General features: G+C 40.1%; 3 protein-coding genes and 2 long non-coding RNA genes across 15 annotated transcripts; 3 read left to right on the top strand and 2 right to left on the bottom strand.

The window, feature by feature from the left end:
- Positions 1 to 3,727: 3,727 nt before the first annotated feature.
- On the bottom strand, positions 3,728 to 6,137 carry LOC121393265. Its single transcript, XR_005960924.1, has 2 exons — positions 5,926 to 6,137; positions 3,728 to 4,221 (listed from the first exon to the last, which is right to left on the bottom strand). It is a non-coding gene; the product is annotated as an uncharacterized LOC121393265 (long non-coding RNA).
- A 15,070-nt stretch (positions 6,138 to 21,207) lies between these two features.
- Positions 21,208 to 332,765, bottom strand: gse1.S (Gse1 coiled-coil protein S homeolog). 10 transcript variants are annotated; one of them, XM_018240434.2, is made up of 17 exons: positions 330,796 to 332,765; positions 242,156 to 242,330; positions 46,494 to 46,712; positions 35,968 to 36,167; positions 32,721 to 32,896; positions 31,587 to 31,775; positions 31,319 to 31,498; positions 30,730 to 31,046; positions 29,859 to 30,186; positions 28,896 to 29,506; positions 28,577 to 28,689; positions 27,845 to 28,115; positions 26,625 to 26,732; positions 25,697 to 26,125; positions 25,237 to 25,515; positions 23,014 to 23,117; positions 21,208 to 22,352 (listed from the first exon to the last, which is right to left on the bottom strand). In XM_018240434.2, the coding sequence occupies exons 1-17, from the start codon at positions 332,587 to 332,589 to the stop codon at positions 22,218 to 22,220; spliced, it is 5,628 nt and encodes a 1,875-aa protein (XP_018095923.1). In that variant the 5' UTR covers positions 332,590 to 332,765; the 3' UTR covers positions 21,208 to 22,217.
- Positions 325,748 to 327,342, top strand: LOC121393266. The gene is made up of 3 exons (XR_005960925.1): positions 325,748 to 325,810; positions 327,004 to 327,065; positions 327,254 to 327,342. It is a non-coding gene; the product is annotated as an uncharacterized LOC121393266 (long non-coding RNA).
- Positions 332,766 to 381,985: 49,220 nt separating the features above from the next.
- Positions 381,986 to 408,440, top strand: LOC108704066 (protein FAM92A-like). The gene is made up of 4 exons (XM_041561197.1): positions 381,986 to 382,121; positions 384,777 to 384,881; positions 396,436 to 396,497; positions 408,134 to 408,440. Exons 1-4 carry the CDS (start codon positions 382,086 to 382,088, stop codon positions 408,159 to 408,161), a joined length of 231 nt encoding a protein of 76 aa, XP_041417131.1. The 5' UTR covers positions 381,986 to 382,085; the 3' UTR covers positions 408,162 to 408,440.
- Positions 408,441 to 411,217: 2,777 nt separating this feature from the next.
- kiaa0513.S (KIAA0513 S homeolog) lies at positions 411,218 to 465,476 on the top strand. Of its 2 annotated transcripts, XM_041561195.1 has the most exons (13): positions 411,218 to 411,405; positions 432,884 to 433,397; positions 439,939 to 440,038; positions 440,587 to 440,660; positions 440,748 to 440,818; positions 441,361 to 441,571; positions 444,682 to 444,722; positions 449,744 to 449,819; positions 450,522 to 450,599; positions 452,665 to 452,694; positions 460,747 to 460,827; positions 461,192 to 461,286; positions 462,164 to 465,476. In XM_041561195.1, the coding sequence occupies exons 2-13, from the start codon at positions 433,048 to 433,050 to the stop codon at positions 462,211 to 462,213; spliced, it is 1,257 nt and encodes a 418-aa protein (XP_041417129.1). In that variant the 5' UTR covers positions 411,218 to 411,405; positions 432,884 to 433,047; the 3' UTR covers positions 462,214 to 465,476. The 2 variants fall into 2 exon arrangements, with proteins under 2 accessions (XP_041417129.1, XP_018095940.1); XM_018240451.2 differs by lacking the exon at positions 452,665 to 452,694 and having other exon boundaries at positions 411,219 to 411,405.
- The last annotated feature ends 13,174 nt before the right edge of the window (positions 465,477 to 478,650 follow it).

Here is a 478,650-nt window from a genome sequence, read left to right on the forward strand (position 1 = left end):
AACTGTAAATATTAATATTGCTAAAAATGCTATATTTTATATTCTGAACTTATTGCACCAGCCTAAAGTTTCAGCTTCTCAATAGCAGCAATGATCCAGGACTTCAAACTTGCCACAGGGGGGTCACCATCTTGGAAAGTGTCTGCGACACTCACATGCTCAGTGGGCTCTGAGCAGCTGTTGAGAAGCTAAGCTTAGGGGTCGTCGCAAGTTATCCAGCAGAAAATGTGGTTGCCCTGTTATAAAAGCAGATGCTACAGGGCTGTTTATTAAAATCTGATGCAATTGCACTGGTCTCTGTGCTGCAATGTAGTAATTATCTGTATTAATTACTAATCAGCCTTATATTGGGGCATGTCTATTCTATGTGTACTGTATATTGTGAGTGGGTCCCTAAGTTCAGTAAGTGACAGCAGCACAGAGCATGTGCAGTGAATCAGCACAAAAGAAGATGGGAAGCTACTGGGGCATCTTTGGAGACACAGATCTTTACTGCGTAAGGGCTGTGGTTGCCTTGGGCTGGTTCAGAAGCCCAAAACATAATGTACAACGTTTCTAGCTTATTTCTTTAGTTAAACTTTCCTTGTCCTTTAAGGACTGAAACATGTTCTAGATATGGAACAATAGCTGAATTATTGATGCTGGGATCTTTTTATCTGTCTTATTATGAAATAAAGGGGGTTGAAAGAAAATGTTGAACTTCAAAGGGAGGTTAGAACCAAAAACACTCTGAAAACCTCTGGTGTGGAGTATGTATATTTGGGGGAATTGCCTAGTTCATGTCTAAGGTGAAATTTCCAGATGTGCTATCTAGGGATGCACTGAATCCACGATTCAATTAGGGATTTTGCCTGTTTCAGCAGAATTCAGACTGGGTTGAATCCAAATGCCTGTTTATACTGTATTGAATTCTACAAAATTATGTGAATGTTTTCTTTTGCTGCATGTATGGTTTTTTTCAACCCCCTTTGCCTGGTCTTCCTCGCATTTGGTTCATGATCCTGCCAAATCCTTCATAAATGATTGGGATTCAACCAAAATAGTGGATTCAGTGCATTCCTAATTATAATGCATTTTTTTTGGTCCACCTGAGACCCTGATATGCAGGACCCACCTGTCCTGCATAAAAAAAAGCTTCTGCACCATATTTGGTAATCTTAATTTTCCACCAGGATTGGACCCATGCCCTTATATCAATTGGCCATTAAGGAGACATTAAGGGATTTACTCTCTGCTTTCTAACACCACTGTCCCCTCTTGGGAAATGTTCTTATCGTATGTTATTGAACAGGTGAGACATTTTATAATGGCACGTCACCTACATCGTACGACCAAAGAGACACCTACGCAGGTAGAAATTCTTTGGGAATCGATGGACCCTCCACAGAGAACTATCTCTTATCTATACAAGTGTATTCTAAACTATCAAAATCTCGCCAAGCGATGCATTCAAACTTAAATGGGAGGAAGAATTAGGACTTACAATAGAGGAAGAAGATTGGGAAAAAATTGTCCTTTTGGTGCATTCAACCTCGGTCTGTTGCAAAATTCAGGAGCTCAATTATAAATTGTTAAGCAGTTGGTATAGAACCCCGGTTAAATTGGCCAAGATATACAAAACACTTCCACCACATGCTGGAGGTGCAACGAAGGGATGGGGAATCTGTGTCATATCTTCTGGGAATGCCTGGGATTAATGGACTACTGGTCTCAGATAAGGGAAACCATTAAAGAAATCACAGATGTAGAAATTCCAAATGCTCCTTTGGATCTACCACACGTCTAGATCAATTCGGACATATCGCAAATCTGTTGTACCAATTTTGCTAGATACAGCTAAATTGCTTATTTCCTTAAACTGGAAACAGCACACATCTCCTAAAATGGTGGATCATCCTCACAAGAGAGAGAGAAATATAATCAGAAATGGTTTTATTGGACACAGTTTAAGGAAACAGGGTAGGTGTTCTAGGATTATCATGCACATAGAGCTGTTTGTAATTCCTAGGGAATGTAGAGGTTAGTAGACTATTTAAGCATTTTTTACGCCTTTGTATAGTAAAGCTAGACTGGCTGATCTGAGACGCCTGCTCATAGGATATTCCACGTGGGAGATATTTGTAATAGCTAAAAGATCTTCTCTTTTCTTTCTTTCTTCTATCGGATTCATCTTATCCATGTCACCTGCTTTCTTTACATTCAGAGTGGAAATGGTGCCCTGATTGCAGCTTTGTAATACAGACTGTAAAGAGTTAAAAGGGATAATGTGTATTAACTGAATTTCTTTTTCTGTTTCTTTATGCTCTGTTTAAAACTTTCAAATAAGTCAGAATTTAAAAAAAAGAAAAGCTTTTGCAAAAAACACTGTACCCCACCCCACGTAGACCCCCTCTCCTCCTCCCTGGCTAACTACCCCCGGGGAAATGCCCCATATTCCATACTTACCCTTCGGCGCAGATTCTTCCAGCGGAGTCCCATGCATCCATCTTCCGTGTCCTCTGTAAGCTGACTGGGAGATTGGTATTTCTGCACATGCGCAGTTGGAGCAGTTTGCCGGTTTGCAACAACTGCGCGTGCGTGGAATTACATGGAAATTGCCGATCTCCCTCTCAGTTTACCGAGGATGCGGAAGATGGATGTGCGGAACTCCGCTGAAAGAATCTGCGGCGAAGGGTAAGTATGGCATATGGGGCATTAAAGTAGTTCATTGTTCAGCAGCACTTCGCATATTTCCATCAGGGCCTTTTTATTTCACATTATACCAACTCAATGATAAAGTAATGGAGACAATGATGCATCTCCCAGGCTTGGCCTTTGCAGCTGTACCAATCTCACTTATTTCTTTTTCCATTTACTTTTTGCATATCTAGCTGTAATCCTTAGTTTATACGTATGGAAAGTATGCATAATGTTATTTCCTTGGTTGCTATCACATAACTGTACATTCTGTTGTTCAGTACGCATGAAAATACTGATTTCTCGCAATATAATACATTATTTTCTTTGAATTGTATTTGCAAATAACTTTTTAATACATGCATAAAAAATGTGTTATTTGGCTGGATATTTCCTGTAAATGTATGTGAAGCAAATAGATGGCATTGTGGCAGGGCTGGAACTAGGGGTAGCCGTACATTATTCTATAACTTTCTATATGCTGGCCCTTTGTTGGGAAGGACTTGTTGATCTTTGCACCTGTATTTAAGCTTTAACTCTTATATAGACAACCCTCCATTCTCTTTGATTTCCAGGCGGAACTTTACCAGAAGTGTTTGCTTCCTATATAGTTAAAGGGGTGGTTCACCAACTTTTACTATGTTATAGAATGGCCAATTCTAAGCAACTCTTCATTATTATTTTTTTTATATAGTTTTTGAATTATTTGCCTTCTTCTGCTGACTCTTTCCAGCTTTCAAATGGGGGTCACCGACCCCGTCTAAAAACAAATGCTCTGTAAGGCTACAAATTTATTGTTATTGCTACTTTTTATTACTCCTCTTTCTAGTCAGACCCTTCCCCTATTAATATTCCATATTCTCATTCAAATCAATGCATGATTACTAGGGTAATTTTGACCGTAGCAACCAGTTTGCTGACACTGGAAACTGGAGAGCTGCTGAATAAAAAGCTAAATAACTCAAGAACCACAAATAATAAAAAAGGAAAACCAAATACAAATTGTCTCAGAATATCATTCTCTACATCATCCTAAAAGTTAACTCAAAGGTGAACATATATGATATATATTTTATACATAAGATGGAGTATGCAAACAAATCAGAAACATTTTTACAAGAAGCAACATTTGTGCTAATGAATTGAGTTGTTTATGTGAAAAAATGCTCTTTATGCATTTTATTCAGTCATGAAAAACTGGCTCCAGGATACTCCAGTGCACAGGTGTGGAAATTTTCATTCTCCAGAAGAGTTTGACATGTAAATATTTGGCTTGGCAGCTGTATCAGAAACTAAATTTTCATGCCCTCTGTAAACAATATCCACCTGTGCATGAAAGCCATATCAGTCAATAATATGAAAGGCGTACATGTAATAAAATATGCATTTGTCCCAATAGATTGGTGTCAGATCTTTGATGGACAAATAGCCAGTGCTCATTATACTGAAGAAGTCCTATTTATAATAGTCGCCGCATCCTCTTCAAAGCTGTGACTGCTCAGAGCGTTTCTTTTTTGCATGGCACTTCCTCATCCCCAAAGCAAACTGAAATGAAAAAACAAAAACAAATTAACAGTGAGTTAAATGTACACAAACACTTATATTAGAGGCAGTGGTATAGCTATCAGATTTATTATCTGCAAACCTTATTCAACAATGCAATAGACCAGTGCCGTCCAACTTCTGTAGTACAGAGGGCCAGAATTTTTATAGCCTTGGTGGTGGAGGGTCGATAATCGAAGCCAGTGTTGACCATGCCCTGTTTTTAAACCACACCCACTTTAAACCATACCATAGTTACCACAAGAACTTTTAAGACCATGTCCACATTAATGGTGGTAGCCAGGGATGCACCGAATCCAGGATTCGGTTCAGGATTCGGCCTTTTTTAAGCAGGATTTGGATTCGGCCGAATCCTTCTGCCTGGCCGAACCCGAATCCTATTTTGCATATGTAAATTAGGGGCGGGGAGGGAAATCATGTGACTTTTTGTCACAAAACAAGGAAGTAAAAAATGTTTTCCCCTTCCCACCCCTAATTTGCATATGCAAAATAGGAATCGGATTCGGTTCGGTATTCGGCCGAATCTTTCACAAAGGATTCGAGGGTTCGGCCGAATCCAAAAAAGTGGATTCGGTGCATCCCTAGTGGTAGCACACCAAAAAACAAACAAATGATTGGTGCTCATTGTAAGGATATCACTCATCTCCCATATGTGAAACAAGTTTATTAAGTCATATTAAGACATTCTCTTAAATCCATATGCCTCATCCTCCCCTGTGGATTACACAGCAACCCCCAGCAGATGATTACACACCTTGGGGACCCCTAACAAGTATTTCCAAATGTTAAACCCCAACATGTTTGCCTACCACAGGCACAATATGACACACACTGGGAGCATAGGGCAGGCAGAGTATGGCACACACAGGGAACATAGGACAGGCAGAGTATGACACACACAGGGAACATAGGACAGGCAGAGTATGACACACACAGGGAACATAGGACAGGCAGAGTATGACACACACAAGGAGCATAGAACAGACAGAGTATGACACACAGGGAGCATAAGGCAAGCAGAGTATGATACACACAGGGAGCATAGGGCAGAAAGAGTATGGCACACACAGGGAGCATAGGGCAGGCAGAGTATGACACACACATGGAGCATAGGGCAGACAGAGTATGACACACAGGGAGCATAAGGCAGGCAGAGTATGATACACACAGGGAGCATAGGGCAGAAAGAGTATGGCACACACAGGGAGCATAGGGCAGACAGAGTATGACACACAGGGAGCATAAGGCAGGCAGAGTATGGCACACAGAGGGAGCATAGGGCAGGCGGAGTATGGCACACACATGGAGCATAGGGCAGGCAGAGTATGACACACACAGGGCAGGCAGAACAGTGCAGGAGAAAGGGAAACCTATCAGGACTCTAAAGGTGGTCATACAAGATAAGATCCGCTCGTTTTGTACTGACTTTTAAAGCTTACACAAGGTAAGGAATCACAGCAGGCAGGCTTTCATGTGGAGCCATAAAGGGGGGGGGGGTGAGGGTCGTCAGTTGGACAGCCCTGCTATATACCATAGCACCAAATACAGAATTCTTAATTTTTAAACAATTTGCTATTTCTCTATATCAATAAGATGTTAACTAAAATGAGTATAAATTTGTTTTAATGGCAAAGCTATCCTGTTGGGTTGTTTTCATGTCATTAAGCATAATAAGAGAAAATCTACCTTTTACAATATAAAAACAATTGCTCGGTGACATCGCTTCTGGTTTAAATGGCGTCACTTCCGGCCGGTGAAACGCTTAATGTGTGAAGGGATCGGATAGGCTTCCTGGGTGGGTACGGGTTGGGTTTAGGGTAAGCGGATGAAGAATGGGCACGGGTGTGAAAAAACACAGACCTGCACAGGACTCTACTCTGCACTTGAAACTGGTGTGTTTCCTTCAGAAACACTACTATAGTTTATATAAACAAGCTGCTGAGTAGCCATGGGGGCAGCCATTCAAGATGGAAAAAAGGCACAGGTTACATAGCAGATAGATAAAATACCATTGTATTGGACAGGGATTATCTGTTATGTGCTATGTAACCTGTGCCTTTTCTTCTTTCTCCTAGCATCTTGAATGACTGACTCCATGGCTACAAGCCGGCTTGATTATAAAAACTACAGTAGTCTTTCTGAAGCAAACACACAGCTTTTACCAGCGCATACGAACAGTGAATTATATGTTAATTACTTCAAAACGCTTTAATTGTTGGCATTAGTGAATAAAGTACCCCCTCTTGTAAAATATAAGGATATTATAAGTTACCGAGGAGTTTCATGACCCTATAAAAACACGAGGCCGAAGGCCGAGTGTTTTTATACAGGTCATGGAACTCCGAGGTCCATCACTACTCACCGTTTATAACTGATGACATCACTACTCACCGTTTATAAGGATATAATTTACAAGATATTCATGGCTTTTGTGTATTATATATATATATATATATATATATATATATATATATATATATATATATATATATAAAGCTGCAAAAAGAACCGCACTCACAGGACTTGTTCCAAGTGTATAAAATAGAATATCTTTATTTCGACGTTTCGGCTCTAAACTCAAGCCGTCTTCAGGAAGTGAATATATATATATATATATATATATATATATATATATAAAAATCTGTTTGCTCTTTTGAACAATGGATTTCAGTGCAGAATTCTGCTGGAGCCGCACTCTTAACTGATGCATTTTGAAAATTGCATGTTTTCCTGTGACAGTATCCCTTTAATACACACAGCATCAGAACCTGTGAAGAAAGGGCTTGTATGACATTAGCCTAAAGCTGGCTATACCATAATAAAAACTGCTGACTCTGCTTACTGGTCCCTATACTGGACCCTTGGCACTAAACATAGTCCATATTACATGCTTTCTGACCATGCTAACCAACACAGTCAGACTTCCCTCAGAAAATCAGAGGTGTGTCCAAAGCCCATTCATTTGCATAAAGCAAATGCATGACTCACACTTCTGCAGACAATACGTAACGCAGTTTGCAGAAAGTTTTTCTTAAACCAATAAAATCAACAATGCTGTGGAAAAGTTCAATGTGTTCCACAGAGTTCCCTTCCTCTTCTTTTGCATTGTGACATACGAGGGAATCCTTTGGTTCATAACTTCATGTCTATGTCGGAAATTTCTCTACAGAAGTTTTCTCTTATAATCTTATAACCTTTAAAATGTGCTCCCTTTGCACTTTAAGATGTTGTAGTCATTATACATGAATTTCTGTCAGGCACACTATAACTGCTTTACTCTCCCTAGCTTTACAGCAGAAAATAAGCTGGGGAGCTACTGGAGTGTAGGTGCCTAACGCAGGTTGAGACGCAACATGCTGCATTTTTCCTGCGTTCGGCGCCTACACGCGCCTGTGTGAGTACAGCCCCATTGGAAAAAATGCATCTATTCCTGCGCTCCCCTGCGGCTGAATGCATAAAAACGGAACGCAGGGGAGCGCAGCTACAACCGCTCGTCAGTAAAACCCCTAAAACAGCTTGTGGATAGCATCAAGGCTTGTTGTAAAGAGAATTGTGCTGTATGCATGCAATGTCCCTGTGTAAAAATGGAGTTGGATACCTCGTAACTAACTTTTAGAATGGTGTAGGCCAAGTTTTCCAGACTGCTGAGTTGACTCAAGGTAAAGCCCGAATGAAATTTGAGTGGGAATGATCATTCACAGTCTTGGTTATCCTTTAAATTTAACAGAAAAATCTATTAGGGGTATGTTATTAAAAGTATGTGACCTTGTTATGAGCTTAGGGGACCTGAGCCAATGTCTCATTGAAATGGGGGGGGAGAACAAAAATATGTTTTGAAGATTTCTGGTAGAGACAGTTTTCATATGTTTCAAAGTTTGACTAAAGCTGGCCATATATGTAAAGATCTGATTGGCTGAGGTCACCCTAGTAACGGGCCATTGCTTTATTGTGGCCACCTGGGGGAGGGTCAAACTGGACTGATAGTCTTTTCATCCCCAGGTCAATGATTGGTTTCTGACAGAAAACCATGCACACCCATCAGGAGAGAACAGCATCCTCTTTCAGATGTCGTCCTCACTGAAGGGATTTCAATAGGAATTCAATAGCTATCTGGCCAACTATCAGTCTGGAAGGCTGTCATTTTGGCTTTGTACACAGGCTAGTAAGCGGTCTACTTTGTAGTTAGCAAACACTATTAGCATCTGTATTGCCTGGAAGCAAATGCCCTAAAAAACTCTGCTCTGTAAATATGTATACACCTTCAGCTTGCTCATGTAAAATGGCTGTTTGTATTACTAACATGTTTTTAAGTATGGAGAGGCTTTTAGACATGTGATGAGAAGGTCCTTTGGAGACGGCATTGACAGTGATCATGAAGAGCCGGAATACGAAAAACAGATTCACATTTTCTTGTCCAAAGTATGTAGCACCACCTTGTGGCTAACTGTACCTATAGCTAGCTGGCGTATACTGTATTTCACTTTGAGCCACCTCTGCTTTACATCTAGTGAATAGTGTTGCCCTGCAAATTGCTGAAGTGTGCTTACATGTCATTGCTCCATTAAATTATCAGATTTAAATTATTCCTACATTAAAAGGGATGTTATCACCACGAGTGCAGTGGGCAAAGTGCAATTTTCGTGTATCCACCATGTTTTTTTTTTGGCCACGCAATAGTTTTCCCCCCATGATTCCAGCATAACTGCGACTGTCTGGAGGGGATGTACCTAACCCAATTGCACCAATGAATCAGAACTGACATAGTTATGCTTGTATCTCACCCACTGTGGGAACCACTGTGTATTTTTAACTTGCTTGCAGCCTTTCATTACCCTCCTTGAATTCAACCCAACAAAGCAGAATTCAACAGCCTCACCTGTAGCAGTAAGTAACATCTCTGTCATATGCATCATTTAATAGCACAGTCACCCACTCAGGGACTTAATAATACAGTGAAAAAAAACACATTTATCATCAATGTTTCACTCCCACTGGGACCTCTCGCTCAAGACTCAGTGGGACTGAAAAGTTGAATTTTTGATAACATTTTTAAAGTTTGGTTACTGCACTATGAAGTCCCTGAGTGCATCACAATATATACAGGAAAACTCTGATTTTACATTCCCAGATTTTACCGTTTTTTGGAAATTAATGCCATTTTGTTGCGGCTCATTCAAACAAGCTGTGTTTTTTCTTTCCCGGGGGCATTTAGTTGATTTTTACCCTTATTTGCACCACCTCTTAGAATACTGACTATATATAATATGTGGCTCCCAATCCTGCTTAGTCTCAAGTGTTTTTGTCACAAGTAGTGCTGCATGTGCCAAAGTCATTTCTGCAACATACCAAATTACATAAAATACGAAACAAAACTTCCACCTGATCAGACTTCTATTACAGCAGTTTATGATCCAATTTTGTAGGATGCCACTTGTGCTGTTGCATGACAAGATTTAGTGGGTCAGATAATCCTACAGCCTTTATTAAGAAATAACTTTCCGAAACTCCGATTGCACTCCTTTTCAGAAAAGACGATAGGGCAACTGTCCATTGTGTGGTGCTCGATTTCTCTTCCGTGGCCATCTCCTATAAGGAAGGCAGGGAGGAGAAATTGAGTGCCACACGATGGATCGGATTGCCTTTTCTGAAGAGGAGCGCAAGTGGAGTATCGGTAAGTTATTTCTTTCTTCTCGTGGATGCGCGTGCGGAGTAGAGCGATAAGCCGTACTTTAACTAAAAAGTTGCCTATTTTGTTATACTGCGCATGTGTCTGCCCCGGGAAATTTGAAGAAAGAAGAAGCCGGAAGAGGATCGCTCCGTGGTGCTCGCTGGAAGAAACCTGGGGGCCATTGCAGTTTTCTGCTGATAGGAGCACTGGCCCAGAGTTTCAGGTAAGTCAATACAATCACTTGGGGGTGCCTAACATTTGGCAACCCAAGTGTCAAACGACTTTCCTTCTCCTTTAAAGTAAGCAGAATGTGGAGGAAAATTTCCTGACTGACTTTTTTTTTATGTCCAAGAGACTGATGAAGTGCTCCGCAGTTATCCTCATTACATGAAATTACCTTGCCATCTATTATGGATTAATTACCTCTTTTATATTCGTTTCACGGCACAGAAATTACACATAATAAGGCAGGTAGTTAACATTATATGAACTATGAAGGAAAATAATTAGCGCCAATGTTGCTCAATTGCTGGGTATCACAGAGGCCAGACAGGAGAGCTGAATGAGCTAAATACTGGGCACCCTTCCTTTGCTCATGTTTAGTCTTAATTCTTCAGTGCTCCTCCTTCATGATCGTGCCTTCCGCATGCAAGGTCTTTAGTACATCCCCGCCCTATTACCCCGGAACACTTCTGTTTGGATTCCTAGCATCCCATTCAAATGCAAACGAAGCACATTTGTTCCTTCATAAGATATTCATGACGTTTGGTGTGACTGGATCTCCCTTGGGACAGTGCTGCCAGGCAGAATTCCTGTTAAAGGCTTATTATTCCCATATGAAATGCTGCACATTGTCAGTACAGAGGACTAGGTGTATATTTATACTTTGTATTACTAATTCTAAGCAGCCACAAAGTAGCCCATTTCTGTGGAAGAACCATGAAATCGGTGGGTGTTTCCGCTGCCTAATTTGCACAAAAATACCCTGTTCCTTCAATAATTGCTGCCAGGGTTAATTAGCATTGTTTCAAAAGAAAGCCATTAAACCCCTCTGCAATTTATTTCTTTAATATAAATGGATGGGGGACGTTGATATGTAATTACCAACACTGTCTCCTTACATCTTCCCCCCCCGCCTCCACCCTTTCCAGCAAGTCTTTGTACCCTAATGTCCCCACCACTTTCTGTAAGCAGCCTTTATTTTCTTCAATTGTTAACAGTTAAAGGGATTCTGTCATGATTTTTATAGTGTCATTTTTATTCCTAAATTACACTGCAAATTATTCACTCTACCATGTAAAATTTCATTCCTTACATGAGAAGTGTATTTGTTTTAGTGGTAATATTGGTGTGTAGGCAGCCATCTCGGGTCATTTTGCCTGGTCATGGGCTTTCAGAAAGAGCCAGCACTTTAGCATTGAACTGCTTTCTGCTATTGTTTCTCCTACTCAATGTAACTGAAGGAGTTGCAGTGGGACATGGATTTTTACTATTGAGTGCTGTTCTTATATATCTACCAGGGAGCTGTTATCTTGTTACCTTCCCATTGTTCTGCTGATGGACTGCTGGGGGGGGAGGGTTGGATATCACTCCAACTTGCAGTGCAGCAGTAAAGAGTGACTGAAGTTTATCAGAGCACAAGTCACATGACTAGGGGCCAGAGCTGGGCCAACCCAGCCAGGCGCCCTAGGCAACCTGGCTGGGCACGGCGCCGGCTGAGTGCATGCTCGAGCGTCCATGTGCCAAAGTGCGCTCAAGAGCACATGCGCCAAAGTACGCTTGAGCGCGCACGCACCAGAGTGCGCTCGAGTGCACATGCGCAGAAGCGCATTATTACCAAAAAATATTCATGGCAGTCGGGGAGAGACGGGACCGGACAATGGGGTAGGCGTCAGATCAGGTACGTGCTTGGCGCCCCCCCAGCTTTGCGCCCTGCTAGGTGCACCTGGAAACCGACAATATGTTTGCTCTTTTGAAAAATGGACTTCAGCGCAGAAGTCTGCTCTAGCAGCACTATTAACTGATGCATTTTGAAAAAAACATGTTTTCCCATGATAGTATTCCTTTAAAATAACAGTATGGCTGCAGGATTTGCATACAAGATACAGTGCAAGGATTTTCTTTAATGGGAAGCTAAAACTGCCCTTTAAAACTGTTCCTATGGGTTTCTATGATGCATGTAATGCTGGGATATCTAAATGCTGCATCTTGTCTCAGATTCTGTCACTGTTTAAGTTTTGACTGTGACAGGAGACTGACCAAAGGTGCTGCACAATAGACTGTTGCAGCCATTTCTGCTACTGAGAGGCCATCATTTTTCAGTTGCCCCAAAAATTGGATTAGATGGGCGATTTTGACTCTTTCACAAAGGCAAATGTCAACCATTTTGATTGAAAATATAAAATGGTTTAATTTTGTGTGTTTACGTAAAGGTACTCTCACTCACATTTTTAAAGGGAACACAAACCCTCCCTTAGGATTCTATATGGTGCAACCAGCCCATAGACATACAAGGATCCTCCAGTAAGAATAAGTTATCTGGCTAAGAAAGAGAACATACACTAATAATTTCATTAATTCACTGTTTGTGAACTGACTGAAAAATAAGTAGGGACAGTCTCCATCTATCCACAACCACAAAGATACAGGCAATAGTACACAGATTTTTTTTAGTAGTACACCAGTAACCCCAAGAGCATTCGTCTTAGATAGACTTGAGTAAACAAGTGAAGATATTGGGGCATGTTCACTAACATTGGAGATAAATATCTGGAGAGATATCTGGAGATGTTGCCCATGGTAACCATCAGTCATATATAACTTAGAAAACAAAAGCAAAGATCTGATCTGGTTGCTATGGGCAAGAACTCCAGAAATCTCTCCAGATATGTATCTCCAATTTAAACATGCCCCACTATTGTTTGCAGCCAGTTGCAAACTGAACAAGAGAATGTTCTAGAAGATATCGGGGGTCATTTACAGTGCAGGGTGCAAACAAAGGCCTCATTCCACCATTTTACATTTTGCAAAATGACGCCGGCCTCTGCTCTCCATTTTGAAGCCTTGTTGCTTTAAGTTACCTGCCTTAATTTAGCTGCAGTACAAGTACAGCTCCCTGTGTTCTTCAGTACGTTGCATGGCAGCTCATTGCGTGCATTTCTGATGTGTAAGCAAACAGCTACTCCTCCCACGTGCACCTCAGGAGTCTCATGCTATATAACACACCACCAGAATAAAGGTGAAATGGAGCAGCAGACAGATATCATTTATGTCCATGTAATTCCTACATCTAAGTTAACGTATGCCCCAGCTCATAGAGCATAAAAACAAACTTACTATTTTGGTCATGAAAACAAGAGAGTAAAGTAGGAAAGGCAAAACTTTTGTTGGACCTAGTAGTATAAATACAATGAGTGACCTCTGGAAGTGGTGTTTTTTGCGGAATGTTGAGGGAGTTGGCACTGTAAGGCCCGGCATACAGAACTCATTTTAGGACATCCTCCTGCAAAATACCTGTCCTCTATGTGTTGTCCTATGGCTTAGGAATGCTGCATCGGGTGCTTTTACCGTCACTCATCCTCCAAATCTGCAGTCATTCCTCAGTCCTCTACCCTATCTTCTCAGCTGTCGAACTCCGCCTTAAGGTGGCCATACACGGGCCGATAAAAGCTGCCGACAGACCGAGTCGGCAGCTTATTGGCCCGTGTATGGGGGCCCCCGACGGGCTTCCCCGATCGAGATCTGGCCGAAAGTCGGCCAGATCTCGATCGGATGGGATTAAAAATCCCGTCGGATCGCGGCCGCATCTGTTCGTTGATGCGGTCCCGCGATCCGACCGCCCGTTTGGCGAACGCTAGGATCCGATCGTTGGGCCCTAGGGCCCACGATCGGATCAGCCCGATATTGCTCACCTCAAGGTGGGCATATCGGAGGGAGATCCGCTCGTTTGGCGACATCGCCAAACGAGCGGATCTATCCGTGTATGGCCACCTTTAGTCCTCTTCATTCCACCCTCAGTCCTCCGCTCTCTTCCCTCAGTTCTCCACCTCCCGCCCTCCCTGCTCAGCCCTCAACACTCATCCCTCCGCACTTCGCCCTCCCCCATCAGAACTCTATTTTTTTTTTTAACTTCCGCTTTTGTATTTGGCGCCATTTTTCACAGCCAATAGGTGTCTTTGGTTTTGTGAGTGGACCTCTTTGAGAGAGGAGAGCGGAGGGCTGAAGAGGTAAAGAGAAAGGCTGAGTGCTGAGGAAAGAGGGTAGAGGGCTGAATGAAGAGGGTGGAAGGCGGAGGTAAGAGGGCTGAAGGTGTAGGACTGAGGGAGGAGGGCGGAATGCTGAGGGCAGAGTTTGTATGGCTGAAAAGAGAGGGTAGAGGACGGAGGTATGACTGCAGATTTGGAGGATGAGTGACGGTAAAAGCACCCGATGCAGCATTCCTAAGCCATAGGACATCGCAGGAAGGACAGGTATTTCCCTGGAGGATGTCCTACAATGCGTTCTGTACCGGTACCTAGGTTGCCACTTGACATAAATACAGCCCTGGGTCTTGGTTAAGCAATCAACTCCTAGCATACTGTAACATTCGAGTTATAGATAAGCAACATCAGTGCTGGACACAAAACATCATTGCTAATAAAAAAAAGAACTTTATGTACACCCAACTGCATATTATTTTTTGTGCAGTCTTACTTAAAAGCATTAAACCCATTTCCTCTAGCTCCACACACCTAGCAGCACTGAATCTGTCATTTTGATGTGTGATATGAATATGATACTAGACAGCAAAGCTTTAGTGCTAATTACATATGATAAATAATGGTTATTGGTGGTGATTATTCACCTTGTAGAATTCTCTTGAATCCCCAATAAAGTGTGGGAAGCCGTTGCAATTGAACAGCATCTGGCCAGGCACAAGGTTCAGATTTGTGAGTGACAAAGAAACCAACAAAGATTTGAAAGAATAGGGTGATACATCTCAATTAAAGCATCCTTCACTGAGAAACCTGCCTTCTCTATGCACACTTATCTCACTGGACCTTCAGCATTCATCTCTATAAACCGGAGAAGCTTCTGACATTTTGGCCCCCACCGCTAACCTTGTACTTACCTCCTGCTGGGCACAGACCAGGGAAGGGTTACAATTGTTCACTTTAACAGCAGAATGTCTCCATTTAAATACAAAAAGGAATCAGCTTTTAGAAATGTCCTGCTTTCCCTTTGTTTTCTATTGCAACCCATTGGTGATCCAGAGCAGTATTAAAGGAATTGTTCAGTGTAAAAATAAAAACTGGGTAAATAGATAGGCTGTGCACAATAAAAAATGTTTCTAATATTGTTAGTTAGCTAAAAATGTAATGTATAAAGGCTGGAGTGATTTTATGTATAACAAGTCAGTCAGAAACTACTTCCTGCTTTTCAGCTCTCTTGGTTTACACTGACTGGTTACCCTGGCTACCAGGCAGTAACCAATCAGAGACTTGAGGGGGGCCACATGGGTCATTTCTGTTGCTTTTGAATCTGAGCTGAATGCTGAGGATCAATTACAAACTCACTGAACAGAAATGTACCATGTGGCCCCCCTTCAAGTCGCTGACTAACTCAGAGTTATAGAGCTGAAAAGCAGGAAGTTGGATTCTGGCTGTTTTATTAGTCATCTGTTCACTCCAGCCTTTATATATTACATTTATGGCTAACTAACTATATTAGAAACATTTTTTATTTTGCACAGCCTATCTATTTACACAGTTTTTATTTTCACACTGAACTATTCCTTTAAGGGTGGTCAAGCCCCACCACAAAGGACTGCTTTTACTTGTGTTTCAATAAGTTGTAAAGTAGCAAATATCCTATATTATTAATTACTGCCTGAAATATTTTGTGAATGGTACATAAGACTGTAATTCTTGTCTGCACAGATAAAGGCAGGTAATGTTAAACTGGGTTTCCTCTACAGATAAAGTCACCTCATCAGAACTCTGGATGCCTGTGTGTAGGAAGCATATGGCAGATTGGTGGCTCAGGCAAGTATAATTCATCTGTAAAACACAAGGGAGTAAATAGCCAGGCAGCCCAGTCCTACAGATTCAGTAAAATACATACACTCCACCGATAAGTCTTCATTGATCTTGAAAACATTGCACAATGGTGGGCAACAGTGGGTAGCATTGCTGCCCTGACGTGCTGGGCTCATATGTTTCAGGGCAGTATCTGCAAGGAATTTTATATTCTCCCTGTGCTTGTGTGGGTTTCATTCAGACACTCTGGTTTACTCCCACACTCCAAAAACATGGAGGAAGTTCCTTAGAGCATCACTTCACTAAACTGATGTCAGTGATGTGTATCTGTAAAATACTGCAGAAAATTAAAGTGTGAGTGTGTGCCAAGTACAAGTGCAGTTTTGTGGCCAAAAAACATGGCTGCTGACCAATAAATAAATGAAAAAAAGTACAGTATATCATTAAAATCAATGAGTGTGGGGTACTCATATAAAATGAATTCTCTCTTTAAAAAGCTGATCATGTTATAAGCCCATTATGCATCGTAATTTGGGCAATTTCTAGTGTTCTTATCACCATGTTTTTTATCCTGTGAGCAAATTCAGCTTCAAAACTGCTACTGTGCTATGGCTAAAAAGTCCATCAATTCTTGGAAAACCAAACATTTCTAATTACCAAAACATAATGGGGCTCATTTATTAACAGCACAGCAATAAAAAGTGTGCAGTGGTCTGACATTTGCCCAGCGCATGCGCAGCGCACCTTGTAGAATTCTCTTAACAGTGCGATTTGTGCGCTAATGTCGACGCAGACAGGTGCAACATGTGAAACTTCGTTTCAGCTGTCGCAATGCTTATAATAAATTATGCGCACAGGAAGATACCGCAAAGGTAAGGCTTAGTTGTGCTCATGTATGAATGCGCTGCTTTAATTAGTTGCGTCACATATTGCGCATATTGCGTTCACTTAGATGCATCTGCGTTTGTTTCTGTGCTAATATTTGTTTGGTTGCAAAGGTGTTTAGCCTACCTGATACGCTTAAAGGAACCTTGGTCAATATAAACATGTTGGGGGGAAGGCGTGGTTAATCTGCACTTTACAGGGGTTGTTCACCTTTAAGTTAACTTTGAGTTAAACATCCCCACCAACAGCAGCCCCATTGTATTTGCCAGAACCCAGTTTAGCAGTGTGGCTCTGCACACAGGGGCGTAACTATAGAGGAAGCAGACCCTGCGGCTGCAGGGGGGCCCAGGAGGTATAGGGGCCCCATGAGGCCCTAATTCATATAAAATTTCAATAAATATTGGAGAAACAAGTCAACCACAAAACATTTTGGGGGCCTGAAAAATAATTTGCTGTGGGGCCCAGTAATATCTAGTTACGCCACTGTCTGCACACATATATAAAATTCTCTTTCAAGCAACATGAAACGCAAAAATGTGAATGCGCATTTTGGGCAGGAATGCGCATTTTGAAGAGCGTTACTATTACGCCACGAAGAGGCAGTTGTAAAAATTGTGGTGCTGTTGCCCAGGTGCAGTTTTGCACATATACAGGTGCAAATCTGCGACGGCCGCAGTGCAAGCACAATTTAGCCACGCCCCTCACAACCACGGCATAGTTTGCAACATAAATGCCCAATCTTTTGCGCAAAGCGCATAAACAAAACCATCGCAAAAGCTCTGTGTTATGCGCAATATCACGCAAAGATATTGTGATCCCGCTCGTGATGGCGCAGACAATCTTTTGCGTCCACTTATGCGCTGCTTTGATAAATGAGCCCCAGCGTGGCTGGTAAAACATAGCAGACCAGCGATCATTCTAGAGCAGTTAGAAAGATGGAAGCAAAAAGGATGATCGGATAACGGTTCCCTACATTTTTAGGAGGAAAAGTATATTGAACCAACCCATATCTTGGCAGACTGCACAATTTTAAGAACAGATGAGGTTACAAGTCACCTACCATTATATCTAGGGAATGTCCTTGCTACTTTGTTAGGAGCATGAACTTGTGCATTACAGGAATGCAGATATTTCCAATGTTATTTCAGAATCGTAATTTAGAAACTGTTCTTTTGCTATTGGAATCAGTATTTTTAAAGGGGTTGTTCACCTTTAATGTTTTGTATGCTGTAGACAGTGCTATTCTGAGACAATTTGCAGTTGGTTTAATTTTTTATTATGTGTGTTTTTTGGGTTATTTAGCTTTTTATTCAGCAGCTCTCCTGTTTGCAGTGTCAGCAATCTGATTGCTAGGGTCCAAATTACTCTAGCAACCCTGCTTTGATTTGAATAAGAGACTGGAATATAAACAGGAGAGGCCTGAATAGAAAGAGGAGTAATAAAAAGCAGCAATGACAATCTGTAGCCTAACAGAGCATTTTTTTTTAGATGGGGCCCATTTGAAAGCTGGAAAGAATTATAAGAAGAAGGCAAATAATTCAAAAACTATAAAAAAAAGAAAAAGTGAAGGCAAATTGAAAAGGTGCTTAGAAATGGCCATTCTATAACATACTAAAAGTTATCTTAAAAGGTGAACCACCCATTTAACCGCAGAAAACCATCAAATGCTAAAACTGGGCTGGTTGTTGCACAGTGCAAAACTTCTTATCTACTACACTTGTTCTCATATTATTATTGCCCATTGGATTGATTGCTGCAATACAATTACGTGGCATCAGTGACTTACCTACACGATACAAAAAAATGCATTTAGCCCCTCCAGTGTCAGAATGGCCAACTGGGGTAAAGTAGATTATTTTTGTGGCCACTGACTCCCTCTGGGAAAGTCAATATACATTATTTTCTTCTTACCGATGTCCTGTGTTCTGCCTGGGGACCCTAAGCCAATGTGAATTTGCTACTCATCAATTAGAGCACAGCAGTATGATTTAAAGGGGTTGGTCACCTTTGAGTTAACTGTTAGTATGATGTAGCGAGTGATATTCCAAGACAAATTGCAATTGATTTTTATTATTTATGATTTTTGCGTTATTTAGCTTTTTATTCAGCAGCTCTTCAGTTTGTAGTTTCAACAATCTGGTTGCTAGGGTCCAATGTACCCTAGCAACCATGCATTGATTTGAATAAGAGTTTGGAGTATGAACAGGAGAGGGCCTGCATGGAAAGACAATTAATAAAAAGTAGTAATCACAACACACTTGTAGTCTTACAGCGTATTTGCTTTTAAAGGGGAACTATCGTGAAAATGAAAATATAATATTGGCTTCATCATACTGAAATAAGAAACTTTCTGTACCATTTCTGAAATAATCAAGTTTATCTTCACTATTCCTCACTCAGCATCTGTTTCTCCTCATTCTGTCTCCATTCAGGGGTTGGGTGTCAGATTGACAGTTAGATCCAATATATGTTATAGGGGGCTCCTTTTGCCTAGAAGATGTATTAGAGCTCACTTTATTAAAATCACCAGAAATCAGGTCTCTCTACATGCAGAATTTGTGCAAAAGGCAGTTATTTTGTTAGATTTTATTTGTACTGGAAACAGTTATTTGAGTGAGCTCTAATACATCTGCTAGGAAAGGGAACCCCCCCTATAAGATATATTGGATCTAACTGTCAATGAATATCTGACACCCAACTCCTGCATGAAGACAGAATGAAGAGAAACAGATGCTGAGAGAGGGATAAACTTGATTATTTCAGAAACAATGCAGAATATTTAATTGTATTGTATTAAAAAAGTTTCTTACTTCAGTATGAGGAAGCTTATATTAAATTTCCATTTTTGCAATAGTTCCCCTTTAAATGGAGTCAGTAACCCCAGTTTGAAAGCTGGAATGAGTCAGTAGAAGAAGGCAAATAATTCAGAAACTATAAAAAAAATAAAATAAAATAATGAAGGCCAATTGAAAAGTTGCTTAGAACTGACCATTCAATAACATACTAAAAGTGAACTTAAAGGTGAACCACCCCTTTAAGGAATGAATATGAATGAAAAACGATTTTTTGTTATTTCATGAGTGAGGTAGATCATTAGATTATCAGTGCACAGATAAAGAGAAGCCAGTATGCAAGCAAGTTGAATGATTAGCCAATATTAGGCGGGTACTGGTATCAGGCTCTCTGGTGAGCCCCAAGTGCACCAGCCTAAGAGCAGAGACACACGGTCACATTCCGGGAAATTAGTCGACTAAACTCCCTGAACTGCCTTCCCGCTGGCTAGAATGTAAATCACCGGCGCGATTAGCACTCTGGTCGCTACGGTTTCCGAAGTCGCCTCACGAGGAAACTTCAGGCATTTTCGGAAAATGAAGCGCTCCCAGTGCCATCCCGCCAGCGATTTACATTCTAGCCAGCGGGAAGGCAGTTCTTGGAGATTAGTCGCCCCGAAGAAGAGGAGATTTGTCACCGAGTGACTAATCTCCCAGAATCTGACCATGTGTCTCTGCCCCAAACACTGCCCCATTCCTGATTCCACTGGAAAGAGGACATATTTAAACTGTGGACCCCTGCTCGTCCGCGGTCAGTATTTTATTTTTGACCCTGTGTGGTATCAAGTGTAGAACATGAAAGAAAAGCCTTATTTAGCTGAGCATTTCCCACCCACACACAGGCTGCCACATAATGTTCTCTGCCTAAAGCTGGCCAAACATATACCAATAACATTTTTAATCACATATGCTGGCTGGATGATCCTGGCTGGTATCTCTTTATCAATTCCCCACGTTGCAGTGGTGCAGTGCATTGTAGGTGAGGAAAACACCAAGTGAAAGTCAGGCACACTGTGTATGGCAACTTGTATAGTATCTGTCCCTTCTGCCCAGGGGTCAGTGGGTAGGATACCACGTGGCATGAACCCATCTATGGCTGATTTAGTCTCCGATTTCAGGGGGTTGAACATGAAGGAGAATGCAACAGGCCAGAGTGAGAATAGAACAGTTATAATACACAAAAACCATGAACATCTTGTAAGTTATATCCTTATAACTGTGACTAGTGATGTCATCAGTTATAAACGGTGAGTTCTGATGTCATTTGTCACATGACTCACTAAAACATGTGTATTGTAATAAATAAAGTACCCCTTGTTGGAAAATATGAGGATATTGGAAGTAACCTCAGAGTTCCATGACCTGTATAAAAGCACTCGGCCTTCAGCCTCATACTTTTATATGGTCATGAAACTCCTCGGTGACTTATAATATCCTTATGTTTTACAACAGGGGGTACTTTATTCACTATATATGCCACAGATTAAAGACCTTCGAGTCAATTCTTACTGTCAATTCTGATGTAACACATGTAACATCCCCAAACACTCAAGTGACAGGCAAAAAACAGCTTTGATTTTTTATTTTCTCTTTCCAACTTTTAATTTTCTCAAAAAGACTTTTGATAGGATAAATTCCTGACCAGCAGCAGAATACAAACACTAAATAGCAACTTTAAAAGTGACGTGTATTTTCCTCTGGCTGAAAAAAAAAAATGCTGAAGCGCTGAAAATGGCAGTTTTTTTTCCTTTATAACAATAATTAAAGCAATTAAAACTTACAAAAAAAAAACCTTTTATAATATATACAGTCTGAGACTGAAGCACCTGATCAGTATATGTCTAGATTTTCAATCGATTTCCTTTCGCCTGCTTATGGGAGGTGTGTAGCAGCTTTGCAGTGAACCTCGACCATGTGACAGGTATTTAATAAAAGGTACCATCAGCCAATCGGAGATCCAGGTTTAAGTGCATTCCCATTGCAAGCTGCAAAGCTCCGCGTGGACAAATTGCCTTTAATGTTACAGAAATATATCCTTAACTTCCAACTTCAGCATAGTAAAAGAAGTTATACCATAATAGTCATAGATTTTCTTTCCTTTTTGTGGCAAGGACACGAGGAATCAGTGATAAATAAAGCAGTCCAAGGTGGTTTCAGGTTGAAGGACAATGGCAATGAAGGGTGGATTCAGAAAGGTAAGCCCCCACTTTGGTACAGTCCAGACAGCACACTAGGTTGCTTGTAGTGTCAGATGCAGCCAAAAGTCTGTCAACGAAGGACCCTGGTATGGGATGTGGTGCCGACAGGGAAATCATATGGTAAAGAAAACGCCCACGGCTTTGCCTTGACTGAGGTCTGTTCTTTGCCAATCTCTCGTAATCATGCGTGGCACATTCATATATTTATATTGTATGTATTTGTTTTTTTTTATTTGATTTGTTTTTCTCCCAGGGTGGTGCAGAATGTGACAGAAATGGGGTGGCGTTTGTCAATCCTCCCAGTGAAAAATATTAAATATCAAGATAATAAAATAGATATTTCTATACTGTACAAGGAAACCTAGTGCAAGACAAGATGTCACCTGTGGTGGCCTTTGAAGTATCCTCTAGACCACGGCATTGTGGGCAAAACAAGGCACTTCCTAAAGTGTTCTAGTTCAGCTTGTAATCGCTCTCTCTCCGACGCCACTTTTTGCTTCTGGCTCATCAAGTCCTGTGGGGGGAGATGCACACAGTGTAAATAGACTGAAAAGCTTGGTGTGCCAATGAATCAAATTGACTGTTTACGGATATAGAGCTGGAAATTAAATACACTCATGAAGCCAAAGACATGTTGTCAAGCAGAATAAAGGAATCCATTTTGCCTGCACTTCTCATTGCTCTTTCACATGCTATTAGAACACTGCTTACTAGGGATGCACCGAATCCAGGATTCAGTTCAGGATTCAGCCTTTTTCAACAGGATTCAGATTCGGCGGTATCCTTCTACCCGGCCGAACCTGCATATGCAAATTAGGGGCGGGGAGGGAAATTGTGTGACTTTTTGTCACAAAAGAAATGTTTTCCCCGTCCCTAATTTGCATATGCAAATGAAGATTCGGTTCGGTATTTGGCTGAATCTTTCTCAAAGGATTCGGGGGTTCGGCTGAATCCAAAATAGTGGATTCGGTGCATCCCTACTGCTGACTGATCTAATAATCTACTTTAGCAATGGTCCATGCACCTTTCCAGCATAGTGGAACTTTCCACACAAAAGCACTACACTTTGTTGTTTTTGCAAACTATAACTAGAAGAGACTGCACACTCACGTATGCTCTTAGTCTCTGAGGGAGCGCTGTAAAGAAAGAGTTTAATATACAGGCCCATCACTTACTGTCATGCGGTGCGACAACTGTTCAGCTGTCAGACTCAGGTTATAGTGCTGGGTTTCTAGTCTTTTACACTGCTTCTCCAGAACCTGTCGTTCCAGGTTTTGTTCTGCAAAGAAATAAAGAAACACTATTTAGTGTCAAATCATATACGCCACAGATATATAGCAACCATTAAAGTCAAACTAGGCACATAGGCCTATCAGGGCCTAGAAAGAAAGCTACTTATCATCAATAGGCCTACACACTACATCACAATTGCCTTGTTATACAGAAAGGAAAAAGGTTGGACAGGCAAAGCGGTAATGGGTGTTCGCCCTCTAGAAATGTGTTCACCAAAGCTAACATTTTTAATTCTAGACGACAGGTGTGAAAAAAAGTACATGTGTCAATTTGTACATGTGAATGCTTGTGTGTACAATAAGGCACAATAATCAAATACACAAAAGCACAGTTGCTTCTGTTGGTTGATGCCTAGTGGGAGGGAAACCATTTTAGAGTTTTAGACACAGCATCAGTGCCAGGCAATGCCGGCCGGGCGCCCCAGGCAACCCCCGCTGTCAACATTGTGTCCCCCCACGTGGCCGTGCAGAAACGGGCCTGTGTCAGCACACTTTGACGTCAAGAGAGCGGCACCCACTTAAACTTTTTTCAGTGGAGGACTAGGGGTAGGATCCTAATGAGGTACATGGCGCCCCAAGCTTTGCCCCCTAGGCACGTGCATCTTCTGCCTACCCCTAGTTCTGGCCCTGCTTAGCATGTTGTATATAAAACGTGCACAAAATGTGTACAAAAGCAGTAATAACATTTTGGAATCCTAAACTAAAGTGAAAGCATAGAATTGGCTTTGAAACAGTTGGTAGGCGCATATATATATATATATATATATATATATATATATATATATATAGATATATAGATATAGATATATATAGATAGATATATATAGATAGATATATATAGATAGATATATATATATATATAGATAGATATAGATAGATATATATATATATATAGATAGATATATATATATATATATATATATAGATAGATATATAGATATATATATATATATAGATATATAGATATATATATATATATAGATAGATATATAGATATATATATATAGATATATATAGATAGATATATATATATATATATATAGATAGATATATAGATATATATATATAGATATATATATAGATAGATATATATAGATATATATAGATATATATATATATATAGATATATATATAGATATATATAGATATATAGCAACTAGAAGGCATTTTAAAGTAGCCAATATATAGAAAATGGTTAGTGCACAAAACCTATATTTGTTTGCATAAATTGCTCAACAATCTATTCATGTATGGCAACCCTACCTACCTAAGTTAATCTACCTAGCTTCTCTGGAAGCACAAGGGGCCATAGTTTGGGGCTGCAAGCGTTCATTCTATCAAGTTTGAGCTATCGGCTAGGCAGTGATGTGATTGCAAACAGCATTTTTACAGCATCCCGATGCGCTAAAGATAAAAAAAAATTAAAATTCTGGGGCTTTAGTTTGTTTTGCTCCATAACCTGCATATTTGGAGCTTTTAGAAATAAGGAGAAAAACACTGCTGTTTTAGGCAGCTACCCACTGGCTGTTTTATATAGAATGTAATTTTATATACACATACATGTGGCATTCACCCCCATCACTCCAGAAAAAGTTATTCTCCACAAACAAAACAGCAGTTTAGCATGGATAGGATCTCAACAATGAATTGATCACACTGCTAATGAACAGTAAATATTAAGTCCTACCAGGCCCAGACTGGCAATCTGTGGGTTCTGGCAAATGCCAGAGGGGCTGCTGTACGGCTCCATAGAAAGTTACCATATAGTGGGCTGTTTGGGCCTGTGTACTTGGAATGACAGGGCCTATTTTGACTCCCAGTCCAGGCCGGAGTCCTACCACCTTTTTTAAATTTAGCGCAGCAAACCCCAGGCAGGCTTTTGTCACATAACATAACGAAGCAGAATAAATCTCTTGATATGCAAGTCTCTCCTCCCTGAAATCTTTAACTGGATTTTACGGAATTCAACCCAGCGTCACCACCTACTGAAAGAGCAAAGTTGTAGTAACAGGTTCTACTGATTGTGAGGCAATTTTTTTAGGGGTATATTTGTAGTTCTACGATAAATTAATTTTTTTTTTTTTTTTTAAAGAAATGCACACTTACCTTCCACATGTTCATGATAGGCTTGGAATATTGCCTCAATCCCCTGCCACTTAGGTCTGGGTGGCTCTTCTTCTTCCTCCTCTTCTTCATCAGTTGTTTCTTCCTCAGTACTGGTCTCTTGTTGTGCTTGCAGGTGCCCTACTACTGCCTGTCCCGGCACTTGCTGCCCGTTCTGACGTGGTGCGGTTGGCCGGCTGGAGTGTTGCAGTTCAGGAATGTTATAATGAACAGAGGCATCTGGTTTGTGGTTCTGTTCTGCACAGTGAATAGCTGAAACTCCTGCAAACACACGTTTACAATAAGGTTTACACCACTGCATGAATATCACTCAAGAAGACAGTACTTAATATCTGATTAAAATTATATACTTGTACAAAATAATCACAGTTACTAATACTTTATCCATTCACTAATAGATTCAGTCAAACTGTATTAAATTAGTATTAACATCTGCTCTTACCTTTGTGCTTCTGTAGGGCTTTCTGTGTGGACTGTAACACAGACTCATGAAACTGGTGTGCAAACTCCTCAGCTATAAATGGCCCCCAAGACTTGCTTCTTCCATTCACACTCTGAGGTGGTGATACAGTGCTCTCCTTTGGTGGCTTCCCCCGTACAAAGTTCAAGATACTTAGACTCCTTTTTGCAGGTATAACCTCACTTTGCTTTGGCTTCTCTGTGGCTGGTGCACCTGAAGCAGCTGATGGGGCAGCAAAAGGCAGAGGAGGGACCTTAATGGGATCCAAAGGCTTTTTCTGATCTGATGGACAGGCTTCTGGAGGATTTACTGGCTCTGGTAGTGGCACTGTGCCTGATGTGGAAGGAAGGGACGGTGGTCTGTCACACTCTACAGAAGCCTGTGATGCCACCTGTTCTTCAGAGACTGCCACTGAAAGAATATGACAAAATATTAATAAAATGTCTGGATATAATTAATGAGCTTGGTGGAAACAGTACAAAGCTAAAACATTATGCTACATTAGTTTCTGTATAAGTCAAGCAATGCAAAGTGTTCAAGCTTTACCTCCCATCTCTGGCAACGGACAAATATATGCAAACAGTATGGCAGCTTGAACATGTGACAAGTAATCTACTACATACACAACACAAGAGTAGTTCACTTATTGGTTGATATAGATCATAGAAAATGCATGCACTACCCATAATATTTGTTTATGCTCAGTGTGTCTGGATTAGACCTTGCAAAGTTTTCAGAATTACTGGGATAAGACTGCACTTACGCAAAGATGCCTATTATGCAAAAGATAATGCCCATTACAATTTGGTGAGTATACCAATGAATATCTATTTAAAAGTGCAGTGTGATATGGTTGGCTCTTAGATTATTGCCCTTGCTGGACAGTGTCCACTGCTTTGACATGCCTTACCTGTGGGGGGGGCAGGAGGAGTGTGACATTGGGGTGCAGTCTTGGATGCCTCAGCCTCTGATTTCTTCTGTTTAATAGCTTCTAGCATTTCAACCAACTTTTCTTTGTCTGCAAATAGACAAAAAAAAATATATTCCACTTAACTGGTGAATATGTACAAGCTTGAACTGCATTGCAGAGGGCAACGAGGCACTAGTACGTAATCCTTTACATGTCCACACAGGAGTACAGTCAGCAAAATAAGTATAAATCCTATTCTCAGAGAAACTAAATTAAAGGGATACTGTCATGGGAACATTTTTTCAAAATGAATCAGTTCGTGCTGATCCAGCAGAATTCTGCACTGCAATCCATTTCTCAAAAGAGCAAACAGATGTTTTTATATTCAATTTTAAAATCTGACATGGGGCTAGACATATTGTCAATTTCCCAGCTGCCCCAAGTCATGTGACTTGTGCTCTGATAAACTTCAATCACTCTTTACTGCTGTACTGCAAGTTGGAGTGATATCACCCCTTCCTTTTTCCCCCCCAACAGCCAAACAAAAGAACAATGGGAAGGTAACCAGATAGCAGCTCCCTAACACAAGATAACAGCTGCCTGGTAGATCTAAGAACAACACTCAATAGTAAAAACCCATGTCCCACTGAGACTCCTTCAGTTACATTGAGAAGGAAAAACAGCAGCCTGCCAGAAAGCATTTCTCTCCTAAAGTGCAGGCACAAGTCACATGACCAGGGGCAGCTGGGAAATTGACAAAATGTCTAGCCCCATGTCAGATTTCAAAATTGAATATAAAAAAATCTGTTTGCTCTTTTGAGAAATGGATTTCAGTGCAGAATTCTGCTGGAGTAGCACTATTAACTGGTGCGTTTTGAAAAAAAACACGTTTTCCGATGACAGGATCCCTTTAAGGGAATCTGCTTTACTTCCCCAAAAATATATTTAGAATCAGTTAGTTACCTAATTTCAAATAACATTTTCTACTGTTTTTATATTACAGATCATCCTTTTTGTCCCACCTATAGGTTAAGGAATCCCTGGCAAAAAAAGGCAGAAAGACTAATTTCCTAGATAAGACTTCAAGAACACTGCCAAGGATCGGGATGCTTTACTAACAAGGTCTAAGTAAAATCTTTATACCTTATAGCAAATATATAGACAGCAGGCAAACTTTGAGGTATAGCATGTTTCATCTGGTTATGAACGTTTTGTCTCACCTCTCCGTCGTTCAGCACTGATATGTGCAAGGTCAAAGAATGTAAGAAATTTTTTCTTCTCCTCTAGATTTGGGCTCTTGTTGAGATCATCAGGGCTAAACCTTGTTGAAAGAGGGGAGTGCGGTGGTGGAGTCTGCCTCTTATTCTGCACAGTTGGTGGCGACTGACTCCTCTCTCGGAGCATTCTCCTCCTCTTTCTTCTTTTCTCCTGCAGAAGTCGTTCTCTATCTTGCTGAGTTGTAAGGCCAAAGATCTGAAGGAACTCCACCTTCTGTTAGAATAGATACAGAGTTATGCTGCTCATCAGCTCAAGAGTCACATGGTAGACATGAAGGCGGTTGCAAATGCTATTCTATGACTAGAGCAAACATCATTATGCAGGTATAGGATCCGTTATCTGAAAACCAGTTATCTAGAAAGCCTGTACCATAGACTCCATTTTATCCAAATAATTAAAAATTATTATTTTTTCTCTGTAATAATTAAACAGTACATTGTACTTGATCAAAACTAAGATATAATTAATCCTCATTGAAAGCAAAATCAGCCTACTGGGTTTATTTAATGTTACATAACTTTCTAGTAGACAAGGTATGAAGAGCTAAATTAGGGAAAAGACCCATTATCCGGAAAACCCCAGGTTCCGAGCCTTCTAGATAACAGGTCCCATACCTGTAGTTTCTTAAGATGAGCCCATAACAATGTCATGTCCTGCTCAAGGGCAACTCTTACCTCAGAAGAAGTATCCAGTTTAAGTGGAGGTTGTTCTGCCACACGGCGGAGATGCGCTCTCACTTCCTCCTCGTCACTTTCATCATAGGAGTCATCAAGATCATAGTAATAACCTTTAGAAACAGAAAGGCCACATTAGCCAGTATAACTGTAATTTTAAGCATAAACTCAGCTAAATTCACCAAATGACTGCCTAGCTCTGACATCCGCAACATATCCCTTTACTGCTGAAAACAATATGGCAACACCTGCTGAATAGTGTATAAATAAAAACCATCAGAAGAAACAATATTTTGAGCAAACAAAAAGATTTTTTTACCTTTCTCCCTGGCTTCCTTCCGCCTTCGCTCCTCTAGATCTAACTTGCTGACCAGCCTTCGGTGTTGTTGCAGGAATTCATCATACACAAACATTGGATCACGAGTCCTTGATGGGGCTTGACGATATGACGTGCTGGGCTTGTGATGCAGGTTCACCTCAGCTGCTTGTCCAGATTGTTGGAGGGAGGTCCTCTGCTGATTCAGAAATGTTTGAGTTGACTTTTCTAGCTCAGCTAAGAATGGAGTATGCGTGTAACCTGCATGTTCCATGGCTGAAGACTCTCTTTGTGATTGATACTTCTCTGCCAACTCCCTTCTCCTTGACAACTCTTCGTCTTCCTGTTGGTGCTTCTCAAAACAAAAGGAACGCTCTACCTTAACTGGAGGCAACGTGTGTCGGTTAGGTTCATAGACAGTAGCAGTATGATTATGATTTGGCAGGGATTCTTGGCCACGGCGGTGCTCTGTAGAGCTTTCCATGAGTGAGACAGGGTTCCACAGTGAAGTTGGAGGAGTGTGCTGCAGAGGTTTAGGGGAGATAAGTGGTGGAGGACCTCCAAAATGCTGTAACTGCTCTCGGACAGTGACCTCACTGCGGCCAGGTATGAGTCTAAAAATGAAACATTGCAGTATATTTTATAACCTAAACTATTTAAAAATGAAGTCAGAGTTTATTAAATAAAGAGTTTTATGCACAGTGATCTTATGCCCCCAAAAGTGCCTCTTCTCCTGAATAAATGTCAATAACCTGACCAGCATTTCTTCAAAACTTAGACCTTCCATAAAGACCTTCTCTATTTTAGCAACACTTCTGCTGACTGCCATTGCTTGCTACAGCGAAAGGTGTCCATATACGTATAAACGTTGTCATCAGCTACAAATGTTTTATAGGACTTTTCACTTGCCCCTTAGGAATTACAAACAAATTCAATCACAAGTTCAAATCATTTTACTATGATTACCTGATATTTTCTGGCCTACTTTCAGTCTCCAATTCGCTAAGAGGTCGCCCTCCAATGTCCAACTGCTGATCCAGCACTTGCTGACGAAATTCTGAGACCTGGTACTGGCGGTCTTCCTTCTCCTGTCTGAGACAGCGCTGCCTAGATAACCATTTTTCCTCTTCCTGTGTCCTCTGGGCCAGAATGGAGGCTGCTGCACTGTTGTTGGGTGGAGTGAAGGGAGCATGATTGGAAATGAGGCTGGGTATAGAATGCTGCGTGCCCTGGGGTTGCTGTATAGGGTGCTGGACAAGCTTAGAAGATGGGATAGCGGATTCCTTCAGCTTCTCTGCAAGATAAAAAAAAAATAAAGTTTTGGCCTCTAAGCTATTCAGAAGACCATCTTAGGACATAAGGGACTACTAAATTGCTCCATCTGAATGTAACCATTTTGCCATCAGAAAAGTGCAATGCGATTTTACCTGCAAGTGAAAATAAAGCTTCACCACAGTTATGCAGAAGTATATTTCACATCTCTCTATTCTCTTACGTAGGATTTTTAGGGGTGTGTGCATGTGTAAATAGAGTAAACATTGTTTTTCACCCTTTCATAAATATGCAATATAATGTGAAAGCTGTCATATACCCCAAAATATACCTATGACAGTCAGGGTCATTTTATGTGTCACAATATAAAAATACGGATATAGACACGCAAGAACATGGATCAGGTCACCATGTCAGCTGCAGAAAGAATGTTCTGCATAAGTCCACTGTACAAATATTGGTTAAAAAGTTGAAGCACGGCAAGTTATTAAAATATACCTTTGTAATGGAATTAAAAGCAAAAAGGCTCAGCATTCAATGTACCCATTTGGAGCAGACAACCTACCATGTCTGTTTGAGGTGGCCTGTTCAGCAGGTTTTGTGCGCTCGTCTTGATGACCCCTGAGTGGATGGACCTCTGATTCAGGCAGAAATTGGTTCTCTATACTTTTCATGAGGCTGGCCTCCTTCTCTTTCAATCTTACGCGTTGTCTCTCCATTTCCCTCTCCCTTTCACGTTCCTTCTCTCTCTCCATTTCTTTTTTCTCCCGCTCCCTTTCCCTCTCACGTTCCCGTTCTCTCTCACGGTCAGCTTCTCTCTCTTTTTCTCTCTCCCGCTCCCTCTCTCTTTCTCGCTGCCTTAGTTCTTCATCCATTTGAAGCCTACAGGATCAAGCATAAAAATAATGTCAATGTATATTTTTTTTATTTCCCCAAAATGCAGGTGCACCTCAGCAACCTTTTAACTTAAAGCCACATCTCTTTACATGGATTAAATGTATATAGTAAAATGTGGCTGCAAGGACTTGGGTTAACATCTGTGAAAATGGTGATGGTGAATTTAACACAGAACAAGCCAGTAAGACTATTTATCTTATCAAAAGCAAAAAGAGTTCCATCTTTATTTGGGGTATAGTGACATTTTTTTTTCTTACCTCTCTGCTGTAAGGCTCTGGATGCGTTCTGACTGCAGTGCAGACAATGATGAATGTGTGAGCTCTGTGGGATAACGGAGGTGAAGGTGCATAGATGGGTGCAAGGGAGGGAGAGATCCAGGGCTGTGAAGAGGATAAAACGGGGACCTCAGGGCAGACAAGCAGTAGGAATCATCCATTCTGGAATGACAAGAGTAAGAATATTGGAACATTTCATTATGACTGGACACCTACAATAACTAATTTAAAAACAAAAAGACTTATTTACCTAAATGCTGGGTGAGGAAAAGCGTGGTGGGCCAGATAACTGGGATGATAATATGCTGCCGCAGTTGCAGGATCCAGGCCAATATGGGGCATACGGAGATCTTCAGCTGTGTGGTATGGGCGGAAACTGCGCAGATATTCCTCAGTGACTGCACTCTGAGGGATCACATGAGGCAATGGCCGCTGCAAGCTGGAATCAGAAGAAAACCGTTGATCCTGCTTTTTCATAATGCCTACAATCCCTAGTAATAGGGAAAGTATCCACAGAAATGCCATTTATTCAACTTATTACAGCAATGTCACAGAGTTGTTACACCCAGCTTCCACTAAATCCACCAAGTAATTTTTGATGGTTCACTTGCACAACCTGTGCTAAGAGCAGTTTAAGGGAATAAATAAGTCGCCTACTATTATGTTCTTCTCCATATGGTTCCAGTACCACTTTCACCTAGTTAATTAATATTAATTAAGCCAAATCCCTTGATAATAGTAACCCATCAGACAACCCCCCACGGAGCACCCAATGGGTACTGTAAAAACACGGCACATGATCAGCATGGGGAAGAATGTCTGTATAACATATGCATACGCTTACAAACCAAGCTGGTGTAATGCTGAATAGTTATGAACAAATACCTAGTGAAAGGTGGCTTGAATGGCATTTCTGCATTTCTATATTAACCTAGCAGTTTGTATTTACAAAATAGTGAAATCAGCTCTATATATTCACTTGTACCTGTATAAGATTTTAGGGACATATTTATCTCAGTGTGATAAATAAACTAGTAAAAAAAAACAAAAAAACACACAACAGACAAAGAGATCTTTGATATTTTCCTCTGATAGACTTTAGCCCTCTGTTCACCCTTTGATAAATATACCCGTTTTGTGTATTAAAATCATCACATGTTACCTACCCCATATCAATTGGGAAGGGGAAGTTTAATTCGTAGATAACAGCACTGGTCTTTGTAAGTGGCATTCAACCTCATATGATCCTGGTCATTGGTCAAAGTACAACTGAATTTTTCCCGTCTTAACTACTATCCTACTTGTCAAATAACTAGAGTACAATATACAGGTGCATCGCTGAATATTATTCTGTGCTGCAGGGACTAGTAAAATGACTGCTCACTTTAAGGGCTGAAAGCGTGCATCTTGTACAACAGCGCTGGGTGGAATGGCAAAGGCATAAGCATTTCCAAGTAGGTGGGAGGGGACAGAGGTTGCGCCACTCTTCTCAGGAGGCAGTTGCGGTTCAGATAGAAGTCGTTCTCTGCTGAGGCTGCTGGCTCGGGAGGAAGCATCTGGCTGAGGGTAAAAGAAACAAACATTACAATCCGTTAACATTAACTGCAATATGCTGAGACTCTAGCAACCCAACTGATTACACAAATATACGTTATGCAGAAGTAGATCTATCAAGATAGTGGACTTTATACATGGCTCCCACCTCCACAGTCTGATTAAAACTACGACAGGAATAATCCACATTTCTATGTTGCGTTGAGATGCATCTACACTCCAATATTCCATTCTATCAGCTGCTCCAGGTCTACTGGCCAGTTTAATGCTTCATTTAATGTGTATATTCACACAATGTAACACTGCCACGCTTCTGTGTCTACAAAAGCTGTTGACACCTGTATTATAATGAAGACCAGATATAACACAGATACAGTATGTCCTTTCAGATTGTAAACTCCAACAAGCAGAGGCCTGAACCTTTTGTATCCATCAGCATATATATGTTTGGTGAATACTACCTTGTATTGGACAGTGCTGCAGAATAGGTTTATTAAAGTGATACGGACACTAAATTTCCTTTACAGAATATTACTCTACATCAAAAGTGATCTATAGGTCCCGTTGATCATTTTTCACCGATAGTTTTTGTAAGTAATTGTCACTTGAAGTTCCTAAACCTGACTGTTTTGCCTACCGACTGTGTCAGTTATAGTTCCCGCTGCACAAATATGGCAGCTCCCTCATAGAGGAACAGGGTAGTAAGAAAGGTAATGTAAAAGCATCAGGCAAATACTTTCATGGCAAAATTATAAATAACATTCAAAGACAATTTTAATAGATAATAAAAAAAAATGTTATTTTCTGCTGTCAGTATCTCTTTAATAGAAATAAAGCAAATTGGGTTGGCTGAATTTGGCCCCATTGCCCTAAATCAGGCTCATCAATTTCAGACCTATATATGGGCAGCTATCAAATAATGTAATTTACACATTTATATATTAAATGACTTTCCAGTTCTGATGTTTTATGGTCCTTCACCAATATTTGTTATGTACCCAAACACGTCTTACAGTCTAGCTGTAAACGTTTTGGTTATTTGCAGAAATAACCCCCATCCTCAGTGAAGGAGATGGGACGCAACAAGCTGCCATTCTCTAGGGTGAACAAGTGTAGACAAGTGTGTACACAGTCTTTGTGCGTGGTGCATTTATACATGCTTGGACAGTAGTAGATTCACAACCCCACATAGGATGCTGGCAGATATACCCTCATCAAAATGTATTTACTAAGATAGAACAAGCAGGGCTCATTGAGCTGCTGAGACTCACTGGGAATCTATTCTCTCATCCACCAGACACATCAGCCATAATTAATTGAAAGAGATGGGGCCCGTTGATTGGAATTCTTAATGAGAACCAACATCTGTTCATGTCCCAGGCCTGTGTGTGTGTGCAAGCCCTCCCTCTGTTGAGCATCCCTGCCCCCAACCCAAACACCCTGCTGGGCTGTGCATTCAACCTTCCCTGAACTGTGACCTGCCTGCCAATATTAGGACTAGGGAAGAGGTCAAGAAGACCGTAATAGGATAGAAAAATAACAATAACGGAGGATGCCAAGCCACTGAATACTGACTCAATGTGTATAGAGAACACCAACAGTATTTCTAAGGGAATTATTATTAATGTTGAATCTGCACAGTGAACTAAACAACAGGAAAACTATAACATGGATACAAATTATCAAAGATTTTCCTTCATCCGGGTTATGAAATACAGTGTCTAGTAGTACAGGTATGGGACCTGTTATTCAGAATGTTTGGGACCTTGGGTTTTCTGGATAACCGCTCTTTCCGTAATTTGGATCTTCATACCTTACTTCTACTAGAAAATGATGTAAACATTAAATAAACCCAATAGGACTGGTTTTGCTTTCAGTAAGGATTAATTATATCTTAGTTTGGAGCAAGTAAAAAAAGGTACTGTTTTATTATTACAGGAAAAACAGGAAATCATTTGTAAAAATTTGGATTATTTTGATAAAATGGATTCCTTAAGGCCTTTTCATAATTTCTGGAGCTTTCTGGGTAACGGGGTTTCTGGATAACGAATCCCATACAATTGTTCAGAAATCCAGTTGCTTTAGACCTATCATTATTAGATACTGTATATGGTTAAAAATTCCTATAGTTCATCATCATAGGTAATAACACAGACCAATCAAATCATTATCATTAGCAGAAGTCTAGCTGACCCTGGCCTTGAGAGATGGAGCATGATCTTCAAGCATGATGGCAGCACCAGCCTTATAGCTACCAATAATACAATTTGTTTGGATAACCAAAAAAAACAAGCAAACAAAAATATCGGTTTTCAGCCACTCCACATTAAATCTTACTGGCCTGTGTATGGGGCCTCTCAAATGTACCGTGAATATAGTTGAAGCAAGATATTGATATGCTAAGAATTCAAAAATAAATGAATTCATGCTAACTTAAGGTGGCCATACATGGAGAGATCCGCTCGTTTGGCGATGTCGCCAAATGAGCGGATCTCTCCCCGATATGCCCACCTTGAGGTGGGCAATATTGGGCTGATACGATCTAGGGCCCCATAGTAACGGGTGGTCGGATCGCGGGACCGCATCAACGAATAGATGCGGCCGCAATCCGACGGGATTTCTAGTTCCATCCGATCGAGATCTGGCCGACTTTCGGCCAGATCTCGATCGGGGAAGCCCGTCGGGGGGGCCCCATACACGGGCCAATAAGGTGTCGGCTCAGTCTTTTTGGCAGCTTTTATCGGCCCGTGTATGGCCACCTTAATTCAGAGTGCTTTTCTGCGGTTTTGCAATTTAGATTCATTTTCTATTTTAATGGCTTGTGAGATATTATCAGTTTTAAACTGCTAGGCAGGCTTCAGCTCAGCAGCTCTCTTTGAAGGATAAGATTGTGACCCTAACTGTATAGGCAGGATTCAGTTAACTCTAACTCTGTTAAGCCAAAAGTCTGATTTTAGCAAATATCTCAAAAACCACTAAAACAGAAAACAAATGTAAATTGCAAAAAGAGCTGGTTTAGATCCCCTAAAAGTTCCACTGGTTTCCTTTACTTGTAGTCATAGTATATTGTAAATTACCTGCCGGGCTTCGCTCCTCCATACTCCATTTACTGTTTTCGTGGGTGCAATTGTTACTACAGGTGGTGTGTTTGGCACACTGTGACCAGTTGGTGGTACAATGATGGGACCCATGGGACCTCTTTTCGGAGTGCTGGCAGGTGAACTGTGGTTAGTAGCCGGCGATGAGACTGGGGAAGACTCACTGCTTATTGAAGATCCTGGAAAAAATAGAAAGAGAAAACCCTTAAATGCCACACAAGAGATTACAACTGGAGATGCCACCCATATTCAAGCTCAAGTTATTATTAACATGTATTTTTAGAGCACCAACATATTTTGCAGTGCTGAAAAGTTTCTTCATTGACAAACTGTACCTCTGCTATGAAAAAACTTTGCCACCAGCAAAAACAGATTTACACCAAATAAAGACCTGGACAAAGTAAAGGTGGCCCTTTCTTCCACCGCAGAGCAAGGGCCGTCTCATACACAAAAGCTACAACTGCACTGGTGGTAATCCCATGCACTCCTGAGAGCCTAGGCAGAAACCTTGTTCATAATCTGACACTCTTTGCGAGTACAGATGCAAATAGAGACAAAGGGTTCAACAAAGCTAGTTATACAATGGCATTTTTCTGCCTCCTGGCCTGTTCATAAGTCGCTTCTTAGAGGAGAAATGCTAAGGGGTGTTACATCTATTGCAACCAAAGTATGATTGTAGTGCAATTCTCTGGGCTTACAACTGAAAGATCCAGAAAAAAAAGTTAGAAACATTTACTGTAAATCTAAATCTAGGCCAAAATAGTTACAAAAACCACTGAAATGCAGAGGGAGAAGGTCTGGCTATATATACACAGCCATTCAGTAGCAAAAAGGGTCTTCCATAGAGCAACCAGAATCCTTCCCACAAAGGAAAACTAGAAACACTAGAAAACTAGAACAAAACTTGTAAACGGGGCAAGTTTTTAAAGGAAAACTATACCCCCAAAATGAATACTCGGAGCAACAGATCAAATTATATCAAATTAAGCGTTAGTTAATTTGTTTTCCTTTAATTGTGCTGGCACTGATCCCTGAGCTCTCAATCTGGCAATGGTGTTTTAGAAAAGATGTAGCTGTTCTAACACTACGCTGAAATAAGAAGGAAATGCTAGCAACACATACACATTTATTTATGTCATGAGGAGAATGTCCAGACTAAACACTGGGAAAGTTTTGCATGATTTGAGCAATCTCTGTGGCCATTTCTTGTATACATCGCTATAGCTGGAGGCAGAGATTTTTATATCATGCTATAAATCAATTGCCACGCTGGCCTGCCCTGAGGAGCTAGCAATCTTACCATCTATTAGCGAGGCCATCTTTAATTAATTACATCACTTTTTGTGAAATAACCATTTTGAGCAGGATAAGGAGGATAAGGCTAGTAAATAGTCACATCTACACATTGTAGAAAGCAATAAACAGTATAAGCAGAAGAGCGTTTTCAATTGTACACTCTGTGGCAGACATAAGTTCCCATCATTGCAGCGAGAGACAAACCTATTAGCTTCCGGATGTGAGGAAGGGTCTGTTTATTAGAGCACCCAGGAGCTGATAAGGTTCAGAGCACCAATTGAAGGGTATCTTGTTAACGGAAGGCCAGGAACAATTAGAACTGTAATCCTTTCTAAGCTGGGGAGATGTCCCTGACCAATCAAAATCAATAGCTTCCCAGCAAGTCAGGCAATTAACGACACTGCGGCTCAGAGTATTAAAGCTTCCAGCTTCTCAGCGCAGCATTAAACAGCCGAGTGTGTGATCAGCGTAATTAACTGCTGGCATATAGGATGACTTGCTCAATAAAATTAATTAGGATTAGAACTGACGAGTCCCAGTGTAGTGGTGTCACCTTTGTTGTCTATGTCTTGCCTTCTCCTTCATAATGGCATCTTATCTGTCAGGCCTGGCAAAGGTGTGCAGCCCAGTCTCATCCAGTGTACAAGTACAAAACTAACCCCTCGTTATCAGACAACTGAGCTACAATGGGAACCAAAGTAAACCAAAGTAATATACTGTACATGCCACAGAAATAGTATCTGTGCCAGTCAATGGACACATTTACATGTACTGAAATGATAATGGAGAATCTCGGGCTGTATTGCTACACCCACACCATTTGTAAAGCCATAGTTTAGTGTACATGCCTTGAGGTACTTGCTCAGCTCCATGCACTACAGTATAAATAAAGTTTGCAGCATTTTGGTCTGTTTTGCATGCTTCATATATTTATTTTTATTCCTCTTCAAGTTCAAATATCTTTGTATACAAAACCCAACAAAGGAAAATTGAAAGCAAAGCAGTATGATAGCCACAATAAGAATTAATTGATATGGCTTTGAGGGTAATTGCACGGGGGTTTCAACCGCAATTTGTCATGTGTAAAAAACACCTCTATATGCTTGTCTCCACACAGCTTGATTACAGCCAATGACAGTATACCCAATGTACCCTTGTGATGGGCAGCTAGCAGTTAATATAATATCACTCAGACACAATTCAAGAGAAAATCTGATTAGTGCCACACAACCACTTGACAGAAGTAGTAATGGGAAATATATACCTTTTGTCCCTTAAATACATAGCTATGTACAGAAGCATAATATTCATTCTGTGTGTATAAACATTACTTGAAAATTCAACTCCAGTAGGGAGCAGGTGTATGCTACCATGGACAGCAAGCTGCCAGAACTATTGAACTATACAGCAATTATGTGTGCCCATTCTATCTCATGCACCTCTACGTTACAGATTTGCCCAATCATATTACAGAATTCAAGGCACAGCACCAAATCAGAGCAATGGTAGTAGTTAGTGTAAAATTATGGTATCATAAGCATCCTATTTGAAGCTAGTTATACAAATATTTTATTAATCACATACAGTGATGTTCAGACTAATAGCAGTCCGACACCACTAACCTGATCAATTACTGTTTTTGGTAGAAATTATATTTCTACATGGCAAATCATTTACTAGTAGGTGTAGTAGAGTAATAGAAAGCCAACAGTCATGACATGCATGCTGCTGATTCTGTGTAATTGAATCATTAACGGAGGCTTGTTCCAAATAATAGCAGTGTTCAAAATAATAACTTGTTCTATAGAATAGCAGTGTGGAGTTCAATTAGTGAGGTCATTCATTCTGTTAAAAAACAGGTGTCAATTATGGCTCTTATTTAAGTAAGGAAGGCAGCAAATGTTGTGCATGCTGGTATAGAGTAAAATGGGTTGTCCCAGACATTGTTCAGAAAAACAGCCTACTTTGATTAAAAAGTTGATTGGAGAATGGAAAACATGTAAAGAAGTGAAGAAAATGATCTCAAATGCTTTAAAAATGGCAACTAAAGTCTAAAAGACATGGAAGAAAACTAACATTGGGATGGATAGAAGAATAGCCAAAATGGCAATGTCTCAGCCTCAGGAAAGATCAAAGAAGGTCTAAAGTTACCTGTGATACAGTTATAATTAGAAGACACCTATGTGAAGCCAAACTATTGGCAAGAAGCCCCCACAAAGTCCCATTGTTTAAAGAACAAGAAGTGCTAAAGAGGTTACAATTTGCCAAAGAACAAATTGACTGGCCTAAAGAAAAATGGCTCAACATTTTGTCAAACGACCCCCAAACACTGAATTCAAGCCACAGTACACTGCGCTCATCATGATATGGGAATGTTTCTCTATATACTATGGTGTTGGGCCTATTTATCACATACCAGGGATCATGGATCAGGTTCAATGCATCAAAATACTTGGTCATGTTGCCTTATGCTGAAGAGGAAATGCACTTGAAATGTGTGTTTCAAGAAACGACCCCAAACACACCAGTAAACAAGCAACATCTTGGTTCCAGACCAACAAGATTGATGGAGTGACCAGTCCAATCACTGGACCTTAAGCCAATAGACATCAAAAATGCTGTTTCTGAGGCAAACCCAAGAAATGCATTAGAATTGTGGAATGTGACAGGTGCCAGAAGTTGGTGGACTCCATGTAACACAGATGTGCAGCAATTCTCAGAAACACTGATTATACAACTAAATATTAGTTCACTGATTCAAAAGAAAGAAAAATCTTGAAACAGTTTATACAGTGAATGAGTTTGTAAAGAAGAATGCAGACACTGCTATTTTTTTTTTATTTTTTTTTAACAATCCAGTATTCCCTTTTCTTCACTTTCTGTAAAGAAATAACACACATTTGATAAATTTTTCTTCATGTTTTGATTTGGAATAAAATGTGTAGAGTCCCAATGTATTTGCGTGTATGGAAATAAAAGCTATTATAAGGATTTTGAGCTTTATTCACTTTTATTTATTTAAATAAATATTTATTAACACACTGCTATTTTTCTGAACACAACTGTATAACATGCTCTGCAAGAGTAGTTTGGGAAAAATAAACTATGGGAGTACATAATGATCATTGTTTAATTTGTCCAAAGAGCAAATTTGAATTAGAAAAAGCTTGATTATTAAACAGCATACTAAGTACCCACATATTGTGAAGATCTGTACCAGCGTAAGCTCAGTTGTCTTGAGCAATTACCGTTTTAGCGGTTTCCTAGTTCAAGGCAAAACAGGTCAAAAACGGTAGCATTATATGAGTTTGGATTTGATTTTGGAAACAATGCTTAGTATTTCTTCTAGTTATAATCTTGCAGAGATAAGCCTTGTTAGCTGGCAAACATCTGTATGCCCTGATTAGCTTAAGGGTCCAGACACTGGCAGATTTAATCTTCTGATTTGGGCCCGCCAGGCCAGGTTTGATTTTCCTATTGGATTAGGAAACGTTTAGTTAATGTGGTCCTCCGATGTTGTCCAATTTAGGTCGATGTTGCCAAACAAGTGGATTTTAAAGTGTATGGCAAACTTTAGATTTGTGAGTGAGGCTTTATGTAGGCACAGATCTGTAAACGACCACTAAGGCCCATTTATTTATATATCTGTAACCTCCTACTCAGATCAGGCTCCATGTAATAATCCCCAGGGTCAGAAAAATCCCAAGTGAGGTGAGGCGATGGCACTGGGGCCCATTTGTTGGAAAAAGGCAGAATGATACAGAAAGGCCTACAAAAAGAGGCAGCTTTTGCTTCTCGGATGTACACCACAGTAGGTAGAAGACAAACTGTCTTAGGGCCCTGAAAAAGATTAAATGTATCACCGCCAGATGCAACAGCAAATTGTGCTAGGTACTTAATACACACTTACAGTGTAAATAAAATAAAATGAAAATGACTCTACCTGCACAGCCCTTAGCAATCCCTCTGTTTTTAGAATAGAACGGGAAAGACAGAGCTTATAAAACAGAGGCTGGAGCCCATCATTATCAGGGATGGGGAGTTGTAGGAAGGATATCAATGCTAGGCATACATATACCAGCTGCAGGATTACAAAAGGCTTCTGCTCCCACACCCCAACCCCCCATCCCTCCTCCTTCTGTGTATTTCAGCTTCATTCAGTCTAGCACTGCTCACATCACACTAAATGGGGCACTTATGAGATTAATGTACTCTGTAAACGACCAGTAATTTCTACCTTAATTATGAAATTAATTTGCGGATGCTAAAATTCCCCTTCTTCGCTGAAAATAGGCTGCCAATTGAAATAGCTGTCACTACCCACCTGACTTTCAGCTCAGAGGGACAGAGAACTAGAGAGGCAGAGGTGGGGACAGAGAGGCACAGTGCAAGGGTAAGACTTGTCACCAGAGATTCAATCAGAAGACCCTCACTACAAGCCTGACAGCTGACAAACTGTCAAACACATTGTCCACAATATATAATGGGCCAATATAAAATACCATGCCCAGAAGATGGGAATGTGGGTGGATAAAGGGATAGGATTAAAAATGGTGGATCAGGGGGCAGCAAAAGGGAAGGCAACTCAGTCTTTAGCACCTGTGTCTACACACAGACTCCACCAAAAGAGAAAAAGTAAAACAAATAAGTTCCCTAGAGAATATGTAAAAATACTAGACCAAAGTAAAATAAAGAACTAACGAACAAGGAGATATTATGAAAGGAAAACCAGTACAAATACACAAAAATAATGAGAGGAGAACAGGTGCATAGCGCATTGTCTGAAAATTGGGTTAACAGAAGGATGTTGGGAAAAAATGGAGAAGACACAGGCAGAAGCAGGTGCACAGCAACATAAAAGGGAAGGGTCTGCCTATTTAAGGGGTAAGGAAGTAGGAGATGGAATGGATAAGGAACAGAGAGCTAAGAAACAATAAGCTAAAACTTAGGGGAGGAGAAAATAAAATGCCATAAAAACACACAGACAATATGGCAAAATGAAAAAGGTACATAATGCAAAGAAAAAGCAGACCAGCTTATGACAAAAGACAGAACATATGAAAGCATAAAAGCAATTACCATGCAAATTCAGTACAGGCTATAATACAGACAAGGGAACAACAGTTGGCAGAACAGAGACAAAACAGATAAAACCACCATATTAGGGATATTAACCGCTTCCAACCCAGGCCTACTGGTTACTCTGGCAGCAACGAAGGTCTTTGTATGTTTGAGGCAAAAATTGAGTGAAGCAGCCACGAGGCTTACATTTATTTGTGCGTCAGGTATAACGATGCAGCAATTACCCTTTGTATGAAAAAAAGCACAGAAAAAAGAAAAATTGGGGTATTATTTGTATGATTTTTCTGAAAAAAAATAAAGTAAAAGCACAACAATGAACTTCCAGCAGGGAAAACTTACAATGGCAGTGTAACAATCAGTTTCAATACACGTCTGATTAGCTGGACCAGTGGCGTAACTACCGAGGAGTAATGTAGAAAGAACCTCACGGCACACAGGTCTGCATGAAGTTTTCAGTGATTTATTGAAGCAGAGTGCACTGACCTCGAAACATTGCAGTGCACTCCGCTTCAATAAATCACTGAAAACTTCATGCAGACCTGTGTGCCGTGAGGTTCTTTCTACATTACTGCTTTGGGGGGTTGCCGAGCCTCCACCCACGTGCACCAGGCATATCTTTACTTATCTATAAGGTGGGTGTGCTAATCCACACTACATTGCCTGTAACTACCGAGGAAGCAGACCCCGCAGCCGTGGGGGGGGGGCCCGGAGTACAGGGGGCTCGGACGGGGCCTGCTTCCTCAGTAGTATGGGGATACCCGCATACCTCTCAACCGTTCCAGCGGGACAGTTCCATTTTTTACAGCTCAACCCGCTGTCCCCAGGGCCGGATTACCCGCTAGGGGCCCTAGGCACCTGCCTAGGGCACGCCTAGCTCTAGGGGCCTGGGCCTGGATAACAGGAAAAATTCACATATGAATGTTCCGGGTTCTGGGGCCCCCTAACGTACTGGTGCAGTGACACTGCGGCGCGTGAACGTCGCAGCACGAACAGGGCCAGATTCAGTCTCCAGCAGAGAGAGAGAGAGAGACACACGTCACATCACGCATCTGAAAGTCTCCCTGGTTGTAACCCCTCCCACATTTCTCAATACTCTTCTGTGTGTGCTCGGAGGGTCAGAACAGTCGGTGCCCAACCGTGGCCCTGCAGTGTGCAGCTTCCAAGTGTTCAGAGCAAATTATGTGTTTCAATGGTATTTGCTTTGTGGAAAATAAGCGGCACATGAAGATTTAAAAATCATGAATTTATTTTCAGATTTTTAAAAAATCTGAAAACGCGCGTAAAAAGTGTAAAGTAACGGTTTAGTTATGTCCCATAATCAAAGATACAAAACGATGAAAGCTATTTCACCTCCCGTAATATGAAACTCTTCCACACAAACCTAGTCACAGCCTTTGAAAAGAAGGTCGTATTGCTGGTGCAGCATTAACCAATCACAAGGCAGATTACGAATGAGGCTTGGAACTCATCCAGTGTGTGTAGAAAACTTTGGTCTCCTTCTTCTGCATGTGAGCACATAAATCAGGTAGGGGTCGCCCCGATTGTATTAATATTTCTGATGCTGCTATGGAATATCATTTTTATTACGTGTTCTGTTTGTCTTGCAAAGCTTGCCAAATATATATACAGACAGTTAAAATACTGTAGACCCTATTTTGGAAAAACAGAAAGCAGCAAAGGACTTTGCACTTAGTGTAATGGCAGCTGTGACATTTTTAATTGTTTTAGTACATTTTTGAAGAGTGGGATTGGGACTGTCTGACTGGCTCGTGAGAGGGGGAGGAGGGGGCAGTCAGGCCAGGCTGGCAGGCTGTTCTGTAACCATTTGAAAGTGATCTGGGAGTAAAATTGAAAAGGGTCTGTGGGGCTGCTGGGGCAGTGTGTGGGACTGCTGAACTGTTGCAGGGAGGGGGGCAGATAGAACTGAGAAAAAAAAACCTACAAAAAAAATTATTTGGGGACAAAGTAATTTGTAAAGGGTCTCTGGGAGTGGGACTGTGCAAAACTGTAATAACTGAAAAAACAGAAATATGTTCAAACTTTCACAACCTGCCAAATTGTGTAAAATGGCCACAAAAATGGGCGTTGTCCGACACTGCTTTAACCCCTTTCCTTGCCTTAATGTTCAAAGTTGCAATTGTGCCAGCTATATATAAAATTGCCTCTATGCCATTCTTCGATAGTTCTGGGGTATTTATATGTGAAATTGCCACTATACCATCCTTCTATGAGTTCAGAGGGTATTATATATGGAATTGCCACTATACCATCCTTCTATGAGTTCAGAGGGTATTATATATGGAATTGCCACTGTACCAGCCTTCTGTGAGTTCTGGGGGTATTATACATGAAATTCTCCCACTATTATATATGTGCAGGGGGGCCCTGGCATCCGAAGTTACGCCACTGAGCTGGACACAGCGTTACACTCATTTTTGATCACCCTGATGTTCTGAAAGATACTGTAACATCAGCCACATGGACTTTTGGTTGCCCTAAGCTGTTGCACTGGAGCAAGTACCTCGATACAAGTTCCTGCATACAATACGAAGTACACCTTGTGAGTCAGTGAGCTATAGAGCACCGGTCTAAGGCATTTCTAGATTGTCTGTCTGCTTCACTTCCCATACTCTACAATAGGATCCAACATATTTCTATTGCCAGGCCTTTCCATGAGAAGATTGTGATGATTAAAACACTAAATTTGTCTCTGGGAAAGAAGGCAGAGAACATAACTATACAGTGTCACCATAGTACATTTCATTCTTTAGAAGTTAGTTTTTTGCTCTTACTTCCTGTGTGTGGTAAAAGCAACTTTAACAGTTCTTCATGTTAAAAATATCTCAAGCCAATATCTGCTGCTGTGAGCTAAACAATACCATAATGCCTGCTCTCAGCTTTCTCTGTCAGAAACTGACCAACTGTGGATACAGAGTTATACGTTTTGCAAAAGATGGAGGGAGGCCCATAGCATAAGTTTTACAGTTGTGATAAGAATACAAACTAATAAGCGTAATGAGGTAAAAGCAAAACCAAAGTTAATCAGAAACTATTAATTACCCAGACAGTTTCACCAGCATTTACAGGTATAGGACCCATTATCCATTATGCCTGGGACCCGGGGCTTTCCGGATAATAGATTTTTCTGTAATTTATACCTTTATACTACAGTACTAGAAAATCATGTAAATATTAAGGGAACCCAACAGGCTGGTTTTGCTTCCAATAAGGATTAATTATATCTTAGTTTGGATCAAGTACAAGATACGGTTTTATTATTACAGCGAAAAAAATGTTATTTTTATAAAATGGAGCCTATGGCAGTAGTTCGGAGCTTTCTGGATAACGGGTTTCCAGATAATGGATCCCATACCTGTACAAATTGTCAGGCAACACATGAAGTGAGTGCAAGCGCTCAATATCACAGAGAAGATAGGCTTAAGTGCCATATGCAACACAACATGCTATAATTTGTTTATGGAGCAGCAGACGTCTACAGAGGGCCTCACCTTTTTGGTATAACAGATGGGTTGTAAATGCAATTTAAAAAAGAATTTAACTTTTGGAGAGTTCCTGTGCTGTTGAATTCCTCAGGAGACAATAATCACAGGCACATAAACACACAAACATTTATCTAATACTTATCAAAGCTGACAAAACCCTTCAGGGAGAGATGCGGTTTCCAGACACAAGCGGAGAGAGACCAGTTTGGAAAATCAATGACTGGATTGCTCTCAGATTTCTTAAACAGCCTCCCTGGTTTTAACAGTCTAAGACATTCAATGCACTTATTTACTTGTAGCTGCAAATGGCAACAGATCAGTTTCCTCAAGCCCAGCTATGGTAGCCCCTACTTCATGCCTGAGGAGTCGAAGAAGACCCAGGAAACTTGTTGGATGCTCTTTGCTTACATCTCCACCCTCTTCAGACAATGTGTTCTTATTAACCCAGAAATGCCTTTTAAACATTTGTATTAATACCTGTGCTTCAGAATAGAAGCAATACATTATTTGTAAGAAGGCAGTATTTACATTGCCACATAAAATACCTCCCCCCCCCAGGATGGAGTAGAGTTTGCTTTAGCACGGAGACATGCACAACACAAGGTTCCAAGCATCTTCTCTTACCTCTGGGCTCCTCTGCCTGTTTTGCAAGTTTACGCAGCGCAGCAGCAAAGCTGGAGGAGGGTGCGGACTGGACAGATAGGGCGCTGTTCGCCGCTGGGCTGCCATTGGGTACCAGGGTGCCATTGAGGGGAGAGGGAGTGAGGGGACTGACAGTGGCCGTGGTCCGTGTGGCTGTAGAAAGCATTCCTATGGAAGGTGACTTTGGCTCATGGTTCATGCCTGAAACGAGGGAAAAGGAAATAAAAAGGAAAAATAAAGCCAAACAGAATGAGATGCTTCTGAAGAAAATAAAAAGACTTTTAGACACAATTTAAGAAGATGCTAAGCAAAGCTCCCAGTGGTAAAAAGATGCTTCGCTACATGAAGCAATGCATAGCAGAATACCTTGTTTCCTGAATCCAATGTATCACAAGGGGTATCTTTAGAGTAGTATTTAGCAGAACACCTAAGTTAAAGCTTCACACCAGATTCAATATCCACATTTTAGTCCCAATTTCCCCCAGCTATGCCATACATTCCAACATGACCTTCCCAAAGCACATTACATAAGCAGTTTTTGGGGAAAACCCAATACAAATTACTCCTCATCAACTGCTAACTTCAGCATCATAATGCCAAATAGGCCTTCTTAATGGCCTTCATTACAAATTATGGATTACTAGAGCAACACATCATTGTTGGACAGTGGGTTGAACTCCAGGCCTGCTCATAAAGTATAAGGGAGGCGTTGGACCCTGCTGATCAAGGACAGGATTTTCTGCCTGCAGTTACTAACCCCATTAGGTCCATTGGAATGTCTAGCATAGGGTGTTTACATGGTCCAAAGCAGAGACCAGCTAGCTGCATTTTATATTGCCTTTTGTATGTCATCTTATACATAAAACTGTAGGTTTGGATGCTGTGTGTGTAGCTAGCAGCAGAGGAGGTATTTTGTGCCAATAATACAGTCCTCGATGGACCAATAAGAGACTTACTGATACCAAATTATGAGGGAATGTGTCAACACAGACACTTGGCAAGCCACTATAGAACATTAAGGTGAGCATATTATTAACGTATTTTGTAGAAGCAGTTTTCTCCTTACACATTAAGAGAAGCTCGGCATGATCAGCATACAAAGGAATACAAATGCAGGTCAATTTACAGCAAAAAGGTCAACAAAAAAGTCAATCAGCATTCAAAAACATAGAGTTCCCCTTACACACAGGGTATGTGTTAGCGGATGTGTGACACAGTAAATCCTTTGTTGACACCAGTGTGTCGCACAGATCTCTAGAGAAGGATGGGCTAGGCAGCTGGCTGACTGAGCTGTGAAAGGAGAGAAAGGGTCTGAGATAGCTTCCTCAAGGCCTTGTTCACTCCCAGTAGTACAGCAAGCAAGGACATGTCTCTTGATACAGGGATAACATAACCCCTTCCTGCACACAGCACTGCGGGGCTCTTAAAGGTACAAAAGCACATCATGAAGCAGATTGTTAATGGACTTCAGTGCTTCTAGTCGTGAGCCAAAACTTACTACTCGAATAAAGTTCAGCGTGCAACTATAAAGAACATTTGGCACCACATCTCAGAAATAATTTCCAAATATGTAATCAGTCTGGCAGTTTACAATATGCCACAGAGATAATTTGCACTAGTTTGGACAATTCTCACAGATGGAGCTTGGCCATATGTCATTTTTCATGGAAAGCTTAAAGGCATCAAAATGCTAGAATTTGTGCTAGCTGTGGCTCCCAAAAGTAGTACGCGGGAATAACAGTTTTTCATAAAATGGAGAGGAGTGCATCTCCTGGGTGACAATACATTCGTTTTTCATTTAGTGGGGCACAAACCAAGATTACTTTCAGTCTATTGCTGGTAAACCTATCCTGGAAACATACACACTACCGCAAAGAACACTCCTGGTAAGAATTTGGTTACCAACAATAATAGCAGAGTCACATTTAGGTTTGCCACCTTTTCTGGAAAAAAATACTGGCCTTCCTATATATTTATCGTTTTTCCCTATTAATAATATTGGGATCAATCATAAATTTTTACTGGCCAGGCCGGTAAAATACCGGACAGGTGGCAACCCTAGTCACATTTCTAATGCTAGTGAATATACTCTGAGATAGGCAACATGCAATGCCATTCTGATGGGCAGGCACACAGCAGGGCAGTATAGTTTGCATGTGACTGGGAGCTAACAGCAGCATTTACTGTAGAATGTATATGCACAATCTAATCTGCACTTTTGAAGCAGGGAAAAATGAAAAGACCAGAGCTCTTCCACCTACTCAATAAAAGAGATGCAACAAAGAAGCAGGCAGGAAGAATTTCCCCCCAGGCAAAAATGCCTGCCAACTGCATGCTCTGCTAGACCTGAAGTCTGTGGATCAGAAGCCCTCTCTTGTCTGTGTCACCAAGGGATCAGGCAGTGGGAAGGGAAATGAAAATAATAGACATGCTCTTAACATACACCTTCCAAGGAAAGCAGAGAGCAGCACTGAGCTGGAGGAGAATAGAGGGGGGAGAGAGCGGCAGTTATTCAAGGAGAGAAGCAGAGAAATGGCTTATAAGAAAGAGCGCAATAGACCGTAGCATCTCCAACAGAGTTAGGGGCAAAGGGAATGGCAGGCCCAAAACCTCAAGACAACCCTTATTCCTTTCAGGTAGCAAAGCTTACATATATCAGCACAGTATTCTGGTACTATCTGGCAGAGAAAGTGTTAACATTGATAAGAAAAGCAAATAGAGGCAAAGCTAACTTCCAACAAGAAGCAAAGCTACAAGCTAGACAAAGGAAGGGTCACCAAGAATGTGTCTAACAGACAGCTAAAATGTGCAACCCCTTAAAGAAAGCAAGTCAAAAATCAGATGGTTTTTTTTTTTTGGGAGGGGGCAGAAGGAGAGAAAGTACTGAACGAAAGAGGGAAGAAGAGACTTTTGAGGCAGAAAGACAAGAGCATGTTCCCCCAACGTTCCCCCAACCACCTTTGCACAGTCACAAACCCTGAGAATATAAACAGCCCAGCTTACTATGGAAAACAGAAGAGGCTGGCTGTTATGAAGCTCCTTTCTTCCTCTTTTTTTTTTGTCTTAATTTCTGCTGAGTCGCTGGATTAAGGCACACATTTGCCAAATAAAGGTTCCAAGACACAGCATTATCCTCCTCCAGCGTCCCGGGCTTATCTAACAAAGCAACACCACACTTGCCTTGTGAAAACAAGCTGACACTCGGGCTCTAACAGCTGCCACCCGCGTCACATGGGCTGGCCCCATCTCCCCCAGCCAGATAACAGTGGCCGTTTTGTCAGGAGCCTCACAGCAGAGGAGTCTATTCAAAGCATCTGAGGCAGCATTGATCGGGGGCGTTTGACCCCACCGTGTCCTCCCATCACTAGAAAGGAGGAGATAACAGCTACAGAGCAAATAAAAAAGGCACAAGTATCTACATACAATACTCATAACCCCCAAGAATATAAAAGTGTTCCGTGCTGTTGCAAGGAATTTAGTAACTGCTGCTGGTATCCATCTATCTCATTTATCAGAAAAGTCCTGCACAGTGAAGAAAAAGGGAACTAGGACAGAAGCTGTAGCAATCGCCTGGTATGTTTTACAGAATTTTAACGTGTATTGATGGGAGTCATTTGTGCAGATGCCTCTGGAAAAATGGTCAGACATCTGAATAAAACATCCAGTGAAAAAGCCACAGCCATTTAATAGTTTAGTCCAAGGAGCCACATTCATCTTGGGAGACATTAAAACTACTCATGGCCCAGACAAGACCCTTTCATAGTTAAGAGGAGACAGTAGCCAGGGGGCAAATACAGAGCAGACATCTCAAACACAAGCCTCTGTCCCATTCTACACAAGAGACACATTCATAGGGTGATTTGCACATGACCAGCGCTATACCCCCGGGGCATAAAAGGGCCAATAAGAGGATCAGAGATGCACTGACTTACTTTATGAGCTATAGCAAAATCCATGACATCAATCCACAAAGCAGACAGAAGGCAGTATCTTAGGTCAGTCCTCACTCAGATCTAGCGAACCCACAACCTTGTCTAAATAATTAAGTGGGTTGCAAATACCTTCTCTTTGTTTTCCCAGCCAGCTTAACTCCCATGAGCCAAAAAAGCCTAATGAAAGCATCAACGAGTCCCAAAAGGTTAATAATAAGCAGGATTCTCATTCTTCTCACTCCACATTTAGGAAGCTTAATTACTGGCTGACCCTCAAGCATGTTCCCTACAGTGAGAAGCTCCGTCACCCTGCTGTGCACCTATAGAAATAGCCCCTTCTGTTCCCATTAGAAAGAATGGGGCGGGGTTAGAGAATGGGCCCCAAGCTATGGCTTATTTCAATGGCTTATAATATCTCTTTGGTTCTTAAAGTAAAAAGCAGCTTTAATAGAAACATACAGTACTAATTCACGGATTTACTTGCAGACCCACCTCTACACAGATGCAAAAAGGCAATTGAGGTTTCTCTGGCCCTAAAACCACAGTTTTGTAGCTTTGATATCCTGATGTATAAATATTTGGCCTGGAATAGAAGATTTTAGGTTGATCAGAACAGCAAAATGGGCGATGAGCTGCGACTTTTCTAACCTGTCCCACTCAAAAAACAGTGTGCGCAGGTCAAACATTGTGTTCTCGCACAAATCTCTGCGCACCATAATTTATTGAGTGCGCTGGCCTCATAATTTGTGTGCGCTTGCATGAGTGCACAGCTTAAGAGGGAACACCGCAGGTATGGCCAGTTTTACACTAGCTAAAGGCAAGGATTCCAAGAGTGGAATTTTGGCATTAGAGCACATTAAAGGTAAATACTTGCTCAGGGAGCCGTGGGTTTGAGTCATACAAGCCTGTACACCTGAGCTTTAGACCACCAAAAATAGATTCAAGGCATAAAATGAATTGTTATATTACTGCTTATACTGTTCATTTCACAGAGCACACATGAATCCTGAGAGATGCAATAAATACTGATTAATAGCAGGCAATTACAGTCCTTCACAGTGTGGTGAGATTATTCCATTGGTGGTGTGAGCTTTAAAGAATCACAGCACTGAAGAGGTTATATGTAGACTTCTCCCAGAGAGAGCAGAGCCTTTGAGAACATTAATCTTCAGATGACAGTGGTCCAGGTGCACTTGTCATGGCGAATCATCCATGCAAAATGGAACTCCTATTAATATTAACATGCAAAGCAAGTCTTTCATTCTCCCATGGAGCAACGTTAACATGGAGTGAAAAGACTTCCCCATGGCTAGGACTCCAAGGACACAATCTGAACATATCAAAATCCATATACACACACTGGAGTACATACAGCCATGTTATCTATTCGTTGATGCGGTCCCGCAATCCAACCGCCCATATTGGCTACATTATGATCCGATCTTTGGGCCCTAGGGCCCACGATCGGACCAGCCCGATATCGCCCACCTCAATGTGGGCAAATAGGTCAGAGATCCACTTGTTTTGCGAATTCTACGTGTATGGCCACTGTTATTCATTAATTTACTAGTATGGGAAAGACTTATTACCATGTAATTTACTTTATATTATACAAAAACGTGTTCAAAAACAGCTTAAATAACGTGGGTTGAAAAAATACTATCCTATTTATCAAATTTTAACCCTAGTGGATCTCCAAATATCCCCCATTAACACAACCGCATTTATTTTAACATTGTAAAAGATTAACATGCATTATAGCCTCCCGGAAGGAATTATATCAAAACCCTGACAGCAGCCGCATCCCTTAAGATTTCTAATGGCACTGCAGGATGTTGGGAGTTGTATTTCAAAAACTGCTGGAAACTCGAGGGTTAAGGTTTACGGGCTTCATTACCTGCAATGTGTCCATGAAGTCCCCTTAATGACCACAAGAGAGCACTGCAAACACATGGCAGCTTGAGAGGATTATGACCCTACAAGAACTAAATGAAGAAGCAACAGCTAAGAGGAGATTAGTGAAAGAGAGCTGGAAAGCTGGAAATCCTGAGCAGCCTCATTAGGCAGGGGGTGATGGAACAGAAGCACGCAGATAAGAATGAACAGTTTATTAAAGGGGTATCCATTTAAAAAGGTGGAAAGATGATTTGTAGGCTTAAAAATGACAATAATACTTATTACACATTACTCTTGTCTATCCTTTAAAGCATTGACAGATTTTAACCCTTTTATTAATAGGCAGCAGCCATTGTTGAGCAACAGCTCCCACAACAGAATGCCTGTGTGAAACTGTAAGGTGCAGTTCAGCAGCTGAAGGACAGACCTGGCAGATTGGAAAGTGCATATTATTCACTTGCACTGGAACATATGGTATAACATCCCAGTGTTTGAGGTCTGCGTAAGAAACTGTGTATCACTCATTCTACTCATCTTCATGAAAATAAACATCACACTTAAAGAATCCCAAGCTGGGGTCCTGGTTTCAATTCGAGCCAGGGCACTACCTGCAAGGAGTTGGTATGTTCTCCCTGTGCTTCAGTGGGGTTTCACCAGGCACTCCGATTTAAATTGCAAGCTCCACTGGGGCAGGGACTGATGTGAATGATGTATAATCTCTGTAAAGCATTGCAGAATATGTCGGCATGATGAAAGGATAATAATGATAAGACAGAAGGACAACATCCTAAATGTGCTTCCAGTCCCTGATGATCAGCACCCCTAAACTACCAGTGTCAAACCCCAATATAGCAGAGTCAAGGAAAATTGCTCTGAGCTTGTTAGCAGCTGAGAAGCCTTATGCGCACCTCTCAGACAAGCAGTTCAGTAATGCATTGCTAATTAGCAGCAGAACACTACTAAAATATATATGTACACAATCCTGTTCCGTGCCTTAGTTGCACCTCTCCGCCTGCTCTTCCAGCCATTCTCCCCTCCAAAAGCAATCACTAATCAGCACTCTGCCTGCCTCCTGCCGATTTGGTAATTACCGTCTCCTTTCATCCGCAGCTCCTCTGACACCAGGCCTCAGGCCCACTACCTCCCTTCTCTGTAATTACAAGCTAATAGTTTCAAGGGGTTTTCTGCCGGGTTCTAGTTCAAGCACCATTCCCTCCTCCGCCCCTCAACCCACCCTCTAATTCTTCTCCTCTCTTCTGGCTAATGATATCCAGCAATGTGCAACACAGCATGAGTATAGCCAAGTCTCTGGAACACCAGGACAGCTTGTAATACCTTTCATTAACACTCTGCAGACGTTTCAATGCCAGCCAAAAACTGCCATACTAAAGTCCAGGCGTGCCAGTAATGCAATTCTCAGGAACACCATGCAAGGCGAGAAAGAATACAAGAACTTAAAATCAGCAGTGATTTTTATTACAAGAAGCACCAAAGAACTAAAGATCCACAACCAACAAAACCAATACTGGAACCAAATTCCCTATCTGGGTGTGTTTAAAGCCATGTTCGCTTTCATTTAATAAATACAGGCATTTAAGAATACAGGCAAACATCTACTTGTCTCAATGAAAAGGGCTTCTGTACCAGTTTCCAAAAGGGTCTAAAGTGCCCATACCGAAACACTGATATCATACAAAAAATTTTTCGCACAATATTCGGTGCGTTTATGGTGAGAAACGAGCTGACCGATATCGGTTGGCTCGTCGATCGGGCCAGCTGGAAAATTTGGATTGGGCACCTTTGAAGGCACCTGAACATTGGCCATTGTTAGTGCTGAATTGTCAGATACAGGTAGAATTCTATTGTACCTTTATATAGGACGATTCAGCTCTACATGTACACATGTTTTGAAACAAACAATCTTTCTTGGAAAGATCTTTTCCAGGAAAGATTGTAATGTTTTTGGCCACCTTAAGCCCCACAATATTCCCTCTGATTGTGTAACCTTCACCACTGGGTGGCAGTCTGGGTAGGCTTGTTACCAGATGCAGACAGGCACATGAAAGGGCTAATTTACTATTTCTGGGCAAGCTCTTGCATCAATGCTTTTGTTACCCCTATTGCTGGGGATTAGGCACACCCACCCTCGGATTCTTCTCCTTTCTTCTGGCTAATGATTTCCAGCAATGTGCAACACAGGCACATTAGGCACACTAACCATGGCACTTCCTTTTCAATCAAAGCATCCATGACAGGTAATGGGCATCCTGACTGAGGCTACAAGCAGAGTACATCCAGTGTGTGGTTTCTCACACATATAGGGGCAAATTCACTAAGATGCGAAGCGCCGAACGCTAGCGTTAATTCGCTAGCGTTTGGCATTTTCGCTACTGCGCAAATTCACTAACGAACGCTGGCGTAGTTTCGCTAGTGTTACTTCGCAACCTTACGCCAGGCGAAGTTTCGCTAGCGACGAAACTACGCAAATTCACTAACTTGCGCAGTGTACTGAACGCTACCTTTTACGCTAGACTTCCTTCGCCACCTCAGACCTGGCGAAGCGCAATAGAGTAGATAGGGATTGTTTAAAAAGTCAATTTTTTTTCTAAGTCCCAAAAAAACGCTGGCGTGTTTTCTACATGATGGCTGATAGGCTGAAAAAGATCGAAAAAATTTTGGGGCTCCCCTTCCTCCCCCCTACATTTCCTGACTCATGGCAACTTACCTAGACTTACCTAGACAATGTGTAGGGCAAAATAAAATTTTTATTTGCAGATTTGAAGGTTTTCTAGGCATTTGTAGTGCAGATACGTGTTCCTCCATTGAAATTTGAATTTCGCGCCGTATGCAAATTAGCCTTCGCTAGCGTAACTTCGCTTTATATAGCGAATCAACGCTAGCGCAACATCGCAACCTTACGCTACCCCTGTGCGCAACTTTGGATTTTAGTGAATTTGCGGAGCCCTGGCGAAACTACGCCTGACTAAGTGCGGCGAAGTTGCGCCTGGTGCAACTTCGCATCTTAGTGAATTTGCCCCATAAAGTCTAAGGGGAAAGTTGATCAGCCACAGTGAGAATATTTGCAATTGTGCCAGTGGCAATAAGTCAGTAATGGCAAGCGTTCCCATAAACAAACATTTATCAGTGGCAGACTGACATTGGCACAATAACTTATGGGGTCCAACTGTTACCACTCCATTTGAGTCAGTCTGGGTGCTTTCCATTTGCATTCAAGGTGACAGGGCTGTAGCATCAGCTTCCAGGACAGGTGAATCTAATTTTTTGCTTAATGATTAATGACAACTCCTAAACTTAGCTTCTCAAGTTGCCCAGAGCACACTGAGCATGCGCATGCAGGCCCGGACTGGCAATCTGTGGGTTCTGGCAAATGCCAGAGGGGCTGCTGTATGGTTCCATAGAAAGTTACCATATAGTGGGCTGGTAGGAGGCTGTTTTGGGCTGGTAGGGGGCTGTTTGGGCCTCTGTGTACTTGGAATGGCAGGGCCTATTTTGACTCCCAGTCCAGGCCTGTGCGCATGTCACGGATATTCCTGACAAAATCCAAGATGCTATCCCACTTTGCACAAGCCTGGATCATTTCTGTCATAGTGATGCTGAATCCTTAGGCTGGTGCAGTAGGTTCAGTATATCAAATGGCATTTCTCACCAAATCCATTCACCACAACTATGCTGCAAAGGAATGTTTTGTGCCAAAAAAACAATATATATTGTTTTCGCTTAAAGGAACATTAACACTAAAATGAAAGTGTCCTAATGAAATTGAATATATAATGTACTATTGCCCTGCACTGGTACAACTGGTGTGTTTGCTGCTACGCAGCAAAGATACATCTTTAAGAATCCTATTGTATACCATGTGAACTTTTCTGTTATCTACTGTGTATCCTGTGCTGGAATGGCTGCCCCCATGGCTACACAGCAGCTTGTTTATATAAACTTTAGTAGTGTTTCTATAGCAATTTTACCAGTGGAGGGCAACAGTACAATATATTGTCATTCTTTAAACCACTTTATTTTTCTGGTGTTACTGTTCCTTTAAACTGAGCTATATGTCTTGACCTGTTAGAACAGGAGTGCCCATACTTGACTAATGTGAGGTCTACCCATTATGATCTACATCCATAAAAGCATTGTTAGCATTCTGTTCCATGGAAAATATTACTTCAATATTGATTTCTGATCAAATGTAGTTATAGTTAAACATCTATTTCTTATGTAACCATAACATAATAATATCTGAATGAAAAGAATGAAACAGGAGGGTGATTTAGTCAAGTTACAAGGCTCTTACACAACTTGTTCTTCCTTATCGGCCCATACTGACAAGGCGCATCCAAGTGCTGAACTCCGGTAGAACAGAACATGATGCATTTCACTTGGATGCGTCTGCGCCAAGATAATTTGCAATTGGTTTTCATTTAGTTATTTAGCTTTTTATTCAGCAGCTCTCCAGTTTGCAATATCAGCCATCTGGTTGCTAGGTTCCAAATCATTCTACCAACCATGCACTGATTTTAAAAAGAGACTAATATAAATAGGAGTGACCTGAATAGAAAAAAACAAGCAATTAAAAATAGCAATAACAATAAAATTGTAGCCTTACAGAGCATTTGTTTTTATAAGGGGTCAGTGGGAAGAGGCAAATAATTTAAAAAAAAAACCTTTAACAAATAAATAATGAAGACTAACTGAAAAGTTGCTTAGAATTGGCTCTTCTATAGCATACTAAAAGTTTACTTGAAGGTGAACCACCCCTTTCAATGACATTTCTGCGACTTTTTGTCAATTACTTGCACAAACCTTTAGTTTTTTAGCTGCCTAATGGATCAGTTTGAGGACTAGCTTTATTATTTACACATTAGAAGAGGCAAAACTGCAGTGGCAGCATACCCTGGTAATTCCGACTTCTCATATGACTCTCAGATGATGCCACGGCAGACAGTACATGCACTCATTATGCAGAATGCCTTTAGCAAGCTTTCATCATCCTAGATTTTTTTGGCACTCTATATTGCATCTCTGTGCAGAGTCCTGACTGTCAGAGGGAGGGAAGAGTCAATTACTGCCAATTCATTTTTGCCAAGGCTGGTCATACCATGTGAATGGATGCCATTAACAGGTACATTTAGTCTGCTTCTTTAGTTTCTTATATCAAACTGCCTACCTATCACTTCTGTCCAAGTGCAGCAGAACTGTATCATTACACAATTGGTTGGTCTGTGGGGGGGGGGGGGTTCTGTTATCCTAAAAGTTGTGGTTGGCTGCACATTTAGCAATTCGCATATTCTCCATGGGCTAATAAAGGGATATCTACAAGGCATGTCAAGTTAGCACATCTACAAGTAGCTTCACTTAATTTTTTTTTTTTTAAAGAGAATATTTGCCTTTATAAAGAACTTTCTATCCAGTTGTTTGGCCTCTTCACTTAACAAATAGACTTGTCAAAGCAGTTATCAGCAGCACACTGTAGATTTGCACAAACGTGAAATTTATTGTGTCAAAGCATTTCAAACAGGGCCCTGTTTGAAATGCTTTGACACAATAGATTTCACGTTTGTGCAAATCTACGGTGTGCTGCTGATAACTGCTTTGTCTGGATTATCTGACCCTGAAGCAGGCATGGGTTCTACAGCACCTGGTACCCCAAAGGTATTTATTCAGGGTTTTAAGCTCTCCACCTCTGTTAACAAATAGACTTGGCTAAATTGAACAGGTTTGATCATTTTACAATTGGCCACTTGACCAGTGGGCACTGGGGGTGGGTCAGATATCTGTAGTGATGACTGATAACATTCTGGCAAGATAATTGAATCTATCATAAATAAAGAATTCACCATGAGTTGCATTCATTTATAACAAACAGCAGTGTTACAGTTACTGGATCAGAGGGCCCCAGACCACAAGAGCTTACAATATAATCATCATGTTTGTTCTACAAACAGAGCAAAAATCTGACTGGGTCAAAAATGCACCACAATATGTATGCAAATTATTTGTTTAATTATGCATGTATTATAATTATAGTTAGTCTCTTCACCTATTAAGCCAAAGGCACCACCAAATTCAAAAGTCTGCTCATTCATAGGTTTTCAGCAGTTGGATCCTCTCTTTATAACAAAGGTCTATTCAATATAGACCTATATTATGGTAGATAAGTGAAAATACATATACTTTGCCAACATGTGGCAGTTCAATATGAAAATGGTCAGTGAGGTTATCCCCCCTGCACCCCGTGTGACAACTTTAGTCTTCTGTCAAGTTGGGGCATTGGTAAATAAGGACAAATCATTGCATACCTAGATTCACTTAGCAGTTCCTAAGCTTTCTTAAGGGCTCTTACAGACGAGCGTTTTTAGCTGCGTTCCCGTTTCATGCGTTCAGCCGCAGGGGAGCGCAGGAGTGGACGCACTGAATTCTTTTCAATGGGGCTGTACTCACACAGATGCATGTAAGCACCGAACGCAGATAAAATACAACATGCTGCATCCCAACCTGCATTCGGCACTTTCATGTGTCTGTGTGAGCACAGCCCCATTAAAAAGAATTCAGCCCCTGCGGCTGAACGCATGAAACCGGAACGCATCTAAAAACGCCCGTCTGTAAGAGCCCTAAAGGCAATCACCTTCTCCCATGCCATGCAAACTGCCATGTCAGGTAGAGCAGGTGGTGAATTGCTAACTAAACAGAATAATGTCTCATGCAATGGCGCAACTATAGAGGAAGCAGACCCCATAGTCGCAACGGGGCCCGTCGAACAGGGGAGCCTGGAGTGTGAGGTCTGCTTCCTCTATAGCGAATAAGAAAAACCCCTCCTCCCCAGCGCTATCTTACTAGTGAGGAAGGGGATGCAAGTAGAGGCAGGATGTGGGCGGGAGGATGTGGATAGGAGTGCGCCAGGTCCCTCTGAAGGCTTTTTTGCTCTCTAGTCTACGCTACTAGAAGGCCTTTCACTGTCTACAGGCACCACTCAGAATGCCTGACCCTAGCCAGTATAGGGGTTATTATAATTATTAGTGCAAGCAGCTTTAACATACCAGTTGCAACACACACAGAAAAGACACTGGATACACAGTTTCATGCCCACATGCATTTGTCTGAATTTATAATCTGTCTCCGACTCCAGGAATGCATTATAGTTAGGGCTGCCACCTGGCCGGTAAAAATGACCGTTGATCCCAATGTTATTAATAGGGAAAAAAGATAAATATTATAGGAAGCCCGGTTATTTTTTTCCAGAAATGGTGGCAACCATAATTATAGTTCTGCCCTGAAAGTGTATAGTACAGAGAAATAACCCCAGTAGGCATGTACCTTGTCTGAGCAGTGTGCAGTAGAGGGCTTTTTCCATCTTTCAAGAAACCTACAGAAAAGATTGTTTCTAACACAAATTAGGCTGTGTTTTTCCCAGAAGCCACTACTTGAAGATGGCACGCACAGAGGTCCCATGGTACTTCTATATGGGATTAACTGCACTGATTTAGCAGTAGTTGTACCCAGGCAGCAGTACCATCCTTCTTTGATTTAACAAAGGGGTTTTCAAATCACCTGCTGCTACTTACAACTAATCCTGCAGAGAAGGGGTTAAAAGCAAGCTCCAATGTCTTACAACATCACTAGGGACATCTGTGCAGATCAATATCTGTCAGAGCGATAAGGGCAAGCAAAGGGTGAGAGACTCTCTGGAGAACAGAGGTGCTGATTAGCCCAGAGACAGCAGCACACACTACAGCGACTGGGAGGGAATAGAAGGATGTTGCAAACCTATTAACACATTCTCAGCCAGAACCCTCAAACATATTTTTGTTTGAACCCAACACCTCTTGGAGACACTGTGTACACTGCAATAGAATTTCATATCCAGGATATCCTTGTTATATATCCTGTATCAATTCCCTGTCAAATCACATTATGTTTGAGCCTCAGGCATTACCAGTAAACTGTAAGCTTAATGCAGTGCAGGGTCTGAATGGGGGGGACGGACAAAACTGGGTGCAGTGCTGATTAAAAAAAGTGTATATATATATATATATATATATATATATATATATATATATATATATATATATATATATATATATATATATATATATATATATATATATATATATATATATATATATATATATATATACAGAACTAAAGTACATAAATCTGTAAGAGAAGAGAGACTGTCTAAGAGCTCTTACAGACGAGCGTTTTTACCGGCGCTCCCCTGTGTTCCGTTTTTCTGTGTTCAGCCGCATGGGGAGCGCAGGAATAGACGCATTACATTTTTTCCAATGGGGCTGTACTCACACAGGCACGTGTAGGCGCCGAACGCAGGTTGAGACGCAACATGATGAATTTTTCCTGCGTTCGACGCCTACACGCGCCTGTGTGAGTACAGCCCCATTGGAAAAAATGTAATGCGTCTATTCCTGCGCTCCCCTGTGGCTGAACGCAGAAAAACGGAACACAGGGGAGCGCAGGTAAAAACGCTCGTCTGTAAGAGCCCTAATGAATGTCAGGATCAGCTACCTCTAGGACAGTGATCCCCAACCAGTAGCTCACGAGCAACATGTTGCTCACCATCCCCATGAACTTTTTCATGCTTGTGTTTTTACGTTTAAATGTGACTCACAAGTAAAAAAAGGTTGGGGACCCCTGCTCTAGGACATGCAAGGGGAAACACAGGAGCTTGGAGAGGTGGAGCAGTAGCTGTTTATCTTTGGAAGGGGGGTGATGAACTGCTCTCTGTCACACACATTCCAATTAACTTCTCTACAATAGGATCAGAACAGACACAGCAGGTCTGTGGCATCCGAGATGTGCCCTGCAGACAGGACAGAGGGAGGGAGAACAATTGATTATTTCAGGTCAGTAGTGATAATTTCTAGCTACACAGATAAACACAGCTTCTGATACATCTATACCGTGCCAGGGGTTGTCCTAGCTTCGTGCCCTCAATTACCTGGACAAAAACAGCTCAGGATCACACTCATCTTGTAAGCCACCAATCAAAGCTGCTGAGAACCCTAGCCTGGAGCCACCACTTCATTCACGCAAGCCATCAGTCTGCATTTTACAGTTTTCCCTGCTTGAAGCAGAATTATGTAACTTCAGGCATAATTCATTGTTCACACTTCCAGAGAGCCCTAATGAAGCACTGTAAGAGTCATGTGGAAGTATGCTTATGAATGTGAGTAAATCAGCTTAAAGGTGGCCATGCACAATTTAGCTGGGCAACTTGGCCTCTTTTAACTTTACTGCGTGCCCATCTGTGCATACATGCCACCATTGGAGCCAGGCCACCTTCAACCCCATCAAATTGCAGTCTGTCTAGACAGAGAACTCCATCTGGTGATTCGTCTTCTTGGCAAGTAGATAAGGAATGCGATGATACCGAAGTGAGAGAGGTCGCTGCTAACTCTAACCTTTGCTCACAACCTGCTAGCTTGGGCCGCTGGCCAATTACATAAATGGGCAAATGTTGAAAATCTATAGATTATAAATGACTGACTATGCCATAGCGCAAATCAGCTGCCCCAATATGACCCTACAAAAGGTATAGAAGAGTGAGTGAAAAAGCTGAGCAAGGCAAAGGAAACAACTCGGGGGTAGTTTTACAATAAAGTTCCCAATTAATTTTTGACAAATAAATAGAAGTACATCAAAATGTAATAGAAAATATTTAACAATGGGGAACTAAAGATGGTAGATCAATATTTGACCACTAGAAAGTGATATTCTACAAATATAAAACTCACACATATAAACAAAGTTATACCAAAGTTACTGTTCTGTGCACACAACATGCTAGGCCTTCATACTCCACCAACTATAGAAACCCATTTAGAATAAATCTTCCACATCAAGCTCAAGTGGCTCAATAGTTTATTCTGTGTAAAAAGCTTGTGTTCAAGAAGGGACAAACCATGTGGTGTTTTTGTGGGAACCCCTTTAACTGGGAAGGCAAGATCTTCACTTTGCAATATACTTGGCAAGGAAAATTTAATGGCATCTCACCCCGATGCCATTTGAACATACAGCCTTGTGATGCAGAGTCAGAAGTGCTAGCGCTGAGCCACAATATAAACCATTTGGTATCAAAGAGCTGTAGAAATACCTCCAATCATCTCATCTGGTGTACAACATCTTGAAAAGTTCAAGAACACCGAGCAGTCGTCCTGTGATACACCTTTATGCCACCCCGTTATACTATGTGTTGCTGAAAATCACATTGGATAACAAGTGCAGCTCTGCAATATATACAATGAGGTGCTATACTGTTAAAAAAAAATTTGCATCTCCAATATATAATACAGGTATGGGATCTGTTATCCGGAAACCAGTTAACAGAAAGCTGCCAATTACGGAAAGGCTGTCTCCCATAGACTACATTTTATACAAATAATCCAAAATTTTAAAAATGATTTCCTTTTTCTCTTTTATAAAACAGTACCTTGTACATGATCCAAACTAATCAATCTTTATTAGTAGCAGAACCAGCCTACTGGGTTTATTTAATGTTTACATGATTTTCTAGTAGAGAAGTATGAAAATTATGGAAAGATCCGTTACCTGGAAAACCTCAGGTCTCGGGCAGTCTGGATAACAGGTCCCATACCCGTACTTAATCACAACTGCCATAAATATGGGGTTTGTGTCCCAGCTGTTCACTTGCGACCTATCAGAAACAGCCTTCCTATTATGTCAGCAGCAGCATCTTGCAAGCTTGTCCAAGCCCAGCGTATGCAATGATCTCCTGAACACTGGGAAATTAAGCTAGCTTTTCAGTCCAGTAAACTGCACCTTATAATGCCACAAAGACTCCAGGTAAAAGTGCCTAACACATGATGGAGAGCTGCCATATTGTTTATTTTCATCCTTAGCAAAGGCAAGCTTTCACTCTTGCAGCTGGTTTTTATGGAGGCTGTTAAGATTGGCTGCATCCAGCCATAAAACAAATACAAGTTCACTTGATTAGAACTACTTACAATCACTTTAGGCAAAACATATTAGAAATAAACTGTAATTATAAAGAGGACTTTTCCTTTAATATCCACTTACTGCTTTGCGATATGTCAGTAAGTTATAGGTAGAAAATAAACACTAATTGATCATATGAAAAAGAGTTATTAGCAACACCTACAGCCTATTGGCCTAGGAACACTATAGCAGCCCCCTGAGACACCGGATGTGCAGTCCCAGCTCTACAGCACACGTGGGACCCATAACAACCTCCTGAAGCTGCAACTAAGGCCATTAATGTTCCTCGCCAAGAAGCCAAACAAGCATTAAGGCATCGGAAGCAAGAGATCCCCACAGCCAGCCTTAGACTCTTACTAGCCCAGGCATTGCCTTTCTTAAAACATCTGTCTGGTGCTGGTCCGTCTACAATAGCAATTGTATAGGGTTCTCCATAATTTACTGCTGTAATCCCTGTGGCTCCAGGGCTGCAGTCAGGATGACTGATAAGTTAACCATTTAATTGCTATGGAAGCAATTTTTGTTGCTCTCTACCTTTCTGAATCCGTTTTCCCTCAGGGGTTAAAGGTATTTGAAGAATAACCAGAATCCTTCCTCAAACCTAATTAAATTGTATATACCTTATATATAACTTGGCAATAAATAGGTTAATGATCACATCTACTATGGACATTCAGAGCCCTGTGTTTGCCTTGTTTGCTAGCACAGGCCTGTTCAATCTGTAGGCCTCTTACAAGACTACAACTCCCAGCAATAGTTCAACGCAAACTGCAGGGCAACAGGTCCACCAATTCATGATCAGCACAAACCCACGGACTACATTTGCAAGCGTTTTATTAACCCCCCCCCCCATGCCGAAGGGTGCTTTGATTTTGCAGAGCTCACAGGGGATCTTGGGAAATAAAAGTAGACATAACAAAGTCATATTATACAGCATTAGGCAATTCCCCACCAATCTCAATGGTATATACCCACACGTCCAATTCTAGATCAACAAACACAGATGAGAAAAGTTCTGTAGCTTCCAACAAGGGGGTTTCTCTCTTCCCTGGAATATTTACAGATACGGGACACTGAATCGGGCAAAACAAAAGGTCCCCCACAGAACACGGCTTACTAACAAGCACTTCCCATAGGATATAAGCAGCACAATTATAGACAAAATAAAAAACACCCACCTTTCATGTCAGAGGAAAAGCTTGTATGTTACATCCCACAATATATTGGCAGCCACATGTGCCTGTCTCCTTAAGCTTATCTGGCTCCGAATTCCCAACACAGATGACCCAGAGAAGAGGAGGAGCCTCCAGACTCATAGCCCACAAACACCTGCTGCTTTGTACACACCCATTGTAACTGCTCCTGAGGCACAACCTCTCCCCCACCACTACAAGCCGCCTTCAGCCAAACCTGTGGCCATAACAGACTGACAAAAGGGATCAGATTTCAGCTGCTAGCATACACAAACTCTCTCAGCAGTCATTAGGCTTCAAACAGCTCCTCTTAACCCTTTCTGCTGCATCACTGTCAGGGTCAAAACAGGATAAATAAGCAACACGGAGAGCAGTGCTTGGTCTGTGGGGTTTGTTAGCACTTGCTTGGAGTGCTCCAGACTCTGGTGCGGCTGGTAGGGAGCTCCCTGGAAATCATTGCACATTGATTAAGCTTGAATGTGGAAACCGCTCTTCCTTTGTGTCCTAGAGGAATAAACAAGAAGCTTTTCCCAGCAAAAAAAAGGTAATAGGAAAAAGCTCTTACCTGAAACAGGAATACACCAGGACCAAGTCAACAAGCCAATGCGGTCCTAGATCCAACATGTAAATCAAATCTACCTGCATAAAGATCGATTTTTTGCCAGATATTGGACAAGGGGCAATTGGAGGCAGGGCCGGATTTACATAGCAGGCACCTCTAGGCCCACTGCCATTTGTCATGTCACCCCTGTCCCCTCCCTTTCATTCATGCACAAATTTTCATCATCAGGTCAGGAACACTGGGGACTGGTGCACAGAAAATTAAAAAAAACTATTGTATCTCATGAGCAGCACTAGAGCTTCCAAACCAATGTGGAGTTGGTTGGGCAGCATGCCACCCCCCTAAAATCCTGCCGCCCTAGGCCTTTCCACAAATCCAGGCCTGATCGGAGGGCCCCATACACTGGCAGATAAGCTGCCAACTCGGTCTAAAGGACTTGATTGTGCAGCTTAAATCTTCTGCCCAATCAAAATACTACTACTCATCATTTCTTATCCACTTGGAAAGTGCCACAGGTTACAAAGCAACCACTACTATTGCTCAGTAATGTGCTGTGCATTTAGTGGGTCCAAGTAAGGAGTACCGAGCGACTCACACCACTTTCGCCGCCGACCCTGTAAACTGGATACATTTAGTTGATACATCTCTTATCTGTCCTTGCAGGCAGCAATTTATTGCTACAATAGTTGCTGATACTCCAGAGATTTTGTTGAGAAATGTATCAACTAAATGTATCAAGTAAATGTTGCAAAATTGTAACAGTTTAGAGTCTACATTAGAATTACTGAGCGTCAGACTCACCAGAGACACGACTATTAAACTTTAAACTTAGATTTTGGAAAAACAGTACATAAATAAATAATGGAAAGTAATTGAAAAAAAAGTCTTTATTTCTGGGGAACAATCTGAAAACAACTGAATTGAAAAAAGTGTTTTAAAAGGTGAGCAACCCATTTAACAAGGGCTGGTCTAACACCCAAGGGAATGCTAAAATACTGCAAACAAAATGAATAAAGTTTCCCTGGCAGTCCAAGAGATGACATGTCAGATCTATCAGTAGCCACTTGATGGCAGTAAATAGTTGCTTTATTTGTGCTTTTAATTGGACAGAATTCATTTTTGTAAAACTCCCTGATGCTGGGGATTTCTTGTGCTTTTTCATGCCACATGAACATCCAACTATAAAACCCTTATGATTGAAATCTAATCTATCATGCATATGAAATCCATGTATACAATTAGTATTGCCTGCTGGCCACTCCAATATCTTTCTCATAAGGGCTCTTACTTACGCACGTTTTTACCTGCGCTCCCCTGCTTTCCGTTTTTCGGCGTTCAGCCGCATGGGAGCGCAGGAATAGACGCATTTCATTATTTCAAATGGGGCTGTACTCATACAGGCGCATGTAGGCGCGGAACGCAGGTTGAGACGCAACATGCTGCATTTTTCCTACGTTCGACGCCTACACGCGCCTGTGTGAGTACAGCCCCATTTGAAATAATGAAATGCGTCTATTCCTGCGCTCCCCTGCGGCTGAATGCCGAAAAATGGAACACAGGGGAGCGCAGGTAAAAACGAGCGTGAGTAAGAGCCCTAAGTCTGAGCCTGTATAATAAGATCCTGTTCTATATATCCACTTCCCACCCCAGAACACATTTCCTGGTATATGTAGAGCACAGTAGTACTTACCCTGCTAGACGAGTGGCACTCCATCATTTCCCCTGACATTAGGTACATGCTGTCTAAAAGCACACGCTCTTCTGCCAAAGGAAAGAAAGAAAATGGGACAGGGGTGCATGTCTTTTGCACAATCGTCACCAGGATTTGATTTCTAACAGAACTCGGCATAAACCATATTTGGCAAATGCTCTCGATTTAGTGGCCAGGGCCTGGCAACTGAGCCAATATGGAAAGCCTGTGTCCATTAAAGCTTCCATAGAAGGGATGAGATGTGTTGTGAGTTTAACTAAAGAGGGTACATGGTATTGATTTATTCCTTACACTGCAGTAGGCAAAGACACCCAGAGATTTTTTTATACAAAGGTTCCTTGACTCTGCTCTAACATCCAATCTTACAACATCTGTGCCTCATTTGCGCTGTGTTCTAAATATTGTCCTATCCAAGAAAAAATCCTGTTAGGGGCTTATAAAAGAATGGAAACTCGCACCAAGCACAGCAGATCAACTTTCTAAATAACAGAGCTGGAAATGGCCAGGAGCACTATTTCTATACCGTATTTTTGACTACAATTAAACAGGTTAACGTATCAAGTTTTCTCCAGACTACTGTCTACAATAACCAAAGGCCTTTGCTCCTGTTTAGCCATGTATTTTATAATTAGGTTCTGCCTCTCCAATTATAGTCTGGCAGCTCAACGGTTAAAGTATCATTTGCACAGGGTGAAACATCTCTTTCCCAGTTCACATTTGAACATCCTGTACCAATTTTTTTTTTTAAAACATTTCATGATTTTCAGAATAATGGAGTTTCTGGCAACTCATGCTACCTTGTAAAATATGGCCAGAGAGGGAGATGTCTGCCATCAATTATCAGAAGTCTGTGCTCTGAAGTGTGCAGATGGCAAAATCACTATTTACTGCCCTAACAGCATGGGAGGGGAGCCTCTTTGCATGACTCATGCTGGCGGGTAGCACAGACCTCTCGCTTTACCCATTTTTCACAGGCCTGGGTTAAAACGTAGCCAAAGAAATCTAGAGAGATTTGAAGGGAATTTGGGGTAATCTCCTTATTTTAGTGATAGATTACACTGCCAATATACAAATGCTAAATGAGACATTTAGGATAAATTAAAAAACCCTAATTTTGTAGGCAATTATGAGTAATATGGTGTTTCTTTTACATGGTGCTAAAAATGAATATTATCTTTAAAAATAGCCCCTTTATTGGAGCTCCCTATAGATGTTCTGTGGTCCCTGTCTGTGTTTCAAATGAGGGGTGGGCGTGTCCTAACGGTCCCTCCGAGTAGCACAGTAGGAGGGGGACAGCCAATCAAAGCCCTGCAATCACACAAGCACAGACAGCCGTCAGTTCCCTATCAGGTCCTGCTAGCTGCTGATTGGTTCCTGTCCTACAGTACAGCGAGCTGAGAGCTGCCGGCTCCCCTGCACAGCCTGGGAATTCAGGGAGCAGAAAGAAAAAGAGAAGGGAGGGATTATTAGGGGTTTTGCAGAAATTTTCAATAAATCAGTCTAAAACACTACTTTTTAAGCACAATTCTTCTATATCTAAAGGAGTTTAATGCACTGGTACGTTCTTTTTTTTTTTACACAAAATGTCTCCTTTAGGAGGTATATGAATTCAGTACATGTATTGGACCTGTTATCTAGAATGCTTGGGGCTTTCTGGAAAACAGATCTTTCCGTAATTTGAAAATCACGAAAACATTAAACAGGCTGGTTCTGATTTCCGGATACCAGGTTTCTGGATAATGGATCCTATACATGTAAAGTGCTCAGTCATTTGATGTTTGATTTAAATGAAAGTATGTTCACAGGGCAAGTAAGTGAGGACAAGGAGCGGCACAAGCATGTATGTACATACAAAGACAGCTGAGCATTAACTAAGTGAAAAAAGTCTGATCAATTTTATGACACTGTTCTGGTGTCAGGTTTAGGGCCATTATCATCTGCCCTGCATTACACCATGGTAGAAATAATTCTAATATCTCCATGCTTCTAGCCCTTTCATATGCCAGTATAGCATCAATATTTACAAGAAAAACTCACAAAAGTGAAATAAACCAAAATTGGAGTAAGAAATATTATTGGCGTTAAACTGGGGCTTAAAGAATCACAAATTACAAAAGCCGTATTCCATTTTGTGAACGTGGTGCTATGTATTCGTCGGAGTTAAATTGATGTTCCAAAATGCCACTTACATGAATTTGGAGTAACACATGTCTCCATACAAATTTGGAGTACAATTTATACCAATTTGAGTTTGGTGGAAGTTTTTTGCAATTAGGAACTCCATTTTGCTGGAGGTAATAATGTCAAATTCACTGCAACTGTCTGTATATATGTATACTATATATATATAGAGAGAGAGAGAGAGAGAGAGAGAGAGAGAGAGAAAGGGAGATATAACGTTTATTGTATGAGCTGAGCATTTAATTTCTGGATTTGTATATTTACAATACATACAAGAGAAGAAGCTGTCATATTGCTTATCTCTCAATTCCGACTTGAAAATCCCCTCCAGAGAGCAGTAAAGCACTATCTACTTTGCATCACTAGGCCACCAAACAGGTGCAGTTTTATCAGGAAATAGAGCGCTGACCAATTAGAATTGTGTTGTCACTGCAGTTGACCAATCAAAATGAATTGCTGGTTATGGGCTACAGCTAAAACAACAGCTATAATGCAATTTATCGTATAATCTACGGGTACTTTAGCTAAATACAAGCATGAGCTATTCTCATAGTAATGTAATGAACTAAATGCTAAATAAGCTTGTGAATAGAATATTTAAAGGTCTTACACAAAAGTAGTGGTTGGCTGGAAACTGCAGAGAATGACACAGCTCTGTGTGTATTTAGCAGTGTTTCGTTTGGCTCAGAAACCTTGCAATAACTCCCAGTGAAATATTTTGAGGTCTAACAAGGTTATCACACCAGGGTGTGTTAACAAGGCACTTTCCAGTATGATCAATGGACAACAAAATTAACCTCTTTACTGCTGAATGAATATCCAAAAAATATACAGTTGTATGGCTGCAAAGCATTAATCATATGATTGCATATACTAATACAGGTCATGCCTTTCTATGGCCTCTCTAATTTATTGTTTGACATTTACAAAAGGTGCATTCCATTTTGAGCTCATATGTGTGCTCAGAAAGAATGTCAGTGCTACACTGTGCCAGGGCAGGCGTGGGTCATGCGTCTTCATTGAGGACACAGGTTACTAAATAAATATTTTTATTTCACCCAAGAAATTAACCTTCTAGCTTCCAAAACTCTAATATATACCCTGGGCAGAAGTAAGCTGCAGTGCATTTTAAAACTGGAAGGGGTTAAGTGAATACTGCTGTCTGCTTCTTTATTGTAGCATATAAACAGCTGACTTGGCTACACACACACATTGTTTAGTATTTGCATGTTGCTCTGCACCTAAGAAAGCATAAACAAAATTGCATTTGCATGTATTTAAACAGAAGCCTCTGTGTTGAGTTCCTGCATTTAGAGTACACTATGGGGGGAATTCACATAAGTGACACAATCCCTAAATCACACAATGCAAATACACAAAGTGTTTTGCTGTTCACACCAAAAAAACATGCACCATTGCCCCGCAGGAAGAAACACAACCAAATCTTCTGAAGGGGCCTGTACTGACACGGGCGCAGGTAAGCTCTGAACGCAGGTGGAATGCAACATTCTGTACTCACACAGACGCATGTATACGTCGAACGCAGGTAAAATCCCAACCTGCGTTTGACGCTTACATGCGTCTGTGTGAGTACAGCCCCATTGACAGTCAGTGCGTCTACTCCTGTGCTCCCCTGCGGGTAAAGATCTGATCATACGAATCGAGGATTCGTACGATTTTCAGACCGTGTGTGGAGATTCCGGACATCGGTCGTTTGATAGATCGGACATGTATTGCTGATCGTACGATTTTCACTATCTTTGTCGCTATTGTCACTATCTTTGTCGGACATAACTTTCGTACGATTGCTGTCAGGGGCAGAACATCGGCTGATCTGTCCTTTTCTACTTTATTTGATCGGAATGGTTAGTGGCAGGTCGTGAGATGGGGAAGTCTGATCGTACGAATCTTCGTACGATCGGATCTTTGCGTCTATGGCCAGCTTTAGACCACAGAACACCAGCACACCACTCAGCTGAAAGAACTACTCTGCGCAGTTTCCCTAGCAGCAATGTATTCCACACAGCATTCTATTGTACTACAAATGAGCAGCGAAACTGTTAATACAACACAGGACTGCTTCAGAGGGAGGAGGGTGCTGCTGGCAAGATGTGCTCATTTTTACAGCACCCAAAAGATATTCTGTGGCTCATGAAACCCGCGATGCGTCTGCCCGTATTTATCTAGTGGGTGTGGGAGATACTCTGCAAGGTAAACACGGATCTGGCATTGTCTGTGGGAGATGGAAAGCCACGGACTCTGCCATAAACTAGGGACTAGATGATGACGGGCCCTATTCACACCCTGTGTAAGGATATGGCTTTAGGTTTAACTTGAGACCTAAGCTTGCACAAAATGCACTGTGTTTACACTACACATACATAAACAAACACATGCACTTAACCCCCTTTGTTCCCAGTTCCTAAGAACAATCCTCTTAACTTATTTCTTAGGGCTGAAGATTTTAATAGGGTTAGAGTTATAATAAAGGATTACTATAACTGCATTACCTTAAATAGCACAGTTGTCCTTCAGCAAATCCTGAGAAAATTAGCACAACTGCACTTTAAAATTAAAACCAATCAAAATGATTTGTCATATATATACTGTGTTCAGGTTACTGCCATATTCGGTCATATCCTCTTTTATCCAGTGCACCCAAAACCTACCAGGTTAAACCCTGGAATGCGCTAGTATTTCTTTAAAGAAGAATTCAATCCTAACGTTCAAAAAACCCTACTCCCCCCTACCCTACACAGTCCCCTCTCCCTCCTCCCCTAGCCTAAGTACTACCCCGGGCAAATGCCCCTAACATTTTACTTATCCCTCGGTGCAGATTCAGGCGTTTGGAGTTCACGGGCGACATCATATTCTCTTTTGAAAACTTCGGAATGAGACCGGCGTGGCGGCACATGTGCAGTTGGAGCAATTTCCTGTGTTGTGACAACTGCGCATGCGCCGAAACTCGCAAAAATTATCTCATTCTGAGGATTACCGAAGCGGCTGAAGATGGCGCCATGAATTCTGATGCCTGAATCTGCACCAAGGGGTAAGTAAAAAGTTAGGGGCATTTGTCCGGGGAAACACTTAGGCTGGGGGGGGGGAGGGACAGGGGTCTATGTAGGGTAAGGGGGTAGGTTTTTTTTTACTTTTTAACTAGGGTTTAGTTCTCCTTTAAGTAACTTTAGAGCATCAAATAATTTGAATATAAACAAAGTAAAAAACTTGCTTCCTCCTACATACAATTTTTTAACCATATTTTTTTTTATATTACCTAACAAGATTTAAGTGAATTATCTGAGACTAAACTGAAAGCTGATCCAAAATAAAGAATGATTAGAAAACACATCACTACATGGGTTGGTTTGCTTTTGTGCTTTTTTCTGCCCATCTGACTGACCTACAAACAGCTGCATGATCCTATTGGATTGGTTAACAGCTGGTTAGCATGCAGTTTCAGTTCTAATTGCCAGTCATTGTGCTGAAAGAGGTTTCCTTGAATGGAGCTGCACGTCAGTGTCCCCAAGAGACCTGCTTATCTTAAATAGTTCATTGTTTCTTTGCTTATCTTAAATTGTTAAAAAAGTATCTAAGTGCACCTGCCACGTATTCTGGCCTCTCTGCCAAAAGCCAATTAAGGTTTAGAAACTTTGTATCTTTTTCTAGCTATTCAGTGCAGGAGATCAAAGAGAAAGTCGGGACATTTCAGTAACAAACCCGGCACTGCAGGCTGAGCTGTCAAAATCGTGACTGTCCCGTGAAAAATGGGACATTTGGGAGGTATGCTTAAAACATACCAAAAATGTGGGCTACAAAGATTTCAGTACACATTGAATGACAAGTTCACTGCTGAAGGCTGGCCACAAGGGGGTAATGCAAGTCTCAGAGTTCCAGGTCTAGTAATTCATAGCAAAAAGTCATCATTTTGAAGGTAAACATGACTGGTTGCTATGGGTTACTAGACCTGGTGCAAACTTTGTAATTTTCATTACTTTACCACCCAGAAGCCAGGAAGGAGAAAGCAAATACCTTGTCTGCACATTTCTAGAAATCTACTAAAAGATGAACACAACTGAAACCTTTGTTTTCTAACTAGTTTGGACAAGAATCCCTTGCTACTCCCAATAGGTGCTTGCTACTGTCATAATAAAAGTGTCAGGAGTCACCTGCGACCAGTACATATTGGCAAAAGCAAGAAATGCATTATACAAGGGACATGAAAAATTCATAAACCAAATGAGGACATCCCTTAGATAACAATTTTTATACACAATATGGCGCACTTTGTTATATGTCATGATAAATCTTAGTTATCTCCGGGTCTGGGCTGAGAATCTAATTAGTCCCTGGCATTTTAGGTATGCAGAGGCCCAAACAGCCCAAAAAGATGCCCAAAAAGCACCCCAGCAGCCCAATAAATAGTGACTGTCTATGACCATTACAGCAGCCCATTTGGCATTTGCCAGAACCCACAGATTGCCAGTCTGGGCCTGGCTATCTCAACTACTCCTGGATAAGAGAAGAGCACCATTTATTGTCTATGCCATCAGTCATAGAATAGTTCATTAAACACCACAATATATACAGAAGCATCATGGGGCAACAACAGATATAGTATAGATTACCTATAATTGCCTGTAATTTTAACATAAATGATATAATTATGTAACCCCTATCGTAAAATATGAACTCTCTACTTTATTACCATTGGTGATGGTCACTATGGAACTGATTTTGTTTTCTCCAACAAGATCTTTATTTAATGTATTTGGAAACTGGAATAAAGTGCACAACAATCCAAGTGATGGGGATTAAGGAATTCCTATCTTGTAGAGATGGCAATCTAAAGTATATAACCGTTTCCATGCTCTTCATCTGGTTGTGCGATTGTGCTATAACACTCTGTCTATGAGATAAATATAATAAGGAGCACAGAAAGAAGATTGTGTGTGCAAAGGAGAGAAACAAGAGCCCAGGGACAGACGAGGTGGGAGGCAAGGTGCTGGATGCCTGATAAACAGAAAGAAAAGGGAACATGGAAGTAATAAGGCAGCAGAGGATTCTTTGCTCAGTCTGTCTGGTCTTTTCAGGCTACAGCCGAAAGGCCTTAGCAGTCAATCACTGCATAACACAGGCAGCAAGCACCCCATTAGCCCAATCAAATTCTATCGTCCCTTTCATTGATCACTTGGCCATGGATCGCTGAACTGGCAAATCACAACAAGCAAAATAATAAGAGCTCATTTGGCTTTCACTGGCATACAAGGAGACGGGGACTACCCATCTTACCTGCCAGATAGGATATACCACACAACTGAGTACCCTTCGCATAAAACCAATACAGCCATTAAGCAGCCCCCCCAACCACAAATATTCAGAAGCAGAACTACAGCAATGTGCAAGAGGAAAGCATACATACAGATGTACAAATGTTATGCTACTGCTACTTTATATTGGGATTTCTAGATCAGAAAGAGGGCTTATCCTTAGCATATTTGAGAAATGTGTTGCCCAAATGATTGCATATTTCTATGTATAGAAAGCTTTATTTTGCATATTTGTGTACCTCAATGGACAGATTGCAAAAGTGCATATTTGTAAGCCTGCCTTGTTAAAGGGGTGGTTCACCTTATAGTATGTTATACAATATATATATATATTCTTCTTTTTTTTATAGTATATGAATTTCTGGCCTACATCTTCAAACTTTTTCTAGCATTCAAAATAGGTGTCTAAACAACAAATGCTCTGTAAGGCTACAATGGTATTTTTATTTCTACTTTTTATTATTCATCTTTCTATTCAACCTCTCCTGTTCATACTCAAATCTCTTATTCAAATCATTGTATGGCTGCTAGGGTAATTTGGACCCTAGAAACCAGATTGCTGACATTGCAAACTTAAGAGCTGCTGCTGAGTAAAAAGCTAAATAACTCCAAAACTTCATAAAAAATGAAAACCAATTGCAATGGTCACAGAATATCCCTCTTTACATCATACTAAAAGTTAATTTAAGGGTCAGGGCACATGCTCAGATTCGGGGAGATAAGTAGCCCGGCGACAAATCTCCTCTTCTTCAGAGCGACTAATCTCCTTGAACTGCCTTCCCGCCAGCTAGAATGTTAATCACCAGCGGGATGGAACTCGGATCGCTTCGTTTTCCAAAGTCTCACAAGGAAACTTCGGTCAATTTCGGAAAGCGAAAAGCCGATTCACTAACTTCGAGTGAAGAATTCGAAGTAAAAAAACTTCGAATTTCGAAGTGTTTTTTGGGCTACTTCGACCATCAAATGGGCTACTTCGAATCGAAGGATTTGAACTGAAATTGTTCGACTACTCGACCATTCGATAGTCGAAGTACTGTCTCTTTAAAAAAACTTCAACCCCCTAGTTCGCCATCTAAAACCTACCGAACTCAATGTTAGCCTATGGGGAAGGTCCCCATAGGCTTTCCTAAGTTTTTTGATTGAAGGATATTCCTTCGATCGGTGGATTAAAATCGAACGATTCGAAGGATTTAATCGTTCGATCGAAGGAATAATCCTTCGATCGCTCGGTCATACTATCTGTGCTAAATCCTTCGACTTCGATATTCGAAGTCGAAGGATTTTAATTCCAAGTCGAATATCGAGGGTTAATTAACCCTCGATATTCGACCCTTGGTGAATCGGCCCCTCAGTGTCATCCTGCCAGCGATTTACATTCTAGCCAGCGGGAGGCAGTTAGGGGAGATTAATTGCCCAAAAAAGAGTAGATTTGTTGCCGGGTGACAAATCTCCCTGAATCGGAGTGTGTGCCCTGATCCTAAAGGTGAACAACACCTTTAAAGGAGAACTAAACCATAAAAATTAATATGGCTAAAAATTGCATATTATATATACTGCACTTATTGCACCAGCCTAAAGTTTCAGCTTGTCAATAGCAGCAATGATCCAGGACTTCACACTTGTCACAGGGGGTCACCATCTTGGAAAGTGTCTGTGACACTCACATGCTCAGTGGGCTCTGAGCAGCTGTTGAGAAGCTGAATTTAGGGGTCGTCACTAATTATAAAGCAGAAAATGAGGTTGGCCTGTAATATAAGCTGATGCTACAAGACTGATTATTAAATTCTGATGGTAATTGCACTGGTTTCTGTGTTGCCATGTAGTAATTATATGTATTAATTACTAATCAGACATATATTGTGGCATTTCTATTCTATGTGTACTGTATATTGTGAGTGGGTCCCTAAGCTCAGTAAGTGACAGCTGCACAGAGCATGTGCAGTGAATCAGCAGAAAAGAAGATGGGGAACTACTGGGGCATCTTTGGAGACACAGATCTTCCCTGCTACATGGCTGTGGTTGCCTTGGGCTGGTGCAGAAGTCCAAATCATAATGTACAACATTTCTAGCTACTTCTTTAGTTAGGCTTTAGTTCTCCTTCAAGGGCTAAGTGGGTGATTATGATGAAGGTAAGGAGGTTGTCTTAAAAAAAGTTGCCTAATGAAAGAAAATATCTAAAAATGTAAGATGAAATAACAGTGAGAAAAAAGTGACAGATATTGAACACAGAAATCCATTTCTCACAGTGTGTTCTTGACAGTCTATATAACAATATACAGGATGCCTCAAATCCAAGTGAGATGGAGGCAGGATAAAATAGCCAGCAGATGGAATGTATAACAAACCAGCTTGCTGTGGCCAAACCAATTATTTATCAAATTATGATTTAATACTTAACCACATGATCTTTCCGCAGAGAGGTGGGCAATTAAAACTACGGTGATTATGTGGATTATGCAAATGAGCTGGATCAGAGCGAGGAAAATTGAAGATTACATGTTGGCACCGGTGTGGTGCTGGCTCAGAGCAAAGGACAACCTAGGTTAGCAATAGAGCGAACTGTGAGACCAGAGGTTGGGATGAACAGGTGGGAGGTAGCAAAGTTTTGTTTTTTTAACATACAGATATACAATAGGAATTATGGACATAAGAGTTCTAATACGGGTTTAACACTAGGGTTCTTTATTTTTTTTTTTTTTAATAGCACCAACAGATTACACAGTCCCCTGGGCTCAGTGTCAGTTACAATTTTTCTGCTCCGGGGTTTATTAATTCATACAATTATCAATTAACTGGTATGTTATCGTTATGTGATATGACAGGAAAGCTTAACACAAATCTCGCCCTAGTGCATATTGGAACCCATCTCTCCTCTTTTTTTAGTGTCCTAGTAGAGGTCACTCTGGCTGCATTATGATTTGTAACAAGTATCTAATATATAGAGTTTTTTTTTAAATGTATAAATTGATGTGACTCTTTTTCTCTGTGCTTAAGTTCAGAGACAAACATGTAGGTGTTACAGCTCAAAGCCATAATGGATATTTTCTGTATAATTCCCCTCCAAGCAATTCTTGATCAATATACATAGGCCTATACAGTGAAAAGAACTGGAACGTAATTGCCTGAAGAAAAAAAACACCTTTTTTCACATTCCACAAGGGGCCACAAATCAATTGTTTTGGATTATCAAAACATGATGCACTTGTTACAGATACGTCATTATGGTTTGTAGAGATTCCTGAAAATCTGATTTACCACCAACCCTCAGAAACAGTTCGGGTTTACCATCCTACCAGGTCAGGCTTGGATCGGCATTCTGGCTAATGCCAAAGTGTCCCGCTGTGAGATGCCATATACAGTCTCTATTTATTGGGCCTGGGGAGAGTGTTTTGGCCTCTTTGTACTTGAAATGCCAGGGTCTATTTAGAATCTCAGTCCAGGCCTGGATGGTGAATTAGTTGGTCTAAGTACTAAACAACCAAATTGTTATAGTCAGGCCTTATATGTGTGTGGCCACATCCCATTGTTTTACATTCATTTATAAAGCACTGACAATTGCAGCACTGTACATAAGGGTACATAATAACTGATTAACAGAGAAAGAAGGTAATAATAACCCTGCCCACAAGTGCTTACAATCTAAATCCCATATAATCAACTAAGTTGTCTGCTTAAAGCTGGCCATAAATGTAAAGATCAGATCGTTCGAATCCTTGAAGGATCGGACTTTCCCATCTCCCGTCCTGCCACTAACCATTCAGATCAAATAAAGTAGTAAAAGAACAGATCAGCCGATGTTCTGCCCCTGACAGCAATCGTACGAAAGTTATGTCTGACAAAGCTAGTGACAGTCTCCCACTGAAAATCGTATGATCGGCAATACATGCAGAGATGTTATCGGCAGCCGACAGGAATCTTTCAACCTGTCCGATCGACCAAACGACTGACCTCCGTGGGATGGAAAATGTCGGGACTCTCCACACACGGTCTGAAAATCGAGGATTCGCACGGATCTTTGTGTCTATGGACAGCTTTAGTGATGATGTCCTTAATCAGTGATTGATGGATAATAAATGAATAGCGAGTAAGATACACAGTGAGTAAGAAAGAAAATTAAAATGCTCAGTATCAAGCCCATAAGATGCAAGGTTCAGCTGCTCTGTGCTGAAAGAGATTTAGAAATAGGTAGTTAGGTCAAAAGGAACATATAAAAGGATATACAGTGAAAGAGAGAAATCAATGTAGAGATGAATATGAAACAGAAAAATAGTGAATTCAAAAGAATCATGTAGCTGGAGCCCCCGGGGGTTTATTACGGTCACTCTGGGGTCACCCAGGCATTGGCCTTGCTCCAGGCAATAAACACAGTGATGTGTTCAATGATCACACAGTGAAAGGTCACACAGGGTATATACTGTACATGATCTAATTGATCTCAATGATCTAAGCACAAGAGTGGTAACTGCAGCTTGCTCCGGCAGGAGAGCTCAGATAATTATGCACCACGCAGCTTTTTTTAATAATCTGCTGAGGGTAAACTGAAATATTTAAAATTGAGGAACCAGCAAGAAATTAAGAATCCAGAGAATTGAAGCAGAATTGTGGATATATATATAGACTAGCCAAACATCTTAAAGACAGAAATAAATCTATAAGCTATCGGAGAGGGTCCAGTCCACAGCAGCAACATTTGAGTCATGGCAGCCACATACCAGTCTTGTACCAGTCAACTACATTCCAAAAGAGCCAACTTGATATAGTCCTTTAGAGTAATGAATCAAAGATCTCAGACTTTGGGGCCAGCAAGCAATTCAATTAGCCAGGCCTCAAACCTGAAAACACTGTAATAATCATACTGCGCAGCAACTGGCCAGCTATAGACATTAGTGTGTCTACATGGCAGCTCTGTTACATAAATGTTGTAGTATCTGGGACTCAATATTTTTAGGACTGGTCTGAGTCCTTATGTCACAAGGGATTCACAGCAGACATTCACTTTAGGCACTGTTCCCATTTAGAGCTTCTGACCATATAAAAAGAGACTACACAACTAAACATAAGCAGCTGGCAGTTATTAATGCCCAAGATAAGGGTCTGGAGAGAGAGGTCAGAGCAGTACTGTGAACTACCTTCCTAATGCATGGTGTACAAGGCTGTTACACAGCAAATAACTGCCAAAATTGGTTGTTACAAAATAAAAATGTACTTAATTTTTGTAAATAAAGGCCCTTAAGGCCATGTGCTTCTTCATAGCCATGGTTCCTAGAGATACAGAAGCTGCTGCTTATGAAAGCCTGCACCATAAACTCTATCATCTGTGACAGGTAAGTGATTTCAAGTACACGTTTACCATATAAAACCAGGTATTTGAGAGCTCCAGGCTTTAGTTTAAACAATGACTTGCCACCCTGGCATTTGTATGCACTCATTATCTGACAGCAGTTCAAGGGCCCCATTGTGATTCAGGGATTGATTAAACAACTGGTCAAATCATATGTGTGATCAGCCACAGATCACTTAGGGAGATTCGGGGAGATTTAGTCGCCTGGCAATTAAATTTCCGAAGTCGCCGAAGTTGCCTCAAGAGGAAATCGAAAGCGCTGCGAGTGCATTGGCGCTGCCGTTTTCTCATTATAGCAGGCAGAATTCAGGGGAAAGGCAGTTCGGGGAGATTGTTGCCCCGCAGAACAGGCGAATCTCCCCGAATCTGCCCATGTGCTAGCTCCCTTACAGTCACATAAAATTCAGCACAAACCAGAAATCTATATCCGCCCTCTCACCTTATGTGTATGTAGATTGACAGTAATTGAGCCTAATTCTGAAAAGTTATGCCCGCTTACTGCCCGCGACTATGACCCTTTTATATAGCGTTAGTGTCTAAAACAATAAGTCTCAAGTAAGTCATAGGCATAGTCTGGTGCTTTCATGAAAATGCTGTTGGAGACCAGTATTTACATTCACACTGAGCTTAGTAAATTACGTACGTTGCAAAAGCATAAATGACACATTTAATTCCTTCCTATTCTAGCCTTACACTACATCTAAATACTCTTCTATATAAGAAAACAAAAGATACGATGTAGCATTTTTTTCCCATTTCATACATTTTCCCAGTACCCCTTAAGCTTCTTTGATTTTATAATCAATCATAGAAGAAGGTTAATGTATACGCATAGTTCTATAGTGACAGAGTACCGCACTTACACTGATGACCATTCCCTTGGTATTCCCATAGGATATCATTCCAAAGTGAGTGCTGGGTGCCAGTGCCGGTCTTAGGCCGATTGGACCGATTGGGCGCAATTGGGCCCCGCACCAATGGGGGCCCCGCACCACCCCCATTAATTTTTCCACATGGAACTGTCCAAGTGAATATATATGTACCTGTGCTGCGTACACGCACACCGCATTGGACGCATGATGACGCAAAGTGGGACCGTGGAGCGTTACTATACCAGGCGCCGCTGAGTCAGGAAGGACTGACCGTCAGTCACAGAAAGTCGGCAACATACTTTAGGCACCAGCTGCGTTGGTCAAACTGCCTCAGCCTCGTAATAGCCTGGCTGCACCACCCACCACCAGCCGTTTTGGATATTTGGCGCTTGATCAGCTCCTCTCTCCCTCCTGTAGGTTTGTGCTGCACCAGAGCCTCCCTCCATATAACTTCAAGTAGTAAGTCAGGGAGGGTCACAGACTCCCAGTCAGTGATTTCTTACCCTACCTCACCTCCCTGTCACACTCCTGGCCTGCTACAGCAACAGACAGGTTAATTGTTTGATAATGTAGATGATTTCTGGTCTGGTACTTCCCTCCCACCTAAATGTGCAATAATTAATCACAGTTTTAATTTCATTATATTTTTTGTGCTTTGTTTTATGCCTTATGTTTTTATCTTAGGCCTTTTAACTATTCTTTTTTTCTAGTGCCTTTTCTTTCTAGTTTTCATAAATTCATTATGCATTAAGGGGTTATTGGCTATTTTGGCAATTATTCTACTGGCAAGTCTGAGTTTAATGGAATGCTCATTGGCCAGCTCTGCAGTGATTTAACTGGCATGTCTCAGTTATTGCTAATTGACATTTTTGCTGTAGGTCTTGGTTTTTTAATGATATTTATGGTCATAGTATTTGGCGGGGGGGGGGTAAATTTGGTGCTGCTCTATGTGTGGTAGTTAGCAACTGCCATACTGTTAAATTTTGGGAGGTATGCTGACTACCAATCTGCCATAACTACTTTCCTATTGTGTGTGTGTGTGTGTGTGTAACTGTAATGGTACGGTGATGGCATTGAATAGAAAATCAAGGCAAATCTGTCAAATGAGGAAAGGTGGATGATTTAAAGGTGAGAGTGGGTGAAATGTGACCAAAGGAAAGTTTAAAAAAGAAAGTTTAAGAAAGAAAAAATATCACATATACAAAGGAAAAGTAAGAGAAGCACAAAAGAGCTGAAATTCTGGAAAAAGATTTTTTAAAAAATGGCATAGTGGAAGAAAGCAGGAGAGAAAAAACTCAGAAAATAGAGGGAGAATCAGAAAAGCAGATCTTATGGAGTAAGAACAACAAAAGAGAAAGTGAGCAACATTTTGCACCTGATATTTTATGTCTATCTGTACTATATATGATTGAGGACTTGTGCCCTGTGTTGCTTATGCAGCATAGAAATGCTTTTTTGGCAGTGCAGCAGTGGTAATTGGTATAGCTATGTTTTCTATAATCTGACAGCATTGCGTTTCCCAGTAGTTACTGCTCTGTGTATAATATATTTGGTTGTCTAGTACAGACCGAATTTCATTGTATAACTATTATATGCCTTTTTATGTAGCAGGGGCTGTCACTGTGTCTGTCATGAAAACCAGATTAAAGGGGTAGTTCATCGCTAAATTAACTTTGTTATAGAATGGCCAATTCTAAGCAACTTTTCAATTGGGCTTCATCATTTTTTTTTTTAAATTTTTGAATTATTTGCATTTTTTTCTTCTGACTCTTTCCAACTTTCAAAACAGGGGTCACTGACCCCATTAAAAAAGGCCTTGTCATATTCATATTCCAGTCTTATTCAAATCAGTGCATGGTTGCTAGGGTAATTTGAACCCTAACAACCAGATTGCTGAAATTGCAAACTGGTGAGCTGCTGAAATAAAAGCTTAATAACTCAAAAACCACAAATAATAAAAAATGAAAACCATTGCAAATGATCTCCGAATATCGCTCTACAATACATCATACTAAAGGTTAACTCAAAGTTGAGCTACCACTGTAAAGGAACAGTAACATCACAAAATGATTGTTTGTATAAAATATTGTGTTTGCATAAAGTAGTTTTGGGGAAAATTTTACTTTCCTTTAGGTAAAATATAGAGCATTTAAAATATCCAGAAGGCTCAAGACCTGCGGTTTTCCAGATAACAGCTCTTTCTTTAATTTGGATCATAATACATAAAGTCTACTAGAAAATGTTACTGGCTCTTTAAATCTGGGGGGCCCCAGCAAAGTTGCCCCAATTGGGCCCCACGGTTGGTAAGACCGGCCCTGCTGGGTGCCAAGACCAGCAGGGTAAACAGCATCTGCTTATCAGCAGCACTCCCTCCAGCCAGGCAAAACCTGCAGATAAAACATTTCCATGGCAAGAGAGACTCAACAAACATCGGTTTTAATCTACATTGTGGGGAGAGGTGCTGGGGCAAGTTCCGGGAGTCCTGTGAAAAACAATTAATCAAGGTGCGTGTAACGTCTGAACTGGCCAGTTGTGATACATTTCAAGCCTGCAGATACCACAGAAAAAAGGAACCAACCATTTTCTTAAAAAAAAAACACAATTCTATGATAACTGATCTTTTATTAGGGAAGAGTATATTCAATAAATGTTAACTCTGGTATTTCACTTCCACACTGAGGTCTAGAAGAGCATTTGTGTTGCAGGGCCCATCTATAGCTTACAGTCCTTGAGGGCATCTAACAAGTCAAAGCTGATGATTTTCCACTGTTGGGACACAGGTGGGTGAAACAATTTGGCTAGTCAGGAACACATAGGGGCAAATTCACTAAGCGCCGAAGGGCCTAACGCTAGCGTCAATTCGCTAGCGTTGGACATTTTTGTTACTTCGCAAATTCACTAACGAACGCTGGCGTAACTTCGCAAGTGTTACTTCGCACCCTTACGCCTGGCGAATTTGTGCAACGGACGTAACTACGCAAATTCACTAACACGCGCATTGTACTGACCGCTACCTTTTACGCTAGACTTCCTTCGCCAACTCAGACCAGGCGAAGCGCAATAGAGTAGATAGGGATTGCTTCAAAAAAAGTTCACATTTTTTCTAAGTCTCAAAAAACGCTGGCGTTTATTCTATATTATGGGTGATAGGCTGAAAAAGATCAAAAAAATTTTTGGGGCTCCCCTCCTTCCCCCCTACATTTCCTAACTCATGGCAACTTAACTATACAGTGGGCAGATGTGTAGGGCAAAATAAAAATTTTATTTGATATTTTGAAGGTTTCCCAGGCTTGTGTAGTGCTGCTACATATTCCTCCATTGAAATTTGAATTTGGCGCCGTATGCAAATTAACTATCGCTAGCGTAACTTCGCTTCGCTTAGCGAATCAACGCTAGCGCAACTTCGCAAACCTTACGCTACCCCTGAGCGCAACTTCGGATTTTAGTGAATTTGTGGAGCGCTAGCGAAACTACGCCTGGCGAAGTGCGGCGAAGTTACGCCTGGCGCAACTACGAATCTTAGTGAATTTGCCCCTTAGTTCCAGGTGCCAAGTTTTGTCTGGCTCCCTGGTTTCAGAGAATTCAATACAGAATGGCTTTTTTACTAGTTAGCTAAACACTGGCAACATTTAAGGATTGTATTAATTCATAGCCCTGACAGCTTGCTAAACCCTATACACAGAAACGTTAAGATGTATATCTCTTCTACTCCATAGTGCAAACAATTAAATATGGCGCCTACAGCACTCTATATGATACTGCCACAGAGCAGTGAAAAAGTCAAACCAAACCAGCCTGCTTTAGAGTCAGTCCAAATGGGCTATTACCTTGCCAATGTAACCAAATGATAAAAAGGAAAAACTATTTCATTTCACCTGTAGCAGCTATTCTGTGCAGACGGATGCCACATCCCTGCCAAGATTCCTGCATTGCATATTATTCTGGCCTCCTCTAGACACAAACTAGTTACAATGCTGGGCATGGGCACAATTCCTTGGCTGCCCTTTGTAGCACTGAGCATGGCAGAAGGATGGTGCTGTCACAAAGCGTTTCTATGTATAAGCCCATCTGGAGGTGCCATGCACATCTTCTATGCTGATTAATGGTGACTGATTGCATCTGATGGCTGGGCTCTGATGTGGCATTTATCTTCCCAACTGAGGAGGAGTGTAATATCCTTCACAACAAAGATAAATGTAACACATCCATCCTCCCACCGCGTAGGGGAGCTGGGGATACACCGCAGCCTAATAAATCAGAGGGGATTAAAGGAAAACACAGAAGTGAGCCCTTCTTCCAAAGAGGCTGTTCATATAGAACACTGCAGTGTTGCTTAGTTAACCAGATAAATCAATGCTCTGCATGCACGCTATGCTCTCTGCACAGGGGGACACGCTGCAGACGTACACTTCATCATTTTGCTTTCTTTTAAAAGAGGAAATATAATGATGATGATCAAGTTCATTTGCTTTAAATGAAGATACAATTATAAAATGCAAATCTCTATTAAAATGATGCTGTTAAAAATAATTAACCCATTTCTGCCCTCCATAAACAGATATTTGGTCCAGTGAAAGAATTATTATACATGTATTAGAGTCTGCCAGCTTGCCTGTGCCTATCACTGACCTAATCAGCTTTATGCAGGCTGATCCCTATTCATATTTAGATGCATGCTGCAGACTGAACTGATTTATGTGCAGCCATGCATTATGCATCTAAGGGCTCTTACAAAAGGGCAGTTTTATCTGTGCTCTCCTGTGTTGCGCTTTCTTCTGTTAAGCTGCAAGGGAGCGCAGGAGTAGACGCACCCAATTATTGTCAAGGGGACTGTACTCACACAGACGCATGTATGTGCCGAACGCAGGTGAAATGCAACATGCTGCATCCCACCTGCGCTTGGCGCAGGGGAGCGCAGGTAAAACCGCCGGTGTGTAAGAGCTCTAAATGAATTGCTAATCAGCAATGCAGGCACTGGATTCCACATGTGATCGGTTTTAAAGGGGTGAGGTGGCAACCCTATTCTTCACTACCTACTTGAGAAAAAGTAGACTGAAAGAAAAGGGTGAAATTTTGATGACAATGATCCAGGCTGCGCAGGGCAGATCCATTTTGTGGAATTGTACAGCAGCCAATAGGATCTATTTCTATGAAAACTAATTATCTGATTTAAGCCACATTTAAATAGTTATTGCTGTTTATAGGGAATGACACTACTTAATGAATGCTATAACAATCTCACACACACAAGACGCTTTTGTGTTACTTGCACTATTCCCCCCCCTCAAGAGTTTCTTAGAGAAAATTGGATATTCTCATAACAAGGAGGCAATTTGGGGATTATAAGGTTGGTCTTTGACACAAAAACAATTATCTCATAACCGCTGCACAATTAAGCATAGAAATGGAACAAAAGGTCAGACATATTCTAGACAACAGTCCTGCCCTAAATTCCCTTTATAATTAACCAGAGGAAAGACTTCTTGGGAGAGTCATTTTAATCGTGAGTTTGCACCACCGTGAACTTGCTGTGCCCATCACACATGGCAGATGTGCCCGCCTGCCATCAGAGATTTTACTTTGGAAGAAGAAATGTATATTGGCAAAGTGGATCATTTCTTAATGTATCTTCTTTTTTTCCTACACCAGCGCCATCTGTTTACTATCCCTGCATCACGTACACAAAAGCAGAGGCCGACTGATGAGCCGGGAGAGATTTACATCGAATGGGTTCTGTGATCTGCAGGAGTAGGGCGCCCATTTATTCTTACCTATATTGTGTTTGAGCGCTAGAGAAACAGCTGTCCACTTGTTTACAGGAACCATATGAATGGGCATATAGATGCGTCTCTGCTGAAATGTATAAGCAGCCTAAATTATACTTATAAGGCCCCCAGCTGCCTTCATTCTTAAAGAGGTAATGCAACCTCAACAGATTTAAATTATTAGGGGACAAATCACATACATGACAACACAAAGCCGCCTCGGGCTATAAACATTCACCCTCACCGAGAGTGGCAGGTATACCGTTAAATGCGGCACTGCTTGCTTATTTCTCTTCACTCTTCATATGTCCTCGGGGATGTGTCACTTTAAATCAAGCTGTGCAGTCACTGAGGGGTCTGTCAGAGGGCACAGTGTGCCTGAGGACAATCATATCTCAGGCAGGTGTCTCCCAACCTCCGTAACACAACACATTGCTACTGAGGCTGGGAGTGGGACATGAGAAGAGTTAAAGGCTCTCATAGCGGGACGCTGTGCTAGTGATTTCTGCTGCAAACTGATTTTGCTTCTGTCAAGGTTTAAGGCTCTGCAAGTGGCTGTGTGGGTGAAAATTAACCCTTCACTATGCAGCTGGTCAGATCTAACCCCAGTGTTATGATATAAAGGGGCCGTAGACGTTAAGATTTTCCCTCCATAACGACCAATTTTAGTGCGATCTGACGGGACCGGACGATTGCACATCGAACAATTTTTCTTCCAATATCGGTCAGAAAATGAATAAGTCATTTTCATAGTTCACCTTGAAATGTATCCATAGTCCAATTGTTTGCAGGGCCAAGCAGGCAGCTACCCACAGTTTTCCTGGCTTCAACTATATCACTTGAAATAGTCTTTTTAGTAGATGGACAAATCATATATTTAAATTATAAGCTTGATCTTACAATAACGAAAAAAAATCTTTTAAAAATCTTAACGTCTATGGCCACCTTAAGGGCTCTTACACACGAGCAGTTTTACCTGCGCTCCCCTGAGTTGCGCTTTCATCCGTTCAGCCGCATGTATGCGACAAACGCAGGTAAAATGCAACATGCTGTGTCTCACCTGCGTTTGGTGCTTACATGCGTCTGTGTGAGTACAGTCCCCTTGACAATAATTGAGTGCGTCTGCTCCTGCGCTCCCCTGCGGCTGAACGGATGAAAGCGCAACGCAGGGGAGCGCAGGTAAAACCGCACGTGTGTAAGAGCCCTAAGAAAGGCTATAAGTCCTTTTCAATACACATACTGAATAAACAAAGAGCAGTAGGAAAGAATAATTGTGCTCCTATTTCAAATATTTTAAAGGGGATTACCATCTCTTGCATGAATATCTAATTCCAAGCAATATTGCAGTATACACAAAATATGTGTTTATCCTTTTCTGTTCTCTGGTACTGACTCTTGACAGATAACATGAAAAAAAAATAATTAATTCATGTATATTTATAAATCCTTCCTTATGCAGAAAAAAAATCAGTTTTTGGATAGAGGGTCCCTTTAACTTAAGTAGTAGAGAGAGAGTTGTATTCTTGCATGGTAAATCTGTGAGAAATGTGCTAACTCTTTCCTGCTCAAATTCTCTTGCAATTGAGTCTCACGTGACTGAGAGCAGGGATCTCATTTCATTATATATATGACACATGAGATACACGAGAGCTTTGTACAAATGCTGAATGCAGAAAATTGGGTGCATCCATTATTATGTGTGCACATAGACCAATTTCATAGCAGCCTGAAGTGTGGCAGGCAGAAGTAAATTATGGCAGAGAATAAGCAGAACTGAGGTGCCTCATTGCAGCTTTCTGGGTAGAAGGTTTAAGGGTGAGGCCACACAGTAAAGTGCACAGAATGCATCATTGTTTTTCATGTTACTCCTTTCTTCAGCACCCATTTTTTCTCTGCTGGATAATCTGCAAAGAAACACACGTATACAACTCCTTCATAGGAACACCGTTAACATCGAACAGACTCCGTGGCGTGGACATAGGCTCAAACTGTTACTATTCCAATGCCGTTCTACTTGTGCTGAAGAAGGGGTTAATGAAATTGAGGGAGCACAGGGCATCGTATACTTGGCAAATGCTGACACAGTCACAGCTGCTGCTGTGTGGTGGCAGCCAACATATCAGCCTGCCAACCATATGCCCAGCTCTGCCAGCCAGTTCTCTGCTGTGCTGCCCACTGGGAAACCCTGCATGCCTCGGGAGAGGACGGAAAATAGCAGGTTTAGCTACTGTTACAAGGGAGGGTGTTAGAAGGCCATTCTGTAGGCAGCCCAGCTGGTGATATCGTGCACAAAGCACAGCCGATTAACTGGCGTGGGTCTCTGTGGAGTGCCAGATCCAACATAAAATGACAAGTCATGTGGCTCTGGGCTAATTAGGATCAACAGAAAGAGACAGAAGTGTCCTGAAAAAATCCCAGGAGCAGCAACTGTCGCCTACACGGGTCAATTCCTTCAAAAGGCGAAGACACACTCTATGTTTGATTGGTCTACACTGCCAACCCATAATAATATGGCAATTCCTCTTGGCCTTTACAAAAGCGATTTCCGTGGCAGTGTACAATTAACCCTTTACCGTACTACAAAAAAAAATAGGTGAGGCTACTATGCATGCCACCTAAGGAAAAAATGAATGCAGCTTCTGAAGCACACAACCCGGGGCGTAACTACAGAGGAACAGACCCTGTGGCTGCAGGGGGGCCCAGGAGAAAAGGGGGCGCTATATATATTGTATTCATAAAAAATATTAATAAAACAGGTCAACCTCTAGACATGTTGGGAGCCTGAAAAATAATTTGCGGTGGGGCCCAGTAATATCTAGTTACGCCACTGCACACAACTGCATTTATTTTATTTATACTAATGCTAATCCATTTTCAATCAGAAATGCTCACTGTTTTTGCACTGAGGTTCCCCATCACTGCCGGAGCCTTTTCAATTCAATAACATCAAAAGCAGTGACAGGCAGACAGGGACATTTTGTCTGTGACAGACTGATGCTGTTTTGTGTTGGATTGCAGTGGCAGACCAAGTGCCCTGTGTGCCATAAGCTTTAAACATTCATTTGTAGGGCAAAAGTAAATGTACAAGTGAAATGCTCTTCCTGCAATATTCCAAGTGCAGTATGTATTGAATAAATGGGGCTATAACAAGAGTTAGACAAATTCACCTTTCATGAAAAGGGTCAGAGGAGGCAGGTTGCCTTCACTGCATTCTGCTCCCGAGCGATGGGAATTAACGAGATTAATTATATTCGGCCAGTGATCCTGCCTATCTGTGCCAAAATACTGTCATGTGCATGTAATTTCACTGCCTTTGCCTCTGGTAATCTTCTGACTTTTCTACAAATTATTAAAATTCACTTATATTTAATCTGCCTTCTGGAATTAATTGAATTTTTACGCTCTGCAAATGTCAGCGCCAGAGAGCACAGTCCCTCACGGGTAAAGGATAATATGCCAGTGGGGGATCTGCTGGATCCCAGGCTGGGCTGATGGAAAAGGGGATTAACCCCAATCAATTCCAGAGGAACCTACAACAAACAAAGTAGAAAAGGTTTGCATAGCCAAAATGTATACCCAAGGACAAAATCTGATTGATAGGTGAGGCAAAGATTATAACCTGGCATTTATATACATTATTCTGACTTATTGTGGCCTCAGCAGCTGTCACCCCTTCTTCTGCAATTGGATTTTTATTCATTACATGAATATACAGTGAAAACACACATATGAAGCAACAGAAATGGATGTTAAAATGATCACACAAAAGAATGTTTTTGTCCTTTTTAACCAAGGTTGCCTGCTGCTCCCTGTGCAGATGATCTGAATGATCCTCAGCAGCCATCACAATCAGATGTGTGTGGTGAATAATAATGTATATAAGGCTAATTCAACCTAAATGTATCTACATTTTTCTCAAATGAGTACAGTTAAAGTTGAAGTTAAAACCGATGCTGCCAGTGGCACAACTAGAGGACCACAGGTCGAGGTGCAGAGCTTAGGGGCACATTTACTAAGCTCGAGTGAAGGATTCGAATGAAAAAAACTTCGAATTTCAAAGTATTTTTTTGGGTACTTCGACCATCGAAAAGGCTACGACGACCTTCGACTTCAATTCGAACGATTCGAACTAAAAATCGTTCGACTATTCAACCACTCGATAGTCGAAGTACTGTCTCTTTAAAAAAAAAACAACTTTGACTACCTACTTCGGCAGTTTAAAGCTACCGAGGTTCAATGTTAGCCTATGGGGACCTTCGCCAGCACTTTTCTAACCTTTTTTTGATCAAAGAAAAATCCTTCGATCGATCGCTTAAAATTGTTCGAATCGTTAGATTTGAAGGATTTTATTGTTCGATCGATGATTTTTACTTTGATCAATCGATCGAAGGATTTGCGCTAAATCCTTTGAATTTGATATTCGAATTCGAAGGATTTAAATTCGACGGATGAATTCGAGGGTTTATTAACCCTTGATATTAGACCCTTGATATATGTGCCCCCTAGAGTCAGACGGTACAGACAAGCCATTTTAATTCTTATTAACTGTTACCATTTTTCCTGTTAACATTTAGGGTTGTGGCAGACGTGGCTACTGGGGGAGATTAGTCGCCCAGCAACAAATCGCCTCTTCTTTGGGCGACTTATCTCCCCTAAATGCCTTCCAGCTGGCTAGAATGTAAATCGCCGGCAGGATGGCACTCAGAACGCTTCGTTTTCCAATGTCGCCCGAAGTTGCCTCATGAGGAAACTTCAGGCGACTTCGGAAAGCCGAAGTGATCCGAGTGCCATCCTGCTGGTGATTTACATTCTAACCAGAGGGAAGGCATTTAGTGGAGATATTTAGTGGAGATTAGTCGCCCAAAGAAGAGGTGATTTGTCGATGGGCAACTAATCTCCCCCAGTAGCCTTGTCTGCCACAACCCTTAAACTGGCCATAGACGCAAAGATCCGATCGTACGAATCCTTGATTCATACGATTTTCGGACTGTGTGTGGAGACTCCCGACATTTTTCGTTCTATGGAGATCAGTCGTTTGGACAATTGGCCAGGTTAAAACATTTCTGTCGGCTGACAATAATATGTCTGCATGTATTGCCGATCTGACAATATCGCTGTGAGCTTCCCAGTTGAATTTGTCGGCCATACTTTCGCACCACTGCTGTGACGGGCAGGACATCAGCTGGTTTAAAGGAGAAGGAAAGGTTATATAAATACACCAGTAAACCCTCAAAGTAATGCTGCTCTGAGTCCTCTGTCAAAAGAAACACCACATTTCTTTCCTTCAATTGTGTACACATGGGCTTCTGTATCAGACTTCCTGTTTTCAGCATAACCTCCAGGGAAGGCCTTGAGCATGCTCAGTTTGCTCCTCTCCCCCTCCCTCCTCCCATCCCTGCTGTAATCTGAGCTCGGAGCTTTAAGTGAGCAGGGAGAGACTCATGCAGGAAGTGATGTCACACCAAGCTTATATGGCAGCTTCTATCCTAAAGAAACAGAGACAATGTCTATAGCCGTTTACCCAGGTATGGTAAAGCATTCTGCAGAATAGATATAGCGTTCTAGCTTGCACTATTGTGGCTAATCTGTTGGCAATAAACTCTCTTGGAGCTTTCCTTCTCCTTTAAGAAGAAATTAAGTTTAAAATACCCAAGACTGGATCATTATTCCCATAATGTTGTGGAGTTAGTTGATATTTCTGTAGCTAATGGTAGGTATTATTACAGGTATGTTACCATTTAGCGGGAAGCCTCTGAAGATTGTTGAAACTTCCGTCCCCTCTGCTCTTTTCTTTGGAAAGGAGGAAGAAGGGCATCAAAGAGAACACAACCAGCTTCCAAATTTGGCAACATCCCAGCATTGGAGGAATGGTAGCTTTAAAAGTAATGGGAATAAGGGCCCACCAGATAATAGGCCCCATCTATAAATAAGAAGTCAAATAAGCAATATTCTTGTTTGATTATTAGATCAAACCCTCATGTGTCCTGTGCTACCTAACACCAGCTCAAATGAACATGGTGATGATACAGAAGAATAGCAGTTATGCAGGATTAACAGACACCTGCTTTGTTTGCAGAACACTAAGCCTCATCAGTCAAGTAAAGAGCTAGAAATGGGTTCCCACCTATGTCTGATAAAAACATTGTCATTCAATTAATGTGGACTGCGTATTATGTGATCTCTGGCTGGTCACCAAATATTAGTACAGGTATGGGATTCGTTATCTGGAAACCCATTTTTTCTCTGTAATAATAGAACAGTGCCTTGTACTTGTATCCAAACTAATATATATTTAATCCTCATTGGAAGCAAAACCAGCCTATTGGGTTTATGTAATGTTTAATATTTAAATACATTTCTAGTAGACTTAAAGTCGAATTCAACGCTAATCTTAAAAAACCCAATACCCCCTACCCTACATAGACCCCCCTCCCTCCTTCCACCAGCCTAAGTGTTATCTGGGCAAATGCCCCTAACATTTTACTTACCTCTTGGTGCAGATTCAGGCAACGGAGTTCACGGGCGCAATCTTCAGCCGCTTCAAATGAGACCGGGGCTTCTGCAATTTTCGGTGCATGCACAGTTGTCGCAGAACAGAGAATTGCTCCAACTGCGCATACGCCGACTTTCCGGTCTCATTCTGAAAATTTCCGAAGAGAAGAAGGATGCGCCCGTGAACTCCGATGCCTGAATCTGCACCGAGAGGTAAATAAAATGTTAGGAGCATTTGCCAGGGGTAGGAGGGAGGGGGGGTCTATGTAGGATAGGGGGGTAGGGGTTTTTTTTTAGTTTAGGGTTGAATTCCCCTTTAAGCTATAAAGATCCAAACTACGGAAAGATCCATCATCTGGAAAGCCCCAGATCCCAAGCATTCTGGAGAAGAGGTTCCATACCTTTAGTATGTTATTTACCTCCAGTCTAGCACATCTGTATTATGCTAATTGCACTAAGAAAACGAGTGCCAGATGAATATTGCCCTACAGCAGAGAATATTGCATTTAAATACATAGCTATAGTACAGTGGTACCAAGCTAGTTCTTCCTCTACTCCAGCGTTAGCTATGCACATATAGCCATATATCAGCAGGGTTATTTCATTTGTACATAGAGATGACCGTCTATAACAAGAGAACGAAAGCTTCCATGTGGAATGATATTAGCTATGAATGAGACTTGGGCTACTGTATTTTAGCAAAGCTATAGACTGCAGGCCAACATGTCACACAGAGGGCTGCATACTGCCCTTACTTTGATCCTGTGGCTCTTCTGCTCATTTACACAGAAGCCAGGGGGGTCTTTTTCATTGCAGTAATGCTCCCCACACATGAGACATCTCAGACAGGATCCCTAGGCAGGATCCAGGAAATAAAGCCTGTGAGTCCTGTGCCTGGCGGCCTCTCCTCTGTGCTGCTCCTCTGTGCAGGAATCCAGCCTGCAGACTGTGCTAACATTATCTCCCGCTGTAAATCAAGCCCCAGGCGCCAGCCACTTCACAGTTCTCTCCTGGTGACTTAACCCTTCTCTGGCCTCAGCTTTAATCCTTCATGGGGCTGGATTTGCCCTTAACCCCATTAAGCCTGACACGGTGTTAATGGCTTTGTTAAATTCACTTTCATCTTTCTGAATGTTTTTCTGAAATTCCTGCAATGAAAGTTCTCTTTGAAAGAAATCTTGAAACCCAACTTTTTTTTGCTAGTAGTAATGTATGTCTTGCATAATCAGTCGTAAAGGAAATGATCAATTAATAAGTGTGAGCGGATTTTAATCTGGACCAATACCTGCCAAATATATAGGTAAACATCACTGAAGGCTGTAAGGCTATGGGATTAGGCTGATGGCTCTGACTGTTGTCAGCCCATGTATTTTAGCAGGCTGAGAGAAGTAGATTTGCTCAGTGCCCCTTCTCCATTGATTTGAATCTGATCAGCCTGACTGCGCTCACACACAGGCTGAGGTCAGATCTGGTCACAATATCGATCTGGAAGGTTTAATTTTTCCGCCGGCCAACCCGTCGGAGCCCATTGCTCCTCGTTGTAATCCGATGTTCAGATTACTCCGATATAGCCCTGCTGTTGGTGGGCACATCGGTGAAAGATCTGCTCATTTTGCAGTGTCGCCAGACAAGCGGATCTCTTCATGTATGGCCAGCGTTACTCATGCTCCTGGACAAATGATCTGCGACCACAGAACTAACCATTATCTAGATCCAGAAGCACAGAATGGCGCTAATAAATTATCCTCAGAAAATATTTAAAAAGGAAATGAAAATCTCTTCTTCATCCAGGTCTAATTTAGCAAAGAGTTAATTATCCTTAACACTGACAGAGGGCAAAGTAAACACTGAAGTGAAAATGCAGCTACATCTGTTATGTGTGAACCAAAAGTGCCAACCAAACTATTATGCCTCTCACCTCCCTACTTTCATAAAGCTGACAGGCCCCGGAGAGGGGAGAGAAACACCAAATTAGGTGATAATTCATTAAGAGAATTAAGTGGTTGTTATGAATAGCAAACATCTCAGTGACTATAATGGCAGACAGTGAGAGGTTTAGTGAGAACATGGCAAGGATAACTGCAAGGACTTACCAGAACACATATCTTTGCATGCACACTTCCTGGTGATACGACTATGAAATGTCAGTGGATAGTTGATCCATGTTTAGTGTGCCAGTGCTGGTTGGTGCCACTGCATTGGGCATCACCCCTAGGTTTATTCTATGCTTTATTTAAAGCCCACAGAATGCTAGGAGATCAATTTGATTAAAGTAAATGTTTAACAAGGCATCCATTCAGGTTACATGACACCTCCTGCTTCTTCTGAAGCCTATGATGTAAGGCGCCAGGGTATGCATGGGTAAAGAATATGCTCCCTCTGGACTGTGTATTAAATAAATAGGAAAATACTGTACGTCATGGGGAAAATGGGGTCCTTTTGTAATACTCTGTGTAGGTGGGATTTGTTGGGCTCAGTATTCCAAATCAAAACACCAAGAAAAATATATCAAATGGATGTTATTCCATTACAGAAATGAAGAAAAGAGAATATTAGGCTGTTCAAAAAAATAGCAGTGTCTGCATTCTTCTTAACAAACTCAAAGATTTACTGTATAAACTGAAAAGATTTCCTTTGAATCACTGAACTAATATTTAGTTGTATATTCAGTGTTTTTGAGAATTGCTGCACATCTGTGTTGTATGGAGTCCACCAACTTCTGGCACCTGTTACATTCCACAATTCTTCTGCATTTCTTGGTTTTGTCTCAGAAAAAGCATTTTTGATGTCACCCCACACGTTTTCTATTAGATTAAGGTCCGGGGATTGGGCTGGCCACTCCATAATGTCAATCTTGTTAAAGGGATACTGTCATGGGAAAAAAATTTTTTTCAAAATGAATCAGTTAATAGTGCTGCTCCAGCAGAATTCTGCACTGAAATCCATTTCTCAAAAGCAAACAGATTTTTTTATATTCAATTTTAAATCTGACATGGGGCTAGACATTTTGTCAATTTCCCAGCTGCCCCTGGTCATGTGACTTGTGCCTGCACGTTAGGAGAGAAATGCTTTGTGGCAGGCTGCTGTTTTTCCTTCTCAATGTAACTGAATGTGTCTCAGTGGGACATGGGTTTTTACTATTGAGTGCTGTTCTTAGATCTTAGGCAGCTGTTACCTTGTGTTAGGGAGCTGTTATCTGGTTACCTTCCCATTGTTCTTTTGTTTGGCTAATGGGGGGGAAGGGAGGGGCCGATATCACTCCAACTTGCAGTACAGCAGTAAAGAGTGATTGAAGTTTATCAGAGCACAAGTCACATGACTTGGGGCAGCAGGGAAATTGACAAAATGTCTAGCCCCATGTCAAATTTCAAAATTGAATATAAAAAAATCTGTTTGCTCTTTTGAGAAATGGATTTCAGTACATAATTCTGCTGGAGCAGCACTATTAACTGATTCATTTTGAAAAAATTTTTTTTCCCATGACAGTATCCCTTTAATCTGGAACCAAGAAGTTGCTCATTTACTGGTGTGTTTGGGGTCATTGTCTTGTTGAAACATCAATTTGAATTTGAATTTGAAATCCACACTGCTATTATTTGGAACAAGCCTCAATTAATGATTCAATGCAAGTGCAATGAAAGCATTTTCTGCTGTATAGTGATAATTATTTTTAGCACAACCTGCTCACAGAGTGGGAGATACTTCCACAGACCAGGGCCAGCTGCTTGTCACAGATGTGTGCCGTCTTTCATACATAGGAAAGAAAGGTGAGAGTTGAGAGGTGTGGTGGGACTGATAAAAGAAGCCATTGTACAGGAGTGCTGGAATAAACATCCATGTGCAAGGCCCCAAAGCTTGTGTCAATTGTGTGCCAATACTTCAGTTTATCACTAAGCAATCCAACAGAAATATCTTGACGCTGCAGCTCTCTAGCTGTACTAGAACTCCAATCATGGCCGGAACTAGGGGTAGGCAGAAGAGGCACATGGCTAGGGCACAATGGTGATGGGGCACCAGGCATGTACCTACCACTTGCACCCACTTAATTTAAGCAATCGCCTACTCTCCTTCTGTAGTAGGATTTGACCCAGACAGTCCGGTTTTCAGAATGGTTACCGGGTCAAGACAGTCTGCCCAAATAAGAAAAACGTGCAGGATCTTCATTGATTGACATTGCGATCAGCCAAACGCTAACCACCACATGAAAGCTCTCACTCCGCCCACAATGTCACTGACCCGCCCTCTGATGCCATGGCTCCACCCCCTGCCTGGAACATGGCCCATGGAAAGGTGGCAACCGTATTAGGTAGAACTAGCAAGAGAGATAGTTCTCGGCCACCGGGAGCGCGCTCCTTAGCACATGTGCAAAGTGTGACAAAGCAGGCCGGGTTGCCTTGGGTGTCTGGCTGGCTTGGACCAGCTCTGACTCCAATTATGTAGTTTAAAGGATGATGAAAACCCTGTAGTAAAAATGGGTGCATTTCTAGCAACCAGTCATCCCTCTGTAAATGCTGTGGTCAGCTGTGCAATGTCTCTGTTCAGACAGAAAGCTTTAATTGGCATGTGGCGTATGCACACACACCCAGGGATGGACAGCCAGGCTTCCAGGGAACAGACATACAGCTGGGAAGATTTGGGGAGGATATTTTCATATCAGCAGGCCAACAACAGGGGCTAAATAAATGATCATGTAGTGATTTAATAACCCACTTAGAGCAAATCTTAACCTTTAAGATCTTTGTTTTATAATGACACAGAAAAGCTAATGAGTCAATAAAATGTGACATGATTAACATACAGGTACTTGTACTCCCCAGCAAGAACTGACTAACAACATTACCCTCTGCCCTACTGTACCGGTTGTTATTTGCTATACACACAGTAACGGAATCTCTTTTCCCGTGACAAGATCTATTTTTTTCTCTTTTTGCTGATAAGGTTTGCTGCATTTATCATACATAGAGGCAAGCCATGAACCATATTTATGCAAACAGATATGCAATGCAGGAATGAATGTCAGACTGTGAGCAGAGCAAATCTCTACTCACAAAACAGTGAACTTGGGAGTTTCATAGTTGTAGACAGACGTTTGAGCTGAAATGTGCTGATTTTGTAAAAAAAAAAAAGGGAGCTTGAGTTTCAAATTGTTAAAAAGATCACCGGTCCCCCTCTCCCCCCTTTTATTTGCCTTGGCGATAGAACCATTTGCCCAGGCAGTTCGGCTTCATCCTCACATCAGGGGGTTTGAGCAAGGTTTACATGTGGAAAAAATCCAACTTTATGCTGATGACACGGTGGTATATCTGGGGGACAGGGGGCAGTCACTGCGACAACTGATCGATATGACAGACAAATTTGGTGCTATATCAGGCCTTAAGACCAATGCTGCCAAGTCAGTACTGCTCCTGGTTGATAAGCAAAAGGAGGGTTAACACCTCCTTGACTGCCCTTTGGAAATTGCAAGCTCGATCACATATCTGGGCATTCAGGTTGCATTACCCATATCGAGGTTTATAGAGCTTAACATGGACCCTCTGGTCCATTGGACCCAAACTAAACTTAGGCAATGGGAGTCCCTCCCGATAGGTCCTGCGGGGAGGATTCAACTTATTAAAATGTTAATTTTACCGAAATGGCTGTATGTATTGTGGCACGCACCGGTCCTTCTTCCCAAAAAAGTGTTTAAGGGAGTACACAGCCTCTGCGGCACGTTTATTTGGGGCGCCTCTAGGCCTAGGTTGCGTCTAACTACCCTAATGCGGCCCAGGGACTGCGGGGGTTTGGCACTTCCAGATTTGTATATCTATTATGTAGCCTCCCAACTTACACATATTTTACCAATGATGCATCAGGACTTATCTCCCCCGCTTCACCATCTATGGTCCACGGTATTGTCTCACCCAGCTGCAGTCTGGCCCATGGTACTGATTAAGAAGCCACAAGCGGCCCGATCATCACTACTGGAGCTTCAGGGTAATGTGCTGAATTTGGCGCATAGGATGGTGAACCATGTGGCCTACCTCCCACAAACCCCTATATGGCATAATGCAGTATTTCCTGCACTTGCCATGGTGAACCCCCCCAGAATTTGGCTGGACCTAAATATACATACCCTAAACGACATTTGGGCTGATGACCAAGTTATATCATTGCCACGTCTGATGGAGGAAAGGGACCTCCCTAGCACGCAATGGCTGACTCACCATAGGCTAAATGTAATTTTGACTAGACATTTCCATGACAAAGGAATAGTGGTTGCTAACTCCCCAATAGTCGATGCTCTCTTGGAAACTAATCACAAAAAGAAAATATCTACATTATATAAGCAGCTAAGCAAGCCAGTATATGTTGACACAGACCTCAAGGCAAGGGATGCTTGGGAAGCTGACCTGGGTGCCATTCATGATGATCAATGGGAGTGGGTACTGGGCACCCCCAAAATAGTGGCGCACTCGTATAAACATTCGTTGTTGCAATTGTATTTAATCCATAGAGCTTACTATACTGTACATCGACTGTATGTCATGAAACTTTCCCCGACTCCCAACTGCATAAGGTGTAAAGTGAATGTTGCTACGTTATTGCATACACTGTGGGACTGCCCTAAAGTCCAACCGTACTGGGTCGGTATAACTACTTGGTTGTCCACTAAAATACCTGACTGGGGAAAGGGTGATGCACGGAATTGTTTACTTTCTATTGACCTGGGAGATTCTCTAGACACTAGTACTTTGCACTTTGTTACAAAAGCCTTATTTCAGGCCAGGAGGCTTATCACATTGCACTGGAAGGACCCTTTACCCCCGACACACTTGGAATGGATAAAAGCCATGGATGATCTAGCCAAACTGGAACGGACCATTCTGGACAAAAGAGGTCAACTATTAAAGTATATAGTGCTTTGGCGGCATTGGACTGGTCTGGGTTGGGAGGGAAACGAACCCAATGCTTAGGCTGTTGTATGCTGGTATGATGCGTGCCATCTAGTGTGGTACTGGATTACATTGTCGCTTTACAGAGTATTGGAATGTAAGCCCTTTTGTGCACAACAATTGTATCTGAGACCTGGGCGGTCTATTTTCTCTGTTATTTTATGTGCTTGTTTAATAAAAAAAAAAAAGATCACCGGTGAGGGTCACAGGAATCATATTTACAGAGACCACCTCATTAACAAATGATTATTTCACAGAGAGAAGCATGCTACTTAACTCCTTCCATGCTTAAAAGATTGCACCGCTAAGTGCTTACAAAGTGCAATGGGCCATGATAGTCCCATAGCCGCTGATGCTAATGATAGTCAGCCCTGTCATTAGTTAGAAAGCTTCTGTGGTGGAACTGAGGTAGACATATCACCAAGCATTGCAAAATGCAAATTCTGCCCCATGTCTCCTTACTACCTCCCTTCTCAATTCTCAGCTTTGGCATCCTTCTCTCACCACTTGGCTGCTGCCTCTATTCTTTCTGTGTTGCTCCAACCTTCATTCTTACTACTCAGATTCTGCCCGTCTTTCTCATGTCTCAATCATTAAAATTCTCCCCTTCTTCTCAATCCTTAACCTGCCTTTCTTTTCACTCCATCATCTCTTGCCTCCACTTCACTCCTTGGCTCCTACAGCACTTTTCATGCAGCTTTGACATCCTTTTGACTAATCATTGCCTCCATCTATCTTCTTAGCTATTGCTTCAGTTTTTCTGGCTTTCAGTATTTTATCTCCCTCAATTTAAGTCATTTGCCTTTTTCTTCATTCTCTTCCATGGCTTGACTAGAATGTTTGGTTACACTCTTTCATTTTCTTAGTTCCATTATCCTCCTTTACTAATCTCATATTAATCAAAAACATTTTTTAAAATGGATTTGTTTTTTACCAATATAGAAAACAAACCTTCTAATCTCCATCCTTAGCTATTGTCTCTCTCTTTTGCTTATATACATACTGATGAGCACCTGAAGGTTAAAATCGAAATCAAGCACAAGCTATTGACTTGACTTGTGAGATAAATGGCATACCTATATGGAACTATACTTTATAACATATTGTCAATCTGTTAGAATATGAATATACAGTATGTAGCATTGGTGCTTTGTTCAACTTGTTGATTAATGTATTTCAGTTTGTTGTATTAAAAGAAAGACTTTTAATCACATGTGAAGGCCTCATTTAGGCCAGTTATGCACATTTTATTGCAACATTTAAAATGTCAATAAAAAATATTGTTAAAAAGAACGAAGTACAAGCTATTGCATTTTTATTACAAAGAAAATGCAAATCATCCAATAATACACTACAATGAAAAGCACATATAAGTGGTATACTACTATGGTGGGTTAGTAATGCACTGTAGGAAATATGTTGGATAGGCTTGAAAAGCTTCCAATAACATTAGTGTTGGGTGTGGATCAGGATGGCCCACCACAGTGTCATTTGTTTCTGTAGCTGGAATACCATCCCTAACCACATAGTTGGCTGGACAGTGTTGCCCAGAGCCCCCCCAAAGCCATCTGATAGGGTGGGTCATGTTCCATTCTTCAACTTTCTCTTCAACCACAGACCATCCCATCTAACCCCAACAGTAATATAAAGGTAAAGTTGGCCATACATTAGATTAGAAGATCTGCTCATTTGGCGAGGTTGCTTTGAAGGTCATTGGATCGAGGACCTACATGCAGCTGCGGCCCTGCCCAATGGGAAAAGCAAACTCGCCCAATCGGCATCTGCCTGATTTTTGGCCAGATAACAGCTAGACGTAAGCATGCAACCTGCTGTCAAGTCACCACTTTCCATTCAAAATGCAATGGAACAAGTTCAGTGGTGACTGACAAATCTGATTTTCTTTCAAAAATGCTTCTGCATACGCCACAGGCTTGAGTGCATCACAACCAGCAGCCGACAACCTGATTAAAATAACAGAATTGTGGCGGGTTCTGTGAGGAGTAGCCACTAAATGACAATGTTAGCCCTTTCCTACTTCTGCAACTCCCACAGCACTCAGGGCAATGCAGTTAATCCATAAATCAGATCAGAATATTATTTTCCTGACTCCTGGGGAAAGAGCTTTCTTATGCAATTTGCTTTGCACAGAGCTGCTGAAATGCCAAATAATATTAGCATGGTAAAACCGGGAAGCTATTCCCCTGACATGCTGCTCCGGTCAGACAGGGATTAGCATGTTAAATATAAAGCGAATGTTTTGAGAAGGAGAGAGAGCTGTGTGTGCATATACAGTGGATGTGACATTACCTGCATACTGATTCCTTGGTGTGTGCATTAACCTAGTTGTGCACTGCGATTTACATTTTAGCCTGCGGGAAGGCAGGGGAGGCAGTTTGTGGAGATTAGTCGCCCCAAAGAAGAGGAGATTTGTCGCTGGGCGACTAATCTCCCCAAATCTGCCTGTGTGCCTGACCCTAAGGGTTTACTTGGTCTAGTAAAAGACTAGCCATGTAGCTGGTCAAATTACATTGATCTCACTGGTCAGCCTCTGGCTGTCAACAGGTGAGCTTTCACATACAATGAAGGAGTCCTCGACTGTCAGGATGTTCAGTTCACAATCAGCCCATGGCCCTGCACTTATGACTATCTATAACTTAATATGAATGACCTTTTGGTATTTGGATTACAAGGGCAGTATAATCTGACAGTTGCAATTGGATATTCTCACTGATGACTGGGCAACCCATAACAGTCTAACAGATAGGTGGCCTGGAGCAACTGTAAAGAAAAAAATTTACAAGACTAAGTGAAACTCAACAGGTTGCTCTTGGATTTATAGCTCTATAAAGCCCTAAAGGCTTGTGACTGCTAAAAATCCCTGCCACTTCTGTCATATCACTGGCACCGGATTAACTTCAGACCTCCTGAATAGTTCCAAATTCAGTTGTCATAGAAACGGTGTCAACTGCTGCTTGCTTTCCCCAGCAAGAAATAGCAGGAGGGGAGAGGAGGGCTGGTGGAAGGTATAAAAGATGGAGGGAGGGTGGGGGGTACAGCTCAGCAGACTAATTACTGCAGAAACAGCAGAGGATAGAGTGTGACAGAGCATTAACACAGTGTCCCTAAGCTCTTGAGACAATCATATCACAAGAGGATATTGAGGAAATGGGGGAGGGGGGTATTATATTGGTTCAACACAATCCAAGCCTCGGATGAATTATTTAAATAAGAAAATATGAAATATATTCACACATTTTAACAATGAATTATAACCTTAAAATAGTAATATGTGTTCCTGTATGAGTGAGTCCTACAAATACTGTACCTGGCAAATATAATTGATGTACATTTCACAAACCAGGACATGGAGATAGTGTACCCCCTTATTGTCAAATATAAGGTCATACCCCTTAGCATTTTCTTACGATTACCCAAGAGAGATCTGTCACACGTTGGTAGTGCAGATTTCCAGTGTGCCCCAAATCTCCTGTGTGCTAGAGCCCTTAAGAGTTGTAATTAATCGACTCTGTTTTTTTATATACAGTATAATATAGCGATCCAACTGGAGGCACATGGACTGGTGCTGCCCTTCAAAAGATTATTACGACCCCAGCATGCCCAAGAGCTCCAAATTATTTAAGTGTTATCAGATCAAGTACAAGTGGTATATAAGACTGGATATACAGTATCTGGAAGGGTAAAGCTGGCCATAGACGCAAAGATCCGATTGTATGAATCCTCGGACAGTGTGTGGAGAGTCCCGACATTTTTCGTCCCACGGAGATCGGTCGTTCAGACGATCGGACAGGTTAAAAGATTTCTGTCAGCTGCCGATAATTTCTCATTTCACATAACTTTCGTACGATTGCTGTAGGGGCAGAACATCGGCTGATCTGTTCTTTTACTACTTTATTTGATCGGAATGGTAAGTGGCAGGATTCGAAGGATCGGATCTTTCCATCTATGGCCAGCTTAATTCTCTTTAGGTCTTCCCTCACCACATGATATTTAAACTACAGCTGAAACTAGTGATTAAAAATACTAAAGCCTAATTTGGGTAAAATGAGCATATGAGAAGTTGCACTGTAAAATTTCATTTACAAAAAAGGAAACATCATTTATTATCATTTTCTAAATGCAGCAAAATTACTGGAAGCTATTCCATGCTTTACTGTGTAAAAAATACAGTCGATATTGGGAAATCCTGCTAAAGTTTATGTTTTTCACAGAAAAACAAATGTGTGTATATATACTATTCACTATCCCCTACTTTAAGAAATAACATCCAACGGGGTCTCTGAAAAAAATCATAAATGATTGCAAATTCAAATCTGTGTAGTAACAGAGACATTCAAGGGGTTCAAGCCCAAAATGCAATCATTAGTACATGAAACGTTGGCCTTCGTAAGTGAAACAGTGAAACAGTGGCAGATCCACCTATATTGTTGATGGCTGCTACAATTTGCTGGTTTACAACAAATTTTAACTAGTACGTCTCCCTATCTCCCTATTTGGGTGTAACATTGCTTAAATAAAAAATGAAAAATATAAAATGTAACTCCTTTAATTTTCCCTAGCTGACAACTGAGCAAAACAAATGTAATCAGCCATGTTTAACATTAGAATTAGGAAATCCCTCCTGCCTTGCTTTCGTCAAAGCACTAACGTCGCACTGGCAAAAACAAAAACATTATGATTTGTATCACGGAAAATCTTTTGTAGACATTCATTGGGACGTCACCTTTAATCCTAACAGCGTCTATGAGAATCCCGCAGGAATATGGGGCATGGTAATGCAACAAGGCCCATGTGGGAGGCTATTACAGTTTCCCAGCTAGGCTGAGATCCTTCAAATAACACATCACAGGAACCACAAACAGTCTCTCTCTCCAATCCTTCTATAGCACAGATCTGGTTGCCTAAATGACATAAAATGATAGTGAATGAAGTGCAATCTGAGCAGCAGGCTACCCATTCTGACTATTGAAAGGGGGGAAATCAGACCTCGGGGAGTCGGTGTGGAATAGAGGCTCAGAGAAAAAAAAACAGAGCACTTTGAAACACAGCAGATCACAGCCTCTCATTACTGTCTCCCTTTGCTCTTTTTGGGCTTTTTAAGACGGAGACTCACTCTTTGAAAACGACCCCAGGTAGCTGTAAAATGCAATCGCATGTACTATGTAAGGGAGCTGTTGGCTCTAAAGGCTGCAGTGCAATTTCAATCCCTGGGCAGTGGAGAGCTTGTATCCTGTATGGTCCCACGCAGCTGAATATGTACAGCCATTAAATAATCATCATAATCACACAGCGGATGGCAAATTGGGGTATCAACGCCTGACAGGAGAGACAGGAAATTAAAAAAACGCTATCCATCCTTTAGAAAGCCAGTAGCCCTCCTGATCCTAAATGCCAAATTATCAGATTATCATCTCTCTTACAAGCAGTATATACATTATTTATAATATTGAGAATTAGTTTTAAGTGAATAGTGGAAAACATATTGGGATGATGCCACAGTCAACATTTAGTCCAATATTGTATTTATACAGTAAGCCAGAGAAAAACCACCAGTTAAATACACAGCTTACATAGCTTTCAGGATGTTATATGAGAGATATAGAACAGGCTTAAGTAAAGCTGGAGATGTACACCACCAAAGCAGGCAGCACATAAGAGCCTTAGCAGACCAAATCCTCTGGTCCTCTGTTGTACTCCCCCACTCATTCTGATTCAATTGTTGATCTGGTTGCCAAACAATTGTATCAGACCAATTTTGCAACCACATGGGTGACCAAATCAACCAAACAATTGGCAAAGATCCAATCTTTTGGTGGCCTCACCAAACTAGAAGATCTATTAGTGTATGCCTAAAGGTGGCCATACACTATAAGATCCGCTTGTTTGGCAACATCGCCAAACGAGCAGATCTTTTCCCCGATATGCCACTAACGGCAGGGCTATATCGGGGGTAATCTGAACTATAGGCCCTATGGCCGCACAGTCGGATTACAACGAGCACAATGGGCTCCGACGGGTTGATCAGGAGAAAAATCAAACCTTCCCAATCAATATCATGTCCAGATATCGATCGGAAACACCCATCGGAAGCCTCCATACATGGGCAGATTAGCTGTCAAATTGGTCTAAATGACTGATATCGGCAACATTATCTGCCCGTGTATGGCCACCTTAACTTAAAGTGGCCATACATTATTAGATCCACTAGTTTGGTGAGGTCGCCAAACGAGCAGATCTTAACCGATATACCCACTAATGGCTGGGCAATATTAGGTGAATCCAAACGTTCGGCACGAATTACAATGCTGCAAATGGGCGCCGACGGGTCACAAGACCGCATCAACTAGCCGATGCGGTCCTGGAACGGAAAAAAAATAAAACTTGATATCTGGCCAATTTTTTTCCGCCACACATGGGCCAAAATTGGCTGCTCAACTGGTTGCTCAAGACCAAGGTTTCTTTTTCAATCAGCAATGGTGCCCAAATATTGATCTATCCAATCAATATCTGCTTGGGACTGGCCAGATTAATACACTAACTGGATGGGCTGCTTAACTGTGGCTAAACTGTTTGTGGGTGAGGTGGTAGGTAATTTGGGCTATTTAAAACTGTTGGAAACACCTTTTACCAACATCTGATGAAGAGACTTTCTCCCGAAATGTTGTTGGTTTGTTATTTGACCTAATAAACATAAGGGGCTTGTCCTTGCATTGCCTTCAGTGCTGATGCCTAATTGCTTGTACTTAGGTGGGGGGGCTCACCCTGAAGAACACTTGTTCATTTTTTGTATAATCAGGTAAAAAGACAGCATCCACATACACAGAGAATTAAACAATTTTGTTTTAGAATAAGGGGATACGTCACTTTTGAATAAAGCCATTTATCTAAGCAGCATGAATAGCAGCCTAGAACTGTATATTCACAAGCTATTAAGCTGAACTTAATTCTAGACCCACTTGGACTCTCCATATTTGTAGCACAGCAAATTATGGGATGCTGGGTGCTGTAGTTCTAAATATGTGAAGTGCACAAGCTTTCCTAGCCTTGCTGTAAATAACGCCTTGGCAGGAAAAAATGCTGAGACTGGAGCTGTATTAGGGACAATGGCAGTGATCCCGTTTTGCTGCCTGGCTGGCTCACACTGGGTTTTTGAGTGATCATCTCAAGCATCACTCAACAAACACCTACTCATGTGTGACATGCGTCTCAGCAGGGAGTGGGGACCTGTACGGCCTTGGAAAGGAGTAATTGGAGCGGCTGAAAGGGAAAAGTATAATGTCTCTGAACTGGAAGACTGGTGCTTCAAACTGTCAGGCAATTTACTGCAGCTATTTTCTTCTTTATTTTATTCCCGGCAGGAAGGCTTTATAGGCTACTCATATAGCACATGCTGAGCAAAAAAGTAACACAGCCCCACCTGTATACAATATATACATGATAGTGGTAGATGCCAGTATGTAACAAATTATTAGCAAAACATCCAGAAATCAGGTACATATGCCGAGTTGATAAGTAATAATTCTGCCTCTGGAATGAGGGTTACAACACAGAGACAAATCTTAATGGGAAGGGTAGGCAATGCTGATTCATTTTGTCAATGGACTGCAATAAGATGTCCAGTCTCCAGCAGTGTTAAAAGAATCCCTTCCATGGATTAGCCCATACCACTATTAGTATTAGTCCTCTAAGCAGTATCCTGCAAGTAGGGTTGCCACCTTTTCTGAAAACAAAATACTGGCCTTCCTATATATTTATCTTTTTTCCCTATTAATAACATTGGGATCAACCATCATTTTTACCGGCCAGGCTGGTAAAATACCAGCCAGGTGGCAACCCTACCTGCAAGTAGTGGCACTAGAAGTCCTTCACAACTAACTAATTTCCTAGAATTATCAATATATTGAAACTATGTCAATTAGTGGCTCGCTTGACCCCCTATACTTGCTAGGCATCCCAGCAGTCACAGGGACAGCTTCCTCTCGTTCGCTGGTAGGTGTTATAAAGAGGTGGCATTGGAAATTGCATTGGCAAAGCTCTTTGGTGTGGCCCTGTCTGCGGTTGAAGGGGGACATGGAATGATTAAAGTATATGCTTCTTCCACATAGTAGCCCTTAGATTGGGATACCAAGAGCCAAGCCACAATCAATGTATCAGTTGTAACAGTTTCTCAGTGACAGGTTTAATTAAAACTTGAGAACATGCTCAGTAGGGGCTTAAATTGTTACTAACTAATGTATCAGCTTGCAACAAAGAGTCCCCTACATGGGTTACTGAGCTGCTACTGGGAAATATGGGGGGGGGGGTTGAATTAAATTGAATTTGTAGATAACACGAATTTTAGAAAAAAAAATATTTAACAAATGAAAGAAATTTTTTAGTTTAATTCATAGTATTCTAAAAAAAAAATAAGTGGTGCAGAACTGGGCTTTCCAGTTTATTCTATGCTGTGGGCCAGTTATCTCCTATGTCACATGTGGCATATGGGGGCCAGATTATAAAACAATGCTGCATTAGGCAATATATGGAGATCGAAGGCATGCTGGGGGCCATCAAAATATCTTGGAGTGCCACATCAGGCCTACAAATCTAGTGTGAATTAAACAAAAATGTAAGTGTTTCTAGAGGGCTTATTTTTCATAAGAAATGGAGAATTAATGCAAAACATATTGAATCAATCAAGCGGCAGAGGTGTTACTTGCCTCATTGTTGCTTTATGACCATGACATATACTGTATATAGTCAAAACTGAAAATCCATGAATATTTTAAATGTTTCTTCACTTTCAAATGGGAACATTTCTATTATTCTTGAACCAGCTGCAAGTCCACCTGAAAGAGTTTCTTCTGCAGTGGAGTATTATGGTTTGGAGTATAATAATGCATTGCAGCTCCTGCATTCTGCCTCACGTGTAACAACAGTGAAATCTAACAGCTTTCATTATAACATTGTCAGCACTATGGCTGAAGCCCCTGTACATAGTGAGTAAATGGTATATACACAAGGAGTTTAACCACACTGTCTGTGTCTAACAGACATTTCCGGAATTAGCAACCTGAAGACTAAAAGTGCAGCAAGGCCAACAAACCACGTAACATGAAACAGAAACTCTTATCTGAAAGTACAGGTTTCTTTTCTTGGAAAGGTTTAACAAGGACGAACAGAGGTTTAAAAGCATGTGCTACTCAACACGAAATCTGCTTGAAAGCCTGTTCTACCTGACGGGTATTACTATGAACCTCTAGACCTAGTTTGACCTGAAGGAGAATACTGTGAGATTCAAGTGCTAGATGACCTGATGGAGGAACCAGTGACTGAAAGTTTTCACAACCTGGTGAAAAAACACAATTGCCTGAAGACTGAAAATCTGTAGTACCCGGTGAAGAAATGTGTGGGGTTATAAAGTACATGATCTACATTACTTTCAAGACCCGAACTATTTTATAACCCAGGGAAGAAGTACAACTCTGTTGAAGATCTCCATGGGTCTGGAAATGTATTTTTTATTTTTTTTATTAAAGAACTATGAGGCATTTGGAAGCTATTGCTGCTTAAAGAAGAGCCTGTAGAAAACATGTAGTATTGATAGAAGCCTGTGTGGTATGACATCTTCGTTGACTTGACAGAGGAAACTGTAATAATGAGGAATGCTAAGCTTGTAGTACCTAATGAAGAACACTGGGAGGTTTTAGAGCATTTAATTTCAGCCATATGTTGGTGCACTAAAAGGTGTAATTCTCCCTATTCTATGGCTCTAATTGTATACAGTAACTGTCAGAGTGCATCACATGTTAATGATCATCATGTCCACTTGTGCTCCAAACAACTCTTCTGCAAGGACAGGCTGCTCTTCCAGAACAAAGCTGGTATATTATTCATTTTAAATTAACAGGAAACCAAGGCGCATTCTAAATACAACTTGGCTGTAAAACAGGGTTACTTAAAGGGATCTGTCATGATTTTTGTGGTGTAGTTTTTATTTTCAAATTATACTGTTTACACTGCAAATAATTCACTCTACCATGTAAAATTTAATTCCTGAACCAGCAAGTGAATTTTTAATATTTTAATATTGGTGTGTAGGCAGCCATCTCAGGTCATTTTGCCTGGTCATGTGCTTCCAGAAAGAGCCAGCACTTTAGGATGGAACTGCTTTGTGGCAGACTGTTGTTTCTCCAACTCAATGTAACTGAATGTGTCTCAGTGGGACTTTGCTTTTTACTATTGAGTGCTGTTCTTATCAGAGCACAAGTCACATGACTGGGGGCAGTTGGGAAAATGTAGCCCCATGTCAGAAAAATTAAAAAATCTGTTTGCCATTTTGAGAAATGGATTTCAGTGCAGAATTCTGCTGGAGCAGTACTATTAACTGATGCGTTTTGAAAAAAAACATGGTTTCCCATAACAGTATCCCTTTAAAGGAGAAGGAAAGCTACAGAGGCATTTTATTGCCAATAGATTAGCTGCAATAGTGCAAGCTAGAATACTATATTTATTCTGTAGAATGTTTTACCATACCTGAGTAAACAGCTCTAGAAACTCTCTGTTTGTTTCGGATAGGAGCTGCAGTATTAACATGGTGTGACGTCACTTCCTGCCTGAGTCTCTCCCTGCTCTGGGCTCAGATTACAGTAGAGAAGGGAGGGGGTGGGGGAAGAGGAGCAAACTGAGCATGCTCTTGCCCAGGGCAATGAGGTTTAAGCTGAAGGCAGGAAGTCTGATACAGAAGCCCATGTGTACACAATAGAAGGAAAGAAATGCAGTGTTTCTTTTGACAGGGGACTCAGAGCAGCACTACTTTGGGGTTTTACTGGTATATTTAGATGGACCTTTCTGATAAGGCTTACTTAGTTTTAACCTTTCCTTCTCCTTTAAGCAAATTCAGTATACATTAGAATGTCAGCAGGTATGGCTCAGTATCATTACTGATATACCAGTGTTGGTAGTATTTCATAGGGATGAGATTAGTTGAATTAAGACACAGTTATTCTATTACAATATTTTGCCAGTCCCTTCTATTTTATATTTTTACAGAGTATGGACAGAAACTGAGCTCAGGGACAGACTAATCAGGTAAAATTGCAGTTCTCTTACCTATTACATTAACAAGGACAAGACAGGGGTGCAGTTTATCTTCCTCTGGAAGTAACTGAAAACGTAAACCCCTTTTCAAATGTGTCTCTATACAGTGTTAGCTCCATTATTTGCACTAATTATATTTACTATCCCACCAGGGTAGGTGAGTTTTCTACTGACTTTGCTTATCATTCAGTTCTCTTATAGTGTTAGTGTACAGCCTTTTTTTTACATGGTTCAAAAAGATATTTGATCTTCTTTATTTTGTTTATCTATAGATAACATCATATGTTTAAAGCAAGGAGCAGTGTCCCCCATAAGAGTACTTCCTGAAGTCAGTGTGAAGGTTTTCTTAATGTTGTGCTCACTGTATGAGGTGAGAGAGAAAAACCCTGTGGACAACGTCATTATGTAAATCATAAAGGATGAAGTGCATTTATGGAGAATTTAGTAATAACATGGAAATTGTCATACAGAGCAGTAGCAAAGGTTATAAATATGTCTCAGGTTCAAACAATTGCAGTTCTTGTGTACTCTCTTTTAATAATACTTTCATTAACCAATTATGTTGCTGACCCACACATACAATACGCGGAACCAACACGCAGAGATACATGCTGGCAGAGGAGCAATGTCAGATGCACCGCAATTTAACGATGACCAGAATTTGGGGGAGATCGGTCAGTGGGTCAGCCTACCCAGATTGCTTGCAAGGAACATCATGCCACCGCAGCAAATGTCACAGCAGATGCTGAGGGGTTAAGCACATGCTATCAAACACCTCCCAGTGCATTAAAGAGGGAAGCTGAAAATCTTTATGAATAAAACAAAAGGAAGACTTCCAGCACCCTCCGCACCGGGGCTCTCTGATTCTGGAGCGGAGTTTGTTCAGCCATGAAAACATCATTAGGCATTGGCTGAAAAAGTAACATCACACCTCTGGCTCACTAATTCACCTTGCCTTCCCTAAGTGCCTCTGACTATTGATGTTAAATAAAACAAGGCTCAGCACTTAACAGCAGACAAAGAAAGGACATGCAACACCAAATGGTTTAAAGCAGCCGGAGGTCTCGGATTGCAATGAATTGCTAGCCTTGATGGGAGTCAGAGGTGTCTGCAATGTGCTGCACTTGTCAGGGTAAAGAGCCAGCCGGGCTCACTCAATGTTATTGCTACTATGGGAAAGATCAATATGCTACTCTTCAACTTGGCAACAGCTAAAAAGGCAGATTTTAACGTTAAAATGTGAATGTACAGCAAGTTCTTACCTGGTAAGTAGTACAGAGGTGGTTTTAGTCCAAACATGACTGCTCTCCTTTTCCTTAGAATTACCGGTAACACAAAATGCTTAGAGTCCCATATTGCCCAGAGTGGTGGTCGGAAGCTGAGTTCTAAGTAGGGTGGCGGGGGTTAATTGGAGCAGATTGTCTCTGGGTTTGCTGCACAAGCTGAGTAATACAGCTCAGCACACTCCTCTAGCTGGTGTCCTTCCGTGTTTTCAGCTTCCAGCCCAGAAATGCAAATAATTACGAAAAAGGGAGAGGAAAAAAGTGGGGAGGGACAGTGGGTGTGTGTGTGTGTCAGAGCTTTTCTTCAAAGAATCAGTGATCTCTTCAGTCATCCAAACAACTCACGCCCCAAGCTCTTCATTCACTAATTTGAGTGTCAAGGGCGAGGGTCAATAGATGTTTCCAACAGGGCAAGCAAAGGAAATAAAAGGGGGAGGGGTTGTTACTTGGCAGTAATGTGTTGTTTTTGGCAACCACTTACACATACATATAATGCCCTTACGATTAAGTGTAATATATATATGTAAAGCTGCAGTTGTACAGCAAATTATAGCAGAAACATATAACAAAGCACTCAAAAGACCTCTTCCAAACACAGTAAAAGATATTATTTTTTACTATTATTCATCCAACATTTTAGCCTCCTTCTCTGGTCCTTTTTTAAGATCTTAAACAAAGTCTCAGAGGAAACTGTTGGTTAAATTCTGGAATTTGTTTTCTGTTTTTGTCTGTGAACTATGTGTTTTCTTTTACGGTCATATATAAAATGCTCATTATTAGGCCAGTGGCACACAGGGCAAAGGATTGGCATCTGCATGGAAAATGCAGGCAGAGAAAAGCAGGTGCACTCCCATCTGCTCCTGCTGTGCATTGACAGGCACAGCATCAACCTGTGTGCAGACACGTAACAGATTTTGGGAAGAAAATGTGAAAGTATGCATTTCTGTGATCTTTGTGTCTGAGAAAAGGTTGATGTTGTGCATTTGTATGGAGCAGATGAGGATGCATTGGCTTTTCTCTGGCTGCATAGTAAACATGCAGCTGCAGAAAAGCCAGTCATCACCCCCGTGTGACGCTAGCTTTAACAATACTAATTGAGTTTAAAAATAATATATTAAATATCCATTTTAAAGTATTTTTATCAACGTATATCTGCCTCGTAATGGCAAAGTCACATGTGGCATTTTGCAACAAAATGGCAGAAAACTCCTTGACATAGCGAATGCTGAGAATAACTGCATGTAAAAACTAAAATTGATTCTCAGCACCTACTATGGCAAGGAATTCTGGCATTTTGTCACCGTGATAAAACAAGAGATACAAAACACCATTTGTGTCAATGACCTAAGACCTATATTATCCATATAAATATATACACCTCCCCCCACCTCACATAGCTCGTCTACCATTCTCTTTTTACTGTTCTTGTTTATTTTCACTGCATTGTATTATAATTAAAGGAGAAGGAAAGTCCAAAGTTAGACACCCTCAAGTAGTTGTAATCACTTACCTGACACCCCGTGCCGGTGCTTCTTTTAGCAGAAAACTGCCCCGTCCTCTTCCGCTTTTTCTTTCTTCAAAATCCCGGGGCTGACGCTTACACAGTAGAGTGAAAAGGCTCGGTTTTTTTGTTAATGTTCTGGTTTCACTGTCCTGTGTTTGCGCACCCACATAAAGAAAGATGAAGCAGGAAAAAATTGCTCCATGAACTTGCTGAGAATAACCCATGAGCCAGGGCAGTTTTCTACTAAAAGGAGCACCAGCCTGGGGTATAAGGTTGCCACCTGTCCAGTTTTGACCCGTTTTTTTTGAAGGGCTGTTCGGGTCAAAATTGCCTGGTTTTCCAAATTAGGAAAACGGGGCAGGATTCCCTGAGATTGATGCCCCCACCACGTCACGGTCCTGCCCGCGCTGCATCATGGCCCTGCCTCCCCCCAGGAGTTAGCCAGGGAAAAGGTGAACCCTATCGGAGTATCGGTAAGTAACTTTTGGCTCCCCCCAGTGATTGTTGCCTTTCCTTCTCCTTTAGAAGCGTTAATAATAAAAAAAAAAAAACATGCAAACAGTCCAAAGAGAATATTAGCACCCACAGGTCTGTTAAAAGGTTTATATCAAATATTTCATATATTAAGATCTTTATCAGAAAAAAATAAAGGTCTCTGAATCTGCCCAAAACACTGACATAAACCAACACTAGATCAGTGAGCCCTGTTTCACCTTTTATAATTCATGTGTACATCTGTGTGTGTCTAATTTGTTAACTGATAAAGCACAGCCAGGTATATGAGTATAATAGGAAAAATTAAGCTTACTTCGGTCCTGGGTTTTAGGGCTATCGGGATGTTTAGCACACCCTGTCACAGACTAGAGAGATGAAGAGTAACAGGAGGAAGGGATTGAAAGAGAAAAGACACAAGCTCCCCCAGGCTACAATAACACAGGATCGGAATAAGAGCATGGGTAATGGAGGGAGGGATAGAAAAAAATGGTTTCCCTCCCTCCATCAATTTTCATGCAAGAATCATTATTGGCAAGTTAGGATTCTGGCTGCCTGACAGGAGATCTGTCTGAATGAATAAGAACGAGGGAGACTGCTGTACACCATACATCAGCTAACTATATTAGGCAATTAGCCCAGCCCTGTGTGAGGGGCCTCAGGAGGAATTCTACCTTGCTTTTGTGTGACACAAGATATAGCCAAAGATAGAAAATATGCCTTGCAAACACAATCAACATAAGATTGCAATTTCAGTTTTACTCTATGTTTACAATAACGAACAATAAACTTTACTGCGGTAGTACAATCACTACCAATCATACAGTCTGGAGAGTCTGACCAGAGGGAACTGAGCGACCTCCTATTCAAATTATTTGTATTTTACATAAAAACAAACATAACATGAGTGACCCAGTATAGTCTTCCTAACTGTATGTAGGGCTCACACTACCCAGAAGTTTTCAGGCACCTCCATATAATGATTTTGTCACACAAGGCATTTTCTCTGGCCGAGACACTTTCTCTGGCCGCAAAGCCATGGACAAACTTTTCCCATCCACCTTGTGGTCTGTGCAAATCCACAACCCACCCACTGACACGTTGAAAAACCACCTCATGTGACATTAGCCATAAAGTGTACCTCTCATACTCTTCTCGTTTCCATGCTTTGTCCTTCTGGTGTACTCCAGTGGTTCATGAAGCAAGTGGTGACTGAGATTCACGCCTATTTTGAATCCCAATCCTTACATGTGTCCGTAGAGTTTACAATCCAACTCCCTACTACATTTACACTATGGTCAATATTATAAGGAGCCTCTGTGACATACATGGAGTGTAGAAAGAAACCCTATTTCTAATCCTTTCTAATGCTCCCTGTGTTACATCCTAGCTCTTTCCTAGAATATCACATACCAAAACCCCTAGTGTGGTACAACCTGTATTAATAAAACAGAAGAAAAGAGATTGAAAACATTTTTCATCTACTGTGGAATGTCACGGGAAAATTAGGCTTATGAAGGAGTATCTTTTAGGTTTCTCCAAAAAAACAATGACGTATGAGTAGGTGAGTTCAGATGACCAACAATAATTTCTGTCAGTAAATAATGTTTCCTCCTGTGCATGATATTTCTACTTTTGTGTCTACTTAAATGTGTTTGTGCAGGCATGGCCAAAAGAAGAAGAAGTGAGCTTGATGATGTGAGTTGAGAACCACATCCTGCAGTATGCTGTCCATGACCACAGACCATTAAGTTTCAGTTTCCTTATCAGTCTATGTGGCTTCCCTATATGGCTTAGCCCATTACAGATACATTTGACTTGGATATATGAGCAGAGATGTAAAAACCTCAGGCTCTAGTAAGTCACAGCTTGTTAAATACTAAGGTAGGTCTTGTGTGCTACATTACATCCTCTATATGATAAACAAAAAGCTTGCTCCATGGAGTAAACTTCTCTCATTGAGGAGCAGCCATGTGTAATATGAAAGTCTTACTCACAACTCCAACAAGACACAAGAGCTTATGAACTTTCCTTAAGCAATGAATTATGGCATATGTAGTGCCATCACTTATTCACCATGGTTTTCTGGTTTCTCCACTGTCCCCCAGACCTGAATCAATTAAGGTGTTTGGATTTGTTGAATTAAAGTGTGTGTTATCCAGCAATTCTAGATTTACTGCCTGTATTACATCTGACGTGACAAGTTGCACATAAAAATATTGCAGCACCACTTAAAGGTGAACTCTGCTGGCGATACGACATCAGCTAATTCACCAGAAAAAACAGAAAAGTTTATTTGTTGGGAATAGCAGCCATATCATGGTCAGCTTAGAAAAAAAAAACACTCGCAAAAATAGTCACATTTTGCAGTACTCACAGCAGAACAAACTCTGGGCATTTTAAGAAAACACTTCACTACTGCCACACAAGTGCCAAGAAATGATCTGCACTAGAGGACAGTTAACGCTCAACCTTTGTATCCAATTCATCCCAAATCAGCTAATTGGGGTTAAGGTTATCACTTTTAGCTTTCCTTCATCTCCCTTCTGCTTTATACAGTTCTGACAAAGCTTGGAAGTATGCTTAGGATCATTATTCTGTTTGCATCACAAGGCCTGCTTAATAAGTCTTTCCAAAGAGCTAGCACAGTATTCATCAGTGTCAGAAAACAAAGGGGACATTAGGTTAGTGGTTTAGAAAAAGCCTAATGTGTCACTGGCAACTGCCATCTCCTCCTGCTTATATGTTGCTTATAAATACTAAAAAGTACATTTATCACCTGACCAACAACATACAAAACCATTTAGCAGTGGCTATACTACTTTTGGCTCAGCCTTGAGTATGAGTCTGATAATTATACTTCACCTGAATGCCACAAAAAACATTGGCCTATATCATTGGAAAGCCAGAAACAGCATGGGGGAGCTCTGTGTCTGTGCAAGTACCATATGTGCCTATATAGAGCCACCATTCAAAACTACTGCCCTCTGGTGCCTATATGGTAAATACTGTCCTGTGGAGGGAATATTCTGTGATTATGTCCAAGAATAGCATGGATTTTGCTTTGTTTGGTCAACTGAAAAGTCTGTCAGCCTAAATTGGACATTTGCCCTTTGAAAACTCTTCTCTGCATAAGAAACCTGAATAACAGCACACAAGCTTATCTTCTCACAAGGGCTTTAAAGTAACTTGATTCAAAGGTTGGGTTTTAGTTAAGCAGGGCACTCAAAATTAGTTTGAATCCAAATCCTAAAACAAGTGCTGCCTCTTGAAGCACTAGCATTACATCTGGATCAAAAGAGATACCGGCACTCACCATATTAGCTTCATATAATCCCCCACATTAACTCTTTTCTGTTCTTCTGATGACGGTTTAAGGAGACTCGAAACGCGTTGATGTGGGGTGATAAGGGATGAGTGCCTCCAGTACTTTTGGCTATATATATATATATATATATATATATATATATATATATATATATATATATATAAATATATATATATATATAAAGAAAAATAAATACAAAATAGTAAAAAAAATAAAAAATTAACATGCAAAATAAATAAAAAATAATTTAAAAAAAAATTAAAAATGACCATGCAAAATACAAATAACCAAGAAACAAAATAGAGGAGGAAGAAAGAAAAAGAGCAAAAGCAATGAGTAAAAAATTCTAGGTAAAAGGGTCAACTATACATGCGAAAAAGTTAGATGTTGTTTCCGCCCAGAAGCTTAGTGAACTGACTCGTTGGTCATCATCCTAAATTGGTAATATTGTCACAAGTTAATCGGCTTTCATGCCTTTGTTATTTCATCACTTATCTCATATGTATCGATCATTTCACTGCTGTAGTCACTGTCTGCACTTAGCTCCATTCGTATATATAGTGTATCAGAGTGTTAATATTTTTTCTTCACCACGGTGAATTGGCCACCATCATTAATCTGGATGGTATACCCACCTGTTGTCAGCCTGGATGTCACAATCATAATCCATCATTCGACTAGCGCATCACCGGCGTCCATACACCGAGTGAATAATTCCATTCCTCTCACCTGTATTGTAATAAAATTACTCGGCGTGTGGACTTGACACCAGGGACTGGTTCACTCAGGTGGTATATACACCCTCTATCCCTAGGGGTATCTAACCAACCTGCCATTCCTCAGATAGCAATATATCTAAGCATAAAACTTCACCAGTAGATGTGCTCCTGCCCCAGGCCCTCAGCACAAGGGAGCGGACAAACGGTATGTAGGAAAACAAAAAGTTGGAGCAAGGCACTCTGATAGGTTAATCATTGCTGTATCAAAAATGACAAAGTGTTTATATAATCCTAATGTCTCAATTGTACCCTAACCTTTTAGTTTGTAAACCCCATTGTACTCTGTAATCCTTGTCTGTTAGCCACCATTTATTCCCTGTTTGCTATAACTGCAGTAAAGCACTGCGTATCTTGACAGCGCTATATAAATAAATGATGATGATGATGATGATGATGATAGGTCACACATAGATCAGACTGATGATAAATAAAAATATGAAAATGTTATTTATATAAACATCTCATGCCTGACACATTTCGTGTCACTAGGACACTTAGTCATAGATAGTCCCCTCTTATGTCGGTCATGGTGCACACGCATCCATAGGTTTACACTAAATTTCGTCCACAGCATTAAAATGCGCTCAGGGTTTTTTACTCTCCATGGATGTTTAGACTGAACAGAAACAGAAGTCTAACACTCCTGTGTGCGGAGCAGAGAAAGATGGAAAGTTGTGGCAAACACAAAAGAGAAAGGGAAAAGAAGGAAAAAAGAAAAAAGGGGATCAGAGAAAAAAAGAACAACTTAAAAAAAGGGGAAAAAAAACCCAAAAACAACAGAAGAACAAATAATGAGAAAACTTAAAAAAAAGGGGGAAAAAAAACATTTTTTTTTTAAAAAAAAAACACACACACACACATATATATATGTATATATATATATATATTTATATATATATATATATATATATATACACACACACACACACACACACACACACAGTAGTAGAATATAAATAAATATCAGAAATATTTTTTCCAATTCTAAAATATAAATTATACAAGTTATTAAGTTTTGTTATAAAGCTTTGCTCCCAGTAGCAGCTAGGTAAACTAGATTGCTGACTATGTAAACAGTTACAATTCATCACATTAGTTAATACATTGCTCATCAGCTGCAGACACTTCAGCCTCAATTGAGAATGCCCCTCCAGCTTTACTAAGGGCTCTTGCTTATGAGCGGTTGATGCTGTGCTCCCCTGCGTTCCATTTTTCTGCGTTCAGCCGCAGGGGAGCCCAGGAATAGACGCATTCGATTTTTTTCAATGGAGCTGTACTCACACAGGCACGTGTAGGCGCCGAACGCAGGTTGAGACGCAACATATTGCATTTTTCCTGCGTTCGGCGCCTACACACGCCTGTGTGAGTACAGCCCCATTAAAAAGCTTAATGTGTCTATTCCTGCGCTCCCCTGCGGCTGAACGCAGAAAAACCGAACGCAGGGGAGCGCATCTTCAACCGCTCGTCAATAAGAGCCCTAAAGGCTCCCAAAGAGCTGCTGAGAAAGTATAGAGAAATTCCCCACCAGAGGTGCACTTCAATTGGGGAAGCAATACTGTTTTGCCAAAATTGCTCTTAGGGAGCAATATGCTTCCCATACTGAGAGGGACGTCACATACATGACAATAATGAGAGAGGTGGGACTCTACTCATTGCTGCCGGCATAGGAGCTCCCTTTCTGCGTGGGCAGGATAGCACTCCCTAGAAACACTTGTGAAAAATACAAAATAAAATAATGACAAAATAACAATATTTGAGTGATACTATTTGATGTTTTGTAGAGTTGAACTGACATCAGAACTCCTCTTTGCCATTAAAACCAGGCATCATTCAGTGAAAAAAGTTGGATCTGTTGTGGATGGGGCTTGAGGTGGCAAAGCTGTGCCTAAAAGCTGAGGGTGAAGATACATTGCTTACAAAAACACTAATACCCTATACTCAAACATAATACGTTTTAATTATATTTCTTTCTCCTTTTTGTGTTTAAAGTGCCAAACAGCAATCAATCTGATTAAATTCTTATTGCAATGCAATTATAAAACAGTCAGTCACTAACACATACAGTAGAGAAAATGTTTCTCAGACAGATTCTCAGCCCCTCCCAGTGATACTCGTATGTGGAAACAAACAATGTTTATAACCACAAATCCACCCCCACACTGCTGCTTACTTGACTGGATATTCAAGGAGGGGCCAATGTCATCAGTATCATCAACCCCTTAGAGAAAATGGCAAAAACATACATTTAGGTATTATTCGCCTTTTATAATGAGATTTATACCCCACGGTACTCAAGGCCCAGTAAGCCTTAACCTAACAAAGGCATGGTATTGGTCATGTCAGGGGGTCTTATGGTGACCATACATGTTACAATTTTTACATTTTTTTCCTGTGACCAATGGTGTGGTCCTGGTCAGCTGGATCTTTGCGTCAAACGGCCACCCATGTGCAGGACCAAATCAGCCATATCAGAAAGGTTGTTGAAAGGGCCCCATACACAGGCCCCTAAGATGCCAACTCAGTCTGGAGGAGCCAAACTGTCCATTTATATTGGGCCTGTGTATGACCAGATACTACAAAGTGGTAGTCCCTTTCTTAAAACATTACACAATGCCATATTACAGAGCAATCCTCGGAATTGATACAGAAAAGCCCCAACTTGCCCGTGAGCTTAGTGTTCTTAGTCTTCTCATTGGCTCCCCTTTGGCAATTCTGCAGGACACATGGAAATCTATGGCACATGGAAAAGTTCTATACTGCACATGTGTGCCCAACCCAGAAGAGGAAGAAGATAATGGTGCAGTACTCAGCAAGGTAAGAGCCTAAGGTAACAGGTAAGCGATTAGGATCACTCGGGGGGTCGAACCACTTTGCACGCCTCTGTGATTTTACCTTTCCCTGTCATTGAAAAGGTTTAAGTAATGTATAATGGGAAGTTTCCCATTCAGCTAGTGTTAAATGTCAGTTTTAGAGCTTCCATGTAACCATTTCACATATGCCCTCATTCTATCACTTTCTTTAGTTTCTTCCCCATGGAATTTGCCATCCTTATTAGTTTCAGGCTAATCTACCAATCTACCAAGCCATCGACACATTTGCCCAACTTCATTTTTTCCTTTTAATCATTCATATACATCTCAAATCCAAAACACCTGGCTCCCCCCTCAGGCCATAGTATCCATGATCAAAACAATATTTAAATGAGCATTTACTTTGCAGTGAGCAAAAAAACACATTGCCATTTTTTTTTACTCACAATGCAGTGTTTCACCCAGAATTTGTGCCCACCTGATGCATCACAATGAAAGCAATTGCAACATATTCTAAGTATGGATTAAATAATTTCCAAAGTATGTGAATGTGTAAGGGTCATGTTTGGGCACATGAATGGTGTCATCGCATGTAGTTTTGTGCCTGGTAAGGTGGGACCACCCTTGCACCCATAAATGAGGTTTTAGTCTAACAGAAAATTCTCTCATAGAAGCAGCAATTAATTAGTTTGATTCTTTGAATGCATAAACTGCCACAAATACAAATGGTTGTGCCTTTTAGACAAGATGTACTTGGGTCTATGCAAATGAAAATACTTGAGCAAAATAGAAAAAAGGGTGCTATATAGTTGTTATTAGCCTGCCTCTATTCCTTGAATTGAAAATTCAACTGCATGCTCATTAGATGCCTAAAGGAGCAGGTAAGGAGGTGAAATGTGTTGGCACATATTCATTTCATGTCTAGAAGAGCTTTGAAAAACCCTTTCTCCCTCGCACATGCTCCCCACATCTGCCCTTTAAAATCAAGTATCAATCCCCTAGCAACAGCCACACAAAGTAAACAGATTGGAGTCCCGCCTCTTCCCCCCGCATCCTGGCCAGGACTGGTCTGTAATTACAGGTTTATTGCCTGTACGGCTGGTGTGTAATGACATGTTTGCAAATTAATTTTTACAGCTCCTGCCATTATCATATACAGTGGAGGAGGTCTGACCATTAATTACCTCGGTTGCACATTTAATCCCGGGGAATTAAGAAGGGCTGTAAAAAGAATGCCATCAGGAAGCAGATGCAAAGAATGTACTAATCACAAATCTGCAGTCAGGAAATAAGTGTTCAGCTTCTGTGGAATTAACTCTTTGCTAGGCTGTGACGCAGGGAATTTTACCACAACAGGCAGTGTTCAGCCCTGCAGAAGTTGTAACTGACTGAGCATGTTATTGGCAGTATGTGGATACCTTCACCACTTGTGGGGTCATGTTAATTACATCCTCATTCTTATTAGCCTGTTTATATTCCAGACAAGCTTCGCAGTTACTGATCACTGAAAGTTGCAATTACACTGCTGCCACGTAAATCATACTTTTGAAAGCATATGCAAGATGATGACGTGCTCAACTCACCGTAAAGCTTACACTTATGGAAGTGTTGGCTGCTTGTACAGAAGACCCTTCCCTTGTAAATATGTAAAAAAAATCCAGATGTTCACCAATAATTGAAGGTGATTTGTTTACCCCATATACATATCCAATACGGGTAACGTTTTGGGCCCCTTGATAAAGGCTTGATAAAGAGTGGTCCAACACTTTGCACTTGCTATTTGTGTAAAGCTGGCCATAGATGTAAAGATTTTTAAAAGATCTTTTCGTTATCGTGAGACCAAGATTAACTTGAAACGATCGTTTAAATATACGATTTGTCCATCAACTAAAAAGACCATTTCAAGCGATATTGTCTAGTTGAAGGCAGGAAAATTGAGGGTTGCTGTTTGCTTGACCCTGCAAACATAGATAGATTTCACTGTGACCGATGACATTTTTTTAACCTGGCCGATCAATTTTCTGACAGATGTTGAACGAAAAATCGTAAGATGCAGAATCGTTCGATTCCCACTAACTTCAGGGATTGGTTGGATTGCACTAAAATCGGTCTATCTTTGCGTCTATGGGGACCTTTAAACAAACTATAAACTGCTTCACCGCAAGTCACTCAAAGGCAATTATCTTTGCAACTGCACAGGAGAGCAGCATTTCAAGGTACTAAAGAGTGGGGGGTAGTGGGACAGTCTAAGTTGTTGCAGGTATTTTTTTTCAAAATGAATCAGTTAATAGTGCTGCTCCAGCAGAATTTTGCACTGAAATCAATTTCTCAAAAGAGCAAACAGATTTTTTTATATTCAATTTTGAAATCTGACATGGGGCTAGACATATTGTCAATTTCCCAGCTGCCCCAAGTCATGTGACTTGTGTTCTGATAAACTTCAATCACTCTTTACTGCTGTACTGCAAGTTGGAGTGATATCACCCCCTCCCTTTTCCCCCCCAGCAGCCGAACAAAAGAACAATGGGAAGGTAACCAGATAGCAGCTCCCTAGCACAAGATAACAGCTGCCTGGTAGATCTAAGAACAGCACTCAATAGTAAAAACCCATGTCCCACTGAGACACATTCAGCTACATTGAGAAGGAAAAACAGCAGCCTGCCAGAAAGCATTTCTCTCCTAAAGTGCAGGCACAAGTCACATGACGAGGGGCAGCTGGGAAATTGACAAAATGTCTAGCCCCATGTCAGATTTCAAAATTGAATATAAAACAATGTGTTTGCTCTTTTGAGAAATGGATTTCAGTGCAGAATTCTGCTGGAGTAGCACTATTAACTGATGCGTTTTAAAAAAAAACATGTTTTCCGATGACAGGATCCCTTTAATAACAGCTGAAATGCTTTGGCTGGTCATTCTCTACTTAAATAAAGTCTCTTTTGCCCCTAGCCCAGCCACTGATGATGCTTGCTGTGCACACAAACTATTACAGATCAATAGCTTACAGAAGAATTTCTACAGTGATTTGTTTGTTGTAGCCATGTTGTCCATGTAATTATACCCTAAAGCAGCAATTTTACGTGCATTTAATCACAAGTACACAGGTTCCATACACACATGCACAAAAACACATAAAAACCAGCGGCCCCTCACAAGAAGGGTCTTGCCTGCTTGCTGTCAATCAGCCTGCCAGTTTAGCAAATCATAAGGTGGAGATTATAGAATATTCTCCATATCAGGCAGAAGTTGGTTACCAATTGTTTGTTTGGTTCCGAGCCAACGCAATAGCACTGCAGTCCAGAGAGCAGGTGCAATGGCAACAAGGTAGTTTGCTGCAGTGCTTTTGTTGCTGCAACAAAAATATCTGCATGAACCATATATAATTAGCACCGATTCTTTTCTGCGAATGATAATGCTCAACAATTGCAGGGCAGAAAAGGCAAGAGGCGCATCTTCTGGGATATCATTAATGAGATATCATGCAGCCTTCTAGCAATTGGCTGCCCTGAGATTAGAGAACAATAAAATAAGACAAAGCAAAGTGCCCTAGGGCCACATACTGCTAAAGGGGTGTTGCCCCCTCACATACAATCAGAATAAATGAAGAAGCTGAAGACCCATGGGATGTAATAACAATTTCATTCACTGGAAACAAAATTGAGTACTGTATATAACAATCACTAAAGCTTTGAGATGACTGCAGTTCATGCTCTTCACACAGTAAAAATCCATTTTATAATCGGTTGTAGGAGTTGAGAGCTGATTTCACTTTGCTGATAACTAATCTGACGTGATGCATATCAGCAGTATAGTGACCTGCCATGCTTCATGTTGTTCTTTCAATCAGTCTCATATGCCTATTGGTGTAATGCTGGGAGTTGCACTCCAACAACAGCTGCCAGACCATAGGTTGTCTCACCGTGAGGTATAGGACACAAATACTTGCCTAGGTAACTTGCAGCCTCACTATACTTGGATATATTAAACTCGGTCTACATGCTTTTTTACTATATTTGCAGAATTATCATAATAACTTTATGTTAAAAAAGTGAGCGTACTGAAGACAGTAACGCATTTCCATGATTTTTGTCCTGTCTTATTATTGGTTTCAAAAAGTAGAAGACCAGCAAGCCCTGATTATGGTTATGGTATAGCAGCCCAGATATAGTGGTTTAATATCACTGCATGCATACACAAATGAATGGAATCATAAATGGCCTACGCCAGAGCAACTCTTTACTGTACAGCAAGATACTATAAAACATATGCAGAATGAATATTCCAGCGTATACAGCACAACTTTGCAGGGGAAATTAAGAGTATATCTAAGCATTTAAATAAGGATGATTTGGTAGAATATGAATATTGTTTCCTGCTCACACATTCTGAAGAGTCAAGCAAACTGCTCTTTAGTCTTCAGTTGTTTTTCTCATGTGCAGTACAGTGACTCACAAGATCTATAAACTATTTTAATTAGAACAATAAGCAAAAACACATTTCCAATACAAGCCCTACATTGAACCGAGGTGTGTATCCTGTCCCTTTGGAAACACAGCTTTTAGTTCCGTGTGCAGCTGAATGCCACTCTAAGCAAACATTCTGCTAATTAAACCAGTTGGTGCACATTTCATTTTAATGATTCCCTGCCAAACCAGTCAATTATGCACAGATTACTACCAGCACTGACCACATCCCCTAGTCATGTACATGGGGTGGCAAATTCTCCTGTTATACATACAGCAGATTACTGTGGCTTCCCCCTTTCATCCAAACACTGTTAAACACCCTGGTTTCCAAACTTGCACAGGAAACCTGTGTCACAGAATGAATTACTTGTAAACAACACTTTAAACATTGATTTTCCACACCTTTTACACCTTCCATTCAAGGTAGTAGAGCTTCTCAGATTAACCTATATAGCTGGGAACCAGGTCCTTACTGAGAATTAAAATAGGCCCTGGCATTTCAGGTACATAGAGGCCCAATCAACCCGCATAGAGGCCCAAACAACCCCCACCAGCCCACTATATACTGACTTTCTTTCTGACTTTATAGCAGCCCCTCTGGCATTTGCCAGAACCCACAGATTGCCAGTCCGGGCCTGCTGGGAACCCCAACCTTTTTTTTAGCTGTGTGCCACATTCAAATGTAAAAAATAGTGGAAGAGCAACAGAAGCATGTAAAAAGGTTCTAGGGTGCCAATTATGGGCTGTGACTGGTAGCTTTATGTGGACTGGCAGCCTCTGTTTCATAGTACACCTGTTTTTTAAAAAAAAAAATAAGCACCTGCTTTGAGGCCACTGGAAGCAACATCCAAGGGGTTGGTGAGTAATGTGTTGCTCACGAGCCACCGGTTGGGGACTACTACTCTATAGGAACAACCAGTATAGCGAAGGAAGTTGGCTTTTGTTTTCTTTTTATATATTTAGGTGCAATAAGAATAGAAACGTGCTATGCTACACATGGAAAACTGGTAAGTTTAATTTATAATATAGTGTTACTCCAATCAAACAGTTCTGCCATATGAACCCTCAATAATAATCCTTTAACATACCAGGTCATTAGTTTATATGTAAAATTTCTGCAGCTTAGGGCCAATTTCCCTCCTATTCATTGGCAGCAAGTACAGCACTTCTGTTCACCTACCACCATCCAGCCAATAACTAGTAAGTGCACTTAAGTCATGCAAGACACGTCCTGACTCAAGGACAATTGACAATTGAGATTTGTGTGCACATGGAAGATAGATAATTGATAAATGAGCATACGTTGATCTATGAATACAGAGATCAATAGATTCATACATAGTTTCTATATGAACAGAAGATATATATAATTATTGATTTAAATAGACAAGTGATGTGACTGTAAGACTGACAGAGCATTGAAATTACTTGACAAAATGTGAGTCAATATCTGTTGGCACATTGAGCTCAATAACTATTGTATGCTCCTCTCACAAAAAGACAAGCGTTGCTTGGGCTATACGTACTAACCCGTTTGTTCCTCAAATAACAGCATGCTGTTCCCTAGTTTTCCAGAACAAATGCAACAGAAAACCCATGAGCTTATACTGTATCTGGAAGTTTATGACTAATCAAAGTGATGCCCTGCTGTGTTTTACAATATCCTTACAAAAGGAGGCTAGGATTTGTTGCAGAGCAGGAACCAGAGTGTGTCTCCTGCAGTTTCCTATTCTGTCTGCTTTGTGGGAGACCAGCGTTCTGAGCTCATGCCTTACTCACTGTCCCCCTCTACTCAGTGAGTTGGCTCACATCATGAGGTTAGCAAATTGTTCTTGTGTGACTGGTAAATATGTCTGTTAAGCTCCCCATAGACGCAACGATTCTTCTTGCCGAACGACCGATTTTTAGGGAAGTCCGACCAATCCTTCGAAATTATCGTGCGGTTAGTGGGATTCGAACGATCATACATCTTACGATTTTTCAGCCGACATCTGTCAGGAAATTGATCGGCCAGATCAAAAAATCTTTGTCAGTCCCAGTGCAATCTATCTATATTTGCAGGGCCAAGCAGGCAGCTCCCCTTTGTTTTCCTGGCAAATTGGTCTTTTTAGTTGATGGTAAATTCGTACGATCGTTCCGAGAAGATCGTGGTCTCACGATGAGGATCTGATCTTTTAAAAATCTCAACATCTATGGCCAGATTTATAGACTACACACACAGCTTTCATAGCCATTTCTTCCATTTGCTACAATCTATACAATAATACAGAAGCTTTGTTGGAAGAAGTTATAGGAACCATAACCATTTCTACATAATAACATCAACTATATTCTAGTCAATGTTGCCTTTAATTAATTTTGGCTGGGTGCACAGAAATTAACTTTTTAAAACCATGTGTGCACTTTTTAACTATGTGTGCAAAAAAATCATCAGCATAAGCACAATATTATGTGTCTTGGAAAAAAATTCATTGTCCACATGGTTTAGTGAATATTGGTGCTAGTGTGAGTAATGTAAGCATTGCATGCCAGGGCAGAAGTCCTGGTGGGCTAGCACCCTCCAGTCCCACACTGCAGATTATGATGTGAGTTGTACCCAATTGACAATGTTGGGCCTGTTCCAGAGTTAACTTCCCTCAATGCAGACTGCTTTAGTTCTGTGCAGAACCTGCAAAAACAATGAACTGGTCCTGTCCTGTCATTCTGTGGCATCTTCCAATATATAATACCCTTCAACTAAACGGCACTAGTGAGTATTATCTATCTAGCACACTCAACACACTCAACCCTGAAACAAACTATTAACCCTGCTGTACTGAAAGAAAATGGCTTCTCTTATGCACAGTGGGAAAGAAAACAGCAGGCACAGTTTTGGCAGTATCGGTCTCCTTTCGAGACCTTTACTACTTTCCCCCTTTAGAAACATCACTATAAAACTATTTTAAATAAACAGGTACACGGTTCGTATTGAAAGTAAAAGGTCTAATTATTGTTCAGGTGTTATATTTTGTAGCACAGGTATGGGGTACTGTACAATCACCCCAACTTGTGGACACTAGATGCACAGCAAACAAAGTAGTTACCAGAGTGATGTGCTAATCCTGAAGTATAGCTAGTGTGCTACACCCTTTTATGGCTTTTTAAAACAAAGTGGTTACTTTTTGCCACTTAGATGGTTAAAGGAACAGTAACAACAAAACATGAGTGTGCTTTAAAGTAATGACAATATAATGTATTGTTACCATGCACTGGTAAAACTGGTGTGCTTCCTTTAGAACTTCTACTATAGTTTACATAAACAAAGTGCTGTGTTCCATGGGGGCAGCCATTCAAGGATCAGGTTACATAGCAGATAACAGATGTTTTCTGCAGAATTCCATTGTATTCTATTAGAGAACTTATCTGTTGCATACTAATTAACCTGTGCCTTTTCTCCTTTTTCAGCCTAAATGGCTCCAACCATGGCAAAAGTCTATTATATTTTATATATTACTTTAAAATGCTTTTTTTTGTTGGTGTTACTGTTGCTTTGCTCTGCCCAGTGCAGAATCTGAGGAAGTAGAGTATAGCATGGCATGAGCAAAATACCAAGTACAGTAGTAACATGAATTTAAATACGATGGCCCTGAAGTCAGATGTCCCAGGGTACTCTCAGCAGTAGGCTATTAGAATCTGCAAAAGCCGACCACAGTTTTATTATCTAGGAGCCACACATCTGCCTGTTAATTGTGGTGTGATTTACATGGGTAGACTTCCTGCAGCTGGGTCCTGATAAGAATCATTCTTTCATGGTAATACAATACTCTAGCACACAAAATGAATGTCAAAAAGAGTCTGCAGTTTCTTTGCTATTGTTCTAATTTCATCTGGAGAGGGACAGGTGCGTTCTACCAGTACACCCCTCAATCCCAGCACCGGAATTGTGATATTTTACATTCTGACTGCACACTCATTGGCAAGGATTGGAATTGAAAAGAAAAAGCAGAGATACGCTGCATAGCCAAAAGTATTCAGACTTGCCATCTAAAATGACTTGTAAATCAGTTGGAATACTCGCTTTTACGTTTCTAACTGTCTCACATAAACAGTCAACACATAAACTATTCGTAGGGCCCTTGGGTTTTTTTTATGAGAACCAAAACTGTACAATGCCATACATTAGTTGGAGCGTAAATATAGCTATTGGTCTGTTAGGAGTGGAAGCTCATCCTCTGGAGTGGTAAATGCCAAGTCTCCTGGATGCCAGGAGAACACCACTACCTGAATGTACATGCCAATGTTAAAATTTGGTGGTGAAGGAATAATTGTCTAGGGCTGTGTTCCATTGAGAATACAGTGTACATTTACATTTGCCAATTCTGTGCTTCCTTTTGGCAACAAAAGGAAGAAGGCTCACTTTTACAGTCCCATGCACAGTATAGAATGTTTTTTGCTGAGATAGGAATGGAAGAACTGTAATGGCCGGCGTAGAGCCCTTACCGTACCCCAAATTAACACCCATAGGATGAATCGGAATGCTCACTGCAGGCCAGGAAGGACCAACTTCATATTAGATATTGGGCAGGCAGAATTCCAGATTCTTTTGGGCACATAGTTAATATGCATCTTTTACTGATTAGAAATGATGGAAAGTGAACTCTCCTGAAAACAAAATATGGTGATTAGGAAGATTTTACACTGAGCTGAATTTTACACTGAACTGCTAGCTGGGAGGCACATGGTGAATGGCAGTAGGCAGATGATGGACCTGGTCTGCAGTCTGCATATGGATGTTGGTTTTCCTTTAAAGGAACACATTTATAGTATGATGGTGGATATAAATGTTCAAGCAAAAAATACATACAGCAATTAAAACTGCTATTAAGTTTATGATGCCCTTTAGGGTAGGGCTGCCATATTATAAAATTCAAGTTATAGTTTCTAATAACTTACTTTTAAGGGCTTCATATATTTCGCACAGTTCTGCACATGGACCTTAACAGGCATCATTAATTAAAGATTAGGATTGGCAAAGACAACCATACACATAAGGATCTGCTTGTTTGGAGAGGTCACCAAAAGAGTGGACTTTGGCTGATTTGCCTCACAAGGAAACTTTAGGCGATTTCAGAAAACCGAAGCGAACCGAGTACCATCCCGCCGGTGATTCACAGTCTAGCCAGCGGGAAAGGCATTTTGGGGAGATTAGTCGCTCGAAAAAGAGGAGATTTGTCACTAGGCGACTAATCTCCTCAAATAGCAGCATGTGCCACCACCCTAATGTATCTAATAAGTTTAGAGAGTCAACGTCCATAAGTTGCTCCTGGGAAACGAGAAGCCAAAGAGAAAAGTATCATTATTGCTGGAGTATTTCTGAAGACAATGCAACTGAAAAAGATCTTCAAAAGGTGAACTTCCTCTTGTTAAAGGTGGTGAAACGAGTTGATCTTTGTCTAATACAGCCATCCACATGCTTGACCCTTAGGTAAAAATGCTTCTGCAGGCCTGGGCTGGGACTCAAAATAGGCTCTGGTATTTCAAATACACAGAGGCCCAAACAGCCCTCCACCGGACCCCTACATAGTGACTGTGACAATTTATTGCATCCCCTCTGCCATTTGCCAGAACCCACATATTTCCAGTCCGGGCCTGTGCTGATGCACTACTCACCCAATTTTTCCGTTAATTGAATAAGGATTTTAAAACCTGCCTGGACTGGCATCTGGCTGAATAATCAGCAGCTAAAATCTGCCTCTGTATGGCCAGTTTATGCATTGTTACTATACAAATCTATTGACAGGTTTAAACCATTAGAAGTTCCCCAAAACAAAAAAACATGTGCAGTCCTGGCAATGCTTGATCCACTGTGCCATGTAGATATATATATATATATATGATGTAAAATTCCTCATTAGTTTTTCTTTTTGTGCATACCATTCAAAATATTTTAATTGGTTTATGAATGACTGGTGTGAAACAGATGTTAAAAGCAAGTGGTCCGTTTGATTTAGCAATGCAGGTTGTTGGAGCCATTAAGTTTGGGGGAGATAAATGGGAGCCTTGAACTTACATTCTGACAAGATGTAAGAACCTTATCACATCTGTATTAAAATGTAGAAAAAAAACCATTTAAGGGGGTTAAACTCAATAAATGCCAGCAATTGTTTGGGGTTCTTGCATTGCCGGCTGTGTTAGTCTTACTAAATTCCGTAGGATTTGCTTATACTGCAAATGTCTATTTATCACAGAAGGAGGTGGCGTGATAAGAAATCCCTGGTCATGGCAGATAAATAACCTCAACAAGACAAGAAACCGTTAAAGGTGTCTATCAGTCAAGCGAGAGGAACGTGTCAACCTTCTCTTGGCCTGGACCTGGAAGCCAACAGGGAGAGTGACAAAGGCATGGAGCAGAGAGTGACATGCGGCTAACAAAAAGCACGTCCTCTGCAAGGAGAGATAAACCCTTCAGAGAGAGAGAGAGGCCAACTAGGAAAAGAACACCACATGCTGACTGGACAACTGCAAAGACTTTTATAGCCACACAACATTTCATTTGCTATTATTCAAATCTGCAGTGGGCTCTTTATCTTACTTCCATTCTGTGAAACCACAAACAGTCCAGTCATCCTGCTGGCCAAGATATCACCCTGTGAACAGCATGCTCATGCTCCTAAATATTCAGGAGGCAGATGGGCACAGTCATTAGCTGGGCACAGAGACAATGTAGCAATTTACTTCGAACAGAAAAGTCTTTCCTTAAAACCAGTTTAGTTTATGCGCTTGGTTTTTAGTTTTGGAATAAAACACTTAACATACTGCCAAATGTAAATATTAACCCTCGTTTTCAAATACCCTGATATGCAGGAGTGGAACTACAGAGAAAGCAGACCCTGTAGCTGCAGGGGGGGGGCAGAAGGTATAAAGGGTCCCATGTGGACCTAATAAATAAGCAGTTTTTACTAGTTAGACAACTGCTGATACATATAACTGATTTCAATTGGACATAGCGGCCACATGATTTTAACCACAATGTTGAGCTCTTTCAAACACAAGATGAACGGTAACACTTAAATGGTACAAGTAGGAGTTAATTACTTAAACTTCACTTTTTCCTATAATTTGAATAAAACAAACTTGAACATACTCTCATACACAGGTTTGGCTAATTTATTAATAATTGAGGTTGATATAGTTGGTTCAAAAACAAACAAAAATAAACGAACATCAAATCGAATATCAGTGGCTGACTCAGGATATGATTGATAAAGCTTTAATAAGCTTTAATAAAAATTAATGTAAACAAGGCTCCAGGGCCTGATGGCATACACCCCCGGGTTCTAAGAGAGCTTAGTTCAGTTTTAGACCAGCCCCTATTTCTGATTTTCTCAGATTCACTTTCAACTGGTATGGTGCCTATGGATTGGAAAAAAGATGATGTTATTCCAATATTTATAAAGGGATTACGATCTCAGCCTGGCAATCATAGGCCAGTAAATTTGACATCTGTGGTGGGCAAATTATTTGAAGGCTTTTTAATTTGATTGCTTTTTATGATAAGGTAAGTAAGATGCTGGACAGTCGGGGGGGCAGTAGATGTGATCTATTTGGATTTTGCCAAAGCGTTTGATACCATACCCCACAAACAACTGCTTTCTAAACTAAGGTCTGTTGGGCTTAATGAAGTCGTTTGCACATGGATAGGAAACTGGCTACAGGATCGGGTACAGAGGGTGGTTGTTAATGGGACATTCTCTACTTGGAGTAAGGTTCTTGGTGGGGTCCCTCAGGGCTCGGTATTGGGTCCACTTTTATTTAACTTGTTCATTAATGACTTAGGGGAGGGTATTGTAAGTAAGGTATCAGTATTTGCAGATGACACAAAACTATCCAGCCCAATTAATTCCATTCAGGATGTGGCATCCTTGCAACAGGATCTTGACAAACTGGCAATCTGGGCAGCTAAGTGGCAAATGAGATTCAATGTTGATAAATGTAAAGTCATGCACCTGGGATGTAAGAATATCCAAGTCCCTTAATGGGACTGCACTAGGCAAATCCATTATGGAAAAGGACCTTGGAGTCCTTGTAGACGATAAACTTGGCTGTAGCAAGCAATGCCAGTCAGCAGCATCAAGGGCAAATAAGGTCTTGAGCTGTATTAAAAGGGGCAGAGTCACAGGAGGAAGGGGTCATTCTTCCACTGTGTAGAGCACTTGTAAGGCCCCATCTAGAATATGTCGTACAGTTTTGGTCTCCATCACTCAAACAGTACATTATTTTATTAGAGAGGGTACAGAGAAAGGCAACTAAGCTGGTGAAAGGTATGGAAAATCTTAGCTATGAGGAAAGACTGGCCAAATTGGGGATGTTCACGCTGGAGAAGAGGCGCTTAAGGGGTGATATGATAACTATGTACAAATATATAAGGGGATCATATAATAATCTCTCTAATGCTTTATTTACCAGTAGGTCTTTCCAGGTCTTTTGACTTTTAAATGAATTTGACAGGTTTTTTTCTTACATTTTTTTTGCTGCTTTGCGGCATAAGTCTAAAAATTTGAGTTTATTTTTCACTGAAAAACTCAATCAGACAAGCTTGAACTGTAATAAAAAGACCCCATAATGTGTCATTCATCAAGTGCCTGATTTATGTCCCCTACCTATTTCTATTCCCTTTATATATTAAAGCAGCAGTTCAGTCATGCTTTATGACTTTATGGATGCCTTTATAAAAGAATATTTATGGCTACACTGGCCAGATAGCCTATATGAAACTACTGTATTCATCAGCTGCAGGATAAGTCAGGATAAGTAAGGACAGCATGGCTGGCCAGGGTTAGCACTTCCATTCTGTGAACCTGAGTTTGATTCTGAATGGCCTTATCTGTGTAGGTGATTATTATTGTCTTCCCCAATCCAAAAATATACAGACAGGTTTGCTGGCTCTAGTTGATATTGGCCATGGTGTCTGTCTGCCTTGTGCGTGTGGTAGGGTTCATAGACTGCAAGCTTTACTATGCAGGGACTGATGTAAATGATAAACAGTCTCTGTAAATTGTAACATGTTGGTGCTAAATATATCAATGGTAATAATTACCAGAGTGATGGAAAAGAAAAAGAAGAAAAACTCTAATTTTATGAAAAATAGGACAATTTGGCAACAGAAAGCCCCTAGAATTATTCAGAATTATTCAGAGGCAGAATTTGGTCATGGTGGTAGACCTCTAAAGTAAGATCTGTGACACTTAGCAGGTGATCGGTGCACTGAGTAGTCTCCTCACATTCACAGCCTACTGAATCTCAGATTCCGCCTGTCACTGCAGTGTATCATTAGCCTTGTTCCCATGGCATGGCTGCCCACTTGCCCACTTTTAATACTCAACTAAGTAACATTTCAGCTAACTTGTAAGCATAAATGATTTCTGGTGATATTATTCACTTTATTATGGATTCAAAAGAAGTGCTTAAACCCCCAAATTATCTTTCAAATCATTGCCACTAAGCATGTCAAGTCCAAAGGAGTAGTCACAAATTGTCTCCTGGTAATTATTGCAGACCCTGCAGTTGCTGGGGGACAAGTAATGCAGTGGGTCAAGACACAAAGTAAATTCAATACATATTAACAAAATGCTCATCTTGAGGTTTGGGGCCCTAAAATGATTTTGCTGTGGGGCCTCATAACTTTTAGTTACATGAATCTTGGCAACAGTACATTGTACATATATGGGATTCGTTATCCAGAAAGCTCTGATTTATGGAAAGTCTCCCATAACTCCATCATAATAAAATAATCCAGATTTTTAAGATTGATTTTTTTTTTCTATGTAATAATAAAACAGTACCTTGTACTTTATCCAAACTAAGATATAATTAATCCTTATTGGAAGCAAAATCAGCCTATTGGGTTAATTTCACGTTTCCATAATTTTCTAGTAGATTTAAGGTATGAAAATCCCAATTACGGAAAGATCCGTTATCCGGACAACCCCAGGTCTGACCATTCTGCATGGATCCATAGTTGAGGCAAAACAATCCTATTTTGTTTGTTTAATATAGAAATGATTTTTAGCAGACTTTAGGAAGTATGGTGGTATAAATTATGGAAAGATCCCTTACCTGTAAAAAACCAAGCATTCTGGTTAAATAGATCTTATACCTGTACTTTGCTAATACTGTTTTAACTGGAATAATTACTTTGAAACCAAAGACCGTAACTAGTGGTTAACTGGGTAAACTATTAAAACATAATTTTCGAGGTAGAGTTAAAAAATTAGTTTTAAATCTAAAAAACAAACAGACAGGTATGAGGTGTTAAGATATTTATTTCCGACTATGCAATTGTAGGGGGAAAAAATTGCAAGCAAAACAATTATTTAACTCAGGTTAACCTAATATATTAACCTTTATATGTGGATAGCCTGTTACATTTCCACAGTTACTCTAAATGTAAAACATATACTTTTATGCCTTCTATAGACACATAGGGGCACATTTACTTAGGGTAGAATATCGAGGGTTAATTAACCCTCGATATTCGACCGTCGAAGTAAAATCCTTCGAATATCGAAGTCGAAGGATTTACCGCATTTCCTACGATCGATCGATTCAAAGGATTTTAATCCATTGATCGAACGATTTTCCTTCGATCAGAAAATTGTTAGGAAGCCTATGGGGACCTTCCCCATAGGCTAACATTGATGTTCCGTAGATTTTAGGTGGCGAAGTACTTGGTCGAAGTTTTTTTTAAAGAGACAGTACTTCGACTATTGAATGGTCGAATAGTCAAACGATTTTTAGTTTGAATCGTTCGAAGTCGTAGTCGAAGGTCGAAGTAGCCAATTTGATGGTCGAAGTAGGCAAAAAAACATTCGAAATTCAAAGTTTTTTTTCTTCTATTCCTTCACTCGAGCTAAGTAAATGTGCCCCATAGTGTGGGAGAAACAGAAAGCTGTTTAGTGAGCAAGAATTGAGACAAGTGCAAAGGTGAAGCTCTGACATAATCATTATAAGGGAGGTCAGGGAATGTCAGGCTTCACCTGTCTAGAGCCAAGATGTGAGGAGACGTGGCCAAACTGGAGAGTCACAAACTGTTCAAGTGGAGTAGTTGTAGTAGGGGTTAAGCAGAAGACAAGTCGAATGGGCAGGCTGAGGTCAGTGCAGGTGGAGTTCAGTCGTAGCAGTTTAACAGGCCGAGGTCGATGCAGGCGGAGATCAAGCGTAATCGGGTAAACAGGCTGGGGTCAGATGCAGGCAGAGATCAAGCGTAGTCAGAGATTCAAAGCAGAAGTCAAACCGGAATCAAATAATCAGGATACAAGTATACAAGAGCAAAGTTTATCACCAAGCACAGAACCTTTCCCTGAGTGTTCTTTTAAGGAGGACATTTTGGCGCTAAACGTAGCGACGCCTGCGTCCTGCATCATGACGCCGCGCATGTTCACGTTGGCGGACGTTTAGACACCTGCGTCCGTTTTGGCGCGTGGTGCTTGATGACACACATGCGTCCACATTGGCACCCATCTTGATGCACGCGTTCATGCGCACTGAATCCTTACAGGGCACAACACTTGTACCTACATCAAGGTTCTGAGCTTCCTTGCCCAACCGAAGTCCAACAGACAATAACATGAAAATCAACTTATATGCAGTACACTTGCAAGTGTGGGTCAGAAAAAGTATATTTAAACTATATTAATGTATATAACCAGCACTACTTATGAGAAGGCCATAGATAAAGTAGAATGCTCAATCATGCAGAGTTCACTCTTTTTTGCCATTTTTAAGCTACTGCTCTTTTCAGCAATCAATCTTCCCACTTCTGTTATTCCTGCACACCATGTTGCTCAACTCTTTACAAAGTATCTAGTGGTTAAAAAGTCCATTTAACCTCATTGACCTGCCAGAGAAATGTATGATATGGCAATCAATACATACTAAGTGATAAATGCAAAATGCTGCTAGGTTTTGTCACATTTCACAGGGAACATCAAGTGCAGAGTTTACAAGGGGGATAAAATAGTTTGTCTTGTTGATGGCCTACATTAGTGATGTGTTCGTCGGGCCAAAACCAGCAGGATCCGCAGGTTTAACCAGCTTTTTGTCGACCCGCACATCACTAGCCAACAGTACCAATCCAAGAAAAATGTCCTCAGACATTCTGCCGCTCAATTAAATTCAAGCTACAATTGTTAAATACCTGAGAACACTAAGGGGCACATTTACTAAGCTCGAGTGAAGGATTCGAATGAAAAAATACAAAAGTATTTTTTTGGGTACTTCAACCATCGAATAGGCTACTACGACCTTCGACTTTGAAAAATCGTTCGACTATTCGACCATTCGATAGTCGAAGTACTGTCTCTTTAAAAAATACTTCGACTACATACTTCGGCAGTTTAAACCTACCGAGGTACAATGTTAGCCTATGGGGACCTTCCCCATCAGTTTTCTAAGGTTTTTTTGATCAAAGTAAAATCCTTCAATCGATCGATTAAAATCCTTTGAATCGTTCGATTCGAAGGATTTTATTGTTCGATCGAACGAATTTTACTTCGATTGATCGTAGGATTTGCGCAAAATCCTTTGAATTCGATATTCGAATTCAAAGGATTTTACTTCGAGGGTCGAATTCGAGGGTTTATTAACCCTCGATATTGGACCCTTAGTATATGTGCCCCCACATGTGTAGAAACACTCTGTGACAAGCAAAAAACATAGGACAAGCAGAAGAAACAAGAAGAGCATCTCTCTCTCTCTCTCTTTCTCTATTTATATATAATTTAGTATTTGTTATCATAGCTCTTAATCTTTAACACTGTGATTCTTCCAGTTCCTGTCTTGCATAAAAACAGGGCAAGATATAGTCACTTCTCCATACCGATTCTATCTTGATCAAACTTTTGACCGCAGGCAGTCACATGGTATATTAGGAAGGAAAAACCAAGAGCCAGGATGAAGGCATTACTGTTTGATCAGTATTGCTGTTGATATTATCATTTTCTTTGCTGGTCTCGGAATGGGATTAAAGTAGCCACGTGCCAATATTCTATGTATCTAAATGCAGGTGTTGGGTAATCTGCGATCTCTGCCTCATTTTAATTCCGTTTTATAAACATTGTATCTTTTTCTGGCGTCAGTGAAGGATAACAAAGAGAAACTCAGGACTTTTTAATAAAAATCCGGGACTGCAGGCTAAACAGTCAAAATCATAACTGTCCTGCAGAAAATGGGACAGTTGGGAAGGATGACACCTGCTTTTTTCAGAAGTACTTGGGATACCCAGGAGATTTGACAACTCTTGCGTGCCTAATCCCCAGTACTCCAGTGGAAACCTGCACATGTGCATGCTCATGAGTGGGGTGTTGCAGGGGTTGGTAGGTGCAAGGAGAAGTTGCAATTCATAAATCTGGGCCTGGGCCTTGTACTCCCCAGATGCATGCAACAGAGGGAGTTTTATGAGCAGAGCAGAGGGCTGGGCCAGACTGCCAATAAAACACCCCCTGTAGCATGCAAAAGGAGCGTACTCATACGTTAGTTACCAAGCTCCCCAGTGAGTTCTGGACTTTTCTTGCAAAAAAGTTACACAACTGTGCCCAGATGAGTCCAGTCTTTGATGACTTGTTCCCAAACTTAAAAGGGGCACAGAAGTCCTTCCAGTTTGTATCCTAGGACAACTGATTATAAGTAATAGCACCATTTAATGCATGATGGCAAAAGCTGAACAAAAGATAAGATACAAGTATAAACTGTACTGTGTTGCACAAAGTCCTTGGAAGATGATGCTTTACTGATAACCCCAGAATGAAAGCTGACAGTGAGGACAGAGACTCACCGACGTATGAAACCACTTCTCTATTTGTGCAAACTGAAACTGTAGATACAGAAAAAGAGGCTTTTAACTGGCTTTCCTTGTTACTCTTTTCTTGGGAAAATGAGAACAGAGATAACTGGTTTGGTGAGAAAAAAAAAATGTTAAGTTTACAAATAAAATAGAATGTAAGTATTGGGAAAAATATTATGGATTTTTTTACGCAATTGTGACAAACACAATGGCAGCAAATTTAACACTGCACTTATCCGCAATTACACTAGAACTGTGGGGGAAACCCATTATAATTTGCATACAAAATTGCATACTGCACTTCCAGTGTTATTGAATAAAATACAGTCAAATGAAAAAACCTGCTTCAAATCATCCCATAGATTTTTGATGATATTTAATTTGGGGGACTGGCCATTCCAGAATATTGTACTTCTACCTCTGCATAAATGTCTTTGTACATTTCCAAGTGTGGAAATTTGTTGCTATTGGGTTGAATTCATCCAACCCTCGACTTTTTTAAGGACCCCAGTCTCTGAACTAGCTACACAGCCCCACAGCATGATGGAACCTCCAACAAATTTGACAGTAGGTAGCAGGTTGTTCTTCCGCCATGCAAAGTGCTTTTTGTTATGACCAAATAACTCATTTTTTGTCTCATCAGTCCAAAGCACTTTGACTAAAAATGACTTGTCTAAATGAGCTTTTACATACAACAAGTGACTCTGTGTGTGGCATGAGTGCAGAAAGAGCTTCTTTCTCATCACCCTGCCATACAGATGTTCTTTGTGCAAATTGTGCTGAATTGTAGAACGATGTACAGATACACCATCTGCAGCAAGATGTTCTTGCAGGTCTTTGGAGGTGATCTTTAGGTTGTTTGTAACCATTCTCACAATCCTCCGCATATGCCTCTCCTGTATTTTTTTTTGGCCTCCCAGACCTGGGTTTTACAGCAACTGTGCCTGTGGCCTTCCATTTCCTGATTCCATTCTTTACAGTTGAAACTGACAGTTTAAACCTCTGAGATAGCTTTTTGTAGCCTTCCCCTATACCATGATACTGAACAATCTTTGTTTTCAGATCTTTTGAGGGTTGCTTTGAGGATCCCATGCTGTCATTCTTCAGAGGAGAGTCGAACAGAAGCAGAACTTGCAATTGGCCACCTTAAATACCTTTTCTCATGATTGGACACACCTGCCTATGAAGTTCAAGGCTAAAGGTGGCCATAGACACACAGATCCAATCGTACGAATCGAGGATTCGAACGATTTTCAGATCGTGTGTGGCGTGTGCCGACATCTTTCGCCCGGCGGAGATTGGTCGTTCGGTCAGGTTTGATTTTGACCCGACCCATCCCGCCGGAGCTCATGGCACATTGTAATCTGATCGTTCGGCCATACGGCCGAACGATCAGATTACCCCCGATATAGCCATGCCTGTTAATGGCATATCGGGGAAAGATCCGCTCGTTTGGCAACATCGCAAAACGAGCGGATCTTTGCATCTATGGCCACCTTTAACGAGCTAATCCAACCAATTTGGTGTTGCCAGTGATTAGTATTGAGCCGTTACATGCATTCAAATTACCAAAATTAATTAATTTTTGCACTGCCAGTTTTTCCCTATTAATTTAATTTCATACAACTGAAAACTAACCCCACACCCCAGTACTCAGATGTTCCTGGGGAAATGAAAAACATACCACTGTTATCTTTTTTTGTTGAAAGTGCAGTAAATTATTATGCAGGCTGAGAGGGGTTCCCAAACTGTTTCATTTAACTGCAGAGCGCCCATCTAAATGATCAAGCCCTAATGTAGTCTCAATTTAATAGTGGAACAGGAACTCTGTCTCTGTTATCTGTGTTGGGTAACAACCAGTTTCTTACTCTGCACATGATACATAACCCGTAAATTATCTTATCTTTCGCTTAAAAAGAAGCGAATCAGGTGTGGCAGGGACTGGCCCCACTTCTACTCTATGCCTTGCTGCATGACTTTTGTATGACTTATGATACACTCGTGTGATGTCTTCAGTAGGTTAGGGGCACTCCAGTGCTACAGTCCCATAGCCTCCCACCCTGATTACATTTCTGCATAGAAGCCAGTAAATTCGGCCTGAGGCAAGGTTCACACCTTACCTAATTGCTGAAGAGGCCTTGACTATGATTGGTTTTATTTTATTTATTTAACAGTATTGCACATATAGCAAATAAGCAATAATAAGCACTGCCAGTAAAGCATTGCTTGAGGCAAGGTTCTTATCTAGCTGAAGCGGCCATGATTAGCATTGGTTTATTTTGTTTAATAATAGTATTGCACTTATCATTTATGTGCCCATTGCACTTGTAATTATGTGGCCATAGCAGCATAATAAAACCATAAGGAATGTAAAGCTAACTGATTATTGGCACAACACTAACAAAATACTAGTACATGATATAGTACTTGCAGAACTTTCCTGTCTAGTGTTGCACCAACTTTTCATACCTCAACCGTGTCTGCATTCAATAAATTGTCAGATTAAACGGACTGCCACATTTTGACTGTCCCATTTGAGCCAACAGCCAAAAAAAAACAAAACAGCAGGGAAAGAGGAGCTACAGCTTTTCTATTAATTCCTCACCTCTCAATGCACCACACTATGCACTGGGCAACATGATGTATCAGTAGTTGACATTTTCAAACATGTCCACTTGGTCGGGTCATCCACCCGACATACACATACCTAAAATCATATGTTTCATAAGACTTTATTGGTACAGGTATGGCCAGCCAAAATGACACCCTTAATAAACTCTTGCAACAGGAGGAGAATTACTATACAATTTGCATCTTCGTTTATTCATTTTATTTTTACTGAGCCTCATGAAGCTTAGCTGCTAAGCAGGGTTGTGAGAAACCTCTTCCTTCAAAGATCCAGTCATAGCAAAACAAAATAAGAGGAAGATATCAAAAACTAACAACAGAGGGAAAGAAAGGTGGATATTATTAAAAATAGTGATAACAGATAGAGGAAGGGGTCAGAAAGGTATAAGGAGTAAAAGGAGTGGGAAGCCTAGGGCAGAGGGGAGAAATAGAGGCAATAAAGGCAAAACGTTAGCATTGTTAACAATAATCTTATAATGCACCCTGGGGTAAGCACAAATTAGAGGAAGATAAACGTCAGTTTATTAGCCAACTTTCTCAAAAGTTAGGGAAAAACCAAGCTAAAACTGTACCCAAAACATATCAAATAATAATTAGTGAGTTGGCCACAAACAGTTTTGGGTTCTAAGAACATTCTTATTGTATGGGTTTGTGTGCAAGGCAGGTTCAGGCTTCGGCCTATTAACCCTTTAAGTGCCAGCAGAATTTCACATTTTGGTTACGCGAAATGCCAGCCGTTTTTGAAACATTTTGTGCTCTCTCACTTTAGGGGCATTTTCTGAGGGGAAACCTATAGTTTACCTAGGAAAACTATACATTGTTTTTTTCGGTAGAAACTGAGCTTTCTAAATCTGCCTGAGTTTTCATGTATTTCCACCTGTCCAAAAAAATTTATAGTGCTATATACCAAAAAAAAATGAAAAATTACCATTTTTCATCGTATATCAATTTATACCAGAAAAATATTTCATTTTAGGGATGAAAATCCAACTGATTTGGAAAGCCTTATGTCTCTCGAACGTGCCAATACCAGATATGTATAGTTTTAGGGAGATTTAGGATTTCTGTACAGCAAAAACTCCCGGCAGTATATTACCGAATTTTGAAAGCACTAAGGCAGAAAACGGCATGCTTTAGATTCCAAGGCAAAAAATCCTGAAACCGTAGGTTTACCCCAGAAAACCATACATTTTTGAAAAGTACACATTCTGCCGATTACAAAATGGGTAACTATGTCTCTCTACTCCCAACTACCAAACATAAAAGCTTGTCTGAACATAGCGGTTTTTCAAAAAAAAATTCAAAATTCTGAAAAATCATTTCAAAGGTTTTATTTTGCTGCTCCGCATATCCCAAACTATATTAGGTACCAAGAAAAAGCACCTGAAATATGATTGCCAGGGGTCCACTGAACAGTTTGATACCCATTATGCATAGGTTTACCAAAGTATCTGGCATTTAGAGACACCAATATGAAGTTAGCACATCCAAATTGTTCAGGACTTTACTTCAGCTACTGAGAAATCAACACATTGACTGCATTTTTTGTGGGGTAAAAACACAGAAATATATGTTTACCCCCCATACCCATATATTTTTGGAAAGTACACATTCTACTGAATCTAAAATGGGTACCCATGCCTTTCTGCTCCAAACTACTGAGTCGCAGGGCTTTCCCAAAGTTGTCGGTTTTGGTGAAATATCTGAAAATTGCCTCAAAGCTTCAACTTCCCAGCACCATATCACCCATGTGTCATTACGTACTAAGAAAAAGCACCCTAAATATGATTGCCAGGGTTCCTCTGAACATTTTGGTGGCCATTGTTCATAGGTTTACCAAAGTATCTGGCATTTAGAGGCCCCAAAATGAAGTTAGCGCATACAAACAGTCCCGTGGGTAACTTCAGCTAATGAAAAATCAACACATTGACTGCATTTTTGTGGGGTAAAAACACAGAAATATATGTTTACCCCCCAAAACCCATATATTTTTGGAAAGTACACATTCTACAGAATCTAAAATGGGTACCCATGCCTTTCTGCTCCAAACTACTGAGTCGCAAGGCTTTCCCACAATTGTCGGTTTTGGTGAAATATCTGAAAATTGCCTCAAAGCTTCAACTTCTCAGCACCATATCACCCATGTATCGTTATGCACCAAGAAAAAGCACCCTAAATATGATTGCCAGGGTTCCTCCAAACAGTTTGGTGGCCATTGTTCATAGGTTTACCAAAGTATCTGGCATTTAGAGGCCCCAAAATGAAGTTAGTGCATACAAATAGTCCTGTGGGTAACTTCAGCTAATGAAAGATCAACACATTGACTGCATTTTTGTGGGGTAAAAACACAGAAATATATGTTTACCCCCCAAACCCATACATTTTTGGAAAGTACACATTCTACAGAATCTAAAATGGGTACCCATGCCTTATTGCTCCAAACTACTGAGTCGCCAGGCTTTCCCAAAGTTGTCGGTTTTGGTGAAATATCTGAAAATTGCCTCAAAGCTTCAACTTCCCAGCACCATATCACCCATGTGTCATTACGTACTAAGAAAAAGCACCCTAAATATGATTGCCAGGGTTCCTCTGAACATTTTGGTGGCCATTGTTCATAAGTTTACCAAAGTATCTGGCATTTAGAGGCCCCAAAATGAAGTTAGCGCATACAAACAGTCCCGTGGGTAACTTCAGCTAATGAAAAATCAACACATTGACTGCATTTTTGTGGGGTCAAAACACAGAAATATATGTTTACCCCCCAAAACCCATATATTTTTGGAAAGTACACATTCTACAGAATCTAAAATGGGTACCCATGCCTTTCTGCCCCAAACTACTGAGTCGCAAGGCTTTCCCACAATTGTCGGTTTTGGTGAAATATCTGAAAATTGCCTCAAAGCTTCAACTTCTCAGCACCATATCACCCATGTATCGTTATGCACCAAGAAAAAGCACCCTAAATATGATTGCCAGGGTTCCTCCGAACAGTTTGGTGGCCATTGTTCATAGGTTTACCAAAGTATCTGGCATTTAGAGGCCCCAAAATGAAGTTAGCGCATACAAATAGTCCTGTGGGTAACTTCAGCTAATGAAAGATCAACACATTGACTGCATTTTTGTGGGGTAAAAACACAGAAATATATGTTTACCCCCCAAACCCATACATTTTTGGAAAGTACACATTCTACAGAATCTAAAATGGGTACCCATGCCTTATTGCTCCAAACTACCGAGTCGCAAGGCTTTCCCAAAGTTGCCGGTTTTGGTGAAATATCTGAAAATTGCCTCAAAGCTTCAACTTCCCAGCACCATATCACCCATGTGTCATTACGTACTAAGAAAAAGCACCCTAAATATGATTGCCAGGGTTCTTCTGAACATTTTGGTGGCCATTGTTCATAAGTTTACCAAAGTATATGGCATTTAGAGGCCCCAAAATGAAGTTAGCACATACAAATTGTCCTGTGGGTAACTTCAGCTAATGAAAAATCAACACATTGACTGCATTTTTGTGGGGTAAAAACACAGAAATATATGTTTACCCCCCAACCCCATATATTTTTGGAAAGTACACATTCTACGGAATCTAAAATGGGTACCCATGCCTTTCTGCTCCAAACTACTGAGTCGCAAGGCTTTGCCAAATTTGGCGGTTTTGGTGAAATATCTGGAAATTGTCTCAAAGCTTCAACTTTCCAGCATCGTATTGTCCATGTATCATTACCAGCATAAAGCATCCTAAATATAAACATAGGGGTCTACTAAACAGTTTGATGCCCAATATGCATAGATATACCAAACTATGTGGCGCACAGAGACCCCCAAATGACAATATGTATAGACATTTTCACGGCTGACGCGCTGGCTGCTGCAATATAACCACTCGGTGTGTGTATTATGCGACATTAGACCACCTAACAGTACAGAGACCCCAGAAAACCATATATTTTCAGAAAGTACACATTCTGACGAATCCAATATGGGTAAATAAGTGTTTCTACTGCATACTGCCAAACTGCAAAGCAATGCTGAACATAACGGTTTTTATCAAATTTCTGAAAATTGTCACAAAGCTTGAATTTTACCCCATTATATGCCCCACATTTCGTAACTTATCAGCATAAAACATCCTAAATATGAACGCCAGGGGTCTACTAAACACTTTGATGCCCAATATGCATAGATATACCAAACTATGTGGCGCACAGAGACCCCCAAATGACAATAGTGTATATACATTTTCACGGCTGACGCGCGCTGGCTGCTGCAATATGAGCACCTGGTGTGTGTAATATGCGACATTAGACCCCCCTAACAGTACAGAGACCCCAGAAAACCATATATTTTCAGAAAGTACACATTCTGACGAATCCAATATGGGTAAAAATGTGTTCCTACTGCAAACTGCCAAACTGCAAAGCAATGCTGAACGTAACGGTTTTTATCAAATTTATGAAAATCGTCACAAAGCTTGAATTTTACCCCATTATATGCCCCACATTTCGTAACTTATCAGCATAAAACATCCTAAATATGAATGCCAGGGGTCTACTGAACACTTTGATGCCCAGTATGCATAGATATACCAAACTATGTGGCGCACAGAGACCCCCAAATGACAATAGTGTATATACATTTTCACGGCTGACGCGCTGGCTGCTGCAATATAAGCACCTGGTGTGTGTATTATGCAACATTAGACCCCCCTAACAGTACAGAGACCCCAGAAAACCATATATTTTCAGAAAGTACACATTCTGACGAATCCAATATGGGTAAATAAGTGTTTCTACTGCAAACTGCCAAACTGCAAAGCAATACTGAACATAACGGTTTTTATCAAATTTCTGAAAATTGTCAGAAAGCTTGAATTTTACCCCATTATATGCCACACATTTCGTAACGTATCAGCATAAAACATCCTAAATATGAACGCCAGGGGTCTACTGAACACTTTGATGCCCAATATGCATAGATATACTAAACTATGTGGCGCACAGAGACCCCCAAATGACAATAGTGTATATACATTTTCACGGCTGACGCGCTGGCTGCTGCAATATGAGCACCTGGTGTGTGTATTATGCGACATTAGACCCCCCTAAAAGTACAGAGACCCCAGAAAACCATATATTTTCAGAAAGTACACATTCTGACGAATCCAATATGGGTAAATAAGTGTTTCTACTGCAAACTGCCAAACTGCAAATCAATGCTGAACGTAACCGTTTTTATCAAATTTCTGAAAATCGTCACAAAGCTTGAATTTTACCCCATTATATGCCCCACATTTCGTAACTTATCAGCATAAAACATCCTAAATATGAACGCCAGGGGTCTACTGAACACTTTGATGCCCAATATGCATAGATATACCAAACTATGTGGCGCACAGAGACCCCCAAATGACAATAGTGTATATACATTTTCACGGCTGACGCGCTGGCTGCTGCAATATAAGCACCTGGTGTGTGTATTATGCGACATTAGACCCCCCTAACAGTACAGAGACCCCAGAAAACCATATATTTTCAGAAAGTACACATTCTGACGAATCCAATATGGGTAAATATGTGTTTCTACTGCAAACTGCCAAACTGCAAAGCAATGCTGAACATAACGGTTTTTATCAAATTTTTGAAAATCGTCAGAAAGATTGAATTTTACCCCATTATATGCCACACATTTCGTAACGTATCAGCATAAAACATCCTAAATATGAACGCCAGGGGTCTACTGAACACTTTGATGCCCAATATGCATAGATATACCAAACTATGTGGCGCACAGAGACCACCAAATGACAATAGTGTATATACATTTTCACAGCTGACGCGCTGGCTGCTGCAATATGAGCACCTGGTGTGTGTATTATGCGACATTAGACCCCCCTAAAAGTACAGAGACCCCAGAAAACCATATATTTTCAGAAAGTACACATTCTGACGAATCCAATATGGGTAAATAAGTGTTTCTACTGCAAACTGCCAAACTGCAAATCAATGCTGAACGTAACCGTTTTTATCAAATTTATGAAAATCGTCACAAAGCTTGAATTTTACCCCATTATATGCCCCACATTTCGTAACTTATCAGCATAAAACATCCTAAATATGAACGCCAGGGGTCTACTGAACACTTTGATGCCCAATATGCATAGATATACCAAACTATGTGGCGCACAGAGACCCCCAAATGACAATAGTGTATATACATTTTCACGGCTGACGCGCTGGCTGCTGCAATATAAGCACCTGGTGTGTGTATTATGCGACATTAGACCCCCCTAACAGTACAGAGACCCCAGAAAACCATATATTTTCAGAAAGTACACATTCTGACGAATCCAATATGGGTAAATATGTGTTTCTACTGCAAACTGCCAAACTGCAAAGCAATGCTGAACATAACGGTTTTTATCAAATTTTTGAAAATCGTCAGAAAGATTGAATTTTACCCCATTATATGCCCCACATTTCATAACGTATCAGCATAAAACATCCAAAATATGAATGCCAGGGGTCTACTGAACACTTTGATGCCCAATATGCATAGATATACCAAACTATGCGGCGCACAGAGACCACCAAATGACAATAGTGTATATACATTTTCACAGCTGACGCGCTGGCTGCTGCAATATAAGCACCTGGTGTGTGTATTATGCGATATTAGATCCCCCTAACAGTACAGAGACCCCAGAAAACCATATATTTTCAGAAAGTACACATTCTGATGAATCCAATATGGGTAAATATGTGTTTCTACTGCAAACTGCCAAACTGCAAAGCAATGCTGAACATAACGGTTTTTATCAAATTTCTGAAAATTGTCAGAAAGCTTGAATTTTACCCCATTATATGCCCCACATTTCGTAACGTATCAGCATAAAACATCCTAAATATGAACGCCAGAGGTCTACTGAACACTTTGATGCCCAATATGCATAGATATACCAAACTATGTGGCGCACAGAGACCCCCAAATGACAATAGTGTATATACATTTTCACAGCTGACGCGCTGGCTGCTGCAATATAAGCACCTGGTGTGTGTATTATGCGACATTAGACCCCCCTAACAGTACAGAGACCCCAGAAAACCATATATTTTCAGAAAGTACACATTCTGACGAATCCAATATGGGTAAATAAGTGTTTCTACTGCAAACTGCCAAACTGCAAAGCAATGCTGAACATAACGGTTTTTATCAAATTTCTGAAAATTGTCAGAAAGCTTGAATTTTACCCCATTATATGCCCCACATTTCGTAACGTATCAGCATAAAACATCCTAAATATGAACGCCAGGTGTCTACTGAACACTTTGATGCCCAATATGCATAGATATACCAAACTATGTGGCGCACAGAGACCCCCAAATGGATATATAGTAGATAAAATTTACAAGGCAAAACAAAATAAGGCAGTAAAGGGTGAAATGCAAAAAAATCCAATAAAACCACAAAAATCAATGTTTTTTTTCAGACTAGTGTTATCGGCCGTCAGAATCACAGTTTGAATATTTTAGATGGGCCAAACAGGTTATACGGCTAGAAACAAGTGAACACAATATATGCAGAGCTGAAAATGCAATAAAATGGCTAAAAATTCAATAAAATGGCTAAAAATGCACCAAAATACCCAAAATTGCAATATAATCACCGAAATAACATACAAAAGGTATTGCACAGTACGGTTAGCGAATACGCTATGCGTAATGGCAATAAAACATTTTTTTCAGCCAAAAAAAGAAACGATGCGATAAGAAAAAAAAAAGCCACAATGCCATTTATGTACGTGTGCGTGTGTACAAATGGTAAATTACATGTTATGTGCGCGTGTGTGCGTGTGCACGTGTGTGTAAGTGCAGTGAGTGTAAGTGACCCCCCCAATCCCCAAAAATGTATGTGTATGTGTGTGTAAGTGTGAATCTAAGTGTGTATTACTGTAATAAGTGTGTGTTGGTGTGTTTGTGTGTGTAATTGTTGCACTAACCTGAAAAAGTCGCTGGAGACTGTTGCAGGCGATCAGGAAGAGCCCCTGGAAGACATCTGCGACGTGGTTCCTGTCTCTGTGCTGTGGGGGCGGAGATCGACGGCGCGGTGTAGGCTGCAGCAGCAGGACACGTAAGTAACACGTGCCTGCTGCTGTTTTTGGGCCCCTGGGCAATCGCGCCCCAGGGGCCACTCGATCCCCTGCTCTGCTCGTTGCCTAGGGGCAGGGGATGGAGGAGGAACGGAGCGAGCGGCTCTAACAGCCGCTCCTCCGCTCGAGAACCAGGAAGTGCTGCAGAACGTAGAATCTACGTTCTGTGGCATTTCAAGTACCTTTGCCACAGAACGTAGATTCTACGATCTGTGGCATTTAAAAGGTTAACTACCCTGAAAAATGATCATTCCTCCTTGGGCAAATAAAACACTACAGACTGGTCTGACTGAGGGTTGTAAGAGTTACAGTAACTTAAAAAACAGGGCTGGGCAAAGCAGTAATTATCTAAAAGGCAATACTAATTGACAAGATGACCAACCAGTCAGACCCCTGCCCAATCACATCCCACCCTATTTCCCCTCCCCAACCATTAGCTTTCTCACTCCCTCCATACCATTTGCTTGCTACTTTACTGTACCTTGTTGGTTGCACAATGTGATATCTCATTTTCAATTGTGCCCAAGGGATGTGCCTATCCTGCCTAAAAAAACACCAGAAAGAGGACAAACACTATATTCTATGTAGGGGGGGGCATTAAAGGGTGAATTGGTGTTCAGGTGTGTCACAAGATCAGATCAAACAAAGAGAAAGAGAAAAAAACATGACAGCGAAAGAATGGAAGCAGTGTCCAAGCAATTAGATGGGTAAATAAGGGGGGTCAGTCAGATAGGACACTGACAAGGCAGGTAGGCAGGGAAAACCTTGTAGTGTGTGTGAGCAGAACAAACAAAAGTTCATTATCTGCCGCTGGCTGACCAGCTTCACGGAGAGCAGGGCTAATAAATATCTTTCCCAGACCAGTCACATATCAGCGCTGCTCCAACACAGGAGCTCTACCTTCCCCAACCCATCCAAATGCCTGCTAAATTGAATCAATCCATCTTGGAAATGGTTCTTGTCAGCTTGTGTCAAGGAGAGGAGGGGGAGTCAATAGGGGAAGTAAGGGTGTGGGGTATGGGAAGGAGCTGGCGAGGGGTGGGCAGCAATCAGTGGCATCAGTGCAGCAAAACCGCATTCAAGCCGTGTACAACCAGAGGGGGAAATGAACATTCTGCCTTATTCATGTTAATGACTATTTAATGAGAAGCTCAGTCTGTGTGTGGGTGACAGATAGTGGGGGCTGGCTGGCTGGGTAATTTGGGTACAGAAAGAGAACACAAGTGTCAGTGAGGGAAGAAGCCTCATTCAGAGATACAAAGGGAGACTGTCATTGTGTGATTCTTATCCTCCTTGAGGTCCGGCAAGTCTTCTTTCTGGCTGACACGAAGGGCAAAAAAACTAGCCTACTAAATCACAACAGTACAATATAGATGTTGTAGCAGGATTAACCATGTGTTCAAGATCTAAGCATCACAACAGAAGTCCTAAAGTGAGAGATTAAGGCGATACTAAGATTTATCTTTGTATTAAAGGCAAGTCTGTCAAAAGATAAATGCTGTTCACTGTCACCAAGGAAGCTTGCGGTTATAATATTGAAAAAATTGTCAGATCAGCCCCAATATGCTTTTATGGATAAATAGCAGTTTTTGTTACACATTTTTCTTAAAAACCATTTCAGACAATTATGTACAGAAAAGCCTATGGACATTCATTAACCAGAAGATATGAGTCCTGATGTCTCCTTTAGCTATGTGTAGTTTTGTTCTTAGACAGCCTCAAGAAACACGGAAAGGCCCATTTATCAAAGTCCGAATTTATCTCATTATTTTCTGAAATATACTCCCCGCATTTATCAATGAATTTTCTCAAAAATTTCCTGTGCGAGAAAAAAACCCTGAAAAAAAATCGGGGGAAAAAACGAATCATACAATTTTTTGAGATTTTCCACCCGAAAACTCAGATTTTTGTCCAAATACCACAAAATCTTCGGATTACTGCGCAAAACTCAGTGCAGATCAAGATATCTTTGGGACTTCTCCCACTAACTTATATGCAACCTCGGCAGGTCTGAGATGCCGGATTTTCAGATTATGACTTTTTCCATCCTTGGGGTATAATAAATACCGAAAAATCTAATTCTTTTTTTTTCCACAAAAAATTCGGATTTTATAGTAGAAAAAACCCACAATTTTTTCGGGTTTTAGGCAAATGGACTTTAAAGGAGAAGTAAAGCCTAACTAAAGAAGTAGGTAGAAATGGTGTACATGATGTTTTGTGCTTCTGTGCCAGCCCAAGGCAACCACAGCCCTTTAGCAATAAAGATCTGTCCCCCCCCAAAGGTGCCCCAGTAGCTCCCCATCTTCTTTTCTGCTGATTCACTGCACATCTGTGCTGCTGTCACTTACTGAGCTTAGGGAGCCACTCACAATATACAGTAGAAATGTCACAATATAAGGCTGATTAGTAATTAATACAGATAATTACTACATGGCAGCACAGAAACCAGTGCAACTAGCACTTGTAGCATCATCTTATATTACAGGCCAGCCTCATTTTCTGCTTGATAAGTTGCGGGGACCCCTAATCTTAGCTTCTCAACAGCTGCTCAGAGCCCACTGAGCATGTGAGTGTCACAGACACTTTCCAAGATGGTGACCCCCTGTGACAAGTTTGAAGTCCTGGGTCATTGCTGCTATTGACAAGCTGAACCTTTAGGCTGGTGCAATAAGTTCAGTATATAAAATATGGCTTTTTAAGCCACATTCAGTTTTAGTTCTCCTTTAACAAATAACCCCTCTAGAGTAACTGAAGCTCTTGCACTTTTTTGCACCTAACATAAGCAGGTGCTGTAGAGCAAATCTGTGTTTGTGTTGTCCTGAGGACATTATCTGGCTACTCTAAACATATTTATGCCATGGTATATTATATTTATACTGTAGACTTTATAAGGTAACTTAAATGTAGATTGAGTTTCCACAGCTTATCTTTGAGATACATCTCTATACATCTCAAGTGACTTTGAGTCTGTCCTCCCAAATCTTTCCGGTATTGGCATGCAAAGTGCTGGGAAAAGACTCTGCCTGGAATTGATACCAGAGACTGTTACTAACTGCTTGTGATTTCATATTAGTAATCTGGGGAAAGAACTGATGGGCTGTAATGCAGGAGTGCAATAAATAAACAGCTGCAGTAGCTCCTAAAGTGCTTGTCTTAGTGACATATTTGGTTGGTTTGGGCTCCTACATTGAGAATCAATCACTCAGCCCCCTCCGACACCGCACCTAGAAGTCTATTTTAATTTGCCAGTTCGAGGGTTTTAGAGAGACGCATTCATCTATATTTGTGTCAGCTCCGATTGCCTTTGTCCTGTAACGTTGTCCTATAAATCTAAAGCAATATCTTTATTCAGCAACCCTGCCCGATTCATGCTTCCTATCTTTCTGATGCAAGAAAAGTAGAAAAGTATGCTCAAATTGTTACAGGGCCCATTTGTGAACATGAGCACAAAACTGACAAATCACCTGCTAAAATATAATTCACAATGGTAATTGTGTCAATAACCAGTACTCATTAATACACTATTTTTGCAGCTAATATAATAGCAAAAGGATGCAGCAATATATGGCACAAGGATGAACGGCAGCCCTGCAATAAACACCTGCTTTTTGCAGTGCAGTTTTGGACTCCAGTCCTTAAGAGGGATATGAATGAGCTGGAGAGAGTGCAGAGACTAAGTGCAACTAAATTGGTTAGAGAGATGGAAGACTTAAATTATGAGGGTAGACTGTCAAGGTTGGGGTTGTTTTCTCTGGAAAAAAAGGCGCTTGCGAGGGGACATGATTACACTTTACAAGTACATTAGAGGACATTATAGACAAATAGCAGGGGACCTTTTTACCCATAAATTGGATTACCGTACCAGAGAATTTATGTGAGGGTATGGAGGGGTGTGTGTATGGATGCTGGATTTCATTTGGAGGGGTTGAACTTTGAATTTGGTCTTTTTTAGCCGAGTTTAACTATGTAGCTATGTAACCATGTAACCATACACCTGTGGATGGAAAAAAATGTTGCTGGAGTGCTGATATCTACTGTTAGAACATGCTACCTGTCATGACCAAGATAGTAAACTTAAGTATCTCCAGCCAAATATAGAATCCTCCACAATAGAGCTGGCTAATACCAGTCTGAATCCACACCATCATTTACATAATAAAATTTGAGGAAAACGAAACATTTCCATAATCTGTTTACAAATAGATTTTTGTGTAGAGCTGAAAAGTCACAAGCTTTTAAGGTGAAACCAAGCATCCATACACACCCCTCCATACCCTTAACATAAATTCTCTGGTGCTCAGTTAATCAGAAAGAATTTTGGGATAAGTGCTGGAATTTGGACAATGCTAATGCATCACTAAATGCTTATACATGTTATCTAGGCACGTTACATCTTCAGTGTCGGACTGGGACACCAGGGGCCCACCCAAAAACCTTAGACCAGGGGCCCACTCTCAGTACTAATATTCTTCATCTCCTCAATCAACCTCTATTATCCTAGTTTGTTTTCTTTACATACTGTAATCTATTATTCCATCTATTTAGCCTCTTAGTTCTCATATAATCGGGAATGGCCATGAAATACTGTAGGCCAAAAGTTTAGCAGCATGAGGGCCAACTGACACTTTGGCCCACCAGGAGTTTTCCTGGTATCCCGGTGGGCCAGTCCGACACTGTACATCTTTATGTGCTCTAAGTTACATTGTGCAGCACAGATTAAAGAGCTTGCTCAATAAATTCTATGATCTGTGGATGGTAAGTGGTTAAACCATACTTCAATAACGCCATTATTAGCAACAAGCCCAGTCTAACCACATACAGTATAAATGCTCCATAGATTTTGACTGAACAGTAATCATAGCAGATACATCGCTTTCAATGCAGGTTACATTTTAATTGATTACTAGTTCTTCATGCAGTGTACGGATATTACATATAGTCAATATTAAAGAGATTAGATGCCAGCTCTATACCCAACCCACAGGAGTATTAATCCCCAGTTTGTACTAGGTCTGTGTACCAGAAAAAATCTTGAATAACAGAGGAAAATAGAAATAAGCAGTTTAAAGTCAATTTATCTAGCCTATAAAAAAATTCTAGTTAATCCAAAACTTGTTCCACAGCATAACCCCTCTTTTTTTGAAAAGAAAAAACAGCAAAATGTGTTATTAACAGGGCCGGATTTACATAGCGGGCACCCCTAGGTCCAATGACATTCATCGCCCCCATCCCCTCCCTTTTATTTGGGAAAATAGGGACTGGCACACTGGAAATGTAAAAAAAATCATATCTCCAGTGCATCCCCAGTGTTTCTGAACCAGTGTGGGTGTGGTTGGACAGCATGCCGCCCCCTAAAATTCTGCTGCCCTAGGCCCGGCCCTTGGTGGCCTTTCCACAAATCCGGGCCTAGTTATTAAAAGGGCTGGTGCAATATTTGCAAAAGTCCCTCATTACCCTAGTGACCACCAGTTCCCACCCCTTTGTTTAAAATATAACTCTGTCCATGTTTGAGAGATTGTGAATTGACCGACGTCGCTAAGAAATTAAGACAATTTATTAAAAAATGCAATTATACACAATGATATTCTGTTTATTTCTCTATATAAAGCTAAACAAAGTTTAGCAAAGTAGGGCTGGCACAACAATTGTCAAAACAGAGCATTTCAAGCAGTTTTGAAAAGGTAATATCACTCAAAGTTGCTTCAGGGAGGCAACTTCGGGCGACTATAGAAAACGCATCGCTGCTTGTGCATTAGCGTAGGCGACTTTTCACTGTAGCCCATGGGAAAACACGCTGAGGTAGTTCGGGGAGATAGTAGCTCAGAAGACGAGGCGATTAGTCTCCAGGTCGACAAAATCTACCCGAATCTCCTCGTGTGGCCTTAACCTTAAGGGAAAAAAAGGATGGGGACAACTGCACCATTTCATAATTACCAAATATGTTTGGAGAAAAATGATACATATAGTACATAAATTCTTGTGGGGCACAAAGGTAAACATTTCCAAACCATATCTTTGACTTGGTTTTCAGGCAATGGAGTATGGTAGGATCAGGGCTGACAATTTTTGCAGTTATTGGTGTGCACTGCATTACTACTATGAAATGAGGTATTACTTTTCATGGAGGCCCTTGTTTCCAGAGATTCTATAAGCAATAGAGCTACACTAGGCAATGAGAAAAGCATAAATGTCAGCAGAGCCTGTGCAGGATTGTCAGTCAGAACAGGTACAGAATGTAGTATACGCACTGTAAAGACAGACAGCATGGAAGTTCAGGCTAAAGGCCCCCATACACTGGCCCATAAAGCTGCCAACAGAACGAGTCAGCAGCTTATCGGCCCATGTGTGGGGCCATCCGACGGGCTTCCCTGATCGATATCTAGCCAAAAGTCAGCCAGATCTCGAACAGGCAGGTTAAAAAATCCAGATGGCTGCATCTGTGTGTCTATGTGGTCCTGCGATCCAACAGCCAGTATCGGATCCATTATGATCCAACGATCGGATCAGCCCCATATTGCCCACTTCAATGTTAGTCTATGGCCACCTTAACACTGTGCCAGATAAGTATCCAGCAATCATTTGTTTAGTTCTAATTCTCTGGAATTTGCCCTTCTTTATTAATATCATGAATCATGTATCTGAATGGTCAACCTTCTCATTATGCCCATAGCCTGATACATTAATCAACCTTAACAGGGTCTGGTTGCCAGCAAAAAGGGCAGTTTATTAATAGGAGACAGTTACTGCATTATTTGTAGGTTACAAATAAACATTATTTCTGTAGGCAGAATGCCAGATTGAATGCCTGGACCGAGAACAAGTTAAAATGTGGCCCTGTGTTTTGGTCAGAGCTTGATCTCATTTAAAGCTTGGTTGGCACTTGTGTGGGTAGATAGGTTAGGGTTTTTTTTATTAAAGGATAACACTGATATATAAATATATAATATATTTTTTATGTTGGGGCCACATCTGAGGAATGTTTTTCTTATCGGGGGTGATAATAATCAAAAGACAGAATTACCTCTCTGTAACAAAGAAATATGTGGCTTTGAATATGTACACCCTGTGAGGCCAAATGGCTCTAAAGGCAATGAATATGTCACTGGCCCTTCCATCATTTTTCTTACAAAACACAAAGCACTGCAAGATGTAGAGCGGCACAAGAAAATAATGATAATTATTATCAAAGAGCATGGCAGAAAAATAAGTGCATTTAGCAAGAACGGGGTGGAGTTATTGTTCATTGTTTTGCTTCTGTGGCTTTGAAATGCTTTGAATGTGCAGGGTTTTTATATTTTATTATGCTGGGTGAAAGGGAGGGTGGAGAGCCCAGCTTAGGTACAACTATCCCTCTTGCTGTGACATTTGTGCTGAGCTGTTGGAAGTCTTCTGCACAGACTCTCCAGCCTGGGTTAAAAATGCATTGCAGCATAAGGCAAGTACAATCATAATTTGGGTCACTGGTGTCTTTAATTAATTTAGATTGAGCACTTTGGAGCACTGGGTGGTAATTAAGGAAGGGGATGCATCGGGTTCCTTCTAACACATCTCCCCTCCTGCCTCGATGCTTCAGCTCTGCAATTTCATGGATATACTTGAGTAACGCCTTCCTCCATCAAGCTGCTGGGAGGCTGGGGGTGCGCTTTTTATTATATTGCTGCTGAATATTACCCTCTGCTGTGTAGTATGCTCAATGACCCTCCAGCTGCAAAAGGATTTGAACAGCTGGGCTGAGACAGGAACGTATAATTGTTGGGGGCTTACAGAAAGTCTAAGCGCTTCACATAAACCACTGCTCACACATGTTTAGCTGAATACATGAGCACTTATCTACCGAATGTATTCACTCCATATCCTCCGAGGACTATCAGTATTTATAAATAGCTTACCATATTCTATAGAGCTGTACATTTGGGACTAATGCGGTCATACCACTTCCCTTATGACTTACTAGAATGTAATGAAATATAACTGCGTGTGCTGTTTCGTAGCGGTGGGAACAGAACCAGTTGTATTTCTTTTCAATGTTCCGCATAGCCTTACATATCATGGGACTCAGGAGCTATCGTTGTATTTAAAACATCCTGCAGATATGCCCACATATCCAGCACTGGGAGATTTGTCTGTGAGTGGGTCAGGGATGCCAAAGGGTCTGTACCTGCTGTGTCTTATGTTAACTAGAAAGTAGAAACCCTGGACTTTTCACCTACTCAAAGGTGGGAGTTAATGCACTATCCAGCCATGAGCAACTGTGCTCTTCAAATAGAACATTTCTTTCCAGGCCCAATTAGTGTAGCTGAACAGGTTCAAGCATTAATGGCAAGAAGCTTTCAGATAGGGGAATATGTGGAATACAAAGCAGAGAGAGAACTAGTTTTCCAGCTTCAGTTGGGGGTTGTACACCTTTGAGTTAACTTTTAATGTGATGTACAGAGTGATATTCTGAAACAATTAAATTTTTTACTATTTGTGGTTTTTGAGTTATTTAGGTTCTCGTTCAGCAGTTTTCAAGTTTGCCATTCCAGCAATCTGGTTGCGAGGGTCCAAATTATTGCTTTTGTTTTTAGACGGGGTCAGTGACCCCCATTTGAAAGCTGGAAAGAATCAGGAGAAGAATGCAAATAATTAAAAACCTATTTAAAATAAATAATGAAGACCAGCAGAAAAGTTGCTTAGAATTCCGCCATTCTATAACATACTTAAAGTTAACTTAAAAGTGAACCACCCCTTTAAAGGTGGAACATAGCCCCATGTAAGACGTACAAATAATATACTATTACAAAAAGTATTTATCAATAAAGATATAGTAATACATGTGTATATTACATGAATTGAACTTCCTTTTCTCCAGTTGTTATTTAACTTCCAGCAGCCTCAAAAAATACACCCCATCTCTTACTCGACCGCCCCCCATAGCTATTTTCTCATTTTGATGTGGCGTTTTTGCTCAGATCTTGTTTTTGCTTGCAATCATCCATTTCTGAGTGATGCTTGTGAGTTGAATACATTATTGATTATAGCTACTCATTTGAGGCTGAGAAGCACACTGGGGTACTAACAATGGCAGTAAGCTCACTAATTGGTATAGTACTTGGGGCCAGAGTGTTTTGCATGTTAGTAAGATAAGTGATTATAATAACTGGGGGTGCCTAACAAATTCACACTACCCACTAATTAGCCCTTTTCTTCTCTTTTTATATAATAAAATCTGCAGTTTTCTACAGGAAGTGTGGAACATGTTTTAAAGAATGTATTGGTCCCTCTCATTTACTGTATGTTTTTTTGTGTGTTTATTGGTTTTCCGCACACCACTTGATAAAGGTCTTAGAGGGAGATCAAAACGTCAGCCTGTTTTTAAATGGATATAATAAAAATAATTTTTTAACCTTTTTCCCAGTGTGTACCTACTAATTTTAGTCATTTATAAATATATATTTTTTTTAATAGAGAGAAAGGCACACATGTTTTTCCCCTTAATGTGGGTTAGTGCTGGTGGGAGATATGCTGTAGAGTTGAAGTTAATGGAAAAGTGTATTTTTTAACTTATTTTTTTATTTAATTTTGTAATAACATACAAAAAGGAAACTAGCATTAATATAATGACATATTGCAGTGATAAAGCATTTATGTTTTACATTGTCCTGTACTGTATTAAACACATATCATTTCACTACCATATCATATTGTTATTTCTGTTGCATTTACTATCTGCAAATTGTGGAGTATATATTATGCCTTTAAAAAGAAAAAAGTAGGACTAAAAGAAAAAAAACATTTTGTCAACAGTAACAGGTGGAAAAGTGTCTTTTTTAACCCCAATTAACTATGTAACTATTTTGCAATGATGAACAAATCTTTCAAGCTCAAATATCATCCCTTGAAATGGAGGCGCAAAGAAGAGGGGATAATTCAGAAAGACAAGATTTTGTATCTTTTGGTAGGGGTGGATATACATCATTGATACCTAGGGGTATATTTATCAAAGAGTGAAGTTAATAGAGAAGTTCCGCCACTAGAGTGAAATTCCGCCACTTCCCATTTATTTCTATGGGGTTTTTAAAGGCGTATTTATCAAAGGGTGAAATTTCACTTTCACCCATTGATAAATACACCTTTCAAAATCCCATAGAAATGAATGGAGAGCTGCGGAATTTCACTCTAGTGGCGGAACTTCACTCTTTGATAAATTTACCCCTTAGCCTTTGACTTTCTAAGCATAGTTGCTGTATTTCTTTAAGCATCACACTCACAGTTTAACAACGGCTGGAGGGCTAAAGGCTAGGCATCCCTAATGTATAGACTGAAAATTGTTACACATATGTTCATATGTTCTTTGTACGTTCAGCAACCCTCCACTTTGGGGTCCAGGGCAGATGTCCCTAGAGCTCTGCACAGTTTGAATCAGAAGGACCTGTGCCCAACCCAGACCCGCCAACCCCTAACCCGACCCCCCCCAAAACATCCCCCTATCAGAGCCGATTCCCAACCTGGACCCTACAAAGTTTAACTTACCTTCTGACCCAGGACCTGTTTGACAGTAAAGGGACTAAAAAAGTCCCATCAACACTAGGACAGGTGGGAGGGACAAGTCCCACACCTTAGCCAGGTACCCAGGCGGGTTACTTGTGGACTACTCGCATGCTCATGGAATCAGAATCTTCTGACTGAAACCGACCTCTTCGCAGGTATTCTGTGGGTAACCGACCCGATGCAGGACTCTATCTTCTGTACTACCTTAAAACTGCCCCTGCCAACTGGCTTATGGACATTTTTTCTTACCCATTTCCCGAAATAGAAGCATATAAAAAAGACTAGGCAATGAAAAATTTAAACGGTCTGGATTATATGAAAAATTCCCAGAATCACTTCAAAAGTCCCATCCTTGAAATGTTCTAAGCCAGCGCAGTCTGCAGGTAAAGGCGTGCAGAAAACTGGGATACCTGTAACATCTGTGCAAACCTGAAAGTCACAGGTTCAATCACAGCTGCATGGACAAGCTCTCATGTTTCCCTGACTGATAAAAATAGCAGGATTTGCTTGTACCAGACAAATATAGTCATACACTGACCTGGGCACAGATATCACTCAAACAGCTTTGTGTTATATAGCAGCAAACATAATTGTGACATGAAAACCCCAGGTCAGAATAGCCTAAACTATCCTCATTAATCTAATTAAAGTGAATTAAATCCTAAAAAAAAAAACATTCAAATTCCCTAACCCAATAATTCTGCTGTATAACCTATCAACTTCTATTTATGCCAATGTTTGTTGCAAAATTATTGACTTAGCTTTACCTTTCTTTAAAGGTATATGAAAATAAAGCAATAGTTGCAATGTGTTTCAGTTGCTATGATTAAAAACACTAGCTAGGCAATCATAAAAATGGCCCTTCTGATAATTTGGTTGTTTTGAGTTTCTAACTGATACCTATAATATGGCAACAAAACCAGAGATATTCAGTTTGTAAAAACAATATAAAACCCTCTAGATGTCCTAATCCTACTTTTTCAGTGGAAACCAAGAGAGCTGCAAAGCAGGAAGTAGTGTTCTGTTCTGTTAGACATCCATTCACTCCAGATTAGAATTTTGGCTAACTATATAGAATTTTTTTTATTTTGCACACCCTAGCTTTCTACACAGTTTTTATTTTTATACTGAACAATCTATTTAAATTTAGTGGTTTGTTTTTTTAAGTCCTTTAAATATGCCTTGAGCTAAACACTTTACTAGAGAGCATGATGACGTTTTAATCTTTCTTACATGAACATAAAATCATAGCAAATATACAATAAAATAAATGGAATTAAATTGAAAACAAACACTACACTACAAATTATGAGTGTTCTCTTTTAATTCTAGACAGACAGAATATGCATATGCTGGAAGCCTATACAACTTGTTTGGACCTTACAACAGGCAGTAGACATTTACTGACTTTAATCCTTCATTACAAAGCAACCCCAAATCCAAGAGAAAATACTGTGTACCTAAAGTATCATCTACCCAACTACAAACTACATTCAAATTACTAAAAGAATACATTTCTAAATATATCTTTGTTTTGCTTATTTCATTGACTACATTGAAATACAGTATATAGTAGACTGTAGAAGCTGTGCAGAGAACATTTTCCTAGCTAATTATAAGTTCAAACCCCCCCCATACACACACACACACACACACTCACTCACTCACTCTGCTGGGAAGCCACTTAATTGATTGATTCCTATTGAAAACAAATTATCAGCACTGGATTTGTGAAAATGTCTCCCTGGAGACAGAATAATAACCTGAGTGCAATCTGAGTAGCAACACTTTATTTCTCTTTCAGCATAATCCACATAAAACAATGTTATGATGCACTGACACCACACACTATGCATTGCTTATAAAACAGAAATGTTTTGAAAATCCAAAGCAAAAATAAAATAATCCAAGGCTGCACTGATCACAAAGGGAATGCTAAATGGGATGTACATACATAGTTTGTGACCCAACTAAAAGGTCCTGGAGCACCCCTTGGACACAAACATTTTGACCTTTCACCAAAGAGGGAAAACTAGTCTTAAAATGGCCATAGATGTTGAGATTTTTAAAAGATCCGATCATCATCGTGAGACCACGATTATCTCGGAACGATTGTACAAATTGTCCATCAACTAAAAAGACCAATTTGCCAGGAAAACAAAGGGTAGCTGCCTACTTTGCCCTGCAAACATAAATAGATTGCACTTCGACCGACAAAGATTTTTTGACCTGGCCGATCAATTTCCTGACAGATGTCGGGCAAAAAATCGTAAGATGTTCGATCGTTCGAATCCCACTAACCGCACGATAATTTCGAAGGATTGGTCGGACTTCACTAAAATCGGTCTTTCGGCAAGAGAAATCTTTGCGTCTATGGGGACCTTAAATGGCCAATTCATAGTACAACATGCAGGAGATGGGAATATACATCTTTAATGAGGTGGTCATATACCAAATATTGCAAAGCATGAGCCTTTTTTATTTAAATACTGAAATTTAGTGGACTCTTCTTTTTTTTAAAAAAAGGTTTTTATTTATGCATTGATAACATAAAACACATTAAACAATACAATATTGGTTTTACAACGTATTGCAATTTATATTCAGGATATCTCCTATACATCTGCATTGGTTAGACATTAGTGTTTAGAAACTAGTGGGTGGGGAGAGGGACTCAGCTTCCCTTCTGAATCTGAGCGGAGTGACAGTGTACTGTTCTTTTTGAGGAAAATATACCCTACCCACACAGCCCTTACACAAGGGTATTTTCAAACTGTGTTCCAGTGTCACTGCTGTTTCTGGATGTTAACTTGACTTATAATATATTATTCAAGGAATCATATCGGCACTTGCAAAAAAAAAACAGATTAATTGCCTGGGTGCAAGTACTGTAGCATATTTAAACAATTAACTTGTCAAGAATACTGCACCGGACTTAAAAAATCTCTCATTTATTTCAAGCAAAAGAACTGATTTAGGCTCAGAACTGGAATACTGGAGTCCTCGCAATAACAGGTTAAGGTAAAAAGTACTCTGTCTATGTCTTTAATCTTTGCCACTAAAAAAACGCAATTGGTTTGTTTTTTCACTATACTTACTCCATAAACAGGGTCATTTGTGCAAATAGAGATATGGATATCTGGATAAACAAACACCTCCCTTCCTTAAATTGTAGCTTTTAAAATAAAGATGGCCATACACAGACCAATTACAGCTCCCAATCGACAAGTAATGCATAATCATATTAATGTTGTCCTCAACTGACTGGTACATTTTAATTTTTTACACAAAATGTCTCCTGTAAGATCACAAAAGGGATGTTATACTGTTTCTTTAAAGGGGACTCTTTGAAGTCTAAAATAGAATAAGGCTAGAAATGCTGTATTTTGTATATTAAACACAAGCCACAAGCCTAATAAAACAAATGATTTATGCTTTTAAAGTTGGACACAGGGGGGTCACCATCTTGTAACTTTGCAAGACCAAGACTATGCACATGCTCAGTGTGGTCTGGGCTGCTTAGAGATCATCATAAATGATCAAAACAGCACAAGTCAAATAATATCTGCTAGAAGCCGATACAGCAAGACTGATTAATAATCAGAATAGGCAGACTGCACTGGGACCTGTGTTGTCATGTAATCTAATGTGGATTTTATAGTTTTTGTATTGTTTAATACAAACTTTCTCCAACTCTGCAGAACCAGTGGCTGTTGCAAAATAATCCTCCAAATAGAATCCCAGTTTATCTGTTTAAATCTGGCTCCATAATCTCTGTCCCTGCAGCTGGAGTTGGAAACAGTAAAGGGGATGTAAAAGCAAAAATAAAATCCCATACAAATCTCTACACAGTCACCGACTGCTCTACAGGGAAACAAGCAAAGCTGCTTGAGTTCTGCATGGCTGGGAAGTAAGGCGGGGCTCCCCCTGCTGTTCATAAGTAAGATTTTTCCCCTGCAGAACAGTTAGGGACCGTCTGACAATTCCTATCCACAGCAGTAAATGAAGGGAGACTTTCACTGCATACAGTCGGGTTTCTTATGAAAACAGTACACATTTTTAAATTGAAGTATATTGGAAATAGGTTTCTTTTTCATTAAAGAAAGTAAAAATGGGGTTTTATTTTTTTGCCTTTACATGCCGTAAAATGGAAAAAACCCTATAATTTCAAGGAATTTTGACATGAGCTCATTCAGCTGGGCTTATGCACAAAAGGTACATAAACACTAATGGGCTTATTTAAAAAAAAAAAATCAAATTTATGAGGTTTGTGAGGTTTTTTCAAATAAACTCACAATTAAAAAACATGAATGTTTGCTTATTTCTGAAAAAATCAGAATGTAAAAAACTCAATTGAATACAATTGTAAAAAAAAACTTGAATACCACAAATTGTATATATATTTTTTTAAAAACTTGAATTTCTGAGTTTACAAACTTGAAACTCTGGTTCCACAGATTGAGAGGAAACCATGTTCTACCTTATCTTGTTCCTTTGTGAAGTAATGGCTTCTGGAACTTGAAGACTCTTTATTTCCACAGTGGAAGGTGCGCAGATTCCTTGAAAATCAGAGGGACATCATATATATAAAAACATACATTTGTTTTTTGAACTTCAGACAGCACATTCTTTACATAAGCCCATGTGAATGAGCTTGTGTCCAATTGGGGGGGGGGGTGTATATTTTTCTTTTCACAAAAATTGTTCACAAAACCTTTGGAGCCATGATCAGACATAAGAGGGGTTTAGGATGAAAAAGAACTAGAAGCTGGTTTACACAGCCATCTGAGAGTAGGTTTTTATATCCTAATACAGGAAAATAGACATTAAATTATATCAATTCAGCTTATCCTTGGCTATGCGCTTCAACACCTTCATGCCTGCAGCACATGGCCGCTTGCACGTTTCACCCCAAGGCTAATAATGCTGACCTCACTCTGTGAACCTGTCCAGCTTTAATTTACCCAAACACAGCCCGGCTAATCAGCTGCAAACCAAGGCACCCAGGTTCAATCCAAATTGATTTACAAAGGCTGGAAATGGATACAAATGTAATTAGGTGCTTTTTATTCTTTTTTTTCTGTGCGGAGGATCTGTAGAAAATGATTTAAATCAATTGCCGGTCAGGACGTTTGTGATTACTGCAGAACAGCTCGCTCTTAGCACGATGATGGAAATAGTGTCACCCGTGAGTCACTCCAGGCTCATGATCAAAGCACTCCTTGTGTGTTGATTTTCTAATGATTTTCCATTTCAGCTTTGCACAATAAGACGTAAACCATGTCCCATTCTCTTGCAGTAGCACTAGTGTCACAGTAGCCACCCACACTAAACAGATCTTACTCTGCGTGCACTTAGGGGTTTTTTTAACACGTCAGTTTGAACTCTCAGGTAAGACAGACAGGATAGTCAAGCCAAAAGTAGGTCCTGTTTGCATCTTTTGAATGAACTCTTGGGAATATCAAAGCTCTAACATGAGAATCATTTATATAGCTCTCTGGTGTACCACAAAGATCACACATGCCCCTGTCTGTGCTTACAATTTCAAAATAATGTTTTATGTGAACAGATGGCATTATATACAAGCTTCCGCTTTGCAGTTAATGGATACGTGAGGGTTTATCGTCCCTTAAAGGAAAACGTTACCCCCAAACAGAATATTTAGGCAACAGATAGTTTATATCATATTAAGTGGCATATTAAATACTCTGGTATATATATTTAAGATATTTTTAAGAAATTTGGCCTTTTACATCTCTTGCCTTAAACCACCATTTGGTGATTGTCACTGTTCTGCCTCAGCAATCAGCTGACTAGAAATACTAAAACTCTAACTGTAACAGGAAGAAGTGTGGAAGCAAAAGACAGAACTCTGTCTGTTAATTGGCTCATGTGACCTAACATGTATGGTAGAGTCCTGCAGCTGGTCGGGTACCCAGGTGTACTCGCGGGTTACCCGCAAAAACCTGCTGTACCCTGCGGGTTGCGGGTAGAATCTCTGGGTGCGGGTATAGATGCGGGTCGGCGGTTCTGCAGATTTGCGGGTTGCGGAGCGGGCCTTCTCAAAAGCGATATTTTTTCTTATCACGTCTACTTCTGATTATGTCACTTTGGTTTACAATGACAGCAGTTCCTGTTTTACTCCTTTTTTTCTGATCGAGTCTACTTCCAATGATGCCACTTCCGGTTTACAATGACAGCACTTCCTGATTCATGATGGTCAGCGAGCCGTGGGTCCGGGTTGCGGATAAGGTACTTACGGGTCGGGTAGCGGGTCCAAGCTGGTAAGAATGCGGGTTGCGGATTGCAGGTTGTGGGTACGGGTCGGGTACGGGTTCCAAAAAATGGACCCGCGCAGGACTCCAAGAAATAATTGGGCCACTGTGGCACTACCTACTCAAGCATGTGGCATAACCAGTCCTAAAGGCAACCATACAAGTATCCATCTGGTACACTCTGCAATCAATTGGCTCATGGGAACTTACAAAGGGCCACTCAAGGTATGGCCAAGGTTCTTGCAAAGAGCTGTTCCTTTGCTTCCTTATCTGTGATGCTTCTTATACTGGTCCATGTGGATCATTGACAGATTATATTTTTTAAGCTCTGTCTGATCCCAAAACCAACCATTATCCATAGTTAGGGTTGCCACCTGGTCAGTGTTTTACTGGCCTGGCCAGAAAAAATGATGGTTGATCCCAATGTAATTAATAGGGAAAAAAGATAAATATATAGGAAGGAAGGAAATATATAGGAAGACCCCATAGACACACAGATAATCATACAAAATTTTGTTTTGAATGATCTTATCTGTATGGCCACCTTAATCTTAACTGGCCCTACCATGAACCACTCATAGAAGTAACAAGAAGAGGGTGCAGGTTAATAACACTTAAAAATAATAAAAAAATCTAAGTTTCTGTAGTTCACTCCCTTTGCCAGTTCACAGAAAAAATCCGTTCTCCTTCGGACAGGTATTGTGTAGTATTTCTTAATCAATGGTAACACACTCCGTGAGGTTGGAACTAGTTTAGGCACCTGTGTGGTTTGCTTTACCCTTTCACCAGCCTTTATACGTTGCACCGTCTGTGATTCAATTTTATACTCACAGACGTTTAGGCATAATGCTTGAGTTGTAAGTAGTTGTTACACCTTTCTAAACCTAGTGGATGTCTATCGGTTTCTAAAGAGATGCGCTTAACATTGTGTAAAAAACCTTTAATAAATAATTTAAAAAAAAGAAGATGGAAAGTTTGAACACATTTCTGGGGCTTTTAGGGTCAGATTTTATGTGTTTTTACAGTTTTGCTAATGAAGGTGAATTACCCTTTAAGCTGCAAGTCACAGTTTTCCCAAGAGACATGCTGATCTTAAATTGTTACAATTGTTTCTTTGCTTATCTTAAATTGATTCAAATGTATCAAAGTGCACCTGCCACGTATTCTGGCCTCTCTGCCAAAAGCTTCAGTTTTAGAAACTTTGTATCTTTTTTCTGGCTGATCAAAGAGAAAGTTGGGACAGTTCAGTAACAATTCGGGACTGCAGGTTGAGCTGTCAAAATTGGGACTGTCCCGAGAAAAACGGGTATGGGAGGTATGGGGCAGTGTTGATGGGATAGTGTTGCTGTGACAAATATAGGGGATGTCAAGTGCTAGTGTTTTACAATAGGTACAAGAGATCTGCCCATTATCTCAGATGCAGACACAGCTGGATATCCAGAGGATGATGCAGTAAAGGGGAAGCTGAACTAGAGAGGCCACAATGTTGGCAGAATATGTTAGTCCTGCCTCAGGAGAGCAAGATGCAATTATGAAAACAAGTATAGAAACAGTGAAGAGTGACAAAGCAGAGCATCAGCAGCTTTATAAGTAATGTGTGGAAGCCTCTCAAGTGTTGACAATGCAGGATGGCTCATTAAACGCATTCCATCTGTCCTTAATGCTCCATGCAATGAAGATAAGGGAACCAGAGGGTGTCCTCATTTTGCAAAGGTAAATTACACTAGTGCAACAGGGAAACCAACTTAGCTGCAACAGTGCCCATACAAGCAGCAAACCTAACAAATTGCTCTGAAATATCATAGATCATATTGTAATGTTTGAGAAGAGATGGGTTCAGTTTACGTTTTAACAGAGTAGAGATAATGCTTGGTCAGGCCCAAATTCCAAGAAAGGCCACTCAGGCATGTGCCTTGGAAGGCAAAATTATAGGGGAGCAACCTGATTCTACTATTAATAGAATAAATTAAAATTTGCGTTTAACCATTTTCTTTTACTTTGATTTGAACTACTATATTAGTATTGGCTCACAAATGTGATGGGAAGTTCATCAGTGATTGGAGTTTATTTACAATGAATCTCAGGAAGGGATCAGATGATAAATCAAGGCTTAAAAACACTGTGCTAGCACAAAAGCCCTCCTATCAAATATCCATAAGATTTTAACATCTCTACCAGCCAAAAACGTCCTAAAACACAAATATATGCTATATTGGGAACAAGAGCTGGAGGGGCCCTTCGAACTGGAAGACTGGGAAGCTACAGTATATTGCAGAAAGCCAAAACAGGAGTGACGTGTAAAACAGAAAGAAAATGTATATAAGGTTATGATTCATTTGGTATATGACTCCCAAAAAGTTGAACAAAATATACCCAAATGTCCCAGACCAGTGCTGGAGGGGATGTGCCAATTCAGGATCATTGTATCATCATAGTTTAATAACTGATATCTGGCTGAAAATTTGCCAGGTCTCACTAAGGGATCAGAAAATTTGCCCTAGTATCCATTTCTTTTCCCAGCATGTGTGTAACCAAATCAGGCCTGGAACTGCTAATTTTGCAATGGTGTATGGCCATTTTAATTTAAAAATGTGCAAAGGCTAGTCTAATGCTCTCCCATTATCAAAAAGCCAAGAAAGTTTATTAGCACTGGAAATGGTGCATGGTGCCATCTGAATGTCTACTGGAGACAAAAGCACTTTGTGTTTATTGAAAAGACTTCAAGGAGTGGAGGAAGAACAAATAATTTGCTGATTTGAAGAATAATATGGGAAAGGATAAGCTGATAGGAGACAGAGAGAAGCAGTTGATGGGAAACAGGACATATGGGGGAACAGCAGACATGTGAAATAAAAACCAAAGGCAAAGCTGGCAGCAGTTTAGCTCTGCACTACATCAGCTAAGAGGCTGTGATCAATTGCCCCCAGTACTTCCACCATATCTAGGGTCATTTGCACCGGTGCAAATGAATCTGTGTCCAGGCCAGCTTGCGCCATTTTTCCTTGAAGCAATCCTGCCAACTTCCATCAGAAAATGAATACTGCTGGACCCTTATATAATCTGTAAGACTGTCACATCTGGGCGGCAGTTGCAACTCAGAAGGAACAGGAGAAGGAGGGGGAAAACCAACAGCCGACAGTTTCCATGCTTCTGAGTGAGAGCAGCACTGGCAGCAGATCAAAGCGCATTATGCTGAGTGCCGACGTGCACTCGTTGTTCTTCAATTATTCAGGCAATAATTGCACCTTTATTTAAAGCCTGCTCTTGCACAAACTGCGTTGCAGGCTGCCAGGCACACAGAGGACTGCGAGACTTAAAGGGAAGGCTTTTATCTTGCACAGGCACTAATTAAGTGGACGCATTTGTTAGCATGTTATCAGGTGTACTGCCACACAGGCCACAGAGTGTCCTTTGTTGTCGCCTCTATAGTGATATTCATTGAAGCAAGAGGTTGAGGGGGGAGGGAGGGGGGTTAGTGTTCAGAGTATGGGTAACAAGAGAAGGTGTTAAGTATTAACACCAAGCCAGCATAATGTGTTGCAGACCCCACCAGACTAGTGTTAATTGATCTCGTTATTCTTCAACGTTTCTATGGAACGAGTTTCACAGTTCTGGTAAAGCACCTCTCGCGGTGATAATCAATCCAGAATTCTATAAACTCTTTCACTGCCAGGAGCTAAAGGCACAATAAGTGTGCTTTGGTTATGTTCAGTGCAGATATCGTACCTTCTTAACAACACAAGCCACATTTTACATTGTTACGTTTTAAAGACTTCAAGTAAGTCCTCGTTTTCTTGCCAGGCATTTACAAGTTCCAACAAAATTAGGAATAGGTGAATTAAGGGTAATTCCACACTCCGCTAATAATGACCGATCTCACCCTGTATCTGTAGGCAGTATCCCTCGGTCACTGTGCAGTTTTGCTGCGGTGACAGGTAGAACTAGCATTGTCTCTGCTCATTTTTTTCTGCCAATAGACCAAGGGGCACATTTACTTAGCTCGAGTGAAGGATTAGAATGAAAAAAACTTTGAATTTCGAATTTTTTTTTTGGCTACTTCGACCTTCGACTACGACTTTGAATCGAACGATTCAAACTAAAAATCGTTAGACTATTCGACCAGTCGAAATACTGTCTCTTTAAAAAATCTTCGACCACCTACTTCGCCATCTAAAACCTACCGAGCACCAATGTTAGCCTATGGGGAAGGTCCCCATAGGCTTTCCTAGCAATTTCTGATTGAAGGAAACTCGTTCAATCGATGGATTAAAATCCTTCGAACCGTTCGATTCGAAGGATTTAATCGTTCGATTGAACGATTTTTCCTTCGATCGTTCGAATTGCGGTAAATCCTTCAACTTCGATATTCGAAGTCGAAGGATTAACTTCGATGGTCGAATATCGAGGGTTAATTAACCCTTGATATTCGACCCATAGTAAATGTGCCCCCACGAGTGACATTACTAAAATGAAAGTCTGACTGCAATACAGTACATGTCTCAGGCAATACACTAAAGCTAAGGGCACACGAGAGGGCAGCAACCCCCTTTCCTCCACTGTGGCATGACATTGCTGGTAAATTTGTAATGCCGGCCCTAGCCTTAGCTGCTATTTTACTGGTCGAGGTCAGTGAAGTACCAGCCAAGTGGCAACTCTAGATTGGTCACATAGCAGAGCGGATGGCCAAGGCTGTGCCTCATATGTCCATAGCCTATTTATGTATTATTCCTGTCCTGCAACTGTATATAATGCTGCCAAACAGGGCAACTACTGTCATGAGATAGGGAGAGAACGTTGCTTTAGGCAGCAGTACGCAACATGTTACCAGGCATCAAAAAAACCAACCTTTTTTTTAAGCCAAGATTCAGTTCTTCTTCAGAGCACAAAGCACAACAGTGCACTCACTACTGATGCAGCCCCTCTCAACCCACTCAATACCAACTGACTAATTGTTAGTGCAGAGCAGATTAGGGGGCACCAGCAGTCCCAAAAACTGTTTTTAGGGTAATGCCACTGGCCTTATTCGAGACTGTGTTGGCATAATGCCAGAATTCTTAAACTATGCCCGGAACGCAAAAACATATCCTTATATTGTTTGGTGTTAGTGATGATAAACCCCTATAGTCAAGTACAATTTATTCCTACAACTGCCAGTAGTAAATAAAATGGCATGCAGAAGTCATGCCAGGGGTGCTTCGCCAATGAGGCGAGTTGAGGCTGTCGCCTCAGGCGGCAGCGCCCCACTAGGTACCAGGGGTAACAAAAATGCTGCTCCTGGTACTTTAAGAGCGAATTTCCGGGGGAAGGCGGGCAGCAGCAACTGCTGATTAATGACTTTATGATTAGAAGGATTTTCAATAGATTTTAGTTTATTTGAGCCACAAAGACCATGATTTTTCTTTCTTTGCTAATTTTCGAAATGCCGACAGGACTTTTCATTGAACCACTTCCATGTAGAGTGCCTTATTTACTGTGCCTAAGGCACAGGGAGCTAAAGTGCCTTTGCAGATGGCACATGGAATTGAACAAGGGAGACACAGCTCCATATTGCAGTGAGAAGTTAACCAATGAGCCCTCATTTCTTTGCAAGTTGCTGCAGTGTTGCCTGATTCAAAGGAAACGCTCTGGCTGCCGCATTACCTTATTTGCCACAATAATCCTCAAACCGTCGCCCTTTCCTTCCAAGGAGTTACATTTATTTTCCTGGAACTGCTGAGGTGTTGCAAGCCAGCACACTGGTGAAAAGTAGCACAAGCAGAGAGGCTAAAAGCTCAGGAAATATTGCAATTAATCACAGTATTTATTTACTGCTGGTAATTACCACAGGGGGGCTAGCTAACCATATTCACTACTAGAAATGAGGCCAAGAATAGTAATCATCTGCTCTCCTTCATCTCTCTGAGCCACCCAAGGACAAGCTCTTTGGTACTTAAAACATTTAACTTGTGCATGAAAATGCTCTTTTAATTAAAAAAAAAGGTGTAATCATCTGCAGTGTTAAAATTGGCATACAAGAGTAAACAAAATAAAAATAGTAATCTAAAGAGGCACTGTTCCAACCTTTTACATGTAGGGGTTATTATTTCTTCATTTGTTTGATTTGTTTGATTGCTGGATTATATACAAATAATGATCTCAAAGAAGCATACAGTGCCATTGAGACCCATGGAGGGCCACATTCTTCGTCCAGTAATAGACAGCCCTGGTCAAAAAGGTTTAACAACTCAATCATGCATTGACAACATTTTGAAATATATCCTTAGAACAAATAAAAAGCAATAAGTAAAATTAAGTAGCATTCTGTACATAGGCACATATAGTTATTTTGGACCATAAATTGGCCAAACTGCTTTACATCTGTCACTGAGCAGGCGAGACACCCAATTTGTCATGTGTTCAGCATTTTTCTCGAAGTAAAAATACACAAAAGATCATTTAACTTGAGGTTAGCTAAACAAGCATAATTCATATTGATAAAGCATATTGATGCCAAAACAATCCTATTGAATTTTTTTAATGTTTAGATGAATAGGGCACTGTGTTTCAAATTATGAAGAAAACCCCAGGTGCCACTTTTCAAAAAGGGATCTGTTCTCAGCCTCAAAACTATAGGTCTCACCTTGAGTATTTATTGAAGTTTTGGGCTCCAGTTCTTAAGAGGGATATAAATAAGCCGGAGAGAGTGCAGAGACTTATATAGAAAATAACAAATAGCAGTCAGTACCGTAATTATGCAAATAGGGTGATCATTTGAGGAAGAGTCAAAATGTATCATCCACATGGGAATGTTTTTGTATGCAACTTCAATACATTTTCAGACCAGAACAGATACCCGTGGAAGAGGACTGCTTCAATTGCCCAATTCATTGCTTTCCCGATAGAAGCTTCAGACCTACCCAATAGATATCCGGCCAATCTGTGGCCAGATATTGGTCAGCACACTGTTGTTTGGCCCAACATGGAGCAATATCTACTCCAATTATATACAAAACTCAAACCCCAGCCTTGGGTGTGGCTTCCCACAAGTCTTAACCATCCCTAACCACTCTTAAGGTTGGGACAGTGCGCAAAGGAAATATTCATAATGTGAAATAAACTGGTGGTGTATGTGTATGTTTTAAAGGTTGGATTTGCTCATGTCTGTGTCATTGTAAAGTAATAGAGCTGCAATGCCGTGCCTGTCTTACAGTTTGGTCAATGGCTGCTGTTAGTGCTATGAGGAAGATTTACTCTTCAGAGAAAGAGCGATCACAGGCGGGTTTGCCACTGATAACCGTTTACAGAGAAAAAAAATTCTGACCAAGGAACGACAAGCATAGGTAGTCAGATAAAGATGAAATAGGAAACAAAGAGAAAGGCAGGGGAGTGGGAATTACAAGTGAAGGCTGAGGGAAAATCTAGAGATAAATGAAAGAATGAGACAGAACAAATGAATGGGAGGGAGAAGGAGAGAGGTAATGTGTGAGTGATAGGTGGTGGCAACAGAAGAGCAGGGAATGGAGAGGCTGTATGGGAGGGAGACCAGGAGAGCAGCCAGAAAGGGGTCAGTTAATTCAGCTGGAAATATTATTGCAAAGGGAGATTTATTGTTAGCAGGCCACATTAGCACTGGCACAGTGGGGCACTAGGTTTGCGTCCTGACTGAGCTAGCAGATAAATTAAAGACATCTGGAGAAGCAGAATGGAAAGAGGAGATTATTAATACTGAAATTTAGAAGCCAAGGTCTGAGCCACGAATCCATCACTGCAAGCAGTTACTGTTCAATAAATTAGGCTAGATAAGGATTGAGCGATGCTGCATTAAAGGCAGCATTCATTTCCAAGCTGGCAGAAGGAGACCCTTCCCCAGGGCACTTAACCCTTACACTGAGAGCTGCACAGATAAATGTTAGGCTGGTTGTTAAAAAAAGGCTAGGAGTCAGTCTGCGTTTTCTTTCAAAAACACATTCATGATCAAAACACATTCTCATTGTGTGCCAATGCTACCCTCAATGCTACTGAGTCTGACTGATACACTGTCCGTTTGCATATATTAAAACACAATGGATAATTCTCTTGTGCCTCTTATATGTCTTTTATACTTGCCTCTTCTAGATATGACAGGCTGAAAAACAAGGCATTATTTGTGCTTGAGATGCTGGGCAAAGCTTTAAGTGCATGATCTCATCTAGCATTGTAACTGTTCAGCTCTCACACAAATAGGCAAATATCACACCAAGCTATTCTACCACCTGGGTATAAATATAAGCAGAGAAAGAGCCGATCTGCTCCCATCTGCACCATGTTGTAAGTGCAATGACAAGCACAGCCTCGGCCTCTGTGTAAAATGTCTACTACATAGTGTCTAGTTCATGTGCCTACTACTAAATGAGATGAGGCCTTATGCCATTTGTATTCCACCAGATATAACTGTTTCTGCCCTAACCTACAGCCAGGGTTGGACTGGGCTGATGCAGTCTTTGATATGAAAGATTAAATTTGCTTGTGTAGGGCCACCTCAGTATTTAGGCTGAATGTATTTGCTGTCCTAGATATAGCTATTACACTACGTGGCCTATGTATCAAGTCTCAAATGTTTCTGTTTGAGTCTTCTAAGGAAAAATCAGATTTTTTAGAGAAAAAAAAACTAGATTTATTATGCTCCCAAACTGCTAAAAATCCAAATCCAAAATACTTTGGATCAACTGGGGCAGGTTAAAAAAAAGTTAAAAGGTAGAACTTGATGGACTGTGTCTTTTTTCAACCTAACTTATTATGTCACTATGTTACTCCAGCTAAAACCTGAAATCATGTAGAAGTCAATGGCAGATGGTCCCTTAAACAATCAGAACATGTTTTTTACCTTCAGGATTCTCAGTAGTTTCAGGCTGTTTGTGCTTATTTTTGTTCAATAACTCGAATAATTTGAGTATTCTGAGTGACAATTTGAAAAAGTTGCACAATTCAAGTTGACGCTTGATTTTGTCGCACAAATCTTGTTGAGAAGAATTGTTGGTAAATTAAGGGCATTCGGGTTTGGTCAAATTCTTTTTTAAAATAAAGTGAGAAAAAGTCCAGTTTTAGTAAATAAACCACTAAATATAAGAGTTTTTTTTAAAGATTTTAAAACAGATATATCAGGGGCCCTTCATGTTGCTATTTTTTAGATGACCATTGAATTTTATATACAGCAAAATTAGACAGCGGCAAATATGAACTGGGAATTCAAGATGGACAACCTTATACCAGCAGAAAAACACTCCTTATTTTCTGTATATGTGAAATAACTCAGCTAGGATATTTTCCAACCTCTTACCTACAAATCCCAAGTTAATAGCGCTTCACCGCTCTTCTCTCACCCACAAAACCTCATTACTCCTAGTCTACATACCAGATAGCATCCAGCAGCATTTCAGGAAGATAATGATTATTACAAATAGATAGGTAGGGGCAGGTGGCTGCAGAATCTGTCTCCTTAACAAATCCCAATCCTACTGCTTTAATGTTTCTTTAATTAAGACTACTTGGAGTACTTGGATTGGGATCACCAGATAGATCAGGCAGTGGACTAGAGCTAAAATAAGATGATATTTAGGGCGCTTACACATGAGCATTTTTACCTGCGCTCCCCTGCGTTCCGTTTTTCGGCGTTCAGCCGCAGGGGAGCGCAGGAATAGACGCATTTAATTATTTCAAATGGGGCTGTACTCACACAGGCGCATGTAGGCGCCGAACGCAAGGAAAATGCAGCATGTTGCGTCTCAACCTGCGTTCGGCACCTACATGCGCCTGTGTGAGTACAGCCCCATTTGAAATAATTAAAAGCGTCTATTCCTGCTCTCCCCTGCGGCTGAACGCCGAAAAACGGAACGCAGGGGAGCGCAGGTAAAAACGCTCATGTGTAAGAGCCCTTATAGTAAGAAAATGTGCAGGGAAGCTAGTTGCCTTGGACTAACCTGAATAGAAAAGGTTTAAGCACATACTAATCTGGTAATTAACTTAATCAGTCCTGTTTTTTTTAAAAAAACACAAGGTACTTCTGTGTTTGAATTCCATATTAGCTTCTTGTGTGGTTAGTCACCTTACCTCTCAAGCACCAAAACCCGGATACTGTAAGGTTATTTCTGGTGTAATTTCTTCTATTGGTCCTTTGGCAGCTAAACATTTGTCCTAATTAATAAAGGATTCCTATCATAAGAAATCATATGCAATTAAGGATAAAACCTGAAATGGTTGAAAAATGTAACTGAGCACAAAAACATACTTATATAATTTCACTGGCAGGTCCCGTCTGGTCCTGTCACCACATTTAGTGAAAAATGTCACACTACAAGATTACAGCATTCAGATGACTTGATTTTTACGACATAAAAGATTGCAGGGATAAAGAAACAATTCAGTTTTAACCCCTTAGCTACAGTTAACAGATGATGTGAAAAATCAGGGGCATGGCTAATGAAGGCATCTGTGCTGTAATAATTGCATTTGAATTAAATGTGACAATTGCAGCCCTTCTAGCTAAATTATTCAGAAATGATTCTGCACATGATCTAGTAACCTTGCCCTAACTGCAAAGCCAAATGAGTACCCAAGGAGTTAATCTGACTTTATAAATGGTAATGGTTGGATCTTATATAACGCTGCTAGTTTCAGGAAGTGCTTGGGGGAGAATTCTTTTTCACGTAGGTTGTCTCCTGTATATAGCATGCTAAATTGTATGATTTTAGAGCCCTGGGCAGAGACAGAGATAAATAAACTTAAGGAACTAAATAAAATTGCACAAAGTATAAGATCCAGTCTTTCTGCTTCATATTTAGTGTTTAGCCTCAACACAACTTTGTCACAACACCACAAGATACTCTATTCAGAAAACAAAGGTAGCTGACACTGTCTTTCACTTTGCTATGAACCAGGGTTTGTTTTTTTTGGTGTAGCCTCCAACATTCTGCTTTGAATGTAAACACAACAGTCCTAAACATTGTATTAGCCTTATTAATAAATTTTACACATTAAGAGTGGTGACAAAAGCTAAGATTCCAGGGAGATTAGTAGTCACCCAACGACAAAACTCCATTTCTTCAGGCAACTAATCTCCCCGAAAAGCCTTCCCGACAGCTAGAATGTAAATTGCTGGCGGGATGGCACTCGGAGCACTTTGTTTTCCGAAGTCGCCCGAAGTTGCCTCACTTCCTAACAGCTGCCTTTTCTAAGCTGCTCTGGAGAGAGCACTTTGCACTGCAGCATGAAGTCTATAAGTAGTTAGGGGCAGGGAGCTGCAGTTTATCCTTCTATGTGTGCAGGCAAGAAATGTGATTGGCTTCCACACCTTCATGTACTTCTGGATGAGGCCCATTAGGACATCCCCACTGCTCATTTTAAAGGCAGCCATACATGGGCCATATTGTCCAGTGCATATGAAATTTCCAAAAAAACTTAACTAACTGAACAAACCAATATCAAGATATCCAAATTATAAGTATTCATTATCTGGAACACTCCAGGTCCCAAGCATGCTTTATAACAGATTACAACCCTCTACAGATATCAGACAGGGTATTATGTCGCCCATGGGAGAAAATACCTTTTCCTCCAGATGAATTCAGGAATGCTTGGAACCTGGGGTTTCAGATAGGTGATTTTTCTGTAATTTGGAACTCCATACAACTAAAAAAATAAAAATCATTCAAATGTTAACTAAACCCAATAAAATGCTTAAATGGTGGGCTGTTGTTAACTGTAGACAAGGACATTAAGGGCAAGGGCACACTTGGTGATTCAGAGAGATTTGGTCGCCTGGCGACTAATCGCCTCGTCTTTGCGGCGACTAATCTCCCCGAACACCTTCCCTCTGTCTTGCGCCAGCTATAAAGAAATGTTGCCTGCGAGCGCACAAAACAGCACAATGGGCTAATAGTTAAAACTGTGTTCCTTTGAAAATGCTAATGCACTCGCGGCGCTTCAATTTCCGCCGCGAGTGCATTACCGCAGGTCTAAACCCTTAAGGTAGAGGCACACAATGCTATTTGGGGGAGATTAGTCACCCAGCGACAAATCGCCTCTTCTTCGACTAATCTCCCCGAAAAAGCCTTCCAACTGGCTAGAATGTAAATTGCTGGCAGGATGGCCCACGATTCGTTTTCCGAAGTTGCCCGAAGTTTCTTCGTGACTTCTTCGTCAACTTCGGGCGACTTCTGAAAACAAAGCACTCCGAGTGCCATCCTGCCGGCGATTTCTAGCCGGTAGGAAGGCAGTTCGGGGAGATTAGTTCTGCCCTTAGGGCAAGGCCAGACATGGCATTTTTACGTTGCGTTTTTAAAAAAGCTCCGCCGGGCGTAAATTTGCCACTGAAATCACACGTGACCGTCAACATGCATTTTTCAGCACGTAGGTTTCTTTTCCCAACATGCACGTCTTATTGTTCTCGTTCCCCATAATTCCGCTGGCTGGAAATAGAAAATAGAAAAGCTATTCAGAAATAGAAAAACTATTTGCATGCAAAATGGAGCAGGAATGATCGTCAATACAAAAACGTTATTACGTCACCAGCCATAAAAACGTATATGCGTCATTTATCTCGCGAGAATTTGGACGCCATATTTAAAATACGGTGCGTATTTACGTAAAGTGTGGTTTCCAACTTGCAGATCCCATAGAGTCTATCGATTTGGTAGTTTCTTGACGTATTGGTGTTTCTGCTAAAAAACACCAATACTGGCGTCCCATGGCGAATTTAAGCTTGCAAGCGCCCTGTGAGAATTGCCATAGTGTGCTTTCTATTAGTTTCAGTGGTAGTGCAGTTTATGCGTATTTACGCCCCGACGGAGCAACGTAAAAACGCCATGTCTGGCCTTGCCCTTAGTGTACTAAACAGCTCAGCTCAGGTACAGATTCTGAACTGTTACAATTTGATGCATTAAGTTGCTATATTTCTTAGCAGTATCTATGGGATATTAGCAACTATTGTATCAATTATGCCTTTAATAAAACACAGGGATTCTGCTCAGCAATTTGCTTCAGAAAGACATAAGAAGGTGAAGATTAACTTTAAGCTTCAATATTAGAAACACAGTCACAAACATAAAATAAAAAATAATTGAAAATAATTTTATTTCTAGTGAATTATCTAAATCAATGAACTGAAGAAAGTGTTGGAAGGTGAACAGCCCCTTTAACTGTTCAAATACATCTACTTACATGACTGAGAAGCATGCTGAAATGTGTTCACTCTTTCCTGGGGGGGAATAATTCAATGCAGCCTGCAAGAAGCTGTATTTTTTCAAATATTTTTTCAAACAGTTTCCGGTCCTATTGGGCACTCTATTTTATAATTACCAGAGTGTATAAAAATGTCATTCTTAGCATAGAACTACTGAACCCCCTACCAAATAAAGATACATACTGTATTTTGCAGCACTTTATAAAAAACAGCAGATCTTACAGAACAATACATGTACCAACACATGTATCAGCTTACAAAATACCATCCCTTTAGGCACTGTACCATACCATTTTTTCCAACCTGATAAGGAACTTGAACCTGAAATAAGCAGTGGAAAGTAAAGGTGTTATCTGTGAATCACTATGGACAATTGTCTTTATATATTTTAGGTGGCAGGGATTCTTTGTTTGAGCCCAGCTAAAGCAGGCCTCCTTTCATTATATCAAGTTTAAATGCTGCCCATAATTTTGTGGGTGCACAGAAGAAGAGAGTTTGTAGTCCTGTTAATGAGTAGTTGCATAAATTCCCAGCCCCTGAAAAACACTTACAGCAAATACAGTAGGTATAGGATAAAATATCTACGAATAGGAAATTCAGAATTCCCTGGGGGATGTTGCATGCTCATAGCTAGGATTACCCAGAAGCCTCTGCCTTCTCCAGACAGAATCCCGTTAGACCTATCTTGGCCCGTGAATGATAAATAATAGGGCTGCAAGTGGCAGATGGCAGGCAGTTGCTCAGGGCCCTTGCTTATCAGCTGCTCAGGGTGGCTCTGTGAGGAAAGCAGATTGCTGGCTTGTTATCTCCCTTCTCTCCCAGAATACTAAAGAATTCTGCATTCCCTTCCAATGATTACACTGAGGGACTGTTACTGCTGTTCTCTATTTTAGCAGCTTACACCAAAAGCCTGTCGTCCCTGACTGCTAATCCTCTGCAGGGAGAAGGAGCGCTTGGCATGCCATAGCAGATTAATCAGCACCTGTGCCCTGCCACACACATCAGGGCATGTCCTTCTGGCCCCATCTTACCCTGTGCCCTCAGAAGGGTTGCTTTTATTATCAGCTACCGGTAGCTAAGGACAATGTTACTGTCATCTTCTATACTTCTAGTCTGATCAACAGCAGGTGCATGCTCCAGACAGGAATGCAGGCAGGGTGATGAATGGTTACCAACCCCTCCTACAATCCCCCCCCAAACACACAAACACAAACACACATTGACACATGCGATTCTAGTTGTGTGACAGAGCAGAAGTGTCACACAGGTCATTCAAATGGTTAAAAAACCCACTGACCTCTCAGCTAGAGGCTTCATACAAAGGATCAAAAACAGGCTTTAAAGGTCTTGAAGGGCAAAGGGCAAAAAATAATGGGGAGAGACCCCAACCACAAGCAGTCAGGAGGTCAGGCCTTCAGGGGTCTAGTTCTAACAACCCTTCAGTTGCCAAGTAACATTAATTGAGTTACAAGTCAGAGTGCTGAAAGGCCACACAGCTGTCTGATTTAAAATAGCAGCCATCAAGGAAACATTAGTCATTTTAATTATCACTGATTAGATATCTACCTGTGCCCTTTCTCCTTAGGAAGAAACACTCCCTGAGTATACGCCCATCCCACCAAGGATTTCAACTAGCTTGTGATATTGTGATTATCATAAATAACAAACACCCAGTCATGTCACATATCATGTGCTATTTATGGTTTACGTTTGCTTTTCAAATGTAGGTCCAAAGCCACAGTCGTATTCACTCTGTGATAATGTAGCATTTTAATCAGCAATTACTACCAGAGTTGCCAACAGGAGAGATTTTCTAAGCACTTGACCAGTAATTGGCCCAAAAGGGTGCCCAACACATATTTGCTGACTTTCAGGCTAAATATATTAAGAAGGCCGGAAATTTGGACTTCTCTCAATAGAGTATTTATAATTATGCCCCCAGAAAGCATTTATAGTAGATTCACTACCCATTGCTCTTTGTATTAATAATAATAATACTGAAAATATTGCCATGATTGGTACAGTCATGTTTGATCGTTTAATCCAAGATAATTAATTAGCAGGAAAACAATGTTCAATATCAGTGAGTCAGGACTTTACTTGTAACTCCCCTGGGTCTTACAGAAAGCTAATTCTAGATTTCCTGTAATTGCTCACCCTTCCCTTATTCTCTCATTATCCAGTTTCATATATCTCATGTGTATCACTAGCATACCTGCTGTAAACTTTGCAGGTCACTAGACCTGTGCAAATGACGCAACTGTTATTACATTTGCCACAAAAACTAAGGGCAAAATAAGCACCTAATGATATGTGGTCAAGGAAATGATAATTCATTTGTTCCATGGAGATTCGGGGAGATTAGTGACCCGGCGACAAATTGCCTCTTCTTTGGGCGACTAATCTCCCCCCGAAATGCCTTCTGCTGGCTAGAATCTAAATCGCTGGCAGGATGGCACTCAGAACACTTTGTTTTCCGAAGTCGCCCAAAGTTTCCTCGTGAGGCAACTTCAGAAAACGAAGTCCTCTGAGTGGCATCCCACTGGCGATTTCGATTCTAGCCGACGGGAAGGCATTTCGGGGAGATTAGTTGCCCAAAGAAGAGGCAATTTGTCGCCGGGTCACTAATCTCCCCGAATCTCCATGTGTGTCTCTCCCCTAAGGCAGTGACATACTGGTTAGTTTTGGGTCAGGGTTGTAAAATAGCTACACACAATTTTCCGTGCAAAATTAAGCAACTCCATAAAGTGACCAATATGTGGATGACAAATGAAAATCTGTGACGTCTGCATAAAACGCAAAAGTTTCTGACTGATTCACAGTGCTGAGCTAGAAACATATTAGGAAGAGATGTGCCCCTGACCCCAAAAAGTCTGAAAAGAAACAGAAGGCATATTGTATCATTCACCAGGGTCAGAGGTTATTAGGGGGATTACAGAATTCTTTGAGTCAGACAGTCAGCTGGTATCACACACTCACTCATTCTGTCACCTTCAGTCTCCCTCCTACTTCAACCCACCCCATCCAGTAATTCCTCTCAGACACACACATCTCTGTAGAGCAGGCTGAAAGAATTGTGCCAAGGTATCAATCAGCTCAGCAATGAAGAGATATTAAATCCATCAACATAAGTCTATTTACATAAACATCAGTGCCACACAGCAGTGTTACAGATGTAGCTGGTGCTGTTGTCATTTAGATACATGCACAGCTATACTTTACAGTAGAAAAACAGGGAATGTGTGTGTTAGATGAGAGAAAAGACACCAAGAGATGACATAGCAGAGCATATCAGAGACATCTACATGTTTTCTATTATAATTTAGAATAGTGCTTTCAGTTCCAAGTAACTCAATATATAGCCAAGTAAGTCAATATATATATATATAACAGAAGCAAAAAAATACTAGTCCACCTTGCTTAACTGGAATTCAAAAGTGTCTAAAAGAGAGACCCACATTTTTCAAATTAACATTATGTTCATGTGATCTTTTGTAACACACTGGCCAATTCCAGCAGTGTGGCTGTTGCCAGGGAGCATATCACTGTATAATGACTTTTATTATGTACTGCAAGAGAATAAAAGGCTTGTCTACTCCCATGCCCAGTGACCTCACAGCAGAGAGAAGGTCAAATATGAGCAGGTTCACCTTTAATACCACCATGTTGTTCCTGGATGAGTATTTATGCCTGTCAGAGTTCACAATGTTAAATCACCAGAGGAACATATGCCCTCTGCTGGGTTCCAGCTATATTGCATCCATTGTCTGCTTTTAAATGTTGAATACTATTATTATTAATAATAGCAATGATTTGATATTAAGTGCAAACTTGAAGCGCTGTATAACATGGTATGTGTACATCAAATATGCAGAATACATATAGGAACTAGAAATACAATACCAATATTCCTGCAGCAATACAAATACAATGTGCATACCTCCCGACTGTCCCTTTTTCAGATGGACAGTCCCTCTTTTGACAGCTCAACCTGCAGTCCCTCATTTGTACTGGAAAGTCCCTATTTTCTCTGCACTGAACAGCCATAAAAAGAAAAAAAAGTTTCTTACTTAATTGGCTTTTAGTAGAGACCACAGAACATCTAACAGGTGCAAATATGATACTTTGTAACAATTTTGAGACACAAAAAAAAAATTTACATAAGGAGAAATATTTTTAAACGTTCATAACCTGCCAAATTTTGTAAAATGAACATGGTAATTAGGGGGTGTGACCACAGAAAGGGGCATGTTAAAAAAAATTTGCTGTTCTACGTGCGAAAATTTTTTTACTTCCAAAATGTTGTGAGGTATGATGTAGCCCCTTGCTGCAGTAGCAATAGTGTACTGTGATTGTGACTTCAAGAAGTAAGACGGTAAAGCAGGCCACACAGGCAGTGCCGCTTCTGTCATGAGGCAATGTGAGAACCTTGCTTTAGGTTGCAGAGAGCGGGCAGTTACAACTTTAAGAGCCAAATTTCTCGGTTTTAACTAGGGATGCACCGAATCGACTATTTTTGATTTGGCCAAACCCTTGAATCCTTTGCGAAAAATTTTGTGGAATACCGAACCGAATCCTAATATGCATATGGGAAGGGGGAAGCATTTTTTACTTTCTTGTTTTCTGACAAAAAGTCACGAGATTTCCCACCCGCCCCTAATTTGCATATGCAAATTAGGATTCAGATTCCGTTCGGCTGGCCAGAAGGATTCCGCTGAATCTGAATCGTGCTGAAAAAGACCAAATCCCGGCCGAATCACAAACCAAATCCTGGATTCGGTGCATCCCTAGTTTTAACCAGGAAATTCAGCTCCACTAGTGCAGAGAGTTATTGTGGGAGAGGGGGGGGGGTGCAGCAGCAGCAGCCCCAGGATCATCCCTGCAGGGCCATTTTTTGACATATTGTGTTACTGGGAGGCAGGACCGCCATCAGAAATCGCAGGGCCCCGTACAACAAAATTTCCTGGGCCCCCTGAGCTGCACCCACCGCAAGCCCCACCTACAGGTCCGCCCTCCCCACCACACAGTAAAAAACAAAAAAAATATTGGTGGCTAGGGTTCCCACATGTTAATAAAAAATAAAAAGATATTGGTGGTCAGGGCCCCCCATAAAAAAAACATTTGTGGCCAGCGCCCCCCCATTAAAAAATATTGGTGGCTAGGACCCCACATGAGAAAAAATAATTTGTGGCCAGGCCCCCCCCACATTATAAGGAAATTGGTGGCCAGGGCCCCTTAAACATCCATGCCTTCCTAAAGATGGGGGGCCCGACTAATCAAGTAAGTGTGGCATGGCCGGGGCCCCCCTTGCCCTCGGGGGCCCCCCTACAACTCTTCCCCCTGTCCCCCCCCTGATGGCTGCCCTGCTGGGAGGTATGTATATGGCCAAATTGCACTGAATTGACCAACTGACTCACAAGCCCCATTTGACTTGAGCACTATGGTACCCTGTTCTAGTACAGGTTTGCCTATGGCCCCATAATCACAAATAATAAAAATAGATTATATGGTTCTGTTGTACATGGGCAACATAACATTATTTCAGTATGCCGCTTTTCTCTCAAGCAAGGAGCAGGTTAAAACAGTCTCCCTTCCCCCAAAATTTCATCTTGCAGCAGCCATCCTGTATGGAAATGAGGCCTCACATAAAGCAGAGAATTTACATATCACTGTTTACTGTGGTCACAATAGATAACAGATTTCTTTTATAAATCTAAATGATTTGAATGTTCTGTTTCATGTCCTGTGAACTTGGTGGGATAAAAGACTCACTAACAGTGACGATAAACCGAATTGGCCAATCTGGCCCTACAGGGTCAGGTTATATTCCAGGTTATGTGCAAGAAAAAATCTGCACATCATAGCTTAACTAGTGAATGCAAAGATTCGCTAGTTCCCCAATATGCTCACCCAGGTGGTATGCCAAATTAGCCTGATCTTATTTTTCTGCCCTATGCACCATTACTGTATCATATATAAACAAAAATTCATCACAGTTGTATGTATTCTCTAGGAGTAACCAGCATGAAAAGGGACTAAAGCTCCCCTTTAGGAATTTGTAAAAGTGCGTCCATTGCCTTCCACTCCCAGAATCTATATGAACTGACAGGCATTGGATTAGCCCATCAGCACCTATTTTAGCATTTCCATGCCGAAATCTGCTCTGAAATCAGCCTGATTTCCATGTCTGTCAGTGCACATCATTCAGGAAGCAGAAGGCAGTGGATCAAAATGGTTTGCTCTTTTATAACACAAGCACATAGCACATCATAATAACTGAGATCCTAGCTTGTTTGACGTTTTCCTCACAGCCAGAACTGCACTGAGCGAGTCCTGTCAACACGTACAAGTTTTTTTTAATGTCCAAGTACCACTATAATGCTTAAATACTGCAGGTATCATTAGTAACTTTTTCTCTCTGTCACAGAGGACCATTCTAGACATTTTGTAATACTTTCAGGTAGCATTCAATCAGCAAAGGAAAGCCTAACATTGCACCCAAGCTACTGCCCAAGTATTTTTTGACTAACCCATTGTGATGTAACTTGCTGGTGATAATCCGCTGGCACAGACCAATTACAACCTCTTCAATCTGCTTTACAAGCTATCAAGCCTCAAGGTAGACTGACACGTGAGCAATAGCCAGCTGGAGTATTTTTCACAGTGAGAGCCAATCACAAAAAAAGCTGCCCTGGACTTCAGGAGAAATGTTTTTGGGGTACAACTCTAGATAGGCTACTGAATTCACTACGAATGCAGTGGAAAACACTGCAGAAAGAAAATGAACACAATGTCCCATATGCAATATTTAGGCAGCAACAAATCTGCCACAAAAATATAAGACCAAATGCTCATTAAGAGCACCAGCAGACTCAAGGCAACTGCACCCGTAGAATCCTCAATCTCAGGTAGGAGTATCATCTATCGCAGAGAGATGTGCTTCACTGTAATCCACATTAAACCAGACAATTCCTATGAGGCTAACCCTAATCCTATTAGTTACACTAATGAGTTACCCTAGGGCTGCCCCTGCCACGAGGCAAGGTTTTCACCTCCAGTGGCAGCGAGCAGCAGGTTGCTAGGGAAAGTTTAAAAAATGCTTCTGGTAAAATCCACTTTTTAAACTTGAAATTTCTAGTACAGAGAGTACAACTATGTTCTCTGCAATACCAATGTATTCCCTTCTCGTCTCTGTCAGAAGGCAGAAAAGGCAAGCCCAGAGGGGTGAGGGAGTTAGCATCGGTAGTATCATCCCGGGCAGCATGGGGAGTGAAATCTCACCTACTTCTTATCTTCACATACTGCCAATCTTCTCTCAAACAGCATGCACTAAGTTAAACTGGACATATACTGTAAGATCCCCTTGTATGATGAGGTTGCCAAATGAGCAGATCCAGTGGCGTAACTAGATGTTGCTGGGCCCCATAGCAAATAAATTTTAGGGCCCCCAACATATCCAGTGTTTGTCCTGTTTTACCAATATATGTTCAAATTGCTCATCAATGAGAGCCTCATGGGGCCCCCTGTACCTCCTGGGCCCCCCTGCAGCCGCAGGGTCTTCTTCCTCTGTAGTTACGCCCCTGAGCAGATCTTAACCTGACCTGGCCACCAAAATGACAGGCCAAATCATGATGATCCAATCGTTCAGCCCACAGCCAAAAATCCTATCATAATAAGGGCATTAGATGACCTGTCAGAAGATGGTCACATCAATGCACTAATGCAGTCCATGACATGGGGTTTTCAACACTGCCCAATAGATATCTGGCTGAAGGTCCAGATATAGGTTGGTTGTGCAAGCAGCTGGAAGAGCCCCATGCAAGGGCTGATATATACTGATGACCAGTTCTGGATAGACCACAGCTTTTATTGGCCCATGTATGGCCAGCTTACTCTGTCTGGGTAATACAGGTACAACATAGGTTTAAGTCACACTTATTTTGTCTCTGCTATTTGTTTTGCCAGACAAAATGCCATTAGTCAAACAGGACATTTTTGCTAATCAGGCTAGCTATGCAATACTTTATATATAATTAATTTAATCTAGGTGTTTTACCCTTCAGACAGATTTAGCAAATTATTACCTAAACATAGTTCTCTCCTGAAATAAAAAACTCTTTGGTCATATTTTGCAAGATTGTACTTTATAGTGGTTACCAGATGATGGAAGTGCTGCCCAGACCACTCACCATAGAGGGGATAGGTCTCTGGCAGGGAGGTGGGGAGATAGCTGACCACAGACATCAGCACTGGGCCAGAACAGATGCCTGTCATTAGCACCCTGCCAAAACCCATCCTGAATCCTGGCTGCTTCCAAGCTGCAATCCAATAAAAGTGTTCCTTGTCTATTTATCATCCTCTGGGCTTTTAATCACTATGCAAATGGCAACCATCTTCTTGCCTGGGTTTAATCAAATCAGTCTAGCAAGGCAGAAAGTAATTGGTTAATAGAAGAGTGGTGTGTGTATATTGCTGTCACTGACACCAGAAATTAGAGGTGAGTACATTTTGCTTGCAGCTAAGTGGTTAAAATATGCAAAAATGTCCTTCTTTTCACAACTACAAAGGGACACCTAAACACACTGTGTTTTATATATGTACAGTACATATTTACATATGATGATCAAATCAGATATACAGCACCACCTGAAAATTAAATATACAATCATGCAATACAGAAAAATACTATAAAAGATAAAAAGACAACAAATACACCTGTAAATTGTTTGCAGGCACCCATCCCCATCCACCGAGTGGACCTTGGAGTGCTTGCCAGCATTTTTCGTTTGGAGCAAATATCCCCCAGCTACTGGTTCTGGGCGATGCACCCAGGCCAATCGACCTTCCTGGTGAGTGCGTGTTTTTCCAAATCCTCTATCTAAATATCATAGAGTGTCGTGTGCCCAGAAGCGTGGGACCTGGGGTATATACACCCAGGTCATTATGCCCCAAGGATGAGCACGTTTATTGTCTTGTGGAGGCTATTTATATAATGACAAAAAATTCCCACAGTGAGACTTAGACTTCACTAAAATGGAGTCTGTGTAATATAATATCATTAAATTGAATGCCCCATATTAATTATTGGAGGTTGGAAGGGACCTATTGTGTTTTGTAATCTGATCTGAGTTTATATTATCTGCTACCTTCCCAGGGGCCATCTTGCTTGAGGATGAGCCCCAATGTTGCCCCTATGCTTACCTCTTTTACATGGGTCAAAGTGGGTAAAGCATCGCTAGTGTAGAGAGTGAAATTATGGAAATCCTGCACTAAATATGTTGGGGAATATGACATGCTCTTGGGGTATTTGGTTGATCACAGTCCTCAAGGAGAATGCAGCAATTAAAACTCAATTTCCTGTCAAGCTAGTGCCACTCAAGAACATGGGAAATGAGCATTCCAGTATGAGAACTATCAGCAATTTAGTTGGTTGGATGGTTCATGTGGGGTTTTTATGGTTGGCCCACCAAGGAAACATCAGCAAATAATACATTCAAACCAAGGAAAATCCAAATGTTAGCCAGGTAATAACACAAAACATGCAACACATTAAATCGCCATAAGGGTAAGGGCACACCTGGCGATTCACAAGGAAACTTCGGGTGACTTCAGAATATGAAGCGTCACGTGTGCCATGCTGCAGGTGACCTTTCATTATAGCCGGCGCAAGACAGAGGGGAGGCGTTCGGGGAGATGATTAGTTGCCGCAAAGACGAGGCGATTAGATTAGATTAAATCTCCCCGAATCGCCAGGTGTGCCCCTACCCTAAAGAGAGCTGCGCGCTTTATTTGCTGCTGTGTCACTTCCCCATCCCACTCCTGTCTCCCTCCAATTCTCTTTACTGAATAACACATCCTACACTGACATTTTTATCTGTGTGGTAGTCTTATTTCAACGTTTTAGTTTAATAAGCCATCCTTATATGACAGAAAAGAAATGTCAAGAAAAATAAAAAGAACTAAAACATGCTATTTGCATAAAAACTCAATCCCCACACTGTCAGTAGAGTCATCTTTTATTATTAACACACACACACACACACATATATATATATATATATATATATATATATATATATATATATATATATATATATAATACACCAACATATTCTACAATGCTGTAGAACAGAAGAGAGTATACATCAAACAAGTGACATCAAACAGTGGTCCAGTTTTTCATAAAACAGTCCCTAATTTGGGTGAATTGGGCCATAACCTGGACAGCGTGGGTTGAAGATGTGGTCTAATTTGTTCAGTTTCTGGGAGTACAAAATTTGAAGCCATGAAATAAGTGGTTTGGTTAAGGGTCTGGATTAATTAAGAAGGCACTGTAAATAAAAAACATTAAAAGAACCATTATAAAAAGAGTGGAGTGGCATATTAAAAAAAAAAAAGCAAAGATGAAGTGCTGCCAGAAGCAAGTTTCTCATGTTAAAAATACCCCTATACTGTATATTACCCCCTGTATATTACATCTTGCACAAGAATAATACTTTTAAGGAAGTCATAAGGCTAAGATGGAATAAGATTTAAATTGTATTCTTGAGCTAATGATCAAATGTATCTGCTTTTCTTTAATGTTAGCTGTGGTATATCCATCAGCATGGGGTCTATAAGCAAAAATATGAAAATAAAATCTGCAGTGCTTCACTTAACTTATAAAAGCAAGTCTCTGAATAGAGGCATTAGAAAAAAGTAATTTAAATTTTCGGTTCATTAATTGGCAATGACTCAGGACACATGCTTCCAAGTGAAGTTTTGAACTTTCAGAATATAGGCACAAAACTACAGTTTTATTGTAGGTACTCATTCACACATCAGCCAACCTGCACAGTGAATATATTGGTTTTTTTTTCTTGGAACATCTCCATACAAAATGTTTCTTTCACACCAGAAAAGTTTAAAAAGGAATCGTGGCAGCAAAATCTCCACACCTTACCAGCAAAGCCAAAGACTCCATTTAGGCAACATATATAACATCAATTTAATTTGCTGTATACAGTGGAATACACTGTTAAATATGTACATGTATGGGATCTGTTATCCAAAAACCAATTATTTCTCTTTCTCTGTAATAATAAAACAGTACCTTGTACTTGATCCAAACTAAGATATAATTATTCCTTTTTGGAAGCAAAACCAGCCTATGGGTTTATTTAGGGGCAGATTTATCAAGGGTCGAAGTTCGAGGGTTAAAAAACCCTCGAAGAGAAATCCTTCGAATTCGAATATTGAATTCGAAGGATTTTAGCACAAAAGCTTTGATCGAAAGTTCGAAACGAATGATTTTAAGCGATCGATCAAAGGATTTTTATTCAACCAAAAAAAAAAAACATCCCCATAGGCTAACATTGGACTTCGGTAGGTTTAAAGTGGGGAAGTATAAAGTCAAAGTTTTTTTTAAAGAGACAGGACTTCGATTATCTAATGTTCGAAAATTTTTTACTTTGAATTGTTCTAATCATTCGATTGAATTCGATCGAGTTTGAACAAATCTATTGTCGAAGTACCCAAAAAATTACTTCGAAATTTGAATATTTTTTCATTCGAATTATTCACTCGAGCTTTGTAAATCTGCCCCCTAATGTTTAAATTATTTTCTAGTAGACGTAAGGTATGCATACCCAAATTACGTATAGATCTATAATCCAGAAAACCCCAATACAATATAATACAAAACATCTAATATACAGGTAGTCCCATGTTATGTACAAGATATGGTCTGTAGGTTTGTTATTAAGTTGAATTTGTAAGTTGAAACTGAATCTGCAAAGTGAGGTTAGTAAAGACTTAGGGGTAATTACCAGAGATTATAACTAGGCTGGGGGAGCAGGGGGACATGTAGGGTAGGGAGTTAGGGGTTTTATGAATAAGGGGTTAGGTTCTCCTTTAAACTGGCCATAGATGCAAAGATAAAGTCTCAGTTCATAGGTTTTTCGGACCGTGTGTGGATCTTCCTGCCATTTTTTTTACCATGGTGATTGGTCATTTCAGTCAATCTGAGAGGTTAGAAGATTTTTGTCAGCTAACAATAATATCTCAGCATGTGTTGCCTATCAGATGATATCAATGGCGAATGTCACTACTATTTGTTGGACATTGCTGTCTATCAATTAACGGGCACAACATCATCTGATTTGTTATTTTTACTTCTTTATTAAATCTGCATGTTTAGTGGTAGGTCGTTAGATTGCAATGAACGATCGTTCATCATACAAGAGAAAACAATCTGTACACCTGGCAAGCTTTATAAAGGCTTAAGGTCCCCATAGACGCAAAGATTTTTCTTGCCGAAGACCAATTTTAGCAAAATCCGACCAATCCTTCGAAATTATCGTGCGGTTAGTGGGATTCGAATGATTGTACATCTTACGATTTTTCGGCCGACATCTGTCAGAAAATTGATCGGCCAGGTTAAAAAATCTTTATCGGTCCCAATGCAATCTATCTATGTTTGCAGGGACAAGCAGGCAGCTACCCTTTGTTTTCCTGGCAATATCGCCTGAAATGGTCTTTTTAGTTAATGGACAATTTGTACGATCGTACGATCGTTTTGAGATAATTGTGGTCTCAAGATGGCGATCGGATCTTTTAAAAATCTTTACATCTATGGTCAGCTTTAGAGGCAAGGTAGGCAATTACTTTCACTTTCCATCCTCCTAGATTTCACTGCACTCCCCACATTTCCCCACCTTCCCAGTGGCGGAACTACCGGGGGAGCAGGGGGTGCGAGCGGGCCAGGACCCACACCCCCTCAGGGCCCCCCGGCAGTCCGTGCGCCACTGAGAAATGCAGCCAAATGCGGTCGTACGGAGGGGGCGGGGCCTGGCTGCACATCACGCACCAGGGCCCGCCCCCCTCTAGTGACGCTACTGCACTTTCCTAGCCGTTTAATTGTGCACAAGGGGGCCCTGGACCCAGGGCCTGCTTCCTCTAAGTTACGCAAATCTCCCCTCTGCAGCCGCTCTCCTAAACAGCGACGGGGGGGGGGCAGAAAGGCAGGTGGGTGGGTATTGGAGGGCAGAGAAAGAGCGACTGTGCATGCCTGGCCCATGCAGTTTTTTGGTGGGGGGGGGGGGCGGCACATTGTTACGCTGCTGCTTGCATCCTTAGCTGCTTACTTATTTCAAATAAATATGCCATGCTGCCTTCATTTGTTTCACAGCTTAAACTGCAGCATACATGCCTTTTTTAGTATTCCCCCTTCCTCTGGGTCAGTTAGCACATCAGTAAGAATTTTTGGTTGAATGCAATTTTTTTTTTTTTTCAGTCTCATCTACTATTATACTTTATTAAAACTGAAGAAAACAAGCAGTCACTGTTTTCTTTTCAAAGGGACCAAAATATATCTGCATTATTCTTTCTGCATGTAAGAGGTTTCATAAATAACACAGTTAGCATATACCTTGTGTAGTATGTGAAAGTAGACCAATAAACATAGTTTAATGTTAAACAACCCAATCATAAACCATGATTTCCAGTAATATGGATGAATTTAACCTTTTCTATAATTTTGGTAATAAGAGAGTGTTATGAATATTATTTTTAAAATACTCTGGGCTTGGTCCATGGCAAGTGGAAAATTACTTAAACAGACACATGTAAGCGCCGAACGCAGGTTGGGACGCAGCATGTTGCATTTTTCCTGCAATCAGCGCTTACATGCGTCTGTGTGAGTACATTGAAAAGAATTCAGTGCGTCCCTGCGCTCCCCTGCGGTTCAATGCATGAAACCAGAAAGCAGGGGAGTGCAGATAAAAACGCTCGTCTGTAAGAGCCCTTAGTCAGCCCATGTATGGGATGGATTTCAGATTGTAGTGCAGTATCAGGGTAGGCTATCCCCCATTCTAGAACATAAAACACGATTTTGGCATGATCCAAAGCTTGCATTAATAACAGTGTCTACAAAATGGCACCTGCCTGCTTGCTGTGATTATGACTTTCAAGACCAAAAAAAATGTAAATGATTTTTATAGTGAAAGTAAAGTTTATTTTAATTGACTAACATGGTAAAATAGGATTTAGCATTGTTTTTTGAGGCGATAGGTCCCCTTTTAAGATGAATAATTAGATGTAATGTTAGCAATAGCTGATAAACGTTCCCATATATCTCAGTCATACAGCTTGGGTAGAAAATCTCTGCGGGCAGCAGAATAAAATGAGCATGCTGTCTGTTACTTTCTCTCTGAGCCATCTGTGCCCAACATCTGAGCTGGAAGAACGGGGCAGCACTGTGCCCTCTCTCTCCTACACTCTTCGTGATTCTCAAAAATCCTATCATAGATTTCATAAGAACCTGTATATTACCATATTTGCTTCCAGGAAGAAAAAACCTGCACCTAATCACACGTACACACTTAGCAGAATCATTTATTTGTACACAGGCTGGTTTTACCAATTTCTCAAATATCAACTGGAAAATGAAAGACTTTTAAAGAAGGGCAAAGAGCCAGTGACATAACAACAAGCACAGCAGACCCATTGAGGGTTATAGTGGTTTCAGGCAGCTCATTGTTGTATAGACCAATGTACACAGTCTCTTCTTAACTCTACAGAGATAGATACAGACATGGGACCTGTTATCCAGAATGCCGTGGACCTGTGGTTTTTCGTATAAGGTATCTTTCTATAATTTGGATCTCCATACCTAATGTCTATTAAAAACACTTATTAAACATTAAATAAATCCAGTAGACTTTGATTTGCCTTCAACAATGATTTATTATATCTTAGCTAGTATCAAGTGCAGGGTACTACTTTATTTTTACAGAGAAAGAATCCTTTTTAAAAATTTTAATTATTTGGATGAAATGGAATCTATGGGAGATTGCCTTCCTGTAATTTGGAACTTTCTGGATAACAGGTTTCTAGAAACGGAAAAAGACATCAGAACATATTTTCAGTAGACATAACACTTGAATAAACTGAAAAACAGATGTCAATTTATGGACCATGGCTGTACACCCACAACCATAGTCACTTGTATGCATTCTGGAGGTATTGAAAGGGGGTTTTCACCTTAAACTGAGCATGATGCTGACCTCCATCAGAAACAGATACTTCTGAGCTACTGCTGGCCCTGGTACTGATCCAGGCATTGCTTGGAATCATCAGTAGGGATGAGTAGGCCTGATGATTACTTATTACTTATTGGCTCCTGCTTTGGTCAGTAGGCAGCTCCTGATCCTCTGGCTACAGTGTCGGACTGGCCCACCGGGATACCAGGAAAACTCCCGGTGGGCCCAGGTGTCAGTGGGCAATCTTGCTTCTAACTATTTGGCCTATTTCATGGTCATTCTATATTTCTTTATGGGAAAAAAGAGGCTTAATAATGGAAGAATAGAGTATAGTAAGTAGATATAAAAGACTAGGAGAATAAAGAGGTTAAGTGAGGGGAGGAGGAATAATAGTTTGGAAAGTGGGCCCACTGTCTAAGGTTTTCTGGTGGGCCCCTGGCATCCCAGTCCGACGCTGTCTGGCTACCATTAGGATCAAAACTCGTTTTATTAAAACTGTGAGGAAAAATAAACTTTAAGGTATGCTAGCAGAATGTATACACTTTATGATTTTAGATTCCCTTTATCAAATGCTGTGAGATGTAAGAATGCCTGGTATATAATGTTATGTATTGAGGGGCGGCATTGATCACCTGTTTGTTGTTTTTTTTATAATGAAAGCTATTATTAAATTGTTCTGTACAGTTCTGCTCAGATGCCAAATGCAGGCATGCTCTGCTGAGAACAGGTTAAAAGAATGAGGCTCTTCAATCTGACTTCTGTGTGACTTGATTATTAGTGTTCTGTGACCCAGGCAGACCTCTTCCCACCAGAGGCCAACATTAGAGTTGGAGGGAAGAAGGAGGAGGGTGCAGCAGAAAAATCAGATGGCATAGGGACATAGACTGAAGACAAGCAAAACCCACCACTGTGATGATCTATTTTCCCCTTTCCTGACCCTGCATAGAAGATTTTAATGCCTTTCCTAATAACATGAACTATAATGCAGCTACTACCATCTGCTAACAACGTGGGAGAGAATAGGAGACCAGGCTTGAGCCAGGGTTTTTATATACTCACCCTGTGCTGAAAATAAGAAAACAATGGAGTGTAATTAAGGTAGCCAGCACAACCTGTAACCATTTCTTGGCAAAACAGAAAAGAAAATGGTATTATTTCTACATATATGTGCAATGCAATTTGCAAACTTTTTGAAAGATATCTAGGAGGGATGTATACAATGTAGAAGTATTGCTCAGATACTAAATCTATTCTCTGGGAAAATTATATAGAAAGTTCAACAATTCTTCATGACTAATTAGCTTTCTCTGCAACAAAAAAGATCATACCATAAAACCTGCTGTAAACTAAACTAGTAAAAACTTGTGTTTAGAAGTCTAATGCTGGCCAATTTAAACTGCCAACAGAACAAGTCAGCAGCTTATTGGGCAGTGAATGGGACCCTCTGATCGTGCTTTTTTTTTTCAGATCAAAAATGGGGCAGGTTTAAAAATCCCGTTGGATAGAGGTCTTCAGTCTGACACCCCTGTATTTTCTGCGTTGTGGCCCTATGGATCAGCACGATGTCTCCCACATCAAGTGGGCATATCGGAGAGAAATCTGTTCACTTGGCGACGTAGCTAAATGAGCAGATATCTCTGTGTATGGCCAGCTTTATGACATGGTGCTCTTTTGTAAGGAAGGAACCCATTATCTAGAAAACCCATACTCATATAAGGATTAAGAATACTACTCTAAATCTGCCCAACACCTATTAGCCCTGTAATTAGATTGTCAAACCCCTACCAAACTATCTGCAATGGCTATCACAAGAAAGCTGAGAAGTACAAGGCATGAAGGGCATAGAAGGATCAGCAAAGGGTTATCAAGTAGAGTGCTATTGGAATTTGGAATGTGGAATAAACCATCATGTGTGAAAACACAAGGCCATATTGAAAGCTACCAAGGGGGTTACATGTTAGAGACACACACAAGTGGTGACATGTAGCAAAGTTTAACACAGATGTAGTTTTGGGTAGTTTTAGAGCTAGGAGCTTTGGAATGCCCAGAAGTACTTAAAGCTGCACTGGCCTGAACGATCCTCCCTTCTTGCTGCTGAGTTCTACACTGAACATGATCAATTGGCTACATGCATCATTTCCTAATTAATGTAAAGCAGTGGTCTGTGTTAACATATTCTGTTTTGAACATTATTTATTTTGCACATTTTTCACACAAGCAAAAATGCATTATTATGCACAAAACTGGATGCACAAACTGAATCTGGACCCAACTGGATAACTTATTGAAAGAATACTTTATGGTGCTGTGATTCAGGAACTACCTAACCTGAGATGAACAAATTGCATGGGGGATTGGGTGGTCCCATTAACCAGAAATGTGAAGGCACACTGGCAGATAATGATTGCATGACATCTACTTACACAGAAAATAAGTGGCACAACCTGGAAGTGCCACATTTTTATGTGTTTTCTGAATATAAACAGGAGATTTGGCCTTTTATGATCTGTGGGTTCTGCTGTGGTGACATGACCCAATAAGGCCAGCTCATCTGTAAAGGTGTAGGATACTTGCACTTGATTCCACAGATTCTAATGCTTTGCATGTTAATCTTCTTCTTGCACTTTAGCAAATGCTGCCCAGCTGCTTGATAGAGTATAGAGAGCAACCCTGTTTATATGGAGTCAAATACATGCCATAAACACTGTCATGAATTGGTCAACCATCCTGTTAAAACGCAATGAAAATATTGTATAAAAAATGAAATACCTGCTTATGCACTACCTTTTCAGTATTTATATATTTAAACCTTCAAATCCCAAATCCAATTGGACTAGTGTACATAGCAGGAGTGATATAAAAATATCAGATGTCAGACATTGTACAACTTTACCGCAAAACCTCAAGTGAGCATGAGGGTAAGGAGGAGCCCAACCTCCTCTGCTCATTAATCTCGATAATTTTTCTGCTGAATATTCTTCCACAGGCTTTCAAACAGCTCACTAATTGCAATTAATCAGTCTCCGAAACAGATGTCAGGGACAAAGGAATCTGAAAATGTGAATGCCTGATAAAGTCGTTGTTCGGGGCTTGCGTTTCAGAGCAAGCTCAGAAATGATCCTATCCTGGCTGTTTAACCTTGCTGACTGTGATAGCATCTGTCATATTCACGCCAGGACTGCAAAAGAGACCATTGCGGAGATGCAAAACGAAAGAAGGATTATGAGGAGGTGCCTAGGCAGCAAAAACTAAATGAGACCCAGTGGAGACTTTCATGTAGTATCAGAGCATCATCAAAAACTAGGATGTAGTTGACGAGTAATCATGAAAATGGTAAATAAATGGATTCTAGGTTTACAACATTGCTTATTCCTTCTCAACTGAATAGTTATTGTCAGCAAATGTATTAATTAAATATAAATGCATTAAAGGGTTATATCACCTTTAATTTAACTTTCAGCATGATGACAGTGGTATTTTGAGAAAACACGCAAACGACCTTCATTTTTTAACAGCAGTTTGTTAAGTATATAGCTTTTTGTTCAGCATCTCTATAGTCTGGAATTTAAGCAGTTTTCTGATTGCTACCATCCAATTTACCATAGTCTGGAAAATTAATAAGAGAGGACCTAAATAGAGAGATAAATAATACACAGAAACAATATTAATAATAACATTGTATCCTCACTAAGTACAAGTATGGGATTTGTTATCCGAAACCATGGGATTTGTTATCGGCCCATTTTGGATTAGGGGTCTTTTCGCTATTTGGATCTTCATATCTAAATTCTACTAGAAAATCATGTAAACATTAAATAAACCCAACAGGCTGGTTTTGCTTGCAATAAGGATTAATTATACCTTAGTTTGTGCCAAGTACAAGGTACTGCTTTGTTATTACAGAGAAAAAGGAAATTATTTATAAAAATTTGGATTATTTGGATAAACTGGAGTCAGTCTATGGGAGATGGGCTAAGACAGTGTAGAGTCAACAGGGAGACCTATTTGTGCCCAAAACTCTTCCTTCTGTATAACTGTGCTCTGCTCTTGACCCTAATGTTATTAGTATGAATGCGGTGGTATCTCCAAAGTTTCTATAGAAGCCTGCATTTGCGTAGTGAATTTCTGCTTGAAGCATCAGCAGCACATATCTTTTTGATGTAGAGCACCAGAATTGACACAATCTGGCCTTTTCAGTAAACCTGTGCCCACATTTTGCTGTTTCAGTCACGATTCAAGAGTCAGATGCATCATCCCATGCAGACAAATTTATATTGGAAGTATGGGAACAAATGCAGCATTGAGAGGGCAACCCCTGTTTGTATAAAGAAAAAAATCTGCTTAATTGTGTGTCCCATGGTTCCTAACATGTTTCAAGTGGGGTTTCCATTTTAGAAGCATATACTGTATGTGCTCCAATTTATGTTCAGCCAGGTAACGTGCAATCCAATCAATGTGGCATGGTGTTGTCTGGCAACCAGCGGCACTGCAGGATCAAAGCTGCCCAGTTTGCAAAAGTGTTAATCACCCACATTACTGCAAGTGAATGTGTTTACACAAACATAGTACTCTAGTAAAATAAATTACCAATCTGCAATAAAATTCCAGATTAGCAAATGTTAACGAACCACAAATCCTAGCAGATGGTGCTTGTGCTCAGGACAAAAAAATGATTTATAACTGAACCAAGTTAGTCCTGACCAACATGTAAAGGCAAAATAAAGGCAATTCATATTATTTTTTCAGCACATGGACACAGGGTTTTATGTAGATTTAGCTTTATGTTTACCTAATTTGTAAATTAATTAAAAACTTCCATTTGTTACTCTGAAAGGGGTAATATCTCCAATGAATTCTAATGAAAGCATTTCCCTTTGCAAGTGAGGCCAGGATCAGAAATATCCTTTTAAAAGTGAGGCCAGGAAACATGCTCTGCTCAATAGACATATTTTGCTGTGAACTTGAAGACAAGATACTTGACCTTTGTGCTTAGAGAAAGAAAGGTTTAGAAACAATAGTTTACTACTAAACTGTGTTGCTGTAGATACGATAAGTGTTATGTAATAATCAGATTCCAATACCAATCACGGAATTAAACACTAAAATGTACTCAACTTAAATTTCCCCTATCACAGTGGATGTCTGTAATCAATACTAGTGCACCTAGGGGCATTACTGAAGGTCACAAAAGCAGTTCATAAACCTTTTCAGCTCAAATGCCTGGGATCATCATTGCAGTACTTAGAACACAATCCTACTGATTTTACAGGGTGCTTGTTAAAGGTTTGTGTGTTCGCCACCTACTGCGGTGGCAGCATCAATTGAAGCTCTTTATCCTTTTCATCTGTCAGACATCCTGATGCTGTGTATTGATTAAAAAAAGACGCATGGTTTCTCTGAAGGCTGAGTATACAAAGTTGGCAGATTAGCCACATGGAAGCTGATCATTTGAAAGGAAGCCAGTGATTAGGAGAACTGAGACCATTCCCTATTTGATCATTCAAATATAGTTATTTATACTACTCAGAAACCCCTTATCCAGAAAACTCCAAATAACAGGGAAGTCACCTCCCATAGTTTCCGTTTTAAGCAAATAATTTAAAAAAAAGTATTACATACATCCCAACTGTCCCATGGGTTGTTACTGAAATGTCACAAATTTCTCTTTGATCTCCTGCACTGAACAGCCAGAAAAAGATACAAAGTTTCTAAAACTGAATTGGCTTTTGGAAGAGAGCCCAGAATATGTGCCAGGTGCACTTGGATACTTTTGTTACAATTTAAGATAAGCAAAGAAACAATTGTAACAATGAAGATGGTAATTAAGGGGTGTGGTCAAAACTTTCACTGCGCTGAGCGCAGAAAATCTTTTTTTCTTTTTCCAAAATGTTGGGAGGTATGGTAATCCATTTCTCTGTAATAATATAGTACCTTGTACCTGATGGTAATTAAGCTGCATCAATCAATGTTGGAGGAAAAGCAATCCTACTGGGTGTAATGTTCAAATGTTATTTAGTAGAGGTCCGAATTACAGGAAGACCACTTATCCAAAAAAACCTAGGTCCCAAGCATTCCAGATAATAGTTTCCATACCTGTATTGCAGTGATCCCCAACCAGTAGCTCGTGAGCAACATGTTGCTCATCAACCCCTTGGATGTTGCTCCCAGTGGCCTCAAAGCAGGTGCTTATTTTTGAATTTCTAGCTTGGAGGCAAGTTTTTGTTGCATAAAAAACAGGTGTACTGCTAAACAGAGTCTCCTGTAGGCTGCCAGTCTAAACAGGGGCTACCAAATGGCCAATCACAGCCCTCATTTGGCACCTCCAGGAACATTTTTCATGCTTGTGTTGCTCCCCAACTTTTTATACATCTGAATGTTGCTCACGGGTGAAAAAGGTTGGGGACCTCTGCAGTGTATTGTAATACTCTATATACTGGCTAACAAAGACTAACATTGTGGTTCCTGGTGACTGGAATGTTTACTAACTTATTTTGGTTCCCTGCCATTATCTCAAAGAAAGTATTAATAGCAAAGAAAAACAGAAATTATATGGGGCTCCACAGCAATTAGTATCTTTGTGGGTGGGGACACAAAACTTTCACCATAATTTCACTTGCATGGGAACAGCCTTAAAGAGTGAATGCACTGGCTCATCGGCCAATTTATGATCAGAAACACTGAGCAACAAGTGGCAGACAAAGCAATGTACAAGCAATTGCCATGTAAATGCCAAATTTTGTGTAATGTTGCCCTCTCGTAGCTCACAAACCCATCTTGCACTAACAGAGTATAGTGAGTATGCACTAGAAGTGTTCTTCATATTTAAACCAACATCCCTAGCATGGAACAGCAGAGTCAAACTATAAGACAAGTTTTAACATGTGTGATAAGTGGCAAGTTGGGAAAGACATATTCTTATATTTTTAGATATTAATAATAGAGGTTTGTTTCTCTGATATAAAGTTCATAGCTTGGGGAAACCATCTCTCCCACCTATCCTCTGCTCTGGATAAGTATGTCTGCTAATGCTTTTCTCTAAATATAATACATCATCTCAAACAGCAGTGAGGCCATACGTTTGGCTTTTGGCTTTAGAAGATGCATTCCATTTAAGTTTCCATTTAATTTTCTTCTAATTCTCCTTGTTCTGTTCCTCTTATATGCTTTTATTCCCTGATGTTGCTCTCAGCCTGCTCGCCTTGTGTATGATATAAATATTTTATCATCTTGTCTGTAGTCTTTGTTAGAGTCTGTCAAGTAAGGAAGGACTAGGATGGTTCCACGACAGGAATTCATAATCTCCTAGTGCTAACAGGAGGACATGTTACAATGTTCTGAGCCCGACACAAAGCCTACATGTAGAGACAGAATGCTGAAGACACTTATTTTTTTTAAAAAACTGTACATTATTTATAATTGATTCGTTTTAGAAAGTTTCTTATTGCCGTTTTATGATACTTCCCCTTTATGATTTCCCAAAGAGAAAGCTTTATCAAATGCCAAATATTTTTTTTCACATGGATCACAGTTGGTAATCTATTCAATGGTAAAAGTAAAATCACTTGTGAATGGCAAGTTGCTAGGCACCCCCCAGACATTTTAATCACTTACCTCTTATCTATGACAGGTGCTCCTTTTTTTCCAAAAACACATTGGTCTTTTTGTTGAGTGCCAAGCTGCCATATTTTTAAAATCTCTGACATACTCATGTGAGCTACATAACCTAGGGGATCTGATATTGCGCACTGAACAGAAATGACCACACCTCGGTGCCTGGTGTGTTTTCTGAAGTAAAGGAGTGCTTGTTCAGGTATCGAAAGGAAACAAGCATTGAGAAGCATTGAGAATCATTGAGGGGCCAAACAACCTGCCACTCCCCAATAAACTTAGCTTTTGTTCTCCTTTAACAATTTCAATGTTGCTTGATTTGTAAATAAATCAGTTTAAGGCCACAGTCACAGTGCTTGATAACCAGACTCAATAAATGACTTATTCCAGACTCATATGAAACTTTAACAATTTTTCATAGGACTTAAATTTTTGTTAAATTAAATAGATTTATTCTAATGCATTTTGAACTAGTTTCAGTTTTCTATTCTCTGTTGATCCTAACCTATCTACAAAGCAGAATCCTTCAATCTACAGTGATCAGTGAACAGGCGTGGACAGGCAATCGGTCCTTTGGGGCAAATGCCAGAATGGCCGCTATAATTTATGTAAGTGGGCCACTCGATTTCTGTCTCTGAAATGTAATTAGACACACTGCACTTGCCTGCCAATTATCTCTTTAAAACACTCACCAGACCACCTGAACTAGCACGTCAATCTAATTATCTTATTTGTGCAGTGCCATTTGATTCAGATAATCCTCTATATCATTCCGTGGTCTGCCCATTCCTCACTCAATGTTAGGTCAGAGCGAGGCACCACAGAAAGTTTGAATTTGGGTGGAGATTTGAAGCGAAACACCTGTGTGACATAACCACACACTGGTGTATTTGTAATGAAACTGAGGAGTGCTGTATTTTTCTTGGGGCAAGCAAGCAGACTGTAAAAGTGGCGACAGTGGATCAGAGACTCAGATCAGTGTCTCCAGGCCCGGATTTGTGGCGAGGCCACAAAGGCGGCAAACTTTTAGGGGCAGCACGCCGCCTGGCCGCTTGCTGAGGAGCACCAGTGCTCCAGTGTTTTGCACTTGCGGGAGGTGCGGGCACTAGGGCCGCGAGGTCGAACTGCGGACGGGCGCTAGGACTGCGCGGCCAAGGGGCGCCCGCAATACAAATCCGGCACTGAGTGTCTCAGCAGTCTTGCATCCTAGTGCCTGAAAACTGAAGGAATGGCAGCAATCCTAAGGTTCACAGATGACCAGCATTTCAAATACCTCAAGGAGGTAGTGCTAATGCCATGTAATTTGAAAGGTTACCTTAAATTTCAGGGGGGTTATTTACTAAAGTCCAAATTATCCTAGTCGGACTTTTAAAGGGGAAAAATCAGACGAAAAAACCTGTTGAAAACATGTAAAAGTCAATGGTAAATGTCGCGTTAACAATTGGAAGATTTTTTTCCAGGGCAAAATCTGGAAAAATTGTATGATTTGGATTTTTTCCCGATTTTATTGTGACTTTTCCCGCACAAGAAAAAATTGTGAAAACTTATGGATGGAGTGGCTTTCAGAAAATAGTGAGAACATTTTGGATTTTGATAAATAACCCCCTTAGTGTGATATAGAATATCCTATTAATAGCAACTTTGAAAAAACATGACTTTTTTGGATTGTAGTATGAAAACCGTGACCTTTTTTATTGTCGCACAAAAGAAATCTGAATTTTTTCCGATTTTACGCCCGAAAAATCTGATTTTTTGGTGAAATCTGAGGAATTGGTGGAAAAGTCAGAAATATTCGGATTATCATACCAAACACACACAGACCATAATATCTTCAAATTGCAAATAAGACCTCTGCCATTGACTTCTACAGGACCTCACCAGTGAAGATGGAGTATTTTCAGATTAAGACTTTTTGCATCCTTGGGGTATAATAAATCTTGAAAAATTTGATTTTTTTTCTAAAAATTTGTATTTTATAGTACAAAAAAAATAAAATAAATGTTTTCAGTTTTTGGCATTCAGGCTTTGATAAATAACCCCCATACTGTGTGCTTTGATTTTTTTGCCAGGGTTGGTTTTTACTTCTAGTCCAGCCCTGATCTACAGTATAGGATCTATTATCTAGCATGCTTGGACCTGGGGTTTTCTGAATAATGGATCACTTCTTCAGCTGCAAATACATCTCTGATTTTAGCTCTCACCAGAGACAGTAAAACACCTGAGGTCTGAGCAGACCCAGGGTCGGACTGGGGGGCCCACCTCTGATCCCACTGCCACGCCGGCGTGTGTACTGCGTCTCTGCGCTGGCGTGTGCGCTGCGCCTCTGCACGCTGCACCTCGTTTATACGCATGCGACCGGCGCTTTGGTTGTGCAGCATTAAGAGGCAGATATAGGTACGGACCTGGGCCAGCGGGGCCCACAAGAGCCGGGGCCCACCAGGTTTTTTGCCGTTGTCCCTCCAGCCCAGTCCGACACTGAGCAGACCCCTGGATTCACTTGTTCATGCACCATTGCTGCTCACTTAAGAAAATAATACACATACACACAAACACAAGGCTTCCTATCTCCTCCTACCATTCTGCACTGGTTACATAACTGCTATAAAAGTTATGGCTCCAGAGTTCCCCCTCGACAGGCAAATCAATTCAGAGCAGATCTTTTGATAAATATGTATGATGGGGGGGGGGTGTGAGATCATTTGTCTGCTGATCAGTAAAAGTGACAGCTGTGTGTGCAACGCTGGAGAGGCGAGGGGAAGGCACCACATGCGCTCTGCTTGGCTCGTGGAGTAATGTCGTGACACAGGACAGTAGCATCTGCTGGGTAAAGGGCACATGTGGAAGCAGAACACTTAATAATGTGCAGTAGCGGTGTTACCCATTTGGGAGCTAATGAAGCAGGTGTGCAGAAACAGCCTGCTCATAATAACTGCACTCACACAGTTTGGTGGCATTTCAAGCAGCCATGTGCTGAAAGTCATAAAGAAGACCACTCTGGAATAATCTATACATGCTGTTCACACAGGCAAGCCTGGATATCACAATTGTGCATCAATATATATATATATACATCTGTAGTATACATCTTCTCTCAAATTTCCTCTATGATACTGTAATATTTAGTACAAAATACAACAGACTAGTGCTTCCCCTGATGTTCACCTAGTCAGATTTCCAACTGTTCGCCACAATAGTCTGTGTGTGACCTCTGAGCATCCCTATACTACTGGCAATACTAATGGCAACTAATTGGGCCATGGGCACATTCATCGGATAAGTGAAATATGACCGTCTGCATGTAGGCGTAATGTACTAATATCCAGCAGTTCAGCCTATGTGTGGCTTTCTTGTAACTATCTGGAGCCTTATACAGTAACAGAGACACAATGTAATACAATAAAAGTAAATCCGATTTATTGTTGAGCAACTGTTAAATGCCAACTGTTCGTTTACATCAGTTCTGGCCCTAGTACAGCTAGCAATCTATTTACTCCAAACTACAGATACACAAATGCACATTAATGCCAATTTTTATCAGAAGTCTATTAAATTACCTGCATGTTTTTGGACTGTCAGGGGAAATCCAGCAGGCAAAAAGTATACCCAGTAATATAAAATAATAAACAGGAGCACAGGAAACATTATTTGATGTAGTCACCACGTAGATCAGGTGGCCCAGGTGCACTGGCCCAGACCATCAGCTTGGGGAGTGGATAGACCAATAGCAAAAGAAACAAGTGGCATCCCGGCACTCAAAAACTCCAAAAGGGCAGCCAAAAGTAGTATAAAAAATATATTAAGATTATCAACATCTCTAATGGCCCCACGCATTTCATGCCTCCCGGGGCTCTTAGTCAGGGGCTTAAAAAGTATGCTCAGCCGACAAGCCCTATACATTTAACTCATGTTGAACAAGGGAGTAAAATACTCTTTTAACATTATCCATCAGAAAAACAGAGGCACACCACAGTGGAAAGCCTTAGTGCTTTACAAAAAGATAAAAGAAATTCAAAAGAAATGCATCATTGTCGATTGATGAATACACTCTTTAGCTGACTCCACCAGAAGAACTTGGGTTCAGTCACATCTGTTTTATACTTAATTAAATAACTTTGAATGAATGTTATATGGTACATTACATCCCTGGCATGAAACAAGTGACTATAAACGTGTGTGCTTATTAGGAGTGTGTGTATAAAGTACAGGTGTGGGATCCGTTATCCGGAAAGCCGTTATCCAGAAAGATCTGAAATACGGAAAGCTGTCTCCCATAGACTCCATTATAATCAAATTTGTAAAAATGATTTCCCTTTTCTCTCTAGTAATAAAACAGTACCATGTGCTTGCTCCAAACTAAGATATAATTAATCCTTATTGGAAGCTAAGCCAGCCTATTGGGGTTATTTAATGTTTAAATGATTTTCTAGTAGAAATAAGGTATGAAGAGCCGTTATCCAGAAAACCCCAGGTCCTGAGCATTGTGGATAACAGGTACCATACCTGTAGTTACATTCTACATTTCCCTTTCTAGAACCAAGAGTTAAAGGAAAATAAACACCACTGAGGTGCCAGATAGCACTTTTATACACAATAAATGCAAACCTATACATTTTATAAAGTGTGTCAAGCAAACCTCAGGAAAACAGTAAAGGAAGGATGAAGAAATTTGCTTAGACAAACAAGGATTTGAAGCACTGTCTTACTAGACTTGTCTATGACAGAAGCTCTTAAACCTTTCACTGGCAGTCGTTTGCAGTCAGCCTGTTATAGCGTCCGCACACATGAGGTAGTGACAGCTATTCCTAGCAGTGTTCATCTTTTATTCATGCCAATAATCTCAGTGTTATTGCCTCTGGAGCGTGTTTAACTCTTTCAAGCAAACTATGATTTGCCATCAGAATGGAGTAGAAACTCTACAAAAGACATAAAACTATAGGTAAAAATAAACTGCCAGTTAGTCTCCATTAATTGCAACAATAAGCATACAAAACTGTGTGCTAAATGCATTGCCAATATGGCATTATATTAATGATGTACATAAAATATGTAAACATGCACAGATGTAGAAAGCAAAAAAAAAAATGTCAACATAAATAACCAAACAACAGTTTGATGCCAAATATACTGTTTGGTATTACAGGGGGGTTTAATGTGATTAGTCCAGGCCCCCTGAAAAAACTAGTCTTCATCCATTGCATAATGCAAAAGTAAAAATACCTAGTGACCTTATGCAGGCAAAATATATATTTTGAGTGCCCAGAAATCTCTTCTGTCAGAAATGACACTTCTGCATGACATGCTCTGATTTAAAATTGATATAGAAATCACCCAAAAGAGTACTACATAAATCCATTAGGAGAGATATTTTACAGGAAATAGGAGGAATTAACTGACTTGAGCAAGCTGTCTATGATTGATGTGCTCTTTAATTGAACTCGTGCAAGATGAAATGCATGACCCAAATATCTATTCCAGTAATTCACTCTTTAATTTAAAAAAGTCCCCCAAAAATGTAACTATTCTTCTATGTCGCTTGTCTGAAAATGTACAACTTTTATTACATTCCATTATTTTAATGACTTATCAGTTAAAAGGTAGAATTTTTTTTATTAATAGGGCTTCTGTTGAACAGCGTTTTACGTTAATTACGAAAACATCTATTATTTTCTAAGCTTAGCTGTGCAAAATGTTAAACTGAAGCTACTCCATGTTTGGTCCTTGCAAGGAAAGTAAACTGTGAACTGGTAATCACAATTATATTTGGGCAATGCCAACATAGTAGGTAATTAATAGATTATAAATTTTTCACATCAGCCCTGCCTGTTTCTGTAGTGCAGATGTGAATGTAGGACTCCAATACTATGAGGCAGTAGTGCTAACCATTGCAGAAAAGTAAAAAAAATTACAGTTTTGCTCTTGGTTACAAAGATATTTTGTAATTATATTTGTATTGATACAACTGATATTGATAGGCAGTATATGAATGTCACAGTGTTTTGAAAAGCATGATATACAATATGCAAATATTACCCACCCAAATAGCAAATACAAATCATTTTTTTTAAATAGGCAAATAGTTTTGCCCCCAAACATACAGGGGGTTATTTACTAAAATTCAAAAATTGCTTATTTTTTTTATTTTTTTCTTAAGGCAAATACAAATCATTTTTTTAAATAGGCAAATAGTTTTGCCCCCAAACATACAGGGGGTTATTTACTAAAATTCAAAAATTGCTTATTTTTTTCATAAAAGAATTATTCAGTGTAAAAATAAAAACTGGGTAAATAGATAGGCTGTGCAAAATAAAAAAGGTTTCTAATATAGTTAGTTAGCCAAACATGTAATGTATAAAGGCTGGAGTGATTTGATGTATATTATGTCAGTCAGAACACTACTTCCTGCTTTTCAGCTCTCTTGGTTTACACTGACTGGTTACCCTGGCTACCAGGCAGTAACCAATCAGAGACTTGAGGGGGGGGCCACATGGGTCATTTCTGTTGCTTTTGAACCTGAGCTGAATGCTGAGGATCAATTGCAAACTCACTGAACAGAAATGTACCATGTGGCCCCCCTTCAAGTCGCTGACTAACTCAGAGTTATAGAGCTGAAAAGCAGGAAGTTGGATTCTGGCTGTTTTATTAGACATCCAGTCACTCCAGACTTTATATATTACATATTTGGCTAACTAACTATATTAGAAACATTTTCATTAAAGTCTCTTTAACCTGCGCGTGCCAAAAGTTAGGCACCCACATCACAGAGCAATCCTATTCTTACACATCTTATTCCTTCCAATTTTCCAGCAAGCACTACAGAACAATCAACTCCCTGCTTTTTCTTTCTTCCAATTCTCCAGGACAAACGCATGTGCAATAGAGTAAATAGAGTGAAAAAAATGGCTTTTTTTTAATTAAAGTTCTGCTTTTCACTCTAATGCACGAGTCTGCCCTGGGAAATTGGAAGAAGCAGGAAGGTGATTGTTCTGTAGTGCTCGCTGGAAGAACCAGCACCATTCCGGGGTATCAGTTAAGTAAATACAATCACCTGGGGGTGCCTAACTTATGGCACCCCCAAATAAGAAAATACTTTCCTTTTCCTTTAAACCTAATGCACTGTTGTCCTGCACTGATGAAAAATTTTTGTTTGCTTCACAAAGACAATTATAGTTTATATAAATAAGGTGCTGTGTAGCCATGGGGGTAGCCATTCAATGTGAAATAGGGAAAGAGGCACAGGTTACACAGCTGATAACAGATACACTCTGTAGAATATAATGGGTTTTGTTCTTACACAGGAAGATAAACAGGGTTCATTCAAATGCCATGCATTGCCCTCTACAGCACTAAAGAATGAAAATCTCTCCCATCTAAAACAGGATATTTGTTTCTAAGCAATAGTCTAATTGCTGGTATTCCATAAACATATGCAAACTTTATATGTTTGAAAAAATGTTTGAATGTCCATTAAACAAGCTTCCATCAAATTGACTAAAATTGGCAATTTGCAACATCCTATCCCCCAAATGCTCTTCGCCAGAAAGTCAACACATTGTCTAATTTAAGTAATTCCACATAATTATATGATTAACTACATTAAGTGGATGAGCTGCGCATTTGGCACAGGTGCACTACTGTGCAGGTGCATTTACAGTGCACTCAAAGTCTGCCCCCCCCCAAAGAAAATAAAGAACCCCTGCTGGGTGTGCTTTCAAAGTATGCTCAAATGCAGAGCAATATAAAAATGCATTTCAAGCGCAGAAAACCATAGGGTGTCTATGGTCCAAATTGGGCTTTGTCTAGAACGTGAGGAAGATTTGCCTAACAAAATTACAGATGATAAATTAAAATTTAAACAATTGAAAGTGCACTTCAAAATGAATAGGATGCAGTTTTGCTGAAAATAGTCTGGTTGGCATCATTTCTGGTATTTAGTGCAAGATTGACATGTGCAACTTGATTCAAAAGGTGCATTAATTGTCAATTCAGGACAATAGGCAAAGGCAGTGGCCCCAAGTGTAACAATATAAGTGCAAGAAGCACATGTTGATGCAAATACCTTAAATATGGTACATTTGCTTGCACTGGTTTCCTCCTACACCCTAAAAATACTGGAAACTTGAACTACCTTCTTGAACTACCTGCTGATATAACTGAGTATGTGTATGTGTAGCTCTTCTGGGGAAAACATAGATGTGTAATATGTTGCTGTAGTTTTATAGGTTTCACCCAGCAAAAACATTTTAGTGTGCCCCCATAGGGTTATGTTTTACATACAACTTGATTTCTGTACAACATGGTCCCATTGCAGCTGTTGGGTCAGCTGTTTCTCTTGTCACCCCTGTGTCGCTGCTATTTAATGGAGCCAATAATAAGCATTATAAAAGAATTCAGAAAGAGAAAGCAACTTTTATAATGACAAAGCAGTACAAAATGCCCAAGCTTTTCAACAGTCAAAGGGTTCTTTAAACCAGCTGTAACTGTCATTCAGCAGCGTTATATCTAAACCCCCAAATAAATAAATGAATGTACTAGTCCTTCAGTCAATAAAGGAAGCACTCTATTTGTAAAAGCAAATAATCTTATTAATGTTTGGGAAAAGTGCATGGTGCATTTTCTTCCTCCACCAAATTACAGTTTCTAGACACTAGGTTAGAAAACATTACTGGGGTGATCATAACAGTTTGATTTTAGTTAACCAGTTTGCTTAGTTGAATGATATGCTGCATGTCCATTCAATACTATAAGAAGTTTGGTTCAAGTTGGGAGGTCAGCTTGGCAATCAGGCAGCCATTAATCCCAGTCCTCATCTGAGTTCTTACTACATTTTGTGCTCCATCAGCAAGCTATGTTAGCAAAGGGCTCAAAAATCATTACATGAAGATGCAGTAAAATCCTGGAGCATTATCTTTATGATCAGTCATGTCAAATAAAAGTCTATACAATGAATAAGGCCTTTTTATTACTGTAAACTGTAGCCATATCTGCAAGCAAACAGCTCAGAGGAAAAACACATTCTGTAGTAATATCACTGCCAGATCGGGGGGGGGGGGGAGGATGATAAAGCCAATAAATACACATATTGATAACATTGATCTGACAAAGGAAGCTTAATTGTCTCTGATTTTAGGTAGGGACATTATATTACAATTAGAGGCAGCATTGTGGTCCCACGGGGCCGCACATTACAGCTTCTAACCTCAAAGCACAGTCAATATCTGCACAGCAAACAAGATAAATCTTGCATTCAGGAGAAAGCCTGCTCAAGTGGGATTTCTGTCAGATGGAGCTGGCGTGATTAGAGGTAAACAAATAACTATCAATAGTTCCTACCTATGCACAATTCTTGCTAGTTCCAGGCATGCAGCAATATACCCAAACACCTAAGGAGCCATATGTCTTTAAAAGGATATAGTCATCCAAGGAAGTAGCAAAAGAAAAACGATTTTGCTGCATGGCAAATGATCGGTTATGTAAGCACAACCATTGCCTTATAATTATACCTTTTTTATTTAAATAGTGTTGGATTATTATCAGTGCACACCCCACCTGCAGAAATCAGCTAAAACTAAATGGAAGCACACCATTTACCTAAGAAACATTTCACACATGAATAAATATTGTTCACTCAGTATATACATACAATATGGAGAGGAGACTGGATTTCCATAATAAATCACGTGACCATGTATGCAAACCTTTTCACACCTCCAACCTGGACAAGTGCTGAATGCTGTCCATTACCTATCTTTGACCTGTTCCCTGAGAGGATCCGGTCTATTTCCCCTTAAAGGAACTGTAACACCAAAAAATGAAAGTCTTTTAAACTAATGAAAATATAATGAACTGTTGCCCTGCACTGGTAAAACGGATGTGTTAGCTTCAGAAACACTACTATAGTTTATATAAATAATCTGCTGTATAGCCATGACTAGCACCATGGATGAAATTGAATATGATTATATGTGATATATTTTCCAAGAAGTTATAAACTGTTGATTTGTTGTAAAAGAAAAGTATTGTTAGTGCCCCAAATGTAATGGAAGTGTCCATCACGAGGATGTTGCCAGGTTACGATGTAAACAAGATAGGCAAAATAATGCAAGCACGTTTCTAGGGAGACAGAGTTGAAGTGAAGGCTTGTGTCACTGAGCTGGACAAATGGTCCGCGGAAGTGACGCAGGCGCATGTGACGTCATATACGCGGAAGGGAACTGCACGCGCGCAATTAGAAAGGTATTTAAGCTTTTGCCAAACGCAAATACACCAGAATTCCCCTTGATAAAGGCTTTTTGCCAAAATGTCGGGGTGACTCTCATTTGTGGCAAGGGTGTCTGCTCATTTGTTTGACTTGGTATACGCATTGCGAATTGGTGGTATGTAAATGCTTAAAAAAATTTTTTTTCTCTCTAATATGTAAATACTCTTGATTCAAATTGACTGCATAAGTTTGTAAATGCAATTATATTGCATAAAAAAAGCTTTTTAAGAATACCACTGTGTGAATATGGTAATGATTACTTTTTGAGTGTGCACGCCCTATATAATTACAATAGCCAACGGACAGACATTCAAAGCTGAAAAGGAGAAAAGGCACAGGATACACAGCAGATAACAGATAAGCTCTGTAGTATACGATGGGATTCTTCAGCTCTTCTGTTATCTACTGTGTGTCTTGTGCTTGAATGGCTGGCCCCATGGCTACACAGCAGCTTGTTTATATAAAATATAGTTGTGCTTCTGAAGCAAACAAACCAGTTTTACTAGTGCAGGGCAACAGTTTTTTTGGTGTTACTGTTCCTTTAATTGTGTCTCTGTACAGAGATAACATTACTGCATGAAGTGACCAGGGCTCCACTGGCTCACCAAGTTACAGGACCCTAGTGGGCCCCCAATGGATTCATGTGCAGAGGTAGGTGCAGGGTTTGTGTTTGGCAGGTTTTAGAGCAGGTTTATGTCATCAGTGTAAGGGGGTTGCAAGTGTAATCGATGGCAGTCAATGAATGCCACACTTTTTCTCTATAACAAATAGGCGTGTAGCACAGTGTGTTATACAATCATTCCAAATACAGTAACCACTATCTTCAATATCCGTAATATTCCACCAGTTAGTTAGGAGAGGGATAACTCATCGGAAGCAGACAGAAAGAAAACAGAAAGAAATGTAGAAGTTAATCATCATAACATTAACAAGTTAGATTTTTAGAGCTGAACAACACAATATAAATACAGAAAACTCCCACTAAAATCTTTTAGCACCCCTAATAGGGAAAGCCCCAGAGTTGGGAAACAACTGTCCTGAACTATTTAGAGCTTACAAACTGCCAATTTAGTGAATGTAAAGATGTTCTTTTTCTTACTTGATCCTTCTTACTAACTTGAGTCCTAAGCAAAATGAAAAAAAATAATAAATTGATTGCTAAGAAGACATTTACCCCTAGATATGAGGGGAAAGCATTGCTTCCTGTCCCTTTTTGTACCTCTCAAAATCGCAGGCAAAACATTCTTACTAGAGTGTTTCATATTTAATAATGCAATTTATATTCCACTCTCTCAACATAAACTCTTGTAGAGGCGCACTAATGTAAAAATACATCTGGCCCGTCAATACTTTATCTTCTGGGTCTGCATCTAAATCCCTCTACAACCCTGACTTATGGCTGCATCAGAGTCTAATGAATAAAAAGGTGCAAATTATATGCTTGCCTTTAATGCTCTTCATAAAATGAGATAGTAGAGGCAAGACATGCATTCTTCTACTCACAGCTCAGCACTGGAGTGCTATAAATACAGTGCACTTAATGTAACCCAGAGCTGTGCTAAGCCAGGAACTGTATGTTATGGCACAGAATCAGTGTTTCGCCAAAGGTTCAATAGGCTGATCCCTGAGGCATCATGAGAATTTATGTTAACTGTCTTTTTGCAGAGTCTTGGCCTCAGCATCTTAAAAAGCTTTCAATACTTATAGCAGGGATCATCTGCCAATATGTGTCACAAGAAGAAGGGTATCACGGTGTGTCTCACAAGTCAGTTGGTTTTATGGAGAAGGAATGACATTTGACAAATATATGTTAAGGTTTACTGTACTATCGCTGAGGTTAAGGCAACAACAATCCCTGTGCTTTTCCTTCATCAATTTTACCTTAAAGGAACAGTTCAGTGTAAAAGTAAAAACTGGGTACCGGTAAGTAGATAGGCTGTGCAAAATAAAAATTGATTCTAATATAGTTAGTTAGCCAAAAATGTAATGTATAAAGGCTGGAGTGACTGGATGTCTAACATAACAGAACACTACTTCCTGCTTTTCAGCTCTCTAACTGAGTTAGTCACGACTTGAAGGGGGGCCACATGGGACATAACTGTTCAGTGAGTTTGCAATTAATCCTTAGATTCAAAAGCAAACAGTTATGGCCCATGTGGCCCCCCTCAAGTCACTGATTGGTAACTGCTTGGTAACCAATCAGTGGAAACCAAGAGAGCTGCAAAGCATGAAGTCATATTCTGGCTATTATGTCAGACAGTCTTTATAAATTACATTTTTGACTAACTAACTATATTGGAAAAAAAAATATTTTGCCACTTTTTATTTTTATACTGAACAATTCCTTTAATGTTGGCATCTAACTGCAAGTTTTAACTCATTTTCTGCCACACTGACTTGCAGGATCACTTTTATTAGTCTAGCACATGCTGCAGACTTCTGCTGCTACAGCAAAATGTTTTAGCCTACATATCAATTGCATCTTCCTCAACAAAATGGATTAGAGCCAACAGAGCAGGAAGGAAATCCATAAGGTTACACAAGCATGACCCCATCAATTGTTGATCACACAACAGCTTATATGTGAGAACACTATCCATTCATCCTGACCTTTGAGGTCTGCTTTTAGGAATCAGGAAGTCCACACAAACAACAGACAGCACATATTCTCATATTCTTATTATTAGACAGAAATTCTGGAATGTAATCCTTACTTTCTAAAGAAGACATTATGCATTTGGAGCAGTGGCCGATTATTAGCATTTATTTATATAGCAACAACATGCTACTATTTATTTGGTACCCCGGGACGGACAGGACGCCACCTGTGGACTCTCTGAAGACTTATTAACCCCTTAATGACAACCCTCACAATGTAAATAAAAGAGAAACACTATTAATCTTTTAAATGAGCACTTGATGTAGCAGATAATAAACAGAGGAGAATGTTAGAAGCATGTTGCTGGAGAAATGGGAAGTACCATTTTAATTCCATCATCTCCATTTTGGTGCATTCTTCATTCCCCCACCTTCTCTTACCTCTTCTCTTCATCTTTCCCATTCTCATACCCTATTTTAGTGTAGCCACTGGGCAGGATGTTGCTGACCTAGTCAGTAAAAATCAGCTAAGTTTGGTGCTGGTATGACAAATTCCTTGCAATGTACTTGTTGCTATATGTAGTTTTCCCCCATTCTTCCACCCCTGGCCAGTTATTCCCATGCCCACTTAGCCATGCCCCCAACCAGTGCAGTTTAATTTAGCGAGGGCCAACAATCTAATCATAATTGTTACTATCCCCACATCAACACACAGATGTGGTCCATGATCCAACAAATCAAACCTGTTGATCGACATCTGCTTGATCTTTCAATGATCAGTTGGCCTGCTGGAGGGTCCCATACACGGGCTGATAGGCTGTTGACTCCATAAGCAGCAGGAGCTTTTATTGGCTTGTGTATACCCACCTTTTCAACCCGAAATGCCCTAAGGTTATGATATCATGTGAAAATTCAGGGACAAATCTAAAATATGCACCTGGAAGGCCTGGCAACATTCATTTATCAGAAGTTTCCATGAATTCTCAAGTTATCTGGTAACATTATCCTATTCCCAACTCCCGTAGCAAGTGGCTAGCATCTTAATCTGTTGACAGACGAAGGCTACAGCAGGATAACCAATAACAATAGCAGGAAAGGATCGGATTCTGCAGCACAACAGACTTCAGCCTGGGCTAAATTATGGAGGAGAACAGTTCAGCTGCATGCAAAGAGTCCTCCAATTAAACTGACCATACACAGGTCATATTTCTTTTGGCCCGCTGACTGGCCCGCTGACTGGCCTGCCTGATATCTGGCTGAAAATTGACCAGATATCAGCCCAGAAATTTTAAAAGTCCCTTGGATGAGGACTACATTATCACGTTGATGCAGACCTCTGTAGTCCCCATTGTGTGATCCAATCGTTGGCTTCTTAGGACTGTTTTCAAAACCATTTTCAAATGGTTTCTGCTTTTACATTGTGTTTGAATGCCTTCTACCCACATTTTCTTTTTTTGTTTCTTCCTTTCTGCTGGGTGACTTGATCTTGCCACTTCGCATAAATCTAATCATAACCATTAATTATAACCAGGCATTAATCTATCTATCTTACGAACTATGGAAATTAATGTGATAAAGAGCAAGGAAATCCCCAATTAAACTTTTGCCTAAATCTCAGTCTGGTTGCATTGGATTTCTGTACAGATTTACATGTACAGAAAATCCCTCTCTGCTTGGTGACTTGATCTTCCCACTGAGCGTATTGTTGTACAACACGCATCACTCAAATAAGAGCTCTAGCAGCACAATACATGTAGTAGTTTATATGCCCATTGATGTGCAATATCATATGAAGGGGTATATTGAGTACTACGGCTTCTAAGGCACATAACTCACTGCTTGGCCTTCATGCTACTTTAGTATTCATGCAGCAGGTGGGAGAGGTTGAAGCCCCCAGAGAAATGTTGAACATAGTCTCGCTGCCCTGTTCACTCATCCATCCCATCTATTTTTAACATGAAAGCACTCTGCCTCCCCAATAATAGCAGAAGTGCCTGAGCTGAAGCAGAACAGCTCCCGTTCTATAAATAATGCAGAGTCCTTATTTACTGACAGGTTGTAAGAGTACCAAGTAGAATAATGTGAAATCAGGGCTAATGAATAATACATGATAGCGGCTTGACTCCAGCTTTCTTCCCTGGCTCTGTGTCCTTTTCACTCTATTTTGTATCTGCTCTTTCTATTGGTTTTAGCACAGTGCCCTTATGATACAAAAGCCTGAAACATGTCAGCAGTGATGCTTTTAACCCTTTTCATTCCAGTAACAGCATAAAAAATATATTTAAAACATTTTCTGAAAATGCATGTTCAAAACAAGCTATAATAAATGGAATGTTGTCCTCTGGGAAGTGTCAAATATGCTAAATTAATTGTTTTCTACTCATTTAATTTCTTCTAATTTGATTTCTCGTTGGTATATCTGCCTGGATGTCCATTCACCCATATCTCTCCATCTAGATAAAGATTCATACGCTGTAGTTCAGGTAAAATACTATTTTGTATTGGTAATAATCTCCACAAAGACAGAAAAAGCCTGAATTCCCACTCTATTATTAGTTTAATTTTTGACCCATTTCAAAATGTACATAAATCACAAGGAGAATCAGCTCAGAATTGGAGGTCATTATATTTTCAGCTCTGACCCTCTACAACAATAAGCTGCTCGATTAGACAGATTCCTATAACCGCTGCAGATCCGCTTCAGAATGTTACAAACATTTACTTCTTATGCCGTTTGGGGATCTGCTCTACTCAGAGGAATTAACTTAATTGAAGCTTTCAGCTCGGCATTGTATTGGTATCTCTCCTCCTCCTCACAAGCTGCTCCCGGGCTTCGGGTTGCATTAATTTTGCAAGAAACAGGTGTAGGATGAAGAATGTGAGATGAATACAACCAGGAAAAGGCACAGAAGAGAGACACAGAGAGAGGGAGAGAGAGAGAGCATGGGGAAGAAAGAGTGCTGGTAAAAAAAGTGTTGGCTGGGGAAATAAAAAAAGAGAGAACAGTAGAAATGTGATAATGATAAAATGGGTTAGTAAAAGCATGAAACTTGGGTTAGCACCAGCGAAACTTGGGTGTGCCTCCCGCCCCTCTTGCACCATACATACCAGACTGCAAAGAGCAACTTTAAAGGTCAGAGCAGGGCTGGGGGGGCAGTGATATAGATGGCCCCTACAATCTGGACCCCCTTGTTGCCCAAATGTTTTGTCTATCAGGCAGGACTAAAACTTTTGATCAAACACCTTTCAATGGTTCCCGAACATCGTAACATTAATGCTGAATCATCAGATAGAGCTAAAGAATTCTTTTTGTTTTTACCTGCATATCTGATGATTCAGCTCTTATTATTAACATGTATTTATATAGCGCCAACATATTGCGTAGCACTGTAACGTTAGTAGAGTGGGTTCAGGTTTTACATAAAGACAGCTTTGCACTTGTTGGCTCTCTGCTGCCAGATACACAGATATACCAAAGAATGCCATCTCTAGTAAAATATCCTGGACCTGTTCTCTTTCTTCTACACAGGGATAACACCAAAGAGAAAAATTCTCACAGTGCCTAAGGTCAAAATTGTTTCCTTCAAAAAAAGGAAAGGGGGAGTACTAGGCTTTAGAACCAGAAAGGAAAATGGGCAATCTCCAAGCAGAAATAAGATAGGCTTAATTTACAGAACTGTTTGAGTTTGCTTAGACATAATGGCTCCAGATGTGTGCATGATCTCACAGGCGGCTGACAGAAAAAGTCAATGGTCTGTGTAGAGCCTTAGCTATGAACAGCAATGGAGAGACTATAAATTATTTGCATGATGATTTTAACTAATTCACTTCTACAGGGACTTCTACAGGGAATGTGCCATTGCTATATGAAAAAACAAGTGTTAATATATTGATACAAAGGTTTAGATAATAATAATAATGCTAATAATAATACTATAATTATCCATGTACACTTTGACTATAATGTATTCTCTCTTTTGTGTTTTTACTGAAACCGTCCTATTGCTATACAAGAAGTATAGTGAGGTATGGGGGATGCTTTCCAAGACACAACATGATGTGTAACTTTCTACATACCCCCTTTTCTATTAAAAAAACTGTGTTTTAATTTTTTCCCCTATTAATAACATTGGCGTCAACCCTCATTTTTACCAGCCAGGCCTGTAAAATACCCAAATTGTCATACTGCTTGTTCAAGGGCCTGATTATATTAAACTGAAGAAGACAAAGAAAGTAGTCTATGGCATTCATGAATAGACAAAAAGAAATAAAAACGGCTTGGAAGGCCACTTCCAGCCCATGGGCCTACAGCTGGACAGCACTGCCCTTCACTAAAGTTGTAGGTCAAAACTAAAATACAGGTACGGTATCTGATACATGGAAACCCATTATACAGAAAGATCCGAATTATGGGAAGGCAGTCTCCCATAGTCTCCATTTTATCCAAATAATCCAAAATTTTCTTTTTCTCTCTGTAATAACAAAACAGTCCCTAGTACTTGATACAAACTAAAATATAATTAATCCTTATTGGAAGCAGAACCAGTCTATTGGGTTAATTTGACGTTTAAATGATTTTCTAGTAGACTTAGGGTATGAAGATCCAAAATTACAAAAAGATCTATTATCCAGAAAACCCTGGGTCCCAAGCATCCTGGATAACAGATCCCATACCTGTATATAGTTAAATAATAACTGATAAAAGACACCCAAAAGGTTCTACGCTTTTATGTTTATACTAAGCAAGTTACAGCAAGCCATTTGTGGGGACTGGAGTTATTTAATGCATAAACAAACACATAAAATGCATGGAAAGTGCTAGATACATTTCCCTTGACTGAACCGATCTAGCATATAAGGGCATGGGAGGACCAGATAAGCAATTATGATAGATGTGAAATCCTTTTGGCGAGACATGCCTAAAATAAATTGAAATTTCTAATACTGAAGCCAAAATCTTTTCTTTTAGAATACATTCATGACATGTCCAGTGTTCTTCATTTCAGTGTCATATACAATGCTGGATATTTATCTATACTAAGTCAGTCTTTGTCATACTGCACTAATAGCTCAGAGCCCAGTCATTTGCCTTAGCAAGTCTAATGGAAACTCATCCTTCTTAGTTCTGCTACTTTCAGGTTGAAACAATGCCAATTTGCTCTGCTAGATAGTTCTGGAAGCCCAGCGTGAAGTTTAATTAGACTATGGGCACATAGGCTGTTGGCTCCAGCTATTGACATATTTTTGCAGGCTGAGAGAAGCAGATCTTTGCCCCTGCTCCACTGATTTGAATCTGATCAGCCCGTGTGAGGTCAGTATTTGGGCTGACCACACACAGGCTGATTGGATTCAAATCAATGGAATTACAGGTGCACGGAGCAGATCTGCTTCTCTCAGCCTGCAAAAATACACATGCTGACAACAGCCGGAGCCAACAGCCTGTGTGCCCATAGCCTTAGGGTAAGCTCCATTTCTCTCAGTCTGCATTTTTTTTTGCCTGAGCTCTCTGGCTGAGCTCCATTGAGCTGCACAGCTTCTGCTTGCTTGCTGGCACACAGAGCAGAGAGGAGGTCTGACTGAAAATGCGAAAGAAGGCATTTTCAGGCCGACCTCCGCTGCATGTGCCTGTATACAAGCGGAGTGCAGATCAACAGTGCAGGAGCATGAGCTGATCTGCTTCTCTCGACCTGCAAAACAAAGCAGACTGAGAGCTCTGTGTGAGCTGAGCCTTAAGTTAATTCCACATGGGGTCTGATCTTGGCCTGAATAAAAAAATCTGGCGATAATCAGCCCCTGCAAAGAAACACAAGAGTTTGCCTTTCTTTGCTTAAATCCATCACCTGTGCCTGCATCCCCATGCCCCTGGCGATGAAGAAAGCAGTTGTCAGTATAGGGGCTGATTGGCCAGCATATTTTATTTCATACCTCGCAACTTTAGCAAAATGGAAAGATGGACAAATATCTGCCAAGCTCAGAACAGTGAAAAGTTTTGACCATGGCCATTTTACCCTAAACCTTAAATACCACATCCATTTTACAAAATTTGGCAGGTTATGGAGAGTTTGAACACATTTCTGGGGGTTTTAGGGCTATATTATATGTGATATTTTAGTTTTACTAATAAAGGTGAGTCACAGTTCCCCCAAGAGACTTACTCATCTTATTAGTTACAATTGTCTGTACAAATGCAGGCACTGAGTATTCTGGGCTCACTGCCAAAAAGCTTTTCTTTATAATGAAGTTTCAGAAACTTTGAATCTTTTTCTAGCGTCAGTGCAGGAGATAAAAGATAAGATAAGATAAAAATACGGAAGTGCTGGCTGAGCTATCAAAATTGAAAGATTTGGGACAAATCAGGACAGTTGGACGGTATGATATACATAGAAAAATTATAACCTTGTTATGTGCTGGGGGGGGTGGTGATAATAGTAATAGAATAGGGGGTAATTTAAACAGTTTTGCCACTGGGTACAAACAGGGCCAGATCTAGTGGGCAGATAAATTAGTGGCCACTCCGGTGCGAGCGCATATGCGCTTCTGCACCAGAACGCTGGGGAGCGGTGCTCCCCGGCAAGCGGCTGGATGGCATGCCGCCCCTATTACTCTGCCGCCATAGGCCCGGGCCTTTGTGGCCTCGCCACAAATCCAGGCCTGGGTACAAAACACTTTGCATTTTGCATAAGCAAATCAATGCATATTTACAGCATTATACTGGGTACCTGGCGCCAACTGGGGCTACCACTGACCAACCACACCCTGTCCCAACTTAAAGGCAGCCAACTGGCGTGATGCACTCTCTAGCAGGGGAGTTTGGGCCAGAGATGCCCACGAGGACATCTGAGACTTCAGATCTATTAAAAAAGAAGCTAAATGGATCTTTCACGTAGGGACTAGGCAACCACTTTGGTTAAACTTTGAATTTGATATCTCTTGCTTTATTTAATGAAACCCTTTGTATATTTGCACAGCATTATTTACTTTGCATTTTTTCATTATGTCTATATAGTGTGTATCCAACTAGGCAACCACTTGGGTTAGACCTTGAATTTGATATTTTTTGTTTTCCTAATTGAAACCTTTTATATATTTGCATCACTTTGTATTTTTACATTGTGTCTATATAAAGTTTATTTCACAAATGAGCCATTGGAGGCAACAACATATGGAAGCCCATTGGTTGGCCTTACAAACTCCGCCTAAAAAAAACTTCATATTGGCTCCTTCTAATTTAAATGTCTTGCATTTGTCTGAAGAAAGTTAGCCTTTGATATAGGGGCCAATTCACCAAGCTCGAGTGAAGGATTCGAAGTAAAAAAACTTCGAATTTCTATGTGTTTTTTGGGCTACTTCGACCATCGAATGGGCTACTTCGACCTTCGACTACGAATCGAAGGATTCAAATTAAAAATCGCTCGACTATTCGACCATTCAATAGTCAAAGTACTGTCTCTTTAAGAAAAAACTTCGACCCCCTAGTTCGCCATCTAAAACCTACCGAACCCAATGTTAGCTTATGGGGAAGGGCCCCATAGGCTTGCCTAAGTTTTTTTGGTCGAAGGATAATCCTTCGATCGTTGGATTAAAATCATTCGATCGCAGTTTTTGCGCTAAAATCATTCGACTTCAATATTCGAAGTCGAAGGATTTTAATTACCAGTTAAATATCGAGGGTTAATTAACCCTCGATATTCGACCCTTGGTGAATTTGCCCCTTAGTGTCATGACATGAAACGAAAGGCTATTTATTTTTATACATAATGTAAAATAAAACTTTTTGTACCATTTAAAGTTAAACTCCTGGATTATACTTTCTGGTGTTCCGGACTGGTGTCGGCCTACAATCAATTCTCTCTGATTTACTCCCCTTTGCTGAAGGTCTGGGGCATGAGCACCCCGACCCACCATTGAAAGTGGTAAGTTTACACAGTTCAAAGCTTTCAGCTTCTTGTGTTTTGAAAATATATAGACCCTGAGACTTTCCAGATAAGGGATGTGCCTAAATTTGGAGTACTATACTAAACCCTATTTTACTGAGGTCCTCAATGGAACCTTAGATAGTGATTGGGACCTTAGATTGTAAGCTCCACTGGGGCAGAGGCATATACTCTGTAAAGCACTGCAGGATATGTGTAAACTACACATAATAATAATGTTCTCCGACACTAGTGTGTACATGAAGAAACACTGAGAGCATATCACAGGTCTTATATATTTGTTCTTGCAGATGCTTGATCTATAAAACCACACTTTTAGTTTTCTTCTTCTCTTTTTAAAAAATCATAGCATTGTCCATTCTTCCGGCAGAGCAGCAGGTAATAAAAACATTTTAGTTCTCCTCTAGGGGATGGGAAATGCATAAGCTACAGCGGGTGCAGTCGCGCAGGGCCGGCATTCATCTTTACAACAATGCTGCCTTTTGTGTTTTCATGTACGAGAGCAGATGATTTTGTGGCTCTTCATGTGCAAAGATAAAAGCAAGGCCATGACTATCAACAATGAATTGCTAATACTTTATCTTTAACACCCATCAAATTAAGCCAAAGTCCAAGGACTGCCAACAGTGGCAGTGATATATGTAAGGGTAAGGGCACACCTGGCAATTCGGAGAGATTTAGTCGCCCGGCGACTAATCGCCTCTTCTTTGGGCGACCAATCTTGCCGAACTGCTTCCCCGTGTCTTCCGGCGACTTTAATGAAAAAATGCCTGCGCCAATGCACTCGCGCCGCTTCGATTTCCAAAGTCGCCCGAAGGGGTAAGACACGGGGAAGCAGTTCGGGGAGATTAGTCGCCCCAAAGAAGAGGCGATTAGTCGACGGGTGACTACATCTCCCCGAATCTCCAGGTGTGCCCTTACCCTTAAGACTATAATGATATTTAATGGCTTTGGCCTAGTTTTTCCTATTACCTAATTGTTAATTTATGAACATTTAATTCATTACCCTCTGAACTTTGCCATGCAGTGCAGACTCTCTCCTGCTGGAAGGGTTAACTTCCTTCTGCAAAAACCAGACCTGGGCTAGGCCTTTCGGATACAAAATAGAAGCACAAATCTAAAGATGTATAGCAGAAATGCAGCTACAAATTATGTATGAGGTGGCAGTTTTCTATACCTTTCTCTACCTTCAGCTCACTAATGGGGAAAGAGGAATGCTCCCAAGAGGGAACATAATAGAGATGTGCTAGGGGGGATGATGCACAAATTCTGAAAAACTAGCACATTTTAGAACATTGAGGGCACAAAAAGAAAGTCAGGGAATCCACAAGATAAAGCCAATAGGCTTTTGCTTTATTTAGTGATAAAACTGTGTGCCAATATAGACAGAAAGTTGGAGTCAAACCTCAAACAGCACTCTGGAGAAATCATATTACTCTCTTTTATCTCACATGTCAAACTGAATTGTACATTTTACTTTGGCCAGGGAGTAACAAAGACTTTGAATGTGCTAAAGCTGTGTTAATAGGCAGCGTGTATTCCTGTCTTTCATTATCTGCTTTTAGCTGCTAGTTCCCACATTACAAGTAGGCTGTGTGCTCCCCGCAGCTGGTTCACATTATATCCCCCCCCAAAAAAAGACCAAAACATGCCATGTCCAACTGGGGTGACATTGTACAGAGCTTCCTGCACTTATGCACTGAATGCTGATTTTATCATAAGAGGTAATGGATAAGAGACTAATGTCACAATTCAATATGAGCAAACAAATTAAATGTATGGTCTAATTTGATTAAATGTCTTTAGCACAAATTACAGGTCGAATTATCCTCTTTTCCTGCAGGTCTCTAATAGAGGATTATTGTGTTGATGATGAGAATCACACTCTCAGCGGCACATCTCCTTCACAAATACCAGTCTTGGCGATATTAAGACTACCACTCTGGGCAGAGACACACGCAAAGATTCAGGGAGATTTAGTCGCCCTGCGACAAACCAACTCTTCTTCGGGCGACAAATCTCCCCGAACTGCCTTCCCGCCGGCTAGAATCTAAATCGCAGGCAGTATGGCACTCTGAGCTTTTAGTTTTCCAAAATGACGCAAAGTTGCCTCAAGAGGAGATTTGTTGCTGAGCGACTAAATCTCCCGAATCTTCGTGTGTCTCTGCCCTTAAAGGTACAGAAAAATGGTACTGCTGCATGGCAAAGTCTCACATATGATTCTAAGCCTTAATACAGTGCTGTTCGTTTAAAACAGAAATCACAGAAGTTATATAGTTACATAAGTCATACTGTATATAATTCAGGCAAGGACCTCTGGGAGGTCAGCAGTCTAGATAGCTGCAGGACTTGTGACCTATAAACAACATCATTAAAAAAAAACATTTAGAAGATATTAACATTGAAAAATCTTTCTGATGCCACCCAGTACAATATAAACCAGGTTTGATAGAGTGTATTATAAACCAGGACCATCTTAATTAAATAAGTCAAGGTCAAGAAAGATGCCTGTTTCTTCTTTTACAGGTGCAAAACATCAGGAGCTAGTAAAATAAAAAGGGGTTAGTAATTAGCCACAAAACTAGAGTTAACTGTATTACTTAAAAATGTATTTAAAGTCATTGTTTTGTATAAAAATAAAAACTGGCTAAATAGATAAGCTGTGCAAAAATGTTTCTAATATAGTAAGTTAGCCAAAAATCTATAAAGGCTGGAGTGACTGGATGGTTTTCACTGTTTGGTTACCAGGCAGTGACCAATCAGTGACTTGAAGGGGCTATATGGCCATAACTGTTTGCTTTTGAATCTGAGCTGAATGCTAAGGATCAATTGCAAACTCACTGAACAGTTATGTCCCATGTGGCCCCCCTTCAAGTCTCTGACTAACTCAGAGTTAGAGATCTGAAAAGCAGGTAGTAGTGTTCTGGCTATTCTCACTATTATGTTAGACATCCAGTCAATCCAGCCTTTATACCTGCTTTTCAGCTCTATAACTCTGAGTTAGTCAGCGACTTGAAGGTGGGCCACATGGTACATTTCTGTTCAGTGAGTTTGCAATTGATCCTCAGCATTCAGCTCAGATTCAAAAGCAACAGATATGACCCATGTGCCCCCCCCCTTCAAGTCTCTGATTGGTTACTGCCTGGTAACCAGGGTAACCAGTCAGTGTAAAACAAGAGAGCTAAATAGCAGGAAGTAGTATTCTGACTGACATGTTATACATCAAATCATTTCAGCCTTTATACATTACATTTTTGGCTAACTAACTATATTAGAAACATTTTTTATTTTGCACATACTATCTATTTATCCCATTTTTATTTTTACACTGAACGGTTCCTTTAACAAATGGCAGACTTGTGTTCCATCACTGGAGGTCTTTAACACCAGTAAGTCAAATTCCCCACATCCAAAAGGAACATTTCTCTCATCCTTTCAGGGAAACAGGATTGTTTAATTATGGGCCCTCCCACACCCAGCCCCAACAAATCTGAACTTGACTATAATAAGCCAGAGTTTTCTTCATTTTGTGTAAATAAACAAACAGCCTACCATACCTGTATATGAGATACTACTAGAAAAGAAGACATCTCCACTTAAGGTGAATAGAGGTACCTACTCTCTGCAAGAAATAGGTTTCACTGTTTTTGTGTAGTTGTTTATATGGGTAAAATAGGAATACTAAATTACTCTTCTGTTTTTATTTATCTCAATGGCTAAGTTGCCATGAGTGTCTTAAGATACAACAATGTGAAAGTAGCAACCATCACCTCTAGCGACGGGCAGCAATAGCTGTGCAAAGAAATCCATTCCAAAGTCACTGGTTGCAGTTTCTATATATAGGGGAGTGATATAGGATCCACTTTTCCTCGAGAGTCGTCTTTCTGAATACACTGTAGTTTCTGAGAAATGTAGGCTTCAGGAACTCAGTACAGATATGGGACCTGTTATCCAGACCTTGGGGTTTCCGGATAACGGATCTTTCCACAATTTGGATCCTCATACCTTAAGTCTACTAGGATACTATGTAAAGATGAAATAAACCCAATAGACTGGATTAATTATATCTTAGTATATTATTATTACAGTGAAAAAGGAAAACATTTTTTACAATCTGGATTATTTGGATAAAATGGAGTCTATGGAAGTCATTCTATAATTTGGAGCTTTCTGGATAACAGGTTTCTGTATAACAGATCCCATACCTGTACAATAATGTGAAATGAATGAATGGAATTTAGGAAATTTAGGAAGTCAGCTGGGGAGTTGAGCGAGCTAAGTTGAGAATTGAGGGGGCTAACGGCAAAGAGGATAGAGGCTTGGAGAGATAGCAACTCTAACCCATGGCAACCTGCAGCAACCTGATTGTTTTTTTCTTTATTGTCTATTTATCTGTATAACGAGTAGACAGGGAATGCGTGCCAATTACTTTGGTGTTATCATGAACTTTCAATGATACTCATGTTTTTTTTTAAATCTTTTCCACTAATCTTAATAGAATAAAAGTTAAATTTTAACTAGGAACTTTTGTCAAACTACTCAAATGAAATGACTGTGGCGCAGTCTAATTGATTGCTAAGAGGTTTTTCTCTTAAAAACCGCTTAGGTCTATGCCTAGGTCTAAAATGAGCTGCTGCCTCCTCAAGATCAGTTATGGGTGAGTTTTATTGACTATTGCAAAACAAAATGAAGTTAACGTTGAAGGAAGCAGTATTACTTATTTTAACTTGAACACAGATCTCACAGATGTGTGAGGAACCCTGGTTCCTGATGTTACATGATGATACATGATGATACACACCTTCTACTCCGTTCCACCACTTAAAGGGGTGGTTCACCTTTAAGTTAACTTTTATTATGTTATAGAATGGTCAATTCTAAGCAACTTTTCAATTGTTTTTTATAATTTATTTTTAATAGTTTTATAGTTATTTGCTTTTTTCTTCTGACTCCTTGCAGCTTTCAAATAGGTGTCGCTGACTATTGTCGTATTGTTATAGTTACTTTTTATTACTGATCCTTCTATTCAGGCCCTCTTTTATTCATATTCCAGTCTCTTATTCAAATCAATGCATGGTTGCTAGGGTAATTTGGACCCTAGTTACCAGATTGCTTAAGATGCAAATTGAAGAGCTGCTGAATAAAAAGCTAAATAACTCAAAAACCTTCAATAATAAAAAATGAAAACAAATTGCCTCAGAATATCACTCTCTACATCATACTAAAAGTTATCTCAAAGGTAAACAACCCCTTTAAAGGGGACTTGTCACCTTAAAGGAACAGTTCAGTGTAAAAATAGGGCATAGAGGAGGGACAAGTATTATATGATTGCTGGCTGAGACTTTTAAACAGGTTTATAACAGGTATGGATGTTTTAATAAAAAATAGAATATGGGTTTCATGTTTCATTTGCAAAGGACTTTTATTATACAGCTACAAGTTTACTTTAACATTAAACAGATCCATCTCATCAACGGACTATAGACCCAATTCAGTAATATTTTTATTAATACCACGTATTTATAAAGCGCTGTGATATTCCGCAGTAAGATCTTGTCAGGGTCAGTATGTGCATCAAAAGAACTTGAAACTTATTTCTAACAACCTGTGCTTCGGGAAAATAAATAAAGACAGGGAATTTAGTATCTGAATATGCAGCATGCATCAGTATTTGTACACAATGACCTTTGTTATACAAGGCAGTGTCACATGCACAGACTACTTTTCTGAAGCCCCCACACTATATCCACTTTCTGATTTATGCACTCAGCAATTCTACAGGAGGCAGGATACCCAGATTTATGAGAAGATATAAAACCCCAGACAACTTAGTGCTCTTGCAAGTCTGCCCCACAAGTTATGAGTTCGCAGTTTGACCCAAACCTATTGCACACAGGGGTCCATTCTCTCTCATCCAACTCTGAAGGCAGTTTTTCTGCTGCCATTCATAAAGCCATGCATTTTTCATCTGTCACATCTCTGCATTCTGACACCACAGATAGCATTCTGCCTCCCAGTACCTATGAACTTATATTTGCTTTATCAATGCCTCCCACATCGTTGTCTCCTCTTATCCATCTTCAGTGACCTCTCCTTACTATGTCTGGTTACAAAGCAGCATTCTATTAGCAAACCATTACTATAGCACACTCTTGTAACCTTCCAGGAGCTCCAACGTTTTTTATCCATAAGCCGCAATCGAATGGAAAAAGTCCCCGAGGGTGTCAAATAAGGGCTGTGATTGCCTATTTGTTAGCCTCTGTGTGGACTGGCAGCATGCAGGAGGTAGTTTTAATTCAAATAAAATTTGCCTCCAAGACTGGGATTCAAAAATAAGCAACTTCTTTGAGGCCACATCCAAGGGGCTTGTGAGCAACATGTTGCTCACAAGCCAATGGTTGGGGATCAGTGCCTTGTAGCAAGTCTTGTTAAACCTGGAATTAACCTCTACTGCCTTAAAATCCATCTATCTGCAAAATGTGTTCTATAAACCACTCCCACATTTAAGGTTTAAGGTTACTATTTAAGGGTACACAGTGCTCTGGTCCAGATTGTGCTAAATTTGCCTTGAAACACTTTGTCCTGAATCTAAATTCCATCTACCTTTTAACAACGAACAAAACAAATACCCTCTAAATTTACCACAAAGAAAACCTGTTGTGCAAAAAGAAGCGCATTTCTGTACTACTGAAAAAAGATGGAAAACATGCACCCCCATGAAAATCTTGTAATCCTATTAGAATAAAAGCCCCATGTGTCACAAAACTACACTCCTTGCAAAGGTATATCTATCACTTTTGCATATTTATCCATTCACATTATCAAAAGCCATTTAACACTTTACAAGTAATCAGTGTTTAAAGGTAAAGAGTGTTTAAAATTGATCAGATCAAGAAATGGGGCATCATTTCTGTAAAAACAAATAAACTTTTGTTCTATAAATAGAACAGAAAAATCTAGACAGCAATTAACCAACAGACACCTCCTCTGTCAGAATGAGTGGGTAAGAATGAAGTTTCCAATTTGCATAAACCTCCCACTAGCCTTTCTTTTCTTCTTGTGTCCAATAAAGATGAACCAAATATATTTTCTCTAAAATAGATGGGATTCTAAATATATAAGGAGTGGCTCCTTGAGGTAAGGGCAGAGCTAGGAATCCCACAGCAAACAGACCAGGAACAGGAAGATACATGCCTGTTAATACTGGTCCTGTAGTTAACCCTAAGCAAAGGTATAGGAAGCTATTTACCAAGTTAACAACACCAATCAGGGAAAATGAAATAACTCATCCCTATTTATTTCTCTGGATTACTCAGACATTTTTCAGTTTTGACTACATACCTTAATGGATGCAGTGTTGTCATTTATGTAACAAATAAATATCCAAATCCAAAATATCCAAGTCCATGGTTGCATGAAGTATACACAATATACAAAAGTATAACAATCATAACTTGGCTTTGGTTTCCGAAGTCACCCAAAGTTTTCCTTGCAAGGCAAATTTCGGAAAATGAAGAGCTGTATATTTTACGTATGGTATTTGGTGCGTGTAAAGTGGGAAAAGAGCCGGCCGATATCGGCAGACTTGGATATCGGTTGGCTCGTCGATCGGGCTGGACGGAGAATTTTGAGAAATAAGCCAGTTAGTGCAGAATCGTCAGATACAGGTAGAATTCTATTGTTTCTATATGTATATCTGACAATTCAGCTCTACATGTGTGTATTGAAACTAACAATCTTTCTTGGAAAGATCTTTTCAAAGAAAGATCGTAATTGTTACGTCTATGGCCACCTTAAGAACAGCACTCAATAGTAAAATCCAGGTCCCACTGCAATACATTCAGTTACATTGAGTAGGAATCAACAGCCTGTCAGAAAGCAGTTGCATCCTAAAGTGCTGGCTCTTTCTGAAAGCACATGACCATGCAAAATGACCTGAGATGGCTGTCCACATACGAATATTACAACTAAAAAAAAAAATACACTTGCTGGTTCAGGAATTAAATGTTATATTGTTGAGTGAATTACTTGCAGTGTAAACAGTGTAATTTAGAAATAAAAACGACATCATAAATATCATGACAGAATCCCTTTAACAAGAAGGAAGCATATCAGTAATACATAAAGTACCACCACTTAACCACACAATTTTTTTTTTACTTGACCTTCACATTTTTTCCAGGAACAAACAAGTGCATTATTATGATAACAATATCCTTTCAAAATTTTGAGGAGGTTAAATACTGCAATGGTGCTGAAAATAAGCGATAAATCAATAGGCCAAGCTGCACCAATCTATTCTTGGTTACAAAACATTCCAACATTACAAATTGATAAAGGGGTGGGGGGAGATTATGGTCTTTGTCACAACAAAAGAGCTTAACTCCAGTCTCAATACCTCTAGCAAGTGGTTACAAGTTTGGCTGCTCGCTTATAAAAACACCTGCTAAGGTCACACTGCTAAGAGCTACAGTAAACATAGTACATAAAGGCTCCAACCAGCAAGAGTGTGCCTGCCTGCAGACAGGAGCAGGTGAGAGTCAGCCAGCCCATTCACTTCTCCCAACAACACTCCACGAGTCAGTGCTACAGAAAGAATAGGCCCTTTCTATTATATGAAATACTTATTATTGTTTACCCTTGTAAAAGAAAATTCCTCATATTCCTTCTTATTCTTCTCTCTGCATAGATGTGCAAGGGCAATGACGCAAGTGTCTCTTTTTCCATAAGTTAAAAAAAAAGCATAAATAATGGCTATTTACAAGTTTATGGCACAAGACAGTAACTCCAAAAAAGCGGCAGTCTCCATCCATTAACTATAAGGGAAAGCAATCTGCAACAAATACCTGTATGTAAATTTAGCAACTGAGATTAACCTTGTGTATCACTGCTTTCAAAAACAAGAAATTAGAAGTCAACTCGGAGTTCCATAGCCCGTATAAAAACATTCTGCCTGTGGTCTTGAGCCCTCATGTAAAAAAGAAAGTACTCTGTAACTTTTATATACAATGGTCATTGAAAACCTGTAAAATACATCCTTGTAAAGTAGGGGTGCCCAAATTCAGGATCCAGTTCGGTGTTCAGCCTTTTTCAGCAAGATTCAGATTTGGCTGAATCCTTATGCCTGGCCGAACTGAATCAAAATCCTTAAATCATATGACTTTTCATCATACAAACAAGGAAATTAAACATTTTTTTTTCAATTTCACCCTTCCCACCCCTAAATTGCATATGCTAATTAGGGTTTCGTTCAGTATTCAACCAAATCTTTCACAAATAATTCATGGGTTCAGCAGGATCTTAAAATATTGGATTTTGTGCATCCCTATTGTAAATGGTGCTTAGTGATATCAACTCATATAAAGGATTCATTTAAATTTAAATAAATTAAGAGAGGATCATCACGTCAGCAGTGCACTTATTTTACTTCTGTGAAGCATGATAAGCATGATAACCCACTTTGCAATGTACTTTTCCTATTTTTTGTTGTTGAGTTTTTAATACAAGGCCTCACTAATTGACTAACTGCTGCTTGGTTAAAACAAGAGATCAGTTCTGATCCTCTTGCATTTTCTCTGCATGCTATGTTTCACCCCTACAGTCCAATAAATATAAAGGCAGGTTGAACAGTAATAATAACAATGTTTTAACTAGATCCCAAACCACTTTAGCCTAAATAGTATAGTAGAGGCATATGCAGGACCATTGGGAGTGGACCACATCAACATGCAGCCCACATACTACGGGATTTTCAAACCTACGCCATAGATTTATCATATTTGGCCAGGTGTCTTTCGGGAAGCATACCTCCCAACTGTCCCTTTTTCTGCAGGACAGTCCCTATTTTGACAGTCCTGTGTTTCTTACTGAAATGTCGTCACTTTCTCTTTGATCTCCTGCATTCGAGAAAAAGATACAATGTTTCTGAAACTTCATTTAAATAATCAGAGACCAGAACAGTCAGCAGCTGCATATGGATACTTTTGTAACAATTTAAGAAAATCAAAGAAACAATTGTCACTATTTAAGATAAGCAAGTCTCTTGGGAGAACTGAGACTAGCAAACTGACCATACATGGGCAGATTTTGTTGCCACCCTGCAAATGATATTATCGGCTAACCAATTGTTTTAAAGAATGATTCATCATGGTGCATTCCTTGCCCTGGTGAGATTTTTATGCCTGCCAGATACAGTATATACTGGGCAGGGCTCATACAGGTGCGGATAAGCAGCAGAGATGGTCTAAAGTGGCTGAATCCGCAGCTGAAATCTGCCAGTTTATGACCAGTTTAAGCCTAATGCCACATGGGCTGATACTTGGCCTGTAAATAAACACATATTGTTGCAAACAGTAGTGGTTTAAGGCCTCTCTTAGATGGTATGCCAAATAAGATAAAACCATACACAATATATATATATATATATATATATATATATATATATATATATATATATATATATATATATATATATATATATTGTATATCCTTTTATCCATATGTTGCCTTCTGCTTTTTCAACAATTTCACTATAATGTTACCCGGTACCACTGAAAAACACAGTCAAATACATCCACACATAAACACACATACAGGAGCAATAATACATTCCTATGAAACAAAACTCTCTAAACCTTTTGCATGAACGCACCTGGCATTTTTCCAGCATGGGGCACCCGGGATTTTAGTGCACTTTTTATGTGTAAAATAAACTTTCCTCTTATTGCAGCAATAAAACAGCTTCTATACAAGCCTTATCTCCCTGATAAGCGATGCATCATGTGCCATATGGAGGAAAGGTGCAAGGCTGTTAGTAATGTGGCAGGCTCAACCTTCATAATTCCAAGCATACCTTCTTGTCCTTCAGGTCCCTGCCAACCTAGCAGAGAAAAACAAGACAAGAACAGAGCTGACAAATACTATCCTCAGAGCTGAATGCAACCCACAGAGTTCTTTTTTGATCCCATTACATATGCCCAGGGCCAAACCACACTAATAATAACAGCCACAAGATAAGACATATAAACAGCATTCTAGGCTATCCCAGTCTATTCTTCTAGTCTAAATCCTCTTTAAAATCAGTAACAGTACCTTTAAGTTAACTTTTAGTATGTTATAGAATGTCCTGTTTTTAGCAACTTTTAGCAGGCTCTGCAATGAAATTCTCCCCCCCCCTTTTGCCGAGAGAAAGGAAAACAAATTCTGTTTAAGCCCTAACATGTCAGATAGCAATAAACTCTCCTTCTGAGATGTCTGTCATATCCTCACCTCTCGCACACCCCCATCATAGACTCAGCAGGAACACAGGCCCACTGCCAAAGCCACTGTCTCCAATGTAATTCTCTTTGCCCTGCAGCCATTGCTTTCAATAAAGAGGCTTACACACACAAAAAAACATACATTGGCAGAATCTTTGCTCTGTCTTTTCACCTATACAACAACAGCTACTCTCTCACATGGCACCTTATAAAATCACTCTATAATACCCTCACCAGTCACAGATTTGAAAAGATGTTTTTACTTTTGCCTGGTAAAGCAAAAGAAAAACCAAAATAATTATTTTTTCTATTTTTCCTATTGGCCTCCTAGGACACTAATAACTATATTTAACTACAGTCATTGGTAGGGTTGCCACCTGTGAACTGTTTGGTTTTTTTTTCGGCCTGTTTAAAACTTTTTCTTTTGCTCTTGATTTAAAACTATCTCCCTGGGTTTCAGCATTATGAAACCTGAGCAAGATTTTGGCTAATACCGCCTCTGATATCACAGCCGCACCTCCCATATGTCAAACACACTCCCCTCAGCCTATCCTCATCTGCCCACCTACTTTTTTTGGCCAAAGCTAACACCAGAATATGGATGATTCGCTTACTTTGGCTAAAGAGATAGTACAGTTATTTTGCATTATAAAAATTCAGAACTACTGCCCCTTACTATTTCCCTGTTATCGTACATTTACAGCACTAATGTCTATCGCTGAGGCAACAGTTACGTCCATTCGCCAGAGCGAATATTTGCCTGGCGTTAGAGTGCGAAGTAGCGCTAGAGTCTATCTCCTTTGCTAGCGAATTTCTAGCGAATTCCAGCTTTAGTCACTTCGCAGTTTAGCAAGTTTGCCCCCATGTATTACCACCCTGCTACAGCATGTACTGTTTTCATGAACAAAGAAGGTTTTATTTCGACAATTGGGCCTCCCTTAAAGTCACCTCAACGTACGACTCCAGTAAATACACAGATGACAATGTCAGAGGTAGGGTTGCCACCTGTCCGGTTTTGACCCGGACAGCCCGGTATTTTGAGGGGCTGCCTGGGTCTATACTTCCTGCCCTGTTTTCCAAATAAGGAAAAACGGGCGGGATTCCCTTGATTGACACGACGATTGACCAATCGCTGAGCGCCGCATCATAGCCCCGCCCAATGATGTCACAGACCCGCCCGGTCTCAGCCAGACATAAAGGTGGCAACAAGAGGATTCCCAATGTCTGAAGAATTAAATAAAAAAGGGATAATAGTAGCAAATGAGAGTGAGCAGTAAATATCAATAAGACAGGAGGAAATTAAAAGAGGGGGTGAAAGAGAGAAGAAGAGGAAGGCAAAGAAAAATAAACTGAAGCAGAGAGGAAACAAGAAAAATGTAAAAAAAAAACCCTGGGAACTACATACAGAGCAGGAAAGTGTTAATGATGGAGCATGAAGAATGTAGTGAATGCAAGGAGAGAAATGGTAGTAATGAGAAGGAGAACTAATGGAGCAGCAGCAAAGAGGAAGACATTAAACTGGCACCTTAATAAGACTGAGAGAGTCGGCAACAGAGGTGTGAAGCTATAGGCAGAGCTCAAACAGAGGTGAAGAGGAGCTAATTATACTGAGGCAAAGAGATGAAAGGAAGCTAGCGATACGCAGGCACAGAGATCACAGAAACAGCCAGTGTCTAATGAGGGGAAACGTGATAGAGTGGGAGATAAATAAGGTATAGCAACGCACACTAGAGAAGCAGGTCATAAAGGGAGCCGGAAAGGAAGGGGAAATCTAGAGCAGCAATCAAAATTAGACAATCTGGGAAGTAACATTTAGGAGATGTATGTTTATATTTGGCTTTTCTACCTTAATCTCTATGCATGCTTATACAATAAATTCTTAAATTCCAGGGGTTTCAGCAGCATATCAGGTGCAAGGGGTTAGACTGCAACACATAAAGCTGAAGCTGTGAATCTGCTGTATACTGACATGATAAATTACCCCCAAACTTGCAGATTCACACAAGTTAGAGTCGTGTGCGGAATCAATTTCTAAGACCTGCAACTTATCCAAACCCGCAATCCGCAGACCCACATATTTACCTACTTTGAACCGATACCCAACCCGAACCCGCAACTGCCTTATCCGCAACCTGACCCGCAACCTGCCGACCACCATCAAACCGGAAGTGACATCATCAAACATGGTCGATAACCGAGAGGGATAGAAGTGCGCCGTGTGATGTAAGAGAGCTGTGCCTGAAGTCAGATGGGAGGGGGAGATGAGTGGAGGGAAAGCTGCAGGGAGAGAGCTGCAGCAGGAAAAGAACTGAAAACCGACCCGCGTCCCGCAGACCCGCGACCCACATCTATACCCACACCTGAAAAGCCTACCTTTGTTCCGCAGGGTACCCTTTTTTTGCGGGTAACCCGCGGGTACCCAACCTGCTGCAGGACTCTAACACAAGTACTTTAGAGTTGAAAAGATATTTACTTATGTACATTGTGAAACCAGAGTAAAGCTGACCATAGACGTGCAGATTTTATTCTTTGTATGACACACTCTTGTCCTTGTCAGGCTGCCGACCTACAACTAACCAATCAGATTAAATAAGTAGGAAAAAGAACAGATCAGACAATAATGTTCTGGCCATTAATTGACAGACAGCAATCGTACAAAATTAATGTCTGATAATTAGTAGAGACAGTCACCCATTGATATTGTCAAATAAGCAATACATGCAGAGGAGCTTATCTGTAGCCGATATAAATCTTTTAACCTGTTCAATCGACTAAACCATCAATTCTTAAGGTACGAAAAATGGCAGGACACTCCACACATTCCGAAAATCATACAAATCTTCGTTTCGTATGACTATATCTTTGCATCTATGGCCAGCTTTATTTTCTTTGCTTTATATTGAGACTTGGTTGATCAAGTCGCCTTTGAATTACATCAAAATCTCTAGTGAGCACGAGACCTGCCAGTAGGTACAAGTTAAGAAATGAAACGTCATTTGTTGAAACAGGAAAGAAATAACCATGTTTTTTTCATCAAATGAATTAATCATTTTAAACAGCACACACTGTTAAAAACAAATGAATGAATGGAAGTATTTATGAGGGGAAATGTGGCAAGGGTTGTATGGATGTTAAATGTCAAGAGAGACTTTCCTGAAGCAAAGAGTGATTGATTAATGCTAGTCTATACAACAAAGGATTGCCTAATCTAGTATGGCAACATTGGGCACCAGCTCTGTGTAAACCCTGACATAATTCACTTGCCTTCAGAGAATAAACTGAACACTAGATATGTCTGGTAGTTTGACATATGTAGTGTTATTCACAGGTAAGCCTTAATAACCCACAATATATGATTTTACTGATACATTTAAATGACTATTACTCCGTCGAGGTAAATTAAGTCTGCAGTCATGGAGCCACAACTCCCACAATCCCCTGGGAGGAGGAGTTTGGATGATAGAAGTTATAAATGGCTGCAAGACCACAGCCTGCACATCGTTGCTCCAATAAGATCAGTTGTCTTCCTGGCCCAAATAACCGCATTGTCCTGAAAGCCTTCAATATTTATTTTATCCAGGAAGCCATCAACATTTATATATTTGCTGCAAATGGTACTGGGACCAGACATAATGAACTGGGCTACGAAGCCTAAATAAACTTTATGTATCTTGTGGTAATTTTTGCCAATACATTTCCAACAGCCTTGTGGTAATGACATAACTGATGTATATAAGCCTCAAGTCCCTTCTGCATTTTTTTAAATTTCAGAGTAGTATACAGTCTACAGTTTTCACCCCTCTTATGAAATCCCTCCCACTTGCCCCATCCGTTCCATCAATGCTACCCTGCACAAACTCACCCATGCAGTTTGTCTGCCATCCCCTGCTCTTCCCCTCCATGCTGAGATTGCCGTCCCTCTCCTTTGGGTAAACTCAGGGGGTATTTTAGGGTGATTTTAGAGCAGATGTACTGATGTAGAAACTTAACATCCCTTATCCTAGCTGAGCCCACACAGACAGCTTGCAGTCTGTTAGCTTCACCTCCCTTCTCCCTCCCCGGGTCTCCCCCTTCTTCCAAGACCGGATTCCGACTCGGAGCCACTTCCTGACCGCCTGTCTGCCTGGCGCTGCTCCTGACTCTAGCAACGGCTAATTTATTGACTGCAAATTAGGGCCGTTTTCTTCCTCTAAGTCATAAGCAGGGAGGAGGCAAGGGGAGTATATGATATAAAACAGGCAGTCTGCTTATATCACTGGGGTAAGGAATACTTCTGCATAGCCTGAGCCAAAGCTGTGCCAGTAAGGCCATAAATTTGGATTAAATCCTACTGCTGCTACATGGGAAATGCGGTGCCATGCATTATACATTAAATTATACATCACATAATGACATTTCTTCACTTTTATTAACCACTGGCTGCTGCTTAGTTATTAACAACACTTACTTTGACAGTCTAATAAACCCATTGTTCTCTTCTGAGCTAGTATGTATTCTGTCTAACAATGTGCTGGCAGGGTTGACCCATACCTCCCCAACTGATCGTTTTTAGTGGGACAGTCCCACTTTTGACAGCTCAACCCGCAGTCCCTCGTTTGTACTGGAAAGTCACGATTTTCTCTGCACTGAACAGCATGAAAACGAAACAAAGTTTCTAACTTAATTGGCTTTTGGCAGAGAGCCCAGAACAGCTGCAGATAAGATACTTTTGTAACAATTTTGAGATAAGCAAATAAGTAATTGTTACAATTTAAGATAATAGGTCTCTTGGGAGAAGTTAGACTCACAGCTTAAAGGGCAATTCACCTTCATTAGCAAAACTGTAATAACTGAAAAAAAAAACACAGAAATATGTTCAAACTTTCATAACCTGGCAAATTTTTTAAAATGAACATTAGGTGGCCACAAAAATGGGCAAAGTAAAAAAAATATTGCCGTGTTGTGGGCGGCAACTTTTTTGTCCCTCTTTTTATTTCCAACATGTTGGGAGGTATGTTAACCTGTAACATGTCAGTTGTGTTGTCTAGGAGATTTCGGTGATATGCATTTCCTTCAAATAATGCTTAGCAAACATACATTACTATCTTACTAAGTTAAAGTTCAAGGTGCCGCATGTCATTCGCAGCAGTTGGAGCTGTAACAAAGGCAGTTGCATGTCATCATCATCTTTTAATCATGATCATTTATTTATATAGTGCCGACAAGTAACTCAGTGCTTCACACACAAACACCTGTTCCAGTAAATTATCTATTAAAACCAAAGCTTTTAGCAGTATGGCAGCAGGTCACTGTTTTAGATTGCAAACTGCTTCACAATTGCCCCTCTAAGCCCCCAAGCTTTTAGCAAAAATATTGATATGTAACCTTGTCCCTATATACACAGTAAACCCTTGCGTGCTTGGCCCTCTGTACTTTTTGTATTCATTTGTATTATGCACCCTTGGGTACATCGCTGCGGAATGTTGGTGCTTAATGAATTAATGTAATAAAAATAATAAACTGCTAATACAGTACAGTTCAGCAATATCACACACACCAAGTTCACAGGAAAGGAATAAAAGTGCATGGCAACGGCCATTTACCATCACATCCAATGTCTGAAGAATAGATGTACAGAATTCTAGACATGTTTCACAAATTAACAATAAATCCCTTTATTGGAGCAAGTGGGACCGATTCCAGCAAGAGCTCCTGCTGTCTATGCCAATATGCATCTGTTCTTCTGAAAGTGCAAATCATACATTAGTGACTAAGAGTTCATCCCTTATAATAATTTCCCAATAACCCATATATTCGGAGCAGTAGTAGCTGCTTTTATAAATACTGCAAAAATTCTAAGGTGATTTGATTTCAAACACCTCATCAATAGATATCCCTATAATGTGCTGAGGATCATGCTTGTGCTTATAGTGGTACATGCAAGCAGTATTAAAATCAGGGTCTCAGTGGGACACTGTATCTCTAAACTGGTTGCACATTTATTTTTATTCTGCAAGAGGTTACACATTACTGTAAAGATAGGGCGAAATAATGGAAACTAAACCCCTCCGAGGCAAGACAGAAGCCCATGTGTGCTGCTCTGGAAAGAAAAGTGTTAAGAGAAGCAACCCACCAGTGCCAGGCAATGCCAACAGGGCACTCTAGGCAACCCGGTTGGCCACGTCACACTCTGTCCCCCCACCCATACATGGCCGTGGGCAAACAAGGAAGCGTGGGTGCGAGTGTATGCAAACGAGCCGCTGATGGGCCTGCGCGTTGACGTCAAAGAGTGGCATCCGCTTAACCTTTTTCAGTGGTGGACTAGGGGTAGGCTTCTTATGAGGTACGTGCCTAGGGCGCAAAGTTTGGGGGTCGCGAGGCACGTACCTCATAAGAAGCCTTCTGCCTACCCCTAGTTCTGGCCCTGTAACCCACCACCAAGTTCATTGTCACTTGCCTTGCCAACAATGAAAAGATAATGATAAACTGCACAACACACACAATCCATTTTGGTGCTTCTAAGGCACAGGTTGATGAAGTTAGAGAAAGATTTAGATATCTACATTTGTGTGTAGGAGAGAGACTAGAAAGGTGAAACAACACAAAGTTTAGAATAGGTAAAAGAAGATTACCAAGTACATAATGAACCCACTCCAAATCCTAATCCTAATTTGAATTTGAGTGTTAGGGGGGAATTACGGTAACATGTCTGAATCCTATTCATATGTTCTATGTATACTGTATATCACAATGAATTTGCTGCTTGTATACCATATTAAAAGCCACACATAGTTTAATAATTACCTTTATAAGATGCATGTGGTCAGCACTGTACATACAGCTACTGTATATGAGAGACAGGCTGTTCCAATACATTTGAGGTTTTACCTAAATGCATGCCCCCACAACAGAGTGATAAAAGCCTGCACATTTCATCAGTCTAGAGTACAGCAGCAATATATTAAAGGAAGAGCAGCTGGCAGGCAGCCAGAGGGAGCAACCTCTCTAGAGTGAAAAAAGCAAGTTCACCTGCCCTAAGACTGGGAGAGTGCACAGCACCTGTTCTTCCCGCAGGGCTAAGCAAAGTCAATATACACTGCAGAGATCTTCTGTCTCCAGTTTCTTTCTCTTGCCATCCTATTAACCTCATTCATGCTGGGAGATGGCAAAGCTCTCACCCTGCTTGTTGAGTAAGTAAATGATAGAGAATACTGTCCTTGTGTTCTAGTTGATGACGGAACTACAGTGTATCAATAGATATCAAGCCTAAACAAATGATAAAAATATACATACTGAAGAGCAGAATGCCCTGACAGTTTATGTGCTATGAAAAAAAAGTGAACTACAGTGGTATCAGTGTGACCCACAAAGGAAGGTCAGGGATTACCCACTTATCAGGTTACCACTATCTAACGAAATAATTAATGCAGTAAGCGCCACCTACTTGCTGTCACTTGGTCTACATGTTCCACATCCAAGCTGTTTTCCTGGCAATGGACCAATGAAGTGGCTTCTCTGCTTGTCTTGGGACTCTTCTCAAGTTCTGGCACTATGCGTACAGAGCGACAAGACCCTGGGATAGAGCCTTGGTGGGAACTATCATGGGGCGGAGGCCCAGCCTAGACAAAACAAATAAATCAGTTAGAATTATTTTTGTACCATATGCATTCTAAATAAAATAAAATACATTTGTTTTCTCTACTGTTGTGAGGACTTGAGCTGTATATGTACTCATGCTAATAGCTTAATAGTGGGAAATACTCCAAAACAGAACAACTCTAGTTCTATGGCACATGAACATATTTCAGATGGTAAACACAAGATTTTTTTTAAGTCACAATCTGATTGACTGTTGAATTTGTCATCATTTACAAATTACCAATGTTGTATTGTTAATTTCAATCACTTTAGATACATTTTCTTCTGCCACCATGTGGCATATAACATAATTACTGACAACATAAGTTCATGTGCCTAGTCTGAAAAGGAGGCTCTGGCAATCAGATAAAAAACAGAACACCAGTAACATCAATATGTCAATAGAAGGCTGATTAGTTCAGTTGACCAGTCCACAGCTACATGTAGTCCAATCAAAAGCCTGTACTAGATCCAAAAGCAAGTGGTATGGGTAATTGATTCTAAATTGATGCAATCTCAAACACTGACATCAAGGTGTATATGTCACATTAAATTTGTAAGGCATCCTGAGTGCCTTTTGACGTCAGTACAGAAGAAGGACTTGACCTAAGACAAAGCCAAATGAAGCCCATGGCAAAGCGTGTGTTTTGTTTGCACTACTGGTGAAGGAAGAGAGATGTGGATGATAAAGGCCATATGAGAGTGGCTAAATAAAGTGTCGGGAGGAGCCAATCCTGGAGGCGGTTGCACAAGTATACAATTTTATATTACCCTGAATGTGGAAGAAAAGGACGCTCGGTAGCAGTAAATCTAATTAACCCATCATTTAAATTGGACTGCAAAAGGGTATAGTAGCAGTACAGGTAAGGGATCCATTATTTGGAAACCCGTTATCCAGAAAGATCTGAATCATGGAAAGGCTATCTCCCATAGGCCCCATTTTATCCAAATAATCCAAATTTGTGAAAAATGATTTCCTTTTTCCTTCATACCAACTAAGATATAATTAATCCTTATTGGAAGCAAAAAAAAAAAGCTGATAGGTTTGCTTTTGTAAGTAATTGTTAAAGTTCCTAAACCTGACTGTTTTGCCACCTGACTGTCCCTTCTCAGTCTGTCAGTTAAGAGTTTCTAATGCTAACAGACTACTGCTGCACAAATATGGCAGCCCCCTCATAGAGGAACATGGGGGATCAGATAGGTAATAAAAAAGTATTGAGCTAATACTTTTATGGCAAAATTATAAACAGCATGCAAAGACATTGTTACAGTAGATATTATGTTATGGTGTCACTATCTCTTTAAGAAATGTTCTACTACAGTGTAAGCCTTGTACTACATCTGCCCCAAAACTGAAGAAGTAACAGAATACCTGGTTGCTTATGCATTGTTACATCCCCAGAATTAGAGATGCATACCTCCCAACTGTCCCTTTTTTGGAGGGACAGTCCCTCTTTTGACAGCTCAACCCGCAGTCCCTCATTTGTACTGAAAAGTCCCTATTTTCTGCACTGAACAGCCAGAAAAAAAAACAAAGTTTCTAACTTAATTGGCTTTTAGCAGAGAGCACAGAACAGCTAACAGGCGCAAATAAGATACTTTGTAACAATTTTGAGACACAAAAAAACAGTTTAGATAAGGAGAAATATTTTCAAACTTTCATAACCTGCCAAATTTTGTAAAATGAACATGGTAATTAAGGGTCAAAAAAATTTGCTGCGCTAAATGCGAAAAAATTCTTTGTCCCTCTTTTTACTTCCAAAATGTTGGGAGGTATGGAGATGTATAGAAGTATGAAATCAGTTTTCAATACACATTACAGCTAGACTTAATCTACCTAATCTCCACTGTCAAAGAATCTTTATTGCATGAGGGCTACAGGTCAGTCCTAGAGTGCAGTGAATTGATGACTTGTGCACACCCTTTACAATGATCTTCCCTTTACAACACAGACAGCCCGTCTGTATGTGGCAAAGTGTTTGTTAATGTCCCTGTGAAATCTGACCCAAATTGCACATTACAGCAAGCTGCTGGCAGAGAAGTCTGTTAACCTTTCTTCTGCTGAACAGCCATTTACAGAGAGAGAAAGCTGTTTCTTGTTGTACATATGTCTCTCTGGCTGTTCAGGGGGTTAATAAATAAAAGAAAACCAAGAGCAGCTGGTAACCTTTGTGCTTTAGCATTTTGATTACTATATACATGGCTATGGTACAGATAACAGGAAGCATGATCCACACAATGAATGCGTTGCATATTCATGCGGCAGTCAGTCAAGGCTTCTTCCCAAAGTCAACTAACACAGAAAGTACATCGTTCTTTAAATGGATAGAGTGCCTTATCCTAGGTGAACAGACACATAGGGGGTTATGTAATAAAAGGCACTAAGTTTGCCCTGGTGCAGTAACCCATAGCAACCAATCAGCAGGTAGCATTTACTGGTCACCTGTTTAAAAGGAGACATCTTATTGGTGTCTATGGGTTATTGCTCCTGGGCAAACATTATGCCATTTATTACATTTGGGGGATAGTTACATAGTTAGTTACATAGTTAAATTGGGTTGAAAAAAAGACAAAGTTCATCAAGTTCAACCCCCCAATTGAAAACCCAGCATCCATACACACACCCCTCCCTACTTTCACATAAATGTTATATACTCATATCTATAGAGTTTAGTATCACAATAGCCTTTGATATTATGTCTGTCCAAGAAATCATCCAAGCCATTCTTAAAGGCATTAACAGAATCAGCCATCACAACATCACCCGGCAGTGCATTCCACAACTGCGGAGGAGGGCAGAGGAGGAAAGGCTCTATTTACTTGGGATGCCAAAAGTTAGGCACCCCAAAGTGATTCCATGTACTTACCTCACACCCTGGGCCGATGCTTCTATCAGGAGAAAACTGCACCGGTCTGGGGGTTCTTCCAGTGAGCACCACAAGCAATAGGCGGCTTCGTCTTTCTTTGCGTGGGTGTGCATGCGCAGTAGCCAAAAACTTTAATGAAGAAGTCGTCTATTTCTTTCTACTGCGCATGCGTCTGCCCCGGGAAATTTGAAGAAAGAAGAAGCTGATCACTCTGTGGTGCTCACTGGAAGAAACTCCAGACCGGTGCAGTTTTCTCCTGATGTGAGAAAGCTTATATAGTCACTTGGGGGTGCCTAACTTTTGGCACTCCAAGTAAATAGGTCTTTCCTTCTCCTTTAAATAAGTATGATGTAGACAGCGATAGTCTGAGATTTTTATTTTCTGTACTTTTTTAATTATTTAGCTTTTTATTCAGCACCTCTCCAGTTTCGAATTTCAGCAGCTACCTGGTTGCTAGGTCCCAACTTACCCTAGTCACCAGACAGTGGTTCAAATGAGAGACTGGAATACAAATAGAAGAGGGCCTGAATAGAAAGATTAGTCATAGAAGGCAACAAAACCAATAAAACTGTAGCCTCATGATGCAGGTGGTTTTTTTTTGGCTGTCAGGGCAGTGACTCCCATGTGAAAACTGGAATGTAGCAGAAGAGGAAGGCGTAGAACTATAAAAAATGAAGACCAATTGAAAAGTTACTAAATTACTAAACATACTAAAATTTACTGAAAGTCAACTACCCCTTTAATATTGTGTTACTTTAATTTTATTCACAGATTATTCAGCTATTATTCATCATTGTGGTTTTGCATTATACTCAAAATATAGCAAATACAAATGAAAACCAACTGCAAATTGTCTCTAGACTCTCATACTAAAAGTCAAAATATTAATACTAGCATAGGAGTTTCTGCACTCAAATCTGGTAAAATCAGGTAAAATCTATGCCCAAATTGTTTTTTCTTCCATCTTTTTAAAAATGCTCGATCCTGTAACTGGTTTTAAATCCCAGTTAGACCATTACAACAACCAACAAATAATGCAATGCAGCCAAGTTAAAGGAATGCTGTCATGGCAAAACATGCTGTATTCAAAGCACATCCGTTAACAGTGTTTCTCACATAATCATGTGCTAAAGTTTGTAAGAACAAACAGAAAAAAAATGTGTTTGGATATTTAACAATAAAATCAGACAAGCCATTGCTCTCAGTTTCCATGTCTTCTTCAGACATCTGACTACAGCTTGGTTTCATAAGGGCAGAGACACACGGTCAGATTGTGGGACAAATCTCCCTTCTTCTGCCTTCCCACCTGCGAGAATGTAAATTGCCAGCGGGATGGCCTTCGGAGCGCTTCATTTTCCGAAGTTGCCCGAAGAAGAGGATATTTATCGCTGGGCGACTAATCTCCCTGAATCTGATGAAGTGTCTCTGCCCTTACAATGGACTGATAATTAACCTGACACCTCTCCTAAAGGATTCAGCTAGGTTTTTCTCTGCTGCCACCACTGCTCTGTTTTGGGCTCATAGGAACCACATCATACAGTATATTAGCGAGTAGAGAAAAGGCCAAACCTTCCAGGGAAAAACAGCGGTGGGTAAAACCAGGTCTGGACTTGGATTCAAGTATACAGAAGCCATAACAGCCTCCCACAGGCCAAATATAAGTACAGTGGTGTGAAAAACTATTTGCCCCCTTCCTGATTTCTTATTCTTTTGCATGTTTGTCACACAAAATGTTTCTGATCATCAAACACATTTAACTATTAGTCAAAGATAACACAAGTAAACACAAAATGCAGTTTTTAAATGAGGGTTTTTATTATTTAGGGAGAAAAGAAATCCAAACCTGTGTGAAAAAGTAATTGCCCCCTGAACCTAATAACTGGTTGGGCCATCCTTAGCAGCAATAACTGCAATCAAGCGTTTGCGATAACTTGCAACGAGTCTTTTACAGCGCTCTGGAGGAATTTTGGCCCACTCATCTTTGCAGAATTGTTGTAATTCAGCTTTATTTGAGGGTTTTCTAGCATGAACCGCCTTTTTAAGGTAATGCCACAACATCTCAATAGGATTCAGGTCAGGACTTTGACTAGGCCACTCCAAAGTCTTCATTTTGTTTTTCTTCAGCCATTCAGAGGTGGATTTGCTGGTGTGTTTTGGGTCATTGTCCTGCTGCAGCACCCAAGATCGCTTCAGCTTGAGTTGACGAACAGATGGCCGGACATTCTCCTTCAGGATTTTTTGGTAGACAGTAGAATTCATGGTTCCATCTATCACAGCAAGTCTTCCAGGTCCTGAAGCAGCAAAACAACCCCAGACCATCACACTACCACCACCATATTTTACTGTTGGTATGATGTTCTTTTTCTGAAATGCTGTGTTACTTTTACGCCAGATGTAACGGGACGCGCACCTTCCAAAAAGTTCAACTTTTGTCTCGTCGGTCCACAAGGTATTTTCCCAAAAGTCTTGGCAATCATTGAGATGTTTTTTAGCAAAATTGAGACGAGCCTTAATGTTCTTTTTGCTTAAAAGTGGTTTGCGCCTTGGAAATCTGCCATGCAGGCCGTTTTTGCCCAGTCTCTTTCTTATGGTGGAGTCGTGAACACTGACCTTAATTGAGGCAAGTGAGGCCTGCAGTTCTTTAGATGTTGTCCTGGGGTCCTTTGTGGCCTCTCGGATGAGTTGTCTCTGCGCTCTTGGGGTAATTTTGGTCGGCCGGCCACTCCTGGGAAGGTTCACCACTGTTCCATGTTTTTGCCATTTGTGGATAATGGCTCTCACTGTGGTTCGCTGGAGTCCCAAAGCTTTAGAAATGGCTTTATAACCTTTGAAATTGAACTCAGGTGTGATAAACCACAGTTAAGTTATTTTTTAACAAGGGGGGCAATCACTGTTTCACACAGGCCCATGTAGATTTGGAGTTTTTTTTCTCCCTTAATAACGTAAACCTTCATTTAAAAACTGCATTTTGTGTTCAATTATGTTATCTTTGACTAATAGTTAACGGTTTTTGATGAGCAGAAACATTTAAGTGTGACAAACATGCAAAAGAATAAGAAATCAGGAAGGGGGCAAATAGTTTTTCACACCACTGTAAACTAGGTAAAGTAAACCCTGTATAATAAAACTCCTTTTCAAATGAAACATGAGACCCAAATTAATTTTTTTATTAAAGCACCCATACCTGTGATAAAGTTTTTAAAAAATCTTTGCTGTCAATCATATATTACCTGCCCCTCGGGTGGGGAAGGCATTTACTTTTCATTCAGCACTTCCTAGATGCCACTTGAATTTCACATTCCCCTCCCTCCTCACCTTCTATATTGTTTCCTGGGCATGGGTATGAGAATCCCCATTCTGGCACATAAATAAGAATTTGGGAAGATGAAAAGCTTGACAAATTTTGTAAAATGGACATAGGAGCTTTGGCCATAAAATGGGTGAGGTTTAAAATGTTCACCTCACTACACTCAACAGAACTTTTTGTCACTATTTCCCTTTTTAAAATGTTGGGAGTTATGGGTTAAGCAAATGTTGGGAGTTATGGGTTAAGCATCTCTATAGCTGTACTGATCCAGGTCTAATAAAAGGGCAGCAGTTTGGGAGTTTTACTTTGAAAGCAGCTAGTAAGTTGCAGGTAAAACTTAGTCCCTTTGTAAAATGTATAATGAAGCAATAGAATTCTTAATGAATCAGATGAAAATTGAGCGTAGGACTGGCCAGATATGGGATGACTTTGACGTAGTTGGCCAGCTTAAATATACTGCAATATATGGACAAACAATCCCTGTGTTGTTTAAAGGGTAAGGCATTTTTCAGTAGCAGTATGCACAAAATGTCTCTGTCTTAAATATATTGATAATGGGTTGAGTGCTGAGGACTCTTGTAATTGTCTATATGTATTTTGTGGTCACAGCCTCATTGCACCCCCGCCTAATGGTTTTAAAAACTAGTGGTGAGCACAACTTTCCCTTGTTATATATATATATATATATATATATATATATATATATATATATATATATATATATACATATATATATATACAATATATTTTGTGTCAGTCTCTAAAACTCAGTAGCTGATAGCAACACAGAGCATGTGCAGTGAATCAGCAGAAAAGAAGATGGGGAGCTACTGAGGCATCTCTGGAGGGCTGTGGTTGCCTTGGACTGGTATCACATAATATACCCACATTTAAAAAAAGTTGGAGAGCAAGATAATCATGAAAAGTTCCTAGGGATGGGCTGTGATTGGCCATTTGAGGACTGGCAACTACAGGAGGTCCTGTTTAGCAGTACACATGTTTTTATCCAACCAAAACTTGTCTCCAAGCCTGGAGTTCAAAAATAAGCACCTGCTTTGGTCCCACTTGGAGCAACATCCAAGGGGTCAGAGAGCAACATGTTGCTCAAGAGCCACTGGTTGGGGATCACTGCCCTAGACAGTCCCTTAGCCTTACAAAAAGCAGGTTATCAGAAGGCTGGAGTAGGTTTCAGCAGTATACAGGTCAAAATTAGCAAAAAAAAAATCTGTAATAATGAATATGCACCAATATGCCATCTAGTGGCAAAGCAGCACATAACAGAAGAACAAGAAAAGCATTTATATAGGACAGGGAGATGTGAATTGAATAGCTCAAATAGTAACTGGGAGAAAGAACTTGCATGGTGCTGTGCTGGCTTTTTCTGCAAACACAGGCTCGTACATAATAAACTGAGATTGTGGTCCATACACCATAAACATGAATTAGTCTGAAAATAACATTTTAAGTTAAGACCATGATGCTATATAGATAATAACAATAATAATCATAAAAGCATGCAAACAAAAAATTGGTAATTCTGAGGAAAACTACTCCTGCATGATACTGGAAAAAACAGGCATTTTCATGTAGCTCTTCAATTTAAACTAAAGATGAAGATACTAATTTCTAACTGTAGTTCAGATATTACAATAAGTTTTGTCACATGATTGATTCTTTAATGGCTAAAAAATATTTAAATTAATCTTTTTTTCCCAGTGCAACAAGTTCATCTGTATGACATGGTCTGCAGATAACAGAGAAGCAGCTCTTTCACATACACAACACTCTCTCTTGGTATTGTATTTGTCAGGACATCATTCCTATTTATCAAAATGAGGAATAATTGATTTAAAGAAGCCATCTGTTTCTATACATGGCATATCAGCTCAATTAAGAAGGATCTGTCCCTCTTGATAAGAGCTTGTCTCTCTGCACCTCTGAAAGAGAGTTTTCACATCCAGAACACGTCCTCAAAGACTCACAACACATTAGAGCCAAGATGAGTGATGGTGGTATTAACTTGTTAACTAATGCCCACAGGCTCTTCAGTTTGGCAGACTGTTCATAAGACCCTTTACCCAACCACCACTTGTCACTGTAGTGCTTACACCGTGGCTGCATTATTCTCATAATCGCTTGGATGTAACCTGCATTACAAGTAGCTGTAAGACATAACATTGCTTGCATCATGAAGAAGGCAGAAAATTTAGTGGCAACTATCAGCAAGCAAAATATAACTATAATTCAGGGGAAACACTTAACTATCATGGAAAACTTGTTGTATTGCTCCGATTTTATAGTATTAGGCTTAGAACTTTAAGGGTGATGGAGATGAGATATGTCACCAGTGGTGTAACTAGATGTTACTGGGCCCCACAGCAAATTACATTTTGGGGCCCAAAACAGTTGACCTATTCTACCAAGATATATTAGTAGATTTTTATACCCCTAGGCTGTATAATATATTCTAACATCCCCACCCTCCACCGATATTCACTGTAACAAGGAAAACGCTGCAGACTGGTTTTTTACACCTTACAGATTCCAAAGACTGTGCGGACTCCATAAGGGGACGGTTCCTACCAGGACTGAGCATCGTTATGCTTTTTATATAAAATGCCATCTGCATAAGAGGGAGAGTTGAGATAGACGCTGGAAAGTCTCTTTATATGACAAGTAATAAATTTACGTTTGTGAGTACCCACCGTGAAATCCGCTAAGGAAAGTTTATAAAGCCTTTCTCTATTTTCAATATTATAGGTGGTGGCAAGACTTACAAGGGTTCACACTTAGCAGTGATATAGCTAAGCCATACTCCTGAGCACAAAAGTGGTGTTATTTGAAACAATATTACCCTATATTTTGTTTGTTGGTCCTGTGCCTATGGCGCTGGCTCTTTTTTTCTAGATACTGTGTTTCGGGCTTGAGGGGATACAAGTGCGAGCCGGACAAGGATTGTGAACACAATTGACATTCTCGGACTCAAAATTTGTTTTTGACCTACCAAGATATATTACAATTACTCATTACTAAGGGCCTTATTGGGCCCTGTTACACTCCTTGGTCCCCTCCACCCGCAGGGTCTGCTTGCTCTATAGTTACTCTCTTGTTTGTTGCCCCTGCTAATTTTTAACCTATTACTCATGGCGACCTGGTTTAATCGCAGGAAAATTAAATAGTTTTACTTGCACCAATCTTAATGTTATCCAAAAGTATGTGTGCACCTCCACCACTTTATTTGCAGTGTAAACAGTGTAACTACAGCATAAAAATCATGACAGAATCCCTTTAACAGACCCGCAGCACAGTTCCAGTGTGTCATTGGAAGAACTGATAATCTATTTTTCTTCAGATTACTGATAGATGTGAAATAATCATATTTTGCCTGGGGAATGTATTCCAGAGTCATTTCACCTCTGTTTTGAAGTTGCTGTGCGGCTGTTCTCTCATGCTTGTTACTGTCTATCACATCTCCTGAACTGAAGAATGAAGCAAGAAGACTGTGTGCTATCAATGTACTGACACAATGCCAATTGTTAAAAGTAAATTCAGCACTGGCCCTATTCACTGAACTCATGTTTGCAACATGAACTTTCTCCTTCAACAGGTTGGTATACTGCCCTGTAGCAGAGTGAAGTGCTACAGGCTGACAAGCTGGATTTGATTAGCCTCAGGTGGCTAATCAGTAGTCCTTAAAACCCAGGCCGGTCAGTCTCTCAAGAGCTCTGACTGAGAGAGACACACAGAGAGTAGGGTTGCCACCTGTCCGTTTTTGACCCAGACAGCCCGGTATTTTGAATGGCTGCCCGGGTCTATACTTCCTGCCCGGTTTTCCAAATAAGGAAAACCGGGTGGGATTCCCTCGATTGACACGGCGATTGGCCAATCGCTGATCGCTGTGTCATAGCCCCACCCACTGACACCACAGACACGCCCGCTGACGTCACTGACCCGCCCCCCGCCCGGTCTCAGCCAGACATAAAGGTGGCAACCCTAACAGAGAGGGTCTTGGATCCTGACGTTAAGGATCCTATGTGCCTGTACACATATGGTCACCCATGGGAATGTCTGTAATTCTGCTGTCTTTTTGTTGTTATTGAACTGATACTGCCTTTATTTTGTACCTGTTTGAAATAAATGCCATTTTTTCTTTAAGGGAAGTCACATGTTGAGATTCGGAGAGATTTAGTTGCCCAGCGACAAATCACCTCTTCTTCAGGCGACTAATCTCCCCCCAAACTGCCTTCCTGTCGGCTAGAATCTAAATCGCTGATGGAATGGCACTTGGAGCGCTTCATTTTCAGAAGTCGTCCGAAGTTGTTCACAAGGAAACTTTGGAAACATTGAAAATGAAGCACTCCTAGTGCCTTCCCGCTGGCGATTTATATTCTAGCCGGCGGGAAGGCAGTTCGGGAGATTAGTCACCCGAAGAAGAGGCTATTTGACGCTGGGCAACTAATCTCCCCCGAATCTCCACGTGTCTCTGCCCTAAGAGACTTTTGCTGTCCTGATGCTTACTCTGTGAGAACCTGTCATATGCCCCTAAATATAAATATCTAAATTCCTAAAAGCCAACAATTAGAGCGTGCATCAGAGACCTTGCTGGCAGCAAATGGGGTCAGAAAGACATGGTTTTGAGTTTTCCGTCAGTAAAAGGTCATTGATTGTGTCTTGCACAAGTCAATATTATCAGCTAATTTGGTAATTTTCAATCAAACTGGATAGAATTAATTTAATATATTTAAGTATGGCTCTTTCTGCAACTGCACAGATTCCAAATAGATAAACTTTAAAATTTAGTTATTCAGAGGTCAACGTCCCTCCTCTCAGGACCCCCACTGGTAGTTCTGTTGATTGCCCAAATCAGGTATTATTATATATATGGCCTTCAGTAAAAGGTTGTTTGATGAACAGTTTGATGTTGACCATGCATGGTAAACATCAGAATTAGGCTTTTTTTCTGTTAATTGCCAATTTTTAAATGCTTAAAATAAAAACAAAGAGCAAGACATATATGCCATTTACAGATTATGAGGCTTGGCAAACACAAAACATTTTAACATATATCCTGTTTATTTTGGGCAAGCTTTTCTGGAAGTTAAGGACACATACCTTGCAATGTTCATAAGCAATTGTAAAGTTTCTACAGAGGGAGGAAGCTGTGGTTTGAGAAATCTGGTAATTTATATACTTTATGGAGAAAATTAAGACCTTAAGAGCCAATAGGGAAACTGCTGTAAAAGCATAGGAGTAAAAGCAGCATTGTTTAATTTTGGCACATATTTCTACACAAGCTGGATGTCACTTGGCAGAAAGACCAGATCAGGCATCCAGGAATAGGGCAAACCAGTAGGAAGTTCCAAAGCACTAAACTTCCCTCCTTCCACTTAACCCTTCCTTAAATAATTATATGCACAATATAAACATAAATAGAAAATAAGGTTTGACAACAGATGTTGATCCTGTCTTATTAAGGCTGACCTGTCTGCAATGACTTCATACACCTTGTTGGAGATTATATAGTGCAGGAACAAGTGACAGGAGATGCAGTTTAGAATATATACTGTAGTTGCAGTGTATCCAAAGTTCATTTCAATTCTGCAAAACAAACAGTGCAGGAAATAGAAGGGGAAAGTTCCAGTGGCAAAAATCCTTCCAAATTACTAGGCAATGACACAAGGAATGCATCTGCAGGATCTTAAGTTTGATTGCTCTCTTTCAATGACTTATTTGCAGAGGTGCAAAGCCTCTGCCATGTGAGAAGATTTTCAGTTATTTTCTTCCCTAGAGCTTCCCTGTAGAATCTGCAACGAGGGGTAAGTATAACGTATGGGGCGTTTCCCCGGGGGGGCAGTTAGCCTGGGGGGAGGAGGAAGGGGGGTCTACGCGGGGTGGGGGGTACGAGTTTTTTTTCTACAGGATTCCTTCTCCTTTAAGTATTGTTCTTAAAATTGTTTCTGCCATATCCTCCTTCATAGAAGCACTTAAATATTATTTGATTATTTTCAGTGCTTTTATTTAAAGTTATTAGGAGTCTGAACATTTTTGGCGACTCCGATTCTGACTTTAGTTGCAATTGTTTGCGACTCAACCGTTCTACTTATGATAAAATGCCTTGTATGTCACTGCAAAATTTTAATGGGTTTTTGAAAATCTGTAAGGAATGTATATTGGAAAGTTTCTTAGAATAGAAAGGAATGCCTTAACGTGCACATATGATATACATATAATTGGTGGCTAATATATTGCTTGCCTTAGCAAAGACATTCTGGTCTACAGAGATACTAAATTACGGTTACAGTTATAGCAAACCCGAAAAATATCATTAAATCAGGCAATTGCACAGAACATCATAGTATAGTAAATACTGGTGTTGTAAAGTAAACAATATGGCAGCTCCCAAACAGGGAAAAGAAATGTTTTGTGCAAACTACAAAGTACACCTTTGTGTTTCCAAACTGTGCTGTGATTTAACATCAAGAACAATATAAATCTATACCAAGAAACAAGCATATTTGGAAACCTGTTTTTGTTGCTAAACCTACTACCTACACTGCTCCATAATGTTATGAATAATGAGGGGAAACCACCTATTGGGTTACAGTGTTGCACTGTGAAAGGATTCTTAGGTACCCATGCCAGTCTTCTGTCATTGCCCTGCGAATAAGGACACTGTGCGCCCAACACAGAGCCAGCCAGTTATTACTGGCATTCCGTGCAATGTCATTGAGTCCCCTGGGAGGTTCTTAACAAGGAGAAATAGGAAAGATTGATTCAAGGATGCACTGAGATCCGGCTATGAAGAACAAGCTATATCTCTGAGCTTCAAGATGATACCTCACAGAGAGGAGAAAGGGCTGAGAGGGCACCAAGGCTACAGCTCAGAGGAGACAAAGAAAAATTGAACAAAAGACTCTGGGTCAAATTCAGTACAACTGTGTGCAAGTTAAACATCTGCAGGGGCCATTCCATTGAAGCTGCAGAATTACTGTGTTCTATGGAAGGAAATCCCACCATTATACTTTTGACTGCAAGAAATCACTTAAAGGAAAACTATACACCCAAAATTAATACTTAAGTAACCGATAGTTTATATCAAATTAAGTGGCATATTAAAGAATCTTACCAAACTGTTATATATATTTAAGTAAATATTGCCCTTTACATCTCTTGCCTTGTCATCAACATTTTGTGACGGTCTGTGTGCTGCTTCAGCGATCGCCTGACCAGAAATACTACAACTCTTAGAGGAAGTGTGGAAGCAAAAGACATGTCTCTGTCTGTTAATTGGCTCGTGTGACCTAACATGTATGGTTTGTTTGTGTGCACCGTGAATCCTTGGATCCCATGGGGCGGTCCTTATTTTTTAAAATAGCAATTTTCTATTTATGATTACCCAATGGCACATACTACTAAAAAGTATATTATTATGAAAACGGTTTATTTAAATGAAGCAGGGTTTTACATATGAGCTGTTTTATTCAATATGTTTTTATAGAGACCTACATTGTTCGGGGGGTATAGTTTTCCTTTAACTTATTTACTACTACGTCAGTTAATATGTATAGCTTTATTATTTATTGCATTGTCTGCATTGCACACCGATGAGCCTCATAAAGGAAGAAACCAGGAATTTGATCAGTGTACTGCATTGACTGTGCTTTAAAACCCAGTGGTTGAGGATCAGGGAATTCCATGTTAATAAAAATTTTAGGAGCAATCCTGGGCTTCCTCCCCAGAATTCCTTCTATTTTTTAACTTCCTTGTTAGTTCCTATTTAAGCTGTTGTACTGATGGATTGTTTTTTATGTCTAGTATCTTGCCACCAACATGGATTGGTAAAAAACAATTATACCACCAGTAGGACTGTGTGCAGTGGCGGAACTACCGGGGGAGCAGGGGGTGTGAGCGGGCCAGGGCCCGCACCCCCTCGGGGCTGGCTGAGTGTCCTGCGCCAGGGCCTGCCGCCCTCTAGTTACGTTTCTGACTGTGTGTGCCAGATATAAATATACAAATATAGCCCAAATAAACACCACTGCCAGATCTACAAATATATGAGGAGAAGTCCACAGTTGGAGAGAGAGACCATGACAACAGCATTCTTTCCTACATACAAACGAGTATAGATGACGAGATCCCTAATCTTAGGGGTCTCGGATAAGGAAGAAAAAGGAGCATAGCCCCAAGAATTAGAGGTGCCCCAGCCAGCAACAAACGAAAATCTCATTATGTTTACAACGGAGCTATATGAAGGCAATATTTCTTCAATTCTATTTTGCTGGGTAACCTATCCTGAAATAGCTAAATGACCTTATTATTTCCATAGGGTTTTTCTTAGATACAGGTGTTAGTAAGAAGATTAATACTATTTAGCAGCTTGTGTTATCACCTACCATATATTGTAGGACAGTATACAGCCACAAATCAAAATGACACACAGGCACAGCCATAACAAGGTATTTTAAGTGTTTACAAAGGAAAAGGAAAAGAGATGTCCCTTTGTTTACTGCATTGTTTGAGACGCCTCACCTCCACCAGTTCACGCTAGGGAGGCATAAATAGGTTTTGTGCCTTTCACTCCCTGGCAATTAAATGCTGTGCAAGTAGGTTCAGGAGTTGCTTGTTAGGAAAAGGAGCTTTGAGAAAGCATTTACCTCCAGGGTGCAAGACACAATGGAGAAAAGAGCTGCCGTGCTGCGTTAACAGCTCTACCCACCCCCAGTCCCCCGTGCTAATGCACACCCTCCCCTCCGTGCTTGAGTACGAACGTCAAAGAGATTAAATCCGCTTGCGTACAAGTTTTGAGTCAAAACCAAGAAAGTCATGAGGGATTTGCTAAACAAACTGCATAGCCCTTACACAGAGATGGTGGGTTATTGCAGTGGCATTTGAAGGGAATGTTCTAAAAACCCAATAGATAGCTACCATACTAGAATAAAAGCTACACAAAGCATGTAGAAGCCAGCAATTTTTGTACACAGATCCGCACACCCACATTTTTTTTCATGCAGTTGGGGAAGAGCCCCTTTCTTTATTTTATAACACCACTAGTATCAACGTTTCCTGATGATTGGGAGGGTGAACCCCCCCCCCAGAAACTGTATGTAGTACATCTTAGAGTGGTCCTAAAAGGTTTCCCTGTCTTCTGCTCTGTTCTGCCTTCCCTATGCTCCCTGTGTGTGCCATACTCTGCCTTCCCTATGCTCCATGTGTGTGCCATACTCTGCCTTCCCTATGCTCCATGTGTGTGCCATACTCTGCCTGTGGGGTCCCTGCTCTGCCTGCGAAACATAAGCCTGGTATTTGTTCTGGGGTTTTGTTATATCATGTGCTCGGCGAGCTGTGTTATCCACAGGGGACAGTGGGAACTACCGGAGGAGCAGTGGGTGCCAATTTCCCATCCCCTTAAAGGAACAGTTCAGTGTGAAAATAAAAACTGGGTTATAGGCTGTGCAAAATAAAAAATGTTTCTAATATAGTTAGTTAGCCAAAAATGTAATATATAAAGGCTGGAGTGAACAGATGTCTAATAAAACAGCCAGAATCCAACTTCCTGCTTTTCAGCTCTATAACTCTGAGTTAGTCAGCGACTTGAAGGGGGGCCACATGGTACATTTCTGTTCAGTGAGTTTGCAATTGATCCTCAGCATTCAGCTCAGATTCAAAAGCAACAGATATGACCAATGTGGCCCCTCTTCAAGTCTCTGATTGGTTACTGCCTGGTAACCAGGGTAACCAGTCAGTGTAAAACAAGAGAGCTAAATAGCAGGAAGTAGTATTCTAACTGACATGTTATACATCAAATCATTTCAGCCTTTATACATTACATTTTTGGCTAACTAACTATATTAGAAACATTTTTTATTTTGCACAGCCTATCTATTTACCCAGTTTTTATTTTTACACTGAACAATTCCTTTAAAATATCCCTCTCTAAACTCAAGGAACTATTAAGGACACTGGATCAAAAACTATTAGTGTCCTGATATTTATTCTATCCTTGAAGGGGATGTAAAGGCAAAAAAATAAAATCCCATTTTTACTTTCTCTAATGAAAAATAAACCTATACTCCACTATACTCAGCGCGCAGTGTCTGTATCCGACAGTCGTGTCACGTCGGATCAACGCTGCAACACCATGCGACAATTCTATCTCTTACCTTATTTTTGTTGCATGCGACAATTCGCATGCGTTTTGTCAGAGTGCGTCGGATCGCGATAAAATCGCTCGTGGAGTCCTACCCTAACTGCTCTGCAGGGAAAGGATCATAATTTTAAGTGGTGGTGGGGGGGACTTCCCAGAACTTGAGCAGGTTTGTTTCTTTTCCTGCATACAGTCAGGTTTCTTATAAAAACTGTACAGATGATTTAATTGAAGTATATTGGGGATAGGTTTGTTCATTTAATAAAATAAAAATGGTATTTTATTTTTGCCTTTACATCCTTTAATGTTTCCAACTCCAGCTGCAGGGGCAAAGATCATGGAGTCAGATTTAAACAGATAAAATGGAATTCTATTTGGATGATTTTTTTGCTGCAGCCACTGGTTCTGGAGAGTTGGAGAAAGTTTGTATTAAACAATACAAAAACTATAAAATCCATATTAGATTACATGACAACACAGGACCCAGTGCAGTCTGTGTATTCTGATTATTAATCAGTCTTGCTGTATCTGCAAGCTACACAAGCGGCTTCAACATGATTTCGGCAGATCCAACGAATGCGGCAAAATGCAGGAGTCAAGACGGATGCGACGGAAAATAAGGTAAGAAATACAAATGTCGGATGGTGTAGCAGCATCTGATAGTCGTGTCGGATGAACTCTGCGACACCATCCGACATTGCTATAGCTTTCCTTATTTTCAGTCACATCCGACTTGAAGCCTGCATTTTGGCACACTGCGTCGGATCCGCCTGAATCGCGCTGAAGACGCGTGTAGTTGTACCCCTTATAGCAGATATTATTTCACTTGTGCTGTTTTGATCATTTATGACGTTCCTTAAGCAGCAGCCCAGACCACACTGAGCATGTACATGGTCTTGCAAAAATGTTTATCAACGTTAATTAGGCTTCTGGTGCAGTAAGTTCATGTTTAGTATACAAAATACAGCATTTCTAGCATTATTCTATTTTAGACTTTAGTTCCCCTTTAAAACACAAGAGAGGAAACCCCTTTGAACAATACCATATCAAAAGGGCCTTACATTTACCACAGCTAGACCCTGATGACTGGGATAACCTCACCCACTCCTACTTACCCTCTGTAATTAGCAGTAATGATATCCTGATACAATACCGTACAATTCACAGAACGTAGTTTACACCAGCTCGACTGCAAACCATAATTTATGTTTTAAATGTGGGGCAAACCCAGGTACATTTTTACATGTCTTCTGGATTTGCTCGCTGGTCAATAAGTTCTGAAGAAAAGTGGTTTCCTTTATTGTAGAAACACTAGACATGTCAAAAGTGCGATCTCCAGAGGCATGTTTATTGGGACTGGTGGAGAATATAGTCCAGGACAAGCACTAGCTCACTCTGCCATTCTACCCACCTTAATAAAGCAGTGGAAATCCCTAATAAATGAAGCACTCCCTCTTTACAAGCTAACATACATAAGCAGTGGTTGTCCAGACACAATTAAAAAAGATTGGGAACATAGGCTGACACACTTGACTCAATTACACCCCAGGCTACTGGCTAACAGGCAGGACCGGAACTAGGGGTAGGCAGAGTAGGCACGTGCCTGGGCGCAAAGCTGGGGGGGCACAAGGCATGTACCGTCTCTGCCTCCTAGTTCGGTTCCCATCTATCCACGTATGTGCACGAGTGTCTATTCGCGCATGTGCACACTCCCAGTTGGTGCGACCGGCCAGGTTGCCTAGGGCGCCTAGCCAGCCTGACCCGGCTCTGCTAACAGGACATTACCTACATATGCTCAAATAGGTACTGACGTATGCCCCACAGCCCAATCCCCTCCCTCCCCCTTTCTACACACTACTATGTATATAAAAATGGTTTGATCCTCTACTGCTAGCACTGGTGGTTCTGAGTTACCCTTTGGAGATGCTCTAGTTGACATTTGATTGTTCTCTTTCTTCCTTGTGTTGAAAATGAAACCATTTGTGTTGCCAGGCCCTCCCCCCGAATAATTAATTGCAGGGGGGAGCCCAATTGGTTGTAGTTATATCACTGATTAATATATATTAATATATTGTTTTTTTATGCATCTCTGTGTCTAGTCTTACATGCTTTAAGTGACAATAAACAGCATGTTGGGTTTAAGAACACAATGAAAGACAGCTGACACTTGTCATGGTATTCTGGTGGGCCAGTCCAACCCTACGTGGAAAGCAGAAAATATAACTAGTACTATTTATTTAGCTCTCCTAATTCCTAATTTGAGAGACCAAAGAGTTCTCACCCCATGTAATGTGTGGTGTTTATACAAATGGCCTGTAGATGTTACTGTGCTCAAGACTAATACTGTGCATACTTTCTATACAGCTTGTGGTGTTAAGAGTTGCTTACTGTTGTGTAATGGCAGCTTGAACCTGCTAATAAAGCACTGTTATACTCTACTCTACTCAACATAACAAATTGGCAACAAGATGTCTCTTCTACCTCTGCAACACCCTGCATCTTTTCTTCCAAACCCTGGTGAGCCTACCATACCTTTTACTGCTTGGATCCGGATTACATTATTGCTGCTGACCAAGGGGAGATTTCTGCTGCTAGAAAGCATGCTTTACTTATTCACTGCCTGGGAGCAGAGGGACAGCGTATATTCTATACATTACCATTACCTGATGAGACTTATGAAACTGCTCTTAACTTTTTCATGCCAAGAGTAAATGTGGTTGCTGAAAGATATAAATTCCGCCAACATGGACAACGTAATGGCGAATCCACAGAACAATTTGTAACAGCTTTGAGAGAGCTGATTGTTACCTGTGAGTTTGGGAATCTAACAGATGAAATGCTAAGAGACCAAATAGTGGAAACTCACCTTGCATTAGAGAGAGACTGCTACTAGAGCAGGATTTAAACCTTGCAAATGCTATTACAGTTGCTAGCCAAACAGTAGTGGCTAAAACTCTCAGTCAGGGAACTCCTGGGAATGTACAGATTGTGAATTCAACTGTGGCCTAATAATGCACAGTCCATACTCTACTCATCCTCGGCTATCAAAACATATCATAATGGACTACTCATTCTTTACTAATTGACAGATAGTAAATGATGATTCTAGGCTACTAAAGTCACATAAATTGTACTGTCTGGTTGAAACCAAGAGCTCTTAGGCTAGTAAAAGCTCAGTTGGCATAAATGGGACCTATTTCTAAATAAGAATGCCCTAGCATAGGCCACCCTCCCTAACTACTCCACCAGACCCCCAGAAAGTAGTCCCTGCTATGCCCATCTATAACAGTGCAGAAAATGCAGAATTGCGTTGCATGCAAGGTGGTTGACATGTTTGGTCTTCATATCTTTTAAGAGATCTCAGTTCTGTAAATCCCCAGGATGCTCTGACCCAGCAATGATGTCAGTGAAGGCTCTGCCAGCATGGGATGTGGCCAAACAAGAGGCTGACAACTTATTTATCTGTATATATACTTTTATTCATTAATGGGACCTGCCACACTTTTCCTAGGCTTAGAAACATTTTATATTTATTGCATGAAGTACAGTGAAACAATGCCAACACAGATGAAACATTATTATGAAGAATAACAGAACTCTTGCTGAGCTTTACCAACAGTTATATTTAATAGCAGCACCTGTCAGCACAGGAGAACAATAGTTCCCCTTTTATATGATACCTGCTGCTAATTATTGTCCTATTCCATGAAACTGTGCTCAGAATAATATTCATCACATGTATTCATGGTTGATGAGGTCTGCAACACTACACAGTTATGGCCTCCTAATATTTCAGTAGTAAAGAACCAACTTCATCAGTGCTCTGGGACCTATCAATGTTCTTCATGACTTCTGTGATGCAAGTTTTGTCAGTGATAACAGAACACGTACATTTATATGCATATGTTGTAAAAAGCATCACTGAAATATACTTTTTGTATAACTTTTTACACAGTAAAAAGCATGGATATAAAAAAAGCAGAGAACGCTATTTTGTATATTAACTATGTTGATTTTTTTTTGCCATTTTACTAGATTAGTTGTTTCTTCGTATACTTTTAAAAGAACTTGATCAAGTACGATGAACCGTACATTTTTGGCATAACTCTGGCACAATTTTGGCATTGTTAAAAACACCTCAGATTTCTAAATGGGTATTTTTATACCATATATACCTTTTTTAAATAAAATCAATACAAACTTATTATAAGCATGTCCCTTGGTTTATTCTTTCGCACCCCTCTGTGTCAATTCCAAGCTTAATACACCCTCTGGTGGCAGAGAGAGGTTTCTAGTCTCTCAAATAAACACTGCTATTTTCCTACACTATATACAAAGCTTTTTTTATTGCCCTCAATCCCTACAAACAATATGTTCAATGGGTAACAAAGCCTTCACTAGTTGTCTTGTGAATAAACCAATTCTAACCGTGCAATCACTGTTTTTTTTCTTATCAGGTCCATCATTCCAGCTGGCTCTATAAAATCAGACACACAAAGGAAGAAAGAAAGCCTGGCCAAGCCAATGGAAGCCTGATATTAGCTCCCAGGTTCACAATGAACATCTCTCTAACTCAGACATAACAAGATTCCCTGCTGTCACCATGTCTATAATTTGAACACATAAAGCTGCTGCTGTAAGAACATTATATTAAACTATACTGAGCCTTATAGGCCTTGATATTCCAACAGGTGGTTCCATTCATATCCAAACCTATTACAGACTATTATCCAGGGAGTTTATAACAATATATAAATGTAGCACACAGTAGACATCCACCAAATGGTTAAAGGCATCCTTAACCCCTTAAACATGTAGGCAAAACCTGTGAGAGTGACCCCTCACTATATATTCAGAAGTAAACAACTCTGTCAGAGATACAGCACAAGTTTAGTCAATGGAAAAACAGAGATCTGTAGACACCGCTTTAGTGGGGTTAACCAAATCAGTCCTACGCCAGCGCACTTAATCATTCTTGGATTTATAGATTAACAGATAATTTTACACAGGTATAAACCCACTTTGTATTTATGAGTAAAAAATCAAGTGTTACTGGCTGGGAACGTTAGTGCAGTAGATCTAAAGCAGTGTCTTTGTCTATTAAATCACCAAGTTTGACTTCTTTGACTTCTTATAGTGTTACTGGATTATATGCATGAGTAAACACGCTTTACGAATTCAACAGTTTTAATTTTTTGTACTTGCTCTAAAACAGTCTCAATAGCTGGGTACCTGGTTATTAGATTTGTGATATACTGTATACACCGCCCTTTATATAACTGTTTATTACAGGGATATGGCATGAATTTCTTTAGCGGTTTAGGTGTTTTTGTTGAAACAAAAATGGCTTTGGTTTTTCGAGGCATACATGTGTAATTTATTTGGTGGCCATAAAGGAGATTATTATCCTTACTGTCCTTTTTGCAGATTGGTTTATTAACACCGGACTTCCTTTTGATAATTTTCTTTTAATGTGACTCTTCTACAGGAATATCTTAGAAAGACACTGGATCGGATCACCTATAGCTGAAAGGTTACCAGATCATTTAAAAATTAAAAGCTAAATATATGGTAACTGTTGAAGTCAGGCACTTTTCTGGTTACTTTATGAAATGCCTGCAAATACAGACAAAAAAAATCAAGTAGCAAGAGGGAATATCTAAGAAGTTGGAGCAATGAGAGGTGAGAGAGGCAATTAATAGCTGGCGCCTGTGGTGATAGAAACTGGACTGACAGACTGCAGAATTAGCAGAGACAGGATGGCTTCTTCAGGCAGCTTATGTGCAATGAGCAGAGATAACCCGTCACGTCTCTTTGTAGCCTGTGCTCATCTCTGGTTCATAAACACACAGTAAAGAATAAAGGGGAGGCAAAGCAGACGTGATATAGAGATTATATGTGGTGAATGTAACTGTTCACATTTTGATTAAAAAAAAAAATCTCATGAGTAGAGAGCAGTAGAATTTCCCTCTGGTGGATTGTGTTGAGATCTAGTTTCACACTTTGGTAAATATGCCCCTAAGGCTAGTGTCACACAGGGCATAGTATCACCGCCTGCACATTGGAAAATGCAATTGGTTGCCTTCTACCTCATGTTTACAGATGCACACACACAAACAGTGAAAATATGTTTTTTTCAGTGTGCAAACTGGCATCACTGTCTGATACCATGTCTGTCAATGCATTTGGAAACAGTGAAAAGCAGCAGCAGCCTTCGGCGGTGCCGGTCCAAGCACTACAGTGACGCATTTCAGTATTTATTATAGTAGGAAAGAATTGAACTGTAGGTGGAATAGATTAAAAAGAAATAAACTGTGCCAATAAGAAAAAAATTATGATACAAAGGATTAGGCTGCCCAGAAGAAGTACTGAGCCGAAGGAGTACTGAGCCCCAGCAACATTGTGCCCTTTCCTCCTTTAGTCTAGTCAGTGCCAAACTGCTCACCACAATCATAATCAAGCAGCCTGTTTCAATGCTGTAACTTCCAGCCGAGGGCTTCAGCAGGTGCAAGCTGCTACAATTCACAAGCTCTTTTACAATAACACTTTATTCAGATGCATATAGAGCGACCGGGGAGGGAGAGTTTTTTTTGCCCTGAAAAGGGGTGATTTTTCTTTAGGGTCTCTGTATGGCTCTGCTGAGAGGTTTACCCCTATACAGTGAAGCTGGCCATAGACGCAAAGATCTAATCGCACGAATCGAGAAGTCGTACGATTTTCAGACCGTGTGTTGAGAGTTTTCGTCCGGCGGAAATCGGTCGTTTGGTCGATCAGACAGGTTAAAAAATTTCTGTCGGCTGTGGGTAATATCTCTGCATGTATTGCTGATTTTAAGATTTTCAGAGGGAGACTGTCACCAGCTTTGGTCGGACATAACTTTCGTACGATTACTGTCAGGGGCAGAACATCGGCTCATCTGTTCTTTTGTACTTTATTTGATCGGAATGGTTAGTGGCAAGACGGGAGATGGGATCTTTGCGTCTAAGGCCAGCTTTAGGGTGCTGAGTTTTTTGTTGTACATCACTACTCATTGTGGTCAATTCTAATTAGGGGTTTAAAGGTGAACTAGAGCTTAACTAAAGAAGTAGGCTAGAAATGTTGTACATTTTGTTTTGGGCTTCTGTACCAACACAAGGCAACCACAGCATATCTCCAAACTGTCCTGTTTTGAAAGCTCAGCCCGCAGTCCTGGATTTTTATTAAAAAGTCTAGAGTTTCTCTTTAATCTCCTGCACTGCACTGACGCCAGAAAAAGATACAAAGTTTCTGAAAGTTAATTCAAATAAGAGGCTTTTTGGCAGTGAGCCCAGAACATTCAGCACCTGTACTTAGATGCATTTATAACACCTTAAGAAAACCAAAGATACAATTGTAACTATTTAAGATTAGCATATCTCTTGGGAGAGATGAGACCAACAGTTTAAGGGTAAGGGCACACGCTAAGATTCGTGGAGATTTAGTCGCCTGGTGAAAAATCGCCACGTCGTGCGACTAATCTCCCCGAAAAGCCTTCCCGCCGGCTGGAATCTAAATAGCCCGAAGTGGAAACGGGCAACTAAATCTCCCCGAATCTTGGCGTGTGTCCTTACCCTAAAGGGCAATTACAGCTTCATTAGCAAAACTGTTTTAACACATAAAACATGACCCTAAAACTCACAGAAATGTGTTCAAACTTTGTTAACCTGCCAAATTTTGTATGGTAATTAGAGGGTGTGGCCAGAAAATGGACATGTTAACATTTTCACTGTAGACTCTTTTTTTCCCTCTTTACATTTCTCAAATGTTGGGAGGTATGCCACAGTCCTTTAGCAGGGAAGATATGTGATGCCACAGTAGCTCTGCATCTTCTTTTCTGCTGATTCACTGCACATGCTCTGTGCTGCTTTCACTTACTGAGATTAGGGACCGACTCCAAATATACAGTACACATTGAATAGAAATGTCACAATATAAGGTTGATTAGTAATTAATACAGATAATTACTACATGAAATTATCAGCCTTGCAGCATCAGCTTATATTACAGTCCAACCTAATTTTCTGCTTGATGATTTGCAACGACCCCTAAGCCTAGCTGTTCAGAGCCCACTGAGTATGTGAGTTTTTGCAAGATGGTGATCACCTGTGGTAAGTCGGATGTCCTGGATCATTTCTGAGAAGCTGAAATTTTAGGCTGCTGCAAGAAGTTCAGTATCTAAAATATGGCATTTTTAGCAATATTCATTTTTAGGGTTAGTTCTCCTTTAACACAATCATTTCCACATGCGTTCATGTTTGTTTTTATTAAAAGAGCCTATACTCCTGTTTGTCTTTATTAAAACAGTCCATACTTTTCTATTGTTCCTGTACACCTGGCACCATGATCACCTGCCAGACACAAGTAAGACACAACATGCAATGGATAAAAAAGCCCCCTCATTGGAACAACTTTCCACTTGCCTTCAGTGGTTCTGAGTGTGCAGTGAATATAAACACATAGCAAAAGCATGAGCTGTGGTAATTCATGTATTCCCTTGAGGTGAAACACAAGAAAGAGTCACCACTCTGGAGCCCATGACGAAAAGCTTGTGAATAAGAGCCCTTAAACCCACTGACTGACAAGCAATTAGAGGAAATCCTACACAAAAATCATCTATTGAGAGCAAATAGAATTAGCCAGTAGGGGATTACAGGGCTCATATATTACTATGCCTGTACAATACTCTAAATCTATTTCATTGGCAGCAATGCTGGTCAGGTTAATGCCAGGGGCTGAGAGGTCAATGGGAGGTTAGAAGGTCAGTTAAGAGGATAAACAAATCCTGCCTAAGGGTAACCTTTCACATTATACTATGGACAAGTGACTGCATTTAAACAGGTATTACATTTGACAAATCATGTACATATGCGTAAAAAACTAGGTATATTTTTTTATGTAAAAAAAAAACCAGATAAATAAATAGGGAACTACCATGGAGATGTAATACGAGATTTATCATCATGGAAGTAAAGACCTTTCTAAATATAATGGACTTCAGTGCTGTTTGTGAAATGATCTTGCTATTGTTCATTTTTCCCCTATCAGTACGTAGTCTCCAGTGTCGGACTGGCCCACCGGGATACCAGGAAAAGTCCCGGTGGGCACAGGTGTCAGTGGGCCCTCATGCTGCTAAACATTTGGCATATTTCATGGCCATTCCCTATTTTTATGAGTACAAAGAGGCTAAATAGTTAGAAAAATAGAGTATAGTATGTAAAGAAAAGAGACTAGGAGAATAGAGGTTGAGTGAGGAGAGGAAGAAAAATAGTACTAAGAGTGGGCCCATGGTCTAAGATTAATTGGTGGGCCCCTGGTCAAAGGTTTTTGGGTGGGCCCCTGGTGTCCCAGTCCGACACTGGTGGTCTCTATGCAGAGTTGGAGTTGGAGTCAGATTTCGATTGTTCCACACAAATGAATGGTGTGTGCCCCTTTTGCCTAGAACAGGCGTTCCCATACTTTTAGCAATGGTGTCCCATTATGATCTCCATAAAAGCATTATTAGCATTCTGTTCCATGGAAAATATTACTTCAATATTTATTTATGGGAAAATGTATATTTAATATTTATTTCTTATGTAACCTTAATGTAATAAATATCTGAATGCAAAGCATGAATAGGAGGGTGATTTAGACAAGCTGTTTGTTGACATTGATCACCAGCTAAAGGTCTACTGGTAGATCCCGATCTACCTTTTGGGCACGCCTGGCCTAGAAGATGTAAGCTGTAAAATGCAAAGCTTGCACGTAGAAAGACGGATTGCTGAGAGGTGAATATTGAAAAATAATTATTTTCATTATATAGAATTAAATTAATTTCATTATAAAATAAAAATTATTAGAAATGGGACCTGTTTTCCAGAATGTCAGGAACCTGGGATTTTTTGAACAATGGATCTTTCTCTAATTTGGATTACCATACCATAAGTCTACTAAAAATAAGTTAAACATTAAATAAACACAACAGGGTTGTTTTGCCTATAATAAGGATTCATGTTATCTTAGTTGGGATCAAGTACTGTTTTATTATTACAGAGAAAAATGAAATCACTTTGAAAGATTTGAATTATTTGGAGACTATGGGGCAAATTTACTAAAGGGCGAAGTGGCTGTCGAAAATTTGCCAGCATGACATCATTTTATTATATTTAAATTTTTTTTAGGATATTTCTCCTTTAAACATTAATGATAATGTCTGATACTAGTAGTAAAAGCCTTCAAGTAATCCCTCCAGCAGGAAAGATTATTTTCACTGAGAACATCTCCTAGCAATACATGTTTCATGCTGCTCTGATTCCAAAACCCAGAAATAAAAGGGGTTAAAACCATTGCTCAGGTTAATGATGGATTTCTTCTTTGATGTGCTGATTAGACTGGGCCCTTAGCAGGAGGCATAAATTGAGCCTGGTCTTTGTCAGCGAGACTGTGTGTCACATTGGATTAAATTAACAATGATTAAGTGGGTTGTTTCTTAAAATGAACATGGAACACAGTAATCAAAACAGATTTAATTCTACCTTAACTAAGTATATGAAAACATCAGCACAGAACGCCTATGTCAATGGTCTTTCTGTTATAAGTTGGTTTTTCCAGGGTTAACTCAATCCAAACAAGGTGATAATAAACAAGGTGATAATAATGCAATGTACCTGATGTCTATAAAACTTCAACAAGTATGCACTAAAAGCATAAAAAGCAATATAAGAATTAGACATTTACAGATCATTATATACACTATGTATATATATACTTTTGATTTAATTTAGATGGGACTTTGGATACATCCAAAGCAATGACATCGATAAGCACCTAAATTTTAATTGCCATAAAAATCACAGTCCTATTTTTTTGCTATACAGTAGAATCCCTATTTTTCAGAGGGCCAGAAAAAATGGTATAAAACCTGGTAAAATGTAAAACGCGGGAAATGCATTCTATATTGGTGGGACCACAAAAAAGCAGATTGCACATCGATCCAGCCGGCTCCAACTTCCCACCAACTGGAGGCCCCTCCGGCTGAACTCACTTCCCCACAACAGTAGCAGGAACAAGTGTGCGTCGGGAGACCAGGAGGAGGATGAAGGCGATGCCTGTCAGTGAATAGCCAGGGAGGAGAAATCAATCATTGCAGGATCGATGGTCGCCTTTTCGCCGTTTCTGAAGCAGACAGGAAGTCGACTTTCTGTAAGCTATTTCTTAATAAGGCTTTGCTATTTAAAAGTTTCTTTTGTCTTGGTGTTTATTTTTCGTTGTGCACTAACTAATTTTTTAAACATTTTTTTTATGTTACTGGTCCTTTAACATGGTTGTTCACCTTTAAATTAACATTTAGGGACATATTTATCAAGGGAAGAAAGGCAGAAGCGCTCAAACCACCCGCCACACTTTAATTTCACAAGTTGGAAACTCTTTCTATGTAGCGGTATATTATATCATTCAATGCAAATGCGCTCACCGCTGTTTCAAATTGGCTCGGGTGCACTTGCCCCGGGCCCTCCGCTTAAAATATTCCAATGTGGTAAAACTGTGGGTCACTCACCGCTCCTGTTCGGTGGTCCGGGTGCTGCGCCCCGAACCCTCAGCATGGGGGAGACATCAAAGTAAAAAGACAACTGCTTGGCACGCACTCCACAGGACTCCAGGTAGCGGTAAAAACTTATTTCTTTATTGCACAAACATATATCCTAACGCGTTTCGTGTGTTGCCACACGTAATCATAGGCATGCCTATGATTACGTGTGGCAACACACGAAACGCGTTAGGATATATGTTTGTGCAATAAAGAAATACGTTTTTACCGCTACCTGGAGTCCTGTGGAGTGCGTGCCAAGCAGTTGTCTTTTTACATATTTATCAAGGATCGAATTTCGAAGTAAAAAAACTTTGAAATTTGACCATCGAATTTGAGTACTTCCATAGTCAAAGTATTTTTTGGGATGGAGAATTTTGCCCAGATAATCTGCAATGGACTGTGGAACACTGTATTTTGTATTTGAGCTGAACATACCTTTTGACTACTGTTTTAATGATGAAACATATAAAGTTTTTGTTATCTCTTGAGACAGAGTAAACATGGAGGCTACGGCTACTCCATGTTTGGTCCTTGTTATATAGATAACTAGATTATCAGTATAATACACTCATCCTTAGGGCCTTAGCACACGGGCAGATTCAGGAGATTTAGTCATCTGGCAACTAATTGCATCTTCTGCGGGTCCTTACCCCTGCCTTTCGCCTGCTATAATGAAAAAATGCCAGCGCCAATGCACTTGCGGCACTTCCTCGTGAACTTCGGAAATCAAAGCGCCGCGAGTGCATTGGGGCTGGTCGTTTTTTAATTGTAGCAGGGGGAAGGCAGTTCGGGGAGATTGTCGGAGGGCGTTCCCCCTTCGTCAGATCACCTGACGAAGGGGGAACGCCCTCCGAAACGTTGTTGTTTGCAATAAACTTACCAGGGGTAGGACCCCGGTTTAACTAGCTCCGTGTGCCAGACCTTTCTCTTTTTCCTTGATCCATTGGGAGTGCCGTCTCCCTCAGGTTCTGGGCACCAGCATTATCTTACGAAGGGCCTGAGTGTGCGCGTGATCTCTCAGTACTAGCTGTTTATTGAACTCACATTGAACATGAGATATACTGCTCATTTAAGTTTCTAAGGTAAGCACATGCATTCACTGACGTGTTTCAGTATTCAGTTTTAAGTACTGATTTATTTTACCAGGGGATTACAAATAAAAAAGAGTCTCAAACTCCACAGTTGTATAGCTTTGGGATGGTGCAATAATTTATATCTACTAGAAGTAAAAAGTCCTTGAAGCCAGGGCAAAGTCTCTACAGGATAAAGTTTTGTGTGGCAAGACAGAAAAATTGCCTAAACTGGCCATACATGTCCAGATTTAGTCACAGTCAAGCATGTTGCATCAGCAGAAGAGGAAAAGAAGAGTCCTTTTTACGGGTCTATGGAAGTATCATTTAGTATTCTAATTTCAGTATCCAATATTTTAACTGTTGAAGTCACCAACATCAGGGTCACCAACTCTGTAAATTGTTCTAATTTTATACATTAGTCGATACAGTTCTTATCTTTGTACCTGCTGGCAATAATCAACAGGCAGATGTATAATTGATGCAATATTTTCTACCATCTGCTGCTGAAAAATGTATCAACTAATGTAGCTAATTTTGACACTTCAGAGTCTGCACCTTGATTACTAACAATATCAGAGAGAGAAATTTAATTTAGAAACAGTCAAAAATAACAGAAAATTATGGATTTATCTGAAAACAAGTGAACTTTAAAAAGTGTTTGGAAGGTGAAAAGCTATTTAAATTAGTCAAAAATATTGTAAGTTTATTATATTAATGATGTTATATTGATTATATTATATAGATAACCATTATTGCAATCAACAGTCCGTAAATGTTTTTTGTTTTCTGCACAGCTATAAAAAAATTATGGATAGAGGTACACTTTTGTGCTTTTTATTATTAGTTCTATTTTTTTATAGTGGCCCTAAGAACTGTACCTTTATTTTTATCATTCAACAATTTTAAAGCACTTGTCATAGGTCTCGATGCAGACAACTTTACTGCCAAGTATGAAGAAAGCGTTTCAGTCCCAAGAATGCCTTTCCATTATGTTTCAGTATTTAAAGTTTCAGTATTCTGGCCTCACAGCCCTCTGAAAAGCAAAGGTTAGATATGAACTTCCTATACTCTATAATCTAGATCTAAAAGGTAGAGTTGCTGTTCTTGGGGTTAAGCCATCCTCTACTTCCCAAATGTAATGGTCAGACTCAGATTCTGTACCATATGGTTTGAATATCTTGACACAGAAAAATATCCTCCATGATCTCTTCTGTCTTGGCAGCTACTGTGAGATAGTCCACCATGAATGGCTTGAGAGACTCTATTGTGTGTTCCATTCCTTCACTATGCTGGGTAGAGGTTGTTACTCTGCCTTCCTGGTGTACCACCTTCACAAAGAGGGTCATTTCATTCAAGTACATGGAGCAAAGTTACATTTTGGATGCTGCGCTGCATCAAACCATCTGTGCATGATTCCTTAGATGCATGTGTTCAGTGTATATTGACATAGCCTGCTGTGGAAACTATGACCATAAAGACTGTTCTAACTTTATATGGCAAACAGAACTACACCATGGCTTAACTCACAAACTCTAAAAGAACATTTGTCATTGAATTTATTTAAAGATCCGAATATAAAAAGTATGAACTAAAAAAAAGTGATGAAAAAAATTCCAGTTGGATTAAAAATGGTAAAAGGATCAGCACGCCTCCCTATGTATAGCATCTCAACAACAATTACTTGCGAAGTTATATCTTATTTTGATCAAAGATGCTTGAGTCACTAAAAATAACACACACACACACAAAATGGATATAATGCCAGGTCTTTCCACAATTTGGATCTTCATACCTTAATTCTACTAGAAAATCATATACACATTAAGGGGCATGTTTACTAACATTGGAGATTAATATCTTGAGAGATTTCTGGAGATGTTGCCCATGGCAACCAATCAGCAATTAGATTTAAACAGCCACCTATAACTTAGAAAACAAAAGCAAAGATCTGATTGGTTGCTATGGGCAAATCTCTCCAGATATTTATCTCCAATGTTTGTAAACATGCCCCCAAATAAACCCAATAGGCTGGTTTTGCCTCAAATGAGGATTAATTATATCTTAGTCGGGATCAAGAACAAGCTACTGTTTTATTATTACATTACAGAGAATAAGGAAATCATTTGGGAGACGGCCTTTCTGTATAATGGGTTTCCAGATAACAGATCCCATACCTGTGTGTGTGTGTGTATATATATATATATATATATATAAATATATATATATATATATATATATATAAAATATATATTATATTATATTTATCTTCCTAAAAAAGGGATGAGCTCCCTGTGCATCTGGATGGCAGATTATAGAACAGATGCTGGGATGTCATTTTCTGTACTCAGTGGAATGTTTGTCTGATTTCCTCCTAAGAACAGAACAAACCGGCAGGCAGCGTAATGACAAGTGTGCCTGAGAGAGAGATGGCAGTAGCTGGGAAGTCTCTGGGGACAAAGACATCATTGTGAATGCCAGTCAGAGCTCTTATTGCATCAGCGCACATTCAGCAATATCCTCTAATCAGCAAGGAGCCAGCAGGTGTCAGGGGGATTCTAGAACAGGCACAACTAAGAGCAAGGGGGGAAAAATTCCCAACCCTTCACCTGTGATGAATAGTCCTGATTTACTTCTGATACATCCAGAAATGCAAAACCATGGTTGATAAAGAAGTGCACATCAGCATTGGGCAAACCTGCTCACTGTTGGCATTGTTATTCATGTATGCCTTGCACTGTCATACACTAAGCAAGCTTGCTCATGAAAACTGAGTAAATTTGCACTTGGACAGTAACCCATGGCTACTAGTACCGGATTTATATGCCTCTGCCCTAGGATTCTTCTTCCGTCCCCATCTCTGATCCAACTGTCAAGTGTGCATTAAAGATGCACATGTAAGAGGGCTAGTAGTCCATCCCAGTAGTATCTAGCTGATGACGTTACATGTTTTTTTATATAGACAACAAATGTTTGCTTTCATTGCTCTAGTAAGGCATATTGGCTGCCAATCTATGTAGCCAGATTCAGATTTCTGTACAGGATATGACCAACTGCAAGACAACATGTACCTAGAGGTTTACAAAGATGATGAGTTTCAATCTGCAATATATTTAACCCAATATTCCAGGCCTGCTCACCTGGCCAATGAGGTTTCCAAAGGTGATGAGTTTATGTCTGCAATATATTTAACCCAATATTCCAGGCCTCCCCATCTGGCCAATGAGATTGTATCTTTCCACAACCGATAGATTACGTTTTATGCACTTAAATCAGCTGCTGTCAATTTTCACTTTCTGTAGAATAAGATTTGGACTACTAAACTGTTATGAGAAGAAAAATGCATACATTGTTCAACATGAAACCTAATAGCAGCAAAACGGAAAGCATTTTTATATAATAAGACAGAGGTGCCCACATAAGGCATGTGCTTTTTTTGCACAAAATCTCTTGCCCTTACTATATTGAAATAGGTGAGCAAAGAGGATTTCCTTTTCATTCAATATGCACCCTGATATCCAAATGCAAGTACCACTGCTATGCAATGACAGACACACAAGTGTAATGGCAAGACAATAGCTTATTTTTTGCAAACCTTCTTGTATTGTGGTAATAAATAAGGTTTTTTTACCCTGTGAAATGGAAATAAGCAACACCTGCAATACTTACTACCACAACTCCTATCCATCATCATCTGTGTAACATCTCAGTGACTGCACTTGAGCAGCATCTTTTCCCCAGAGCCAATAACTAAGGTCATAGGTGAGGAACACAAAGCTATATATTACATGCTGGACTCCTTCTAACAAACATGTTATAGCAGACTTCATTAGCAAAGCCTCCCTGAATGTGCAAGAGAGAAGGTCATATTGTTTTGCATTCTTACATCAAGTAGTAAAAAAACCTACATATATGCAGTTATTTTAATAAAAAAAATGATAACCTTTATATAAACTAATAGGGCAATGTGCATAGTTTCAGATGTGTTCATTTAGTTGAGGTTAGTTTAGTTCTAAAGCTGGCCATAGATGCAAAGATCCGATTGTACGAATCATCGTAAGATCGGACTTTTCCATCTCCCGACCTGCCACTAACCATTCCGATCAAATAAAGTAGAAAAGAACAGATCAGCCGATGTTCTGCCCCTGACAGCAATCGTACAAAAGTTATGTCCGACAAAGCTGGTCTCCCTCTGAAAATCGTACGATCAGCAATACATGCAGAGATATTATCGGCAGCCAACAGAAATCTTTTAACCTGTCCGATCGTCCAAACGACCGATCTCCACCGGACGAAAAATGTTGGGACTCTCCACACACGGTCCGAAAATCATACAAATCCTCGATTCGTACGATCAGATCTTTGCGTCTATGGCCAGATTTAGTGTGGTTTCCATATTAGTCTCACTCATCTACCACTATTCTTGCCGTTACTATTCTGTAATTTAATACAAAAATTGTCAAGAATAATCATGCTTGTCCCATATACCTCCATGAGATCAAGGGACCTATTTGTCAAAATCTGTACAGGGCATATATTTACTTTACTTAACTAAGCAGCAGACTGCTAGTTTGGACTTATTGCTCCTTCACTCAGTTGTTGTTTTTAAATGCATTCCCATTCTGTGACTTTTTGATGAGTTCCACCTCATGGGATTGAAACAATTAATGTAGCCCTTTATTGTCTGTAGCTTGTACTCAGGGGGGCTAAGATGAACCACCAAATGCAGATGAGACACAACATCCAGTCTTCACCTTAATAAATTCCGAAACCTGCCCAATTGATATCTGGCAACATTTTGGGCAAATATGGGATGGGCAGCTAGGCTGCTGACCTGGTCTAAAGGTGACCATACACGGGCAGATTAAAGCAGCCAATATCGGTCCTTTACACCAATTTGGCAGCTTATCTGCCCGTGTATGGGGGCTTCCTGTGGGTCTTCCCGATCGAAATATCTGGTCACGATATCGATTGGGAAGGTTTAATTCTACAGGCGGTCGACCCGTTGGAGCCCATTGCTCCTCGTTGTAATCTAATCATTCAGCTCTAGGGCTGAAAGTTCGGATAAAGACCTGTGGGCATGTGTAAATTTGTCTTTGAAGATACAGAGACGTAAAAAAAAAAAAATCAGTACAAATGAAGTCTGATAACACAAAAGGACAATTTTGTATCCTAGGACCTAACTGACGAGACTAATGAGATCATTATGGTTTCTCCTAATTCCTTTGCTAAAGGGTTTCCCCCAAATCAATCATTTCCAGGATTAGTAATTAGACATTAGAATTATGCTGCATGCTAATTGTCTCTGGTCTCAAATACCAAGAAGGACCAATCTGCAAAATAGATAGACCCTTATAAACAAACACGCTGGATTCTTTATACAGTTAGTTTTAGGGTGATACATTGTGAAGCATACAAAGCAGGTAGGTGCATGCCTAATTAAAAATTGTCATTCTCTCTGTCACAGGAATGGGTAGTTAACTAATTTACGGTCGGCATCAGCCACCAGGAAAATGGTCGAAAAACTTAAGATATCATAAGTTTGGAGTTTCCTCCTAAAGGGGTTGTTCACTTTTCAAACACTTTTTGAGTTGAGTTGTTTTACAATTGTTCTCCAGAATTAAAGATTTTTTTTAATTGCTTTCCATTTTATATTTTTTACTGTTTTTCCAAAATATAAGTTTAAAGTTGAATGTTTCTCTCTGTGGTGTTTCAGTCTGGCTCAGTAATTCAGGTGCAGACTGTGAACTGTTACAATTTTGCAACTTTTAGTTGATACATTTTTCTGCAGCATCTCTGGAGCATTAGCAACTATTGTATCAATTGTAACTGCTGCCTTTAATAAAATCCAGGGATTCTGCTAAGCGGGGACAAAGATAAGAAATATGTCATGTAGAAAATGAAGGTTCACTGGAGAGCAATTGTGTTCAATTTTAATTGCTTTTATTCTTGGTGCATAGCACAACATGTTTCGGACCTCTTGGGTCCTTCCTCTGGTGCAGTTTCACCAGAGGAAGGACCCAAGAGGTCTGAAACATTCATATACATTCTGGAAGTGGCAAAACCAGATAGATCGCTGTCGGATTGAGCAGCTCAAACACTCAAGAAACGGTTTGTCGCTTCAAATACTTCTATTTTTGGTAATTTAAGTATATGAAATATGTCAACTAAATGTATCAATTTAGAACAGTTTAGAGGGTCAGCGATCTGTAACCAACTGAACTGAAAAAAGAATTGGAAGGTGATCAACCAGTTTAATGTGGGAATACCCTGGCAGGGGTGAGAGTGATGGCTGCAGAATAATATATCTCCATGATGATCATAGGTCTTAGCATTGAGAAGCTCATTGTGTGTTAACTCTTCTAGAAATCAGATTGATGCTGAGCAAGGTTTGTATTGGTATGATTCTAAAATGACAACACCAGCTGATGCAAGCAAACTTAATAATCAGCCACCCAAGATGGTGCACACTTATGTCTTAACTATCATACCAGATACATATTGCAGCATGAACTATTGTTTGCTATACTTTCTCCAGTTGCCATATATAACTGGGCATTCAAATCTCCTCCAACAAACAAAGGGAATCTGACACATACACATATACAGCCACTTGTCTTCTACACACACAGCTGCCATTCACACACTGATTTTCAGCCTTGGATCCTTTACCTCTCCTTGCAGGTCAACTGTAGGAAAGCTAGAAAAAACCTGGTTTACTGATCTCTTTGTCTGATCTTTCCTACCCCGCAGACTTCTGAAAGCAAGCAATTATTTTATCTTGCCACCAACCGTGAGCCTGTGACTGCCTGTCTCTCAGATCCCTCATCTCTGCAGGGCTCTGCCATAATGTTGCTCTCGTTTCACCTGTGCTGGTCCATTATTCCCTGCTGCCATGGATATCAGACTCCAGCAAAAGAAAAAGACAGCTCTACATCATCAGAAAAGCTGATATCCAATGTGGAATCTTACTATATTTCCAATACTACATATAAACAGAGCCAACTCAATCGCTTAACAGAGGAACGACTGCTCTTTGTTATTTAAAGCTGCATTCAAGGCCCAGGCAAATGGTTAATGAAGACAATACATTATCATGAATCTATAACAAATATTATGGCAGAAAACTAAGGCTAATGCCACAGATGGCAATTTTCACAAAAACACCATCCCGTGTTGTATGAGCAGGGACACAAACTGAATCTGCATGACAGTGCTCAAACTATTGCTATTGGCTTCTAAGAACAATATCTCAGTTAACACATGCAATATTGTATATACCATGTCAAAAATATACTATATATTATGTAAATGAGAACATCATCCTTGGATTTTTGTGTGCACCAGCTTTTGGTTGGACTAATTAACTAAGAGCATGCATGAATACTTACCGAATATCCAAAATATATGATCAGCTAAGTTAGTGATTAGTCCTCATTTGAAAAATTAATGCTTTAGCATAATATGAGTTCAGATATTTATTTAGTGGTATTCTCAGCACTATATATTGTTACATATTGTAAGCAACAAAGTCAGGGAGTGAATGAATCTGCACTCTGTAAATGAAGGTATTTTGTGATGATTGTGCAGGTGTATTCATTGTGTGCCTTGAATCATCTGCTTTGTGTCAGTTCACTAGGAAGCCCCTGACAACACATCTGGCAATATCACTACTAAATACACCTAGGGGTCTATCTGGTCATTGCAGCTAACTTTTCCCCGTTTAATACCTTGTTTTAAAGCATCTCATGGGATCCTGGTTGAAGTCCAAAACTCTCTTTTGATCTCTTCCTAAAGAAGCAGATTGGACAATAACTATTTAGGGGATACTTCTGCAGTTCTGCAGTGACACAGTTATGGTAATTACAGTAGTGAACAGTATTTATTTTATTTTATAAATGGCATGAGTTACTCTGTCTCCCTTCTTCCATATGAATTATGAATAAAATACAATTGTAGTGCAGAGACTGGCCCAAAAATGTCTGCTTTCGCATTTAAGGGTCGACCTCTTCTCCACAATCTTTTCAGATAGTTCACCATAAATAAAGACTTTTTCCAATTACTTTCTGTTTTCTATGTTTGACTGTGTTTCTAATATTGAAGTGTAAAGTTTCATTAAATTAAAGGGGACCCGTCACCCAAAAAAAATATTCAAAATCCTATTTTATCACATTAGTCAAGCAAAATGAACTGTAATTACAAAATAAATTATTTGAATCTTGTTTCCTTCAGTCTGGGAATTCATAATTATAGCCAGCAAGCAGGAGCCATTTTGTGGACACTGTTATTAAGACAAGCCTTGCATCATCTCAGAATCTTGTTTGTGCACCAGAATGGGGGACCTGATGTCCATCCCCATGCACTGTCTACACAATTAAATGGTGAAGAGAACTGGGGGAGTGTGAGGAGACCAGTGACATCTAGGAAGTGCTGAATGGAAAGTGAAAGTAATTAGCATAGAGAAGGGGCAGACAATATTGATTGACAGCTGAGATTTTTAAATGAGCTTACAACAGCTATGAATGCTTTAATAAAAAATAGAAATTGGATTTCATGTTTAATTTAAAAAGGACTTTTATTATATAGCTTTTTGTGTCTGGGTGACGGGTCCACTTTAATGAAGCTCTGGGAGGGGGGGCACCAACCCTATAAACTTTTCTAAATTGATACATTTAGTTGATACATTTGTTATCTTTGGCCCTGCTGAGCAGAATCAATAAGTTTCATTACATTGATACAATAGTTGCAAATAATATTCCACAGATGCTGCTGAGAAATGTATCAACTAAATGTTGGAAAATTGTAACCGTTTAGAGTCTGCACCTGATTTACCGAGCTGACAGGCTCAAACAGGAACATTCAACTTTAAACTTAGATTTGGAAACTGTCTTTTTCAGTGCAGATCAACAAAGCTGGCGAAAGGATTGCATCCACTTCTCTTTACCTGAATTTTTTATTTTGCAGGCTGAGAGCAGTGGAACTACTCCTTTCTCCAGATCCGTTGATCTGCCCTGAAAAGTACAGCTTCAGCTTCCGCTTATGTATGCCATAAGTTACTCTGGCTCCTATCTTTCGACGAATTATTAAAGGGGTTGTTCAACTTCCAAACACTTTTTTCAGTTCAATTGTTTTCAGAATGTTCCCATGAAATAATTACTAATCGCTTTTCATTTTTTACTGTTTTTTCAAAATTTTCAATTTTTAATGAGCCCATCCTAAAAACAAATGTGGCATGCCCCTCAAATGATTAATAAAAAAATATTAAAACAAAAACATTTAACAGTTACAACTTTTAAACCCAATCCCACTTCAAAATATGAAAAAACACCAGCTATTTTTTTTTCTTTTTTTATAACTTTTCGGCATACAGTATATGATGTCATTGACATAAGATTGAGGAGGATGTAGCTTTCTCTTATCAGTTCGCCAGGTATAACCTGGCAAAGGAAACTCTGGCGAAAGGGGTAACATAATGGAAAATTCACCTGATTAAAGGGCGTGAATTTGAGGAGTAATGATTGTTTGCCTGAGTGAAAATTGTCTGGTGAAAGGGCATGAAACTTACTTAGCGATGACCTCTTTTCCTAGTGTATTGTCCTCTACGCCTGTTAGTGAATTAGCGATGTCCCTATGGATGGTATTTCTGGCAAATTTTCGCTAGCGATGACCACTTTGCTCCAATGACTCTGGGTGCAGGCAGGACAGGAGGATAAAGCTAGTGTAGGGGCTGATTCTTTGCCTGCGTATTTCAGCAGACTGATTTTCAGCCCCTGTTTTACATAATAATTCCCACTTTTCATAGGCGGGTCCTTCAAATTTATGTATGGAGATTATTAGATGCAAAGGAAGCTGGACATTTATGTGATAGGCCAAAATGCACAGATCTACTGGCCCGAAAGACTACGGTACATCAGCAACAGCACATGCAAATAGTGAGTTTTTGCATGAACAGACAGATTTTCTGGCAGCAAAAAAAAGTGTCTGGGCCCGCAGCAAAAAAAAATGTCTGGGCCCGCAGCAAAAAAAAATGTCTGGGCCCAGACACTGAACAGTGGATGCCAAAAACAACCAAACTGGTCAGTCAAACTGTGTATGGCCAGCAACTGTCATTTAGCATATGTTTGGAAAAGAAGCCACAACAACTACACCTGAGATAATAGAAAGTGCAACAGCTCTCAGTTTTACAGCTCACGGTTTTGGAATTTAAATATTTATCTGATTCCTATGGTCTCACTCATCCTAGCAACCGAGAGTGCTTTGAATGACAAACTGGAAAATAAACAAGAAAATCTGAACAGAAATATACACAACTAAAAGTATTTTAACAATATAACTGTAGTTTCCACATTAAGCTGGCCATATACGTGCAGATTTTAGTCTTGTATCCGACGCTGATTGTATCTGCAACTGCAACTAACCGTTCAGATTAAATAAAGTAGTAGTAGTTTTGGCATTGACAGCAACTGTATGAAAGTTATGTCTGACAAATAGTAGCGACAGTCAGATATCGTCCGATAGGCAATACATGCATCGATATTATTGTTATCAGACAAGAAATCTTCTAACCTTTCCAAACGACTAAACGACCGATCACCATGGTATCATAAATGTCGGGACCATCCACACACGGTCCGAATATTGTACAAACCTTCGATTCGTACCATTTTATCTATGCGTCTATGGCCAGCTTAAATCTGTCTTATGCTTGCTGGGTTCTGGGATATGACAAAGAGACTCAGTTCTAAAGTCCAGAAATGGGAATGGCAGAATATAAAAGAAGGCTATTTCAGACTATCAAGGCCAGCATCATATTAAAAAGTGTTTATTAATGTGAACTGCCCATTTACGACTAACGTGCAGCTGACAACACATCTCTGCATATGAGAATATTTCCTAAACCACTTTTACAAGGGCTGGGCAATGTAAACAGGCCTACAAAGGGAGGAAACATAAGGACACTGAGTAGAAAGGGTTAAAACGGAGGCAGTGTTTAAAAGAAGATGTGCCCCAAACAGTGTGAGGACTAAAGTGTAAATTTACACGGGCATAAACAGTGCTTGAGATGCCCTGTGTACCACAAAGAGACAGAACAAAGGAAACATGATAAAACAAAGGGAACATATGGCTGGAGCTACAAAGGTCTGTAAATTAAAGATAAAGGGAGATTAGATAATAAAGAACATTTCCTCCAGGCACTGCCAGAGTGAATTAGACCTTCCCACTAGCAGAGGGAAGGGGGACTTCTGACTTCCTCCAGAAGAATATCCAGCAGATTGAGTAACCAAAGCTGGTGCAGAGTCGCACCCCTCCTCTTTCCCCAGACTTGGCACAGCACTCCTCTCTGCTCTTTGCAGAAGGCCAGATTAATTAGCAGTGCTGTGCCAAGTGATGAGTGTGCCCACCTGCTGAAGAGAAGGCTGCAATGATCTGGTCCAGCTAACCAGCTGCTGCAGGGGCAGGGCACAGGCAAATCTAGACTTTAATGAGATTACAGAGGGCAATATAATTCTGTGCTATTAAAAAGCACAGTGGCAAGGTAAGCAAAAATATAGAAATACATTTATAAATAGACATAACTCCTCTCCTAATATACAGGACTCTCACAAAGAGCAATACAGTAACCAAACTCCCAGGCTTTCATGAAAGCCAAAGAACCAAAACTGGGTCCAAGATCCAGGTGGGTCATCATCCTTTAATAAATGGTAATATTCTCAGAAATTATTTTTGTTTCTTTGGCAAATGCAAGATATCAGTCGGCCCGGCCCCTTGGCGGGCCCAATACACAAGCAGATAAGATGTCAACTGATTCTGAAGTCTGCTTTCTACTGTTAATTACTATAGTACTACAGAAAAATAGCTTGGACAATTATGCCACAGCCCACAAGTCTCCTGTCTCTCTAAAAAGCAACCTAAAGACATGGCAAAAAAACTCTATAAAAGTCTGATTCACTGTAAGGTACTCATTGCACAGAGCTGACATATGCTTTCTGATGCAAAGAAGATTAGCCAAACAACACAGGCTGGTGTAGCGGGGATCTCCCCGGCACGTTTATTTCGTCAAGTGATGTAACGTTTCGGGGGCATGCCCCTTCATCAGACATGTCTGATGAAGGGGCACGCCCCCGAAACGTTACATCACTTGACGAAATAAACGTGCAGGGGAGATCCCCGCTAAACCAGCCTGTGTTGTTTGGCTAATCTTCTTTGCAGATATTTCTGGGAGAGGCGCCGACCCCTCCAGCCAGCACCGGGCAACTATTACCAGGAGAGACCTAGGGGAAATTAGGTCATTTGTTTTGCTATATGCTTTCTGATCCCAGCTGTATGTAGTGTATTTACTTGCCCTTTGTAGTCACCTCTGGGTGCCAGCAATCATCACTATCCCCCAAGCATTTGCAACCTGAAGAAGGGATTTGAGACTTTGCCAGGAATTATTACTAGAGCACGTTATGACTATGTAAAGGTTGTTCTGAGCATGGGTATGATGTCATAAGTGTGCAAGGCACAATCAATTTGCTTGTAGCAACAACCAGAGATCTTAACATGCTGAGAAAGCTAATCAGAGAAATTGTCTGCTACATTGAGAAGCCAATTTGTCTGAAATAGAAAAATGTGTAGTCCTTTAAAGGATAACAAAAGTTTAATTCCTAAAGGCTTTTCCAATTCATAAAGCTGCTGTATGACCCCAGAGGTATAGCACTACTACAACAATTAAGATTTCTTCCCATTGATATAAATGAAACGTAACTAGGCAGATCAAATGAGTGACCTTAGCAGGTGGAGATTCGGGGGGAAATTTATTTTCGCCAGGCGACAATCGTCTCTTATTCAGGTGACTAATCTCCCCAAACTGCCTTCCGGCCGGCTAGACTCTTATTTGCCAACGGGATGGCACTCGGAGCACTTAGTTTTCTGAAGTCGGCCGAAATGTCCTCTTGAGACAGTTTGGGGAGATCAGTCAGCCGCAGAAGAGGCGATTTGTCGCCGGTGACTAATATCCCCAAATCTCCACGTGTGCCTCTGCCCTAAATGTCTGTATTTCAAACTGCAATGTTGAAGGATAAGCATGACCTATGCGTGCTGAGCCACCATAAGGATACAAATGCCAATATTTGAGAGCCAATGAGATCATTTTCTTCATGTATTTGTACAGGAACTGTTTCTTATATAGGTTTAGGGCACACTAAGGTGCTCATTTACTAACAGTGAAAATAATATTTAAACAGCTACAATTTGCAAGTATACAATTTATTGAAGTGTTTTTTAAGAAAATGTACTACTACTATAAAATACACTATAATTTCTTAATCTGTGGGTCTCCAGTGCTGTAGACCCTGCTGCACATCCATAAAGACAGCTCTCCTTCATCTACATGTGGAAGTTGTGCAGGCTTGGTCCACAAGCATTTTTATGGTGAGTATGTTCCAGCTGCATGTTAGGTCAGTGTCAGGGCCATGTTTGCTGTGCCTCACTATTTGATCAGCTGCTCCTGGATTGTTAGATAGATTGTCTCCATTTATTGAACAGTGACAATGCAACACAAAAAGCTGACAATGAGAGGTCACAGTCCAGATATACAAGAGCGTTAATGATCACATCACCAGAAAGGAAGTGTTCAGTGTGCTGCTGGTACAAGTCAGTAGAAATCTCTCTACAAGGCAATTGTTTTCTCTATTATTAAAAAAGACCAAGGCAACATTAGACAAGTAAGTATTACAGCTCAACTAAGAAACAGACTAGAAATACTAAACCTTATTTTTTTTGTCTTTTGTACTAGCCTTTTGCCACACAACCTCCAGCTCCTCTAAATGCCCCCTTAGTAGCTCATAACTTCCCTTCTGCTGATTTACAGAAAATGCTGTGGGCTGCAACAGTTATTTGAGCTTCAGGAAAAACTCACAATATAGAGTATATATATACAATAAAAAACTCATAGCATAGGTGGTGGTGGCAGCATCAGGCTGAAAGATTACATGGTCCAAAAATGTACATTTGCAAAATATGAAAACTATAAAGATCTTTAGATCTTGTAAATATTCTGAAGACCAACAGTTCAGTTCTTGTGGTAAGGCTTGAAAATTCTGTAAGCATAGCTAAAGCAGCATTCAGAATCTCTATTGGGTTTGTTATGTATAACTGTAGGTTGTCTGCATAAACTGCCATTTTTTTTCCCTAGAGACTAAATTTAAAGCCCTGCAGTTCTCCAGATTGCCTAATTTATGGCTAGGGGCTCAATGGCTATTGTGAATAAATTGAGTAAAAGCATGCACTACTGGCATGTGGGCACCATGGCAGAAGAGAACCCCGCATGATACATTGGTGTGATCCACGGGTCATAATGGGAACATGGCGTGTGAGGTATTGCATTAATTTATTTGTTGCCAGGACCCACTACCCAGTGGGCCCAGGTGACTGGTTTGCTAATAATTTCTAGCTTAGTAGTATGGGGCCTCATGATTACTGATGGTAACATTGGCTTTGGCTATAAGGCCTCTGATCTTGAGCTGTAGGACAGGGCTTTTATTTAGAAACTGGGCCCACCATATAAAATGAGTTTACAATTGGGAGTACTTTATGGTAGCCCAGGGTCAAATGTAAGTGTCAAAAACTTTTGCTTTGAGTCTAAGGCCAGTGTCACAGAATGTATTTAAGCTAATCTGCTGTCTTCTACCCCAACTTTAGATGCACAGAGCATCTGAAACAGATTTTGGCAAAAAGACACAAAGGTATGTATACTGTCTTGATAAGTCTGTATGGATCATTTTAAATAAATTCTTAAGAATTTTTATGAAGATCAAGGCATCTGTGTCAATGAATAATGTTGGTGGGTATGTGTTACACGACTTATGGGATAACCAGGAAAGACCACTTTATGAGCCTCCCACTGGGTTTTTGGGGAGAAGAAACCCTGGTTGCACTAATCCTTAGTTTTGTTCCAGTATTCACATTATCTAGTCATAAGGAACACAGCTTGCCATCGCTACTCTTGAAACAGAACTGCAACTCAAAATGCCCAGACCTGGAAGAGTTAACAGGAGAGGAATGCCAGGAAGCACTAGTATAAACAGAGCTTTAGCTTGCATTCCATGTACAGTATGTATATGCCATGAGCTTCCATAGGAAATGTAACATTCCTGTTGTTGGCACGGGCAGGCGCAGATGGGGGAGCTCATCGGGTAGGCACTAAGCCATGGGTTCTGGGGCAAACCGCTGGGCTAGCTGGCTGTGAGATTTACAAGCTGTTTAGCTCTGTGTTTTAGCCGCTGGCAGTTTCATTATTTATTTTGTCCTGTGGAGCTGGCTGCTGTGTGTAGAGCTAGCAGGTGTCTATAAACCAAATGTCTGTGCGATCAGCCTGCGGAAAAGATGCAGCAAGCTCAACAGCACCCCAGCTGGATTATACGGTGCCAGCGCTTTATAGTAACTGATGGAGTTATGGGGTGTGTGGCATCAATTTAACAGTAACACTGCCACTGCATTTTCAAGTCACATAACGGGAGAAGCTATAAAAATAAGTATAGCACAAATGCGACCCCCCACTGATGGGAGTCTCCCAAAGGGCTTTATTGTAGTGTTGCCTATTCATAGGCTTTCTGGCAGTGAACTTGCAGCAGATACTGCTAATAAGATGTGCTAAAGGGTAAGAGTTAAAGTGGTTAGAAGGAAAACGATGAATGCCTCTCATTTGCATGCTCCTAGCTGCTGCCTCTAGCTGTGAAGAAGAAGCCCTTTGCTGTGTATTGTTGCAGTGAGACAGGTGGCTGGACCTGACTGAAACAAAATCAGATATCCAGCCACGCATAATGGAGCATTTCTTATAACCCAGGGTCATGGAAAGATGAAGAGATCTATAAAACCTCCAAACGCAGCTGTAGGCTTCTTTGGAATGCAGGGGTGAGCTCTAATGTAATTAAAGAAATGGTGCAGCAAAACTGAACCCAATGACCTATGCGTTACAGAGGGGTAGTGATTCTGGCCTTTTAAGTGGAATATTGCTTTCGTAAACATCAGCATATACTGCAGAATTTAGGAAACCACTAATTACTATGTACATAGAGTGTGTGTATAAATGTATTTATACATCACTGATATATGCCCCAGCTCTATGGCAATAGAACATCCACATAGCCATATAGTCACATTTTATGTGTTTATCCTTATTTCATATGATACGTCATGGGGCTCTAATGATGACTGAAACCTCTGAACTTATGACCTTTGTAACCTCACCAGAAATCAAATGTGCTCATGCAAACACTGCTTGTACCACTAAAGGTCTATTGCTGACATCTAGTGTTGAGTATAAACATTGCATTTTGAAAAAATGAAAGACAGGCCTGACTAGTAGTAAAGGGCAACTAAACAAGTGCAAATAAGCACCCTTGTCAGTAAATCAGTCCCAGAATGCTTTTATGTAATTTTAGCAAAGTCTCCCATCAAAAAAAAGATAACTGAGGCCACACATTAAGGGTTAGTTCACACAAGGAGATTTGTCTCTTCTTCTGGGCGACCATCTCCCCGAACTGCCTTCGCGTGTCTTCTCATCCGCTATAATGCTAAAGCACACGCGACACTTTGTTTTCTGAAGTTGCCGAAGTTTCCTCGTGAGGCAACTTCGGAAAATGCATCGCCGCGTGTGCTTTAACGCAGGCGACTTTTCATTATAGCAGATGGGAAGACACGCGAAGGCAGTTTGGGGAGATTGTCGCCCAGAAGAAGAGGCGATTAGTCGCCAATCTCCACGTGTAAACTAACCCTAAAACAGTTTAATCTTTTTCGCAGACATATTTTTTATCTGATTCACAGACAACCCCAGTTTATACAAGAATATGGAGCCAGTTTCACTTTAGCACTTCTTAACTTGAAGAACTTCAAAGGAGCTGATAAAACTAATTAAGGGTCTATTGAGAAGCCCCTGATTATGAACTGCTCAAAGGCTACTGATCAGAGATGAGGTGGGGTTTGTTAGTTCAAAGGTAGACAGTGAGCTCTGAACAAACTGTCATTGCAGTGTACAGGCCTCCTGGAGGGATAAACATAAGGAGACCAAGGGGGAGTCAGGCCACTGGTTTAAGGTGATGGTGGGAATTGGTATACTTCACACGAATTATTAGAGGGCATACAGGTCAATGTGAGATCTAGGTGGGACCAGTACTATGATTTTTTATATATTGCAATCCCTATAATCGTGACACCAGATCGTGATGCATCAAAGTTTTTAAATTTATCAATTCCCTCTTGTTTTTAAAGGAGCAATTACATGTTATGTTTTAATGGGTAATTTATTTTGACATACTAGTGGAATGTGAACTGCTCAATGTACAATTAGCACCTTATGCACCCTTGCACTTTAATAATTTATAATTATCAATTGACTCCCATGGGACACAAGTATGACACTGGTTTGTACCAAAAAGATAGACACTGAGTTTTGGTTTTCACATAATGAATTTATTTACGGATTGAAGTGATCATGTATTAATCACATTTATTTCATGAATTTTCTCTTTTTTCACCTTTTTCCTACTATATATATACAATCTATTTTACAATAATTAAAATATAGACTGCGCGACCTTGTTAACTCTTCTTGGCAGTTCCTATCTTTTTGGTACAAACCAGCACGTCTATAGTTAATTAATGGACTTCCTAATAGTGGTGGCAGGTGGTTAGAAAGTGCGGAAAAACAAACAAATCACAATAGATGGTGGGAATTGCCCAAGGGTTTAGCCGGATGGCTTGGGATGAGAGGGCAGGAAAAAGGTCACAGAAGGCACTAGGAAACACGGCCGACTATGTCATCCCCCACCGTTGGCGAATGCACAAGCGCCATGGATGCATGAGTGCGCATGTGTGGAAGAGCGCAAGCAACGAAGAAGCACAAGTGCGCCTGCGCGTAAGATCGCATTATTGTATTCCAAAGGTACTGCTGCCACAGTTCTGGAACTAGGGGAAGAGGGGAAGAGGTACGTGCCTGGCATCCCTCTACCTTTGCACCCTAGGCATGTGCCTCTTCTGCCTAACCCTAGTTCCGGCCTGATTTTAGAATTGCAGCTGACCTGAAAGGATCTCCCCCCCTAAGGCAGGTTATAGGTCTGTGAAGGATAAGAGTTTGGAGTAAGGGTTTGTCACAATAAGGGAATTGGGAGTGGCTCATCTCATAAGAAGAGTAACCGATATTGGGGGGGTTTTCCACAGTTTGGGAACTCTAATTGGTATTTGTGTGTCCCTCCCGGGTGGTTGTCTCGGGCAGGCAGGGATGAGAGAGAGAGAGGTTGACATGGGTGCTTGTTGAGTCAGGGTGGTGGTGGCTGACAAGTTGCCATTGGACTAGTGCTTTACATGGGCCATCCCCCAATAGAGGAATAAGTTGTTAGTTAGGAAGTTCACTTTTAAAGAATTAAAGGGGTTGTTCACCTTTGAGTTAACTTTTAGTATGATGTAGAGCAGAGGTGTCCAAACAAGGGCCAGATTTGGTGAGGTGAAAACATGTGGGGGCCGACCATTCAGCCTGACATTCTTTGAACCATTAACATCATTTAAATCATTTAAACAAGGAATCGCATCGTCAGTACGTCTATTGACACCTTCAGCCCTAAAGAAGTATGCGAGAGCGGTGCGTCACTACTTGCCAGTATGTGTCTATTGCTAACACCTTCAGCACACAGGCAGCAGTATAGACCAAGTGGCAGATCATTTCACTAATGTGCCCAAATATTACTGCTACAGCTACGCGATTCCTGATTGCACTATGCTGGCGGGCCGCATTATTATTAATTTCATGATGGAGGCTGAGGGTCGGTGTAAATTTGAAAACAACCCACAATTGGCCCCCGAGCCTGACTTTGGACATGCCTGATATAGAGAGGGATATTCCCAGATACTTTGCAATTGGTTTTCATTTTTTATTATTTGTGTTTTTTGAGTTATTTAGCTTTTTATTCAGCAGCTCTCCAGTTTGCAATTTCAGAAATCTGGTTTCTAGGGCCCAAATTACCCTAGCAACCATGAATTGATTTGAATAAGAGACTGGGATATGAATAGAAGAGGACCTGAATGGAAAGACGAGTAATAAAAAGTAGCAATACCGATAGATTTGTAGCTCTACAGAACATTTGTTTTTCGGATGGTGTCAGTGACCCCCCATTTGAAAACTGAAAAGAATCAGAAGAAAAAGACAAATAATTCACTGTAAAAAAAAAAAAAGAATAATGAAGACCAATTGAAAAATTGCTTATTGCCATGCCATTTCAGCCCCGTGTTGCATTAGACTTAGACTAAAATGTTTGATATCCTGATCACTGTGTGCATGGGAACACAGCTAACTTATCTTAAAGTGACAATGATAGAAAAAAATTTATTACAAAATATTAATCTACATGAAAAGTTACCTATAGCTTTATGTTGATAATTTTTCACTGATATTTCTGTTTTTGTAAGTAATTGTTACTTGAAGTTCCTAAACCTGACTGTTTGCCAACCTGACTGTCCAATCTCAACTTGTCAGTTAAATAGGGTTGCCACCTTTGCTGATGGCTAAACCCGAACACTGGGGGCAAGACAGATAGGATTGGGAGTGGGGCAGTGATGTAGGAACAGGTATGATGATATCAGAGGTGGGCACAATGACGTTGGTAGTGTTAGGACACTGGGGCGAGGCTATTGCATCACTTAGATGCAACTGGCTGGATTTCTATACAGTTTTCACAATGTTTTAAAGAGTTGATGCCCACTTCAAAACCACACAGGTGGCAACCCTACATTCTGCTCGATGAGTAGGCCCAATCCTTTAATTACAGGTATGAGATCTTTTATACAGAAATCAGTTTTCCAGAAAGCTCTGAAATACAGCAATGCTGATTTAGAGATCCGGAGAGCGGATCTCTCTCCGATATGCCAACCTTGAGGGGGGCAATATCGGGCTGATCTGATTGTGGGCCCTAGGGCCCAACGATCCGATCCTAACGAATGGGAACGGGCAGTCGGATCACGGGACCGCATCAACGAACAGATGCGGCCGCAATCCGACCGGATTTTTTCCCATCCGATCGAGATATCACGATCGGGGAAGCCTGTCGGGGGGGCCCCATACACGGTCCAATAAGCTGCCGACTCGGTCTGTCGGCAGCTTTTATCGGCCCGTGTATGGGCACCTTAAGCCATGTTGAGGTGAGTATCTTAGTATTTAAATGCTTTTCGTGTATTGGCCAGATTATTGTTTGAGTTTCATAAGGCTGAAAACCGAACAGAAAGTTCAGACCCGAACAGGCCTTACAAAAACCGAACTGTTCGGGTCAAAACCGAACAGGTGGCAACCCTACAGTTTAAGTTTCTAATGCTAACGGACTCCTGCTGCACAGATATGGCAGCCCCCTGATAGGGAAAAAGGGGGTAAGAAAGGTAATGTAAAAGCATCAGGCAGATACTTTTATGGCAAAATTATAAATATTATTCAAAGATAATGTTATGATGGATATTAAAAAAGTTTATTTTCTGGTGTCAGTATCTCTTTAAGAGAGAGGGAACTGCTAAGAAAATTGAAATATTGAATAAGCTACATAAGATACACACTAAAACGGCATGCTGTGTCAATTTAAATATGTAGGAAACCCCAAAAGAAGCATGGGTGAGGTGTGCCACCTTATCTGCTATCACCTGCTATAAAATTATCTCATTGTTTTTTTGGTGTTCTTTCAAAGCTTTCTGTTCACTCACTGTGAGTTTATTACTAATAATACTGTTGGTTGGTAGCTCTCACCTCTCACAAGGAGGAAAATCTATTATGCAGAAACCCATTATACAAAACAATACAAAATACTGCAATATTCCTTTAATGTACAAAACAAACATCTTTTTTTATGATTTGTTCTTTTGTCTGTAATAATCTCGGTCAATGGCAAATTATATTTTTTTCTCTCTCTGTGAACAGATATTTTTCTCATGTGCGTGTATCCCTTCCATACAAGTTCCCAACTGCAGGGGGAAAGTATACTTATTGAAGCAATAACTTAACTGTTTTATTGGGGGGAGAGAAAATATCATGCATTTGTTTAAACATCCTATAGTGTTATTAAAATAAAAATCAATGTTCTTTCTATTTTTTACATGGCATTAGAACTACACAGCACATACAATACTTCAAGAGTTCCTCCACTCAAAAAACTGATTTTTTTTTTTATAATAAACAGAATTCTTCCCAATGTAGTTTTGCAACTAACATGAGCTCTATGATGAATGGGCAAGCTTGCTATAACTCTTAATGAAGCTGGAGCCTTAAAGTCTCTATTGCTCTGGCCACTGTCATTTATATTTCAGCACAGCTGTTGGGAGAATGCCATTCAGGCTACTATCAGATGTTTTCGCTGTGAGGTTACCCGTAAGCAGTCTCTGACAATTAGGAGGTCTGTATTTATTTTTGTGAAAGTGGCATATTGGGCTACTAAAACATTTTTGAAACCATTATCATAGCTTGACAAAAAAATCAAGCTTAGAATATAGAGCTATCTGTTAAATAGTTCTCTGTTAATTAATACATACCCATATATTAAAAAAAAACAGCACTAAACATTAGAATGCATGAATCAATGGTAATCAAAGTGTCTCAATGGACACAATGAATTTCCTATTTGCAAAAAATGTAGTGCATTGCAAATAATGACTTGTATGTGCCGATTGTGTATTACCACAAGACCTGGGCACTCTAGAGTCTCGCTATCCCACAGCAGATCTCCTTGCTGCCCACGGAATTCTTTGTCAGCAGCTGGCAGGAGCCTCACACTAGAGGCTGAGCAGCTGCTGTTCCCAGATGAGAGTCGTCTGGATATGAGACAACTCCACTTATCGCAGCTCATCTCTGGAGAGCCCAGAGATTCTCTCACTCATTCCTGAGCTTGCTGTGTTTTTTTAATTATTCTTGGTGTATAAAGGAGAACTAAAACCTAAAAACAAATATGGGTATAAATGCTATATTTTTATATAATGAACTTACTCACCAGCCTAAAGGTTCAGAATCTGTATAACAGGCCAGGGTAGATACGTTGCGCACAGGAGCTCACCATCTTGGATTTTGTTAGGGATACGGCACATGCTCAGTGTGAATTGAGCAGCTGTTGAGAAGGAAAGCCTATGGGCTATTGCAAACCTTCAAGCAGAATATTAGATTTGTCTGTCATAAAAGCTGGTGCTACAGGGCTGATGATTTGATTCTGATGCATAGTCTTCTTGTTTTTGAGCTGCCATTGAATAAAAATCTTAATTAGGTACTAATTAGCCTTGTAGTACAGTATATTGTAAATTGGTCCCTAAAGTCGGATGACAGCAGCACAGAGCATGTGTTGTAAATTAGCAGAAAAGAAGATGGAGCAGCTTCAGAGGCATGGATCTTCACTGCTAAAGGGCTGTGGTGCATTGGGCTGTTACAGAACCCCAAAACAGCAGCATTTTATAACCAATTCCTTTATTGCATTTTAGTTCTCCTTTAAAGGCTTGCAATTCCTTACTTTGCCCATGTAAAGAACGACATACAAACACCTCACTCAATTTCTGCATGGCCCACAAGCAGGTTATTCTATAAAAAGTTGTTTCTATATAAAAGAATGATGATGATGAAAATGCTGTGGTTAATTCCATTCGTTCAATGAGTACAATAAATAGTACTGGTGTTGAAATAGTTAATAAAATAAATACTGTATTTGCCATTTTTAGCTATTAGGGCAGAACAGTTTAAAATGATAAAATAAAAGGTTAACAATATTAGTACTATTATTATATTATTTTTTTTTTTGTCTTTCTCAAGCACATTGGTGACAGCTTCAAATGAATTTTCTAAGGTCTTTCTGTATCCCTTGTCCATGATTGTTTATCATACAGTAAAAATTAGGTGAGATGTTACATGTGGAACTGTATGTGATGCAAAACTTTTTTCTTTTTCCCACTGTGTGCATACACTCACACCCTGTCCTTGTTTCAGCAAGTAATGAGGGAAGAAAGCGGACTGTGGGTGGCGGGGAGGAATCCTGCTGAAATCAGAGCCTGAGAGAATCTGAGTGTCAAGGGCGATCAATCAACTGTGGGGCAGATTACAGGCTTTTCCATTGCTCCTAGGCTAGTTCATACCAAAGGCTGAACTGAGCCAGCCACAACAAAGGTCTGGCCACATGCTGTGTGTATATATGTGTATATGTGTGTGTGAGGGTGGAGAGTGTTTGGATGTTATTCCCAAAAGGTCTGCATGTTCTTCCACATCCTTACTGTCTCAGGTTTCCATTAGTGGTGCCAGACAATGCAGGACAGATAGAAGAGTGAGATGTTAAGAGTTTCCTGTCTAATAGGGTTAACCCACTGTGTTCTAGACAAATATACAACATGAGAGATAAAAAAAAATATTACTGCTTTACAAATGCAATCTTGCTTATCTAGAATGAATCACAAGAATAAGGCTCACAGAACTACTTATTGCTACCCACTCCACGATTCTGCTTTTCCTGGAGACGTAATTAGGACTGGGTACAGCCATATAGAAAACAAAGAATGGGAAGCAAAAAGGGTGGAGGAGAACTCTCTAAGGATCAACACATAAAAAAACGGTGTACTGTATCTTGTATATAAAAAAGACCTGCGTTCTATTTTCTGTATAAAAAAAACTATTGCATTTTGTATTTAAAAAACCTATGTACTGTGTCTAGTGATGAGTGAATTTTTTCGCCAGGAATGGTTTCGTGGTGACATTCCACACTTTACCATGGGTAAATTTTTAATTTTTTTTTGCAAAACTGCAGCAAAAATCTGGCGTGAACAATTTTGCAGTGATAAAAAAGTCGCCAAGAGAAAATTGTCGCAGAGTCAAAAAAATGCATTTGGAGTGAGAAAAAATGTTTGCGTGCGAAAAACAATTGTTGCATGTACAAAAAATTTGACGCCTATTGACTTCAATACATTCCGTGAAATTTTAGCCATTTTGTGAATTGTTTCACAGTTTGGAGTCTTTTCTGGAGAAGCAAAATTGGATAGATTTGGTCATCACTAATTGTGTCTTGTATTAAAAACTGTGTATTGTGTCTTATATATGTAAAAAAACGGGTTAATGTATCTTGTATTAAAAACCTGTGTATTGTGCCTTGTATAAAAGAAGCCTGTGTACTGTGTCGTATGTCCGTATGTTTGCGAAGGATCTCATTCATCCAGGTTATGGTATATCTATAGTAATAAGTCTTATCCACTGGACTCGCTGTACTTTTAGCTAGTCATCCAACTGGCTTTCTCAATTTACAATTTCCTGTACAAAAATGTTTTAAACCAAATCCAGGGTATAGATAACCACAAATATTTTGTACAGGGGTCATTCTGAATTGAGAAAGCCAGTCAGATGACTAGCAAAACGTCTTCAACGAAAAAGAAAATACAGCAAGTCCGGTTGATTAGACTTATTACTATAGATATGTGTACTCTGTCTTGTATATAAAAAACCTGTCTACTGTATCTTGAAGGGGGGAGCTTTTTGTCATGGGTTTGAACTGGAAAAGCAAGTGGAACTAACTATGTACCACTAGGCTCTCCAGAGGTGGAAGGAAATTACTTTACAGACAGTTCATGCATTACCCATGTGCTGTGTTTAAAACATAACAACTATTGGCATTTTCCACATAAAATTAAACTTTTCAGATATGTTGGACAATTGTATATTTCTCCTTTTAATATAAGACACAGTGGTAATGTATGTAAGGCTTTTAACAGCCTTGGAGACAGAGTCAAAGGATCTTGGACCCCCTCAGAAGCTGTCAGCTTATCGGTTTAGACAATCAGAGCCCCAGCAAAAATTTGTATTAACACAAAGGAATACCAAGGAAAATCTGTGAAGCAACTGGAACCTATTCCACAGACAGACAGCTGTAGCCCATATACAAACACCAAAAGTGCCAAGAAATCTTTTAAACTTTTAAGACACTAGGGAATTTCAGAACAAGTTTTTAATGCTCTGAGTTATAAACTCATTTTACAACACAGAGCTATTGATGACAGTCCACCAGAAACTGAGGAAGCTGAATAGTTAATATAAATAATAATAATGATTTTGCATACATACCTAACTATTCCATGACAGTACAAATCCTGCCCAATCATTATACTATATATATATATATACAATGTATACATATCCGGTTGATAAATTGCATGAACCCTTTTTGGGAAAGGAAAGGGTGCGTATAAATTAAGGAGGTGAAAAAAAAACCCCACCAGATGAGCTAAAGGTTCTGTCAGCATTCATGCAAGGTAACTCAAGGTCAGTGCAAGCAGGAAGACAATGATGGGACATTCTGGGCTCCCCTCAGCCAGATGTGCGCTAACAAGGAGGCTGCCCTTCCAGCTAATAAGGTCAGGCACTGGCTCCAGCAAGACGAGCAAATAAGAAGGGTCTTGGCTCGTGCGCAGCTTCATCTTGGCACTCTCTGCATTCTTAGCTTCCTAGATCCTTTCAGAGTAAAATGTGGTAAGAACAGCAGAGAGAGGGGAAGGATGCTGGAAGTGGCTGTCTCCAGACTCATCTGGCTCTTATGTTCCACATTGTTGTGGTTTTTGTTCCTTTTTCACAGAGAAAAAAAAATCAAAAAGAGCCTTGTAATTTTTTAGGAATGAAAGGGCTTGCAAAAAAATCACCCACGTCCTTGTCAGAGCGCCTTCCCCTAAATCCCCCTTTACTCAATGCAAGTCCGAACTTTCACCAGGCCAGGCCCGGACTGGTAATCTGTGTGTTCTGACAAATGTCAGAGGGGCTGCTATAAGGTGCCATAGAAAGTCAGTATTTAGTGGGCTGGTGGGGGCTGTTTGGGCCTCTGTGTGGGCTAATTGGGCCTCTATGTACCTGAAATGCCAGGGCCTATTTTAATTCTCAGTCCGGACCTTGTACATACAAACCAAGACCTTGTAAATCACACGAGGTTCATATATTTTTTGTAGTATTACTCTGTTTATCACATTCACAACGGCTAAAGTCAGAAATACACACAGAAATACAGCTATTTTGGCTGAAGATGCTCTGAACTGGCATGTATGGAGCAGGCTGACTCTCAGAGCACCATGGGAGGCAGTGCCCATACACTGAGAGATCCACTCGTTTGGCAATGTCGCCAAACGAGTGGATCTCCCTCCGATATGCCCACCTTGAGGTGGGCAATATCGGGCTGATCCGATCGTGGGCCCTAGGGCCCAATGATCGGATCCTAACGATGCCTAACGGGCGGTCGGATCGTGGGACCACATCAACGAATAGATGCGGCCGCGATCCGACAGGATTTTTTGTCCCATCCGATCGAGATCTGTCCGACTTTCGGACAGATCTCAATCGGTGAAGCCCGTTGGGGGGCTGTCGGCAGCTTTTATCGGCCTGTGTATGGCCACCTTAATACAGGTGGTGGGGGGAGTGTAAAGAAGGACAGGCAGGTTTTAATTATAGGGGATTCAATTATTAGAAAGGTGGATAGGGTAATCAGCCATAAGGACCCTGCATGCCAATTGAAAAACAGTCTGCTGCTTGCCTGGTGATAGGGTTCGGCATGTGGTGGAACAAGTGGTCAGATTATTGGGAGGGGCTGGGGAAGACCTGGCAGTGTTGGTACACATAGGTACCAATGTCAAAGTTAGAGGAGGTGGCTAAGTCCTCAAATATAATTTTAAAAAACTAGGTGTAAAGTTGAGGTTGAATACTTCCAAGGTAATTTTCTCAAATATATTACCCTAATGTTATTAATAGGTAAAAAATATAAATATATAGGAAGGCCGGTATTTTTTTCCAGAAAAGGTGTCAACCCTACCTGTGCCACAAGCAATGTTAAGAAGACAGGGGGAGCTTAATGCATGGCTACGAGATTGGTGCAGGGAGAAGGGCTTTAGGTTTAGGCTACAGGCTCTTTGCTAGGGATGAGTTGCACCTCAATGATGATGGTGCAGCTGCTCTGGGGGACAAGATGTGTGTGGGAGGAGGGCTTCTGTAAAGGATTATATGGAAGACAGGTTAGATGAGGTAGTGGGCAAATGAAAGGAAAATGGGGGAGGAGATAAGGTTGGGGGTACTGTTAAGGACAGGGTGGACCACATGTAATATGTTATTTATGGTACAGGTATGGGACCTGTTATTCAGAACCCCGGGACCCGGGGTTTTCCGGATAACGGATCTTTCCTTAATTTGGATCTTCATACCTTAAATCTACTTCAAATCATGTAAACATAAAATAAACCCAATAAGTTGGTATTGCTTCTAATAAGAATTAATGCTTTGCCTGCTAAGCTTGTATTCTATATGTGCTGGCAGACAAAGGCTTTAAATGTTAAATACGAGAAACTCCAGCAGAGGCTGCTCATTAACCCTCCTGACCACCCCATCGCAGCCCCCCCCCCAAACAGCGAGACATGTCATAAATATGTTGGGGAGGAAAATCCCCAACGCTGCCCCCCTCTCCCTGAGCAGGCAGCACTGGCAGGTACCTGGATCCCCTTGGCAGGAGCAGAGGCTTCTCCATTCCCCCTTTGATCCATCAGATCGCATGCCAGACAACCCCATAGGTCATGTCAGACAAATTTGATTGCTTTTTATGATGAGGTAAGTAAGATGCTGGACATCAGGGGGGGGGAGCAGTAGATGTGAGCTATGTGGATTTTGCCAAAGAGTTTGATAATGTGGCCCACAAACGACTGCTTTCTTATCTAAGGGCTGTTGGTATTAATGAAGTTGTTTGCACATGAATAGGAAACTGGCTACAGGATTGAGTACAGAGGGTGGTTGGTAATGGTTAATATAAGGATCTTGGGATCCCTCAGGGTTCTGTATTGGATCCAATTTTATTTAACTTGTTCATTAATGACTTAGGGGAGGGTATTGTAAGTACAGGGCAGTATCTTAACAAACTGGCAATCTGGGCAGCTAAGTGGCAAATGAGATTCAATGTTGATAAATGTAAAGTCCTGCACCTGGGATGTAAAAATAGCCACTTATTTCCATAATGGGACTGCACTAGGCAAATCCATAATGGAATAGGACCTTGGAGTCCTTGTAGATAAAAAAATAAGCAATGCCAGTCAGCCGCATCAAGGGCAAATAAGGTCTTGAGCTGTATTAAAAGGGGCATAGATTCATGGGAGGAGGGGGGGTCATTCTTCCACTGGAGCACTGGTAAGAATATGCCATACAGTTTTGGTCTCCAGTGCTTAAAAAGGGCATTATTGAATTAGAGAGGGTCCAGAGAAGAGCAACTAAGCTAGTAATCGGTATGGAAAAATCAGCTACGAGGAAAGAACAAATTGGGGTTGTTCACGCTGGAGAAGAGGCGTTTAAGGGGTGATATGATAACTATGTATAAATATATAAGGGGATAATTAGGGATGCGCCAAATCCACTATTTGGATTCGGCCGAACCCCCGAATCCTTCACAAAAGATTCGGCCGAATACCGAACTGAATTTGAATATGCAAATTAGGGGTGGGATGAGGAAAACATGATTTACTTCTTTGTTTTGTGACAAAAAGTCATGCGATTTCCTTCCCCCCCCCAATTTGCATATGCAAATTAGGATTCGGATTTGGTTCGACCGGGCAGAACGACCAGGCCAAACCCGAATCCTGCTGAAAAAGGCCGAATCCTGGATTCGGTGCATCCCTAAGGATAATATAATATATATAATCTCTCTAATGCTTTATTTACCAGTAGGTTTTTCTAGCTGACGCAAGGTCACCCATTCCGATTAAAAGAAAGGAGGTTCCGCCTAAATATTCGGAAGGGGTTTTTTACAGTGAGAGCTGTGAAGATGAGGAATTCTCTCCCTGAATCAGTTGTACAGGCTGATACATTAGATAGCTTTAAGAAGGGGTTGGATGGCTTTTTAGCAAGTGAGGGAATACAGGGTTATGGGAGATTTTTTTTTTGCCTTTCTCAATTTAGGCAGGTTAAAATAGAGTTAAAAGGTTGAACTTGATGTACATGTATCTTTTTTCAACCTAATTTACTATGTTAATATGTAATAAAATGACCCATGCAATATGCACAGAGAACTCAGAGGCAATTGACTAACGCCGGGGAATGGAGTGGATGCTGATATGTGACAGTTAGAAAAGGGAACTTCACACCTACTTTAATAATTTCTTACTGCATTTACAAAAAATCATTAGCTCCTAGCATAAAAAAGCATTAATACCTTGGTTTAGGATAAGTTAGTCAGCCCTCCAGTCACAAGTTGACAATGTGATCTACACCCAGCAGTCCACAATAGACAAAAAGAGTAATTTACTGACACCTAGGGGTCCGTTTACTAAAGTGCGGTAAATCTGACTTTAAGTTTCCGCATGTTATTGCTGAGAATATTTTTACGCCAGAATATTTGCAGCGACTAAGTTTACTAAACAGCGATACGCTCAGAAGTCATTGCGATCACTTGCGGCAACTACGTTAAGGAACCAGCTTACGTCAGTGGTAATTTTAGCGAGTTGCGAATTTAAAAAATTAAGTTTTTGCGAATATTTTTGCTATAAAATAGTCTTATTTTATGGCAGTTATCATGGCAATTTTTACTGTGACATTTATGGCCAGAAATGCATCTTCAAAACTCATAAACTTTATTGACTGATGATTATACCATCCAACAACATCACCAGAGTAAGAGCAATCAAACATGTCTGCATCATATAAACCCTTCTGCCAATAGAATCATAGGAACAAGAAATCATACCAGTCAATCTCTTTGCTTCATAGAAATGCACAGTTTAATGTCGCCAATCACAATGAAACCAAAAAAGCGTAGATGCTGAATCCTTGGACTGTGATGCCCGCTGCCAATAATACGACTCTGAGCTGAAAATGCTGCTGTTGCAACAGATAGAAGCAGAAGCCAAAACATCCTGTCTGCAATAGCTACAGATCTCCCTCCTGTCAGCAAAGAATGATGGGTAAAAAAAAACAGTATTATGGGATTTCCTGCCCCTTGAGAATTTTCTGGCGAAAAAAATACTTTTACGCCACTACATAGGTGGCGGTAAAAGTTTGCGAATATTCTGGCGTTAATTTTGTCTTTAGCACATTTTGCTGTTTAGTAAACCAGGCGTTAATGTGTACATAGCATTATTTTCAGCGAATGCGATAACTGGCGAACAATTATTCTTGCGCAAGAAAATTCGCAAATTTATATTTACCGCAGGTTAGTAAACTGGCGATAACATATTTGGCAAAAATTCTGTCTATATATTGTGAGAATATTTTTAACGCACTTTAGTAAACGGACCCCCTAGTCTGCAAATGCCGGAGCGCCAAAGGGAGCAGAAGGCCCCTGGATAGATAGAGTTAAACTTGTGTATGATTAACTTAGGGAGTAATCAGTTGTGCTAGCCTGAAATGTAAAGCTTTCTACATGAGTCTACAGTTAACAGATGAGAGCAAAGCTTTTCCATAGTTACAGAGCCTCCTTAGTTCACAACTACAACATCAGCGACTCCCCTGTCCTCCCCCTTTTCCAGTAACGGCGCCTGCAAGTTTCTTTGTTTTGATACCATAAAACAAGCCAGATGCCGACTTAATCCCTACAGATGGAGAGGATTTGCAAACACATCCAGTGAGTTCCCCGGCTGGGAGCCTACAGCTGAGCTGCTACCACATGCACAGAGCTCAACCGAAAGGGATGGGATAAAATAGTGGAGGTGTGTTTGTGTAGGGGGGAACTTTCTTCTAATTGGTTCCTTATGTATAGATTCAAAGTCGACAAGGTGTGAATGTTTGCATGGGTCCACATGTGTCCACAGACCCAGCCCATATGAATGACTACACACTGGCCATGGAGGAAGAATTCCAACACGCCTTGGAACACAACACATTGCAGTATGTAAAGGTACAGGAATCCTCTGTATACTTCTGATGACTTCTCCCTTTTTAAAACATCCGGTACATACACAAAGTTCTCTGCACATAGAAATATAACCCATTCCAGACTATAAAGGCCATGCAGAACTCTTTTTTTGCGTGACTAAGCAGATTATGTTATGCATTTCTTTCCTTTAATTGTGTACACATGGGCTTCTGTATCAGACTTCCTGTTTTCAGCATAAACCTCCAGGGCAGGGCTTGAGCATGCTCAGTTTGCTCCTCTCCCCCTCCCTTCTCCCATCCCTGCTGTAATCTGAGCTCAGAGCTGTAAGTGAGCAGGGAGAGACTCAGGCAGGAAGTGATGTCACACCAAGCTTATATGGCTGCTTCTATCCTAAACAAACAGAGACAGTGTCTAGATCTGTTAACTCAGGTATGGTAAAGCATTCTGCAGAATAAATATAGCATTCTAGCTTGCACTATTGTGGCTAATCTATTGGCAATAAACCGTCTTGGAGCTTTCCTATTACTTTAAGTGCGAAAAGGGTATGGGCTTGGTTGTTTCATTAGCAAGGTAAATAGATTACCAGTATACAAATGCCTCCCTTCGACCTCTGTTTTGACTGTTTTGTAAGCAGAAGTCCATTATAAAGGGGGTTATCTATGCAATAGTATTCAAATAATCTGCCTTGCAAGGACCAAACATGGAGTAGCTTGTATTTCCCTGATGGCCCTGTTTAGCTTAAGCAATAACAAAAACCACATGTGATTAAAGCAATAGGCAAGAAGTATGTTCAGCACAAGCCCTAATTATTGAACTTGTGTTGAACAATGGATACTGCTTCTTTAAATCACTGAAAATAATCAATAATTGTATGGATTTTTAATGGTTTCTGACAGTTCCCTAAGCCTACCCCCTGCTTTTCTGCTGATCTTTCTGACTACTTTGCTGAGCTGGCTGACTACTATTACTTTGTATTAACAGACATCTGTCCTCAGACTTCATCCTCCAAACCCCACAATTCCCTGCACACGTGATTTCAATAAGGAAAGGAACATCACAGTGCAATGCATTGTGGGTTATGTACCTTGGAGTCCTTGTAGATGATAAACTTGGCTGTAGCAACCAATGCCAGTCAGCAGCATCAAGGGCAAATAAGGTCTTGAGTTGTATTAAAAGGGGCATAGAGTCACGGGAGGAGGGGGTCATTCTTCCACTGTATAGAGCACTTGTAAGGCCCCATCTACAATATGTCATATAGTTTTGGTCTTCATTACTCAAACAGGACATTATTGTATTAGAGAGGATGCATAGAAGGCAACTAAGCTGGTAAAAGGTATGGAAAATCATAGCTATGAGAAAAGACTGGCCAAATTGGGGATGTTCACGCTGGAGAAGAGGTGCTTAAGGGGAGATATGATAACTATGTATAAATGTATAAGGGGATCATATAATTAGGGAAGCACCGAATCCAGGATTCGGTTCGGGATTCAGCCTTTTTCAACAGGGTTTCGGATTCGACTGATTCCTTCTGCCTGGCCGAACCGAATCCGAATCCTAATTTGCATATGCAAATTAAGGGCGGGAGGGAAATCTCGTGACTTTTTGTCACAAAACAAGGAAGTAAACAATGTTTTCAGCCGAATACAAAATAGTGGATTCAGTGCATCCCTACATATAATAATCTCTCTAATGCTTTATTTACCAGTAGGTCTTTCCAGCTGACACAAGGTCAACCATTCCGATTAGAAGAAATGAGGTTCCACCTAAATATTCGGAAGGGGTTTTTTACAGTGAGAGCTGTGAAGATGTGGCTTTCTCTCCCTGAATCAGTTGTACAGGCTGATACATTAGATAGCTTTAAGAAGGGGTTGGATGGCTTTTTAGCAAGTGAGGGAATACAGGGTTATGGGAGATAGCTCATAGTACAAGTTGATCCAGGGACTAGTCCGATTGCCATTTTGAAATCAGGAAGGAATTTTTCCCCCTCTGAGGCAAATTGGAGAGGCTTCAGATGGGTTTTTTTTTTTTGGCCTTCCTCTGGATCAACTGGCAGTTAGGCAGATTAAAAAAAAAACTGAAAGGTTGAACTTGATGGACGGTTGTCTTTTTTCAACCTTACTTACTATGTTCATATGTTACTATGTAGTTCCTGCATGCTGTCTGTAAGTTGTGGAGAAGTTGTTACATTTTGTAACATCAGTGTTTAGTCCCTTTAGAAGAACTGTTAATCAGCTGGATTGCAGCATAGAAAATGGCATTTATTCCTACTTTTTGAAGAAACAAGCAAATGTGATGGGTATATTAGGGTTTTCTGTGTTATGTGGGCCTCTTTATCAAATCTGGGTTTGGAAGCCAGAGTTCCTGTCTCTAGTGTTTCAGCCTGGGAGCTCAGGAGCATTCTGAACGGTTACAATCTGATACTTTTAGTGCATACAATGAATTGATACATTTCTCAGCAGTATCTGAGGAGTATTAACTACTATTGTATCAATTCTAACAGCTGTCTTTAACGAAGTTCAGGGATTCTGAACAAATGTACAGGGTCGGACTGGGGGGCCCGGGGCCCACCGGGACTGCTGCTGGTGGTACAGTAATAAGGTATATTAAGGCTGTCTCATTGGGCTCCAAGGAAGCAAATACCCAGCCAGCAGGGTGATTCACCTGACAGCAAAATTTCCCCTTCTTGCATAAAAATAAAGCTTTATAGGACCACTGTTTTCATTGTAGCCATAGCAGATTCCACTGTTACAAGGATGACAGAATCCTTGAATCAAACTAGCAAAGCTTTGATATTGAAAGTAGCATCCTGCCGGGTGGATGCCACCCCACCTCACTTCCTGTATTGGATATTTAATTATTAAATCAAGAGGGAAAAAGTATACACAGCACAAGCTCTGTTTTTTAAACAAATGTTGAGATGGGAGTACTGCTCTTCAATGCACAGCTACACTGAGGGTCATAATCTAACCTAATCTGTATTATATGGGGTTCCTGTTGTACAGTGCTACGCAATATGTTGGCGCTATATAATTACATGTTAATAATAATAATAATACCATGTCCAAATTTGAATGTAAGGGTTGTAGTAACTACTTTGCAAATATTCATTTATGATCCTGGCATACCTCTTTTTTACACGCTGTTAAACAAATTAAATCCGCTGCTTCAGCTGCAGGCGGTCTAGAGGAATGCCCTGGGCAGTGGGATAAATTGGGTGTTTGGTTGTGTGCCAGTTACAGAAATGTGTCAGGTGAAGGTGGAGATAGCATTTAATGTGCAGAGCCACTCATAATTAGGTCCCAGTAGAAATCTTTGGAACACATTTTCAGCCAGAACTAAAGCATCAGCATTATGTCACTTTTCGGGGAAACCTGAAGATATTAACCAAAAAGCAGGTGTTATAAGCCTTCTACTGAGGTTTATCCACAACCTGTGTGACTTTCGGTGCCACAAAGCATAACCCATTGTACAAGTATGTAATGTTTATCATTTGGTAAATACTATATGCATGTAAAAGTCTAATACAATTCGGGGATCTCCTATTTGATTAAATGTGTTTTGCTCCAAGGCATTGCATTAAAAGTAATCTTAAAGTGGGAGTGTTCAAGATGGCATTGTGAGCAGTTGCACATTCCTGGAGATCCATTAAACCTAACATAATCCTATCCATACCTGTCTGAAAGTACCAATATTAGCTACCCACAATGGCTCATGGGCAAACACAGCCCCAAATCTTCGGAATTAGACCGATGCTTCAGCAATTTTCGTGAGTTTCGGCACATGTGCAGTTGTCGCGAACCTGAAGATTGCTCCAACTGTGCATGCGCCACTATGCCGGTCTAATTCCGAAGATTACCGAAGAGAAGAAGATGGCTGCCGTGAACTCCTCTGGACAGAATCTGCACGGAGGGGTAAGTAAAGAGTTAGGAGCATTTGCCCGGGGTAGCAGCTAGGCTGGGGGAGGGGGTGAGAGAGGGGGGTCTATGTAGGGTAGGGGCTAGCGGTTTGTGTTATTAAGGGTTTGTTTTTCCTTTAAAGGATCATAAAAAACACTTACCAGCCAATTTTCCCTTTAAGGCGTGCGCTCGTGGGCGCACACACAAATTTTGAGGCCAGCATACACAATTTTTTTTTTTTCACACACAGCTAAGAAGGAACAATGTTACCAGCAAACAGGTCAGGGTGTTGCTTAAAGAACTTTACCTGCCAAAAATAATTTAAAGACATACCCAAACTATCTTTGATGTAAACTCTGACAAAAGCATATGTCAGAAACTTTATTCAACCTAATTTTATTCTTGGAAATGCACTTCCACACCACAGATGTGAAGCTATTGCAGTGAGACATGCTGGAAGGAACAAACTCAATCCACAAATTCAATACAATGACCTAGCCACCTGCAATATTGAGAGTGTCATGGATCTTCCAACTCAGAAAAGGTCAGTAACAGGTAGCAAATCACTCTACTTTAGCAATTAATCCGGTATGTCTATCTATGATTCATGACAGAGCACAAACCTAGTCCTGTTGCTATTTGACTAGCAGCACACTGTATACGTCTTAATAGTGTTCAAAGAAGAATCATCATACACAAATACATACAAAAATGTTTCGGGCCTACCAGGCCTTTTATGAAGCTTGGACCCTTTACCAAGCAAGGGCCTGGTAGGTCCAAAACGTTGCCATTTTTGTATGATGTGGGATGAATAAAATTTTTCTTTGATCACTATCTTGACTTATACAGTGTGCTGCTCGTGATTTTCTTCAATATATGGATATGACCCTATGACAGGTGTGGGTCCACAGGTATAGTACTTGACACAACAAAAGTGTTTGTGCTTTGAGGTGAGCACAATAGCGATTGTTGCTATTTGACTGGCATTCTATTCCCAAAATATATGCCAAATGCCTTATACCTGTTCCCCACAGCTTCTCAGATCTGAGCTCCACTACTCCAATTAGCAATTAAGGTTCAACGCAAAAACGGAACAAACTTTTCCTTTGTTAGAAAGATACCCACACAGCAGTCTACTTGAAGAAAGTTGCATTTGCTCTGTGACAAGCTGTAAAATAACAGTGTAAGCAGAACTTGCTTTACAGTACATGAGACATCTAATCTTAAAACAGCTCATATTAATTGTAAGCTTCCCTGTGTGTGTCTCAGCATGTAAGACTATAAGTCTACAAGTTTACTGCTACATATTCAGTAACTCTATATAGGCCATATTGATAGGCATCAGTAAAGTGATTGGCGAATGAGCATCAGAAAGGTTTCCATTGGAATGTCTGTCCCCTGTTATATAATACAGTAAAAGAAAAAGTCACTTTTCCTCTGTATATTTCCATTTTTTCTTGTTTTTGTCAGTCAGATGATCAGTAAATAAAAGCCTAAATGTTAGTGCACAGTGGTCTTACATTTTTACAGGTACTTCCAGGGATGTGGAGAAGTAGGCAATTTCATACACACGTGGTGGACATGCCCAGTGGCAACTGCAAACTGGGAAGATATTTTCAGACTAATACATACAATATACGAGAAGCCAATACAGAAAGATATCCATCTAGCCTTGCTAGCCCTCCTCACCAAAGAGTTAAATAAATCACAGAATAAACTACTGTCACAAATCTTAGCAGTGACCAGGATCAATTTTGCAAAACTCTATTATGACCCATGAGCTACACAGAAGACTTAACACAACACAAAATGTATTCTATTTAAATGCTTTATTAAGGATCAGATGGATCACCATACTGAAATATGGCCCCCATGGAACACCTACTGCAAATCCAATGTTGATGGCTTCAGAATATAAGAAAAATGTACCGGAAGTTCTAATTTATTCTCTGTTCTCCTATACTAACGCTCTCCATCCCCCAACTTGTAATGTTAATGCTGTTACCCAAATGATCATCTTAAACTTAGATGCTATTACAACAAGATTGTGCAATGGATGATGGTACCTGTTTTCACTGAAACTGCATAAATAAAAGAGAGTTAACAGGTAAACACAAACGCTAACTAACAAAACTATCTACACTACACCAATAATTAATCGGGTTCATTCTGTGACCTTGGCACCAAAATATAATAATTTGTTAATGAGTAAAGAAAATGAATGTCTGTTTACACCTATGAATTCACTTTTGCAGTATTTGCAGAGACTTGATTGAGCAAATACACTCTTCATGACAGACCTGTAAGTCATATTGTAGCCAACAAGCTGAGATGGTCAATTACAACTATGTACAACAAAGTACATACATACACAAACAAATGACATAGGCCTGCACCCCAACACTATGGGGGTTATTTATCAAGGTCCGAGTATTTCTAAGTTAGAAATCTGAGCAACTCTGATTGCCTGAACGGACCTTATTTATGAAGAAAGAAAGCCAGAAAAAATAGGGTCGGGCAAACTTCGTAACTTTCCCCTGAAAACTCCGAATTGTTCATGGTTCATGAGTTTTTTTGAGCAGAAACCACAAACTCATTGGATATCGGTACGGACATCAGCGCAGACACTGGGACCTTCCCCATTGACTTATACAGGACCTCAAGAGCTTTTAGATGTCAGGGTTTCGGATTTGGAGTTTTTAGACCATCGGACTTTAATAAATATCGAAAACTTCGTAGTTTTTTTTCCCTCCGAAAACCATAAATTATTCGAGGTTCGTATATTCGGACCTTGATAAATAACCCCCTATATGTTGTGTAACAACAATTATTTCTTATGCTCGCTACTTCCAGTTATTCTCCCAGTTATTATGCCATTCGATGGCTATTATCAAGGAATAAACACAGAAGTATTATCTCTATATGAGGCCCTAAATATACTATTTCCATACCATAAAAAAAGTGATGGAGACTTTATAAACCACCTTTCACAAAATAATGTTTAATCCTTCTTTTGTTTCTTTGTACATCAATCAGTAACAGTGGAACGTTTATATGAGGAAACCATGATGGGTTTTTAAAGGGACAATTCTTGGTCAGTAATAAATGAAAATCCATAGTGGATTGAATTGCTCTTAGGAAAGTATTAGCTTTATAACAACTACATTTAAACAAAACTTTCCAGCAAATGAATCCGGAAATCCCAGTAAATGAATAGCAGGTGTTTGCAAGCCACTAATCTCCTCTATTCCTCCTGTGTGCCTGTTGAAATCCATCCAAGGCACAGACTGCCTACTGTAATCTGTATAGTTTCTTCCAAAAATTCTACCCAGATAGCAACGGGCAAGCCAACTCATCTGTTATCCATTAGTGCCAAAGTGCTCACATATTTAGAAGAGAGAGGTCTCAGCCCTCCCTCTGATGTGAACTATATCCTCCTATCTTTCTATAAAGCTGGCCATAGATGTTGAGATTTTTAAAAGATCAGAGCCTGATTGTGAGACCACGATCTTTTCTAAAAAGACCAATTTGCCAGGAAAACATAGGGGAGCTGCCTGCTTGGCCCTGCAAATATAGATAGATTGTACTGGGACCAACAAAGATTTTTTGACCTGGCTGATCAATTTCCTGACAGATGTCGTAAGATGTACGATCGTTCGAATCCCACTAACCGCACGATAATTTGGAAGGATCGGTTGGGCTTCCCTAAAATCGGTCGTTCGGCAAGAAGAATCGTCGCGTCTATGGGGAGCTTAAGACATGTATGAACATGTTATCTTAGTGATATGTACTTGGAAGGAAGAAGATTGTAGGGAATAATGAACCCCCCAATTGTAAAATATAAGGATACAGATATGGGTCCTGTTATGCTGAATGCTTGGGTCCTGGGGCTTGCCACGTAACAGATATTTCCATAATTTTGATTTTCATACCTTAAGTCTACTAAAAAACATGTAAACATTAAATAAACCCAATAGGCTGGTACTGCTTCCAATAAGGATTAATGCTATCTTAGTTTGGATCATCTACAAGGTAATGTTCTATTAACAGAGGGGGAAATCATTTTTTAAATTTTGGATTATTTGGATAAAATGGAGTCTATAGGAGACAGCCTTTCCATAATACGGGGCTTTCTGGATAACAGGTTTCCGGATACCATACCTATAACATACAGTAAGTCATTAAGGAGTTCCATGACCATATAAAGGCATGAGGCCAAAGGCATTGTGCTTTATACAGGTGGAGAAGCTCCAAGGTAACTTCTATTATACTTGTATTTTATACAGAAGTAATGTTATTTTTTAAAAATGCACAAGTTGCAGTGAGTCATAAAGAAAATTACATCACTGAGAACCAAATATAACTAATGACACCACAAAAAACCCATACAATTTACAGGATATTCATGGCTCTTGTGTATTATAAATAAACAATGTTAAATATCCACAAATGTCATGCCTGTGGGGGCCCACCAATATGATTTCTTCCCTTTGCCCACTGTTACATTAAAGCAGCCATAACTACAGCTTCTTGCGTTATTTGGAAACCTGAAGAGCGTTTGGGTGCTTCATGAAGAAATTACATTTGAAACAACCTTGTGGGCACCAAAAAAAGTCACTTAGGCCACTGGCACACACCAGTGATGTGCGGGTCGGGTTTTTCCCAACCCGCACCCGATCCGCACCCACCCAAGCCTGACTTCCGGCTTTCCTTAATAGCCACGCGCCCCGCCCCGCCCCGCCAATGACGTCGCAAAAGGGGTTGGGCGAGCAGGATGCAGCTATAAAGCCGGGAGCCAGCAGTTGAAGATAGCGGACAGGGAGAGCAAACGGGGCTGCGAGGTCGGCCCGAACCCGAACGACCCTGCTGGCATTTCTACATAGCTACATATCTCCTCTTATTTGCCTTTTCTTATATGTGTGCAGACAGGCCTGGCATCAGCCCATACACTGGACATTACTATACTACTAAGAGAGTCTTTGGGAAGGATGAAGAGTAAGAGACTGGTAAGTTTTTACTGGATGAGGGGCTTAAGGGGGTGGCCAGGGGCTGCACTTTGGAGTATTACAAATTTACCGGAAACTACATTGCCCGTAACTTTGTAGTACCGGCCCCGGCCCTGGCAGGTGTTTTCCTGGCTAGGCCGGTAAAATACCAGCCTGGTGGCAACTCTATGTGCACCCTAATGACTTAATGATGTACCTGTCTGTGTGCACAAAAGATTGGGCAGATGGGGGCAGACAGAGACATCACTGTGTTCCACTGGACTATGGTCTTCCTTGTTCATACAGTTTTTATACCACATGGCAAAGGAATATCAGCATTCTCACTACAGCTCAACAGTCTTGTAGGAACAAGGCCTTATTTAGAGGCAAGTGGACAAATGTCTGCAGAAATAACATACAAGGTGAGACTGCTAGAGGGAAACCATTCCATCTGATCTGGGGACGTGCCAGAAAAAGCCAGCCAAAATAGAGCTGAGACGCCACTCTGCCACTGAGGGATTTTCCTGTCTCCCCTCAGCCAGAGCAGATTTAAATAATCCCTGACATACAACAGAATTGCAACACGAGGCTAAAAAAATTACATAGGTGTTATTCTCTGCTACAAATTAAGCTATTTTGCTGGTGCTACAGATAATATAAATTAAGCTGAGAGTTAGCCTGGCCTCACATAGATGGGTGGGGGTCAAAACGCAATAACCTAAAATTCAATTTTACCCAGTACAAATTACCAAATGCCTGTCAGAGTCACAAAAAGCTGACATGGCAATTTATAGAATTTAACACTAAATTCTGTTACTGAGTATTTGTACTGTATAGCCGTAGATCATGTTAATCAAAAGGATAAACCACAAATGCAGGGGTGTTCCAATTCTAAATTGAAAAGCATACAGTTTTAATTTAGCAATCCTCAGCTCTACAGATTGCAACAAATAATGACCTTCACTTCACTTGTGTATACCAAAAATGCCTGTTTAAGTGTTGGTTTATATCACTAAAGTGAAGCATAGAGATACATACGATGGGCATCGTTGGCCATGTTGCTTCCTTTTCCAGCCTTTGTGTTATTGATGCACTGGTCAGTGACCTAGTGCTACAGGAACACAGGTCAGCTTATGGAAACCAAGGTGGATAAGTTCACCTTTAAAATAACTTTTAGCAGAAAATTTGCAATTGGCCATCATTTATTATTTTATGTGTTTTTTTCCATTATTCTGATTTTTGTTCAGTAGATCTCCAGCTTGGTATTTTAGCAACTATTTGGTTGCTTGAATATTATTTTACTCAGCAACCAGGCAGTGGTTTGAATGAAAGACTGGAACATGAATAGGTGAGGGCTGAATAGAAAGATAAGTAATAAAAAGGAACAATAACAATAAAATTGTAGCCTCGGATTGTAATAGCTTTTTGGCTGACAGGTTCAGTGACCCCATTTAAAAACTGAAACGAGGCAGAAGAGGATGACAAATATTAAATCTATACAAATAAATAATGAAGACCAATTGCAAAATTGGTAAGAATAAGGCATTCTATAACATAATAAGTTAACCTAAAGGTGAACCACCGCTTTAAGGGCCAAAGATGGGTAACACACCTATGCTACTCTTCATGTCTCTTCCTGCTATTTATCGAAAAGTGAAGTTAGAGATCGCCACAGTCCTCTAGAGTGAAATTCCGCAACTCTCCATTCATTTATATGGGATTTTGAAAGGCGTATTTATCAAAGGATGAACTTTCACCCATTGATAAATACTCTTTTAAAAATCCCATAGAAATGAGGATTGTGGTGATCTCTAATCTCACTTTTTGATAAATAAATGCAGTTTGAACAACCAAATTAAAGAAGCTGCGAGTCATACTGTTGGGAGGGAAAAAAGGGGTTGTGCTCTGTAGCTAAAGGCAACATTTTCTGAGGATTTACTTTCCCTTTATCAATGTTACAGTAAAACGTTCTCAACTGATTAATTCAGAATAAAAGGAGGAATAATAAGTACGATGCAAAATGCTGCATCTTGTACTTGCACTAGAGACCTGCACAGATCTAAGTGGATGGACCATACCCAGTCTAGAACTGATCACCCATTAGGCTATGGACACACAGACTGAAGTCCCCGTCTGTTGTCAGCCTGTGTATTTTTGCAGACTGAGAGAAAGAGATCAGTTCAGTGCCCCTGCACCATTAATTTGAAGATCAGCCTGTGTGCGCTCACACACAGCGGAGCTGAAGCAGAGGTCAGCCCAAATACATGAAAAGAGACCTCTCCGGACTGACCAAAGCATCAGCTCTGACCTCTGTGTGAATCCAAAAATAAGAACCTGCTTTGAGGCCACAGGGAGCAACATCAAAGGGCTTGGTGACCAACATGTTGCTTGCAAGCCACTGGCTGCGGGTCACTGGCCAAGACAATATGTTACATATGACTGTCTCTTAAAATAACTCCAACAAAATGTTGCATGTAGAGGCACAAAATGCTGTAAGGTGAATATTAAAAGATAACTTGATCCTTTCGAAAATTGTGCACATAGAGCAATTTGTAATTACAATTAAAAGCATTATTTGCTTGTCCCTTTCTTTCTGCACTGCTGGTTCTGACTCTTGAAACAATGTAGTAGAAACCATCTCAAATTCTCAGACTCAAATTCCCACTGTTACATTGTTTCAAGAGTCAGAACCAGACAAAAAAAATAGCTTTCAATATAATAAATGACAAGTTTGCAAATCTTTACAAAGGGCTAATTTTGAATAAAGCATCTCTCTCTTGCACTCAAAAGGGTTGCACATGGTACAAACGTGGCAGAACTAATTGATAAAGACAGAAATAAAATGGTATGGGATCTTTTATCTGGAAATTTGTTATCCAAAAAGCTCTGAATTACGGGAGGCCCAACTTTAAAATAATCAATTTTAAAGGAGACATATAGGATAAATGAAAAAACCCTAATTTTGCAGGCAATTATAAGTAATATATGGTGTTGCTTTTACAATGTGCTAAAAATTAATATTATCTTTAAAATAGCCCCTTTACTATGACTTTTTATTTATTTATTTATTTATTTTCTTTTTTTTGGTTTTTCCCTTTCCTGTACTTATTGCTGTATTCTTATTGCTTATCACTTTATTTTCATTTTTGTTACCGAAGATACAACTTATGTACCAACAAAACATATAACAGAAAATGCAACAACAAAATGTACAACCATTCACGATGTTCTGAAGCAAATGTGATTTATTGTTAAAATAAATAAACAGAGAGAATTAAAACAAAACAAAAAAAAAAAAATAGCCCCTTTATTGGAGCTACCTATAGATGTTCACTGGTCCCTGTCCCAGTTTCAAATGAGGGGTGGGTGTGTCCTAATGGTCCCTGCCAGAAGCACAGTAGGAGGGGGCCAGCCAATCACAGCCCTGCAGTCACACAAAATGTCACCTTTTTTTTAAATGTACTTTTTTCTCTGTGATAAGTACTTTGTACTTGACTTAACAAAACCGTATACATCCATATTGGGTTATATTTAATGTTTATACGTTTTTTTTGTGGACTTAAAGGAGAAGTCAACCTGTACGGGGGGAAAAACCTCCCCCTCCCCTGTGTAGGCCCTTCTCCCTTCTCCCCCCCGGCCTACCTGCCCCCTCGGACAAATACGCTTAACTTGTTACTCACCCCTCGGCGCAGGTCCTCTGCTGCGGAGTTCACGGGCACCATCTTCTCCCAAGCGCTCTTCCTGCTTTGCACAGTGTTTTTTGTCGCATGCGCAGTACCAGGCATTTACCGGTAAAAATCTTCTGCGCATGTGCCTGAAAGTCACAAAGTTTCCGTAAACTTAGTGACTTTCGGCGCATGCACAGAAGCTCCTCATCACTCATAACCCGCAATGACAGAAGTGATCAAATAAACTTGCTGTGGAGTATTTTACGGCTCAAGTCATCATCACCATCTATTGCACTTTGATAAAAGGATGCTTGAGTGTTATTAATATCATATTCTCGGAATTAGCTAACTAAGTCAAATTTTGCAAGCAACTTGAAGAGTTGGGATAAAGTAATATTTAGAATTGGAATTTAGTGAATAGAACACTAAAAACCCCTAGCAGCAGCCAGACACATAAAGGGTGACTGGGTAGAGCCAAAACAAACAACCCCAACTAGCTGTTACTGCCAGTGCTAGCCCAGATGTGTGCAGACAGAGTCTTGGAAGGCAGTGAATGAAAGCCTGACATCAGTGTGCAGAATAGCAGTGCTGATAGGTGCCAGCTGCCAGCATGAACACAATCCTTTCCTAGCCTCTTACATGTACCAAAGTGAATGCTGCAATCTGTCTCTGCTGTAATAAGCAAACAGCATATGATTCCTTCCTTCTTTGCAGTAATAATGTGATTTTAAATCATGTACAAGATCACAGATATTGCCTAGAGTAGCTACTATATCCAAGACTGGATCCCATTTGATCACTATAAAAGTGTGAATGTCAAGTTGGCTAAAAGGGGTTGTTCACTTTCCAAACACTTTTTTCAGTTCAATTGTTTTCAGATTGCTCACCAGAAATAAAGACTTTTTTCAATTACTAAATTTTTTTAATTTTTTTCAGTTTTTTCAAAAAAGTAAGTTTAAAGTCGAACGTTCCTGACGCTTATGTTTGAGTCTGGCAGCTCAGTAATTCAGGCGCAGATTCTAAACTTACAATTTTGCAACATTTAGTTGAACATTTCTCAGCAGCATCTCTGCAGTTTTAGCAACTATTGTATCAATTGTATCAAAAACAGCTGCCTGTAATGAAACCCAGAGATTCTGCTCAGCAGGAACAAAGATAAGAAATTTATCAACTAAATGTTTCAATTTAGGGAAGGGGCACATTGGTCAATTCGTGAGATTTAGTCGCTTGGCGAATAATCGACTGGTCTTTGCGGCGACCAATCTCCCCAAACGCCTTTCCTCTGTCTTGCGCAGGCTATAATGAAAAGTCACCTATGGCATGGCACACACGGCACTTCGTATTCCGAAGTTTCCTCGTGAGAGGCAACTTATCTCCTCTTCTTTGGGGCGACTAATCTCCCCAAACTGCCTCCCCTGCCTTCCCGTCGGCTTAAATGTAAATTGTCGGCAGGATGGCAGTCTGCACGATTTGTTTTCTGAAGTCGCCCGAAGTTTCCTCACGAGGAAACTAATCTCCCTGAATCTGCCTGTGTGCCCTGACCATTAGAAGGTGAAAAATTACACTTTAAATTAGAAAAAGCGTCACACATAGAAAAGAATTGGAAAAGGTTGTTATTTCTGGTGATCTATCTGAAGCCAACTAGGTGTTTGTAGGTGAACAACCCCTTTAGGACTCTGCAAAATGGACAGATGACTTTGTAGTTCAACCACATTTTGTGTTGGCTAAAAACAATAATATGGGGACTGACACACACAAAGCTACTGGCAACTAGCGATGGGCGAATTTATTCACCAGGCATGGATTTGCGGCAAATTTCCGCATTTCCCCATCTGTGAATTGTTACGCAAAGCTGCCTCACAAATTCGGTGGCGAGAAAATTTGCTGCAACAAAAAAGAAGCTTGTGCAAAAATTGTTGCACGTCTAAATAATTTTTTCGCCCATTGACTTTAATGCATTTGGACAAAAAAGTCAAACGTGTAAAATTTGTCGCGCATAAAAATTGTCGCAGGTCAAAATTATGACACCCATTGACTTTAATGCATTTGGACAAAAAAGGCGTGCATGTAAAAAATAATATGACTTCAATGCGTTTTGCAGATTTTTTTATCTGAGTTTAAAAAATTTTATGGCAAAGCGAAACGGGACAGATTCGCCCATCACTACTGGCGACAGTTCAGAGATAGTGATAAGCAAAATGTTTTGCTAGGTTACACCGCAAAAATGACGGCCGTAGACTTGTTGTCTATAGACCAATGCTTTTGCTGAATTTTTCACTATTTCGTGAATTTTCGCCAAAGCAAAATGGGTCAGATTCGCCCATCATTATTCAGGAAATCTTCTCTGCTCAGTGTGTACCCATGCCAGAGTCAGGGGGTAAACTGCCTCCATACAAATAAACAAATGTTTAGGGTTACTTGTTTTGCTAGGCAATATCAAAAATATAAACTAGCCTGGTACTGTACATGTCAGATTAAATAACAGGACCCAATAAACATAGGTGGGAGCACCTTTAGTCTAAGGTGTCCATATATGGCGGATTTAAGATGGGCATTTGGCCCCTTCAGACTTATTTGCCAGTGTATGTGGTCCACTAGTGGGCTGACCAACTGATATGCAGCCTAGCGAGTAGATCTACACTTGTATGGCCACCTTAAAACTGATTTGACAATAATCCAGAGATCTCAACATAAATTGCTGAGGTGCAGGGAGTGCATCTTAAGCGACAAGTGCATGTGGTTTATGCGCAGTGATGTTACAGAATAAACACTGCACATGTGCAGTGAACATTCAATCAGAATCAGGGGATCTACTTAAACCGCTGGAGATGGGGGGTGGTGAGTGGGACAATTGAGTGACTCCTGAAAAATCCAGGAGATCTCTTGAATAATTTCTTAACAGCTCTGAATAATCAAGATACAAAAACGCAGGAATTTTTTAAAGGGAAAATATATACAGGTATGGGAGCTGTTATCCAGAATGCTCGGGACCTTGGGTTTTCCGGATAACGGATCTTTCCATAATTTGGGTCTTCATGCCTTAGGTCTACTAGAAATTCATTTAAACATTAAATAAACCCCATAGGATGGTTTTGCTTCCAATAAGGATTAATTATATCTTAATTGGGACAAGCTACTGTTTTATTATTACAGAGAAAAAGGAAATAATTTGGAGTCTATGGGAGACAGGCATTCCGTAATTCGGAGCTTTCTGGATATCGGATTTCTGGATAAGGGATCCTATACCTGTACCCTGTAATTGGGTCTTTCTTTTCTTTATTTTTTTACAATTGTAAACAGGAAATCATCAGGGAAGCATGAGTCCATTTATTTGTTAATAGGCTCCAGGTGAATATAATCACCTGGTTAATAAGCGCTATAGGCAGGGAACAAAATGCTCAAAACTGACCCATATTCCCAACTCCCTGCAAATGTGGGTTGACTTGATTGCCAGGTGACTGTTGCTCAGGCAGATTGAGAGCTACTCTCTGTGCTATAGAAGTCAAATCCTGCATAGTAATGATTTTCATATTAATCGTAATTAATTTCATCTGTAATCAGCAGCAAAAATATGCGCTTAATGCAGACGTGTCATGTGCTTCCATCAGATGGAGGGACTACAAACTAGAGGGTGCAAAGCTTGATGTTTCACCCTGTGTCATCATCCAAGTTACACTGGGAGGGAATCACGCTTACTGATGAGACTTTCCAATTCTGTGCTCATTTCGAAAAAAATACGCCCATCCCTACTTGAATATAAATATTGCATTCCTATTGTTATATAAAAAGCAATATAAATGAACTAAGCAATGTTTAGAAGCCTTTGCTAGCAAGTGTTTGTCTGAAGTTAGAATTTACTGTTTACCATCTAAATAATTGTTTGCGTTTTGTTATGAGATTAGCCTATTTCAACTATTTTCAATCTGTTACCTGCATTAACTAACTTCCACTGTCTGACATTCATTCAGGGGACTCGTCAAGCTGTGAACGCTTGGCTGCTGCCCTTCTTCTTAGGCACATGCCAAGCTCTATTCTGAGACTGAGGTCAAAATGACAACTGAATGGGATCCGTGCCCAGCTTTGAAGGGAATAAACAATGACCAAACCAATAACAAAAAGACAGAGGAGGGACTTTATTCAGTGCCAAAAATGGAGAAAGTTATAATGGAACTGCATAGTTTTCAACTTGAGGCATTTTTTAGCATTTAAATATGGGATATTATAAATCACCAATTTGTTTGTGACCAATTTGTTTGTGACAATATAAAGGAATGAACCTAGATGCTAAATGTTTTCATACAGATCAAATAACTGGGAAATTCTAATAAGAATAAAGAACTAATGTAACCCTACTTTAATATAAATTAGAAAACACATGTATTGCTTTGTTGCCTGCAGATAATCGCCTCTCCTACAGGTGACAAAGCACCTGAGAATACTTTTTTGTACATAAGAATGAGGATTGCTGCGTGTAAGGCTGGAACTACACGGTGCGCGTCCTTCCAATCGGATGCAATGAGAGGAAGTGCAGGCATCATGTCGGATGCGACGAATCTAAAATGTTGCATCTACAAACTTATTGCATCCCATCACTTTGAGGAAAAGGAAACGCGCACTGTGTAGTTCCAGCCTTAAACACTTTAAATGCAATGATCTGATGTAATTGCAGGAAAAGGCAGAAGGCATGTGCAAGATATTAATTGGATGGCAGATTATGCAATAGTGGAACCTGGCACAGTGTGTCCACACAAAATGCAGCAGATTCCTGGCCTGTAGATAAACACAGGCCTACAATCTGCCCCTAAAAGCTTTGGCCCGGGTGCAGGTACACAGAGCAGATTTCTCTCAAGCATGCATTTTGGTGCCAACATCCGATTCATGTGCCTGCTCCCAAGCTAATACAATGTCTCTGGCTCTGCAGGTACATCAAAAAGCTTTTAGGCACATATGGGCTGGGCTGCACTAGCCAGGGCTGGATTTAGTGGCACCCCAAGGCCACATGCGCTGAAGCACTGGGAGGCTGTACATCCCCAGTGCTCCTTAGGGCTGGCCTCCCCTTGACACAAATCTAGGCCTGGCACTAGCCAGGTCCATCTGTTTAATCCAAATAATTTCCTTTTATGTTGTGTATTTGTGAACTACACGCACACCTTTTAAAGATTTCACTCTCAGTCATCACATTAGACTATACAAAAGGCAACATAGCGGCATGCTGCTGTCTGTACTGAATGAAGCCATGTCCATGTCCACAGTGCCAAATTCTAATTCCAGTGAAATTCTATAGAAGCATATATATAGAAGCAGGAAGATCTGTGACAGTAAAATCTCTCTTTTCCAACAGCTGCTCCAACTTGTAAGCTGTTCCTCCTTTTCTCTAAATAATGACGACGGACATTTCTCTTTGTATTCTATCAAAACATTCCCATCACAAGCTAGTTAGAACTTTGCATCTGGGGGGAAATCCCACACATGGCATGGATATTCAATGAGCAGCTACATGGCAGCTGGGAACTCACTGAACATCTGGTAGGCCGGATGTTACCAAGAAAGCCCGGCAGATCAAAATCTCAGTCTCACTTGACTACATGACATCACTGTTGCTTTAAGTCTTCTTTGTTTTTTTACAAATGTGGCCCCTCAGTTTATTTCCAAAGACATGAGTTCCATGGAAAAATATATTTATGCTTGCCCTTTTATACAGATTGTATTACTGTGTATTTCTTGTGCACTGCAGTTGTAATTGGGCATCTGAACTTGTGGTACAGTCACAAATTAACATCCATTCTGTTCAAAATGGACACCAGGCTAAATAATGCAATACCCCAAAATTCAAGTATGGCCAACTATACATTGCCTGTATCTCCATTGTTGTAATCCAATTGTTGGGACCTTAAAGCTGGCCCCGTCTCCCGACCTGCCACTAACTATTCAGATCAAATAAAGTAGTAAAAGAACAGATCAGCCGATGTTCTGCCCCTGACAGCAATCGTACGAAAGTCTCCCACTGAAAATCGTATGATCGCCAATACACGCAGAGATATTATCGGCAGTCAACAGAAATCTTTTAACCTGTCCGATCGTCCAAACGACCGATCTCCGCAGGAAGAAAAATGCCGGGACTCTCCACACACGGTCCGAAAATCGTATGAATCCTCGATTCGTATGATCGGATCTTTGCGTCCGAAAGCTTAGGGCCCAATATCACCTACTTTAAAATGGGCATATAGATCTGCCCATTTGGTGATAATTAGATTACCAAAACACTGATAATCCTCCTACATAATGGGTAACAAAACAGTCACTGCAAATGTTGATGAGGGTAGCTGTATAATAATATAAGTATCTACCTCACAAGGACCAAACATGGAATACCTTTAATACAATTGTTATTGAACAAGAGTGTCTTATAATGCTGTCAGCCTTTTAAGGCTAAAAAGTTAGCTGTTTCTTTATACAGTATGTAGTATCATATTGCATTTTCTAAAAGTATCCTTATTTACTAGCCTAACCTTCCCCGTAATATAAAGTTTATTCCAATGCTGATCACCAGAGAATGGAATATTAAATTATTGAAAAGTTCCGTGGCCTCGGGACAGTTTGGCACCACAGCGCTTGATTCATGGCTCATGACTACAGCTATCTCAAAGATGTTCTTACACAGTCTGACATGCAGGCAGCTGCTTTCCTGAAAAACAGACTCTGAGCACTACCCATGCTTAAATATGTGGTAAAAATGAAACAGAATCACTCACATATGAAAGGGATTAGTGTTACATTCAAAGAAATTGTTGTAGAAGTTTCCTATATGGAGACTTCCCCTTACTCACTACCTTATCAGGAGGGTAGGATCCAGTGACGGAACTAGGTGGGGGCGGGCCCTGGTGTGGGCCGTGCAGCCGGGCCCCGCCCACCCTTGTCCGTGCGGCTGCAGCCGACTCCAGTGGGCACGTGACTGCCGGGGGGCCCTGCGGGGGTGCGGGCCCTTGCACAATTGCACCCCCGGTAGTTACGCCACTGGTAGAATCTGTTATGGTAACGCAAAAATGATAAGCAAGGACTGGTTTCCTATTCCTGGAAATTCCCAGAAAAGCATTAAAATATAGTTTATATTTATGGCCATGTGGGAAAACATTTCAAACCAATGATATTGGCTTTTCATTGTACATCTACACATATTTTAACAGAAATGTATAATGGTGATTTATCATTAGAACAAACCAATGGCTGTTTTGCTGCTGCTGCAGATATGAATCCAGGGGTGGTGCCCCCAAACAAAGAGCAGCATTAACTTTTAAATTCTTGTATTGCCACTTGACAGCTCTCAGACTGCCTCACTCTTCAGCTAGATCAGTGCTAAGGTGAGAATCTCCAACTACCTGTACTATGAGTTGCATGAAACATACGTGTAGTGCAACACTTCTCTTTCAAAGGGGTATATTTATCAAAAAGTGAAGTTAGAGATCACCACAGTCCTCTAGAGTGAAATACCGTCACTCTCCTTTAATTTCTGTGGGATTTCTAAAGGGTTTATTTATCAAATGGTGAACTTTCACTTTGGCCTTTTGATAAATATGCCTTTAAAAATCCCATAGAAATTAATGGAGAGTGGTGGTATTTAACTCTAGAGGACTGTGGTGATCTCTAACTTCACTCTTTGATAAATATACACCTATGGCTCAGGTATTGCTGCCTAATGTCAACTGCGGCTCACAATGCCAGCTACAAAAGCCACTTTCCCTTCTTCAAAGTATGTGCTTGGGTGCATCCTTGGCACTGCACAATGCTGATTCAAGCAAATGTGTTAGGATTTATTTGTTAGAAGCTCCTACTTCTACATTAATGATAGGTGGTTTTTTCTCAAATATAAAACCTTCATCACCACCAACAAGTGGTCCATTTAAATATCGGTTAGACTTAGGGCCTACAGCAGCTTCATTCAAATGCTTTTCATTTAATATAACACAGATTATGTTCCATGAAAAAGCACAACCCCGTGGCACCATCAATAAGAGTGCATTTAGTATTTTGACCTCCCGATCTTACAGTAACTCCTATCCTTCAAAAGGCATTTCTCTTATCTACTGTAACTCTCACACATCTATACTTCAAGCATGGGTGTCCACAGAAAATTTTCCAGGGGGGGGGCAAGGAAGAAAACATATTACACAAATTACTTGTACCCACATTTTTTTTTCCACACAAACCTAACATCAGCTTTTCTATAAATATATAGAGTAGTAACTGTTGCACAATGTATAGCATTGCCATTCTATAAGTGACACAAACTCCTTGTTTGCCAGGACAACATTTGGTATTTTCTACTTTCTTAACAAAATTACTAGCCAGAGGTTTGTAGAATGTTATTCCCTGTAGAGTTCTATTTACAACTAGATACATACAGCGAAGCCTCCATTTTACATACCCTCCTTTTAAGTATTTCCATATGTTATACAACTTTTTGTGGTCCCACCAATATTTAATGCATAATACATTTCACTGACTTTATACCATTTTTCTGGTCCATTTTTTTTACATATGGCCTAAGGCAGCAGGTTTTGGGGGTGGCCCTCGGGTGCCTATAAATTTATTTTTAAATTAAAAAAAAAAAAGATTCCGGTGAAGGCATAGGGGGAATGTTTAGGCCCTTGCTGGGTCTGCTGCACCCTACTAAAGCATATTTGTTGGGTGCAGCTCTAGTCTCAGTCTCTATAGACAAGTGACAATAGGCTGTGGAAATAGGCTGCAATGCAAAATATGTCTATTTAAGCCTCTGCCTGGTTGCTAGGGAGGTAGAAAATTTAAAACAAGAAAACTATTCCAATTCAAACATAAAGAGCTGCAAAAGAGTAAAGTGAAAAAACATATTCCCAACAGAATACTACTGTCTGCCTCAGTGATCCCATAACTGTATCTCTCTAGCCACTGCTAAACTACACTTCCCAGCATTCAAAGCCAGAACCAGAGTTGTAGCTGATGGGCTAAGAGAGGAGATCTAAGCAGGACCTTCATTCATTGGGCATGGGAGAGTCCAGTCAGGGACCAGTCATAGAGCCTTGGCTCTATGACTGCTTATGTTTGATGTCTATTTGTTGTATTTTCATAAATGCACATGTGTGTGACTGATGTGGTTGGCTGCCAATTACTGGTATATCATGCCTTACTTGAGGATGACATCCCTCCCAGCTCAGTGCTGATTGGCTGAAAACTGCCAGGGAAGGTGACTAGACAGACACTATTTATTGGGCTGTGTGTCTCAAATGCCAGGGCCGTTTTTAAATCCCAGTCTGGACTTTAGTCTAGAGCCAAAGCTCCCAAAATTCCCCCACCATTGCCTGCTATTGTAGTTGTCTGGGAAGGTGCTTGTCATGAAATTGTCCATTGGATGTAAGAGAAACTAGTTTACTAGAGGAACTAACACATATTTCGCAGAATAAAAGTAAGAGGTACTGGGAAATCTGGTCACCCTGGCATAAATACTTGAAGGATTTATGTGGTAGATAAGCAATGAAGATTTGATAAGCTATAGGTACATGCTTTTGAATTCTCACTATTGATTTTGCCCTCTATTAATAATTTGCTTAATAACTTGCTTATAAGCACATTGTCTATGCATTCTATAAAATACAGGCTCAGAAATATGTAATACATAGAGTTCAAGTGTATATACATGTAATGATAACCACATCACCCCCTTATTATTTTTCCTTAACTCCCCTTTCTTTTTTTGTACCCCTGAAAATCGAAAATAAAGAAATTTTAAAAAAAAAAATTGTCCATTGGAGATATCAGTTTGTCTTTCCAGTTTCATTGGAAAAGGGGGGGGGGGTCATTTTTGGTGATAAGCCATCAGGGGGTACAAAGGGGTACAACTACAAGGAAGGGGACAATCAATGATGGGGCCTTGAAAATGGTTTCTGGTGGCAGCCCTGCCCCTTCCCAAACTACTAAAACTTGTGGGTGCCAAAGTACCCAAAATCTGCCTGTGTGCCATTGCTAGGGGGAGTGAGACAACATGAGAACTTGCTGTCTCACTGACTCTAAACCTGTGCTTATCTAGCTGTGCCTTAACTACAATTCCCAGCACCCCGTGGCTGACTTGTAGTTATAGAATATAGTGTGTTTGGTATTTATTGTTTACTTGTTACAGCTTTTGAAGTGTTAGACCATTTACTCTGCTGCTCTTTAGCTGTTAATGTCAACTGCCATTGGCCAACTGTCCCCTCATCACTCATCCTAGTGTCCTCAGCATTAGAGTAGATGATGGGTAAGGGAGGACCTGAAAAGAAAGACATGTAGCACAAACCAGAACAATAGTTACATGCCTAGAATTAGGGTGCCTTGTGTTATGGGTGCAGGGGCACTGATCAGAGCTTGACTGGTTATGAAAAGCCTCAGTGGGTCCATTACTCACCTGGTCTTCTAATGGGAACCAGTGTCTTCTGCCCCTATTACACCCTGCCAGTAACATACAGCTTTAAAGTAATGGCACAGAGGGGGATTTGGGATGTTTTGTCCTCATGCAATTTTCAATTCAGTGTATGGCCAACCAAATGCTCACTCAAATGCTCACTCCCGTTCATTTCTAAATTCAATTTAATTGAGCCCTGGTGAAAGCAATTGGCATAGAAATGAATGAGGGTGATTCCAAGTATTCATTTAACTATTACTTTGTGCATTGTGTCACCAGGACCCAACCTTGGTTAGCAGGGGTGTCTAGGGTCCTTGATTGCACCAATAAATTCTGTCTCTCCCAATCAGCTCCTTCATTCTATTAAAGTTGCTGCTGATTGGTGTTACTGGTTATTTATAAAGCACAACCATATTCAGAAGTGCAGTATTGAGCTATTAAGGGAAATCCAGTATATACAGATATATGGCAGAGAGGGTTCAGTTCACAATCTCTTCTCTCTCTTTCTCTCCCCATAAAGTGAAATACGAGCGATTCTTAGTGATTCTCAGCGATTCCTAGTGATTCTCAGCGATTCCCAGGAGCAGAAGGAGATAAAGAAGAAACACAAAAGTCTTTTTAAAGACTATCAACTTTCATCAGGAGCAGAAGAACAACTTGCCCAACCCATTGTGGGTTATTTGGAGGAAGGTAAGGGTCCTGCATTTTCCCATACAGGACTATACAGGGGGGCCCAGCAGTGCTGCACTTTTGAAAGAGCCGGGGCCCCCTTGAGAGCGCCCGAGCCGTGCGGCCATTTTTCAAGTCCCGATCAGCCGAAATGCGGAAGTGCCGAAAAGCCGAACAGCCAAAGGACCCGAAGTCACAAAAACAGCTAAAGCCGAACTCCCAAAGCGGCGAAAAGACCCAGAGCTACGAAAATAGCCGAAATTGAAGTCCTGAAGCGGTGAAAAGACCCAAAGTCACAAAAGGAGGCGCGGTTGAAGTCCTGAAGTCATGAGTTCAATTCTACTGAACACCAATTTGTGTTTTTTTTTAATCCCCTGGTCACCAATAAAATATTATTTTAATATTCTGTAGACCCCTGCCACCAATGTTTTTTTAGGTTTTGGGGCCCCAATTTTTTTTAACTTGTAAGGGCGGCCCTGGAGCCAATGTTTTGTTTTTTTTTTTAAATATTCTTTGGGGCCCCGATTTTTTTTTTACTTGTAAGTGGGGCCCTGGCACCAATGCTTTTTTAAAAAAAAACTTTTATGGGGGGCCCTGGCGCCAATGTTTTTTTTTTAACTTATGAGGGGGCCCTGACCATCAATAGCTTTTTTTAACTTGTGTGTGGAAGGGGGTTACTTTTTTAGCGCTGATGTCTGTGTGGTCTTTTAACTGTGATGTGGAGTAGGTGGGATCTGGGGTGAGGCTCGTGTGCAAGTGTGGGCAGGGCCCAGAAAATTTTGTTGTATGGGGCCCCGTGATTTCTAATGGCGGCCCTGTTCCCATCTGTATTATGTATTACACAGTAGATGTGGCTGAAAAAAGACACACGTCCATCAAGGTCTACATTTTTGTGTAACTGCTGATCCAGAGGAAAGTAGGGCCCTGACAGAAATAATGGGCTGATCTGTGGACCAAATAAAATGGGATGGTATTGTCTTAAAATGGGGACATGGGGAGCTGGTGGGGAGGGGCATTCTCTATACTTAAGTACGCATTTGTTTCTAATTGGAACCATATTGAAACCATAGTTTGTGAATGAAAAGGGTTCTTATTAAATAAGGTGTAAATATGCTGTTGTTTTTACCTCTTTTTACCTCTTTATTGTGTTTATTTGGGGGTCTTACATCTTTACATTAACTCTAACCTTCCCAAATCTCTATTTTATATTACAGGAACATCAAAGATGGGCATGAGTGCAAGTAGCAGGCTTTACTACCAGTGGTGCTATGAAAAGGTAAAGATGCTCACAGCTAATTTCCTCATTTTAATTTCTGACTGCTGAGAAAGGGGTTAAAGGAGGGGCTAACCCAATGCTAAACATGGCATAGCTTCTGTGTAAATACAATGAAACAGAAATTTGACACGGTTTAGCATAGTGTGTGCCCTGACCTCAATGTTTTCTTGCTTCTTACATTTTTATAGCACTCACGGTGGATCTCGTCTGACCTGGACATCTTTGAGATCAGGGATTTTGAGGATCCACTGGCAGGCCCTTATCTTGAGTGCATCAGGGACAAGATCACCAATGACATCAAGTTTGCACTCTATGATCTGTGGATGGCCAAAGACTGAGTGAAGATTACGAAATGGTGGAAATTACACCTTAAGAACGAGTTCTGGCAGGACTACAGATACATCAAGGCCCACCTGAAACACCTCTACAAAGACCTAGAGAAGATCAACAAGGCCATACTGATTAAGAACAATGAGAGATATTCAGGTGCAGTATATAATCCATCCTTTTCTTTCCCACACTTGGTCAATCATTTAATTGTGCTTAATCACCTGATTTGTGCTTAATGTGCTCCTAAATAATACAGGTGTGAGATCCGTTATCCGAAAACCCAATATCCAAGAAGCTCTGAATTACGGAAAGTCCATCTCCCATAGACTTTATTTTATTCAACTAATCCAATTTTTTAAAAATGATTTCCTTTTTCTCTGTAATAAAACAGTTTCATGTACTTGATTCAAACTAAGATATAGTTATTGGAAGAAAAAACATTCTATTGGATTTATTTAATGTTTAATGATTTTCTCGTAGACTTGAGGTATGAAGAGCCAAATTACAGAAAGATCTGTTATCCACAAAACCCCAGGTCCCAAGCATTCTGAATAACAGGTCCCATACCCATATAAAGATTTTACAGGAATATCAGTTGCTAAGGTAACAAAATACATAGTCTGAGTTATCTTGTTTGGTTTTACAGATGATCCTCGGAACAACTTACAAACGGCACATGATACCAGCACCACCAGCAGTTTCCTTGGTACCAAATACCGATGCACCTCAGTCTAGGCACCACATCCTCAGGAAACAGCAGTAAGTATGGGGCATCTCAATTCCACCAGTGATGCCCCCCTTTCATCCACTGCACTTTCACCAGTGGTTCTTTCAGCCACCGTAGTTCCACCAGTGGTTCCTCCCCTTTATCCAAAATATGGTGTTATACACAGGAACTCCTTTAAGCCACTTGGTAGACCCTGCATTCCTTTTCATTCCATCCCTCAGACTGCAAATACCAGGGTCTGCAGGCTGTCCGGGGTCCAATGGAATGGAAAGGAATGCAGCATTCATTGTGCGGCTTAAATGTGCCCATGTTTATGCTGCCATATTTCCTTGTCTTTCTCATCCTTTCACCGCAGTCCCTTACCTTACCATATTCCCCCCTCCGCTTCCCTTCATTCAATGTGGCGCATTGATCGTGGGAGCAAATCCGATTGCCTTTAAGGGGTCAGGAAGGAATTTTTCCCTCTAGTGAAGGAAATTCGCTTTTCGCTTTTTTTTGCCTTTCTTGCGATCAAAAAGTTTATCTAATTATTAATAAAGCTGTGGATTACACAGATTAACCATTAAATCATTGTGTGTATCTTTATTGTGGGCTAGGGATTTGGCAGGGATAACATATAGAGGGGGAGGGAGAGAAGTTAGAATAAGGCTCTTATAGAGCAGGAAATGGTCGCATTGGTTATGTTTCTCTTTGGTTCCTAACAATGAAACTGAAACAACATATAACTGCTGTGTCAGTCTCCATAGGATTTATAGGAACCTATGTAATACTGAGAACCAATAAACATCCTTCCCAAATCTCACCCTAACTGGCCTTTGGAGAACTCTTCCTTTTGGGCCTTTGGAAAAGGGCCGGCCGCACAGTTTAGAAGCGCCCTGATGGTCTGTGTCTGTGTTGGTTTAAGGAAGCTGTGGAAATTGAATATTTAGAGAGAAAACCAGTTACATGCAGATCTGCAACCAAATTCTGTTTTAGAATCATCATCTGTTGCTCTTTTATCTTAGTTGTCTAAAATTCCCTGGAATTAGGAAGGAATCTACTAATCTAGCCTCTTCAGTAGATAACAAAGGCAAATTATACTGGGTTGCAGCTGGATTAGGTGGGATATTTATATAGACTTGACACTGCCCAGCCTTTATCACACAGTGTACGAAGGTATAATCTATAGAGGTTTTATGAAATAGATGTTGAGAATCAGACTCCTGCAATGAACACAGGGTTGAACATAGCTAGCTGTACTGTATGGAGGAAGGTTATACAAGCTAAAAGTGCATTACACAATTCCCTCTGTAAAAAGCTGATAAAGCAACAGGGTAATACTGAGACTGTGGGTGGTTAAATGACAGCAAGACCAGCAGTTTAGACATACAGTATGAATGATGATATTATTGATAAAGGGATATTGCAGGCAATTGGTTGGCGGAAGTGATGTCATGTGCACAGTGTAGGGGGCTTGTTTAGGTCAGGTGCCTAGGGTGGCATCGGACTTAAATACAGCCCTAGGAGAGAAATTACCTGAAATTAAATGTTAGTACCTTAAAATATTCAATATCATGAAATCTTTACGTGTAGTAATGGGAACCAACAGCACTGCTTGTAGTATTTATTTCAGAACATGGAATAGTACCTTAGCTCTGATCTCTGTTTGCAAGTGATATCTATTGTTAATGTAACTACACTTTAGAACAAGTTAAGCCGAATTGTGTGTATGTCAGAGCACTGGAATGAGATACCTGTACTTGGATTCTTTCTGGCACTTCTAGATACGTACACCAAAAGGGATTCTATACACTTACATATTACAGCAGAGTTCTGGTAAGCCCAGAGGAATGCCCAAGATGACAGTTTTATGGTATTTCTCTTCACCAAAATGCACCATTTCAGGGGCCCCTAACTACTCAAAAGTGCTGCACATTATACTTCATGTTTGTAACTCAACACAATACATTTAAAAAAAGAAATATACTAATTTTTGAGATACTATCTAGGCGGTTTTTATTGTGCAGCGTAGTGGGATGTCTAAGCAGTTACTGAATGAAGCAACATTGCAGTGAGTTGGGACAGTGTATCATTTAAGTTATATAAATACTTGAAGTCATATGGTGTCTGAGCAGCACATTACATTTTCACAGACAACACAAAGACAAAGGAGGTATGATAATAAAAAAGTTTTCACCAGGTGTAATTACTTAGAGTCAGTGTCGACTGGCCCACAGGGATACCAGAACTCCCAGTGGGCCCAGGTGTCAGTGGGTCTTCATGCTGCTAAACATTTGGCATATTTCATGATCATTCTTTATTTCTATGAGAACAAAAAGACTAACTAGATGGAATAATAGATGATAGTATATTATGTAAAGAAACGAGACTAGGAGAATAGAGGTTGAGTGAGGAGAGGAAGAATAATATTACTGAAAGTGGGCCCCTGGTCTAAGGTTTTTGGGTGGGCCCCTGGTGTCCCAGTCTGACACTGATGATCGTGTGGTGGAGTAAGTGCCTTCTCCCTCAGGGTGCCGGGCTGAGCCATTAAAGATGCACATGGGCAAGATAGGCATGAAGAACAATTCCAGGTGGGGGCTGTGCCCCCCCTTGCCCCTATATGTGGACGCCCATTTCAGACTGTTAACAAAATTAAATGGCATTATTTCTAATGATCAATAAACAGCATCTTACCTTCTGACTTGGTACCATGGCCCCGCTTTGTGTTGTACTGATGCCCGCTAACGCCAGTGATCTGCATTCAATACAAGCTCCAATAAGAAGTTGTTTCCCATCATCCACCAGTAAAGTGTTGGCCATCCTTGGAGCATGTAAAAAGATGGGCAACCTAGCTACCTGAATAGCCTTTAATCCCAGCATTCTCTTTTTCTCCTGTCTACAAAAGAAGCAGGTAAATGTCTCCACTTGATACTGCCTTGACCAGGGACTGCTTGGTTGCTGCGATTTCATCTCCTGCTGAAACCACTGCCCAAGAAGGTCATGGTAGCAAAGACTGCAGGTAGAAACAAGACCAGTAGAGTCGGCCGGCTTGGCCCTAGGAGCAGGAGGGTAGACTGTTAAGAAAGGAAAGAAGGGCTCCTTGTCTCCATACCTACTGGGTGGGTTTATGCTAACTTGATACTCCAGACCTGGTCCCAGCTCTGCCCCGCATACATAACATATAGACATATGCCCAGTGTGACTGCTTATGGCTTCTGGCCTCCTGTTGCGAGACTCTCCTGAAGTACCAGGATCAGAAGAGGTGAACACCTGATGGTACCTTGCCAAGAAGCTCTGTGCAGAATTGATGAGCTCCTCGTTCTGGGATGCCCTGTAGATAGACCATATGTCTTCCAACACCCCATAGCATTTTCTGCAACTTTGTACCTCTCCTTGCTGGTTAACCCCCCTGGTATTAGGAGGGCAGGGCAGCTGGCAAAGGAAAGGAAAATGCATACTTGTTTTAGCATTGCCATTTGTTATCTTGGATTGCACCAGTTTCACGTGGTTGGTGCAGTCCTCCCCACACAGGTAGCACAGGACTGGTACACTTGGGTGAGATTCAGCCGTTCTTTGGGGCGCTGCTTTTTCTGGGGTGCCATTGGCATGAAGTGGCACCACATACAGTCGCTGTAACACGGGCACATTGGCTATGTCAAAGCTGTGCCACTGCTGCATAAGGGAGGAAAAGCAGCGACTGCAGGCACGGGCACTGCCCCCAGGTGTAATGGGCTGAGCACTGGCAGGAGGGGTGTGGAGCCAAAGGAAAGGGAAGAAGGGTGTTTCGGGCGTGTGCTCTTGTTTCTGTACGTGTATAGTGTGCCCTGCGCTGTGCCCCCCGCAAATGTAACACATTCCAGGAAGGTGTCCGTTCTCTCTCTGCTCAATCTCTGCTCCCAGTCGCCCAGCTCTGTCATTAGGGGAGCCCCGGCAGGGGGCGCAGTGTTGGGGTGCTAAGTTAGGTACCGTGGGTGCCCACTGTCTCCTGTTTCCCTGTGGGGTTTCCCCGCTCTCCTCGGCCTCACTGAGCGCATTGTCGGACAGGTCAGAGAGGTCGGAGTCGTAATTAGGGTTCCAGTCCCTGAGGTTACTGCGCGCTCCGTCCCCGCCGCACTGGTAGGGCCGCTTGAGCCAATACATGCGCTTCTCCAGGGGTGTCCGGCTGCGCTCGAACGCGTCCCACTGAGCGGCCAAGAAGCGCTGGCACACGGCACACACTCGGACGCAGCCCTCCGGACTCAGCGCTTCTGCACCGGGCGCCGGCTCCTGCTGCTGAAGGAACGGGAAAAAGGCGCAACCTTCCCGGGCAGGACACCGGACGGGCAACCTCACCTCTCGCCCCCTGGGCACCCCGCCTCCGCAAATAAAGCAATACACCACTAGATCCGTCTGCTCGCCCGACCCAGGCGCCGGAGTGTCTTCATCTTCCTCCAAAGCTGCCATAAGTCTTTGCTTGCGGGACATCGGGACGGCTCCGGGGTTACTCATGTACTCGCTGACAGTCTCATGCCACCCGGGGGCAGCGGATTCCTTTCATAGATCCAAAGCTCGGCGGAGTTTGCGCAAAGTTTCCAATGGGTAAAGGGCGAGGGGGTGAGGTGACCCGGATAGATAACGACCCGCCCCCACTTGGGCTCCTGACACTCAAGTTCCCCAGAATGTGTAAGTCCGCTGTGGGCTGCGCAGAACATGGGATCAACCCCCAAGCCCCGCCCCCTGGCAGAGCACATGGCCTGGCTCGACGTGTAACCCCTCCGGTGCCGCAGCACGCACTTTATTATTGTTTCACTGCAACTCCTGCAGGACACACACACACTCGCGATTCTGTACCTCACAGCAAACTCATTTTATTCTTGTGACTAAAACATTGCCATTATTTTTCATAAGCAGAGGTTTAAATGAGTGCCCCTCTCACTGGGATCCCCTATGCCTCCTGGGAATTGCAGCAGTTGCAGGGTCTGCTCCTTTTATAGTTATCTTACGTCACTGGTTCCATTGAGGGGTCTACTGCTTGTTTACAGTGTCGGACTGGGATGCCAGCGGCGGTTTAACCCTAACCTTAAACCGTGGGCCCACTTTCCAAACTATTATTTCTCCTCTCCTCACTCAACCTCTATTCTCCTAGTGTTTTATCTCTACATACTATACTCAATTCTTTCATTAATAATCCTCTAAAAGAAATTGATAATGACCAAAAAATAGGCCAAATGATTAGAAGCAAGAGGCCCACTGACACCTGGGCCCACCGGGAGTTTTCCTGGTATTCTGGTGGCCAGTCCGACACTGTTTACATGAACTCCCACCATACCTGAGAAATATAACAGATAAATGGAGCATTTAGCTACACTATATACTGAGCACACCCATTCCTGCAGCACAGAACACACCCTGCAGCAGGCCCGGACTGGCAATCTGTGGGTTCTGGCAAATGCCAGAGGGGCTGCCATAAAATGCCATAGAAAGTCACTATTTAGTGGGCTGGTCGGGAGCTGATTGGGCCTCTCTGTACTTGTAATGCCTGGGCCTATTTTGACTCCCAGTCCAGACCTGCCCTGCAGCTAAACAATAGCCCAGTGGGATTTCTGACTGATCTCAACTGGTGAGATCCTGTGTCTCCAGGGTTTGGGGGACAATAATAACACTCTTCTCATGGGCACACCACTCCTGGAACTTCTGTTTACACAACTGTTCTTAAACTACAGCCCCATAGCACAATGGTTTCCAAGCTGTTTTAACTCAAGCATTCCTTTGGGCATGTGTCTGCCAACAGCCTGTCACTTATATGATTACAGCAAACAATACATAATGCAGGGTTGCCCAAAAAGTAGATCGGGATCTACCAAAGACCTTTAGCTGGTGATCAGTAGATCTCAAGACATTGTCAACAAACAGCTTGTCTAAATCACCCTCCTGTTTCACGCTTTTCATTCAGATATTTATGTTAAGGTTACATAAGAAATAGCTGTTTGTTACACATATTTTCTCAAAAATCAATATAATACCGAAGTAATATTTTCCATGGAACAGAATGCTAACAATGCTTTTCTGGATGTAGATCATAATGAGACAACATCACTAAAAGTAGACCCCTCATTAGTAAAGTATGGGCACTCAAGACCCAACTGCTAGTCTTATTTGTAAATTTGCTTTGGTTTTCCAAACTTGCCTCACAAGGAAACTTCGGGTAATTTTGGAAAACGAAGTAACACAAATGCCAACCCACTGGCGATTCATACTTTTGCCGGTGAGAAGGAATTTTTTTGGGGGGGGGGTTAGTTGCCCTCAGTAACAAAGATTTATCGCTTGTCAAGTAATCCCCCCCCCCTGTGTCCCACTACTCTTAGGGTGAAGACATGCAGAGCTGCTAATAGGAGCAACTACAAAATGCCCAAAAATACCCTGCCATAGACAATATTGAGAACTGCCTCTGCTAAATCACTAGTAATGTTTTAGCAAATTTTCACTATTGCCATTTTGTAGCCATGACAAGTAGCTGTTACTAGTAGCTCTGTTTGTCTTCACCCTAAGGACAGAGACACACGCTCAGATTCGGGGAGATTTAGTCGCCTGGCGATAAATCACCTCTTCTTCAGGGCAACTTATATCCCGAAGTGCCTCCCGCCGGCTAGAATCTAAATCGCCGGATGGCACTCGGATCGCTTTCAGAATTCACAGGGCCTTGTACGACAAAATTTTAAAGGTCCCAGGAACCACCAAACAAAAAAAAAATCGGTGAACACTGTCTCCCCATATAGTTAAAAAAATTGGTGGCCAGGGATTTAAAAACAAACAAACATTGATGTTCAGTGGCACTTACTTTTCACATTTTCTTTCCTTCTTTGGCTCTCTTTGTCAGCTTCGGCTCCTTTCTCCGGGCTTCAGCTCCCTCTGTGGCTTCAGCTCCTTTCGCCAGCTTCAACTCCCTTAGTGGCTTTGGCAGCTTCCATACCTACAGTACTTCATTGGCTTCGGCTCATTTTGTCGGCTTCGGCTCCTACTTTGACAGCTTTGGCTCCTACTTCGGCAACTTGAGGGGGTACAGCTACTTCAGGAAGTGCAAAATGGCCAGGCACGCTTTACACTTAAAAAGCAACCATGCCCCCCTGATGGTGGCCTTATAAGGACCCAATAAGAGGGGCTGGTGCCTTATGCTGGAAATTATAACTTTGGCTTCATAAAATACTTTAGGGTTTGTTTTTAATTAAAATTGGTGCTAACTTGCACAAGTGCAGTTCCCAATAGCAACCAATCAAGTCTTTGAAGAATTTTCCAAATTGAAATATTCAAACTGTATTTTTTATTGCTTGCTATTTTAATCTTAACCTTCCGAAAATGTTTTTATTTAAAATTCAACTCAACCACAGCATTCCACTAGCAGTACAGTTATTATGTTTTACCAAGTATGTCAAGATGGATAACCAAAAAAAAAACACAAGTACAAGTGCAAATATCTTGTGTAAACAATTTAGCACAATTTTTTTTATAAATTAGCTTTTTTTTTACCTATTGTCTACAAATAAAATAAAAGAATTATCAATGGGGGAATTTGCTGTACTACAGGGGATTATGGCAACCTACTAAAAAAGACCACAGACCCTATATTTTGGTCCTAAACTAGTGCATTTAAACCCTTGTTGTTAAAAGAGAAAGAAAGGCTTTGTGCACTTGGGGGTGCCAAATGTTCGGCACCCCCAAGTGATTGTATTGACTTACCTGAAACCTCAGGCCGGTGCTCCTATCAGCGGAAAACTGCACCGGCTCAGGGTTATACCAGTGAGCACCACGGAGCGATCCTCTTTCTTCACGTGGCTGCACCAATGCAGTAGAATGAAAAGCTGAATTTCAACTAAAAAGTGCATATGCGTTTTCCCCGGGAAATTTGCAGAAAGAAGAAGCCAGAAGAGGATCGCTCCGTGGTGCTCCTGATACGAGCACGGGCCAGGGTTTCAGGTAAATCAATACTATCACTGGGGGTGCCTAACATTTGGCACCCCCAAGTGCACAAAGCCTTTCCTTCTCCTTTAAGTCTAAAAAAATCATTATAATCCTTCATATAACAGCAACTATTTCACAACACATTACAGATATTTTTCATTTCTAAATCATTAGGAGTACTAAGGTATGATTCAGTATTCAGAACTCAGTACTCAGTATTCAGTATTACGGCTGCTGCATTACTTATAGCTGCATTACTTATATATATTGTGGTTAAGGAATTTTGCATGAAATCTAATGCATTTCATTTTAGGATTCAGGTTCGAAAAAAGAAGTTTCATAGGTTTTCAGTGTGGGATTATAGTGCCGCAAAGGCACCACCACCTGTGGTTTGATTTTACCTCAGTAGTGGTCCTGGTGAGGGGATCAGTGGTTATGCTGTATTTTTGCAGTGGCTTTAATGTAGCTGAGTAATATACTATGCAGTTAGTGGTGGTTATGCTGCATTTCAGCAGAGATTATATGGTGTTTTTGCTGTGGCTTCAGTATATTTCAGCTGCTTTTGGCATTTTTCTGCAGGTGTCTCAAAGCATTATTGAAGATGGAATCTAAACATTGTTTGGACCATTCAATCCCCAGCTTTCCAGTCTAATTAAATCATCATCTTTTATTTAAAGGAAAACCCTTTCTAAATTGTGCCGATATTTCATTTCTTTTCTCTTGTATAGACAGTAAAGAACTAGGCCACTGTTTATAATGCACAAACTAAACTGGCTAAACTAAACTGAATCATTTTCAGTAAAAAGTAATGATACACCAAGTAGATACATATAAATGGAATAATTTCTATTAATGCCTATATAGTAATATTGGAATTTTTGCAAGTTAATTTTACATTGATGAAGTGCAATTTCAACTTCAAGGCAAGAAGAAAACCTTGCAACATTTCTGGGTTTTTTTAAACGTAAATTGTGCCCTCTTGCGTGAGTGCATGAGTGCAGCCCCAGAAGGGATCCTGCACTAGCAATGTGGAAACCTCCCTGTATTTTGCATGGCTATTTTACATTTACTTGTTGGTTTCAGGGAACAATATGGTCAAAATCCCCCCAAAAATCAATTCGAAGTGGTTGGCATCGCTAATAAAAATTAAATCTTACAAACACACACATACAATTATAAAAACAGACCGAACAATTGGAGTTCCAACAAAACTTGTGCAATATAAGAAATATTCAAGATATTCATATTGTATCTGAACACCCCTAAAGCACCTCTAATATCCTTAAAGCACATTCACTTTTTTGTCCTTTTACTAACAAACTTCTGTAATATATATATAAAGCGACTTTTTGTAGTTTATAACCAATAATACACAGAAGCCATTAGTAACCTGTAATAACCTGTAAAATATATATTAATATATGGTATTTGATGGTAATGGTGTCTTGGATCCAGATTATTTAGCTTATATTTCTATGACCTTTATAAGAGCACTCATCCTGTTGCCTCTGCACCCCTGATTCTTAAATTCACATGTGCAAAGCCTTGTCCATTGGTTTCACCCTGGTGGCAATATTTCCTTAACTAGTGGATTTTTGCTAATGGCACAAATAGCAACACAAACAGAATTACAAGATTATTTACCAAATTTTCAGGAAGTTGTAAAAATAAAATTTGAAAAATACATTCTCATTTTTCTTATTTTAAAAATTAATAAAGTAATGCAAAACTCTTCCTATTAACATAATTAAGGTTAAAAAAGTGCTAAGACACAAAACTGAATGACCATGTCAGAAATCATAAACATTCTGTAATTGAGGGGGCAAATTTACCTAGGGTTGAATATCGAGGGTTAATTAACCCTCGATATTCGACTGCCGAATTGAAATCCTTCGACTTCGAATATCGAAGTCGAAGGATTTAGCACAATTTAATCGAACGATTAAATCCTTCGAATCAACCTTCCCCATAGGCTAACATTGGCCTCGGTAGGTTTTAGGTGGCGAACTAGGGGGTCGAAGTTTTTGTAAAGAGACAGTACTTCGACTATCGAATAGTCGAATAGTCGAACGATTTTTAGTTTGAATCGTTCGTTTCGAAGGTCAAAGTAGCCCATTCGATGGTCGAAGTAGCCAAAAAAAAACATTCGAAATTCGAACTATTTTTCCTCTATTTTCCTCTATTCCTTCACTCGAGCTAAGTGAATGGGCCCCGAGGTCTTAAGAGGGACCCTTCAGATTGTAGCCTGGTGGGCCCCAGACACCGCAGTCCAATGCTGGGTTTGCCATGGGTTACAGCCCAGGTGCAAATAAGCCTAATATTATATTGTAAGCGGGTTTAGGCAAGGACCTCATTACCGCTTGTATTGTCCGTGTATACACCCATTTTTTTTATAGTGATGCGTAATAATAATACATAATAATATAATACTCTTCTTCAAATTGATTGAACAGTACTGACGTTGTTACTGAAAGTTTGCTTCTGAGTGAAAAGTTCCCACTGTTTGATATTGTTTCTTGCAGAATATGCCTTTCAGCCAATGTAATGGGCTACCACCTCTAAAGATGGCCATATACAGTACATACCAATTAAATCCTGTTCCGTCTATTTTGCTTCCCTTTCACTGTTAATAAGGCCCAAGCTGATTAACAGAGAAGCTATGTACTGTATCTTCTGCATGTCTCAGTCTGATAAAACAAGAACCCTCTCATAGTCAATACCCATGTACAGTATCTCCTATTGATCCAAAACTTTAGTTAGGTTTTTTTGATAGCAATAAGTTGTTTGCAGTGCTGGGGACATACTTCCCAACTGTCCCGTTTTTAGAGGGACAGTCCCTCTTTTGACAGCTCAACCCGCAGTCCCTCATTTGTACTGAAAAGTCCAGTTTTTCTCTGCACTGAACAGCCAGAAAAAGAAACAAAGTTTCTAACTTAATTGGCTTTTGGCAGAGAGCCCAGAACAGCCACAGCTATATAAGATACTTTTGTAACAATTTCAAGATAAGCAAATAAGTTATTGTAACAATATAAGATAACAGGTCCCTTGGGAAAAGTTAGACTCACAGCTTATAACTGAAAAAATCCACAGAAATATGTTCAAACTTTCATAACCTGGCAAATTTTGTAAAATTAACATGGTAATTAGGGGGTGTGGCCACGACAATGGGCATGGTCAAAAAATTCCTACACGAACCAACTTTTTTGTCCCTCTTTTTATTTCCAAAATGTTGGGAGGTATTTGTGGATTCTGATGAATTGTCTGGACAAGATCAGAAATGAAGAGATCTAGGAGATAAAGGGACAAAGCCACTATCATTATACAGGTATGGGACCTGTTATGAATGTTCAGAACCTGGAGTTTTCCAGATAATTTCCACATATTTCAGTCACTTGGATCTTCACACCTTACATCTACTAAAAAAAAAACATGTAAACGGTAAATAAACCCAATAAACTGGTTTTGCTTCCATTAAGAATAATTTATATCTTAGATAGGATCAAGAATAAGGTACTGTTTTATTACAGAAAAAAAAGAAAATCATTTTAAAAAATTTGCATTATTTGGATAAAATGCAACCTATGGGAAAAGGCCTTTCCGTAATTCGGAGTTTTCTGGATAACAGGGTTTCCGGATAACTGATGCCATACCTGTACTGCATTGAGCCTAACGTATACGATTCCTCATTTTCAGCCTAATTTGTTGACTTTTATGTTGCATGAAACAAGCTTTGATCTAAATGAAAGTCTTGGTAGATGCAAATGTATATTGATTTATTTAACCTATGTATAATTATATAAGCATAACCTTCGTATCAGTAGTATACATTGCGCATTTTTATTTTTTACCATAAAAAGGAGTTTTTTTATTTGAAGTAGTTTGGACCAGTGGCCTTAAAGAAGGTGCTTATATTTGAATTGGAGGCAAGTTTTGGTTGTATAAAAACTCATAGTAATGCCAAACAGAGCCTTCTGTAGGCTGCCAGTTCCCATCAAACAGCCAATAAAAGCACTTATTTGGCACCCCCAGGAACTTTTTTTCATGCATGTGTTGCTCCCCAACACGTTTTCCATTTGACTGTAGCTCACGTGTATAAAAAGTTGGGGACCCCTGCACTAACAACAGATTTTAGTTTTGCTCGTCCATACAGCTTAATGCTGCACCTCTTTATATGAATCACACCTGCTACCATTACATTATAATATCTATTTAATGTATTATAGGGAGTCGATGATTTCATCATGTATTTTTAAAAGAGATTCCAGATGCCACTGATTGTTTTGAGGAGGCACATTGTGGCAACTCCTTCTTGTGTATAAATAAAAATATGCAGATAAATTAGGCCTGGACAGAATAACCCATAATAAAAATTTTAATTTAAAAATAATAGGCAATTAAGTAAATATGAAACCACACATAAACAGTGCACTCCTTTCCCCTGATCTTCATTAATGACAGTATACAGTTGTGTCTATGGCTCCTAAATATATGTATGATTGTGTCTGTAATCTCTTGCTACTTGTATTGTTGTCAGCAGAATGCATTTCTCTTGCCTATTAGCTGTCAGACCTATGTGACCATAGGTTAATGGTATTCTGAACTATGTTTGACTGTGTGTGCATGCCTGTAAATAAGTGCCAGGGAATTGAAAATATGTTAGATCTTTGATGAGTTCATGTGGATGGCTGCCATCAGATCGTAATTTGTTTTACTGAAAGCCATTTTTAAATAGAGAGAGTTTTGTGTGCCATGGATATCAACACAGTTATGTTTAGATATACTTTTTTCTCACTGCCGTTTAAAGACTGTGACTATAACTGATTATACATAAGATGAACTGTATAATGATCAGTATTTAGGTTCTGATAACTCAGTCAAACTCATCGTGGAAATTTACTAACACACATTCAAAACCCGTTAAATATGTAACAGCACTGACTACTTTTCAACAAAACACAGATAAGGTTAAAGAAATAAAACATTGTCGTGCAGATGCTGACTGATTCCATAATTATGGGAGCTATTACTCACATGGAAAAGGAAAGAGAGTGTTTTAGTACAAGTTATGTTCTGTACCAGTCAAGGGAAGGGATGAGTCATTTGCTTTTCTCTTTAAACTGTTTTATACATAGGGGTAATACAACAAGCTCAGGGACATGGGTGCATAATAAATTCCTTCCTGGCAGGAATGATGAAGAAATATTTAGCACCACTTAGTGGATACTGCCATAAAGGTCAAATTAGCTTTGTTATCTTTTACCAGCCAATGCTATTCTATAGGCACTGACCAGCTCTAGATATTTAAACATATATGCACTACATAAAGTAAAAGTCCAAGCAAGCCATAATAAACTCAGATAATAAACACAGCTCAGTAAGTATAAAAGAAAAGTTTCTTACTTAAACATTCTTCTACCCAGGTATAAGGAGCTGTTTGAAATACAAAATAAACTGGCATATCAGTTATGAAAGTGTCTTACCGGGTCATTATCTTGGACATCTGTGAACTTTCCGTGATGACTCCTTACACCTACTTCACTCCAGCAATCTGTGCCTGTATTATGATATTTGTTTAAATGAAGTGCTACCTTTAGATATATTAACTGATTATCATCCTGGTAGGTCTAAGGTAACGTTCTTGGAGATGTCAGATAAGAGCCGGAGGTTGGTGTCTTCTTCTTGCTGAAAGTTTATAGTTTACTATCAGTTTCATTTGAAAGATCAGTAGAATCTTATATGGGTTGAACTAGAGGGGAGATTGATTTAAGAACTATGGATGATTTACAAAAGAAAGTAGGATTGTGGTGTTTTGTATTGGTATTGTCAAAAAGACCATGACCTTTAAATTAAATCAGTTATAAATTATTAATTAGTTATGTAATGACAACATGTACACAGTGCTTATGCCAATATACAGTATACACAATGCTTTACAGAAACTGTACACTATTTACTGCCCTGGTAAAGATTACAGTCTAAGGTCCCTATTGAATTCACACACTATGGTTGATTTCATCAGGAGACTTAAAGGGGTTGCTCACCTTTAAATTAACTTTTAGCATGATGTAGAGCATGATCCCATATTCTAAGATAATTTTCAATTGGGTTATATATATATATTTTTTATTATTATTATTTCGGTTACTTAGCTTTTATTCTGTAGCTCTTCAGTTTTCAATTTTATTGATATGGTTGCTAGGGCCCAAACTACCCTAGCAACCATGCTAGGAATAGAGACTGTAATATAAATAGGAGAGGGCCTGAATAGAAAGATAAGTGCAGTGACAATGTGCAGGGGGGAAGAATGAGCACAGAGGCGCATTGAACAAGGGTCCAGACCAGGGGTAGGCAAATGAAAAGCCTCTTCTGCCTGCCCCTAGTTTCGGCCCTGCTTTTAATAAATTCAATGACAATTGTGGTTTTAGAGTTTGTGAGTTTATTCGTGGTTTCAAACGTATAAAACCACTAATATCTGACCTTTAATAAATAAGCCTCCACAAGTTCACTTGAAGGTGTACCTCTTACCTGCTTGTATTTTAGAGTGTTGGATTGTTGAAAAAAACCCATAACACTCAGGCTGAATTTTTTAGTTGGGCACCCCTAGGCCCATGGTCCTGCCACTACTCCTCGGGCAACCTCCCCTTCCACCATGAACGCAGGCTTCATCTGGAGCACTGGGGATTAAGCTTGCAGGAGATTTGCACAACTCTCCAGTGCTTCCAAAAAAATTAAAATGCGTCTGGGCGAGCCGTTCTGGGCTCAAGCCTTTGTGGCCTTCCCACAAGTTCGGGCCTGATAACATTGCAAGAACATATAAACTCCTTCCAGATCTGAATGGGATAATAATCCACCAGGATCGCTGGATTAGCTGTCAGACCTATCTGTCGGTGCAGCTCTCAACTGGTCATACATGCCCAAATAGTAGTGCAATATGGTCAAAATTATCCAAACTGCCTGACCAAATTTGGGCATTGGGGATTTAGAATTCAACCAGGAATGAAGAGGTCAGAGCAAAATGTTATTATGGCCCCAAATCTCACTTGTTTCTCAAATATGTATTGAAACTGCACATCACTCAGGTCCCCCTGAGCCTGCTACAGATCTGGGCCCACCAGCAGTCTCTGGATCTTCTACAACTTGGGTTATACAACTTTGAAGTATTCAAGCAAATGGCTGATTGGTTTGGATGAGTTTCTGCATTGTGGCACCATGGAACTGCATAGCCCTAATTTATGTGTTAAAGGGTTTTCCTATTTTCAGTTGTCCCAAAATGGCAGTATTGTACATGCTGTCATTCTGGGGCTTGATTTCCAACAATATTTTAAGTCCTCTAAGGCTACTCTCAATAGGCAAATAACTAGCAGATGCAAGGAAACATGACTATTAATCCTATTAACCAAATGCCCAGAAATTACCAGGTGTTGGAGGGAAAGGATAGCAGCACTGTTTCCACTAATCAAGATATTCAGGTAGTTAATTGTTTAACCCTCAATGTTTTGGAATGTATTTCACATTTACTTCTGTTTTACATTAAAATATTAATAAAACACAGTGATGCCAACTATGGAAATGTCACCACCATGGAAAAATCAAGGTGATGGCATATTTGTAATGTGCAAGAATTGAGTGGCTGTACCAGTGATACCTAGATTTGGGCTGATTTGTATGTGATCTTGATAGGAATCTTGGAACTGCTAATCAAAGGGATCTTTCATTAGTGCCACCAGTTACCTGGAGTTCAGCCGTTAATATTAATAGAAAGTGAAAGCTGAACTTGTTTGGGGCGAGGTGTGAAATGAGTGTGGAAGGCACTGTCACAGACTGGCAATGACACAGGAGGGGAGAAGGTTACATATGTCCTGCCAAAAGAAAACAAAGTGAGTAAGGCTATAGCTGTGCATGAAACAAACATACATGTTCTGTAACTCTATCTATGATTTAGCCCTTCACTGTTTCCCATAGGAGTTGTACAATGGCTGTAAATCCCAAATAGCATAATCTGTGGCTAAGGTAGTTATCCTTCCAAACAGGTTACAGCATGTATGAAGTAATGTGCTCAATTTAAACCACCAGTGGGTACTTTAAATTATGGTCTTGCATAAAAAACAGGTAAGGTAAGGTAAAACCTGAATAAGCTGTCAAAGGCAGAAGCTAACAATGTCTATAGAATGTCCATCTGTCAATACTATATCACCTCTTGTTGTTAGATTATACAAGACTCTTCCAAAAAGATGATCCCATTTACACATGTAAAAAAAATGCATGAATTATATTAACACATTAATACCATAGTTGATTTTTTTTAATGAGACCACTAAAAAAAACAATAAATCCTTAGTGCTAGAACAATATTCTTTAAAAAAAATATTTAAGGTTATTGAAACAATAATTGATTTCTAGGTATGGCTAAGAGAATGAGGTCACAGTGGCATAACTACCAGGGGTGCAACCAGGCCCGCACCCCCTTGGGGCCTGCCGATGCCACAATAACGATTATCGCGGACAGCTGGGTGGGGGGGAGATATCACAATACGCACACCAGCAGCACTTCGATGCGCGATTCATAGGGGGGAAGGCCCATAGGGGTGATTATCCTGTACCAGGCCCGTCAGCGAGTAGTTACGCCACTGGAGTGTCACTATTTCTTGCAAAATGGTTATGTATATTCTGCCCTACTGCACCAAAAATATGGTAGACTGAGCCTGCAGTTGCTCAACCCATTGCATAGAGTGAGTGTAGGAGATCAGTGGGACCATCAGTGCAATATTTTTAAAAAAACCTACCTAAGTACCAAATGTAGTCCAGTGGAGGGACCAATTTTCTGTGCATAAAAGGGTGTGCAAGGTACCTTGACATCCCTGTTTAGGTATGTTTTATGACTAAACATGCATGTGGAATTAGAAAAAAGGATGCTTTTAGTTGCTACCTATCAGTTATCTCATGACCTCTGCTCTATACACAAAATAAAATCACATCCTTATATTGTATAAGTCAGATCTTTGAATTATTATATTTTCTTATTGCATGATATTTCTTTTAAAAAGACATTACTTAAATGCATTGAAGGTCTTAGAAGTTTAGTGATGCTATATTTAGTGCATAGTGAAAGACATCAATTAGTAAAGGGCCTAGTGCATAACCTCAACAAGTACTGACTACACAGAACAATTACCTGACTTTATGTAGAGATCACAATGAACACAAGGATCTTACCATGTGAGGCCTCCTATATGGGAGAAGAGGTAACTCTTGGGAACCTTGGGAACCAAGATGGCAAAATTGCCACCAGTTTTTTTTATTGTGGTGATAAGGCTGTTTTCAATATAGCTAGCAGCCTTACATAGGTCAGAAGGAGCATCCTTTCTTTTCACATAGTAATAACATAGCTAAATCTGAATGTGTTTCAGCAATGACCACTTATGGTGACATAAAAGTGTTTCACTGCCACAGACCAAAATGATTAAGTCAACAGGCAATAGTCAATTAGGCAATAATTTCAGCTACAAACACATAAATGTCCATGTCATTCATGCACTGTTCACCTGCTCTTCTGTCTGCCCTCTGGTCTGCTGAAGGCATGTACATCCAAAAAAAGGTCCAGTTACTTTTCCTGTGTTTGGAAGTTAATTGCTGTACAGGTAAACAGGGAACCACTATCAGAAGATAATAAATAGAAGAAAAGTAAACTACATTGCAAAATAATTGTATGGGTACACAATTAAAGAATGATTAGGAAAGGATTAGGATATAAACTTTTGAAAGCCCAAAGTCACTACCTTAAAAGCTGAATTTTGTCAGATTTAAATTATTTGGTTTTTCATTTTAAGGGTCTGGAAGGACTGACTTCATCTGAAAAGATTACCCAATTGTAACCTTAATTGGTCAACTATAGTCTCCACTCACATAATAGTTTCTTTATTTTTCCATTGATTAAATAGGAAGGTTAAAAATGTAAGTAAAAGGAGAAACTAGCTGCTGAGACTGCTATTTCTGCATAATATTAATGCATACCAATAGCTGATACACTGTACAGGTATGGGACCTGTTATCCAGATTACGCAGGACCTGGTGTTTTCCGGATAATGGATCTTTCTGTAATTTGTATCTTCATACCTTAAGGGGCACATTTACTATTGGTCGAATATCGAGGGTTAATTAACCCTCGATATTCGACCCTCGAAGTAAAATCCTTCGTCTTCGAATATCGAAGTCGAAGGATTTATCGCAAATGCTTCGATCGAACGATCGAACGATTAAATCCTTTGAATCTAACATTTCGAAGGATTTTAATCCATCGATCGAAGGGTTTTCCTTCGATCAAAAAAAGCTTAGAAAGCTTATGGGGAAGGTCCCCATAGGCTAACATTGGTGCTCAGTAGGTTTTAGGTGGTGAAGTAGGTAGCCGAAGTTTTTTTTTAAAGAGACAGTACTTCGACTATCGAATGGTCGAATAGTCGAACAATTTTTAGTTTGATCGTTCAATTAGAAGTCGAAGTCGTAGTCGAAGGTCGAAGTAGCCAATTCAATGGTCGAAGTAGCCAAAAAAAACCTTCGAAATTCAAAGTATTTTTCATTCTAATCCTTCACTCGAGCTAAGTAAATGTGCCCCTAAAGGTGGCCATACACGGGCCGATGAAAGCTGCCGACAGACCGTGTCGGCAGCTTATTGGCCCGTGTATGGGGCCCCCCCTGACGAGCTTCACCGACCGAGATCTGGCCGAAAGTTGGCCAGATCTCGATCGGATAGGACAAAAAATCCCGTCGGATCGTGGCCGCATCTATTCGTTGATGTGGTCCCGCGATCCGACCACCCGTTAGGCATCGTTAGGATCCGAGCGTTGGGCCCTAGGGCCCACGATCGGATCAGCTCGATATTTCCCACCTCAAGGTGGGCATATCGGAGGGAGATCCGCTCGTTTGGCAACATCGACAAACGAGCGGATCGCTCCATGTATGGCCACCTTTAGTCTACTACAAAATCATGTAAACATTAAATAAACCAAAAAGGCTGGCTTTGCTTCCAGTAAAGATTCACTATATCTTAGTGGGGATCAAGTACAAGGCTTTGTTTGATTATTACAGAGAAAAAGGAAATCATTTTAAAAAATTTGGATTAATTGGATAAAATAGAGTCTATGGGAGATGTCCTTTTCTGTAATTCGGAGTTTTCTGTATAACGAGTTTCCAGATAACGGATCCGATACCTGTATATTTCAGTACCAACAAGACACTATTCTGTTTCAATTATAAAGGTGGTTAATAAATACACAGAGTAGAAACAGATCCTTTAAGTTGTTTTTGAAGCATTATATACAACTTCTGTTTGGCATTTAAGTCTAGCATGAGCTAGCCGAAATCTTTGTTTTACTTGGCTATTTTTATACGCTTTCCCATTACAGAGCAGGAATTAACCACGCTTCTGCCAGAGGAGTCTGTAACACATAGCCTCCGACTGTGTTGCAGGTCCCACTGGACACAGAAGTTTTAAAATCAAATACAGTAAAGGGTCACTGCCCTGTACATTATGGAAACTGGAAATTAGCCAGAAGAAATGTATAAGAAAGATGCAGAGAACAGAGCAGGCTGAAGTGAGACTTTATCAGGCAGCCCTTACAAGAAAGTTTCCTCACTGCACTAAAAGTCCTTGTTTAATGTACCTCTAGAGACCTTTTCAGTAACAAGTATTCTGGCTCAAAGCTCCAGCCTACAAATCACTTTTCGGCCTCTCTTCCTGCTCCGACCTGCTGGAGTCTACTGTTATTGTTGGCAGAGAGCCTTCAATAGGAGGAAAAATATTATTAGACTCCTCTTTCAGTGCTCCCTCCCACATAGCCGTCCACCAAACACTCTCCTTACTAATGGTGGTCTCTGGACATCATCTTTATGCTAACGTGAGATATTTAATCCAAGCATTTAATCCTAGCTTTTAGTCCCAGCTGCTAAAACTAGCCAGCCTGTCCTTAAAATCTTCATCCCATGTGTATAAATTCCCCCCTTACCTTGGGTAGTTAAATTGTCATTTAATAATCATTTAGATACTACACAGATGAAGGACAGACCTCAAGGACTTGATTTGTTTGGTATTAGCAAGTATGAGCCTAAAGGAAATTCCAGAAATACTTGCTACAATACAATCATTAATCTTTTCGTTGAGTTATGATTTATTTATCCCTATCATGACTTTCTCATAAATTAATTCAGCTCAACAGCAATGCTATATAGATTAGAACTTTACTGTATGTTTTCTTTGGGTCCTCAGTCCTATTGTAGCATATGTAACAAAACCAACAAAATCAATTTGTCATCAACCTAACACCCTAATAATAAATCAAACAACTATGAGCATACAAAGGAGTGGCACTCTGGCAAGACCAGACATGAAATGGGTGTCAATCTGCTGTCCTCAGAATAGGCCAAAGGCAACAATTTATATCAACGTAGGACTATGGATCATGTCTGCTCACTCTATTAAGCTGAGCTTAAGATGAAGGGGGTTAAGTAGAGTCCCAGGATAGCTTTACAATTTATTTTTGTTCTATTGCCATTTTTAGAAGGCACATTGAGCTCAGGGTAAAAGTACACACCACCAGACAGTGTAATACTTCTAAAAATATCATTAGCTGAGATACACAGAGGAAGATTCCCACTGAAAATGCCTGTTTGTTACTATATGCCAAGTAACCTGCCCCATTTAGATGCTTATAATAGACTAAAGTATTGTGTTTATTGCATGCAGGGAGAAGAATATGCACCATAGAATGTGCAAGATTTTTTTTCATAACATTCCTAATATAGGTATGTGACCTGTTATCCAGAATGCTCAGGACCTGGGGTTTTCCAGATAAGGGGTCTGAATTATTTAATTTAAATTGAGTATATGGGAGATGGCCTTCCTGTAATTAGGATAGGGTAACGGGTTCCAGGCTACGGATCCAGTACCTGTATATAGTATCATAAAACATGTCTGTTTATCAGTAGTAATAGAGGGTACATTGAATACTCACGGGGTGGTAAATGAACCTAAAATAGTGTTATTACATGAAAAATATGCCTTGCCATACAAGAATACACTTGAACTTGGGTTGATAATAGAGGACTACAGTAGTAAATTAAATAAAGACAATGATTTTTCCCAAACTGAGTGTGAGTTCCCAAAAATCAAACAAAAATAGTTAAACATACAAAAGCATTTATTAGGACGTCTGTTGGAGCACTCACTTATAGTCTCATGAGTAAGTGCCCCAACAGGCATGGAACACATCAGGCTTTTTTTCCCCCGAATGTCCTAATAAATGCTTTTGTACTTTTAACTATTTTTGTTTGATTTTTGGGAAACTCACACTACTCTGTTGTGAATATAAATCTGCACCCTTAAGAATAGACGCAAAGATGTGATAATTTTCTGTAGTAGTAAGCGCACAATGAGTCTGGGAGATAACAGTTAAGTGTGGCAGTATCTTAAAAAGAATATAATATTCTCCCTCCCTGACAGAATTAACATTTTTTAAATTATTTTCCTTGCCAAGGTTCTATATGTTTCACATAATTCCCCTATAACCCCCCAGTCTCAGTGGTTCTATGGGGTGGATAAAATAGTCAGGGGATTTTTGGTAACGGGAGAGTTATTAAATACTGCAAGTTTTTTTTCCACTGACCTTATTGGTTTAGCATAGAGGTTATCAATATCATTAACTAATTGATGTAGTTGATATGTTCACTCGGAGTGGTGTCTATGCACGTAAACTGCAGAGCTTAGTTATTTGAATTGACTTGCAGTCCACCAAAACCATTGCTTTTAGTTATACTAACTGACAGAGGTATTGTTATCTTACCTTAAAGGGAGCCTGTCATCGGAAAACATGTTTTTTTCAAAACGCATAAGTTAATAGTGCTACTCCAGCAGAATTTTGCACTGAAATCCATTTCTCAAAAGAGCAAACAGATTTTTTTATATTCAATTTTGAAATCTGACATGGGGCTAGACATTTTGTCAATTTCCCAGCTGCCCCCAGTCATGTGACTTGTGCCTGCTCTTTAGGAGAGAAATGCTTTCTGGCAGGCTGCTGTTTTTCCTTCTCAATGTAACTGAATGTGTCTCAGTGGGACATGGGTTTTTACTATTGAGTGCTGTTCTTAGATCTACCATGCAGCTGCTATCTGGTTACCTTCCCATTGTTCTTTTGTTTGGCTGCTGGGGGGAAAAGGGAGGGGGTGATATCACTCTAACTTGCAGTACAGCAGTAAAGAGTGATTGAGGTTTATCAGAGCACAAGTCACATGACTTGGGGCAGCTGGGAAATTGACAAAATGTCTAGCCCCATGTCAGATTCCAAAATTGAATATAAAAAAATCTGTTTGCTCTTTTGAGAAATGGATTTCAGTGCAGAATTCTGCTGGAGCAGCACTATTAACTGACTCATTTTGAAAAAAATGTTTTTTCCAATGACAGTATCCCTTTAAAAGCATATGTACCTGTGGCCCCCAGAGACTACACATTGTATTTCTTTAATTGTCTTGCAGGTGGTATGAAAGTTGTATGTAGACTTGTTATCTCCCAGACTCATTGTGTGCTTACTACTAAAGAGCCCTTCACTTAATGATGTTTTGTGTTGCAATAAGTTGCAATACAACTTATAGCCAACTCTAAAGAAAGCCAGTAGCCTACTGAATTGTAAGAGATAGCTATCTTTATATGATTACTTTCTATTTATTTGTAACATCGGCTTACAAATTGCATGTCACTGTGGTAGAGACAATTGTCAGTATTAATGTAACATGAAGCCGGACACTGAGCAAGGAATGGCTTTATATTCCAGCAGCTGTACCATTAGATATTATTGGAAACGTTCTGTAATAACCATATCAATATGTCATATCAATATGTCAATAAGTTTACCAAAGTTTTGCTTCTTTGCAATATGTTTTTTTTTTTGGCTGAATGTTATGTAGATGTTACAAACAGTGTTAGCACTATTAGCAACTGTCCCAAGGTAATAATAAATATAAAACGACTCCCAAACGCAGTGTGTTCCCAATCCAGCGACCACCAGGCTCTCTTCCACCTCCAAAATTTAAAGTTTCAACAGATCACTTGTTTGTTGTATTTAACCCACTGTTAATTTTATGGGATACACGTAATTAGTAATTAAACACTTATATGGTGGTGTTATAATTAAAAAATACTACACTATATTATTTTTCTGTTTTTTCCCCCCTCAAATTTATTTCGAAGGTAATAATCAGCACCAGCGAGTGTCAACAAAAATACTAATTTCATGCTACTGGCTGGATTAAAGATACCAGTGCTGTAATTTCTGACAGGTCACCCCTTCATCGCGTGAAAGGATCGCGAGCAATTGATGGCAGAGCACTCCAAGTGCTTAAATCTTCACACAGCTGGTTTCCTGACTTCCACACCACAGAACTACAACATCTGTAGCATGCCAGAGAAACTAAACAAAGCAAGAGAGAAAACAATGGGAAAGACTTGGAAAGGGGCTGTGAAATATCACAATTGTACTGCCAGCTTCCTCTTTTGTTAACACTTCTAGTTCTAGGAATACAAGCATCTAACATTCTGACACCCATGCACATTTGGAAGTTCCCTGTATGTGGCATTTATCTTTGAACTGTTGTATTTTTTATAATGATCAGAGTGTTTATATTGTACACCAACACATAGACAACCACACTCAATATGTATATACAATATACGATCCAAATAAAACTCTGACACCAATGTCTGAGGTGCCTATCTGAGTAAACTCTCCTTGCTAACTTGGCATCTTTGTGATTATGCATATATCTTCATCACAAACACAATACTCATACCTTTCTTTAATTTAGAATTCTTGTGTGAGAAAACAATGCTAATCCTTATGCTAGTGCCACATGGGGGCTGAAATATACAGGCCAGAATCAGCCCCTACATCGGCAGTAACCTCCTCTTCTGTTCACATAAGGAACAGAAGTATTGGCTTCAGCACAGACATGCTTGGCGGATTTCGTTGTGAAAATGCAAAGTATCACGTTTCTTCACCAAAATCAGTCAACTGTGTTTGTGCCAGAGCCATATGCAAACAGAAGAGGAGGTTACTGCCCGCATAGGGGTTGAGTGTTACTGCCCCAGAATGGCACTAGCCAACCAAAAGTGTTTGCCACCCCTGGTAACTTGCGGGCTGCTGCTGCCACCTGAGATGAGATTCTCAACTTGCCTCATTGCGTGGCACCCCTGGACATCCCTCAGAACGCCTCCAGTTATAACTGATTTCATCTCTCTCATCTCACACTGTGCCCTTCTCTCTCTCACTTTTATGTTTGCCAACAATTACAGCAAACTGCCACACCAGCACTGCCACCTGTATTCATTGCCAACAGCTGCAGCTATCTGATTCCTACTTGTTTTGTCCTCCATTAACCTCCCTTTGCTTAGGCCTCTAACAACAGCAACATGGGGAACTGGTGGTAAGAAATCTACATTTCCTTAAGTAAGACAATGGCTTCTATAAGGTCTGGTTTGCATGACCTTGGTTAGTTAGTGTGACATTTTAGAATATATTGCATATTTTATAGCATATAGAATAGATTCACACAAAACATGTCACATAGTTGTTACCTGACATCTATACGAATGCCTGAAAGGATTTTGAGTATGAAGTCCCTGGTTGCACTTTAAGAGAATAAAGCCTGTTGCTATTTGCTTACTTCAAGCACCTGCTGGCATCCAGTTCTTTATTAGGTCACACAGCTTAAGTGTAGTCGCACAACATCATCTCTTCACGTTTTTATGAAGCAAAGGCTCACTGTATGGAGAGAGGGTCAAATATAACCAATGCTCTGCCTGTTTCCTAGCCAGACAAGGTCTATCCTGGCCTAGATGGGGCTACAGCTCCCTAGTGCTTTGTGCTTCGCATTTGTTCTAAATTACACACTTTCTGAAATTGGTTCACAAAATAACCATTAAAATTACCAGTAATATATATCCTATAAGGGTAGGGACACACTGGGCGATTTGGGGAGATTTAGTCGCCTGGCGACTAATCGCAGCGACTTTTCTCCCCGAATGCTTCCCCTCTCTCTGCGCCTGGCTAAAATGAAAAATCGCCTGCGCTAATCACACGCAGCGATTCGTTTTCCGAAGTCGCCCGAAGTTGCCTCACGAGGAAACTTCGGGCGACTTCGGAAAACGAATCACCGCGTGTGATTAGCGCAGGCGATTTTTCATTTTAGCCAGGCGCAGAGAGAGGGGAAGCATTCGGGGAAGATTGGTCGTGGAAAGTCGCGGCGATTAGTCGCCAGGCGACTAAATCTCCCCAAATCGCCCAGTGTGTCCCAGCCCTAAATGGTGCCCAGTTATTAAGTATGGGATACTTTAGTATCCACAGAGACCACCGCATCTTGTGTATTATTAATGTGTAAAACACGAGCATATTAGGAGTCACTCTGGTGTTTCATTGGTCTATGGCTTTGTGCCTTCATATTATCAAGTATTTATTTAGTGACTTCTAATATCTTTATATTTTACAGTAGTGGCATTATAAACTGGAATCCCATTATATACTGCATTATTCTAACATGCTTCCTTTCCACTATCTATGTGCTGCGTAATTGTGCTTCCAGCACAATAATCATCTCCTTTTGGTAGTAAAATATGCAAGCAGCAGATTTAAGGCTCCAGCTTTGTGCTGACATGAGTTGGGTAGAACAAGCATGGAACAATTTCTCCAAATAAAAACCATATGGCAATAAAACAGAGCCGGCTTACTGCCTATGAAATGAGTAAGTGTGGGAAGACAAGTCCCTGCAGGGACCAAACTCTAGGCCTCTCCGGCCTTTGAAACAGCAAAAGCTCTATTCTTTTCTCACACCACATTTTGTCTGTAGGCTGTATACTCTGCACCAGATGGGCTACATGATGCACAGATTCCTTTACTAATGGGAAATCATTAGTGGGCTAGAGGTATATTTTTATTCTTGATCGATTTGACCTAAAGTATTCCTGTAAGAATAATTACCCTATGGCAGGAATTCATCTTTCCAGCTGTTCTTTCCAGCAAACTACATCTCCCAGCATCCCAAACCAGCCTTTTTCTGAAGGGCTGCAAATTTGATATCCAGGCATTTCCTCCTTGCAGAGGACATAGATAAAATGCATTTGTTGGCCCTTTGGCAGCATGAATTTCTGTGATTTTCCTGCTATCAATAGAATAATAACAGATATATTTTCTGTTGACAGTTGCTGTTTGTGCATTAAACAGCTTGTCGGTAGTGCATTAAATAAGTTTGTTCACCCTTAAATTAACTTTAAGTATGATGTGTAAGAGTGATATTCTGAGACAATTTGCACTTGGTTTTCATTTTGTATTTTAGGGTTACCACCTTTTCTGGAAAAAAATACCGGCCTTCCTATATTTTTATCTTTTTTCCCTATTAATGACATTGGAATCAGCCATCATTTTACTGCCCAGGCCGGTAAAATACAGCCCAGGTGGCAACCGTAGTGGTTTTTGGGTTATTTAGTGTTTTAATCAGCAGCTCTCCAGTTTGCAATGGAGTAATAAAAAGTAGCAATGACAATACATTTATAGCCTTACAGAGCATTTGTTTTTTAGATGGGGTCAGTAAACCCCCATTTGAAAGCTGGAAAGAGCCAAAAGGAAGAGGCAAATAATAAAAAAACCTATAAAAGAAATAAATAATAAAGACCAATTGAAAAGTTGTTATGAATTGGCCTTTCTATTGCATACTAAAAGTTAACTTAAAGGTGAACCACTCCTTTAACTGGAAATGGTTGGGCAGTATGGTTGAAAAGAAGAAGGGGGTTCCAGGCAATGCTGGTCTGAGAGAAAATTAAATGTAAATCAATAATGTCCAAACATTGATCCTTAAAGGGATACTGTCATGGGAATATATTTTTCAAAATGAATCAGTTAAAAGTGCTGCTCCAGCAGAATTCTTCACTGAAATCCATTTCTCAAAAGAGCAAACAGATTTTTTGATATTCAATTTTGAAATCTGACATGGGGCTAGACATATTGTCAATTTCCCAGCTGCCCCAAGTCATGTGACTTGTGCTCTGATAATCTTAAATCACTCTTTACTGCTGTACTGCAAGTTGGAGTGATATCGCCCCCCTCCCTTTCCACCCCCCAGCAGCCAAACAAAAGAACAATGGGAAGGTAACCAGATAACAGCTCCTTAACACAAGATAACAGCTGCCTGGTAGATCTAAGAAAAGCACTCAAGAGTAAAAACCCATGTCCCACCGAGACTCCTTCAGTTACATTGAGAAGGAAAAACAGCAGCCTGCCAGAAAGCATTTCTCTTCTAAAGTGCAGGCACAAGTCACATGACCAGGGGCAGCTGGGAAACTGACAAAATGTCTAGCCCCATGTCAGATTTCAAAATTGAATATAAAAAATCTGTTTGCTCTTTTGAGAAATGGATTTCAGTGCAGAATTCTGCTGGAGTAGTACTATTAACTGATGTGTTTTGAAAAAAACATGTTTTCCGATGACAGTATCCCTTTAGGTTATTTCTGGATTTTTACTCCATACAGCTGTTGTTGTAGGTGTTGTTCGCGTTTGCAGTGCCAAGACCAGAAAGTTGGACATCTCTGATGTAAACACTTAATACACGTGAGCATGAGGGCCCCCTTGGGGGCCTCTTCTTCTTCTTGCACCCTAAACTGTTGTGTCAGCTCGAGTGCAGACACACTCAGCATATTTAAGCGTGAGAATACAAACTCTCACTTTTCTTCACCGAAATCAGCTGATTGTGCTGACACCAGAGCCGACAGAACAGTTCCAGTGCAGGCAGGAGAGGAGGCTAATGTCTGTGTAGGGGGGCGATTTTCAGCCTGCGTATTACAGCAGGCTGATTTCAGCCCAAATCTGACATTAGCCTTTACCAGGAAGCTGATTGATGTCCACATGTGACCTCTAAATTACCTCATTGTCATATGTTTACCAAGTTAAAATGAGTTAAAAAAAGTTAAAGGACCAGTAACATTAAAAAAAAAATGTAAATAAATTTGTTTGTATTTAATGAAAAAAAAAACCACCAAGACATTTTTAACATTAAATTCGCAAAGTCTTTATTAAGAAATAACTCACCGATTCTCCGCTTGTGCTCCTCTTCAGAAACGGCGACAGGGTGACGACCCATCGTGCAGTGCTCGATTTCTCCTCCCTGTCTATCTCCTATAGACGGCATGGAGGAGAAATCGAGTGCAGCATGATGGATCGTCGCCCTGTCGCCATTTCTGAAGAGGAATGCAAGCGGAGAATCGGTAAGTTATTTCTTAATAAAGACTTTGCAGATGTAAAGCTAAAAGTGCCTTGGTGGTTTTTTTTTCGTTAAATACAAACACATTTTTTTTTTTTTTTTTTAAAAATGTATGTTACTGGTCCTTTAAAAATGATTGGAAAGGAGACTTTGAACTTCTCTGCTGTGCAAAAAATTGTTGTCCCTTTACTTTGGCAGTGGGAGAGTTAAACCCAAATCAGATGCTCTTGGGCTGACATTTCAAGGGTAGTAACTGCCACATTTCTTAGCGACGCTGTCTGCCTCCAGGCACTGGGGAGCGTGATCAGGCCCCTGAACGAAAACACGCTTCACCTAGGCCGGCATGAATTTCCTAGATACACATGGGGCAACAAGATGGGAGAATTATGAGGCTCCAGTTCCAATTAAAGGATGTTTATGTTGACGTAGTGTCTGAGAGGGCTGTGCTCCCCCTGTGCTGAAGATATTTGTGAAATCTATGGCACCAAGAGGGCCTGAACTTACCTCCCTGAACTATCCTGTACTGCTCCTGATCAAAAAAATCCTTCCCACAATTTTAAAGCAGTTTATTTGTAAGGGGGAAAAAAGCTCAGGAGATTTTCATTACGAAACAAAATTCCGAAAATGTGTGTTTTTTGTACTGTTTAAAATGTGCTGGCCAGAAGAACCAAGCTCAAACATTTAAATCCTTTGAAATCCATCAGTAGAGATGAGAGCATGCAGCAGATTCATTCTGGGCTAAAAAAAAAGTTTCAAGTCTGTTGTCCCTATTTATAATCAAATGAGGGCAACATGACATGAGCAAACAGAAATTTTTATAAGCAGACATTTTCCAAAGAGGTACAAATGATATCATGGCTTTGGTGTATGTAATAAAATTTCACAATCGCAAATCTTTTTTGTGACAAAATATATCACAAAACTACAGGGTAGGTGTTTATGGTAACCTTTGCTTAGTGATAATAAGCAGTGTAATATTTGCCTGCAAATTATTTTACATTGCAAGCAGCGTTAAAACATTCACAAAACACCATTTTAAACAATGCACGGGATTTTAATTACATTCCCCCTATAGAGTTTATTTACTGTTCTGCTGCTACACATGCAGCTTGAATTGCACACAGATTGAGACATCCTACACACGGGCATTTTTTTCTGCCTTCCGTTTTCTTCTGTTCGGCTGCACGGAAGCGAAGAAGTAAACGCACTCAATTATTGTCAAGGGGGCTGTACTTACACAGACACATGTAAGTGCCAAACGCAGGTGGAATGCAACATGCTGTGTCCCATTAAGCTTAATAAAAGGGCACAACAATCTGCATGCAGTTTACCAAAACAAATACTAAATCAAGTTCATGTTACAGGGCTATTAAAGAAACAGTAACACCAAAAAATGAAAGCGTTTTAAATGAATGACAATATACTGTACAGTTGCCCAGCACTGATAAAACTGATGTCTTCGCTTCAGAAACACTACTATAGTTTATATAAAGAAGCAGCTGTGTAGGCATGGGGGCAGCCATTCAAGCACAGGATACACATTAGATAATAGATACATTGTAAAGAATCCCATTGTATACTACAGAGATACTTCGAAATTTGACCATCGAATTGAATTACTTCCACTTCGAATAACGAAGTCAAATTTTTTTTTTCATCGAATTTGGCCATTTGCGGTCAAGTAAAATCGAACGATTAAACACTTCGAATCGAACGATTTTTCTCCGACTTCAAAAAACTTAGAAAACTGCTTTAGAAGGTCCCCATAGGCTAACATAGCACTTCGGCAGGTTTAATTTGGCGAAGTATTAAAGTCGAAGTTTTTTTAAAGAGACAGTACTTCGACTTCGTACTTATCGAATGGTTGAATATTCAAACTATTTTACTTCGAATCGAATTCAAAGTCGAAGTCGTAGTATCCTATTCGATGGTCGAAGTATCCAAAAAAATACTTTGAATTTCGAATTTTTTTACTTCGAAAATTCCCTCAAATTCACTTCGACCCTTGATAAATCTGCCCCCTAGTGTACTGCACATCCACCTACCACAAAATATCAGAAGGAATCCTAGAAAAGAAGGAACAAAGTTTGCTTGTCCGCATATTATAGCAAGTCAAAAAATTACCTCCATACAAATATTCATTTACTATTCTTTTATAGATGTTATACCAATGATTGAAATTGTGCAGAAGGCATCCTTTGTAATGTCCTTTTACTTCTTCTAAGGACTGTATTCCTTTTTCTTCTGCATGGGGATACTCTGCTTACCTCTCCTGGCCTACCCAGGATTTGAGAAGTCACTATATTATATAAACCTAGGAGAGATAGACCTGTATATGACCCTGTGCTGCTTCCTCTTATCTGTAGAGCTATGGCTCTTGGCAGTTAGTATTAATATGCTGCCAAAGTCCCAATATGGATTGTACTTGGGCTTTAATTCCCCAACAAGGATTGTTCTGGGAGCAAATCCCAGAATATTAGAAGAGGTACTGTTGGATTTGTCAGAGCCAAGTTAGGAATTAAGGCATCCATTTACTATAATGCTTTGAAATTGTCTATACATTATTATACATTAATACCACATTTGTACCAAGATTATGGCAACGCCCAAGTTTACGAAAGTGCTAGATAAAGAAGTGTTATCTATTGCATATATTAATGTTAGAAAATTGCTTTTTTAACAGTGGTTAAGATCAACACCTTGTCAAATCTTGTTCAAGTTGATACATTCTAAATATTGCAAAGGACAACACTAATTAATTGTTTTTTTATTATTTATCAATCATATTAATAAAATACTTTTCACCAATGTAAATATCCATTAGTTAATTATTAGCAGTCTCAATATAAAATTTAAAATTAATTATAAATGAATTCCCATTAGATAGCAAATATTGATAGTGTAATTATCCATGATTCACTCAGATAGTAAAAGAATATGGCTAAAAATACTGTATTTTATATACTGACCATCCTATACCAGTCCAGATGTTCATGAGCACTATAATAGTAAACATGGTTTCCATTTTCCATTTTCTGGTATTGTTAGGCCATCTTTAGAGTGTTAGTGACTCTGCACATGCTCATTGTGCTATGGGCTGGAGTTGATAAGATATTCTGATGCCCTATTCCTTTGTGGCCTTTACACAAATCTGGGCCTGCTAATTTCTCACTGAAGATAATGGCACATATAAGCACTTGTCACCTGTATATATATTTATATACTATCTATAGTCTCCCACCTGACCTGGTCTGTAACAATGTAGAGATTGCTCATTATTATTAACACTTAGAGGCCGCTTTGAATGCACTTGCCTAACCCTGTATAATACAACTGTAATAAACACAGCCTACATCAGAATATCAGCAACAGACTTCCCACCCATTCCAAAAAAAAAATTTCATTCTTTCTAAATACAGAAAAATATGTGATTCTGAGTATTTGGCCCAATTAAGTAGTCACACTTTCTTTCTTTGGGACATGTTCCTCTCAACAGTAATCAGTCAGCCGACAGTGACAAAACTGACGGCTTAAGAAAAAGCTTTCCTCCCCAATGTCAGTGAACAGCCTCATTCAGGAGAAGTTCAAGGTGTTGCTCTTGGCAGGCACATAGAAACCTTTGATTTTCTGTCTCCCATCAACAAGCAGTGACCATACAGGAGAATGGTTATTAGTCTCAGACTTCCTGCATCCGCTCCATACAAATCCTATCTTGGACACTTCATCAATCCTTAGTCAGAGGCTCCTGGCCCCAACCATTAAACCCCCCGCAAACCCCCTGAAGTATACTTAAATGGTAGTATTGAACACATCCTGCTTGCTAGCAGGTCCGGACTGAGAATTAAAATAGGCCCTGGCATTCAGGTACCCAGAGGCCCAATCAGCCCACACAGAGGCCCAAACAGCCTCCACCAGCCCACTAAATACTGACTTTCTATGGCACCTTACAGCAGCCCATCTGGCATTTGCCAGAACCCTCAGATTGCCAGTCCGGGCCTGCTTGCTAGTATTTGGGCTCTTTCACAAAGGGTTAACTTTTAAAGAGTTAATAGTGAGTGTACATTTGAATTCACATTTTATTGATTCATGAATATGGTGCTCTATAACACCAGAGAGTGACGAATATGAAGCTTATGTACAAATGCACACACTTAAATTTTTTATATTTTTCTGTATTATATGTATTGCTTTCCCTTCAACCCTCAGAGGGCCCTGCTCAGTGGAGCTTACAATCTAAAAGGAGAAGTAGGTTCAAGACCAGGCCTGGATTTGTGGCGAGACCACAAAGGCCTAGGCCTAGGGCAGCAGAATATAAGTGGGACATGCCACCCAGCTGCATCCTAATGTGCATTGGGAACGCACAGGCTGAAATCAGCCTGCGGATTTTAGCACACTGATTTCAGCCCTGTCTGGCCCTAGCCTAAAGGTGGTCATAGACTCCAAGACCCGCTCGTTTGGCGACATCGCCAAACGAGCGGTTCTTTCCCCGATATGCCACTAAACTGCATGGCTATATCGGGGGTAATTCGAACGTTCGGCCGTATGGCCGAACGATCGAATTACGATGCGCCAGGCGGCTCCGACGGGTCGGTCGGGTAAAAATCCAACCTTCCCGATCGATATCGTGGCCAGATATCGATCGGGAAGACCCGTCGGAAGCCCCCATACACGGGCAGATAAGCTGTCAAATCGGTCCAAACGACCGATATCGGCAGCTTTATCTGCCCGTGTATGGCCACCTTTACTCTGTGGTTAATGCAATATACAAAAAGCCCATAGCAGGGTTCCAATCAAGAACTGAGACACATAATGAGTCCTGTACACCATCCCCTCACCTTGTGTCTCATACCTACTTCTCCTTTTGGATTGTAAGCTCTATTGTTCAGGGCACTCTTTACCTTTTGAATCAGTTATCAGTTGCATTATTGAATGTAGTCTGTATGTTCTATCAACATACTCTTGTACTGTACAGCACTGTGGAATATGTTGATGGTTTTCTAAATACATGTTGATAATAAATTTTACAAACAGATTAATGTTGGACACTTGAAGAACATACTTTTACTTTACATTCATTATATCATTCTATAAATGTATTGTTGTGGTTTAACCTGGACAGGGAGTGGTATCCTCACAGGTTTACATGTAAATAATTGTAAACCTGTGAGGATAGCACTCTCTCTAGGTCCTGTTTTATTCAATGTTACTTGTTTAATAACCCTATACAGCAGTGCTAAAACAACAGCACTACAGTGAAAAAGAAAACACCAAAATGTTCACCTTTATTAGATGAACCTCCCTTTTAAGGGTAGGGACACACTGGGCGATTTGGGGAGATTTAGTCGCCTGGCGACTAATCGCAGCGACTTTTCTCCCCGAATGCCTCCCCTCACCTCAGTCGCCGGCGCTAATCACACACGGCGATTCGTTTTCCGAAATCGCCCGAAGTTGCCTCACGAGGAAACTTCGGGCGACTTCGGTAAACAAATCGCCGCGTGTGATTAGCGCAGGCGATTTTTCATTTTATCCAGGTGCAGAGTGAGGGGAGGCATTCGGGGAAGATTGGTCGTGGAAAGTCGCGGCGATTAGTCGCCAGGCGACTAAATCTCCCCAAATCGCCCAGTGTGTCCCTACCCTAAACCAGGGTTGACACCTCTACCCAAAACAAAAGTGTTAAAAATAAATAGGGAATGTCCCATTTGCTGGTCTGATTCTGATCTATTTGTTTCTATGGAATGTATTTGGTTTCCTGGGGCCAGCACCCTGCAGTTTCACTGCCCAAGTATTTCTAAACGGCTAATTCCTCAAAGAAAGCATGCCTGGCAGGAAGTCTCCCAAATGCTGGCTCCCTCCCAGGGCTTCTATCCCCAGCATGAGATTATCACTTGTACTCAAGGCCAATGGGTAAAACAGATGTCTGCAGCAGATGGAGAAATCATCCCCTTGTCCAGAGTCCTTGCTGCACAGGCATATTTAAGAAATGAAAGGCCATCACATTCCTGGGATTCCCATTGCCCAAATAAAATGAGAGTTAGTAGCAATGTACACATCTCTATCTGCCAGCGGAATGATCTATATATATATATATATATATATATATATATATATATATATATATATATATATATATATATATATATATATATATATATATATATATATATATATATATAGTCAAATACAAGAGTCCTCTGCACTCAACCCATTATCAATATATTTAAGACAGCGACATTTTGTGCATACTGCTACTAAAAAATGCCTTACCTTTTAAACAAAACAGGGATTGTTTGTCCATATATTGCAATATATTTAAGCTGGCCAACTACGTCAAAGTCATCCCATATCTGGCCAGTCCTATGCTCAATTTTATCTGATTCATTAAGAATTCTATTGCTTCATTATACATTTTACAAAGGGACTAGGTATTACCTGCAACTTAACTTGCTGCTTTCAAAGTAAACCTCCATACTTGGCTGCCCTTTTATTAGACACCAGTGGGATCACCTGACTATAGCTGGGAAGGGTGGGAGCTACAACATGGAGCTGGTCACTGCTCCTGTATAAACTATAACAAACAAGGGAAAGTTGTGCTCACCACTATTTTTTAAAACCATTAGGCGGGGGTGCAATGAGGCTGTGACCAGGAGCAGTGACCAGCTCCATGTTGTAGCTCCCACCCTTCCCAGCTATAATGGTTTTAAAAAATAGTGGTGAGCACAACTTTCCCTTGTTTGTTATAATATATATATATATATATATATATATATATATATATATATATATATATTATAACAAACAAGGGATATATATATATATATATATATATATAAAATACTTTGCAGTAGGGAATTCACATTTCAGTTCTGCTCTGTTATGCTGATATGATGAATGACACTTATATGTTTCCTCTGACCCTGACCTTGTCGCTGCTTTCCTTTCCTGTTCTTTCTGGACTGTGCCAAGTCCTCCCAAAGGGGAGAGCACAGAAACAGGAGTTTTCCCTGGCTTACACAGTTGAATTTCACTGGGTTTTAAACATTTAACAGGGAACTAAACTCACAGTATTGATTCAGGCCTTCAAAGTTATCATAGAAGTTTACCATTTTGGATCTTGTTCAGTGTTACATGCTCAGTGTGCTCCAGGCAGTTGCACAGCGCAGCCATGAACAGGTGGAGATGCCAAAAACATTTCTAGGGGCCCTAGAGGGGATGTGGGGGCCCCTAGAGGGGATGTGGGGGCCCCTGGGGAAGAGTCGCGCACAGTCCCAGGGGAACTCACAGTGGTAAACTTGAGCCTAAAGAATCAGGTTCAGGTATCATCACCCAAGATTTTTAGTTAAAATATGGCACAGTGCCACCTCTGGGCTGCAATTACATTGGAATTGTGGGGAAATACACTGCATTGCATGTAAGAGTACATGTGGCGGAATGTAATAAAATTAAGTAATGGTAAAATTTTCGCAATGAGAAAAGTTATACCTTTGTGCAAACAAATTTTCCTTTGTGCCAATTTAATATAGCTTTTGCGAACCCAGAAACTGCTTAGCAACCTCTTCCAACAGTGGAAGAATGTTTGCAAAGTTTATAGTTTGCGCCAGTGAACAGTGAATCTAATAAAACTTCTTACTTCTTACTGAAAAGGTTTGCTCCTGAAGATTACACCTTCAAGCACAAAAGTGGGCGACGTGCAATTTAAATTTGCAATGCAATAACAATTTAAGGAATAATATTACATTGTGAAATTAGAATTTTTATTTGTGCATATTGTTTTGTTCCAATGGTGACTTGCAACTAAAATTGACCTCTTATTAGTATTTAGGGTGCAGTTGTCCTGACTAGTCGGAGACTCATGGCCACCAAAGGGGTTGAATAAAAAAAATCAAAATGCACATATTGTTTTGTTCCAATGGTGACTTGCAACTAAAATTGACCTCTTATTAGTATTTAGGGTGCAATTGTGCTGACTAGTCGGAGACTCATGGCCACCAAAGGGGTTGAATAAAAAAAATCAAAATGCACATATTGAGGTGAATGAATCTTTAAGTACCGACTGGTGACTAGCCACCTCAAGCTATTAGACTCAATATCCTGTTGTATATATGTTTTACTTTATACATATTTCTTATTGTGTAAAATAATAAAAATAACTCCTTCAAGAACACTAAGAAGCCAGGTTTTAGTTTCAGCCCAAATAATATCATAATATGCCCCTAATGGTCAAATAAGGATACACTGTATTTAAAGGCCCATGAGTCCTAAAGCAGAGTAAACTATTTTTTATTCATGGAGCATCCTTAGGTCTAAGGGCCTGATTGCAGTTATCCTTTATGACCTTATTTTGTTCAGCAATTTGATATTTGTATTTATTATTGTATTTTTTTATATACTGTAGTACCAACACTGTATGCAGTGCTTTACAAAGCATAACCACAAGCTGGAGTACAGTTTTTATAAACACAATCATAACATAACTGCTTTAAATTGGCAGTAAAACATGAAAATGTATATTATATTTATAAATCCATCCTTTTCTGAAAATTGCATACAGGTATGGAACCTATCATCCAGAATGCTCGAGACCTGGGATTTTCCAGATAAGGGATCATTCCATAATTTGGATCTTCATACCTTTAGTCTACTAGAAAGCTATGTAAACCCAATAGTCAAAAAACCCAATAGGCTGGTTTTGCTTCCAATAAGGATTAATTATATCTCCATTTGGATCAAGTACAAGGTACTGTTTTATTATTACAGAGAAAAAGGAAATAATTTTTAAACATTTTGATGTTTGGATAAATGTCGTTTATAGGAGAAGGCCTTCGGAACGTACATCGGAACTTTCTGGATAACGGGTTTCCGCATAAAGGATCCCAATACCTGTATATACAAAGTGTATGAATGGGAATTGATTTCTAATTGCTAAGCATATTCTTCCACAGAAACATATACAGTTCCTAGTGCTCATAAGTTGAACTGTTCTATTGATTAATATGAAGTATTTGCTACAGGGTTGAACTATGTGGTTTGGGAAGGTAATCCAGTTTAGGCCAAACTGATCCTTCTTATCCAGTTAGGTTATTTCCCATAATCTTTTTAGTGCTGTGGGGGTTAGATTATCCAGCGCTGGCTCTAGTGCACCATACTTATTTCTAAACAGCTTTATGCTAAAGCTTGTAAAATGATCATACAGCTGTAACCCAGGGAAATATTTTGGCTTTTCATTGTAATGAAAATTGCCAGACAGGCTCCCTGTTGCTGTTTTTAGAGGATAGCGCTCCAGTGACCAATGGCTGTTGTTGAAACGTGGATGCCTAAATAATCACTGTACATGATCAGTTGCATTCCAGCTGCATTTTTTGAAGCAATATAGCACTATTTAATTTATTTATAAACACTGTTTGCTTTATTCGGTGCTTTCCTTTTCCACTGAGCCTCTGACCTGTTATGCTTGCAATCATTTTTTCATAACCTGAGGCCAACACGTAAGTTACTGGCCTAGAGTAACAAGGGACTGACATGGGGACTGAGTCAGCTTTTCAGGGTCAGAATATCCTGTTTCAGCCATGTCTCTTCGCCAGATGAATTGTTTTATTTTCTTTTCCAACCTATAATAGCTTTGACTCCAAGAAGCAGAACCGATTTATTATGCTGTGCTGCTCTAAGGAAAAGGTCCTCACACTGGCCATGTAACATTGCTGCCTTTTTTCTTTTATAAGATTTATGTTGCCCTCTAGTGAAAAAATTACAAATTACACCCAACAGTAATCCTCTCCCATAGGAGTCATTTATTAAACATGCACGGTAGAAATATTGTAAAAAAAACAAAAAACAACATTTTTTTTGGGGTGGGGGTATTATTATTATTATGTAACAACCCCTGATTTTCAAATAACTATTCAACTACTAAAACATAGGCCTAGGAATGGAATGTTACATAGACATACACCCCTCCCTACTTTTAATTAAATTCTATATACCCATACCTATACTAACTATAGAGCTTAGTATCACAATAGCCTTTGATATTATGTTTGTCCAAAAAATCATCCAAGCCATTCTTAAAGGCATTAACTGAATCAGTCATCACAACATCACCCGGCAGTGCATTCCACAACCTCACTGTCCTGACTGTGAAGAACCCCCTACGTTGCTTCAAATGAAAGTTCTTTTCTTCTAGTCTAAAGGGGTGGCCTCTGCTACGGTGATCCACTTTATGGGTAAAAAGGTCCCCTGCTATTTGTCTATAATGTCCTCTAATGTACTTGTAAAGTGTAATCATGTCCCCTCGCAATCACCTTTTTTCCAGAGAAAACAGCCCCAACCTTGACAGTCTACCCTCATAATTTAAATTTTCCGTCCCTCTAACCAATTTAGTTGCACGTTTCTGCACTCTCTCCAGCTCAATTATATCCCTCTTAAGGACTGGAGTCCAAAACTGCACTGCATACTCCAGGTGAGGCCTTACCAGGGACCTATAAAGAGGCATAATTATGTTTTCATCCCTTGAGTTAATGCCCTTTTTTATGCAAGACAGAACTTTCTTTGCTTTATATCTAGTATAGGTCAATCTAAAAACAACTGGACTTGCTGAGTAATCATTGATTGCTTACTCAGCAAGTCCAGTTGTTTGATTACTCAGCAAGTCCAGTTGTTTTTAGATTGACCTATACTAGATATACTATGACCTGGATGAATGAAAATCTTCATAGTCATATTTATTTGCTTTAGTAGCCACAGAATGACACTGCCCAGAATTAGACAACGTGTTATCTACAAAGACCCCTAGATCCTTCTCATTTAAGGAAACTCCCAACACACTGCCATTTAGTGTATAACTTGCATTTATATTATTTTTGCCAAAGTGCATAACCTTGCATTTATCAACATTGAACCTCATTTTCCAGTTTGCTGCCCAGTTTTCCAGTTTAGACAAATCACTCTGCAAAGTGGCAGCATCCTGCATGGAACCTATAGTTCTGCACAATTTAGTATCATCTGCAAAAATAGAAACAGTACTTTCAATGCCCACCTCCAGGTCATTAATAAACAAGTTGAAAAGCAAGGGACCTAGTACAGAGCCCTGAGGTACTCCACTACCACCACTCTTTGTAGTCTATCTTTTAGCCAGTTCTCTATCCAGGTACAAATACTATGTTCCAGGCCAACATTCCTTAATTTAACCAGTAACCTTTTGTGTGGCACTGTATCAAATGCTTTAGCAAAGTCTAAGTAAATCACATCCAATGCCATCCCAGAATTGAGGTCTCTACTTACATTCTCATAAAAAGAAATTAAGTTAGTCTGGCAAGATCTATTACGCATAAAACCATATATTTGTATATATAAGGGCAACGGAAAGCAGTATTTGTTTATCTCTTTCTGTTCTCTAGTTTAACTAGTCAGCTCTCATCCAAGTCTATGAATTTACTGGCTTCTGCTACATTGCTTTCAACAGCGTCAAGCCATTGGGGTGCCCTAGGCAACCTGGCAGGCTACATCTCCCCCACGTCATGCGCATGCAAGTAAATGAACACGTATGCACAAATAAACTCTGCAGATGTGCTGCTGATTCGGTTTGGGAGACTTGAAAAAACTTGAGGGTGGTAAGTCGAAAAGAGCCTGGACTAGGGGTAAGCTGCAAATGAGCTAATTGCTTGGTGCCCCCCACATGATTGCGCCCTAGGCATATGCCTCTTCTGCCTACCCCTAGTTCTGGCCCTGGCTTTAAAAGTTAGAAATAGCAGCATGAAGAATGTAAACAGCCAGACAAATACTGCATACAAATTACCTTAAAGTAACTGAAAATGTTTAATATAAATGCATATTGGAAAGTTGCTTATATTTACACTTTCTTTCATTGTGCAAAAATTGCTAGGAGAACCCTCTAACCTTTTATGTTGTCTAAACAATTTTGTTAATTTGCATATTGTTTCTTGATGAACCAACTGTACCTACTTTGTGTTAATAGATACACAGTATAACAGCAACTAAATATTTTCATTTAGTTATAAATCTTGTTAGTGGTCCATTTTTTCATATGAATATATATAGATATTTTTTAAAGGTGTGTGTTAGAGAGAGAGTTACAGTATTTCCATTGCCCTATCTTTAGTGATACTATTACATAATCTACATAAAGGTACTCCTGTTTGGAATTAAGATACACATAAAGCGAACAAACTAGGAGACCTGTAAAAATAAGGTCTATTATTTAACTTTTATAAAACTATGCCTATAAGAAACAACAAAGTGAGGTAGAAAGGGCGAAGCAAGGTGCACTAGGACCACACACCCGTGCGCCAGGATCGCACGGCCTCAACTCCTTTCTAAACAAAAACAAACATTCTGTAACATTTACAGAAACTGTAAAGAGTGATATATCTTGATAGAAAATAAAATGTTCTGTTGCAAATATTGTTTCACAGCAGGGCAAGAGAAGCATTTAAAGGGGAACACCACAAAAACATAACTTAAGCTTTTTGAAAAGTAAACATAATTTCAAGCAACTTTGCAATATACATCAATTAAAAAATATGTAGATTTTTAATGGTTTCTGACAGTTTCCTAAGCCTAGCCCCCTGCTCTTCTGCTGATCTTTCTGACTACTTTGCTGAGCTGTCTGACTACTGTTACTTTGTATTAACAGACAGCTGTCCTTAGACTGTATCTTACAAACCCCACAATTCCCTGCAATCATGATTTCAAGGAAAGCAACATCACAGTGCAATGCATTTTGGGTTATGTAGTTCCTGCATGCTGCTGAAAGCTGTTGTCACGACCGGCACCCAATACCAGAGCAAGTGCCAAGCACCCTGGTCTCGGCTCGCTTCACCAGTAGTGTGACCACCGTTGGGCTTCGGGAGGAGCCCTCAGCTTACTTGGGTGCCACCTGGACTTAACGAGGGGTGCAAGACGAGATGTTCTGGCTGGCAAAGGGGCACGGCTGTTAGCAGAGTCTTTTGGGCCGAAGGCCACGGTACAAATGGAGCAGGCAAGAGAATCGTCAGACAGGCTGGGTCGTGGCAGGCAGATATCAAGAATCGTCAGGCAGGCAAGGGTCAAACCGGGTTGTCAATCAAGGGGTTAAGCGGGAAGAGTTGTCGTAGGCAGGTAAGGGTCAGGATACAGAATGCAGAATAGCCAGGAACAGGCTGGGTCAAACATGGGTAATCAACAGACAGAATACGGAACAGATCAGAAGCACAAGGCTCAGGAAGCCACTAGAAACAAGTTCTATCATGGGCATCTGTCTGCAGTCAGAATGGGCCTTTTATAGGGGACAGAATTCGGGCAAAAAACGTGCCAATTCACGCCAAAATGCGCCAGCATGTTTGCACCTATAAACAATGCGCAGGCGCGCCGTGCGCGCCCTAAGGCAGGCAAGATGGCACCAGAAGAGGACCACGCAGCGGGCGTCCCGGCTGATGGCAGCACAGTGGTGTCCCCGCCGCCCCACTAGACCACCAGGGCAGGTAGGTTTTCTTACAGCTGTGGACAAGTTGTTACAAATTGTATCATCAGTGTTTAGTCCCTCCTTCTCTGCCAGCATTTCAAATGATGCAGAAAGAGAACTGTTAACCAGCTGGATTGCAGCATAGGAAATGGCATTTATTCATACTTTTTGAAGAAACAGGTAACTGTGATGGGTATATTAGGGGTTCCTGTGTTATGTGGCCTCTTTATCAAATTTTGGTTTGGAAGCCGGAGTTCCCCTTTAACTACAGGAGCCTATAATCCCATGCCAACATGTCTTTTGGAGTAAAAAAAAAGATTTCATTTAACATATCTTGACTTTTATGAAGATATATTCTAAATATAAAAGTATTATGTTGTTTAACTCTTTGCACACTTGGCTATTTCTCATGAGTACAATTACACCTAAAATGTTTTTTAAAAGTAAGGTCTTACAAGATAAGTTCAGTGTATTAGGCTCTGCTTGGATTGAGCTAAGGACCTTTGGGTTTCTGGCTCTGCATCTTAACTATTAGGCCAGGTGTGCTCACTATATGTTACCTGGCCTTTGCAGCCCCAGCCCAGCCTGATTGGTTTGGAGTCAGCTAATCAGAGCTGGCTCTGCCCTATTGAAGGCCAGCCCTCCTCACACTCCTTGCCTGATCATTGGCTACCGACACTAGCACTGTGTCATTGCCCCTAGCATAAGGTTCCTGCTCTAGCCTCCTTTCTATTCTGCCTTGTCTTGTCCTGAACCTTGTCTTGTTTACCTTGCCTTGATCTGCCTTGCCTTCCCCTCCTGGTTCTGCTCCAGTCCTGCATCCTGTTTAGTCCAGTCCTGATCTTCACCCTCTCCTTCCTGTTCTAACCTTAGCCTGCACAGTCCTGTTCTGATCTTCGCCCGCACAATCCTGTTCCAATCTTCACCCGCATCTCCCTGTTCCGATCTTCGCCCGCACTGCCCTGTTCCGATCTTTGCCCGAACCATTTTGTTCTTATCTTCGCCAACACTGTCCTGTTCTGATCTTCGCCTGCACCATCCTGTTCTGAACTGCACCTGTTCCACCCTGACAGTTTACACCCTCATCACCCTGTTCCTGCCTTTCCCTTTGTGTTCCATGGGCACAGCCACTCCCTGCCTAAAGGACTCACCTTCCTCCTCTACCTCCACAGCACCCCCTACCTAACCCTTGACAAAGTGACCATAAGCCACTTTGGGACTACAAGTACGAGCATGGTTACGCTAAAATGGACACAATTGTTGCACATCTTGATGTCCAAACATGCTGCTTATACTTTACTGCAAACAAATCTACATACCCTGCATCAAAATTGTACTTGAACCTGTTTTGGCACACTTCCAGGTTGTACACAATTACATTGGAATTAGGCGAAACAATGCTGCATTGTAGGGAAAAACATAGCAATTTGTATCTGAATAATTGCACTTTGCATACTTCACCTGGTAACTAAATGCCCCTTAAAGGGGACCCATCTCCCAAAAAATTTGTTCATAATCCTATTTTATCACATCAGTCAAGCAAAATGAACTTTAATTACACTATATGAATTATTTGAATCTTGTTTCCTCCAGTCTGGGAATCCAAAATTATAACAAGCAGGCAGGAGCCATTTTGTGGACACTGTTATTAAGACAAGCCTTGTATCATCTCAGAATCTTGCTTGTGCACCATAATGGGGGACCTGATGTCCATCCCCATGCCCTGGTTACAAAATTAAACTGTGAAGAGAATGGGGGAATGTGGGGAGAGCTGTGACATCTAGGAAGTGCTGAATGGAAAGTGAAAGTAATTGTCTGCCCGCCTCTATACCTAAGGCATAGAGGAGGGGCAGACAATATTTGATTGACATTAAATGAGCTCATCACAGCTATGATTGCTTTAATAAAAAATAGAAATTGGATTTCATACTGACGGCCTACCAATAGAATGGTACAAGCAACATGTCAAACTTATAGCCCCGATTCTGGTTAAATTGTATAATGAGGTGAAACTTGGGAAACCCCTCCCAGACTCTATGAGGGAAACACTGACAATCTTAATCCCGAAATCTGGTAAGGACCCCCTAGACTGCTCATCATACAGGCCAATCGCACTGATCAATGCGGACGCCAAGATATTGGCTAAGGTACTGGCATTGCGACTGGCCCCACATTTATCGGACATAATCTCGGCAGATCAAACTGGCTTTATGCCAGGTCGTTCTACAGATATTAATCTAAGGCGACTGTTTACCAATATTGCAATACAACATGACAATGCCGGAACAAGGGTAATAGCCTCATTGGATAATGAAAAGGCTTTTGATTCGGTGGAATGGGAATACTTGTGGGCCAATATGGAAAGGGTGGGTATACGCTCGACTTATATTAATTGGGTCCGAGCGCTATATCACAACCCAATCGCTAGAATAAGAACTAACATGAACGTATCGAAGGCAGTTCCGATCAGAAGGGGAACGAGACAGGGTTGCCCCCTTTCGCCTCTACTGTTTGCAATAGCTATGGAACCACTGGCTTGTCGGGTCCGATCTGCACCAGTCGTGAGGGGTCTAACCATTGGTAAGATGAGCGAAACTATCTCAATGTACGCTGATGACACACTTCTGTATTTACCTAACTCTCACCAAGCTCTCCAACACGCTCTTGAAATTATTGATAGTCATACCAGCTATTCCGGCCTTAAAATAAATTGGTCGAAATCGGTTTTATTTCCCATAGACAAGCTCCCAGACAATCATCCTCAACACTCACTCGGCTTAAGATGGGTAGATAGATTCAAATACTTAGGTATTTGGATCCATGTAAATTTAGAGAAATACAGCGAGTTGAATATACTTCCTCTTCTTAAACTTATGGAGCAAAAAAGGGATTTATGGGCCAATTTGCCACTCTCACTAATTGGACGAATTAACCTGTTTAAAATGGTGATAATCCCCAAACTAACATACATTTTTCGACAATCGCCAGTAGGGATTAAAAAGTCCATCTTTGCCTCAATAAAGTCCCTCATGATCGCCATATTCTGGAACAGACTTTCCCCTAGACTAGCCCTTACGACGCTGCAGCTTCCCACCTCCCAAGGAGGGCTAGCTGCCCCAAACCCCTATCTATATTACATGGCGGCACAATTGGCGGTAGTGAGACAGTGGGCCATTTCGCCTAAATCGAATGCTGCAATATCCCTGGAAGCACAGGTCCTAGGCTCGTACGAGGAACTTAAAAATATTTTATATAGGGGTGTAACCTATTCCGATAAGATCACCCCATTGATGAAGGCTACGTTTAAAGTATGGAAAGCCGCCCTTCAATTTTACCCAGAGGCAGAACATTACTGCTCAGAGTATGCCCCCCTGTGGTGTAATCCTCAACTTCTGCATTTTAAGCAAATTCCGGATCCACAACTCTGGGCACAATATAACATAAAATACGTTGTGGACATCGTAGCTGGTGGCAAGTTGTTGACTTTCCAGGAGCTGAAAGAGAAATTTTCTCTCCCAAACAAATTCCTCTTTCGCTTTTTACAACTGAGGCATGCTTTTAACTCTCAATTCCTGACTTCCTGTATAGATACCACTCCGAATAGTCTAGAACAGGTAGTGCACACTAAAGAGTTGGCCAAACCTCTATCGCTCCTCTATAAGAATCTGACTCATCAGTGCAATTCCACTTTAGATAGGGTGCTCAGCAAATGGCAACAGGACATCCCGACCTTAACATCTGAAAACTGGGATGAGACCTTGGATCTGCTTTATGAGGGGATAGTAAGTGCTAAAGATAAAATGACACAATTAAACTACCTACACCGGACATACCTTACGCCCCAGAGATTACACAAAATGCACTCCAATGTTAGTCCGGTGTGCCCTAGGTGCGCTTTTTCGCCTGCAGGCTTCTTCCACATGGTGTGGGATTGCCCTTCCATACGGAAGTTCTGGGAAGCGATTATACATACGATTCACGAGAGAACTGATATTCCTTTGCCGAACGACCCTAAGGTTTTATTGCTCAACCAACTAGAGGATGTGCTCCCTGTACGGGCTCAGCGGACTCTGGTGTCCATACTTTGTATGTATGCTAAAAAGGCTGTTGCAATGAGGTGGAAATCGCGGGTAGGCCCGACACATAAAGAGTGGGAACAATTAATTGATAAATCCGTAACTCTCTACAAGCTTACTTATATGAGACGGGGATGCCCGGGTAAATTTAACAAAATCTGGGATTTGTGGGTGGACGCAGTACCAGTGGTAACTCCCTCCTGAAGGCTTAACTCATCTCCCCTAGCTATGTTTTTGGAGTTTGCGTGCACAAGGTTTTGGGGTACGAACAGAAACTAAGTACATATCTATACCTCTATCTGATTCTGGTCAATACAGGACATTTAGATTTCATCTATTGGAAATGACAACACCAAGCCAGGTTTTTCTTTTTTTACTTGTTTTTATTTCATTTTTTCTTTATTACTTGCTGACATTGTATCCTTCTTTTACATTTGTTCAATGCTTATGGTATATCTTTGTACACATGGATATGTCTGTAACTTTCTTTGCAATTCTTATGGTTTCATGATAATAAAGAATTGTTAAAAAAAAAAAGAAATTGGATTTTATGTTTATTTTGAAAAGGATTTTTATTATACAGCTTTTTGTGTCTGGATGACAGCTCCACTTTAATATAAATAGAAAAGATCGAAATTTGAGTATATTGTTGCAGGAAACTAATTTGTGATTTATAACCACAGTGAAGTCTGACTGTTGAGTATCTAGTAGAATTAAGTCAACGACAACTGGTCTTTTAGAGTTTTTCTTCAAAACGTTTCTCCAATCATGAAAGAAATATGAAAGTGTGATATCATCATGATATCATCATCAACATGATTTTCATTGAGGCAGTTGTAAATCTTTCAATGTATATGACTGGAAGTGGGAATTGTTGTGAAGCCTTCTGGGTAAGGATGTAAAAATGGCATTGTCTGCCGTGTTATAGAGGCTGCTGGCTGGGTGATTGCTATAGTACAGCTCTGTTTTTACAGCAAACATCTTTGCAGAACAATATATCTACATTTGGTGCTCCTGACTTTGGCGTGTGTTTGCTGCGCTCATGAAAACATCTTTTGGGTCAGGACCTAGGTCATAGACAAAGTGACCGTTACCGATTAGATATCATGGTAGGGAAATCACCTAGTGTAACTTCACACTAGTAGCACTGATCCTTATATATATCTGGCATCTTGTGTACACAAAGCTGTTACATATTTTGGCACTTTATAAATAACGTGTGCTTGTATACAGTATGTGTTTATCATCAGTGCTCCCTAGTGGTTAAATAAAAAATGATGGCTGAAGGCCATTGTGAAACCATGTGTTTTGCCAGATGCTTGTTAATCTATAAATAGTTTGGAAAGTGACCAAGTCAACAATATTCCTGCTGACCCTGTACGTGCTAAGTGTCAGACTGGGATGAAAGCCTTTAAAGGAGAGGCCGGTAAAATGAATACAGACAGAGTGTTACATCCACAGCTGTTCAGAGACGGAATTTCAGATGGACTCTCATCCCGTGACACTAATGTGAAACGTCTGCAGTCCTGAACTTCACACTGGCGTCTCATCTGGTGTAGACACCTTCTTGATGAAGAGGCTTATAACGGATGACTGTTTTTATCTGTGAATTTACAGATGCTCTGTGTCAGTTAACCAGAAGAGGCCATTCTAGAGCTAATATATCTCTGCAGCATTTTACTATGTAACACATTCTATGTTGTACAGTCTTTCAAAGCATCAAGACTGGACGGAAAGTGTTACCTGCTGGGCTAGTTAGTCTGTTTGTCCCCCAATGTCCCAACCCACATAATGTTGCCACTTTTTATTTTGTCACAAGTGAGCTATACAATTTTATATGTTAAATATCAAGAGCATACCTGCCAGCTGCCCCTATTTTCATGGGGCAGTCCAGCATCACAGACTTCCAAAAGGACGGGGCTATTGAAAAAAGTGGGTGGAGCATCAAGCAGATTGCTCTCCTCCTACATCTACTGTTTAGCTCCAATTGCCATGCCTACTTTTTGGGAGAGAATTACAGTTGCTGTTTTATTTGTCTATGTCTTACTGTATCTAGATCTAGGTATAACACATATTAGCGGGTACTAGACTACAATACCCACAGTCCTCCATGGTCTTCTACATAGCAATCAACTGTTAAGTGTTGGTTGATAGTGACTAATGCAGTCCAGTAATAGCAGAAATATCTGCTCCTTGTTGCAGTGACTTACATCTCTTGTTTCACAGTTCAGGACAGTAACCAAGGTAGGTAAACTGGTGTTACAGCTTACTATTAGTAAATAAAGTTGTGAGAGCCTTCTTAAATCAGAATAGTTTATTTACATAAAGCAGTGTTTTACATGTAGTTAGCTCCCCAACTGCTTTAGTGCTTATTACCTACCACTACTCCAGGTATGCACAACAGAATACATGTGAAAACAAGTCACTTTTCCCATAAGCTGATATTGATCCAGACTTATGAAGCAAAAGATAGAAAGCAAATACAGAGATCAATGACTGATATTTTTAATACATTGATATTGGAATGGTGCTCAAGATGACATTTTCTTACATTAGCCAAAATGTTATTTTGGGGTTTACATCTCCTTTAAAGTAAACCGATGGTGGCAATATATCATTTACAGTTGTTTTCACCAACTTGTGAATATTGTACCCTTGAAGGTCCTGGAGTTTAAAATCATATGAGATAAGAATTGAGGACTTCCAGATACAAACTATAAGTATCAAGAGACATGAATAGAGGAGAATGCCTGGGAGGGATTTGTATCCTGATATAATTATACCCACAACTCGTTTTGAATCCTGTAAAACTTCTCTGGGCACCAGTCCAAATTTTCTACATTGTCTCTGCCAGCTTATAAATAAGCATATTATCCTCTGGTTTTTTTTCTTTTTTCCATTTTCTACATTAGCCTTTCACAGTCAAGGAGTAATTAGCTTTTTATTTACTTACTGTGTAATTACTACTGGACTGAAATATTCCACAGAGATGATTGCACTGTGGGGGAATAAAATAAGTTCTAAACATTTCTTTTATTTGTGATTCTGTACCAACATCCATCTGTTTCCAGCTCTGCACTTCCTTTCAGGAATGTCAAAGAATTTATTTGTCTTTTTTGGCAGATTTTTATACCAGCTTGATCACTTCCTTTCAATTCCGTGTTTTTTTGATCATTTGGATATCTAAACATAATCCTGACCCCTTAAAAAAAACGACATTTAAACTCTTACCGTTTTTGACATCAAAGGATCCAAGTGTTTCCATCTGGCAGTGAAAGGGTTCATTTACTTTTATATCATCTTATGTGTCATGATGAAATGTTTATATAAATAATTCCATTATCTTGAATCAAAGCACATTACATTTGTGTTTAACTTTTATTTAATCCTGCCTACAAACGCAGACTGAAAAGGCATACAAAATCTCACTAACTAAACCTACATTTAAAGAAGAACTAAAGCTTTTGGTGGAACAAGAAATTTTGAGATGGTTTATGTCCCCTTTAAAGAGTGAATAACTTTTAAGGTTCAAGCTCTTTACTGAAGTCAGCAACTGTCCCTCTTTTCTTATAAGAAGTTTGGAAGTGTAGGAAAACATATGCCATATCAATTATCCTGTTGTAGTTCCATGGGTATCAATGGCAACAAATACAATAAATGTTCCCTTAAATATTACCCTAGACCTAGATGGACTTCTCTCTCTCATCATCTACTAGGGACCCTCATATGGCAGCCTTCTTTGCAATTTGGAAATCGTCATTTAGAGTTTTCTTCCAATTTCAAGCAAGCAGTTGATATAGATGCTCTATGTGCATGCTTCACATAAGACAAATATTATTCAGGGATACCCTTTTAAAGAAGAACAAAGTTAAATATTGTTTGGGGTGATGTTTGGCACTTCCTTTTACCCAAGGCTGACACTACTTTTCTTTAACCATTTTAACTATCACACAACCATCTTTTAATACCTCCCTTGCACCACCCTGAGAAGGCTTATGTGCAGTATAGTAATTCTAGAGCGATAACTGTACTGTGCCTGAGCCAAGTTTTAGTTTGTACAAGAGAACCCTGGGAGGAGGTAAACGATGGTAGAGTGTAGATGAAAGTAATTTTACTCACTGTGGATGCACCCAGTAATTTTATCCTTCAATCTATTTTATTATAGTGCTATACAGGGCTGATTCTCAGCCTCTGTATAAACTGACACCAAGAATCTGCAGGACTCCACTTGTGTGTCTGTACACTGTCAACACACTTTGACAGTATTAGGGCATCTCTGCAATATATTAAGTGGGAAATGCATTTCACAGGGTTAAACACAGAACAAAAATGGGAAGTCTTTAAAATGCTGCTTAATAAATATACTTGTCAGTATATTCCACTTGTAAGCAAGGAACGTCGTTGCAAAGCAAAACCTTTTTGGTTCAATAGAAGCGTTGGTGTTGAGGTTGGTAAGAAAAGACGTGCTTTTAAGGCTTTCAAGTTAGCTGGTACAGCCAAATCATTTATAAGGTACAAGGAGGCCAATAAATCATGCAAAGAAGATATAAGGCAAGTTAAAATTGATATAGAAAAGGATATTGCAACAAGCAGTAATAAAAATCCAAAATTATTTTTTAAATATGTTTATAGTAAAAAAATGAAGCAGGAAGGGGTGGGACCCTTACTATCAGAGGGGGGTCAGCTGGTTGATGAAAACAAAATAAAAGCGCAGATTCTGAACTCATATTTTTCATCTGTCTACACAAATGAGGAACCAGTAAGTTAAGATTTCCTTCTTAATAGTCCCAATTCTAGTAATACAATTAATGATATATGGTTCACACATGATGAAATTCAAAAGAGACTAGAACATGTTAAGATTAACAAAGGTCCGGGGCCAGATGGAATTCATCCCAGGATACTTAGCGAGCTTAGCTCTGTGATCGCCAAACCTCTTTACGTAATTTTTCAGGATTCATTGAGATCTGGAATAGTGCCAAGAGACTGCTGCCGAATTGCTAATGTGGTGCCTCTATTCAAAAAAGGATCCCATTCTCAGCCTCAAAACTATAGGCCAGTTAGTCTGACGTCAGTGGTAGGAAAGCTTTTCGAAGGGTTACCAAAGGATAAGATACTGGACTTCATAGCAAATCATAATACTATGAGTTTGTGCCAGCATGGTTTTATGTGTAATAGATTTTGCCAGACTAACTTAATTTGTTTTTATGAGAAGATAAGTAGAGACCTTGATTCTGGGATGGCATTGGATGTGATTTACTTGAACTTTGCTAATGCATTTGATACAGTGCCACACAAAAGGTTACTGGTTAAATAAAGGAATGTTGGCCTGGAACATAGTATTAGTACCTGGATAGAGAACTGGCTAAAAGATAGACTACAAAGAGTGGTGGTAAATGGAACATTTTCTAATTGGACCAGTGTTGTTAGTGGAGTACCTCAGGGCTCTGTACTAGGTCCCTTGCTTTTCAACTTGTTTATTAATGACCTGGAGGTGGGCATTGAAAGTACTGTTTCTATTTTTGCAGATGATACTAAATTGTGCAGAACTATATGTTCCAAGCAGGATGCTGCCACTTTGCAGAGTGATTTGTCTAAGTTGGAAAACTGGGTAGCAAACTGGAAAATGAGATCAATGTTGATAAATGCAAGGTTATGCACTTTGGCAAATATAATATAAATGCAAGTTATACACTAAATGGCAGTGTGTTGGGAGTTTCATTAAATGAGAAGGATCTAGGGGTTTTTGTAGATAACAAGTTGTCTAATTCTGGGCAGTGTCATTCTGTGGCTACTAAAGCAAATAAAGTTCTGTCTTGCATAAAAAAGGGCATTAACTCAAGGGATGAAAACATAATTATGCCTCTTTATAGGTCCCTGGTAAGGCCTCATCTGGAGAATGCAGTGCAGTTTTGGACTCCAGTCCTTAAGAGGGATATAAATGAGCTGGAGAGAGTGCAGAGACTAAATTGGTTAGAGGGACGGAAGACTTAAATTATGAAGGTAGACTGTCAAGGTTGGTGTTGTTTTCTCTGGGAAAAAAGGCGCTTGCGAGGGGACATGATTACACTTTACAAGTACATTAGAGGACATTATAGACAAATAGCAGGGGACCTTTTTACCCATAAAGTGGATCACCGTACCAGAGGCCACCCCTTTAGACTAGAAGAAAAGAACTTTCATTTGAAGCAACGTAGGTGGTTCTTCACAGTCAGGACAGTGAGGTTGTGGAATGCACTGCCGGGTGATGTTGTGATGGCTGATTCGGTTAATGCCTTTAAGAATGGCTTGGATGATTTTTTGGACAGACAGAATATCAAAGGCTATTTTGATGCTAAGCTCTATAGTTAGTATAGGTATGGGTATATAGAATTTAATTAAAAGTAGAGAGAGGTGTGTGTATGGATACTGGGTTTTCATCTGGAGGGGTTGAACTTGATGGACTTTTTTTTGGACTGTCTTTTTTCAACCCAATTTAACTATGTAACTATGTAACATGGAGTGGACTCACGCATTTCTGTTCTGAAATCCACACAAAATGTCTGCACACTGCCAACACAAGGCCTGAGAGGCCTGCAAACATACAAATGAACGAAGGCCTGCTGATTGGCTGATCCTTTGCTTCCATTTATATGCAGGCCGAGAATTAGCCCTATGTGGCACTACACTAAACTTATAGAAGAAACCAGTATTTAAAGATATATCTATGGTCTTTAGTTCTGGTGATGTGCATTCATTTTAGAAGATATAGAAGATATGTATTGTATCATAATGTAGAATATATCCAAGTATCTCTATAGAAATAATGAAATGATAATTGATCAATTAAATGTAAGGCATATCCATCTCCGTTTTCTTTACAAAATCACTTCCCTAAGCAGATACAATTAGTAAGAATTCCATAGAATAATAGAAGATTTGTGATTGGCTACTCCAACCACAATATGGGAAAGTATTTACAGCTGGAAGTGCTCAGTTATCATGCGGCTACTGGCTTTGCACACAAGAATATGAATGATGATTAAAAGGGGAGCCGGTGACTGAGTCTTCAAAAGTAATTCCAATATCAGAGAAAGGTCTGACAAACAGCTATGTACCTGAAAGTCAAATACTCCAGGATTCAGATCTTTTGCGCCTGGACTCTGGCTGCTTTATTTCCATATTCATAGCTACTTAATCCTCAAAGCAATAATCTGCATGTAAGGATTTTCATCTTCTGCCCATGGAAAGCTGACCTTTGCTGGGTAATTTGAAACACAAAGCAGCGTTAAGGAATCAGGCGGCGCTGGCAGTTAAATGATCTCTGTATAGGCAGAAGAAAATCATAGGAGAGGTAAGAATTGCCTTAGAACCTTTTTAATTAGGCTGTTTTTCTTTGACGTGAAGCTGCTGCTGAGGTAATTATTTAGATATTAATTGCTCGTTACATATCACTTGCAAGCTTCTGAAACCTAGCCAGGGCTTATTATCTCACTGAAACACTTTGCATAGAAGACTCCAACAGGTAGTTGTAAAGGCAGTCATACATGGGAAGATTTAAGCTGCCGATTTGAGCCCTTGAGACCAATTTGGCAGCTTATCTGCCCATGTATGGGGCCCTCCAATGGCCCATCTGTTAGGTGTCAGGCCGAAAACCAACCAGATCAATGAGATCGATTAGGCAGGTTTGCTTTTCCTGTCGGATCGAGGTCCCCATCTGTGTGTTGGTGTGGTCTTCGATCCGACTACCGGCATTACAATAATTATGATCCGATCATTGCTCCATGGGCTACACAATTCTGCCTGATATTTCCCACTTCTAGGTTGGCATATGGGTGAAAGATCCATTGTTTGGCAACCGCAGATTCTATAATGTATGACCAGCTCTTGTTCAGCAGCAGGTATGTCCAGTCTGTGTAAGAAAGACAACTCCCAGCTTCCCAAATTTCCCAAATCTGAATTTATTTCCTTAATAAAACAATATTAAGGGTATGCAATTACAGTGCCACTCAGGCGGCAGCACCCCCCTGGTTGCCAGAGGAGGCAAAAATGCCTGCGGGCGCTGAAAAAGGGGGGGGGCATTAGAACAAAGGCCGGGATTGCCCCTGATATTATAATTTGTTTCTGAAAATCTTGTTAATCTTGTTTGGACATAAACCCTTATAATAATTTAGTTTGGCTAAAAGACTTCTATGTTTAGTGACTTTATGTTTAACTTTTAGGTGGAGAGGCTGGAAACAAAAGTGGTAAATCTAATGAAATTATATGGAACCTTAAAAAAAGACAAAAGGGTATGTAGAGTGTCTGCCTCATTTGCAGTAGGTATTCTGGAAATGTGTCCCCTGCACATCACAATATGCTGTATATTAGGCTAGCAACATGTAAAATCCACATTCCATGTTATTTATATTTTGTCAACAGGAGATTTTTATCAGGTGTATGGGTCTTTGTACCATGTATAAATTACTTTCTCTTCTATATTCCCTTAAGGCAGAGATCAAAAAGTTCAACTCATTGAGGAACAGAGAAATAAAGGAATTGGTGAAAATAGTGCACTACAGTTACCCTTGCATTGTATGAGTCAGATGTTTCACTTAAAGGAGAAGGAAAGCTAAAATACAAATACAATTCTATATATTGCCCACAAAGTGAAGAACTACTTACAATAACCCCACCTCTATATGGCTTTCCCTTCAGCTGTATTCAAAGAGCGATGTTAAAAATATTGCAAAGTGCGTAGAATACAGAAGACATCCCTCTGACGATCAAAATCTGCTTTATCTCTGGGAAACAATCTGAAAACAACTGAACTGAAAAAAAGAGTTTGGAGGGTAAACAACCCCTTTAAGGGCCATCAAATTGTATTTTAATTACAGATGCATCGGAACTATGATTCATATAGTATATCAGTCAAAATTTGCATACATCTACACACACAAAATTTGGTGGTATACAGTCATACACGCATACTAGCTCTCAATAGGATTCAACTCCCACAGCAAAAAAAATATTTCTGTGCTGCAATGTATACACAAGTGATCTGAGATTCATTGTCCCTACATATACATTACAAGAGGTGGGCCCAACAAAAAAAACAGCGTTGTTGGGGTTACTGGGCTCACACTCCTCTAGGCATAAGTGGCACCCATCTCTTTTTCACAGTGGGATTTGCTTCCTCTGTTGTTATGCCAATGCATTTAGAATTAACACTATGATCATTTAACTTATTCTGTGTTCTGGTGCCAACCTCTTGGACTTGGCTAGACTAGAAAGTATAACTAGAAAATATAACCAGCATGTTGCAAGGGTAAAGCAACTACTATTCATATAATGTAACATGTTTGTCCCCCAGGCTAATGCTTTGATTATAACAGGGTCCAATGCAGACCCATCAGGAGAAAGGCCTGATACAATCTTCATCCCATGTGACTTTCAAAATTCTCCTATAGGTAACTGGACAATACAATATCAGTCAGACAGGCCATCATTGTGATTCAACACATGGAACAATACATTTCCCATTCAGTCTATTGTAACTAATAATCAGCTCTGTGGTTCTATATAATTTAGGCCATTCTCTGATCCACGTCAACCAGTTATGTACTGAAGCCCCCTCTGCTTAAAACACCATTGCCTTTCAAGTGAGTCCTGCCCTTCTTAATTTGATACTGCTACACAAAAATAACTATAGTTGGGCATTATGATTGTGAAATAGAAATCAGGTTACTGTCTGATTTGTGTAGGAGAGTGAGAGGCATGCTATAGCTTGTTGCTATATACATGTTACTTACCTACCTCTTGGATGTTGCTCGCAGTGGCCTCAAAGCATGTGCTTATTTATGAATTCCAGGCTTGCGGACAAGTTTTGGTTGCATAAAAACCCTAAAAAATATTGAGATTTTGGGAAATAAAAGTTCAATCCCCAAAATATTCAGTCCAGGAGATGTCACAACAGAAACAGCTGTGTGTCCTAAGGTCACGTGTATTGTTAACCTGCTTGATATGGAAATCAGCATTTCTTAATTGTAGGCTAGGGTTGTGGTTGTATATATATATATATATATATATATATATGTGTAGCCTATATACACCTAGGCTAGATATCTATGATGTTTAACTTTAACTTCTTTATAATTCTGTAAACTCTGTTTGCAATAGCAGAAAACAGGAACTAGAAACAGAACTAAAGTCCATCAAGGAACAGAGACTGTTGAGAGCATAAACTTTAGATGGCTGAGCACATACATCTTATAGATTCACCAGCAATGCATATTTGTTCCAATATCCCTCAGAGAAAGCAAACACTTTCTAATTGTGCAGCTTGTACCAGACTTCATTGACAGACTAATGTGTCACTCGTTTATTTTAATGAACTCTTATCCATCTTGGCATGGAAAATAAGGTGCCAGCTAAATTGTTTCCATGGCCTGTTAACAATGAGAAAACTTTGGAATCAGCACAAGTTGTAAATGATTTATTTTCAGAAGACACTATTTAAACTGAACACTCTATTGTTAGCTACTTGGGAGAATCTTTTTATTTCTTTTGCTGTGTATTAGTATGTTTGGGTGACCAGAATTTGTCACCTGTTCCTCTCTGTGCCTCCTCATCCTTTCATTCTCTCCTCACTGTCAGTCTACTATGTAGTGATCTGTTCCTTATCTCCCCTTTCCACCCCATCTTCCACAATTCCCTTGTGTGTGTTTCTAAGCCTTCTATGCTCTGGCAATATAAGATGTCAGTCCCCAGGCAGAAGTGCACTGCAAATAATGATCACACTTTTGTGGGGGCACCGTAAATGAGCATTACAATGGCATTCAGTAGAGCTACTGCCTGGTCTGGAAGGAGTTTCTAGGTTGTGCACATCCAATCTCATTCAATAGCCTCAAAATGAAAGTTACGTTTCAATTTTCTTTAAAAAATGTGCTTTGTCCCAAATTTTCCAGGCAGAATCCAATGTTCAGAAAGCTTCAGTTGATGCAGCACGTACCACTCAGCAGCTGGAGGAGGTCATTGATAATTTCCAGCTGCAGAAGATCAAGGACATACAGGTACTCATTCACATAATATCTTACATAAAAATATTACACTGGTTTTGCTTGTGCCATCCACCTGAACTACTGCTTCCAGTATCAGTTGGGAGGCAGTGGGCAAATGCATTCACTCTATGTAAAACATAAAATATTATATATATTAATCTGAACCAAGCCTGTGCTAGCAATTTAGTTCATAGAAAAATGCTTATTCTCATACTCTATACTATATTTACAACAGTAAGAGGGATATTATATTTAAGTGCTTTATATATAGTGAAAAAAGTCTGATGGATCTCAGCATATCCACTTTCCTTTTTGGGTTGTTGTGTTTGATATGTGAAAAATTAGAGCAACAAGTCTACAAATGTGGTAAATCCTTGTGAACCCCCCCCCCCTTGTTCCATGTGGAAAAAAGCAAAAAAAAGAGCAGTGCTCACATAGAACCATATTGGGCTGGGTCCTCTCAGCTTATTTTAATCACACAGCACCAGCAAACCAGGTAATGTTAATAACAGTCCTATTATTATTGATTAGCAACATGTGTCAACATATAGAATAGAAGTTGCCAAAGAAGTTTGATCGTTCACATTCGCCTGCCAGTGCAGTGTACAAAAATTTTTTATACCAGAGGCGCACACACTAGAATTAGTTCAATCAGAACTTAGTCAATATGGGACTATGGACTATGAACTATGGGAGACAAGGAGACTGAAGAAATACAACATACCTGGATCTTCTGGCATGTAGGCCTAAAGAATACATTACGGACCTATATCTAAATAGGTGGCACCTAAGTAAATGCCCCTATTTTCTTGCTGCCAGTGATGTGAATATTCAGCAATTTCAGGAGACTTAAATTTAAATTATATTATCTAATAATTTGTGCAATTCCACTCTCTGCAGCCAGGGACAGTGAAATGTAAACTGACAATATTTACCTACAAATATGAACACTCATAGGTACTTCCCTGATGCAGTTGTTGTTGTTATGATCTTTATTGCAACACCCTCTATGGATGACAAAACTGTATTGTGGTCAAAATAATTAAAATTCCAGCCTTTGGGGTGACTGCTCTTTGACATAGAAGTCAGCCTAATCTGTATCTCTGTACTGCAATGTACTGGTAGCTTTCTTTTAATCTTCTGTTTCACTTGTGATTCATGTTCAATATAGGTAAATGCTGCAATAAAAGATTTTTGTTTGGCATTTAGTGACGGCACCAAGTCTGTACAAGTCCAACAGCAAACTCAAAACAGACATCTTGCTTTGATTAAATACTGTTGTTACAGTTTACATATGGCTCAGTGGGTAGTATCAATCTCTCTTTACAGATAATGGGTTTGCAAATACAAATAAAACTGTATTTATTACAGAAAAGTAAAAGAGTGGATGCAACCAACCCCCTGCAGATAACTAGATAAAAAAGCTTGTTTTCTAAGTTGTCTCAGGCTAATGCCAGACCTGTGCTCTTATACACAGGCCGAGAATCCACTCCTACCACAAGAATCAGTGACTTTCTGGCCTGCACTAAGAACCATTGTGTTGGCTCAGGTGCAGGCAATGTGGAGGATTTTGGTCAAGATGCATACTTGTGTTTTAGTGCCGAAATCCTCTGGGGTGTGACTGCAACCGGGCTGAGGGGCTGATTCTCGTAGTAGGAGCAGATTCTCTGCCTCTGTATAAGTAGGATGCTGTCACTTTGCAGAGTGATTTGTCTGGAAAACTGGGCAGCAAACTGGAAAATTAGGTTCAATGTTGATAAACATGTTATACACTAAGGGGCAAATTTAATATGGGTCGAATATCAAAGTTGAAGGATTTACCGCAATTCGTTAGATCGAACGATTGAAGGAAAAATTTTAATCCATCGATCTTCCCCATAGGCTAACATTGGTGCTTGGTAGGTTTTAGGTGGCGAAGTAGGTGGTCGAAGTTTTTTTTAAAGAGACAGTACTTCGACTATCGAAAGGTCGAATAGTCAAACAATTTTTAGTTCGAAATCGTTCGATTCAAATTCGAAGTCGTAGTCGAAGGTCGAAGTAGCCAATTCGATGGTCGAAATAGCCAAAAAAAAAACTTCGAAATTCAAAGTATTTTTCATTCTAATCCTTCACTCGAGTAGTAAATGTGCCCCTAAATGGCAGTGTGTTGGGAGTTTCCTTAAATGAGAAGGATCTTGGGGTTTTTGTAGATAACAAGTTGTCTAATTCTGGGCAGTGTCATTCTGTGGCCACTAAAGCATATAAAGTTCTGTCTTGCATAAAAAAGGGCATTAACTCAAGGGATGAAAACACAATTATGCCTCTTTATAGGTCCCTGCTGAGGCCTCATCTGGAGTATGCAGTGCAGTTTTGGACTCCAGTCCTTAAGAGGGATATAAATGAGCTGGAGAGAGTGCAGAGACTAAGTGCAACTAAACTGGTTAGAGGGACGGAAGATTTAATTTATGAGGGGAGACTGTCAAGGTTGGGGTTGATTTCTCTGGAAAAAAGGCGCTTGCGAGGGGACATGATTACACTTTACAAGTACATTAGAGGACATTATAGACAAATAGCAGGGGACCTTTTTACCCATAAAGTGGATCACCGTACCAGAGGCCACCCCTTTAGACTAGAAGAAAAGAACTTTCATTTGAAGCAACGTAGGGGGTTCTTCACAGTCAGGACAGTGAGGTTGTGGAATGCACTGCCAGGAGATGTTGTGGTGGCTGATTCAGTTAATGCTTTTAAGAGTGACTTGGATGATTTTTTGGACAGACAGAATAACAAAGGCTATTGTGATACTAAACTCTATAGTTAATACAGTATATACAGTTTATGTGAAAGTATGAAAGGGTGTGTGTATGGATGCTGGGTTTCATTTGGAGGGGTTGACTTCATGGACTTTGTCTTTTTTCAACCCAATTTAACTATGTAAATATGTAACATAAATGACACGCAGAGCATTAGCCTTTTAGTATATGAACAGTAAGTAGAGTAAGTAGTGTATAGAGTATAAAATCTTTATACAATGGCTGAACAGATTGGCTTTATTACACTCTGCCCTCATCTCCCCATATACTACCTCCCCGCCCCTACACTCAGCTTAGGACAATCTATTGACCATACAGTTCAGGAACAGAGCTGAGTCACACATAAAACCATTCTTTCTAATAGCCCCTGGAATTCTTTATCAGGAAAACTTCCACTCTATCTCTGTTCCCTGAGCTCCTAAAGCATCACTTTCTAGAGGAAACATTTTGCTATTTTCCTTAACAAAACGACAATCCCCACCCCATAGTGTTCTCTCTTTCTAATAGATTGTAAGCACTTTGGGTCAGGCACTTAATCCTTCTTAATTATTATCCCTGTCTAATTTATAATAACTGTACCCCCTGGTTTACTAAATAAATAATAAATAAATAAATACAACACTTAGGGGGTTATTTATCAAAATCTGAAAAGTTCTCACTATTTTCTGAAAACTACTAATCCGCATGGACTTTTCCCCCTATTTATCAATACATTTTCACTTATTTTTCTTGTTTGTAAAAATCACTATAGAATTGTGAAAAAATCTGAATCCTATGTTTTTTTGGATTTTGCACTCAAAATTTACTTATTTTTTTGTAAAATCACCAGAAAGCTATGATTTTTTCCGGAAACCCAGCACAGCTCCGAAAATCTTCCAATTGTTAACGGGACATCTGCCATTGATTTTTACATGTCCTTGGCAGGTCTGAGTTGGAGTATTTTTTCAGACTTCTAACACCATCAGACTTTAATAAATCCCAAAAAATGCTATTTTTTTTCCTCCGAAAAATTGGATTTTCCCATTTAAAGGTCCGACCTGAAAAATTCGGAGCTTAATAAATAAACCCCGTAATTAAAATGGACTTGTTCAAATGTGGTCACCGTTTCGGTCCTGTTCCAGTGATTTGCACCAGACATTAAATTTTGTTTTCTAGCAATGAGTGCCAGCCTGTGAAAAATTATTTTGATTAAAATGACTATTGAAAGTGCTTTCAATAAAAAGTTTATACCGCAAAAAAAAAAAATGACTATTGTATCATCTCTGTACACAGGCCTTGTGGTTGCATGGCAGGTATTACTTTCAGTGGGGACTGGTTGAAAACTGGGGCATATAGAGTGCAGTACCTGTGGGAAGCAGTGATGGTTGGAGATTCAGGAACTTTGTTCCATCTGCCTTCAGGCTTCTGTGTGAAAAGAAAAGCTCTGATAAATGAGAAGACCTTCAGAAAATTAAAAAACATGCTACCGAGAATAGACTCCTTGTCATGTTACTTACCACTTTGAGATAGAGACAAGCCTGAGCCATGGGCCTGTGTTCAGTTTATTCATCTGGAACTGAGCTACCTGCTGGGTATAATTATGGCTCACACTCTAAGGGCTCTTACACATGAGCGTTCTGACCTGCGCTCCCCTGCGTTCCGTTTTTCGGCGTTCAGCCGCAGGGGAGCGCAGGAATAGACGCATGTCATTATTTCAAATGGGGCTGTACTCAGGCGCGTGTAGGTGCAAAACGCAGGAAAAATGCAGCATGTTGCGTCTGAACCTGTGAGTACAGCCCCATTTGAAATAATGACATGCGTCTATTCCTGCTCTCCCCTGCGGCTGAACACCGAAAATTGGAGCGCAGGTCAGAACGCTCATGTGTAAGAGCCCTTAGGGTGGATATGGCAGGGAAGGCTGTCAATAGAAGAATAAAGTACCCAAATGGCATTTTCTCTGCAAATATACTAAAGAGATATGTGTTTACTCAAAGATGCACCCAGGGGTTCTGCTGGCTTCTAATAAGACCCAGAGCTCAGGCTAGCAACTAGGGCTGCTTGGATCAGTCTGTACCCAGAGACCATTACACTGGCAGAAAAGTCAGCAAAGTCACTGCCAGAACTGGACCATGTAGTATTGGCCAAGGGCTCAAGGCTGTACTGATTGACATGTTGCCCTATTAACTCATTGTCTCCTGCTTGCCCTGATTTCTGGCCCTGGCAAGTGCCCTCAGCTTCCAGAATAGTTTGTAACAAGGGAACATTTAAATGTATTTGTGACACAGAAAATATTGTGCAGGTGGTAATGAAGAATGAATCCAACCCAGTTTTAGCTAATCCTGGATGGTAATGTCACACACACTAGAGAAGGTTGACACCTTTTTCTACCTATATTTTTATCTTTTTCCCATACTTTATATAACATTAGCATCAATCATTTTTACTGGCCAAATCAGTAAGGTGCCAGCCAGATGGCAACAGAAAAAGCAAACTGAAGTGAATGACTCATGGATATTTAGGCCACGCTTTGATCATAAACATTCCATAAAATCATTTTACAGTGGTTTCCATGGTTCCTATATTTACAATTAAAATCTGTGAGGAGATCACAAATATACAATGCATGCCATGAGATCTGCCAATATACTGAATCCCCTGGCAAACAAACCCTTATTTTCCCCCAATTTGGAATGGGTGTTGCACTGTGTGTCCAATATCGATATATAGTTTCCATCCACCCTCGTTAATCAAAGCTTTACCATATTCCCAGATGACAAGAGTAGAGCGTATCACTTCAGAGGGACAGGATTTAAATGACTCATTGCAAACCATGGCTGAGAGGTTTTGTGAACAGGGTTATGTAGAGGAAATAGTATCACAGGCTATCGCTAAGGTAAATAATGATGTTGTGATACCTAAAGCAGATAAAGCCAGAAAAGTCTTTGTTACTAAATATACAACCACCAGTAGGTATGTTAAACACACTATACAAAAACATTGGCACCATTTACAAACTGATGCGATCATTGGCACTGAATTTCATAAACCCCCTATGTTAGCTTTTAAAAGCTTTTAAAAAATTTGAAGGATTTACTGGTTAGGGCAGATAACAAGGCACACTACTGTGTTCCACTATCGTTGCTATGGTTGCTCTATATGTAATGTAGTATGATTCAGGGGAATTCTTTTACACCCCCCCCCCCTGAACCCTACAGTGGTTTGGGATTAAGCAAAGCTGCAAAGGATTACTTGTCAATCAACGCATGTGGTATATTTGATGATCTGCCCCTGTGGATTATATTATAGTGGTAAAACAATTCAAAAATTGAAAGACAGGTTCAGTAAACATAAGAGCGTGATAAATATTGGTAGAGAAACAACACCTCTGGTACAAAATTGTAAAGATAATCGCCATAATGTTTCATCACTGAGAAATATGGGGATTGAACAAATCACTAACACAGTTGGTGGAGTGGATAGAAATACACTTTTACTGAGGAAAGAAGCGGAGTGGATCTATCGTCTTAACACTATTACACCTCATGGTCTGAATGATTCTTTAAATTTGTCTTGCTTTTTGCAGAACAGATAGTTCTCATATTTAATAATGGTTTGCTCAACTCCTCAACACGCCATTCCAATTGGAGATTACTTTCTTTTTAAGTCCTGGGTAGGTATGATTGCCTTAAGTTGCTATAGTGATCTCGATAAAACATTGAAAGATTTACGATCCCTTTTTTCTATAGGTGACGACAGTAATGTGAGAAGTATATGGGGACAAGGACTACATCTTCATTGACATACGACATATGATGTATTATGTTAAATCATATTTTTTTATTTCGGTTTTCTTATTCTCTTGTTCTATTTTTGTATATACATTTTTTTCATAAATTATTTCTTTATTTTTGAAAAAAAAATTGAATTTTTTTCATTTATATTGTTTTTTTGTTTTTTTATGAGGTTGCATTCAATAGGAATGATAATTAGTTGAGGTGAGGAAGTCTTCTGTAGCTCATTGTGGACACTTTAAGTTTAATAAGTTTTTGATTTTACTGACCATTACCTCTATCGCCAGACTTGCCTTCGCCACCTCAGACCAGGCGAAGTGCAATAGAGTAGATAGGAGTTCCTCAAAAAAAGTTGAACATTTTTCCCCAAGTCCCAAAAAATGCTGGTGTCTTTTCCTTTTTACAGGGTGATCGGCTGAAAAAGATCGAATTTTTTTTCTGGGGTACCCTCCTTCCCCCCTATATTTGATAACATATGGCACCTAAACTAAACTGTGGGCACATGTGTAGGGCAATATAACAACTCTATATAATTTTATTAAGGTTCCCTGGCCTTGTGTAGTGTAAAGTATTTGCTGCAGCATATACGGCCATTGCAGTTTAACTGCATGCTGTATGCAAATTAGCCAACGCTAGTGTAACTTCTAACTGCTGAGCGTATTTTCGCTAGTGCAACTCCGCCAGTGTTCACTACCCTGTGCGCAACTTTGGATCTTCGTGAATTAGCGTTGTCCAGCCGAATTTACGCCTGGTGAAGTGTTGCGATGTGCGCAAACCCAGCGCTGGAGAATATTCGCCAGTTAGTGAATTTGCCCCATTAGCTCTTCTAATGCTCATGTGACCTATGGGTGGTGTTCTGACTGGAGAGATGCATCTATTGCTATACTGACCAAACTGATTTCTAACAGGTAGCACATGGTGTGTGCTTGTTTCTGAATTATACATTTAATTAATCCTGTATTTCCTTTCTTCATCAAATGTATTTTAGAGTGTACAGAGCACACTGCAGAGGCTACAGGAAGTAGAAGACAGTTATAAAGAGTCAGAAGAAGAGGAGGAGTATGATGATTATGAAGATCACAGAAGGGTAGAATATGCCATGCATGTTCATTATCATCAGTTCTTCCAAAATATTAGGGCTGAGAGCACATGCAGGGCTGGGCTAGAAGTGATGGGACAGGGACCCCTTCCCTTTTGTGTCCTAACATGTGAAGTATCATCTTAGTAACTGTAACTACACAAAATATCAGAATGGGACTTATCCCCATAGGCCCAAATTATGCAAAATTATCACATGACCATGTTGTAATTAAGGATAAAATGCAATTTTTATTAACTACCATGCCACATACTTATTAAAACCACTTAAAACATAGAAATAGCGCTGCGCTGGGTGTAGGGATCCCTGTACCCTAAAACCAATTTCTGAGGAGCTCCTATATATAGCTATGGTGGATATTCACTTATATGATGTGGCTAAACAGCCAAAATTCCACTTCAATATGTAAATGTAGGTACTTCAACTCCAATTGGTCACAGGGAAAGGAGGTAAGCCATTTGTAATCCACACCGTCCAAATCAATTACAATGTTTCACCACGATATATTGCAACTTGCTCGTTGCTATTAGACAGTTCCCATGCATCGGGTGTGGTAAGGGTCAATGCTCCATATATTGGGAGCGGAGTAAATTGGGGAGAGGTTTCTGGATGGCTCTACTTGTGGCCGAGTTAGCCGTGTAGTGCTGTATGGTCTCGATAATAATGGCCGCCCGCCGTTACCAGCGGTCACAATGCGGCCACGGCCCAAGGTGATGCAAATTGTGACAATCACCTTGCGTATTAGCCCAATAAGTCCTGCCAATCCCAGCCTCTTATTGCCCAAATAGGTTTATACAGACCGTTGTGATCACGTCTGCACCGTGCGTAACTCAACGCTCCCTTGTAGGTGTGCTTTGCTGGAGAACCCTGCGGCGCCTTCCAAGTCCCTGGTCGGGAGAGGGATCCCGTCTTACTCAGCTAGCAACGCGAAACCCCGACAGCTGTTTCGCCACCAAACGTGGCTTTGTCAAGAGGCCGAGAGCCGGACGTGACGTCGTTTTATACTTGTCGTCACATGACCAGAGTGAATTATCTTCCATGTCGTTACTTTGTTACAAGTCCCAAAGAACCCGGCCTGTCAGGCAGAGTTGCAAATGTTCCTTTCATTTTCTGCCATGATATTTCTTGTATCCTTTAGAATGTGTCCTAGATAAAATGTATCTTATGGACACTTCAATCAATAGGACAAATAGTTTGTTCAAAATAAACATCCTCAAAATCACTCTGTTACATCTAGACTACGTATGTGGCAAGGTTCAATAGAATTGAAAAGTGTGTGAGATTTTTCTTCTTATGTTCATAATAGTATGCATGTATAATTAATCAAGTTATATGAACTTAGACCAATTTTGAATGTATTAGTATAATCAACACACAACGAAAACAGCAAAAAATTATAATAAATGACAGAATTAAACCTAAACAGAAGATTAAAAAGGAGAAAAAAAGGGAAAAAAAAAAAAAAAAAAGAAAAGAGAAAAGGGGATGAAAAGAAACGTTGTTTCAATGGAACCGTAGGAGACCGTTCCTGTATATCTTCATTTGTTTATAAATGCCTGAAAATTCAATTGGCCATTGAGTCCATATTCTGACTTGTATGTATTGAGCTTAAAGATCCAACTAGTTTCCATTTGGAGTAACTTATTATCCAGGTCACCGCCCCTTATGTCGCCATGCAGGCGGTCAATACCCTGGAAATAAGACCCCCTATGTTCACCATTGTGTATGCAGTAGATATGTTTGGCAATTGATGACAATAAGTTACAATTATTTATGTCACGCATATGTTCGTAAATGCGTCTTTTCAGAGGTCTCTTCGTTTTGCCCACATATTTACTGCCACAATGGCATGTGAACAAATAAATAACATGGGTCGTGGTGCAGCTTGTATAATGATACATGTTGTACTTAGCATTCCTATTGCCAAATTCCCTCGATATTTTAATGTATTGGCATTGATCACAGGCTCCACATCTGTAGCTCCCTGGTGTTTTACAACAAGATGCTCCTGAATACTTTTGAAAGTGGCTACGAGTCAACAGGTCCCCTATACTATTGTTCCTTCTATAACCAAATAAGGGGCGGGTAGTAACCCATTTCCCTATATTCGGGTCGTTAGACAAAATATGCCAATGTTTTTGGATCACGGCACGGACTTCCTGGTCTTTCATACCATATGTTAGGATGAATCTAGTCCTATCTTCATCCTTTCGCCGCACATGTAAGGTGTCACATTGTTGGTGTTTATATAACACCTCGTCCCTGCTGCGAGACAAGGCAAATTGGTAGGCTCTACGTAAACTACGTGTTTTATATCCCCGTGCTTTAAATCTTAAATACAGTTGGTAAGCCTCCCATTTAAAATCCTCCTCTGTGGAGCAAATTCTCCGTAGTCTGAGGTACTGTCCCTTGGGGATGCCCTCTATGCATTTGGGTGGATGCATCGATTCATCTTAGTAACTGTGTATAATGTGTATTTATTGCATTGTTTCTGCACCCCCATTGTACTGTATTGCTGAAATGTACAGTGTGGTGTGTAAAAGCATTTGCTATATAAACAGAATATATTTACATATTGTGCTTATTATCCTTTCTACTGTAAGTCTGAGGAAGAATAAAACATTCCTCTTCATCACACCAAGGCATGACCACCACCAATGCAAGAAAGAAATTATTTTGCCCTGTTCACACTGTTATATTTTGCAACCTGATAATTTTTTTATCTTAAACTATAATCATTATTTTATATATTTACATATGTAGGGATGGGAAAATCTTAGACACCCTTACACTTTACAGACAGGCACATCCCTAGTAATATGGACACCTTAGTGGGTCCTTATGGGGACTTTGTGCTTATGTAACCCCTGCAGTTCACACAGTGTACACTAGTGGCACTGTGCCAGAGTATAAAAGGTTTAGGAACCATGTGCTCTGGGTCCATTGCTTTAGCCCAACCAAGCAGGCTGGAAGGGAATGGGTGATGTTGACCCTAGGCGCTTTGGCCCTAGTAATTAGACAGCTATACTCGTTTTATAGATCGCTCTAGGAGTGATAGAGAGGTTAAATAGTTGAGCAGCTCAAGGCTCCGCCGAGGAGATTAGAGGGATTAAGATCCCAGGGTATTACTGACCTAGAGTAGGGAACCTAGTGTTGAGATAGGGATGTCAGGAGTTTCCCTAGTCTGCCACTTGAAGATATCCTGAAAACCGGGCACTACCCATCACATGCTGTCAACTTACTCTCTGCTGTTTATTCCCTAGCCTGTGGGGATTCAGCCTATACGTGCTGTGAGTATATGCTTCCTTTATGCTGCTGTGTATGTTCTATACTCCATTGTGGATCAATGTACTCAATGATCTCCATGCTCTTGTTCAATAAATATTGTTCTTGGTTCAACTGTTAAAGAACTACTGGCGCCCATCATTGTGCTATCGCATCAGGTTACAGTTACACTACACCCTTTGCCTCCACCCCGCTGCGAGGGCTTACCCCTGAGAAAGAGAGCTCATCGGTGGTCTCAGCCCACCAAGGAAAGTAGAGTAAACGGCCCTAGCACAAGTCAGTTTACTATAGTGCTACACATATATTTGGTCTAATTTCTTAACATTGCGTATTGCAGTGGCTTTCTCTTACTGATGTATAAGGTGTCTCAAGACTTTCATTGTAGCTTTTGAAGGGGCCATGAAGGGGCCATGAGCTCTTCATTTTAGCACCTGATAAAATCAGTTTGTTATTGATTCATATAAATCCTAAAACCTTTACCAATTGGGCTTGCATTATACACAGGCAAATCCATATAGTTAATGGAAACTTGGTGCCTTTCACCCTTATGTGTGCACTGGTTACAGCACTGGAAAGTGATCTTTTTTTTTTTTTTTAATTTGAAATTTTTTATTGATTTTCAGATAACAAAGAAATTTCCAGTGGAGACTGGGGAGAAGAGAGAAACAGCGGTGAAGCAAGAAAGGTGAGTAGAGGTGGGGAAGGGAAGGGGTGGGGAGGGGGGGGAGTAAAGGGGATATGGCTGGCATTGACCATGAATCCAAGCTGTGCATCCTGGGGGGGGGGAGAGGATTCGATGATTGTCAGATAATCCGGTGCCGTTGGATCGACCAGTGGAAAGTTGAGGTAGTCATTGTGTGCCTCAGTTTTCAAGAACGTACTACTGGAGTGATCGGGTGTTAGTTGTTGGATGCTCCTGTTTCCATTTCTCCCATAACTTGTGTGTTGCTAGACCTTTGCCAACTTGTGCAAGGGTCGTGGCAGCATATTTTTCATGTATAAGGTTCGAATCTATTAGATGGAGTAGACATTCTATGCTAGGTACAGCCGTAGATTTCCAGTGCCGTGGTATCAGTAAGCGCGCTGCAGTGAGGATGTGAAAGGTTAGTTTTCTAGCCTCTGGGATTAGGTCGGGTATACCATGGTTTAAAAGTGCCATCGCTGGCGTGACTTTTATCGGTGTGTTGAATATCTCTGAGAGTAGGTCGTTGATTAGTTGCCAGAACGGCAATATTTTGGGACAGGTCCACCAAATATGTAGCATGTCGCCCTTCGCAGTGTTGCACCTCCAGCAAATGTCTGACTCGTTAGGGAACATCTTATGTAGCGTTGAAGGTGTTTTATACCATCTAAACAATATCTTTCTACTGTTTTCTACATGGTTTGTACATTTGGTATATTTGGAAGCTATAGTTGCTATTCGGGTCCATTGTGTTAATGGGAGATCAATGTTGAGGTCCTGTTCCCATCTTTGAATGTGTACCGGTTTGGTTGGCCCTAGGTCAGGCATAATAGCTTGGTATACTTTGGACAGTCCTTTTTGACACCCAGCATTGCTAAAACATATGCGTTCAAAGGGCGTGGGTAGTCTGGATAGGCTTTCTATGTGGGAGTTCAGGAAATGTCGAATTTGTAGATATTTGTAGAAATCGTGTTTAGGGAGATTAAATTTAGTTTGTAAAGTCTCATACGTATTCAGACCTTTATCCAGAAACAGTTGTGCTATGCTTGTAATTCCAAGTGTTTCCCAATTGGCCAGAGAGATATCAGGGATTTCCGATTCTAGCATCCTGATGGGAGAGTGTTTTGTTGGAAATGTATGAATGTGCTCAACCCTCTTCATTGAAGTCCAAATTTTTAAAGCCGTCGAAGTGGTATGGTAGAGTGAGCTGGGTTCTGTTTTGTGTAAAGGAGATTTGGACCACATTAATTGTTGCAGCGTACGTGGATGGATCTGTTCTTGTTCTATTTCTAGCCATTGTTTGCAGTTGACCTCTATAATAGTGATCTATGCTTGGAACACCAAAACCCCCTTCTTTCTGGCTTAGCTGCATTAGACTTCGCTTGATTCTAGGCTTTGTCCCTCCCCATACAAACGTATCTATAGTGTTTTGTGACTGCTGGAGAAAGGATTTTGGCACCATGATTGGGAGAGTCTACTGGAAAGTGATCTTATGTGCACATTAATACTATACTTACCTAGAAAAAGAAAAAAAGATAAAATATAAACCCCCACATTAAAAGGATACCCTGTCCCTTTAAGTAACCTCTAAGCTCTATTTGTTTTCCATGAAGTGGCACAGCAAGTTGCCCTGAGACTCTGACTCCAAGCGTCACGCTCAGTGCAAAGGGATTTCAGTGGTAGTCTCCTTTCTGTGAACCCATGCCAATGGCAGATATGCTTTGAAAAGAATATACAAGAGGGAATGAGTTTATTTTCTATAGGATGTGCAAAGTTAAACATGAACACTGTGTATATTTTTTTGGCTTACATCATCCCCTCTCATTGGGAGCAGGCGAGAAATCATATTCTACTGTGTTTATTTAAACATGTTTTGCGGTTGGAGTGAAATTCCAGTGTCTTGCAGCCTTCCCTGGAGCGGACAACTCTCAGAAGCCAAAGGACAACAATTCTATCTTGTGTTTACCGCTTTCCAAAAATGTACATAAACAGTAGGAACTGGTGGCTTTTCACAGAAAGTAACCAGATCCTGTTTACAGGTTAAATTAAAAAGCAAATCCCGGTGTGCATTACAGTAATATTTATTTGATAGTATGATGTTTGTGAATGTGTATTAGCAATAAAAACCTGAGCTGTAAACTGTGTATCGCCTTACTTCATCCCATTTCTCTGGCGAGTTTATAAAAGTGGCTTAGATTGAATAAATCCTGGGAGTTTAGGGTAAACAATTAGCAACATTAAGCACAAAGCTTTTTTTTTTTTAATTAAATCCCCTGGCCTAATGAAGGTTTGTTCCCCTCAAATCATTTTAATATTTAATTCCTCTAGTATTTATGTAATTGACATACTCTGCAACATTCCCATCATATAAGCATAAAGTCAACTTTGTTATATATTTATGGGAACATGGACTACTTGGACAGCACATGCATGAAAATGCTCAAATGTGTCCAACCTGTTACCCTAAAATCACTGGACTGTGTCTTGATCTTTAGTTGAATAATAGCTGGATGACTAGACCCTTGTTATCCCTGTGATCTCTATAAATACATATTATTCTGCAGCTTATTGTTCCGAACAGGCAACACAAAATTGGCTTTTTCTAGCAAATGGTACATCTGAACAGCCATAGCAACATCTGCTGGCTGAAGTTGATATTACGTAGTGATATAGCCGCAGATCAAATGATTTCAAGAGGCCTTGGGAGGTTATTTGCCTTGTGCTGGATTTCAGGCACTATTAAGCTGGGTACACATGGGCAGATATAGTCCCTCAGTTTGGCCACATTCACCCAAACTGATGTCTGCCTAAATTTTTATCTGGAAACACTGCATTCAAAAACTAGCAGATTTCAAATGGAGATGTTGGCAAATCGTATGCTGCATTGGAAAATGCAAAACAGAATGCTTATTCAAACAGATTGAATTGTTTGAGTAGTTTTTATCAGGGCCTGTACTCAGAGCTGGATTTACATAGCAGGCACCCGTAGGCCGGCTGCCGTTCATCTCCCCGTCTCCTCCCCTTCCTTTGTGCACGTGTGCAAATTTTCTGCATCGGGTCCAGAGTACTGGGGATTGGTGCATAGGAAATTTAAAAAAATATGGTATCTCCTGCGAATCCCCAGTGCATCCGAACCAATGCGGGTGTAGTTGGGGGGCATGCTGCCCCCCTAAAATTCTGCTGCCCTAGACCCAGGCCTTTGTGGCCATTCCTCAAATCCAGGCCTGCCTGTACTGGCAAATAAGACTCTATATAATGTTGTACAAGAGATAAGAGTGCAGTTATATTGGGCTGCAGTTAACAGTATCCCTTTAAAGGACCAGTAAGAAAGACATTTTTTTAAAATAAAATTGTTTTTACTTAATGAAAAAAAACCATCAAGGCAGTTTTACTTTAAATGCGCAAAATCTTTATTAAGAAATGACTTACCCATTCTCTGCTTGCGCTCCTCTTCAGAAATGGCAACAGAGCGGCGATCCATTGTGATGTGCTCGATTTCTCCTCCCTGGCTATCTCCTATAGAAGGAGAAATCGAGCACCGCACGATGGATCGTCGCCCTGTCGCCGTTTCTGAAGAGGAGTGCAAGCAGAGAATCAGTAAGTCATTTCTTGATAAAGACTTTAAATGTGCAAAGTTAAAACTACCTTGGTGTTTTTTTTCGTTAAGTAAAAACGAATTTTTTATGTTACTGGTTTTTTAAGTAGAGTTTGACACATTACATTGGGGAGAATTAATCTGCTATACAACATTGTATACATCTCCCCTTAAGAGGAACACAGCGCACTATATTCTGACTTTTAACCAGACCAGCCAATCCAATGGGTAGTTAGCGAGTTTTCTGTTCTATTAGTATAAGATTTGTTTTGCAGGATCCAGAGAGTACAAACATTAGTGAATTTGGAGGGACAGCCCCTTGCTAAATAGATTTGTTCCAGAGCAGCATAACTTTAATTTCTGGGTTTGTCATTTCTCCCCATATTTTACTATCCCATCCACTCTGCTCTTTCCTTCTAGCAGCACCTTTTACTGCATTTCCCACACACCTCGATTCACTTTTCTTCTGTCTTTACATACATTCTCCATCATCTGCAACCTTCACAATGATTCTTTGTTCCTAATGACCTTAACCTTGCTCTGAATCAATGAACCAAATCCGTTATTAGTTATTAGGTCATTCTTTCTTTCCTGTAGGTAAAGAATTTCTAGCATGTCAATTCTGGTTGGGATTAAGCTTTCCATTGCAATAACATGAACTGTTTGATCCTTGAAATGTTTGCAAATTTTTTTTATGTAGAGTTAACAATACTTCAGCATTTGTTTCTGAAAGTTTTACTTCATCCTATAGTTATCCAAGCTTATATATAAAGGATATTTTTCATTTTTGAAAATTTTGTAATAATTTTTTGGTTTTATGTTTTTTGTATTATGTTCCCCTGATGAAGACCTTAACAGTCGTAATGTGTAGGGCCTATGCTTTTGGGGCCATTTTTGTAATTATTTTTCTTTTGATGAAATAAAATAAATTTATTTCAGTTCAGTTGCATATCAGTAATGATCCTTTTGGCTGGATTCTTATTGCAATCTAGATTAGAAGTCAGCACTCATCCTTAGGGTATGTTAGATGAGGGTGCAAGTCTTAAGTGGCCACTTCCACCTGTTACAGCAGCAGCAGCGACGTTTCAGGCTCACAATCGCCTTTTTTCAAGCTACTGGATGCCATCCAGTAGTACTCACTTGCAGGTGAACACTTTAAAATGGAACACAGGTTAAATCGATCATCTGTACCAGCCCTAAGAAATAACTTGTGAGCTCTTCCTGTTGTTTCCTATCCAATTTAGGGTAAATGGGACAATATTGTGTGTTTTGTTGCCCCAGCAGGTGTAAGGACCAGCCGGGACTTGAACTCTTGGAACTGGTGTTTCTGCAGTGAGCCACTGGATGCTCTTGGGGCTGGTCCTGATTTTGTTATTGTTGTTCTGTATTTCTATCTGTTTCCTGTTTGTCTCCTCCCTGGTCTCTAGAGATTTCGCGAACTGTTCGCCGGCGAACTTGTTCGCGCGAACATCGGGTGTTCGCGCTCGCCGGAAGTTCGCGAACGTCGCGCGACGTTCGCCATTTTGGGTTCGCCATTGTTGGCGCTTTTTTTTGCCCTCTCACCCCAGACCAGCAGGTACATGGCAGCCAATCAGGAAGCTCTCCCCTGGACCACTCCCCTTCCCTATAAAAACCGAAGCCCTGCAGCGTTTTTTCACTCTGCCTGTGTGTGCTGAAGAGATAGTGTAGGGAGAGAGCTGCTGCCTGTTAGTGATTTCAGGGACAGTTGAAAGTTTGCTGGCTAGTCATCGTTTTGATACTGCTCTGTTATTGGAGGGACAGAAGTCTGCAGGGGTTTGAGGGACATTTAAGCTTAGGTAGCTTTGCTGGCTAGTAATCTACCTTCTACTGCAGTGCTCTGTATGTAGCTGCAGTGGGCAGCTGTCCTGCTTCTGATCTCATCTGCTGACTGCTGCAATAACAGTAGTCCTTGTAAGGACTGCTTTTATTTATTTTTTGTTGTTTTACTACTACTACTACTACTACTATAAGAGCCCAGTGCTATTAGTCTAGCAGTGTTGGGGAGTGGGACTGGTGTGCTAATCTGCTGCTCCTAGTAGTTCAGCAGCACCAACTTTAATTTTTTTTTTTAATATTCATTTTTTTTTTATTTTACTTTTTTTTATTTTACTACCGCTGTAGTAGTGTATAAGTTGACCTTTTAGGCATTATTTGCCCTGTAGGCATTATTTGCACACTGTTTTCTTCAACCCGCCATCTAGCTGTGTGACCTTGTTCACATTCTGTCTAAATATCCATAATATTACCGTCTCCAGAAAAAACACCGGAGTGACTTTTTTCAAGCAGCCATAATATATTTTACGTAATCCGTATCCACCGCTGTAGTAGTGTATACGTTGACCTTGTAGGCATTATTTGCACAGTGTTTTCTTCAACCCGCCATCTAGCTGTGTGAGCTTGTTCACATTTTGTCTAAATATTGATAATATTATCGTCTCTAGAAAAACCACTTGAGTTACTTTTTTCAAGCAGCATTCATATATTTTACGTAATCCGTATCCACCGCTGTAGTAGTGTATACGTTGACCTTGTAGGCATTATTTGCACACTGTTTTCTTCAACCCGCCATCTAGCTGTGTGACCTTGTTCACATTCTGTCTAAATATCCATAATATTACCGTCTCCAGAAAAAACACCGGAGTGACTTTTTTCAAGCAGCCATAATATATTTTACGTAATCCGTATCCACCGCTGTAGTAGTGTATACGTTGACCTTGTAGGCATTATTTGCACAGTGTTTTCTTCAACCCGCCATCTAGCTGTGTGACCTTGTTCACATTCTGTCTAAATATCCATAATATTACCGTCTCCAGAAAAAACACCGGAGTGACTTTTTTCAAGCAGCCATAATATATTTTACGTAATCCGTATCCACCGCTGTAGTAGTGTATACGTTGACCTTGTAGGCATTATTTGCACACTGTTTTCTTCAACCCGCCATCTAGCTGTGTGACCTTGTTCACATTCAGTCGCTGCGACCAAAAAAACTGGGCAAACAATGCCTACAAGGTCAACGTATGGCAAAAAATGACTATTTTCAGCATTTATATGGCATATTTTTTCTGGCAACTGTGCTTCAGTGGCTGCAACCAAAAAAACTGGGCAAACAATGTCTACAAGGTCAACGTATGGCGAAAAATGACTATTTTCAGCATTTATATGGCATATTTTTTATGGCAACTGTGCTTCAGTGGCTGCGTCCAAAAAAACTGGGCAAACAATGCCTACAAGGTCAACGTATGGCAGTTGTTTAAAGAGAACAGTAGATTACTAGCCAGCAAAGCTACCTAAGCTAAAATGTCCCTCAAATCCCTGCAGACTTCTGTCCCTCCAATACAGAGCAGTATCAAGCAGATTACTAGCCAGCAAACTTACTATCATCTGTCCCTGAAATCACTAACAGCTCTCCCCCTACACTATCTCTTCCAAGCACACACAGGCAGATTTTTCAGATACATTTTTGCCCTTGATCCCCCTCTGGCATGCCACTGTCCAGGTCGTTGCACCCTTTAAACAACTTTAAAATCATTTTTCTGGCCAGAAATGTCTTTTCTAGATGTTAAAGTTCGCCTTCCCATTGAAGTCTATGGGGTTCGCGAACCGTTCGCGAACCGCTCGCGTTTTTGCGCAAGTTCGCGAATATGTTCGCGAACTTTTTTTCTGACGTTCGCTACATCCCTACTGGTCTCCTCATTTCTTGTTTCCCTCATATGTTTTTTATTCCAAATCACCTGCCCTTTATAAACCCTGCCCTGAGCTTTGCTCAGGGCTGAGTCATTGATTGAATTTGTCTGTTCCTGGATAATCTTTGCTCCTTGCTCCTTGTTCCTGTGATTCCTAGTTCCAGAGTTCTTGTTCCTGTGATTTTGTTTCAGCTTTCCTTGCCTGCCTGGTAAAGACTTCGTGTTGACTTTGTATTTAATTTTGACCTGTTCCTGTGTTTACCTTCAGTTCCATTAAAACCTGCAAATTCACCATGCCTGCTCCAATTGTTTATGGCTATTTCCCTGGGCTTCCATCACACCCACTACCAAGTGTGAGACTTAGGGCAGGACTACATGGCCGATTCAGCCGCGTTCCGATGCGCTGCGCAAAAAAAAAGGCGTCACGTTGGATGCGACGGAAATAAGGTAAGTAATTCAATTGTCGCATTGTGTCACAGCATTGATGCGACACGACTGTCGGATGCAGACGCTGCGCGCTGCATCTGCATTCGACAGTCGTGTCGCGTCTCATCAACAATGCAACACGATCCAACACTGCCATTACTTACCTTGTTTCCGTCGCATCCGACATGACGCCTGTGATTTTGCGCAGTGGGTCGGATCGCGGCTGAATTGACATATAGTCCTGCCCTTACTCCCGTTGCAGCGGCTTCCCGCTGTGAACGTTACAGCAGGTGCACTTGTGGGTCAGGTGATTAGCTCTCAAAAAAGCTGGGTTAATGTATTTTCAAGAAATAATAACCTGATCTATGAGTGCACCTGCAGGTACAGGCAATTCACATAGGAATGATGGGAGGGTGTGATCCCAAGCAGACATTTCTTTAAATGCTCAAAAAATATGATTTAAAATGATTAAATAAATTATACATTTATGGAAACTGGACTTTAGAAACCTCATTAGTGTCCTATTTAAACAAACAATTTTACTTTTATTCTCTGATTTGCTTTTTTGGCATAACAATAATACGGTACTTGATTTTAAGTAAGGAAGCTAGCATAAATCCATGGTGATGGCAAAACAACCCCATTTTTTTTATTTTTTTTAGTAGCCTTAGAGCATGGTGCTCCACATTACATAAATAGAATTTATTTAGAAAATCACAGGTCCAAAGCATTCTGGATAAATGATTCCATAAATTTGCATTTTTAATGTGTAGCTTTAGGATTACTTTAACAAATAATGAGGATGACACTATCTAGCATTATCCACGATTACTGCTCACAAAAATATGTAACCTCTAGAAGCAGCAGCACAGAGAAAAGTTGGAATATGGGGCTAATTTTCCTGTATGTCTGCATCTCATTCCTCTCCTTAGCCACATAGTCATCCAGACACTTACATTAGATTTCCCTAAGGAAAGAAACACAAGAAAGAACATTGAAACTGAGTCTGCAGTATTGTTTTTTTTTCAAGGCTCAAACATGCTGGCCAGTGGGATACTAATAGACATTTAAGCTCATTCTAGTAATTCTCATACTTTTGGCTTCCTCTTGTATTACATTTATTAGAATGCATCAGAAGTAAAAGTTTGTATCAAAATACATTTTCTATATAATACTTGTAAAAACAGTGTTATTCTGCTTATTTTGAAGGGCCCCTATTTGCATTCAAATCACAATCACAGAGTTGCTGTTTAGGAAATAGCGGGATATTTTCTTAATAGACTTTTTGATGTGGAAAATAGCAGCCATAAAATACTGTGAAGTTTAAAAGCAATCAATACTTTAATGTAACATGAACTGTGCACTTTCCACTGATTTATAACGGTTAGACACACTGGTCCTAATTCCAGGTGAGCTGACATCTGAAACTGTCCCTGAAAAAAACCCAATAATCATTCCATTGCCCTTATGCACAGTTCATGAACTTGCCTTGGGAATTGGATGTTATCTTCTTCTTTGGTTTTTCCCAGTCAATTAAGAACATGGAGATAGTCAGCTAGGAGAGGAGAAGATAAGGGAGATCTAGTTGCCTAGCGATAAATCGACTGTTCTTCGGTGCGACTAATCTCACTGAACTGCCTCCTGCCAGCAAGAATCTAAATCCCCGGAGGGATGGCACTCGGATCTCTTCGTTTTCTGAAGTCACTGAATCGTGAGGCAACTTTGGAAAACAAAGTGCACCGATTGCCATCCCCCGGCGATTTACATTTTAGCCAGTGGGAGGCAGTTCGCTAAATCTCCCCGAATCTGTCACTGAGCTCAGGGACCCACTCACAATATACAGTACACATAGAATATAAATGTCACAGTATAAGGCTGATTAGTAATTAATACATATAATGTCAAAAGGGGTGGGGCCGCGCCACGGACAGTTTGAAGATGGAAAAGAAAAGTTAAGTTCCAGGGGATTGGGGGCAGGCCGAGGAGTCTTTTTAAGCGTATTACAAATTTACGGGCAGCTACATTTGTAATACCGATCCCGGCCTTGGCAGGTATTTTACCGGCTAGGCAGGGAAAATACCGGGTGGGTGGCAACACTAGCGGTCAGGCTTGCGTGGAAACCTCTTGTATAGACCACCATGGGGCGCGCAGAGAAGAGAAACCAGGGAGGAGAGGGCAGGGGATCCTGGCTCCTCCTTGGTGGATACTCTTGAGGAAAAAATGGTGTGATGGCGCATTTCTGATTGAGGGGACTGAATTGTAGTTAATAAAGCTGTGACCTCTGGTCCCTTTCCATTTTTCATCCAAAAATAATGTGTCAGTCTGTTTTGTTCAATAAGATATATCATGTGACTATTCAAGGGGGCTAGGCAGAAGGCCATGGAACCTTTAGGCATCAAAAAGGCTGCAATGACTTGAATGGAGGCCTATGAGGCCTATTGTTCTCGGGCCTGATGCCGGTCACCAGGGCCGGAACTAGGGGTAGGCAGAGTAGGCACGTGCCTAGGGCGCAAAGCTGAGGGGGCGCCAGGCACGTACCTGCTCTTTCGCCTACCCCATGTCCGGTCCTGTGGCTTCCTGGCTGCCGCTGGTAATTTGCGGTAAAAGCGATTATGCGCATGAGCGTACTTTTGCGCATGCGCGCACTTTCGCTGGCACGTACTTTCGCGCTGGAGCGTACTTTCGCGCATGCGCAATTCAGCACACACTAAGCCGGCGCCGTGGCCGGCCGGGTTGCCTAGGGCGCCTGGCCGGGTTGACCCGGCTCTGCCGGTCACCATCTGGGGGAGGGGGCTAAGTATTCACCGAGCAGGCCCCCTCCCTCCCCTAACTGGCGGCAGGCGTGGATGGGAGGCTTTAGTGGGTTAAAAGTAGTAGCTAGAGCAGGGGTCGGCAGATAACATTTAATTTTCTTTGTTTTCCCTTCATCCCAAACCCCTTGTTTAAGCTGTTTTTCAAGTGGTGTATTGTTGCTGTGACGAAAGACTTGGTTGTGGAAAGAATATCAAAGTGAAGGTGATCAAGAGCAGCGGAATAGAATGCAGCATATCAGAAAGTGCCAGAGGTTGGGGCTATGCTCAGATTAGTAGACTGTGATTGTACGGTCAGGCTTGCATGGAAACCTGTTGTATAGACCACCGTGGGGCATGCAGAGAAGAGAGAAAATAGGCAGGGCAGGGTATCCAGGCTCCTCCTTGGTGGATCTGCTTGAGGAAAAAATTGTGTGGTGCTGCATTTCTGATTGAGGGGACTGAATTGCAGTTAATAAAGCTGTGACTTCTGGTCCCTTTACATTTTCCAAAAACATTGATATGTCAGTCTATTTTGTTCAATAAGGTATATCATATGGCAATTCAGGGGGTTAGGCAGAAGGCCATGGAACATTTAGGCATCGAGAGAGAGGGAAAGTTAGGGATAGGAATAGTGATAGATTAGAAACCAGTGGATTCTTAATGCTCTCTTTCAGTTAAAGGTGTAATTCACCTTGCTAAATATAGCCTCCTTTACCTTACATACATGATTTTGAATATATATGTAATGTATAAACATTAGCTTAAATACTCTACTGATGCGTAGGAGTGTATATTGTCCCTAGGCACCAGACCTTTGTGTGCCCATAACAGAAAACCCCCCCACATCTGGTGCTGGATTTAATGGGTAAATATCTGGCAGCAGGGGAAGTGTTTTTTTTTTTGTTTTGTTTTTTGAAACTTTGATTTACCATGCAGGTATCGGAGGGCCATCTCATAAAAGCTGCTGCCCTAGGCTCGCGCCCTTCAGTGCCTATATGGTAAATACGCTTCTGCTAATGTATTCAGACTCCTAGAATTTTTTTTTATGTGAGTACCTACTCACAGAGTGGGTCACTGACCCCTTTACCCACTGACACCTTCATTTCTGCTTTCCCATCTCAGTAGGCTGCAGAGCTTCAGGAACCTATAGACATGCGTCAGCTAGTGTGACATCACTTCACTGCAGATTTTTGGTTGGTTGCTTCTACAAGACAGACTACAAGGCGGTGGGCTAAGACATGTGACCTACTGCTCTGAAAAAAATCAACCTTTCTGTATCAGTGTTATCAACAAGCTAGGAATTTTATGCTCTGTTAATATTGGTAGTGGTTTAACTGTTGCTGAAATCAATCACACATATTTACATATATACACATTTTGGAAACAGAAAGAGGGACAAAAAGATTTGCCACTTTTAGCACCCATTTTTGTGGCCGCATCCCCTAATTACCATGTTACATTTTACACATTTGGCAGGTTATGAAAGTTTGGACACATTTGTGTGTTTTTTTTTTATGTTAGAGTTTTGCTAATGAAGGTGAATTGCAATTTAAGCTGCAAATCAGAGCACAAGAAATGCCAGGGCCTATTTTGATTCTCAGTCTAGACTTGCTGTGCAGGCTCCTTCGTCACAGTTACAATGTGGCATTGTCTGTGAATTATCATGAGTTGCCAATAGCAACCAGTCAGCAATTTGGTTTAAGTCTAAAGGTGGGCATAGACTATAAGATCCGCAAGGTCGCCAAACGAGCGGATCTTAACCCGATATGCCCACTAATAGGGATGTAGCGAACTGGCGATTTGGTGTTCGCGAACGCCGTTCACGAACACCGGCAAAAAATGCGAACGTTCGCGAACAGTTTGCGAACTTCGAACACCCGCTAAAATCGTTCGATTCGAACGATCGAAGGATTTTAATCGTTCGATCGAACGATTTTCATTTGAATCGAACGATCGAAGCATTCGATCGAATGCTTACAATCGTTCGAACGAATGGAAATCGTTCGATTTTTAGCGGTCGAAGGAATTCGAATGGTCGAATGGTCGAACGATTTGTATTCGAATCGAACGCAAACTCAAAATGCGAACGTCGCGCGACGTTCGCGAACATTCGGCAGACGCGAACGATCGAAGTTCGCGCGAACAAGTTCGCCGGCGAACAGTTCGCTACATCCCTACCCACTAATGCCCACTAACGGCTGGGCAATGCCGGATGAAACCGAACGTTCGGAAATGGGATCTGACGGGTCGCAGGACTGCATCAACTAGCTGATGAGGTCCTGGATAGTACGAAAAATCAAACTTGACCAATCGATATCTGGCCAATTTTTGCCCAGATATCGATCGGAAGGACCCGTCGGGAGCCCCCACACATGGGCAGATAAGCTGCCGAATCGGTCTAAAGGACCTTAACTAGCTTAACTTCTACCAAGGGACCTGTTATCTTATATTGTTACAATTACTTATTTGTTATCTTATTTGAACTGTGGCTGTTCTGGGCTCTCTGCCAAAAGCCAAAAAACTTTGTTTCTTTTTCTGGCTGTTCAGTGCAGATAAAAACCAGACTTTCCAGTACAAACGAGTTGGGAGATAAGGTTCAGCCGCAGGGGAGCGCAGGAGTAGACGCACTCAATTATTGTCAAGGGGGCTGTACACAGACAGATGTAATCGGCAAACGCAGGTGGGATGCAGCATGTTGCATTTCACCTGCGTTCGGCGCATACATGCGTCTGCATGGGTACAGCCCCCTTGACAATAATTGAGTGCATCTACTCCTGAACTCCATTGCGGCTGAACGGAAGAAATCACAACGCAGTGGAGCTCAGGAGAAAACGGCCGTGTGTAAGAGCCCTTAGGGAGCTGAAAAGCAGGAAGTAGTTTTCTGGCTATTATTTTAGGCATCCAGTCAATCCAGCCTTTATACATTACATTTTAGCTAACTATATCATAGCATATTTTATTTTGCACAGCCTATCTATTTACTCAGTTTTTATTTTCACACTGAACTGTTCCTTTAACATTTCCCAGGGAAAACACCCCCTAGGCACATTGCATATATACAGACAGAGACACTTGACATAGAAGAGATCACTTTCTTTATGTCCACAAAGGGTACTTTTACTATTTGCTTGTATGGAGAATATAACCCAACTCCATTGGAAACATAAATGGAAAGTCTGCCATTCATAGCCATACACCAGGAGGATACGATAATGCGACATATAAACGACTTCATCGATTACTAAGATTAATCAATTAATAACTGTGTGATGTGCTAAAAAGGGACAATTTTCTACCCATATTGGTTTAAGCCTAATACCAAACAAATGTATGGAAATTATACGAATTGTTCAGTGTAAAAATAAAAACTAGGTAAATAGATATGCTGTGCAAAATAAAAAATGTTTCTAATATAGTTAGTAGGGATGCACCGAATCCAGGATTCGGTTTGGTATACGGCCAGGATCTGGCCTTTTTCAGCAGGATTCGGATTCGGCCGAATCCTTCTGCCAGGCCGAACCGAATCCCAACCTTAACTTGCATATGCAAATTAGGGGCGGGGAGGGGAATCACGTGATTGCAAATTAGGATTCGGTTCGGTATTAGGCCGAATCTTTCACAAAGGATTCGGGGGTTTGGCCGAATCCAAAATAGTGGATTCGGTGCATCCCTAATAGTAAATTAGGCAAAAATGTAATGTATAAAGGCTGGCTGTCTAACATAATAGCCAGAACACTACTTCCTGCTTTGTAGCTCTCTTGGTTTCCAGGCAGTAACCAATCAGAGACTTGAAGGGGGACCACATGGGTCATCATATCTGTTGCTTTTGAATCTGAGCTGAATGCTGAGGATTAATTACAAACTCACTGAACAGATATGTCCCATGTGGCCCCCTTTCAAGTCACTGACTAACTCAGAGTTAGAGAGCTGCAAAGCAGGAAGTAGTTTTCTGGCTATTATGTTAGACATCCAGTCACTCCAGCCTTTATACATTACATTTTTGCCTAACTATATTAGAAACATTTTTTTATTTTGCACAGCCTATCTATTTACCCAGTGTTTATTTTCACACTGAACTGTTCCTTTAACCAACTGTGCATAACTCTCCAATTAGACTACATATCCCGACAGCCATTGAATAGCGTCACTGACCACGCCCCGCTCCACACACCTTGTGGGCGGACTAAATAGGGCTGATTTGGCCCTTAGTTCCTGTGTAAGTGAAGAATGGGCGGGGCGCGACGGGAAGGTAGTAGAGCTGCGTGAAGTGCTGTCAGCTGGTGCCAGAGAGTGAGTGGGCAGGCAGTGCTTAGACGAAGCGAAGGGAACTGCTGCGTTTTGGTTTCATCGTCGCGACATGAGCCAAGTGATGGACCTGCGCCACTGAAGACTAGGTATGGTTGCCGTTTTAGTAGAGACATTTCACTTGGAATCCCCATGTGACTTACCCCACGTCAGTGCACTAGGAGTGTCCACCTGCTGCTGGAGCGGTAAATAGACAGCTGCCCGGAGACGAAGTGGTTTCGCCCGTGCTGGGTTGACCCATTCACAACTGAGGCGATACTCTATCGCGTTTAGCTGAATAGTCATGTATAAAAGTTACACCACCCTTCACTGTTACGTATAGAGATAATCTCATAGGTTTATGGGAAGTTTGAGCTTATTTAGACTGTATTATTAATGTCATCACATCATACGCATGATTACACGTCTCTTTATTTGTCATTTTAATCCGTTTTAGTGAGGCTTATTTGTATTTGCTCATTCTCACATACTCAGGCTGACATGAGAGTTCTGGGAACTTTGACAATGCTACGTGTGACAGTTAATGTGATAAGAACTGTAAGCTCTGCTGGGCAGGGAATGGTATTAATACATAATAGATAAAAGCCATGAATATCTTGTAAATGATATCCTTATAAACGTTGAGTTCTGATGTCATCAGTTATAAACGGTGAGTTCTGATGTCATTTCTGTCACATGACTCATTGAAACTCGTGGATTATAATAAAGTACCCCCAGTTGCAAAATATGAGGATATTATAAGTTACCTCAAAGTTCCACGACCTGTATAAAAACACGAGGCCGAAGGCCTCATGTTTTTATATGGTCATGAAACTCCTCGGTAACTTATAATATCCTTATAATTTACAAGAAGGGGTACTTTATTCACTATATAATAGACAAAAGCCATGAATATCTTGTAAATGATATCCTTATAAACGGTGAGTTCCGATGTCATTTTTGTCACATGACTCACTGAACCTTGTGTATTATAATAAATAAATAAAGTACCCCCAGTTGCAAAATAGGAGGATATTAGAAGTTACCTCGGAGTTCCATGACCTGTATATGGTTTATATGGTCATGTAACTCCTCGGTAACTTATAATATCCTTATAATTTACTTTATTCACTATATAAACGTTGAGTAGCGATGTCATCAGTTATAAACGGTGACTAGTGATGTCATTTTTGTCACGTGACTCACTAAAACTTGTGTATTATAATAAATAAAGTACCTCTTTGTTGAAAAGTATGAGGATATTAGAAGTAACCTCGGAGTTCCATGACCTGGACCTTCGGCTTCGTACTTTTATATGGTCATGTAACTCCTTGATGACTTATATTATCCTTATATTTTACAACATTGGGTACTTTATTTACTATATGTGCTGCAAATAATAATAGATAGTGTAAGGTACAGGAAAGCTTTGAGGCTTTCTAAAGGTGACACAATTTACTCTTGTGTCAGTTCCAGTGTGAGTTCCCCTAGGCCAGGGTTAAGTTAAAATGCAGCACAGAGGAGGCACATTCTGTGTTTAATATAGAGAATATGGAAGCCACTTAAACCTGCCATATTTTAAGGAAATGTGAATAAATGTGTTTTTGCCATGGGAATATAGTTGATTTTGTTCAGTGTGGAGTGATTACATGCAGACTGTATTGTGTCATCTCAGATCATTCAGTACTTGACTGCTTTACACTGTCATACCACTTGAAGCAGAAGTACTGTACAAATGTGCCTAAGAACTAGCTTCTTTTGTATTAAAGGGGTTGTTCACCTTTAAATTAATGTTTTGTATGCTGCAGATAGTGATATTCTCAGACAATTAGCAATTGGTTTTAATTTTTTATTATTTGTGGTTTGAGTTATTTAGCTTTTTATTCAGCAGCTCTCCTGTTTGTAGTGTCCGCAATCAGGTTGCTAGGGTCCAAATTACCCTAGCAACCCTGCTTTGATTTGAATAACAGACTGAAATATGAATTTGAGAGGCCTGAATAGAAAGATGATTAATAAAAAGTAGCAATAACAATACATCTGTAGCCTGACAGAGCATTTATTTTAGATGGGATCAGTGACCCCCATTTGAAAGCTGGAACGAATTAGAAGAAGATGGCAAATAATTCAAAAATTATAAAAAAGAAAAAATGAAGGCCAATTGAAAAGTTGCTTAGAAATGGACATGCTAAAAGTTGCTTAGAAATGGACATGCTAAAAGTTATCTTAAAGGTGAACCACAAATTTAAGGTACGATGTCTGTGGCATGTTGTTGAATATTTGTAGTCAAACAATCTTATGTGCCATACATGAGAATGTTGTGTTTAGAGTCAGTTCATTAATAATATACTGTATCACAAAGCAATTAAGGAAAAAAAAACCATGAATAACTGAGGTGGAACATGACAAGTATTACACTTCTCTAAAATCAGAATCGTCATACTAATGAACGTCACATTTTTCTGAAGTGATTGGTAAACCAAATGCAAATGAAGAATATATATGCGTACATAGTTTGATTTAAAAAAAAAATGACATGAAGTGGTTAATAGCGTGGCACACAGGGCTGAATTTAGTAAGGAAGAAACCTTGGGCAATGCAGGGAAGTTAACCCTTTCTCACAGTTTTAGGGAGAAAAGTATAGATATTAGGGTTAAATATTTGCAGCTGGCAAGTGAGATGCGGCTAACTGGTTAATAATTTTGTCATCGATAATAAAAAGTGCAATGCACGAACATGGAGAGCTCGACCCAATCCCAAGTAAAACACTTGTTGTAAGTGTAGGGTGCTTATCCGGAAGACCCTTCCCTCGCATAGGGGTCAGTGGGTAAATAGCAAAGAAATTCGGATGCACACCTGTTAGTTGCGATTGGGTCCAAACGGTGATTTATTTAAAGCCCAAAATATACATCACAAAGGGGCAACGTTTCGGACCCCTCCGGGACCTTAATCAAGCCTAGGTGTGCATCCGAATTTCTTTGCGATAATAAAAAGTGCACATTTACATGTGTTTCCACTTTTACAATGGACATTTTCTGGATGTTTAAGCTCTGGGAAACTGTAAGTTTGGGTAGGTTTTTACTTGCATTCGATTCCTTAGGTGATGGTTGAAAGAGCAGTAGGTGCCCTACAGTACAGATATTATTAGTATTGTGTAAGGCACCATACGTTGAATTATTATTGTTTATGCCACGGAACATTCAAAGTTGGCATGCATGTTGTGTCTCACGTTGGTTCAGTGGTTCACTGCTGTGTTGTGATTACTGTAACTATGATAGACTTGGGAGTCTTAGCTCATGCTATCTCTCGTGGTGAAATCCATAGAAAAGTCACTACATGTGAACACGTGGTAATGGTATTATTGAACTTTAAGTTAAATTTATAGAATGGCTAGTTTAAAGCAACTTTTCAACTGGTCTTCATTATTTTTTTTTTATAGTTTTAGAATGATTTGCTATCTTCTAATTTTTTCCAGTTTTCAAATAGGGGTCACTGACCCCATCTTAAAAAACAATTATGTTTTAGGGTGGTGGCACACGCTCCGTTTCAGGGAGATTAGTCGTCCATCGACTCTTCTTCGGACGACTAATCTCCTTGAAATGCCTTCCCGCCAGCTACAATGTAAATTGCCGGTGGGACGGCACTCGGATCGATTAAGCATTCCGAAGTTGCCTCACAATGAAACTTTGGGCGACTTTAGAAAGCTGAAGTGTTCCGAATGCAGTCCCACCGGTGATTTACATTCTAGCCGGCGGGAAGGCATTTCTGGAGATTAGTCGCTTGAAGAAGAGCAGATTTTTCGCTGGGCGATTAATCTCCCCCACAATCACCACGTGTGTCACCAGCCTAAGGCTACAAATGTATTGTTAGTGGTACTTTTTATTACTCATTTTTCTATTCAGGTCCTCCCCTATTAATATCACAGTCTCTTATTCAAATCAGTGCATGGTAGCTAGGGTAATTGCCCTCTCTGCACTAGAAGAACTGAATTTCAGACAGTTCCTAGCAAAAAAAAAAATCAAAAAAAATCTAAAAGTCCAAATTGATTTAAAGTGTTCCTAGACTTCTGTAGTCTGTAGGACCTGCACAGGCACTCCCACTCCCCAACATCCAGTGCATGCGCGCCTACCGCAACTTTGTGTGCAGACGGGACAGAGAGGAGATGACAGAGGTGGGAGAGGGGGGGAGTTTTGCATTAGAGGTTTTCGTGGTTTATACACTTAATAAATCACTTAATAAATTTACTGTTTTGAAACATAGGAAAACCACAAATTTTTGAGCTTTGTGGGGAAAAAAAACAAAAATCGATTAAACGGGTCCCCAAGTAGTGCATACAGCATTAACACTTATATGTACCAGGTAAAAGCCTTTGGTTTGTTGCCCACAAATAAGCTTTACTGCACACAGATGGCAAAAATTCATAGACCATGTCCTTGGATTTGCAGTAAAACAGTTAACTTTTGCAACCAAAAATGCAGTGAAAAGGTTAAACAAAAGGCCGATAAAGGCTTAACGATGATTGGTTGCTGTAGGTTCATCTGCTATTACATTATTTTAATGTTTTACATAACGATCAATAATACAGCTTTCTTCATAAATGGGATATGGTAATATTTAGGGCCACTGTTTTGTAATTTTTTGTACATGAACGTGTCCATTGAGTAATACTACTATACAAAGGTGGCAGAAATAGGATACATAATTAAAAACTGAATACATTTCTTAAAAGGAAACATGATGAAAGTATTTCTTTTTCACTGATTATGTGTCCTTTATCTCTTTAGAGTCTTTATACTCTGAGATTCTGGATTTATTGTAGCTATACAATTGTTAAAAAGTACAGTTCAGTATAAACAGTAATCCACCACCTTCATTAAACACTGCTTTTTGAGGCCACTTTAACCCTCAGGCTAATATAACTTAGCTCTGTTCATGTACTGCAACGGTATACGTTAACCAACCCTTGAAAGTCACCAGTAGAGGTATGGGAATTGTTATGCAGAATGCTCGGGACCTAGGGCTTTCTGGATAAGGGGGTCTTTCCATAGTTTGGATCATCATACCTTTAGGGACAGATTTATCAAAGTGTGAATTTAGAACTCACCACCGAAAAACTCACTCACTTTCTATTCATTCCTATGGGATTTTTAGAATCGTATTTATCAGTGATAAATATTCTTTTTAAAAATCCCATAGGGATAAATACTAGAAAATTATGTAAACATTAGATAAACATTAAAAATCTGGGTTTGCTTCCAATAAGTATTAATTATATCTTAGCTTGGTTCAAGTACAAGGTACTATTTTATTATTACAGATAAAAAGGAAATAATTTAAAAAATGTGAATTATTTGGTTAAAATAGTCTACGAAAGGCACCATTTGTATTTCTATACTTTAAGATACTATACATTTGCAACCATAGATCTGTCCTACCATACAATGAAAAATGAATTGTTACCAATCAAAGATTAACTCTTTATGTGCCACTCCTTTTCTGTTTAGAGGACAAAAGTACCATCGTGCCAGCCGAGTACAGAAACCATGTAGCAGAAATCAACTCTCCTGCAGCCTAGGCCCCAGTTCTCACAACGCTCTGAATGCTTTGGTTATTCTTCTGTGTCTCAGGTCTGTTAATCCTAGACCAAACAAGTGATTGTGGGAAATGGAGTCTTGGCTGGAAGAGAGCAGTAAGATGTATACTGCTTTCAGTAGCAATAATTAAGTCACTACCATCCTGTATACACTGGTCAGGTAGTTGAATATATGAGAATATTTCTACCTTGCTGAAATAGAATGAATTTTTTTTGGGGGGGGGGGGGGGGAGCTGAAAGTCTTATTTAAATACCCATAAAATGTAAGGGACAGGGCACTCCAATAAAAAGCAATATTGCACATATTACAGAAAAAAAACTTGATACATAGCAATTTAAGCTTTGCCCAATGCTACTCCTAATATTAGGCAAAGTGTGTGGCAAGTTACCATGGTAACTAGCAGAAGGCCCTCCCTGGTAACTTTAAATGCTGAATTTCCAATTTTTTAAACCAGAAATAAGGCTCTTTTTGCAAAACTAATAGAGTGCTAAAAAAGGTAAGCTTGGGTGGCAAGGGCAGCATCAGGACTGTGGCCTCAGGCACCATTGGACCTCAGAAATGCCCCTTTATAAATAATAAAGATATAGTGAATAAAGTACCCCCTCTTGTAAAATATATGGATATTATAAGTTACCGAGGAGTTTCAGGACCATATAAAAACACGAGGCCAAAGGCCGAGTGTTTTTATACAGGTCATGGAACTCCGAGGTAACTTCTAATATCCTCATATTTTGCAACTGGGGGTACTTTATTATAATACACACATTTCAGCAAGTCATGTGACAGAAATGACATCAGAACTCACCGTTTATAACTGATGACATCAGAACTCACCGTTTATAAGGATATAATTTACAAGATATTCATGGCTTTTGTGTATTATAAATATATACATGTATCCTTTTAATGTGATAAGTCTTTCATTTCCCATGAACATCTAAGTACTTGGGCGGTTTTATGAACACAGATTTTTAGTGAAGCAGTATTCAGTTGTATGAAATTAAATCAAATGTAAAAAACAGACTGTGAAAAAATGTTGGTCATTTTGGTAATTAGAATGCATGTAACTGCTCAATACTGATTACTGGGAACACCAAATTGGTTGGATTAGCTCGTTAAGCCTTGAACTTCATAGGCAGGTGTGTCCAATCATGAGAAAAGGTATTTAAGGTGGCCAATTTGTAAGTTGTGCTTCTGTTTGACTGTTCTCTGAAGAGTGACAGCATGGGATCCTCAAAGCAACTCTCAAAAGATCTGAAAACAAAGATTGTTCAGTATCATGGTTTAGGGGAAGACTACAAAAACTTATCTCAGAGGTTTAAATTGTCAGTTTCAACTATAAGGAATGTAATCAGGAAATGTAAGGCCACAGACACAGTTGCTGTAAAACCCAGGTCTGGCAGGCCAAGGAAAATAAAATAGAGGAGCGGCATATGCTGAGTATTGTGAGTGGTTACAGACAACCTCCAAAGACCTGCAAGAATATCTTGCTGCAGATGGTGTATCTGCACATCGTTCTACAATTTGGCGCAATTTGCACAAGGAACATCTCTATGGCAGGGTGATGAAAAAGAAGCTCTTTCTGCACTCACGCCACAAACAGTCGCTTGTATGTAAAAGCTCATTTAGACAAGCCACAGTCATTTTTGAACAAAGTGCTTTGGACAGATGAGACAACAATTTTAGTTATTTGGTCATAACAAAAAGCGCTTTGCATAGCGGAAGAAGAACACTGCATTCCAAGAAAAACACCTGGGGTCCTTGTTAAATTAGAGGGTCGGATGAATTAAACCCAATATCAACAAATTCTTCAGGATAATGTTCAATTCGAAGTTTTGACCCTAAACAAACTTCGAAATCTACAAAGACATTTATGCAGAGGGAGAAGTACAATATTCTGGAATGGCCATCACAGTCCGACTTGAATATCATCAAAAATCTATAGGATGATTTAAATCAGGCTGTTCATGCTCGGCAGCCATCATATTTAAAGGACAAGTAACATAATTCTTTTTTTTTTAAAAATTATCTCTTTTTAACCAAAAAAAAAAAAACCCACCAACACAGTTTAAACTGTTAATTCGCAAAGTGCGGCTCTCAATTTCTCCTCCCTGCCTTCTATAGGAGATAGCCAGGGAGGAGAAATCGATCGCCGCATGATGGATCGTTGCCCTGTCGCCGTATCTGTAGAGGAGCGCATGCAGAGAATACGTAAGTAATTTCTTAATAAAAGCTTTGCGAATTTTAAACTGTGTTGGTGTTTTTGATGGTTTTTGTTGGTGTTAAAAAGAAACAATTGTTTTTATAACTGATCTTTTAACTAAAGTGGAGAGATTTTGTATGGATGAATGATCAAAAGTACCACCATCCACAATCCAGGCACTCATCAAAAGCTATAGGAGGCATCTAGAGGCTGTTTCATTTGCAAAATGAGGTGTAATATCTTTGTTGGGGTGGCCAAATTTACCGTATGCACCTGTCTAATTTTGTTATGATGCATATTGCATATCTTCTGTTAATCCAATAAACTCTACGTCACTGCTGAAATACTATTGTTTCCTTAAGGCATGTTATATATTAAAAGGAAGTTGCTTTGAAAGCCCAGCCAATTATAAACAAAACTCCAAAGAATTAAGAGGGGTTCCCAAACCTTTTCATATGACTGTTGAAGGGTCATAATTATTAATGCCACCAAAATAACAAGAAAGAACAATAAGAAATGGTATACATTATGCAAAGCATTAATTTAAAGGATAACTAACCCCCCGACAAAAGTCCCATCAAATGAGCCCCCTCTCTGCGGAATCTGTTTCAATGAACAGTGCCCCTCATATTAAAGCTGACCTACACAAGCACCATCTTCTGAATCTTTAGTTCTTATTCGATCAGTTCAGCAACACAGAGCTTGCTGATGCATGCGCAGTTGAAGGTAATCCACCAAACTGATTGGAAAAGAACATGGATTATCAGAAGATGGCACCTGCCAGCTCCTCTGCTTGTATAGATCAGCTTTACTATGAGGGCCGTGGATGGGATTTTTTTTGGGGGAGGTTTAATTCTCCTTTAAAGGTGAATTTCACTTTAAAGACTGGCTGCCTGGAGGTTAGCTTAAGAGTTGATTTACAGCTTTTTCTATCTTTGTTCATGTCTCATTTTATGTAAGCCTGTTTTGCTGGGCATGGGAAATGTAAAGCTTAGTCTTATTGTATCTTTCTGGTTGGCATTGTTCCTACTTGAATACAGTATTTTAGCTTTGGACTACCCAGGAAGTGCACTGCCCTCAGGGAGAATTACCCAGTCCAGCATCAAGTTAATTTATCTAACTAATCTGGTCTGACAACAACTCGCAGTACCTTTTGCTCTCTTTCAAAGAAAAAGAAAAAAGCCATTCAAAAGAAAAACTACATTCTTTTAGCAGAATATATTATTTACATTGGGTTCCACCAAGATGATATTTTGCCAGAGTGTTAAATAAATTGTTCAGTGTAAAAATAAAAACTGGATAAATAGGCTGTGCAAAATAAATAATGTTTCTTATATAGTTAGCCAAAAATGTAATGTATAAAGGCTGGAGTGACTGGGTGTCTAACATAATAGACAGAACACTACTTCCTGCTTTTCAGCTCTCTTGGTTTCCACTGATTGGTTACCAGGCAGCAACCAATCAGTGACTTGAGAGGGGTCCACATGGGTCATAACTGTTAAACAGCAGATCACAGATATGCTCTGTAGAACATAATGGTGTTATCTTTTATCCATTAGTTATCCTGTGCCATATAGCCTTTTTTTCAGTTTCCATCATTGCTACACAGCAGCTTGTTTATATGAACTATAGTAGTGTTTCTGAAGCAAACATATCAGTTTTACTAGTGCAGGGCAACACTACATGATATTTTCATTACTTTAATTTATTGGTGTTACTGTTCCTTAAATGACGGTAAAACCGATGGAAACTTCTGACAAAGTTTTGCAAATCATAATCCTTTGGCTTACTTGAACCCTTGCAGGAAATTCTTCAGTTTGCCTTAAACAGCAGTTTTTATCACATGAACAGACTGAAAAGTTGTGGAATTTAGTCACAAGAATGAGGTAACCTTCCAGCAACAGAATTTAAAATACCTTTATTATTTACCGTATATGAAAGTGCTCTGAAGTGGCTAGTAACGTTTGTTGCCCAGATACTTTAAAGCAAATTATAAAAGCATGAGCAGGTAATTGTACATGGTTCAGAACAGGAGAACTCTAATATTCCTACACAGGGTATAGAGATGTGGAGTTCCCTTCAGGCAAACTGTCTATTCACACTTAAATACATTTTTCATTCAGATTGGCATGAACCTTGGAAAGGAATGTGTTCTGGAGTTGTAATCCATGCATAAAGCACCTTTAAAAAAAATGAATGCTAAATGTATTAATAACAAAACATGTTGTTGTTTAAGGCAAATTAATAAGGTGGTAGTGAAAATCAATGTGCCTAAAAGGCTAATGATGCCTGGAAATGTTCACATTGTTGGTGCCTTGCTCTTTTTTCTTTTCCTTTTCATCTTCAGAAGGTGCAAGTCATTAATTCAGCTATAGTTATTGTCTGCTGGTTTTGAAGTAAACTGGGTAACACAGGGTGTTTTAGTTTTAACAGTAGTCAGAGGATTGACTATTTCTGTATTATTTTTGATGTTCATCCTGGGTAAAAACCATCCCCGCTAGAAGCAAAGACATTACATTAAAATAATCTGGAATTAGGGTAATCTTTTCAGAGTGAGTTGTACTCTGATATTCGTGATTTTACTTAGCAGAAATGTTAAAGATGCCAGTCTGAATGGATAGTAGTCAAGAAGTACTTGAAAAAGATCCAGGAGGCCATGTACATGAGTAGGTAAGGTTGTAATATAAGCATTTTCGAATGTAAAAAAAGCCTACAGATATAGAATTTTGGTTCGATGAATAATGTGCTGATTACATCATGAAAGCACAATTGTAACTCCTCTGCAATTAATTTTGTGTCCAGGTTTCACATGACCTACAATTAGGGGCACATTTACTTAGCTCGAGTGACGGAATAGAATAAAAAAAAATTCAAATGTTTTTTTTTGGTACTTCGACCATCGATTCGGCTACTTCGACCTTCGGCTACGACTTCCAATTGAATGATTTGAACTAAAAATCGTTTGACTATTCGACCATTCGATAGTCGAAGTACTGTCTCTTTGAAAAAAACTTTGACCCCCTACTTCGCCACCTAAAACCTACCGAACCACAATGTTAAGGTCCCATAGGCTTTCTAAGCTTTTTTTGGTCGAAGAAAAATCGTTCGATCGATGGATTAAAATCCTTCGAATCGTTCGATTCAAAGGATTTAATCGCTCGATCGAACGATTTTTCCTTCGACGGTTTGAACGAACGAATTGCGGTAGATCATTCGATATTCGAACTCGAAGGAATTAACTTCGACAGACGAATATCGAGGGTTAATTAACCCTCGATATTCGACCCTAAGTAAATCTGCCCTTAGAATCTAAAGTGAAAGGTTTTAATTTCATATTTTAGAACAGGGGTAGGCAACCTGAGGCTCCGGAGCCTCATGCGGCTCTTCATCCTGCTTGCTGCGGCTCGGTCTTGCAGTTCAGGTTGGCTATACAGCCCTCGCACCTGCTGGCGGCTGCTTGAGTGTGTGACCGGGGTAAGTTAACGGTTAGCTTACCGCAGTCGCACACTCAGGAAGCCACCAGCTGGTGCGAGAACTTTATAGACGTCCCAGAAGTGACGCAGCAAGATGATTCATCATGGTCCTTACCGCGGTCACACACTCAAGACAATAGAGGGAAGATCAGCATTGAACTTCAGAAACAGAATTTACATTAAACAGATGAGAGCACTAGCATGTAATAGGGCTATTCAGTGTTTAATTTATTTCAAAGTAGCCCTGCATATACACACTGCACTTCTGTTTGTTGTATTCTGTTGTTGTAACAGTTAAAATTGAAAAAAGGTAAAAACTTTTAAAAGTTTATAAGCTGTGTTATGTTTTGCGGCTCCAGACTATTTTTCTTTAGTGGAAGAGGGGGCAAAATGGCTCTTTTGATAGTAAAGGTTGCTGACCCCTGTTTTAGAATTATATCTGTTGGGAGCGCATTGGCCTACTTCTTTGTATGAAGTCCCTTTATTTTTAATCCAGATCCAATCGCATAGCACAGATACAGCAGGAATAGGATTCGTCTTAAAAAACTCTAAAAAAAAAAAAAGTTATATTTTGCAACTGTTTTTGCAAAAATAGAGTATACATTTTGTTCAAAAGGGAATAGTGAGTTGGTGGATGAATGTCATTTAAATTTATATAATTGTTGCTACTCCTAAAACATAATTGCTTTACAGCCTCTTACAAACCAAATTGTTAATAAGGTGAGTTGTCTTAAGAGGAAGTAAAAAATCATTATGTAATTTGGTTCACTCACATCAGTCGTTTCACAACAAGTTAAGCCATATATAATGAAAGATTTAGCCTGCATTCTTTTTCACACTTGAACTAGGGATGCACCGAATCCAGAATTCAGTTTGGGATTCAGCCTTTTTTCAGCATGATTCGGATTCGGCCGAATCCTTCTGCCTGGATGAACCTAATCCTAATTTGCATATGCAAATTAGGGGCAGGGAGGAAAATCGCATGACTTTTTGTCACAAAACAAGGAAGTAAATGTTTTCCCCTTCCCTCTCCTAATTTGCATATGCAAAATATGCATGTTCAATGGACGTATATGTTGCAGCAAATACATTACACTACACAAGGCCGGGAAACCTTAATAAAATAAAATAGAATTGTAATATTGCCCTACACATGAGCCCAGTGTATAGTTTATGTCCCATATGTTAGGAAATGTAGGGGGAAGCTGTTACCCCAAAAAAAAATCTACGCTCTTTTTCAGCCTATCACCCTGAAAAAGGAAAAGACACTAGCGTTTTTTGGGACTTGGAAAAATGTTCAACTATTTTTTTAGGAACTCCTATCTACTCTATTGCACTTCGACTAGTCTGAGGTGGCGAAGGCAAGTCTGGATTCGTTCAGTAAAATCCGCATCTTAGTGAATTTGTGTAGTTACGTCCATTTTACAGGCGTTAGGGAGCAAAGTACCGCTAGAGTCTATCTCCATCGCTAGCGAAGTTAAGCCAGCTTCCGGTAGTAAATCGACGAAGTACCGAAATGACGTCACGCTGGCGAATTTTCGCCCACGTTAATCACTTCGCCCTTTAGTAAATTTGCCCCCAAGGTCTTGTAATCCAAATTAAAGAATGGCCCCTTATTCTAAAAACCAACAGGTGCCAAGCATTCAGGATAATAGATGCCATACCTGGATTATCATGTTATTTATATATTAATCAGTTTGTCTCCTATTACTGTTTATTCTTTATTGTGCCAGTTGCATACGGTTGCTAAATTAACTTTTTATTTTTCAGTTAAATATCTGTGCTAAAATTGTGCTGCACAGTTAGCAGAATGACAGAAAAAATGGTTGCTTTTGTGTTAACCAATTAAAGTTAGTGTGCATCCTATTCAGTAAAGCGAAATAAAATGCAAAGATCTATTCAAATTAACGAAAGAAGCTACCGTATATACTCGAGTATAAGCCGTCCCGAGTATAAGCAGAGGTACCTAATTTTACCTCCAAAAACTGGGAAAGCTTATTGACTCGAGTATAAGCCGAGGGTGAGAAACGCAGCAGCTTCTGGTAAGTTTCAATCAAAAAATTGAGGGTTTCTGCTCCCATTGGAGGTGTCGTGTCCTGTTTTTGGATGCCGGCGACCATTCTTGGACGCCGGCGAATATTCTTGGAGACTATTCTTGGATGCCTGCAACTATTCTTGGGCGCCGGCGATTATTCTTGGACCCCGGCGACTATTCTTGGAAGCCGTTTTTGCGCTTGACCCGAGTATAAGCCGAGGTAGAGTTTTTCAGCATATTTTGGGGGCTGAAAAACTCGGCTTATACTCGAGTATATACGGTAATTGCTATAGCAAGAACAAGGCAGATAATGGGGTTGATTATGAGTGGGGTCTTTCTTCATCCCAATGTAAAAATAATCATTATACCAAGATTTTTCAGATTTTTGTACATGATTAAAGTTGGTTGTACATGGGCTGATTAATCTGATTAAAACTGAACTGTGGTCCAATTCTTTTTGATACTGGACATAACAAAAGTGCTTTTTTGATCAGTCAACAAGTGATACCACAAGTAAAGATACCTGCAACTGCTGCTGATTTCAATTCATTTCCTTTATTCTATCTTACATATTTTCTCCTGTGACTTTGCCAGTTTGAGCAGTGTTACATGCAGGCTTATATATTATAGACATATTGTGTTTAATTCTCTGTATTCAATGCCCCAGTTGGAGCCTAACTATACCAATTCAGTAGAAATGACAAAATCTAGGTAGTACAGGCATTATTGAAATGAGTAGTGGTAAACTGCAGGAACAAATAATAGTTAACACAGTAGTGGAATACAAAATAGGTGCTACAGATGATTCTCACTTTATTTTTGGGAGCTTTCAATATGGGTTAGCTAGTGATTTTTTACTAAATTGTGGTGGTTGCAGCTGAACTGCATTTATTTGCTGATCAGAGGATAACTCTGTTATTATAGCAGTAGTACAAAATAAACAGAGAATATCAAATATTTGTACAGTAATATTAAAATGGGGAGGTGTCGAATGCTGCAGCTTTAGATTGTAAAGTAACTACACCTTTTAATGATTTAATTGCAGTTTCTTTAATTTGACCAACTCTCCTTTTGTGTATACTTTTCCCAATACACTGTGCAGAAGCAATTATTTCCCCATGCAGGGTATTTTTTATATCTGCTTTCTGTAATCCAGTCTGTGCACAGGCTGCTGCGGCCTCCTCACATTTTCCTGTAAGCATAATAAAAGTCAGAGCTTTCGGAATCCTCAGATAGAAAGTTATAATTCATAGTCATTTAAACCTCCAATTGCCATTGTAGCAATTGTACCTACATCTTTTGGGGAGTTTAGATGACAAGGTAGATCACAAAGTAGGCATCATTTGTGCATTTGTGTAAACAAACAGGCACTTGTTTTTGCACTTTGCACCATGTTTTAAAACCTAGATAAATTGCGCTACAATGAATACAGCCTTGCCTGACTGTGCTATATTCATGAAGTGTGGAAGAGTACGTGTCTATTGCTAACACCTTCAGCACACAGGCAGCAGTATAGACCAAGTGGCAGATCATTTCACTAATGTGCCCAAATATTACTGCTACGGCGATGTGATTCCTGTAATTTAATGTTAATAGTTCAAAGAATGTCGGGCTGAATGGTCGGCCCCCACACATTTTCACCTCACCAAATCTGGCCCTCGTTGCAAAAAGTTTGGGCACCCCTGGGTTAAGAGGTCCCTTTTAAATTCAGTGTTCAGTCCGTGCCTTTTCACTTTTGGGGCCTTTTCACTTTTTTAGTCTAAAGACTAAAGCCAGTAAGAGGTTTGCTTTTAGACATTTTTGCCATAGACTCAAAGATGCAGTCATATGAAACAAAGATTCGTACGATTTTCGAATCATGTGTGACGTGTTCCGACATTTTTCATACTATGACAATCGGTCGTTTAGTTGATCGAACAGGTGAAAAGATTTGTGTGCTACCGATAAGATCTCTGCGTATATTGCCTATCTGACAAAATCAGTGGGTGACTGTCACTACTATTTGTCAGGCATGACTTTTGTTTGATTGCTGTCTGTCAATTAATGGCCAGAACATGTCTGGTTTGTTATTTTTCTGATGTATTTTAATCTAAATGGTTAATGGTAGATTGTTAGACTTAAACGAACATGCGGTAGTCGCACAAAGAATAAAATCTGCACGTCTGTGGCCAGCTTAATGGCGGTGCAGCAGTTGATCTGTTGGAGATAATTGCAGAGAGAATAACGTACAATTAAACAGGTTCAGACAACTGTAACTGTAGTTAGGCAAACAGAGATCATTTGTGCACTATTACTGCAGAGAAAAAATATTTCTGCTTTGGAAAACCCTGTCCTTGTCCGTGCACATCATCGAGGGATTTATACAGGTAGAGCAAATTTTACTTTTAGATGGCAAACCATAGCCAACGAGTTTTATTTTTATTGTATCTCAAAAAGGCAAATGTAAAATTGAATTTAACCAACGGTCTCTTTGTAAGTGATTTTTCCTCTAAAGGCAATTTATTTATGATTTTTCTATCTGTATTGTATGTGTCAATTCTGATTCCCAAGGAATAGATGTATGTCTTTCTCAATGAGTGAATAGAAGAGCTACCTGTTTATTTATAGGCACATTTAGTTTATTGTATTTCTGTTAGGGGGGTTAGCCTTTAGGCGTATGTACTTTACAAGGAAAAAGAACATAGTGGGGGTCATTTATAAAGTTCGTGCAGCGCATATTTTTTTGTGAAGTTTATAAATGACCCCCGGTGTGTTTGCCAAATAAAAAGTGGAATGGCATTGCTCATGATTCTGCAAAACAGAAGCACTGGGTGTAATGAACAAAAGAACAGTAGGCTATTTCTACATCTAGATCATTGTGGTGCCTGAGGGACTTACTGACCTGATTACTCGATGCATATGGTCATCCCAGTACCAATTATAAGGAAAGAATCAGAATGAAGTAGAGTGCAGCCAAGCACAGAGGTTTCTGCATCACACAGGGGTTTTTTTTTTGCATTCTTTAGTCATGTTTATGGATCTTGAAAATTAAAAGATTATTCCCTGCATTACATTTAAACCTGGCTATAAATATGTGGCTTTTAAAAGCAAACTGTAATTAAAATATTTGTTGCTTCTATGTGAATTTATTTTGAAAAATCTTACTTACTACCTAAACTAAAATACTACTTTGTGTATTTCTAAATAAAACAACCATAGATCTGAGAGTAATCATTTACACAAGTACTTGTGCCTATATGCTCCCTTTTAAACTTGCATCCAACAACAATTATGTATGCTTTGGTGTTCAGAACATACTGTAGGTGCAAGTGTACCCTGGAAAGGTTGCATTATATTGAATCAAACAAAAATGAGTTATTTATGCCATGCACACTGCATTTCTAAATACTAAGAGGAGAAGAAAATGTTTGGGGGGCGGGGGGGAGATGGGGACACCCTCATTAGTGTGATTCCACAAAATTGTGTTGACTCTGGGAAAGAATGGTGTCAGTATCTAGTAGAGGTATATTTCTAGTGGGAGATATATTACCTTATGTGGGTCTCCATAATTTAGGTTTACTAAAAAACATTTAAACTTGAAAAAACCCAATATGGATTTATGCTATCTTTGCTATGATCAAGGTACTTTTGTATTATTACAGAAAAAGGTATGCAATTAAAAAAAAAATCGCAAACTGCTATATCTTTTTTGCACTTCGCACACTGAATGGGGTATCCTTGAGTTACATCATGAATATGTTGTATGTATGCAACAATATATTAAGGAGCCAATTTATTAAACCTCAAATTTTTCTGGTCAAGTTTTTAAAGGGGAGAACCTCAAACTTTTAAGAAGAATAAAAGAACTCAAATTTCAAATTACATACAAATTCAAACCTACAGACCCTATCTCGTACGTAACCCGGGAACTGCCTGTATTTTAATCATGTTTGAGAAACTTTGTATTATTATTTGCAATTAAGTCAGGTATCCCTTAATACACCTTCAAAAAGCTTTCCTACCACTGATGTCAGACTAACTGACCTATAGTTTTGAGGCTGAGAACGGGATCCCTTTTTGAATAGCGGCACAACTCTAGCAATTTACCAGTCTCTTGGCACCAACATCCATAGCTGGTAAACGGTATGTCCCCTCACTCCTCCCCCATACTGCTTTAACTCACCCCTTCTTGCCTACTTTAAACACTCCTCCAACCTCTTAGCCATTCTTAACCCTAGCACATTAGCCCCCCTTACATTGAGGTGTAATCTGTCACGACTATATAGGATTGTACCCCAAGGAGAAATCAGCCCAGTGCTCTAGGAACCCAACCCCTTTTTTCCTACACTAAGACTTGAGCCACTCATTTAGCTCCCTGAGCTCCTACTGTCTTCCTAAACTTGCACATGGTACGGGCAAAATTTTAGAAAGAATTACATTGACCTTCCCTTAATCTTAGAGCCTAGATCCCCAAATTCACTCTTTAAGGTCTTCCATCTACCATTAATTTGGTTGTTATTACCAGTATGTACCAAATACAATAATACACTTAATGCAATACCCAGTCATCCACATGCTGAACCCTGGCACCAGGAAGACAGCAAACTGTTTGGTTGTAGCGATCCAGATGACAGACAACCCTATCCACTTTCCTAATAATTGAATCCCTTACAACCACAATCTGTTTAGGCCTGGCTCTGCTCTCCTCCCCACCTCAGTTTTGCCTCAGAACAGGCGCTTTTTTTTTTTAATTTAAATGTGGCTCTGGTTTGCAATAGAGTCATTTGGATTAGTTGACAGAAACTGTTGAAAACCTCTAATATCTCTTATAGTACAGGTATGGAACCTTGTGGATTTTTCCATAATTTGGATCTTCATACCTCTACTAGAAAATTGTGTAAATAAACCCATTAGGCTGGTTCTGCTTCCAATAAGGATTAATTATATCTTCGTTGGGATCAAGTACAAGTATCAAGTAAAAGAATTATTACAGAGAAAAGGGATTATTTGAATAAAGTGTCTAAGGGGGAAGGAGCTTTCTAGATAACAGGTTTCCAGATAACAGATCCCATATCTGTACAGGTATGGGACCTGTTATTCAGAATGCGCGGGACCTGGGGTTTTCCGGATAACGGATCTTTCTGTAATTTGGGTCTTCATGCCTTATGTCTACTAGAAATTAATTTAAACATTAAATAAACCCAATAGGCTGGTTGTGCATCTAATAAGGATTAATTATATCTTAGTTGGGATCAAGTACAAGCTACGGTTTTATTATTACAGAGAAAAAGGAAATCGATTTTAAAAAATTTGGATTATATGGATAAAATGTAGTCTATGGGAGACAGGCATTTCGTAATTCGAAGCTTTCTGGATATCGGGTTTCCGGATAAGGGATCCTATACTTGTACTAATATTGCTTTTGTTAGTAGATGTATGGAATCTGTTATCTGAAATGCTTAGGATTTGGTTTTATTTTAATCCTTCTTTTTATTCCAGTCCGGGTAAGCGCATGCACAGTATAGTAAAAGACAAACTTAGACATAAAAAAAATCTGATTTTCTTTTTTGACATATACATGTGCCTGTCCAGGCCTGGATAAAAGTAGACAGAAGTGGAGATAGATCTCAATGAATGAACTTCTACTGAAATATCTAGGTCAGTGCACTTCTTTTGCTAACAGGAGCACTGGCGTTAATAGGTTGTTTTGCCACTAATATGGATTTACAGTCAAATTCTGATGTTGGATCTACTGATTTTACTTTTTCCTGGATTTTATGTGGGTTTTTTTTTTTACAGTGCTTTTATATTCTAATGCCACATTTTACATCATCATTTTTGGTTATTTTTATTAAAAAAAAAAGCTGTTTAACCCATATGAATGTTAGTGTTCCCACATTACAAGTTTTTTTTTGCAGTTTAGACATAAAATTGGGGTTTAACTGTATTCCATTTGCTTAGAGTACAATATACTGTTTTATTGTTACAGAGAAAGAGGAAATGATATTATAAATTTGAATTATTTGCTTTAAATGGACTCTAAGGTAGAATGCTTTCCCATAATTCTGAACTTATTCTGGATAACGGCTTTATAAGTAAGGGATCCTATAGCTGTATCACCTTTTAATTGTAAAGCAGTAACACTAGAATGGTCTGTGGTGATTTCTAATTTTCACAAAGTATTAGCTACTTCACCCGATTCACATGAAAGTAAAGGTGGCCATAGACGCAACGATCCGCTTGTTTGGCGACAAACAAGCCGTTCTTTCCCTGAAAAGCCACTAACGTGCATGGTTATATCAGGGTAATCTGAACATTTGGCCCTATGGCCGAACGATCGGATTACGATGAGAGCGCAATGGGCTCCGGCGGGATGGTCGGGACAAAATCAAACCTGTCTGGTCGACCAAACGACCGATCTCCGCCGGATGAAAAATGTAAGGACTCTCCACACACGGTCCGAAAATCGTACGATTCGTTCGATTCGTACGATAGGATCTTTGCGTCTATGGCCACCTTAAGTATTGAATAAATACAGTATACCCTGTAGTGTTTGTGTTGAAGAGATCAGCAAGTTTCTGTAGTGAAACTTTTGTCATTCTTACTCCTCTCCATAGCTGTCAAGCTTGTCTTATTGTAAAGCAGATTTCTCTAGACGTATTTCAGTGGCGAGTAGAGAATTAGAATGTCAACCAAGGCTAAATGAACCGAACCATAAAATCCTGCTCTCCTTCTATTATTTCCAGGCCTGTCTGTCACTTGTGACAGTAATATGGAGAGACAGTTTTGTGTGCCTGACACACAGAGGATTAACCAAGTAACTGTTCTCTCTGCTTTTGTGTGACTGAATTTTCACCAGTATTAATAGAAAACTATACCCCCTAAACAATGTAGGTCTCTATAAAACGATATTGCATAAAACCGCTCATATGTAAAACCCTGCTTCATGTAAATAAACCATTTTCATAATAATATACTTTTTTAGTAGTATGTGCCATTGGGTAATCATAACTAGAAAATTGCCAGTTTAAAAAATAAGGGCCTCCCCCTGAGATCCTAGGATTCACTGTGCACACAACAAATCAAATTTCTGTTTTTTACTTCCACACTTCTTCCTGTTACAGTTAGAGTTGTAGTATTTCTGGTCAGGTGATCTCTGAGGCAGCACACAGACCATCACAAAATGTTTTTTTCAGGCAAGAGATGTAAAATGGAACCATTTACTTAAAGGGGACTCGTCACCCAAAAAAATTATTCAAAATCCTATTTTATCACATGAGTCAAGCAAAATGAACTTAATTACTCTATATAAATTATTTTAATTATGTTTCCTTCAGTCTGGGAATTCATAATTATAGCAAGCAGGCAGGAGCCATTTTGTGGACATTGTTATTAAGGCAAGCCTTGTATCATCTCAGAATCGTGTTTGTGCACCAGAATGGGGGACATGATGTCCATCCCCATGCCCTGGCTACACAATTAAACGGTGAAGAGAGTGGGGAAGTGTGTGGAGAGCAGTGACATCCAGGAAATGCTGAATGGAAAGTGAAAGTAATTGTCTGCTCCGCCTCTATGCCTAAGTCATAGAGGAGGGGCAGACAATATTTGATTGACAGCTGAGATTTTTAAATGAGCTTACAACAGCTATGAATGCTTTAATAAAACATAGAAATTGGATTTCATGTTTAATTTGAAAAGGACTTTTATTATACAGATTTTTGTGTCTGGATGACAGGTCCACTTTAAACATATATAGTTTCATATTTAAATCGGATTGAATAAAAAACAAGTCCATCAAGTTCAACCCCTCTAAATGAAAGCCAGTATCTATACACACACACATCCCTCCATACCCTCTCATAAATTATATATACCCATATCTATACTAACGATAGAATTTAGTATCACAATAGCCTTTGATATTATGCTTGTCCAAGAAATCATCAAAGCCACTCTCACCAGTTTGGTAAGACTCTTTACTGCTTAAGTATTAATTTGGGGGGTACAGTTTTCAATTAAGATATTTTGAGATGAATGTAGTATACAATAATGATTTACTGAGCAATTTTATGCCTCAGTACCAGCTTTTGTCATGGGGACAAGTTTTACCATGACAATTAAAAGTACAGTTCTGTATATTGTTTAATGCTATAAGCAGATCATAAAATGGAAATTTTGTATTTTTTCCCAAACTATAAAAGTAAAGGTTTGCTTCAATAAGATATCACCACTAAGGTGACTGTACCTGATTAAATGACTTCTAATATCTTTGGTCAATTCAATAACTTTAAACATTCTTTCTTTTAGGTGCCTTTATCTGACATTATTTGAAACAAATTCAAGTAGTGCCATGACAGTGTGAAAGAAATCTGCATGTTTGATTTTGCAAGCTACCAGCAGTCTGGAACCTATATCTCATTCTTTCCCAGTGTTACACTGTAAAGGGGACAAAAGAATAAGCAGAATCAGCTATGGAATCTCTTCATGTTCCAGTTGGAAATTTAATAGACCTTGATTCAGAACCCTTGGTTGTGGTACCAGCCTGTCCCCTCCAGTTGGACTCAGACGATCTCCTAGAGTTGCATGAAAACACTGCAGAAAGAGGGGACAGAGATGATGAAGAGGAGAGTGATGCCACAGAATCTGCAGACAGTGAGAATGACATGGTGGGATCTCCTAGCCGTCATTGTTGGAACCACTCACAGAGATCCTCCTCTGAATCTTTCTCATCAAATCAAAGTACAGAGTCTGCCCGTGATGAGCTGATGTCTGAACAGCGAGAATTTGTGAGGAAATACGTTGAAAAAATCTTTGAAGGAGGGTAAGCTGGAAAAAGGTAGTATTATGGGAGTGGGGGTGGTGTTGCTCTTCTATTTTTTCTTTTGAAACAAGAACAGTGTGCACTTCTATTTAAATACAAGAGGTCCTCTGCACTCAACCAATTATCAATTTATTTAGGCAGTAACGTAACTAGTGGGGGGTGGGCCCTGGTGCAGAACGTGCATCCACCCCCACCTCCGTATGCTATTTTTACCTGCTTCAAACGGTGAGCGAGCTGCCGAGGGGCCCTGAGGGGGTGCGGGCCCTGGTCCAATCACACCCCCTGCTCCCCCGGTAGTTACGCCACTGTATTTAGGACATTGAGGCATTTTGTGCCTTAAGCTACTAAAAAATGCCTTACCCTTTAAGTACTAAAACTCCACTCCTTTTTCATGGCCGTGAAGCGAGATTGTCATACTAAAATCTGGACCTTTCAGTGGTTTGTAACAGTGCCATGTTTACTAATATATATATACAAGAGGTCCTCTGCACTCAACCCATTATCAATTTATTTAAGACAGAGACATTTTGTGCATACTGCTACTAAAAAATGCCTTACCCTTTAAACAACACAGGGATTGTTTGTCCATATATTGCAATATATTTAAGCTGGCCAACTACGTCAAAGTCATCCCATATCTGGCCAGTCCTACGCTTAATTTTCATCCGATTCAGTAAGAATTCAATTGCTTAATTATACATTTTACAAAGGGACTAAGTTTTACCTGCAACTTACTAGCTGCTTTCAAAGTAAAACTCCCAAACTTGGCTGCCCTTTTATTAGACACCAGTGGGATCACCTGACTATAGCTGGGAGGGGTGGGAGCTACAACATGGAGCTGGTCACTGCTCATGTATAACTATAACAAACAAGGGAAAGTTGTGCTCACCACTATTTTTTAAAAACCATTAGGCGGCCTAATGGTTTTAAAAAATAGTGGTGAGCACAACTTTCCCTTGTTTGTATATATATATATATATATATATGCTTTAATTTGTCACTGTTTATAATATAGTAAGCAAAAGCACAGTGTACTGGCATCACTATAGCCAGAGAGGCAAATATGCTTTTACATGATGGCGGTGCTCTGGTATGGCCATTGGGATTTACTAGTAAAAACTTTTTAGTCGGCACTCACCACTTTTCACCTTTCTTTGATATAAGGCAGTGCATATGTCCAGTGGTCCACTTTTCAACCGGTTTTCCAGAAAATCAAATTTATGACACAGCACCATGCAGTAGTTTAAAAATGTAAAAATCCTTTATTGAAGACATGGTTTCATGATCCGTTACCAACATACAACGTTTCAGGCCTGTTTCCAGCCCTTTGTAAAGTTGTCAAGCCCACTTGACAGAGGGCTGGAAACAGGCCTGAAAAGTTGTATGTTGGTAACAGATCTTGAAGTCATGTCTTCAATAAAGGCTGTTTAAATTTTAGAACTACTGCATGGTGCTGTGTTATAAATTGGATTTACTAGTAAAAGAAGCATAATAAAAGGATCACTACTTCTGACTATCTGTTGTTTTTTTAACACTGGTGAAGCCTTTCCTATTCTCGTGACCTTAAGATTCTCTAGTGGCATTTGTGTTGACTTCATATTTCTTTCTCACTTAGGCTGTAACATACATGTGTATCTTTCAATGTCTAATTTACTTTGATGGACTAAGTGCAGTAAATAGCCCCATGTTTTAAACCACAATTAAAATTTCTTTCTATAGAGATAATTTTAGGTCATCTGTACTGCAATTTTGTCAACCACCCAACAGGAGGCTGACAGTGCCAGTTTGCTTCATATACTATCGGGTTGTCCCATTTAACCTGGCTAAGCATTTGTGGTGGATAGTTAACTTTCTAGATTTGGCATTCCTATTGTCTCCCTGTGTTTTCTGGATTTCACTTCATGTTAATCTGTAGAGATGGAGCCTTCTCCATGAAGCTTAGCCACTCCTGATGCACTCAAGTTTCAAGTACACTCTAGTTCCAGTAAATCTAAATCTGATAAGCAGCACTTCTGATATTTACTGGATTATCTATATGGCCAGTCCAGGCCTAGGCTCCGCTTGGTTGATGGGGTATAGTTTGGAATGACTGATTTTCTCCACATAAAAATGTGTTCTTACATGCAGGATGAAAACAGACAGTTTTCTTTCTATGCTGAGCATTTACACAGGTCTCCATGTCTCCATGACTCGCTTTCCTTTTGAGCATCACTTGTATTGTTTTATTTCTGGACCTGGAAACCTTTAAGGGTAACCAGGTATAGGGCAGGTAGAGTATTGAACTCACAGGGAGAATAGGCCAGGCAGAGTATGGCACACACAAGGAACATAGGGCAGGTAGAGTATGGCATACACAGGGGGCATAGGGCAGGCAGAGTATGGCCCACAGGGAGCATATGGCAGGCAGAGTCTGGCACACACATTGAGCATAGGGAAGGCATATTATGGCACACACAGGGAGCACAGGCAGAACAGAGCAGGAGACAGGGAAACCTATCAGGACCACTCTAAGATGTACTACATACAGTGAAACAGTGCTGGTGTCCCATCAGCATTTTGTATAAAATATAAACAGGTGAACTATGTGGGCAGTTTCAGTCTGGGTCTCAGGTGTGAACAGTACAGGGCTTTAGAATGTGACCAATAGAGCTGTTACAAGTGTGAACAGTGCAGGGGGGATTACATGTGTGAACAGTTCAGGAGTTTATAGTCTGAATTTGAGGTGTGAATCTTGCAGGGGCCAGTTAATCTCTTTAGTGATACCTTGTAAAGTTTACACATTGTAAGCAGGCACAGCAACCAGACTTTCATGTGGGGGGGGGGCACACAAGGGGGTCGCGGGCCGCCAGTTGGCCAGCACTGATTTAGGTAGTTGCTCTGGTTTCCACTGGGATTATCTTTTTTGGACGAGGTTAGTTGAATTTCCCCACAAAAAGTGCTTCTCACTCCTTGTAGGTTTCAGGTGCCTTGTCCCTTTTCTTTAGGGATCAGTTTTCTGTTGGAATAGATTTGATTGCTAGGCAATCAGATATGTAGGTGTTCATATGGTACGTCTCGTGTGCTCATAGTGCACTGTATACCCTGTGTATTTTGCAATATTTTAAACGGGTTATACCTACAAAGGGTCTGTTATGGGGTTCACACTCCTACTAACAGTTTTTTTATATAAGAGCCTTGTGATCGTCACTGATACTAGGCATACATGATTTTGACAGGTTTTAAATGGAGTATTTTCCAGTTCCGATTTTTTAGCAGCTTCAAGGTTTTATTTTCTCTAAAAATTCTGATTCTTATTCTTTAAAATTTGACCAGAAAAATTTGAGGCTTGATAAATAGGCCTCTAACAGAAGCAACAGGGAAAAGAGTAGCTTGCTACGTCCCGGGGAGTGCTGACAGAGAGTACTGGTAGGGAGTTTGTCAAAAGAAAAGGGAAGATTGTGTTCTACTTGGCATGATCTTCCTTTCCTAAACAAAATAAGTCAGTATTGCCCACCCCTTTTTCTGGTAGTTTTTAGAAGTTTGTTACAAAGACACTGGTGGTGGGTGTGGTTGGTCTTTTAATGATTTAGGGAGTGTCCTTCTGATGGGAGCAGGGGGGAGGGACTATCATGGTGAGTACAGACATGTAGTTTGTCTAGCAAAGGAAGATGACCTGAAGTATTTTATCTTTTTTTCTTGGTTTGTTTTGTTGTTGGTTGCGGCCTGACAAGCATGCCAATTGCATTTCACAGGGATTTTCTGCAAATGCCAAGCCCATTACCCTTTTCAGATCAGTCAAAGTTATCCCCAGGGAGGAAGTGGCAACTAAAGGTAACCTGTAGTCAACGAGATCCAACCCAATCAGGGAGACTGTGCTGGAGGAGTGGTTGAGTAGTAGACCCACATAGAATACTATTAGAAGGTAAAAGGAAAGGCAGGTCCATGTTCTGTCCAGCAGACTCCTGTCAGACCTGGAGGAATGCCATTAGTTCCATAGTTCATTTGTGTTTAAAAAGGAGTATAAGTCCAATCCTTCCAAACAAACCCCAGTGATCTCTACACACGTGCATATACAGACCTGCACAATCTAGTGTTAGTGAGACCTTAGTCCTGCACTTATTTAAATGTATGCATGTATACTCAAAAAAATATGGCCTTTGGTATAGTCTGTTTCTACAAAGCTGTGTTCGATTCAATGTTGCATGGGTTTCTACAGATTTCCTGTTTCATCATCTTGAGCAGTGACCGTTCTTCCCTTTTGAATGCCTTCTCATGACTGCTTTCTGGATATCTATACTTTTCATGGGTTCTTTTGTTGCTGGAGGCTATGACAAGCATGCAAATTGCATTTTGCACAGATTTCTTGCACATGCAAAGCCCTTCCTCTTTTTCATATCAGCCAAAGTTATCCCCAGGGAGGGCTTGATAACTAAAGGCAAGCTGTATTTGGGAAGATTTAGGCACTGGGCCACGAATGGTGGAGCTAACGTCAGACTGTCAACCGAAGTTGCACAATACCCTAATTCTTGGCCCTCAGTCCAAGGCTTGTAGGACAGTGTTGGATGCAATTCGAATGCAAGGTAGCCGAAAGCCCTTTTGTACATTTGGGAGTGAATGGAAAATAAGCCAGATGAATAGGGATGCTTGAAAAAACAAAAGATGCATGGGCTGGTTATACAGAGGACCCAAGAGGAGATAAGGCAAGATCAAGGTGAACTTAGGCTTACGATACATGATCGACAAACAAATACACATTAATTTGTTTTTGTTTTTTATTTTCTCAGATATTTTCCTCCCTAAATTGTTCTCTCGCTTTCATTTTGTATTTTCTTCCAAGGCATGAACACAAAAAGAGCATTTTAATGGAAATTCACATGAAAATTTAGTGATTGCATTGCATAACTCCATACCTCCCAAAATTTAGGAACTAAAAAGAGGGACAAAAAGATTTGCCACACGAGTCCAGTGAAAATGTTTTTGACCACACCCATTTTTGTGGTCACACCCCCTAATTACCATGTTAATTTTACAAAATTTGGCAGGGTATGAAAGTTTGAACACATTTTTGTGATTTTAATGTATTATTACAGTTTTGCTAATGAAGGTGAATTGTCCTTTAAGCTGCAAGTCGCAGTTTCCCCAAGAGACCTGCTTATCTTAAATTTTTACAATTACTTCTTTACTTATCTTAAATTGTTACAAAAGTATCCACGTGCACCTGGCACATATGCTAGGCTCTTTTCCAAAAGTCAATTAAGTTATAAACTTTGTATCTTTTACTGGCTGTTCAGTGCAGGAGATCAAAGAGAAAGTCGGGACATTTTATTAACAATCCAGGATTGCGGGTTGAGCAGTCAAAATCGGAAATGGCCCGATGTAATGTAATTGAGGTGTATCAATTAACATCAATAATTCATAAAATTAATATTGTAAGTATGCTGTTTTATGGTCTTCCATAAATGCTCTGCGTTTGGGTTTCGAAAAAATTATGGATCATGTTGGGGCTGTGGGTCTAACTTGTTTATATATTCCAGCAGATCTTTTAATTTAATTCTGCACTACTATACTTCATGCTTCATTTCCTAACTGAGCACTGGTGATATTAGAACATAATAAAGTACAGGAAAGCTTTAGGGCACTTGTATACATGTGAATACGTATGGGATTCCTTTTCCAGGAACCTGTTATCCAGAAAGCACTGCAAATGCCATCTATCATAGTCTTCATTTTAACCAATAAAAAAGAAAGGAAAACATTTCTATTTTTTATGTAATAATAAAACAGAACCTTGTACATGATAGTAGCAAGGCTGCATGAATTTGTATTGGTGGTAAATTATTTAATGTTTACATTTTTTTAGCAGACTTAAAAGTAAAGTAATCCATATAATCCGTACATAAAGATCTCTTATCCGTAGATAAAGATCTCTTATCCGGAAAACCCAGATCACATCAAATTTGTGACATTCCTTCACAGAGATAAGATAAGCAAATTACATTTTTGTATGCAGATTCCTCCCTGGGAATGACCCCTTATTCTCTGTGACCTTAAACATGGGGTCTTGGCACCCTATCTGGTCCTCAACTCACTTCACCTCAGTTGCACTTATAAAGTATGAAAAGATTTAAGAGGGTCATCAGACAATGTTTGGGTCAAAGTCGCAGAAGTCTCCCATTATACAGAAGGTATAGTATGTGCTCTGTGAAGATAGGTGGATCTACAAGTGCTGCCCCCACTGGAGGTCTGATATAATAGTATGCCAGCTAATGTGTTTAGTTGGGAGCCTGGTTTAATTTCATCAGGGTCAGGTAAATAATGACAAGTTGTTGTGAACTCCCCAGTAATTTAAATTATTTTTTAGAAAGAAGTTCAAGTTCACCCTAAAATGGCTGCCAGCCTTACTGTATTGAATAAAAGCCTTGTATATGCTACATCACTGAAGAGGCTTGCACTTGGACAAGTGTTTGACCCAAGCTACTGTATATATAACCCTTTATTATTTTTTATATGCCATACAGATGAATAATTTGTTGTGTTTGTGCATCTTTTATTTTTTCAATAGGGAAGACATGGAGCAGGAAGAAAAGGCCCGCTTTGGGGAGCTGTGCAGTACAGAGAATGGCAAGGGAAGGGAATGGTTTGCTCGATTTGTCAGTGCCCAGGTAGTAATCTGCACACTGATATAAATGCACACTTTTTTGAAACATCTGGGAAACGATACAACTTTGAAAATTCTTTTGGATCCCCCAGTTTGATAAATCCTAGATCTGTCCAATGTCTCCTAAAAAACATTTCATACCATTTCTGTATGTATGTATGTATGTAGTCTTCTTGTATAAATATAAACCTTTCCACCAGTCTAATTGTTCAGCATAAGACCAACAAGTATTATTAAATTAAATAGTAACGTTTTATTGAATGAACACCCAAAGGTGCAGATGACTATGGTTTTAATGTAATATATAAAATAATAATGTCCGGCTACAGCAACCGAAATTTGTGCTTGTAATCCCAATAAAATTCCACTTCGATTTTTTTTTAGAAATTTTTTTTGGCTAACAGTAGTTGGCTAATGAGTAGTGTTTGATAAGCTATCGAAGTAGCAGTTTTATGGTTCTTGCGCTCAGCCCAAATGAAGTTTTTTTTATTTAGGGAAGGAATATTTTCCAACAGAATATTTTGTAGTAATTGTATGTTGTTCTCTTCCCAGCGCTGCAATTCCAAGTGCGTCTCAGAACACACCTTCTATCGGCTTGTCCAGTCTTTTGCTGTAGTGCTGTTTGAGTAGGTGCTCTGTCAATAAGTTTATGATTCAACTTATGTAAATCACATTGATGTGTCTTCAGTCTCTTTCTTCTCACACTATTTTAGGTGCCACCAGATGGATGATTTCGGGCCTGCCAAGAGCTTGATGACTATGTGCTTCACTTACTGTTATATAGGTGAGCTCTTGATGTATCTTGGTGGGGCTTGCCAAAATGGACAGTTACAGTATTGCAGGTCCATTACTATTTACCCAGCAGAGATAGCTGGAACAATGCCTTGAATCATTTATTACTCCTGGCACCAAAATAGTTTCAGCATTATTTTCTTTGATTTCAACTCTTTTTTTATTTATTCTGCTTACTCTGTCCTCAAAGTACTCATTTTGTCTCTTCACAAATCTCTATTATTATATTAGTTTATTATATAAAAAAAACCCACTGGAAATGATGCCAATTTGGAAAAGTTTTAACACAACTGTGTCGGCTGCAACTCTAACTTGTGTTTTGCACTTTGCTCACCGCAGACATGAATGATCCCCAATTGTCATGAAAAGTTGTAGAGTATTACATTTGCTTTCATTATGAAAGTAATTTTAAATGGGAAAGGAATTTAAACTTCATTTAATAGTTTTTTGCAAATGATCACTTATTCTGTTTCTGTCTTTGGTGCTGTTGAACCTCCTACTCTTTAATCATGGTCGTGCTTTTTTTTACCACAGGTAGAGCACACGTTCCTCCCACAGAGTCACGAGAGAAACCAGTGAGCACAGGGAGCATTGATGCATATCTGAAGTCTGCCAATAGCTGGCTGGCTGAAAAAAAGGACAATGTGGAGCGCCTCTTGAGGACCACATCAACCACAACAGAAAACATGAAGGAATTCTTTGAGGGGTTGGAGAGCAAACTGAAGGGACCACTTTCTAAAAAAGAGTAAGTTATGAGGGGCTATTATGTTTTGTATTTCACCATACCTCTTTTTTTTTTTTTTTGTTTCATTTTATTTTTTTGTGTAAGTTTTAATCATTTTAATTTGATTGTATCAGATAAAGGCCCAGCTTGAATGTAAATGAATGAGGAAAACTAATCTACTAATTAAATTCCAGATTTCATCATAGATTTCCATTGAGTTTTCAAGAGATACTTTTTTCTTGTGGAACTGAATTTGTCCCAATATCTCGAGCAATTTCTAGTGGCTGATTTACTAACATAGCTGCTAAATTGCATTATTGCAGTTGCTTATGCAACTAATTATATTTTTCATTTCTAACTTATAGTATACTAATAAAAATAATTCCTGATTGGTTGGGTAGCTTTACTGGTGCAATTTAGTATAAACATTATTCCGTTCACGGTCGGACTGGGCCCACTTCCTGCATGAAGCTGCTAGTGTGGCTTCTGACCTCCCTCCCTTGCCCTCTTCGAAAAAAGAGAAGGTAGGCACAGGGAGTGCCGGAGGGGGTTGTGGCTGGGGGGCTGTTTGTGGCCCTGGGTTCCTCAGTCCGGAGCTGATTTCATTTAATTGGCACAGATGTATTTTATAATGTACAGATGGACTATTGGGAATTGTTCTCCTCCATGAAACTAAAATGACCTAAAATATGCAAAAAATTAAAAGCAAGGAACAGATTGTGAGGGAGAAGACATGTATGAGCAAGGATTGGGAAATTACACATAAAAGGAATTTATCACCATTTCTTCATGGAAGGTTATCTCTTATTTTATCCTACACAGAAGCCAGGAATATGAAAACTCACTGATGTTTATGTAGTATATGTATAGGTGTGAGTTATGTATAAATTATAATGCATGACAAGTTATTCTTTATTATAGTGTGTATACAACATTTTACAAAATTTAAAATATGATGAGGTGGAATGTAGTAACATGGGTGAAGGTTTGCCATGGTCTAATAACTTATACAGGTATGGGTCCTGTTATCCAGAATACTCGAGACCTAGGGGTTTTCCAGATAACAGATCTTTCTGTATTTTGGTTATTCATACTTTACGTCTACTGGCAAATAATATAAACATTACCGTATATACTCAAGTATAAGCCGAGTTTTTCAGCCCCCAAAATATGCTGAAAAACTCTACCTCGGCTTATACTCGGGTCAAGCGCAAAAACGGTCGCCGGCGTCTAAGAATAGTCGCCGGCGCCTAAGAATAGTCGCCGACGTCAAAGAATAGTCGCCGGCATCCAAAAACAAGACGCCGGCACCTCCAATGGGAGCAGAAACCCTCAATTTTTTGATTGAAACTTACCAGAAGCTGCTGCATTTCTCACCCTAGGCTTATGCTCGAGTCAATAAGCTTTCCCAGTTTTTGGAGGTAAAATTAGGTACCTCGGCTTATACTCGGGACAGCTTATACTAGAGTATATACGGTAATTAAACACAATAGGCTTGATTTGTCTCCAGTAAGGCTTATTTATATATCGTTTGGATCAAGTACAGGGTACTGTTTTATTATTACAAAGAAAAGGGAAATCATTTGTAAAAATTTTAATTATTTGGATAAAGTGGAGTCCATGGGAGATGGCTTTCCCGTTATTTGGATCTTTCTGGATAACTGGTTTCCGGATAACGTATTCCATACCTGGTATTGCAGTACTGTTACAAATATCAAATGTTAGTTTAATTTTAATTATGATGCAGTTTTATGTCAAAATTTTTTTCTCATTTGACCATATTTGTCATATTTTGTGAGATCTAGGTACACTACAATGATTTTTAATAAAATAATAATAATTAGATGGGTTTCATGTTCACTTCATCAGTAATGTTTTTCGCTCTGGTCGACTAGATGACCACTTTTTTTCTGGTTTCTCCCGAGAACTGTAGCTCCTTATTGGCATTTACTGTTGTGGGAACTTCACATGGAGATATTTATTTGGGTGATATCTAGTAATGTCGTTTCAGAACAGGTGTATTGGTTGACCTTTTAAAGATTAGTTTGTAGCACACTTAATATTTGCACCTGTAAGACTGCTGGGTAATGTAGTCCCCCCGTGCCTTCCACTACAGTACAGAGGAACTAGTTAATGCTTCAGACTGCAGGAAGGAAGGGATTTTCTCCAGCCAATGATAAAGGAGACACTGTGCCCTGCCCTCTCAGCCAGGAACAGGAAGAGGGACCAGGGCCTGGAACAGGGGGAGGAGAGACCAGCCAGCATGGAGAGATGTGCTGAGAGATCTAGAGACTGGGTTTGTGTTCCAGCCTGCTGAGTGACCAGCCAGAGAGAGAGACTGCTATTAACCTGCAAGGGGAAAACACTGCAGTGTGCAGCCTGCTTGAAGCTGTTTGCTGCTGTTCCCTGGAGGAAGTTTTGTTGTCAGCACCATTGTGATCCAGGAGTACAACAGTCAGCCATCTTGATAAGGAGAAAGCCACAGTGTGGAGAAAAGCAAGGTTCCTTGTCAACTGTAAGTTATTAACCCTTTGTGCTACCAGTTTAAGGAACTTTGGGAGTTATAAAACAGACATTATCCTGCTAGTCCATTGGAGGGTGAGACATATTGTGCAAGGAGAGCTGACAGCATTGCACCATCTATACCCTTACCAAGGGACACATCACCAGTTCTTTTATTGTGGTTACATCCAGGGAGATAATTCAGTTGCACAGTTCAGCAGCAACCTAAGGTGGAATTTGCCATTCATTTAGACTGCTGTGCTATTTGCAGCCCATCCAGTTCTTTCAACTCAGTAAGGGGGCCCCCCATCGGTACACAACTGTTTCAGGACTTAGGTGTGCACACCAGGGTTTGAAGGGTCTTACAGGGGTTGTCTTTGTTAAATTGTCATATTTACTACAGTGTTAGCAGAGTACTAATTGTCATATTATTGTTTTATTTCTAACCAATCATCTCTTACAGCTGCAGCTGTTTAATAAAGTCAGGTTGTGCCTGTTGCACTGCCATCTTGTGTGCCTGGTTACTGGGGCCTTGGGGTGTCACCTGGTTAAGAAAAGCAGACTCATATAGACTACTGCCAACACCTACGGGTGCGCTACAAGTTTTATTGTTTTGTTTTCTTTCTCAGCCAAAGTGAGAACCACACAAAAGAGAAGGTTTCTGATAACAGTAAGTTTTTTTTTTTTGCATTGATATTTCCTTTTTCTGTTTTAAGATCTATGTAAAGGAAAATAATGTGCTTCTACTTAAAGGAACAGTAACACTAAAATAATAAAGTGTTGTACTTCACTAGTAAAAAGTGTGCATTTGGTTCAGAAACACTCCTACAGGTATGGGGCCTGTTATCCAGAATGCTTGGGAACTGGGGTTTCTTGACAAGGGATCTTCCATAATTATACCTCAAGTCTAGAAAATCGTGTAAACATTAAATAAACCAAATAGGCTGGTTTTGCTTCCTATAACGATTAAAGGAAAACTATACCCTCAAAATTGAATATTTAAGTAACAGTTTATATCAAATTAAGTGGCATATTAAAATATCTTACCAAACTTGTATTTATAAATAAGTAAATAGTGCCCTTTTACATCTCTTGCCTTGTGATGGTCTCTGTGTTGCCTCAGAGACAACCTGATCACTCTGTAACAGGAAGAAGTGTTGAAGCAAAAGGCAGAACTCTGTCTGTTAATTGGTTCATGTGACCTAACATGTATGGTTTGTTTGTGTGCACTGTGAATCATAGGATCCCAGGGGGCAATTTTCTATTCATGATTACTCAATGGGACATGCTACTAAAAAGTTATATTATTATGAAAAATTTACTTGAAGCAGGGTTTTACATATGCGCTGTTTATGCAATATATTTTTATAGAGACCTACATTGTTTGGGGGGGGGGATATAGTTTTCCTTTAATTACATCTTAGTTGGGATCAAGGACAAGGTACTGTTTTATTATTACAGAGAAAAAGAAAAATATTTTTAAAAATTTGGATAAAATGATGGTGTCTATGGGAGAAGGCCTTTACGTAATTCGAAGCTTTCTTGATAAAAGGTTTCTGGATAACAGATCCCATACATAAATAAGCTGCTGTGTAGCCATGAAGGCCTAACAGAGGCAACTATTCAACCTGACAAAAAGTGAAAAATGCATGGTTACATAGCAGATAAACTCTGTAAAATAAAATTCTAGTTTTGACACAGATTATCCAATAATGATCAGAGCCCTAAGGCTGGTGAAGGAGTACAACAATAAAAATGAAAATAATAAAAAAAATATATAGTGTAGTATTTATATTCAAACTTAATTAACACTTGTGCTCCTTAAAGTGTTGCCAGACATTTGAGTTTAGCTGCCCTTTAAAAACACAGACCATGAACATTGGTGTATAAGGATTAGTCAAAGTTTCCACCAGGGTCATAACTACAGAGGAAGCAGGAGGGGCTTCAGGAGGTATAGGGGCCCCACGAGGCCCCAATTCATATACAATTAGATTAAATATTGATAAAACAGGTTTACCTCTAAACATTTTGGGGTCCTGGAAAATGATTTGCTGTGGGGCCCAGTAATATCTAGTTATGCCACTGGTCTCCACAACATAATTTTCCACCAATTTGTATGGCAGGAATGCCTACTCACAGACTAATACTTTCTCCTAGTAACTTTCAGAGATTAGTCTTGCTTGCTGTAAAATTCCATGTAATGGTAATCTAATAATGAAGTTAAGAAGAGAGAGATGCATCTCCCATAGTGTAAAACCATTTATTTGCTAAAAAAAAAAAAAATTAAAAGTAATGCACTTACAATTGTGCTAAAAGATTATCACTTCACAGTTAGATGCTAGGCAGTAAGGTGTCCCATTTGCGTTGATTTGGTAGCCAGCAATATGACTATAGGATGTATTACTGTGCATAAGCATATCCCCACAATCCTAACAAAAAGAAAGAAAGAGAAGCAGGATGGGGGGGGGGGGGGTTCCATGTGCCCTAAGCTTGTAAATACAGTTAGGTCCATAAATATTTGGACAGACAACTTTTTCTAATTTTGGTTCTGTACATTACCACAATGAATTTTAAATCAAACCACTCGGATGCAGTTGAACTGCAGACTTTCAGCTTTAATTCAGTGGGTTGAACAAAAAGATTGCATAAAAATGTGAGGAACTAAAGCCTTTTTTTTTTTTTTTTTTAACACAGTAACTTCATTTCAGGGGCTCAAAAGTAATTGGACAAATTAAAAAACTGAATTTAAAATGTTAATTTCTAATACTTGGTTGAAAACCCTCTGCTGGCAATGACAGCCTGAAGTCTCATGGACTCACGGACATCACCAGATTCTGGGTTTCCTCCTTTTTAATGCTCTGCCAGGCCTTTACTGCATCAGCTTTCAGTTGCTGTTTGTTTGTGGGCCTTTCTGTCCGAACTTTAGTCTTCAACAAGTGAAATGCAACTCAATTGGGTTCTGATCATGTGACCGACTTGGCCATTCAAGAATATTCCATTTCTTTGCTTTAATAAACTCCTGGGTTGCTTTGCCTGTATGTTTTGGGTCATTGTCCATCTGTATTATGAAACATTTAGCTGGATTTGAGCAGACAGTATGTCTCTGAACACCTCAGAATTCATTTGGCTGCTTCTGTCCTGTGTCACATCATGGATAAACACTAGTGTCCCAGTGCCACTGGCAGCCATGCACGCCCAAGCCATCACACTGCATCCACCGTTTTACAGATGATGTGGTATGCTTTGGATAATGAGCTGTTCCACGCCTCCTCTATACTTTTTTCTTGCCATCATTCTGGTAGGGGTTGATCTTGGTTTCATCTGTCCAAATAACTTTTTTTCCACAACTGTGCTGGCTTTTTTAGCCAAGTCCAATCTAGCCTTTCTATTCTTGATGCTTATGAATGGCTTGCACCTTGCAGTGCCCCCTCTGTATTTACTTTCATGCAGTCTTCTCTTTATGGTAGACTTGAATATCGATACACCTACCTCCTGGAGAGTGTTGTTCACTTGTTTGGCTGTTGTGAAGGGGTTTCTCATCACCATGGAAATGATTCTGTGATCATCCACCACTGTTGTCTTCCGTGGACGTCCAGATCTTTTTGCGTTGCTGAGTTCACCAGTGCTTTCTTTCTTTCACCAGATGTACCAAACTGTAGTAGATTTTGCCACTCCTAATATTCTAGCAATTTCTCGGATGGGTTTTTTCTATTTTTGCAGCTAAAGTATGGCTTGTTTCACCTGCATGGAGAGCTCCTTTGACCGCATGTTGTCTGTTCATAGCAAAACCTTCCACATACAAGCACCCCCCCCCAATCAACTCCAGTGCTTTTATCTGCTTCATTCATAATGACATAACGAAGGAATTGCCCACACCTGCCCATGAAATAGCCTTTGAGTCAATTGCCCAATTACTTTTGAGCCCCTGAAATGAAGTGATTGTGTTAAAAAAAGGCTTTGGTTCCTCACATTTTTATGCAATCGTTTTGTTCAACCCACTGAATTAAAGCTGAAAGTCTGCAGTTCAACTGCATCTGAGTTGTTTCATTTAAAATATATTGTGGTAATGTACAGAACCAAAATTACGAAAAAAAGTTGTCCATCCAAATATTTATGGACCTAACTGTATGCTGTTAAAATGAGAGATTTTAGATCCAATGCAACAAATAAAACAATGTATTAAGTGTACTACAAAGAATACTGATTTTTACAACAAGCAAGACTAATCTCTAAAGGTAATGGGAGAAAGCACTAGTCTGTTAGTAGGCACTCCTGCCAAAATCGGTGAAAAAGGACGTTGTGGAGACAAAACTAATCCTTATACACCAATGTTCATGGTCTGTGTGTTTAAAGCAGGGCCTGAACTAGGGGTATATACAAAAAAGCCAAAGTTTCACGAGAAGCATAAATCTTAATGGTTCATTAGGATAAGCATACCACTTTCCCAGTTGGGTCCGGGTGCACATGCCCCAGACCTTCAGCATAGGGGAGTACTTCGCAACATACCGCATTAGGCAGGCACCAATCCGGAACATCCAACGAAAGTAGATTCCAAGAGCCAGAAATTATATATAAAATATGATACTTTATTTTACATCACATCTGAAAAAAAATAACGCCTGACGTGTTTTGTGTCACACAGGGACACTTAATCATAAGTTCCTGAACTAGGGGTAGGCAGAAGAGGCACCTGCCTAGGGTGCAACAATGTGGGGGCGCTGGGCCGTTGCCTGTTCAAGATTCTTCTGCCTATCCCTAGTCTGAATTCGCTCCCCTCTGCAGCTCTTGCGTCCCTACCTCCTCTTACTCCCTACCTCCTCTTACTACCTCCCCTCTGTCGCTCACCCTACCTCCCTCCCTCCCTTGCCCTTAATCTTCCCCTTCGTCGCTGTCCCCTCTGTTATGGCACACAAGCGCTTTTGCGTGCATGGGGGGTGGCGGGGTTAGCTGACTGGGTTGCCTAGGGCGCCCTATTGGCTTGACCTGGCCCTGGTTTAAAGGTCAACTAAACTCAAAAGTCTGGTGACACACTTCACTTTAAATAGCGCAAGTGGTGATTAAGGTTAAACATAAATACTACACTAAATATTTTTTTTTATTATTTCCCTTTTTTATTGTTGTATTCCACCAACCTTAGGGTGCTGATAATCATTGGATAATATGCTTTTGATAAAGCGGAGAGACTGTACAGAGATCGGCAGAAGGAAGAGGATTGAAAGTTTTTAGCTATCCCTATTGTGAACTGCTAATTGTTTGTAAAGCTTAGTTCTGACACAGGAAGAAAAACATGGGTCAAATGGCTATTCATGGTTCTCAACTATATAATATCTCTCATACAAAATAGGATATATGTTGCAAGAAATAGTCTAGAATCAGATCAACAGATTTTCACTTTGGCTAGTAAGATCTTTTACTTAATTAACATGAAACCGTGATAGTGATACCTCTAACAACTGACAGTTTGTTTGTGACTGAAAATAACTCATAAACAGAGGAGCTTGACTGCTAGCAGAGCATGGTATAAATACAACCTGAGAGTCATGGGCAAAATAACAAAATACAGCTAATTTGGGTCACAATTGTGTGCATGCGTTTAACGGAACTAATGAGTGTTAACACTTGCTCATATTTTGCCTTTGCAGTAAAGGAGTTGAGTTGTGAAAAAGTTTTGTATTTTTTTATTTGTGCTAGTCTCCCTTCAAAGTCCAGAAGAAAAGAAAGGAGAGAATATATACCTTTACACACACCTGAAGCAGCAGCCTATCTGGTAAGTGGCTAAGCATGTAAACAAGAAAAAGAACAACCTGCATCAAACTGTCTAGTGAGACAGCTCTACTTAAAAGTTGCACAAAGCAAACTGCAGATAAGCTGGATATCTATGACATATTATATATTTAATACAGAAGACAATATCTACTTTGGTTACATTTTGGCTCAGACTCGGTCACACCATAAACTTGAAAATTATATATTTCCCATTTAAAGCCCTCACAAGTGGCATTTTGCTTTGGGACCCTTCTTCATAAAGTAGCAATCTCAAAATAGCAGCAGATCCCTTACAGTTGTGAAAAATGTGAATCACCAACTGCCTGTTTTATGATAAGCTGCACATTGTCAACTAAAACTTCAGTTTGCATGGTTACAATCAGAAACAACTATTTATTTTTACAGTAGGAAGGTCTGACATCACAAAATTGATTTGAAATACTGAAAAGTTGAGCCCCTGCTTTTAATGGACAATGGTTAAAAGCATAAAGGGCAAAGCCAAAAGATGCTGTTTCTTGCGCTATGAGCGACGAATTTTCAAGAATCCCAAAATACAGTGCTAATGAGACTCCTGATACTTTCATTGAAATAGTATCCAAAATTGCACTTTTGCAAAATGCACTTGCGGTTGTAAATGACCCGTAGTATAACTTGGCCAGCATAATATAATTTTATGCATTTAATTAGTTTGTTACTATTTCAGGCACACCCTACGTTTCTGGAATGCAGCATTTTTTGACGCTGTGCACTGTGAGAGAAGGAAGAGATCTCCCACTACTAGGTAAATGAAACTTTATTGTAATAATTCATTAGTCTCTGGTTTAAACATGCTTTTATTAGAGTTAAAAGACTAACCCATACCAAAGAATTAAAGTGTTTCGAAGTAATGAAAATATAATGTACTTTTGTGCTGCACTGGTACAACCAGGGTCAGACTAGGGGCCTCGAACGCATAACTGCCCCCCCCCCCGGCCACGTGCTTTCGCGGCATGGCCAGGAGGAGGACATTCACGGCAGCGGTGACAGGGAGTCTGGGCCGACCTTGGGTACAACTCTATTATTTTATTAGTTTATATAAATAAGCTGCTGTGCAGCCATTCAAAGCTGAAAAAGGAGAAAAGGCACAGGATACACAGCAGATAACAGATAAGCTCTGTAATATACTATGGGATTATTTAGAATTTAGCAATTATCTACTGTGTATCCAGTGCTTGAATAGCTGACCCCATGGCTACACAGCACCTTGTTTATATAAACTATAGTAAACACTTGATTTTACCAGTGCAAGGCAACACATTGTATTGTCATTCCATTAAAATGCTTTCATTTTATGGTGTTACTGTTTCTTTAAGGAACTTTTTCCAAGGGATAAAAGCCATATATGGACCACTTATACCCAAACATTTGCCCTGGTTAATTAATAAATATACATTTGTAGCATTTCAAGGGAGTATATAGGCTGTGTGCATGAAAATCCAGATATAATACAGTGGATAGCACTCAATTTGATGGGGCTTTTGGCTCAATTTAGCCCATGTAGATATCTGTGAGTATTTGTGTTGCTTTATTTTGATGCTCTTGTTTCTTTCCATACTCTAAAAACTTTACTTGCTTCAGATATAATTTCCCCAGGTTATGTATTGGTATTCCAATGGTAGATTATTTTTTTTATTTCAATAGTGCCAACATATTTTGAAGTGTTTTATAGAGATTATACATGATTCACATCAATTCCTGTACCAGTGGAATTTACATTCTACATTCAAGTGATGGACAAGTTTACCAGGGACCACTTACCCTGCCTGTATGTTTTTGGATGTGGGAGGAAACCAGAGTACTCAGAAGAAAACCCCAGAAGTACTGGAAAAACATAACAAACACCTTTCAGATAGTACCCGTATCTGAAATCAAACTTAGTACTTCAACTAACCATTGCCTTACCATGTTGCCACATAAGTAAGTTCCACTGGCACATGGACTGATGTGAGTTCTTTAACATGATATGTGTTGGTTTTAAAGCATTATAATAGGAATCAGTACCTGGCCTGAAGGTGCTTGTAACCCTGGGTACTGTTTGTTTTTGCCCTGCAATCATTGAGTTCACTGAAGTCAACAGTATAACATCACACACATCTTAATGAAAAACGAATTAAATTGGATTTGAGCAACAGGAAGTAACTGTATGGCCATATGAAACAGTGTGGTAATTATAATAAAGTGCCTCCTTTGAGTTTTCCTCTGTATAGCTTATACTCCTAAAAGAAAATGTGAGCAATACCATGTAGAGAATTTTGGCTTCCAATGTTTTACTTTCTATTTCAGCTTTTTGGCTTTCAATATGTCATTTTTCAATTCATCTCATTACTATAGACAACCTTCTGCAGAAAATGGATGATGAGGCTTTAATCACCACTATAAAAAAAAAGCTTCATAAACATATTGACATTTCCCTTTTAATTAGCCTCTTGCAGCCCTTTCCAGAAAATGTATTTTTCAGCTGCACGTGCGAGGTGTTTTATAACATTTGCTTGCTCATACCATGTGGCAATGTCAACATACGAGATTCTTACTGGGGTTTCAATATATTCTAGGCAGATCTTTCATAATAATCATAGCTCTAAGGGACACTGCTGCAGCTGAAAACCTAGAAAGCAAACTCTGGTTCTGAGGAGCTAGTAATACATGGATTATGGCCATATTTGGAACAGGAAATTTGTCATCTTGATGCATGGTTGTGCTTTTTCACGTGTCAGTGATTTCATTCTTCCTTTACTATTTAATCCTTGCTTCTGGAATGACCTCTTATCTCTGTCCTTTTGCTAACCTTTTTTCTGCTGCCACTCCAGAGAGAATGCTGGGGAGGAAGAGGAGGAGAGGTTGGTTGGCATATGTTACTTAGCTGTGTATCCTTCAATATAGTTAAGTGCTTTGCTAATTTTACGGACAGCCAAGAGAATATCTACTTGTTCATTTTAAACTGTCATCTTATGTACTATAAATGCCTTGGGGGCCTGGGGGGGGGGGGGTCAAAGTGCATTAAACTAGCCCATTATTGTATTATTTAATAGTCTTGCTTTACTATTGAAAACTGACAAATTTTGTTTCTCCTCTTCCTCCCAATAATAATGTAGATATAAAAAGGGAACAGTTAAAGTAAAAATCATGCACTTTAAGTCTAGGGCTCCTTCACTAGGTAGGAGATATAGGAGCTATCTTATATACTCCCCTTTTTTACATGAGCTAGGCACAGTTAAAAGAGGCAACCAGGAAGTGAGGGCAGCTGAGGGAGACGAGTGGAACAGGAGGCAGAGAACCAGGAGCGTGAGGGCAGGCAGAGTATATCACACACAAGAAGCATAGGGCAGGCAGAGTATGGCTCACACAGGGGGCATAAGGCAGGCAGAGTATGTCACACACAGGGAGCATAGGGCAGGCAGAGTATGTCACACACAGGGAGCATAGGGAAGGCAGAACAGAGCAGGAGATGGGGAAACCTATCACTCTAAGATGTACTACATTCAGTGACACAGTGCTGGTGCACCTCCAGCAGTTTGTATAAGTGTGAACAGGTAAACTATGTGGGCAGTTTCATAGGTGTGAACAATAGACGTGTCACAGGTGTGAACAATAGAGGCATTACAAGTGTGAACAGGGGGGATTTGAGGAATAAACAATGCAGGGGCCAGTTAATCTCTGTAGTGATACATTACAAGTTTACACATGGTAGACAGATACAGCAGGCATGTCGGGAGCCATACACGGGGGTCGCAGGCCTCCAGTTGGACAGCCCAGATATGGTACATCATGTATGAAATAATCATAGAGATCAACAAAACAAAAATAATTGTGTAAGATTATATAGGTACTAGACATTAAGACCATTAAATTAACGGGCGCTAGAACATATGTAGTCAAACATTTATAAAAACAGAATTGTTCTAGTCTAAAAAAAAATTCGCCAGAGACAGTCCGTGGGGCACATGCGCAGTAGCGCAATCCCACGGACACAGGGACTGGACGCAGAGACACTTCAACTTTATTATATAGGAATTCGCCAGAGACAGTCCGTGGGGCACATGCGCAGTAGCGCAATCCCACGGACACAGGGACTGGACGCAGAGACACTTCAACTTTATTATATAGGAATTCGCCAGAGACAGTCCGTGGGGCACATGCGCAGTAGCGCAATCCCACGGACACAGGGACTGGACGCAGAGACACTTCAACTTTATTATATAGGATGTGTATTGCCAGCTTTACAGGTAATACTCAGTGCTGTGTGCCTTTCTGATGCACTGTGAGACACCACCTCATTGTACGTGTTCAAGCACCCTGAGGTTGCTATTCACTGGGGCTTGGCTCATCTTTGGCTTTCATGCTGCTTTAGCCAGAGAATCAAGGTAAAAGCAGCAAAAGATCTTGCACCATGTGCAATTACAACTGGATACGCAATACCAATAAAGGGATTCCAAGTCCCAAAAAAGGAATAAAGAGTTATTCATATCCAGACTTACACTTAAAATAGGAATGTTCAACTTCATTCAACCTAACGTGTTTCGTGAGTTGCTCACTTGATCAGAGGTTAATAATAAACTAATCCGTTCTGTCCTGTTATACCCCTTCTCATTAAAATATGCCACCTCATTGGCTAATTCAGTCATTTAAATTATTAGAGGTAATTTACAAAATATATAAATTAAAACATTCTTCATAAAACATAGATACATATGTGAATATATAAATAAATAAAATAATTAAATAGATGACTATATAAATATATATGTGAATTGGTTTATGTGGAAATCCTGCACATACTTATAGGAAGCAATTAATATCTAGCTCTATATTTAGGCCAGAGGGCGCTAATGTCTTTAGTGTTATAATCCATATATTATCTGTACATTATCACCTCTTCTCCAGGTAATACATTTCTGTGAGATACTAGTCAGCTTCAGTACACTGGGGTCACTATTATGGTACTTTAGCAAATGTTCCGAGACACTATGTGTTCTTAAACCTTTCTTAATATTTCTTATATGTTCTCCAATCACAATTAAGTGTAAGGAGAGAATCAAGGTAGTCTGTCTTATAGTATAATAGTTCGGAGCAGCCAGAACCTCCCTCTAAGAACAATTACTACATGTTGTCTTAGCTTAAAGGATGAGAAGCAGTACACTCAAGAAAACAAGGTTTAACCATTTCAGCCCTTGTTTTTGCCCACACTTAACTTCCAATTCTTACCTGTGGCCCCCATTTTCTGTATTTGCTTGGGACATAAAAAAATATGCAGTGCTATTCCCAGAAAGCAGAAAGGTTTGTTTTACATGAAAATGATTTGCAAATTGCTCAGTGCTACCAGCTATGATATTCCTATTAAATGCCATTCACTTTGTCCACATATGATTTTTTTTATTACTTCTCTGTCTTAATGTCAAGCCACAGGTGATAGCAGATGGCCATTTGAACTCATTTACAAATACCATTTCAGTTTGAAAATGCAGTTATAGACAGACTGCCAATGATTTTAGCCCATAATTAATCATTTGCATCCATTGCAGCACACTCAGTTGCGTCCGCCACAATTGTGCCAGAAAAACACTTGTTAAAATTCTACTGCAAGTGTAGTGAGGGTTTTGTCACACTTCTGGAGCACATAATCAAAACGGTGTTTGCATCTGATTTACTGGCACAAGTCTGGTGTGTTTATTAATGCAAGCTGACGTGGGAAATCTAAAGCTATCACCAGGTCGACATTGGGGGTAGCTCCAGGTTCCCCAGAGTCAATAGAAGTCATTGCTCACCATTTCTCAAAAGAAGGACATTAAGCGCCTTGGGAGCCATCTGTAAGTAAACAAGTACATTAATGAATTGAATGAAATTCACACTCATTGCATCCATGATAAAAGCAGCTGTTTGTGTTGTCAACAGATACCAACTTGCACTAAATCCCCCCTGAATATTATTTCCTATCTTGTTTACACTACTAAAATAAGTGCTATACTTTGGTCCACTGCTACCCCCTTTGGCTTACATGTGCGATACATTTTGCAAGTATCCAATTCAGTGGTGCTAAGGAATTTTATTAACTAATTTTTATATACATTTATGGGCTGCCATCTCGGCATGGACCCACGAGTGCCTATATATAAATACTGTGCTTACTAAGGGTGATGGCACATGTGGGCTTAGCCACCCATGATAAATGACCTCTACTGTGGGGTATTTATCTCATGAAAATGCTTCCCTGCTGGCATTAATGTAAATCACTGGTGGGAAAACATACAACATTTTGCAAAGAAACTTCAGGCTATGTCACCACCAGCGATTTACACTAATACAAGTGGGAAAGCATTTTCAGGATATTAATCTCCCCGAAAACCTTCCCGCCGGCTATAATCTAAATCGCTGGCGGGATGGCACTCGGAGAACTTTGTTTTCCGAAGTCCCCCAAAGTTTACTAGTGAGGCAACACAGTAGGAGATTTATTGTTGGGAGTCTAATCTCCAGTGTGTGACAGAGTACATACTGTGTGTGTTATACACGTATCCCTAATTTATGACACATGTATAAGGGCTGTGAAAGTGTTACATTTTTTTCCACTGTAATGAATATTGTTTTTCTTAACCCATCTCTGTGAAGTTCTAACTACTACTTTCAAAACAGTCATCTTCCCACCTACCTAAATTGTATTACTGCTGACATGCTATTCTGAGTGTGATACGTCCCTATTCTGCAGCTGCAATTGGGTAACGACAATGGGACGCCCATATCAAAAGGCTAAGATTCACATTTCTAATCACTGCTCTTTATCTGCTGCAGCTTGTTAATTACTGTTGGCAAACTATAGAGCTGGTGGAATCTGTGTCCATTCTTTTATCTCTTGAAAGGCGTAATACAGTACATTTCAGAGGCTGAAAAACCTCAAGCCCAATCATGTTAGTATGTGACTCTATAGAACCAGGGGATCAACCGTTAGTCTTTAGATTGCCTTAAAGGAAAATTCAACCCTCAGTGCAGATTCAGGCATCAGAGTTCACGGACGCCATCTTCAGCCGCTTCTGTAATCTTCGTAATGAGACCAGCAGTTTGGCAATTTTCGTGAATTTCGCCGTATGTGCAGTTGTCACGAAACAGAAAATTGCTCCAACTGCACACGCGCCGACATGCTGGTCTCATTCCGAAGAGAAGAAGATGGCGCCTGTGAACTCCGATGCCTGAATCTGCACTGAGGAGTAAGTAAAACGTCAGAGGCATTTGCCCGGGGTAACACTTAGGCTGGGGGGAGGAGGGAGGGGGGTCTATGTAGGGTAGGGTTTTTTTAAGTTTAGGGTTGAATTCTCCTTTAAGCAATCCCCAGGCCTTCCTGATGACGGCTTGAGTTTGTAAGCCGAAACGTTGAAATAAATCTACCAGCTTTTTTTCACTTATCAAGACCTATGTGTGCGGAAGTTTTTTTGCTTTATAGATATGAATTTTTGTTCCAGCACCTAGGCATCACCATGGCTATCTGAGTGTATATATATATATATATATATATATAAGTTCCAATTGTTCCTTAAAGTTGTATAATGATAGTGCTGGGTTAATTAGACTGATTTTAATTGCAACACATGGATGAGCTGCATTTTTTGTTTTTGTATATATATATATATATATATATACAAAAACAAAAAATGCAGCTCATCCATGTGTTGCAATTAAAATCAGTCTAATTAACCCAGCACTATCATTATACAACTTTAAGGAACAATTGGATTAAAGAGAACTTATCTGAATTTGGCAAAAAGAGACACTTTTGGTTACATGGTTTGTACAAAGTATGCATAAGCTGATGCGCCCCGCCAAGGCAGTGTCCATGCATCAGTCCTACCTAAGTGACAAAGGGTATTTTCTTTGGGAGGAGAAAGACCATACCTGCTTCTCTCTTTATTTGGCATGACCTCTTCCAAAGAAACATTCAGCATTATGGGCTTTTAAGTAATCTGTAGGACTGTGTTTAGAGGGGCGGGGGTTGGGAGAGCAAGCATTAAAGGGAAAGCCACTTTCCTTTATAGAATATACAAAAACAAAAAATGCAGCTCATCCATGTGTATATATATATATATATATATATATATATATATATATATATATATATATATATATATATATATATATATATATATATATATATATAATCTTCAAAATGGACCAGCACTCGTGTATCCAGTGGTTCGGCCCTCATTGGGATCAATCAAAAAAGGCCCCAGTGAGACCTGAAACGGTGGATACACGAGTTGGATACACAATGATGGTCTATTTTGAAGATTGTACATTACGATTGACCAAAGCACCCACTATCGATTGCTGCAGTTAGAGTGCGGGTACTTTCAAAACAGTTGTGTGTGAAAAAAACAAATTGTATTGTTGCATAATATGTATAACCGAAACATATTAATATATACATCCTTTTGGAGGGGCAGTATAAACCCTTGTTCAACACAAGCTGAGTGAATAGGGCACATGTATACTGCACCTTTAAAGATGTTCTGTATTTCACCTGACTAAATATACTCTTTTTCTGCAATGAGTTTGTCTCAGCTTCATATGTCAGCACTAGGAGGACATAAAATATGAGATAATGCATTTTCTTGTACATTAGAGGGCCCATTCACCAAGCTCGAGTGAAGGAATAGAGGAAAGTAGAGGAAAAATAGTTTGATTTTCGAATGTTTTTTTTGGCTACTTCGACCATCGAATTGTCTACTTTGACTACGATCTTCGATCGAATGATTCGAATTCAAAATCGTTCCAATATTCGACCATTCGATAATCGAAGTACTGTCTCTTTAAGAAAAAACTTCGACCCCCTAGTTCGCCACCTAAAAGCTACCGAACTCAATGTTAGCCTATGGGGAAGGTCCCCATAGGCTTGGCTAACTTTTTTTGGTCGAAGGATAATCCTTCGATCGTTGGATTAAAATCCTTCGAAACGTTCGATTCGAAGGATTTAATCGTTCGATCGAACGATTATTCCTTCGATCGTTCGATCAAAGTATTAGCGCAAAATCCTTCGACTTCGATATTCGAAGTCGAAGGATTTTCATTCCCCAGTCGAATATCGAGGGTTAATTAACCCTCGATATTCGACCCTTGATGAATTTGCCCCTAAAAGTATTAATAGATATGGTAATTAGATGTCACCAAGGTGCTGTATCCACAGTGTCTTCTAATTTGCTTAAACAACAAGTTACACCATGCCCTCATTTTTACTGTAATTAAAAAGACTGGGAAGCTTTTGGTAGTGTATTATTTATGTGTTTCTAAAATGAAATTTTACCAGACCTAATAATGTTCACAATTGAAAATTTAGGACACTTGACCACTTCCTAACCCAGACAACACTGTATACACGTCTTTTACACACTGACCGCACTAAGTCCTGATAAATGCTCCTTATTTTGCTTATACTAATGCTTACAACTGGTGTACCTGTGCCACTTACAGAGTTCCCATTTATCTAAAGCTCCTCATAGACGCAAAGATTTCTCTTGCCGAACGACGGATTTTAGCGAAGCCCGACCAGTCCTTCGAAATTATCGTTCGGTTAGTGGGATTCGAACGATCGGAAAATCTTACGATTTTTCGGCCAACATCTGTCAGGAAATTGATTGGCCAGGTTAAAAAATCTTTGTCGGTCCCAGTGCAATCTATCTATGTTTGCAGAGCTAAGCAGGCAGCTCCCCTTTGTTTTCCTGGCAAATTGGTCTTTTTAGTTGATGGACAATTCGTGCGATCGTACGATCGTTCCGAGATATTCGTGGTCTCACGATGAGGATCGGATCTTTTAAAAATCTCAACCTCTATGGCCAGCTTTAGGCTTCCTCCTTTCTGTTACATTCCAAAATCCATAGGTGTGGGCTGCCTTATCCTCTTTCCCAGGGACAAAAAAAGCTCTGTGTTAGGGCAGATGCAGAATTACCCCAGTTTATATTTGCTTTTATTTTCTAACTAGTTGAAGACTTAAAAACAAATTTTTGCTACTGACATCTGCACTGTTAGTACCTACTGTAGGTTGGAAAATAACGCTTATAGTGTGCTGCCCCAGGAAGCAGAGAATGGGTGTACATGCAAATGGTTTTTAATTCTTTTATGGGACATCGTTTTTGTTTGGTGAGGAAAGAAGTTAAGCAATTAGCTATCCTTAATATATGACTGATATTACAACTCTCTCATAATACTATTATAATCATATATATCTAAGATTATTACAGAGAATACTAGAGCTTTATTAGCATTAATGTTGCAGTAAGTCATGTTTGTATTCCATTTATTCAAATGTATTCCTCATATGGGAGTGGAAAACATTAAATTGTTCATTAAGATGATGAAACTTAAGGGGTTATTTATTAAAATCTGAAAAGTTCTCACTATTTTATGAAAACTACTGCGACCAAATTTGCACAGACTTTTCCCCCCTATTTATCAATTTTTTTTTTTTTTTAAATCTATAAAATCATAGAAAAAATCTGAATCATAACAAATTTTGGGGATTTATTGCTGAAAACCATAGCTTTCTCAGATTTGACGGCCAAAACCAGAGACTTTTTAGGATTTGATGCCTGAATACCACACAATCTTCGGATTATTGAACGAAACTCGGTGCAGATCAAGATATCAACATTGATTTCTACATGAACTTGGCAGGTCTGAGTTGAAGTACTTTTTTATTCTGAAAAAATTGTGTTTTTCCCACCTTTAAAAGTCCGACAGAAAAAAACAGACTTTAATAAATAACCCCCTTAAAGTTGAAGTTGAAAAATAAATTCAACAAACTCTTGATACAGTATGTGTGCTAAGATGTTTAGCATATGTAGTAAGAATACATGGACTCTATTTAGGGAACATTTCTATGTGATTCCTCCGATTTATATTTTTATATCCAACAGAGATAAGTGGTCTCATATGACCCAAGAAGAGCGGGATGACAGTCTTCAGTTCAATGAGAACATTGCGTTTGGACAATTGGGGTAAGGTCGCTGGCTGTTAGGCCCTGGGGAGAAAACTGCAAGACAATGTTTGCCGGGCATTCATCCCCTGTGAACCCCATCTTGTATACCTTATTTGAATTTTCCTTTTAGAAACTGACAGGATTGCAACAGATATTTGCAATCAACACAATCCTACCAGCTTCTGTGAAACAGTTCTAATAGGGCGGGAGAGGGAGGGGTGGCACGTAATCGTTCCCCCCCCATCAAACTTTTTTTTCGGGTAGAAAGCTGCCTTGTTTTTTTTACTGTTAGCCAATAGTGTTTTATATATTTATATAATAATGATTGTTTTTGGAAGTTTTAACCTTTAAAATCCTCATTTAATTCTTTTCTGCATTCTCAGCACATTCACACACAACATGTTGGCATTTGGGTTAAGCAAGAAATTATGTTATGACTTTCTGAAGAAGCAAGCAGTGATTGGAAACCTGGATGAAGGTAAGAGTGTTGTCTTGTTATCTGATGTACCACTTTATTAACAGTATTCCACAATACTGTGGGTATGGCCAGCCTGGTTACACTTGACAAGTTAAAAATAAATACTAAAATAGGATCTCTTTTTTTTTAACTGTACCAATAAAGTTTCTACCACTTCATGAATTTTGAATAATAAGGGGATTTGATGATTTGTTTAATGAATGATAGTGGATTCTAATTATTCTAGTATTGTAACTTAGTATTGGTTTAATTTGTTAGTTAGTAGACCTATTTTATTGATACTAGTTGGGCTTATTCTCATTGTGTAGGATCAATAGGTTACTGATTTGAGTCCCAGTAACTGGCCCCAAATCCTATGATCTGATGTATATTAAATTGGATACTGTGTTTCACCTTTAGAACCAATGCAACTCAGACTGATGGAAGTATATTTTTGTGGCATGTTCAGATTTAATTCTTGCCATTCCAGATGCACCTGCCTACATACAGCTGTTACTTCTTTAGTGGAATCCTGTTATCTGCATTCTGTAAAATAGTTATACACTCTGCATTTTGGTCTATACATGTTGCCCACTCTACACTTTTCACAATGTTTTACCATCATTTCTTCATTGTTGTGCATTGTGTGAGTGGCCTAGTTTGGCTACGGGATATTTGCAGTGGTGCTTGAAAATCTGTGAACCCTTTAAAATTTTCTATATTTTTATATGAAGGTGACCTAAAACATTGTGTGATTTTTCAAACAAGTCCTAAAAGTAGAGGAAGAAAACCTAGTTAAACAAATGAAACACAAATATGTTATTGGATCTTTTCTTTTCAATAAACACATGACCAAATATAATGCTAACAAAAACTGTTTCTTGTGATCTTTCTGCAGAAAAATTTAAGCAGCTCACTGACCATATTGACCAAATGGCTGTGGAGTAATCCTGTAGCAAGCAACCTTCCTGCCTATTCCAGTATTGAAACACTAAAAAGGAAGAGTGAACTTGCAAGAAGCAAAGGGCACCTGCCATTTCAGTGGAAACAGAGTGGACACAACTGTATATATTTTGCAAGAAATAGTGTATAAAGTCTCTTGTCTACATATGGAAATCAGAGTATTTATTGTAGGTAGCCTGTGTACTCACTGTATAGTGGGGTGGTAACGACAATGTGAAACCGTGTTTGTGAGAGAAACAATTCTTTATTTTTGTATAGCCAGAGAAGCTTTTTAAACTTGTTTTCTTGCCAAATCAGCCTGTGTTGTATTGCAGCAGCTTCTTACTAAAAGAGGGCTGATCATGTAATATATATTTGTATTGATAATTGTGCTAATGGAGAATACATGTTCTATTTTTCTGTGCATAGATGTTTTAGGCAATAAGGGGCTCATCCACATATATGTGTGTCATGTAAAGATGGCCCTTTCTCTGATTTAAGAAAAGAAATAAAATATATATTTAGAAATAATATATGACAAGATAGAGTATATGCAGGGAGGGCATACAATTATATCAGCAATATATGTCCTGGAATTAAAGGGATAGTGCAAGTAGATTATTTCTTTTCCCACTTTGTCCAGTCTTCCTGGTGACAATTTCTGTAGGACAAATGGAAAGCACCTCTTATGACGAACATGCTAATTACATTTGATATAGACGCGTATACTGTCTTTGTAGGTATTAAAAAGTTGACCTATTATCTCTGCTCTTCAGTTAGGATGCTGTGTTATACTGTTCATTCTAGGCAGGATTGTAGCCTTCCACTGCCTTGCAAAAGTATTCACCCCCTTGGCTTTTTACCTATTTTGTTACATTCCAACCTGTTACAGTCAAATGCCAATTTTACATTTTCCAGGGGACTGCAAAAGAATGAACATAAAATCTGTGAAAATGTAAATGGGGGTATGAAAATGTTTTTTTCCTGTAAATATTATATAAACCAATACCCTAAAACCGCAAAAGAAAAGTCACGTCCAGGTAAAACCTTTTTCTAAATTTATTTAAGGAAAACAGGGCAAAATTATGATGTCTAAAGTGGGAATCTAGGAAATGCTCCCATTGAAATGCATAAGAACATGAAGGGACTGTAAAAAAAAAAAAAAGCAAAATTACGTTACTTAAAATCGGGGTTTGATTGTAGCTGCTTTCATCAACTTGTGTTGTTAGCACCAAATCATAGCACAGCAATGTCACTCTGTATCATGTAATGCTTTGGGGGCATGTTTTATTCCTGTTGTAGAACAAGAGTATTACTACTGAATTATATTGTGCAACTTTTTGAAACTGTTCAGTTGTTATTTTGTACATCATACAATTAGTCAAGCAGTAAGAATTGGTTTTACAGCATACCTGTTCTGTTTGAGTTATCAGTATTAATATTGTGTGTACATAACAACATGTTCCCTGTTTCGCAGACTTTACTAGTTTATCTTTCTGCCATAACTGTTCATTGGAAGTTCAGAAAACAAATCACCCCTTAAATGTAAAACATATCAATGTTCGAATTTGAAGTTTTGCCACAATTTGTATTTTTTTTTTGCACAAAAACTCACAAATTTGAATTATATTTTGAAACACTTTAATGTCTGGTATGTATTAAGCCAAAAAACTCGAAAACTTGAGTGTAAAAAATTCTAGGTATTCGAGAGTTTTAAGACTATAAACTAGATAAATTTGAGGACTGTATTCAAACAAGTTTTTTACATTCTGATTTTTTTCATAAATAATCAAAATTGTGTTTATTTGAAGTAGAAAAAAGCTCACATATTCGAATTTCTGATAAATAAGCCCATAATATTGCCGTTACTTACTTTATCGAGCAATTTAGTCTTTATATTTTTTTGTCTATACATTTGTTTTTGTTTTATATACAACCTAATAAGCAAGGCAGCCATGTTACAAACATTCTAAAAGGGACAATTTAGTCCACAAATTATCCTTGCCAAACCCATATACAACCCAATCTTCCCAAAGCCCTGACTATATTCTAATAAACTGTACCCTTTTTTGGAAGGCCGCAGTTAGGGACTGTGCTACCTGGGATCAATGGGAGGTATCCTGTTATTGCTTAGGGCTCTGCCTTGGATATTATAGCATCGGCAGCAATCAGTAGCACCTTTTTACTACCACTAGAAGTGCTGTTATATAGAGAATGGATATATAGAAATGGATAGTTATCTTGCATATGCAAAGGCAAATGCATTGCTCTCATCATTACTATTTAAATGACTATAAGGTGATAAAAATACATATAAAACGTACCAAGCTGAATTGCTTGCACTGAAAGGAGCATGCTTTAATACCCTGCTGTTTTGCATATCATTCATTGGCTTTAGAGTAAATCTAGTTGTATTTGGTTTGCATATTATTCATTTGATCTGGAGTAAAATTCAGTGCATTCGCAAAATCTTCCCACCCTTTCTATCCACCAATATCCCCAGGCCCGGATTTGTGGAAAGGCCACCTAGGCCCGGGCCTAGGGCGGCAGGACTTTAGGGGGGCAGCATGCTGCCCAAACACACCCACATTGGTTCAAAAACACAGGGGATGCGCTGGATATACAATCATTTTTTAAATTTCCCATGCGCCAATCCCCATTGCTCCAGTCCAGATGATGAAAATTTGTACGAATAAAGGGGAGGGGACAGGAGCAACGAACAGCAGTGGGCGTAGGGGCGCCCACTATGTAAATCCGGCCCTGAATATCCCTCCTACATGTAAATTGAAATTAAGCACTGAAGCCTTTAACTACAGAAGAAAAATACTGCAGAATAAAGTTTTGATTATTTGTGCCCATGTAGCCCCATAGGTCCAATTACAGTTGAAATCTGTACCACCTGTAGCTGCCTTTCTGATATTATTCTGAATCTATAGGTGGCTGCCAGAACAGGTGTCAGCTTTAATGTTAACTGATAAACTATTTGCCAATTAACAATGTTGTTCGCTTGGTGTATCTGTTTTGCACCTTATTGTTTACCTTATATGGGTGATAAATATATGCCAAAACAGTGTGATAGTTTGGTACAGAGTCTGCTGAGTATTTGTGGACATTAATGGCCTCTGTTTTTGCCTATATTGTGTTTGCTGCATTCCCTCTTAAGTAGAAAAATCCATAATATGAAAGGAGGCAGAATTAAGATTCATGTTTTGTATTATGTATAATCTGGCACAAGCAACAATGTGAAAAAAAATAATTTTTTGTCCAAACACAATGTGTCTGTCCATTATTATGGGGATAGGTATGTCATTTTGGAAATGTCTAGTCCTGTTAGTTTTGTGGAAACATGTACAAGGTGCTCGGTTCTTCTTGTTTTTTAATCCTTGTAGCATCTCAATGGGGGGTCATTTATAAACACTGGGAAAATTTGCACCTGGGCAGTAGCCCATGGCAACCAGAGGATTGTTTTTAGTGCTCTACCTGGAGCTGGCTGAAAAAAAGCTAATCACGGATTGCCTATGTGGGTTACTTCCTTGGTGCAAATTTGCCCAGTGTTTATAAATGAGCCCTAATGTATTGAACACCTGAATTCCCAAATCCTCTAGAACATGATGCCCAGCATTCATAAGGCTCTGAGTTTTTTAATAGTTTTAGCAATTTTGTTATTGTAATGCAGTTTTATCCTTGAGTTGTTGAATTGTTGTTCCTTAAATTTTATTTAGCGTCATTTTGCAGTACACAGTTAGGTGGCTTTGTTGACAGAAGGCAAATTGGCAGCCAAGAAAATGTACATGCACTATTTTTATTTGGGGTCCGCACATGCCGGCTGCTTTGTTATATAAATATACACGTATACTGTGAAATCAACAGTTTTTAGGGTAAAAACAAAAAGCAAAATGATGCAGAATTAAAAAAAAATTAAAAAAGCGTGTGTGTGTTTGTGAATGCACGTGTATACAGCTCTAAAATGTGTTTACAGTATGTGTTTGTAGATACAGTATGTGCAAATGAAGAAAAAAAAAAAAAAAAAGCTAACTTTAGTAAAATGTGTGTTGTGTGTGTGTGTGTGTAAATGCATGTACAGACGAAGCAGTGGGGCCCAGGAGGTATATGGGACTCCATGAGGCCCAAATAAAGAGCAAGTTCAACATATATTGTTAAAACAGGTCAACCTTTGGATATGTTGGGGGCCCTACAATTTATTTGCTGTAGGGTCCAGTAACTTCTAGTTATGCAGTGTATGTAAATAAGTAAATAAAGTTCAAAATCCTTATAATAGCTTTTTTTTTTATCAAATTTGTTTTATTCCTTTACAGAAAGTGAAGAAAAGGGAATATTGGGCTGTTCAAAAAAAAAAAAAAAAAGCAGTGTCTGCATTCTTCTTTACATACTCATTCACTGTATGAACTGAACAATGATTCAAGATTTTGCTTTCCTGTATTCAGGAATGTTTTTCCTTTCCTGAATCGCTGAACTAATATGTAGGGACAGATTTATCAAAATGTAAGATTAGAACTCACCAAAGAAAAACTCACTTTCTATTCTATAGAAATAAGTCGAATCAACTGGACTAGCTGTGTTTTTTTCCTTGAAGACGTTTCACCAGTCATCCAACTGGATTTCTCAATTCAGCATAACTTCCTTCGAGAATATATTGCTCCAATCCGCATAATCTGTTTATCATAATCCACAACAATGTCATTAAATTAGGTGTTGATTGTAGTAGCCTGATTGAAGCTTTGATGTGTAATTAAACCTTCCAGGGAGAGGTGCCAAACCAGCATTGTATGCTTATTCTGAATTGAGAAAACCAGTTGGATGACTGGAGAAACGTCTTCAAGAAAAACACAGCAAGTCCAGTTGATTTGACTTATTTCTATAGATATACCATGACCTGGACAAATGAGAATCTTCACAAAAACTTTCTATTCATTCCTATGGGATTTTTAAAAGCATATTATCAAATGGTGAACTCCACTGATAAATACAATTCTAAAAATTCCATAGGAATGAATAGAAAGTGTTTTTTCTGTGGTGAGTTCTAAATCTCACATTTTGAAAAATCTGCCCCTTAGTATTTTTGGTTTTGCTTCAGAAACAGCATTTTTGAGTCACCCCACAAGTTTTCTATTGGAATAAGGTCTGAGGATTGGGCTGGTCACTCCATAACATCAATCTTGTTAGTCTGGAACCAAGATTTTGCTTGTTTACTGGTGTGTTTGGGGACGTTGTCTTGTTGATACACACATTTCAAGGGCATCTTCTCTTTGGCAAAAGGCAACATGACCCCTTCAAGTATTTTGATGTATTGAAACTGGTCCATGATCCCTGGTATGTGATAAATAGGCCCAACACCATAGTATGAGAAACATCCCCATATCATGATGCTTGTGCCACCATGTTTCACTTTCTTCACAGTGTACTGAGGCTTGAATTCAGTGTTTGGGGGGAGTCTGACAAACTGTCTGAGCTAAAAAGATCAATGTTGCTTTCATCAGTCCACAAAACGTTGTGCCATTTCTATTTAGGCCAGTCAATGTGTTATTTGGCAAATTGCAAACTCTTCAGCCCATGTCTTTTTTCAACAATTGGACTTTGCAGGGGCTTCTTGTCCCAGGACAACCTCTTAGACCTGGGCCAGGCCAGTCAGGTGTGCATGGGTGGAAGCACAAATAGATGTGAGAATATAATAGACAGTTCGGGAGAGAGGGGACCGGACATGGGGTAAGCGACAGAGAAGGTACGTGCTTGGCACCCCCCCCCAGCGCCCTAGGCACATGGTTACTCTGCCTACCCCTAGTTCAGTCCCTGCAACCTCTGGATATGTTGGGGGGCCTAAAATAAATTTTTTGTGGTGCCCACTAACTAATTATGCCACTGCACTCACTCCAGCCTTTATAGATTACATTTTTGGCGAACTAATTATTATATATATATATATATATTATATATATATATATATATATATATATATATATATATATATATATATATATATATATATATATATATATATATATATATATATATATATATATATATATATATTGTCCAACACGTGTTGTGCACAGCTTCAGTCACATATGATGCAGATGGTGCGTAGGCCCGCTAAACTGCATATAAATATTCCAACAGGGTCGCACTCACGTAGCATTTATTCCAAACGCAGTAAAAACATGTTGATCATTCATGTGCAATACACAGCAAACTTATCTGTACAGAGTCGATGTATGTAGCGACGTTTCGGGAACATCCCGTCCCCTTTCTCAAGCACGGCTCTGCCACATTGTGCAGCAAACAGAAACGTCCATTGTTTAGATCATGTTAGCGCATGAAGACAGAAGTGACGTAGCCAGTTACCATGGATACGAGTATCCCAAGATACCGTGCATACATTGAAGCGGATACACCTACAACCATCCTGGTTACCATAGGGAATTTTGCATAGCAACATCAGATTTATTTCAATAATATAATACAATAATATAATACAATACAGCTACAATGGCAGATTTATTAAAGCATATTATAGTATAGGTAGGACATTGGGACAGAAAAGATATACAAGAAAAAAATCATCAAAGAGTAGCCTTTGTCTCACAATATAATGCATATAGTAATGATTGTAAATCCATATTGTATAAACATTGGCATCTCCTAAGGGAGACCTATCCTTCTATTACTGAGTTTCAACAAGTACCGATGATGTCATTTCGTAGGGGTACTACTATAGATAAATGCAGATGTACGTTTACCTCGTAAAAAAGAAACATTTCTGGGACCTAAAAGACAAGGCATGTTCAAATGTAAAGGTTGTGCTCAATGTAAATATGTACTATTTGGTCCTGAGTTTAGTGATACAGAGGATAGAAGAACGTATCAAATACGTGGATTCAACACCTGTGATACAAATTTTGTGGTTTATATGCTGGTTTGTCCATGCGGATTGATCTATGTTGGGGAAACCACTCAGAAAGTCAGAGATAGGTTTTCTCAACATAGATCAACTATTAATGTAAAAAATAGATCTTTACCTGTATCAAGGCATTGTATTGATATGGGACACACATCTGATGATTTAAAGTTTAGGGTAATTCAATATATTCCTCCGCACAAAAGAGGAGGTGACCGTAACTTGATACTAAAGAAAACTGAAGTTCAGTGGATTGATAGGCTAAAAACATTGGCCCCAAAGGGTTAAATCGAGATTTTGACTTGCACCTATTTCTGTGAGAATTTTTGCCCATGTGGTTGGTAATTACAGGTACCTATACTATAATATGCTTTAATAAATCTGCCATTGTAGCTGTATTGTATTATATTATTGTATTATATTATTGAAATTCCCTATGGTAACCAGGCTGGTCGTAGGTGTATCCGCTTCCATGTATGCACGGTATCTTGGGATACGCGTATCCATGGTAACCGGCTAGGTCACTTCCTTCTGCATGCGCTAACATGATCTAAAGAATGGACGTTTCTGTTTGCTGCACACTGTGGCAGAGCCGTGCTTGAGAAAGGGGACGGGATGTTCCCGAAACGTCGCTACATACATCGACTCTGTACAGATAAGTTTGCTGTGTATTGCACATGAATGATCAACATGTTTTTACTGCGTTTGGAATAAATGCTACGTTTTATCAAAAAATGAGTGTGACCCTGTTGGATAATATATATATATATAATGGGTAAGGCATTTTTTAGTAGCAGTATGCACAAAATGTCGCTGTCTTAAATATATTGATAATGGGTTGAGTGCAGAGGACTCTTGTATTTGACTATATGTATTTTGTGGTCACAGCCTCATTGCACCCCCGCCTAATGGTTTTAAAAAATAGTGGTGAGCACAACTTTCCCTTGTTTGTTATAGTTTATACAGGAGCAGTGACCAGCTCTATGTTGTAGCTCCCACCCTTCCCAGCTATAGTCAGGTGATCCCACTGGTGTCTAATAAAAGGGCAGCCAAGTATGGAGGTTTACTTTGAAAGCAGCAAGTTAAGTTGCAGGTAATACCTAGTCCCTTTGTAAAATGTATAATGAAGCAATAGAATTCTTAATGAATCAGATAAAATTGAGCATAGGACTGGCCAGATATGGGATGACTTTGACGTAGTTGGCCAGCTTAAATATATTGCAATATATGGACAAACAATCCCTGTTTTGTTTAAAGGGTAAGGCATTTTTTAGTAGCAGTATGCACAAAATGTTGCTGTCTTAAATATATTGATAATGGGTTGAGTGCAGAGGACTCTTGTATTTGACTATATATATATATATATATATATATATATATATATATATATATATATATATATATATATATATATATATATATATATATATATATATATATATATATATATATATATATATATATATATATATATATATATATATTGTATTCAGGAATGCATTTGTAGCTTCAGGCTCAAGCACATACAAATTCCAATTGGTGTTAGACAGGACCAGAGTACAGCTAATACCTAGGATTTCACTATGGATAGTAATGTTACCCAAGAAAGAGTAAATTCCATATTTAAAAAATTATGACCGTGCCAAAATATGTAAAAACCCTGCATTATCAAAGATATGAGAATACTTTTATAGACTGTAGTCTCTTAGCAAACCTGGGTACTGCCAGGATTTTAAAGGGGTATAAATGAATTAAATTAGAGTGTTTAGTGGGATTGGTTTCACTTGGGGGCAGATTTATCAAAGGTCAAGGTGAATTTTCGAATTCAAAAAAATTCAAATTTCAAGCTATTTTTTGTGTACTTCGACTAGGGAATAGTCCAAAAAAATTTCAAAATTCAAATATCGAAATTTATCATGTACTGTCTCTTTAAAAATTCGACATCGACCATTCACCATTGCTGTTTTAGCCTATGGGGGACCTCCTAGAACCTATTTGGAGTCAATTGGTGGACTTTGAAAAATCAATGTTTTTTTGGGGGGGGAAAACTTGAATTTGACCGAATGCGCTATTACTTTGATTCGTACGAATAGGGACGTATTCGACTGAAAACGGACCTATTCGGCCAATAAAAAACTTTGACTAAATTTCGGTTGGTCTTTCTGAATTTGAATTTTGACGTTTTTCAGATTCGAAATTTGACCCCTGATAAATATACATTTTTGTATTAAGAAAATTTTATTGAAATTTCCTAAGAAATTCCTTCAAATCAAACCAAATTTAAGTTAAATAATTTACCATCAATGTCTATATTAATTGTGTCATTTTATTAATTGTTACCACTGGTTAAATAGAGAAAATGAATGTTGTATTTACATATGGATCCCTGTAAATGGTTGCCATAGGTATTTCTTTTCCTGTAATTTAAACATGCACAAACATTTTGGGAGCTTAAATAAACAGTTTAACCATATGTTCATAGAATGGTTCCATGGAAGAATGCTTATGATAAGGCAGATCTACCATCTCATTTGATACCCACTGCTCTTTCAGTATCATATCTTTGATTCTCTCGGATCTCTTGCCAGATACAACTCTCAGCAATTCCACTTCATCATTAATTGAACACATTCACAGATCTAGAGGTTTGCAACACCGGCATTAATAGGTCAGCCTCTCTGCAGGCAAGTAAATGTTTTATTTGAAAGCTCTAATGGGACAGCTTTTCACTAGGACACTGGATTCCGTAGGATTGGTACATATCTTTCCAGCTCTTGAAGTCTGTGGTGAGGATTATCATCTGAAGTCAAACACTTGACTTGCATGCTGCAATGACACTTCAGAACAAGGATTTTTCATGATGTCCCTGGAGATTGAGACAAAATCAGTCTATGAAATGTGACAGAATTCCAGTTTGTTATTAAATAAAATGAAGAGGCATCCTGAGATCATTCTCAAAAAGCAATGAGCCAAGAAAAAATTGAAAAATAAAAAAAATGGTAGTTGGCAATAAGCCTTTAAATGGGACTGCAATTGTAGTGCATGTTTAATGATTATTTGACATAAATAACAGTGTTTTTTTGTCTTAAAAGTATTAAGATATATAGGGGTTATTGTAGTTCTTTGTTAAATTCACCTTTTTCTTCTGTAAACTTGGCCAATTCATATTTGTTAGTGAGAGTATGGTTTGCAGACTGAAAAAATAGTTTAGTCCTGGCGGCATCTGAGTAGTGGAGGGCTCCACTCGAAACCAAAGGCAGCTGCTAAAGGCAGAAGTGTGAGCCCAGATTCTGGGTAACTATGCAGTAGAACCCAAGATTCCGTTCCCCAAAAAGTTTACGGGGGATAGTAGCAGGTTTTATGCTTTCTGGGAGGCATGCAAGTATAATTTTGTGTTCCTACCCCTCTCCTCAATGAGGAATCCAGGGTAAATTTTGTTATCGCCCTCTCCCAGGGGGATCCTCAGCTGTGGGCATTTAGTCTATCCCCTGCTGACCCAGCCCGTCTCTCTCAAGGCATTGAAGGCATTCTTCAAGGTAACGGCAATTATTTATGATGATCCTGACTGTGCCGCCTCTGCCGATGCAGCAATCCATAACCTCGGGCAAGGCAAATGGCGGGTTCAGGATTATCGTACTGAATTCCACTGTTGGGCGGGAGAGACGGGGTGTAATGATACTGCCTTATGCAGTCAGTTCAGAGTGGGCCTTTTAGATGCTATCAAAGATAACCTTGTTAACTTTCCTGCTCCGTCCTACCTTGATTCCCTAATGCACCTTGCTATTCAAATTGATAGGATGCATAGGGAGAGGCACCAGAAGAGAGCACTCTTTTCTACCCCTCATGATATCCCCTTAGAATTAGCACCTAAACCTGAAGTCTTAGCCCCGAACCTATACAATTGGACTCTACCCGTTTGACCTCTGCAGAATAGGGTTGTATGCAGGCTAATGGTTTGTGCTTATATTGTGGGGATAAGGGGCATTTTCGTGATACCTGTACCAAGAGACCAGAAAAACGGCAAAACCGAATCAGTTCTTGGGAGTTCTGTTTAGGTCCTGCTGTTTCTACTCCCCAATCACTTTCCTCTAAAGCACTTTTCCCGGTCGTCTTAGAGTGGGTTAAGGGTTACATAGAAAGTTCCGCCTTCTTAGATTCTGGGGCAGCGGGGAACTTTCTAGATATTAATTGTGCCCAAAGACACAGTATACCCACACTACCCCTGGTCCCATCAGTCAAAGTATTTGGTATTGATGGAAGCTCCATAGGATGTGGGTTAGTGTCTTTCAAGTCTGAAAATCTTTCTATGTCCATGGGTTCTAATCACTTAGAACACATTTTCTTTTTCGTTATTGATTGTCCTCATACTCCTGTGATCTTAGGCCTTCCCTAGTTACAGAAACACAATCCCCAAGTGAATTAGGTTAATAATAAGATATTTCAATGGGGAGATGGCTGTAAGCCTTCTTGTATAAAGGTGACCATACACTATAGGATCCGCTTGTGTGGCAAGGTTTGGCTGATCTTAACCCGATATGTCCACTAACGGCCGGGCAATATCGGATGAATCCGAACAATCGACCCTGGGGCCGAACGATCAGATTACAATACTACGAATGGGCTCAGACTGGTTGCAGGACCGCATCAACTAGCTGATGTGGTCCTGGATTGTACAGAAAATCAAACTTAACCGATCGATATCTGGCCCATTTTTGGCCTGATATCGTTGGGGAGAACCCGTCAGGCCCCCACACATGGGCAGATAAGCTGCCGAATCGGTCTAAAGGACCAATATCAGAAGCTTTAATGTAAAGCTTATTATGCTAATAAGTGGCAACTAAATTATGAGGATTATGTCTAGTTGGAAATTCACTTTTTTTTATTCTCTGTGTTTTGGCCTCAGTTGGCAAAAACACTACGTTATCAGATTGGAAAGAAAAAGGTGTCCAGGCAGACAATGGTGTAGGAGACTTTCCTTATTTGACGAGAGAGACATCTGAGAGGAGACATGTTTTCATAGTTCAGGTTCAACTGACATCCATAGAGAATATAAGTGTGTGCCCAGTGTGGGAATAAGCACAGTGTTTGCACGAGCTGATACTACACAGCACTGAAAATTATATTTACTTACAGTGCCTGCACCTTTTTATCCTGATTTCTATTTTCTTTGCAAGGACTTGTATCAGAAGTGGCTTATTATATATGTCCCTTGTTATGTTACCTTCTGTTTATTATGGTCACTGTCATATCATATTTCTATCCTATTGTTTTACATGGGAGTCTGCAGGGCAGGGGAGTAAACAGTAGCGTAACTAGAGGGGGGTGGGCCCTGGTGCGTGACGCGCAGCCGGGCCCCGCCCCCCTCCGTACGGCCCGCATTTGTCAGTGGTGCACGGCTGCCGGGGGGGGCATAGCAATCTATTACAGGTTTACTTTCATACCGGTGACCAGTTCTTGCTACACAGACATGACCTATGTTTGGTTTATCCTTTTAAATGCCATTCAATTTTATTAAGTCCAGATCATGATCCAGTATTGCATAGACTGTAACTGTAAGTCTATGGTGCTGGTGTACCAGATCTACGGCAAATAAGGTGTTAAATATGCAGGTGTTGAGCCTATATTTGATTATTTATATCTTCCTTTTTACACAATCCAATAATTTTAAATCATGCAAATACACTGAATACCTGCTAAATCTTAACTTTTATCAAATTCACATTAAACTAGCTCAGTCTAAACAACATATAAAAGTAAAGGTGGAAATGGGGGATGCCCAGAATTTCCCTTGGGCAGACAGGATGATATTGGTCTTGCATTATTTTTAAAATAACATTTTCTATATTTAGTTTTACTCTCTGCAGTTTTTGTCCCTTGCAACCAAATGTACAAGCCACTCATGTTATTGATTATGAAATCAATTTGTATGCCACATCTCCCTTTTACTTGAAATTTTAGAGCAGGACAGGTATTTTAACACCACCCCCCAATATGGGTTACTTAACCTGCTATTTATGACTTTTTAAGGGCAGGACTACATGATGCGCTTGGACCCGACACGTCGCAATGCGACTAAACGCGCTGCGATTTCATACGACAGTCGGATCAATGTAGTTGTAACATGCATTGCGACGTGTCGGGTCCAAGCGCGTCAGGTAGTCCTGCCCTTATTTTGATATAATCCAGCCCATAAACGTAGGATGCCAACGTATGTTCCCACTAAATGAAAGAAGTTGGACAGTGAAAAATGTTTAACTTTTTTTGAAGCAATCTCTATCTACTCTATTGCGCTTCGCCTGGTCTGAGGTGGTGAAGGAAATCTAGTGTAAAAGGTAGCGTTCAGAACAATGCACGCGTTGATTTTGCGTAGTTACGTCCGTTGCGCAAATTCGCCAGGCGTAAGGGTGCGAAGTAACACTAGCGAAGTTACACCAGCGTCCGTTAGTGAATTTGCGAAGTAACGAAAATGCCCAACGCTAGTGAATTCACGCTAGCGTTAGGTGCTTCGGCGCTTAGTGAATTTGTCCCTTTGTATCATTTCATTGCTAAAGGACCTCTACTGCGTCACTGTCACTTTCATCACATCACTGCACCTATGTGTGACATTCAAGTTGTCCCCTTCAAAAATACACAATATAGCCAAAAGTATTTGCGCCCCTGCCTGACTAATATGTCATTCCAAAACCAAAATCGCCTTTCCTTTTCTTGTATTACAGTCTCTACTATTCTTGGATAGCTTTAAAATGAATTTTGGAACATTGTTTTCATTCAGCCCCAAGTTTAGGGCACTGATGTTAGGGATTGGGCCACACTTGCAGTCAGCATTACAATTTATCCCATAGGGGTTCCATTAGGTTAAGGTCAGGGTTCTGTATAGACTAGTAAGTTCTTCCACTTTCTTTTCAACAAGCCCATTTAGTACATGGTTCTGCATAGACATTATTGAGCTAAAACAGATCTCTCCAGACTGTTACTACAAAATAGGAAGCGCAGAATTGTCTTGTGAACAAAGCCTTATTGCTTGCTTTCAATTAAACTAAGGGCTCTAGCACAAACCTTGAACAGAGAACATGTAATTATTCCTCCTCCACCAAACTTTGCCATGGTCAGCATTATGCATTCAAGCAGGTGGTGGAATATGCCAAAACCACACATTCCATCACAATACAAGTGAAAATGCTGTTTCTACCTAAAGAGGACATGTTTACACTGCTCCAGATTCCAATAGCTGTGACCTTTATATCACTCCAGCTCACACTTGCCATTGCACATGGTGATGTAAGGTTTGTTTGTCCTACACAACCAATACAAAACCTACATTCAATACAAAGAGTTCATGTCGCTGCTTCCAGTGACTGTTTGAGAACTCCAGATACTTATGGCCACAATGTTGCAATTATGATACATATTTAGGCACTCATTTGTGTTTGATGGGGCACAGTACAAAAAAAATGCAAAGAACTCTGTATGTGCTGGTACTGTATTTAGGGAGGATGGTAGGTGGCGACGACAATGCCCTCCAGCTTGTGCTTCATCCAGATACATATGTTAGGGAAAGCAAGGATGCACAAGGAAGAGGGGAACCATGTCCTGAATATCAGCCTCTAAAAGTTGTTAACTACAGGAATCCCTTGCCCCCAATATAACTGCACTCTGAACTATTGTGCAACATTATAGAGTCTTATTTGCCAATACAGGCCCTGCTACAACTACTCAAACAATTAGATCTAGTGATGTAGACAGTGCTTCTGTTTGAATAAGCATACTGTTTTGCATTTTCCAATGCAGTTTGCTTCCAGATGAACATTTAGGGGCTGATTCACTAAGGGTCGAATATCGAGGGTTAATTAACCCTCGATATTCGACTGGGAATTGAAATCCTTCGAATATCGAAGGATTTAGCGCAAATAGTGCGATCGTACGATCGAAGGATTATTCCTTCGATCGAACGATTAAATCCTTCGAATCGAACGATTCGAAGGATTTAAATCCAACGATCGAAGGAATATCCTTCGATCAAAAAAAGTTAGCCAAGCCTATGGGGACCTTCCCCATAGGCTAACATTGACTTCGGTAGCTTTTAGATGGCGAACTAGGGGGTCGACGTTTTTTTTAAAGAGACAGTACTTCGACTGTCGAATAGTCGAATAGTCGTACGATTTTTACTTCGAATCCTTCGATTCGTAGTCGTAGTCGAAGGTCGAAGTAGCCCAAAAAAAACTTCAAAATTCGAAGCTTTTTTACTTTGAATCCTTCACTCGAAGTTAGTGAATCGGCCCCTAAGGTATTTATCAGTTTAGGTGAATGTGGCCAAACTGAGAGACTATATCTGCCCATGTGTACCCATCTTAAAAGTGATACAAAATAGAGTTAATCCAGCACACGTAATCTGCTCAAGGGTTATTACCCGTGTTTAATGTCAAGCCAAACAGGTTACAACGTTTCGGGGGCGTACCCCTTCGTCAGGTGATCTGTGCCTCCCACCTCCACCATTAAATACGTAAAAAATGTTGATCACCACCCACATGGCAAGAAATTTACATATCAGTAGAAATCAATCAAATGAATCCTTGGATTATGATAAAAGTCCAGAGTCCATACAGTAATTAAGATATCCTTTATTCAAGGTAAAGTCCAAACACCTGAAAAGTTTGAAAAATTTTTGTTCCAACAATATTTTGTTCCAGAAAATTTTTTGTTCAAAACAACAAACAAAACGATAAAGAACATAATCAAAATAATCTAATATAGTTAAACAATTTAGGAAGGAATTAATCATACCTTTCCTTTTCTAACGAAAAATTATCAATTTGTGTGCATCTGCATAAAAGTGCCTGAAATCCAGCACAAGCCAAATAACTCCTCAAGGCCTCTTGAAATCATTTGATCTGTGGGAGAATATATCACTACGTAATATCAACTTCAGCCAGCAGATGTTGCTATGGCTGTTCAGATGTGTTGCCTGTTCAGAACAATAAGCTGCAGAATAATATGTATTTATAGAGATCACAGAAATAACAAGGGTCTAGTCACCCAGCTATTATTCAACTTAGAATAGTCCAGTGATTTTAAAGGGGTTGCTCACTCTTGAGTTAACTTTTAGTATGATGTAGAGCAGGGATCCCCAACCTTTTTTACCCATAAGCTACATTCAGATGTAAAAAGAGCTGGGGAGCAACACAGGCACAAAAAAGTCTCTGGGGTGACAAATAAGTGCTGTGATTGGCTATTTGGTAGGCCCTATGTGGACTGACAGCCTACAAGAGAGTCTGTTTGGCAATATACCTGGTTTTTATACAACCAAAACTTGCCTCCAAGACAGGAAATCATAAATAAACTCCTGCTTTGAGGCCACTGGGAGCAACAAGCAGGGGGTTGGTAAGCAACATGTTGCTCACGAGCTACTGGTTAGGGGACTACTGATGTAGAGAGTGATATTCTGATACAATTTACAATTGGTTTTCATTTTTTATTATTTGTGGGTTTTGACTTATTTAGCTTTTTATTCAGCAGCTTTTCATTTTGCAATT

The sequence above is a fragment of the Xenopus laevis genome, chromosome 4S, assembly GCF_017654675.1.
Source record: "Xenopus laevis strain J_2021 chromosome 4S, Xenopus_laevis_v10.1, whole genome shotgun sequence".
NCBI classification, from domain to species: domain Eukaryota; kingdom Metazoa; phylum Chordata; class Amphibia; order Anura; family Pipidae; genus Xenopus; species Xenopus laevis.

Excerpts from the sequence above, each read along its gene's own strand:
- gse1.S (XM_018240434.2), bottom strand. The coding sequence starts at position 332,589 with ATGAGTAACCCCGGAGCCGTCCCGATGTCCCGCAAGCAAAGACTTATG. Across the intron at positions 32,897-35,967 it reads GGAGGAGCGAAGCCCGGCAG|CCAGATGCTTCCTCCCGAGC; the intron begins GTAATTTACAAT and ends TTTTACCCTCAG. Across the intron at positions 31,499-31,586 it reads TTTCCTCACCCAGCATTTAG|AATGGATGATTCCTACTGCT; the intron begins GTAAATAAGTCT and ends TTGTCATTCCAG.
- LOC108704066 (XM_041561197.1), top strand. The coding sequence starts at position 382,086 with ATGAAATTATATGGAACCTTAAAAAAAGACAAAAGG. Across the intron at positions 384,882-396,435 it reads AGAAGATCAAGGACATACAG|ATAACAAAGAAATTTCCAGT; the intron begins GTACTCATTCAC and ends ATTGATTTTCAG. Across the intron at positions 396,498-408,133 it reads ACAGCGGTGAAGCAAGAAAG|TAGGCTGCAGAGCTTCAGGA; the intron begins GTGAGTAGAGGT and ends TTCCCATCTCAG.
- kiaa0513.S (XM_041561195.1), top strand. The coding sequence starts at position 433,048 with ATGGAATCTCTTCATGTTCCAGTTGGAAATTTAATAGACCTTGATTCA. Across the intron at positions 433,398-439,938 it reads GAAAAAATCTTTGAAGGAGG|GGAAGACATGGAGCAGGAAG; the intron begins GTAAGCTGGAAA and ends TTTTTTCAATAG. Across the intron at positions 440,039-440,586 it reads CTCGATTTGTCAGTGCCCAG|CGCTGCAATTCCAAGTGCGT; the intron begins GTAGTAATCTGC and ends TTCTCTTCCCAG.